Source organism: Lissotriton helveticus, chromosome 3_1, assembly GCF_964261635.1.
Source record: "Lissotriton helveticus chromosome 3_1, aLisHel1.1, whole genome shotgun sequence".
Classification (NCBI taxonomy): Eukaryota; Metazoa; Chordata; class Amphibia; order Caudata; family Salamandridae; genus Lissotriton; species Lissotriton helveticus.
The window spans coordinates 78,290,844-78,867,559 of NC_136061.1; positions in this window are offsets into that span (position 1 = coordinate 78,290,844).

A 576,716-nucleotide genomic window follows, 5' to 3' on the forward strand; every position below is an offset into this window, starting at 1 on the left:
TCAGAAGTTTGTTCACCCTTTTAGTGTAAAACCATAAGCCATTTAATGGACTCTCGTGAGTTCCACCCAGAGGTTAGAATGGCCGTTGTAACTTGAAGCTCTTAGTCTAGTCAAATGACAAAGGACAAGGTACTACATGGGAAGATACTTGATTAAACGAGACCACGTTGTAGAATTGTCATCACTTATTGCTCTCTCCGGTTACCACTTTTGTAGCAGATCACAAGAGAAGAAGCCATTTCAATTTCTGTTTCTCTATCTATTGGACACATTGCATTAAGTATGAACCAAATAAGTGAAAAAAACTCACATTTTGAAAGTCATTTATCTAAGTTCTTCATAACATTTTCTATTTTGTATTTATGTGCCTTGCTAAGTGGTCCCTTATGAGAAATCTGGTTATAATAATTGCTTAGAGTGCCAATCTGTTTAGGATTAACACTTACCAAATTAGTGAAAATAGACTAAAAGAGGAGGAAATGAATAAGACGTGCATTCCAGCTCTGCTTCTACCACCGTGAGAAGGCAGGGCTGACACAGATGGGTGACCAGAGACTCCTTCTCCATGTGTGCTTTTGTGTTGATTACATGAGCTCTGACTGACAGCTATAGCTGTCTCTGGCCAGGCGTAAGAAATAACAGACAATGCATTGTTGCAATACATGAGAGTATGGGTACACTTTCCGACCCTGATTGGTAATGGGAAGGGTCAGTAGGGCGGAACCTATCTCTTAGGATTCAACAAAGCTAGCCCTAGACATTGTGACAAGCCTTAAAGTGGTAGGCAGTAGTTTGATTTGTATTAGCTGACAGGGCTCAGCATACTTCCAGCTTCTAATGCCGATAAGGGCAGATTAGGTGTCATATCTCCACAATGCAAAGTGTCAGCAGGATGTGGCCAAGGACCCAGGAATCAGTGAGGCTAGCCCGACAATGCATTCAGCCTTACTACTGTAAGGGTTTATTATCTAAATTTTCGCTACAGTGTGTCATTGCTGAAGGGCAGAAATATTGGATAATTAAGCCAGGCGAAGGCTGTGCTTTTCCAGGGCAGATCTGAGCTGTGGTACCCAATAGACGGAATCAACATACACTGCTGGCTGGAAACGGCATACAGAGAGGTTGAGTTAGGCGTTGTCTAGCTCTTTTACTTTAAAAAAGGAACTGAGGGCAAGTCAATGTGGCCACTGCTGCAATGCTTTAGGGTGCCCAACCATCCATACATTTCACAGACAGCCCATGATTTGGATCCCACATCCGTTGTCTGTGATGAGCCCTTTTACGGACGCATTTCGTCTGTAATTTTCTCAAAGGCTGCACCCGAAGGGGACTCGAGAGCCGGCGCCATAACGATCGCCGTGGCCTCCCCCGCAACGAGCAAGACGCACCCGTTTTTTTGGGGACGCAGGGAGCAAAGGGCGCGAAAGCTGCACAGCCCTGCTCCCCCCCTCCGGCACGGCCAATGGGGGGGCTACGCAATTGATGAACCCCCCAATGAGGGGCAGCTTAGCAAGGGACGAATGGACAAGCTTAGGTAGGGGGGATATAAGGCCTGCCCCCCAGGTGAGCGCCAAATTCACGGCTGGAGCGGGGGAGCAGCACCTGGACCGAATCGCTTTCCCACCCACCCACACCACAGGAACAGCAATGTCGCAGGCTGAGGTAGCTGCAGACAGGACAGAGGACTACGCGGAGAAGGTTTGGTAACAAGGCACACCGGAGGGCGGTGTGATAGGATTGGACCACTAACCTTGGGATGCCTCACGGCCGGGAGAGCTGGCCAAAGGGCAGAGGGTAAGACCACTCACCTTCAGATGCCTCAGAGGTGGCTTACCAAGGAAGGAGGAGTAGCAAAACGGAGACGTCGCTCGCAGCCCAGCCCCCGCCGGATGGCAGGGCACAACCAGAACCGGACAAGGTAGTGAGTTGTGGCCTAACTCCCGGTACAGAAGCTACTCCTTTCCCCCGCACAATGGAAGCCCAAATCCAACCCACCAAGAGACAACACCAAAAGAGACTAGACAGCGAAAGTACAATAGTTTATGTATGTTGTCACTGTATTCCTAATAAACTGCGGCCAACAAATGACCACCACAAGCCAGAAGTGTACGTTGGTTTATTTTGCAGAATGGGGGAATGCAGTGGTTGAAATGTACAGAGGTGGAGGTGGGGGAGAGTGCGAGGGTTATAGGTATTGCAGTGGGCCGCCACACACACATCCTCTGAGCACAAGAGGTGTCCCATCCCGCCCATTGTCATTCTGTATGGGGCTGATTGCCACATACGGAATAACAATGGGCCAGCCTGGGCTGCTAAAGCATGTGGTGGCCTCCTCCTGCCTCAGTGTACACCACGGCATTCTGTTTTAACTGTACATAAAAGAAAAATTTTGCACCTCACCAGATGGAAGAAATGTACAGAATCCAGTTATTCAAAAGAAGCCAGAGAAAGTTATAGTTCTTTTCCAGTCTTATCATGTTAGAAGTGAATTATTTTCAATATTATATACAACAAAGCCATAGTTGCTGCTTTTTTATTTTATGCAACTATCAACCATTAACAAAGCCAACAGCCCTGGTTTGTTGTAGGCGTAATGAATTATATATCTGGATGCAATAACAGAAGTAGCAGAATACCAGTCGGGCACCACAATATGCTAAGCACAGATCTTTAGCTTATGTATTTTAAACCACACCATTAATTACATCGGACATGCTCTTTGAAGAGACCCCCACAAGTGTTTTCAACCCACTTAGAGCCCTGGAAACAACACCATGTTACAGTCATGTCACATCCTCGCACTGTGCATCATGCATGACTACCACATCTTCAGAATTGCCTATGTGCAGGGCATAGTGAATCCTCCCACACCCCACCCCTTGCTATACGAACTACAGCAGGGGTGAAGTTCTCTATGGGCCTCTTCTGTCTGCAACGCTGCAGACAAAGGCTGAGCTCATAATTAATGTGAAAAGGTTGGTGTAGGAGAGTAGGGTCTGCTATCCTATGGTCACCCCAAATTTTTGCTTTTTGCTTCACTGGTTTTCGACTACTGAGGCTGTGGGCCTGCTAATCAGACCCCCAGCCTGCTGTTCTCTCTCTAAATTAATGATACATGTGCTATAGGTACATACCACAATTGGAAATGGACTCCTTGTCAGCCCCTGTACCATGCACTATAGGTGCTCAGGGCATAGGTGCCACCAAGGCCTACCAGGGGCTGCAGCATATCTTTTGCCACCCCTGGCTGGTTCTTAAATTGACACAACTGGCTGATCACTCAGCTGGGGCAAGGTGGTGTAATCACCCCTTGCTTAGATATAGTATACCTATATCTAAACCTATATCTGGACACATATAAACCTGTGAGCCACTCCTATGGAAGGCCTCATCAATCCTGGAGGCAGAGTGCGTGGTTTAATGTGAGATGGAGCTCTAGCATGAGCTGAGCCTGTCTGCAGCCGTCGGGAACAACTCCCTAAGCTGTTTCAGGATAATGCCATACCATATACTCTTAAGTGCATTATAATCCTCGCGGTTATATGGCAACTTTGGTTTGGCTTTATCAAAACATGTCGTGTAAGGTGTCATACGATTTGGAATACTATCCCCTCGCCAGTCCTGGCGACGGGGATAGCATTCCACCCCTCTAGAGGGAGAAGACATGTTACTTTACTTAAATGCGGTTAATTTCTAATAGGACCTCAGATCCACAAAATGGATGCTTCTGCCACAGACACAAGTCTGACCCCCTGAAGCTCAGCCAAGGGGGCCTGGACAAAGGGTTTCCTGTCGCAGGGAGGTGTCACACCCCCCCAGACAGGAGATAGTGGATTGTAGCAGGGAGGTTTGAAAGAAACCAGACACTGCTTGGGGCGCACAAGGCTGCCTCTTGCATAATCCGGCCAAACCGGTTCTGGGGCACCCCAGCCCCCGACCCAGCGCGGCCTGGATCAAAGGAAAGGGGTGTAACCACCCCCTTCCTGGGTCCCACCCATAGGAGGGGACCTAGCAGGTAATCCAGCCCCCTAGATTGGTATAAGAATGGGAGCAGTGCCAAAGCACTTCAGATTATCCTGATGAAACATAAGAAACGAAACTCTGGAACCTTCGACATCCTACTCAACGTAGAAGACTGAAGAATCTCCCTTGTGGTCAAGGAGTGACCACCCTGTGCAAACAGGCACCATCCAGCCCTCGACGTCTGCTTTGTTGCAGTTCCCGCCGGAACTCGAGCAACAGAGATCAACGAGGTTAAGCTTGCCTGCCTTCTTACAGCCCGATCCACAGTCCCTGCAGAGCTGAGACCCGTGGAGGTGACCGGAAGCGTGGGGCACGCCATCTTGGAAAGACCACGAGACGCTGACCGTGCAGCCCATGAGTGAGCATCGAAGCTGTACACCGGGGTTTGAGAAGCCCCAACCCTGAGCCACTCTTGCACCGAAGTTCACCCCTCTACACTTGACGAGTGCTGCGTGGGGCCCTTCTGCTTCTTTTGGCTCAACGCGTTGGCCCGGTCACTTGCCAGCCGGCTTGTGGCCCCTGTGCCGACGAAACTTGAAATACAACTTGTGATTCTGGTTGCTTTAGATTTGCACCAGCTCCCCTGAAAAGGAGCCCCCACTCTGACCCTCTTGGTCTGAGTGAGAAGCAATCTTCTAGTTCTGCATGGATTGCTTTTGCCAAGTGTTGTTTGCTCCAATCTTGAAGCCGACAGCGCCGACAGCGAGAGCCTACGTCAGACAGATCCTGACCTGCTCCTGGACGTCGCAGATGCCCCAGAGCCCACGTGACAGCGGAGAGAAGCTCCTCAACAACCACCTGATTGCGCCCGACATTGCCTGGTTCCGTCCTGGTTCCACCCTGGTCACTGCTGAGTGACCCAGACTCTGCCTCCTCTGCTTTTAGGTACTTTTCAACTTCGATCCACCCTTGGATCCCACCGGACACTTCTCCTTCACAGCGCCTGCAGCCTCTTCAGCTTCAAGCACCAAGAACAAGCGTGACGAAACCCGACACTACTTCGACCCTGTGCACCCGCTTCCTGTGGGTGAGGTAACATTGCAACGCCGGTGTTCCCACACTGGTACTCACCTCTAGGGTCTGTGTCTTAAGTTATGTCTTTCTAGGTTCAGCGGAAGTGTCCTTAAACTCTAATTGTGTAACTTTTACGCACCATTGACTAACATTGGTGCATGCGTGCGCTTTCAGCGCTGCACCCGAATCACGCGGGCTTTTCCCGACTTCAGCATTGCTTGTCCCGACTGCTCCCAGCGATTCCCTAGGCCCTAGGTCTAACCACTGTTCGATTGGTATCTCTTATACCACTTGTTTAGTATATGGTTTGAGTGGCCCCGCGCCCTCATCCATAATTGTGCAACTTTGTATGTTATACTGTGCTTTTGATTTAACGCTTGAGCCCCTTTATTCATAAAGAGTACTGGGGATTATTTTGAGTAATAAATACATATATTTTTATAATATATACTTGTGTGGTGTCCTTTCATTTGATATTACAGGACTGTGATTGGTAAAACAGCTCGCTTAACACGACCTCTTGAGTTAAGCCTTTAAGGCTGCTTAGTCTATGCTACCATTAAGATAGCTTGTCTACAAGGTTGAATTACAACCAGACACAATAAGGGGTTATTTGGACTGATACAAGGTGGTTCCAGAATTGGAAACATCATATATCAGGCCAACTTCTCACATTGGTGCGCAGCGGTGCGGATTTGAGCTTGCTGTTGCTTTACCATTGCAATCTTTTTATCAAATTGAAAGATCACATCAAGTACCTTAGGTACATATAAATCAAAAGCTTAGCATATTAAGTTCTACTGGACTTAGTAGTTGTAGATTAAAGGGATTAGCACACCCTGACTACAACTCACTAGCAAGGTACAGTAGGGAAACACTTAGTGTAGGTAGGTGCATCACTTACACCTCACTAGCAGTCATGTCTGGCACAGGTGAAGCTTCAGGCTCTCTGCCTGTGACAGTTGACCTTACAGAGGCAACTTCCAGCTATGACAAACTTGGCCACAAAGACTTGTGTGCCTTGTGCATATCAAGAGGGCTAAAAAGGGGCAGAGGTCCCACCATTCCAACCCTGATAGCCATTCTAGAACAGGATGACTTAGCTAAGGCGAGTGCAGCTCCCCTAGACTTAGGAGATGGAGTGAACCCACCTGTAACTGATACCACTCCAGAGGAGGAAGAAGAAGAGGAGGAAGAAGAGGAGGATGGGTCAGATATAGAGGATCCTGAAAATGAGTATCAGAGGGGTAACCAGGTTGTAGTTGCCAGGCTTAACCAGGCCAACTTAGACCTACTTGGGAATGGAGAGGGCCAGCACCTCCCCAGATCCCATAATATCATTCTCCCAGGCAACAGAAGGGTGAGATCTCCATCAGGGGACTCTCATATTTCTAGTGCCTCAAGAGAATCTCAGAGAGGAATGACTTCCTCTCAGAAGATAGAGCATAGGGCCAGAATGAGGGCTGTCAAACTCCAGATAGAGAGGGAGGAGGGAGCCCTGGCTCAAGCTAGACTTGCCTTGGCAAGAGAACGAAAGTTGTGTGGCTTAGATGCCACTGGTGGCAGCATAATTCCTAGAGAGAAAGACAGGGGCTATGATAATAGAAACCTGACAAAAATTGTGCCCCCTTACAAGGAAGGGGATGACATCCACAAATGGATGACTGCTCTTGAGAGAGCCTGCATGGTACAGCAGGTTCCTCAGGATCAGTGGGCTGCAATTTTATGGTACTCCTTTTCTGAGAAAGGGAGGGATAGGCTCCTCACAGTTAGACCTGAGGATGCCAAAAACTACTCTGTCCTGAAGAGTGCTCTTATTGAAGGGTTTGTCCTAACCACTGAGCAATACAGGTTGTTGTTCAGAGACACCCAAAAAGCACAGACTCAGACTGGACTGATTTTGTTGATTGTGCCACTAAGGCTCTGGAGGGTTGGCTGCAGGGAAGTAAAGTCTCAGACTATACAGGATTATACAATCTTATCAGTCAGTCAGTCAAAGATGCTTTATTAGGTTTGTAAAAGAAATACAACCATATAGCAGCATACACACAAGAGAATTTTAACACCATACTAAATTAAACTATCTCAAAAATAATCATGCATAATAGCACTCATGGTAAAAACATTTTAACAATATTAAAAATGCATAGTCATAGGATCAACAAATTTGGCAAAAAAACTTAACAATCCTACGATCTTTGGTTATGTGCAAATATACAAATTAAAGTGCTAAGTATTATCCCGAGATTAGTATATGTGCAAATTAACAATTCTAAAGTGCATATCCAATTAGCAGCACCTAAACTGACTATTGACTTAAAATAATAATGAATAAACTGCAGGTAATAAAATAATCCTACACAAGAAAATATTGGTAGCAGCAATTAGTCCAACAACAATATATGTGCAAAATACAATTATATGATTCAGCAGCATCGAATTCAAAGTGCACCATGGTTTTGTGCAAAATGCAAATACGTAGTTCAGCAGCATCAAGTTTAAAGTGCATAGTACAATTAACAACTAACAAAATTCATACAATAATTGATTTCCTTGCAGAGATGCATTTTAAAATATAAGTAGCCACATAAAAGCATACATCTGAAGACTCTAGATTAAATACTAGTGACATTGCTGTTTGTAGATGATGCGTATTATATTTTAAAAAGATGGGTTTCAAGTAATATTTCCTTTAAAAAGTACAAGATAGTATAAAGTGACATGTGCTCTGCTTTGATTTACCATCACATGGGCATACACAAGTTCCAGGTTTTTTGGGCACGGGAAAAGCCACAAGATGATGCGCAATCCCTAGGCGGAGACGTGTTAAAACAAAACGGTGGGATGGAATACTAACTGTTGCAAAATAAGTTTGAAAGCCAACATTAATATTATATCGTTGGTAAAAAATGAATGTACTCTGTTTAGTATATTTTTCCAGCCTGGTCTCTTCAGCATATTTCATAAACGAGACCTTCAACTCCCGTTTTGATAAAATAGGGTCCATTGTTAAATCATTATAAATGTCCAGTCCATAAACAGTTTTATACCAATAATGTATATGCTTCAGCCAAGGAATGTTCGATCGGCAATCAAGTTTAATACAATCTGTTATTACGTCCTTTGTGAACCTGGTTTCCTCCTTTACCCATATTGAGCGCCACAGGGATAGAGGACGAAGGGCAATTAGATCATTAATGTAGTACATATTTAATTCCTTGTGTATTAACTCTGTTGAAGCCATAACTGGAGCACAAATTAATCTTTTTAAAAACGCATTCTCCCTCACCTGGATAGATTTAGTACACTGTGCATCATACCCCCATACTCCAGCCCCGTAAATAGCAGAGGAGATGCATCTAGCGTTAAAAAGGGTTAGCATTTCACGTATTCTGCGATCCCCTAGTTTCGCTGCGAATCTAAAAATACAGTTTGTATTCCGGGCCATTTTGAAAAGGACACTATTTTGTTCATTTGTCCATTTCCCATTACCCGAAAAATTGATTCCTAAATAGCAAAAACTATTAACAGACTCTAATTTCTCTCCATCTAAGAAAAAAGGTTTGTGTTTTCTAGGTTTCTTACCACAAACCATGGTGACGGTCTTCCCTTTGTTAATTTTCAAATTCCTGTTCTTAATAAAAATTTGAAATTGGTCAATTAGTTGTTGTAGACCATTCTGAGTCCTATAAAGGAGGACCGTGTCGTCCGCATATACAAGGACAGGGACGGGGTTACCATTTATAGTTGGAGCATCTGCATTAGTCAGTTTAAGAAATGTATCCACATGATTAATAAAAAGTGAAAATAATAAAGGAGCTAAAACGCATCCTTGACGGATGCCTCGCTTGACTTCAAAGAAAGGGGTACACTCTCCATCTACTCCAAACCTTACTTTGCATGATAGATTACTATACAGGCGAGCTAGCAGATGGATAATTTCAGTAGGGGCACCCATAGATATTAATATGGGCCAGAGCAGTGCGTGTTCCACCAGATCGAACGCGGAACTCAAGTCGGCAAAGCATAGATAAAGATTACCTGATTTTGCTTTGGTATACTTGCCAACTATGAGTTCCAGGTTCACGCACTGCTCCAGTGTTCCTAATCCCCTACGAAACCCATACTGCACTGGGGACAGAATGTTGTTCTCCTCGGCCCAGGCTTCCAATCTCACTAAAAGGACTCGACTAAGGATTTTAACTGTCGAGTCCAAAAGAGAGATTGGACGATAGTTCCTAGCCTCTGACCTGGGTCCTTTTTTATAAAGGGGTATAATAATTGATTGGCCCCAGGTTAGTGGTAGATCATCTTCCACCGCAGCATTAAAGTAGCGAGTTAGGATTGGTGCCCATAGTGTTATTTCATGCTTATAAAAGTCAATGGGTACCCCATCGGGCCCTGCGGCTTTACCTCCCTTACTTTTTTTAATTGCATCTATCACTTCATTCATGGTAAAAAACAACTGCATTTTCTTTCAGTTAAAACATAAAATCGACCCATCAATTTTAAGATCCGAACTAAAAATCTCTGAGAAATGTACAATCCATGCAAGACAACTGACATGGGAACTAACCTCAGGGGTATTTTCATTCTTTAAGAATTGGCCATTTATGGTTTCCCAGAAAAGTTTATGGTTTTTAGTTACAGCGGCCATATCAAGTTTATTCCAGGCCTCGTCCTGTAGCTCCCTTTTCCTAAGTGCCAGGGCCAATTTATAATTGTTACGTTCTTCTCTGACTCTTTCTTTATTTCTAGGTCTAGCATTCAATACACTTTTTAGTCTTTTCAGAGTCTCCGCACAACCTTTATCAAACCATACAGTTTTGTTTCTTTTAACCCTTCTGTTTCTTTTTAACAGGGAGTTTTCACCGGTACATGTAATTTTCATAAAGTTGGAGAGAACATCATGCGCTATCACATTAGGAGCAAGGCAATATTCGACCTCTCTGGTACATTTACAAATAATATCCTTTGTTAATTTATTGGGGTCAATTTTGATCCATTTAATTCTGGTTCCATTTGGTCTCTCAGCGGAAATCCCGTGAACAGCTTTACTACTCACAACACTTTTTTGACCCCAGCCCATTAGTTCCATAGAGATGCTGTTATGATCACTCACCGGCTGCTCTATTACCCAAACATTGGTAAAAATTAAACCACTAGACACCAGAATATGATCTATATTAGTATGGGCTTCTCTCCCCCTAAAAGTTGGACAAATTTCATTATTTTTGTTTTTTATACAATCAAGCAGTTCCAAATTAAACTTGGCTATTAGATTATTCAATGCGCTGCCATAGTTACTGTGCGGGAAATGGTTAACATAAACACTGTCACCCCCTACATAATCCTCGTGATGACCACATATCCCCTTCCGGGCGTATCTGCAGGCTTGAATGTTAAAATCACCTGCCCACAGAACTATATAGTTATTCTTAGAAAGAGAGATTGCAGTTTCAATAGCACGTTCAACTTCTGGGACAATCCTATCACGTTTGGAGTCCACAATGTTATTGTAAAAATTCACAATTATTAAATCCCTACCATGGCTATGTTTTAGGCGCAATATAGACGCATGCTGACAAACTATAGAGTGTTCCCCAGGAATAAATTCTGTCAAGTTAGTTGAAACCATAGTCAGTAAACCTCCCTTAGCTCTACCAGCTTTCGAAGCCACTGCTGCCACATTGTAGGAGCTGTAACCTTCAACTTCTATTAATCCTGTATGCCATGTCTCTTGTAGACAAATAATGTCATAGCCACATGTGATGAAGTTGTCCCAAAATGTAGTACCTAATTTGGAATTAATTCCAGCTATATTCCAACTGTTAAATACAAGCGAGTCAGCATTACTAATCTCTGTACTTTCAATGTGATTAGACAAAATTGAAACTTCTAAACTTGCAATCAGAGGGACATTAGCGTTGTCATTGGTTACAGTTGATTCATTATCTGCAACATTGCCTATACATAACTCAGTACATGATGAAGCTACTTGCGTCTCAGTTATATTATTTACCCAGTTTTCATCACCCTGCTCTTTACCCTGAGTAGATGCTGATGTATCACCTGTTACGGTGCTTCCAGAGCTCGGGGTCGGGGGTAGTTCGCACAGTCAGTCATTCTCATCAAGTGAACTGAGCAGCTGGAATCTATTAAAAGTTGGGACCGCGAAGTTATCATACAGGTTGGGCGCTAGGTTGGGCACTAGTGGGGGACCATTAGGTATGATATTAGGATATTTAGTAGGAACCACTCTTGGATGCTGGAAGTTATATGTAGTGATATGTCTTCCTGACTGGTTCCTATAGAAATAATCAAGTGGGAACAATGTAATATTATATTCGTGATTCGATGGCATAGGTGCATGCAAAATCGAATCTCTTGCCCACTCAGTGGTTCTGAAATTTATAATTATGCAGTCCCCGTCTATTTCCTTTTTGTTTGGCCCTACCCATCCTGACCTCTGTGTAGTTATAATCTCTTCCGCACCTCGTAACGGAAATCCGCAATTTTTCACCAACCAATGCAAGGTCTTATTTTTCAAAGTTTCTTGGTTTTCGAATTGGTTAGGCAACAACTTGGGGACATTCGCAAGTATTGCTACGAATGGTCTGCAATCAGGTGGCAAGTTAATAGTAGCTGGAATAACATTGTTAATATGGCGCCTTAGTGCGGGTAAGCTCTTGTTAGTTGCGGCAAATTCATTGATGTTACTTTGTCCCCCATCTACTTTTTGCCCTCGAGCTACCTTGGGGATGATGGTTGTTGGCCCTTGCCTTCCACTTGTAGAGGGTGCCGGATTTCCCTTCGCATTAGGCGCATTAGGAGCACAATTTACTGCTCTTGGTTTACTATTGCTCTGGTTCCCGGAATTTAAGTTAACTGAATGAGATATAACTTGTGTACCCAGTTGTTCAAGGACATCCAAGTTAGCTATTCCCAGTTTCTCAAGGTTTTCTATTTTTTTACTTAAAATTCCCAGGGATTCCATCACTGGTAGAATGCAAGCCTTTACTATTTTCTCGAGACGTTCTATAACTGCCTCGACGTTAAGAGTTTGCAATTCCAGGGACTTTATATCTTTTGCCTGTCTCACTCCACCATTTTGCTGTTTGTCACCTTCTCTTACATTGGGTTCTAAAATTTGTATAACCCTCTTCTTCTTCCGTCTATATATTTTAGTCTGATTATTTATTATTAACCTTTTACGACTTTGGGTTAATTTCCTTTTGGAGGGTACGGACTCACCGTCAGTTTCGCTACTTAACAGACTAGCGTCACTGATTTGTACAGTTGGAGTTACAGAATTAGTAGCACAGCAATTCAAATCCCCATTAGTTACAGACACGATACTAGATATTAGGGGCTGTGGTAAAATACTCGCTGATAAGTCAGGTGTTATAGACAATCTACTCTCCCTAGTGCAGGGGACAGTGGGTCCCGTAAACTGTGGTACATCAGAGTTAATTAAATCATACCTTGGCAAACCTACATATGATTCCAATAGAAGTGAATCATGTGACATTATAGTTTCATTTGGAATACTAACATGTACATTTTCTGTATGTGGGGTGTGATTAATTAAGCACATACTTGCTGGTAATGATAATCTTCTTTCTGTGCTTTCGATAGCATTGACAACAACGCCAATCGTTTGCTGCAACATCCTGTCAATGGCAGTTAAAGTAGGTAGAGGGGTCGGCGCCAAAGTTTGTTTTCTTGTGGTTGAGCGAGTAAGCATAGGTGTTTTTTTAGCCGCTACCTTATTTTTGCTTTTGGCCTCCATCAGACCTATTACCCACTGTTTGGTATATTAGTGAAAAGGATAACGCAAATGAATACCTTAGGTGGGCATGTGAGAGTGGATGTCAAGGGGATGGCCCAGTCCAGTCTCTTTCAGTCTCTGAGGGCCTCAGAGGGCCCGCCCTTTGCCCGGGCTTAGCCCGGCGCGCCCCGCGCGCGTCCTCGCGGGACGAGGGAGGAGTTCACCCCTTATGCGCCTCCAGGCGCTACGCGGTGACGCTGGGGGAGGCGCTCTCACCTCAGGGCTGCTGGGGATTGTAGTTGGGAGAGCTCCCGACCGGCGGAGCCAAGCCCGGCCAGCCGGAAGTGCTGGACACAGAAGCGCTGGTCACAGAAGCGCTGCAGCGGAGCTAAGCCCGGCCGCCCCTTCCAACCCTGCTGACACTCCTTACACCACAGATGGATGGAGCCTCGGTGACCTGGAGGTAGGCTCACGAACAGGAACTGCCACAGAGTCCTCGGCAGGAGTTCACCCCTTATGTGCCTCCTGGCGCTACGCGGTGACGCTGGGGGAGGCGCTCTCACCTCAGGGCTGCTGGGGATTGTAGTTGGGAGAGCTCCCGACCGGCGGAGCCAAGCCCGGCCAGCCGGAAGTGCTGGACACAGAAGCGCTGGTCACAGAAGCGCTGCAGCGGAGCTAAGCCCGGCCGCCCCTTCCAACCCTGCTGACACTCCTTACACCACAGATGGATGGAGCCTCGGTGACCTGGAGGTAGGCTCACGAACAGGAACTGCCACAATCTTATCATGAGAGAGCAGATCCTTAATAACTGTCAGAACCAGCTGTTGCATCAATACCTTATTGACTCTGATCTGACCTCTCCCCAAGAATTGGGAAAGAAGGCAGACAAATGGGTCAGAACAAGGATTAAGCAGAAACCCCAGAACCAAGGTGGGGGCCAGAAGAAAACAGACCAGAAGGGTGGGAATCAGAAAGATAAAGAAAAAGACCAGAAGTCTTCAGGCCCCCAAACTAATAATAAGGAGGGTGGTTCCCAAAATGGAAACAAGAAAAAGAAGAATGATGGCCCAAAGAAACCTTGGTGTAATACCTGCAAATCAGTTTCACACTGGGGCAGTGACTGCACCAAGAAAAATCCAGTCCCCACCACTGTAGCTCCTAAAGCACCTGCACCCCCTAGTACAGTTAACAGTGGTGGTACACAACCAAAGGGTATAGTAGGGTTAACCTTGGGTACTGAGATGGAATCTGGCCTAGTCAGAATCCCTACTCAGGCAGTTCTCCTATATGATGTGGACTTAGCTTTGTCCACTACAGTGAGCCCCAGTAACCTGGGCAAATATAGACAGACGCCTTTGATAAATGAGAAACTGGCTCAGGCCTACAGGGACACATGTGCCAGTGTCACAATGGTGACACCTGACTTTGTGGACCCTGGACAGATTGTACTAGGTGAAAGTTACCTAGTAACCAATGCAAGCAACTCCACTACTTCCCATAGTGTGGCTGTTGTGAACTTCTCCTGGGGAGGGGTAGATGGCCTAAAGAAAGTTGTTGTGAGTGCAGACCTCCCAGTAGACTGTCTGTTAGGCAATGATCTTGAAAGCTCAGTTTGGTCAGAAGTGGAGTACAGGACTCATGCAGAAATGCTAGGGATTTCAGCACATGTCCTTGCAGTGACAAGGACTCAGGCTAAGAAGTGCCTTCCTGAATCAGTGGTGGATCTTGGAACAATAGACCAACCACAACCCAAGAGAAGGAGCAAGAGGGTAAAGGCTATGTTTTCCCCCTTGCCCCAGGTTGAGGATCAGATTTCACAGGAATCTGATTCTGCAGTCCAAGAGGAGACTGTCTCTGAGGAACTGGAGCCTGATCAGGTTGAGTTTCTGGGGACAGGGGGACCCTCAAGGGCAGACCTGGGGCAGGCCCAATTAGATTGCCCTTCACTTGAACCCCTCAGACAGCAAGCTGCTGCTGAGGCTGCAGGGGATGCTCAAGGTACCCAAAAGGTATATTGGGATGATGGACTCCTTTACTCAGAGGCTAGAGACCCCAAGCCTGGCACAACCAGGAGGTTGGTTATACCTTTGAAGTTTAGGGGTTTCCTTCTCACCTTGGCCCATGATATCCCCCTTGCAGGACACTTAGGCCAGAACAAGACTTGGAGCAGACTTGTTCCACACTTTCACTGGCCTCATATGTCAGAAAATGTCAAGGAGTTTTGTCGCTCCTGTGTCACTTGCCAAGCCAGTGGTAAGTCAGGTGGCACAACAAAGGCCCCCCTAATACCACTACCTGTGGTGGGGGTTCCCTTTGAAAGAGTTGGAATAGATATTGTGGGTCCCATGGATCCTCAAACAGCATCTGGGCACAGATTTATACTGGTGGTAGTGGATCATGCCACCAGGTACCCAGAGGCAATTTCCCTAAGGACCACCACAGCACCTGTGGTGGCAAAAGCCCTCATTGCAGTTTTCTCAAGAGTGGGCTTTCCAAAGGAGGTACTATCTGACAGAGGTACAAACTTCATGTCTGGTTACTTAAAAGCAATGTGGAAGGAATGTGGAGTAAACTACAAGTTTACCACACCCTATCACCCACAGTGCAATGGCTTGTGGAGAGATTCAACAAGACCCTCAAGGGAATGATAAAAGGGTTACCAGAGAAGCTTAGGCGGAAATGGGACATCCTTTTACCCTGCTTGCTCTTTGCTTACAGAGAGGTCCCACAGAAGGGGGTTGGCTACAGCCCTTTTGAACTTTTGTTTGGCCACCCTGTGAGGGGTCCACTATGTTTGGTGAAGGAAGGATGGGAGTTACCTCTCAAAAAGCCTAAGCTAGATGTGGTGGACTATGTACTTGGTCTCCGCTCCCGGATGGCTGAATGCATGGAGAGAGCATCCAAAAACCTGGAGGCCAGTCAAGAATTACAGAAAGCTTGGCATGACCAAAAGGCTGTTCTGGTTGAGTTCCAGCCAGGGCAGAAGGTGTGGGTGTTGGAGCCAGTGGCCCCAGCAGCACTCCAGGACAATTGGACTGGACCCTACCCTATCATTGAGAAAAAGGGAGAAGTCACCTATCTGGTTGATTTTGGAACCCCTAGGAGCCCCCACAGGGTGCTCCATGTAAATCGTTTGAAAGCATTTGTGGACAGGGAGGACATGAGCTTGCTCATGGCCACAGATGGGGAACAGGAGGAAGAGAGTGACCCTCTCCCAGACCTACTTTCCCAGAACCCTGATGATGGTTCAGTTGATGGAGTAGCCTTGGCAGGCAGCCTCACTGACCAGCAACAGAAGGACTGCAGACAGGTTTTGCAAGCCCACAGACGTTTGTTTTCACTCACACCCAGTCAAACTAACTGGTGCACCCATGAGGTGGACACTGGTGACAGTCTGCCTGTCAAGAATAAAATCTACAGGCAACCTGACCATGTCAGGGATTGTATAAAGGCTGAGGTGCAAAAGATGTTGGAGCTTGGAGTGATTGAGCCGGTATGTAACCGTTACAACGCAACTTTTACAACTGACTACTTTTACAACGCAACTTTTACAGCGCAGGATCCATTACAACGAATACTATTACAACGCATTTTTTTACAACGCAAATACCTTTGCAACGCATACCATTACAACGTAAGTATAGGTAAGTATATAATTATAGTAAAAATGTTATAGGATTGGGTTTTTGGGTAAAGGGGAATTTTTAGGGTTCAGGGCTAGGTTTGGGTTTTTGGGTACAGGGGTATTTTTAGGGTTCAGGGCTAGGTTTGGGTTTTTGGGTACAGGGGTATTTTTAGGGTTTAGGGCTAGGTTTGGGTTTTTGGGTACAGGGGTATTTTTAGGGTCCAGGGCTAGGTTTGGGTTTTTGGGTACAGGGGTATTTTTAGGGTTCAGGGCTAGGTTTGGGTTTTGGGGTACAGGGGTATTTTTAGGGTTCAGGGCTAGGTTTGGGTTTTGGGGTACAGGGGTATTTTTAGGGTTCAGGGCTAGGTTTGGGTTTTTGGGTACAGGGGTATTTTTAGGGTTCAGGGCTAGGTTTGGGTTTTGGGGTACAGGGGTACAGGGTAAAAATAAAGTAAAATTAAATTTAAATTAAATTAAATTAAATTAAATTAAGTTTAATTAATTTACATTTAAAAAAATATTATATACTTACCAATACTTACGTTGTAATGGCATGCGTTGTAAAGGTATCTGCGTTGTAAAAACATGCGTTGTAATAGTATTCGTTGTAATGGATCCTGCGTTGTAAAAATTGCGTTGTAAAGGTAGGCGTTGTAAAAGTATGTGTTGTAACGTCATACATCCATTGAGCCATCAGAGAGCCCATGGGCCAGCCCAGTGGTCCTTGTGCCAAAACCTCATACCCAAGATGGAAAGAGAGAAATGAGGTTTTGTGTGGACTACAGAGGTCTCAATGCTGTCACTAGGACAGATGCACATCCCATTCCAAGAGAAGATGAGCTCATTGATAAATTGGCTTCTGCCAAGTTTCTGAGCACATTTGATTTGACAGCTGGCTACTGGCAGATCAGACTAGCTGAAGAGTCAAAAGCCAAGACAGCATTCTCTACCCCTAGTGGACATTATCAGTTTGTGGTAATGCCCTTTGGCTTGAAGAATGCACCTGCCACCTTCCAAAGGTTGGTGAATCAAGTCCTTGCTGGGCTGGATGACTTTTGTGCGGCATATCTAGATGATATTGCTATCTTTAGCTCCACATGGGAGGATCACCTGATCCACCTGAAGAAGGTTCTAGAGGCCCTGCAAAAGACAGGCCTGACTATCAAGGCTACCAAGTGCCAGATAGGGCAGAGTAAGGTTGTATACCTGGGCCACCTAGTAGGTGGGGGTCAGGTTCAGCCACTGGAGAGCAAGATCCAGACCATACAGGACTGGGCTCCTCCAGTTACCCAGACACAAGTCAGAGCCTTCTTGGGCTTGACTGGGTATTACAGAAAGTTTGTGAAAAACTATGGGTCCATTGTGACACCATTAAATGACTTGACATCCAAGAAGATGCCAAAAAAGGTTCAGTGGACAGTTAGCTGTCAAAAGGCATTTGATGACCTGAAGAAGGCCATGTGCTCTGCACCTATCCTGAAGAGTCCTGACTACTCCAAACAGTTCATTGTACAGACAGATGCTTCTGAGTTGGGGGTGGGAGCTGTGCTCTCACAAGACCAGCCCATTGCTTTCATTAGCAGAAGGCTGACCCCCAGGGAGAAACGCTGGTCAGCCATTGAGAGGGAGGCCTTTGCTGTGGTTTGGGCCCTGAAGAAGTTGAGGTCCTACTTGTTTGGAACTCACTTCCTAGTTCAGACAGACCATAAGCCCCTCTTGTGGCTAAATCAGATGAAGGGTGAAAATCCCAAACTGCTCAGGTGGTCCATTTCCCTACAGGGGATGGACTTTACAATGGAGCACCGCCCAGGGACTGACCATGGTAATGCAGATGGTCTCTCCAGGTACTTCCACTTAGAACATGAAGACTTATCTGGTCAAGGTTAAGTTTAATGTCCCTGCATTTGGGGGGGGGTTGTGTAGGAGAGTAGGATCTGCTATCCTATGGTCACCCCAAATTTTTGCTTTTTGCTTCACTGGTTTTCGACTACTGAGGCTGTGGGCCTGCTAATCAGACCCCCAGCCTGCTGTTCTCTCTCTAAATTAATGATACATGTGCTATAGGTACATACCCCAATTGGAAATGGACTCCTTGTCAGCCCCTGTACCATGCACTATAGGTGCTCAGGGCATAGGTGCCACCAAGGCCTACCAGGGGCTGCAGCATGTCTTTTGCCACCCCTGGCTGGTTCTTAAATTGACACAACTGGCTGATCACTCAGCTGGGGCAAGGTGGTGTAATCACCCCTTGCTTAGATATAGTATACCTATATCTAAACCTATATCTGGACACATATAAACCTGTGAGCCACTCCTATGGAAGGCCTCATCCATCCTGGAGGCAGAGTGCGTGGTTTAATGTGAGATGGAGCTCTAGCATGAGCTGAGCCTGTCTGCAGCCATCGGGAACAACTCCCTAAGCTGTTTCAGGATAATGCCATACCATATACTCTTAAGTGCATTATAATCCTCGCGGTTATATAGCAACTTTGGTTTGGCTTTATCAAAACATGTCGTGTAAGGTGTCATACGATTTGGAATACTATCCCCTCGCCAGTCCTGGCGACGGGGATAGCATTCCACCCCTCTAGAGGGAGAAGACATGTTACTTTACTTAAATGCGGTTAATTTCTAATAGGACCTCAGATCCACAAAATGGATGCTTCTGCCACAGACACAAGTCTGACCCCCTGAAGCTGACCGAAACTCAGCCAAGGGGGCCTGGACAAAGGGTTTCCTGTCGCAGGGAGGTGACACACCGCCCCAGACAGGAGATAGTGGATTGTAGCAGGGAGGTTTGAAAGAAACCAGACACTGCTTGGGGCGCACAAGGCTGCCCCTTGCATAATCCGGCCAAACCGGTTCTGGGGCACCCCAGCCCCTGACCCAGTGCGGCCTGGATCAAAGGAAAGGGGTGTAACCACCCCCTTCCTGGGTCCCACCCATAGGAGGGGACCTAGCAGGTAATCCAGCCCCCTAGATTGGTATAAGAATGGGAGCAGTGCCAAAGCACTTCAGATTATCCTGATGAAACATAAGAAACGAAACTCTGGACCCTTCGACATCCTACTCAATGTAGAAGACTGAAGAATCTCCCTTGTGGTCAAGGAGTGACCACCCTGTGCAAACAGGCACCATACAGCCCTCAACGTCTCCTTTGTTGCAGTTCCCGCCGGAACTCGAGCGACAAAGATCGACAAGATCAAGCTTGCCTGCCATCTTACAGCCGGATCCACAGTCCCTGCAGAGCTGAGACCCGTGGAGGTGACCGGAAGCGTGGGGCACGCCATCTTGGAAAGACCACGAGACGCTGACCGTGCAGCCCATGAGTGACCCTCGAAGCTGTACACTGGGATTTAAAAAGCCCCAACCCTGAGCCACTTTTGCACCGAAGTTCACCCCTCTACACTCGACGAGTGCTGCGTGGGGCCCTTCTGCTTCTTTTGGCTCAATGCGTTGGCCCCGTCACTTGCCAGCCGGCTTGTGGCCCCTGTGCCGACAAAACTTGAAATACGACTTGTGATTCTGGTTGCTCCAGATTTGAAACAGCTCCCCTGTAAAGGAGCCCCCACTCTGACCCTCCTGGTCCGAGTGAGAAGCAATCTTCCAGTTCCGCGTGGATTGCTTTTGCCAAGTGTTGTTTGCTCCAATCTTGAAGCCGACAGCGCTGACGGCGAGAACCTACGTGGAACAGATCGTGACCTGCTCCTGGACGTCGCAGATGCCCCAGAGCCCATGTGACAGCGGAGAGAAGCTCCTCAACAGCGACCTGATTGCGCCCGACATTGCCTGGTTCCGTCCTGGTTCCACCCTGGTCACTGCTGAGTGACCCAGACTTTGTCCCCTCTGCTTTCAGGTACTTTTCGACTTCGATCCACCCTTGGATCCCACCGGACACTTCTCCTTCACAGCGCCTGCAGCCTCTTCAGCTTCAAGCACCAAGAACCAGCGTGACGAAACCCGACACTACTTCCACCCTGTGCACCCGCTTCCTGTGGGTGAGGTAACATTGCAACGCCGGTGTTCCCACACTGGTACACACCTCTAGGGTCTGTGTCTTAAGTTTTGTCTTTCTAGGTTCAGCGGAAGTGTCCTTAAACTCTATTTGTGTAACTTTTACGCACCATTGACTAACATTGGTGCATGCGTGCGCTTTCAGCGCTGCACCCGAATCCCGTGGGCTTTTCCCGACTTCAGCATTGCTTGTCCCGACTGCTCCCAGCGATTCCCTAGGCCCTAGGCCTAACCACTGTTCGATTGGTATCTCTTATACCACTTGTTTAGTATATGGTTTGAGTGGCCCCCGCCCTCATCCATAATTGTGCAACTTTGTATGTTATACTGTGCTTTTGATTTAACACTTGTGCCCCTTTATTCATAAAGAGTACTGGGGATTATTTTGAGTAATAAATACATATATTTGTATAATATATACTTGTGTGGTGTCCTTTCATTTGATATTACAGGACTGTGATTGGTAAAACAGCTCGCTTAACACGACCTCTTGAGTTAAGCCCTTAAGGCTGCTTAGTCTATGCTACCATTAAGATAGCTTGTCTACAAGGTTGAATTACAACCAGACACCATAAGGGGTTATTTGGACTGATACAAGGTGGTTCCAGAATTGGAAACATCATATATCAGGCCAACTTCTCACAGTTGGTGAGTAAGTGAAGGAATTGGTGAATGGATGGATGGATTAGTGAAAGGATGAATGGATGAGTGAAAGGGTGAATGAATGGATAATGAGAAAAAGGATGGATGGATTAGTGAGTGGAAGGATGAATGAGTGAAAGGGTAAATAAATAGATGTATGGGTGGAATCGTGGATGTATGTGTGGAATCGTGGATGTATGGGTAAAAGGGTGGATGTATGGGTAAAAGGGTGGATGGATGAGTTAATGGGTGGATGGATGAGTGAAATGATGGATGGATTGATGAATTGATAAGTGAAAGGGTGAATGGGTGGACAGATGAGTGAAAGGGTGGATGTAAGGATGGATGAGTGAATGAAAGGGAAGGTAGATGGGCAAAAGGATGGATGGATAAGTGAAAGGGTGGATGGATGGATGAGAGAAAGGATGGATGTTTGAAAGGATGGATGAGTGATAGGGTCAATGAATGGATTCATGAGTGGATGGATGGGTGGGAGGATAGGTGATGGGATGGCTAAGGTCAAGGGGAATGACAGAGAAAGGGAGGATGGATGGATGAGTGAAAGTATGGATGGATAATTGACAGGATGGAGCGGTGAATGGGTGTATGAATGAGTGAAAAGAAGTATGTAAGGATGGATGAATGAAAGAATGCATAGATGAGTGAAAGGGAGGGTGAAGAGCTGGAAGAAAGGGTGGATGGATGAGTGAAATGGTGAATACGTTACGTTACGTTAAAATTATTTGTACCGCGCACATTCACCAACGGTTTCTTGGCGCTGAATAGATGGACAAATGGACGGATGACTGACTGGGTGAATGGATGGATGGATGAGTAAGTGAAAGGATGGCTGGATGTGTGAAAGGGTAAATGGTTGGATGGATGAGTGAATGGATGGATGGGTGGAAGTGTGGATGGATGAGTGTAAGGATGGATGGGGTAAAAAGTTGGATGGATGATGGATGGATGAGTAAAAGGGTGGATGAAGGGATGGATGAGTGAGATGATGGATGCTCAATAGGTTTGGGAATGGTTGAATAGGTTTGGAAATGGATGGGCACACAGATGGAAGGACAAAATGAATGGTGAAAGACTGAATGATGGATGGAAAAATGAATGGATGCCACACCCCCAGGAGACTCAACCCGCCATCAGAAACCAACACATGAAGGCAGACAGCAAGCGTGGAACTCAGGCTTGAAATGCTCCTTCTGCCTGCCATAAAGCAGAAAATAATTTGTGGTACAGTGCTGTGGTACCACTAGAGACATTCCGCTGTTGTGCCAGTGGGCGGCGCTGCTCCCATGCCACCAGGAAGCATCGTGAGCAGCCCTCCACCTGCCCCGAGGCCATGAGGATGCGTGACGGCACGGCTCTGTGCTGCCCTACTACAGCGAAAGGCACGCAAGACAACATAACCTTCACTTACAGACAGCAGTATCGACATGACTCGAGTCCCTTCCACCACAGTTTGTTTTCTTTTAAAAATTTGCACCACTAAGTATATTGCACCTGGGGCAAACGCCCCTATGGCCCCATCCACGTAACACCACTGCCTACCAGTATGGATGACATCTGACTCTTACACCTTGTAGACCTCATTGTCTTAAGTAACATTTCCTATACACTGACTTTCACATTTATGAGTCATTTTTTCTATATATTTTGAGTGTGATGTAACACACTCCAACATCCTGCCGTACATACTTCAGATGAGTAGCACTGTAAAAGAAATTAAATACACATGAGAGACGGTCTATGTAAAGATGAGGGCCACCATTGGAGGGTGGTAGCAAGGCCAAACTGGCGGTACCTGGCATCGGGTGTTTCCCTAGGAAGCTGGAATGGTGGGGGGGAGTTGTTCCTAGGCACAAGCACTGCGAAGTTCCTTGTACAGCCATCAGTTTTCAGCCAACAATAAAAGTGTCATGATAACTCTGGTGACTAACATACCTGCTGGAGAGAGTTGGGAGTTTTGTTTAGTGGCAGTTTTGAATCATCTAAGGTAGCACAGAGGGTTAATATGCCTGCTGCAAAGTATGTGTACCATGGATAATAAAGAACAGTATTTTATGTGCAGAGCTCAGTGGGTTACTGCTTTTTTCACTGAGATTGTTTTGCTTCTGTGCAGTTCATGAGTTATATAAGTAATCTAGCACAGGGAGCTATGAACTGCCATCAAAGAGCTGCATGCAAGCTGCACGGTACAAGTTACAAAGTTATGTTTTCTTCCCAGTTTTTCATTATTGTTATGTTGCTAAAAAAAGGTTTGTTTGGGTAGTAATACATTATTCTTATTAAAGTCAATCCTTACCATTGTGTGAGTTTGAGCTTCTCCAGAGTAAGCAAGTGGCTACCAGTATTGCTGACATGCATCCTATTATTTATTTATTTATTTATTTATTTATTTAAGACATTTATTAAGCGCACAGCTACCCCCAACGGGGGTGTCCCGGCGCTGAGGAATGCAGATCAAGGGGGGAGGGAATTTATTGACCCGAAAATAAAAAAGTTTTCAGTTTGCCCCTGAATTGAGACTCGATGTCAATGAGCCGAAGGCTGATGGGTAGGAAGTTCCAGAGTTTTGATACTACCACTGCAAACGCTCTGCCACCCTTTCTTGCTAAGCGGAATCTAGGGGTGAGCAGAAGGCGAAGATGGTTAGACCTGAGATTAAGGGAAGATTGGACTGGTTTTAGTCTATGTCTCAGGTATTTTGGGCCTTTTCCGTTGAGGGCCCTGAAGGCTAGGACCAGGGCCTTAAATTTGACACGGGCCGTAATCGGGAGCCAATGTAATTTCCTTAAGTGGGGGGAGATCGAGTGTCGATAGGGGACTTTGCAGATCAGCCTAGCGGCGGCGTTCTGCACAATCTGCAGCCTATGGAGGAGGTACGCTGGTAGTCCCACATAAAGGCAATTCGCATAGTCCAAATCCTACACCTTGTAGTCCCCTCTGTCTTATGTAACATGTTCTATACACTGATTACACATGTATGATTGATTGACTCTGTATGTGTGTGTGATGTAAAGTGCTCTGGTACCCTACACTGGTACGAGAGGTGCTGTAAAACAAATAAAATACATGTGAGCGAGAGGCACTGTTGGTGATAGTGAGGAAATCATTGAAGAGCCACATCAAAGATTGTTGTATCCTGGTGCACAGTAAAGTTGTCATTTACTATGATTTAGAAGCGAATACAATTGATATATAATGACAAATGTGTTGTAAAACGTACCATGTTTTCCCAAATTTTCTTCGAGGTGGGAAAACAAAGGCTAAAAGCTGTGAATTTGTTGAATCCACAAATGGACCACTTGTTTGTAATTCCAAAGTGAGCTGGAAACAGTTTTTTAATAGGATCAAAACAATCAAGACTTAGGGGGTCTATTAGGATGTAGGGCGGATCGCCACCACCCGCATGGCGGTGGCGATCTGCCCTACATCATACCCCACCCACCACCTATTTACCCCTGCCATATTAGCATGGCGGGGGGGAATCCAGCGGACGGAAAGACAGTCCGCTGGTTTTCCGCCGGTCGACCAGTCGACCGGGCGGAGAAAGGACTAGATTTGGTGGCGGTGTCTGCTAGACACGGCCATCCATATTAGCATGGGCAGCGGTGCATGGCTTTCCATGGCGGAGACCCCGCCATGGAAAGCCATGTGGAGTCTGCTATCGGGGGCCCGTTGCGGGCCCCCTGGGTATTGGGGGAGGGGTGGTGGGTGCACATGGGGGGGTACTATAGGTACCCCCCTACATTGTCATGGACAACTTGTGCATGACAATGCATACAGTGCATTCCACAGCACCGCCCGCCACAATGCCAGGAATAGAGGATGCCACGGTGGTGGTGGCATCCTAATCGCCGGTGTGGGACTGCTGCACCACTGGCGGCCGGTCCCAGCACCGCTAGGGTGGCAGCCGGACAAAAGTCTGCCTGCCATCCTAATAGGCCTCTTAGCGTGGTGATGTTTAATTGATGCATTTTTGCCAAAACCACATTTCCACACATTAGTATTTGTGCGCCACATACTTTTATCAGTAAAACTTCATATTGGCATTTTGCTTCCATTTCAATAGACAATGTTCTGTATGTAAAAGACAGTCCCTTCTTCTGCCCTACAATTTTGCCTTAACAGCGGATACAGTTTCTAGTCTGTACCACAATTCTGTGCATCAATGAGAATCTGCAGTTTACAGCTCACAGAAATGAAACAGCCCAAGCAGTACTATTTCCACTCTACAGGTAAAATAAGGAGGGCTGACATATGGCTAGCCTTCTTTATATAGTAATGTGAACTCTTATCTAACCACTGTGACCCGCAATATTACCATAACGCTCAGCAGTCTGCAGCCAATTATTGCTCATGCAGGCCGGTTAATAACTCCTTTTGCCTGCTTCATGCCATTACCCTCACACAAGACGTGTTCTCTATGGGTCTATGGGTCTTATCCATCACTCATCACTCAGTACTGTACCAGCTCCTATATCAGTCACCACCAGCTGAACAGACATGGAATGCTTGAAGCGATTCGACACATAAAACTGGACTCGGAGGACTGCACTTTAATCCAGCATTGCAGGTCCCAATTAGCTGCATCCTGTGCGTGCCGCTTTACATCTCACAATGGCACTGATGTGTCTGTAAAACGTGCCTTTTGTCCCGAAGTTTTGTCCTGAATTTAGACCTTCTGTCCTTAATTTTAGTTCTAAATTTTGACCCTTTGTCCTGAATTTTTACACTCCCCGTCCTGAATTTGCACCATGCCAGTTGGTCACCCTACACCCATCTTTCTTACAGGTAAGATCTCATGTGTGGCCGTGAGGAGTGGAAATTGACGTCATTCAATCTTAAGATCTAGCGGGAGCTCTTTCGTTTGCCTCCCTACACTGCTCCTGCCCAAATTCGACTGAATGTTGACCTCGTGAAACAACGGCATGCAAGGCAAGGTGCATTCATAAAATTTTGCTTTAAATTTAAAAACCTTTGCTTCCCCTCTATCTGGACCACCTGCTTTGGCAAGCAATAATGAACCCAGACCGAAAATTGATTTTTAGAGACTTTCTTACAAGTATTTTGATAATGCTTCAAACACAACAGCAAAGGGACCTGCCCCTCACTATCGTAGTGTTCCAAAACCAAGTCAATAACTGCTCGAGCCAGTTATTTTTCTTGGAAGATAAAAACATGTTTGCCAAGAGGCAGCATGCTTGGATTACAATAAACACCTAGTTCGTTAGGAAACCCTACCGGGACAGGATCGATCAAGACTCACTTTATGTTGAGCGTCTGGGGGCTTTTCCAGTCTTGGACAATCGGCCTAGGTGGCTGGCTGATACCACTGATGTACCATGTGGATCAGGCACATCAATCAATACTGCATGTCATTCGTATTTTCCCGCCTCTCCTCCTGGAGGGCAAACTTTTCTTGATTTCACATTTTCATTCATTGAGAGTGCACGGTTGTAAATGCCAGCATTTGTAAAGCGCACAGCTACCTCCAACGGAGTGGTCCCGGCACTGGGGGCCCCCAGGAAGATTAGGCAAGCTATTGCCCAGAGTCACATGGTGCTGGGCTAACCTGGCGCCGGAGCCGGGATCGAACCATAAACCCTGTAGTCCGGAGTCAGGCACCCTGGCTGCTACGCCACACCTCTTCTAGGGAACTACTATCAGGCCTAGCTATCGGGTGATACATGTGCAGACCTTGCAGTTAAGTCTCTCTCCTTCGCTGGAGGAGTTGCCAATGAACTGGTATGCCAGCCCAATGGGGGAGTTCATACTTGCTGGCACATTTCTCAATGCTACGACACTATGGGCCAGATGTACAACCCTTTTTTGCGTCCGCAAATGGGACATCCTCCCATTTGCGACCGCAAAAAGGGTAGTCACTGACTCACAAAATAGCGTTTGCAACTCCCGCTATTAGGAAGGGGCGTCCCTTCCTAATAGCGAGTCACCATGCCATGTACAATTGTTTTGCGACCGCATTTGTGGCCTCAAAACACTTGCAGTTTACCACCTACATTAAGTAGGCGGTAAACCACTCGCAAACAGGCAGGGGTCCCCAGGGGCTCCTACCCCTTTGTGAGGATGTGAGAAAATATTTTTAAGAGCAGCCAGTGGTCCCCGGGACCACTGCATGCCCTTAAAAAAATGAAACTGAAAAGTTTCATTTTTCTTTTTTATATGCATCCCGTTTTCTTTTAAGGAAAACGGGCTGCATTTAAAAAAAAAAGACTGCTTTATTTAAAAGCATTCACAGACGTGGTGGTCTGCTGACCCCAGCAGGCCACCATCCCTGGGAGTGCTAGCCATTCCTAATGGGGTCGCAATTTGCGACAGCCTCCTTAATATTCATGAGGCATGCAATTTGCGACCCTATTAGGAATCGCTAACAGTGTCTGAGACACTGTTCTACATCCCAATTTGCGAGTCGCAAATTGGTGGGTTGTACATCTGGCCCTTAGTTACTTGTTATGTTATGTTATGTTACTGGGGGTTTTGTAAAGCGCTCAGCTGCTCCGAAGAGCGTCCCTGCGCTGTAGATCATTACACAAATACCAGCAACTAACAAGACAGCCAAAGCGGCACTAAAAATCCACAAGAACAACTTACAGGGCAAAAAGATGAGTTTTAAGTCCCTTTCTAAAGGTAGACAAATTGGAGCACGTTCGCAACGTCAGGGACAGAGTGTTCCAAAGACGGGCACTTGGCACTTTAAGCAGATGTGCACCTGGTCTTAACAGCGTCGGCACTTTGAGCATCAATCTATGTTTACAATTATGTTTGTCTTAATTTGAGTAGTTGCCAAAGAACTGTCCAGTCAGCCGAATGGGGAGGTCTACATCTGTTTGCCGATTTCTGAGTGCTATGACACTACACCACTTAGGCACCTTAGTCAGATTTGCACATGGTCATAACAGCACCGGCATTTTGGCATCTTGTGTATAAATCGATATCTTAAATTATCTTTGTCTTTTAACGCAATCTTGTCTTTTTAAACTTTGCATTGCTAGCAGATTTTAAAACCTGTCTTCAGTTATGATTTAAAAGCTTCTGTGCTTTAGTTTTTAGCAAAGGATTTAATTAACAACACAATAAAAATACATTTGACCTCCAGGCCTGTCTTTTGAACTTAACTCAGTGTTCAAGTAACTAACAACTATTTCCATCTATCTGCTTCTCCAATGACAGTAGGGAATTCAACTTGTATCCCAGTATAGACAGACTAAACTATGGAAAGGTTCGGAGAATTTCATAAAGGTTATGGCCATTAGAAATGTGGGCGGGCTTTTGCAGTGTAAACTCTTATATGACCAACTCTTGCACACCCTTTCCAGATCTGAGAGACATCAGTCTGATGATCAGTTTAATGAGTCCACAAGTGGTCAGTTCATTCTTTTATTTTCTTTGATATTACTTATAAAGCCATTGTGAGCTTTGGAAAACATATTGCTACAGAGAACCACTAACCAGGCAAAAGAAAATCAAACAAGTAGGAGTAATTGAGAACAATGGAGTAGCAGGGTAAACTGGGCTTAATAGAGCTGTAATTTCATTACCACATTAAGGCGAGTTGGTTTTCAATAAAACAAAGGCGCATTGGAACCTCATTGCAGATATCAAGGAAGCAGCCACCTACGTAAGCCAAATAATCCCCTGGACAAGCATTATAAAGGGAAAACTAGACCATAGTTCTAGCAGAACCGCGCCTAGAGATTCTGTCCTAAATTCAGAATCTTCAAATCCATAGAAGAAGATCTTGTAGCCACCCTCTGCCTGACAGGGAGCCCAGGAAGCTGTCTACTAGCCAAAAAGACATGGTCAATTTTCATCTCCTACTCTTTCCTGGCAATGAATTTCATCTCTGTTTTCTAGATTGATAAACATTCAGCAACCGGACACTTTGTCAACCACCTCTACAAAACAGCACGCTTTAAATGGCCCTTGAATCACAGCTCAATGGACCTCAATCAGTGGCCCACCACCCATACCAAGCCCCACCTGCCTAGAAGAGATCTCAACAGTGCACCCGGTGTGGTGACAAAGATGAATGATAAGCTTGCCACAGGTATGCTGAGGCCTGCTGGGCCTTCTTTTTAGCATCCTGGAAGTGACTCACCATTGGAAGGGTTTGTTTCTAAAAAGCAACAAAGAAATGTCCTTAGTGCTAAGGGGCATTTCTCCCTCCACGTCAGGCTAATTTTTCTCTTTTGTTTGGAGATCCTCCAGGAGAAAACAATCCATGGTTCCTCAACTCAGGTACATCTACTACTGTGACTCCAGGGGCGGTTCCTCTGCTAAGGCTGAGCATCGTTGCCCCACTGCCTTTCAGCATGGAAAAAAAGGAAAAATTAAATGATGACGCAATGTTATTATCATTTATTTATTTTTATGCTGGGGAAGTTTTGTGAGGCGGGTTTGGACTGCGCAGGGGGGAGGAGTGGTGACAGCCTCCTAAGTGTGCATGAATGTTTGGCCGGCCCTCTGTGGCCAGCCAACCTTCATGCACACTTAGCATGTTCTGCACCGATGCTGCATTACAGCCTGGGTGTAGAACAGGCTTCCATTCCCACTCCGAGTGCCGAACCACAGTGCTCAGACCAATCATAACGCTGCATTGCAGCGTTGTGATTGGCTTAGGGTAGCCTGGGCACTTGCCAATCACAACGCTGCAACGCACAACAGTGCAAATCTCCCAGGCATTGCATCCAGGCATTGCAACATTGTGATTGGCTCAGGGGAGCCTATCCTGTTTCCTGTTCCAGCAGAAGTCAGGCAGAGAATGGAAGAGAGGCGGCGGCTGGACAATCAGCCAGCCGACCGACAGGTAAGTGATTATTGTTATATTTTTTGCTCCCGCCACACTACTGATTTGTCGGTCTAGTTGCTTAGGCTCAAGTGTCCGAATCCCAGGTGTTTGCCCACCTCTACAAAGGACATGGGAACTGCAAGTTCTTAGTCCTCCAGCATATAGTTGAAGAACAATTGGAAAGGAATAGCACGAAGCATGCTGAGTCCATGAGTAATCTATCTGTATACATATGGATTAGACTGGATTATGAGACGCTCAGTGCGCACACTTTTTGCAACAATTGTTCCTGCTAGCCCAGTAAATTTGTTCATTCGGTAGCATGTGATGTAGTCTTCCACCTTTCTGTGCTGATTCATTTAAATGGAAGTTTCAAAATTTTCTAAGGAATTTGGACATTTTAAAGATAGATTGGGTCATCCTGTCTGATAATTGAGTTTGTTAGGAGTGGTTTGAGCAGTAAAACAAGCATGTGTTGAAAAGCTGTTGTCAAAATAGGAGCTATGGTACAAAGGAACCGGAAAGAAATCCAGCCAAAAAGTCTCTTCTGCGACTTTGCAGCACAAATGTTTGGCGTAAAGTCTCTTTCCGCTTGTTGAAGTGGGGGCGTGGGATGGGTGAAGAGCACTATCCATGCTCCAAATCATCATTCTTGGAACCAAATAAGAGACCTCTGGGCTAAGTTTCAAAACCGGGTGTCGAAGCAGAACCCTTTGTAAAGCAGAGCCATGTGTGTGTGTGGTCACTGGGTTCCGCCAGATTTTATGAGTTGTTGTCCAACATCTTTGAAGTTATTTATTTAACTTTCTTTATTTGTGTTTCTCTGTTGTTGGGGTGAGGGCGTTGTCTTTGCTGTTGACTTGCAAATTAGGCTGTAAACTTTGGTGACTTTAATTCTGCAAATAAAACAGCAGTAAGCCTTCAATATATCTGTCATAAATGTTCCCTGGTAAGAGTGATGGGCTATAACTCTTATATTTCTTTCAGAGTATCACAAATGTAATTAAAACACAAACATCCAGAAAGCAGAACAGGGCACAGGAATGTTTGGTTGCACTTATAGTATTTCTCTTGTCAATGTGATGTGTTGGGAGAAGAGAGAATCAGAGAGAGTGAGAGAGGGAGAGAGAGAGATGGTGAGAGAGAGAGAGGGCAAGAGAGAGAGAGAGAGAGAGAGGGAGAGAGAGAGAGAGAGAGGGAGAGAGAGAGAGAGAGAGAGAGAGAGAGAGAACCATCTGGAAGGAATAGGCAGGACAAGCTGGAAAGAGAATGTGTTAACCCCCAATGCGTTTGTCAGCCATTGACCAACATGGGTAGGGTTTAATAGGAACCTCTGGTTCTTCAAATGCTGTGGATGATGTTGCAAGCCTGGATCAACACTTTGCTGACTGCCTTCCTGCAACAGCTAGAAACCCTTGACCATGTTGTCATTGCAGAATCTGCTCTGAGCAAGGAAAGAGGCAGGAGACTACTTGTTACAGTCCCCAGTGCCATCTTAGCCTGCCCTGTGTTTTCCTACTTGCTTTATGAAGTACCATAAAAAAGTAAAGTATTGGGATATTGACTGACATGTTACTGCTATACTATACACCTGGCAATGGATGTGTAAAGATACATTCTTTCCACGGGCCACTACTTCAATGGGCACATTGTTTTCCTCTACTTGAGGAAATCATGACTTTCAAATGGCCTGCTCAACCTTTATCCACCGCAAGAACTTGGTAGGTGTTCTATTCGCCGTATGACAGGTGAATTAGTTAACTACACTGCACGTAAGAGTGGATAGCTCATAAACCACATTGTGACGGAATACCTTGTGTGGCAAAAACGTAACTTAGGCAGTCTTCTCCATAATGTATACCTTAGTTAGATATGCTGAATCAGTTGGAAGAATGTGGGCCTTGAAAGGCAGTCTTGCACACTCCCAACTTGCATTCACAAACTGGAAGGAGTTGGATTTAGCACAGTGAATGTGCTTAAGGCACATGAAGGACAAGTTTGCTTGAGGTAACTAGCAATGGAAGCCATTAGAAAAGGTAACTTGGCAAGTATATGGGTTTATTTAGAACTTTGACAGGGACAGAGCCATGAACAGGTAGGAGAAGCGTAGGCTAGGTGTGCTTTTATAGGGATATTGCATATGTAGAAGGCAGATAGTCAAGGTAGCAGAGATGCACATGCCATCACTTCGACTTCGACCAAAGAACTCAAAATCATTAGTGCTGCACTCATCTCAGTTCTCAATTAGTCCCTCACTCAACTAAGCAGATGACTACAAACCATAGAGAACACAGTAGCCCACCTCCCCTTGACTTCGCACATATCCCGCAGCCCAAAAACTTCACTTGTTTTCCATGCACAGCTCTTTTCAAACTCTTGACACACATTCAAAGCATTACACAACAATGACCCAACATACCTCGAAACCGCGTCAGATTTAAGAAGCCTACCAGACACCTTTGCTCACCCGCACTTGTCCATGCACACATTCCATGCATGCGCAGCACCAGAGCAGGCAGTAGTGACTTGTCCTACCTTGCTCCAAAAGGCTGGAATAACCTGTCCCTCCACAACTGCGCCTGTCTAAAATATTACATTCCACACAAAGTTGAAGGCTTTGCTCTTTTACTAGGTGAGTCCATGGATCATCTCTGACTGCTCATGCGTTGGCAGCAGGATTTGCTCCCGGGTGATAGTGCACAAAAAATCATACCATTGCAGAAAACTCTGCACCCAATGCTACAGGTATGGGTAATATATCATGTATGGGTAATATATTTGCCCTGCTTACCATGTTCATCCTTCTTCCGGCCATAGTAGATGTTCAGTTTGCCAAATGACATGTGCATTGCAGTCACAGTACTGCATATAACGGTGGACGGGACATTTGGCACGTTCTCACTGTCTCACCTGTGTGTAAAAAATGAATGCTCTCTGAAGTTTACAACATGCTCTTTAGGGAAATTCGGACGGTCTTTCTCAGGATGATTACCTGAGTTTCCAAGGTAGGAATGCACACGCATTTTGAGGAATGGGGGCCTTGAAAAGCAGTCTGTCACACCCCCAACTTGCATCCACAAACTGGAAGGTACACAAGAAACCAAGGTCAACGGGTGTAATCTCCAGAGGGTTCGCATTGACCCTTGTTTGATCGTTCCTGTTTCGAGCACTAGGCCCAGCCACACAGGTGGGGCAGGATTGTTATTGGCACAAGTGGGGTAACAATGGACTTTTGTGGATTCTTGCGGATTCTGGAAGCTTCCATCACCGAAATTTAAGGAAAATGAGCCATTTTACTAAACGTTTCAGATTTGCAGGGCATTGTGGTTAGGAAACCCTTGTGGGATTGACATAAGGTACAGCACCCTGGAATCCCATGGGCATTTACTTTAAAAAAAGATGTATGATTGGTAGGTTTCCCTGAGGGGTGGCTGAGCACAGCCACAAATACCACACCTAGCCGTGTTGCTGATCTCTCCACGCAGGGCTTTCGTGCCTTTTGTGTGATGATCTCTTGGCCCACCTATACAAGTGGGGTACCGTTCTTATCTGGAAACATATAAGGACTGGTTGTGGTAGGACACTTGTGGCTCTCTTCAGAATATAGAACTTTCTGTCTCACAATAGGAGAAAAATGTGTGTTTTCACTCAAAGTTTGAGCTTTTGAAACGATTCTGCGTAAAATTACCTGCTGAGAGTCACACATGTTACAGAGCCCTAGACTCCCCTCGATGTCTAGGATTTAAAAATGTGCAGGTTTGCAAGGTTTTTTAGGTGTCAGCTGAGGTAGGGCCCGAAATATCTACAACTACATCACAAAATAGAATCAGATTTCAATGCAAAAATGTGATGTGGCAATGCTGCATTGGGGGCCCTTTCCTGTTCCGGGCTCCAGGCCTACCCATACAAGTGAGGTCCCATTTTTATCTGAATACATGTTGGAATGCTGAGTGGCATGAAATTTGTGGCTCCCCACAGATCCAGAAGTTTTCCTCACTGGAATATGAGGAAAAGTTGTGTTTTTAGTTATCGGTATAAGTACCTGGTGAGAGCCATGCAAGTCACACACTCATGGACTCCCCTGGTCATCTAGTCTTCAGAAATGTATAGGTTGCTATGTATCCTAAGTTACCAGCTGAGCTAAGGCCCTCTAAAATCCACAGCTACCCACATTGCAAAAAAGGGTACGTTGTCAGTGCAAACATGTGATTAGTCTTGTTAAATTTGGGACCAATAGCCCTACCCACACATGTGAGGTACCACTGTTATCAAGGAAATAGTGGGTGATAGGAAATTTGTGGCTGTACATAATATTTCATACGTTTTCTTCACATAAACCAGAGAAAATTGTGTGTTTTTAGTCAAAGTTTGAGATTTGCAAAGGCTTCAGTCAAAATAACCCGGTGAGAGCAATGCAACTCATGAACCTCTGGACTCAGCTGGCTGTCTAATTTTGAAAACTGTGCAATTTTGCTAGGTTTCCCTGGTTGCTGGTTGAGTCAGGGCCCTAAATCCACAGCAACCCACATCGCAAAAAAAAAGGGTCAGCTTTCATTGCAAAAATGTGATGTGTCTATGTTGCGTTTTGGGTCCTTTCCTGTCGCCGGCACAAGGCCTACCCACACAAGTGATGTGCCATTTGTATTAAGAGACTTGGGACATTGTTGGGTGGCAGGACATTTGTAGCTGCTCACAGACTCCAGATGATTTCCTCACAAATTGAGAAGAAAATGTGTGTTTTCAGTCAAATTTTGAGCTTTGCAAAGGATTCTCGGTACAATGTCTTCTTTCTTTTGAATAAACAATTGTTATTAAGGAAAGAAAAAAAAACATATTGCATTGCAAAACAATAAGGGGGTCTACAATACGTTTTTACACAGTACTGTGCAAGCAGATTCTGAAGAGTCCAATACACTCCCCCCATTTAAACACAGCAAGAATTGTCCTGTACAGCCACCATGCAGACATTACATAACTGATATGATGGGTAAATCTGGCACGCACACCAGTTGGTACTGAGTAATCGAGTAGGAACTTTAATCAGTCCCGGGTGTGGGCACATGGTCGATCTCAGGGAGGTCCAGTAATGCTTGTCGTGCATGCTGTAATTCAACTGTAGGAGATAAACAGATTGTGCCTCTATATCTATTCCACTTCCCCCATTTGTGGTCCCATTTCTTAGGGCACCCCCTGTGCTTAAATACATCTTTCTCAGCAATCATTGCTCTATCCATGTCAAACGCCCAATCCCATCTGATTGGTGCCGCCCCTAAACCCCCACTTTTGTGCAATATTACGTTTGGCGATGGCCCATCCTAGTGAGGCCAATGTTTTCCCCATTTGTGTTAGATCTGTGGCATCCCATACATTTAGAAGACACAACTGGGGGGAGGGCTTCAGAGTCTTACCACCAGCTCTCTCCATCTGCTCAGTAACTCTATCCCAATATTGTCGCACTATTGGGCAATCCCATAGGATAAAAAAGAAGGTTCCTGGTTGACGGCATTGCCGGAGACACAGGGAGTCCGCTCTCCTGCCCATTTTAGCCAAGATCTTCGCATCTAAGTATACCCGATGGAGGATCTTTAGTTGGGCTAGGCACAGTCTAATGGGAATGGCCACCTCTCGAGGAGAGGCCAAAGCGTCGCATTGCAACTGTAGAGAACACGTTCACTCATTGACCCATGTTCAAAGAAGGCAGGGACTCCTTTGCGTCCCGCACTAAGAGCGGTACATTGCAGCTGCAGGGAACGCGTGCACTCATTGACCCATGTTCAAAGAAGGCAGGGACTCCTCTGCGCCTCACCAACAGAGGTACATTGCAATTACAGAGAACGCGTTCACTCATTGAAATGGATTTTCCAAAGCCTTTGCCATTTTCCACGATTTCTCCCTGGAGCTTTGCTTTAAAATGTTTTTGATTGTGCAACGTTTACCTTATGTTTCTGTTTTAAGACATGTACATCTGGGATTAATACTGGGGCAGCTCCATTATTAGAAACGGAGCAGAATTTCAAATAGGCTTTTCTGTTTTTTTGGTGTTGTCTTCTGTGTCTATGAGAGGCTTATCATGGTCTATTGAATTTAGTGCTGGTAGTGGCAAGTTTAATTTTTATTAAGTATTCTTTTTTATTTCTTCTTTGTTAAATATTCTGTTTAAACTAAGTTGCTATTTAAAAATAATACTTCAGGAAATTACGAAATAGCAATTCACATGAATTTGAATATTATTGATGCATTCTTTTATAATAACTGAATGTGTGCAATTCAGTGGGCAGAAGTATCAAACTACTGCACTCAGATAGCTCTTTGCTGCAATGTGGGGGTTTTACAAATTCCTCAAAATAGAAGAGTTTTAGTGTTGTAAGTTATCTATCAAGCAAAGTAGTGGTAATGTCTGTATATATTCAGAACTGGCAATACTCCTGAATTGATTGCCTAGGAATATTATAACAGTTGTAGTGCAAAGGCTTTTAGAGATACTTGGGGGGGATATTTACAACCCCCGATTGCCACCATAACGGTACTTTTTATAATATTGTGGTGGTGATACAGGCTTCACCTTATTTACAAGGCAGCGTTAAGCCACTTAACATGGCTTGCCACTGCCTTGTAAATAAGGCTGCCTTTCATGCTAGACTTAGCATGAAAAGGGGTGGGCAATAGGTGTTGTGGTGGATGTTCCGCCACAACACCCATTGATTTTGACTCTGCCCCATATTTACAAGGGTGGAGTATATGGGCCAGGGCCAAAATTAAGACAGGGAAAACCTGGTTTTACCCTGGCGAAACGAGTAGAAATGCTTTATTTCTCCTTATTTTTGCTATTTCTATGTGTTCTGCGTTGTACAGCACACATAGAAACAGCAAAACGCCATGGAGTATTTATGTGCAGGAAGGTGTCCCTTCCTGCACATAAAAAATCATTAAAAAAAATTACGAGTTGCAACTCCTATGTGTTCTGCATTCTGCAACACACATAGCAGTTGCAAAACACCATTACTGATTGTTTATGTATTGGAAGGGACACCTTCCTGCACATAAACAATCTTACCATGCTGCGCAGGCACCCTTGCACAATGGTGAAAGAGTGCCTGCGTTGGCGCTAGGCAGCTAAATTTAGCACCAGCGCAGTGTGAAGCGCAGGACTGAGCCACATTGTTGTACATACGGGAGAACCCTGCGTTTCAAAAGTGGTGTAGCGCGCCGTTCAGCCAAGAAGGCTAACACTGTGCCCCGTCAATTTTATTGTAAATATTCCCTATAATTTGGTGCTTACCACACCTAAATATGCATGTTCTGGTAAGTACCAAGCCTTTTTCCACTCTTAAATTCCGTCAATTTAAGGAAAGGTGCAAACATTATAAAACATGCATTACACTATTTGGAAATGCGGGCCCTAAAAGTCTTTGCACTAAATGCTGGGCTGAACAATTGCACCACAATTTTTCCATCATTTTCCTGTCAATTCGTTGCATTTATGTGTTCAATCGGTGTTTTCAAATCTGATAATCTCATTTTAAATTGTTTACGTTCTCCTTTTTTCCATACCGGCTCAAGACCATGTCCCTATTAATTCAATACCAAATGGTTTCAGTAAGAGATGACATGAGTTGGTACGGGAGAGAGGGTACTCAGAGATTAGCTGGGAAGCTCCTACGAATGTATATCATATTTATATAGGGTCAACCTTGCCAAAAGGCAGTGGAGTGCTGTATATGGTCAAAGACAAGTATAAAATGGACAAGTAATAGCAGAGGAAGCTTCGTTGTGGATGCTTAATTCATTGTGATGTAGTTTTCTTTAAAGACGTCACCTGTCAGCTCTTTCCTAAACTTCATCAGAGTTGGGTCAGTCTTGATGGATATATAAGGAAATGTTGTTCCAGATCCTGGGTGCATAGATGGAAAAGGCCTGCTGTCTTACTTCTTTCCTTTTTTACACTTCTCAGTCTGCAGTCTGTGGGTGCCCTGGCAGTGGGTGTGCTGAGAACCACAAGAGAGAGTGAACTTGTCTGCATGATAAGTGGGAGTGCTAGTTGTGAAAGCTTTGCAAGTGATGCAGCTGATTTTGAAGATGGGGCCGTCTGGTCAGGGAAACCAAAGGACTAAAACAGAAAAGTGTATTTAAAATAACACAAACATTCTTTTACATATGCAGTTGGACACTGTTGGGCAGAATTACTAAGGACTTGTGTTGTCCTTGCGTGCCACAAGTCATCCTTTGGCAACACAAGTCCTTAACTGGGATTTACACGCAAAGCCACTTTGTGTGGCTTTGCGCGGTTTAGTAAATGCGAAGTAACGCAATGCAGTCAATACTGCTGCCTAACGCTACTCTACATCGGGTAGGTGTCACTTGGGTGAGTATGGGTGTTCCCATGCATCCACCCATGTATTTGATGCAAACCCGGATTTACAAAGACTTGTAAATCTGCGTCATCGTCAAAAAGGTGGGCCTACCCAACAGAGGTGCAAGAAGGAGAAATACCTTTATTTCTCCTCGTTAATGCCTCTTCCCGCCTGTGCTGCATTCTCCAGCACACATAGAAATAGAAAAGTGCCTCTAAGGATTGTCCCTTACTGCAGATGTCTGTTTGGCCGGCCCAAGACAGCTGACTAAACTGACATGCACACTTATGGCACATATATTTCCTCCTCTCTCTGCTCTAACAACACAGTTCTACCTTAAACTGGCTCAGAGTCTGCCCTGAAAAAATAAAATAATAATAACATCGTGTTATCATCATTTCATTTTTCCTTTTTTTGTACTGCTCAAAGAACAGTGGGGCGACGCTCCTCTGACTTAGCGGTGGAGCCGCCACTGGCATGTTTCCATCCACACCATTTGCCATCTTCACCTCAATTTGTAAGCAGTAAACCTCTCTGAAACAATATTAAGCGTTTCGGATCGGATTCTAACTCACCCTGTGACCCTATGCATTGACTGTGTCACTCTTAAATTGCTGAGAAGTAAATGAGACAAAACACAGTGCTCTATAAAATCTCTTAAGAAATAAATAAGTGCAGAGAAGTCATAAAAAAAGCTGAAGAGAATAGGCTCAGTCTAATCCCCAAAAGACCTCAAGCAAGTAGTGTTTCACTCTTAGATTTTAGAACACTAATTGTTGAGGTCATATGGGCAGTGATGAAATAATCGAGTTATTCTCAAGATTAAAAGATCCTGTATGTGATTCAAACAGAGATTACTGAAACTCCATTAGCCAACATGTGTTTCGCGACTATACATTTTTATAAAATATTTCTTATTCTAGGCTTTTTATTTATCACAACATGGCTAATATTGTAATGTAAATAAAGATACAGTGAACTAAAAAATACACTACAAGCATAATGACAGATGTACAAACAATGTGCATCAATTTTGCCTTACTTTTTTTACTGCAAACCTGAAGCAGAGTGTTGTGGTGGGATTTACAATCCAAAAAAAACTTCAGTCTGTATTAGATAGTAAGATAAATTAACCCAAAGCTGCGCCTTGCGTTACTTTGCATTAAGGGGGCATTCCATGGGTGGTGAGTGGTCGTTCCACTGCAAGCACCCATGGGTTTTAATGCAAAGGTCTATCTCCAAAGAATTGGAAACAGGGATTTGCCCCAAAATCCTGTGTCACCTTTCATTTCTCCTTATTTTTTCTCTCTTTGCATGAGTGCTGCATACTTCAGCACACATACAAAGTGGGAAATGTTTTAAGCGTAGTTTATGTGCTGGAAGTCAGTGCTTCCAGTACAGAAAGTATATTTCACACTATGTGCACACCTTGCAAAGTCAATGACACAAGGGTACCAGCATTGGTACACCACAGCCAAAAGTGCGCCAGCGCAGGTAGAGAGCATGGGCGTTACACATTTTAGTAGAAATTGCAATGTTCTTCTCTCTCCCGTTCACGCAGCGCACCAACTTTATTTGCTGTCTTGTGTTGCATGAATTGTACGTAAATCTGAATTAAAGAAAGAAACCTCAGTGGTAGGAGCTGTTTGGGAGATGAGACATTAGTGCTCAGCCAGATCCTCTTAGGAGCAAAAAAAAAAAGAAAATATACACAAAGTGCAAATTATGTGGGATCATAGGGGGTCATAAGTGAAGGAAAATATAAACTACAATCAGAAAAGATAATTAATTAAAATGTGCCTGTGAGAAGCATGATAGCTCTTATTAAATCAATGTGTGCAAGTCAGCAAATGTCAGCCAAAGAAATGCAAAGAAGTAACATGACATAATGCAGGTCTTGATTGTCAAAGATCCAATTCCTCTGTCCCCAACAATTTTAATCATCAAAGGTTAAAAGTCGGCAGTATTTAAAATAGACTCTGGTTTATGCCTGTTCCTTTTATTTCATGATTTCAACATTCCTTTAAAAAGCTGAGCACCACCCGGGGCGCGCCATGTGGTTCTTGTTGAATTTCATCATTGGATGTTTATATTTACATCAGTAAGTCTTAGCTCATGCTACATTGAGAAGGCAAAAGTGCTTAGTAATCATTTTACAATCAGCTATACAGTGTGCGCATGTGGGCTTGTATTGTAAGTGCATGGCTGAGAATGCTGCAGATTGAAAGGAGCCTAGAATTCACTGCTGAAGGAAACTTTCAAACTCCAGCAAACACAAACAAAACCCACGAGTATTCAACGTTACTGTGAACATAGATTGGAATGATTTCAAATGGAAATGTATTTTTGCCAACATTCCTCACACTTCTTCAGATAAACAGGCTTAGAAAAAAACAGTCAATGTTGATTCTATTACATTTAAGGTTTGGCTATTAGCTGTAGCTGTTTGTCTGAACACGTTTAGATTCGAGCAGGTGTACGTTTTGCATTGCGTTGTTGTACTGGTGAGGGGGTGAAATTTCTTTCTCTTTCGTTTATCTCACACTGTGGGGTACCTCACACAGACACTACTTCTGCTCTGGTGTCCCCTTTGTCATCTGCCCACAATTTTAATAATGGACTACATCAGCAATCACATCTACCAACCAAAGTAGGGCACAACACTGCTGCAGCAGCACTGGCACAGCAGTGATGTGTTATCACCATGGCACGAAAAACACCAAAAGCTGCTGACACAGCAAGGAGAACAGCAACAAGGCAGCATCAGCAACCGCGGCTGCTTCTACAACAAGGAGCAAAGCAGTGAGAACAACTGCCTGTAAGGACAACATCAACAACCACTGCTGTATACACAGCAGAGGCAGCATCAGCAACCATATCTGCTTCTACAACAAGGAGTAAAGCACTGAGAACAACTGCCTGCAAGTACAACGGGAGTTACTACAATGACAACCGCAACATTTATAACAATAAGAATAACATCTACCACCACAATAGTGACAACTGCTGCAACAACCGCTCTCACCACAGCAGACACAACAGCTGCCATAAGAGCCACCACCACAACAGCAGTAACTGATGCTACATTGCTAGCAATGCAAAGACCACAGCTTTAATGAGAGCTGGGACCACATTAGTGACCACAACTGCCCCCTGAGCTATGACTACAGTTGTAACCACTGCAGATACCATGAGAGAGCACAAGTTTGGAAAAAAATGTATAAGTACGCCATATTTACAAGCACGTAGTTAGTTTAAACATGTTTTGCACACGAGTGTTTTATATCCAGGAGTGAAATATACAGAGTGTTTTATATTCAGTAGTGAAATGTATAGAATGTTAAGTAGAGTAACTATAATTGTAACGGTGTGAGATTAATGTAGAAATGTTGGAATATATGTGAAAACCTCATGTTCTCATGTTAAAAGAATCATGTCCGAATTAAATGTAACTTTGAAATCCAGTATACTGTGTAGGCCTTAGGGCAATTCACAGCAAACCTGAACGTGCTGCTAAATTAATGTGAGATAAGGTTGACATGGTTCTTCCAAATGTACTATTGAATTTAGGGTTAAAAGTATATGCTTTATAGATGTGTTATTTTAGAAACGTATGCTAGTTAAGAATGTTTGCTGCATGTAAATCAAGTAGGCCAGAGGAGATAATGTCATGTCGTTTAAATCGTCATGTGCTCGTTAGAGAAGAGGTCGCGAGGTGTCCAGCACAGAGCTTTGAGAGTGTTTTACGACTAAAGATATGGTGGAGTCTGGAATTTGAGGCCCACTGCAGGACGAGCTGTATGCAGGTGCGAGGGTCCTAATCAGCTCGAATGAAAGGGACTTTGTTCAGTGGCGCCTTGCGCAGGCCTGTAGGAGTTTCCAGGAATTTCAGGGGGTATCAGCGCACTGGAGAAGAAGCCTGGGAACCAAGGTCAACTATAACGAGGGTCTTCAAGAGTACCATCATGGAGTTTGCCGCGCAAAGATGTACCACGTGAGGGGCGTCCCAAGGGGCGTTTCTATTGAAAATGTGATTTGGTATTAGGGAAAGAGACCCGGGAGGAGAGCAGAGCAGATGATTTTGGGAGCCTGAGGAAGCGGATGGGTAGGCAGATAGGCTGATCAGGAGAGACCCATTATCAGAGAAGAGACAAAGAGAAGTGCGTGATCTTCTTAGGAAGTCACCACGGCTGACACCTAGAGGGTTAAGATCTTGCTAAGTAGGGATGTCACTTAGTATAGTGTAGGGACAGACTAACTTTAATTTTCTTTTCTGTAATGACTTTGAGATTGCAACTTATATCTATTTTGACAACCCTTATGGTTTTTGAGCTTGTACTTATTATTTTGTTCTTCAGACTTAGATTATTCAAGAAGTTCATGTTTATAGTGATACCAATTTACCTTTTGAATCTCATTTTGAGAAGTTTGTATCTTCAGTTATCTTTGACTTTATATTAAATCTTTAAAACTTAAATTTGGTCAGTGGTCATTTAGAGTGGTGTAAGTTCTTAAATTGATTGACTTATTGCGAGATTACCTTTTACTCAACGACAGGTACCAACGATTCAGTCGACATAGTTTGGGATTTGGTAAGATAATTAGTAACCAGTAATCCCGCGTTAGCAGTTGGTAGCAGAGTGAGGATGGTTATCTTCTTGAGGAAGGTAATCTAGAGAGGTTAGTTTACCCCAAGGCCCGAGACGCCGAGAGACGAGCAGCGGAAGAATCGTGTGCCGAAAGGTGCAGACGGTGCGAGAAAAGCAGCAGTATCGGAGAGTGAGTATAAAAAGGGTCATGCGTTAACAGATTGCGGTGTTTTGTGTTGTATTTGTATTGTAATGTCTTGCGGAGTTGAATGCCTGTAGTGTGAATGAGAGAAGGTTGTGAGCGCGCGCAACCTGGTAAGCTGGTAACCTGGTAAACGGGTGAACTGGTGAAATCTTAAGTTCAGGCCAGAGCTTAAGTGGTTTTGGGTGTATCGAACATCCAGGGTAGTTGTCGACCATAGTACGGAGGTCACGAGGTACCATTGACCGCCGTGGATCCAAGATAGGGGGAGTGTAAGAGTGAGTGTATGAGTAACGGACGCTGGTCGAAAGTTACTGTGTGTGAGTAACCTATCGGAGAAGGCGATTGTCTGGAAGTAAACGGAAAGACATTTCGCCAAGTTAAGGTGACAACTACAGAAAGACTGTGGGCGTACAGTCAAAGAAAGGTGATCGCTTGGACGGAAGTAATCATTTTTCAGAGTATGAATGGGATGCGTGCATGACCGAGGAGACGAGCTGAGAAAGGAGGGGAACTGCTGCGAAGGGGGACGGGTGACGTCGGCTAGAGCCGCGCTGTGATTGAGCGGTTGGTATGACGTTAGCTAGAGCCGCGCTCTGGTTGGGCGACTAGAGTGACGTCGGAGGAAAGTCGCGTACGGATAGGCCAGTTAGTGAGAACGGCGCTGAGATTGGTGGATTGTCATCAGGAAGTAAATAAACGCGGAGAAAAGAGAAATCATGAAGTGTTTTAAGTGTTTGAAAGGGATTTTTAAACGTAAACGAAGTGAACATTATTACGGGGAGGAGGCTCCGCCGGAGGGTACGCCAGCTCATTATATGGCAACGAATGTGGGGCTGCATACCATATTGTGGATTGGGGCTTGGAATAAGCTTACGGAAGGGAATGAGGAAATGCAGTTCCCGAGGTACGGGACGTTTAAATTAGAGGTGTTACATCGGCTAAAAGCAACCATGTCCTCATTGAAACCCTCGCCCAGACCAACACAGTTTGAGGCTCTTAATGCATGGATTAAGGCTGCACACGACCGAAATATGAACAGGCGTCAACAAAGACTGACGCGATCGGTAAGGGCAGTGCGAGATTCCAAATGGGATGAGGAGGAAAAGCGTTGGAGGGTACAGACTATTGAGGTGGAGAAAATGTATCCGATGAGGGAGGTGTCAGGAGGAGGAAACCTCATGGAAGAAGACGAGGAAAGCGAGTCGGAGGACAATCTGATAAACAGATTGTTAATGGATAGACCACCTCCGAGAGTTGAGGAAATTGAAGATAGAGGGCTTGCAAGGGAAGATGGGAATGACATAGAGGGATATACACCACTCCCTATATCGGAATGGACACCTATCAAAAGTGGAGAAACACCTCCAAACAACACTGTACAGAGTGTAGTGGGAAGGTTTGTGGTGCAGAAAACGCCAACCACCGAAAGGGCTGAGTCTGTGGGATTACCAGACGCTCTTCAAGTGCCTGTGACCATAGGACCCATAGTTTCGATCTATAACCCTGAGAGAGATAGGGGGGAACAACAAAGGCAATTGGATAGAGAAAGGATCGAGATGGAAAGGAGGAATAATGTGACAAATGCATGGAAACAATTGCCAGGATCAGTAACATGGAATACCGCATTAGACATAACTGTTGGTCCCAATTCAGAACAGGGAGGTCCGAGAGGACCAATGGATCTAAGGGGACCACGGCCAAGATCCTATTCAGAGTTAAGAGCTGATTTGAGGGAATGGGACGGGTCCATAGTATCTCCAAGTAACAGGACAAGAACAGAACCAGAGTGGGAAAGCAGGGGTAACGGGACTGTATCTCATTGTGGGGCCAGCGAAAGCAGTCAGGGCCGGGAAGGCCAAAGTCAAGAGAATAGAGGGGATGCATGTCCTACAAATCAGAGAGAACAGCCGGAACAAAATACTAGGATTGTAGAATGTGAGGAAATGTCCCGTCTCTGGGGGAAAGGAGGAGATGAGGCGGTACGGGCTTTTCAGAATAGGTTTAGGTGCCTTCATCATACACTCGGGGAAGACGTTCAACATTGGAGAAAGGAGAACAGCGATAGGTCCCGCCACGCCTCGAATAATCAGGAATCACAGGGAAGTAGGGAGGAAAGAGGGAGTAATGGAACATCTTACCCTGCATCCTGTGAAACTAGCCAGGATGGGGAGAGAGAGGCTAGGAGGCATGAAGGAGTGTTTCACCACCCACCCCGAGAAGATGGAAAGGCATGGGACCTAGAGAGATGGGAACAGGGGAGGACTCCCTATAATTCACCAATACCTAAACGTAGATCTCGGAGCTGGGATGGGAGAGATGCGGATGGAGGAGCTAAATTGAGTGTCTTAAAAGCTGAAATTAAGGCAAAAAGGCTTGATGTTACTAGTTTAAAATCAGATGTTGATGAGATAATAGATGGAACATTGCCTTTGGAAAGGATAGAATTGTATGAACAGGATGAGTTATTGTTCATGGCAAAGGATATTACTAGGAAAGCTAGAGCGTTTCATGAGAAACTGACTGATTTGGCAGATAGATATGCCGTGGATTTGTCTAGGACAAGGGCATTACAGAGTAACCACAGATTACAGTACGCAGACCAGGATCTAGATGAGAAGAGAACTACTGGATTAAAAACACACATAAGAGAGCTGGTATCAGGGATAAGAGTGTGGAGAGAATTGGATAAATGGGAAGAAAGGTGGTCGAAAAAGGGCACGGTTAGACGAAGTACAAATGTGATGACCCCAGAGGGAAGGGTAATGCATATGGAGGCATTCCCTTTGCGAGAAATATCAAATGGAAATTATGTACATGTGCCCTGGAGTAGAGGAGACTTAGCTGCATTCACCAACTCATTTCCGAAGTTGCGGGACAATCCAGTAGAGTGGTATAAGCAGGTAGAAAGGTTTGTTAAAATTTCGAAGGTATTGTGGATTGATTTGAACACGTTGTTTGACATCGTGGTCCCATCTGATCTGTGGACCCCTTGTAAGACTAGTGTTGAATGGCCAAATACTGAACCAGTGAGGGATCTTCGGACTAATGGACCGTCCGAGATTGTCATGCAAAAGTATGAAAGGGTAATAGCATGGCTGAAAGATAAGGTACCACCACAGGACATAGATTGGGTAAAAATAGACCGAACAAGGCAGGAACCCAAGGAGACAGTTCACGAGTTTTATGAAAGGTTATTGAAAACATTCAAGCAATACAGTGGACTAGATGTAATGGATCCCAAAGATATAGGGCAGTTTGTGTCAAAGTTTGTCTTGGGGTTGAGACCTGATATTTGTTTGATGATACAGCAACATTTAATATGTTGGCAGAACAAACCACTAGATGAGATTTTACGTTATGCGAGGTACTGCAGTGACGAGATAGATTCTAAAGCCAAGAATCTAAAGGAGAAATTGATGGTGGTGCAAATGCAGTCCGCTGGGAAGGGTGGCCAGCAGAAACAGGGGATGGGACGAAAGCCAAACGGTCAGAATAAGGACAATGAGGAAGGGCAGAGACCTAGGATAGACTTTGCCACTCTAAAGAAAACGACAAAGTGTCATCAGTGTCACCAGGTGGGGCATTGGCGACGCGAGTGTCCCTTTAACCCTGAAAATGGAGAGTTGGAAGTAGAAGAGCAGGTCCAAGAAGTCCCAGTGCAAAAGGTGACAGTCCCAAGTAATAAGGTGGCCAAAGGGGGGACTTCGGCTCCACGGGCCCAATTCCCACAGCCACCGAAGATAGCAGCTGGGGGAAAGGTCTTTAAACAAATGCCTCTGTTTATCGAGGAAGAAAAGTGTTATTACATTGATCCATTGACAGGACAACGGGTGAGCAGTGAAGAGGACTGTACCCTTGGGGCAGTCCTAGAAGTGGATCAAAGAGGGCCATTTGTTGAGGCAGAAGTGGCAGGGTGTCCCACTACGTTCTTAGTGGACACTGGGGCTACTCGTTCGACTCTGAGATCAGCGGTGGTTCCAGACTTGCCAATGTCAGGGGAAACAATTCAGGTGGTAGGAGTCGCAAATAAAAGAATGACTAGTCCTTTGACAGAACCAGTGTCTGTGAAAATTGGAAACCACATGAACGAACATCAGTTTGTGGTTTGTGACTCGAGTCCGGTATGTCTGTTAGGAAGGGATTTGTTGTGCAAATTGAACTGCACCATATACTGCACCCCGCAAGGAGTGGAGGTACAGACTACCGACGAAGATGCTACTTTTAAGGTGGCCAATTCGAAATCTTGTGTAGAACTATATCCTACTCTGACAATAGAAGATCTTCCCCAAGACCTACGAGATGCAGTGGCGTCAGAGGTATGGGATTTCACAGGAGAAGAAATAGGATTGATTAAGGGGGTAGAGCCGGTAAAAATATTGGTAAAACCAAATGTTGAGTTTCCAAGAACGCCTCAATACAAATTGTCCCAGGAAACGATTGCGGGAATAAAACCTGTGATCGAGTCAATGATACAGCAGGGAATACTGAAAGAAATCGTGGGTAGTCCTTGTAACTCCCCGATTATGGGTTTGCAGAAACCTAGCGGGAAGTTTAGGATAGTTCAGGATTTACGAAAAATTAACAACATAGTCGTTTCATGTTGTCCCGTGGTACCGAATCCATCAGTGATATTGTTTCAAATACCATGTCAAGCAGAATGGTTCACAGTGATAGATCTTTGTCAGGCTTTCTTTTCAATCCCATTGGATGAAGAGAGCAGGTATCTTTTTGCTTTTAAAATGGAAGATCGCGTTTTAACATGGTGTCGAATCCCACAAGGATTCACAGACAGCCCATCCATCTTTAATCAGTTGTTGAAGAAGAATCTTGAGAATCTAGTACTGCCACAGAACTCGGTTCTGGTACAGTACATAGATGACCTACTTGTTGCGTCAGAGACAGAGGAAGCTTGTAAAGCAGATTCAATTGCCTTACTGAATCATTTAGCTGAAAATGGACATAAGGTATCTCCGAGCAAGTTGCAGTATTGTCTGACAGAGGTACAGTATCTAGGGCATAGGTTAGAAAAAGGGAAACGTAAGGTGTCCCCAGAGAGGATTGAGGCGATAATGAAAATTAATGCGCCTACAACACAGAGAGAAGTTAGAATGTTCCTAGGAATGGTGGGTTACTGCCGACAGTGGATAGTTAACTTCTCACTGAAAGCAAAGCCCTTACAGAAACTGACGCACTAGGAGGTGAGTGATCCGGTACCATGGGATGAAGAATGTCTAGTGGCGTTTTTACAGCTGAGAGACGATTTATGTCGTGCTCCGGCTCTGGGAATGCCCGATTACGAAAAGTCATTTTCACTCTATTGCTGTGAGAGAGAGGGATGTGCTTTGTCAGTCTTGGCACAGACCCACGGAAATGCCCGTAGACCAGTTGCATATTTTTCGGCTACATTAGATCCAGTAGCCGCAGCGTTGCCCGGATGTCTCAAATCCGTTGCTGCAACGGGTGTCAGCATTGAAAGGAGCGAAAGTATTGTGATGGGACATCCAGTAGTGGTGTATGTACCACATTCAGTTGAATTGCTAATGACCAGGACGAAGACGCAGCATCTGACCAATAGTAGGCTCACGCGCTACGAGCAAGTTATTCTTGCCGCGGAGAACGTGACCCTCAGGAGATGCTCTGTCTTGAATCCTGCTACTTTGATGCCATTACCTACTGTGATAGAAGGCGAAGGATGTGAAGACCACGATTGCCTTGATGTGACTGAACTATGCACGAAACCCAGACCAGATATTGTGGATGAGCCATTGTCAGACCCCGATGAAATTTATTTTGTTGATGGCTCATGTTTAAGAGACGATACTGGTCGGTTGAGAGCAGCTTATGCTGTTTGTACCATTACTGGAGTTGTGGAAGCCGCTTGCCTGGAAGGAGTACATTCCTCACAGGTAGCAGAAATTATTGCCCTAACTCGTGCCTGCATAGCAGGAAACGGAAAGAGAGTCACCATATACACTGACAGCCAATATGGTTTCGGTGTGGTTCATGATTTCGGGCAGTTGTGGTCTCAGAGGGGTTACATGACCTCCTCTGGTTCGCCCATTCGAAATGGAGAATTTGTGCGGCTGTTGTTAGAAGCATTGCAAGGTCCAGTTGATATCGCAATAGTAAAATGTGTAGCTCATACTAAGAATACAGATTTTGTGTCACAAGGCAACAGATACGCTGATGAAGTCGCACGCTATTGTGCGGAACAAAATTATTCTTTCTCAAAGGTGGAAATAGAAGGTGCAGAAGAAAAGACTGAATTAAGTATGATGTTAGAAACTGTAGACACTTGGGAGGATTTAAGAATAATGCAGGAGAACGCACCTGAAACAGAGAAAAAGGCATGGGAAATAGCAGGTTGCGTGCGAAGTGAAATGGATTTTTGGGTTTCAGCAGATGGGAGAGCTGTGTTACCTGAAGAATTAGCTAATCCCATGGCGAGAGAAATACATGGTCCAGTACATCTAGGAAGGGATGCTATGATGAGAGTGTTTAGGCAAACTTGGTATTGCCCTAAATTTAGAATAGCAGCAGAATCAGTATGTAAGCGATGTGTTACCTGCCAACAACTGAACGTAGGCAAACGAACACCAGTCACACTGAGTCACATTGGGAGGTCGGGGGGGCCTTTCAATAGAATGCAATTAGATTTCATCGAAATGCCAAGAGTCAATCGCCTTAGGTATGTGTTGGTGATTGTATGCGTATTTTCCAGATGGATTGAAGCGTACCCTACACGTAGGTGCGATACGCTCACAGTGGCTAAATTGTTGCTCAGGGAGTTGATACCGCGCTTCGGGGTGCCTGCCTCTTTGGAATCTGACAGAGGAAAACATTTTAACAGCGAAATAGTGAAGATGTTGTGCTCCACACTGAATATCGATCAAAAGCTGCATTGTAGTTATCGACCAGAAGCTTCAGGAATTGTGAAACAAGTGAACGGCAATTTGAAGAATAGATTGGCTAAAGTAGTGGCATCCACATCTTTGAGTTGGCCAGATGCTCTTCCTTTAGTGCTCATGAGCATGCGCAGCACACCTGACAGGAGGACAGGTCTCTCTCCCCACGAGATCCTGATGGGGAGGGCCATGAGACTTCCTACAGTTCCAACTACTGCCCTATTGAATATTACAGATGATCTGATCTTGGATTATTGTAAAGGACTGTCTGACGCCATCCATTCTGTGTCCCTTCAGGTGCATGCGGCTGAAGTTCCAGCATCGAGGAACCTGTGTCATGATCTGAACCCAGGGGACTGGGTCTTAGTTAAAAAACACGTCCGGAAGAACTGCCTAGATGTTCGCTGGCGTGGGCCCTTTCAGGTAATCCTGATAACGAACACCGCGGTGAAGTGCGGGGGGCTGCCAAATTGGATCCATGCTTCCCATACTCGAAGAGTTCCAGCACCTCTAGAGGGAACAGCTCCCATCCCAGACGAAAGCCCGGAAGTGGAAGAAGAGTTGCAAGAAGGGATTGAGGCAGCTGAGGGGGTGTCAGAAGAAGTTGGGAACGCAACGGATTCAGAAGAAGAGCGAAGGCAGGACGGCAGTGAGACAGAATACGCAACTGAAGGAGAGAGCAGAAGTGAATACGACTCAGACTCAGATCCGTATCAGAGCGACCAAGAACCAAGTGAGAGGACAAGGAATAGGAGAATAAGGCTTGGAGCTGCCACTTGGCCAACAAGGAGAAGAAGGCTAAGTTTGAGGTCGGCCCAGGAAGAAACGCTTACTCCTATATCCGAAGACTCAGATCCAGAAGAAGATATCCAGGATCAAGCCGAGGAGGGTCTTAGAAGATCAAGGAGGGTGCGAGTGCCTAGTAGAAGATACTCTACTCCCGACTGGACCTACCTTGTTGCAGATGTCTGGGAGACACAGAACAGGGAGGATCAGGGAAGTGGAACTGATCAGAACTGACCCGATCATCACAGTGCAAATAAGGTTTCTATTGCCAGGAGCGGAGACCGAAAGGTTGCTGACACTCAACATCGTTCATCCTGCTCTCCTGAGTGGAATAAGAAAATTGATTTTAGAGACAGTTGAGTTTCCAGTTTGCTGTTCACGATATCCAATATTGGAGGGAACTCTTCTTCGTTTGGAAATGCTTGAGCGAGTAGTAGAAATGCTAGGAGCGCTTATTGTTGTGGATTAATACCATATTGTGAATGTCTTCAAAGGGGCGCAGAACTGGAAAGGTGAAGAAAGTGATCTTGATTAGAACGGACCCCTTTGTAATTGTGGATGTAGAACTGATAGTACCAGGAGTAGAAATTGAAAAAACGCTAACTCTCAATTTTGTCCGTCCACTTGTCTTGAGCGAAATAAGGAGAATAATCCTAGAAAAAGTTGACTTTCCATGTTGTGGTACGAACTGCCCAGAACCTGAGGGAATGATACTTCGGATGGACATTTATGAAGACGTAGTGTCACTCCTTGAGTCGTACATAACTTCAGACGAAAATAAGACTTTTGAAAAGAAATTGTAAACTTGTTGCAAGATAACCTAGCGCCGAGTGGAAGAAGAAAAGTGATAGGGGATTCCTTTTAGTGGATGGAGAAGGGCTAGGGTTGTCTATTCTCTACTGGACTTTGAACTGTTTTGTGGGAATAAATTGTCAAGCTTCCAAGTGTTCAAAAGAAAGACATTGCGAGAAAGAAAGACTTTTGGCTCAGAAAGGAGAAGAAGTTAATGCTGGAAGAAAGTCAAGAACTACACTGTTTGAGAACATGGAGGCTGGCAACCCGAACCGCAGGGCAAAATGTATAGCTGTTACACTTTTAGGAGTAGTGGTTTCTCTTATAATTTTAGTGGTAACTGTTTCATTCCTAGTGGGACACGAAGGGGATGAAACCGCAGTCAAGGAGGATAAGGGAGTATCAACCCCGAAAACTACCATTATTAAAGGGAAGGGAAACATCAATGAGAAAGACAAAGCGTTGTTAGATGCAGAAATAAAAAGGCTTCACACAGATGAGTCACAGGGAAATTACAAGTCAAATGCTTATGCTAAATTGCTTTATGAATATGTTGATGCCATGGAAGTGAAGGATTGTTACGTTTGTATGCAATTACCAGCTTCAGTGGAGGAGGGTATCAGATACCATCATCTTCCGTTGACATATGGAATAACGTGCAGTTTATTGTTGAGCATGTTTTATGGACGAGAAGGATTCGAGTATTATTTCTCGAATTTCGACTCGACATTGCCAGAGGTTCCGAATTTCAAGCATTTGAACAAATGGGACTACTACAAAAGCAAAGACAGATTACACAAATGGTTTATTCCATGGAAAACGTTAGATACTTCACATGCTCGAAGGAACAATCTGACTTGTCAAATATCAGAAGTTGAGAAAAAGTTTATAGCACAGGTAGATACTAGATACAGGAGGCAGAAGATTTTGAAGGCATCAGGACAATGGCAAACAGATTGGACCAAGGAGGAAAGGGCACATCAAAGAAAAGGTAGTATTGGTCCAATTGCTTTGGATAAGGATAAACGGGGAAAACTGTGCATTCACAGGAGTTACTCCTATTATGAAAACTTTTATGTAGGTCAAGTCCATTGTGAACATGCCTTTCAATTGGAGTATTACTCTAAGAACTTTTTGAAAGGGATGCAAGCAATACCAAATGTATATTTTGTATGTGGAAGAAATGCCTATGTGAAGTTACCAGATAATTGGTACGGATCATGCTATCTGGCTGTTGTCTTCCCTAAAATATATCATGTTGAGAATTTAGACACGCCTAAGAAAGAAATATCAACTAGATGGAAGCGAGGGCTGGGTGCAGCAGAAGTAGTTGGAGATGTACTCGGTGCTGCATTCCCTTTCTTAGGATTGATAATGAATGACATCAAAATTAGGAGGTTAGCTACAGTCGTAGATAGGCTATCTGCCAGTACTGCAAGATCATTGATGCTGATAGAAGGTGAGATGCAATCGATTAGGGCAATGGTTCTTCAGAACCGACTTGCTTTAGACGTTCTGTTAGCAAAAGAGGGAGGAGTCTGTAAGGCTTTGAAGGTCCAGGAATGCTGTACTTACATTCCAGACAATTCAAAACCTTTAGAGAAGTATATACAAAACATCACTGCCATACACTACGAAATTGAGGACCTAGCAAAGGTAAATGTGTGGGAAAAAGTAGGTCATGGAATGGGTAAAGTTGGAAGTTGGTTTGCCAACTTAGGAAAGGGTATCGTTTGGTACATACTGAAACCCATCATCATAATAGTGATTTGTGTAATCACTTTGTGGGGATTGGTGCGTTTGTATCAATGTTATAGAGCAAATAGGTTGCAGAGAACTATGAGGAAACAGGAGGAAGAGTTGACAGCAATGCAGGATTCTCAATACAAGAGTCTGAAAGCATTGGAGAGTATGAAAAGAGGTGGCACAACCATGACTTCACTTTGAAGGGTTCTACATTTTTAGTGTCTTGGTGATGATGACCCCTGAAGGTCATCAAAGGGGGGACTGAGAGAGCACAAGTTTGGAAAAAAATGTATAAGTACGCCATATTTACAAGCACGTAGTTAGTTTAAACATGTTTTGCACACGAGTGTTTTATATCCAGGAGTGAAATATACAGAGTGTTTTATATTCAGTAGTGAAATGTATAGAATGTTAAGTAGAGTAACTATAATTGTAACGGTGTGAGATTAATGTAGAAATGTTGGAATATATGTGAAAACCTCATGTTCTCATGTTAAAAGAATCATGTCCGAATTAAATGTAACTTTGAAATCCAGTATACTGTGTAGGCCTTAGGGCAATTCACAGCAAACCTGAACGTGCTGCTAAATTAATGTGAGATAAGGTTGACATGGTTCTTCCAAATGTACTATTGAACTTAGGGTTAAAAGTATATGCTTTATAGATGTGTTATTTTAGAAACGTATGCTAGTTAAGAATGTTTGCTGCATGTAAATCAAGTAGGCCAGAGGAGATAATGTCATGTCGTTTAAATCGTCATGTGCTCGTTAGAGAAGAGGTCGCGAGGTGTCCAGCACAGAGCTTTGAGAGTGTTTTACGACTAAAGATATGGTGGAGTCTGGAATTTGAGGCCCACTGCAGGACGAGCTGTATGCAGGTGCGAGGGTCCTAATCAGCTCGAATGAAAGGGACTTTGTTCAGTGGCGCCTTGCGCAGGCCTGTAGGAGTTTCCAGGAATTTCAGGGGGTATCAGCGCACTGGAGAAGAAGCCTGGGAACCAAGGTCAACTATAACGAGGGTCTTCAAGAGTACCATCATGGAGTTTGCCGCGCAAAGATGTACCACGTGAGGGGCGTCCCAAGGGGCGTTTCTATTGAAAATGTGATTTGGTATTAGGGAAAGAGACCCGGGAGGAGAGCAGAGCAGATGATTTTGGGAGCCTGAGGAAGCGGATGGGTAGGCAGATAGGCTGATCAGGAGAGACCCATTATCAGAGAAGAGACAAAGAGAAGTGCGTGATCTTCTTAGGAAGTCACCACGGCTGACACCTAGAGGGTTAAGATCTTGCTAAGTAGGGATGTCACTTAGTATAGTGTAGGGACAGACTAACTTTAATTTTCTTTTCTGTAATGACTTTGAGATTGCAACTTATATCTATTTTGACAACCCTTATGGTTTTTGAGCTTGTACTTATTATTTTGTTCTTCAGACTTAGATTATTCAAGAAGTTCATGTTTATAGTGATACCAATTTACCTTTTGAATCTCATTTTGAGAAGTTTGTATCTTCAGTTATCTTTGACTTTATATTAAATCTTTAAAACTTAAATTTGGTCAGTGGTCATTTAGAGTGGTGTAAGTTCTTAAATTGATTGACTTATTGCGAGATTACCTTTTACTCAACGACAGGTACCAACGATTCAGTCGACATAGTTTGGGATTTGGTAAGATAATTAGTAACCAGTAATCCCGCGTTAGCATACCACACCATCATCCACCACCCCCACATCAACAACAGCAGCCGTGATAGCTTCAGCCTCAGCAGGGCCCTGAAGAGCAACAAGACCAGGTGCCACACCTGCAGCCACAGCCACTAACACAGCACCAACAACAGCTTCAACAATAGTCCCAAGCACACTAGGGTCATCCACAGAAGTGATAACAGTTTCCACCAGAGCAGTGACAACACCAGCGTCCACATTAGTAATCACAGCAGCCAGCAGTCAATAGCGGCAATCAAAGATGTAACCATAGTGAGGGTCACAGCTGCCACCAGTCCAGGGACAACAACAGCAATCACAGCTTTAAGCAGAAGAGGAATACTACAACAGCCACATCTATCATCATAGCCTCAACTACAGCAGAAACAACAATACTTCTCTTGGCAGCAGCAACCAAAGCCACAAAACCAGCAGAGAGAGACTACAACAAGGACCACAGCAGTGACCACCTGTGCCATTATAGCGGAGATAACAACAGCAACAACAGCTACCAGCAAGAGAGAGGCATCAGCAATGACCACAGTTGCACCACAGCTTGGATCACACCAACAGCAGGTAACAGAACAGCAGCAACCTCAGCAGCAGCAACAGCTGTCACCACAACATGTTTCACAGCAGCAACAGCTGCCACCACACCAGAATACAACAGCCGCCACCAAAGCAGTAATTATAGCAGGCACAGCAGAAACAACAGCTGAACGCACAGCAGGGACAACAGGCTGTGTTTACATGTATTAGCACATGAAAGGCACACATATTTCCTTTGCCAGTGCTTGTTTATATTATTGAAGATATGTTTATAGGGTCAATTTAGGCCAGAACAGCAGAGGAGCACTTTATATAGAGCACAGAATACATTCCAGCTGTTGATTTAAGCACAGACAGCCATTTACAGCTCAGAGAGGTAACATGTGTATGGTTGGCTGAAAGTTAGATTGTTTTGGTAAAGTCTGGCTGAGTCAGCAAATGTGTCCATTAATGAAGGTGGGTGAGGTATCCAGAATATCACCTGACTTCACCAAGGCAAGGTTTAGCTTCACCACCCCCACTTCCCTGCAGCCAGATGTCCCTCCAAAGATGCTGAGCAGAGGGAGCTTTCCCACTGCCACTCATGTCTGCGCTTAGTCCTAAGTGGCAGTAGAGAAGCACTTCAACAACCACCTGCGTAACAAAGGAGAATGGACAGCCTGTGGCTGCCTAGTGGTGTTGGCCTACTGCTGGCCAATGAGCAACGCCATAAACATTTTCCTTTGGTCATGTAGGGCCTAGTTTTTTAAAAACTTTGTCAACTTTGAAAAAATATATATTTTATTGAAGTTTTATCTTCGAATACAATATGTAAATCGATATAGCACCCAACCAAATCCGACTAGGTGCTGTGGCACATACTTAAGAACGATCTTCAATGTGGTCTTTTCTGACCTGAAGAACACGTGAGTAAGCATGGGCGTAAAATCCGCTCCGATCGCGGATTTTGCGGATTTTCGGCAAATTCGCAATCCGCAAACTCTCGCGAATTTGTCGAAAATCCGTGAATTCGCTCGCGGCGGATTTTTTGCTTGGTGATACAATATTGCGGCGCGCGGCGTGGTGCACGGCGTTCACTTTCCGTCATTAAGCGTTTGCCGAGTTGTTTTTCTCGATCATATTTTGCGAGTGCTGCGCCATTTTGGATCTTGCTGCGGGATCCCGCGGGAGTTTGGCGCCCGCGAATACGTAATCGCGGCTTGCCACCTTGCACAGCACGCCTCGCGAGAGTTCGCAATTGCGAACACGTAGTTGCGGCGGACAGGAACAATCTCGCACTCGCGAAATAGCGATTTTGAAATTCTGCACAAGAAATCCACCAGCAAACAGGATAAACCTTCAGAAAATGATGATTTTTATCAGAATCACTCCTCAGGTTGACATTTGCATGGCCTTTTTTTTTGCAAGGAGTCCATTTTTTCGGGGGGGGAGGAAGGAAGTGCCCCACAGTCTCCAACTTCCTGTTCCTGTCCAGCAAGCTCCTCCCAGTGCTTTCTTCATGTGCTGGTCACTTTCATTTGGACCTTGACCTGGAAGGATTACTTTTTGTGGGTGCTGCTGGATATTTGGATTTTTGAGGCCTTTTTGACTTTCTTTGGATCACTTTTGGATTAGAAATCAACTTTCACAAGTAAGTTTGTTTGGGGCATTACAGTTGCTGCAACTACAATTTTGGAACTTTTTCAGAACATTAAATAAAATATATTGTGGGTAGCCACAGTATCCAGTAGGACCAGGGTTGGTTATGGGTGCATGATACAACTGTTTTGTTGAATTTAAACACCATTGAGGCCATGGATGGGCTGGGATTGTGCTGATTTTTGTTGTTTTTGTCGTTTTTTTGGGGCTGCTGGTGGGGCCCTTTGCCCAGGGGTGGTGAGTGTTGCATGGGCCTAGTCTTTCTGTGGGGTGTCTTCCTGAATTTAAACATCATTGAGGCCATGGATGGGCTGGGATTGTGCTGAATTTGTGTTTTTTGTCGTTTTTTTGGAGCTGCTGGTGTGGCCTTTTGCCAAGGGGTAGTGATGCATGGACTGAGTGTACCTGTGGGGTCTCACTCTCTTTAATGTAAACATCCTGGATGGCATTGGATTGTGGTGATTTTTGGGTGTTTTTCGTTTTTTTTGGGGTGTACTGTTGATGTGGACTGGCCATGTGGGTGGTGGTGGTGGCCATCTTGAGTGCTGGCTGGTACAGGCAACATGTGCTTGGGGTGCAAGGGGCCATTTTGAAGAGAGGCAGTGTCTGAGGCCTGCACTTATTTTGCCTACTTTTCATCCATTATCCCCAGGGGTAGTGAGTGTTGCATGGGCCTAGTCTTTCTGTGGGGTGTCTTCTTGAATTTAAACACCATTGAGGCCATGGATGGGCTGGGATTGTGCAGAATTTTGTGGTTTTTGTCGTTGTTTGGGGCTGCTGGTGGGGCCCTTTGCCCAGGGGTGGTGAGTGTTGCATGGGCCTAGTCTTTCTGTGGGGTGTCCTCTTGAATTTAAACACCATTGAGGCCATAGATGGGCTGGGATTGTGCTGTTTTTTGTGTTTTTTTGTCGTTTTTTTGGGGCTGCTGGTGTGGCCTTTTGCCCAGGGGTAGTGGTGCATGGACTGAGTGTGCCTGTGGGGCCTCACTCTCTTTAATGTAAACATCCTGGATGGCATTGGATTGTGGTGATTTTTGGGTGTTTTTCGGTTTTTTTGGGGTGTACTGTTGATGTCGACTGGCCATGTGAGTGGTGGTGGTGGCCATCTTGAGTGCTGGCTGGTACAGGCAACATGTGCTTGGGGTGCAAGGGGCCATTTTGAAGAGAGGCAGTGTCTGAGGCCTGCACTTATTTTGCCTACTTTTCATCCATTATGCCCAGGGGTAGTGAGTGTTGCATGGGCCTAGTCTTTCTGTGGGGTGTCCTCTTGAATTTAAACACCATTGAGGCCATGGATGGGCTGGGATTGTGCTGAATTTTGTGGTTTTTGTCGTTTTTTGGGGCTGCTGGTGGGGCCCTTTGCCCAGGGGTGGTGAGTGTTGCATGGGCCTAGTCTTTCTGTGGGGTGTCCTCTTGAATTTAAACACCATTGAGGCCATGGATGGGCTGGGATTGTGCTGAATTTTGTGGTTTTTGTCGTTTTTTTGGGGCTGCTGGTGTGGCCTTTTGCCCAGGGGTAGTGGTGCATGGACTGAGTGTGCCTGTGGGGTCTCACTCTCTTTAATGTAAACATCCTGGATGGCATTGGATTGTGGTGATTTTTGGGTGTTTTTCGGTTTTTTTGGGGTGTACTGTTGATGTGGACTGGCCATGTGGGTGGTGGTGGTGGCCATCTTGAGTGCTGGCTGGTACAGGCAACATGCGCTTGGGGTGCAAGGGGCCATTTTGAAGAGAGGCAGTGTCTGAGGCCTGCACTTATTTTGCCTACTTTTCATCCATTATCCCCAGAGGTAGTGAGTGTTGCATGGGCCTAGTCTTTCTGTGTGGTGTCTTGAATGTAAACATCATGGATGGCATGGGATTGTGCTGATTTTTCTGTGTTTTTCGATTTTTTGGGGTGTATAACTGAACTGATGTTCCTCTGTCTTCCATTGCTTTTAGGTACACAAGACTCAAGAGAACCACCAGTGCCAGGAAGTAGTCCTGCAGCGGTGTGTGTGTGCAGCATAACGTCACGCGACGTCACGTCTGGACACAGACAACTCTGCAACTCGTGCAACTGCTGCCTGCTGTTCTGACCTGCTCTGAAGAAGATGGCCCCAAAAAAAGTTACCCGTAGCTCCTCTAGCAAGAAAGTTGCCAGTAAGGAGCAGAAGAAGCAAGTTACCAAGGAGACTGGTGTGCCGGCCGCCCCTTTTTTTGGGAGTAAAAAAAAAAGTATGCCTGCAGCAGCAGCGGGATCTGCTGGGGACCAAGCTGGGAGCAGCACCCCCGCTCCATTGGGCTCAGTGCCACCACCACCACCACGCCAACTTAAGTCCAAGCCCTTCACTGCTGCAGAGGCACTTAGTCTAGTTGTTCAATCACCATCGACCAGTGATGTTGGCTCATCGCAAGAAAGTAGCAGCAATGTCCCTCAATCAACACAGGTTGTTGTAACTCATCTGACGAGTGTTGAACAACCACAGCCGCAACAAAAACCACATGTGCAAGTACAAGCCCAAGTACATGTGGAAGGAGAGGCAGCGCAAGGAGATGCGCAAGCAGAGGTGCATGGAGGGTCACAAGTGCCCACAATAGTTGTTCCTCCCAAAGTAGGGGCACATCAAGAAATCGACAATCAAGGCGAGGTATCATTTGAGGAAGACACTCCTCCTGATGATCATTAATTGTCTTCCACACCCCTAGCAAGGAAGAGATCAAGGGTGGTGTCTACATCTTCTTCAAGCACACCTCCTTCTGATGATACGGATCAAAATTGGGAACCAGCACCACTGCCGTCTGAGAGTGAGGCACACCATGATCTGACAAAGGTAGTTAAGCGTAAAAGGAAGCTCGTCCAAAGTCTCAGAGATATGGAGTGTGATGATGAGGCTCAACAAGAAGTGGCGGATACTGCTGCTGATGAAGACTCTGACAACGACGACCCAGTCATCATAAAGGTCACTGCAGCCCCAGCGGGCATGCAGCAAACAGACATTTTGACCCTAGCCCGAAAAGCTGCTCAGCGTGATGATGATGATGTTGTCGACGAGGAGGCAGTGGAAACACCACAATCATTGGAGTTAAGTAGTACACCAACTCGTACCGCTTCCATATTTCTTTCTCGCAAGAAGGGACCTCCATCCACCTCGACCTTAATTAGTGGCGGTGAAAGTGCACAACGTACAAAAGTTGGGCAATCCAGATCCTCCACCTTATCTGGCATTAGCAGCATGACCACCACCACCAGTATCGCCGCCTCCTCCGGCCCCCACAGACACTTCAAGTCCCCAGTTTGGGACTTCTTTACTGTTTGCCCAAAAAGGGAAAAGTTCGCCATTTGTACCATTTGTAAGCTTGCAGTTAGTCGTGGTAAGTTTGGTACCAACTATGGTACCGGAGGCCAGAGAGGTCATCTTAGGAGACAGCACACTGTCCAATGGTTTGCGCACCTAAAGGCGATCAAGGAAGCCCGAATTGGAAGACAAGAAAACGTTGATGTTTCATCTGATGATGACGAGGAGGAAGAAGACGTGTCAAACACTTCACTTACACCCAGTACCCCTGTCAGCAGCACACCCCATGTGAGGCACACTAAGAGTGCTGGAGCGAGTGAGACACCAACGCGAAAAAGTTCACCAGCGAGCATAATTGGGTCAACGAAGTCATTATCATCCCGTAAATGCTTGGTCCAGGGCAACATTAGAACCATGTTTTCTTCAGACGCGCCATATGAACGCAACCACCCACTGACACGTCTGTATATCACTAAGCTGGCTAAAATGCTAGCTGTGGACCTTCTCCCTTTTTCTTTTGTAGAAGCGGTAGGTTTTCTAGAATTAGTGGCAGCGCTCTGCCCTAAATGGAAAGTTCCTAGCCGGTTCTATTTTGCCAGAGTTGCGGTTCCAGCACTACATGAAGATGTGCTGGAGGTGATTGGGGCAGCTTATCAGAAGAGTGCTGTTCACACTATACATCTGACAACAGACATGTGGACCAGTGGTGCAGGCGCGGATTACATGTGCATCACTGCACACTGGGTCTCTTTTTCAGGTGTTAAAGCAAAGCTAAACGCAGGTGTTGACCCGGACCAAGTTTTTAAAGCTGCTCGGAAACATGCAACACTAGCCATGTTTGGCTTGGAGAAAAGTCACACAGCACGAATCATTTTGGACGAGTTTAACAAAAAGGTCTTTCACTGGCTGTCCCCAAAAAAACGCCGGATTGGTTATGTTTCCACGGATAATGGCGCCTATGTAGTTAAGGCCATGGCGCTGGGTGACTATTTCAGAGTGCCGTGTTTGGCGCACTGTATCAACTTGGTAGTTCAAAAATTCTTGAGTGATAAAGACAGTCCAGCGTGCGAGGTAATGGCCACCTGCCGAAAAATGTGCAACCATTTCAGCCATTCTTTTAAGACCCGGAAGCATCTGAGGAGCCTGCTACATGAACGTCGAATGCCAGTGAAAGCACTCATCCAGGAGGTGGCAACACGTTGGAACTCAACCTTCTACATGCTTGAGCGTCTGTATGAGCAGTATACGGTACTCGATCACTATTTCTTAAAACAGGGTACAGCTCAGAAGGACCTGAGGATGGGTGCGGCGCAATGGGACATAATTAAAAACCTGACAGACATGCTTCGTCCTTTTGAGGTCTTCACGCGTGCAGTCAGCAAGGAGGACTGTAATTTGGGAAAAGCTATCCCATTGTTGTGCATGCTGGAGCACCAACTGAAGGCGGTGTCTTCTGAGTTAGAAAAAGATGAAAAAAACAAAGACCCTTTTGTTTTGTCGGAGAAATTATTAGAGCGCCTACGTGGTGATGAACGTCTTAAAATGATCAACTCAGAACAGCATTACATTTGTGCTACTATTCTGGATCCACGCTACAAAAAGGCGCTGGCAGGCCAAGCATTCTTTCCTTTTGCTGATGAAGATGTTAAAAAGTACAAACGTTGGCTAGCCTGGTCAGCCAAGAGGTTTGAAAAAGAACGGCAGGATATTGAAGGACAAGGCAGTACATCAGCATCAGCATCAGCAGGCCATCCCCAGTCAAAAGAATCCACTTCTGCACCTGTGGCTGTGGCACAAGTGACCTCTCAGCCGTTAAAGACACCGGCAACCGGATCATCTGCACCACACACAAGAGTAACATTGGCTGCTGAAGAGGATTGGCTAACTTGTCTTGGGTATGGTTCTCGAAAAAAGGTCACAAGCACAGCAAAAAGTAAGCAAAGTGGAGGAACCGTTGAGGACCTTGAGTCGATGGTGCAGGACTATCTGAATGACTCAAGAGAGGTCTTTCTTAATGATGATCCATTGCAGTATTGGCATGGGAAAAAACAATTGTGGCCACAGCTCTCCAACCTGGCTATAAACTACTTGTCTTGCCCACTCGCAAGTGTGTCTTCTGAACGTGTTTTCAGTGCTGCTGGTGGCATTGTAACTCCCAAACGGAGCCGCCTCTCGCCCAAAAATGTGGAGAGGCTAAGAATGATCAAGATGAATCAGCACCTCATACCACCAGATTACAAAGTACGAGAAAGCACGCCGCATGAAGATGAGGCAGCAACGTAGATGAGGGAATTTCTTCTCTGTTCGGTGACGCTGACCTCATCCTGCCTGAATTCGCAGAGTATGATGACGAACTCTTATTCTTATTCCCTGACACCGAGCCCTGAAAATGAGACAATGAATCAATAACTTTCTTTTTCGTCCTTAATTATTAACTTTTATTCCTGTGTGTCTGTCTTTCTTTGTTTTGCACAGTTAATTTAATTCAAACTTTAATCACCTAATCACAAAAACAAGCCCATCAGCAGAACTGTCTTCACTTGTTTGCTTATTGATTTGAAGGTGCCGCAGTCTACATTCCTCAGGTTCACAAGTTCAGAAGAACATACTCCTCTATCCTCCTCCTCCAGACTCCTATTTCCCTCAAAGCAGAGGGCTGGATTACGCCCAATGAAGAAAGACTCAGCACTTGTGGAGGTGTTCTACTTCTATGCGGGTGAGTTGACGGCTCTGGGCCCATTGCTGTGAAGCTCTAATAACGGATAAAAGTGGTTTGGACCAAATATGAGGCGGAAATTTCTTGCTGTTTTTGCTGACTTGCTTGCCTTTGAGGTGCTCTTTGGCGGGGTTCCGGGTGTTTGTGGGTGAGTTTTTGGGTCTGGGAGCACTGCTGCGACAGTCTAATCTTGATTGCATTTGCTTTTCAGGAAATCCGTGGTGGAAAACAGGAGTTATGATGATGACCTAGCTGCACAGCGCGTTTGGACCGAATGCTGAGAGATATTGTAAGTATGAGATTTTGATTTTTGGCTGTTTGGGGGTGTTGTCGCGTGCTTTTTTGCGGGTGGGTTGGCGGGTCTTGGGGCATTCCTGGGAAGGTCTAATACCGGATAGAAGTGGTTTGGACAAAATCCATGCAGAATTTTTTTTTGCTATTTCTTCTGACATCTTGCTCAATGTAGCGTTTTCGGGGGCCTGTTTGGGGGGCTTCCTGGTGTTTGTGGGTGGGTTTTGGTGTCTCTGTCGGAGCACTGCTGCGACAGTCTAATCTTGATTGCATTTGATTTTCAGGAAATCCGTGGTGGAAAACAAGAGTTATGATGATGACCTAGCTGCACAGCGCGTTTGGACCGAAGGCCGAGAGATATTGTAAGTAGGAGATTTTGATTTTTGGCTGTTTGGGGGTGTTGTCGCGTGCTTTTTTGCGGGTGGGTTGGCGGGTCTTGGGGCATTCCTGGGAAGGTCTAATACCGGATAGAAGTGGTTTGGACAAAAGCCATGCAGAAATTTTTTTTGCTATTTCTTCTGACATCTTGCTCAATGTAGCGTTTTCGGGGGCCTGTTTGGGGGGCTTCCTGGTGTTTGTGGGTGGGTTTTGGTGTCTCTGTCGGAGCACTGCTGCGACAGTCTAATCTTGATTGCATTTGCTTTTCAGGAAATCCGTGGTGGAAAACAGGAGTTATGATGATGACCTAGCTGCACAGCGCGTTTGGACCGAAGGCCGAGAGATATTGTAAGTATGAGATTTTGATTTTTGGCTGTTTGGGGGTGTTGTCGCGTGCTTTTTTGCGGGTGGGTTGGCGGGTCTCTTGGGGCATTCCTGGGAAGGTCTAATACCGGATAGAAGTGGTTTGGACAAAATCCATAAGGAAAAGCCTTTTGACACTTTTTGTAACTTAGGGTTCCTTAGGGTTAGCCCTAGCAGCAGGATTGCATGTGTTTCGGGGTGTTCTAGATTTTTGCAACTGAGTTCTGGGGTCTTAGAGCACTCTTGGAGCGATGCTGGCTATGGATACTTTTGCTTGCTTGCAAGTGGTTTGAATACAATCCACGGTGGGTAAGGGGGTATTTGGGCCTACTTTTACTTTCAAAGTACGTTTTGTCACCATTTTTCTGCTAGGCCTCGTTTTTTGAGATCTGATTGGGGGTCTTCTACATTTTTGCGACTGGCTTTAGTAAGGGTCTGGGTGGGAGCACTGCTGGGAAGGTCTAATTTTGTTCTAAAACACAGTTTACAGTACACCTAGCTTGAGGGGAAAGATCCGCTAAATTAATTTGGCCATACTTATTTATCCTTCAAAAGGTGACTCAGACAGAGTAGGCAATTTCAAAAATATTGTACTGTCTATTAGGAAAATCAAAGTGTGACTTTTTGCACCACACAGCGTACATACCTTATATTTATTTATCAGTGGTATTGTAATAGCACTTACTGTTTTCCGTTCAATAATTACAGGTCGGGTTTCAGTCTGTGCAATGGGGAAAAAAGATGGAGTCAGGCTTCACATTAACGAGCCGCAATTCAACATCCGCCAGGCAGGCAGTGGACAGGGTGTCTTCTGTCAGTGGTCACCAACATTGATGGACGAAGCGTCAGCTGGAATGGAGGAGTGCCGCTAGTAAGAGGAATTGTTTGTTGCATGCAACTTACTTACCAAATTCAACAGGACAACTCCAACAACATACAGATACAGTATCCATTGTTTTCTTCTATGAGTGTGACTGCATTTCTTGGATCTCTCTCTGCTTCTAAATTGATCCCTACAGCCATTCTATAGGTTTTACTTCGGCTAATTTTTAAACCTAATTTAATGTAAGAAGTGTTTCTCTGAGTGCAGAGATAGGCTAGTCAAAACGCTGCAGCCCTGTACTGTCGCATTCTAGTACTACTTACTTTTCAGTAACTAACAATGCATGCAGTAGGGCATGCACTTCCTTTATGTCACTTAAAAGATTTGTGGTTAGCTTTAGTTTGTACCCAAAGATTTCTTTATCTTCAATTATTGTTTGTCCATGCTGTGCTTTTTTTTTTCTTCTCTCAACAAAACCTACCCAAAAAGAAACCCCCATTCCCATCCATTTTCCAAACCCTAACCCTCTTCCCCCGGGCTGTGTGGTTTTGCTTGATGTGTGACTAAATGACATCAATAATTCCACACACTTGCTGGGGAGGATAAGGTCATAGCAACAGGCTGGTGAAGGAATCCGAGGATATATTCTAGACTTACTCAGCTTCAGTACTATTTCTTGTAGTAGTAGGAGCCAATGTCAAATAAATTCAACGCAAGTACTAGTTATACTTGCAATACTTTACCATTTGTTAGGCTACATTGTGGCACTGTTCTAGTGTACTGTCACCTGCTATATTCTCTATCGTACCGTAACCGTTGTAATGCTACAGTAAGGACAAACCAGGTTTCGTTTTCTTTTTTTCCATAGGCATGCAACTGCCACTGTGTCACACCACTAGTACCACCGCAATGAGGACATTTCATCCGCCCAGGATTGCCAACCTTAATCCCCATTTCCCGTGGAGCCAGCCCTGGGCCTAGCCCTACTTTCAAACACAAATTACAGGTAAGATAAGCGTTTGGTGGGAGGTAGTATAATGGAGTATTAGGACTAGACGAGAGATTGACGGTAGTACTACTAAAGTCCTAGGACTCTTCATGAAAACAAACTTACTGTTAAACCCCCACCCACCAGACTCAAAAGCAGTAAAAAACAGGTATGGTCAGATAAAGTTTAAAAAAGTATATTTATGTAGCCCTAACAAAATAATCTCCCTCAAGACCCTCCCTAACCCCAACGATTGTCTTTCAAAAGTCCCAAAAAGAACCCAACTCCCAAATCCCACCCCCCAAAAGTCTCTAAAAAAAGGGCAAGGGACACTACACTACTGGAGGGTGCTGTTGAATTTAGCGGCCAGGGCATCATACTCCTTGCGGAGGGTGGCATGGTCGAAGCGGAGGCCCTCCACCAAGTTCTTATAGCTAAGGACCTCCTGCTCCAGGTAGGACACTCGGAGTCCTAAGCGGCGCTGGCGTGCCTTGCAACTCCTGTGGGGGGCAGCTGATGTCTTTGCTGCTTGGCGGTGGCGGTTGGCTTTGGTAGCCCGGCTCCGTACCACTGGAGCACTGCGCTGGCTGGCAGCCAGGGGGCACGGAGGAGGATGCAGCTGTCCCAGTGGAGGATGTTGTGGTTCCACCGGTTGACTGCGTGTCCTCCTCCTCCAGGGCCACCAGCCGCCGATATTCGGCGACAGTGGCATCCAGCCTCCGTTGCCGGGCCATTCGAGCCTGCTCCCTCCGTGATGTCGATTTGGAAGGAGCAACTATATGAAGAAAGAAAGACATAGTCTGTAACCAATGCTCCTTAACATTAATAACACAAAGTGATTGAGCCGAAAGTTGTGTCACAGTACAAGTAGCAAATTGAAAGCACAGTACATATTTATTGAGGACAGTATCTATCTAACCTCCCACTTCTGCATCCTTGCTCTAACATTAGTGGGAGTTTAATGAACAAATTCTACGACCACTATGGACTTCCATTACAGTCGACTATGACAGTACGCCAGTCTTATTCTTCTTCTTCTCTCTTGTTTAGGAAAATTGGTACGTTATCTTATGCAAGCCGGCAGAATGCCAGCGCAGTGAACTTGCACCCGAGAAAAACAGACGCACACCATGATGAGTGAGACAGACTTGCGTTACTGTACCGGTCCAGTACATGCAGGTGGTGAAGCTATTACTTTTCTATTACGGGTGACACTGAGAATACTCTGTTACAAGGGCTACTGCTTAATTAATTTACCTTTCACCCTACAGTGCAAATGAGTACTAGAAAAGGAAAATGAAGAAGCTAAATAATTTGATTATCTATCACTTCACATGGGATGTATTTGATGACATATGGGATGACTTTAGGTGCTTTGCTTATTATTGAGTGAACAGTGATACACCCACACATGAATGACGTACTACTACTAAACTAAAGTTATTAAGAGAGGTACGGAGTGTCCACCGTAATAACCGGATATATGCTGTGCTTGCAGTTGCAATACAAACTACTGCTACTATTCATGGTAGTATTGGACAAATTTACAACTTCTTTTCCTTGCCTTCCCTACACTGGAACGGACGTGCGGGTGCGGTATTACATGCTCTTCAAGGTAACACTTAGTTCATCCAGTGACCATCTACTCTCTCTAGATACACATATGCTATCTAAGAGTCAGATAATACCATGCTCCAGGCATCCATCCATTCAAAGTATATGCACACATACAGTTTCTGTTTCACCCACCCAGGCTGTTCTCCTTCCACCCATCCTTGCTTCATCATTGACCCAGCCATGCACCATACCATATTCTTTCCTTCCCAGCCACCTCGGGGACCAAGCAAACACATATCATTCTTCTTTGCCAGCTATCATAAAATTTCTCGTCCTTCCACACTTACTTACACCCTTCTTTCGCTTTTCGTTCATCCCATCCATCAAGTTCATCTAAGATCTTATTGGGATTCTTCTCACCAAAAACTTCACAGCTAAGTCGAAGTACATTTAGAGGAGGATACTACCTGGTTGATTTATAATACACCTGGGCAGAAAGCACACTATGCAGTCTTCAATCTCAATAAGTAAGGAATATATAGCTTACCTCTTCCCGCCACCACCGTGTGAACCCTCACAGGAACGTCCGGCACTTGCACCGCATCCTCCCCAGAGTCCTCGTCCAACACCACCACCTCCGCGCTGGCCCCGCCACCAGATGTTACACCTACAAAGTACATTTAAGAATGTTAGAAATACACCACTCACTGCTATATAATATTTGGTCTAGGAGGAATAAAGAAATGTTAAAAAAACGAAATACAATGTAATAATTTGTAACTGTATACTCTAAAGTAAAAATGTCCCTTTTTCCAGGGAAGGCTGTTGTCTTGCAGCACTTTTTGGCACAACTGATGAATGCTTGCTTTTTATTTTTAACACACATCACTTTTTCTCCTAACAGAAGCTTGACTTCTAAGAACACGATCAGGGTCATGCTCAAGTTCAAACCAGGTGAGAGCTCAGCTCGACCACAAGAAATGTGTCCAATTAATCGTTAGCACTAAGCACTTTTCCATTTTCAGTTAAACGTTTACTTTTATGACAAAGTTGATTTTAATAAATGTGTTTAGTTTTAATAAAGCTTTTAAACTTAAATAGACTCTGTGGTTTTTGGTCCTCCAGACTAGAGTGGATGAGCTAAAGGTTTTGGAATTTTTGCAAGCATGAGTGCCTCTGACACTTCTTGAATTTGACTCCGTACTCTTGTAGTGCGTTGGATATTCTAATCATCATTGGGGATCAATCATCGGTGACTTTGGGAGCTAAATGACTCTGCCACACTATCTAGTCAGTAAGGAGATTGGGGGTTCTTCAAAGTCTGATATCACTGAGGTATGTGGAAAGAAAGTCTACCTGCGCCTATTATAATTGATAAACAATGCACTATTTAGTGTTCATAGTTCGGTTTGTGCAGATTTGTCCCTGCAACAGTAGTAGAATGGATTGTCCTCCTATCCAAACCAAAAGTAAAGTAGTATCTTATTCTTGCTTGGTGGTCACTCACCTTTTTATTGTTGGCAATTGTCAAAGCATAAACATTTAGAAGACTTGAAAAGACATTATGGACAATCCCAGAGGACTGCACTCAGTGCATAGAGCTATTGCTGACTAGAATGGGAGTCCAATGGAATTGCCAAATGTGCAATCTTAGTTAGCTACACAGACAGACTAATAAGAATAATCTAGTAATACCACAGGGAGTCATAGTCGAGGCAGGATAAGAATTTAGATCCAGTCTACAAGAAGATCATAGACGATTTAGAAAAAATCAAATGAGGAACGCTAGGAAAAAATAGGTACTCTATATTAAAATTAAAACTTACTGGGGCCAGCAAAGGAGCCCTCGCCTGCCCGATCCTGGCCTGCATCCTCCTGAACAGCACCCTCCTCCTCCTCCTGTGTCCTCTTGCCCTTGGGGGGAGCTGATGTACAACATGAAAGAAAGAAAGACCAGAAAACATGGATGGGATTTGTCAACCAAATCAAACATTTCAAAAGAACAATAACAAAATATTTTGGAGAAATAGCAAATAGATAGACAACTATCCCACGGGATATATTGACCAATCTCATGTGGTATAGTACGTTATTCGTATTGCCTGATTTGCGGACCGTTGACTTTGAAAGTTCCTATGTAACTCACTAAACAGACTACTAAAAAGGTTTGCCTAGGCCTGGCAGGCAGCAGTCCGCAGCACGCGAAGTGACAGACAAAGTCCATCGTGCTTGCAGATCAGTGAATACTCAAACTATCAATCCACCGACCACCACCACTATTTCTTCTTATAGCCATGTGTCTAAAGGAAGTACTGGACTTCAGTCTGTTGGGGCTGATTTAGAAGTCCCTTGCGGCTAATTTTCCTCCATTGTTGCGTGTCTTTTGTGACGCAGCGGCAGAACAAAAGAGGCGCCATGGTGCGGTGTACGGCCTTTACGGCACAGATGCGTAAGGCTTCTGTGACGTTTTGGGCCCATGGGTGGGTGTGGTGGCATGGCGCACAATTACTGCCGCATCCCTGCTACTTTGCAGGGATGCGCCGGTAATTGAAAATATGACCCTTAGTGTCTAGCATTACGCAGTTCTTTACACTACACTCATACATAATTTCTCAGGCCAATGAAATGAACACAAAATACAAAACAAATAAGCATAGTAGCAAGGCTACTGAGAAGGAGAGCAGTGCACCTGAAATGCATAGAAGATTTTGAAATATAATTTACCTACAATGTAATCGGCAGCATTATTGCTCTTGGTAAAGAACAAAGATTTGCAAATAACAGAGCCGGATAAAACACAGTAGTGATGAAATAGCTAGAAATAGCTACTACTACTCACCAAGCCCGGGGACCTCTATGCCGAGCGCGTCCAGCAAGTCGCGTTCCCGGTCCATGACGTCCGTCCAGCGGTGGATGGCCTGGTTATAGGTGCGCCGGACCCCAGAGAGTTTAAACATGGCCCGGCACACCTTCTCCCACCGCTTCCGGCGCTCCCGGATGCCATAGCCGGTTGCGATCTTGCCGCCTCCCAGGATGGTCTTGGGGAGGCGGCGCTGGACGTGGAATATTAGTGCGGCCACCTCCTCCGCACTAAAAATCTCCCGGGCTGTCACTGTCTCCCCCTCAAACGCCCGCACGGGAGCCGGGCACGGGGTGCGGGACCCTTCCCCTTCTCAGGGTGCTTCCCGGCTCCCTTTACCATGGTCTGGGCAGAAATGAAGCTAAATAATAAAGAAGAAATAGAATAGGGAAGAAGAAAAGAAAAGAGTTTAAAAAAGTAGTTTAAAATTAACAAAAAGTAGCAGAAAACACAAAAATATAGAGCTAGAAAAATAGAGGGATAGATAATAAGTAAAATAGATCAAATAAACTTCAAACAAGCAAAGGCTGGCAGAGATTCAGAGAGGATACAGAAAGCATGCCCAGAACCATAGCAATGAATGAGAAACAAGATGGCCGCGCCCATTCACGACCGCGTGGGTAAGTTCGCGCGAGATTTTCCTCGCGATCACGCGCGAAATTGTACTAGCGAGCAGCACACTTTGCGAGATTACACATAGCGGCCGGAAACGGAATTACGTCACGCAAACAAGATGGCCGCGCCCGTGTACGACCGCTAGGGTAACTTCGCAAACGTATCGCTACAAGCGCCTTGCGAACACGGAAAAAATCACGTGAACATACACGCCGCAAAAAAAAATAGTGTATTCGCACGCATTCGCGGCTTCCGAAATCGATCTCGCACGGATTCGCGCCCCGCAAATCGCGCGAAATTGCAGAAAAACGATTTTTGCTAAACTGAAAGCAATCAGCAGGTGCAAAAGTTCAAACTTAACATTAGTAACCATTCACTCTAGTGCTTCCTGAGGGGCCCCTCCAGAGTTCAGTTGCCTATTTGCAACTATTCTATGACCCTGCTATGACCCAAACAGCAGGCTCATAGAATAGCTACAAGTAGACCATAAAGGTCCTGTGAAAAAAAATTGCACTGCAACAGAAAGCAAATTACAGATAAGGAAGGAAGCAGGTGCCAGCCAGACTGGAAGTTTCAAAATTACTGACACATTAATCACCCCCAAATTAATTCATGGCAGTTGAAGAAGGGCAGGTGTGCTTGCTTTCACTGCAACAGAAAGAAATTACAGATAAGGAAGGAAGCAGGTGCCAGCCAGACTGGAAGTTTCTAAATCACTGACACATTAATCAACCCCAAATTAATTTATGGCAGTTGAAGCAGGGCAGGTGTGCTTGCTTTTTTTCACCCCCATAATCTACAGTGATAAACAAACCTAATGGGTGGCAGAAAGGATGTACCAGAGGGTGGCATGGGTGTACCAGAGGGTGGCAGTGGTGAAACAGAGGGTGCTGTGAACCTGTGATGATAAACCAGACGTAGAAACAACATAGTCGCGGCCGTTGCGAGACGAAAAGTACGTTCGCAATTGCGAAATGGTCCACAAATCCTCGCGAACGCTCGCCAACACAAAAAACATAAAAATCCGCAAATCCGCGAGAGTTCGCGGATTTTGCGGATTGCGAATCCGTAAATTCGCAAATTTGCGTACGGGAGATCCGCTAAAAACGCCCATGCTTACACGTGAGCAATAAAAAAGGAACACTCAGTCCCCAAAGTCTAAAGGGTCTTCAACATATCCTTCCAGTTCCCAGGCTGCCCCAGGACAACCATCCCCCGGTTAGGCATCGTCCTCAGTAGCCCACCTGTCCCATTTCTTGGCAAACTTCTGAGGGCAACCCCGTGCCCAGTAGATGTGTCCCACCGCCCGCCTGCACCACTCCATATTGGCCTGCCAGGCCTGGATCATCGGTGGCATCGGACAGCCCCGGTACCGCACCATGTTCCTCCTGGCGAGCACCACGTTACAAAACAGAAGCGTGTATCTGTCAAGGTTCACCTCACCCCATATGCCCAGGCTGGCCAACCGGGGAGTGAGCACCAGGGCCCTTCGAGCACCCTCGAAAGCCTGTCCTGAATCCCGTCCTAGAATGGCCTCAGCCATGGGCTCCCCCATTGTGTGTGTACCGGTAACTACACAAAATATCGAATTCAGAATATCGAATGGACAAAATATCGAAGTCAAAATATCGAATTTTTTATTATATCTAATTTTTGTAAGTGTTTTGTATGTTAGTATATGTGTGAAAAGTGTATATTATTTTTGTAATTTATTTTAAGTAATTAATTTTATGTTATTTAATTTTTTCATAATTTAATTCTGTAGCAGGTTGTGGCTTTATAGGGGAATAGGGTGGGTAGTAATTTAATTATATTAAATTAAATATTAATTTTTAGAAATTACTAATTATTTTTAATTTAATTTTGTGTTTTAGTTCTGTAGCGGGTTGTGGGTTTATAGGGGAATAGGGTGGGAAGTAATTTAATTGTAATATATTAAATATTTGTATTTATTTATTGGTATTTATTTTGAATTAATTGGTGATTAATTGTTCATTGGTAATTAATTTTTATTAATTGATTAACTGATAATTATGTTAATTGTATTAATTTATTTTCTGTAGCAGATTGTAGGTATATAGGGGAATAGGGTGGGAAGTAGTTTAATTGTAATTAATTAAATATTTTTATTTTTTTATTGGCATTCATATTGACTTAATTGTTAATTATTTTTTAATTGGTAATTAATGTTCATTAATTGATTAATTGATAATTACGATAATTGTATTAATTTATTTTCTGTAGCGGATTGTGTGTTTATAGGGGAATAGGGTGTGAAGTAATTTAATTGTAATTAGTTACATATTAAATATACTTTTTGTGTATTGATAATTAATTTACTGTTAGTTAATTATTATTTGGTATTAATTTTTATTAATTAATTAGTTGTTAATTAATTATGAATGGGTAATTAATGTTAATAACTAATATGTATTTGTATTTTTTATTGATTAATATTACATAATATTAAATTGGTAATTACATTTAATTATTTTTTTATTGGTATTTATATTTAATTTATTTTTATTAATATATTAAATTATTACTTTCCCTACTGTTGCACTCGCTGGAGTGGGAATAGTAATTTTTACCCCTATGCTATCCAACGCTTTCCCTACTGTTGCACTGCCTGGAGTGGGAATAGTAATTTTTACCCCTACGCTATCCAACGCTTTCCCTACTGTTGCACTCTCTGGAGTGGGAATAGTAATTTTTACCCCTACGCTATCCAACACTTTCCCTACTGTTGCACTCTCTGGAGTGGGAATAGTAACTTTTACCCCTACGCTATCCAAGGCTTTCCCTACTGTTGCTCTCTCTGGAGTGGGAATAGTAATTTTTACCCCTACGCTTTCCAACGCTTTCCCTACTGTTGCACTCTTTGGAGTGGGAATAGTAATTTTTACCCCTATGCTATCCAACGCTTTCCCTACTGTTGCACTCTCTGGAGTTGGAATTGTATTTTTTACCCCTACGCAATCCAACGCTTTCCCTACTGTTGCACTCTCTGGAGTGGGAATAGTAATTTTTACCCCTACGCTATCCAACGCTTTCCCTACTGTTGCAATCTCTGGAGTGGGAATAGTAATTTTTACCCCTACGCTATCCAACGCTTTCCCTACTGTTGCACTCTCTGGAGTGGGAAAAGTAATGTTTTACCCCACGCTATCCAACACTTTCCCTACTGTTGCATTCTTTGGAGTGGGAATAGTAATTTTTACCCCTACGCTATCCAACGCTTTCCCTACTAGTGCACTCTCTGGAGTGGGAATAGAAACTTTTACCCCTACGCTATCCAATCCTTTCCCTACCGTTGCACTCTCTGGAGTGGGAATAGTAATTTGTTACCCCACGCTATCCAACGCTTTCCCTACTGTTGCACTCTCTGGAGTGGGAATAGTAATTTTTACCCCTACGCTATCCAACGCTTTCCCTACTGTTGCACTCTCTGGAGTGGGAATAGTAACTTTTACCCCTACGCTATCCAACGCTTTCCCTACTGTTGCACTCTCTGGACTGGGAATAGTAATTTTTACCCCTACGCTATCCAACGCTTTCCCTACTGTTGCACTCTTTGGAGTGGGAATAGTAATTTTTACCGCTACGCTATCCAACGCTTTCCCTACTGTTGCACTCTCTGGAGTGGGAATAGTAATTTGTTACCCCGCGCTATCCAACGCTTTCCCTACTGTTGCACTCTCTGGAGTGGGAATAGTAATTTTTACCCCTACGCTATCCAATGCTTTCCCTACTGTTGCACTCTCTGGAGTGGGAATAGTAATTTGTTACCCCGCGCTATCCAACGCTTTCCCTACTGTTGCACTCTCTGGAGTGGGAATAGTAATTTTTACCCCTACGCTATCCAACGCTTTCCCTACTGTTGCACTCTCTGGAGTGGGAATAGCAATGTTTTACCCCACGCTATCCAACGCTTTTCCTACTGTTGCATTCTTTGGAGTGGGAATAGTAATTTTTACCCCTACGCTATCCAACACTTTCCCTACTGTTGCACTCTCTGGAGTGGGAATAGTAACTTTTACCCCTACGCTATCCAATCCTTTCCCTACTGTTGCACTCTCTGGAGTGGGAATAGTAATTTGTTACCCCACGCTATCCAACGCTTTCCCTACTGTTGCACTCTCTGGAGTGGGAATAGTAACTTTTACCCCTACGCTATCCAACGCTTTGCCTACTGTTGCACTCTCTGGACTGGGAATAGTAATTTTTACCCCTACGCTATCCAACGCTTTCCCTACTGTTGCACTCTTTGGAGTGGGAATAGTAATTTTTACCGCTACGCTATCCAACGCTTTCCCTACTGTTGCACTCACTGGAGTGGGAATAGTAATTTTTACCCCTCGCTATCCAACGCTTTCCCTACTGTTGCACTCTCTGGAGTGGGAATAGTAATTTGTTACCCCACGCTATACAAAGCTTTCCCTACTGTTGCACTCTCTGGAGTGGGAATAGTAATGTTTACCCCTACGCTATCCAATGCTTTCCCTACTGTTGCACTCTCTGGAGTGAGAATAGTAATTTGTTTCCCCGCGCTAGCCAACGCTTTCCCTACTGTTGCACTCTCTGAAGTGGGAATAGTCATTTTTACCCCTACGCTATCCAACGCTTTCCCTACTGTTGCACTCTTTTGAATTCGATATTTTGTCAGTGATCCGTGTGTACCAATGCACCCTGCTGCCCACAACCCTGCAGGGGGCGATCCGCGTCACACCTCCCTATCACACGGAGCCTCGTTGGCATGTAGTAGGCCCTGTGCAGCAGCTTCAGCCCGAAAATGCGGAATCCCGCTCGTACGGCCACCTCTTCTGGATACCTGCACGCTGCCCCTTGAAAAGAGGAACGACCGAACACCCCCAACCACATTGTGAATCTGAGATGTGCAGGTTTTATACCTATACCTGTAACAAGAGCTCAACTCACAGAGCTACATTTATAGCTTAGTGTAGGAACAGAACAGCATGAACAGGCATCTATCTGTCAAGAAACAATGCCTTGAAAGCTCCGGAGGCCATATGATGTAAAGTGTTCCAGGAGCACAATGGGTGTAAGTGCCGCGGGGTACTTTAATATTACAAAAAGAGCTGCAGGCGCTTGTGCATCCCCTTCTGTAATACAGATTGCATCAGCGTACATGTAGTCCGCAGGGGCTGTCCCTGATTTGAATAAGAGCACATATCCATGCAAATGAGGGAACACTTTGCCTCTGCACCTATGCTGTGTTATAGTCGCGGGTGTAAAGGTGAGGGAGCTGCCCGGGGCAAACTGCTTCACATTTGCATTTGAGGTGCTTACATGGTGAGTGAGGCACCGAGGGAGCCAGTGAGAGCAGATCAGGGGGTCCCAGGGAGTGGCAGCACCCGCCTGCAGGGTGATCTCTGCCGCCCTTAGAAAGAAAAGTCGCATTAGTGCCTGCAGGCTGAAAGACAGATTGGCTGCTATAAATACTGTGGGCCCAATTCACAGAACTAACTTAAGACAAAATCCTAAACTTACTACCATTTGGGTATTCACAGAATGCACTTACTCATTTTGGTATTCACAGAAGGCACTTACTCATTTCGGTATTCACAGAAGTTAGAAGTCCTAACTTTAGGACTCCTAAATGCCTTCTTTGAATACCAAGAGTTTTAAAGTTAGGATTTTTCTCAGTTTAGGACTAGTAAAGTTAGGACTCCTAACTTTAGGACTCCTAAATGCCTTCTCTGAATACCGAAAGCCTTAAAGTTAGGATTTTTCTCAGTTTAGGAGTCCTAAAGTTAGGACTCCTAACTTTACTACTCCTAAACTGAGAAAAATCCTAACTTTAAGACGTTCGGTATTCACAGAAGGCATTTAGGAGTCCTAAAGTTAGGACTCCTCACTTCTGTTAATACCAAACTGAGTAAGTGCCTTCTGTGAATACCAAAATGAGTAAGTGCCTTCTGTGAATACCAAAATGGTAGTAAGTTTAGGATTTTGTCTTAAGTTAGTTCTGTGAATCGGGCCCCCAGTACGGCTATCACTAATACGCCATCCCCAGGTCCGGAGTGATTTCACAGTGGGCTTGGAAGCAGTGCATTGCCTGGTAAAGGAGTCACCGACCAGGTCTGTGCCCGACACACACTGTTAAAGGTGCGTCACGGCACAGACCAGGACAGTTCGCTCAATGCGCAATTCAGTGGTCTAGTAATAGCACATATGTGCAGTTTATTATGGGCTTTGGTTTTTTGGGGGATAAAGTAAGTCCATATGGAGTTGGGGAGGAAAAGGTATAAAGCCGATGCGAGTTGTGAAGAGGAGCGGGGATATTTGCATGGGAGAGGAAGGTGAGAGGTTGCAGGGAACTGTAACTGGAGATAATCATTATTTAACACAATTTAGGGTTTCTTTCCTCGATATTCTATGCAAACTGGGTTATGGAGCCCATCTGAATTCTTTACCTGGAGACATCAAAGTCTGTGATATCCATGTGGTTCCTCAGCGGTCTCGTACCAGGGGGTTGCTTTCCAGCTGGATAGCTGTCTGTCTAGGAAATCCTTAGCCCACACTTTGCATGATGGCCAGTGGTCAGCAGAGGGATGGAAGGTCCCGGGTGTCCTGCAGGCGGCACCTGGAAATTGGTGCACAACAGCCACTGAACGGAAGCAGTGTGATTCCAAAATGGTGCTACACCAAAAGGGGGTGAAAGGATTGTAGCACAAATTAAAAGGCGAATTGCTGTGTAACAAAGGGGATGAAGTTGAAATGTTGTACATGAAATACCCAAACAAAGCTCCTAAGAAATATAAATGAAATTAAAAATAGGATGATTTGGGGCGTGGCTCGGCGGGCAGAGATGGCGGTCGCAGCTTTGTAGAGCTCCCGCCGGCCCGGACATCAATTGTTCATTTATCCTGGCCCCCGAGCCCGCAGTTGGTACCACGCGAGTGGCATCGGTCCCGGAACGTGCCCTAACCCCTCCGGTGTGCTGATCCGGCAGAATCGTCTATCCTGAAGGCCGGCGGAGCCGGCGGCGGAGTGCAGCCTGGTTGCTGGCAGTGGATCCGGGACCTGGATTTTCGAGACGCCGAGTAGTGGTCGGTGCCGGACTACCGGAGATCGCTTCATCCAGGGGGGTCCCGGCCCGATGTTGCAGCTCCAGTGACCCACGAGGTGTGGAGCCGCCCTATCACCGAGTGCTGTGCCCGGGGGCCCTTTCACGGACGATACGGCGGGGTGGAGGCCTGCACTGCCCTTGTGAGACCGGGGCCTCGAGTTTCGCGACATTGGGACCGGCCTTGCCTGGAGGCGGTAATCTTCATTCTGCGCCCCCGGGACGCCTGTGGTGGCACTCGGCTGGGGCCCGGAGCTCCCTATACCCGCTGCCGTGGACCTGCTCCTGGAGCCTGGCTGTGGGTTGTCACGGGAGGTATCCGCCCTGATCTAGAGTGGACGGTCCGACCGGGCGGGGGTCTCCAGCGCCGGAGCCACAGGCGGCAGCCCGGTGAGTGCCGGAGTTAAACCTATCCGTAGCCATGACCAGAGGCGGTGGTGGAGGGCCACCCAAGCAGGGCCCTATAGACAAATTCACGGGGCCCAGTGGTGGAGCAGGGGCAGCCGGCAGTGGCGGCGGGGCAGTGAAGGACAATGCGGCGATCTTGGCAGCCATCACCCAGTCCCGGGACATGCTTGATGCCAAGATTGGGGCCGTGGGTGCAGATGTCACGCTGCTGCGCCAGGATCTTCGCAATGCTGTGGAACGAATTACTGTGACCGAGTCTCGCGTCGCGGTGACGGAGACCGACATCGGCGCACTGAAGCAGCGGCTGGCGGAGGTGGAGCGCACCCAGAAGACTCTCGCAACCCGGGTGGAGGATGCCGAAGGGCGTGCAAGGCGGAACAACCTACGCTTTATAGGTTTCCCGGAGAGATGTGAGAAAGATGACATGGTGCAGTTTTTGACTCAATGGCTTGGGAACTGGCTCCCGGAGGGGACACTGTCCACTTGTTTCGTGCTTGAGAGGGCGCACAGGGCCCTAACACAGCGGCCGCCGGAGGGTGAGCGCCCCCGGCCTGTCATTGCACGACTCCTGAACTACCATGACCGCGATGCCATTTTGCGTGAGGCGAGGAAAAAGGGTTCGCTCTCCTATGAAAATCACACAATCATGATCTTTCCGGATTACACGAAGCTGGTGCAGCAGCAGAGACAGTCATTTGTGGCTGCTAAAGCTAAGTTGCGGGGTCTGAAACTCCAGTATTCCCTCCTGTACCCGGCCCGCCTACGGGTAGTTCACCAGTCCCGGACACATTTCTTCGATTCACCCGAGGAGGTCTTTCGGTGGACGGACGAGACGGTGAGGATCAGGCCGCATCCCCAGCCGGGGCTGAATCCGGGAGGATCGAGAGGATCATCGCAGGAGCGGACGAACCGCACGAACCGGAAGGGGCGACATCGGAGGTCCAGGTCACGTAAACGGTCGGCCTCCGTCAGCGCGACGCAGACCAGTGGTGCTATGGACTCTGAACACTCGGACGCTGGCAGCTGAACTCTGGGGGGGTCTGGACCTTGATCCTGTCTGGTAATGTGTTGCCCTGCTCTGTTTTTGGTCAGCTACTAGGGGCTTGGTGATGCCGGACTTTCTCCGCCTGTGGGAATATGTGGCTATCTGTGGGGATGCTGCGGGGCTCGGGAGGCGACTTTTAAGGGCCTTCGACCCTCACGAGCTGTGGGTGTGGGGTGGGGTGAGTGAGTGATGTTCGGGGTGTTGGGATCCATTGGTATGGTGGGCCCTGGGTCCTCGGTTCTGGATCCGGGTCTCTCCATGCCGCGACAGATACTTCTGTGTTCTATGAGGTATTGGGGTGGGGGGAGCGGGGATGGGGGAAGGGCTGGTTTGTTGTTGTTGGGGGTTGGGGGGGTGGGACTGCACGTGTGTATAGATGGTGACTCATATGTTCGGTGGGGGGTGCTGGGGTGGCGCAGAGGGCCAAATGGGGGTGGCTATCTAGATGATGGTTGATCCAACTACTGTGCTTCCTCATAAGGCCATTCGAGTTGTTACATGGAACGTGAGGGGGATGCTCGATAAAATCAAACGTGGAGCGGTGTTGCGCTGGGGGAAGAGGGAAGCGGTAGATGTGCTATTGCTCCAAGAAACCCATATGTTGGGCTCTAAGGTCCTCAGCCTCCAGAGATTTGGCTTCCAGCAGGTTTACCATGCCGGCTTTGCGAGGGGTTCGAGGGGGGTGGCTATCTTGGTCCATCATAGGGTGGCGTACGTTCATGAGAGGCAGTGGATTGATCCCCAGGGCCGCTTTGTTTTCATCCAGGGACGGATGGGTGCCGAACCAGTGATTCTTGGTAGTGTCTATGCCCCTCCCCCAATGCAGTGGGCCCTGTCGGAGAGACTTTTTGCTGTGTGGGATGACATGCCAGATGTGTTGACGGTGGTTGGGGGCGATTGGAATGATGTTATGGATGTGGGCTCGGACCGCCTGCGACGTGCGCCTGTGACGGTAGATCCCTCCTCCCCTCCCCCGAATACTAAACTGCGCGCGACTGCGGACAGCCTGGGCTGGGTGGATGTGTGGCGCCATTTTCACCCTGGCGCGAATGAGTTTACGTATGTGTCGGCGGTGCATGGTTCCTTCTCGAGACTGGACTACATCTTTATGCCGGGGGCCTGTTTGAGTCGTGTGAGAGACGCTGCTATCTTGCCTAGGGGACTGTCGGATCACTCCCCAGTGGTGGCCACTATAGACCTTCTTACGCACCGACAACCGTTTCGTTGGCGGATGTCTTCGTGGCATCTACAGCACCCTGAATACGTGCATCACTTGCGTGAAGCGATCGATAATTATTGGCGCGAAAATCCGGAAGGGGATGTTGGCACGGTTACGGTGTGGGAAGCATTGAAACCCACGATACGGGGTGTAGATATCGCCTGGTGTGCAGCTGCCCGACGGAAGCGCCGGGAGGCCATTACGGCCGCTGCGGCTCGTGTAGAGATCTTGGAGCGGCGTGGCCGGGAGAGTGGAGATGAGACTGCGGTACGGCAGCTCTTGCAGGCGCAGCAATCCTATGCCTCGGTCTTGCATGATGAAGCCAGACAGGCGTGGCTCGCCACGAGTAGCAGGGTTTATCAGTGGGGGACAAGTCCTGCACAATGCTCCACCGGCTGTGTCAGGCTACCTTCCAGCCCCTCACGCTGCCGGGCCTCACGGCGGAGGATGGCTCGGTGGTAACAGATCCGGCCCGTCTCGCGGCTAGCTTTGTCCATTACTTTGAGACACAATACGCCCCTCAGGACTCCCTGGCTTTAGGGGAGCTTTCCGCGTTTGTCGATGACCTACCGCCATTGGCCGTCTCTGACGCCACTAGAACGGCGCTCGAGGTCCCGCTCACAGCTGAGGAACTCGGGGACGCGCTGGGGCAACTCAATACTGGGAAGGCGCCGGGCCCGAGTGGATACCCGTGCGAGTTCTACAAAAAGTTCCACCTTCAGCTGGGACCCCAGTACAGACGTGCGCTTGAGGCAGCACGGGCGGTGGGGGAAATGCCACCGGATTGGCGCCATGCCGAGATCGTGGTATTTCTGAAACCCGGCAGGGCCCCAGACAGGCATGACTCGTATCGGCCCATCTCGCTACTGAATGTAGAGGCCAAGATCTTAGCTAAGGCCTTGGCGAACCGCCTGCTGCCCCATATTACCGCCCTGGTCCATCTTGATCAGGCCGGGTTCATGCCTCGTAGAGCAACTCGACATAATATCCGACGGGTGCAGGCGGCGATAGATGCCATGGGGGCTCGAGATGAACAGTCAGCGCTTCTACTAGCGGATGTCGACAGGGCCTTTGACTCAGTGAGTTGGGCCTACCTGTTTACGCTCTTGCCCCGCCTTAACCTCGGCCCGGTGTTCCTGTCATATTTGAAATTACTGTACACTAACGTCACGGCCTCAGTCCGAGTGGCTGGAGCCACGTCTGGGCGCTTTCGGATTGGACGGGGTACCCGACAGGGCTGCCCGCTGTCCCCATACCTGTTTGCCCTGGCAATGGAGCCTTTGGCATCCCGGGTGCGTGCAGATGCCCAGATACGCGGGTTTGAATGGGGTGGGGACCTAGTGGATAAGATCGCACTTCATGCCGACGATCTCCTCTTTTTCATTACTGACCTACAGCGTTCGGGTCCCCGGGTACTGGAGGTCATGCGCATCTTTGGTGAGATCTCCGGCCTTCGGCTCAACCTTCGCAAGTCCACTCTATGGGTGCTGGGTGGCGGGGTCGTGGCGGACCCCTGGGCTGCGGGACTGCGTGTTGCGACGGATGGGCTGAAATACCTTGGCGTCTATCTCTCGGGATCGCGCACCATAGCGTGGGATCGAGGCGTTCTGCCGGTCTGGGAACAGGTCCAGGCCGATGTCAAGACTTGGTCCAGAATGCCCCTTACTATTTTTGGGAGGTCGGCCATCTTTAAAATGGTGGCGCTTCCTCGACTGCTATATCAGCTGCAAAACTTCCCGCACCCTATCGGGCTGCACTGGTTTCGCCAAGTCAATTCGACGTTGGGTCGCTTCTTGTGGGCCGGTGGGGCGGCCAGGGTGGCGTTGAAAACGTGCTTCCTATCCACTTATTGCGGGGGCCTGGCCACCTCTGACCTCCTCTCGTACTACCAGGCTTCCCATCTACTTGTTCTCAACGAGTGGTGGTATGGTGACAGGGGGGACCCGGCGTATGCATTGGAGCGGTCGCTCATGGGCGACCACACGCTGCACACCCTTTTATACTCGGCTCGTTTGCGTCGTGCGCTGCCGTCGGTTACCAGAGTGATCTTTGCGGTGTGGAGGAAGACCCTCCGTCGCATGGGCTGGTGGGGCAGGCTGACGGCTGAGACGCCTCTCTGGCATAACGGCCGGCTCCCGGAGCTCGCGGCCCTGGCAGGCTTTGAGGGCTGGGAGGCGATAGGTATCTCGCTACTGGGCCAGGTCATGTCCGGCACTACCCTCAAGTCCTTCGACGTGGGCGTTGCGGGGAGTTGGGGAGGGCCGGGGGTTGTGGGATTGGGTGGGCTTGGGAGTTTATTAATGTCGAGCTTTCTTTCAATGCATATTTGAATACCTGCTTCTTATCTGATATCTTGTACCTGTGATGTTGGTGGTGACCTCCGATTGGTGGGGTGCCACCCCATTCTTGCCTGCTTGCTCAATAAAATTGGTTTTGAAAAAAAAAAAATAGGATGATTTGTACTTCACAATAAATGATTATGCATCAAGTCGAACTGCACAGAGGGGATGCGTGCACTCATTTGCTGTCTATTTGCAAGGCCCAGCATCAAGCAAAACCTAGGACATCTTGAGGGCGCAGCATGTGCAGTAAGCGCGCTAGGAGGCGGGGAGGAGATGATTTTGTTGTAGGCGCGCTATTACCTGTTGGAAAAATAAGCAACGTGTGATGGATGCATGTCAAGAGAAGCATGGCATTGACACCACAGCTGTGCCATCATTCAGTCCAATCCCAGTGAGCAACACACAGCACTACAAAGCAGGCCCACTGGCTATCCCCTATCTGCCCAAGTTCCCATCTTTCCTCCTACTAAATATCAATGGGGGAAACAGCTTTTATAACGTAGGCTAAGCCTCGTGTACCATTCCCCGCAAGCAGAACCATGCTTGCCTTAACCATACGTATGCCTTAAACACAACACCAACCTCCCTTGGTGCTCTGACTGCATCCCCCCTCCGACCCCACTTAATGGAACTTTGCTTTTCTGTATATAGAGATAACTCTAATCACTAGTATATGCAGTAGACCTTTGTACTCTCTACCATTCCTATGTGACTCTTAGAGTATATCCATTCATTTCTCTTCCTTGAGTGACTTTACTATTTGTACATTTGCAATTTTTCTTTCTGTTTGTATCTCTTCCTTGTGTGACTTTACATCTTGTACATTTGCAATTTTCTGTTTTTATCTTTTATGTAACGCATGTAATCCTTAGTCCTTATGTTTTGCAACTGGCTCTTATGTAAAGCGCTCTGACACCTTTGGGTAAAGTTTGCGCTATATAAAATCGCATTAAATAAAATAAATTAAAATAAAATAAATGCAGGCGTGGTTAAGGAGGTGCGCGGTCTAGATGCGTGGATGGGTGGGCCCAGAAACAGGAAGGATCGGGGGAGGGTGCGGTCTGGTAAGTGGGATTGGTGCCGGTTTTAGGAGAGCTAGGGGTAGGTTTTAAGGGCTGGGGGTCGTTTTTAGGGGTCAGAGTAGTTTTAAGGGCTCAGGAAGGAGCCCGGGTAGTTTTTAGGGCTTGGTAGGGGTCGGGTAGTTTTTAAGGGTCGGGTAGTGTTAGGGCTGAGGGGGGTTGGGGTTGTTTTTAGGGCTTGGGGGTGGTCGGGTAGTTTTTAAGGCTTAGTGCGTGTGGGGCTGGGCTGTGACCTTTACCACACATCTATTTACCAATCATGCCTTTACCACGAAATTGTGTGGTAAAGGCATGAGTGGTAAAGGCCTTCGTGGCAAAGGGATGCGTTGTTCTGACGTATTTGTTCTTCGTGCTGCGTTGTAGAGGCACGTGTGGTTTAGCCATGCATGACTCCAGAACTTTAAGTGGGTGAAAAAACTGGGGGGGGGGGGGAGGACTCTCAAAGGGGCGTGGCTAATGTTTAAGGGTGTGGCTTAAAAACACATAAGCTACAAATCTGCGCTAGCGTGGTGTGACACCCTACTTGTATTTTGCTCTTTCTGTCATTGCATCCAGATATATGATACAACAAGTAGCATCATAACGACAACAAGTCAGGACTATTGGCTTTTGTCAATGGTTGTTAGTTGCATAAAATAAATAAGCAGCAAGTTTGGCTTGTATATAATTTTGAAGAAGCTTCCACTTAAAGCCCTGGTGACACCACGACAATGTTGCTGCTCCTGAGTTTCAAAAAGAGAAGGGAAATCCAGGGAGAAAATGGCCCTCTCTAAAGGATTTCCCTTCCCATACAAGGCTCACCTGGCATGACGTCACGCCATCACTTCTCCACTAGTGAGAAGTGAGCAGTGTGAGCAGCGCACATCGATGTGCCGCTGTCACTGTAGGACGGTGTCAGGGCACAAAACACAGCCCGATAGAGCCCCGTTTCGAAGCCCTCTTTTAAAAACTGCTGGTGCTCAGACCCGGCGAGACACGGCCTACTTAAAGCCCTGCATGCCTCTGTCATACAACCTGTCAATGGCGTTTCACATGCAAGCAAAATGTCAAATCTACCCGGAGCAGCTCCATTTTGAAAGCCTCCTATGAAGAGCACAGCATTGACCTCCGAACAGACCCCCGCTATAGTACTTTCTGGGAAGATAAAGGCGGTTTTGCAGCTATGACCGTGGAGGCCCGGCCCTGAGGCCAGAGCCCGCCGAGCCCTGATAACTTTCGCAGAAGCGCCTCCTGGCAGGCTTCCTGGCGCACGGAGCGCCCTGGGAGCGATGCTGTAAAGGGCTTCCTTTCAGGGCCACGACATGGAGGGAAACCGTTCGCTCCTGGAAGCTGCTGGGCAAGAGATCAAAGCCTGCTGAGCGATGGAGGCAAGAGGGACCCCCGGGACGGGGGTCTGCACCTGCAGCTGCTGGTGGGGGGACATCAGAGCTGCAGAGTCCGTGGAAACACAGCCACACGCTCCAGCAGCCGGCCGCAAACTGCTGGTGCAAAGCCACGTTTGAGTTTATACACAGGGCTAATATTCCATGGGAAACCAGAGCTACAACAGGGCTTATTGTCTGAAAGCTGATGACTTTGCCATTTTAGAGGTCACGAAAGGGCAAACAAGTACGGATTTCATCAGTAAGCAATGATTAATAAAGTACCATAGGCCCAGCTTTACTAAGCTTTGCATAATTAAAAGCTATGCAAAGAGACACATTGGTGTAAACTCTCCAGCAGCTGTGCTTTAGCAGCACATAAAGCCCTTTGCACTGCTTTGCATCACTTACGTCACTTTGAGTGGGGGCGGGGGGAGGGGGGGCGGTAGTTCTAAGGCAGACTAGCTCAAACATTCATAGTTTTGATGCAAAGCCCAATCTATTAAAAGAGCCAGACACTAGTTTGCGCCAAAAACGAAGGCCTCATTGAACAAGGCGCTAACAAGGGAAAGTGTTATCATTTCTCCATAGAGCCTCACATTGCATGTGTCCTGTGGTGCTCGGCACACATTCAATGCATTCAAGGGAGAAACCGGCCTTGGGTTACTTGTGTTCGAGCTCAGAGAAGACCTGGCTTGGCACTTCGGGATGGAGTGCTCCTGTTGGAGCAGGATCAAGTGCCTTCTCAGTTTGTGTAGGCGCTAGGAGGGTATGCTTCCACAGCAAGCCCGATGCTACAATTCACACCCTCCTCTCTACAACATGGTGCAAGGCTGAGGTCCATGCAAGGCAGTGGAGGGGATGACAGCAGCAACAGGCATTTAGTAAATATGTCACGCTTATGTGGTTTAACCCTTGCACAATACAGCACAGACAATTTGGTTGTAGGGCTGCTTGCATGAAAACATTTGTAAATCTAACTTCTTAGATTTTTGGACCAATAAAGTACTGTGTTATTGATTTCCAATAACAACAAAGTGATGGATAGAATGCCTGAATCAATCTCAACCACTGGCAATAGCTCAGGCCTTATTTAAGTCCATTGTTTTCAACCAACAGTACCACTCTAGACAAAGGCCCGCCTTATACAAAGCAGTAACAACCCTGCGCCTCATGATAACAGTCCCTACTGAACTGACAGGCGAGGCCCCCTCCGCCCTAAAGACACCAAAAGCAGCTCCAGAATAGTTACGAGCTTCCCAGGTCTCATCAGTGAGGTATAGTTTCCATCTCATGGCACAGTAAGCAAGGGACCACATCTGGGCATACCTGTCGCACTTACGGCAGAAAATGCAACCATAGCAAGGTGATTGATTGAATGTTTGAATTAATCTCAGCCTCTTGCAATCACCTGGGCTGCATTCCGCTTTCAGTCTTGGGTTGCTTGTGTGCCGGTTGGGAGAGGACCTGGCTTTGCAGTTCAGGCTGAACTGTCCCTATTGGAGCACGATCAATGCTGATTTGCATATGGCTGAGTTTAACCTCAGGTGGCCTTGTGGGCAAAAACATGATGGACTGGGATGCGGCCCCAATTACCAGTGGCTGAGATTAGTTTAGGCTTCCTCTCCATCACTTTTTTGTATACTTCAGTGAGACGCCCCAAGTGTGACGGGTATGTCCAGATGTGCGCACAGTGCTCACTTTGCCACTAGAACCCAGCTGCACATGATTGACAAGCTCAACGACAGTGAAACCAGTCTTGGGTTCCTTGTATTCTGGTTCAGAGAGGACCTCACTTCGCAGTTCGAGATGGACTGCTCCTTTTGGAGCAGTATCAAAGCTGATTTGCATATGGCTGGTTCTAATCTGAGGTGGTATTACGGGCAAAAAAAGATGGAATTGGGATGTGGCCCAAGGAATTACTAGTGGCTGAGATTAATTCATGTACCCCACCCTCTCTTTTTTGTATGCTTCAGTGAGACGTCCCAAGTGTGACGGGTATGCCCAGATGTGCGCACAGTGCTCACTTTGCCACTAGAACCCAGCTGTACATGATTGACAAGCCCAACTACAGTGAAACCAGTCTTGGGTTGCTTGTATTCTGGTTCAGAGAGGACCTCACTTCGCAGTTCGGGATGGACTGCTGCTTGTGGAGCAGTATCACAGCTGATGTGCAGATGGCTGGGTCTAATCTGAGGTCGCATTGTGGGCAAAAAAAGATGGAATTGGGATGTGGCCCAAGTAATTTCTAGTGGCTGAAATTAATTTATGTACCCCACCATCTCTTTTTTGTATACTTTAGTTCTGTTGATTTGATCAGTCCATCTCCTGTCCACTCTAGCACACAAACCCTGCATGGGGTTTGGGTTTACACTTGCGATACATGCTGACTTGATGAAATGCTTAAACAATCTGGCTCTAAACTGAATTGCATCAAACCACTTCCTGATCCTAATAATTAGACTCATACAAAGGGTTAACATCATTGCATTTCTGCTTCAATTGAGATTGTTAGAGAGTAGATCCTATTGCCAGACTCCATACATTGAGACATATCTAATACTTTTGACCTGTATCCTGTTCTGTGCATCTGCAGACTGACATATGATAAACAGCACACATTTTTTCATTTGGGAGGTTGCTGGGACTTTTGGCACTATGTCACAGTAGTGCCAGCCTGAATCCATCAGGTTTCAGAATGTCCAAAGAGTGGTAATGGCTTCTTTCTTGGTGATGGCCGGTGCAATTGAGTGTCGTCAGCCTTGGAATAGTTGAACAGCTCCCTGTAAGCTTCAGGGGTAGATGGATGTAGATATTGAAGAGTAGTAACTGTAGGGGTGATCCAGGTAGGATTCCACACAGAAGATGATGGGAGGGGGAAGCTGAAAAAGAAGGTTTATTTTTTGGAATTCAGTTAATAAGAATGAGATAGACCAAGGGAGAAGACAGAGGGATGTAGCCCTTTCTTTCTTGAAGCCTGGCGCGGGCCAGCATGGCGGACCCTCTTTATCACTGAGCTAAGCTACAGGCAACCTTAGCTGTCCGTTGGAGTCATATTGTTTCTAACACATTACATATACTTAGCACAGGCTTTGGGTCAATACCTTGCTCATGATTGGATGCCTTTCTTGTCTATCTCAGTTATGTGCTTCTTCCCCAATGGCTTGCATCCCTATTCTTGTGCTTGTCCTGCCCCAAGAGAATTTCTGTTTGCCAAGATTCTGACTGGCTGACTTTTACATTTCCACTGCTGACAAGGCTTTCATTCAGAGAACACATTTTTGTTTTCCTCTCAGCAGGGTAGGGGAGATGCATGTATTTTCTAGCTTCCTTCCCTGCGTGCTACTTTTTGCCCAAATCCCTGCCTAGGCTGGTCCAATGCTTCCCCTGCTGCCACCCTTTCTCACTGCTCAATTTTAATCTCCTACACCTCGAGCTCCTCGGTTGCTCTATATATATTTTCTGCCTTGCTTTCCATGCCACCCTCAGCTGCTCCCAGTCCTGCTGACAGTGTTAATTTTTATAAATAATTATTCATTTTTTTTAAAGCGCTCAGCTCCTGCAAAGCTCTGCTTTGCTGCCATGTTAGAACAGTAAATTAAAAATGGCTGCGCATGTCACCACATACACATCACATATCCATGCTCCACCATGCATAAGTATTGTTTTGTGTTTTGTTCATCTTGTATACATTTGTATTTTTATGTGTGCTGCTAAGCCTCATGAACATCTAAATACCTTTGCATTTTAAAGGTTAAGGCACTGAATGACTTATTGAAGTTAATTTTGTGTGTCCATGAGTTCTGAATTTTCCATCCACATCACCTCCCTGAGGGAGCCTTGGACTGCTCTGCCATCACTACCTTGAGAGGATGATTTGGAAGGGGTGTGCTTGCTTTTCAGTTTGGTGTAAAAATAATAGGGCGGTCAGACGAGTGGTCAAACGCCTCAGATGACACAGTTGAGGCCTGGTAATGGCTAAACATCTTGAGCCGCTGGACTAGACCATTTCTGGTTACAAAAGGAACCAAACACTTGAGTTGGGGGTCAGAATGTTTTATTCTGAACTTCATCAGGCATTTTGAAGGCTGACCTCAGATCATCTTATTTGCACAGTTGTGTGCACATTTGGCTTGTGTGGATAGCAGAGTAAAACATACCCCAAAAGGGATCTGTCTAATACAGGGACCACTGTTTTATTAAATGCTCTCCTCCCTGTGGCCCAACAGGTTGCCACCAAGATCATGAGGTCTTTAAAAAGTTGAAAGGAGCGAAGTGAATATTAAATACATTTTAGCTTGCGTACTGCTAGCCAATGATGACAAAGAGTCAAAAACATATGGCGATGAGAAACAACCCATGGTAGTCTGTTCACATGCATTAAATTCAGGTTGGTCCAGACTAAATAGATGCTGTTCCTAGAGCTGCACCTCCTGAACTCAGGCTTTTGGAGCACAGATCTTTGTCTCAGATGAGACCAGGTACAATCCCTGGACCTCTTCTATGTTCAAGTGTCAATTCCTGCAGAGTACAGACTGACCTTCTAAATCTTAATCAGACCAAGACAGTCTGTGCTAAGGTCTCCTCTTCGATAAACTGTGGCATGAAAACTAGACTGCTCCTCGCTGAGAAGCTTAGAACACTATGAGTGAATACCATCCCATCACAACAGGGTACCAACATGGGCACGTGTTTGAGGATCTAACTCAAATCAATACCTGAATCATTATAGACAACTTAATATCTGTTAAACAGTTGTTACAAGAATGGTTAGATGTTGGCTTAGTCCAGTCTGAAAATCCATACTCTCCAGGATAGGTTACATCATAATATACAGACTGGAAATATAATATCCACATTTCACAATGCATTAGCCCCAGGACTTGTTCTTTGGAAGACAGTGTTAATGAAAAGTTGAAAAATGCTTCGAAAATCCTTTTGTTTCAGTGATAAAAAAAAAAGATGTCCTTGGGGTATTAGGTTTGCCAGTTCAAAAGCAAATCTGAGAAGCCGAATTAGGAAAGGCATATAGTCTGGGGGCTCATCTCATCTTCACAAACTTAAGAACAGGGTGTTGTTAGTTGTTTGGTATAAAAGGGAGAAATACAGCCTCTAAATGAAGAAAGGCACCATTAAAAAAACGGCTGTAGTGACATGTGTACACAGTAACAACTCTGGAAACAACAGTTCATGAACTAGGCTATCCAAAGAATTCAAATAAAACATTTCTGATCTCAAACAAGAGGGGAAAAAGTGATGGGTGGAATACTTTAGTTATTCTCAATCACTGGTAACTATTCAGGCCACATTGCAGTCCATCCGTTTTTTAACCCTTTTTGGCATTATAGACAGACACCAGCCATATGCAAATGACCCACAGGCCTCTTCCAATTAGAGCAGCCCAACATGAACTTCCAATCAGGGCCCTGCCAGATGGGAAATGTGGGACCAGATGCACAAAATCTGGTCACTAAATACTGATCACAAATTGTTTTTGTGACTAGTGAAGTGAGAGAGCGCCATTTGTAGTGGAATTTGTAGGGGTGCAGCATATGTACAAGTAGTTAGCACCCGCCTATATAGAGGCCTGTTAATCATGTTTAGATGCAATGTATGAGAGAGTACTATAGTAAATTGGTATCAGAAAATGTGCAGAGCCAACGTTACAAGGTGCAATCCATGCTTGCCGAAAACAGATGCTTTTAAAATGAAACCTTTTTCCTTTTGCAACGTATGTTTAACAATGCAATTGAACTTTTAGATCTGCTTTATTTGAAATGTAATAGTCTACACATATATGATAATTTGCTTAAAGTAGAAAAGGCTTTTGCAGTTTAAGGTTGGAAGCCTAGTGAACAGAAGAAGGAATGCTAAAATAAAGCGTTGGGCCTATAATTGAAGCAGAGGCCTAGTTCAGCGAAATTGGTGCAGGCCAGGTGGAAAATGTCTTGTTTAAACATTTAACTGTAGAAATGATTTATAGAATAACCTTTTATAAAATGTTGCAATATCCGTAGACTGTGAGCTGCTTACGTATTCCTTTGCAGGCGCCTCATCGAGCAGATAGTAGAGTAGAAGGGCCCATTGTGTGTGTATGTTAGGATTCTAGACCTAGACATGGAGGAGTAGACCAGGAATTCAAGGAGGCAACTTGAAAGGATGAAGAGTCTGAGACCCAAGGACGGCCGAACGGACGAGGATGGATCCAAGCCATATGGAATTTTACAGACCCCAACGCCTTCTAGAGGGGCGTTCCTATAGGCGTGTCGTTAACATTGTGGGGTTTCGTATTAGGGACAGTACCCCGAGGGTGGAGGCAGAGCAGATGGCTGAGGAGCTAGAGAGAGCGGTCGCATGGGCAAGGAGCTTAGCAGCAAAGATGGAAACTCTAGTCTAAGGGAGAAGGTGGCGAACTTCTTTGGAAGTCTCCACGGCTGACACCTTTTGGTTAGGTTGGGCTAATTGTTGAGTAGGGATGTCACCTAGCATAGTGTAGGGAGAGACTAATCTGAATATATGTCTTATATCCTGATGAGCACCAGAACTCAAGTTATAGCAATCTTGTTTAGCCTGATGGTATTAGAACTGATCCTTGTGCTATTCATTAGTCGCTTGAGACTTTTCCGTAGGATTATGTTTGTATTAGTACCTGTTTATCTCCTGAACCTCTTGCTGAGGTGCCTGTATCTGCAGTTATTTCTGGTTATGTAATAAACCTTTTAATTACAGTCTTTAGTCAGTTGTTCTTTGGGGAAAGCATTTCTGGTATTTTGATTTGAATTGTTTAGTGGTGACTAGATTACCTAAATTCACTCTATGACAGGTAAAAAAGGTCCAGTCGACCTGTAACGGGATTCTGGAGAATGGAGAGCAGACTCTAAAGATGAAATCCCGCCTTTTCAGTTGGTAGCAATTTAGGATGGTTTATCTTCTGGAGTAAGGGTAATCTAGAAGTAGGTTGAGATTTTCCCCGAGGCCCATAGAGAATAAAATGGAGAATGTCCAGAGAATCACGGACGGAGGATGGCGTTCCATGGAAACTGATGGAGAGTAACAGTGCGGCAGAAAGCAGGAGGTCGAAGGAGAGTGAGTATGAAAAGGGTCATGCGTTGTTAGATTGCGGTGTTATGTTGTGTCGTTGTGTTGTAATGTCTGGCGGAGTTGAATGCCTGTAGAGTGAATGAGGATCAGGTTGTGAGCGCGCGCAACCGGTGAAAATCTTAAGCTCAAGGAGAGTTTAAGTGGTGCGGGTGTATCGAACATCCAAAGTAATTGTCAACTGTTGTGAAAGGGGGTCATGAGGTACCATTGATCGCCCGAAGGAGTGTGTAGGTAACGGACGCTGGTCGGAAGTTACCGGGTGACAGTTGAGGTGATTGTCTGTTCGCTCGCGGACAGGCATTTTGCCGGGAAAGGTGACAATTACAGTTAGACTGTGGCCGTACAGTCAAGGAAGTGGTTGCTTGGTCGGAAGTAATCATTTCTAGAGTATGATTGGGACGCATGTGTGACCGGCGAGACATCGGAGAAAAGAGGGGAACTGCTGCGAAACGGAGGCGAGTGACGTCAGAAGGAGCCGCGCTTTGATAGGGCGGTTAGTGTGGAGCCGCGCTGTGATAGGGCGGTTAGTGTGAAGCCGCGCTGAGATTGGTGGATTGTCATCAGGAAGTAAACGAGGATTGTAAACAAGGAAACGTTGTAGGTTTCATCATGAAATGTTTTAAAGTATTGCGGAAATGTTTCAAAGGAGAGAACAAGATAGAACCTCGGGACGGGGAGGAGGCTCCACCCGAGGATACTCCAGCTTATTATATGGCAGCGAATGTTGGGTTGCATACCATATTGTGGCTTGATAATTGGTGTAAGATGACCGATGGAAATGAGGAATTGACTTTTCCTAAATATGGAACGTTTAGACTAGAAGTGTTATACCAGTTGAAAGCGATTATGGCTGCATTGCGACCTTTGCCCAGACCAACACAGTTTGAAGCGCTAAATGCATGGATCAGGGCAGCCCACGACAGGAACAGAGACAGGAGACAGGAGAGAGTAAAACGATCGGTAAGGGCGGTTCAAGAAGCAAGATGGGATGCCATGGGAAAGAGGTGGAGGGTACAGACCATTGCAGTCGATAAGTTGTATCCGTTGCTGGAAAGTGCTGGGGATGGGCAGAAAAAGATCACAGAGGATGAAGACAGTGAGACAGACGACAGCCTAATAGAGAGGCTGTTGTCAGAAAGGCCACCCCCATACAATCCAGAGCTAGAGGGAACACAACCATCGAGAAAGCACTGGGAAGCCCTAACAGGGGAAGGCGGAGTTACAATGGGGAACGGATGGGAAACCCCAGGGGACAAGGTTACCCCAGATAAGGGAGAAAAGGCAACTCCACCCTCACCGGTAGCGAGAGTAGTGGGAAGATTTACAGTACAGAAGGTACGGGTGAAAGATGGTGTCCATTCTCAGAAACTGCCAGATGCCCTTACAGTACCGGTTACCATAGGTCCCATAGTATCAGTGTACAATCCAGAACAGACACAAAACGAGAGTCCACCCGAGATGGGGAGTGAGAGAAGTGCAGGCCATGGCAGAACTCATGTGACAGATGGGTGGAAAACATTACCTAGACCTGTATCACGGAGCACCCCTTTGGTGGCATCGGCAGACCCTTCGGAAGACAGAGGGGGTTGGAGGGGATCGATGGATCTGAGAGGACCAAGGCCGAAATCAATGAGAGAATTAAGGCCAGATTTGAGAACTTGGGAAACAGTTGTGGACACCCAGAGCGACAAGTCAAAGAATGTGTTTGGGTCAGGGACTAAGAGAATAGGATGGTTTCTCACTGCGCCGCTAGCGAAAGCAGACAGGAATGGGAACACGGAGGTATGGGAAGCAGGGGGACGTCCCACCACACCTCTGGAAACAGCAGGCAGGAGTGGGACTGCGAGACCTGTGAGGGTAGAAGGGGTCCTCCTAACACACCTGAAGAGAACAGAAGAGAGAGTCAGAACGGCAGCGTGAGGGACTCTAAGGAAACTTCTAGCCAAGGTACATTGAGAGCGGCAATAAAGGCAAGAAGGTTAGATGTGCTGAGACTAAAGTCGGAAGTAGAGGAAATAGTGGAAGGTACACTGCCGCTAGAAAGAATTGAACTTTACGAACCAGATGAGCTATTGTTCGTGGCAAAGGATGTCACTCGGAAGGCTAGGACTGCTCATGAGAAACTCTCAGAATTAGCGAACAAATATGAGGTAGATTTAACAAAGACAAAAGCTTTGCAGGGGGGCCATAGGTTACAGTACTCAGATCAAGACCTGGAAGAAAAGAGGGTGATCGGGTTAAAAACCCATATCAGGGAGCTGATCATGGGAATCCGAACATGGTCCAACTTGGAGAGATGGGAGGAAAGGTGGTCAAAGAAAAAGACTGTTAGGCGGAGTGTTATTGGGACACCCCCGGGAGGAGGGTTGATGCATGCCGAAGCGTACCCCTTGCGGGAGGTGGCCCATGGGGGATATGTACATGTACCCTGGAGCAGGGGAGATCTGGCTGCCTTTACTAACACTTTCCCAAAGTTGCGAGAGAGCCCAGTGGAATGGTACAAGCAGGTAGAAAGGTTCGTTAAAATCTCAAAGGTGCTGTGGATTGATTTAAACACACTGTTTGACATCGTAGTCCCAAGTGATTTATGGATAGTGTGCAAAGTCAGTGTCGAATGGCCCACAGCGGAGCCAGAGCGAGATACAGCCACGAATGGGCCGTCACCTAGGGTAATGGCAAAATACGAACAGGCGATCACGTGCCTGAAGACTAAGGTACCACCACAGGACATAGACTGGGTAAAGATAGATCGGACTAGGCAGGAACCAAAAGAGACGGTGCATGAATACTACGAGAGGCTATTGCTGATTTTCAAGCAGTACAGCGGATTAGATGTGATGGATCCGAAGGATATGGGACAGTTCGTATCCAAGTTCGTGCTGGGATTGAGGCCTGATATCTGCCTCATGATACAGCAACATTTGATCTGTTGGCAAAACAAGCCCTTAGATGAGATTCTGAGGTTTGCGATGTACTGCAGTGATGAGATAGACTCGAAGACAAAGAAGCTTAAGGATAAACTGATGTTAGTCCAGATGCAAGCGGGAGGACAGGGCCAGTCAGGCAATGGCACCATGAGCAGGAAGACAGGGGGACAGAAAAAAGACAACGAAGAAGGTCCGAGACCTAGAATAGACATAGCGACTCTGAAAAAGACGAACAAGTGCCATCAGTGTCATGAGGTCGGGCATTGGAGACGCGAGTGCCCCTATAATCCGGACAATCAGGTGCAAGAGGAGGAGGAGGAGGAGGAAGTTGAAGCCCCTCCGATTCGGAAGGTGACAGTGACTAAGCCCCAAATGACAAAAGGGGGGACATCGGCCCCTATGGCTCTGGTTCCTCAACCACCTAAGATTTCAGGAGGGAACAAGGTATACAGGCAGATGCCCTTCATAGTCGAGGGAGATGAGCACTATTTCTTTGATCCAGTGTCAGGGCGGTGCCTGAATGGGGAGGAAGACTGCACCCTTGGAGCAGTGCTGGAGGTAGATCAGAGGGGACCCTTTGTAGAGGCTGACGTAGACGGGCACCCTACTACTTTCTTGGTCAACACTCGTGCTTCCAGATCTACTGTGCGGTCTGCGGTAGTCCCAAACTTGCCCCTTTCAGGACAGACTATACAAGTGGTAGGAGTAGCGAACAGAAGGATGACGAATCCCCTGACCGAGCCAGTCCCGGTAAAGATAGGAAGTTTCAGAGATAGACACCAATTTGTAGTGTGCGATTCCAGTCCTGTATGTTTACTAGGAAGAGATCTTTTGTGTAAACTCAATTGCACCATCTATTGTACCCCCAAGGGAGTAGAATTGCAGACTAATGATGACGATGCTGATTTTAAGGTTGCAAACACGCACATGTGCATTGAATTGTACCCTGCCATAACTGTGGAAGAACTTCCCTGGGATTTGAGAGATTCAGTCTCACCGGAGGTGTGGGACTTTACGGGGGAGGAGATAGGACTGATCAAAGGAGTAGAGCCTGTTAGAATCCAAGTGAAACAGAATGCTGACTTTCCTAGAACACCACAGTACAAGCTGACTCCAGAGACATTGGAAGGAATAAAACCTGTGATTGAGTCCATGATTAGACAAGGGATTCTGAAGGAGGTTATGGGCAGTCCCTGTAACTCTCCGATAATGGGCTTGCAGAAGCCAAGTGGAAAGTTCAGGATAGTGCAGGACTTACGAAAAATTAACAACATAGTCGTCCCATGTTGTCCAATGGTACCGAATCCATCAGTAATACTGTTTCAGATACCGTTCCAAGCTGAGTGGTTTTCTGTGATTGATTTGTGTCAAGCTTTCTTTTCCATCCCACTGCATGAAGAAAGCCAATTTCTTTTTGCGTTCAAAATAGAGAGTCGCGTATTAACATGGTGCCGTATCCCTCAAGGGTATACAGAGAGCCCATCGATCTTTAATCAGGTGCTGAAGAGGAATCTGGAGAGTCTGGTACTGCCCCAGAACTCAGTTCTTGTACAGTACATAGACGACCTCCTTGTTGCGTCAGATACCGAAGATGCTTGTAGGATTGACACCATCGCCTTGCTGAACCATTTGGGAGAGAATGGACACAAGGTATCACCTAACAAGTTACAGTACTGCCTGCAAGAAGTGCAGTATCTGGGTCACAGAATAGAGCAGGGAAAGAGGAAGGTGTCTCCTGACAGAATTGAAACGATCATGAGAATGACTGTGCCCTCGACCCAGAGAGAGGTTAGAATGTTCCTGGGCATGGTTGGCTACTGCCGACAATGGATTGCAAACTTTTCCCTGAAAGCGAAACCCTTGCAGAAACTGACGCACAAGGACGTGGTTGATCCGGTACCATGGGACACAGATTGTATGATGGCTTTTCTTGAGCTGAGAGAGGACTTGTGTCGTGCTCCGGCTCTAGGGATGCCAGATTACCATAAATCATTTGCATTATTCTGCTGCGAGAGGGAAGGATGTGCTTTAGCTGTTCTAGTGCAAGATCATGGAGGAGTCCGTAGACCAGTTGCCTACTTTTCGGCTACCTTAGACCCAGTAGCCGCAGCGTTGCCCGGATGTCTCAAATCCGTTGCTGCAACAGGTGTCAGCATTGAAAGATGTGAAAGCATAGTGATTGGATATCCACTGACAGTGCATGTACCTCATTCTGTGGAATTGTTGATGACCAGGACCAGGACGCAGCACTTGACCAACAATAGGCTCACACGCTACGAGCAGGTTATACTTGCTGCGGAGAATGTGACCCTCAGGAGGTGCTCTGTCTTGAATCCTGCCACTTTGTTGCCATTACCAAATGATATAGATGATGATTGGGAAGACCATGATTGTCTTGATATAACTGAACTATGCACCAAACCTAGGCCGGATATTGTTGATGTGCCGTTTACAGACCCCGATGAAATTTATTTTGTCAACGGCTCATGCATAAGAGACAATACTGGTCAGTTGAGAGCAGCATTTGCTGTCCGCACTATTTCTGTAATAATTGAAGCAGCCTGCCTGGAAGGAGTACACTCCGCACAGGTGGCTGAGATCATTGCGTTGACGCGTGCCTGTCTGGCAGCCAACGGAATTCGGATTACCATCTTCACCGACAGCCAATATGGATTTGGGGTGGTTCATGACTTCGGTCAGTTGTGGTCCCAGCGGGGTTACATGACGTCATCGGGCTCCCCAATCAGGAATGGCGAATTTGTCAGGTTATTGCTGGAGGCCTTGCAAGGTCCTGCCGCATTAGCAGTGGTAAAATGTACAGCTCACACAAGAGGCACGGACTGCGTGACAATGGGGAATCGTTATGCTGATGAAGTTGCACGCTATTGTGCAGAGCAGGGATACTCCTTTACTGAACAACACATTGAGGGACCTAGGGAAGAACTGAACTAAGCATGATGCTTGAGGTGGCAGATACCTGGGAAGAGTTGAGAGACATGCAAGTTCAGACGTCAGATTATGAGAAAAAGGTGTGGGAATCGGCTGGTTGTGTCAAGGGAGATTTGGACATGTGGGTTTCAGCTGATGGAAGAGCTGTGTTGCCGAATGAGCTGGTGAGTGCGATGGCACAACAGATACATGGTCCTGTGCATCTGGGAAGGGATGCAATGTTGCGTGTGTTCAGACAGACATGGTACAACCCTAAGTTTAGACAGGCTGCGGAAGCAGTATGTCAGAGATGCGTAACGTGTCAACAGATAAATGTTGGGAAAAGGACACCAGTTACACTGAGTCACATTGGAAGGTCCGGCGGACCTTTTTACAGGATGCAAATAGACTTCATTGAAATGCCTTAGTGTAACAGCCTTAGGTATGTCTTGGTGATTGTGTGTGTGTTCTCCAGATGGGTTGAGGCATATCCCAATCGTAGGTGCGATACACTCACGGTAGCTAAACTGTTGTTGAAGGAATTGGTGCCACGATTCGGGGTTCCGACCTCTCTGGAATCGGACAGAGGAAAACATTTTAATAGCGAAAAGTGCTCTGCTCTGAACATCGATCAAAGACTGCATTGTAGCTACCGTCCAGAGGCTTCTGGCATGGTAGAGCAGATCAATGGTACCCTAAAAGCCCGAATGGCAAAGGTGTGCTCCTCCACGTCCCTGAAGTGGTCCGAAGTGGTCCGATGCCCTGCCGTTGGTACTAATGAGTATGCGTAGTACCCCGGATAGGAGGACAGGGCTCTCTCCTCATGAGATCCTAATGGGGAGGGCTATGAGACTGCCATCCATTCCTACAACTGCTTTGCTGAATATCACAGATGACCTGATTCTTGATTATTGCAGGGGACTATCTGATGTCGTCCGTTCTGTGTCCCTTCAGGTGCAGGCTGCTGAGGTTCCGGCCGCTAGTGACCTCTGTCACGATCTGTGCCCGGGAGATTGGGTGTTCGTCAGGAAGCACGTGAGGAAGAGCTGCCTGGATGTACGTTGGAGAGGACCGTTCCAGGTGATACTTGTTACCACTACTGCTGTGAAGTGTGGCGGATTGCCGAATTGGGTTCACGCATCTCACACCCGACGAGCTCCAGCACCTGAAGAAGGAACAGCTCCTCTCGTGGATGAAAACAATAACGAAGAAGAGGATCCGAAAGAGGGAAAAAGTCAAGCTGTGGGGGTGCCAGTAGAAGTTGGGAACTCCCCTGATCAAGCTGTGTATGATCACGACGACAGTGATACTGAATCCGCCCCAGAAGACGGTAGCGGCGGAGAAGGTGATCAGAGTACAGGAGAATCGGATGGGGAGGACGAACAGGGAGTGCAAACAAGAGGCCGGCGAGCAGGAGGTGCAGAAGCTCATTGGCCCGAAAGACGGAGGCGAATGAATGTGAGATTGGCTTCCGAAAGAGAACTTGCCCCTGTGTCCGAAGAGTCCGATTTGGAGGGGGAAAACGAAGGAGCTGCGCAGAGTGGACCGAGAAGGTCAAGGAGAGTACGAGTACCTTGCCAAAGATATGCCACTCCAGAGTGGACCTATCCTTTCACAAATGTTAGGATTGCCAATGCCAGGGGTCCTGAGGTCCGGGAGGGTGAGATCGGTGGAAGTGACCAGCACAATACCCAATGTTAAGCTGCGAGTGGTGCTGTTGATACCTGGACTTGAGATTGAAGGTATCCTGACACTCACCATTCCTAATCCCCCTCTCCTAAGCAAGATACGTGATTTACTCCTGGAAAGACTGGTTTTCCCTACCTTTGTTCCGGACATGCCAGCCTTCGCATGGAACTTTTGGATTATGTGTTGCAGGCAATCGGATCAAGTATAATCATAGACTATTAAGAGCCGTGAACTGAACTTTGAACTTTTGAATTTGATTGACTTTGTGCTTTACTTTGAAAAGACTTTGAAAGGAACTTTGAAAAAATTGTTGTGAATAGCTGTTAAAACTAACCTAGAGCCGAGTGGAAGAAGAAGAAATTTAGGGACTTTGCATAGAGGACGGAGAAGGGTTAGGGCTGTCTGAAAAGAAGAACTGAAACAAGAACTTCTGTTGCCAGGTGTGGTTCAAGAAACTCAAGTAACAAAGAAAAGACTTTGGGTGCTTTCCGAGAACGAACTGCTTGAGCCGAGACCATGGCGCCTGGAAACCCGAATCGTAGAGACAAGTGTATAGTAGGCACCCTCTTAGCAGGAGTGATTCTCCTTATAGTTATAGTAGTTTCAGTTTCCTATTTTTCACCACATGAACCAGTAGAGAAGGCTGAGGGGACACAGGCACCTGACACCCCTAGTCAGAAGGAAGAAAGAGAAAGAAGAGAAAAGGCTTTACTGGCTGCAGAAAGTCGTAGGTTACATACAGATCTGTCTAAAGGAAATTTTGGGCAGAACGCATATGCAAAGCTGCTGTATGAATACATTGATGCAATGGATGCGAAAGACTGTTACGTGTGTATGCAATTGCCAGCTTCAGTAGATGAGGGTATTAGATACAATCACCTTCCACTAACATATGGAATTTCATGTAGTTTGTTGATTAGCATATTGTATGGTAGAAATCATTTTGAATATTATTTTTCAAATTATGATGCTGTGTTACCAGAAGTCCCAAATTATAAGCACTTGAATAAGTGGGACTATTATAAATCAGACGACAGACTGGGATATGTTTTCATTCCTACACAAGAGCTAGACACCCCGTACGCACACCGACACAATTTGACTTGTTCATTGTCAGAGGTGGAAAAGAAGTTCATTGAGCAGGTAGAAGACAGGTACACGAAGCAAAAACAGTTGCGAGATTCAGGACAAGGAAAGGTAGACTGGACCGAAGAAGAGAAGAAACACAAGTCAAGGGGCAGTTATGGTCCAATAGCTCTAGATGAGGTACAGAAAGGGAAGCTGTGCCTGCACAGACCACAGACTTATTATGAGAATGTGTATGTAGGTCATACCACGTGTGAACACACCTTCACATTAGAGTACTACACCAAGGACTTCTTGAAGAGTGTGGTGCAGGTGATCCCTACTGTGTATTTTGTCTGTGGAAAGAATGCGTACGTGAGATTGCCAGAGAAGTGGTATGGAACGTGTTACCTAGCAATTATCTTTCCCAAGATTTACCATACTGAGGATTTTGCTCTCTCGGAGGGAGGGTCCCAGAGGAGGGTAAAGCGGGGAGAGAATGCTGGAGCAATTATTGGAGATGTGTTTGGATAAGGCGGTTAGCAACTGTGGTGGATGAACTGTCAATGAATACAGCCAAGTCATTAGTGTTGGTCGAGGGTGAGATGTTGTCGATAAGGACAATGGTTTTACAGAACCGTCTTGCCCTAGATGTCATCCTAGCAAAAGAGGGCGGAGTCTGTAAACGTTTGAAGATTCAGGAATGTTGCACTTATATACCAGACAACTCTAAGGATCTGGAGACATATATAAGCAACATTACTGCAATCCACTATGAGATTCAGGATTTGACCCAAGAGAAACGCATGGGAGACCGTTGGCAAGGGATTTGGGAAGGTTGGAAACTGGTTTGCCAACCTAGGAAAGGGTTTTCTTGGATTTGTACTGAAACCCCTTATCATAGCAGTGGCATGTGTGATTGCCTTGTGTGGTTTAGTGAGGCTGTGCAAGTGGTACAAGGCTAACAGATTGGCGAGATCAATGAGAGTGAAAGAGATGCGAATGGAAAGACTGCAAGACAATCAGTACCGCAGTTTGAGAGCATTGGAGATGCTCAAAAGAGGGAAAATGGCCACAAGCACTGTTTAGATCAGTTCTTACCCTGAGGATGATGTGAGGGTGGTGATGACACGGGTCATCAAAGGGGGGAACTGAGAGAGCGCCATTTGTAGTGGAATTTGTAGGGGTGCAGCATATGTACAAGTAGTTAGCACCCGCCTATATAGAGGCCTGTTAATCATGTTTAGATGCAATGTATGAGAGAGTACTATAGCAAATTGGTATCAGAAAATGTGCAGAGCCAACGTTACAAGGTGCAATCCATGCTTGCCGAAAACAGATGCTTTTAAAATGAAACCTTTTTCCTTTTGCAACGTATGTTTAACAATGCAATTGAACTTTTAGATCTGCTTTATTTGAAATGTAATAGTCTACACATATATGATAATTTGCTTAAAGTAGAAAAGGCTTTTGCAGTTTAAGGTTGGAAGCCTAGTGAACAGAAGAAGGAATGCTAAAATAAAGCGTTGGGCCTATAATTGAAGCAGAGGCCTAGTTCAGCGAAATTGGTGCAGGCCAGGTGGAAAATGTCTTGTTTAAACATTTAACTGTAGAAATGATTTATAGAATAACCTTTTATAAAATGTTGCAATATCCGTAGACTGTGAGCTGCTTACGTATTCCTTTGCAGGCGCCTCATCGAGCAGATAGTAGAGTAGAAGGGCCCATTGTGTGTGTATGTTAGGATTCTAGACCTAGACATGGAGGAGTAGACCAGGAATTCAAGGAGGCAACTTGAAAGGATGAAGAGTCTGAGACCCAAGGACGGCCGAACGGACGAGGATGGATCCAAGCCATATGGAATTTTACAGACCCCAACGCCTTCTAGAGGGGCGTTCCTATAGGCGTGTCGTTAACATTGTGGGGTTTCGTATTAGGGACAGTACCCCGAGGGTGGAGGCAGAGCAGATGGCTGAGGAGCTAGAGAGAGCGGTCGCATGGGCAAGGAGCTTAGCAGCAAAGATGGAAACTCTAGTCTAAGGGAGAAGGTGGCGAACTTCTTTGGAAGTCTCCACGGCTGACACCTTTTGGTTAGGTTGGGCTAATTGTTGAGTAGGGATGTCACCTAGCATAGTGTAGGGACAGACTAATCTGAATATATGTCTTATATCCTGATGAGCACCAGAACTCAAGTTATAGCAATCTTGTTTAGCCTGATGGTATTAGAACTGATCCTTGTGCTATTCATTAGTCGCTTGAGACTTTTCCGTAGGATTATGTTTGTATTAGTACCTGTTTATCTCCTGAACCTCTTGCTGAGGTGCCTGTATCTGCAGTTATTTCTGGTTATGTAATAAACCTTTTATTTACAGTCTTTAGTCAGTTGTTCTTTGGGGAAAGCATTTCTGGTATTTTGATTTGAATTGTTTAGTGGTGACTAGATTACCTAAATTCACTCTATGGCAGGTAAAAAGGTCCAGTCGACCTGTAACGGGATTCTGGAGAATGGACAGCAGACTCTAAAGATGAAATCCCGCCTTTTCAGAAGGATTTTGCAAACCGACCTATGATAGGCCAGTTTGTTAATTCCAAATCGATCGTAGTGAATCATAATCGGACCTACCTCATGTATATTAATGAGGGAGGCCGCAAGGGTCAACAGACCACCATCTCTGTGATTGCTTTTTAATAAAGTAAACTTTTTGTTTGCTTAAAGGAAACTGGGCTGCACTTTCACTTTTTTTTGTACAGATTTTTTTAGAGTTAGCAGTTATCCCATGGACCACTGCCATCTCCCTAACAAACTCAGGAGTTGGTAATTTTTCAAAGTTGTGCGATCATATAACAGTCATAAAACATCGATACATATCATACCTATTCTGTATTTGGAAGGGACGACTACAACAAGCCCCTTCCATATGCCAATTCTGTATGGGGGCGCAATCCCATTTTATTTTAGGAGCCTGTAAATGTTTTCCAACTCGTAAAATGGATTAGTGCATTCAAAAAGCATTTTAATAGTCGGAGACACCACACTGGAGTGTTTTACAACTATTAAAATGCTTAGCACATCTGGTCCTGATCACGATAGTCGTCAGAGGGACACAATACATAGGGTTATCTTCTCAAAAATGCTTGTAACTATTGTGCTGCTATACCTCCTAAAAGGCAGCTTTAAAATAACCAGGAATATGTATAACACGTCCTTTCAATGGTCTGAATTCCTTTAGCAGTCTAAACATTATCTATGGTGATAAGAATAAAAATATGCTGATTTAATGCCCTGATGTATTGAAATAGGTTCAGGTGTAGCAGTCTATTGTGACACGTACGTGCAGACGTGGTGTAGGCCACCTGAGGATATAGAGCATTTCGCCTAAGTCTATTTACAACCCCCACTTCCATTATCAAAATTAAAGATTACATTGTGATATTTCTGAAATATAAACATTATACAAGAGCAAAGGTAGCTGCTAAGTAAATACCTGCTAGGCTCCAAACATGAGTAAATACACATAATTCGTGAGTTAGGTCAGTTCTGTTGTCACCTGAAATTAAATTAGCAATAGGTAAAAGGTGCATGCAATGACAGTATGTATTTGAGGTCACATAGGGACTCTTCGGGCTATTTTGTTATACTGCTGAGTCAGCAAGGTAGACTTGTCATCATAACCTTAACTTTCTGCTGAATTTCTGCCTTAATCGTCAGCACAGGCAGTTTGAATACCAGTGTTTAATGTGTATACCAGTAGTGACTGGGATAGAGGTGAGCTGTGGGTCATGTGGGAGTGCATGGATACATGGATACATGTACAACATGGCAGCACCTCTGCAAGCAGGACAGGCTAGGATGTCTGAAGTCTTTCCTCTGATGGACAACGGGTCATCAGACTTTGTGGGTCGGATGGAAGAGGTCAGCTCTACGGTAAATGTGATTGAGGTGCTATGATGAATGGCTCCATAGGACAGACAAACTCTCCAAAATATGCTTCAGGTCTCACAGGGGAGTCAGTAGAAGCACGGATTGCATGATATTAGAAGTGCCACTGTGTGTGGGACCACTCCAAAGAGGTGTGAGTGCTCTCTTTCGAGCGCCACCATGAGAGATCCCCTGATTTGTGTGTGTGTGTGTGTGCGTGTGTGCTTGTGTATGCGTGTGTGTGTGTATATCTATATAGCTACTGGTTAGTTATAGTATTTCCATAGGAAATGCATTTTTTGGTGTTGTTAGATGATCCTTCAAGTGGGAGCCAAGAAAATAGGGGATCCCAAACTGCGTTTTCAACACTCATTTTTCCATGGGAACGTTAGACACAGCTACAGCCTAAACCGCTGAACGGATTTACACCAAATTTGGTAGAAAGCTAGATCTTGTTCCAGAAAGAGTGCTGTTTGTATGTTGGTTCAAATCCGTTCAGTAGTTTTTGAGCAATTAATGCTCAAAAACTTAGTATATCTAGATACACACAGCCTCCTGCTGAGATCTGATTGGCTGCCACCATCTCAACCTCAAGTGGTGGCAGCCATCTTAGGACTCGGGACTCAGTCCTGAGTCCTAATAAAAGTTTTTAAAAATACATATGGAGGCAGGGTGGGGAAGGGATACCCTTATTCCCTTACCCTTGTGTTGGGGTTTCAGAGGAGACCTGCCTACGGCCATAACCGTTTAAAAAAAATATTTTGCCGAAAGTTCATGGAAGATCCACAAAACTGCTGCAAAATGTAAAAAAATAAAAAGGGCGGTCTCCCGCTGTTGTTTTTTAAAACTCCTTTGGGATGGCCCAGGGCCAGGGGGATAAGGCTTTTATTTTTCAGGGTAGGGGTGCACGAGGCCCCCCTCACCAGGCTCAATCAATCAATCAATCAGAGTACTTGTAAAGCGTGCTACGTACCCGTGAGGGTCTCAAGGCGCTGAGAGGAGGGGGAGCCGCTACTGCTCGAAGAGCCAGGTCTTGAGGAGTCTTCTGAAGGCGAGTAGGTCTTGGGTCTGCCGTAGGTGGGTAGGGAGGGTGTTCTAGGTCGTGGCGGCGAGGTAGGAGAAGTATCTGCCGCCGGAGGTTGTTCGTTGGATGCAGGGGACAGCGACGAGGGCGAGGCTGGCGGAGCGGAGCTGGCGGGTGGGGGCGTAGAAGCTGTTCAGGTAGGCTGCTCCGGCATTGTGGATCACTTTGTGTGCGTGGTTGAGGAGCTTGAAGGTGATCCTCTTGTCGACGGGGAGCCAGTGTAGGACTCTCAGGTGGGGGGTGATGTGGCTGCGGCGGGGGACGTTGACGATCAGTCGGGCAGAGGCGTTTTGGATGCATTGTAGTCGTTGTAGGTGTTTGGCTGGTATTCCTGTGTAGAGTGCGTTGCCATAGTCTAGTATGCTGCTGACGAGTGCCTGTGTCACCGTTCTTCTTGTTTCTGTCGGGATCCACTTGTAGATCCTGCGGAGCATGCGGAGGATGTTGTAGCAGGAGGAGGAGACAGCGTTGACCTGTCTAGACATGGAGAGGGAGGCGTCGAGGATGAATCCTAGGTTGCGTGCATGGTCGGTGGGTGTTGGTGCTGTTCCCAGTGAAGTCGGCCACCAGGAGTCGTCCCAGGCTGAGGGGGTGGGTCCGAGGATGGGTACCTCCGTCTTGTCCGAGTTTAGCTTCAGATGGATGTTGCTCATCCAGTCGGCGACGGCCTTCATTCCCTCGTGGAGGTTGGTTTTGGCGGTGTGTGGGTCCTTGGTGAGGGAGAGGATGAGCTGGGTGTCGTCGGCGTAGGAGATGATGTTGAGGTCGTGTTGGCGGGCCACTTGTGCGACGAGGGCCATGTAGACGTTGAACAGCGTCGGGCTGAGGGATGAGCCCTGGGGGACGCCGCAGAAGATGTCGGTGGCTTCGGATCGGAAGGGCGGGAGGCGACGCTCTGGGTTCTGCCGGAGAGGAAGGACGTGGTCCAGTCAAAGGCCTTCTCTTGGATTCCGGCTTCTAGGAGGCTTGTCTTTAGAGTGCGATGGCAGACCGTGTCGAAGGCGGCTGACAGGTCGAGGAGGATGAGGTCTGATGTTTCGCCATTGTCTAGTTGGCACCTAATGTTGTCTGTGGCGGCGATGAGGGCTGTCTCGGTGCTGTGGTTTTGTCTGAACCCGGTCTGGGACGGGTCCAAGATGTTGTTGTCTTCCAGGTGGCGGGCCAGTTGTATGTTGACGATTTTCTCGATGACCTTCGCCGGGAACGGGAGCAGGGAGATGGTCCGTCTTGGGTTTCTTGAGGAGGGCATTGATTTCGGCATGTTTCCAGCTTTCCGGGAATGTCGCTGTTTCGAAGGAGATGTTGATGACCTTCCGTAGTTGGGGTGCGATGGCTGCGTCTGCTTTGTTGAATACGTGGTGTGGGCACGGGTCTGACGGAGATCCTGAGTGAATGGAGTTCATGACCTTGCGTGTCTCGTCGTTGTTGACGTTGGACCAGAAGGTCAGGCCGTTGGCGCTGGTGGTGTTCACAAGGGAGGTGGGGTCTGGCATAGTCGGGCGGTCATGGTGTTGAAGCTGTCATGGATGTCAGCGATCTTGCAGTGGAAGAAGATAGCTAGTGAGTTGCACAGTTCTTGTGAGGGCGGTATGTCGTTGGTGTTGGCGGTGGGGTTGGAGAGTTCCTTTACGGTGCTGAAGAGCTCTTTGCTGTCGTGTGCGTTGTTATCCAGACGGTCTTTGAAGGAGGATCTCTTGGCTAATCTGATGAGGTGGTGATGTCTGCGGGTGTCGTCCTTGTGGGCTCCGTGGTTGTCCGGAGTGCGTTCGTGGAGCCATATCTTCTACAATTTCCGACATGCGCGTTTGGAGGTCTGCAGCTCATCGGTGAACCAGGTGGCTCTCTTGCTGGCGTGGTTGTTGGAGGATTTCTTGAGTGGGGCAAGGGTGTTGGCGCAGTCATCAATCCACTGTCTGAGGTTGCGGGCTGCGGTGTCTGCGTTGGTGGGGTCGGTGGGTGGGTTTTGGGTGAGGGTGGTGATCAGCTGGTCTTCGGTGACTTTGCTCCAGCAGCGGCGAGGTAGCTGTTGAGTGCAGTGGTGCGTACTTGGTTTCTTGAAGGTGAAATAGATGCAGTGGTGGTCGGTCCAGTGGAGTTCGGTGGTGTGGTTGAAGGCGACGTGGGTGCCTGTGGAGAAGATGGGGTCCAGCGTGTGGCCGGCGGCGTGGGTGGGTGCGGTGACGAGTTGTCTGAGGCCGAGGTTGGCGAGGTTATCGATCAGGGTGGCATCGTTGTTGTTCTCGAGGTGGAAATTCAGGTCCCCGAGGAGGATGTAGTCCGTGGAGGCGAGTGCGTGGGTGCTGGCGAGGTCGGTGATAGAGTTGCTGTACTGAGCCCGGGGTCCGGGTGGTCTGTAGATGAGTGTACCTCTGAGGGTGGTGTTGGGGTCGGTGTGGATCCGGAAGTGCAGGTGTTCCGCGGTGTTGAGGGTGTCGTCTGCGTGGGTGGCGACCTTGAGGTTGGACTTGTGGACGATGGCTATTCCTCCTCTGATTCCGTTGGTGCGATCCCTGCGGGTGATCTTGTAGCCATCCGGGATGGCTATGGCGATGTCGGGCGCCGAGGAATCGTTCCACCAGGTCTCGGTCAGGAAGGCCACGTCTGAGACGGAGGTGTCGAGCAGATCCCAGAGCTCCACGGCGTGTTTTCGTGCAGAGTGGGTGTTGAGGAGTATACAGCGGAGGTGGTTGGGTCCAGTCCTAGGAGGTTTGGTGGTTCTGTCGCAGGTGAAGCTGCAGGTGTGGCAGGAGAAAGGTCCGTGAGTCCGTTTCGGGGTCAGCTTAAAAGCAGGTGTGGTTTTGGCCGGTGTTGAGTGCGTAGAGGGTGCTGGCATCGTAGCGGAGTCTGGTGTTGTGGCGTTCGCGGGGTCCAGGGTTTCTGGCACTGGGCGCGGTCCAGGCACGGACGGGCGCAGACGGGCTTGCCTTTGGAGCGCGGCCTCCATAGGAGGGGGAGAGGGAGGGAGGAGCAGCTGGAGGCGGGAGCAGGGTGGCCAATGGTAAGCAGGGGGGCAGGGCCACAGGGACGCAGCGGCAGGAGGTGCGGGAACGGCGGGGAAAAAGGCGGGCGGCAGAGAACAGGCGAGAAGCAGCTGGCGGCCATGTGGTGGCATGAGGAGCAACCTGCCTGCGAGCAGGGTCAGGCTCATCATCCCCCAGGGCCCAATCTTTTTTAGGAGGAGGGGTGACATGCAACCCCCCCCCTCCCTGAGCCTCTAAAGGTCCTGGGGACCTAATGCCCCCAGGGCTGCTAAACTTTTGAAAGAGGAGGGTGCTGTACAGCCCCCCCCCCGAGCCATTAAGGGCCGTGGGGAGACCACCCCTGGGACATAGTAGTTTCCCTGTCCACACTGGTACAGCCAGGAAAACCTGTGTTTACTCGGCATAGTGGGAGCATTTTCAAAACTCCCACCATGAGGGAGGAAATCCAAAGCCTACCCCGGAGGGCGATGACTTTAAACATGCTCCCACCAGCTGGGAGAAGACTTTTGATCTATTTCCCTACCGGCACTGATGTGAGCAGGGGAACAGAACAAAATATTGCTCCTGCCTAAAGGAAGAAGCATTAGTAACTGCTCAATGTGGGTGGGAGCAGTGCCGGCTCCCACTGCATGCAAGGAGCCAGCGGGGGCCCCTCGGGCCGTGAGCACCCACATTTAAGTAATGAGGCCCGAGCAATGGAACTGGAGAGGGGATGTTGCATGCTCCATTTCCCCTAAAATAAATTCTCGCCTGGGAGTTTGGGTCCCCAGGGCCGGAATTGTCCCCCTCCCATTTATTTTTAGCAATGGCCCTGTGGGATAGGATCCCCACAGCCTAACAAAGCTTGGGGAGGTGGGACACGCATCCTTCCTCCCCCTTAATTAAAAAGGGGCCTGGGGATTGGGTCCCTAGGGCTTTATAAGGCTCGGAGAGGGTGGCCGCATCCCCCTCCCTTTTAAAATAAATAAGACCCTGGAAGATGGAGTCCCTAGGGCCTAATGAGGCTCAAGGAGTGGGTCCATTAGGCCCCCACCTCTATAAAATATATTTTTCCATGGGGGATGCGGTCCCCAGGTTCATAATAGGTTTGGGAAGGGGCTCCCCAGAGTCAGGCCCTGTGGGGCTGGCTGCAGGCCTGAGGTTGGGCACAGGCCTTGCTGTCAACCGCCCGCCTTGCAAGACTATAGGCCCTGCTCAGTGTGGGGTTGGCTGCCTTTATGGGAGTCGGCCACAGGGCCAACCCCACCACTGTGCATGCCCAAAGGCCGTGGCTAGGCCCTGGGGCCAACCCCTTGCCTCGCACAGCCTTTGGTGGGGGGTTGGACTTCAATATGGTAATCAAATACTACTTTACATTTAAAAAACCCTAGAAAAAAAACAAACGTTAAAGTAACATCCTAGTTAGGTAAAATGTTCAGCAACAACGTAAAGTTTTAAACTCTAAAAACTACTGAAATTCACCAATTACAATTATCCCAAGTAACTACAACTTGTGCCCTAAGGTGACTAAAACTCGTGACCTCACCATGAGTTGTCAATAGTCCGCAAACTCCACTGGGGGAGAAGAGTTCCCCGCCCACCCCTAGTTTTATGCCGTGTATTTGCTAAAAGCATGTTGGAGAGCCCATTAGTAGCAGTGCAGTAGTAGTGGGAGATGAATGGTTGAGGGGCTGTACCATGGTAATGTTTCAGTTATTCTACACCAGAGGCAGGCATGCCGGCTATTGCAGGTAGTGTGACATTGGTGGAAATAATTCAGGGTTTGAGGGTGAGCCTGTTGTCAGTAGTGGGTGATAAGGAAGTGCTTGTGGGTTTGTGTGGTCAGTTATCTTGCGGTATGGATAGAACTTGTTTAAGTACAACAGTGACTTCAACAAGGGATCCCTGCATTAATTGGTTGCATGTTGCTGCAGCAAAATACAGTGATAGAGGAGGTACGGCATTTCTAGGGATAGTGATGCAGTAATACCATGCTGGCATTATAGTGCCAAATACAGTAGTATAGTTATGCAGAGTTATTGCTGTGGGGGATGTTCTAAAGCAGCTCCAGAAGGTAGTGATTGCAGATGTGTATAGATATTAGCTCATAATGCAGCAGTAGGTTGGTGATAGAAGTATAACAATGAACGTAGTAAAATCAGTGCTGAAAAGCAATGGTGTGGTATTGCAAGGGGTAATTTGACAATAATAGTGCTTAGAAGTGTGGGATATTTAGGACTGTATGGTTTTACTGTGATGGTGGGATGGTAGTGCTGAAAGTGGTATTGCAAAGATGGTGCACCGTTGGAGGATGGTAATGTGGGATTTGGATTAGCAGTGCAGTGAATTCAGTGAAATTGTGGGTGGTACTAAAGTGGTGTAAACTAGACGGTAAAATTGTTTTGGGGAACTGACAAGTAGTTTTTATTAGTATGACAATGCTAGTAGTATGATGTAAGCCTTTCTGTGAGGTGGGAGTACAGTGTGAGGTGGCAGTCTGGTACTGGGGGTACTCTTGTGCTTAGGAATAGTAGCACCAGGGTAATGGAAGGCAATGTTGTGTAATGTGTGTGGATGATAGTGTAGTTGTTCCAGGGCACGAGTCCTAAAAAGAGAAGTGGGGGGGACGCTGTCGCCGGAAGTGACGCCACGATCGGAAGTGACGTCACGAAAGGTGCGCTCCGATCTCGTCCCAGAGAGGCCAAAGAGTGAAGTCCAGCTGTTTGGCAGGGGGGACGGCGTCCACCCGGTAAAATAAGTAGGGGGACGCCGTCCACCCGCGTGGTACCCCGACTCGAGCCCTGAGTTGTTCAATGTGTAAGATTGATATAGAGCATTAGTGGAGTGCATAAGAGGCAAGGTGGTACTGAGGTTTATAACTTGACACAAGGACTGAAAGTGCAGTGCTGAGCAATACTACTGCTGGGTTGGCCAACTGTACTGTGGTGAGATTATGATATTGCTTGTCTGTGGTAAAGGTGTGGCGCAGCGGCCAGGGTGGCTGACTCCGGAGCACGAGGCTCATGATTCAATCCCCGGCATCAGGTTAGCCCAGCACCATGTGACTCTGGGCAATAGCTCGCTTAATCTTCCCGACGGCCCCAAGCACCGGGACACCTCTCGGGGGGTAGCTGGGTGCTTTACAAATGCTGGTATTTTATTTTCGGGCAGAGATAGGTGCAATGAAGGTGCGGCAAGGTGATTGGTAATATGGGGATGGGAGATGGTAATGTAGTGCTGTGAGGTGAAAGGGAAGTGGTGTTTAATCATGGTTCTGTGTGAGGTTGGAAATAGTGCCACAGTGTAAAAGAGTGTTGGAGCTGTTTGGAAAGTACTGGAAGATAGCAGTGTGTTAGTGGTTGTATAATGCTGTAGTAGATCAGTAGAGTGGAGACAGAAGGCAGCAAGTTTAAGGGAATCCAGATGTGGAATGGAAATTCAGTCCATAGGAGATAGCGCTGTCCTTGGGGGAAGATGGTGCAGTAAATGGTTTGGTGTATATTGGTGTGCTGTTGGAGGCAGTAGTGTGGTGTGGAGGGTTACAGTACAGCCCCTGACCCTGGTCTTGGGTGCTGCTCCCCCTGGCTGCCTCTGAAGAGCCATGAACTGAGGACACCTCCATGGCCCTGCCCCTCGCGGCCCTCCGAGGTTCAATTCCCACTGCCACAGATTGTCCGCTTCATGTGCCATAGCTTATGTACTCCATATTTTCTTTATTTCCATTTTCCTTATTAGTTATCCTGTTCTGCCATTATTAATTGCTATTTTCCCTTTTGTTACCACTGATGTTATTGTATCGTTTTGTTCACACTTCTGTTGTTCACTTGTGCCGCTGCTGTCGTCTGTATTTTCCTGCTCCCACACCTCGCTACTTTCCGCCCGCCCTCCTGCCCCCAGCCCCTCCTACCTTCTAGGACTACTGATGGAGGCTGCTGCACGGCCGTGACGCAGGTGTGCCAAGGACAAGTCCATCCACGCCCGTCCGCACCTGGACCGCGGCCAGCGACAGGAACCTGGGCTCTCCCGGCATCCACTGCTTCACCACAGCCGAGCTCCTAGACCTGGATCCCACGGGCCGCGACAACTGCTGCATCACCTCCCCCCAAGATGCACGGCAGGACCCTTCGCTTGCCATCGCTGACGGTTCACCTGCAACGCCGAAACCCCCGCTGCACCTCCACATGCGGCCTCCAACCCTCTGGAACAGCTCCAAAGCATGCTGCTCACTGCCCATTCCCTCTGCAAGCACGCCACTAAATCTGGGACACCATCACCACCTACAGCCCTGACGTGATGTTTATCACCGAGACCTGGCTCACACCATCCTCTGCTCTAACATCGCGACCTCAACACCCCATGGATTCAAGATGCTATGCGGAGACTAGGCCAACAAATATTGGGGAGGCATCCCCATTATCTACAGGGAGCCCCTCCAATTCACTGCCACCGAAGATGACACCACATCTATCACAGAGCACCTCAACTTCCATATCCGAATCGATGCAAACTCTACCATCAGACAAACCCTCACCTACAGACCCCCGTGCCCCTGTCCTGGCTTCTGCCATCTCCGAACTCATCACCCCCCCTAGCAATTGACTCCAAGCACTATCCCTTGCTCTGTGAACTCAAGTTCCGCCTTGATGACTCCAATGACACCAAATCCACCAACCTCTTGGAAAGCATGAGCAACATTGGACTCACACAACTGGTCACCAGTCCACACAATCACGCAGGACACACCTTGGACTCGATCTTCACGGCCAGTGACAGAATTATATTCAGCCACACCACTGAACTTATTATTGGTAATCCTGGACTTGCCACAGCATTGTCCACTTCTCCAGGCTCACCACGACCCACCGCCATGCCCCCCAGACACTCCCACCGCAATTGGACCAAATCATTGAGATCCAATTTACTACCGCCCTCAGCTCCAGCAGACCCCTCACGGCCAGCAACCTGGAGCTAGTCATCCAAAACGTATCCGACTGGATCTTCAGCTGCTCTGACACTTTCACATCCGTGAAAAGATCCAGCACCAGGAATCCCTCCAAGCACGCCAGTTGGTTCACCTCATAATTTTTTAAATAGGTGTGGGAATGAGAGAGGTTCGCTGTAGTCAAATATTTGTCAAGGTGAGACCGCTACTGCTTTAAGTCTCTCCGCACGCCACTCCCACACCTATTCGAGCAATTACATCTGTGAAACTCGGTATTACCACTGTGCGTATAGAAGGCCTCAGATCAGACTGGGTCAGACCTCAAACTACCAGCAAAGGAAGGTAGAGAGTAGAGGAATTAGGGAATCTTAGGTCCTGACAAAAGCCGGAAAACTCTTTCAAGGCTAAAACAAATCGGCTAAAACACGTTGGCAGACATGCAGATATGAGGGGTGTTGGACCAATTAATTCACCCTGACACCACCAACCTATATGCATTTTAATCCTGACCAGAAAGTCCAGGAATAAAACTTACAGCAGATATTCCTGAGACAGTTTTAATTCTGTTTTCCACTCTATATCAATCAATCAATTAATACACTTGTAGAGCGCGCTACTCACCCGTGAGAGTCTCAATGCGCTGGGGGGGGGAGTGCCGCCACTGCTTGAAGAGCCAGGTCTTGAGGTGTTTCCTGAAAGTGAGGTGGCCCTGGGTCAGTCGTAGGTGGGCGGGGAGGGAGTTCCACGTCTTGGCCGACAGGTAGGAGAATGATCTTCCTCCGGCGGTGGTTCTGCGGATCCGTGTGACGGTGGCAAGGGCGAGGCTGGCGGAGCGGAGTTTGAAGTGTAGAACGTGAGGCGGTTGTTGAGGTATTCGGGACCTGTATCGTGGAGCACTTTGTGTGCGTGGGTGAGGAGCCTGAACGTGATCCTTTTGTTCACGGGGAGCCAGTGCAGGTCTCTCAGGTGGGCTGATATGTGGCTGTGGCGGGGGATGTCGAGGATGAGTCGTGCGGATGCGTTCTGTATGCGTTGGAGTCTTTTCTGAAGTTTAACTGTGGTTCCTGCGTATAGCGTTCCCGTAGTCTAGACGGCTGGTGACGAGGGTCTGGGTGACCGTCTTTCTAGTTCCGGTAGGGATCCACCGGAAGATCTTACGGAGCATGCGCAGGGTGTTGAAGCATGAAGATGAGATGGCGTTGATTCGCTTGGTCATCGTGAGAGAGGAGTCCAGGATGAATCCCAGGTTGCGTGCGTGGTCAGTGGGTGTCGGTGCAGTGCCCAGTTCTGTGGGCCACCAGAAGTCGTCCCAGGCGGATGGGGATGGTCCGAGGATGAGGACCTCTGTCTTGTCTGAGTTCAGTTTCAGACGGCTGAGTTTCATCCATTCAGTGACGTTTTTCATTCCTTCCTGGAGGTTGAGCTTGGCGGCGGCTGGGTCTTTGGTGAGGGAGAATATCAGCTGGGTGTCGTCGGCGTATGAGATGTTGTTGAGGTTGTGTTGGCGTGAGATGGTGGTGAGGGGGCTCATGTAGATATTGAAGAGGGTTGGGCTGAGCGATAAGCCTTGGGGTACGTCGCAGATGATCTCGGTGGCCGTGGAGCGGAAGGGAGGGAGGCGGACTCTCTGGGTTCTGTCGGAGAGGAACGAGGTGATCCAGTCCAGGGCTTTACCTTGGACCGTTCCTTCATTTATACACCTGCTTCTCGATGCACCCTATCTAATCATTCTCTGCATCCATCCATCCATCCATGCATCCTTACACCCACCCATCCATCCTGTATTCCATCCTATCCCAAGCATCCATGCATGGTGCACCCTATAGCCTTATTTTTATATCTTTACTTGTATCCGTCTGTTCATCCGTCCATCCACATATTCACACTATATTCCATCCCAACCTGAAGCATCCATGTACCTGATTGTCTTATTTTTTCCATCCAACCATCCACCCTGCCATCCATCCATCCTTCAGTCCAACATCCATCCAGCATTTCCATTCAATCATCCATACACTCATCCACCCACCCATCCATTCCTCCATCCTATCCTCCCACCCACCCATCCATCCATCCATCCATCCTTGCATCCAACCATCCATGCAGCTTTTTCATCCAATCATCCATCCATCCATCTACCCACCCACCTATCCATTGGTTCATCCACCCAGCCAACCATCCATACTATCTATCCAATCATTCATCTATCCATCCCTCCATCCCCTTGTCTTTCTGTCTTTCCATCCATCCATCAATCCATAGGGCAATCCTACCCACACGTCCATTCATCTAACCTCCCGCCCACCAACCCTCAGCTTTAGATGTAGCCCTCTGCCTGTGGTCTCCCGAAGCCTGCTGCACCGTGTAATGGAGATGGAAGTGCTAAGAGATGGAAAATGAGAAACGTAGACCTGAGGGGAGCCAGCTACATGGATTATATCGCTCTGAATGTTCCTCTTTGCTTCCCAATTCCCAACCTTTGTGAACGTCACTGTACTTATGCTGTGGTTAAGGGGGGTGGTGGGGGTGCCAAGCAGCTCCTAGACAGCAGGGTAAAGGCCCTCCCCCCCTCTGTGGCTGAGAGCTTACCCTGTGCTCTCCCTTCACGAGACGCCTCTCTTTACGAGGTGTCCATCAGACGGAGCCAAGAGGCTTTGGAATGTGAGGGAAGCACTACAAGGCTGAGAGAAAGATGTCCGGTCCTCCTCTCAGCCTCCAGGGGTAGGGGCGCAGAGCTGGAGATGAGCATAGATAAGAACGAAACGAGGCTTCTCCACAATCTCCCCCCCCCTTGACGCACACTTTCTGAACCCGGCAGACCCACAAGGACCCCTGCGGGCTCTGCATGCTTCGGACGGGAACGGGGAGGGCGACCCGGAGCGCGAGAGAGAGGAAGAGGTTGGAAAGACTGGAAGAGCAAGGAAGAGAGAGACAAGGGAGAGTAGACTTTTGTAAGAAATAAATGCTGCCTATGCAGGGCTTTAAGTGGGATGAAACACCTGGGGGGGTGGGGGAGGGGGGGTTCTCAACGGGGCGTGCCCAATGAAACTGAGGGCGTGGCTTAAAATCCCTAAACTGAATATCTGTACTTAGCGTAGTGTGCCGCCCGACTTGCATTTTGCTATTTGTCATTGCATTCAGATACATGATACAACAAGTAACATCATACCTACAACAAGTCAGGACTATTGGCTTTGTCAATGGTTGTCAGTTGCATAAGATAAATAAGCAGCAAGTTTGGCTTGTATATAATATTGAAAAAAGCTTCCACTTAAAGCCCTGGTGGCACCACGACAATGTAGCTGCGCCTGAGTTTCAAAAAGAGAAGGGAAATCCAGAGAGAAAATTACTCCCTGTAAAGGATTTCCCTTCCCATACAAGGCTCACCTGGCATGACGTCATGCCGTAACTTCTCCACTAGTGAGAAGTGAGCAGTGTGAGCAGCGAACATGGATGTGCGCTGCAGTCTCTGCAGTCAGGGGAAACATGGACCGCCTGTGCCCGGGCACAAAACAGAGCCCGATAGAGTCCCGTTTCGAGACCCCCTTTAAAAACTGCCGGTGCTCAGGACCAGCGAGACCCGGCCCACTTAAAGCCCTGTGCCTATGCAATGTGAATGTTCCTTAGGTGTGTGTACTGCTAGAGATCCCATGCGGGAGAGGAAAGCTCTCACTCGGAGAAAAACTAATACTTTAGAACAAAGAGAGTTATATGGAAAAATTGAGAGCAAGAAAGCAAATAACACAGTAACAAAATAGAGTAAAGAGGAGTGTATAAGTGTGAACAGATACGTGAGAGAACTTTAGAAAGGTGAAATAGTAGGAAAGCAATACGGGGTGGAGCAGGATAGAGAAAGAAAACAACCCTATTAAAAGAAAAAACACAATGGACACAGAGAAACGAAAAAGAATAGAAAATAAAAACATCTACCTAGAAAGGTCGAGGGATGCATATATAGTGGGGAAAAGTTAGGAAAAACTAGGCACAAGTAGAGAGAAATGAAAGAGAAACCCCGGTAAAGACATTCTATTTACCTATATTGAATTAAATGTAACTAAAATGAGAGAAAGCAGAAGGTGAGCTATAAAGAGAGCTAGAGAAAGAATTGTCAGAGCCAGGAACCAGCATGGGACGGGCCGCCAGAATCATAAGAGGGGAGATGGGGGGGACGGGTCACCAGTGACGCGGCCCCCCCTTTTTAGCGAGCGGCAGCCAATGGGCACCGCCTTTTAGAGTAGTGAACCGGAAGCGCTTCAGTGCTTCCGGTTCAGAAACATTCCGGAAGTCTTGGGGCCACCCCTGTACGCGCGTGCGCAGCAGTCTGCGGCCCCCTGTCATGGAGATCAAGACCTGGGCGTAGGGGGGGCCCGGGGGAAAAGATCCGTCCGTTAAGTTGGACCGCCTGCGCAATCTTGCTTCAGGAGTAATAGTGGCAGTACCCTGGGACTAGAAGAGTCAGGGGCGAGAAGCCTGCCAGACGTTGACTTTGCCGTCAGGCTCAAAAAGGGACACGCAGAAAGTCATATTGTGCATTGTTAGATTTACAGTAGGAGTGCCTTCTGTATTAGAACGTGTTAAGGTTAGTCCTCGCAACAACATGTGTCTATCAATGTAAACTGTACTTTCTGCGTTTAAAAGTTTTCTGTAATTTGAAATGTTGAATATTGTTTGTAATAGTAATAAATACGGCCAGGGGGGGGTCACTCCCCCCTAATCCAAATATCTTACCCAAACATCCAGTCTGGTTGTCCAAGTCCCTGGGGCAGGGGGAGACCGGGATGGGAGCTACTAGGCACCAGGGGGTTGTTGAGCTGTTGAGGGGTCCTAGGGAGTACCCGACCATAAGGTAATTCACAAACTAAAGGCGGGTGAGCCAAAACATTAACAGAGAGAGATGAGCAGGAAACTATATGCCTTGCAACAAAAGCCTTGCAAAACTATGATTAAATTGCTTCAAAATGAAAAGGGGGGGGGGGGGGTTCCAGTAACATGCTCCTAGTCTAGTAGTGCTCCCCTATCATTTCAAAGCCTCTTGGCGCCATCTGTAACATGCAGGAGGGTTTCACCTTCGTACATCCGTTTGCGTCACACTGTATTGAGGGGTAGTTATTAAAGGCATTCGTTTTTAAACATGAACTTTAAAAAATATTTTCCCTTTTTTGAATCGTAGATAAGTGCCTTTGCCTTCCATTCTTGGTGCAGGATGTCACACCGTGGGTGGCAGTTAGAAGCCACCAGAAAGCTCGGGTCGTTTTGGGCTAGGGTGTCAGAGAGGACCTCGAGCCGGGTCATAGCCGAGCATCGGGCTCGAGCCGGGCTCGAGCTTTCAGTGGCTCGCCAAGCGTTATCACAGACTGCATGAAAGGGAATGAGCGCCATCGACTGACGGACTTTTAAACTGGAGGCCTACAGACCAAGAAGGCGAGTGAGCCCGACCTACAGAAGGGAAGGGCAGGGTTGTGGTCGGGGTTGTAGAGTTCTCCCCCTAAAAAATACACAACCCTATATTGTTTGCCGCACAATCTTCGCATAAAGTTGTAAAAAAACGTGAAAGAAGCTATGATGGCTCAGTGCTGACTCGGTGATGACTCAGTGCTGACTCAGGGCTGGCTCGGGGCTGGCTTTCTTACTGCAACTCTGTTATCCATATTGTTACCCTTTTCCAAACATGTTGCCGTTTATTGGATATTTTTCAATGACCTTTATTCCAAAAGTGTCACTGTCATAAAACATGACTAATGCAATAAAAAGCTTGATCAACAATAGTCATTGAATTTCTAAATACATCTGGCAGTGGCGGCCTGAACATGCATTTAACGTAACATAACATAAAATATAACACAACGTGTATTAGTAAAGCGCACGTTCACCCGTAGGCATCTTGATGCTGAATTACAGATGATTATTGTACCCAACTCAATGGTACTCATTTTATCGACTCAAGAAGGATGGAAGGCTTAGTATGCAAATATCTTCTCCTCTTTCTATAGATACTTTCCTCTTTTCTGTCATGCCTCCACTCGACCTTATTTAACAACGCTTTTGCCCTCCTTCCTTTCTCCTCCTCCTTGTCAGTCTGAAGGTTTGTTTCAGTTTTGTTTACAGCACCGCCATGTCATATCCTGCTAGACACCTGCTATCACTTCTCTGCTTTCATTCCCACCTCCCTCTATACTTTTTGCTTGCTACTCGCTTCGTGGTGCCTTTTTAACAATAACTTAAAGTAACTTCTGACCTACAGTTACTTGCAAATTCAGCATCCTACCCCTGTGTATCTTTCTCCAACCTTCGTTAATAACTTTACCTTCATCCAGCCCTTCCCTACTTTCATCTCAGTTGGCCCTTTGGCAGTTCTGGGTTTGGTAACATTAGAAAAACGACTCATATTGCTCTATGTCTCCCATTCCCATTCCTGTTTGTTTTCAATAAACTGAATTCAGATTTTGTTTCAGTTATAGGTTTTTGGAAGGTGGTGTTCATGTTACCTTTTTCTTCTAGACACCATTGCATCTTTTTTATGACAAGCCATCTTTTTGTCAACTGCATCATTCGTCAGAATAGTCAAGTCTTTCTGGCTTTCTGGGGTTTCTCCAAGTTGACACAGCTTCCATTGTCATCCCTGTGTCATGGGACTATCAAAGTACAATATTCACAATAACATCGAATGAGCAGAGATGTCTTAAGGCTTTGGCAAAATCGGCAGTTGCTCGGGGAGCCCAAGGGTCCCATGGAAAAGTGAATTTTCTCTCTAGCTTACTTCTGTCTATTTCTTTAGCTCAACATTTAGTATATAATTCTATATTGTCAGGTGCTTGAATTAGCGAAAAATGGGGGACACAATTAATGGTTTTCCAAACAGCCCCCCAAAATATGTCTTGACTGTGGCCCTCAAAAGCCACAATATGACAGTGCACTGCACCTGAGGGCATTTCATTAATCAATATGAACTGGCTGGACAAATGTACTAATTGTACAATCAGCAGTTGCCCTAAAGATTGAAACAGTTGAGACATGACTTAAATATTTTCTAAACAAGCTCTACTCGTTTCATACCAACCGATTAAAAAACCAACCCACTTCCAATCAAATGTGCATCTCCATAGCTTATATGTTGTGCAGATAATCTAAACCTTTCTGTGTTTGACTGAGTGAGATATGCCTTGAAAATTGGTAGCACACACTGAACTCAACTAAAATATTTATACGTAGATCAGCCGTTCGTTAGATGTCAAACACAAGTGTGGTAGCACTCCCACATGAAGACACCCTTCACAATATTCATTATATGTGGTCCCAACTTATTCTGGTTGTAGCTGTTCAAAATGAATCTCACCAATTTCCTTGCCTGTATAGCAGTCACCAAAGAGGTTATTTGTGGTTTGCAGCTGCCATATATTGGCCAGTCCTGTGGCAACCCACCTCCTACAACAACCACAGAGAGTTTTCACAGAAAGTATTCCACTTACATAGTGTGAACATCTTAGCAAAGTGCCAGCGTTGGTGGATTGTCATGTCTTGGTAGACCCTGTTTGTTTTGAGTATTAAAGATCAATGTGGGCGTTCATTTCTGAAAAAACAGAAAACCAGAAATAGCCCTGGCATAACTTTCCTTTGTTTTTTTTCCATGACGTTCATGGCAGTCACAAATAGCAAAAAGCATCAGCAGAATGCCTTCCTTAAACAGGAGAGGGACTTCAAACACTGGTGAGACGGCAGATCTTTGGCTGATGGTCGGATGCAGGACCTTGGCCAGCGGTCGTGCCCACTAGTGATAGGCCATCAGAAACTAAGCAGTTCCCCACTTCTAAATGAGGCAGGAGAACAAAGGGTTGGCAAATGAGGCAAAACTGATGCTTTTTGGCAGGCGCCCCATGACTGCCAACCTCTAAACAGCGCCCTATGTGTCTTGAAAAGTCCCTTGATTCAACTGTTTCATAGTTTTTGCTGCTCACCCAAGAACTTTAAGATTCACCATAGTAAGGTGGTCCCTACAAGTAATTGAAAACGTAGGGTCTTATTTTGAGTGAAGTACTCCGTTCACCATGGGGCAGAGGACCTTACCTCCACCATCCTGATGGACTACCGTCAGTATAATTTAAAGATGACCGCCGACCGATGTATAATGGTCATCTCTGTACCTTGGACGGAGCCATCACCCAGGCAGGTGTGCCTGCTGGGACTTCTGCCACCACCTCTGCACCAACTAGTACCTCCACCACCCCAGCACCAGATAGGACTCTCCCACCCATTTTCAGCTTGGACCTCCACCACCAAACCTGTGAGGGCTAAATAAAGGGGTCAGCCCTTCACCTCTTTCTTAGAGGCTCTGTGGAGAAGGCGACCCCTTCTGGAACCCACATGGACTGTAAAGGATGAAATACAGGTTCCCAAGAGGATGCCCTCTGGAAAGTAATGCCTGACAGCACCAGCGGGAAATGTGCCAAAGGAAAAACCTCCAAGGTGACGGGCCCCAACTGTAGGACATGGCTGAAGCTTTTAGGTGTTGGTAATAACATACTCAGAGAATGGTGGAGATGGCAAGACTGGAACAGAGCTCAAGCTGGAGATGGCAAGACTGAAGGAAAGGTGGAGGTGGCAGGACTGGAGTTGAGGTGGAGCTGACTACTTACTAAAGCAGAGTTGAACTCTAGCTTCCTACATACAGCTGTGGCCATTGCTGGCACAGAACCACCTGCACTGGCCCGGATTTCCAACATAGCCCCTGCACTGACAGGTACCACCAACATAACTGCACATGAGGATATTCTCACCAATGTCCCTACTCATCTGCCACAACAACCTCTGAAGCCATAGTACCTTGGCTGTTGGACCTTGTCCCATGAATATTAGCCAGTAGGGATAAGAAGGAGCTCTTGAAATCCCTGATCTGGAAACCTCTGAATAACATGAGGCATTGGGCTCCGAAACTGATGTGAAGGAGAAAGTACCAGCTTGCATCATCCTGCACATGACCATGAAAGGCATCATCTTACAGCTGACCAGACAAGACATCCTCCTCCAACTGCTGTTTATGCAGTAGACATTGGGCATGACACCTACCCAAATGGGGAAGAGTCTGACTATAGAGGTGGCACGAGTCATAACTTTTTTTTGTTAATTGTTTTTAACAAAGGTCAGAGAAGAACAAGGCAGGTCATATGTTGCAAACACCTGTACATTATTGGTCAGTATTCTCTCAGAATGCAGAACTCCATAAATAACGAGTAGCATTGAAGACAAGCTGTTAGATCTGGGGGTCTCTAGTTGACAGAGGTAACTACCTTAGACCAAGTAGGGACCCTTGCTTCTAGTCAGGGTGAAGGAATAACCCTCTGAGATAACCCCTGCTCACCCTCTAGGTAGCTTGGCACGAGCAGTCTAGGCTAACCAGAGGCAATGTGTATAATATTTGCACTTAACACAACAATAATCCCCAATCCACCACAAACTGAGACCACACAGGTAAGTATATTTTTATAAAAATATATATCTTTATCTAGTTTCAGCAAGGTAAATAAGCAGTTGCACGATAATCACTTCTTTAGAAAAATGTTGCACTTAATCTTAATGGTTGCACTTGTAAATAGGAAGTTCTTAATAAAAAGATAGTCTCAAGTCTCTTGTAAATCAGTGTTCAAAATAAGCAGTACTGATTCATTTCAGGCAAAAGTGCTCTCAAAAATGAGCATTCAAAACACTGCCCATGGATAATCTTACTTGGGGGCTTCAAGCGCTGCAAATGCGCTTCTTCGCGAGGCCCAGGGACTCTTTCTTTCCCCAGGTACAACCTCGCTGTCTCTTGTGCCTCAGGCACACCGTGCCGTGCAGATCGCACGCGTCCCCGCCCCGGCCGGTCCCCTTTCCTCTCCCGCCCGCTCTCGACAATCCAACGAGCGGCTGGGGAGGTGGTGCTGCTCACCTTGTGGGGGACGGCAGGCCTGGGTTGCGGGACGCTCTGGAATCCCTCGGCGAGGTCAGGTCAGTCTTCCCCGGTCCCGGCGGTGATCACGGCAATTCCTCGGCTCTTCCTACAGCTTCAGTCCAGGCAGCCAATCCCGTCGCGGCTCCTGTGACGAGCCCCTCTGAACGCGAGGCCGCCAACCAATGGCAGCGCGGCCTCGCTGATGACGCTACGCTCCAACAGCCAATCCCGTCGCGGCTCTGGTGAGGGGGCTCGGCTCTCTCACCCAATCAAATCGCGGCGGGCTCGATCAGCGTAAACACCGGCAAGATACGGGGCACTTCTACGGGGGTGTCTAACCCCGGGCTGCGATGGTGACACGGCCCACACTGGTTTTTCAGCGCTTCTTGCGCTAGGGAGGCCCACAAGTCTCCGGTCTGCACCACACACGTGTCGATGAACACGTCGATCTTGGCCACACAGCAGGCTGGGTCAGCGTGGCGCCCTCACTCAAATTAGAGAGCAGCCAGTGCGCTAAGCAGCCAAACTACAGGGTTTCACGATCTCGTCGCCACACAGCAGCTTCAGAGGGCACAGCAGAGTCTTGTAGTCCTTGGGCAACCTTTATGTCCCTGGGTTGCAGACAGGGGGCCAGCTCTTCTCAGGCCCTTGGAGATTCAAGTTTGCAGACACAGCACACAGCAAAGTCTTGCAGTTTCAAGCAGGTAGGGTCACAGCACACAGCAAAAGTCCCTTTCTCCTCCTCAGCTTTCAGTTGCAACAGCAGAACAGGTCAACCCTTAGAGCACACAGCAAGGCAATCTTCCTCTTGTTCTCCAGCAGTCCTTCTTCCAGCAGAGGTTCCTTCTTGATTGTAGAATCTTAGAATCTAATCTTCTGTAGTCAGGGGTCCTTCTCTTATACCCCTAAAAGTCTTTGAAGTCCTTTGAAGTCTTTTGAAGTCTTGTGTGCAAGGGGGCCCTGAGCCCGGTCTAAACCAGTTCTGGAGGTTGCTGGAGCACTGGGTGTTTCTGGTTTCCTTCTCCTGTCAGCATCAGGGTCAGAGGTGACAGTTGGCCGGCAGGAGGGGGAGCCAGCATGGTGGCCAGGCAGGCACAGCCCTTCACTACCAGGCGCTATCTCCTCCCGCTTCCCTGGCAGCAGATGTTGCCTTTCATCCACGGGCTGACTCCGACCCCCCTCCCTTCGGGGGCTCTGCAGCCCCTGTCACACTCAGACCAGACAGGCAATCCACAAACAGGCCCACGCTAGTCAGTATTAAGCACCCCTTACACAGTACATATCACCCACCAAATTAGGGAATGAATTGCCTGGCATTTAGCGACGAGCAGATTGCACTTATTCTTGCAGGCCCGTCGTTGCTACCTGATGCACCTCTGAATACGGAAGGGTCAGCTAGGGAGGAGTGGGACAAATTAAGTGCCCTCAAAAAACGTCAGATTCGAGTCGCCCTCCATGGGGCCCTCATGACCGAGTACTTAAGAGCTGGGGCTTCCCCTCCTAGCCTCATAGTTAGGCTCGAACCCAAGATCTTCCTGGAAGACAAACAATTCCGATTTGATTGGAGCTGCATTTCTAACAAATGCACACGAGACTGGCTAATTCTAATTATTAACACCGCGAAACGCCTCAGTGAGGCACTTCTGATAGAAATTTTGGAATTAGAAGAGAGTCTCAATAATAACAGTGCTCTCCTGGATGCGAAGGACCAGCTGGCCCGCATACAAGGGGACCTAGCGGATTACAAGGCCTATATGGTCAATCAAAAAATCAGAGGTCTCAAAAAGAACCTAGAACGCCATACGCATAAGTGGGCTTTTCCCTATATTGAGGACGAGTACTACGAGAGACCCCAAGAACAACCAAGGGGCCAGTAAGGTTATAGACAAACACCAAATAATTGGCAGTTCGATAACACCAGTAGTGAGGACGAAGAGGCAACAGATTGCCCCACAACATCCACTAACAGTCGGGTCAATTTTGCGACAGGTGGGAAACCAGAAGAAGATCTTGGAGTACTGTTAAGGGCTTTTTTAGGTCAGGGCTCGGGAGGCCAAAGAGGGGGAGGTGGTCAGACTCAGCATGGCCGAGGCAGGGGCAGAGGAACACCCACATGGCAGACCTACTCACCCAGTGTCACACGGAGCAGGGGCCGCACATTTCAGAAGTGACAGGGCCGGTCAGGCCCACGATAGTCCCTGAGAACGACATTGTAGTTAATTTATCTAGCCACATACTTACCACCACTGAGAAGGGTGGTACTTCACTCCTGGTACTTCACTCCTCGCGGCCCCCGCTCCGCGGGTGCCGCTCGCAAAGGAGTGTTTGCTGCTTGGTCGTGCTGCTGTTTCCTAAAAGCCCTGGAATTGTGCTCGAAGGTGAAGAGGCGCTCCGCTGAGCGAAAGGGAGCAAGTGAAATCTTAAGGAGGACGGGACTGCGAGGCCCAACAGGCTGTGCGCACAAGACCTAGCACACCTGCTGCCTCTTCCCGGGTCTCCTCCCCTCCTCACCGCCTACTTCACTCCTCGCGGCCCCCGCTCAGCGGGTGCAGCTCGCAAAGGAGTGTTTGCTGCTTGGTCGTGCTGCTGTTTCCTAAAAGCCCTGGAATTGTGCTCGAAGGTGAAGAGGCGCTCCGCTGAGCGAAAGGGAGCAAGTGAAATCTTAAGGAGGATGGGACTGCGAGGCCCAACAGGCTGTGCGCACAAGACCTAGCACACCTGCTGCCTCTTCCCGGGTCTCCTCCCCTTACACTCCTTCCGGCATATGAACTGGTACCAGGCACGCGTGAGCGGAACGCGTGTGCGGGACGAATCCCGGGACAAAGCCCGGACTAAGGGCGGACCCTCTGAGACCCTCCGAGACACGAGGAGACCGGACCGGGCATACCTTCTTGTTTACAGGTACTGACTGTTCTTTTATCTAATCTCCTTTTCATCACCGTCAACTGCCTCACCAACCGACCCCTCTTATTTAGATATGGCAACTGTTAATGTTGAGCTGCATGTGCAGGACAAACAGGGTTTGCTGCTCAATGGGACCTTGGACAGATATTTCACCAAATCATCGCCTGATATTGCTAGGGAGATTGTGCTGGCGGAGCGGCGGGCAGACCGCCGCCGTTCAGTGGAAAGTATGAAGAATGGGTCGGCTTTACCATCTTTATCTCCCGTGATCGGACCCCCTGCTAATGCTGCTGGGGTATTAGTAAACGAGTCGATCCCTCTACTAGACATTTTACTCCCGGATGTAAATACGGCTGTTCTTTCACCCGAAACCGTATCCCGAGCGGATATGATTGACCTGTCCGCAACATCGATTGGAAGTGGCCTGTCGACTCTAAAGGGAGACGCCTTGTTACAACTGCATGCAGCCCGCGTTAAGGCTAAAAAATTACCATCTACGGGGAAAATGTATGGCCCCCCGCCGAACAAAAAGCGACGGAAAAGGAGGGATCCGTTGCAACCCAAACTGAGCTGCTCTGACTTTGGCAAAAAATTGTCCACAGTTGTTAAGAATCCCTGTGTTATTCAATCTGATTCTGAGGGGATCGACATCATTTCCGCATCCCCAGTTCTACTGAATACCTCTATAGACAAAGAGGCCAACATGGAGTCTAGTGCGAGAGACGATGTTCACTTTGAGAATAAGGGCCCCGTGTCCCTACAGGATATTGAGAACCTGATCAGATTATACTCTGTATCTATCTTGGAGAGGTTAACGGAGGTGGAGTGTAGGTTGTCAAAAATTGAGAATGCATTGCCCAAAATAGATCTTGTAGGCCATAAAGGTGTTAACTATGCAGACAGTCAAGCATTTAATGGTGCATTACAAGTTTTGTCATCTGCTGTGCAACCTCCTCCCCCTATTTCCCCTCATGTTGTTCCTACTCCTCCCTCAATTCTATCTGTACCAAAATCTTTGGGTAACACAGTATCAGCTATTGCTCACCACCATGTTGACTCTAGACCATCTCAAGGAAAAACAGGTGATCAAATGCTGGGGACTGCCGTTAGTAAAACCAGTGTTAATACATCTAAAAATTCTGGTAATATAACTAACTTAGCTTTAACAGACTTAACAAGGGAAGTGAGGGAAACTAGACGCACCTGGGGGAAACCTAAAAGGGTTCCGTTGCCTGAACTTCCACCAGAGGCAGTACCCTATGTGGTAGTCCTAACAGGTGTGCCGGCCCTTGAACAAAATAAGAGGGAGGGCTTTTTTCAACTAAAAAACAAGATAACGCACTGGTTGAGAACACACAGGCCTATTGCAAATTATATCAATGGGGATATAGTTCATGTTCGACGTCTCGAATGGTTGGGGGGCAGAACTAAAGATATTGAAGGTGATGTAGTGGTTGTTAATTTCAGGGACCCAAACGCTGTCCACTATATATTGAATTGGCAGATGGGCAGCTTTAATAGTACTATAATCCCAAGACCTCTAACGTATTTTTATCCAAGGTCAGTGGTGCTTCCATCTCAGTTTCCCCTTTTACAGGGATCAACTCAAACTCAGCCACTTAATTATTCAATTGTACAGAATGTTGGGAGTAGTCAATATGCTCAGTACCCCCCGATCTATCAGGGTATGAGAAACATGCCTTGTGCCCCTTGCCCTGTAACAGTCCCAGACCCCTTGGGATGGAACTCTGTCCCAGTTAGACATCATAACTTTCATAACTTTCAAGACAGAAGGATGGACCATCTGAAACCCTTCACGCCACTTGAAACGTCCAATCGATTTGATGTTTTCAGTGGCCTTGATAGTTGCGATTGAAGTTTTTTGAGTGGGGGGGATGAGGGAGGGGACACAAGGAACCATACTGAAATGGGGGTTGGAACTGAGTGTAATCTATTGCCAACTGTTGTATCTCGACCTTTGGAATAAAATGTAACATGTAACGATAATATTCCTGAAGAACAGGTAGAACTAACTCGTACTTTAAGACACTCACCTTCTGAGGGAATATCTTCGGGAATCCAACAAGTAACATATACTGGTGATGAGATGCCAAGGGTTAATACTGTTATGTCTTCTGCACTGGGGACTTCAGTTAAGCTTGTTAGCTGGAATGTAGCTGGGGTTGCTAGCAATTTGAGGGATCCTGACTGGGCTGCATTTATGGAATCCTTTGATTTTTGCTTACTTCAGGAGACCTGGGCAGTCGACACTCCCCACAGGGTGGGCTACAAGACTTTTGGTATTGGAGCAATCCCATCCAGAAGTGGTAGGCCGTCTGGGGGCCTCCTGATCTGGACAAAGATCAATCTAAGGGTTAATATTGAGGTGATAGACACAAATTCTGTAGATATCCTAGCATTGAAAATAACTACCTCCAATGGGAATAAATTATACCTAATAAATATCTATAATAGGCCATCACCGTCAACAAAGGAATCCTCGACTGTTTTTAAGTTGGATTGCTTTTTGAGGGGGTTGGATCCTGGGGAGGATTTTGTCATCTTGGCTGGGGATCTCAATTGTAACTATGAACCTGTGTTGGGCATAAGTGAGATTTTTGAGGAGGAAGATCAGGCAAATAAAATCCCCCTCCTCGGGAGCAGCAAATCTGTGAAATGTTCCATTCTGGCTCTCCAACTGATCAAATTATGTACAGAGCATCACCTTAGGGCCTGTAACGGCCGGTTACCGTCCGACACCATAAAAAAACCAACCTTTAGTAGGAATACATATAGGAGCATCTTGGATTTTGCAATAGTTTCCATCTCTCTTTGGTCGTATCTCATAGATCTTGAAATAATGGAGAGGGCAGAAAGTGATCACTTTCCATTAAATTTGTCACTAAACGCTGCATTATTTAGCGATCCTTCTCCTCCACTCTCCTTTGAGGGGGGTGTTGGGGATGGTAATGATATTCATATCAGTAACAACAGGAGATCGCTAAAATGGCCATTTATTTTGGATCATGGTGATATTTTGAGTGAAATATACTCACTTTTTGCAGGGACCTTTGCTACATATCTAAGTTTAACTCCTGAGGAGGAAGCAAGAACTCCTTTTCTGACCTTACATCAGGAGTTTTTCCAAAAAATAAAACTATTGGTAACTAAAATGCCCAAAAAACCCCAGCAGAAGACTCAGAACTTGTCTCACAGCAAGCCTTGGTACGACAGATCGTGTAGAGAGTCTAAGAGGGAAATGTTAATCGCTATTAAATCCAAGTCGCAACTGGAGGTTAAAAAAGCTAGAAGTAACTATAAAACTACCCAAAGGACATCGAAAATTGCGTGGGAGGAAGAAAAGTGGGCGGAATTGCTGTCAGCTGCAAGATCACAAGACACTGTAGTTTTTTGGAAGTTGATAGCTAATGGGAACAAGGTAGGAAGGGTGGTTAAAGACACATTCCTAGACGAGCAAACCTGGGTAACCCACTTTACCAATTTGTATACGAAATATGATGACCCTTATACAGCATCCACTGCAGCAAGTCATGAACTTCCAGTAGATCCGCTGGTCTTTACCTTGGGGGAAACAGAGCTGGCTATAAGCCAAGTCAAATCTGGGAAAGCCCCAGGTTTGGATAAAATCCCCGGGGATCTTTACAAGCATGACTTGAAAATATGGGCACCATATATCAATTATCTATGCAACAAACTATCTCAAAGCTTAGAATTTCCTGAAAGTTGGAAAGGAGCTGAAATTGTTTTAATATTTAAAAAAGGAGACAGGAAGGATCCCTGTAATTATCGCCCAATAAGCTTAATGGACATCCTTCAGAAAATCTACTCACGCCATATTTTATTACGAGTGAGTAATTGGTTGGACGAAAATTCATTTTTGACCAAATTTCAAGCCGGGTTCAGAACTAAAGTCAGCACTATAGATCAGTGCTTTAGATTCTGCTGCCTCTATTGGAAGTACGTAATGATAAAGAAGGCCCACTTGTATGTTGCCTTTGTTGATTTAAGGGCAGCATTCGACCTGGTGCCACGTGATCTTCTGTGGAAGACGCTGAGTGCAGCGGGTATGCCAAACAATATAGTAGCTCAAATTATAAAATTACACGATGGGAACTTTGCGAGAATTAGATGGGGACAAAATGGCGAATTATCACGGAAAATTCCAATCGAACGTGGAGTTCGCCAGGGATGCGTTCTGGCCCCCACTCTATTTTCTATTTTCGTGAATGATATTCCCTCTTACTTAGACAAATGTAAAAATGACGCACCTAAATTGAATGGCGAAAGGGTAGCATCTCTATTGTTTGCTGATGATACTATCCTGATATCCCAAACAAAAAACGGCTTGCAGATTTTATTGAATACTTTTAACGATTATTGTTGTCAAAAGGGGCTAGAGATTAACGTAAAAAAAACGAAATACATGGCCCTTAATCCAACCAAACCAGACAAGGGTTGCCTAACTTTAAAAGGGATAAAGTTGGAATCTGTGCCTCACTTTTCTTATTTAGGGGTGACGCTTGATTGCAACTTCACCTGGAAAGCACAATTGGAAAAAAGCAAATTGTTATTTGCTCAGAACGTTAAACCAATACTCAGAGAGCAAAGCTTAAGCACCAGTAAAGCGGTGCGTCCCGTTATGGAACTTTTTAAATTTAAGGTTCAATCATCAGTGCTATATGGTGCTGAATTGTGGGGGCCAGGCTCTAAGGAGACTTTTAGTATCCACGACAACAACTTTATGCGAAGCTTGGTTAGGGTTCCGAGAGGAACCCCATTAGTACCTCTGCAATTGGACCTTGATCTTAAAAGAACAGACCATCATGTTCTTATTAGACCGCTTATGCTCTGGGTAAGATTGTGGCACGTTTCTGAGCTTCAAGCATACAGAGAAGGGCTGATAGAGATCATGGGGTTGGATAGTAACAAAAAAATCCCCTGGTTCACACATGTTAGGACTTGGCTTAACCTTATAGGCCTGAAACACTTTTGGGAGTATCCCGAGCGGTTACCACCTAATCCCAAATTAGTCCTGAAAAAAGCTTTTTGGTCCTATGTAGCAAATATGACTGTAAACATCAGTACTAGTGGTTCATTAGTATCAAAATTTTTAAGTTTTAAGGACGAACCCTTTTATGAGTCCTTTATGGACGAAATAGAGCCCCCACTTGCCAAGACACTATTTCTAAAGTTTAGATATGGAAATCTTTTATTAAAATCAACTTTGGCACGTTGGGCAAGGAACCATGATCCATCGGCTGAGGTATTGGACAAAGTTTGCTCACTTTGTGAAAACAACCAAATTGAGAATGTGCAGCACATTCTCTTTTTTTGTCCTATCTATGCCCATGAAAGGAAAAGATGGATTAAACCGATATGCCTTCTATTAGGCTTGAGGTCCTGCGATCAGGCTCTGAGAATTTTGACTACTAACACTTCACAACAGATTATATTTAGTGTCAGCAGATTTCTATTTGCTACCGTAGGAAAAAAATGGGCCTTCAGCTGTGAATCTAATTTCTATTATTTTGGTCTTAATCTATGGAATTGATTTTGTTTATACTAGCACTAATTGCACTATACAATTGAATTTGCTTATAGAACTATTGAGGTGTCCTCCCGTCTCATATGATTTTTATTGTTATGCTCCATGTATTTTCCAACATGTGTTGCACAGTTATATAGAATGCATTTTTTTTTTTTTTAGTGATTGTCTCTATTTTTATTGAAATGTAATTTTTATTGAAATGTAATGTTTAAATTGTTCTTTTATGGCGTAATGCCGAAATAAAGATTTGAAACTTGAATAAAGGATTGGGGTTTGTCCCCACACCCTACAACGACTCTTTCATGTGCCGAACCGAGCTGTCTGAAATGATGCGCAAAATTAAGTTGCACAAATTCTTTCATGACAAAGAAAAGATCCCTCCATCATTGTTTGATACCAACTTACGTCGTCCTTCTACATTCTGCCCCTCGGTGTCAGTTTTGGGCCTGGAAGTTGCAGTTTTTGAGCAGCGAGTGCTACATGAAGTGGAGGCCCTCGAACAACAAACACAATTTCATTATGGACATAACATGACCAAAGAGGAGTGGCAAGCAGTAAAGGCATTACAACAAAACGCCGCCATTACTATCAAGCCGGCAGACAAGGGTGGGGCTGTGGTCGTGCTTAACACCACTGACTACGAGACGGAGGTGCTGAGGCTTCTATCTGCGCGCACTAATTACAGTCCATTAATGCGTGACCCCACCCAGGAACTTGCTGATACCATCAAGTATCTAGTGGCAGATGCTGTATCTAAGAAATGGATAACAACCAAGGAGGCAGATTTTATCATTAACGTGAATCCACGTATACAGGCATTCTACATCTTGCCTAAGATTCACAAGCCGCAGCGGCCACCGCCAGGACGCCCTATCGTGTCCGGGATACAATCGATCCTTGAACCCTTATCCCAATTTTCTGACTTCTTTCTTAGAGAGGCAGTCATTACACAGAAATCGTTTGTGCAGGATACCACAGACATCCTAAACATTTTGAAGGACATGGCCTTTGACCCCACCACCTAGTTACTGGTCACCATTGACATCGAGTCCTTATATACCAGCATTCCCCAGGGTGCTACGCTGGTGGCAGCAGCTAGAGCCCTGGGTGTGATGGAGTGGTTTTACGACACACCTGTGTCGTTTGTTCTCCAGTGCATAGAGCTGGCACTCACAAGAAACTTCTTTGAGTACAAAGGACAACTGTACCTACAGACGTCGGGGACATCCATGGGGGCTACATTTGCTCCCAGCCTGGCCTGCATTTATGTGGGCCAGTTTGAGGAGAATGTGGTCTACCACCCCTCCAATCCCTTCCTTTTTTTTTTTGTAAAACAATTTTTATTGCAGAGGAGAATGTTAGGTATACAATATTCATGTAGGTGTGTCAGCGGGATCTCAAGCATTTCTCCACATCTAGTCATTACGTACACAACCTTATTACCCACATCCCGGAGGTTGGGTGGCGTACATACCTTCAGCATTTTGCCTCATTTTCTTGTTACAGTCGACCTCCGTGATCTACCGCTCTCCGCTTTTAACTTTTTTTTGTAAAAACCTATAGTTCCACATCATCTAGTAGTAGTGTATGAACCCTCTTCAACTTTTAAATCAATTTAACTGTCCCCCCCTCCCTGTCCCCCTGGTGCCTGTGCCTATATACAAGGGTCGGAAACCTGGTGGATTTAATATTTCTAGGATTATGAAGTCGATTATTAGGTGTGTGTGTCTGGAGTTAGTGTTGGGTCCAATGCCTCCTCCCCCTTGGGTCTCCGAGTGTACTATTTCCTCCTCTTCTCCACTCTCCCCTGTGCTGTCCCTAAGTGCCTGGACTAGGATCTCCCATGCTAGCGCCGCTTCTTGAGCTTTCTCATCTGCTTTACGCCTGGCCATCTGGTATCTCAGCGTGCTCTCTGCCGCAGCCCATTTCAGAAATTCGTTCATCCATTTTTTGATGTGTCGGTGCCGTCTTAGACTTCCAACCCTTGGTGAGCTCCCTCTTGGCAATAATTAGACCCATGTCTATAAATTTACTCGACAGCTTGGTTTTGCGTGTGTGTGGAAACCAGTGTAGCAGGACAACCGCGCTGTCATAGTGCAGGATTCTGTCTGTAACCTCATTTAAGGTGTCCCCCACACCTGTCCAGTAGTCTTGCAATCGCGGACAGTCCCTGAGCATGTGAATTAAGTCAGCACCTGCTAGTGCACATCTGGGGCACGCTGCATCCTCAGCGCCAAAGTATTGGGCTATTTTATTCGGAGTGAGGTAAGCCCTATGAAGAATGTAAAGATGTATCAATTGGAAGCGGGCGTTCCTGGTGCTTTTCCTAGCTCTCTGAACCAATTGGGACCATGTTGCGTCAGGGATTTCTTTTTGCAGATCAGTCTCCCATTGTGTCTTGAGGCGTGTCAGCGGTGGCATGTTGTACGTGCTCAATCTGGAGTAGAGACACGTAACCGCCTTGAATGTTCCTGCCGTCATCATCGTGTATTGGCACGCCGGTGAAGTTTCAGGTTCAATCAGTCCCTCACCCCAATGTGCCTGAATAGATCTCACAACCGCCGCGTGCAGTAAATAATCTCCTCGTGGGAGATCGTATTGCTCCTGTAGAGTCTGGAATGGCGTGAGCACCCCGTCAGTATATAGGTCTCCCACCATCTGCAAACCCGCCTCCTCCCACAACTGGAGGTTCGACCAATCCCCTCCATGCGGAAGCGCCGTTATCATTCCTATTGGGATCTCTGGCGCATATGGGTGACCAGGACCGGCACGCTTTTGCATGCGGTTCCAGCATAGCCGCAGCGTCCTTTCTTCGTGGGTCAACCCTCTGAGTATTAATTTCTGCTGTAGGGCTATGTACGCCAACACATGGTGGGGGGTACCCACGTCTCTCTCTCGGTCAGGCCCTCGGTACACTCTTGCCACCTCTTGCGTGAAGAATTGAAGTTGTGCAGCCAGGTAATAGAGTTCAAAGTCTGGGACCGCTAGTCCGCCCTGATCTTTCAGGCGCATCAGAGTCGCCAGTGCTATGCGCCGCCTGCCTGTTCCCCACAGGAAGGACACAATGCTAGACTTCAGGCGCTTGAACATTTCTCCCGGTATCCATACAGGGAGGGTCCTGAATAAGTACAATAATCGTGGCAGGGCGATCATTTTGAGGAGGGATACTCGTCCCGTCATGGATAGGGGGAGGGTAGCCCAGAAGGACATGTTGCCTTTCAACGCTCGAACACATCGACCGATGTTCCCGTCCAATAGGGCGGAGGGTTCGTGGTAGATGTAAACCCCGAGGTAGTGCAGACAATCAGGTTCCCACCGCACGTTAAGGTTGGTCGATGGACATTGCTCCGCTTTCCGGAGCGGAAATAGGCAAGTTTTCGCCCAGTTCACTTTTAGGCCCGAGATTTCACCGAATCTCGTTAGCAGATCCTCCGCACCCTTAACCGCTTCTCCGGCATTATCTAGGAATAGCAGGAGATCGTCCGCGTACAGCGATATATAGTGGTGGGTCCCTCCAGCTTCTAGTCCATAGTAAGCGTCCCCCCTTCTGGCCAGTGTCGCAAATGGCTTCATCGCCAGAGCAAACAATAGAGGAGACAGCGCACACCCCTGTCTTGTTCCCCTGTTCACCTCGTAGCGATCCGATATTAAAGCTCCTACTCTCACCCTAGCGCCTTGGTCCATTGTATATAACCTTCTCCTAGACCAAAACACTGCATCACTTTATAGAGGTAGTCCCAGTCCAGGCTATCAAAAGCCTTTTCAATGTCCACCGACAGCACCATAGGGGCTCGTGCGGTCGGTGGAGGGTCCGCTATTAGCCTAAGCAGCCTGCGAATGTTGTGGGACGTATTTCTAGTGGGGATGAAGCCCGATTGATCCCCATGAATTAGGTCCTGCATATGGGCTATCAGTCTTGTGGCTAGGATCGTGCTTAAAATTTTATAGTCCGTCGTCAGCATTGACAACGGGCGGTATGACGCTGGATCCGAGCTATCCCTGCGCGGTTTTAGCAAGGGGATCATAATCGCCTCACGCATCGATTGGGGTAACTCGCCCTTCTCTTTGGCCTCGTTATATATTATGCGTAGTCTTGGGGTCAGTAAGTCCATATACTTCGTGTAGAACTCAATAGGCAACCCATCCATCCCCGGTGTTTTGTTACGCGCCATTCTCTTTATGGCCCCCCTAATTTCCACGAGGCCGATCGGCCCCCCGATGGTTTTAGCATGTTCCGGTTCAAGCCGAGGCAGCTGGATCTCCGTTAACAAAGCATCCGTCGCCTCGGGTCGAGCCTCTAAACCCCTTCTGTATAAGTTGTCATAATATGCCTTGAAGCACTTCACTATGTCTACTTGGGTGTTGTACACTTCCCCGCCCAATCCTTTCAGGGACAGTATCGGGGTTGTGCCCCTAATGGGGTTGGCCAGCCAGGCTAGCAGTGTCTCTGTTTTATCCCCTTCGGCGAGAGCCTTAGTCAAATAACATTTGTAATCAAAGCTGCGTAGGCGCTCTATTTCAACAGCCACCGCTTCCCGCGCTGCACAAACCCTATCTTGCAATTCGGGGTGGTTGGGTCGCGATTTCTCGGCTTCCCGCAATATCCGCTCAGCCTTGTCTAAGTCCTCTACTAATGTCCGTCGCGCCCCCGCAAATTTCCCTATACAGTGTCCTCTTACTACTACTTTGAATGCATTCCATTCAGTGGCTCGTGAGGAGGTAGTCTCCTCGTTTTCTGTGAAGTATTGTGCAATTCTGGTTTCTAAGTCTGCGCTGAACGGCGGGTCATCCAACGTGTCCGGCCGGAGCCGCCACGTCGGGATCGGCGCAGTCCCGTTCATCCAGGCTAGTGTGAGCAGTAGGGGGTTATGATCCGATATCGAGCGTGTGAGATATTCTGTACGGGCAACCATCGGTAATACCTGCTGGGAACATAGGAATGCATCTATACGGACATGGAGGTCGTGCATGCTAGAGTAGAAGGAATAGTCCCTTTCTACCGGGTGTTGTATACGCCACACATCAGTCAGGTCCCATTGCTCCTGCCAGTTCGATCTGTGTTTTGCCAATCTATGTACTGGGGAAGCGTGCAGTGGTGGGTGTGACCTATCTAATGTGGTGTCCTCGATAGAGTTGAAGTCTCCCCCCATCAAGACGGGGCCAGCGAAATAGGCAGCCAAGTGTCTGGAAAGTGTAGTGAAGTACACCGCTTGTTCAGCGTTAGGCGCATAAACGCCGCAGAGAGCGATATCGCGGCCCCTAAGTAATCCCTCAACAGCTACAAATCGCCCCTCTGGGTCCACGGTGTGCCTAGTGGCTTGGAAGGGGACCCCGGCTCGAATCCAAATTAACACCCCCCTGGCAAATGCTGAATACGTGGTATAGAACAGGTGACCCCTCCACCTCCTTTGTAGTGCGGCCCCTTCTTTTTTAGTTAGATGAGTCTCCTGCAGGAAGGCAATGTGAACCCCCCTGCGGACCAGGTAAGAATGAATTTTGTGCCTTTTAGTCATTGGGTTCAGACCCGCACATTCCAGGACACACATTTTAACGATCCCACACTATCCATTATCCCGATGGTGGCGGTTATGAGCCCCGACCAACTGTGGCCAGACACCAGGAATGACATCTCTCCCACCTGTCCCCAACAGTCTCGCCCCCCCCTTTCCCCGCACTCTGTCCCCCCCAGCTCTGCCCCTCCCCCCCTTCTCCCGCCCCTGTCTCGAGGAACCCCAACGTCTCCAGACATCCTCCCCCCTAGAACAGGACCTAACTGCAAAAAAGTTACCCCCGTCCAAACAATTGAGCAACGTGCTCTCAAAACTTCCTACTCCGCAGTCTGTACTGCGGCGGCCTTATGGGCCTCTGGGCGCGTGAACTAGCCTCCGCTATGGAATACATCTCCCTATTCCCCCGCCCCTCAATATTCATCCAGACTCACATTAGTCCAGTCTTACGTTGGCCTGCTCAAGTGATGGGCCACGCCATATCAGCCAAACTGTCGGCATCAGACCCCCCATGGTTCTTGGTTTAGCTGCCAAATATTTCCTCCGCTGTTTGTGGTGTTACTGTTGGACCCCGTATGCTGTCCACCTCCGACAGTTCTGTTTCTGATCCCGTTCTTTTTCCCTCCGAGTTCGATTCTCTCCCCAGCTGTGATGACACCACGCCTGAGACCTCCATCACCGCCTGCAGTGCCGCTTGCCGCTCCCCTTCCGTCTGTGATTCCGTAGGTTTTTTCCGGTGCTGACCACGTTTCCGAAGCCGCTTGGATGGGCGCACCGAACCCTGTTGGAATTCCTCTTCGGCTCTGGAGCGGGCCCCATCTGTACCAGCCTTGTAAGAGTCCCACCAAGACCATGCATCCGCCGAAGATGTAAAGAACAGGGCCTTTCCATCCACTGAAATTCGGAGCCTTGCCGGGAATAACAGTGAGTATTGCAGACCCTCCGTACGTAGTTCCTTTTTAATGGACAGGAACGAGGCTCGTAGATTCTGAGTTTCGAAGGTGTAGTCCGGGAACAACGTGACTTTACTGTTATCGACCTGAAACGGTCCCGCTTCCCTCGCTCGTTGCAGTAGCCAGTCTCTGTCCCTGTAGTGGAGCAATTTAATCACCACCGGTCGCGGGGGGAGCCCCGGTTTCGGGGGCCTGGCAGGTACACGATGTGCTCTCTCCAATGTGAAGAAGGGGGACAGTCCTTCCGGTGCCACCGCCGTTCGCAGCCAATTGTCTAAGTAACCCATTATGTCCGTCCCCTCTTTTTTCTCCGGAAGGCCCACTAGGCGTACATTGTTCCGACGGCTGCGGTTTTCCGCATCTTCTGCCCTTCTTTCCAGCGTCTGGATGCGGTCCAGGGCGTCCGTGAGTTTGCTTTCCAAAGCCTTTTGTCCTGGCACAACGTCTTTTAGAGTGCTTTCCGCCTCCTTGACCCTATCGGCTAGCTTCCCATGGTCGGCTCTCAGGAGTCCCAGGCTCGTTAATACCTGAGCAATGTCTTGCTGCAGAGCGTCCTTCGTGGCTGTAATAGCTTCTAGGATTTTGTCTTGCATCATTTGCAACTCTGATTGGGGTTGTTGCATGTCGTCTGGAGCCTCTGTGGCCGGTCCTCCATCACCTTTGGGTCCTCTCGGTTTCCCCATGCCGCCTCCGGGTTAGCAGCCGGCCTAGCCTGGGCAGATCGCGATAGATAGTCCACTCGGCCGGAGGTGAGGCCGCAGCCTTCAGTAGGAGCCGTCACTGTTCTGGCAGTCGCGACCTGTGGTCCGCGCGGTTGGGGTCTACTCGCCAGTGGAGGTAGTCGTACTCCAGGGGTCCTGTTGCCGCACTCGTGCGTATCTCCCTCAGTATCGTGGAATGGGTGTCTGTGGCCGCTCTTCTCACTGAAGAGGCCTTGTTATGAACGTGCTCGCCGCTGTCGTTCGGGTCTAGGTCCAGCTCCGCACCCCGGGGCGGTTCTCCTGTAGTCCGTCTCTCACCGTGGGTAGCTGCGCCAGGAGCCGCCGTGTCGGGCCTCCGGATCTACACCCTCGCTCGCTGGCGGGAGCGGACCCCCCTGCTGGGGAGCCGGGCCGTCACTCCGGGGAAGGATCAGCCAGTTTTCTTCGCCACTCAGTGCCTAGGCCGCACACCGGACCGGTCCAGTGGCGCCAGCCAGTCGTCACCTCTCCCCTGATCTGTGGTCACGCAGCCTGTGGTCGAGTGCAAGGCCGCTAAAGGTGGTGGGGCGTACGAGTACCAGCGCACCTCACTGCTGGATCACCGCTCCGTCGGTCAGAACAGGGCTGGGCGTCCCTCCGGATGGGCGCAGGGCTCCGTGTCCCACTACAGGAGCCCCCAGGAGTAGACCCCTGGAGTGTGTCCACGGGGCGGCCAGACCCAGCACCAGGACCGAGGGCTTCTCACATAGGTTAGTAGCGCCTGTTGTAGGCTGGTCGGGGCTCCCACCAGGTCCCACGGGGTGAGGCAGTCGGGCTCTGGGTAGATTCTGCGTAACGTCCTCCGTTTCTGCCCTCACGCCTTCAGGGTCCCCCTCCGCCGTTTGTCGCCGCCGTCCCCGTACCTCCGCAGGTCCTCAGTGAAGACCCGCCCAGGTCGTGAGCTCGTCGACTCCTCCGCTGCTCACTCGGGGCTCCGCTAATATTTTCCCCTGAAGCGCTGATGCGCCAACGTCGGAGGGGTTGCAGGCCCACAAGCCGGGGCATCAATTTTCAGGCTCCGCGGGGCCGGAGCCACCACCGGGCACTCCGGCTTCGCACACGCCCCTTCACAGTCCGCCGCCGCCGGGGCGCTTCTTGGGAGTAACACCCGCCTCACAAGTCCGCTGGTCACCTGTAGCCGCGCCCCGGGTCTCTGCCGGCGACAGCCCGCTGTCCTCCGCCTTCTTATGCCGCCATCTTGCGCTTCGTTTTCCCGGGCTCTGCACGGCTCGTAGCGCCGGTCGTGGCCGTTCTGCTTGCTAGCCACTCAACCGGAGCAGGCGTCGATGGAAGATGCGGAATCGACCCGAATTTCGCGGGGATTCCACTTATAATTCCGGATATTTTACGGATAAATGGGCCGAGGGCCGGGAGCCTCACTAGGCTGCGTCCGCTCGCATCGGCTGCTAGCCACGCCCCCCCTCCAATCCCTTCCTGAATAACATCCAGGAATGGAGGCGATATATCGATGACGTCCTCTGTATCTGGACAGGTACAGAGGACCGGCTCCATCTGTTTCTTAACTGGCTAAATCAAGCCGATGACAGTCTGCGCTTTACTTGGTCCATTAGTAACAGCAAGGCAGTCTATCTAGATGTTGACATATCAGTGGAGGAGAACATGTTAGTTACTACAGTACATCATAAAGACACTGATAGGAACTCCCTCCTTCATTACCACTCATTTCACCCTCGTGCCCTCAGAGACAACTTGCCGGTGGGCCAATTTCTCCGATATCGTAGGAATTGTTCCACAACTGAAGCATACCTGGATCAGTCTGCCGGACTAGTTACCAAACTTAAACACAGACCATATCCGACCAAAGTAATCAAACATGCACGCAAGAGGGCACTTAATACACCTCGGGAGGCTCTGCTTGAACGAAACACAAGGACTATTCAATCGTGTTTACCGGTGGTTACTACCTTTGATCCACTGTCAACCAAAATAAGGCAGATCATCCGTAAACATTGGACATTACTAGACACTCCGGGTGATAAGATGCCAGCTCCACGCTTTGCGTTTAAAAGGGCAGCCAATCTGTGTGACAAGCTGGTACATACCAGGAATTTGATTACCAATCCTGAATTAAAAAAGATCCCAAAAGGACACTACCCCTGTGGTGGGTGCTCCGTGTGCCCTTTAACTATGGCCACGAAAGAGATCACTCTACATAGTGGCAAAACCTGGTACTTGACAAAATTTAGTAATTGCAATATGACACATGTCATCTACAGGATTACTTGTAGTTGTGGGCTCCATTATATTGGCCTCACGACACGCAGAGTTAAGGTTCGCATCCAGGAGCATCTAAGCACGATTCGGGCTAAGAAACTTACCACACGCTTGGTGCAGCACTTCAATGAAAAAAACCACGGGCAGGGTGACCTAAAGTGGACAGTACTGGAGAAAGTGGTGGGTGACACACACAACCTTGACAGGATACTGGCCAGAAAAGAAGCTAGGTGGATTTATTTGGAGAAGGCAGATAAAGAGGGGCTTAACGATTCCATTGAGTGGAATAAAGTGAGCAGACGCTAGAGTCCTCTGGTATTTCTGCCTCATTATCCAACTATGAACAGTAAATATTGGCTATGCCCTGGGTCTGTAAACAGATTCACCAGCATACTACTGATCTGAACATGTCAAACAGAAAATATACACCAATAAGAGTTTCTACACCATGTCCTATTTTACACAGGATCGCTAGGCATATGGAATATACATCACACTAGCATCTACTCTTGCATCAGGCATTACTGTTTTAATGCCCTCATTTGTCTTTCTCCCCAAATGTGAGTTCGCCAGAATACAATCACATTTTATTGTGTACTGATAGCTGCCACACTTCATATACATGTAGAGATCGATCCCGATGTGTTTGACATCGGCCAATAAAGTTTAGCGATTGAAATCGCACCTTACTCTGTGCCTCGCTACTTACTCAAGATGGCCGCCTCGTTACGTGGTGGGAGGAGTCCCGCCGCGCTTACTTCCGCGTCTCCAATCCAGGCTTGAGTTGTGAGACGTCGGAAGCGCCGGAGGGACTCGGCAGCGGTATGTGGTAGCTGGCAAGGGGAGCGTTTTTAAGTCGATCCAAAACCCCGCTAGAACGGTAGGATGTTTCCGTGTTACTGGGGCTCTTGACTGATGCGCCGCACGGGCTGGGAGTTCATTTATTTATGTGATCCATGTTGGAGGCAAGCCTTTGTGTCCTCCCGAACCTTGATGGGAAGTTTGAGGCACTTATGCACGGGTAGTAACTGATCACTTTTTGACAACACAATGATTATTAAGCGGCTACCCGCCGCTTTAGAAACCTAAGACCATGGAGTACTGGCAATATAACATCACCAAGCTCCCACGCTTTCCCACCACTGAACCTGTGTCATTGCTGTACACTCCATTGACTTGCAGCTTGTAGCGGTGACACAAGCAGGGGGTTCACATTTGGAATTTTATTTCAGGAGCACACCCATATAACATACTTGACTCGGGGCGTATTGTAGTACGGTGAACCAACTGTGTTTTTATCTGCTCCCTACATAGGTTACTCACTTCAAGGAGTTTCCACGACGGACACGTGATCTTCCCTCGACACCTCGACCCTTCTGACCCATCAAACTTCAGACCTATCTCTCTGCTACCGGCAATTAGCAAAATCGCCGAAAGAGTGGCAAATCAACACCTTTCCGAGTTCTTAGAGTCCCATCATCTTCTCCGCCCAACCCAGACTGGCTTTAGACCTGGACAGGGGACTGATACCGCCCTGTTAGCCGTGGTCGAAGAAGCGAGGGGCATTCTGGATGGAGGAGGATCGGTGGCAGTGATCCTCCTCGACCTGAGTGCCGCCTTTGACACGGTGGACCACGCAACCCTTGTTCATCGTCTCGGGCTGCTGGGAGTGGCTGACTCCGCCTTGGCCTGGATCGCATCCTTCTTGGAGAACAGGTTTTTTCAAGTGACTGACGGACATTCCATCTCCAGGGCTCATGCACTCAAGTGTGGGGTGCCTCAGGGATCCTCCCTGAGCCCCACACTTTTTAATGTGTACATGGCTCCTCTCGAGGATGTTGTTGAACCCTTTGGGATCAAATCAATAATGTACGCCGATGACACCCAGCTCATCGTGTCCCTCAACCAACCCGACAACGCCCTCTCCAATTTGTCTAGCTGCCTGGAAAAAGTTCACCAATGGATGTGCGAATCCCGGTTAAAACTGAATGGGGAAAAATCTGAAATACTTCTGCTGGGAAACCCTAACAAAATACCCGCCCCCCTTCCCTGGCCACTATGCATGGGATCCCCTCCATCCCCAAAAGCCGAAGTGAAAAGCCTGGGGATATGGTTGGACCAGGACCTCAGCTTCAAAACACAAGCGAGGAAAACCACGGGAATTTGCTTCGGCCTTATGAAGATGGCACGAAAGATTCTCCATCTACTCCCCCCCCAATCCAGGAAGCTTTTGATGCAGGGGCTGGTGAACTCCAGACTGGACTACGGGAATGTCCTATATCTGGGGGCCCCAGCCTCTGTACTCCACAGACTCCAATGCTCTCAAAACGCGGCGGCAAGAATACTGACAGGAACGGCAGCAAGGACCTCTGCCAAGCCGGCCCTTAGAAATTTGCACTGGCTGCCAGTCAAAGAACGTGTCAACTTTAAGACCCTGTGCATGGCACATAAAATACTGCACAACGAAGGCCCCCCTATTCTCAGACTTCTTGTGTCCTTTCAACAATCAACTAGACAACTCAGATCTAACTCCCTTTCCCTTGCAAAAGTCCCCAGAATTAGAAAGGCCAGAACAGGTGGTCGCTTGTTCTCGTACAACGCTCCGAGACTGTGGAATGCTCTCCCTCTCTCCCTGAGGCAAGAACAAAACCACCTTAGATTTAGGAAAAAAATGAAGACCCTCCTCTTTCCATGAGCACTACCCCCCCCTGATCGCCCACTCTCCGGGATGATAGTTACCAGCGCCGGGATGCCCTAGGGTAGCTGTTGCGCTCTATAAAACCCATAATCAAATCAAATCAATCAAATCAATCTTTGACACGTTGTCTTTTGATGCTCGATGGTACGATTACCACAGTCGAGCAAAAGGTAAACAAAGCGCCTTGCAGCTACCTGCACTGACTGGGTGGTTGTGTTTGGCTCAGAATAGACCTCCCTCTATTGACGCACCTAGTGACCACTGCTGCGCTCTATTTTATGTTTGTCTGTGTACAGGTCCTCTCTAAAATACGGAGGATTGAGAATTGAGACCCAACTACATACCCTGACGAAGTTGCCAATGACAAGGCAATGAAACATGTCGGTCCAGTTACAATGAATCAATGGTATTAACCTAACCATTTTTTAATAGTGAAGTTTGGCAGCACCAGAATAAAATCGACCCAGCCAGCCAAACCTCACTTGTTTTATATTTGTTGGTTGTTGGGTGTAGGCACTTGGTATCTCTTTCTTAACACCTTTTTCTTTCCTACAAGGTTGTGGATGTGTACACTCCTTATCTGTCTCTATCGATTCTCTTATGTGCACAACTTTTTTGCACATACTTCATCCTCTCAGCAAGGAAAGTAACCGATGATGAGAAGTGGGTATACCGGTAATTATCAAACCGGGAACCCCCTCGGGTGTTACGTCCGTGAGGTACTTTCCTTGCTTTCTCACATATTTTCTTTGTGGGTGTAGCTGTACACAGTTTTAAGGTATGGTCTGACCTGTAACACAACATTGATTAATTTTACCTAGGTGAGCCAATAAAAGATATGGCCCCAGTAGTTACAGGGCTTTGTGACTTTAACCATGCAGGCTGATTAGGGCTCTTTGTTTCATAGTTGTTGAGTGGGGGGCTTCACTATATTGCCTTTCCTCCCCCTGTCATCCCTGTTTGATTGATACACAGAAAGGTTTAGACAAGAGAACAGCCACTTTCTAAAAGTACTATTCTCAAAGACAGGATTCAAAAACAACCCTCACTAAAAGATGTGTTATTAAATTCTGAGTTCAGGGATATCTTTCACTTATGTCCCATCTTGTTCCTATGAGAAGATAGGCTGGTATCCATTGGAACCAGCCTCCCTCATGTTATTCTATGGACCAAGATAGCCTCACAGCAGTGAGCGCACAAAATGGCTGCTGCCCACTACCAGAGCATGTGACCTGCACTAGTACATGCACTACCTTATCCATACACTGCACCCTGCCCAGGGGGGTACCCTGAGCCTTCCATATGGATGACTGATGTGCACAGACAGGGAAGGGTTAGGCCCAGCCAGGGGGGACACTGGCCAGGGGGACATGGCAGTTACTGACTGCACACAGGCCCTGCGCTGGCAGGCCTGATGCACCATTTTAGGACTACTCATGTGGGTGGCGCAATCTGCGATGCAGGCCCACTAGTAGCATCTGTCATCACCAGCCCTGGCACACACAGTGCACTTTACTAGGGACTTCATGGTGATACAAATATGCCAATCAGGTATACCCAATCAATATGACAATTTACAGAGGGAGCACTTACACTCTGGCACTGATCAGCAGTGGCAGAGTGTCCAAAACATCTAAACCAGCAAAAACGAAATCCAGCACAGCATCAAAAATACATGAGTCAGAAGCAAAAAGATGGGGGAAAAACCACGCCAAAGGTGTCAGGTCTAACACTAGCCAATACAAGTACAGCAAGGACTTCACAAACATTATTAGTAAGCAGTAATAGTCAGGGTGGGGAGTAGGAAAGAGAAGAAAGAATGGGTGGGAGTTGTATGTGGGAGTCCTCATTGAGCTGTTTCCTGACTGGCTGTGTCTAGGGAGGTGGTGTCGGTGGGTGCCAGTGGAGATGTATTGGGGAGTCTGGAACATTGGTTAACAACTACATATGAAGGTGTTGCCAGAAATATTTGGGTCTGGAGGATGGAGGTTGCAGCGAAGCGTAGACCTCACTAGAGGTCACAGTATGTCATGCTCTTGAGCCATGAGGCCACTGTAGGGCGATGCATGTTGTCCCAACAAAGAGCAATTTCTCCATTATCCAGTAATAAAGTAATGGCGGAGTAGCATTGGAGATGTTTCGGGATAGATTCAATGTTGCCCAAGAGTGCCAAAAGCGGGGTGGGCACAAGTGTGAGTTAGATTATGTGTGATAGTCTCGAATATATCTGTCCATGTATGTATTAAGAACAGGGCAGGTCCATGACATAAGTACGAAGGGAGCTGTTTGTGCTTTGCATTTAGGGCATTGCGAGGATCTGGAGGGATCTATCTTGTTCAGGTTAGCTTTGGTAGTGTAAGTTCTAAGTAGAAAACGGAAATGGAGCACTTTATGACAATGGTTGGGGGAAACGAGATTGATTTGTGTGCAACAATACGTCCACTCCCGGTTGGTGAGGAGGTGGCCGAAGTCCTGTTCCCATAACTGTCTAACTTTACTATTATGGGAATTTTTAGTGGCCATGCTGGTACGGTAAAGTCTCAAGACTAGGTGCTTACCATTACGGTCAGTAATTAAAAGAGTGAGAGGCACGTAGTCTTCAGGCACCAATGGGTCTCTAGGGAAGCATGAGCAGACTGTGCTGAGTAGTTATCTGAAAACAAATTGGTTTATAAGCGTGGGGTGGGAAAGGTTGGGGTTTGTTGTCGGGGGAGAAAACATGATCGTTCGGGAATAAGTCTCTGAACGAATAGAGAGCGTGTGAGTTCTAAGTTCACTGCAACAGTTTTTCTGAGGTGAGTGGCAGCCTGGGGGTAGGGGAAAGTGGTAGTGCTGGTGACTATAAGTGGCCCCAGCCCAATGTCCCACTGAGTGTCAGTAGGGCCCAACTAGTGGTTGAAAGAGTCTGTATGCCTGTGGGTCGAATTTAAGACCCTGTGGGAGTAAGTCTGCCAGTAGTGCAGGGTCCATCAGGTTGCCTTCGAGTTTAGCATATGGTAAGCGGGCTTCAGGGTGGTACAAATGGTGGGCAAACTGTGATTTTGCAACAAGGAAGTATGCGTAAAAGTCTGCAACAGCGACTCCTCCACGTTCATATGAGAGTACAAGAGTATCCCAAGCCACTCGGGGTCTCTGGCCGACCCAAATCAGGCAAATCAGCAACCTGCGTAGAGTCGTAAAGAAAGAGACGGTGAGGGGAATAGGGATGTTTTGAAACAAATAAAGGATACGGGGGAGGACAGATATTTTTAGGTCTCGGCTTGGAGCGCATGCGCTGCATCCGCTGTCTCAGCGAGACATAAAGTAATCTGTATGTGGGTTAAATTTAAGGTCCTTTGTCTTTCCGCTCGCTATTGGCATAGTTGTGGTAGTGTTGTTGTTATCTCCTTTTCTGTTGGCTGTTGGTGATTTCCTAACTTCCGTGTAGTCACGATACAGCGGCACCTAACTACAGTGTTATTTCACTCTGCTTGCACGTCTTTCAATTGAAGTGCAGTGTGCCATCTGTTTTGCACGCTGTAGCCTGCCTTTGTAATTGGAGACTTTCGAGCACGCTGGCTCTTTGTTTTCGTTTTTAGTAACGAGCGAGGTTGTAGCCTGCGTTTGTAATTGCCAACTTTTATGCACAATGGCTAGTTAGTTTCGCTTTAGTTACGGGCGAGGCATTATTGCAGAGTTTTTATTTTGTGTGTGTTATTTTTTTATTATTGAAGGTATTGTTTAGCAAATACTATGCAATGTAGAGAGTTACCCCCCTCTGTTGTATGCAGTAGCAGCCAGCAAAGGTAACAGTGGTGGGCTAGTAGGTCGACATACAACGGGAGAATTGAAATGTGTTAATTTAAAGTATTTGCTAATTGCGTTTGTTTATGTGTTTATTTTAAAGTATTTGCTAATCAATGGGTTAAGCAGACGACAAGGATCCAACACTGGTACCCAGCTCCCAAGTCGGCAGCTTTCACCCCTGAACCATAATCTCGCACTCCGAGAAAAGCGTACAGTTCTCTCTACATACTTGTTGTTGTGACTGGTGAGCTTTAATGTTTTTGTGTTGTGCCTTGTTTTCTCTTTATTTATTTTGGTTTCAATCGCTGCACTTGTGCTTTATCTGTATACATCTTAAGCTAAAGCGCAGTGCTACGATTGCTGCAAATGTAAAGAAATTGGAAAAACCTTTTTTTATCAATTTCTTTACTTTTGAACCATTCGCGGCACCTGCTTTAGCTTAAGATATTTAAGTTAAAGCGCGAGTACGGTGATTGAAACCAAAATAAATAAAGAGAAAAAAAACTTGGGTCACCATTTTTTTTCTTTATTTACTTTGGTATTAATCGCGGCACTCGTGCTTTAGCTGTAAACATCTCAAGCTAAACGCTGGTGCCTCGATTGTTACAAAAGTAAAGAAACAGACAAAAAGGTTTTTTCTATTTCATTACTTTTGAAGCAATTGAGGCACCCGCGCTTTAGCTTAAGATGTTATAGCTAAAGGACGAGTGCCGCGATTGTATTGCGGCACTCAGAAACATGTTGATACAGCAGACTGGGTAATAGTGTTGTTACTTTCCCATATACCCTTATTTGAATCCTTTTTAATCCTGTCAAGTAGGATCCATAATAAAGATAGCGGATACCCATTTGGACAGCTTTAGAATTTTTCTCTGCATGAGGATCCCTATTCTATGATTTCTTTCTTTTGTATATTCTCTTTTTCTCAGTGCTCCTCCCCAGGTGTTGGTTTGTTCCAGGGAGTTGCAGCAGCCCTATGAAGAAGCATGCCACTCATTAATTGGTGAGGGCAGTATTAACACCTCTTCAGGATTCTCAAATTGGTTCATTATGTCCATCTCTTTCCTCTTTCTCAGGGTTGGTGAGCACTGGCCTTTTCCTTTTTCTTGTTATTGGTAAAAATAATTCTTTGTACTCGGGTGGGGCCATTTGGCACACATACTAGATGGCAATGCACAAAAAGTTTTAGTCTTTACCCTTATTCACATGTCCTTCTCGTAAAGTGAGTCTTATAAATTGGTGGGAGAACCAGGGAAAGCTCAATCTCTCTTCCCTTCGTTTGTGGATTGACCATTTTGGATTCTCCATAACTCATCTAAGTTCACGCTATTTCAGGGTGAATTTCCTTTACACGTGTGGGTTGTACTGTGTCCACTTGCTGCATTTATGCTACGGCTGCATCGTGTAAGGATTCCTTTACTTTTTTTATGTATAAAGTTTTGCATAGCGCGAACATGAACCATGCCGGTATCAGAGTGCTTCACAATTAGAGTAGGTACGATACAATAGTGGAAAAGTAACAAACGTTACATATATATGCATAGTGCAAACATGAACCAAGCGGCTATCAGAGTGCTTCACATTTAGGGTAGGACAGATACAGTAATGGGAGGAGCACATTTGTTACATATATGTGCATAGTGGGCCAACGCTGGGATTCACAGGTGTACAACAATCTAGTAGTCAATCAGGGGGCAGTAAGTAAGCAGTGGAGCCAAGGCGATATAAGGCAGAAACTTGTTCATTAAGATTTTTTTCACTTCCTTTTTGAAAGAAGCGGCGGATGAGATTTGACGGACTACTAGTGGAAGAGAGTTCCAAATCTTTGGGGCAATACCTGAGAAAGCTCTGTGACTCATTCTCTTTTTGTGGAAAATCTGTGGTTTGAAGAGTAGTGAACTTGCACTTCGTGACAGTCTGCAACCCCCTGATAATTCTGGCTTTTGAGCCAGATAAATTAGGGTCTTGAAATGTAGGGCTAGGTGAGTCATGCAGGCAAACTTTAGCTGTATTCTTGCTTTGTAAAGCAGCCAGTTTAAGGATTTTAGGGATGGGGTTGTGAAGAACCGGGTTTTCTTAGAACCCAGCGGTGCCAGGGACAGACCCGAAGTCTTCGAGTTCTCCTGTATTGGAATACAGAGACACGGAATACTTCTAGGTGGCGTCAGAGATCAAATTTATTAGCTGCAGCTAGTAACAGTAATCCCAGCAATACAACACGGTGTACAACTCAGGAAACTGCTCAATTTTTGTAGAGCAAGACATCATCATTTATCCACAATTTGCTCATTACAAATGCACACCCACTGCGACAAATACCGACAAATGAAATACATTTTCCCACACATTATAACATCGTAAAAAGCTCACTTTACATTGTACCAACCCACAAGTTAATTACTAGGAAGATCCCAAATTCAATTTCCACAAGCCGGACAAACCCATAATTGAAAGCACTACCCATGTAATGAAAAGACATAAGAAAAGAAACCAATTCAGATGCTGAATAGGATAAGATATGTGCAAGCGAACTAAAAGTTAACGATATCCTGAACATTGATTGGCAATCTCAGACAACGATCAGCCAGGGGAATTGGTCTCGCAAAGGGTCAGTTTCAGGTGACCGGGTCAGCGTCCTTCAGTTCACTCACAAGTCAGAAAAGGCCTAGTTAATACGTACATGAACAACGAAGCCCATGCAACTTTGTTCGTTTGGTTACCTCCATGGGCCTACGTGAGGGTAACACAAAATGGCGTCACGAACAACTCGAACAAAGTCTGGTTCGGAAATCACAGAACCTCAGTCCCTCCTTTTGCCATTACGTAGGCAATAGCCTAAACTCACGTCAATCTGAATCCAGGTCTATATCTATTCTCATCAGGTCATCAAGGTGTTGCTGTAGCATCATATTATTATCCTTCACTTCTCTCGGGACAGGTCTTCTCACACAGATCGTAGCACAAAGACTACAAATGGCGGGACCACACTGGATGCACAAACAACACGAGAAAAGGATAGCTAAAGCCATACCAAGGAACATCAGAATCTTCCATCCCCTTTTAGACAACAGTCCCCAAATCCATCCAATCAATGACCAGTTCCCTTCGTCTACATGTATAGACTCCGCGGACTTATGTAACTTCAAGATGGCTTGGTACACTGTCGGGGCATTATCTGGTGTGAAAACACAGCAACTAGACCCGATCAATTTACATACTCCACCTCTCTGCTAATATAATATCTAAAACCATATGGTTTTGTAACGTCATAAGACGATCCGCCTGAAGCTCGGCTGTAATATTGCTTAGGGCACCAGCAGTTTCATTTATAGTGGCCTCAACCACTCTCGTAAGCTGACGAATATTCCTACTATTGGCCATAGGACCCCAAAAGGGCACAAAACCCTTAAAGAAGTCTCCAGCTTCTTGTGCGACAGTATCTTTCGCATCGATGACACCTCTACCATATCTTGTCTTATGGTAGTTGAAAACAGCAGTGTATGTAGGGGGAAGCAAAAATGCCACATAACATGTACCTGAAAAATCAGTAACAAACAAAATACGTGCCTTTGACTGGCACGAACGGTGGAGATTTCTGGGACGTATAGACATAGGTGTGTACACACCCACTCTTACCAAGCTGGGCTCTAGGATTCTGATACGTGCCTTTGACTGGCACGAACGGTGGAGATTTCTGGGACGTATAGACATAGGTGTGTACACACCCACTCTTACCAAGCTGGGCTCTAGGATTCTGACCATTACCTTGCAGACAAAAATGTCCTCGGTGGGGTACAATCCAATTAGGAGGAAACCTTTTCCGTCTCTCCTTTTCTGTCAAACTAATGCTATCTTCAGTCTTGTTCCAACCAATATATGCTCGTACTTCATCCTTAGGGATAGCATTATACGCATCGATATCTCTGATCATATCTACTATTCCCTGTATCAAGGCATTGTTACTCGCATTATCTTTGACGGAACGTACAGGAGATGCTTCATTTGCATAAATAAACATCGCTTGGAGTGCCCACATTGACCCATTAGGCGAAAAAGGCAAAACCAAATATGGCATTCCCTTATCTGTCGTATGCGGCATAAGACCACATACCCAGCAATTCATAGTATTTACTACTAACTGATGCTGATGCAACAACTGTATAAACGAATTGTTAACAAATTCTGATCTTCGTGTCTGTTCATGTTCAGGCAATGTATGAAACTCATGTTGGGAAACAGTAGAAAAAGAAAGAGTAGGTTGGGATGTAGATGCAAGCGTCTATTGTGCAATGTAGACAATCCAACCCACACAAGCCAATGTAATATTCAAAATCATCAAGAAACACAATATCAAAAAACATTTGCTACGGACCAATGTACACATTTTCCTTTTAGCATTAATTTTCTCAACACTCTTATCAGATCCAAAAGACTCCATCCTCTAACGTGCTGCTCATGGCTATTACCTTCTTCACTTAAGTGTGCGTCAAGATCGTACTAACGACCATGAACCACAGACCTTTCGTCAATTCGTGGCTCACCCCTTAAGGCTGTACCGCGACCCTGCAGCTGAGTCCGGATGGTGACTCGAAAAAGAAAAAGAAAAAAAAGTCTTTTGATCTGAAAAGGTGTAACTCACAACAAAAAAAATAAAGTTTTATTTGTCCATTTATTTGTACTTTCTTTGTCTTAAGTTGTAGCGTTCTTTGCCAGACACAGTTTGCTCTTGAAAAAGGGTTTCCGGATCCGTTGTATCCAATCTCAGATGACGTGGCACAGCAGCTTGAAGAATTTCATCATCCGCACGTTCTGACTGAGTCCATGCCAAATGTGCATCATTAAAGGTACAAATCTAGGAATTCTTTCACATTCAGAATCAGCTATGCCTGCCCTCATCCACTTGTCATACGGTAAGGGCAACAGAACTTTCTTACAATGGGTGGCATGCACCCAATTCTTTTTACCAGCTACCCTAACTGCAGTCCGAGTTACTAACAAAACCAAATGCGGACCAGTCTACCTCGGTTCCAAGTTCTTAGTTCGTTGAAAATTCTTCGTAAGGACGTACTCTCCAGGTTGAATTGCGTGACCTGGATCCGCAGTCGCTGTCGGTAAGCTGTCATAGACCTGTTGGTGGAGAACACGTAATTTAGCAGTCAAGTCAAGTAAGTAATCAACCAACATAGGGTACTCGATGTCGCTATATTTCTTCGGCCTTGGGACACCCCAAACATTGGCCGGACGACCAAACACAATTTCATATGGGCTAAGTCCCACACGAGAATGTACTGTCGTCCTCGTTGACAAAAGAGCCAATGGCAAGGCATCTGGCCATGTAAGACCAGAGCTCGCTTGTATCTTAGCTAACTTCAGCTTCAAAGTGCCATTATAGCACTCAACAAGTCCATCTGACTGGGGGTGATTCGCAGCATGGAATTTCTGATTGATACCCAAACCCGCACACACTTTCTTCATGATCTGGCCCACAAATTCACTCCCATTGTCGCTCCATACAATTCTTGGCAAACCATACCTAGGGAAGTACTCCTTGAGCAAAACCTTGGCTGTAGACAAGGCAGTATTATCCTTTATCGGGTAAGCCTCTATCCATCTGGAAAAGACGCAAACAACCACAAGGACATACTTCAAATTGTTGCATCTCTCCATGTGAATGTAATCTAGCTGTATCACTTCAAACGGATATGTTGGAGGAGCAAAATGATCAGCTGGAGTTGGAGTTCCCTTTCCAGGATTATACATCAGACAAATCATACAATGCTTCACCAAATTCTCAGCACATTTAGGAATTCCAGCATTCTGCCATACTGGAGCCAACAACTTGGGAGCACATACGCATCAGGCAGCAACCATCGCTGGTGCTCCGACAACTCAACCCAACAACCTGTGGAATCCAACATACCGTACTTTCTCTCCACACGCTCACTTCTTTCTCAGTAGCTTCAGCCTGAATCAACTTCACACTTTCTATTGTGTCTTCACACATTCCACCAGCCATAACCCAATTAGCAGGTCCCGCAACATACATTCGAGTCGTCATGTCTCTCGCCGTTTCCTTCGCAACTTCATCCGCAAACGCATTTCCTCGACCCACATCATCCACAACCTTTCTATGCGCACTACACTTCACAATTGCAATCTGCTTTGGCAGAGTCAGTGATTCAAGAAGTTCATTCACTAATTGTCCATGCTGAATTTTCGTATCATGGGAAGTAAGAAATCCTCTCTCTCTCCACAAACGTCCGAAACTATGGGCAACACCAAACGCATACTGGCTATCAGTGTAGACATTCACTTGCTTTCCTTCTGACAACACACACGCTTGAGTCAATGCTATCAGCTCTGCTGCTGAGGAGTGTGGCTCACTGATTAGAGCGGCAGACCCTGATGCACAGGTCTGGCCTGAGACCAGGGTTCAATTCCCGATGCGGCAGGGTCCTGAGCCCAAAATGTCCACGGACTCGATAATTCTCGCCTCGGTGCCTATTCTAATCATGGGGTTCCACGCTGCAACTCTGGGCAATAGTTGCTTAATCTCCACTACGGCGGCCCACCCGCTGCGGGATGCCTGGCTTTCACCCTGGGGTTATCTCACAGGGAAAAGCCAGGACGGGTTCCCAAGGCAAGCGCCTTGATGCCTTCGGGTGATACGTGCGCTATATAAGTCGCAATACATTTACTGCTTGAGCTGAATTCTGTGCTATACGCGCTGTTTCAACAACTGTATGTAAAGTTTTGACGGCATATGCTGCAGTCGTCTCTCCATTTGAAAGCTTAAAACATGAACCATCTACCCATAGGGTACCATCAACATTCAAAAGAGGAGTATCTTTTAAATCAACTCTAGCCTTTGTTTCCTCCTCTGTCCGGAGAACACAATCATGCTGTTCCTGAACATCTGTCTCTACAGAAATCGGTAACAACGTAGCCGGATTCAACACATTGCTTCTTTTGATGTGCACATGGCTAGCCAAAAGCGTCAACTCATAACCTGACAAACGTGCACTAGTAAGGTGCTGTGTCTTTGTCCTATTCAATAAGGTATCCACTGCATGTGGGACCAACACAATCAACGTATTATCCAATACCAAACCAGCAGACTGTCGGATAGAAACAGCCGCTGCAGCCCTCAGGCAACTCGGCAACGCTCTAGCTACCGGATCTAACGGCGCTGAAAAATACGCACATGGGCGCTGCTTGTCTCCAAATCGTTGTGTCAACACTGACAATGCACAACCCTCTCTCTCGTGTACGTACAATGTAAACGGTTTACTGTAGTCCAGGGTACCCAACACCGGAGCGGAACACAATGCATCACGTAATTCAGAAAAACTTTTCTGACATTCGTCAGACCAAGGGTGAGGATGCGGAGTATCTTTAAGAGTCAATGCCAACAGAGGTTTTGCTAGTAAGGAAAAATTGGGAATCCACTGCCTACAATACGAAGTAATACCTAAAAAGGCACGCACTTCTCTCTGTGTGGATGGTACAGTCATTTGGGCAATCGCTTCAATTCGTTCTGGGGTCAATCGTCTTCCCTCCTTCGACAAGAGATGACCTAAATAGGTTACTTCTTGGCGACAATACTGTAACTTTGAAGGTGACACTTTACGATGAAGATCAGACAAATGTCGTAACAAGGAAAGAGTAGCTGCTTTACAAATCTCTTCGTCATCAGCAGCAATCAGCAGATCATCAACGTACTGGATAAGAGTAGCACCAGAAGGCAACACAAAATTATCAAGCTGAGTTTTCAACGCCTGACTATAGATTGAAGGACTTTCACAATAACCTTGAGGAGCTCTCTTAAACCGGAAGCTTTGGCCTCCTAAAGAGAAGCCAAAAATATCTCTACTTTCCTCAGCGATCAGAATGCTAAAGAAAGAGTTCTTCAAATCGATAACTGAAAACCAAGCAGCTGAAGCAGGGATCAGAGTCAACAAAGCTGTAATGTCCGGGACAACAGGAAACTGTGGCACGACAATCTTGTTAACCTCTCGAAGGTCGATCACAAACCGGTACACAGGTGGCTGAGAAGCATCAGTACGCTTAAGGACAGGCAAAATAGGACTGTTACACACATTACCTCTCGTTTCTTTAACTACACCCTTCTCAACTAAATCATAGATAATCGCCAAAAGAGCTATCTCGCCATCACTAGAGATTTTATATTGTGGAATACGAGGTAGCCTAGCATTCGATTTAAGGGTAACAACGTAGGGTGGAATCATTGGGACCTGTAGCCCAAAGTGTATCTGGAAGAGAACGCAATTCCAGTGGAAGACAATCTTTAGACAAATACATCGGAGAAATCACTTTCTTACCCATCGTAAGATGTACTCCCGCAGGAGAGCAATGTAATGTCGCATGCAATCTTTTCAGCAAGTCCAAACCCAACAGATTCTCACCACAACCAGTCGTTAGAATAAGAGGAGCTTCCAATTCACAAGGACCAATAGAAAGGGGCAAAGGACTGGAAACTGGTTTACGAACTGGGACGCCAGAAATTCCTACTGAAACATTGGTCAAGCCAGACAAAAGTGCTCCAGTAAGTTTAGAGTGCATAATAGAACTCTTCGTCGCACCAGTCTCCAAAAGAAAAGGTTTTGTCACACCTAATGTAACCACTTCAACATAAGGTCCACTCTGGTCCACTCTGGTCTACTGGAACTGACACTACTCCCTCTCTTTGCCCATGGCTGTCCTAACTGTCATTATAACCAACATTCTCACTCTCGACACAGTAGTCATCAACATAGTACTGGGCAGACTGAACAGTCGGAACATTCTGTCTGTCAAAACAATTCGCAGAATTCTGAGGGGGAAAGGAACGCTCATTCCGGGGAAACACACCACATCCCCTACCCCTAGGAGCTTGCTGAAAACCTCCAAACCTCTCTGATCAGATACACCATTCGCACGCTGTAGCAAAACCGGACAACTATGCTTAAAGTGACCTTCTTCTCTGCAATAAGCACACTGATTAGGTCCTGGCAAAAATCACGGGGCAAAATACTCGGGCTTCTGTAGCAATCTCTGAAACTGTGGAGGTTGCTGAAACTGAGGCTGATTCGAACGAGGCGGATAAGCTTGCTGCAAAAAAACTTTTGTCTTTAATTCTTTAGTCTTCTTCTCTACTTTATCCTTCTTGTCTTTATCCCTATTCTCATAATATTGTGCAGTAGCCAATATCTGGGCTGACGAAGAAACAGCCCATGAACTTTCAGAGTCCTTTAACTTATTAGAAAGTTTGGTAAGTAAATTAAAGACAAATTTGTCCACCAACAACCTTTGACCACCTTCAGTGCTCATGTCCTGACCACTATGGTCGATAAACGTTTCCTCAAACCTAGTGAAGAAATCAGACACACTCTCGTCTTTCTTTTGTTTGCATGCTGCTAACTTATCCCAATTCACTCGTAAAGGAGGCATCATCGTTTTCATTAAATTAATAATCCTACCAGGTAATTCTGCAACTAAGGGTTCAGGTTTGGCACCTCCTACCTGCCGACCATCTGCAGCAGTAATATTAGCCCATGTATCTCCTAATAAAGGCGCATGATCCTCATGACGGATCTTCGCCCACAAAGGTTGAGGAACTACATTACCCATCAACATATCTATGTCAGCTAAATTCATAATACACGCATCAACTGTCTGAGACAACTCCTTGTAATAACCAGCAGGATTATTACGGGGGTCAGGTAAGGTCTGCTTAAGAGCCAAGACCTCTGCTCTTTTCCAAGGGACATGTACCCATACTCGCTGAAAATGAGCCGGTACACCCTGAATACCCTGGTTAACATTAGCAACAACTTCCTCTCTCCATACAGGAGGAACTTCTCTCATGGGATACTGCTTCACTTTCCTCCTAACAACGGAGTCTGGTTCGTACAATGTCTGAGGCGGTAGCCTAGACCTGAAAACAAGTATTGTCTCTACGGCATCTGTAACTTCGGACTCTACTATCGTCCCTTTAGCAAATTCTGACTGAACATCAAGCACTTCCTGCGGAATCAGACCCAACTCATTATTTTCCCATTCCTGACAAAGAAAAGTACACATTACATCAAAAACATACCTTTGCTTCGGCGGTTCCCACTGAAAGAAAACATCCATAATCGCTTGCAAATTATACCTCGAAGCATTTAAAACCCATCTGCGAGCCAAAAGATCCAGCACTGCTCGCTCTTCGGGACTTGGAAACTGACTACCACTCTGTCTACGTTCCGAAACAGGGGTCATATTGAGTGACCCAAAGAGTGGAGACAAAAGAATTGCAACAGTCTCAGTCATTCGTTTTCGAGCAGAAGGAGAAGAAGTAGCCATAATGTTGGACTTGGCCCTTCTGGCGGGTTCACCCCTGAACTTTTTGCTTTTTAATTGTGACATTGTATTAGTGATTCTTGGTTTCTGCGCACTTTCACTGTGTCCCAGTGGAAAGTGCGTGCGCACTTTGTGTGTGTGTGGAGAGATAGGCCTGCCCTCCCATAGGAATGCACGGGGAATGTATGTGTCCATGTTAGTTCCTGATGCGTGGGGAGTGCAGGCTCGAGTTTGGTATGTGTGAACTCGTGAGATTGAATGCTGCGCGATGATGTATGCGGCGTGTATGTGTCTAGTGTGGAAGTGCCACTTCTAGACATGGATGTGTGTGTGCAGTGAGCGTGCAGGCGCGTGATTGGCTGGAGCTGGCTGGTGAGCCTGGCTCCAGGATGTCTGGGTGGGTCCGCCCGGTGGTGAGTGTTGAGATTAGCATGCTGATGTGAGGGAGGAGCTGGGCTTATCCCACACAATGCTGGCTCCGCCCCCCTGTGGTGCGACTGATGACCCTAGCCTGCCTGATGAATGGAAAGGGTGGCTGGGGAAAACAAAGTACTCCAAATCCAGCTGCAACTGGTTTCTCCCCCACCCTGCACCTTTAGACACAGGAAATACGTGTATAAAAGGAGGCTGTGACCTCTTGTCAAATGTTCTTGTTCTTGTGTGCAACTTGAAACTACCAGGGGCGTGCTGCTGCTTGGGCCCGGGGGAAGGCTTGCCTCCCTGGGCCCTGCCCAGCCCCTGGACGCTTGGAGGACTTTCCTTTGTTGGGAGCTGCTTGCTCCATCTTTTTGAGATCCAGTTTTGACCACGACGAACCTCTGCCTGACTAGAAGGACCAAGAGAAGCTGAAGGACGGAATATTAGACTGGCCTGCAGTGGTGCCTTGCTGAGAACGGAGAGGGAAGGACCAGAAAGGACTTTGTAGACTTGTGCCTGAAACGATCTCCAAGGGCTTGATCGAGAGCTTGCCCCCTGAACGGAACCCCAGGACCATTGGGTTCTATCTGCTTGTGCCCGTCTGCTGTTGGGCCTTAGTTCTTATTCCCTCACCAGAGTTGTGACTCGGGTGCCTTCGCCCCCTCCCAGGTCGTGACAGCTCGGAGCCTGGTCGCCCCGCCGTAGAGAGCCCCGCTCATCCCTGAGTCGCTCTCCGCTTCAGTGCCGGGCCGCCTGCTCTCCTGTCACCTCACCGCTAACGGAGCGCGTGTGTGTACCTCTCATCTCTCCAGCCGGAATCTGCACGGAGAACATTTCCATAGCCTCGGACGGTCCGTACGTCGACGCGTACCCGACTGTCTCGCTTTGTCCTCCTGCATACCAAGGCTCGTGCCGCACCTCAAGAAAGGCCTCCCCGTACAGTGGTACTGGAAGCCTGGTGCTGCACCCGTCTGCCCGAGAACGTGACGCCCCTCACAGATCCACGAGTACGACCCGGCGTGCTAAGAAGTAGTACGTCCCGCAGGCCTGAACGGCGCCTCGCCCCGTGAGCTGCATCGATCCCGGATCGCCGCAACCCTCCACAGTCTAGCTCCCCCGCCTCGCTCCTCGAGGGGGACCGAGCCGGAGAGATCCTCTGGAGAACCGTCGGCCTCGTTCGGGGTCAGCCATCACCAGCCGCGCCTGAAACGCCTCGGACTACCACAGCAAGGTACACTTGAACTCCGTCTCGAGTTCATATCGGATCCAGGGTCCGCAACGTTCTTATTTCCCTGTCATCGTACCTTGCCGAACAACGAACATTGAAAGACTAAGTTTGCCTATTGTAATCTGGTGGCCCCCATTCGCTAAACGTTATTGTTGGTCTTGTGATAATTCTGCTTGAATATATCTTTTATATCAAGTATACGTATTTTTTGATACAACCATTTGACTGGTGTCCGTTTGTGGTGGGTCAGTGGGTTTACTGTGTGTGATCATAAATGCTTCACTTACTATCGCCCTGAAGATTAGCCTTGTCTGCTCGCGCCACGTTGCCTAGAGGGTGAGCAGGGGTCATTCGAAGGAGTAGTTCCCTTGCCCTGACGATTGGGTCTCAGGGTCCCTGCTTGTCACAAGTACCTACCTGTGCCAACCAGAGACCTTCGGGTTCCAACATTGGTACCAGCGGTGAGGATTTCGGATTTGCATTTATGATTTATATACAGTGAACTACTGATTACCACGTAGTGAGAGCAGACCAAATAACGAAGCCACATTTTACGTCTTGCCGAGAGTATTGTCTCTCAGTTATTGTAAATGTCATTTCTGTTGAAATGTGTGTTTTGTGCACTTTTGAGTTAGGTGTCCCTAGCTCGGGAGGGTAGATCATCCCCCTAAGTGCAGTGTGTGTTCTGGATTCCCCAGGAAGGGTGGGATCCAGTGGTGGCAGCATGAGTGCGTCCAGTGCATGTGTCCCCCATCCCTGTCCTGGAGTAATGGTACCTGTGTCAAGTGTGGTCAGGTTGAGAAGTCAGGGGTTGTAGAAACTGCCTTACCAGTCTGGGAGGGGTGTGTGTGGATGAATGGTGTGTGGCACTGGACGTGTTTGTGAGTTCTCTGGATGGGGAGCTTGCTGAATGCTTGTGTACTCTTGTTTTACTCAGATACCTAAGTCCTGTGTGTTGAACTTTTCCCAAGAACGTCGGCAGACAGTGGCACCTGCTTTTTGATTTCTGTGGTCTGTTGAGAGACAGAATTTTGGAGTTGGTAATGTTCTGGGAGGAGAGAGGCATAGGGGATGGAGTGATTCCAAAAGGAGTGTCTAAGGTGTCTTCCAGCCCAGTGTGGTGGAAGAGGTTCAGAGTAGCCCAGCTAGGTCTCGGTGTAGGGGCTCACGTCCTGTCTCAAGAGGAGAAGGAGTGGGTGGGACTGCATGTCTCCAGGAGCCCGAAACCCAGTGTCAGGGCCTGGAATGTTTCTGGAGGGAACGTCAGGTCGGGGGCCTAGGTTGTACCAATAGGTCATTTGAGGAAGATCTCCCGGAGTGTTTGAAGAATCGGGAATATCAGTGAACAGGGTTTCAGTAGTTCTGTTGTCTGGCAGTACGGCTCCAGTTGGGAGTGTGTGGAATTCTGGAAGGGGGTCAGAGGGAGTCTGACCCCTGTGTATCCGGTGAAGTTGGATCCCAGGTGGCGTAGAACCGGAGGGTGTCCCGGCAGTGCGGGCCCGTGTCCGTGTTCTATCGCTCAAAGCAGGGAAGTCCATCACAGTGGTGATTGGTCTGCCCTGCGTTTTGGCTGGAAGGGGGTTGTGTTGGACTTGGCCCTTCTGGCGGGTTCACCCCTGAACTTTTTGCTTTTTAATTGTGACATTGTATTAGTGATTCTTGGTTTCTGCGCACTTTCACTGTGTCCCAGTGGAAAGTGCGTGCGCACTTTGTGTGTGTGTGGAGAGATAGGCCTGCCCTCCCATAGGAATGCACGGGGAATGTATGTGTCCATGTTAGTTCCTGATGCGTGGGGAGTGCAGGCTCGAGTTTGGTATGTGTGAACTCGTGAGATTGAATGCTGCGCGATGATGTATGCGGCGTGTATGTGTCTAGTGTGGAAGTGCCACTTCTAGACATGGATGTGTGTGTGCAGTGAGCGTGCAGGCGCGTGATTGGCTGGAGCTGGCTGGTGAGCCTGGCTCCAGGATGTCTGGGTGGGTCCGCCCGGTGGTGAGTGTTGAGATTAGCATGCTAATGTGAGGGAGGAGCTGGGCTTTTCCCACACAATGCTGGCTCCGCCCCCCTGTGGTGCGACTGATGACCCTAGCCTGCCTGATGAATGGAAAGGGTGGCTGGGGAAAACAAAGTACTCCAAAACCAGCTGCAACTGGTTTCTCCCCCACCCTGCACCTTTAGACAAAGGAAATTTGTGTATAAAAGGAGGCTGTGACCTCTTGTCAAATGTTCTTGTTCTTGTGTGCAACTTGAAACTACCAGGGGCATGCTGCTGCTTGGGCCCGGGGGAAGGCTTGCCTCCCTGGGCCCTGCCCAGCTCCTGGACGCTTGGAGGACTTTCCTTTGTTGGGAGCTGCTTGCTCCATCTTTTTGAGATCCAGTTTTGACCACGACGAACCTCTGCCTGACTAGAAGGACCAAGAGAAGCTGAAGGACGGAAACCAGTCTGTATCCTATTAGACTGGCCTGCAGTGGCGCCTTGCTGAGAACGGAGAGGAAAGGACCAGAAAGGACTTTGTAGACTTGTGCCTGAAACGATCTCCATGGGCTTGATCGAGAGCTTGCTCCCTGAACGGAACCCCAGGACTATTGGGTTCTATCTGCTTGTGCCCGTCTGCTGTTGGGCCTTAGTTCTTATTCCCTCGCCAGAGTTGTGACTCGGGTGCCTTCGCCCCCTCCCAGGTCGTGACAGCTCGGAGCCTGGTCGCCCCGCCGTAGAGAGCCCCGCTCATCCCTGAGTCGCTCTCCGCTTCAGTGCCGGGCCGCCTGCTCTCCTGTCACCTCGCCGCTAACGGAGCGCGATTGTGTACCTCTCATCTCTCTAGACGGAATCTGCACGGAGAACATTTCCATAGCCTCGGACGGTGCGTACGTCGGCGCGTACCCAAATGTCTCGCTTTGTCCTCCTGCATACCAAGGCTCATGCCGCACCTCAAGAAAGGCCTCCCCGTACAGTGGTACTGGAAGCCTGGTGCTGCACCCGTCTGCCCGAGAACGTGACGCCCCTCACAGATCCACGAGTACGACCCGGCGTGCTAAGAAGTAGTACGTCCCGCAGGCCTGAACGGCGCCTCGCCCCGTGAGCTGCATCGATCCCGGATCGCCGCAACCCTCCACAGTCTAGCTCCCCCGCCTCGCTCCTCGAGGGGGACCGAGCCGGAGAGATCCTCTGGAGAACCGTCGGCCTCGTTCGGGGTCAGCCCTCACCAGCCGCGCCTGAAACGCCTCGGACTTCCACAGCAAGGTACACTTGAACTCCGTCTCGAGTTCATATCGGATCCAGGGTCCGCAACGTTCTTATTTCCCTGTCATCGTACCTTGCCGAACAACGAACGTTGAAAGACTAAGTTTGCCTATTGTAATCTGGTGGCCCCCATTCGCTAAACGTTATTGTTGGTCTTGTGATAATTCTGCTTGAATATATCTTTTATATAAAGTATACGTCTTTTTGATACAACCATTTGACTGGTGTCCGTTTGTGGTGGGTCAGTGGGTTTACTGTGTGTGATCATAAATGCTTCACTTACTATCGCCCTGAAGATTAGCCTTGTCTGCTCGTGCCACGTTGCCTAGAGGGTGAGCAGGGGTTATTCGAAGGAGTAGTTCCCTTGCCCTGACGATTGGGTCTCAGGGTCCCTGCTTGTCACAAGTACCTACCTGTGCCAACCAGAGACCTTCGGGTTCCAACACATAAGAACAGGAGAAAGAGTGTTTTGAGGAAAAAGAGGCGTAGGGACAAAAGTAGCCGAAGTCGGAGATACAGGAGTGGAAGGCAAAGGAGTTTGAGGCAAAGTTGGTAACAAAGCTGGCGGCCCTAGAGGGGGCTACGCCGTAGGAGGGAGAACCATCTGTGCAACGGGTGGCTGAACAACAGCAGGAGGCTGAACAACAAGGTGTGTAACAACCAGGGGTAATGGAGGTGCAGTAGCACCCTGCACATAAGGAGGTGGTTAGCTCAGTAAATGAGAGATCAAAGGGTCTTTTTCAGGTTCTTCATTCACTTTTGAAAGAGAAGGCGGCAAGGACGGATAACATTTATCGATAGCCATGCAACGTTGTCTATCTGAGACTTCACTCGCACGCTCCTCTCCATCTTCCTTAAACTGCCTAGCAGCTTGTAGTACTGACATATTCTTATCTTTCCTATCTCTCTTTGCTTGCTTAATTTCTCGCTGTTTGGCTTCCTTGCGCCAAAGGCGGAAAGAGTCAAACATCGCCGGCCGGGCTTTCTTCTTAAATAACGCAACTTCCAGATGATCTAAAATATTTAATTCGAAACTACCATATTGGGGCCATCGTAGAACACCATCTTTCTTTGTATAGCGAACCCACACTTCATTATAAGTGATAGGACCCACTCCGTGTTTTGAATAGAGCTCATAAGTCGGAGTTCCAACCGAAGTTATCGGACACAAATCCTCCAATCGGGAATCCCTGCTGCAACCACAACTAAACCATTTCCTAATTTTGCTAAGACCAGGCATCTTATAGCTCACTAATCTAGCTTCAAACTTCAAGGGGTTATCAACTATCGATATACTCTCGTAAATATACCAGCCCCTCGGCTTCGACTATTGCAATAACCGAATCAAAACTAAGGACCAAAACAAAGATCGTGGGAGCGACCCACTTATACTTAACCAAAGTATATGTCACGCCACCAGAAGACCGTCTATCGTCTCGCTTCACAAAGGATCAATCAAGGGTCCAAGACAGAGCGACAGTCAGGGCAGCAGTCCTTCGTAGCCATCGGAAAGCGGGAAGCCTCGCAGCAAAAACTTTCGGTCCACGTCGACATACAGGGGTCGATGAAGTGGCGGCCTTCCTCCAGAATTTTCTCACGTGGCTCCTCACGATCCTCGGGCTTGGACCGGTACCGCTTGATGTCGTCCCACAATGGGCGCCAACTGAAGAACCGGGCTTTCTTAGAACCCAGCGGTGCCTGGCACACACCGGAAGTCTTCGAGTTCTCCTGTCTTGGAATACAGAGACACGGAATACTTCTAGGTGGCGTCAGAGATCAAATTTATTAGCTGCAACTAGTAACAGTAATCCCAGCAATACAACACGGTGTACAACTCAGGAAACTGCTCAATTTTCGTAGCGCAAGACATCATGTTTTATCCACAATTTGCTCATTACAAATGCACACCCACTGCGACAAATACAGACGAATGAAATACATTTTCCCACACATTATAACATCGTAAAAAGCTCACGTTACATTGTACCAACCCACAAGTTAATTATTAGGAATGTCCCAAATTCATTTTCCACAAGCCGGGAAAACCCATAATTGAAAGCACTACCCATGTAATGAAAAGACATAAGAAAAGAAACCAATTCAGATGCTGAATAGGATACGATATGTGCAAGCGAACTAAAAGTTAACGATATCCTGAACATTGATTGGAAATCTCAGACAACAATCAGCCAGGGAAATTGGACTTGCAAAGGGTCAGTTTCAGGTGACGGGGTCAGCGTCCTTCAGTTCACTCACAAGTCAGAAAAGGCCTAGTTAATACGTACATGAACAACGAAGCCCATGCAACTTTGTTCGTTCGGTTACCTCCACGGGCCTACGTGAGGGCAACACAAAATGGCATCACGAACAACTCGAACAAAATAGAGTCTGGTTCGGAAATCACAGAACCTCAGTTGTGATCATTTCTTTTTGTACCAGTAATCAATCTGGCTGCGGCATTAATGGAAGCCCTTAGTGGGGCCCAGTTATGTTTGGGAAGACCACAGAGCGTGGAGCTACCATAGTCTAGACTTGGCAATATAAGAGCTTGTATAGCCAACTAGAAGTCATCCTGTGGGGGGCATGGCTTAGGCGCCACAGGAAATGGCCGCCGTTCCGAGGAGCTCTGTCAGAGCGTAGCCGAGACAGGAGCCTCCCGGTTGGTGAAAACGATCACCCGACTCTGAAAACCGCATCCATCGGCAGTGGAATGTTTGCCGGCATCTGAGGAGAGTTTTTGAAATATGCGAAGCTTCGGGAAACTGCCATATCTATGAACATCTGCATCCGCGGATCACACCTAAAGAGCAGTCGCCATTTTGAGCCTCAGATAAGCCTCAGCGCTTTCTACGCGCATTTCACCTCATGTTTCCCTTTCAAACGAAGGGCTTAATAGGAAAAACGCTGCATCACTGGAAAAAGCCTTGAGTTTCAAAATGCCCTCATTACCAATGAATGAGGTAAGAGGATTTTTAATTTTTTCAAAGACTCTATGCTATTTAATTCCATAAGCAAGAAATACGCATCATTCTGATGTAGATTTTTGCAGCCTATTTTTCTTACGTTTATCACCGGCAAACTGCGCCTGAAGAGTGGCTGCTATTTGAATACTGCACCATTTCTCTGTGTCTTCTGCATGTTTTCTATCTCATAATACCCTGTAAAACGGGCTTTTCTTCAGGAAAACTCCTCCAATTTGGAATGATGCCATTATCAATACATGGGGTAAGAAGTTCTTCAAACTCCACTCTGTTTTTGCTATTTTCAAGCTCGTAGTTGAGGAAAAATCATCATTTTAACTGTATCTAATGTAACATTTCACTGGCCTGTAGCAGTTTATGCCACAATAAGCTGAACTTTGACTTGTGCATTCTATCGAAAGTGGAGTAAGTGAATTTTAGCATAATTGAAGAGCAACTGCAATTTTTTTCTTTATTGGTCTATTGTGTCATCCTTACAACACAGTTCAGAATACTGTTCCCTTCTCAAAAAGATAATATTTTGTCTTTATGATATTAATATTGAACTCATCTCAGTAATATGCAAATTTTTGACTACCTTATGTAGGAACTTTAGCACAACGTTTACCTCTAGTTGTTTTATTAACCAACATCATCTACTCTTTCAATGGTAACGTCACGTTTTAACAGGAACTCGCCGCAAATAAACACTACTAACGTCTCTTTGGAAGATAATAATCCATTCAGTGTTTTGCAAGACAATATGGAAGATGCAACTAATGATGTTTCTAACACAAAAAATGCCCCTTCACATACCTCTCGCTCCAATTAAAAAAAATGTCTTCTTCTAAGTTAACATCTTCTTCAACTTCTACGACAGGGAAAAGAGTTAAAACGAATCCTCCCTCTCCTAAGAATTCCTCCTCTTCTATTTCCATGGAGCTCCTACTTGAGGAAATTCGTTCACTTAAACCCTATATGGCAGAATTGAATTCTCGCCTTCAAAACCTTGAAGATAACTGGACAAAAAATGAACAAAAAGTTGAGAATCTTGAGAAGAAATTCGCCTCTGTTCAAGTAATCACGTGAGGGTTCCATGTATGTACAGAGAAATTCAAGATCTTAAGCAACAAGTTGAAAATTTAGAAAATCGAAACAGGCGTAACAACCTACGCGTTTACGGACTCGTGGAAGGCCTTGAGGGATCGAATGCCATGTCCTTTTTTCAATCATTTTTGCCTACGCTTCTTGGTCTCCCTGCTTCTCCAGCATTAAACATCCAACAAGCTCATTGGTTAGGTCCACCTTCTCGCTCTTCTGCTGCCACATCGTCTGCAACAAAACCTAGAGGTGTTATCTTGTACTATTTAGAATATACTGAGCTACTTAAAGTTCTTCAAGCCGCCAAGTAGAAAGGAAAGATTACTTGGAATACTGCTAATCTTTTCTTTGCACAAGACTACGCCAAAAGCACTGCAGATCGTCGGAGGAAACTTCTAGAGATGAGGCCTGCTCTTCGATCTTTGAATGCTTGTTATGGCCTATTCAACCCTTGTCTCTTCAAAGTGACTTATAACAACAAGAAGACGAATTTTGAAGATCCAGCAATGCTTCAACAATTTCTAGATTCCTGTAGAAACGAATCTTTGGACATCCCTCGAGTATGATGATTATTTTTCTGCATTCCTGAAGTGATGTTATGTCTTGATGTTTGTTTTTTGCTCCTCCCCATTGTTCATTGTAATCTGAATATTGTTCCGTTGTGATTTTTGTTGTTAATATTATTATTTCTTTTGGATTCTTTTAGAGGCGGTTTTTGTGATCCCTTGACATATGTAACCTTCATGTTCACCTTGAGGTTTTTAATCCCTGTGCCACGTTCTTATGGAGTCTTCGGTCCAGTGTGATACCTTCCTCATGTGGTTCCACCATCCCCAGTATTATTGTTTTTTCGTGGTATGTGTTATTGACATCATTTTCTATTATCAATTGTTAGACTTGTATTGTATTTTTGTTTTGTGTTTCCTTCTTCCTCAATCTTTTCCTTTCCTTTTTTACCTTTTTTGTTTCTTTCTCTCTCAGCTGATTTTTCCCTTGTTTCTCCCTTTTTCCTTTTATCTTCTTAATTTCTCTACATTCTATAATTCTACTCTTATCAGTACTCCTCTTATACTTCTCTCTTTCATCTCCATCTTCCTGAGTCTATTTCACCATCTTTTCTTCTCTATTTTCTCTCCCCTAGGTAATAGGAATCTGAATTCTTATATTGTTTGCATAATGACTGTTCATGTTTTATTTCATGAATGCTATTCAACTGCTTTTTTAACAATGGTGCATGTTTATTTTAATGATTTAATTTTAGAGCTGTAACTTTGAGTTAATAATCCCATAAAAAGACAACGTGTCTTAACCCATTTAGCTAGATTGAATACTGATGTTGCTTTCCTTCAGGAAACTCACCTATCTGAAGCTGAAGCAGGTAAACTGAAAAGAAGTAGGGTGGGACAAGTTTTCTCTACGCCATCTTTAGGAAAGAAAAATGATTCATCTATTTTGTACCGTAAAAAACCTCAGTTTTCAGTTGTCCACCAGGAAAATGATCTTGATGGTCGCTGGGTAATTGTTAAATTGCTTATTGATCAAATAACCTTAGTGTTGTTTAATGTTTATGCACCAGTTAATATTGATAATAAGTTTTGCACTCAGATATCCGACAAACTTCCTATGTTTGATGAGGACTATGTTATTTTTGGAGGTGACTGTAACCAGGTTCTTGACCCTATATTAGATAGACATTACTCTGTGAAATTCTCCAATACCAAGATGCACTCACAATTCAACTCTGCCATGTGTCGTAAAGCTTTAAATGTCATCTGGAGGCTTTGTAATCCAGATTTACAGGAGTATACTTTCTATTCTCCCCCTCACAACTCACAATCCAGAATAGATTATCTCTTCTTTAGTAAAACATTGTCTCAGCTTGTCTCTCACGCCGAGATTGGTTCTATCCTTATATCAGACCATGCTCTAGTTTTTGTAGATTTTGATCTATTACCTTTTTCCCCTCATGCTGGTAGATGGCATTTTAATAACGCATTATTATCAGATCCTAATTTCACAAGACAATTCACCTCTTTTGCTTCTGAATTCTTCTCCCTAACTCCACACCAGACTCCTCTCCAGTAATGAGTTGGGATTCTTTTAAAGCTACAGCTAGAGAATTTATTATAAATTTTGTTTCACAGAAAAAAAGCTTTTTGAAACCAAATATACTCAGTTATTAGTCAAGATTAAGTAACATAAATATTCTCATTATCGCTCTAACTTTGAATCCGCGTTAAAAAATGTTATTGAGGCAAAAATCTCTTTTAATAAATAATCTATGGAGGCTGCATCCTCTTATCTCTTAAAAAGTAGTGCCCATTATTATGGTGGCCAGAATAAAATGGTCAAATTACTTGCAAATTATTTAAAGATTCGTCATGAACGGACTAAAGTAGAATTCATACGTAAAAATTTAGGCGAATCGCTATTTAAAGATAATGATATTCTAACTAAATTTGTATCATTTTACAAAAATGTATACACGTCAGAGCAACAATCAACTTCAGAAGCACTTTCCTCTTTCTTCCAATCAATAAATTCTCCTCCCCCATATGATACTGATTTTACCTCATTAGAATCAGACATCACTTTGTCTGAAATTAAACATGCTATATCAATCCTGAAAAGGGGAAAAGCTCCTGGTCTTGACGGATTTATTATTGAATTCTATGCTCGTTTCGCGTCCTTATTACTTCCCCATCTCTTATTACTTTATACGTTTTTCTTCAGGCTCGTTTCAAGATGCTGTGATTTCCTTAATTCCCAAACAGAACAAAGATCCCTCTTTTTGTAAAAATTATCGTCCGATCTCTCTAGTTAATTTAGACTATAAGATTTTCGCAAAGATCCTCGCTCTCCGTATTGATCCCATTTTGCCTAACCTTATTGGCCCGGAACAATCTGGTTTTGTCTAAGGTCATTTGTCTTCAGATAACTCCAGAGTTTTCTTTAACATTTTAAGTAAGGCCTCTTCTCTAGACTATCCCATAGCTGCGATAGCATTAGATGCTGAAAAAGCATTTGATAGAATCGGTTGGGATTTTATGTTTCAAGCACTTAAATGGATTGGGTTCCCTACTAAACATATTTCACTTATTTCTTTATTATACTCTGCCCCTAAAGCCTCTATTTTTGTTAATGGGAAAACCTCTGAGTATTTTCCTTCTTTCAGAGGAGTTCATCAAGGCTGCCCCTTATCTCCTCTTTTATTTACAATTGCATTAGAACCTTTTTTAACGAAAAGTAGGTTCGATGATAGAATTACTGGTTTTAATCTTGACACTACCCAGGTTAAACTGTCTGTTTACGCTGATGACATCCTTCTATACTGTTCAAATCCTTATACTTCCCTTCCAGCTTTTCTTTCCCAAGTTAATACTTTTTCTAAATTATCCGAATATATAACTCGGACAAATGTGAGGGTCTCTCATTGAATATTCTTTTTCTGAAACAAGATTTTATATCTACTGGCTTCTCCTGGAAAACATCTAAAATAAAGTACTTAGGTTTATGGTTTTCTCCTACTATCCCAGAAACCTTAAAAGAAAACTTTGTTAGTCTTACCAAAGCTTTGTCTGTATCTATTGACCGGTGGCACCCGCTTTTCCTCTCCTGGTGGGGACGCCTGGACTCTATTAAGATGATGCTTTCTCCGTTAATTCTCTACCTTTTGTCTATGATACCTGTACAGATCCCTAGGTTTTACTTAAAAAAAAATTGATTCTCTATTAAACAAATTCCTTTGGAAAAATAAATCTCCTCGAATGGCCCTCAATGCTCTTAAAGCTGACAAAAACTCTGGTGGTCTAAAATTTCCGGATTTTAAATCGTATCATCATGCTTTCTCTCTAAGACAATCTTCTCGCTGGCTTTCTCCTGATCAATGTGTTCATCCTCCTCTTTGGTTTTATAGCTCCTTTTCATTTGAATGAACCTCTTACCTTTTCTAATAATATTTCTTCTTTTCGTTCTCAAGTTATCTCCCATACACGTAAAATATTAGTACCACTTCTTCCGTCCTCATATCCTTCATCTTCCTCGTTAGATCAGCAACCTATGTAGCATAATCACTTATTACGTATCAAAGGTCCAAAATTACCTTGGAGACTTAAAGGACCTTTAAGTCTCCAAGGTAATCTTGGTGACTTAAAGGTTTAATTGGGATTTCACAATTAGTTTTTTAATAATACTTCACTATCCTTCTCAGATCTTTAATACAAATTTTCTTTACCCTCTTCTTGTAAACCTCAATATGATTCACTCCTCCCTCCTCTGAAGTGTCTCTTATAATACCTTTTTTCCTTACCGCCTAGCCCTAATATTCCTACCAGATGTTCTAATCTTTTTCCTTTACTATCTCTTAATACATCAGCTTCTTCTCTATATAGAAATTTATTTTTCTCCTCTGATAGGGCCAAGGGGAAGGCTGAATTGGCTTGGGAAAAGGATCTTGCAGAATGTTGCTCTATTCCGTTGTGGGATAAATTATGGTTAAAAATTCATAAGACATCAAGAGCAGCTAACACATCTCAGACTCTTTATTTTATATGCAAACGCCTTCTTTTCATCCCAACTCTACGGATTTCTCATCACCCTGTTGGCCCTGCACAGCTCCATCAGCTGATTTAAAACACATGCTTTTTGAATGCCCCTCCCTCTCCCATTTTTGGTTTCTAGTTTGGTCCCAAATTAATAAAATCTTCCACACCCAATTTTTTTTTTCTCTCTATAACATTTTTTCAGGTTCCTTGTCACCTTCCTGGCCACATCCATCTCCTATCCCCTCATTAATTGACTTACTATTAGCAATAGCCCTCCATTTAATAACTTCTAATTGGAAACAAGCGGACAAAGTTACTTTCAGAGCTTGGTGGAATGCTGTTTGTTTTCATCATAGACTGTATACAAGCAATGTTACCGCTATAGCTTTATTCATAAAAAGAGACATTTTATGGTTACCTCTATCCACTTACCTGACTGATATAGCTTCAACTTCCGCTGCTATAGTTAATACTCCGGATGAATGATAAATCGGTTGTTGTCTTTTTAACTTAGTTCCAGATATATAATTTGATATTACTCCTTTTTCCTTTCAGTTTTGTATTTTAAACGTTTATGATTATAGTATGCTTACTAATCTTCTGGTTTATGAAATAGAGACTAAGGTTCAGATAGTACATTTACTCTTACTGTTTTTTAAAAATAATATTGTATTAGACTTTTTTGATTTTTCCCTACCCCCTCCCCCTCCTCCCTCCCTCTCTTTCCCTTTTCTTTAATCATTGATACATTTTCATTTGTTGCATATTTATAATATTCTTGCATTGTGATTTCTTGTATATGATGTTTATTACTTTATATGCTACAATTTCTTCTTCAATAAACTTTAAACTTAAAAAAAAGAAGTCATCCTGTGAAAGGAATGGTTTGAGATTCCTTAATATATTCACTGTCTAGCTCGCTTGCTTGCATTCCTGATATGATTCTGCTTGTTCAAATGCATGTCTTGAGTAAATCCGAGGGATTTAGCTGACTCAATAATGTGAGGGAAACAGTTGAAGGTTGTAAGATATTTCATCCAGAGGTCAATCTTGGGTGTGTGATTAGGGGGAGCAATGAGAAGGAATTCTGTTTTGGAGGTGTTGAGCATGAGGTGGTTCTCAGTGAGCCAATTTTAAGTGTTCATCAGGGTGGAGTTGAGTGAAAGGAAGTCTTCAGGAGCGGAGAGGAAAAGAGTTTTCGCAGAGTTCAGAGCATTTGCTAATGGTTCAAAGAATAAATTGAAGAGTATGGGTGAAAGGGCAGACCCTTGTGGAGCCCCCGTAGTTACTGTAGAGGGCTGAGATAGGAATTGACTCACCTTGACTCTTTGGGATCTGTTGTGGAGGAAAGAAGTAAACAATTGCATTATTAACTTTCCTTGGAACGGAGCTACAGCAACTGAACTAGTGAAGTGTGTCTATAAAATATACACACCAGCCAGTGACTTGTTATTATTATTATTATTTATTATATTTTTCTATTTGTCCATTTCTTTTGGCATTGTGTTGTTGATTATTTTTTTCATTTAAGCCTGTTGCTTTGTGTGTGTTAGCATGTCTGGTGGAATTAATGTGCAACAACCTCCACATTTTTTAAGACAGTTCCGGCAAACCTAAGCTTGAATTGAAATATTGGATACATGTTTAAAAAAATTATCTGGTAGCCATTGATGGTGTGAATTATAGTCCATCTAGGAAAGCAGCTATTTAATATCATTGCATAGTTACAGTAGGCCAAAAAGGTATGATAATTTACCCGTAATTCCACCTCCCAATGAGGATTCTAGAGTTGCTGAAAACTGGGATATGTGTGTAGAAGCTGACAACATGTGAGCTCAGCATTTTACTCAGAAGCCATGTATGGTTCTGGAAAGGTTTAATTTTTTTCAAGGAAACAATCTTCAGAAGAAAATGTAGAACAATATGTTGTGGCACTTAGAATTCTTGCCAGCATGTGTGAATTTGAGAATGCCAGGGATCGATATCTGAAGGATCAGATTATTTTGAATTGTTATTCTAAAAAAGTTCAAGAACATTTGCTGTGTCGCACTAATCCTTCATTGGAGGAGACAGTAAAAATTGCTAAAAGTCATAGAACGTTCAGCACAATCAGTAAAAGTATTGGCTGGTGCAGCTGCATGTGCCACAGGCAATTTGGGGAATATGGATGTGAATGCAGTTAAAAAAGTACAAGATAATCAAACTGTCAAACAGTATTTTAAGTCAAACAGAGTGGTTAAAACTAATACACGTTATAGATGTGCGTCACACGGCCATGTTCTAAATAATGCAAGTTGTCCTGGACAGGGAAAAAGATGCAGTAAGTGCAAAGAAATGAAAGTTTGCAAGAGTGAACATTTTGTGAGAATTGTGTTCCTGAAGTGGAAAACACTCAGTAACAAGAAAAGAAAGTATAAATACTGTGACTATATTATAGCTGTTGGTATTGATCATCATAATGAAAATACACAAAATTGTGACTAGGACAAAGGGTCCATTGCTAAGTGTAATGGGCCTTTCTGTGAAGCCAAGATTGGACCTGTGAACATTAGAGGTATGGTGGATTCTGGTTCACCAGTAACCATGTTATGTGAAGCATCATTCAAAGCTGGTTGGAAGTATGATATACTCAGAAAACCAGATATTAGATCCATTGCAGATGGGGAAACAGAGATCGAGAACCTGTTTTTTTTTAGGGTGTCCTTAGTTTTTCTGGTAGAAAGATTTTCACCAAAATCTACATAGCAGTTATTGTAAGTGATATCATGAGGTGAATAGATCCGGGTAGACTAGGTATTGTATTGAGACCTGCGACCACTATTGCTGCCATGATGATTGAAAATAACCCTAATGATCTTGACCAAATTTTAGCTAAATACCCTAATGTGTGTTCTGAAATTATTGGAACCATGAAATGTTCTGCGCATGAAATTATTTTCAAAAGGTACAGTATCCATTAAACACAAAGTATGTGATGTTCCATTATCTGTAAGGGAAGATCTCAGGATACATTTGGACCAATTGTGTAGAGACAATATCATAGAACCTATGAATGCTGCTGAGTGGGTAGGTGCTATTGTTATAGCTAAAAATAAATGGTCATATCCGTTTATGTGCAGATGTACGTTCTCTTGACAGAAACATCTTAGTGAATTGTCACCCTCGACCAAAAATTAATGAGTTTTCAACCACCTTAGATGCAGCGCACGTTTTTAACAACATTGACCTGTAAGCAGCATACCCTCAAGTACCACTGAAGAAAGAATCACAAACTCTGACTGCTTTTATTAACACCTTTTTGTGCTTTAAAACTTGTGATTGCCATTTGGGCTAGCCTCATCAGCAAGTGTTTTCCAAAAACTAATGTTCAATTTGTTCAAAGATGCGACTGGAGTACTTGCTTTTCAGGATGATATCCTTATATTTGCAAGAACGAAGGAGCACAACATAATTTGTTTTTGATCAAGTGCTGAGAATATATTGCGTGAGTATGGCATGACTGTATCTAAAGACAAGTGAACATTTTTAAATAATAAAGTTGAATATTTAGGGCACTGCTTTACTTCCGAGGGGGTCAAACCCAAAAAGGATCTTGTCAAAGCTTTAAAATAATTACCTGCTCCTTGTAACAAGGACAAATTATAAACATTTATAGGTCTCAGCGACTATTATTCTTGGTTTGTGTTGGGGTATGCTACCCTCATGAAACTGTTAATAAAAATGTTAAGGCAAAAATTTGTGTGGGGTACGGAACAGAAAACAGTACTTTTTTAAATCAAAGATTTGTTAACCAAAGTCCCGGCATTTATTTTTATAGAGTTTTATATAGCGCGAACTTGACCCGAATCGGGTATCAGAGCGCTTAACATAGCACCAGTTGCGTTACATGAGGACACATTCATTTTTTGTTAGGCACAGGGAGATTAAGGCCTAGATGTAGGTAATTTTATTTTACCACTTCTTAAATACCGAATCTTACCGATTCGGTATTTAAGAAGTGGTAAAATAGAGGGGGGGGATGTAGGTATTACAGATTCGGTAAATACCGAATCGTTAAGATTTGGTATTTACCGATTCTGTAAATACCGATTCGGTAATGCCCATTGATTCCTATGGGCATTGAAGCCCATAGGAATCAATGGGCATTACCGAATCGGTATTTACAGAATCTGTAGATACCGATTCCAGCAAGGGTGCAGGGGGTGTCACTTTGACACCCTCTAGCACCCCAAATACAGGCATGTGTGCCATGTGGCACACAGACATGCCCTAAGGGCATGTCTATCTGTCACAATGCATAGGTGTGCATGCACACATGTGCAAGCACACCAGGATTCGGTATTTTACCACCCAATTGGATTGGGTGGTAAAATACCGAATCTGAAAGGCCTTTGGGACTCAGAAGAGTCCCACCTACATCTAGAAATTACCGAATCGGTAAAAATACCGAATCGGTATTTTACCGATTCGGTAAGTTTACCGAATCGGTAAAATTGCCCCCCTACATCCCAAAAACCCATTTACCAGTCGGTAACGGCCGAAATCGGCCGTTACCGGCTTGTAAATGGCCACCTACATCTGGCCCTAAGTGATTTGCCCAGAATCACAGGATGTTCAGCGTCGTCGCCGATACTCGAACCCAGTTCCTCAGATTTGAGAACAACCACCCTAGCCGTTTAGCCAACTCCTCTCCCGCACTAAAAATTTCAGTGGACATAAGTGTGTCATTGCTGCGGATCCTAGTGCGGTTAGCCTGGGTGCCATTCTGTGTCAACGCATTGATCAGTGCTTAATTTGTGCACTGAGGCTTTTGACTGTCGCCACATGGTAGTGGTGTCTGCCAATTTAGGTACGAGCATAATAACTCCTGTTTATTATTTCAATTTACATTTCCAATTATTAGTAATTGCCTCCAAATCCATTCTTATAGGTTTGGGGGCCTGTAATAGCAAGAATTGTCACACTTTTAAGAGAGCGATGATTAGTAGTGTGTTGCTACTGTAATTGGCTGTGCTGCCAGGGGCAATGGATGGTGCAAGCTCTAGTGCCCTCCTGTTGAGGCCCTGGCACTACTTTTTTTTACAAATTAAGCACTGGCATTAATAATGTGGAAAGTACTATAGCTCTTGCATCCAGCGTGCTGTCAGATACAGAGAAAAGGTACAACACCACTTAAAGAGAGGCCCTTGCTTTTGCATGGGCTATAGGGAAATTTAAAACGTACATGTGGGGCACTCATTTCATCTTGTGTACTGACCATAAACCACTCATGGACCTGTTGGTAGACAAAGGTATGCCGCCTGCCTCATCCAGGCTTAGGAACCTAGTCCGATGTCGGACGGACCTGAGTCCGTCCGACATTGACCAGGTGCTGTAAACGAATGACCTGCTGTCATCGGTTACAGCCCTGCTAGTACGATGTGACCGAACAAGGTTTGGTCGCATTCGAATACCTAACAAATCAAGCATGCAGTCCGAGCGGTATGCATGCCTGCATTGTAGAAAGCAGGGGTGCAGTTCATCCCTGAACCCTGGGGCCGGCACCCCAAGGTGTCTGGAACCGGGAGCAGGGATCAACTGAGGTACCCCCAGGCTGCCATCTGGCGGCCTCACACCAATGGGGGCCCTGCTGGGGGCCCCCAGAGACAGCTTCCAACTGCCTTTTCGTGCCGGACAGACCAGCACTAAAAGGCAGTGAAAAGCTGCCATTATACTCCCTCGGTCGTAAAGAAGCGACTGGGGGAGTACTGAGGGATTTCCAGACTACAGACAGGCTCTCCGAGTCTGTTGTACGCAATCCGGAAATCCGAGTCGGATACCTTTCCGACCGAGCCCATCGGAATGGTTTGGCCGGAAAGGAATCCGCCCGGCAGTGACCGATTCGGTCGGAAGGGAGGAGTGGTTAATAAGGATATTTATGAGAGTGAATGTGTAGTTGCAAGTGGAGATATTTTGGACAAATGTCAAGGAGTGGTTTCTGAAGAAGAATGGTTTTGTGCATACATGGAGTATTCCGTATTAGTGCAGGATTTACATTTTGTACTTCAAGTTTGGACTGGTGTAAGCATTGCAAAGGTGAATTATTTTGTTTCTGTCAAATGGCAGATCAGCTTATAGTTGAGAATGATATCTTGTTGAGGGCCGACAAAATTGTGGTTCCAAATAAGTTAAGCTCCAGAATTATTAATCTAGCTCATATGGGGCAGTTAGCATCCACAGCCACGAAATAAATCTTAAGAGCATGTTTTTGGTGGCTATATATGGATAAAGATGTCTATGACTTTGTAAATGTATGTCAAGAATCTAACAAACACTGGAAACTTAAGGATAACCCTTTGTTTGGAACATCGTTACCTCATGAGCCGTGGAGTAAATAAGCTATAGAACTTGCAATTCTGAATTGTCCAACAAATACAAGTATTTACTTATGTTAATAAACTATTTTTCCATATTGAAATATTACGAGTTTGAAAGTGATATGTCCACTCAAATTGTTATTCAATTTTTGGAGAACATTTTCACTTTAGAAGCTATGCTGACGAAGAAGTTACAGATAATGGTGTCCAAATAATTTCTGAGAGCATGAAAATATTCTTTAAGAATAAAGGCAGCAAATATCACAATCTTGCCTTGCGTTCTCCTCAAACCAATGGTGCTGTTGAGAGAGCTAATCGCTTACTCAAGGAGGGTAGCCAAACATCTTTGACATGCGGATTGACTGTGGAAACCTTTATTCAGGACAACATATGGGTGTATCATAACACACCTCACAGCACTACAGGGGTGTCCCCTTTCCCACTATTGAGAGGCAGAGATTCCCTCACGGGGCTATGCCCTAGTTGGCTACAGGACAAGCATACTGAAGAACTTGTGAATGTAAAGGAAATGCTACTTAGAATCAAGGAAGATTAAAGTAAAATGAAGGCCTCTCATGATTCTAAGAAACATGTATGTGAGATGAAATCTTTGAAGGTGTATGGGTCATGTTGAAGGAACTGGGAAACAGGAAGTCTAATATTTGTTTTCATTTTAATTGTCCGTATAAAGTTTCTAAAGTGTCAGGTTGGAGGTCTTCTATCAGGTTGGAGGATAGACATTGGTGGTCTATTAGGAATTTAGTTCTACTCACAGAATTTCAAAGTTCTATCATGCGAGACATACTGCCTTGTCTACAGAAGCTATTTTTACCACCTACAAGTGATTCTTTGTTGGCAAGTTCTTTTTCTTCCTATCCTATTATCACAGAGGATGTTGCCAATGTGAGGTTGTCTGATAATTTAGTTGGATCCTCAGAGAATACAAATAATACTGCTAGAGACTCTTGTATTCTAGAGGTCACCAAAAACAAATTGATCACAAGAAGTGGCAGATTATTAAAAAAAACCTAGTTATTTGAATGATTTTTCTGCTTAGTTATATTTTCTTTTGTTTTTGTCTACTTACAAAAATATATTTTTGTGTGCTTTTGTTATAAAGGGGGTAGATATGTGGTATTGTACATTCTGAATTCCTTGAGCGTTCTTCATGATGTTAATGGCAATCTACGTTCTGTATTCCTTTATGCGTTCTGTATGATGTAAAGTGTATTTCTTTGTAAGCGCCTCTTACAAGTGTAGTTCCATGTTCTATCCTCTTGCTGGTGAGGTTTGCCAGTTTCTTTGACAGTTGTTGCAAGGGCACAGAGCAGGAAGGACGCTTGTGGATGGGTTCAATATGTATACAGCAATAAACCTTTTATTCATCTAATTGCAAGGATGTATGACATTACAACGCATGCTTTTACCACGCATGCCTTTACAACGCGGTTTTTACAACGCATGCCTTTACAACGCATAGTGCTTTGGGGCGCTGGATAGTGAATTGTTTAATTTACTATTCCAACTCCAGTCCCCGTGGATAGTAGGGAAGGTGTTGGATAGTAAATTAAACCTATTCCCTATCCTAGAGCGCCCCCCAGCGCAATGCGTTGTAATGGTTTGCGTTGTAAAAGTTGCGTCGTAAAGGCACTGCGTGGTAAAAGATGCGTTGTAAAGGATGTTTCCCAATTGGAAGGACTTCATCTTAATTTCTCTTCTACCTATCAATTACAAAGATCTGAGCAAAATGAAACTTTTTACCTGCAGCACTAAGAGTCTGCGTGGGCTGGTAGGTGCTTCACAAATATAGTCAATCACTAAATCAATAATTTCATTATATGATCTATATTTAGAGGATAGGGCTATCTGTGCCTTGTTTGCAACTAGGATTCTCCAGCTGATTTCCCAATGAATTTCATATTTGTTGCAAATTGTTTCACTGTGGCAATTTCTATAAATTTGCATTTCCTCATTTTGAACGACCACATGTATCATCGTTAGGGCTAGGAGAGACTTAATTGACCATGGCGGTTCATTAACAATTTTCTGCCCTCAAGGTATTATAGTTTGATGACACCTTCCTGAAAACAATCAGGGGCTCTCAAGAGGATCTTGGCCCCAACACCTCAGAACAGTCTCTTATAAAAATTATCATACGTAGGTGATGGTAGGGGGATCTTCTGTGACATGTTTAGATTACCATCAACGTCTTTACAGGCAAACAACAGCCTGTCATGATCAAGCACTGGCACAACTCCTTCAGCTGCCTCCTTTGACCACAACTCTCACCATAAACAGTGCTAAAAAGGACAAAGGAAAATTACTTCTGTGCCAGTGAACACAATCCCCAAAAAATCCCAGACATTAACATCTCCTCTGACTGGTAATATTGTAGATAGTGTCCTAAAGAACCCCGTGATCCATCCTGCAACTATTCATGCCATTTAACCGGTTGAGACACTCATAGAGTCGGTGGTAAAACAGTCGCATGGCAAGTGAACCTCTGTAGAAGTTGGAGATGGATCGCAGGCAGCAACAAATGTAATATTATTTGGGGTGCCACCATAGCTGAGTTAGGGGAATGGATGGTCAGGTGGATGGAAGATGTACCCTGGAAACCTTAGGCTTTTGAGGATTTAAAAAAAAATGTAATGCACAATTAAGTTCCCCCTTAACCAAAGCAAAAGGGATCCAGAAGTCCACAAAGTTGAAAAATGGCCCTTTGGTTCAGCATGTCTCTGAACACCTTAGCACCTTAGCACTTCTCCAGGACTTTGATCAACCACCTTCCAGTTCCGAACCTCACAGCGGGACTTAGTATCACCCACTCATCGAGCAGAAAACATTTGACAGATAATAGCTCAGATTGACCCAGTCAGGTCTTAATAGGCTTTAATCTCTCCAAGGAAGCCCCCCTTTGCGACTACAGAAATACAAGCTTGTTGTTGAGACCCCTGAATATCATCCACCAGCTTATACCACATTAATGGCCAACGTGAAGATCCAAAGTGAGCAGATGAAGAGGCTTCAAGGTCAATCGAATAAAGTCCTTTCAGATAAAATCCACCAATAAATGATATTAACCCCTAGCATGCGCGGCAAATTTTTGTGCTGTACGGGTGGTTTACATAGTGGGCGCGATTCGAACAGCCCTCGGCCGTCATCAGCACACGCCCACTGTGACCCATGACAACCGGGGGCCATCATGAGCATGCAAAGGGTTAAAAAACACATTCCCTAGGAGCCCAAAAAGTCAAAAGATTGACTCAGACAATAACTAATGTTATTCTCTACTAGGGCGCTTGAGTCTCCTAAACTAATGATACTTTTTTTTTAACTTGTTTTTTTATACACCAATCACACAGCATACAATATAACAGAATGGCTTACATGTTGGCTTCACAAAAGATATAACAATACCATCCAGTCCATCCATCAGTGAAAATCGGAACATATAATACATTGATCCACAATTCGGGACTGAGGGCCCACTACATCAGACAGCTCTGTAGAAATATCCAACCGTTTGTGACAGATTTGTATCATGCAACTTCGCACGAGTGGTTTGGTATGAGAATACGCTGTTGGAGCTAAGTAAAAAGCAAGTCATGTATAATTCATGGAAAGCACCAACCATAAACCAACAGCTGTAGCAGCTTACCAGGGTGTGTGTACGTTCTCCCTGGTACCCCGGTCCATAAGAGGAGTTGCCCTGCCTCGTTCTGCACGTAGAAGCAGCAGTTGCGAATATATACCCACTCACATTCACCCATCTGTCCATGGGCTCATACCTCCACACCTGTCTGTGTGGTCTCCGAGGATACAGTCTGTGACCAGCGAGTGCCAAAATGGGGTAACCTGCCATGACTCCTTAGCTGCAGGGACCATCCAGCACATCACCCTACAACTTCAGGTCCCGCTCTGCATTCTCATCAGTGTGGAACATCTTTAGCCATTGCTCTTCCGCCACACTCCACTCGCATATGTCTGCCCTCATCTGTCCAGCGTGGGGTGTCCGGAGAGGGTCCAGTGGACTGTGATGCGTCATTTTGGTCAGATAGGACACCTAACAACGCGAGTAGCGCTTATGTAGATCGCGCTTTAGTGCTGGTGGGCAACTACGTTTTAAAAATACCTTTCTTGCTATTTGATTTAGTGTAAGTTTATATTTCCCCTGTTTTTAAACTTGTGCATAATCCAACTACTTGCATTCTAATTGTCAAAAACACCGCGTTTTAGTGGGTCCCTGCATTCCTTTTATTATCGGCGGCAGACACATTGGGGGGAAAACGGGACGCTTGACGGCGCCATCTTTGTTTGCGCGCTAGCTGCACTGAGGCAGCTATTTCGGGCGGGCAAACCTGGAAGCAACTTTGGTCAGATAGGACACCTAACAACGCGAGTAGCGCTTATGTAGATCGCGCTTTAGTGCTGGTGGGCAACTACGTTTTAAAAATACCTTTCTTGTTATTTGATTTAGTGTAAGTTTATATTTCCCCTGTTTTTAAACTTGTGCATAATCCAACTACTTGCATTCTAATTGTCAAAAACACCGCGTTTTAGTGGGTCCCTGCATTCCTTTTATTATCGGCGGCAGACACATTGGGGGGAAAACGGGACGCTTGACGGCGCCATCTTTGTTTGCGCGCTAGCTGCACTGAGGCAGCTATTTAGGGCGGGCAAACCTGGAAGCAACTTTGGTCAGATAGGACACCCAACAACGCGAGTAGCGCTTATGTAGATCGCGCTTTAGTGCTGGTGGGCAACTACGTTTTAAAAATACCTTTCTTGTTATTTGATTTAGTGTAAGTTTATATTTCCCCTGTTTTTAAACTTGTGCATAATCCAACTACTTGCATTCTAATTGTCAAAAACACCGCGTTTCAGCGGGTCCCTGCATTCCTTTTATTATCGGCGGCAGACACATTGGGGGGAAAACGGGACGCTTGACGGCGCCATCTTTGTTTGCGCGCTAGCTGCACTGAAGCAGCTATTTAAGACGGCTATGCTGACGCGCAGCGTTCGCGCGCTGCATAAGCACGCCGGAGTCACGCCAGAGTCGAGCCCATCTGTGCCCATCCGTGACCATACGGGACCCGGGGCCACGACCCCTGGTCCTCGTTGCACCTATAGTAGAGGTGAGTTGTGGGAAGCCAATCTTGGCAATATTGCTATTAGTCAGGGGTGCGCGGCCACACAAGGCCAGTTAGGATTACTGAAAGTACCTAGGACAGACCCTAGTCGGGATTATGTGCACAAGGTTCGGGGCCTGCATTACGGTCTCCTTAACACGCGTTCCCTTCAGAAACACAACTTGGAGGTCTATAATCTACTGGAGGACGGGGAACTGGATGTTTTAGGAGTAACGGAGACGTGGTTAGGGGACTCCTCTATGCCAGATCTCGTAGCGTCTCTGCCAGCTCACTTCTCGGCGCTGTATCATAATAGAGCGGATACTAAGAGAGGGGGTGGGGTGGCCCTTCTATATAGCTCTCGCTTACGGGGTGAAAGACTTCTGGCCGAAAGCATGGGAGGCGCTGAGGTGTTGGGTGTTAGGCTAAAGCTGGGAGCAGATTGTATAATTATCCTTCTAGTTTATCGCCCTCCGGGGGCATCGCCGGACTTCTCTGATCTGTTCCTGAGAATGGCCCAGGATATACGCTCAAGATATGACAAAGTGGTCATCATGGGTGATTTTAATTATCACTGGGAGAAAGTCCCGAAAGAAGGACAAGCCCTCCAGATTGATGAGGCATTGACATCACTGGAGTTCGTCCAACAAGTGAGGGGCCCGACACATGTCAAGGGTCATACCCTTGACCTGGTCTGGATGACATCTCCAGCACAGGGTGTGGTAATTGTCCAGCCGTGTGTCTGGTCTGATCACCATTTGGTGAGGGGCGAGATCTTGTTGGATGAACAAACAATGAAGTCGAGGGAAGGGTGGAAGGCGGTGAGAAAGTGGAAAAACATTAATGGAGACAAAATGTTAGATTATCTCCGAACCTACCCACCTCCTAACAACCAGAAAGAAAATTCAGATGTCCTCTGTAAAGAATTACTGGACAAACTTAGGAAGACTGTGGACTATGTGGCAACAATACGTAGGATGAATATAGTGAACAGAGGATCTGGGGCCCCTTGGTACAACGAATCACTTAGGGTAAAGAAACTGGGACATCGGAAATTGGAAAGAGCTTGGCAGAAGGACTATGACTCCAATTCTCGGAGACAATATACACAGGCACTCGCAAGCTACAAGCAGGCAATTATAGCTAGGAAAGCTGAGTTCTTTGAGGAGAGGATCATAACCACTAGAAACCCCCAGAAAGAAATCTTCAGAGTCCCTACGGAACTTAGGAAAAACAAGGAGCAGACCAAGGAGTTCTCGCAGGAGGACTGCCAAAAATTTCAAGACTTCTTTGTTAACAAGATTTCGGATCTTGTAGCTGAAATTGTTGCGGCCCCCAAGATTGGCTGCCCTCCGCAGGATATACCTGCTAGAACATCAGTGATTACCCCATTAATTGCCTTACCCTTGATTACGAAGGAGAGGCTGATAGCTCTTTTGGGCCGGGTCTAATCGGGTTCTCTGGCAGACCCGTGCCCACCAGAACTGTTCAAACTAGCACTGCCTGGTATAGAGGAAGACGTGCTGAGCCTTTTGAATACATCTTTACAAACAGGACAAGTACCGTCTTCCTTTAAGGAGGCCCTGCTGATTCCCCTGCTGAAAAAAACAGGGGCGGACGTGAAATGCCTGAAAAATTTCAGGCCTATATCTCAGTTGCCGTTTTTGGCGAAGGTGGTGGAGCAACACGTACTCACCATCCTGTCGGAACATCTGGAAAGTAACATCTTGCTTGAGCCGAACCAGGCTGGGTTCCGTGCGAATCACAGCACGGAACTCGTTATGCTGTCTATTCTGGATGAATTGAGGAACAGGGCAGATAAGAAAACTCCAGGTGCCCTGGTGCTGTTAGACCTCTCCGCGGCATTTGACACCGTTTGTCATAAACAACTATTGTCGCGGCTGTGGGACTTCGGCATTCAGGGCAGGGCTCATGTCTGGCTCTCCTCCTTCCTTCAAGGGAGGTCACAGAGAGTGCAGCTTGGTGACTTTCTTTCCACCACTACATCGATCACCTGTGGAGTGCCGCAAGGGTCTGCCCTGTCGCCCCTCCTTTTTAATATCTACTTACAGCCTCTGATTAGACTGCTCAACCAGATTGACTGCCAGGTGTACAATTATGTGGATGACACCCAGATCGTGATCCAATTAGATGATGGTCCGGGTGCTTTCGCAAGATTGCAAAACATCTTGAAGTACACAGCCAATTGGATGGCCAGGAACTCACTAAAGATCAACCCGGACAAGACTGAGGTATTGCCCATTACCATCGCGGGCAACCCATGGAACGATCAATTCTGGCCAAGAGAACTAGGGCCACCTCCAGAACCTGCGGCCGTGGTTAAAAGCTTGGGCATCCAGGTGGATGGTAAACTGTCCATGCAGAAACAAGTTATGGGAGTTGTAGGGACCTGTGTCGGCCTCCTTCGACAACTTAGGAAAGTTTCCTCGTTGTTGTCCTTTTCCACCCTGAGGCGTGCGGTTTCCGCCACGATCTTAGCCAGGCTGGACTATGGTAACTCGCTATACATAGGGTTGCCGCAAAAACTTTTGAATAAGATGCAGGTTGTCATGAATGATGCTGCTAGGCTTATTTTTAAAAAGTCAAGGAACACCCATGCATCCCCCCTTATGCGAGAACTGCACTGGTTGCCAGTTAAGCAAAGGGTGATGTTCAAAGGGCTGTGTATTGTACACAAAACCCTCTATGGTAAGGTGCCGATCTACATGAAATCCCGCCTAACCCCCTATAGCCCAGCTAGGGTGCTTCGATCTGCAGATGCCATCCTTCTCACTCAACCACGTTGTAGATTGGCCACGGTGGGTGGTCGTGCCTTTTCCTATACACTCCCAGCAGCTTGGAACAAGCTGCCAATGGAACTGCGGAAGGAAACTAATTTGTTGCCCTTCCGAAAGAAATTAAAAACAGTGCTTTTTCAGCAAGCGTGGGGTGGTCTGTAATTTTATGACTAGCTGTTCTCCACTGTACTTGATGCTCGAACCTGACAAAGTGCTTAGAGACCCCTGGGTTATAACGCGCTATATAAATCAAATAAATAAATAAATAAATAAATAAATTTAGCCAGCACCAGTCCCAACAAGCCAAACCTGTGTCTCACCCGTGTCCATCATTTTGGAGACAGAAGCATGCCTAACTAGTAGTGCCTGACCTAGGTCTCTATTTGAACCTGTGTGACCTCCTGCAATTCATACTGTATCCTGTCTCAGTAAGTCTGCAGTTTAGCACAGTCCCTGGTCATGTTTAGGAAAGTTGCTGGCTGCACTCCACATCGGGGCAAGCGGGAAAGCATGCTGCATTAAATCTATGTAGCTGCTGAGGTGTTGGGTATGTGTGTTGTGGTGTAAATAGTGAAACGATGTGAGCTTGAAGCAGGCATTGCTGGCAACCTCCCGGACCTGTGTGAATGCGCCACGCAACTCACCTACTATGAGTTGGTCTGGTGGGTCGACGGATCACTAATCATGAACCTCAGCCACGTTCACCTTGTGGTCTGCTTTCAGGGCTTTGTAAATGTAGGGAGATCATCCCTCTGGAGGAGCCTGGGCCTAGCAGTAGTTGTAACATTTATGATTCCTCCAGTTCTGCGGGAAACCAACCCAGACCTAGCGGGTTGTGCGTGACACCTTAGCATACTGTAGGAATTAGCCGGGTTGTAATTGAAAGCAGTTCCACTCTTCCTCCATTGTGATGAGGGTGTCATTCATATATGGGTCTCCAGTCATGAAGCATCCCTCAGGGTATCACTGCATTTAGTCAATCAATGATTGTATCTGCCGAATATATGGTAGCCACTGAAAGGGCAACAACAATCTGGCATATGGCGCCTTACAAAGCACAAGAGTGACCTTCTCTTCCCAAACATCCATTACCTTGCATACGATAAAAGGTCAATTAGCTGGCACCCTTGATCCTCTCATCAGACACCCAGGAATGTCTGCCCTCTCACCCCATTCTGCCAATAGGGCTAACTCACCATTCGTGCCTTTTGGGCACCACTGCACAGCGTGCTGCAGTAGCCTAGCTAAGTAATACAGTCATAAGTCCGGTAGTCCCAGTCCTCCAAGCTCCACATCCAGCTTTAGCACCTCCAACTTCACTCTGCTTTACTAGGGATATCAGAAGCTGCTCAGCCTGGACAATGGTAGCTCGCGGTACTCGGCAGAAGTTCTGCAGTACACAAAGGCAGCGTGGGAACAAAACCATCCTCCTCAGCGCCACTCTTCCCATAATGGAAATTGGAAGGCGGTTCCAGAAGCAGATTGAGACCTCGAGACGAGTGATGGCTTGCCCATGTTGAGATTGTAGTTGGCTTCATCGGTGTGACCCACTCAATATATACTGGGATACGGAGGATCTCCTAGAGGGCAATCTGGACAGGGCTATTACCTCCCTACGATCCCAAATAAAGTTCTGGGTCACTCTGCCTTTATCTGTGGCAGGCAAAGTAGTAGTTGCCAAAATGGTGGTACTCCCTAGATTGTTGTATTTTTTCACCAATCTACCCATAATGGTCCCATTCAAGACTTTTAAAATACTCTCCTCTATGCTTATTGAACTGATATGGGGTAGGGGCAGGAGACGTGTAGGGCTTACAAAAATGTACCTAGATACAAAACAGGGGGGAATGGGGATCCCTAACCTGAAGGCCTACTGCTATGTGAGTCAATTGCAATGACTGGCGTACTGGCTAGCAGGGCGAAACCTGCAAGAAATAGACATGACACATTCAGACTGGCAAAGGGGTGCAATACATACACTTCTGCTGCCTAATAGCAAAATCCCAACATCGGCGCCACACCTTTTGTAAATTGTGTTACTCTACTGGAGGCATTCCCTTCGATACACCAAGTCGGCGACCCCGTATGCCCCTACTTTACCCCTGCTGAGGATCCAACACAGATGGGTAGAATCACTATGAGGAGGATAGGAGCATGGGAAGAAGCGGGCGTAACCACAGTTGGCGATTTCTTTAGGGAGGGTACTATGATGGGTTTATGCAGGATCATGGAGCGCCGGACACACTGTTCCTTCTGCACGCAAGTCTATCTCACTACATCCGCACTAGATGGGCAGCTGGGGGGGGTGGCACCGGCTACGCATGCACTGATCACAATGGAGCATTTGATGGGCAATGTCCGGCACCTTACAAGGTGGCTATACAAAGGCATTTGCACTGTGGCAGCGGTGTCCCTCCGGACTCTGCGTGACAAGCGGGAGACGGACATAGGACAAGCATTTAGTGATAAAGAATGGTAGGGTGCTGGTGGAATACCCCAGGAAGGTGTCGAGAAATCCGAAGTGTAAGTTCATACAACTAATGCTCCTGCATAGAGTCTATTTGATGCCGTGCAGGTTGAAAAGCATGTTCCCAGACTCATCGGATATGTGTCCGCGCTGTCAACTACAGGCCGTTAAAATCGTTAAAATAAAGATGCCTACAAGGGAATTTATTCACAATTAAATTACAGGTGACTGATCATTCCAATTCGTGAATCATTGATCAATCTGTTTAACTTCTTGCCTGTAGATTTTGTTTTTGTCTCATTATTTAAGACACAGCAATCCAAATACTGAAAGAACAAAGAAAAAGCTACACGGGTATTGTGTTTGTTGAAAGATATTACTTTATATAAAAAGAATTTTTGTAAAAGAGAGGTACTGTTACAGTGAGAACATATCATCAAAAACAAATGGATTGGAAAAATGAATTATTCATGAAATCCACTTGTGTTATGGTCCACTTCAACTGTTTGTGTTACAATGAATCTCTCAAAACTCAAACCAATGATTCAATTGTCTGAATTATTTACAGCTTAAACAATGTGGACAAAAGATAGTCGACGTTTTGGCCTTGTAGTGGTTTAAATCCTTAAGGCCATCCTCAGGACAAAAGCAATCTTTAAGAGAGTAGTGACCCCCTTTGCCTTTTTAGCATATAGGCATCCAAAGATGTTTGAATCTCCGTATTTGTTATTTACGTGCACACGTTTCCCCAAAGTCCTTGTCTTTTAGAGATTTGTATGAGCGGAGAAAAATGGGACGAGTCTTTTGATTGGACGTCTCCACGGCGTGTCTAAAGAATTCTGCAGTCTCCTCAGTGTATTTGATATCGCTTGTGACTCCTCAAACCGATCTCACTCGTGGCGTAGTCTCGCGATAGAGTAATTCAGCTACAGGCAGCAGATTTGATACACATGCTGTGGTACTGCCCACGGCTACGACACTACTGGGGGACAGTTTGTGAGGTACTGTCAAATATAGCTCCAGTGAGGAATAATGACAGACTGGAGTATTGTCTGCTGGGGCTGGGCCCTACATGTAAGAAAGGTAGCCGGGTCACAAAATTTAACAACCTGGCGCTCATTCTAGCCAAACGTAACATTACAATGCACTGGAAAGCTACTATGGCACCAGCATTGAAAACTTGGTATGACGAGCTGTTGAAGTGGGGCAGGGCGGTGGGAGCGGAACTGAAAAGGGAAGAACAGCGCGGATTGCGTCAGATGCCTATATCAATGGAGTGGAATATGCTGGTGGAGGAGCTTGGCGCTTTGGACATACTAGAATACTGTACCTGATGTACGCTGTGTAGAGGCTTGAGTCGGGCAGTAATGTGGAGGAGCTAGAACTCAGGGGCATGTATAGGGAAGTTGCTGGAGACCAGCAAGTTACGGGCTGTATTTAGCAAGAAGGTTTCATGCTGAAATGGACTATGTATACAACTGTGCAATTTCTTATTCGCTGAGCCTTGAGGGGAGGGTGCGGGCGGGGAAGTTGGTGAGATTTTGTTGGTTTTTCTAAAATTTTTATGATGCATAACATACTGACACAGTGCTTTCCAGACAGGATATCAGACTCCGGGTCGTCTCCTGCTAGAGCGGCATGTAAACTGGATATGTACAGGGAGGGATATATTTTCTTTAAAATGAAACAAAATGAGTGCAAGAAAATAACTGGGTATGTGTTCAGGTAAATGACTGTTAAGTAATGATAAATGTTGTATAACAATGCTTTACCATGATATGACTTGCACTAATGAGACGTGAATATGTGGACTGCTTCACCCAAAGATGTACTGTGTCGGAATCTTATAATAAAAATGTGTTTTAAAAAAAAATCAGTGTGACCCACCTGTATGCCCAGGTAGCAAAAGTGATCACACTCCCAGTTAAGCCCCATCCCAGAGAAGGCAGAGAAGGCAGCTGCCTCCACCCCAACCAGGCCCACCAATGGGAAGAGAATTGACTTTTGATAGTTAACACATAAGCCAGAGACCTCTCCAGATGCACCATTATCTCCAGTAACACAGTCACCGATTGGTGTGGATGACTGATGAATATTAAAGTACCATCCGCATAGAGGAAAACAACATGGATGCGACCCTCCTTCCCCCCCCTCCTCACCGTAATGCCCCACTGGGCCATACTGCATCGTAACTTTAACAATAAGAGAATTTGCTGCTGCTCCCAATTTCTGCACTGCACACTTATAAATTGTAGTGCCTCATCTTCTATATTGTACAGCCTGTTTTATATACTGCTGTTGCCAATTTCTGCAGATAAAGTAGCTCCTTACAAGAAATCCACTGGCCCAAGGAAAGGAAAAAAAGCACATTTGTTCTCACCAGACCTTCTAGCACTGAAAAAACATGCAAAAAGGAGAGAATTTAGAAAAAAAATTATGATGTCAGGAAAAAATAAAATTGCCAAAGTTCAAGAAATAAATATGACCATGCAATCAGAAATGCGAGTGAGAAGATAAATAATGCGGCCACTTCCTCTGAGGAATTATTCAATGTGGTTAATAGCCTGCCCATCCATCTAAAGGCAGATGTAATATGCTGGCTAATTTGTTTGTAGAAAAGGTAAATAAAATCCTCCTTCCGCAAGGATCAAATACTAACTCCTATAAGTCCTTGGTTACACAACACGGTAATTTAAATGTGTTCCCAGAAATCATCCAAGCAGACACTGAAAACATCTAGAAATCACTAGAATCAGGATCCCCTTTGGATCCGACACCCCCTGACATACTGTTAAAAGTAGGGGAGACACTGATCTCCTTGCTGAGGAACATATTTAACTGTTCACTCAGCACATGAACTGTGCAAGAGAAATGGAAACACACCATTTTAATACCTCTATTAAAAAACACAATCGACTGATCCTGAAAACTAATAGAATTTATGGGCAATATCTCTCCTAGTAAAGTCTTTGAGAAATATGTTAACAAGCCTTTCTTTATACCTGGACGCTAACAATCTGCTACATAAGGCACAGATTGGTTTCTGGTCAGGCAGCATCACTGAAATGGCCTTACTTGCGGCCACAGAAGGGTTCAAAGCCAACCTAGACCAGGGTGGGACCTCTGGTTTGGTTCTATTGGACCTTAGTGCAGCTTTTGATACTGTCACTCATCAGGTATTAATCACAAAGCTAAAGATTATTGGTATTTATGAGACTGTACTTAAGTGCTTAATTTTGTTTCTGTCCAACAGAATCTTTTAAGTCTGTGAAGGGACTTCTAGGTTCAACATCTATTCACTCAACTATGGGGTCCGTCAAGGGTCCTCACTGAGGCCAACTTTATTCAATCTGTATGTCATTGAATTGGCATAAATCATAAACAATTATGGCTTCACCACTGTATTGTATGCCGATGACACCAAGATGGTTATTTGCCTTTCCCACCAAATTGTGAAACCCTCAACCCCTCTCAACGCTTGGCTCAAGCATGTCATGGATTGGATGGTATCTAGCGGCCTAAAACTTAACAGGGATAAAGACGAGGTGCTAGTAGTGGGAAACAGCCCCTCGAAATGGATGGAAATGAACTGGCCTGCTCCCCTTGGGAACCACCATTCTCCTAGTAAAAAGCCTTGGTTTCTGGTTCGATGATAAGTTGCAACCCAAGCTTAGAAATTTGCATCAATTTGCTTTGGCATATTAAGAACCCTCAGGAACCTGCCTAGATGGATTGAGACATCACTCAGATTTGTAATACAAGGTTTAGTCATTTCCAGACTTGACTACGGGAACTCTTTGTACCTGGGCAGCCCAAAGTCCATTATAGACTCAAAGTTGTTCAAAATTTTGCTGCATGGATACTTCTGAAAATCCCCAAACGCTGCTCTGCCACCCCTACTCTAGCTAATCTCTGTCCGTATCTAAAAGGATACAATTCAAGGTACTATACATGGCCCAGAAAGCAATACTTAAAAGAGGTCCTAAATTGATCAAAAATCTTCTTACTCCATATATCCCCACAAGAATTCTGTGTTCTAATACCGAAAATCTTCTTGTAGTTCCCCGGATAAGGAGGACCAGGAGCGGCAGAAGATCCTTTGCCTTCCTGGCACCCAAGCTTTGGAAGACAATCCCCCTGTACCTAAGACAAACTATTTCTAAAGCAAATTTTAGGAAACTGTTAAAAACGTTCCTGTTCTAATATGACCTTCAGCTGGAGAATATCAAGTTGTTACAGTGCTGGAAAGCCCTCCGGGTATGTTATGTTAATTATTTTATTAAGCGCGTCTGTTACCCTTGGGTGTCCTGGCGCTATCTGCTATCCTGGAAAGAGGAGAGATTAAGAAGGAGACTAGAACAACCAGGTTTTAAGCATTGTCCTAAACGGCAACAAATCAGTACAGTTCCTCAGCTGAAAGAGAAGCTGGTTCCACATCTTTGCAGCACTTACCACAAAGCTTTTCCCACCCCAATGAGATTTTTTCACGGGAGGGACTCTCACCAATTTTTGAGCTATGGAACGTAGGGGCCTAGATGGTCGATTCCATTGCAATTGATCCTGCAAATAGCGTGGTCCCTGGTTCTGAAGTGATTTAAAAACAAGACACAAGGATTTAAAATATACTCGTTGCCTTACTGGTAGCCAATGAAGTCTGCGGATTTCATTAGAGATCGGAGAGAACTTTGGTATGCCAGATATCAGCCTAGCAGCAGTTAACCTGATTTGTAAAGCGCGCGGCTACTCAACAGAGTGTCCCAGCACTCAGGCTAAGGGCAACAGACCAGGAACCTAGATTGACTGCCTGAAGAGTCATGTCTTCAGTTTCTTCTTGAAGGCAGGGAGATTACTATCCAAACGGAGGTCTGTTTGAAGTTTGTTCCAGTTGAGCGGTCCCTAGTAAGAACAGGATATCCCGCCTACTAGCGGTGGGGGGTAGGTTTAGAGAGGGTTGGCAATTGATGATCAGATGGCATCATAGAGCACCAATTGCAATCAACAGATGCAGTTTGCAACAATGTATTTTACATAAAGGCAAGGAGGTGAATGCCTGTCCACTGGATGCTGGGAGGCATAATGGTAACATGGATTCAGGGTAAGGATTTCACCGCAATCTGCTATGCCTGTAACCAGTAGCGGTCGGTAGTAGGTGTTTCTGCAGGGCGGTGACGTGGGCAGGGGGAGGGGCAGGGTGGGGGGTAGTAATGTATGGATTACGGAGTTTTACAGGTAAGTAAACATTTAAATAAATAAAACGAATTTCGTTGCGCGCACTGCATCACCAAATGTGATGCAGTGCGCGCAATGAAGCTAGGAGTTGATAGTGCAGACCCCTAAGCCACAAAGGTCCACATTTACTATGATTTTACATGAGAGTTGCGTCACTTTTGTGGCACAGCCCCAATGCAAAATATTTTTGATCATTTACCAAGCCACGCCACGCCATACGTGGCTTTGCGTGGTTTAGGAAATACAAAATAATGCAATGCACTGCATAGAGGTTTAGGAAATACAAAATAATGCAATCCAGTGCAAATCGGTGTCTGACGTTATTTTGCATATGGGAGGCATGACATGGGTGGAACATGGGTGTTCCCATGCATCCACCCATGTATTTTGACACAAACCCAGATTTACTTCCTTGTTTCATCCTCTTTCCATGTGTGAGCAATTTTTGTTGGGCAGGAAGGTGTCTCTTCCTGCACAAAAACATCCTGCCCGTAACGCAGGCACCTTTGCACTATGGTGCAAGGGTGCCTGCTATGGCGCTAAGCAGCCTCGAGTGTGGCAGTGGCAGGAATGCTCTATATCTTTGTTACTGCAAAGCATTTCTGCTCCCTTCTGCATGTAAGTCAATACTGTGAGTACTTTTGTTGCCCCGCGTCACGTGGAATAATTGTAAATGTGCCCCTATGTGCAATCTGACCCTCACTACCACACCCTGTGCTCCTTCCCACCTCCCACCTCTGGGCTCACTCTGGTGAATGGGTCTGAAACTGTTTGCCCACTGGTCAGTGTGTGACATGGGCAGTGTGGCTGACCACTGTGTGCCTAAACACCTACGGCCGCATGCATCATTGTTGCTGTTTGCGATTTCTTAATTGCGAAAATTAAGGAATCGCAATTAAGAAATCACAAACGGCTAAGCATCAAAAAATCGCTATTTTTTTTGCGATTTCTTAAATTTCCTTAATTGCAATTCACAATTTGCGAATCGCAATTAAGGAATCCCTTCCCATTGATTCCTATAGGCCTAGAGGCCCATAGGAATGAATGGGAAGCCATTCTCATTTTGCGATTCGCAATTAAGGAATCACAAAATGAGAATGCTATTTCAAGGGTGCAGGGGGGCGTCCAAAGGACCCCCCCTGACCCCTGAAATTTAACTTTAAGAACATTTTTCACACACACATGCCCTAAGGGGATGTGTGTGTGTAAAATGAAACTTTGAAAAATGCACTTTTGTGCATTTCTCAAAGTTTTCGCAAATTACCATGAAGGTGAACTTCATGGTAATTTACCTCTCCCTATTTGCGAATGTGCAATTTCTAAAGTGTGATGCATTGCATTTAAGAAATCGCAAAATGCGATTTCTTAAATGCAATCGCAATTTAAGAAATCGCAACATAATTGCGATTCCTTAAATTGCGAAAAAATAAGAAAAATATGATGCATCCCAAAAAAGGAAATTGCATTCGCAAACGGACGAATTTTGCGATTCGCATCGTTTGCGAATGCAATTTACCTAGATGCCTGTACCCCATCTGTAGATGAATACCTGGCTGGAGCCATGTGGGGTCAGTAGTGAACTTGAGGGCACACGGGAATAATAGAGGCCAGTTGTTTGCTCTCTTCGCCTCACAGCCCACCCTAGAACAGAATAAGCACAAACCTTTGTCTGTTAATCAGTGTATCTAATAAATACAAAAGCACCTCCCTCAGAGAACAGAGCTCCTTTGTCTGAGACAGAGAACGCACTGTGCAGGTTTACGGACTAAAGCTGTCCAAACCATCTCAGAGCCTCGTGCTCAGGCAAGAGTTGTTTTACTTCACTTTATAATCTTGATGCTTGTTTTTTAAATGTACTACTGTAAAAGTTTCCCAAACTTCAAAATGTTTAGTTTTCTACTCAATAGAACAATACGCAGAGTTTATATCAGTAAATATGATGTAAACAGCTGACAAACCCAACACTTTTAAACTCTATATTAAAACTTTTTTCTGTACTCAAATGTCAAAAGTTTTCTCGGGCTCACTTGTCGCAGGTCTGAAGATACAACCAAACCAAGGAGACTTCTCTGCAATTCTCTTTCGATGACGGCTGCAGAAGTGAAGAGAGGATTCCAGAGATTTGGGGAACAAAAATAAATAAATAAAAATAGTGACTTCCAGCGTTGGTAAGAGTTGTTTTTGTAGATTATGAGCATCAGAGTAGGGACGTGCTTTAATAAAGATTATTTAACAGTAAGTAAACTGGCCTGTAATCAGGGTCACAGTCCATGCGATGCCACTGGTTGTGATGTCATGAATACTTAAATACTCCCTAATATCTTGTTCACTACCCACAGAATCAAGATCACTAGTTGTGGCGTTTTGCTTTTAAATATGAATTTGCCACACTTGCTGCATTGGTCCATCCACTGCCCAATTTGCAGATTTTAACAAAACATAATTTGAGTTAAAAAATATAAAAGTGTTATTAACTTTTTCACAAACTGGCGGCAATGTCATGCCTAACACAGCTGTTGTCTGTTGTATTCAATCAATTCTGAGGTGACAATTTTGCCCAGCTGGTGTAAAAATCCCCAGTTGATGAATTCGGATCAGCAGGAGGCAAAAACATTTGGGGCCTCATTTATGAGGCCGTGCGACACCTTTACGCCACCGGTGCGTCACTTTTTGTGACGCACCAGCAGCGTAAAAAATGTGCCTTGTTGCACCATATTTACAAATACGCATCTAGGTAGATGCGTCACTTTGTAAACCCCTGCACTACATTATACCTGCGGCAGGTATAATGTATGCAGGGGGTGGCGTTCTGACGCAAGAAAGGGTCATAGAAGTGACACAGTGAAATCTATAAGATTTCACTGCGCCACTTCTTGGACGCAAATGCGTCAATTTCTTACGGCTGCCTCACAGCAGGCATAAGACTGACGCAGACCCTTTCACATGGGGCTTGCCCCATGTGAAAGGACACATTGCTGGAGTTGCGTCACTTTTGTGATACACTCCAGCAATGCGTCACTTTTGCGCCATACAGATACGTCAGAGATACTGACGTATCTGTCACTCCTTGCGCCATGATGCGTCATACTGTAAATATGACGCATCATTGGTGTCGCAAAGAGGGTGCAATGAAAAGTGACGCATCGCTGTTTTCATGCAGCGATGCGTCACTTTTCATAAATGAGGCCCTAAACACTTAGGGGCAGATTTATGATGATTGCCGCATCCCCAGGGATGCACCAGTCATCCTGCGCCGCTGCTCCGCCACCCATGGTTGCGGCGCACCATGGGGCAAAAACGGCACAGATGCGTGACGCATCTGTGCCGTAAAGGTGGCGCATTGCTGGAGCTGCATCGCAGCTCCAGCAAGGCTCGAGGGTGCCCCATCTCCACAATGCTGCGTCAAGACCTACGCCTGCTTCGAGCAGGCGCAGGGTTTTGACGCAGCATTGTCCTGAAAGTGACTGAGTGGAATCTCATAGATTTCACTCAGCCACTTTTAGGAGGCGTTCCTGCGCAGGAACGCCCCCCCTGCGCAGGAACGCCTCCTTATGGCGCAGGGCTTTACAACGTGACGCATCTCCTAGATGCATCACGTTGTAAATAGGGTGCATTGTTTGCGCCGCCGTTGTGTCAAATAAAGTGACACACCGGCGGCGCAAGGCCTTCATAAATCTGCCCCTTAGGCCATAATTACAAGGGCTAGACTGACTTTCTTCCCTGTGCAAGATGTTGCTGCCACGGGGATCATCTGAACGAATTGTGTGTTATACCTTATATATATAAATTATACCTCAATTGCTAATAGAGACCTCGGAATAGGAGCTATTTACCACACCTGAAAATCCCTCACCCCAGGGTGAAGGTATTTACTGGGTTTGGCAATTCCCCTCTCTGTTCATTACAACTTATTATCAGGGCTTGAGATGTAATTCAAACAGGGGTGGGTTAAAAAATAATTGCTTTTTTGTCATTAAAATGATTAGGGGCATATTTACAAGAAAGTGGTGGAGCGCTGTGTTACGCCAAAACTGGTAACACTGCATGCCAACCGTTTCAAAATGCAGGGAAACACCCTATTCAAAAGAAATGCAGCGCACCCCTGCGTTACCCCTAGCACTAAAAAAGATGCCTAGCGCCAGCACAGGCACCCTAGCGCCATTTTGCTAGGGTGCCTGCGCTGCAGGGGCAATTGTTTATGTGCTAGAAGAGACAGCTTCCTGCACATAAACAATCTTTACAGGCGATTTGCTCTATCTATTTGTGATGCAGAATGCAGCACATGGGGAAAGTGCAAAATACGAGAGAAATAAAACATTTCTCCTCGTATCGTCTGCTTAAGACCAGGTATACTCGGCAAAAAAGAACAATTGAAGGACAGATCGCTTGACTTGGGGGGTGAATGCATAATTTATTCAGCATTCCGTCCATCATTTGTTTGGGTAGCACTTTTCGCAAGAAGTTGGATGGGTATGCCCAGATGCGGGTCCCTTGCTCACTGTGCCACTGATTTCAAGCTAGCCTGGCTGATGTGGGGTGATATCCCAAAACTGGTTCGAGGTTGCTTGTTTCCAGTCCAGGGAGGACGTGGCCTGGCAGTTTGGGCTGGATTATTCCAATGAGGAACAGGGTCGACTGATTTGCATATGGCTGGGTCTAAACTGGGGTGGCATGGTGGGCAAAAGAACAATGGATGTAACCCAGATACATTGACTGGAGTTGAATGCATTCTGCCCATCATTTGTTTGCATAGCAGGTATTACCTTGCGGTATATTTGTCATTGTCCCATACCCTGTAAATATGGGGCAGCGTAAAAACACAATAGGTGTTACGGCAGAACACAGACTGCAACACCCATTCCACGCCCTTTCACGCTAAGTGCTGTGTGAATAGGGGCATTATTTACAGGGCTGCATTAAGCCACGTTAAGTGGTTTAACGCTGCTTTGTTAATAAGGCGAAGGAGCCAACACCACCACAACGTTGGAAAAAGTGACGTTCTGGTGGCGTTAACCCCTTGTAAATGTGCCCCTTAGTTTCGATATTCACACAAAAGCATGCTTAGAACACAACATTGTTCTCAAAGTTATATCAAGAAAGCACTTGCATGCTTATGGATCTTCTCATCAGGCCCTGTGTCTTGAATCCTAAATAGCTTCTTGGAAAGACAAATGCATAATTAATTATGAATAGATACTGTTCTTCATGGTTGTCTCTTAATGGTATACTTTCAGAAAAGAACACATGCCAAACCCTGAACCTAAAGACACATTTGACATGGTAACTGTGGTGCTTAAATGAGGCTCGTCTGTTACTACAGGAAGTGGACATGGAGCGTGAGGTTTTGCTGAGTGCAGCCATTTGCATGTTGCACAGTCTCCTTTACTATTAGAAATAGCAATGACCGTGTTAACAAAATGGTGTTTCCTGTGCTTCCACGCAATACACAATTATTACGCGCTGGTAAATAACAGTTTGTCTAGAAATAGCCTTATTTTAGAGATCTATGTATTCTTAAGGCATTAGAATCCCCTTTGCATTAATATGTGTTAATATATCTACGTAATAATTCCACAGAATATTTCTCATAATATGCCTTTAATGACCTAGGGCCTGATTTAGAGCGGACAGGGTACACCTTCGTAAACCCAACCCGGAAAACCCTCGGTCCGCCAAACCCTCGGTCCGCCAAACCCTCGGTCCGCCAAACCCTTGGTCCGCCTGCCTCATTTACAAAGGAGTGGACCTTAAGTATTCCATCAATGAAGCCCCCATTGGCTTTGTCGTTGGAAAACTGTCTCCGACAGCTCAACATTGGCGAGAGGACAATACACTGCCCGCCCTACTTGGGGTGGGCAATGTAAATTTTTTATTTCCTGTCCATCATCGCTAGGAAAAACCTGGTGGTAAATTTTCAGCTCAATCAGGAAAAAACAATAATGATTCCCATGCCCTGGGAAAAAAACTCCCAGGACATGTAGGTCATTATTTTTTTGTTTTTTTATTGACAAAATCCTTCTTTGGGAGCTAATTGTTGAAAAATAAAAACAAGTTAAATGTTTGGTGGGTGGGCATCAAAACCAATGGCAGTCGTCCGCCAAACGTTTAGTACCATGAAAGGAACTGCAGTGACAGCGGCACCCTTCTATGTCTAGAGATGGCCGTTGGGTGATAGTCCATCAGGGTGGCAGAGGTAAAGTCCTCTGCCACCATGACAGACTGTACTCGGCAAACTTTCAATGAGGCGAGTAATATGCAACATAGATTATCTTTCCCTGCTGTATAGTTTAGTCAACCAAGCCACATAGTTTGGCCATTGATTTTATGCATAATTACAGAAAAAAAGCTGTCCCTAGCACAAATTATCGACTGATGAATTCATTTTAAAAACTGTTTCATATTTTGGTGGATATCTCACACTAGCGCTTTGGAGGTGAGATTTAATAAAACTGCCATCATCTGGACTACTGGGTTACTGCTAACATGCTGGCAAGAGTAAGTAAACAATATATAATTCCACTGCCAGTAATTTTGCAGATTGCAGAGTCACTAGATTATATTAATACTTAACTCAAAATCAGGTCGAGAGTAGTATATATGACATTTCATATGGCGACAATGACCTGACAGGAGAAGCTGAGGGTCCGGCGTCCCCTTTAAGACTGCAAGACCGCCTCATGGCTTGAACTCAATTTAATTCTGTTTCAAAGGAAAGGTGACAGAGCCAATCATCACTCAGGACATGAAGAGAAGAGATAGATGCCAATTCAGAGGCTTTTCTTAGCTACTTTCAAAATTAGCTCTCCCTGAAGGAAATTGAATAGGGAAGCAGATAAAACAAGCCTTGCACAGTTAAAGAGACCCACAATCTGGTGTTCAATCATAAATCAAATTATAGAAGTTTGCCTTAAGCTAGCTTGGATAACTCGAAGAACACCCACGTGGGCTTGGGGCATGTGAGTCATGAAGAAAGTTGGCCAGCTCCGACCCAGGATGTAACTTGTAAGACTAAAAATAGGAGGTGTCAGGTGCTGTGACCTGACATGAAGTACCTGCCTTCCAAGGGTGAAGTGATCTATGTGCAGTAGGGTTGAAATGAGGTCTAGGAGACAAATTACAAAAATACCCTCCGCGGCTATGCTTGAAATAGATTTCTCTGGAACACTGTCGATGAAAATTATTGGCATAGCAGGTGTGCCATGGGCCTTGATGTAAGTTAGGAACATGTCACTCACTCATATGGTTGAGTGGAAGAAGGCAGCCATATTTGGGCGGAAGTGGCCGCCTTAAACTCCCGGACCCTGGTGTACCTGTATCCACTGTAGTAATGATAACCAGGCCACTAATTAGAGTGTTGCTCATTATACATGATGATCTATGGATTTCTGTAGCTACAAGCCCATCACAACCATCTCCCTCCTACTGAACATGAGTGAATGAATGAATGAATGATGGACCTACATAATAGGCTCCCTTGTTGTGGAAGAGCCTGCTGATGAGCACCACTCGCAATGGTGCTCACATTGGTCATGCTTCCGGTCAATCATAACTCTCTGCTCATCATGGACCAGGGCAAAGCATGCCTTCTACTTATCAACGTATTGTCAACACATTGATACAGCAAACAATAATATCCTAATCAACCCTATCTGAATCAGTGTGGGCGTCAAGGTTAAAGTTCTTCACTATTTAGTGTGGATCCAAAATCAATGCACTCAACTCATATCAGTGATGATATAATGTCCTTAGCCGTGCTACAGACGTTCAAGATCCACCTGGGCTCCTTATTGTCCCCCTTGATTTTCAACATGTACACGCAAAAATGGAGTACTTGTTTTGACATCAAGTACTTGGATTAAGGTATCAGAGTCCAACAAACCGTGAATGATATTCAACTCTACCTTGATGCCAACCACACCCTGGATCCTGACACATCTCCGACCGCAGATCATGGAAACGTTCAACCAATCCAAGGACATCATTTCTTAATAATTCACATAATGACACGGTGAGCTGACAGTATTCCAGGAGAGGAAGAGGAGGAGCGACGTGAGAAACTGCAGCTGAGCTGGGCTAGAGAGCGGAGCGGAGCGGCGCGTTCATCCGAACCCGAAGCCATAGCCGTAGCTGAAGCCATAGCCGTGGCCGCAGTGGCAGCAGTCCCGCAGCGCCGAGGGGCAGAGAAGGCAGCAGCAGGAAAAACGGGGGTGGGAGAGGCGGCTGTAAGCGGCGTGCATCGGGGGCCGAGCACAGGGGCCGCTCCTGCATTACCAGCACCTGCATACCCCGCGCTTGTGGCAGCCGTCTCAGCTGCATCGACTACAGCAGCCGTAAGCGGTGAACGCCTGTGTTGAGCGCAGGGGGGCCTTTCCTGCGCACCCCGTGATAGCGTCTATCATCTTCACTGCACCTTTACTGCACTGGACTGGCACCAGCGTGGTACAATAGCGGCTGCAACAACGGTCGCTTGGTGGGTTTGGTGCTGGTGCCCAGAGCCTGAAAACATGGAGGAGCATGACGAGGAGTGCAGCATTTGACTAATGTTTGCGAGGGAGAAGGTGACAAGGAGTCAAGTGGCGTCCCTACTGTGTGGGAGTTTTTTCAAGGCGAGTGCAGTTAAGCAAGGTGAGTCAGCCCGTCGCACTGCCTTCCCACTGCCTCCCCCATTTCGCCACACCATCCATGCCACAGCAGCCCTCGTTGACATCCCCGCCCTCAACACGGAAGCACAGCAGCAGTAGCATATTCTCCCTGATAGCGCTACCCACCTCCCCCCTTAACTGCAGAGAAACGCTAAAGAAGGAGGAGGGGGAGTAGTGATCAAGGGGGTGTAAAGGACTGTGGGCAGCAAGGAGAGCTGCAACAAGCTGCAACAAGGGTCACTAACAACAGCTTTTCCTTGACCCAACTAAGCCTCCAACGACCTAATTAATTTATCACACATCCTGCACCAGTCCTTCTACTACTTTCCAAGTCTGATTCCTGATTCTGGGTCTTCTATAGAGCCTGCTGTTCGCTCTGTGCAGTCGGAGCTGTTGCCGTGAGGGGAGGTGTGGAGCCGCCCTGCCACCCTACCATTCTGCCATATCGCCGCTTCTGCTGCCGCTTCTGTAGACCCGGTTGCCAGACGAGGGTCGGAGTGCTGCTGAATTGCCCGGACGGAGGGAGCATAGGCGGCAGTTTAGCGGAGAAGCCCCGTGTGGTGTGACACCGCACCACAATTGTGCAGCAGAGGACGCCAGACGCAACGAGCCACAAACGACGAGCAGTTACGAGGAGAAGGAGGAAAGAGGTGAGGGGCGAGAAAAGCTCTGTGAGAAAACCCCCGGGGCTCTGCAGCTTGCAGCCTGCGGTGGTTCTGAGACCCGGTTTTGCGAACCGTAGAAACTTGGGGCCTTGGAAAGGATGACAAAAAAAAGAGAAGAAAAAAGCAGCCAGCAATCTGAAAACGGCCATACAAAGTCACCAGACCTGTGTAAGGCTGCACCGAGAAACTTGAGGAGCGCAAAGCCCGCAGCTCAGGACAAGAAGTCCTTTTTAAAATCGCCAACAAGAGGACTCATCACACAATTCTTGGCAAAACCTACGCCCAACCCAGAGAGCACACCACAGAAGGCAGCGCAACAACGACTTAAGAGCAGTGAGGAGTTGGGCAACAGCCCAGGGAGCCAGCTCCTTCTAACCCTGCCAAATACTCAAATACAAAGCGCAATTACAGGGGGCTCAAGCCCGGAAAGAAGACGCTCTCGTTCCTGCTCAGGGTTGGGACATCCATCTGGAACAAAAATCAGACACACAAGCGATTCTGTAAGCGTCTGCATCGCACGTGACAGTAGAAAGACAGATCAAGTTACAACAGCCCTAATACACTGTCAGGATCAATCAACGGCGAATTCTCCGGAGTTGAGGGAATCACCAAGAATCAGAGACTCTGGTCTAACAAACATAGGAGTGTCAGAGCAGTCCCAAAATGTGGGATATCTATCCCCAATATTCCTTCAAAACTTGGAATCTAAGATACAAAGAACATTAGCTCTGACCCCAACCTGCTATAGAAGCTGCCATGAGAACCGAGGCACACCTTCTTCTTCGCCATGCTCCCAAAGTCAACAGTTACAGGAGAGTAGCGTCACTCTTGAACAAGGAGCATCCCCTGCTGGAGAAACAGTGCAAAATATGGCCAGATCTCTGCTCTGGCAATCAAAGAAAATGGAGCTACAAATTGATCTCTTAGCAACCATCGCGCAACGCCTAGCGGAGCTGTACAACAAGGCGAACATACTGGAGCAAAAGCTTATTGATATCCAGACCAATTGTAGAGGCACTTGCACGTGTGCAGCCCTCATGGACACATGGGCATCACTGCCAGAAATTCTTAAAGGTATGGTAGAAGCACTAAAAACGCAATCAGAATCTCCAAGCAATAAGTACAGCACTAGTCCTGCTCTAATTTTAGAAAATCAGTCAGGTATAGCAGGCAAAGGCAACCCTGTGGATTCAACAACAATCTCCGAGGCTCAAGACGTTCCGACACTAAACAAATCCTTTAGTGGACCTTCCAGCTGCCACTTCAACAGCAGTAATCTGTCCCCGGGAAAGCTTCCAGAAGACAATAATGTTAACCAGACAAGGATGGAGAACCAGTTGTCAAGGAGGGCCAAGAAAAAGCTAAGGAAACAGGAAAAAAAAGCTAAAACAGCAAAAAAACGAGCCATTTTTTTACCAACCCACTTTCAAACATCACAAGGTACCACAGAGACAAGACGTCTCTTCCCGATCTTTATAAAAAAATCAATCTGCAAAGAATCCAACAGGCACAGTTCCACCTTCCCCGGGGAAGGCAGAAGAGAGCGTAGATCCAAACAGTCAAACCCTCACTCAAAGGACACTGAAATCCCAACAAGCACGGTAGAGTCCTATCATCCCCAGACAGGAACAACAAAAAGAGAGAGCAAAGAAGTTCTGAGAACGCACGAAAGGTCCTAGCTTCTGGGCCTGAGACTTGTATCAATAAGGGACACCTTGCCCCAAGTGGGCAGAAAATGTGCAAACAATCAGAACAGCCGACTCAAAGTTTGGTACAGCAGCAGGCCTTAGGCCAATGGTCCCTAGGCACTAGACACAGTGCAAGCAACAGTGAAGGAGAACCATATGCCCAGAGCTATACAAATCAATGTAGTAAACTAACGCACGAGGTGATCCTAACCCCTAGATACCAAATCAAAGGCAAGCATGACATTCTAAACAGGGGCAATATACTCAGACTCTTCAAGCACATTCCGTCTCTCATGGAAATACAATCAAAAGACCTAGTTTGGGTTAAATTCATAAGTTCAACCAGCGATTCTCATGGTGAATCAACCTCAATCGGACTAAGCCGATACGCCCAAGTGGGGCTCACAATGGAGGAAACAGCAAAAATGGCTGACTGGGGGATTGATATAGCATTCCCCATTCCGGAGAAATACCCACATGTATTAGCAGAAAATTCGCCAACAAAGGAGATTTTTTCGGTATTAAAGGGGACGGCAGTCAAACAATCAGGGATAAGCGTGGCAAGGGAACAGAGTCTCCTCAATGCTTATAAGATAATAAGCTCAGCAGAGCAAAGGGCAGTGTTCCACATTGTTCCAAATTACTCTGCAAGTCAAAACATGCCGAGGGGTCCGGAAGACGTGAGCCCGCAACGGCATACCCAACAGTATTAAGGGTCAAGGCAATTTGAATAAGAACCGAAAAGGGGGGAATAACACGCGCCTGTCAATTGTATCATGGAACGTCGCAGGGCTAAAAAGAATGCTCAATTGCAAGGCAGCATGCTCATACCTACGAGAAAACGACATACTTTGTCTACAAGAGACTTGGGCCACTGAACCTCTAATTTTCTCAGGTTTCTATGAAGTTCACACTGCTGCAATAAAAAGTAATATTTTTGGGAGAGCAGCAGGAGGGCTCACAATTTACATCAATCACAACCGCAAATTAGAGGTAAACTTAATAGAAACTAACTCCGCTAATCTCCAAGCAGTTCTGATTTCCGGCCTTAAAAGCAATAACAGCGCAATTCGTCTGCTGATAATCAACTGTTATATAAACCCTGCCACAAAGCAAAAAAAGCAAGTCATAAAACTATTATCTGAAAAAATGGACAGTTTCATAAACAAACATTCTTCCCATCTCCCAATTATCGCAGGGGACATGAACATCAGGGGCCTAGGAGAAGATATAAGATACAGACCTAGTGCAACTGAAGTGGTGCCCCTACATCGGCTGTTGAATGAGCATAACATGGTCTCCACTCAGGTTCCCAAGAAGGCAGTGGACTCTCAATGGCTGCCTCTGCCCACATTCAGGAACAAGTCAACTATTGACTACATCTTTATCGCTGAGAAATTGGTAACTTACTTTAAAGACTTCGAGGTGGAAGATAGAGAGGAAAGTGACCATAAGCCACTGAGGGTCACACTTGACATAAAGGGGAATATTGCAAAACACCCCGGAACTTTGGGAACCTCAACCGAGGAAGAGTATCATACGTTATTGAACAGAATAAAATGGACCACAAAACTAAGTCCAGTTCTTAGGGAATGGGTCACCCATAAAGAGCGGTGCCAACCTTTGGCTCCCCCCTGGAGCACTGGAGGGATCTACTGGAGGAACTAAAATTGGTTTTAGGACAGAACAGGGGTAACCAGAATGCTCAAGGTTTACACCCGCAAAACCACCCACTGCAATTAAACCCCAGGGACTTAGATCAAACAAAACGAAGACTAACAAAGGCATTGAAGGCGAGAAGAAAAGGAGAGACAACTCACCTCAGTGTGGAAATAAAAGTGCTACGAAGTGAACATAAAAAAAAAATATGGGAACTCCGGAGAAAGAAAATTGAAGCGGAGTGGTTGAAAATATTTAACATGCTTAAAGAAAAAGGCCAGTCTCGACTTTGGAGATACATTAGCAAACTAAACCACAATGGCCAAAGCAAAGAAAATGGGGTGGCAGCAGCGGAGTGGGTCAAGTATGCACTACAATTGTACACAACGGACCTGGAAAGGAAGGTTAATCAAGAACAACAAAATCCACAAGACAAAGAAGAAGAAGACACGTGCTCGTTTACCAACACAAAAGAGATAACCATCCTGATCAAGAAAATGAGGTCAGATGGTGCACCAGGCCCCAATGGTGTGCCAGCGGCGGTATTCAAAGCGGCATACAGATTCTGGGCAGATCAGCTAACCCCTCTCTTCAAGCATGCCTTTGAAACGGCCTCTACTCCATCATCATGGAAAGGTTCAATTCTATTTCCTATATACAAAAAAGGAGACCGCACAAAACCAGAAAATTATCGGGTAGTGGCCCTGTTAGATATTGAGGCAAAGGCATATGCTAGAGTGTTGCTGAAGGAACTGGAATGCTGGGCAGAAGAGAACAACATCCTTCCCTTTTTCCAAACAGGATTTAGACCACAATGTTCCACAGTAGATAACATCATAGCACTGGGATACCTGTCCAGACGGGCGATCCAGCCCGCTCAGCCCCCTTTGTTTTGCTGTTTTGTAGATTATAGCACAGCATTCGACCGGGTAGACCGTGGCACACTATGGAGAAAACTTACCAACTGGGGTATACCTCAAAAGCTGCTAAAGGCAATAAGATCTCTATATGAATGGACCTGGGTAAGGATCACGACTAGTCAAACGTCACTGACCAATAAGGTCCACACCAACAGCGGCCTTAAACAAGGGTGCGTTCTTGCACCGCTCCTTTTCAACATCTATACATCCGACCTGGGTCAAGCACTGGAGGGGGCAAACTTAGTCATCCCGAAGATGGGGAACGTGAGGCTGCAAATTCTTCAATATGCCGACGATCTTGTAATTTTGGATCATACCAGGATTGGCTTGCAAAAAGCCTTAGATGCGCTATACAGCTTCAATCAAAAGAACAACCTACTGGTAAACCAGGAAAAGACCAAAATCCTCATCTTTGGAAAGTACCATCGAAAACAGATAGCTCAATGGCGCCTAGGGGATCAGCAAATTAGATCTTGCAAAAATTACAACTACCTGGGTCTCAGGCTCACGGAAGGGGCAAAATCAACTGCTCATCTGAAATATCTAAGAATTAAAGGTGCTGGGATTATTTGCAGCTTGAGAAATCTCAATCGAAAATTACATAGCCCACTCACGGAACCCATTCTGAAAGTTCTAAAAGCAAAAACAGTGCCCTCAATTAATTACGGCCACCTAACCTTTCCCGGCGCATTTGAGAATTTCTACATGAGCTTTCAATCTTCCATATACAAGAAAGTGCTGGCAAATCAATCCCACGACAGGCCAGGAGAGCCAGAGTAAGGCTGGAGCTGGGACTTTCTCGCCCAGACATCTCTTGCCAGGGGGATATAATAAAATACTACATCAGCACTTTGAGAGCTCCAGCAACAGCCTTGAAAGCTCATATTAAATCAATCTTTGAAGAAAAGGGTTCACCATGGCAAGTACAATTGACAGGAGCTATTCAATCACTGGAAATAGAGGAGCAAAACCTGGTCAATAATAATATTTCAATTGCCGCATGGAAAAAAGCAGTGAACAGACAGGCGAAGCACATTTCATTTACAAGAGATCTGGAAAGTCTGCATCACCATCCTAATCTTTCCACACTGGACGGCTCTTACAAAGTGGGAAAAGCACAGCCTTATTTTGAGCAAGTACTATCAAATCAAGTCCGAAAAAAGATCACTTATATGAGGCTCTTGGCATTACCCATTGTGGAGTTCAACCAAAGCTGGGCCCGTGCGGACAAATTAATAGCATGCAGACTTTGTGACTACCATCAGGAATCCTGGTATAATTTGCTGTGTTGCTGCCCAAAGCTAGCCAGTGAGAGGCATCGCTTGTTCATCCCAATCTGCAGAGCTCAGGGCCTCAAGCGATGCAGCGAAATCTCGGACCTGAGCTTTTCGTCCACAGAAAGTCAAATAACAGCACGGCTGGGAAAATTTACAGACCTAATCCGTGCAGGACTAACCGCAAATGCTGAGCCGCAGAAATAAATCTACAGGTCTGGAAACAGCGGAGAGATGGACAAACCTCTGTCTTATAAATGAACGCACTTTGCACTAAAATAGTATCACTAGAACATGACACTGTAACGAATGTTTTAGGTCAAATTAGACTGTGGCAATAATCAGGAGTTTTAACCTATTTGGTTTTTAGATAATTATTTTAGAATGTTAGCATATTGTAATGATTTTAATTAATCGAACAATAAAGTCTTTTTTCAATTTCAATTCACATAATGGTGCTATTTGATCCAAATGTGATCTATAGTAGACAAGAGGTAACATGCAAAGCACACTGAAAAATCTCCAAATAAATAAATAAAAGTAGCTTCACAATCATAGAAGAATGGATGTTTCAATCTAAAATACAACCACAAAACAGATTATCCTCATTGATCAGCCACTCTATCTGCATCCCCACTCAGGATGGGCTCAGAGCACTTTGAGGAACACTGGAAACCCTCTAGGTTCACGCTGACTCTGCTCTACCTTTATCTGTCATGAGCACAGGTGTGACTACTATTTTCTGCTGGTCACCAGAGCTTAGCATATCTCTCCTCAGCCAAGTACCACAGATACCAAAGCATGTGTGCTAACTTCCTTTAACATGGGAATACATTCTGTGGGTGCAATGTGGCATCCCACTGGGAAAAATACATTGATATGAGGTCCACTCAGACCTATCAAGTTAGGAACAGAATAAAATGTATATTTTGTCACGTATAACACATGTAACCCTTGGGAAAACTGGGAGCATTACCTGAGTTCAATAGGCAGTCTTTTCCATGAAGCTATACAATTGAGTACAAAAGTCATACAAGATACCTGCTCAGCATGTGTTCGATAGGATTTCTCAGGGACATCTTAAGATCTTAAGGATTTTGAGGGCTCGGGCGAAACCTAATTTGCGGACCCCTGCTCGCAACAACTCTGAATTTATTATACATTTTCAGCTCAATCATAACCTCGGCAACTATGGTGGGAGCACTAACAATGATCTTCCTTGGCCAGCCTACTTCTGGGCACAACGCTGCAGCAAAGTTTCTCTATGACTGACCTACAAGAGTGAAGCAGAAAGACTAGAGGCATGAACAAGCCAGCTGCATATGGTGCAGAGGACTGGTGTCTCATCTTTTGGGCCTGTACATATGCATAGTGCATTTTTCTAATGCACACCAGTCCCTGCTGTGCGAGAAACAGCGATTATGAGTCAGTGATCACTATGCTGTGATTGCACTGGCCCAGCATAGGCTCCACAAGGACGGTGAGTGACAAGTGGCCTACACTCGCGGCCTACTCCAGGGCCCTAACTTGGTGGAAGCAGCGTTTAGCTGGACTGCGTCAGAAAAGCAAAAGGACTAGTGGCCCATCCTACCCTTATACCCGCATTGTGTGGTATACTTTGTCAGCACCATTCAGGCAGACAATGCTGATGGGTGATTTTGTTTACTGCTCTGCCTCTGCTGCCTGGGACTGGTAATCAGAGTTTGGTGGTACTAGACTGTGATTGCTTCTGTCTGGCAGTAGCTCTAAAAAGAAGGATGCATTCACAGAGATAGCACACAATGCCATCCTCTACTGCACAGTAAGCGCAGCATATGCTGCATAAAGGCAAAAGCTGGTGCAATTGAGCTGGTATTGTACACTTTAAAATGGTAACCGCTGGTTGACTCTAACCAAAATAGAATAGGTATTTTTGTTTAATTCTTCACTATCTCTCAGGTAGGGGCTGGAATAGGTGGACTGCCTGGGCCGGCTAAAAAACAACAGAAAATAAGTAAACAAAAGGGTTATTTATAACCTCTATGCAGCCTAGGACTGTCACAAAACTATAAAAATGGGGGCCCTTAAAAGGTGGGGGCCCTGGGCCAGAGCCTACTTTGCCCGTGCCTTAGAACGCCTCTGGGGTTTCTGAAGACATGTGCTGAGTATTACTGGGCAGTGCATAGAGTCCTACTGGACATTTTCTGCTCAATGAGACACCCATAGTGAAACTAAAGCCTAAAGCATGAAAAGGGTGAAAAACGAAAATGGTGTGAAATACAAGCACCCCAATAATTGGGGATTATGTGAGATGACAGTAGTATAAAACATATTCTGTCAGGCCTAGCTAATAATAATGATGCTGGATTCAACCCAGATCTGTGACTGGGGTTGAGTGTCGGAAAAGTTTCAGCGCTCCTTCCATCATCTCCTTGTGTTTGTTTGTTTAGGCCTAGGGTCTCACCGATATTATATGGGAACACATGTTTCTTCACTCAGCCATGATGAATACAATATTGACTTGGCTTGAAGTAGTTTAGTTGTTAAGTGCTTGTTCCCCAAATAGACTTCTCGGCGCTGTGGAATGTAAAATAGGCAACAGTAAGGAATACAAACCATGGAACAAGAACCTGTAGTAGAGATGGGTTGTAAGACCTTTCAGAAGAACAATAGTATCTTGAAGACTGGTACAGAGTCGGGTCCAAACTACACTCAAGCGCTATGGGAGAGTAGGAGCATTCTACAACCTGATTCCCAGAGTTCCTCTCACACTAGGTTCCCTAAGCCACAATCGACCTAGTCTGCAATCCCCGGGGCTCAGCCCCAACCTGGGGGCAAAAGAAATAGACACTCAGTAGAGGCAACGCAGGTCTGCTGAGCACAACAAGTTTGAATTTGTTAAAGTAATTCAGATTGTAACTCAGCTTCCTGTGATGTGTGTTCCATGCTGGCGCCACCTATACTGCTGGAGGCCCTGGTGAAGACATGAATGTGTGATCAATGTACTGTTCTTCATTTGTCCCTTGGCACTGTCATATCTACTGTATCAGGTGGTCCAGTGTAGTACAATATATAGTGGTCCCAGTAATTTAAGACTAGCTGGACATTATATACAGAATGACGTAAACATCCGAATAGCAATACTCTACAAAAAATTAAGTAGCAAATGTTATTTAATCACACTGCCGCATAAAGAAATTACATTACATATATGTCAAAATTCAAATCTCATATGTACAACGGTGCCCAACAGGACTGGGAAATGAAAAGGACAAGTGAATTTGGTGAGGATACGCGATCGTGAGGAAAGCTTGGAAAATGGTGGAAGCATATGCCAAATTCAGAACAAATCAGGCTTAAAGTATCAAGCCAAGGGTACATGAATTATTCATTAAATTCGAGTAGCTAGACCCCATTGATGAAACACAATAATTATAGCCTCTGTTGTTTCCAAGGGCTGGTGCAAAAAAGAGGGGGTGTCAAAGTTTCAGTTGCATTGTGACACGTCTCCAGCAATGCTTGACCTTTACCCTAACAGATGAGTCAGAATTTCTGACGCATCCGTCAATCCTTGCGCCATGGCGAGCCGTATTGTAAATACCGCGCATCCATGGTGGCGCAAGGGTCTCTCAGAGTGGCACAGGGAAAGTGACGCATTTCTACAGATGCGTCACTTTCTTGTAAATCTGCCCCCTTGGTCCTCAGCACCAAGCTGCACCCAGTCCCCATGCCTTCGAGCCCTGTATGTGCAGCCATCTTGGTCTGTTGATACAGAAGACTAGGACATCCACTAAAGGAACCTGTTTTGACCCCATGTTTCAGGTTCTGCCCCCAACAGGTCCACTCTGACTTTCATACTCCAGAGGTTGATAAAAAGAGTTTCATTGAGTTGGATTAAAATAAACATCTGTTATTCAGCACCAAGACGCTCCATGAGTTTCACAAATACATGGTTTGTTACTCTGGATATCCACAGTGGGAACTGGTGCCAGGACTTGGCCTATAACCAGGATCTGTGTCCAGTGCCAGCGCCCCCAATGCCAGGTACCGGCCCCAATGACCGCGGACCACACCATGCGGTCAGTCCTCAAGACCTTGACATCACTGTCCAGAGTGCCTGGTGTGCACTGACTACTGGGTGCAGGTCATGCCCCTCTTCCACATCTATAACAATGTATTTTAATTTCTTCACAACACAATTCAGCTGTGTAATAATTCTCATCATAAATCAGTATTTGTCGCAATTTTTCCTTGATCACATGTTAGAGAACCCCACACTGCTTGTGCAAATGTACATTTTGTTCTCCACAGGAAAAATATTATAACACTGATTACGAGTTAGGTGAAATTTGATTTGGAAATTCCTAGGTGGATTTATGCCTTTGTTCTCCATTTTGGGAACAGTTTAAGTTTAATTAATCACCTATTACGTGTTAAAGAACTCGGAATGGAAAATGACTTCGGACATGCACAATTCCGCACGGAACACCCTATGCCGAGAGGTTCAATGCACTCATTTACCACCTCCTCTGAGCGGGGTCCATTTGACATTTTTCCGCTCTTTCCTCTTTATGATTTGCATATGTGATGTTTGGGTGTTTTCTACTAACTACCGCTTTTATGTGGCCAAACAAGGTTGTAGCTTTAAAAGTTTATTATTGTGCTTGTATAGTGGCAAATAGTTTGCGTATTTTCATTCTGGGATACTTTGCATAGTTCCTGGTGCAGCGCTGGGAAATAATATAAAATCCTCCAATTTTCTGGAGCCAAGGAGAGAGCGGTTATCCCACCAACTCGTTTTCTTCCACCATGCTATCCCTGCAGTGACAGAAATTCCACTGATGCATTTCCTAGCACTTTCCTCAAACATTGTAGGATTTTGACCCAATTGTGAGCTTTAAACCACCTCCTGTTTGTTGGGGGTAAAGTGCCTCTGCAGTACCTGAGACCCTTAACCCTACCTCCACCCTCTAGGGTGTAGATCTGGTGAGTCCAACTCAAGTTAGTTACCAAAACATGCAGTGATTCCCACTACCCAATCAAGGGTCTAAGAGGGTGGCTCCTAACAACCCTAAACAAATTAAAGGATAGATTGATAATAATGCTGTACTTGAATGGGCCATGATCTTACGTTTGGCAGTCAATCAATCAATCGATAAATTCTTTATTCAGTTCAGATCTTTGAGCCATAAAAGTACAGAATAAAATTGTGATAAATATATATTAAAAACAGCACAGTGCATGTCAGAGCAGATTTTAAAGTGCAAATGCAAACTCTTGAGCAGACTAACTTTCCAATGCAGACATTGATTTTTGTGCCTGCACTGCAACTTTCAAAAACAGCTTAACACAGTTAATAATATCCTTGGCAGTCAAATATTTACATCCCTTAAAAATGCTGAAAATTAAAGTTAGGTTGTGGAGTGCTGAGTTTAATTGTGACCCACTTGACATGCTTTGCATGCAATGAAGCTCAAGTGATCCTGTGCACTAAACAACTTCACTGTTGGGGTTTGTAGGAACTGGGGACACCCATCAGAATTCAAGAATGTCTTCAGCCCCATGCACTGGCCTGCAAGTGTGTGCACCCCAGATTTAAGAAACAAGCAGAGGGTACTGGGAAGGCTCCTCTCAAGTGAGAAAATTAATTTTTCAAGCTTCAGTGAATTTCTAAGAAGTTATGTCATGTTATGAATACAGTATCAGTTTAAACATGATTTTGTCAGCCAGACAGACATCTCTCAAAGATGCTCAACAGAGACTTGCTTGAAATCAATCCAATCTCCCGCTGGCAAGATTGAACTGAGGCCAAAAGCTATAGTGATATCCACTTGGTCTGGAAAAAAAGAAATGCAATCTTTACCATTTATCGACATAGGTTTTCAAGAGGAACATGTGTTGAAACTTCAAAACGCTGTTCTCATCTACCTGTCACCTTCTGACAGCCTGCTGTTGAAAATTAGTACGTTTCGGTGAACATTATCTGCGCCATCTTGCCTCTCCCCCTGATGCCACACTTTTGTCGTGCGTGCCCGCCATTTTGTTAGATGCCCCGATCAGAACGAACCCTTTTGCATGCCGCTGGCCCCTGACATAGCCTTTCGCCTTCACTAAGCCTGCACGCTGACCACCCCCTGCTTGCACCTGCCTTGAGTCATAAACCCCTCTTCGGCGCTGCTCTGCCCCAGGCCCTCATCCTGTTCCCAGCGCGACACCTCCCTGCTTCCCTTTCATGATCTCCAGCCCTTAGATGCAAACCCCCTTTTTTCCCCGTGTGCCCGTTTTGTCTTCCCCGTTCCCAGGCCGACACCCAGCTCTGCCGATACCATCCCTTGCCCCTCCCCGTACAATAGAAAGCTTCCCCCATCAAAGGATCCCCGGGTTGATCAAAGCCCCCACTCCATGAGATCCGATCAAACCCCCACATTCCGTGAATCGGCGGAATATCCAGCTGCGTGATACTCATCACCTGTTGTGACTAGGGTGGGGACTTCGACTGTAAATGTGTGTGGGAACGGGCTCAAAGGGAGTTCCGGGAATGTCTTTTTCATACATCAAAGCTTTAACATGAATGTGTAATGTACAATAAAGTCATAAACTTGTGTATAAGAGGCCAGGCCTCAGGGATGCAGCTAGAGCACCTCAGAACGATACCTTCTGTCCGTTTCGTTGTGTTCTCCTCCGGAGAGAATAAAAAACCTTGTTTCCTGCTTTCCAGTCTCCAGCGCCTGCCTCTTCATTGATTAAATAACTAGAGGGTCACAGAGGCAATACCGCCGGGCAAATATCGATTGCCCCCGACCCGCCTCAGGTTTTTACAATTGGCGTCCCAAGCGTGGGGCCCATCAGCGACTCGTGGATCCAGTGGGAGAGGTCCCAACGACAGAGTGAACGACTGCAACGATCGGGAGAGCTCTTGCCCAATAGACCCTCGTCTGGCAGCCGATCATCCGAACTTCACTAGTTCCGAACAGACCTCTCTCGAGTGATCTACGGTCCTGACTGGGGACCATCAGGAGTGCCGTGAGAAATACGAGAAAAAGAGGACGATCGGGCGCTGGATTCGGAAGACAAGAAACTGTCCACATGGTCCGGGTAAGGTCGTGTAATCACGACAAGTTGCGAAATGATTGCTTGATTGCTTGATTGTTTAAAAATACTAGTATTGCTCTTTTTTATTTATTTGGAGATTCACTGTCTACAAACGGAGAAACAACGGGCTCTCTCTTTGCAAACAGTGGAGGATAGGTAGGGCAGCAGCCGTGCTTATTTTTTCTCCCCCACTCAATAATTACTTGAAACTGAACTGTTGTTCGCAAAACTATTGTTTCCTGGAGATTCCCTGTCTGCAAACAGGGAAGAGACCACCCTTTTTGCAGATAGTGAAAAGGGTAGGTAACGCAGATCTTTGCGGACCTACTCATTCTCCCCATTGTTATTTATTGGTCTTTTTATTATTTTTGATCCATGAGGTATTCACTGCCTGCAAACAACGTTGAATAGAAATATTCTGTCCGGTCTTTGCACCTAGTGATAAGATAGGCAGTGCTGACTTTTTAGTCCCTCGTTACGAGCCGTCATGTCTGTCTTCTCCCCACTGATTAATAGCCTGTTTAGCCCGGACCGTGTATTAGAGGTGGACCATATAGCTCCACTAGAAGGCACCCCTAATAAGGACATGTTCATAAACTATGGATTAGTCACCATAGCCTATAATAAATTGTGGCACAGGTATACCGAAGATAGTCAAAACAAACAGTGGCCACTGGCAGGATCCTTTGACCTTGATAAAATAGAAACGTTAGAAATAGCCCTTCGAAATAATAAAACAACGCCGATTATGCTCGACAGTCTCGGTATGTGGCGCAGAGAGGCTATGCAACGACAGAGAAAAGACGAGGACAAACCAAGTAGAGAAATATACCGACAGGACAACCCCAGGACACCGCTACCCACAACTTATCCCCCGACACTATGCAAAAGACGACCAGACTTAGGGCAAAACCAATGCGCTTTTTGTAGGTATGTCGGACACTGGAAAGCCCAATGCCCGACTCTACTGAGCGTGAGTAAAGGCAAAGGGCCGACAAGAACGACAGACCGGCAGTACGAGAAAAAGCGCGAGACAAAGAAGAACCCGACTTACATAGACAGACCAGACAGAACCACCACGTTTGATTATGCCCGATGGCACAGATTTCGCCAGGACAATTTCAGCGGCATGCTCAAGTTCTCCTAGGTCGGGCAACGTCAAGACGGGAACCCAGCCTCGTTTCAAATTCACAGACGGAAAGAGATAATTATGACCAATAACTGTTTTATATTCGTCTTGGGTCTTTGTATGTCGTACTTGTACTGTCCCCCGTCTGAGTTTATGTGTATGTAATGTACAAATCTGCGTCATCCCTCTACACGTGTTTCCGTGTTACTCAACCTCTGTTAGCAGAAACTTAGCATAAAAGCAACCTGAAAAGAAAGAAATGGTAAAACAAAATCCGTAGACCATTAATGAACTTGAACTTTTAATTTAGCACAACAAACAAGGAATAATAACGGTAAACTGTAGAAAATGAAAGTCAAACAGAACATTCGCCCCCCCCATCCTGGAACCTTCCAAAGTAGGGCAGGGTTACGGCTACGCCCAACCAACGGCAACCCATATAAGGCGGGCCCGGCCGCCAACTCTTGGTCAGGAAATCTTAACGTATGGGGGAGCCGGAGGAGAGGCAGGAGCCAGCAGCCTGGGCAGTTGTAGGTAGTTCCGCCACATGTCTCCTCGGCCAGCCGCAACGGGCCTGGATAGACTTAAGCAGTCCCGCCACATGTCCAGAGAAGAACGAGGCACCTCTTCCTTTTCTCTTCCGTCACAGCCGCAGCAGCCCTGGACGGCGGGATGTCCTGCACGTACCTCCACAACAATTTGTCCAAGTTGGGCTGGGAGGGAGAGGCGACGCGGACGAGCCTCTCCCACCTCCACCGATAGGAGGTTTCCCAGCCCCCGGCCCGATGCCGAACACCCCCAGTCAGGCGATGGTGCCAATACTTCCACAGCACCGAACACACCATGGTGGCACCCCAGTACTTGCGCAGCACCGAACGTGCAATGGTGGCCATACTCCCACAGCACCGAGCACAGGTCTTGGGGAACACCGGATGTGGAGAAACCTTCATGCGGGGCGATGAAAAGGAGCGGCCTGGAGTGCACCGGGAGAAGGAGACGATGCGAACCAGTCTCCCTCGCCCCCCAGGTGGGGGCATCACAGCTGCACCCCAGCCGAACGTCCCGCTCTCAGAAAACAGAGACCTCTTCCTTCCACTCCGAAGGATCTCTCCCACTCTTGCAAACTCGACGAGAGTGGCCCCTGTAGGGCCTCAAAATGGCGTCTGGGTCCGCTGGAAGGCGGGCCCCGGCCACTAGAGTAACTTTGACCAGCAATATAACTCGAACATTTGCCCCTTGGAGCACGAGCCCCCATCTCCGACAGCATCTCCGCAGCCTTAAAGATCCTACAAGGGTCCCCGGCGGAACCTTCGGCCTTTGCAGGCTTCCGGTAAGGGACGGCTGCCTTGATCGCCAACGAAACAAACATGACATTGCCACTCCTTCTGTTAGCATGAATTCTAGAACTGCCGAAAAGGACTCTGGTCCAAACTGCCAGTAATGGGAAACATTTCCCCCCTGATGCTGCTTCCGGACTGAGCCGGCCCCGCCCAAAATGGCGCTGGTATCAATCGGAACTTACGAACACCTCGTGGTGTTCCTTCGCACTAATATAAACTTGATGTTCTAAGATTTTATATGATCCTTTGTACACTTGGCTAAGAAAAGACAAGGAGAACTCACTCGACGAACAGTACGAAAGGATCCCCGTTACAAATGTTGATTACAAATGTACAATGTATTATATTTTTATAACTGATGTAAACCTCATTTACGACGCTCACGTACGGTATGCATATAGGAAATCTGATTACCACTATTATGATTATGCTTCTAAATTATGAAAATAAATGCCCCCGAACCCCCAGCCAATTAATAGACGTTTTAGTCTCTTACAAATGAATGAGTAAAACTTTCCGATGTTTTTTTACTGCAAACGACACCCCCCACTGTACGCACTTTAGCCATTGCCACGACCGGCCAAATACGACCGCACCCTCATAATCCTCATGCTGAAATGATTTTGCAAAATAAAGTTTTTGAAACTATGGACGGGTATTGCATGCTTTATTTTAAAAATATGGGGTCGGTGGGAAAGTTCTTTTCTGTGCACCCTACTCTGCTCTCTCTTTAAGGTTAAAAGAAGATGGTTGCCCAGCCCTGGGGGACGGATCGGATCGACAACACGACACTCCGCCTTCAAAGTACGCGACTGACCCATGAACTCTCGCGTAGGGGAAGACCTTGACTTCCAAGGATGGGTAAAACGAACGGTGTAAATGAAGGAATGTAAAGGGAGGGTGAAATGAAATAATGTAAATGTTATAAAGTACAACGTTCCAAAGTACCAGGGAACGGAGCTGACCCAAGAACCGAAGAACCTTAGAACGCCACAGCGTTGAAAGAGGTTTAAGGATCCCGATAGTGAGATACATCCTTTGACTAGATACCTCGCACTAGGCACCTCTGGTTTCCTTTTTTACGTTTCCCCGCCCACGACCTATATGGACACACTACCCCCCCGACTCCAGAAACCATATCCCCGGGGACCCTGCCCCGAGGAGGAAAGACGAGTAAGAGGTAAGTAAAGGACTTATGAATCCATGTATTTGAATGTGCGCGAACGCTGTCTCCCCCACCCCCTTTTTTCCTCCCTCTGCAGGTTACATCAGAAATTACAGCCGAGGTGTGGCGAAGATCCGAAGCCTTGCCATGTCTAATACACGAAGCGGACTAGCGCCGCAAGGTGGTGTCTAAGCACGCCTGCAAACTACTCACGTATCGAACAAACCCGAAAAATTAGCACAACCTGATAAAAAGTGATCACCCTTAAACCAGACTGGACGAATGAACCCATGTCACGTATGATGCGAAACTATGAGGGAATGTGTGTGTGTGACTGAGGCGTCGACCCAACTGGTCGAAGGACCGAGAATGCGAGAAGTGCGACAACATGGTACCTCCTTTCTTCTTTCCTTTTTCTCAAAGCACGTCCCCTCTACCCTGTCTAATGCTCAAACTGCATGATTACAAGATCCTAACGCAGACCCGTGAATGCCCTTTACTGCGTAATGCACTAAATAGCCTTTCTTGAATACACTGCCACCCTCTCTGTTGCACGTGTACTATTTAGCCTGCCGTTACGCTCTCTCTCTCTCTCTCTCTCTCTCTCTCTCTCTCTCTCTCTCTCTCTCTCTCTCTCTCTCTCTCTCTCTCTCTCTCTCTCTCTCCCTCTATTTTTTTACTCCCACTCTTCCGAGTGATTAGCCCCGAAATTGGCAGACTGCCACCCCTAGCACACCACCTAATTGGCTTCAAATACCGTCAGTATTTGCACAAAAACTTGTCTTTAATACAATCACCCTGAGACCGCGTCATTACCTCTCCTTTTCCGCTAGAAGCCAATGAACCGAGGTTGGGCCGCAAGGGAAAGGACAGGTAAGGCGACAGAGGTTCCCTAATCTGGCCCGAAATAAGGGAACTACAGGTCAACGGCTCCTATGGTATAAAACAAGGACCTCAGAATACGCGACCCTCCCCTCCCCGAAATGTCGCAATACCCAAAACCGGAAAAATTATCACCCCTGTTACCTCCCCTGTATCAGCCGCCCAAAAACTGGAATTATGAAACTACCCCTCATTTCCGGTTGTGAGAGATGGGTCGATTTATGCCCTTACCACAAGTTTCCTATGTCCCTGGTTGTTTCCCATAAAACCCCTGTCCTTCCTAATTAAGTAATCGGGCTGTAAAAGGTTACGTAGGATCCAGAATGATGTTTTACAAGGTTAACAGACTAGTCCAAGGTAAAGAAATCATCAAAATGAACCCCGTAGTAGTTGAAAAGCAGGATGCATCAATAGAAAGGAAATGTTTAGCCATGTTCGTCTCCCGGCAAAATACCTGCGTAGTAAATAATTGTAAAGGAAAGTCATAGTAAATCCAACAAGCCCGTCTCCGGTCATTCATATGCCAGTTGTGAACACCAATATAACGGGCATTTTCATTCTTTGCCTGGAGCTGGGAGAGAAATAGACTTTTTGATTATCTTCATCTGCAAATTCTCTAAAGACTGTCTTTTCGAACTTGTTTAAGGGTACTGCTGTTGGAGGAGAGAAGGACCGGATGTGGGAGCACGAGGCCTGACTGCAGACTGAGGAACACCTGCGACATTAGCCAAGGCGAGACCACGACAGAAAAGAGCTGCAGGACGAGGCACTGTTTTCGACAACATGAGAAGAAAGGGTCGACCTGATGCCCCTGCTCGATGTCCAGTGTCTGTCGACAAGTCCCCGCTCTCTGAATTCGGTCACACGCTCGCCTATTGGAAGTCTCTCGTTCCCCTAGTTTGTTCCTAATTTGGCCTTGCTCCATCCCCCTTTTCCTCTGACCTACCCTATGGACTGTTTTGTACGCTCTTCTTCCATCTGAACTTTCTGACAAACACCTCAAAGGACACAGGGCGAAAAGGACCTTTTCGACCAGAAACGCGAGGAAAGGGTCGTGCCCTGCAACACAGAACTTAGAACAGAGCTGGACTTGTAGCTCCACCGCCGGTGCTCAACAGCGCCAACGAAAGGCAACAAAGAATGATGAGAACTCGTTAAACTTCGAACATTTGACGTCCCCAATCGCCGTTTCTGCTAGACCTCATTTCTCTCCCAGCCGCCCTTGTATTGATCATGCTCCAATCCGAACCTGATATATATGTAATCACCTGCCAGTATGAAAGATACTTGCTGCTCACGCTACAGAATCGTTTTTGTATTGCATTTCTATGACTTTCCTGCTAGACAAATTGATCAAAGTTTATCAAATAGGCTCACCTCCTAAAAACTAGAAATGTTAAAATGTATTGTTTACGACTCTTTTCATCTAGGGTTCCTACCGTTTTCTTTCTCATGCCCACCACAATAGAACCGAATAGAAAATGAACCAGCAAGATGTCTTGAATATGTTAAAGGGAGGACTGTTGAAAATTAGTACGTTTCGGTGAACATTATCTGCGCCATCTTGCCTCTCCCCCTGATGCCACACTTTTGTCGTGCGCGCCCGCCATTTTGTTAGATGCCCCGATCAGAACGAACCCTTTTGCATGCCGCTGGCCCCTGACATAGCCTTTCGCCTTCACTAAGCCTGCACGCTGACCACCCCCTGCTTGCACCTGCCTTGAGTCATAAACCCCTCTTCGGCGCTGCTCTGCCCCAGGCCCTCATCCTGTTCCCAGCGCGACACCTCCCTGCTTCCCTTTCATGATCTCCAGCCCTTAGATGCAAACCCCCTTTTTTCCCCGTGTGCCCGTTTTGTCTTCCCCGTTCCCAGGCCGACACCCAGCTCTGCCGATACCATCCCTTGCCCCTCCCCGTACAATAGAAAGCTTCCCCCATCAAAGGATCCCCGGGTTGATCAAAGCCCCCACTCCATGAGATCCGATCAAACCCCCACATTCCGTGAATCGGCGGAATATCCAGCTGCGTGATACTCATCACCTGTTGTGACTAGGGTGGGGACTTCGACTGTAAATGTGTGTGGGAACGGGCTCAAAGGGAGTTCCGGGAATGTCTTTTTCATACATCAAAGCTTTAACATGAATGTGTAATGTACAATAAAGTCATAAACTTGTGTATAAGAGGCCAGGCCTCAGGGATGCAGCTAGAGCACCTCAGAACGATACCTTCTGTCCGTTTCGTTGTGTTCTCCTCCGGAGAGAATAAAAAACCTTGTTTCCTGCTTTCCAGTCTCCAGCGCCTGCCTCTTCATTGATTAAATAACTAGAGGGTCACAGAGGCAATACCGCCGGGCAAATATCGATTGCCCCCGACCCGCCTCAGGTTTTTACACTGCTCTCACGCACAACCCTAGTCTTCTCTATTTTGTGAGTTGGTGGTGGAATTATATGAAACATGAGTGCCAGGGGCACGCTTCCACGGACGCATTTCGTGCTCTCAAAACCCCATCGCCTCCAAGCGAGAAAACACGTGTGTCTTTCAATCAGCCATCTTTTTTTAAACAATTCTGTTATGCTTCCAGGATCTTTGGTCTAGCACTAACATATGGAAACTATAGTTGATGACTGTTTCACTTGCCCATTAATATAGTCATTCGTTTATTTAGTCACTCACTCACTCACTCACTCACTCACTCACACATCTTATCCACACCATAATGCTCATGTTGGCCAACAATGGTAGTCCAACATCATCTTCAAGTTCTCCTGAATCACAGGAAAAGCTATAATCGGGAGTGCCTCCCTCCTGCAAGGAAAATTGGGTTTCTATGGGGTCAATCTCTAGCCTGAGGATAATTTGCTACGGATCGCGAGAACCCTACAGACATATTTTTTACTTGCCAATTGCTTGGTGACTCAGCCTTGCCCATGATGCCCACATCCACTCATTCTCAAATATAGTCATGGCACTGATCAACTCAGTCAAATATTTTCATAGGTGACAGCAAGCAGACATGAATCATGCTTGTCTGCCCGTACAAGGAAGGACTGAACGCGGTACGTTATGATCCTTTTTCAATGTTTCATAGCAGGCAGATTTGTAAGGTTGTAGTCTTTGCTAAAAGAATGTGGGATCTATATAATCCAATTTCTTTAGATGCGTAGAAGGCTTTCATCAGAGAAGGTTGGCCATTTCCTTTGAAGGCACATGCGTGGTATGTACTTGACCCTTCCTTGCACTTCAGAGTTCAATTGTATATAGTAACCTGAGGTCATGCATATTTTGAATTGAGATTTTTTACCCAATTTCTCATTGTCAGGAGGGACTGATCAAAGTTTACCATAACCCTTACTCCACCTCTATAGCTTGTGTCTGCAATGGAACCCTTCTTGAACTGTGATGAACTGTGATGAGAACATCAATTGAATTCCAGTCCAACAGCAGGAGATTAAAGTATTAGCTCAGTCTGATTTTAGTGCTGATCTTTGTGTCAGAAGCATCCGTCTTTATGATTACCCAGATTTCTGGATATACGGTTAATAAGGGCAAAAGTGAGCATGTCGCTTCTCCAACATATCTGAAAGAAGACTGTCAGATAGTAGTCATAATTTGAATGTCAGAGAGGTGTATATATATATGTACACATTGACCTAGGTTTTGTATGTATGTATCTATGTATATAGTATTTTTATAGCACAGACTTAGCCAAAATGTAGCAGAGCGCTACACAGGGCAAAAGGGAAAAATACAGTCAACAACTGATTGAAGAGATTGCTGAGCTCTGGCAGAGGCAGTGGAGTGCTGCCGCATCGTGATGTGATGTTCCTTAATGAGCTGCACTTTAACTCTTTCCTAAATTAGAGCAGGGATCGAGTGGTCCTGATGGGACTGGGAATAATCTTCCAGATCCCGTGTGCATAGATGGAGAAGGGCTCTTGCATGTTTTCTTTTTGACACTTTTTTCTTTTGGTCTCTTTGGTGTCCTGGCTGATGTAATCATAGTTCTTCAGGCTATGGATGATTTATGAATCAGCATCTAAGATGCCCTTAAGAGACACCAGTAGAGACTATAAAACTGATTTCTTTTTTTTTTAAAGTCTATAAAATTGAATTTGGATTGAGACACTGAGGGGCATATTATCAAGGACCAGTGTTAAAATTATCGCCGTTTTATCGGCAGGAAACTGCCGATAAAACGGCGATAATGGGCTTGATAATACACCCTTGTTAATTCCCATAGAAGCCCATGTGCTGATGTTAATATGGGCTTCTATGGGAATTAAGAAGGGCGTATTAACAAGCCCATTATCGCCGTTTTATCGGCAGTTTCCTGCAGATAAAACGGCGATAATTTTTACACCTGTCCTTGATAATATGCCCCTGAGTTTTGATACACATCGCCACCTTAGGCCTGCCATTTGATGAACCTGCTTTAATTGTCAGCTCCAAGATGACAGAGGACTGTCTCCCTGGTGAAAGGACAGGAACATTATAGCCTCATGGGCAACATATTAGACCAGCATAATGTGACATACCTTGAGCTTACTCTGGAAGACCTACAGTGTGAAATACTGTTTTCACAAAATTACCAATAACACTATTGTTCATTAAATGATCTGTTTAGAAAAACTTGAAAATCAAATGAAGAGCAACTTGGAAAACCATATTAGACCAGCATAATCCCACTCTTCTCTCCCATGGACTACAGCAATCTCACTTGGCCTTATTTTCTCCGCTGATAGTCGGTGGTGGCCTCATGGTGGGCCTGCCTCTCCTACGGTTTCACTGGTGCCTCCCTTATGCCAATTTTGACTCGCTCATCGCGGTCTGCTTGGATCTTGTATGGATCCGCTGTCACACAGACCTCATATTCAGGCCACAAGAACTCTATCTTCACTCCCAAGGTCTGAAAGGACCTCATGTGTGGTTCACATGGCCTCAGCAGTCACTCACATTGTCTGCAAGGACCTCACGGCATGCCTCGCTTGCATCTCTTCCTGATCCGCATAGTACTGAGGACAGCCCAGCAACAACTCACTCACTTTCCTTCAAATGCATAGACTCTTTAATGAAGCACTGGAGAAGGAAGATGTTATGTTCATCACATTTTATCTTCAGGTTCAAGAGATTAAAAACAACAAAACTGCTTTTCTATGCTTGCTTGTCCTGAAGCCAGTGTCTGTGTTAAGTCGCTCGGATGAGAACACATTGAATGAATGAATGATTTAGCGTGAAAATGTGCATGACTCACCCCAACTAGGGTATCTTGGTGCAGCGACAGTACATTAAAGCCAGAAAGAGACCATGTCTAAAACAATGCCCTGTTTAGTGGTTTCCTGAAAGTGTGATAGTCTGGGCAGGTTCTAACAGAGAGTGGCAATTTGTGCTGGAGGGTGGGGGCAAAATATAAAAAAAAGACCTGCCAAATAACATAAGTATTTGTAAAGCACACGTTCCCGCTTAGGTATCTTGGCACTGAAGAACAGATGTTTATTGTTCCTCAACTCAATGGTACTCATTTTATCAACCTCAAATGGATGAATGGCTGAGTGGACCTGCGGGGATTTGAACCTGTGACCAAGAGGTCGAACACAAGCCCCTGTAGTTGGTGCGTTAGTCTACTGAGCCTCCAAACACGGGTCGATGGATAAATGTGCGGGAATTATAGTAGCTCTCTTTCAATTGAGCCTAGCCACTACTCTGATAATGTTTTAGTTTACTCTTTAGCTATCCATTTTATCTTTACCCATCCGGTACAAATAAGTTTGTAGCCATGCTTTGACAGACATCACAGCATATTACTTTTAAACACTGTAAATACTGGAGCATTTTAAGATGTTTATTTATACTTGTAGGTACCTATGTTAACTGATTGAACCATTACAACATGGCAATAACAAGCATATAGTAGGCACCTACAATGCCTGCTATTTCACACAAGCAAAGTAAGTCTTGGAGGATGCTCCCTGGTTGTCTGTTGCATGTGTGATGGAAGTGTTGGATTCCAACCGAAGTACATGGTGTGAGTGCTGAGCAGAATTCCAATAGGAAAAAACTTACAGGTTCATGCTGCAAATGCAGCCGACAGGGACCTTATTAGGAATACTCGCTGTAGCCATTAGCAAAAGAAAAATCGAATCTAATTTAGGAGTTTATCACTACCAGGACATGTAAAACCTAAAAGTACACGTTAAACTTTATAAATACACCCAGCCCTATGGGCTGCTTAAGACCTACCTAAGGAGTGACTTCTGTGTATTAAAAATCGAGGTTTAAGCCTGGCAAAAGGTTATATTTCCAAGTCGAATTGGCAGTTTAGAATTGCATGGCAGGCTGCAATGGCGGACCTGAGACATGTTTTAAAGGGCAACTTAAGTTGGTGGCACAATACGTGCTGCCGGGCCACTAGTAGCATTTAATTTACAAGCCCTGGGTACATGTTGTACCTCTTCACCTGGGACTTATATGTAGGTTAAATGTGCCAATCAAGTGTAGGCCAATTGAGCCATGCTTTAAAGAGTGAGCCCAAGCACTTTAGCACTGGTTAGCAGTTGTAAAGTGTACAGAGTCATACATAAAGCCAACAAAAACGAAATTCAGCAGCACAGGAGGAGTGTAAGCAAAAAGTATGGGAAAAGAACACTCTAATGCTCACAGGTCTAAAGTGTCCATGCCCCTTACCCCCCCAGCTATAAGTGGTGATAACTACCCACCGTCCTGGCTGTTCTCATCACTTAGGCAGAAGAACCTGAACAGACCATCAGCATTAGAGTGGTCTGACCTAAGGCAGTGTTCCACCATAGAATGCATTAGCTTTTGAGAGAAAGCCCACCTCAACAGTTTGGGACGCTCACCCCTTTTCTGTGCAGGAGTCGTCTAAGGGGCCTGTGCTCTCGCTGAACTCAGAATTGAGTCTCAAACAGGTATGGTATCAGCTTCTCTAGTGCTAAGACCACAGGAAAGGTTTCTCTTTCAATAGCACTTCACCTTTCTTCCATGGGATGTAACCTCCTACTGATTGAGACTACAGGTTGGTCTAGGCACTCCCCATTTAACTGTGATAGTACAGCCCCTATGCCAAGTCACGGTCCTTGAGTACAGGTGTTGTGCACATGTCCTTCTTGAGATTGTCAAACGCTTTCTGGCAGGCCTCTGTCCATATCACCTTCTTGGGTTGCTTCTCAGCAGTAAGCTCAGCTCAGTTGACAAACCTCCTATAATATTCAGTGAGGCCCATGAAGGTTCTCACTTCTGTCTGAGTTCTGGGGTGTTCTGAGGCCAGGTTGGTCTCTATTCTGGGTTGGATGGGCTGCACCTTACTCCCTCCCCCATTAGGTGTACCAGATACACCAGAATACCTTGCTTTTTATGGCACTTTCTGGCACCTTGATAGTCAGGCCTACCTGTTGCAGAGCCTGGAGTACCTCCTGGAAGTGAAACAGGTGGTCCTCCCAGCTGGAGCTGAAGGCTGCTATGTCATCCAGGTAGACTGCACTGAAGACATCCATTACAGCCAGGATCCTGTTAACCAACAACAGGAAGGTGACAGGGCATTCCTCAACCCAAAGGTCATCACCCTAACTGGAAGCGACCCTGTCTGTGGCTTTTTTCAGGTCCCATACTTTTTAAGACCTTTCAATACTACATTTCCCAAGCTAACTATTCTTATCTTTACAACTTCTGATGTTATCTCTCCTAGTAATTGGTGTGTCATGGGGATCTGCAAAGTCATCAGCCACACTTAGGGATAGTTAATGCTGTAAACATATCTTTAACTTGGTAAAGATTCTTCCAAGAAGATAAATAGAAAACAGCAGTTCAGACAAAGTATGGCCATTTTGGGTACTTGGCCATAAACTTTGGCGTATACAGGGCATTTGCTTCATTCCAACTCTTTCTCAAATAGGTTTCCTGCGATTAGCATGAACATGTGTTCTTTTCTAACATTCTAGTGTTTGTCAAACTCTTCAGACCTTCACATTCATCATATCAAAGATATGATATAACGCCTATAACTTTCTATACTATTTGGAAAGATATACAAATGTCTAGGATATATATGATCTCTGCAAACCGTTGCCATGGTTATAAAAAAGGTTTCCATTACTGTCCAGTGGACAAGGTCTCAGAATTTGAAGCATCTCCAAAGATTCCTTGGTTATGTCAGTTATTATCACTGATTCAACGCATGTGTGTCCCTCATTTCAAGCAACTGAATACAGGCTGATGCTCTACCAGCACCTGGGTTTACTGATGGCACAGGGACTGGTAATTAGGAGATGCAGGAATGATGTGGCATTCCGAGCTGTACCCTGAGAACGGGAGAAATACTACGAAAATCTATGTTACCACACCTGATTCCCACATTGGTTTCTCATGTTTACTAGCACAATTTGCCTCATTATTACTAGCAAATGCTAGGGTGGAAAAAATTGTGAGTTGCTAATTTCCAGCAAAACATGTTTAATAATTCGGACAATAGAGCAATAGGTTTATTTCTTTGTTTGCTTTGATCACTGGGGGCATATTATCAACGGCCAGCGATAATTATCGCTGGCCGCGCTTAGCGATAGATTTTTTATCGCAGGCTATCGCAGGAAGTTATCGCCATGCTAGCGCTGTATCAACAACGTATAGCGCAATGGCGATAATTATTCCTGCGTTAGCTGTGTTTTCCATGAAACATGGCTGGTTTTCCAGCGATGTTCCATGTAAAACAGCGATAACCTTGCTGATACGACCCTGTGGTCGTATCAGCATAATCCACCCCTATGTTGTGGATAGGTAAGTCAGGATTTTAGCAGACGTTAGTTTTTGGCGAAAGCCGCGGTTTTCACCAACAACTAACATCTGCTAAAATCCTGAGGGCCACCTTGTAAATATTGTGATGTGCATTTCCCGATAATTTACAAGGTAGTCCGTCAGGGGTACGCCCAGTGACGCCCACTTTGCCCACTTTGCATCTCATCAAAGCGAAGCATCGGCAAAACGGCTACTAACATGCGCTAATGCATGTTAGCACCGACTTGCAAATAGGGCGATAAGATTATCTCCGCTTTTTTGGCTTTTAAAGCCAAAAAAGCGGGGACAAGGCCCTTGTTATTATTCCCCTAGCTGACTTACAGACCAGCGTGACTGAACAGTAGATACCTTTTCATGTAGCACTGCAGACGATCAGGAAGAAAACAGAATTTATCCCAGATCCTGCACAATGTTTATGACGAGAATACATACAACTTACATGCACAAAAACCAAGAGAATTTGTCGGGCTGCCATCTTCTACATTATGTGAAGGGCGATTTTGCATTAGGAATCCAGGGGCCATATTGCACATAGTGAATGTGCACCCTTTTTTGTGCAACCCCGGAGTACTGCACATGTGAGGATGCTTGTGCTGCTCCTTTTGTAATACTGAGAGCACTAGCGCACATGTAGTGCCAGCGCTATCCAGAGAAGGCCTTCTTGGCGTGGCCCCTCAAATATGATCAGTAGCCTACAACCATCATTCTCAGTAAAGCCCGTTCAGGGGGACAGTAAGCACCCCTTCCAATGGTGGTGTTACAATTGATGTGTATCTCTTTCCCCGGCAGAATCTTGTACTCTGCAATGAGCAGAATTCCAAATTAGTTGATACGCTCCATTCTTTGGCTGAACCGTGCAATCCAGAGCAGTTGTACACAACAGCATTCCACCGCGGTCTCCCACCCTATACCCACACACTCGCGTAATCGTCCAATCATTCACAGCCCACCAAAGACATCTTTGACTAATAACTCTGGTAACCTCTCCAGATCAGTAACACCTGCTCATCCCAGGCTGGGGCATAAACAGCCTCTGAAATCCACTGCAGTGCAAGGGGCCCCCCAAACCTTAAGGGACCTCCAACTGTTCCAGGGTCCTCAGTCAGCCTACAGCCATGGGAGAGTCAGTGGCCCCTCATCACCAGGGCACAAGTCCTATAAAAATAAGTGGGGGACTGACAATATTCAAATGACGTCATGATCTCTCCATCTGACCATTGCTTGCTGGATGGTACACTGAGGTGTGTTTAGATTTGATCCCATTCCTCTCGGTGTATCGGTGCCACTTTTCTGATGTAAATTGTGGACCATTGTCTGTCACGGGATGCCTTCCCTTAGGAACACTGAGGTGAGAAATTTGATTACCACTTCTGAGTCCATCTCCTCCTGCACATGCACTTCTGGCCATTTGGAGTATTTGTCAACTACAACGCACAAGTATTTAGCTGTCCCTTGGGCGTCCAATATCGGTCCAAGGATGTCAACCGCAAGGTCCTCCCAGGGATTACGGGGTTGTTCAAATCTCCCCAACGCTCGCCTCAATGGCTTGAGTACTTTGTCTGACCCCTGGCATTGGTCGCAGTCCCTAACATGTCTCTCAATCTGGATGTCCATTCCTGGCCACCAGTACATCTGTTTCACCCTTGACTTGGTCTTCACGATGCCCAGGTGACCTTCATGCAGTAGATTCAGCAGGGTCGAAACCAACTTTTCTGGCGGCACCACCTTGTCACCGCGATGCAGGAAGGTTCCTGAATCACTCATGGATAATTCTTCCCGCACCTCATACAGTTTCCTAGGCACTTCTTTTAATCTTTTCTTTTCCGGCCATCCTTTCACGAGGTTCTTCTTAACCTCTTCCAGGTTTTCATCTTCCTTGTATGCTTGCTCCCACTCTTGTAAGCTGATGGCTCTTTCCATGTCCTCCATCACCGCTACCATTTCCTTGTTCTCCGCTACAGGTGTGGGCGCTTCCTCCATGGCTGAGACCCTGCTAAGATAGTCCGCCACTTTGTTGCGTGTCCCCGGGATGTACTCCACATCGTACGTGTATTCTAGGAGTTTGAGAGTCATCTTCGCTATCCGCGGGGTGGCTGTGGCATGTCCACTTGAGGTAAGCACTTTGACTAAAGTCTTATGGTTAGTCTGTAAGCGAAACCTCTTACCCCACAGGAACTGCCGGAACTTCCCCATGGCCCACGTGACAGCCAGCATCTCTTTCTCTATCACGCTGAACTTCTGTTCAGTGTGCGACAACGCTCTGGACGCAAAGCTGAGTGTTTCCACGGTGTTGTCATCTCTCTCTTGTGCAAGGACTGCACCCAAATCCTTTTCGCTAGCATCAGTGGTGAGAATAGTATTTCCTGCAGGATCATGTCCGTGTAAGGGCACGGCCTGGCTGATGTTCTCTTTCAGTTCCACAAACTCTTTCTGAGCCTCGTCGTCCCACTGGAACGTTGTTTTATCTCTTATGAATTGCCTCAACTTGTGCGTTTTCGTGGCAAAGTGCTGGACGAATTTGCTGTAGTACTCGGCCATTCCAAGGAATGACTGCACCTCATCCTTGCTGGATGGAGCCCCGGCCTCGTAGATTGCTTTCACGTTCTCCCTCTTGGGAGTGATCCCATGTCCGCTTATCTCGTGTCCCAGATAGGTGACGGATGTCATCCTAAATCTGAACTTCTCCCACTCGGCTGTCAGTCCTTTCTCCTGCAGTACGCCTAGCACCTTTCTCAATTTGTTGTCATGGTCATTACGGTCCTTCCCCATTATAAGGATGTCATCCTGAAAGTACTGGATGCCTTTAACGTCTATGAACAGGCGGTGCATGAGTTTTTGGAACACCGCTGCGGCGGACGCTAGCTCGAAGGGCATCCTGCGGAACTGGTAGTACCCATATGGCATGATGAAGGACGTCAGTTTCCTGCTTGACGGGTGTAGGTCGATTGGATGGTATGCAGACGTGAGGTCGACTGTGGAGAACCATTTCACACCTCTTGTCTTTGCCAGCATTTCTTCGATTCTGGGTTGCGGAAATTTCTCTACTACCAAGCATTTGTTCAACTCGCGCAGGTCCACACATAGGCGCACTTTGCCATTGGGTTTCCTGGCGACCACCAAGGGGGCCAACCATTCCGAGCTATCTATGGGCTCTATGATCCCTTGTTCTTCCAGCCGGCGCAATTCTCGTTCCACCGCTTCCCTCACTGCTATGGGCACATTCCGGACTTTGTGGGACACTGGCTGGGAGTCTTCTCTGAGGATAATCTTGTGCATGAACTTCTCCAGCTTCCCCACCTTGCCTCCGAAGACCTTGGGAAATTCACTTCTCACTCTCTCCAGGTCCGGCCAGCTGTCTACGTCCGTCAACAGTACTTGTTCCTTGCTGCCTGGGTCCAGTTTGATTCCGAAGTCTCCTTGGTACCAAGTGCGCTATCACCATGGGGGTGAACGGAACATACCAAGGTGGGCACATTGTGAATAGGTGAATATAATAATACATCACGTTGTAAATAGGTGTATATATGACATAAGATTGTAATAGTCTCTCCATCCCAGAACTGAGGGGCCTTTCTCTGCCACGTACAACTTGCAAGTTGCAGTCCTCCCTCTGAATTCGAACTTCAGGTTTCGGTACCCTACCATGGGGATCGGGTTGCTCGTGTATGACACTGGTCGTATGTCAGGTGGTTCTAGTTTGGGACCCAGGCTGGGTTTGAATTCCACTTCCCATACTGACCTCTGCACTATGGTGTACGGGGACCCTTAGTCAATCGCGATTCTGATCTTGACTCCACCTATTAACATGTCTGCTCGCGGTTTGTCGGAGCGCTTGCTGTCAATGCCTAGCACTTGCTCCTCAATACACAGCACTCTGTCGTCTTCATCTGATTCTTCGTCTGCCCCTTCTTCAGGTTGCAGATGCGCTATGTATTTTACTACTGATCTCTTCTCTTTCCTTCGACACACTTTCTCGTAGTGGCCTATCAGGCCGCAGATCATGCACTTTGCGCGAAAAGCCGGGCAGCGTTTGTCTTGGGCTGCGTGGTTTGCGCTCCCACATCTGTAGCACGTGGAATTGGTGTACGAGGGCTGCTTCTCTGCTTGTCCGGGTCTTCCCGCCCATTTGCTGGTACCTCTCCTGTCTCCGGGCGCCATTTTGTGTCTTATGGTTCCGCGTCATCCACTTTGTTGACCATGATTCTTTGCGCACTTTCTTTTTTCGCGGCTTCAGCACAACGCTTAGAAAGTTCGGCCTTCTTCACCATCGCAATCACTTCCTTTAGCGTTGCTTCACCGTGAGCCCACAGCTTGTCCTGTACGTTCTTGTTGGTGGTGTGCATTACTATCTGGTCTTTGATAAAGTCTTCTTCCAACGCCCCGTACTTGCACGTGACTGCCAATCTCCTCAGGGCTGCTACATAGTTGTCTACTGACTCTCCTTCCCCTTGTTTCCTCTGTTGAAAGTTGAACCAATCAATGGACACACATACCGCTGGGCGGTAGTGGGCGTCTAGATCTTCTAGAGCTTGTTTGAAGACGTCTGCATCGGCCGCTTGTCGAGGCGTCGTCGCTATGTTCGTGAACACCCTTATGCCTTCTGGGCCCAGGTTGTGCAGTAGTATCCGCTTCCTTCTTGCGGGGGTGAATTTGTCACTGGATTCGTCTTCTAGGGCTTCTAGGTAGTTCCTGAAGTATTCCCTCCAGTCCTCCCATTTCATTTGGGGTCTGCCTGGCTTGGGTAGAAACGGGATAGGTGCCGTGAGTGAGGATGCTTGGTTACTCATTCTGACCTGGACTTCTGGCTCATCCCCCTGATTCCTGGGGCTACCGGGCGCGCTGTCGTTCCTTCCCTGATTCCTGGGGCTGCCTGGTGCGCCGGCGCTCTCTGCTTGCGACTTGTTGGGGCTTGGTTCTCCTCTTCCCCCTTCCACGTGGTCACTCTTTTCCGCCAGGGCCTTGGTGGGGAGACTTGCGTACTCCTACCGTGCTTCTGTGCTGGTCGCTGCTTCACTTGACTCCTGGACACGTGGTGTGCTTGTCTGGGTCTCTGCGCCTCTGCCACGCTCCTCCCGTGCTTCCTGCGGAGTTTTGCGCCTCACTCCTTCTTCTGTAGGTGGTCGGTATTGGCTGGTGTTACCCGGATCTTTCTTTCTCTCCACTGTTGTTCTTTTTTTTTCTTTTGTGGGGACAGATCCCACTACTCGTCGCCACTGTGGAGTACCAGGCTTTCCCCCCAATAACTACTCGTGAGGCAGGATGTGGGAGACAGGATGCGTTTATAAATGTATATATCGCTATGGGAAGAGCACCGGGCGTCTTACTGCAGTCGCACTCCGACTCGCTCTGAGAAGCGCAAACCGCCGTTCGCGCATGCGTACTGACCCGCGCTGTCGCCCAGAGCGTGTTGCGTCACATGCACACTGGCGCAGCTAGAGCGCTGACACCACATCCCGGTGTCTGAAAATTACACCGGGAGACGTTCAGCTTATTTCTGTGGGGCCCGGCTTCTTGGCGGGGGGGGGGGGGCGGTTTCTACCCTGTGAAAAGAGTGGGGGGACGCCGTCCACCCACGTGTACCCCCAACTCGAACCCTGCTCAAGCACTGATAAAGGCTAGCTTTACTAATCCACTGCAGCAGGTGCATTTAAACCATGGTAAGTTATTGCTAACCACAGCGCCCCCTCCAGGTCAGCGCCCAGTGCGACCGCACCTGTCTCTCTGCCTTAAAGCAGGCCCTTCACTTCACTGCCAGTAGACTCCCTGTCAAGTCATGTTCTTAATTTTAAACGAGAAATAGAGCTCGGTTGCTGAAAGCTTCATTCTTAGGTTAAAGGGTGAGGAGAGAAGTTGGCAGGCGCTCACAAGACATTCGGCATACACTTTCTTTCTATGCCCAGGGATTCGAGCAAAGGCGCAGGCATCCCAAAAGCCCATAGGGTGGGATTTTCCATCTTACTGCAGAAGTAAACATGCCGTCTGGAAACCGACATGAGCTACAGATCAAGGAAACTTTAGGGAGCAGAACGTAAATTGATTGCATATTTCTAGATTCAGCGTGTATGTGATTCATTTCAGCCTCCATCTGAAACTGCCAAAAAGCTGATATTGTATGGGAAAAAAGACTCTTAAACCTCCCCTTGAAATGTCAGAGATGCAAGGGAAACAGGAGAAAGGGCAGCACTGGCCGTGTTTGATGTGAAAAGAGGGAACCTCCCTCGTGGACTTGGATTCTGGCCACTCTGCCTGAGTGCCCGTCAGACTGGCAGCCTAAGAAACTCTGCCAACAGAGCTGCAGCAGGGAAAATGCTCAGGGAAATGAAAATATATTTTTTATCAGATACATTTCCCAGATTTATCTAATGTGTTTCCTTTGGCTCCCGGCTCCTTGTCTGGGTCTCTGCGTGTTATTGCAGGGTGGTGCTCGGCCTGCAGGGCTGTCCCTGGGGCTTCTTCCCTGGAGGTCATGCTGAGCTCCACCAGGGTGAGTCACTGTTGAGCAGGCAGCAGGGTGAGCCCAGAGTCCCCCTCCCAGGTCACCAGGCCTCAGGTGACAGCTTCCGACCAACACCTGTCTCTGGGAACCGCCTTCCTGTCTGTCTCAAAGCCAACTCTGCACTCATGGGGCCTCATTTATGAGGCTGTGCGTCACTTTTACGCCGCCGGTGCGTCACTTTTTGTGGCGCACCAGTGGCGTAAAAAATGCGCCTTGTTGCGCCATATTTACAAAGTGACGCATCTCGGTAGATGCGTCACTTCGTAAACCCCTGCGCAACCTTATACCTGCGCCAGGTATAATGTATGCAAAGGGGGCGTTTTGACGCAACAAAAGGTCATGGAAGTGACGCAGTGAAATATATAAGATTTCACTGCGCCATTTCTTGGCCGCTAATGCATCAAAATCTTACGCCTGCTTCATGGCAGGCGTAAGACTGACGCAGGCACTAACAACATGGGACTTGCCCATGTGAAAGTACACATTGCTGGAGTTGCGTCACTTTTGTGACACTCCAGCAATGCGTCACTTTTGCGCCTACAGATACGTCAGAAATACTGACGTATCTGTAACTCCTTGTGACATGATCCATCATATTATAAATATGACGCATCAATCATGTCGCAAGGATTGTGCACTAAGAAGTCATGCATCGCAGCTTTCACGCAGCGATGCGTCATTTCTCATAAATGAGGCCCATGGACTTCAGACATAGCTGAGAACCCACCTCCCATTGTGATGCAGCAGCAGTGCCAAGCTGTGTACTAGAAGAGGTATCATACTGAGTGGCCTGGAAGCCCCAGTGCATCTTCCCATACCCCAGATTATTGATCCTACAGGAATAGGTCATTTCAAGGTACAGAAATGCACTGGTATTCCGATTTGTACCCTAAGAAATGGGCATTGGCCATAGGAATAGGTTTTATGCACCCCATTCATTTGCCATATCCTTGGGATAATTTTCTGCTTGTGCAAAGTCCAGTCGAAAATCATCAGGTGAGTGTTGTTGTTACTAAATTACTTGTAATCCCAAATTGGCCTTAAATTCCCGCTATATTGGCTGACTCAGAATTTGCATTCAGAATGAGGATTTAAGGCCCCACTGTGATAGATCAGGCTGTTTGGCAGTGTCTGGTGGCTCAGTGGACAAATACTCCCCCCTAGGGATCTGTTTTTCACCCTCTTGAGCACAGGTTTGAATCCTAGCAAGTCAACTCCACCTTTCATTCTGCATAATTCTATAAATGATGCTTTTCTTGCTGTTGGATGTGTTTGTTATGCATGGCTCACATAGAGGGCCATTATGTGAATGACTGGATTCTGACTCCTGCAATTCACTGCATCAAATAGCAATTTTGGGTAGCATTGCCGGTTACCACAGGGGTTCTAGGCTAATCTGGCTAGGCTCCCAAGAGCCCGTGGCCATCGCTGGAAAATAGGAAGCACAGGCAAGGCAGGGCACAAAGTGGTGGGTATACGTGGCAGGAGGCAATGATTTGTTTTAAATATGGGACAGGAAGAAAAGGCCATGTTACCTATGGCTCCCCCATTATTCCTCCACCCCTCTTCAGCAGGGGCAGAAAATAAGGTGTCCCCGCTTCCCACACGTAAACAAAAAAAATCACAAGGGTCGCCAAAATGACAATTATGTTTTTTGAAAATTATTCTATATCATTGACAGCTCTGAACATACTTAGCAATTTGAACGTTGCAATGACATTAAGTTATTCCTCTTAAAAGTGCAATCAAATACATGATTGCCAAAATGCTTGTGGCCGCCTGGCTTCCTGTGATCCTTTATCATGAATATAGGGAGGGAATTCAAGGGCTCTTTAGAGCCCTCCATCTCCTCCCCGCTTTGACAACTACTTCCAACCAGGAAGTGAATGCAAATATGAAGTTACTGATGGATAATTACAGAGTGGCTCCCTGACACTCAGTTTTCTTTCACTAGAAACACTGCCTTGTTTTAAGCACAATGTATACCTTTGTTCTCCAGAGGCACAATAATGGCTTCTCTTTACCAGAATCCCCCTTCCTCCCCACCAAGTCAATTCAGCATCAGGGGTGCATCCCCATTTTGAAGATCTCTGCACTAATCAGCCACCTTGTAAAATCTACATTCTCAATGGGTCACAATACCTCAAGTCTCATTAACATTAATGAGGAAGCAGAAAATGCCTGTGAATGCCTGTGAATGCAGGGTTGCAAGGGGCAGCAGACCACTTCCTTGTATTCTCCTTCCTTAGATGTGAACATTGTTTCAAAACCTGGGGTGTCCCTTAAAGGGACAGGCTCTTCTTAGGAAAAAAATCAATATATAAGGAAAGAATTTGGGGACAGCATGCAGTAGTCTCTGCACCACTACTTGCTTCCCATGAGGTTGCCCACCAGCATTCACAAAGTCGTTTGTCATTGTTACATAGAGTTACAAATGCCAACAGGAGGGGAAAGACCTGAGCCTTAGAGACAATTCTGACTTGTGAAATGGACTTTGCACATTAAACCCAGTGATTTTGAAGTCTAAAGCCTGTGATTTTGTGAATAGCAGGTTTCCCAACCAAGAAATTGCTTTATACACTGGGGCATTACTTTGTAATGCGCACAGCACAAGTCATTGTGTGTAATGGATAAATTACTAGCTCAGTCACGCACTCACATCGCTACCTTGCTCTCTAACCAAAGAAACAGAGAGAAATTAAGTAAAAAGATAAGCAGGCAGCGACAAAAGACAGAATAATGTAGTAGTGTGCATTCTTTAATCGGAACACAAATTATTCTGAATTTGTGGCCCCCTTAAGTTTTCTAGTACAAGTTAGGATGCATGTACAGTAGTCAGTTAGATAGCCTAACTTTATGATCTATGCATTCAATGTTATTGGTCTCATGGTGTTCAGCTTCAATGTACATTTTATGATCTGTGGAGGGTTCCAGCGTCAATTGCACTGCTAAGCTCTTGGTGCATGAATGCTCCAATAAAATGCCAGCTAAATAATTCACATAGTGGAGTTTTCACTACCATAAAGAATAGCTTAGACCATCAGTCACTCAAATAGACAGAGAAGTGGGCAGAAGTGTTGTGAGTGTTCATGTGAATGTCTGAGGAAGAAGGCGAGAGAGATGGAGAGACTCACAGATGGAGAGTAGTTGAAGCAATGAGTAGGAGTGAGGATTGGGGACTGGTTTAGAGGTGGCAGTAAGAGGAATTCTACTAAAAGAAAACAGATGTCATGTCCCTCAGATTTCCATTTCCTCACCACATTGACAGAGGCGGGCCCATGCCTCAGGCTGACAGTCCCCCAGGACTGGTGCCGGCCGGATTTGATCAGTCTGACTAGTGCCCAATGGTGTCCTCATCTTTTCAAAAATTCACTGGCCTATGTCCAATCGCCATTGGCTGTCCCTGACCAGCGGTGTCGCCTGTGCGGCTGGCAGGGGCGGTCAGGAGAGCTAATTAGGGGGCAATATTATTTGTTATCCACCTTGCTGCCTGAACACCCCTGACAGATGCCGATGCCCCCACGCCACCAGCCCATCGCCTCGGAATAGGAGTTGTGTTTTGCTACTAAACAGGTAGACAACCTTGGCATCTGGTATAAGTGCAGGTAAATTCAGGAGGGAATTGGCCTCAAGTTGATGTCCCAAGCGGGGAGCAGGGCTGCACAATCTCTAGAGCAAGGCTGGTGTCGTCTGCTACAACAATTGTCCACAGCCCTCAATAAAACTGCCCCAATGGATGTTTCAATGATGGGTGGAACCAGCTATAGGCCCGTCGCATATCCCAGTGGTTGCCAGGGGGATACCCCTTTGGATGACCTTGGCATGGTGAGGCTTGGAAGACCACTCTTATGCTCGCCCAAGCTTCCTCTATCATGACGGAGCAAAGGGGATTTGCCTTGTGAGGACAATGTTTGGGACGACCCACGTGGGGGTCTCTCCTTGCTTTTTTCAAGACAACAGAGACAGATGATGTCACAGGTAATGTGACCTGAGGGGTGACCAAACATGATTCTGGGAATGGAATGTATGAAGTAAATAAGTTGTATTAGTTTCTGGCAATGCTGCCATTTTGAAATGTATGTCAATATTTCCCTGTAAGGCTATGATATATTCAATGTTGTTATGTCATGATTATGATGGATAATAATACGGTCTGAGAATGGCATAATTTCTCTAACTCAAAAAATGGTGTGGGTCATTTTGATGATTAAAATGAGCAATTTTAATATTCAAATTCCATGGGGATATGACTGTCTCAATGCGGTCTCTCTCCTGTTAAAGTATAGGGATAAGTGGTGTTCGCAGTGACAGAGCTGCCAAAAGCTTTGGTATGTGGAAGACCAAGCTGAGTGTCACTGTTAATGGCCTTGAAGGTACCACCCACGTTAGCATAGCAAGTGGAAGCCCAGTGGCAATCGAGACGCTGCAACAAATGACTTTGGAATGCCTACCCAAATTAGGGTGGTCAGTGAAAGACTTTCAGCAGCCACAATGCCAGAGCAGATGGCTTTGGACTGACCACCTATATTGACACAGCCAGTGGAAAAGCATCAGCAGCCGAGAATCGACTACAATTGGCATTGGAATGACCATCCACTTCGTATCCGATCTACCATGATTGATGACAGTGTGTTCTTCATGTAAGACCTCCATGTTAACCACAGCGAATTGTAAAATAAATCCTTTAAAGTGAGCCCACTAACAGCATGTCAAGGGCATTTGTACACTACTAGTTCCATTCAGCCATGTGGTATCAACATATAGTGTTTTTTTTTTGTTTTTTTTAAAGAACCTTTTTTGTCACAGCAGAGAAATACAAACAAGGGCCTACAACCAATCCGGCCGGCCGCTATTCAAATCGGAAAAATAGCAACACAGTACAAAGATAGACAGCAGCTGAAGACTGAGGGCCGATAAGCATCCAGGATATGACATACATTAAGGTATCATGCAAGATTACGGATCTAAGAAGGTTCAGTTTGCTATAACGAAAAATAAATGAAGAATCAGTGCCATACAGTCATACACGCCCCCACTGAGTAGCGAGAAGTATCGTCAGAGATGTATATATATTTGAAGTAACGGGGGATGGGGCATAAGAGTCAGGATAGGTATAAAAAAACCACATAACAATCGCAGCGAACTAGCCCCACCCCTCAAGGGGAAACGCACTATTGGGAACATGGAAGACGACGACACCGAAGAAGGAAAGGTCAAAGGGCCATAGAAACAAGGAAAGTACGAAATAACAGACCCATCCCCCAACCCCCAACCCTGCACCCCTGCAGAAGGCTACGGCCTACCCCCCCCAGCAGCGTGCCTGTCGCCCAAATGAGAGACCCGAAATACAGGAAAGAGAAAGAGAAAAAGAAAATGAAAGAATAAAGGAGAAGGGCCCTTGGTCTGGTCATCCGGCCCCTCCCTCCACCGCATACAAAAATCGTCTAAACAGCAATGATGTAAGAAATACAAATAACAACAATGACTTACAACGCAATCAGTTACATCTCCGCCAATCGCCCCTTAAATCACCATCAACCATCTACGAGCCCCTCTATGTCCCAAGCGAATTCATCCCTGGCCTCTTCTGTCAATAGCACCAATGTGTAGCCATCCCTCAGACAGGATACAAAGTAGCACAAAGGGTCCGAATGTACTGGGAGGATCAGACAGTGTCGTTGCTCCATAGGATCCCAACCACCAAAGTCCCGCTGATGAAATATGGCGGAAGTCCGACCGCGACAACAGCAACACCGCAAACAGTCTTAAATCCGAACACAATTCCGCCAACCATGGATATGGAGTCACACGATGCGGGAAGCGCCGAAACCCCATCGGTGCCGCCCAAACCACGGATCGATACTGGTCCCTCACTCGCCGGTCAGATAAAGGCCCCGGTGAGACAATCATATGTGCAACGTGGTCGTCCACAGCAATCTCCTGAATCAAGTCCGTCCGTGGCTTAACGGATACATACTCATCCGGGGAACTCGTCAACAAATCAGAGGCAGACACATCGGCGCCTCCGCGAGAGTGCTTCCCACCGTCACAGAACGGTGGGACAACAATGGCGGCCATTCTGTTCCCCAATTCTCGAGCCTCTCGGATCAGGGTAATCCGCAGGGTTGTTAGCGCAGCCAAAATGTCTCCGGACGTGGGCGGTTTCTCGTGTTGCCATGTCCCAGGACTCTCTTGTACAGTGGTTTCTCTGCCCGGATGAGGGGTATGCAGGAGGGCGTCATCCGCCATTTAAGCTATCCCTGCCTCCTTCTTCTTCACCTCACCTCGGGATCGGACCCAACATTCGGATGCCGCAGGATTCACGGAGGGATCTCAACATTCGGGGCAGGCATCGCAAAGGAGAGCCACCAATAGGCTAAACAAGCTCCCTGCTGTTCTCCGGGAGCCAGCCGCCGGCGCCCGGGGGGTTGTCGATAAGACCGGTAATCGCACCAAGGGGGAACCGGGTAACATTGATTCTCTCCGGCCCAGCTACACGCACCTCTCGCAGGGCAATCCACTACTGGGAGTGGGTTGGTGGCATCGCTCTCGGCTCGCAAGTTTCAGGCTCTCACTAACCGGATTCCCATCGCAGCGAGAAGCTACTGTTGCCGCAGTCGCGGCCGGAGACTCTCAGCACTCGAGATCCCGGTCTCAGCACCCTGAAGGCCACAAACCAGTCGGGGACATCTCTTCGAATCTACTGCACGGCGAAGCCTCGGAAGCAGACGGTAAGCGAACAATTTCTTTCAGCTACTTCTATATTGGTTGGTTTTGTGGCCAATAGGAGGCAGAGTCAAATGATTAATTGTGCATTTTTGTCCGCAGATAGTCATTAGTTTTGACAACCTCAAACCTATAGTACTGGCTCTGTTATGCATTTGGACCTGGGTGTTATATTTTGTGTCTCGCTCTTATTTCCAGCACGTGGAAGTCCATTTTATTGTGGAATGTCATGATGCTAGAATTGAGTCCGTTATCATGCAAAGCCTCTCCCAGGTAGTTGGCTTGTGCTTTGCCTCTTCAATAAACCTACCTCAAAACTTAGTTGTTGTGGAAAGTGACCTCAATTCACTGGCGACGAGCAATTCACTACGAAGCTGCAGTTTTCACCCCCCAAGTGAAGAAAATTGGTTATTCTGGATTCAGTGGGGCCTGCCAACCTCGTTATTAGACCTGCCTTGTTCAGTTACACAATCAATGCGCGTACTGAGGCGCGGGCTGATTGGTGTACCGTAGATGTGCATCTATTTTGAACCTTATTTCTAAATAAATTAGTGTTGGGGTACGGGCGCATGCCTTTGTGCGAGGAAGAGCCATTTGTGTGACGAGATAGCTTGCTATGGGGTGTAGTGTCAGGATGTCAACGTGCTGGAATATGCAACAAGAGGACTGAGGGTGCACAGCAGGAGTCAATTGGTGGTGCGGCTTGGCCATTATCAAGTGTCTATGTTGCTTGGCAACAAATGAATATTAACATTTCATGGTTAAAGGAATCAGTATCAACTATGTTTTCCCTTTTTAAATAAAGTTCGCTCTGGTGTGGAACTGTGGTGAATTTCACTTAAATTGTTGATGTAAGTGATGTATATATATATATGGGGTAAGCTGCAAACTCCGCTCCGCCGACGGAGTTTGCAGAGTTTTGCAATTTTGCACTCCACTTAGAAATAAGTAGTTCGGCAAAAAAGTTTCACCAACCGCCGGCGGAGTAGAGTTTACCAGTGGGCGGGCGCTCACCCCTTGTTTCGGGGACACATGCAGGGATGTTCTGTCTGCTTTTCGCTAAACATTACTCTTCCTTTGTTCAGCCCAGTAAACATTTTCCTCACCACAGAGGAAGGCATGACACGGAAGTCAGGGTGGCACAGTGACAGCCCTGTCTTTCGAATCTGCCACTATAGTGTTTGTATCTGTTTGCTCTGAGTCCTCTCCTTTGCAGGCTCCAATCTGATCGGTGTCTCGTGGTCTCTCTCACCTCGGCTGAGCACTGTCTGTAGTGCTGTGACTGTCCATTGTATGGCATACATGGCGAATGAGAGCCATCTGGCCTGCACATTGCGTAATAATGAGTCATCATGACTCAGGAGTGCGTCACTTCCTGTTTCTGACTGCAGTGCTCAGCTCAGCTGAGAGACAAGACGACGATCAGAACAGAACCTGCACAAGAGAGGACTATGAGTCAGCCTCGGAACGGAATATGGAGGAGGGCTGCTCTGGCTGGCAGAGGCTGCAGTACAGTGGTGGGGTATGGGAATAAGCCCATACATTTAGTGGGTTTTGTAGGTGTTCATCTGGAATATCAAGCAATGGAGACACCCTCAAAGTTTACTTTGCAAAAGACGGTTGTTTTTGTTAGGGTGGCCGCAACAAAGAGATTTGGGAATAAGATTGGATCGCAATCATTCTAAGTAGGTTCTAGGAGCCCAGTTGGATATAAATTTTACTGGAAGTGTCATGTGTCTCTTTATGAAAAGAGATCAGTAGTATGTTCGGCAGCAAGCTAGGGTTGTTGAAGGGATTTATGCACAGTATTATTCTTAGAGAGGGAGTGATGCCCAAGGTCCACATCCCCAGGTGGTCTTGCTAACTCTGAGAGATCCATTACATCTGGAATTGGAGGATTTGCGCAACAAGTGCATTAGAATAGAAGAAATTGAGACATCAGAATGGTTGGCCCTAGTAGTGATAACAAAGAAGATCAATGGTGATCTGCGTTTGTGCGTAGATTTGAGGGATTTATATGCGGCTATTTGGGTAGACCGGCAACCCTTGCCAAACGTTAACAAGATGCTGTCAACCATCAAGGGGGTTGGGTATTTACGACTCTAGATTTGTCGCTGACTACCATTAGATTGTGTTGCACCCGGGGACATGGCATTTGACTTCATTTATTATACCGGAAGGGGCACACAGGTACAAGCAGATGCCATTTGGACTGGCATGCCCGGCAGCCATTTTCGAGCATGCCATGCATCATTTGTTGAAAGGATTGTCTCAGGTCACATATTTCCAAGACAATATACTGGTATTTGGGAAAGATGTGGTTGAACACGTCAAAGCACTATTGACAGTATTACAAGTGTTGGCTGACAATGGATTCAGAAAGCACAACTTAAGGTCAGAGTGAGCAAGGTGAAATATCTGGGACACTGCTTAGATAAAACGGGCATTTCTCCAAATATTTAATTAAATATGGCTATTGAAAAGGCTCCTTCCCCAAGTAACTAGGACAAGTTGTGGTTGTTTCTCAGACTGAGCAAATCTGATTCTAATTTCATCTCAAATTTCTCAGACAAAACAGTGTATGCGAGAACTCATGCTGAAAGGAAGAGTGTTCATGTAGAGTGATGAGTGTAAGAGAGATTTTTGTGCATTGAAAGGTTGTTTTGCGATGGCACTCAAACCACTTCATGCTAATGACCCCGTCATCATTAATACTGATGCCAGTAATGTTGGTTTGGGGGCGGTGACACTACAAAAACAGGATGATGGGGATGTGCTCACTGCCTTTGCCTCCAGGCCTGTAAGAGCTTCCGAAAACTCTACAACTGAGAAGGAGGCATTGGCCTGTTTCAGGGGAGTGAGTTATTTCAGGAAGTATGTGTGGGGAACTGAGATTATGATCAGAACAGATCACAGGACATTGTTGGAAGTGGTGTCTACAGGAAAGTCTGGAAAGATTTCACCTTTGATTGCCCAATGGGTGATGAAATTAATTACATTTTACTAATGCCCCAAGAAAGAAGAAAGTGCTTGCGGACTGTTTGTCGAGGTTGTCTGCTGATGGAATGGGAAAGGAGGTGGATGAAGGTGAGATCTGCATAGTTGGCACAGTGAACTGTTGATTGCAGAGGGAAGAATATTCCATTTCAACTGGACAATTCTGCTTAATGAAGATGAGTTGTTATTATGTGAAGTAATTAAATATCCTGTGGAGGGTTGACCTGTGAAAGGTAAAGCTTCGTGCGGAGCAGAGGTTTTCTGTCAGGTTATGGCGGAACTTACGGTAATGAATGTTGTATTGCTTAGAGTGGTGTTATTGGTGGTACCAGACAAGCTCTGAAACAGTGTTCTTAAACTGGCACATGAGGGACATATCAGGATGAGTGCTACCAGACACATTTGAGCAGAGTGCTGGTGGCCTGAACTTGACCGGGATGTTGAACTCTAAATTAGAGACTGAGTGCCATGCGCAAAAGATGGTGAAGTACCCTGCTGTAATATCTGGTAAGTGTGATGCAGAGGGAAAAAATTGCAATTGAGTTTACTGGACCATTAAATGTGTTATGTAGCCGGTCTGAGTTCGCCATACTGGTGGTGGATTATTACACGTGGTGGCCAGAGGTAAAGTTCACTGACTGTATCACCACAAAGGTGTTGGTTGACTTTCTGAGTGAGTTGTGGGAAAGAGAAGGTGGGCCAGACCAAGAAGAAAACAAGGCAGCAAGCATTCCCCCATTATGCACTGAGGATGTTAAACAAAATGCTCACTTCCATCGAGCCACACCAATACTGCTTCAATTTAGAAAAGAGTTACAAATGCATCTCTTTAATGAAAATCATATCAATATGCAGTAATAGCCCTCAAACCAGCTACCTTTTCCTATCACTCATTAACTTTACGCTTGTCTTTGACCCTGTACAGTGCGCCACTACCTTTTTGGCTAGGCTTGTGCTATAGAACATACACATATACAGCTCCCCTCAACTTGGACAATGTAATGTGCCTCTTTTTGTGATCATCTCCTCAGAACATAGACACAAATATTGCTTCTCCTTTAAGATCTTTTCATTCCACAAAGGATTGACACAAGGATCTAGGAAACGATACCACACCTATCTAAAGCAAGGGTATACACCTGTTACAACGCATTTTTTACTCCGCACTACCATTACAACGCGACTTTTACTCCGCATACCATTACAACGCATTGCGCTGGGGGGCGCTCTAGGATAGGGAATAAGTATAATTTACTATCCAACACCTTCCCTAGGGTCCACGGGGACTGGAGTTAGAATAGTAAATTATACTTACCACTATCCAGCACCTCTAAGCGCTATGCGTTGTAACGGTATGCGGTGTAAAAGTCGCGTTGTAACGGTCTGCGGAGTAAAAGTATGCGTTGTAACGTCATACATCCAAAGCAAGGAATTATATCAACATAAGGTGCGGCAACCAACAGTGAGCCAGACCCTTTTGGTTCTCCTAATCGTGGAAGGAACTTCCACAACAGACAATTATACAATTATATGCGGCCCGCACACAAAAAAAGAGAGTCCACTCAATGATGAATCACACCAATCTGTGTTTCTTCAATCTTTATTTCCTTGTTCGCATCCTGCAGTAGCCGAACACGTTTCATCCTTTTGACTGACTTTTCAGGGCTACAAAAACAAATATACAAATGTACTTTTTAAAACAAAGATATAATTACAAAAATACACTCTCATATCTACATATTTACACTTTTTAAACACCAAATCAATTCATCCGAAATGAGACCATGATCTTGTGCAAAATTCAGAGACAGATTTACATATCCAAGAACAATTGTTGTTCACACCTTTAACACATTTGACAAAAATAACATTATGCTCTGGACTGTATGGGAAACTCTATAATAAGAGAACTGTCCTTTGCCAATAACTTCATCGTATAAATCAATTAATCCTTATTCATTATACGAATCAAAGTGAGGAAGATTCAATAATTCTAATTCATAGTTACCTCATCACAAAAAGTTGTGATTATTTCCATTAAAACAAGTGCAACCTTTTGGATATACCATAGTCAGTGCACATTTTTTTAAAAATACATTGTTCTCATCATGGGGGGCAAAAACGATTAATGGGTCACTCCGAAAGCACTTTATTGTCATAGCCTTCTATAATCTTTACTATTGTGTCATTCTATCTCTCATTAACATATTACCGGATTTTGAACAGTAGCCATGGACAAATTATTGAAATAAATGGTTACCTCCTCAGTCTCTATATGTATTCCATTGAGAATTCCTTCTTCTTTATAGCCACTGTGGAATTTGATCCCTCTTCTAAAGGTAATAAAATCTATCACTGGATGTTCAATTCCACAATTAACATCGCCATAAACCTTACAAATGATGTATTATACTTCTTCATTGTACCTGTAACATTGTGTGTGGGGTCTGTCACTTTCTTTTCCAGCCGTATTCTTTTCTATCCTCTATTCGGCTCACCCCAAGGTGTCGCACGATTTTCAATACGCACAGGGGGACCTGTTGATAAATGTAACAGGATGCACTATGTTTAACACCTGCCATATAATAATAATATATGGCAGGTGTTAAACATAGTATATGAAGAAGTATAATGTATAAGGATTAATTGATGTATACGATGAAGTTATTGGCAAAGGACGGTTCCCTTATTATAGAGTTTCCCATACAGTCCAGAGCATGATGTTATTTTTGTCAAATGTGTTAAAGGTGTGAACAACATTGTTCTTAGATATGTAGATCTGTCTCTGAATTTTGCACAAGATTATGGTCTCATTTCGGATGAATTGATTTGGTGTTTAAAAAGTGTAAATATGTAAATATGAGAGTGTATTTTTGTAATTATATGTTTTTAAAAAAAAGTACATTTGTATATTTGTTTTTGTAGCCCTGAAGAAGTCCTTCAAAAGGACTAAACGCGTTGGCTACTGCAGAATGCAAACAAGGAAATAAAGATTGAAGAAACACAGATTGGTGTTCAAGTTCAAGTTCAAGCATTTGTAAAGCGCACTACTCACCCAGAGGGTCTCAAGGCGCTAGGGGAAGGGGTACATTATTTGTCGAAAAGCCATGTTTTGAGTTCTTTTCTGAAGGAGATGTGGTTCTGAGTAAGGCGGAAGCGGGTGGGGAGTGAGTTATAGGTCTTGGCAGCCAGGAATGAGAAGGATCTGCCACCCATGGTAGATTTCCGGATGCGCGGGACTGCGGCGAGGGCGTGATTGGACGATCTAAGTGGGCGGGTGGGTTTGTAGAAGGACAGTCGAGTGTTGAGGCATTCGGGTCCTAGATTGCAGAGGGCTTTGTGTGCGTGGGTGAGAAGGCGGAAAGTAATTCTTTTGTTAACGGGAAGCCAGTGGAGGTCTGTTAGATGTCCGGTGATGTGATCTTGGCGCGGGATGTCTAGAATGAGTCTCGCTGATGCGTTTTGGATGCGCTGAAGTTTTTTCTGTAATTTTGCTGAGATTCCGGCGTAAAGTGTGTTACCATAGTCAAGTCGACTCGTGACCAGTGCGTGGGTGACAGTCTTTCTTGTCTCGAGGGGGATCCAGCGGAAGATCTTTTTGAGAATGCGAAGTACGTTGAAGCAGGAGGACGAGACGGCGTTGACTTGTCTGGACATCGAGAGAGAGGAGTCTAGGATGAAGCCAAGGTTACGTGCATGGACTGTGGGTGTGGGTGCTGCGCCCAGCGCGGAAGGCCACCAGGAGTCATCCCAAGCTGAGGGGGAAGATCCTAGGATGAGTACCTCTGTTTTGTCTGAGTTGAGTTTTAGGCGGCTATGTTTCATCCATTCGGCTACTTCTTTCATGCCTTCGTGAAGATTGGTTTTGGCTGTGTTGGGGTCTTTGGTGAGGGTGAGGATTAGCTGGGTGTCGTCGGCGTAGGAGATGATGTTGAGGTTGTGTAGGTGCGCGATGGAGACGAGAGGACTCATGTAGCAGTTGAAGAGGGTGGGACTGAGTGAGGATCCTTGAGGTACACCGCAGATGACTTCGGTGGCCTTTGAGTAGAATGGGGGAAGTCGGACTCTTTGGGTTCTCCCAGCGAGGAAAGAGATGATCCAGTCCAAGGCTTTTCCTTGTATGCCGATGTTGCTGAGGCGATGTATAAGGGTGCTGTGGCAGACTGTGTCGAAAGCGGCGGAAAGGTCAAGTAGGATGAGGGCCACTGTTTCTCCGTTGTCCAGAAGTGCTCGGATGTCGTCGGTCGCTGCAATGAGGGCGGTTTCGGTGCTGTGTTTGGCTCGGAATCCGGATTGAGATGGATCAAGGGAGTTGTTGGATTCAAGGAAGGCGGCGAGCTGGCTGTTGACGGCTTTCTCGATGACTTTGGCCGGGAATGGGAGGAGGGATATGGGTCGGTAGTTTTTAAGTTCAGAGGGGTCTGCTGTGGGTTTCTTCAAAAGGGCGCTGAGTTCGGCGTGTTTCCAGCTTTCTGGAAAGGTGGCAGAGTTCAACGAGCAGTTGATGATATCACGGAGATGGGGTGCGATGATGGAGTCAGCTTTGTTGAAGATGTGGTGGGGGCAAGGGTCAGTGGGTGAGCCAGAGTGGATTGAGTTCATGAGGCGAATGGTGTCTTCCTTGGTAATTGGGTTCCAAGCGCTGAGGTTGTTAGTTGGCGGAGTAAGATCTGAGGGGGGTTGGGAGGGTTGATCGCTCGGAGAATTCCCGAAGCTGTTGTGGATGTCGGCAATTTTGTTGTAGAAGAAGGAGGATAACGTGTCGCAGAGGTCTTGGGAGGGAGTGATGTCGTTAGAAGCTGCGGTGGGGTTGGTGAATTCTTTGACGATGTTGAAGAGTTCCTTGCTGTTATGAGTGTTGTTGTCGAGACGAACCTTGAATGCTGATTTCTTAGCGGATCGAATCAGTTGGTGGTGTTTGCGGGTGGCTGACTTGAGGGAGGCCATGTTGTCTGAGGTTGGGATTTTTCTCCAAATCTTCTCCAGAGTGCGGCATAGCTTCTTGGATTTTTTAAGGTCATCATTGAACCAGGGAGCCTTTTTGCTAGTTGAATTGATCTGGTGCTTTTTCAGGGGTGCTAATTCGTCAGCACTGAGGGTGATCCATTGCTTGAGTTTGGTGGCCGCTTGGTTTGGGTCCGATGAGAGGGTGGGAGGGTTTTGGTTGAGTGATGTGAGGAGTTGGTCGGAGGTGATTTTGTTCCAGTTTCTCTGAAGAATTGGTTGAGGGCGATTATGGGTTAGGGAGGTTTTGTAGCTGAAGTGAACGCAGCTGTGGTCCGTCCAGTGGAGAACTGTGGTGCGATCGACGGAGATGTGCTTGCTGGATGTGAAGATAGGGTCGAGTGTGTGTCCAGCTACATGGGTGGGGTGTTAACGAGTTGTTTGAGTCCGAGATTGGCCAGGTTATCCAGAAGGGTGGTGGTGTTGCTGTCGTGTTTGTTTTCAAGGTGGTAGTTGAGGTCTCCTAGAAGAATGTAGTTCTCGGAGGCTAGGGCGTGTGGCTGACGAAGTCCGTGATGTCATCGCTGAATTGGGTGCGGGTACCTGGAGGCCTGTAGATGAGGGTGCCTCTCAGTGTGGTTCTGGGGTCGGTGTGGATCTGAAAGTGGAGATGTTCGGCGGTTGCAAGATTGTCTTCGGAGCTGGTTGTGATTTTGATGGTGTTCCTGTGGATGATGGCGATGCCTCCTCCTGTTTGATTGGTGCGGTCTTTGCGGATTATCTTGTAAGTGTCCGGTATGGCTATGGCGATGTCGGGAGCGGATGATGTGTTCATCCATGTTTCAGTAAGGAAGGCGATGTCAGGTGACGCAGAGTCGATTAGGTCCCAGAGTTCTGTTGCGTGTCTGTGGACCGAGCGGGTGTTGAGCAGGATGCATTTTAGGCAGATAGAGTCGGAATTGTGTTTGGAGGACGTGGGATTGGTGAGGGTCCTGAAGCAGTTGAACTTGCAGGAGAGGAAGGCGAATGGGCCGTGAGTGCGTCCTGGAGTAGCTTCGCAGCAAAGTGGTGTACGTCCGGGATTGAGGGCGAGGAGAGTAGCGGCATCATAGGAGATTCTAGAGGGTTTTGAGCGGCGGGGACCAGGGGGACAGGCGCTGGGCGCAGTCCAGGCGCGGACGGGCGTAGACGGGCTTACCTTTGGCGCACCTTCGGTGCGCAAGGGGCGCGACCTCTGCGCGTGAACGCTGCGCGAGAATGCATCTGTCATATGCGGATAGTGGAGGGGGAGGGGCGAGGGAGGAGCAGCTGGGAGGGGCGGGCGCGTGGTGGAGAGGGCGGGCTCCGGGCACAACAACAACCACAATGGCGGCCGAAACGAAACCGCAAACCGGTTGGGGGAGATAAGTTATTTAATTATGCTGTGGGCAAAGCGGCGCTTAAGGAATGGGGCGCAATATGGCTTAGAACGGTCAGGCCCTTTACATAAAGATGCACAGTCAGGCGCTATAAAAATCAGCAGAGCAAAGCAGCGCTACGATTCCCAGTCAAGCGCTATAGAAATCAGCAGAGCAAAGCAGCACTACGATACCCAGTCAAGCGCTATCAAAGTCAGCAGAGCAGAGCAGCGCTACGGTGTCCAGGCAGAGTAGGCACAGGAGACCAGGGGCTGAAGGGAGTGACCGCTTCTGACAAAGGATGGTGTGATTCATCACTGAGTGAACGGACTCTCTTTTTTTGTGTGCGGGCCACATATAATTGTATATTCATTCCACAAGTTTGCCACAAGAACAACCACCCAGTGCCATATTTCCACAGTCTTCAACCCCTGTAGCTCTGAACATGAACTGGCACATTGTATGAAAGGGCAGTCAATCAATCAATCAATTCTTTATTTCGCATTGTTTTCAGAGCAAAAAAGTGCAAACATCACAAAATATCAAACATATAAATTACAATAAAATCATACAATACTAGTTTTAAAACAGTTAATAAAATGTTTCATTAACCACTTGGCTGCTAAGGCACCTGATGAGCTTCCATTGACTTTCCATTGAAATCAATGGAAAGTCCATGACGAGTTACCCTTGTCATTAGCGCTGAAGGGGTTAATGAGATAACATCATAATTCATCAAATCACATGTATACTGAAGATTTTGTGCAAAGGTGACTATATTCCCTTTTAAACCCACTACACATCTCATATCATTATAGAACACATCCTTCCCTAATCTTCATCTTGGTGCCCACCCATACATCAAAAATGTGTTGTTATAACTAGCCTTGTGAGGATGTCCGCTCCAATATGTTCAAATCAGTACCTTAATCACATATCTTTCCGCAATCGTCTATGTTTCGATACCGCACATCACATCAAACCAATGCAGTAACAGGGCTACTCTGCTTTTACATGGGCGAGTTAACAGTTTTTAAAACTCTTTTAGGACTTTGTCAAAGGCTTCCACCATTTGCTCCATGCTAGCATTGTCATTAAGGCAAGTAATAACATCTCGATACTTACCTAAAATTACTGCTGGCAAAATATCCTATTTATTCACTCTATCCTAGTCACTCAGTCAAAATCACTTGATTCGGTTAAATGTAAAACCATACAAGTATACTACATAAGAACATAGGAGCACCATAAAAAACATACATATTTCATTAGGAACATAATCTTAAGACCCCCAAAACATATGAATAAAAATCATTTGCTGTCATTACAAAGGGTTGTGTGTCTACATATTTCTTTTGAGACATGATCTTATATACCAAAAACCTCAAAATAGAATCATTACTGTATAAGAACCATCTCAAAACCACTTCAGAAACACCTCTTTTTTTTTCCTTTCCCTAGCCGTAGCAACTAAAAAGCTGGCAAAATTAATACATTCCCATGGTTGATTTAACATCTATAAATATATAAATGCAGGCCTTGCCTTCATACAACCTTTATGTACCAATATTGGTATTAAAAAACGTTTGATGGAATCACTCTGGCAAGGATAGGTACCAGAACTGATGATCACTGCTGTAAGGGCTGTGGGCAACCTGCCACCTTCTACCACATGGTATGAGACTGCCCAGAGATACAAAGCCGGTGGGGTCGAATCACAACACATATGCACTCTGCCCTTGGGAAGGGGATTACCTTGACTCCGAGGCTGGCCCTGCTCAACATCTGGGAGGCGACAGATCTAACTGAAGTAGAACAGTAATTAGTGACGTTGGGCTTTACACGATTCAAACGGGAGATCCCCAGGGGATGGGGAGGAGTCAAACCACCGGAAGTGGCAGTGTAGAATAAGGAAATGGATAAATGTATGATAGCCGAGAAGGAAGTATTTATCGCTAGGGGGTGCCCGAAGAAATGGGATAGGAAGTGGTCAAAATAGACTCTGTACAAAGGAGATATTTGTGTGTCACCAATGGTAGAGTTAGAACTGAGGAGGATGGGGAATGGAGCACAAATTATGTAAATTATACCTTTGATAAACTTGATTCATATATGTCAACAATATGATGTGATGTAAAGGGATTATCAGCACATGAGTGAAATGTCTGTCATTTTTGCTAAATGAATAAAAATATTTTATTTTAAAAAAACCAAATAAAAATAAGTTTGCGAATATGATGATAACAGCCGCAAAACATTATAAAGTGCAAAGTCTTCTGGGTGGAGAAATTATCACAAGAGCAAGGGCCCAAATCTTCCATCTTAAACTACCCCTGTGGTTCTGCCAAAACAAAGTGCAAAAAGTTAAGTCTAAATCTTGTTAAAAGGAAGCGGTGGTAGGGCTTTCTTATTTCATGTAGGTATGGTTCTACTGCTGGAGATGTTTTTAATAAAATATATGCTCATACTGTGGGTTTCAGGAGCTCTCTCTAGCTCTCTAGCTCTCTACTTGCATCCTATGTATAAAATGGTTTTTCACCCACAACAAGTCCTCTCTTACTAGCCTGTCGGGGTAGTCACACAATGCAGGCCGCCCTAATTTCACTGTCAAGCTCTCAATATATCCTATCCAGGGAATGCTACTTGCTTTATCTATAGATAAGCAATCCCAAATGATCTTGTGATTCAGCTCCAGTTCTGGGTTGGTCCAGATCATAATCCACCACAAGTGTTGGGCCATACCAATCAGATCTGACACAAAACCAACCCACATTTCCTGATGAATGATACAAGAAGGCGTTGATTGCGAGACCGATAGTAACTTTCTAAAAACGTATTCTCTACTATTTGGAGTTCTTCAACCTCCTTATAGCCCCAAATATCGGACCTATATTTAGCAATAGTGGTACACTTGGCTCTATATATAATAATCATCGCTTGAATGGGTTTGGCCCCTAGCCTACGTGCAAAATCATGGCTAGCTCCTGTCACTCTCACCATGGCGCTTCTATTTGCTTTTTTTTGTGGTGGCCAAGTACCCCTTTCATCGAACAGTACCCCTAGATAGGATAAAGAGGTGATTTCATTTCCTTCACAGAAATGAGTTTTAGATCTTTTTGATCTTGGGCCCATAACCATTATGTGTGATTTAGAGAAATTGGCACTTTGATCTAATGATCTCATAAAATCAGAAAAAGAGTCTAGGAGACACTGAAGCCCAACCGCTGTCCGTGCTAAGAATACAGCATCATCCGCGTATAGGAGCGTGGGAATTGACCAACCCCTGCATGGGGAATATCTTTGCTGGCTGTAGAGAGGAATGAGTCTAGATTGTTTATGTATAACATAAACAATAGGGGCCAGATGTAGGTAACTAATTTTTACCGATTCTAAAATACCGAATTTTACCGATTCGGTATTTTAGAAATGGGAAATGAGATGTAGGGAAAAAAATCGGTAAAAAATACTGATTCGGTAAAAATCAGAATCCCCGATTCGGTATTTACCGATTCTGTATTTACAGATTCGGTAAATACCGATTCGGTAAATCCCATTCATTCCTATGGGCCTGGATGCCAATAGGAATTAATGGGATTTACGGAAGCGGTATTTACCGAATCGGTAAATACCGAATCGGGGATACAAAAAAGCAAGCAGTTGTGCTACCAACCAATCAGGTGCCTCCACCCCGCCCCTCAGCCAACCAACCGAGGAATCAACCAATCCTATGCATCCACCCCACCCCACAACCAGGAAGTGGCCCCACCCATGCAGGTGCAGAGTAACTGATCACCCAGGAGAGCAGTTACACACTGACAGGCTGTTGTGAAGCTGAGCTGTGCAGGATTGAAAGATGGATTCCCAAGACTCCCAGAGGGAAGGTGCAGAGAGGAAGAGGAAGATGAAATTCAGCACAGGTGAACTTAAGGTGCTGGTGGAGGAGGTGGTAAAGCACAACTCCCAGCTTTTCGGAAAGCAGTCTCAGCAGGCAGCAGACGCTGTGAAGAGGAATACCTGGCTGGGGATCCAGTCCAAGGTGAACGCCATTGGAGTGACAACCAGGGAAGTGAACGATCTAAAGAAAAGATGGTATGATCATTCTGAGGATCATTACCAAAAAGAAATTGGCGGCAATAATGAAAGAGGCATATGCAACAGGTGGAGGAAAGAACAGGGCACCTGCTCTCATGGATCTGGAAGCGCTCGTGGATTCCACACTGGAGCCAGAGAGCGTTTTAGGAATCGGTGATGCTGACAGCTCAGCCCGAGCTGCATCAAAGAAAGGTAAGGGACATGTCCATCATTCCTCACCCCTTGCCTGTCTCCCGCCCCCAATGTGGCTGTGTGTTAAGGAAGTCCAGTACAGGCTTCTGTATCCACCTGCAATGCATTATGGAAGTGGTAGTCATAAGAATTCACATCAGAGCAGACAACATGAAAGAATGTCAGGCATGCCACACAATACAATAAGAGACAGGGGAGGACCATGAAATAGTGCAAATGATTTGTGATTTAATATAGAAGTACACGGTGAAAGCACCACTAAGCCACTGTTCATATCTGTCCACAGGAGAGACTTCGCGCAAGACAATGCAGGAGAGGGAGAAGAGGGCACCCCAAAGGGAGAGGAGTGAGGAAGAAGCCAGGGATGCAGGTCCCAGCACTGCAACACCTCCAGCACCCTGCACACATGCAGCTGCCACACCAGAGGCAGCCACCATGCAACTGCCATCATCACCTCTGACCCTTGACTCCACACAACATGAGCCACAACATCTTTCCACACCAGCAGGCTCAGAGGTGTCAGAAATATGCAGGCCCAGGAGGCATGATGTTCCCCCACTAAGAATCCTACAAACATCCTCTGATGAGGAAAGGGAGGGTGAGATCCCAATTGGGTCAATGGAGGCAAATACAGCTGGTCTTCCGTCCACTCCAGTCACTGTATCCAGGCAAGTTTGAGTGGGCATGGTGACGGTGTCTTCCGTGGCCTTGAAACAACAATGGTGAAGGTGCAGCACATGCAGGCGAAATCAATTAGTGCAGTGCACAGACAAATGCGCCAACTGAATAAAAACATTGAGAACATGAACCGGGGGATCACATCAATGGGGGACAGCATGAGGGACATGGCCGATGGGGTGAGGGACATGTCACAGTGCGTGATGTCACTTTGTGACGAACTCCATGAGGACCGCGCACAAAGGCGCAGGGAGATGCAGTGCATGCAACAGCAGACAAGGGCCATGCACCGTCTGGCAACAGCGACTTCACTGGTGTGTCGCCGTTCTGTTGCAATGCAGGAGGGGCTGGTGCACTGCTGCACAGATCTCACAAGTGGGATGGGGAGAGTCACTACAACAATGGAAGTGCTGCTGACTAACCAGTCAGCCACCACAGGAGGTGAAGGTTTAGGGGACACAGACAACACCAGTAGCAGGAGCAGCACCCCTATCCCGGAAATTCGGAGGAGCAGCAGACGCCAGAGTACAGGCGCTGGCTCAGCAGACAATGATCTGACCCAAACACAGGCATCACACAGTGTAGTGCATGGGCGCAGGCAGTAAGGCTGCCAAATTCCGAGTGGACATGTGAGGGTGAGGTGACCCCTGTCCGCCCAGTTGGGCTAGGCACGCTTTGGATTTAACAAATGTGTCTTCAGACATTTAGCGTAGTGCCAATTAAACTATGTTTATTGCATTGAAACCCTTGTTGTGTCTCTTTACTTACTCAAAAGTAGTTGTGTGTGATCTCTGCCCGTCTAATGGTGTTGAAACTCCTACTGCGTTGGGTGCAGGTAGTGCATGGTCATCATCATGGTCTTCATAGTTGCTCAATTCCACCTCAGTGCCCTTCTTAGTAGTGAGGTTGTGCAACATTGCACAAGTTGCAATGATCTTACAGAGATGACTGGTGAGTACTGCCGTGCCCCTCCACTTTTGTGCAGGCAGCGGAACCTGCTCTTCAGAAGGCCAAATGTGCACTCCACGATGTTCCTGGTTGATTTATGTGCCACATTGTATCGTCTCTGGCTGGGGGTTGTGGGGTTGAGGTAGGGTGTCAGGACGAAGGAACGGAGGGCATATGCACTATCCCCTAATGTGAAATGAGAAAACCATTACTCACAGGCACACATAAGCATTATCTATCAAGGGAGTGTCACAAAGTAATTTAATTTACCTAGCAGGTATCCTTCGCCAAATTCCCCCGCTGTCAGAAGATGTAGGAGTCGTGGGTGCTTCCTGGGTACCTGGCCACTATGTCCGTGATAATGTACTTGGCATCACAGATTACTTGTACATTTATTGTGTGGGATGACTTCCTGTTCATGTAAATGTACTCTGTGGCAGCAGGTGGGCATATTGGCATGTGGGTGCCATCAATACAGCCAATGACATGTGGGAAATGTGCCATTAGGTAAAAGCCAGTCTTGGTCCTGAGCAGTTCCGCATCAGTTTCCGGGAAGCTGATGTAATGCTCCATTCTCTGCATCATGGCATCCAGGAACTTCCTGAAGAAACGGGACAGGCAGCTCTGGGACACCCCACCTACCGCAGCAACCACACTCAGGTAACTCCTAGATGAAAGCAGGTGTAAGCTACAGAGCACCTGCACATGGGGTGGGATGGCGGGCGGCCTTGTTGTTGGGTGCTCCAGGAGTGGGTGCAGGTCCCTGATCAGGTCCAGGATGGTTTGGGGTTGTAGCCTGTACCTTTGCAGTATCTCTGGCTCAGTCAGTTGGAAGAGTGTGATCCTCTGCCTGTACACTTGCTCCTCCCTTCTCCATTCCCTCTCTCCTGCTGCCTGTAGCAGTAGCCGCCTTGTTATGACATAGAATGCCGCCATTCTGGTAAAACTGTTGCATTTTGGGGCCTTTTTTATATCCTGCACCTGGTTACTACCTGCTTTCAATCCATGCTAAATACCGACTCTTAAATACCGAATTTCATGCAAATTCGGTATTTTAGGGGTCACCTACATCTCAAGAGTCTTATTTTTCCATTTCTTATTTACCGATTCGGTAAATTTACCTATTTGGAAAAGTTACCGATCCGGAATATTTACAGATTCGGAAAAATGACCGAATCGGAAAAGTTAGCGATTCGGAAAAGTTACAGATTTGGAAAAATTACCGATACGGAAAAGTTACCGATTCGGAGAAGTTACCAATTCGGTAAGTATACCGAATTTGTAACTTTAACGATTCGGTAGTTTTTGGGCCCCCTATATCTCAATGTCCAAATACCGGTCGGTTACCGGCCGAAATTCGGGATTTTCGGCTGTTACCGACCAGTATTTGGCTACCTACATCCGGCCCTAGGGGAGCTAAGATACATTGCTGTCTACCTCCTCTTGTTAAACAAATATACTGTGTATAATTGCCCCTTTGGTCATATCTCACCATGGCAGAAAGGTCCCTATGCAGCTCTATCCCATTTTAGGATGTATCCAATTTTTCCTTGCTAGAACCGGTTTTGGAGCTCTCATTTCACTCTTGTTAGAGTTAAACACCCATTTCAAGTGACAAGCAATATAGGCATGGTCACTGAATTCTGTAAAGGTGACCTGCGGGTTACCAACTCTATCTGTCAAAAATCAGAGATGATTATATAATCATTTGTAGACCCCCCCTCCCGCCCTCCCAAATGTGTTATCCGTAGCTCCTGTCACCAGATTTATGTTATTACATATCCTCAGGTTCCAAACGGTTAGAATCCTGTTTAATGCATTTCCATATATACGATTAGTAAAGTGAACAATTGGGTCATCCACACAATCCATGACCCCAAGGCTGATGTTCCCACTATGGGGCAATTTCTGACATTGAGATCTCCCAGAAAAAAAAATCACCAGTTCTTAGTGTCGGGAACTAGCCTCATTAATCGTCTGCTCCATTTTATCTACCACAGAATCCATTTTCCCTTCAAAAGTATTATTATAATGATCAAACCTCAACCCCCTCCCTCTTCACATATCAAACAAGCATTGAAAATGCAATTGGCCTCGCCTTTGGTTAAGTTAAAGCCATTTGCTTTGCTAATGGTAGTGTATAACAAAGCAAATGGCTTTAGCTTAAAAAAAAGGAAATTGGAAATGCAATCAGTCTCGCGTTTGTTTGAGTTAGAGCTATTGGCATTGTAAATGGCAATGTTACTTACTTATGTGATGTGTAGTTGAAATGTGTGGGTTATATTAGTTAGTTGTGTGACGTGGAATTGTGTGCCGTGGATTGGATTTGTATAGTGGAATTAAGTGGCATGGTGTGCTGTGGAATTATGTGGATAGTAATTATGTGGTATTGAGTGTAATGGAATTATGTGGAGTGGGATTGGTTGTTATGTGCCGTTAAGGTCACTTCCGGTAACACCACCAGATATGTCAGGAAAAGATGTGCCGGTAATGCCACCCTCCTATGGGTCACACACTTCTAACTTTGCCAGCATTTGTGGTGACTTTTATGAGATAAGGATATAAAATGTGGGAAGTAGTTTTATATATGTAGGAGGAACCTGACCCGAGGACATTAGAGTACTTTATATGAGCACTAAAATACATCACATTTTTAGGTCTTGCACTGGCGATGCAGCGCAAATCGCTGTCTCGCTGCGAGACCTATAGTCACCGGGTATGCTTTCAAGGAGACAGGAGATGGGCACACGCAGCATGCCGGAATCGGATCAGGTCGCGCGCGTGAACACGCGCTCCATTGCGACTGAGAACAGCATGCCGGAAACACACGAGCGCACACACACAGACACACGCGTGCACACACACAGACACACGCGCACACACAGACACACGCGCACACACACGCACACAGATACACGTGCACACACACACACACGCGCACACACACCCTCCCCCCCACTCACCAGGCTCTTTCCGCTGCTACAGGCTCCGTCACTCCGCCGTATCACCTGGCACACCCTGCTCTTCCTGGTAAAGGTACAGCGCACCACGCTGGTTGTCCCTCTCTCCCTCGTCAGCGGGTCAGTGTCGGCAGCAGGCGGGGCTCTCCACGAGCACCGGAGCCCCGCTAGCTCACACGCTCACTTCTGGCTGGCTTCACGGGCACAAGTGCGCGGGGTAGGCTCCCGTCTGCTTCCTGTCTTTTTGCGGCCCCACCCCGTCCCAACACAGGTTGCCTGGCTTCCTGTCAAAGCCGGGCTGAGGCGGTGGGTTTCTCAATACTTGACTTGTTTTATTTACTGTGAACAACTGAGTCTCTAGCCCAAAACATGAATCGCAGTGTTTACCTCAGAGGAATACATAATTGAAACAGAGCTGTGTCTGGTCACATAATCGTCATACTTGCTCCTGTGATTGGTTCTTTTAAACCAGACAGTTGTTTTGGGAATCTTTGAAATGCAGTCCTGAAAAGACGCTCGCTATCTTATGCATCAAAGCCTCATAGCAGAAATGTGTGTTAGAGCAACAGGGTTTTCTTTAGCCACGAACACACTGCCTAGTACCTAAAGTGACAAGAAACAAACAAACCCACGCAATTCCCTGCACTCGCACAAGAGCTTCCGACGAGGGAGTACTGTGCCGGGAGTGGGGTTCTACACAAAGTGAGGACAGAAACCATGGGCTTTATGTGATCTACGCAAAAGTGTAAAACTACAGCCTGTGTCTTATAAGCTGTACTGCAGCTGCAGAGACGTCCAATCAGTTGTTCAATACGACAAAGGGTCTGCAAAGCTCAATCATTCTGGCAGAGCGTCAGCAGGGTAATTATGGGAAGAAAATGGTCAGAAGATTAATGGCATTCCTGAAGCCCGCAGGAATGGCCTCCGAGATTGAAAAGCAGCGCTGTCGTCAGAGGGCACGCGGGGCCGTGGAGATACAGAGGCAGCTGCGCAGCGTCACGGCCGCCATTTTCATTCAGACGATGCGTGACCGCTCACCAGATGTAAGAAGTGCTGGTCCAGCTGCAGTTTGGACCACGATGAAAATAAGGGAGGCAGCTGCATTGGGTTTGCTAAGAAATTGCCCTTGTTGTTTCCTGTAAAACTTTGCTGACATAGTTATTGCGAGGATTCCTTTAAGAGACTGTCATTCCCCACAGGACAGCTAAGACATGTTCTGGATGGGTGTCAGGGGTACCCTTCATGTTTCCCTGGTGGCAGTGCAGTTACGCTGACCACATACCTGTCCCACCATGGAAAGGAGTTTGGCAAATGTTCCAAGAGTCTCTACCACTCTACTGCCATCACTCTACCACTCTACTGCCCTCACTCTACCACTCTACTGCCCTCACTCTACCACTCTACCGCCCTCACTCTACCACTCTACCGCCCTCACTCTACCACTCTACTGCCCTCACTCTACCACTCTACCGCCCTCACTCTACCACTCTACCGCCCTCACTCTACCACCCTCACTCTACCACTCTACCGCCCTCACTCTACCACTCTACCGCCCTCACTCTACCACTCTACCGCCCTCACTCTACCACTCCATACACAACCACTAAAGACAAGTCGTCCACCTTGCAGCAGTTAAGTTTATCAGGTCCTTTTGTAGCTCAATCCCTGAACCCGACATTACCATCTAGGGTCTCGGGGTCTCAGATATGCACCCTAACCCACCTACCACACACGGGGTGAAAGTAGTATAATCTTAAGAGAGGTGGGGAGTAGTGAAGAAAATCCTATGTGGGAGGGGGTAAAGGGTCAGACATTCGCCTACGGCCTGCAGCATGCCAATAATATTACTTTTGGTTAAAGTAACAGTGTTGAAGACGTCACAGTTTGAATCCACTGAGCAACTCATGGACAAATCATGGCATTGGTTATCCAAATTTGATGGATTGGGCGGGTCATTATGTAGATATATATTCTGATGGCAAGGAGCAGCTTTAAAAACCGTTGATGGGGATTGTATCATCCTAAATGTTGACAGCCCAGGGTTAGTGAGAAACCTGTTAGGTAAAATACCCAACGTATAATCAGAGGGTGCGCAGATACATGCTTTACCCTTATGGTTTTTCCTACCTAGAATGACAGAAGGGGCGTACAACATTGCAGCAACCTCACGCTTATTTCTCAACTCTAATTACAATCTCAATCCTTTCGAAGGAATCAGAGATGTGCCTACTCGGAATAGGTTTGCTGCATTAGAGAGCCTGGCTTCTTGTGACTGACTTCCAGGGAGGAATATTGGAATGAGGAATGGAGGGGCTCAGAGCCTGGTTTTGGAAGAGGTGTACCATAAGGACATAAGGAGATTGTGGGAGAAGGAAACATTAAGATGAAGAGTTGGAGCAGAGCTAGCCACAGCCGTAAAAGAGATGATACAAGTTAGACAGACGTAATAGCCAAATATGATGATATATGCCTCCAGGAAACATGAGAGGTAGTTCCAACATCCCTGGATGGGTAAATATCTTATCACACCCCAGCAGCGCCATCCAGAGCTGAAAGGGCCAGAGGAAGCAATCTAACATTAATGGCGAACACTCTTACCATCAAATTTTTTAAATTTTGCAAGGGGTCTCCCTACTTCCATTTTTTGGTCTTGGCCTGGCAAAAGCAGCGCATGGGCTGCTCTCGCCATGTGAGGGCTTCTTGGCATTAAATACGGATTTTGAAGCTGTGTCTTAGCTCCGCCTCCAAAGTAGATTGGTATGGGTTGTGTCTCGTCACTAATTATTCCGATTGGAGTTTGCTGCTTGTAACGGACGGTACAAGCAGATCCTTATACTTCTCTTCAGATGGCAATCGCTATCGCGGCACCGGACCGCGCTGCTTTCACAGCTTATTTGTCTCATCATGGAGTCCCTAATGGAGGGGCTGATTTTATTTTTGTTGTTCAGACGGATTCTGCATACTGCTTCGAGGTTTTCTATTCTCGGACTACCTTTCAGTTAGTGGATGGGAATGACAATTTGTTTTACGAGTATACTGCCTCTGCAGTCCTGTGGGAATATCACCCTTATCGAGTGCTTGAAGTTCCTTTAACAGCTTGGTAGCGCACCATATGGTTTAATGGCGCCCTTCCTCACCCTATTTCTGTGGTCTGTTTAGGCCCCTTATCAGATGATGGGGCAACGTGGCCCCTTTTGGCTGGGTTTAGACCTCATCCAAATTACCTTAATGTACCTATCGTAGAGCTATGACAATTGCATACATCGCTGATACATATACACAGGGCTTGTTAGTTCTAGGGGTCTCTAGTTGGCAATGGTATTCACCTTTGTCCAAATAGGGACCCTTACTTCTAAGTCAAAGTCAGGATAAGGGGATTACACTCCTTAATAACCCCTGCTCACCCCCTTGGTAGCTTGGCACGAGCAGACAGGCTTATCTCAGAGGCAGTGTGTTAAGCATTTGTCAATATACACAGTAATACAGTGAAGACACTACAGATGGACACAACACAGGTTTTATAAAAAAAGGTTTACTTTATATAGACTTAAACACAAGACCACAAATGGCGAAAATCAACAATACTACACTTAAGATTACTTAAAAGATGGTTAAAGTCTCGTAGTTCAAGTAGATGATAAATGCGACAAAGTTCTCAACAAAGTACCTGGATGCGTAACGCAAAGTAAACAAAAGGCTCGCAAAAGGGGAGATGCGTCGGTTCGGTGACCCGGGTGAACGGTTGCGTCCTCCCTCAATGCTTGCGCAGAGTAGGGGACTCATCGTGAGCCTTACTGGTGCGGAGGTGATGCGTAGATTCTCGGCTTGCGGGCCCGTTGCGGTGTGCAAGATGGCGCCTTGATGCGATGATCCAGTTGCGATGCGAGAAGATGGCGCCCTTGATGCGGCGATGCGATGACGATGTAGTGACGCCCTGGCAGCCTTGCGACGACTCTGTACTTTGGAGCCGCGACAGGCCCTGCGACACGCTTCTCCGGTGATGCGACAGCAGACAGCTTCGATGAACACACGCTTCCAGGGAGATGTGACGAAGGCTCGCTTCTCGGGCGTTGCGATGATTTCAGCTGCGGCGGCGACACGCTTCTTCTCGTGGAAGAGGTGTGGCGCCGCGGCCAGGGCGACTGACGCTGGAATCTGGGGACCACGGTTCGATCCCCGGCTCCGGCGGCAGGTTAGCCCAGCACCATGTGACTCTGGGCAATAGCTCGCTTAATCTTCCCGACGGCCCCCCAGCGCCTAGAGACCCTTACGGGTGATTGTGCGCTTTACAAATGTGGACTTTACTTTACTTCTCGTTGCATCGCGCTTCCAGCTCCCAGCGACACACAAGTGTCTGGAGTCAGAATTCCCAGCAAGGAAATTCAGGAGGGAGCTGGAGGTGAAGTCTTTTGTCCCTGAGACTTCAGCAGGAGGCAAGCACAGTTCAAGCCCTTGGAGAATATTCTGTAGATGAAAGTCCTTACAAAGTTCCTTCTTCTTCCCCTTGGCAATGAAGCAACCACTGTAGGCCAACCCAGCAAACAGCACACTGGCAGAGGGGCAGTCCAAACTCCTGCAGCTTCCTTGGCAGAAAGGTTTCTTGTTCCAGAAGTGATCTAATTTCTTGGGATCAGGGTCCCAATATTTATACCCCAAAATCCTTTGTTCTCTGAAGGCAGAGAGGCCTCTGCCTAGTTCAAACCAGTTCCTGAGCACTTTGTTTACATGACTCTTCATCCTTTCACTGTGCAGGGCAGAGACATCAGCCGCCCCACAGGAGGTGGAGCCAGCACAGGGTAGGGAAGATACAGCTCTGGAGCACTCTGTTGACATGATTCCTCCTCTCCTTTCACAGTGCAGGGCAGAGTCATCAGACAAGCCACAGGGGGTGAAGCCAGCATTGTAGAGGAAAGGCCCAGCCCTATTCAGGTCCCAGGTGCAACTCCTCCCTCCCATCTAGATGCAGATCTCTCTATTCACCACTGGGCTGCCCCGGCCTGTCTCCTGGAATCCCCCAGCCCTGTCACACACGAAGCCAGACAAGGAATACACAACCCAGCAGAGGCAGGCCTGGATAGTTAGGCAAGAAAATACCTACTTTCTAAAAGTGGTATTTTCAAACACAGAATATTAAAACCAACTTTACTAACAGATGTATTTTATTATTCTGAGTTCAGGCATACTAAATTCAAATTTCTACCATGTTCCCTGAGTCAGTTAGGATTATAAGAATGTAAAAATCTAACTGCCCATTCTGGCCTATGAGAACAGGTATCCTTCAATAGTGAAAAACGAAAATGGCTGTAATTCACTATAAAGAACATGCTACACACATCAGAGCATGTCCTACCTTATACTTACAATGGCCACTGACATTGGGCCTACCATAGGGGTGTCTAACCTGAAGCAAAGGGAATATTTATGGACTGGCAAATGGGTGCACTGGGCCAAGCGACATGGCAGTGCTAGACTGCACATAGGCCTTGCAATGGCAGGCCTGAGACACAATTTACAAGCTGCCTCTGTGGGTGGCACAACCAGTGCTGCAAGCCCACCAGCAGCATTTGATTTACAAGCCCTGGGCACACGTGGTGTGCCCAGGGCTAGGGGCTGACAGATAAATCAAATAACCCAATCATGGAATCCAATTAGTATATCAATTTTAACATAGGGAGCACTTGCACTGTGGCACTGGTTAGCAGTGGCACAGTGCCCAAAACATATCAAAACAGAGGAGGCAATCCGTCAAAATGGAAGGGAGACTCACGCCAATGATGCCAGGTCTAACACGTGTCCCCTCCAGCTAAAATGTGGGGAGAATTACCCTTCCCCTAGGGAGTTCTCTTCACTAAGGCGGAAAAATCTGGACAGACCATCAGCGTTGGCGTGTTCTGTACCAGGGCTGTGTTCCACTGTAAAGTCCATGCCCTGTAGGGAAATGGACCACCTCAACACCTTTGGGTTGTCACCCCTCATCTGCATCAGCCATCTGAGGGGTCTGTGGTCGGTCTGAACCCGGAAGTGAGTCCAAAACAAGTATGGTCTCAACTTCTTCAGCGCCCAGACCACAGCAAATGCCTCACGCTCAATTGCACTCCACCTCTGTTCCCGTGGATGTAATCTCCTACTGATGAAGGCTACAGTTTGGTCTAGGTCCTCTTCTTTAATCTGTGATAGAACAGCCCCCACACCATGCTCTGAAGCGTCTGTCCGTACAATTAATTATTTTGAGAAGTTGGGAGCCTGAAGCACGGGTGCTGTGCACATGGCAGTCTTCAGGGCATCAAAAGCCTTCTTACAGGTGTCAGTCCAGTTCACTTTCTTTGGCTGCTTCCTGGAAGTCAGCTCAGTCAAGGGTGCAACAATTTTGCCATACCCCTTAACAAACCTCCTGTAGTACCCGTGAGTCCTAAAAAAGCTCTCACCTGTGTCTGAGTCTTTGGGGGTTCCCATGCCAGGATGGTATCAATCTTGGGTTGTAGGGGCGCCACCTGGCCACTTACTACCTGGTGACCCAAATAGACCACGGAACCCTGCCCGATCGGGCACTTATTCGCCTTGATCGTGAGGCCTGCCTTGCGCAGTACCCTCAACACTTCCCAGAGGTGCTGCAAGTGTTCTTCCCAACTGGCGCTGAACACGGCAATGTCATCCAGGTAGGCGGCAATGAAATCCTCCAGCCCACCCAAAACCTGGTTGACCAACCTCTGAAAGGTTGCAGGGGCATTCTTCATCCTAAAGGGCATAACCCAGAATTGGTAGTGCCATCTGGTGTGGAGAAGGCTGACCTCTCCTTAGCCCTATCAGTCAAGGGGATCTGCCAGTACCCAGAAGTCAAATCAAACGTGCTAAGGTACCGCGCAGCCCCATACCAATCAATGAGCTCATCAGCTCTGGGGATGGGGTGTACATCAGTCCTGGTGACTGAATTGAGCCCTCTGCAGTCCACACAGAACCGGAGTTCGGGTGTGGCACCCAGCGAGGCAGCCTTTGAGACCAAGACCACTGGGCTGGCCCAAGGACTGTTTGAGGACTCAATGACCCCTAAAGCAAACATCTTGGAGAATTCCTCCTTAATGTAAGCCTTAACTTTGTCAGTCACTCTGTAAGCCTTGTGCTTCACAGGAGGACTGTCTCCAGTGTCCACATCATGGACGCACCACTCTGTGACAGAGCATGTCCTACCTTATACTTACAATGCACCCTGCCCTTGGGTCTACCATAGGGGTGTCTAACATGAAGCAAAGGGAAGGTTTAGGGACTGGCAAGTGGGTGCACTTGGCCAAGTCGACATGGCAGTGCTAGACTGCACACAGGCCTTGCAATGGCAGGCCTGAGACACAATTTACAAGCTGCTTCTGTGGGTGGCACAACCAGTGCTGCAAACCCACCAGCAGCATTTGATTTACAAGCCCTGGGCACAAATGGTGCACTGTACTAGGGGCTGACAGATAAATCAAATAACCCAATCATGGAATCCAATAAGTATATAAATGTTAACGTAGGGAGCACTTGCACTGGGGCACTGATTAGCAGTGGCACAGTGCCCAAAACATAGAACCAGCAAAAACATATCAAAACAGAGGAGGCAATCCGTCAAAATGTAAGGGAGACTCACGCCAATGATGCTAGGTCTAACAGGGCTGTTATACACTTTATGTCACATAATTTACAGGTGGATATGCCAGGAGCTACTGCACAACCACCAGGACATGGTGATGGTCTTATTATTCATCCCATTATGATTAATTCAGTGATGGGTAAACATCCTCAGAATAGGGATTATTTCTCTTACTGGCTTGCAGAAAAATTTGAGTAACTCAAAACTGTCTTTCCACATACTATGCCTGTGGAGCAACACAGGATCCTTACCATGAGCTTACCTAAAGCACTCATACGCAATTTGGCTGATTTCCCCACCTGGGTGAAGGTGTTTGCCGCGGTAAATTCGCTGTGCTTTGGCAACCCTCTATGACCGTTCGTTCATCCGTACTTAAAAAGGTTCAAAATGAACATGGGGCTGAGTCTGCCCTGGAGTTGGGAATGAGATTGGTGGGATGTTCCCTATTGGTTCCGAAATGGTCCTTGCTAATATCAAGGGGGAAGCAGTTAGCTTACAGGTGAGTCAGCTAGTAGAGGCTGTTGCTGATGTGGATAAGCAACGTGAATTACCAAAGTTTATTGCTAAAGTATATAAATCATTTGGATGCAATAACCTGGGTATTAAACCTTTTACACGAACACAACAAAAGACCCAACCTGAGAAGGATAGGCGTCGACCTTTCCTAAAAAAATTGGAATACAAATCAGTGCCAGCAACAGCAGAAGCAAGGTTCGCGTGCTGGTACACCAACACCTGAAATATCTGAGCGTAGATGTGATTTGCGTGACCGCGCCAAAATTAAGACACTGGAGAAGTTTCAAGTTCCCAATCATCGCTCTCCTCATTTCTTACAGGACTCCTTGGATTCACAGTTCGGTGGTGGAAAGCGACAGGATTGCAGACAAAGCGAGACCACTCAGCAAATACATTATCTGCGATGCCAGTTTGACGTGGAAGCCAAACCAGAGGGTCTGCCTCCTTTTTTGACCCCATTTCAAAAGACGAAAGGTGCCTATTTGACAGCAAAGTTTGCCTCAGATGATGAGAACCCTGCTCCTCGATTGTGGATGGGTGGTGACACTCCTCGACAGCATGGCGGAAGTTACCATAGTGCAGAAGGAACTCCATCCTTGTCTGGATGCGGGAGCAACTGATACTTTCATCACAGTGGAAACAGCAGACACATGAGTTGCACCCTCTAATAGACTTAATGAGATAGAACTCCAAATTGAGGGTGATATTAAACATACAATTAAGGGGATCTTTTGAGATAACCTTACCTCCTCCTATGACAATTTGTTGGCGGAGCCAGATTGGCTGCCATTTGTGTTGTCTTCTTCCAGAGGGGAAGATGTTATACTCCCTAGTGTTTCTCGTAACGTATCCGAAGAGGCTAAACAAGCTTACGCTGCGGAGTGGGCTTTGGCACTAGCACCTGCTGTATATCGTAATCAGGTGGGTTGGGATAAAGATTCGCCGGCACATGAAATACCTTTATGTTTTATGCCCCAGCCGCAAGCGCAACATCTGGTCAGACGTGAAGCAAAGGCATTTGTTAGTGACATTTTGACACAGTTGGAATATCAGGGAGTCATTGAACCCTGTGTTTCATCCATGAATAATCCTCTTTTTCCAATATCGAAACCGGATGGTTCATATCATATAGTTTTGGATTACAGACATTTGAACAGTCACGTTCGTAAATTTGCAGTACAAAACTCGCTGAGCTCAGCGTTAGTGAATAATATTGTTGGTAAGAAATACAAAACAACGTTGGATATTTCTAATGGTTTTTATAGTCACAATTTAGCTCCTGGTAGCCGTGATTTGACCACATTTACCGCAGTCGGCAATTAGAAGCGCTTTACGTGTTTGCCTATGGGATATCAGAACAGTCTCGGGGCTTTTGCTACGCATGTTGTATCTCTATTACACAACATTAACCCTGATGCGTTCTCATATGTCAATATTTATTTGACAGATTACGAATTGATCCTGCATCATATGCGTGAGGATCACATCATTCTCTCTTTTGCAGACTTGGGTTACAAACTTAATTTTGACAAGTCACACATTGCTTGTTTGGCAGATCTCTTTTTGGGCTATGAGCTCAGTAGTGAAGGTCAGGGTTGGACCCTCCACTTTCTAGAGAAGTGTGTAAAATTGCAACCACCGTCTACATTGAACAAATTACAATCTTCACTGGGATTTAATAATTTCGGGAGAACTTACATTCCTGATTATGCCCAGCATATCAAACCACTTTATGCGTTGATACAACCCTCTTTTTCGTCTGCCAGCTGGCTTCTGGAATATACCTCGATTCTTCAGTCTTTGCAGTCTGATCTGCTTGCGACCAACTTCTCGTTAACAAGTGATAATTCTACGAACTTGGTCATAAGAATTGTGCCAGGGACAGTAGGTTTCACTTATTTTATAGTTAATGAAGGAGACACAGTACCAATTGCTTACAAATCGCATCTGTACACAGCAAGGGAAAAGCGGTTTTCCACGGTTGAAAAGATTTTGAAAGTCGTTTGCCAATACTGACTACTCGTTTTTAGAAAATGATTTAATCGATACATTTAAAATTTACAAATAAAATCAGCTTACTGCTTGCTGTTAATTTGACAGCTTTAATATTTTCGTAGCATAAGTTGTCTTAAGAAAATCAGATAACTAGAAGAAATGTGTAATCACAAATGTGGGAATGTTTTGCTCATATTTGGTTACTGAAAGTATACCTGCAAAAAAAGACAACTTGGTCAGTATACGAGGGACTACTTGACCAACTCTTCAGCCTTCTGCAGAATATTGAAAATATTTGACCCCTTTTCTCTAGATTGCCAATTAGAGTGCCCCATAAGGGAAACTCACAGCCTATTAATTGCTTAATATTTGATGTCTTTGGCTTGTGAAAATCTTTGCACCTCACTCCTTGCTTTTAGAGAGATCAGTCATGTTTTCTGTTCCTGACAAGTAGGGTTCTGATAGTTAAGGGTGCTCGGTTCCTAACAAGTAGGGTTCTGATAGTTAAGGGTGCTTGGTTCCTAACAAGTAGGGTTCTGATAGTTAAGGGCCAGTTTTGCTCATAGGAAGGTTCAAGCAGTAGGCATACAATGGTTTAGAGTTGCTGTATATTGTGTGCCAGCCATAATGGTATATAATACATATATAAATGTCAATAAGGGCAAATCGGGGGGGATCAGCTAATGGCCTTGAAGAATGTAGTGAAAGTGGCACAACACATGGCTCTCTAAGATCTCTGTTATTTTTTTCTGTACTTTACACTCCTTCTTTTGTTTTCTGGCTCCTCAATAAGAAATAGGAAGCTGTTAAGGAGCTACGGTTGAGACAGAGGAACAAGCCTGTGATCTCGCAAGAGGGTCAGCAGGTGAAAGTGAAGTGCAGTGGCTTTGGTGAATCCATGCCCAATGATTGAAGGGCCACATCACGTAAAGTTTTGCACCTAAGCAAAGATGGAGCAAATACATTTCCACACTGTTCGAACTCTGGGCCTCCTTTACAAAAAATTGGCGTAGGGCAGAGCCGCAAGTCGCACTGCCGCACTACGCCAATTTGAAAGGCCAGGAATGCACTGTATTTTCAAGATACAGTGCATTCCTGTCCTTTCCCCCAGCGCCGGCGCACAATTCGGTGCCAAGTGCCAAGTGAGGCTGCCTTGCACCATGGTGAAAAGGTGTCTGCATTGTTGCCAAGATTGTTTTTGACCAGGAAGGGGTACTTTCCTACACAAAAGCAATCCATGGAGGCATCTTCATCTTTCTGTGTGTGCTGCAGAATCCAGCACACATGGAAAGAGGAAAAACCGAGGAGAAATGAACAACTTCTCTTGGCATACGCCTGATCTGGGGAAGCGTAAGGTTTTGGTGCTGTCCCACGTCTACATGATTTTGTATATCTGGGGCAGCGTCAAAATCTATGGGTGCTACGCGGAAACACCCACAGCAGCGCCCATGGAACACCTCCTTGACGCAGAGTAAGGAAACGCAGAGCTTTGCACTGCCTTTCCGTACTCCATATCTATGAGGCCATGAAGAGTGGCTTTGCGTCACCTCATAAATATGATTGAGAGGCTTACGTCACCGGAGCATCAAATAGAGTAACGCTTTGGCAGCGCACGCCTCTTGTAAATAAGCCCCTATGCTAGAGGGGAAAATCAGATTGTTTTGTTTTCCCAAAAAATCTGATTGTTTTGTTTTCCAAATTTAGCAGGCAAAAAAATAGAAATATATATTTCCTTACTTATTTTTTTTGTTTAGCAAATGTTATTCATGGGCAGAATATTATTTATTAAACATTCTAATTATTTACACACGTACAATGATTAACTGCATCCTACATTGACTGCATTTGTTTGATAATCTCTTTCTTCCACGTGTGCCTTGGCATGGCTGCGAGAGCTGAGGGTGACCTTGAGGCCTATAGGTGAACCGCCCCACGGGTGGGAAGGGCACGCAGGGGGCAGCGGGGGTCACTTCATGGACTCGCACTTTCCCTGGTCCAGTCACAGCCAGCGGAAGCGCCTTGACTCGCGCAGGTGAGGAAGGTCCCGTGGGAAGAAAGAGCTTGAAATGACCCCAGGTTTGCTATCGGGTTGCCAGGGGGCCATGAATAGAAGTGAACAGTGTGTTCGTGTTCTCCTTTCATCTCTCCGCTTCTGGGCTCCCCTCTCTGCTTCCGCCCCCCACCTGCCCCCACCCTGCTGTCCACCCGAGAGCGCAGCCTCCTCTCCAGTGTCCCTTGCTCGGATCACGTTGCTGCTTCACTTCCTGCCTGGAACAGTCGGGGTCACTGGCAGGCCAAGTACTTGTGTCCTTTTAAAGTTCACAAGGCTGCAGTGGAGCGAGGCAGCAGCACGCGCAGTGTGTGCCTTCACACTCCGAGCTGCCTTTCCATGGCAGCCTGTGTGGCGCACAGGAAGGGGCTTCACCTGTTAACAAGTTAGCATAGCTGATTCCTCAGTACTAGGTGTTTCTAAACTCTGAAGGTTGCAGAGCGTTTCTCCAGACTGCATTGTCTGTCTCGAAGCTACATTGTCTGCCTCTCTCCAGACCCCATTGTCTGTCTGAAAGCTACATTGTCTGTCTGTCTTGAAGACCCCATTCTCTGTCTTGTCTCCAATACCCCATTGTCTGTCTGTCTCCAAGCCCCATTGTCTGTCTGTCTCCAAGCCCCATTGTCTGTCTGTCTCCAAACCCGAGTGTCTGTCTGTCTGTAATCCACATTGTCTGTCTGTCTCCAAGCCCCATTATCTGTCTGTCTCCAAACCCCATTGGCTGTCTGTCTCCAAGCCCCATTGTCTGTCACCAAAGCCCATTGTCTGTCTGTCTCCAAGCCCCATTGTCTGTCTGTCTCCAAGCCCCATCGTCTGTCTGTCTCCAAGCCTCATTGTCTTTCTGTCTCCAAGCTCTATTGTCTGCATCTCTGTGTTCCAGACACCCTATTGTCTGTATCTCTTGCCCCGGTCCCTGTGGTTATACCTCTATGTGTGGAATCCTTGCTGTGTCCACACCCCATTTTGTCTATTCCCACCAACAATTGCTGTCTGTCTCTAGGCCTCATTGTATGCAATACCTCTGTGTCTGCCAAGTATCTGTGCTCACCGGATCCACTCTGTCTGTCTCCACCAGGCCCACTGTATATTTCTTTGCGTCTCAGCCCTATCTCTGAATATATATTTTTATATTTAGGAACCTTCTAACGCTTGGTCTGCCCCTCATCACAAATTTTGGACATGTTTGCAGATGCTTGAAATCTTCCCATTTTTTGGCAGCTCCCTTATTTCCATGATCCATCATCCCTGTGGGTGTCTCCCTGTCCAGAATATGTCTCCTTGCCTCAGTGTTCTTTCATGTGTTTCCACCAGTTTCTTACTTTATACGCCGACTGTCTGCGTTTCTCTGTAGTACCTACCGAACTTTCTGTTCCCCAGAGGTGTACACCCCCAGCACCTTCCCCCGTCGGTGTCTGTGCACCAGTGTCCTGGGCTCCATATGTCATTGTGTTCCCAGTGTATGTGTTTGTGCCACCTAGTCAGCGCAATGTGAAGTAGGGTCAAGGCGCTCCCAGTGGCAGCCCTGTGGTCCATCTGACATCAGCAAAGATAGGCACCTAGCAGGGGCATTGTGAGGGTGTCACGTGCCCTCAGGCAAAGAAAGGGAACTAGGCCCTTCATGATACACTGTGGTAATAAACACATCCATAATTGGGGTTGTTGTATCCTGGCAACTGTATCCCTGACTACCCTGTGGTCAGATGTGTTGTTCACTGGATTCTGGATTGTAGAATCCAGGGGACAGTCAGATATGAGCAGTTGCTGAAGGATGAAGTAGCCCTGTGCCCAGGGGTTGTTATAGGAATTAAGCTACTTATCATCTTTACAAGTGTCCTGTGAACTTTTTTCAAAAGGGGTCACAATGGGCCCTCAATTCCCTGTGCCCTGGTGCAACTGCATGTGCTGCACTATTAATAGCTAGGCTTCTGTGACATCTGGGAAGGCACAGAACATCTCTATGAAAAGGGTCCTTTTTCAGTAATTTTCTGAATTATGGTAAATGTGGTTGGTTTCTCGAAGGGGGGTATCTTAGTCAATGAGTCTCCCGGCTGTGGGACTCTCAAACTTCCCAACTTAAAAAGCGATGGGCGACAGGGTGGAGGGGTGAGATGACCGAGGTTCAGGATGGACTGCTCACATGAGGAACAGGGTCAGCACTGACCTGCATTAGATGGACCGCTGTCTAACATGGCATAGTGGGTGTAAAACAATGGGTTGGAATCAGGAATGTGTGAAATTTGCATAATTTGCTTACACGTAATTACGTGAAATTACAGCAAAATTACGTCTAATTATGCAAAATACAAATACGTTGTTTTGCGCTACATTTTGTAATTAGATGCTTCCTCACATCAATTTTTGGCATGATGATGCATTTAAACAACTGCAGCGGCAACAATAGCCACTCATGTTCTCTTGTTCCCATCCGTTCGCTGTAAATGTTTACCTCGAATTGCACCATTTTCTGCAAATTTTTAGTATGAATGGTCTATATTTATATAAAATGGCATAATAGTGTAATTTGGGGAATTTAATGTAACAAGAGTGATGCAAAATTCCCTAAATTATGCCAGCATAGTATACATTTTGCCCAGGCCTAGTAAGAATACTGCAATACAAATAAAGACCCAATCCACTGGCGTACGCCTATATCAGTGACTAAAGGGGGGTTAAAAAATCCTACTCCCCACTGCTCTCTTATCCACTTTATAAGAATACTACCCGAAGTGATTGGCAGTGGTTAGACGATTTCCAAACATTCATGCCACCATATTTGGGTGTTTGATTGCAATACAATGGAAAGCCCGAGAATGATGTAGCTTTCATTCCTACTCATGCAATGGTTTGTGAATTCCAAAAAGTAGCAAATTTGCGCCAATTCAATAAATATTTCTGGGTGTACAGGTTTACGTTTTTTGGTGAACCAGTCACTACATATATTTAAGTTCCCTATCCAAAAAGTAATAAGTTAAAACCTCTCAGTGAAATAAGAACAAGAAAAAACAATAGAGAAATGCCAGGCACACCTTAGGGCAAAATAGGGACAATAGACAAATATATTCACTTTCAGAAACCTGTTATTAGGTGTCTTAAAATAGTGAAAATAAAGGTGTATCAGAAACAATTATATAACAAACATGAATATTGAAACAGTAACAATATAGCCTTATAGTCTGCCATTGCTGTCTATACAGGCCATTAAAGGCCCACTCCAGGTTTAAAGCCCTAAGCCTCAGGTGAGGGCCTTTAACAAGAGAGCGGGGCTTTAATGGCAGGTATAGCCCAGACACGGCAGGATAGAAGGCTATTCAAACATTTTACCACTAGAGGGCAGAATGTTCTAACAAATAAAACACAGGCCTCAGTGAGCTTGAGGAGATCCAAATCCCCTTGGGCTCCATGAGGCCTTTGTTCACAGCAACAGCTGTGAATGACCAACATTGGAATGTTGTAGCTCCGGACTTTTACCAGCCGTTAGAAGCCTGGAGCAATCTATTGTCTTCAATGGAGCTCCCACTATTCCAATGTTCTAATATAGCCTTAGAGCCTGACATATCGTGCTCTACCGACCGTTAAAGGCCCACTCTAAATAAGGGAGTGAGCCTTTAATAGCCGATAGAGCCTGCTATGGAGGGCTCTAAGGTTATTAGAACATTCCGCCACTAGAGGGCAGAATGTTCCAATTTGTAAAACAAAGGCCTCATGGAGCGCAAGGGGCTTGAAATCCCCTCGACTCCGTGAGGCCTTTGTTCACAGCATCAGCTGTGAACAAATATTGGAATGTTGGAGCCTTGGATTTTTACTGGCCATTAGAAACTGGTGCCCTCCATTGTCTTCAATGGTGCGCTCAACATTCCAATGTACTAATAAGTAATAATAATAAATATTAATCCACATTTGTATAGCGCACAATCACCCGTTAGGGTCTCTAGGCGCTGGGGGCCATCGGAAAGGTTAAGCAAGCTATTGCCCAGAGTCACATGGTGCTGGGCTAACCTGCCGCCGGAGCCGGGGATCGAGCCCTGATCCCCAGATTCCAGCGTCAGTCGCCCTGGCCGCGGCGCCACACCTCTCCCCATATATTGCATTTACTTATAATCAAGAAACATTAAACATGTGAAGGGGCTTGAATGAAAGTCTAATGGGAAATATATGATCTAGATGTTGAGAACACCAGTAACAAACGACCAGAGAGATTCAAGCTTGATAGCAAAAGAAATAGGTCATACATTAGCCCGGCACCCCCAGTATTCGTAGTTCATCCTCCGTGAGTTTTCGGAGTAAACCTGGATTGAACATTTGCATTTCTAGATGTAAGGCTATGACTGGGTGCGCATGGCAGCATTGAATTTTAGAGGTGCTGTAGACACCGCCCCACCACCTTTTGCCCCCCACTTCCCAAAAATAAGAGACAGAAGTTTTAAAGTAATTCTGTGAGCCATTTGAACCCATCAAGTTATATCAAGTCAAGTCAAGTCAAAACCACTTTATTCGATTAATTAAAATCATAAAAGTATGCTATACAAATACAAAAACATTTAAAATATCTGATAAAAATGTAATACACAGGATAAAAATGCAATTCAAAATCGAAAAATACATAATCATTCAATCCCGTGGTTAAGCAATTGATAGAAATACATGGTCTGTATATTAAGAGGATTCAAGTTCTTGGATAGCTTTCTGTCTAACCCTCTTATTTCTGACAGACGCGGCAAGAAAGCTGGCAACACAGAACATAGTTACCGGGGATTCTAACAGTTGTAAAAACAATAAAGCAGGTTTACACTGAATAAAATTCATCTTTTTCAGTAATGGAAGAATAAACCTTTTCCTGGCATCTTGGTACAATGGGCAAAAGATCATAAAGTGCATAGTGTCTTGCGGGGAAAAGTCATCACATTTGCATGGGGCAGCATCTTCAGGTCTACTCCAACCCTCCAAATCCCCGAGCACTGTGTAAATTTGGTTAAACCAAAGTTTAGTCAATAACCATATATGAAAAGAATGTGTTACAATGGTCAGGTAAGGTGACATAGCTATTGACTGGGTAACCAAAACATGGCCCCTAACCAAAGATTTACGTAGTTCTACTCCTTCCCGCTCTGCCTCCCTTAGCTTGATGAAATTAGTTTTTACCCACTCTAGGTCTGCCTTACAAAGAGACTCCGGATTAAAAAAGATCTCTGGTCGCCCCATATACATTGCTAACGTTTTTATGTAAGACACCACTGGATTTTGTTCATATTATCGAGCAAAATACAGTCCTTTAAGATCTTATGATTTAGGGAGAGGTTCGGGTTTAACCAAGTTTTGATCCATAGCAGCATTGGGGCTATTTTAATTATATCTGCTAGGTAACCAATCCCCAATTCTAGATGGACAGAGTGGGTAGCAGTAGATTGAGGGAGGCCTAGGAGGGACCGTAGGAATTTGTTTTCCTCAGTTTGAATAACGTCAGGTTTAGTGAATCCCCATATTGAGGCCCCGTACCTTGCGATGGAAATGGTCTTGGCCTTGTATATTGTTAAGATTGCCTCATAGGGTTTCCCCCCCAGCCTTTTAGCAAAGCCTAGCACTGCAGCTGAAGAATTTCTCACCGAATTTACCTTAATTGAGAGTTGAGGGGACCATGAACCCTTATCATCAAACACTACTCCCAAGTAGGTAAATACCTTCACTCTGGAGATTTCTTCACTACCACAAAAAAAGGTCTTTACTTTGTTTTTTGAGGCCCCCTGAGACATAACATGCGATTTGCCATTGTTTACTACCAAATCCAGGCTTTTCATAAAAACACCAAACGAGTCCAGCAGTCTTTGGGACCCAACGGGGTCCTCGCCAACAGGACAGCGTCATCCGCGTATAGGAGCACCGGAACCGGTGTTCCTCCCATACGCGGAATGTCTGGAGTCGCTGTTAACAGGTTTACCTCCAATGAGTTTACATATAAAGTGAATAACATAGGGGCCAAGATACATCCCTGACGCACCCCTCTGCCGGACTTAAAACTGGACGTGCATTTCCCCTCATTTGTCATCCTGATTGAAGCGTTCAGATCCTTATGCAGCTCGGCCAAAAAATACACAAGGGACCGGTCAAGTCCCAGTTCCAGGAGCATGGTCCACAGCTTTGACCTATTAACTAGATCAAAAGCTGTGGACAAGTCCATAAAACCCAAATAAATGGAGCCCCTGGCAGCCTTGGTGTACTTAGCTGTTATTAAGTGTAGGTTCAAACATTGATCCTCCGTGCTCCTCCCCGCTCTGAAGCCATATTGGGCATCTGACAGGATGTTATTGTCAGAGGCCCACCCTGTTATCCTTGCTAGAATTACCTTTCCCAGAATTTTTATAGAGGAATCTAGCAAGGATATGGGCCTATAGCATCTAGGGTCAGCCCTTTGGCCCTTCTTAAAGACCGGGATTATTGTTGACCGGGACCAAGATTTAGGGAATCCAACACAGGCCGAGGAGTTAAAAACGTTAGTCAGGATGTTGGCCCAGTACAATGGGTTAGCTTTATACATATCTGAGGGAACCCCGTCTGGCCCTGGTGCCTTTCGTCCTGCCGAGTCCTCAATTGCTTTTACAACTTCCGCCAAGTGAAACCTTGCAGGCAAGACGGGAGAATCTGAGGCTGGGGCCACAAAGATTTCTGACTCCAAATGACTACCGTAGATTTGTTCAAAGTGGCTCAACCAGTCCTCCTCTGCGATATTAACTTCTAAAACATTATTTTTACTATTTGAAAACAGGGGCGTGTTAATGATAGACCAGAATTTTGCGCTATCTTTTAGGGTTGCTTTATCCATTAGCTCAACCCACGCGTCGTGTTTAATTTTATCTTTCCTATCCTGTACTACCCTTGAGTACTCGCTTCTGAGCTGGGCAACCCGAGCATTATTCCTTGGTCGCTACTGGAGTGCTTTTTTCAGGAGGTTAAGGGATTTAGTGCATTTGTGGTCAAACCAGCCCGTAACCAAGTTATTTTTGGCTGGACCACTTTTAGTCGTGAGTTCTTTAGCCACTTGGGAGCAGATGGCTTCATAAGAGAATATTACTTGCTCCCCGTTAGAATGGGGATCTCCACAGATATTTAAATCCTGAGCTGCCTTCGTGGTATTGATATTAAAGAACTCCTCTGGCACAACCTTACTCCAGTTTAATCTCTGCCCCTGATCTTTTACTTTTACTTCAGCTACCACCGTTGATGGGGTGGTTTTATTAAAAAGGGAAAAACCATTTACCAGTTCAATTACCACTGGATTATGGTCACTAAAAGGGGAGAGTATAGCATTATAAAAAACAACATATTTTAAAAGTCCAGAACAAAGAAATATGTAATCAATTATAGTTTCGCAATCCCTGCCTGTGTATGTGGGGACACGAGAACTTTTATCTGAAAACCCTGCTTCAAACAAATCATTGTTAGATAAGAGTTTCTCCAGTGCTTCCCCCTTACTAGTATGCTCAAAATGTTGCGGGGATGTGAAGTCTGGCCCGTCATTATCCACTAGTAAACAATTAAGACTACATAAATGGACATTAAAATCACCCAACAAAATGAATTGGCAAAAAGTGGTTTGCTTTACAGTATAAGTGTTTAAAAACTCTGTCAACCACAAGTGTACATTTGGGGAATCCCCTTTCTGAGAATTATAACAGTTTACTAAAATTAATTTGGTGTTATTAGTAAGTTTTAGTTCCAGGATTAAGAAATTATTAGAGGCACATTCTACTCTGCTAACTGTCCCTCTTACGTTCACAGAAACCAATAACACAAGTCCCCCTTTGTCTCTCCCGGCCGACGATTTTGATGCAGGGACAAATAAGAGGTGAAGCCATCTAACCAGAAATCACAGTCTCTGTCCCAAGTTTTTTGAAGAGCCACAATATCATGTTGTTTCACAAATTTTAACCAGTTGGTATCATCTCTCTTTGAACGCAGGCCAGCGACGTTCCAACTTATCATCTTAACCGTTACCCCCTTAGCGTTACACAGTGATACAGGGTTACAGAGGGTAGCGGGAGGGGTCAAACCAAGTTGGTCCTGTACCGGGGGGGCCGAGACAGAATGTGACTCTTCCCCAAGACCCTTTTTGACCTCTCGTCAATCGCACAGTTCCAGGGTAGAAAGCGCATCAAATCTGTTGTGTGTAGTGATGTTGGGCCCAAAGTTAAAGTAATTCTCTCCACCGGGTCCCTGAAATGAAACCGGCGTCTGCACCATAGCGGCAGTATAGGGTCTCCGTCTCACACCAAAGTTAAAATGATTCTCTCTGCCGGGACCCTGAAATGAAACCGGCGTCTGAGCCATAACAGGAGTATAGGGTCTCCTTCTCGCACTATGTGGGGGCGTTCCAGATAGATGGTTATAAAAAAAACCAAGAGGACGCACCCCTATGCTGTTATCATCGTGCGTCCGTGAGGCTGCCCTTAACAGGACTGTGACCACATATTGTGGATGTCTAAAATTAATAATTATACAGTCCCCTTTACAGGTCTTCTTAGAAGGCCCGATCCAATTTACCCTTCTAGTAGTTATAATATCCGGGGCAAATTTTGTAGGGAAACCACAATTCCTGTTTAGCCATGACACAGTCTTGTTTTTAAGGGCATCATGTGTTTCCTCATGAGTCTGGGCTAATTGCGTGTCTTGGGGCGGAACATTTATTAAAACTACAATGTAGGGGGGAACACGTTGGGGGTAGGTTCATAGATCTACTTCTCCTTACCAAACTATTACTGGGTGAACAAGGAGGCCCTGTTGTAAATCGTGTGGCTTCACTCGCTGCGGTGGTGGGAGCTGTTATGACTGGGTCAATATTCTTTACATGCTGGGTAGCTTGCTGCTGCTTTCCCCCTCTAGCTACCTGCTCTGGCCCTCCTATATCCATCACTACCTCCTTAGTACTGTCAGCCGTTGTTAAATGTTTTGAAAGCAACCCTCCTAACCTCTTAACTTTGGCAGTAACACTGTCGAGTTTCCGCACTAGGGGTTGAACAAACTGCTCTAATTTGGCTTCAAACATTGCTTCCAGGGAGTGAAGTAGTTGCGAAAATTGGTCAGGGCTAAGAGTACTATTAGTCCCAGTGCTTTTGACCTGTACTTTATTAGGCTCCTCTGTATTGGTCTGCGTTTGTAAGGGAGTATCTACCCTTTTTTTGGAATGCTTCCCCCCCTTTTGTTTGATTGTTTCCTGCAATTTCTAACCGGTCTGGCAACAGGCAGTGCTTCCTCATTATCCTCATTGTCCTCGCTTACTATGTGTAAATCTACATCTGGTGGCTCAGTGTGAACTTGGGCTAAGACCGTGGTAAACACTGTAGGGTCCGAATCGGGGATTACAGCCTCAGGGAGGCTCTCCACAGGAGTCGGGGGGACTTGTGTAATGTTAGGGTGACTGTCCCTACCCAGGGAGGCCCTCCTATCATTGTTGATTTTATTTACAATCTTCACTAGGTAATTATCAATAGGGCCTGACCCCGATATGAATTTTTCCTTGGAGCAACTTGGCATGGTTTATCTTAAGCCTTGGTTAATAAGCTGAGGTGCAAATAAAGCCACAGATATATCCAATAGAATGCAACCTGAAATATAGACAATATAACAGGGGAACACTTTACCGGAACTGAGAGTCTTTAACGTCCAAAAGATCCGTTACAAGATAAGCCAGGAGATATGGCCCAGCCCTGCCTCTTCCTGTCTATGACTGTCATAGACTGTCCCGTCCTTGTCCCGGGCTTCTCCCGGTCGCTCCCGCACGCGACTCACGGGGCGAGAGGCGTTCCGTTCTTTTCTGGCTCCTCCGGGCGCAGTGCTGGCGTCACAGCCGCGACCTAGCCGCCGGGGCACCTGGGAGTTGGATTTTCCGGCCCCCGTGGCGGTTGCAACTGTTAATGGCGATGTTCCCGTGCTGCCGTTTCCCTCACGGCGCCTGCAGGGACCCGCTGCCGAAGGAACACACAAGGGACACACAAGCCGTTCCCCTCACAGCCGGATAAGGTAAGTCTGGAGCCCCCAGTGAGCGCTCGGCGCTCCGTTCTTTTCTGGCGCCTCCGGGCGCAGTGCTGGCGTCACAGCCGCGACCTAGCCGCCGGGGCACCTGGGAGTTGGAGTTTCCGGCCCCCGCGGCGGTTGCAACTGTTAATGGCGATGTTCCCGTGCTGCCGTTTCCCTCACGGCGCCTGCAGGGACCCGCTGCCGAAGGTACACACAAGGGACACACAAGCCGTTCCCCTCACGGCCGGATAAGGTAAGTCTGGAGCCATCAAGTTATATGACAGTTGTGATGATGGGGGTCATGTGATCAGACCTCTTCAGATTCACTGGAAGTCTGACAGAACGGCTTCGCAACCTGTGTTGTTTGAGAATGTACGTTTTGTGTGTTTCTACATAAATTATGTGCTAACAATCAAGCAGGGCTACTGGAATTATGCGCGTTTGTAGCCACAGCATTTTCCACATAATAATGGATTTCTACATTTACCATATCATCTATTATCTGCTGCATAATCTGTTGATTTCAATAAACAAGTGTTTCTAGCTCAACCATATCAAAATATATAAAAATGTGGTGTCACCCGTTGCTTATTTCTGTATTTGGGTGTCTAGTAATAATGAGGTGAAGCCTTTTCCCAGATAAACCATTAGAAGTCAATGGGGCTCATTTATGGTTAGGCCTGTGCCCACCAGGTCAGCCGTAGCCCTGTCCCCTGTTCTCCTGATTAAGGACCAATATATTACATTCGCAGGTCACCACCGGCCCATCGGTGATCTCTCTGCCTTAGGTGCATCCTCTGGTGCTGCAGTGAATGCTTTGAGGGCGGAGCAGAATGTCAAGTAGGAGCCATGTTTGTTTCACCTGCTCATCCTTTCACAAACAAGCTCCCAAGAGGTAATTTGTTTGTGAAATGCAAAAAATAAAAAAGTTCTCTCCCTGCACAGCAGGACTATTGATTGTTTTCCTTGCCCTGGGTCGCCATGCACTGCACCTTCATGTCACTCCTCCCTGCAGAGTCATCCTTGAAGAGGTCTCTGCATCTGAGTACCAAAATTAAATAGCCAGGAAAGACTAGACTCTCTTCTTCATGAGCCAGGGGCAGCCATCGACAGAGGAGTCACCCTTGGTTGATGCTGTGCTGTGCATGCAAACTCAGCACAGCAGAAATAGATCTGCTTTGCATCTTTGTGAACCTAAGGACCAACTCATCACTCATGTCTCCACACTGCCTGGCGCTTTGCCAATGCAAATGAATACACTGTAGATGTGCTTACAGCTGACGCCACATGCAAACAATAGCAAAAGTACACCCAGAGGCATCTTGGCGATAAACTGATGCAACGCAGCTCCGCAAGCCAGCTTGAGCGCCGCCCTGCACGATAAGGAAAGAGCAGGATGCATCGTATTTACAACAATAAGACGCACCCCTGTCCTTTTCATTGAGCTGGCGCACAATCGGCTGCCTAGCGCCAATGAAGGCATGGTGCAAGGGTGTCTGCATTGTCAGAATGATTGTTTTTGTTATGTTATGTTATGTTAAGTTTTTTCTAAAGTTCAACAGCTGCCCCAGCAGAGAGGCGTCCCGGCACTGCTAAATCTGAATGGTACAGAAACTACTGAAAACTAGCCTACCATGGACGCAAACACTATTTTAACGGAAAGAGGAAGGTTTTAATGGATTTCCAGAAGGCAAGCAGATCCTCCAATCCGCGAATATGGACCGGCAAGGAATTCCACAGCTTGGCTGCCATGACCCAAAAAGAACGACCACCGATTCGGCAGAGTTTGGTCCGTGGTACGATTACCAAGTGTTGTCCCAGTGAGCGCAAACTTCACTGGGGAATATACGGGATCAGAATTGGGCGCAAAAGTTCCGGACTCCCGGATTTTAGAATCTTAAACGCCAGACAAAGAGCTTTGAACTGGATCCGGGCATTGATCGGTAGCCAGTGCAGCCTTCTGATCGTGGCTGTAGCCGAGCACCGACGAGGAAGTCCAACCAGAGTTCTTGCTGCCGAGTTTTGGACTCGTTGGAGTCGCTGTATCTCAGCTTTGTTTGCCCCTAAAAGCAGCACACTGGTATAGTCCAGGTGTGATAGTATAGTGGATTGGACAATGGGCTGCCGGACTGCTGGATCGAAGAACTTCAGGAGAGGATTAAGACCTCTTACCAAGCCGACACAAGTGGCTGCCACTCTGTTAGTGTGGGTCTGAAAGCCAAGCGCGGAGTCCATCCAGACTCCTAAGTTCTTAACTAGAGTCTTTGGCGTTGGCAAAATCCCCAGCGAGGCCGGCCACCAGTGCTCGTTCCAAAGGGAGATGTTCTTCCCTACCAGTAGGACCTCAGTTTTGCTCGCATTAAGCTGTAGACATTTGTCTGCCTTCCATTGGGCTACTGCTGCCATCCCGTCTCTGAACCTAGTGGCCGATGTAGATGGCCCTTCAGCTAAGGTGATGACAAGCTGGGTATCATCAGCATATGATACCATCGTTAGGTCCCACTTCTTTGCCACAGCCAGATGTGGCTGAACATATAGATTGAACAGAGACGGGCTTAATGCCGAGCCCTGAGGAACCCATTGACCGATGGAATGGGATTGAGAGAGGAACGGCAGCGCCGACACACTGAAGGATCTTTCCTTCAGAAATGATCTGCACCACTCTAGGGCGGTTCCCCTGATCCCTACTGCCTCCAGACGATACAGGAGAATGTCATGAGACACCATGTCGAAGGCAGCACTGAGGTCCAACAGAATCAGTGATGCACTCTGACCGGCATCAAGGATCGTCCGCAGATGTTCAGTCGTGGCAAGTAGAGCGGACTCGGTACTGTGGCCCGGCCTAAAGCTATTTTGGGACGGATCCAGAATGTCATTGTGGCTCATGTATTGAGATAGAACATTATTTACATGGGCCTCTGCAATCTTAGCTACCCACGGGAGAAGGGAGATTGGTCTAAAGTTCTCCAATTTAGAAGGATCCAGCGTGGGTTTCTTAATGATGGGAGAAACCCAAGCCTGTTTCCAGGCCATAGGAACTCTGCCCGTAGAAAAAGACAGGTTGAGTATAAGCCCTAGCGGCTGCTGAAAGAGCGCCAGAGACTCGATGAATTGTGCCGGCCTCATAGGATCCGAGGGCGACCCAGATTTAAATTTGCCTCATAATCTGGCAAGCTCTTCACTGGAAATATCCGGTACAGCTGCTAAGATGGGACTGCTCACCTTAGCACTTGCAGGGACAGCTAAACCTGGGGAACGCTGTGAAAATGATTTGTAGATTTTTTGCACTTTTTCTACAAAAAAGATCGCGAGTTCCTCACACTGCTGCGTAGATGTAATACTGGATGCAGTGGCTCTGTTGCTCTTGAGCTCCTGAACAATTTTGAAAATGTATTTAGTGGGGTTAGCACTAGCTTTAATTTCTTCAGCATAGAACGTGGCACGTGCAGAGCAGATAGCTTTATGATAACACTTTATTTTAGCCAAGTAGATTACTTTATCACCAACCTTTGTACTCCCTTCTCCATGCCCGCTCTGCTCTTTTGCATTCCTTTCTCAGGGCTCTCAGAGACTCGCTGTACCATGGACTTGAGTTGGACATGCGCCCCTTGGTCCATTTAGCCGGGATGAAGGTGTCAAGACCCCCTACAATCCAGTCACAGAAGGCAGTGTACGCCACCTCAGGATCCACTGTGTCTGCCAAGGAAAAACCCCCTAGAAAGGAATGGAAGTCCTCTAGTTTAAGTTTGTGCCAGGGCCTCTTAAGGACCGGGTTCAGCCTATCAGCCCTAAATGGCTCAGTTATCACTAGCCTGGCTTCTATCAGGTAATGGTCAGTCCATCCCATAGGCTTGGGTGTAGCTGTCCTCATGCCCATAATATTGGAAAAAAACGGATCCAGTATATGCCCGGCCATATGGGTAGCATCTACTATTAATTGATCTAACTGTAGGGCCACTAGATCCGCCAACAGGTTACAGATGGTGGTATCCTGGGCCTGATCAAAATGAAGATTCAGATCCCCCAGAATCGTAAAGTTGGCAGACCACACCACCAAAGAACTAACAGTCTCTAATAGTGCCTCAATAAACTTAGCAGCAGGCCCCGGGTGACGATATATATATAATCCTGAGAATGTGAACTGCGAGCTTATTTCTATTCTAAAATGAGCACCCTCACAGCCCCATATGTTTTCCTTAATAAAGGAGCAAGGGTATTGCGCTTTATAAATTATCGCTATACCACCGCCAATTGAGTACCTATTTAGGGTATTGATTAAGTAGCCAGCAGGGAGAGTGAGGCTAAGTATCCCTGTCATGTCATCTCGCAGCCATGTCTCACAGATGAAGAGTACGTCAGGGGATTCCTCCACAATGAGCGTTTGCATCTCCATATGGTGTTTAGTGAGTGACCTTACGTTTAGTTGGAGAACCTTAAGCTGCGATTGTTTATCTAATTTCATTTCTCATCCCACCCGACAAGGTGCAGGAGTGGTGAAATCACAAGTATCACAGTTCAGACCTGACTCACCTATTTGGGAAGGCAATTCCCCACAAATCCTGCCACCTGCCTTTAGAGCTAAGAGTACCTCTCTGTCATAGAGCAGGGGCTCCCGCAGACCTCGGCCAGGGGTGCTGGCGAGAGGCGATGTCCTGGCGATGACGGGCGCAGATGGGCTTGCCTTTGGCGCGCCTTCGCCCGCAGCGCCCGCCCGCTGCGTGGACGTTTAGTGATGGCCATATGTAGAGGTGAGAGGAGGGTGGGAGTCTCAGAACAACTATACCGCCGCCCCCAAATCCTCCCAAGATGGCGTCTAGGCCCGCGTGAATCCCAGAACAGCACCTATTCAGCTGCAAGGGTTTGCGGTAGCACTGCGGGTGAAAACAAGCACCGCGCGAAGTACGTGTAAGGGCGCCAAAAATACAAAGTGATTTTAAAAACAGACAATTATAAAATTAGTTACAGTCCTAACTTTCCCGGCTGAGCCTCAGGAAAGTCCCAAACAGATCTAACTTTTATGCAGGAAGGGACACACTCCTCCACAAAAACAATCAATGGAGGTGTTTTCCTCCTACTATGAGAGCTGCAAAATGCAGCACATGTAAAAAGAAGTGAAAACGATGAGAAATAAAGATATTTCTCCTGGTTTACGCATTTTGATGCACTCCTAGGTCCTTGTTAATCTGGGAATGCATCAAAATCCATGAGTGGTGCGTGGGAACACCCACTGCAACGCCCATGGAACGCCTCCTTGACGCAGAGTAAGACAACGCAGTGACTTCCGCTGCTTTGTCTTACTTCTTATCTAAGAGGTCCTCAAAAGCCATGTAAAGTGGCTTTGCGTGGTACTCGTAAATATGGGTCTGCACACTGCGCCACTGTTGCGTCAAAAAAAAGTGATGCAGCGGCGGCACAGGGTCCTTGTAAATATGCACCTTGGCTTCTTGACGTGGTAACCATATTAATACATCATCTTGGTCTACGTGGAGGCTGCCTAGACACTGATGGAAATTAAACGGCTTCCTTCATTCAGACAATGAGTTTTATTACAACTTTTGTTTTCTTTTATTATTGCTTTTTGTCATGTGCATGGGAACTCTTTGTAGCTGGTGAAGGGGCTAGACGGTGAGGTACTGCTTGTAACATGTAAGGTTAGGCTCTGTGACAGAAATATGTATCCGGCTTGCAAAAGAAGCAGTGAATAAAATAGAGAGGGGCACATGTACAAGCCTCTATCGCCACCACAACGTCACCTATATTGACGTTGTGGTGGCGACAGGGGCTACGCCTTATGTACAAGGCAGCTTTAACCCACTTAATGTGGCTCATCGCTGCTTTGTACATAAGGCCCCCTTTCACGCTATGGTTTGCGTGAAAGGGTGGGCAGTGGGTTTTGCGGTGGGCGTTCCACCGCAACACCCATTCATTTTGACACTGCCCCCTATGTATGGAGGCAGTGCCAAAATTGAGACCAGGGCAAAACTGGTCTTCAGTTGGCGAAACGAGGAGAAATGCATTATTTCTTCTTGTTTTTGCATTTTCCATGTTTTCTGCCTTGTGCAGCACTAATGGAAAAATCTAAATGTCATTGTTTGTTTATCTGCAGGAAGTTGACCTTCCTGTACATAAACAAACTTTTTTAATAATTCCATTTTGTCACTTTCATGTGCGCTGCATGAAGTAGCACGCAAGAAAGTGACAGGATGGCATTTCTAGGATTGTCTATGTGCAGGAGGGGGCACCTTCCTACACATAACCAATCCTCCCCTGCACACAGACACCCTTTGTTGGAAAGTGGGTTATTGGTAGGGGCAAATGTAGGTCTGCCACTGGCAATAAGGCCACTAACACATTATAGGACTCAGCATAGGTCTTAGAAAATTATTCCTTTGCTCAACCCTTGGTAACGTGGCTGCGAGCAGACAGGCTTAACTTCAAAGACAGGTATGTAAAGCATTTAAAAACACCATTTCAGTAAATAATTAAGCCACAACACAAAATAAAAATCCAACACCAATTTATAAAAATAGGTCATATTTGTATCTTTTAAATGACACCAAAACGAAAATAATCCACTGTAGGGTACCTGATATATGAATTTTTAAAGATTAGTCACTTTCTAGTGCTTAGAAAATAACAGTGCCCCTTTAAGTCTTTTTGTTTGCTCTGTCAGGGACACACCTTTATAAATTGTTCTGAAGAATTCTCACCACTGTAGCCTTCTTCAGCAAGCAGGGTCCAGTTAGAACACCTTCCTGGCGTTCTGCTTGTAGGTCCCAAAGTATCCAACACACAATCCAAGGTTCTGGAATCTCCAAGAGGGTCCTTGAAAGTGTGAAACTTCAATTTCGCAATCCACTGGAACAAAACCCTTACAAATCCACTGTACTCCAGGCTTGGAATTCTTTGTGGGGCTGTCCAGGTGAGCTTTGTTAACCTGTAGCTTGCAGGGAGTTTCCACTCTTGAGTCTTTTGGCAGCAAGGTAATCCACAGGGCTGCAGTTTTACTTGGTGCAGTCTTCAGAGGTCAGGCCTTAGAAATCTTTGCACAGCAAACTTCGCAGCAGGGCACTTCTTGCTTCATTCAGTTTCAAGCAGCAGATCTGGAGGGCTCTGCCCCTCTCAGATACTTATTCAAAAGTCTCTGGGTCAAGCACCAGGTCACTGCTGACCAATGAGAGCAGGGCAACTCCTCCTAGTTATGACCACATCCTGTGGAGTGTGGCATTAGTTTGTCCCAGAATGCATCATCCTTCCAAATCCATAATGGCTGATTTTCCAGCAAGGAGGTAAGAGCTGGCTAAACACACCCCCTGGGATATCTCATTTCCATGAACCATCCCAGTAACATCTGCAAATTCCTTTCTTAAGCCTAGTCCTGACTCTGGGTCACAACTGTCATTGTGGACTAAAACCCAGGCCTCCCCTCTTGCCTTTGAAGAGCGTAGTTTACGACGCCACCTCCTGGCCTGGAATTCCTATAGAACAGATCACTGCCCTCCCAGCACCCTGGCTAATCCACTTAAATCTGACAAATCAGGGCAGACCACTGAAAGGCTGAATTTGGACTTACAAACAAGAAAGTCTCATAACTTATTGTATGTACACTTTAGGAGAAATTCAACATTTTAATATTGTTGGATTTACTACGACCATTCTGGGAAGTCTTTGAATGGTCCGGCTAGTCCTCTCCTATCAATATTTATTAATCAATCACTTCCTACCATGTTAACCTATGGACCAAGTGGTTTGCAATGGGAAAAATGACTTGCACCACTTTTGTAGCACCAGGGCTTATAAAACCATATTTTATAAGTATTTCCCAAATTTCTACCGGACCCCCACCCCCTGTGCAACTAGGGGAGACTTCAGGGTTTTTGAATCTGCAGAAATATTGCAGATCACCCTTACCCAATTCTTCCAGCATCAAAGTCGAATTTGAGCACCTCTTTAAGACAATGTGGGGAGTGAAATGTAAAATTTCACTTTACCCAGGCTTCTAAAAACTTATTTTATAATGGCGCTCCTCATAGATAACTGACCCCCCACCCCTGGGATACCTAGGGGTGACCCTGGGGGTCCCTAATATGCAAAAACATGGTAGGTTTAAAAAAAATTTTTTTTTTGTGATTAAAAACTTTTATTGAGCAGCAGAAATCATATTTACAAACACGGGCCTACAACCACACGGGCTGGCCGCTAACAGCAAGGCATGATGCAGTACAAGAAAATCAGTGGTCGAAACCCCAGCGATAGGCAAGAACAGGATAAAAATGCCGCACAGTGTGCAAAGCAGGATAGAAACTTTTCTAATTTTGGAAAAATAAAAAACAAACAAACACAGAAACAAGGCGAAGAACGTAAAGGATAGAGTCAGCCCCTGAGGGGGGGAGCTCACTAATGAGAGACACAAATTTGCAATCAATAGAACGAGTCAGGGTGGGGGGACAGAGGGGAGGTCAAGCAAACCACATGAATAATGAACGAACTTATGGGAATGTCAATTCAGGGGGATAAGGGGACATCAGGGGTCTCTACCAGGGGAGGAGTACAGATGTTCCCACGATAGGCGTTCCACTGACCCCAGATCTTCGTCCATGCCCTTGGTCTGCCCCTAGCTGTGTATACCGTCTTTTCCCTGAACATAGACCAGTCCATATTTTCTTCCCATACAGACACGGTAGGGGGTCTGTGCGAGCCCCAAAGCTGCGCTATATCTCGTTTTGCAACCATGTACCCCAGGGTCGCCCGTCTCGTCTGGGCGACTGTGTAATCGTTGGGTTCCCACACATTCAGCAAACACCTCCGGGCCTCAGGCAACAGGGCAATCCCAGTAACATCAGCCATCACCGCAAGCACTCTAGTCCAATAATCAGCCACCTCCGAACACTCCCAAAGGATATGGAGAAACGTAGCACTCATTCCGCACCCACGCTTGCACAGCCCATCCGGGGAGAAACCCATTGCAACCAAACGAGGACCAGTGACGTACACTCGGTGTAATATCTTAAGCTGGACGAGACGGAGACGGGCGGGGATGGCGACCTCTTTCGGGGAAGACAGAGCCGATTGCTAGTCTTCGTCGTCCAATTCCAGCCCATCTCCAGTCCACACTTCTCTAAGCCGGACGAGCAGATCCGCTTGATTATTAATCAACTTCTTGTAGGTCAAAGAGATAGTGCTATCAGGGAGATAACCGTCGAGTATACGATCTTCAAGGGGGGAGGACTCAGGGATGGCGGCACCGGAAACCAGAACCGAAGTCAGAGCATGACGGACCTGCAAGTATCTAAAAAACTCTCTGTCACTCAATTCGTATTCATTCCGAAGGGCCTCGAAGGACTTCACTGCTCCATTCACCCAAAGGTCACCCACTCTACAGATACCAATCATATCCCAGCGTTCAAACCCCTTCGTAGTCCAGAGGCATCCCAAACGTTCAGACGCATAAAGTGGAGTCGCCAGCGTGACTCGATCAACCCAGCCCATGCTCACATTCGCAGCCCGCCACACACTAACAGCAATCCTAGTCGGTCCCGTAAGGTGAAGCCCAGCCGCCTTGGAATAAAGCACTCTATTGAAGTCTCCACCCGGCAATTGGAATCTGTCCATTTCAAAAGCCGGATTCGGGCCGGGTGAGTATACCGAGTGGTTGATGGCGGACAACTGGGAGGCCCAATAATATCTCCTAATGTCAGGAAGTGCCATGCCCCCATCATACCAAGGGATGGTGAGCTTCGCAAGGGCAATGCGCGGACGCCCGTCCCAAATCAGCTGTCTCTGTAAACCCTCTACCTCCCGGAAGTAACTGTTAGGGATGTCATCAAAAGAATTCTGGAGTGCATAAAGAAATCGCGGTAGGGACATCATCTTGAAGAGGGCGGCCCTGCCCAGCGGTGACAAAGGTAATTTACGCCACCGGGCCACGTCCAGTCGCAATCTACGAAGTGGGGGAAGGAGGTTACGTTCGAAGCGGAGCGACGAGTCCAGTGTAATAAAAATCCCCAAATATTTAAAGCCCGATTGAGTAACCTGGATGGGAAATCTACGTGGTAGCGGAGGCAAGCCGCCAGAAATAACATACACGGATGATTTAGCCCAGTTTATAATCAAGCCAGAATTCTTGCCGAACGAGGTAAGGACGTCAAAGAGGACATTTAGAGATTTACGCGGGGAGGTAAGATGAAGAAGAATGTCATCGGCATAAAGCGAAACACGATCCTCAAAGTCGGGGGACCACCGTATACCTTTGATGGACGGCTCCCATCGGAGCCACGCAGCTAGCGGCTCCAATGCGAGAGCAAAAAGCAGCGGAGACAAGGGACAACCCTGCCTGGTCCCCCTACCAAGGGAGAAGGGTACCGACACTCGACCGTTGACAATGACCTGCGCCAGGGGGTTGGTATACAACAGTTTCACCCATCCGATAAACTCCGGGCCGAAACCAAACTTCACAAGGGCAGCCCAAAGGTAGGGCCACTCTATTGTGTCGAAGGCCATCGAGGCGTCCAAGGAAGCCAAAATGGCCGGTTCCGTCAGAGACCCCGCCCTCGCGAGGACTCCATGAAGACGCCGCAGGTTAAGGGCTGTGTTCCGGTGCGGGATAAATCCGGATTGGTCCGGATGAATCAAGTCACCGATGACAACTAGCAGACGAGTAGCAAGAACCTTGGCTAGAACCTTAGGCTCAGCGTTTAACAGGGAGATGGGCCTATATGACGCACAAAGGTCTCGGGGTTTACCTTCTTTAGGAATAACCACTATCGTGGCCAGGCGCTGGTCATAGGGGAGTGTGCCAAGATCACGGGATTCCCGAAACATCGCTCGAAGATAGGGCGCGATCTTATCAGGCCGCAGTTTGTATAGCTCAATCGGTAGGCCATTCGGGCCCATAGCCTTGCCCGAACGGAGAGATCGAATTGCCGCCGCTATTTCGTCCGTAGAGAACGGGGCCTCCATAGATACCCGCTCCACTTCGGAAAGGCGAGGCAGATCTATGTCACGCAACAAGAAGTGGGAGTCATCTTCGTCCCTAGCCGACACCGGGGAGTAAACCGTACGGAAATAATTCGCAAAACATTCCACTATCTCAAGCGGGTCAGTCACTCTCACACCATCCAAAGTCTGAATCACAGGAACAACACGATTCGCTCTTTCCTTCTTGCCTAACCAGGCAATCAATTTACCCGCCTTATCCCCAACATCGTAAAGTCGGCCCTGTTGTTCCCTGTGCATCTTCTTGGCAGCGTCCGTGACCAGGGACTTGTAGTCAAATTGCTTCAGACCAAGGGCATGGAGTTTGTCACGAGTAACACCTGATTCCAGGTCAGCCTCCAACCCAAGAATTTCGGTCTCCAGAACCACCACCTCCCGATTCCTCGCCTTCTTAGGTTCAGCAATAAGAGATAGGGCCTGCCCACGAATCACCGTCTTAAAGGCCTCCCATAGGGACACTGCAGAGGAGACGGACCCTTCGTTGTCCAGGAAGTAGTGGTCTAAGGACTTGATTAGTTGATCACGTGTCCCAGGAGAGCTCAAGTACCAAGGATTAATAGGTGCAACCCGCCCCACAGCCTCGATACCCATTTCAAAACAGAGCCAGAGTGGGGAGTGGTCAGAGATGCCCCGGGCCAGGTGTCTAATCTCCCGGACCGAGGTAGCCTGCGCAGCTGGCATGAGGAAGTAATCAAGGCGGGACAAACTCCCATGAGCCCCGGAATGGAAAGTATATTGGAGCTGGGTGGGATGCATAAGTCTCCAGCAGTCCACCAAACCAAAGGTATCCAGGAAACCACCCAGCCACGCTTGGGCCGAAGGAGTATCCCTGGGGGGGTGACGATCAGTCAAACCCGAGAGAACAGAGTTGAAATCACCAGCCATGAAAAGAGCACCATCAGGAAGTCCCAACAGCACTCGGCCAACATCTGAAAAGGTGGAGGTCTGCAGGCCAGGGGGTACATAAACAGTAAACAGGGAAAGGGTCCTGCCCTCGTACCTTCCCACAAGGGCGGCATAGCGCCCCCTATCATCCAGGAGTAACTCATCTATCTCAAGGGGAAGGGAAGACCGGATAAGAATGCCTACCCCTCTGGAACCCGTAGTAAACCCCGAGTGTGCAACAAGACGATAGCCCCACCTATTCATCGCATGACAAGTATTACCCACTAAGTGCGTCTCTTGCAAAAACACAATATCAGGAGACAGTCGTCGCAGATATCGCAACACCACCCCCCGTTTTATACGATCCCCCAAACCATTGACATTCCACGAAACGAACCTCAACCCATTACCCCCCATCTCAACATGTGACGCAGGAGCCACCCCACAAAGAGCCAGACGCTGAAAACAAGATTTGCAAACATTACATCGCCTTGAAAGAAACAAAAGACAACTACAAACACCCCACCAACCCACCCCCCAACGTCCAACACAACACCCCCCACCCTGCACCCCTGCAGTAGACTAAAAAGCCACCCCAACATGCAGTGTGCCTGTCGCCCAAACAATCCCATTCTACAAAAAGACCCCGGAGGAGGAAAGGGCCCTTGTCCCACCCGCCACCCCGAAGGAGGAAAAGGAGGGGGATACACAGAAAACATAAACCACACAACTACGGAACCCCAGCAGAAAGTGTCTTGTTACGGAGGCAGGGGCCGAGGTATTACTTTCAGCTCTCCACGCCACCCTCGGCTCCACCCGGGTACTCGGTGGCATCAGTCAGGTTAGTCCGGTCCGGTAAGGAATCCAGCCAATCACTTACAGTCTCAGGACGATCAAAGAAAAACGTTCGCTCATTGTACTCAACTCGCAACCTGGTGGGAAAAAGCATGGCATATTTCAGTCCCAAGTCTCGGAGACGCTTCTTGACTCCACGGAAGCCCATTCCCTGTTTCTGGACAAGCTGAGAAAAGTCTGGGTAGAAATTCACAGTGGCATTCTCAAAGGCCACCGGGCCCTTCACTCTCGAGGCCTGCAGGATAGCGTCCCGGTCCCTGTAGTGAAAAAGCTTGGCAACGATGGGCCTCGGAGGAGCGCCCGGCTTGCCCTTTCCTCCCGGAACACGATGGGCACGTTCCACCGCAAAGAATTTGCTCAACCCAGACGGAGCAAGGTAGTTCTGAACCAAGTCCTCAACGAGGAGATCAACGGAGTGAGCCTCAGGATTTTCGGGAACGCCAATTATACGCACGTTACAGCGTCGTGCCCTGTTCTCAAAATCCTCCAGACGGTGGGACATAAAATCGTTCGCCGTTCTAAGATTGCCAAGCTCCGTCTGAAGCTCCGAGACGTCGGTCGTGAGACTAGTCGTCTTGAGGTCCAATGACTTCACTTTCTCATTGGTCTTAGACAGATCGGCCCGAATCAAGTTCACATCAATGGCCACAGTGTCGATTTTGTGAGCCAAGGCTTCGTACTGTTGGCCGATAGTCTCCTTCATGTTAGAGATGGCGCCCATGACGTCCTGTAGGGATAGCTCCGCCGAAGCAGCCATCGGGTCCCCCATTGCACTCGGGGTAGGAATGACGGCACCCGGGGACGATTTAGACTGGGTATACCGGTCCATGACATTAGACTGGACCGGGCCCCCACGAAGGGGAGTCTTGGTCTTACGTCTCTCTTGGTCCCCTCTGCCAGACATGGTGGAGAATGAGCCCCAGAGGGACCCTCGCGACCTGGTGAAAATGGCAGCTGAAAAAACAGGGCGCCACCGTCTAAAAGTCACCAGCGGGGGCTAGTCAAGGTGGGAGACGGCCCGGACAAATCCAAATTGAGCGAAAGGCTCCTTTACACTTCTTCGTTGTTGGGTCAGCCACCGGCCAGACACATCGGTAAAGAGACGTAGTCAGAGTGAGAATCGAAACCGAAAGTTAAGGGGGGGACTCATGAGTCGAATCCCACTGCCGCTGTTGTTCAACTTGGACACGGCCTCAGAGCCTCGCCAAGTCCCGGGTGTGCCCCAAGGCGGGCCTCGGAAAGTTCGATTCGACGTATCTTCGGTGCCCCTGGTCCAATTCAAAATCCGAAACCAGTATTAAGTTCAGCCCAGGTTCCTCTTCAATAATCCATTTTAAGAATCCAGGATATTTTCAGGATATTTTGCCGGGAGTGGCGGGGGTCCGGAGAGCTCTGTGCTCACGCGGCCATCATGGATGCTCGCTAAGCTCCTCCCGGTTTTTAATTTTTAAGGGCCCCTACCCTCAAAGTCGAGTTTGGGCACAATTTAAGGTTTAAAAGCTGTCCTGGCCACCAGTGCAGCTTTTAAACTGACCTCAGGCTTCAGCACTGCACACATGCTAATGCAGAGTATCTGCTGGCCTCTAAACTGCCATGCCCCAGGATACTGGAGACTTCTAGGTAGTTTCAATCCCCTGCCCTATTACATACTAGGGGCTTAGGTGGTAGGTCATGCCAACTACAGGGGTACCCCACCATACTATAGTGTACCCTAGTGTATGTTGGGTGTCTTAACTGTGTTCTAATGTGTTCCTTTTGGCTTGGCACTGGCCCTAGGCCTGGTTAAACAGAGCCCAGGGTCAGTCAGAGTCAGTTACCACCAGTTCCAGTCAGCAAAAATTTGGGGGGTGCCCAGGGCACAGGATGACTTTGCAACACCCTTGCACTCTTGTGCAAGGGTGCCTGTGTTGGCGCTAAGTTGCTAAACTTAGCACCATCGCAGGGAGAAACACAAGCCTGCACCACATTCTTGTAAATATGGCGCAGCCTTTTCGTTTCATAAGTGGAGGAGAGAGGCGTTAAGCCAGGAAGGCTAACGCCTCTCTCCTTCACTTCCTTGTACATATCCCCCAGAGTTCTTACGGTATTCTCTATTTCACTGGCAGGTGGTGTGTTTAATTTGCATAATTTGCTTTTGCTTAATTATGAAAAACTTTGACAAAATTACATGAAATCACGTGTAAATAATCAAATCTATTATAACGTAAAATTGGTCCTTATGTCAATAATAGGGGAGGGACGCATGCTACACCAGGTGCGGTGTGGAACTATGCTAAGTAGCTTAATGGCGTAATTTCAGGAATTTTGTATAACAAGTGCAACACAAAATGCACATAATTCCGAAAAGTATGCCAGCGTAATTTACATTTCGGCCTGGCCTAGGCGGCAACCACTACAGAATTCAGCGAGTCTGGGAGACTGGGAAACATCATCATGTTCCAGCATCATATAGGTTCCTGACTGCCAGGTTTTTGGAAATGCAAAGTTTGGGAACTTTTGAGGAAAGGCATTTTTTCGATTTGGTGTGTGGTTTCTGCTCTTTTAGGATGTAGCATCTCTCTTTAATTGTAGGACTTTCTTTTTTAGCAAAGTCCTTATACGTTTTTCAAAAGTCATGAAAGTAAAAAAACTATTGAAAAAGAGTTTTATTTTTATCAATAGAAAATTTATCACTGACTCCTCAAATGTTGAAAGACATGTCACACTCTGTCACCAGGTTTTTGATCCATTTTCTTTTTACAACTAAGCACTAAATAGAATTGCACTGAATTTGAAACGCAATGGCCTGTGTGTTCAGAAAACCCATGGGGCCTGTTTATTCTTCCGTTCTTGGGCCACGATGTCCCAAAAATCACACAGGGAGATTTCATAAGCCCCCTTTATACTTCTGAAACTCCCGGTAAAGTATCCGGGTGCATGACGGAAAGGCAGGATTGCAATGACAACACGTGGTGTCAGTGGTGAAGCCCTCCAGCCACTGCTCCTACTGTATGATAGGGCAACAATTCAGCAACGCCTACTACCTGGAAGACCTGCTGAGCCCACTAACAGCTCTGCCTTTGTTTTCACCTGCGCCCATGCTCTTCAAAGGCCTGAAAGTGGCCAAACCTCCCTTGTGACCTTTCCTCTTGGGGTTTATTTATTATTTATTTGTGTATTTTGTAAAGAGCGCAGCTGCCCCAACGGGGCGTCCCGGCGCTAATGGATATGGCAACAGTAATTGTGAGGTATCTTATTAAAGGCCAAAAAGGTGGGTCTTGAGAGATTTACGGAATGTTGGTTCTGTCAGACATGCCCGTAGGGATAATGGAAGTTTATTCCAGCGCTGAGAAGCGCAGACTTCAAACGATTTCCCCCTGATCGGGTTTTTTTAAATGTTCCAACACAGAAGGCCCTATTCATGGGACATGATGCTGCCTGCCCTGCCAAGATCTCCTCGGTCCTCTCCATTGGGATGTGTATGGCACAGCGATGACACAGAACACTTCGCTTCAGCTCTGCGGGCCCGTGCAAGGACCTCATCCTGGGATCTGGTACTTACGACAGCGACTTACTCCTAGCTGAGCTCTGCACACGCCCCGCTCTTCCTGCTAAACCTCACTAGGTGGAATCTCTGCCTGGTGTTTAGATCTCCCCGGTGGGGCGGCCGGTCCTTCAAAGAAAGCTCTACCATTCCTAAAGGAGGTCCAGGTCTTCTTGCAATTCATGCCCCATCCTGTGGTGCTCATAACACAAGGGAACTGCAGAAGAACAGTTTACTTCTAGGGAGGCACCTGGCCAACTCAAACCAGGTTTTTACTGTTTATTTATTTTTCATGTTTAATAGTATGCCACTTAAGCAAAACAATCATTAACCCAACGTATCCAAATACTCCATTACATACCCTTTTAAAAATAATTATAAATATAACTATTGTATTAAATCACCCACAGTAATATTGAAAACATGAATTGTTTATTTTCTTCCTTCTTGGCGAAGTCTTAGCAACCATACTAATATACTTTATACAGTATAGTCTAAGTAAACTAATTTCCTAGATGAAACCTTAGTAAATGATTTAAGATACTGAAGGTTGCATAGCAGAAACAAAACTACTTACCCCTAGATGTTCCTGAGATGGCAACATCACAAGAATATGTGAACTAATATATTGAGTGCAATAAGCTTAACAGTACAATCCAGAATTAAAGATTAAAAGGTAAGAACAAATAAAAGTGAAAGTTCCAAGACTATAAATGAACTATTAAATGTCACTAAAAGCTGAGGCTACAAGCGGTATGGCTAATGGGTACGGAAATGTATATAAGAACCTTCTACGTTATTTAAAACCCCAAAATAGCCATGGACACCCATTAAGTTGTGCAAAAAAGTTACTCATAAAGTTCATAGCGTGCTGACAAATTTCAAACAACATTATAAATTTGACAATTTTTACTTACTTTCTATGACCAATTCTAAAAGTTCACCCTATTTAAAACGAATTTTTACGCTTCCACATTTCATCACAATTGACATAATTTCATCAACTTTAGTATCTGAAGGTCTCTGAAAACAAGCACTAGCAGTCTTCTTCTCTCTGTTGTAAACTGAGAGCAAAAAACATTCAGGGTCTGCATATTACTAATAGTGCGCACTGTCCTTGTTTGCAGTGAGACAGGCTCAGACAGTGCACCCCGTTATGATGAATATGTTGCCATGTAAGCAGACGCAAATTCGCACTGCCCTAGGGGCAGCTTATTCAGTGAAACATGGAGCCGCTGCTTCAAAGCGCCCGCTCTTTGAATAGGTAAGAGCGCTGCCCCTGCAGGCGGGTGCAGTGAGTGACTGCACCCACCTGCAGTGGGATAACTGCGGGGTCCATGGGATCTCATTTCCTCCCGCCTGTCACCTTTTTATGGTACACCGTCAGCGAGCCTCCTATGGGCTCCTCTCCGCCCACGTCCATATTAGGCGTGGGTGCACAGTCAAAGTGATTCACTCATTTGCATGAAGCCACACCCCCTTGCAAATAAAGGGACTCCCTCTCAGGATAGCACTGGAGCTGCAACAGTGCTTTCTGTATTCCAGGGAGGGCTGCACAAGCCAGCCTCTTCTGGCCCTTCTGTAATACCACAATGCCCCAGCGGCACAAAAAGTGGGATCATACACCCTTTGTGTCCCCGGGTCACTATCTGTAATATGGCCCCAGGTTTGACAATGAAACTGTGCACGTTTTACAGCAAGCATTGGCAATGCCAATAGTTCTGGCTTTTAAGGAATGTTGAATGTTATTGTGAAGCACTGCAAGTAAATAGCATGGGAATAGAGATGTATTTGTGTGGAAGTAAAGAACTATACAGTAATATTGGTGTAGGTTGAAAGACCAGGTGACATTTGCAATGTCACGCCAGACCTAAAACTTCTTGTAGACTAATGACTGCCCTCCTCCCATCTATGCTGCTGTCAGAGGAAAACAACATAAATTATCTAAGTATACAAGACTCTTTAATAGCATTCCAATGCCATGTATGTGCCCCTGAAAGTTCAAGCTTAGGCAGTTTGGTAAATAAACAATATGATCACAGCAGCGGGGAGGACAAGCACATTTTTTGTGGGAGCACACACCTTCTGCCCAATCAGATCATGTACTTCTAGCTACCAACATGTGGACAGAGCCAAAGCCTGACTCTAGTGATGCTCACATAATTGGCTGGCGACAGCTGCACGGGCAAGCCAGACCACATAAAAGGCATGATTGTATTACACTGTCACCCTTCAAAGCCTTAGTGATATTAATCTTCATTTAATAAATACATGCACTTGTCCTAATCTAAGCTTTAGCTTCCACCTCCTGATTATGCAGCATTTTATCCCAGGTTTTTGGTGTGTATCAAGAAAGTATGAGTTTGGCTGCAACAATTAAATTACAGTCAGCCGCAGTAGGTAGTGGGAGTACCTGCCGGGCGGTGACGTGGGGAGGGGGGAGTGGGGGAAGGGCAGGGTGGTGGGTAGTAAACTATAGATTATGGAGGTTTACCGTTAAGTAAACATATAAATAAATAAAAGAATTTTGTTGCGTGCACTGCATTGTATTTGGGGATGCAGTGCACGCAACGACACTCGTTTTATTTATTTATATGTTTACTTACCTGTAAACCTCCTTAATCCATAGTTTACTACCCCCCACCCTGCCCCTCCCCCTCCCCACGTCACCGCCTGGCAGGTACTCCCACATACCGACTGCGGCTGATTACACCATGTGAAGTACTCTACTGCTAATTGCAATCTAATAAGAAGTAGATATGCTGCCTGCCATGTACAGAACATGCTCATCTACAGCCGAGAGCCTTAGACGGGTTTACCAGTTTGCTGCACTGGGGAGAATCACACCTGCAGTATCGGGACAGGAGAGGAGGAGGGACAGTAAGGTTGTTATGCGCGACCACAAGCAGAAATAAAGATGGTCTTCTTCCTCCACCCTCCAGATGTGTACCATCTGCCATCAACCGAGGCTGGGGCATTCTGGCTGCCCTTATAGGCATGCATGCTTCCTGCATTGACGCGGATGATGACTCATGGACTGCATCAGTAAGGAATAACATGCATCAGAATAGCACTCCCCAGCACCACCCCATCCCTAAGGATCTAGTGCCCAACTACACCCTGGGGGCAAGGGTGATTGCAGGGACAGATGACATGCGTTAGCATCCTAAGTGAGACTAAGAAATCCCCTGCTCTAGTAAGTAGAATTCCTTAGTTGGAAATGAAGCTGTAATGCAATTGGATGATGTTGACAGTATGAATGTATGAAAGCTATGTTGCAATTTGCCCTTTATTACCTATTTGTGATGGTCATGTGATTCTGTGAACAGCGGCACAGTCATTCATGGGTGCAGTACATGTACTCCTTTCCAAAACATTTACTTGTACATTGTTTACACCTAGTAAGGTCAAAGTAAGAAGGTGGAAGAAATGCAGGAGTGGTGTGGAAGTTTTATGGCACATGTGGGCTGCAGTGTGTATGTGCACATGTCTGACTAAGGCGCATAGCACCAGAGAACACTATTATTCACTGGTAGGACTGTAGTGTTCAAACCCCTGCAGTGACAATTTACATTGCACATTCATTTGCCATGTGCGAGCTCTTCTTCTGTACATTAGCTGTGTCACCCTAAGTGTGCTTTGTACTCCCAAATGTATGGGTGATTAAAATAGAAGAACAAACTATGTCCCCAAAGAGAAGAGATGACAAAAGCAATATGTCATGTCACTGTTAAACTTTATAAATAAATAAATAAATATGCCAAACTACATTTCCTTTATGAAGTCTACTTGTGAATACGAATCTGTGTTCACAAAAGCCTTGGAATATAGTCAAATAAGTATGAGAAGTTCTTTTCCACTTGACATTTAGAGGAATTTATATACATATAGCGGAAAAGCAACATTTACAAATAAAAATAAATAATGTCAGCAACATCATTGAGGAAAAAGGAGCTGCCTCTGGGCAAAACTGGTTTCATCAGCTAGCACTTAGCAGGGATGTGTCATCTTTCAGGGTGCAGGACCAAATGGTGGCACAAAGGGCCGTCACAACAGCTGGAGTGGGGAACGCAATTGGGTTCCAAGGAGCTATTACCATTCATTCCCAAAATCTCCTGAAACATTCATCTGCACTCCCACCAAGAGAGAAATCTGGTTTCAGCACAAAGAGCGGTGAGGTTCCCTCATTTCAATAGTGGTGAGCCTGACAGGGAATACCAGGTTTTTGCAGAGGGAAGAAGGCTAGGGACATCTGCAATGAGGGACTCTAGGAAGACCTTCAAAATAAGTAAGTTGGGAAAGGAAGTGCTGCGTAAGGAGGTTGGGTTTTGGTGAGAAGGGTTCTAAGACTGGATGTAGGGAATTGCCCAATGACGGGCTAGCACCCTGATACGATGGGGCGCTAGGTGGCGCCGGACCAAGATGGCCGAGCTACAGTGAGGCTCTCGCCCTGTCGAGCCTGAAAAGATCCTACACGCCATCCTGACCGGTACAAATCAACCCCTACACAGCGGGATCGCACAGGCGAGACTGCGAGGATCATTCCGCAGTTTTCCTCGTCCGAATCCGTCTGCCACAGCTGCCGCTTTACAGCGTGGAACCTCCGAGCGGACGCTCGCGCTCCTCCGACCTGCACCTCCTGCGGGGAGCCGGACTGCGTGACATTGCGGTCTTGGGGCCTGCTGGCGAGGACCGGCCGGCGGGACGCGGGAGCGGCTACTGGACTTCTACGGCGGGGGCTTCGGAGGTAAGGGGCCCCGGTTGTCCAGCATCCCCGGCGGATCACCCCCCCCGCCCCCGCTCACACCAGTCAGCGATTGTGCGGCATTGTGGCGAAGATTGACCAACACAGCGCCCGTCTCACTGAAGCAGAGGAACGAATATCTGGCCTAGAAGATGGAGCCGCCACTGTGAACCGCCGGACCTCCCAAATAGACCGACTCCTCAAAGTTATTAAGAACGAGGACTTAGAAGCCAGATCTCGGCAAAATAACGTCCGCATTCTTGGCCTGGCGGAAACTACAAACACAGGGAAAATTGAGCCCTTTGTAGAATCCCTGGTCGTGGAACTGTTCGGGAAAGAGTCCTTCTCCCCACACCTCATTGTTGAACGTGCTCATAGATCTCTGGCTGCTCGCCCTTCCACAGGAGCTCCTCCAAGGCCCATAATTGCATGCTTTTTAAATTACAGAGACCGTGACGCTGTGCTCCGACGCGCCCGTGAACTTGGCACGGTCACCTATGGAAATGCCACCTTATCCTTCTTCCCAGATTTCACCCCTGCTGTACAGGAGGCACGCCGCAAATTCACTGCTGTGAAAAAGAAACTGCAAACTTTGGAACTCTCCTATACTATGCTTTACCCTGCGAAACTAAAACTCTCCTACCAAGGCAAACCACATATCTTCACCAACCCACAACAGGTGGAAGACTTCCTGAAGCAGCACAGACAAGATCGTACTAAAAACACCGCAGCGGAACGGCGCTCCAGGTCCAGCTCGCCAATGGCACAACAAGACTGAATTCGAATGTGTCCTGGATACGTGACGACAACCCACGTGAGCACACTGCGATGCTCCAAGAACTACATCCCTAGAGAGATATTTTCCTGATATTTCACTCTACCGGTAAGAATTCTGACCTAGGCTCGACGCCCACCTCCATCCCAAGGAGGACGAACTGGTGATATACTGGCGTCCACTGGGTGTGACTTGTGAGGTGGGGGGCAGGTCTGGTGCCCCTAGTAATGCTACCCTCATTGGGCGATCCCCTTTATACCCTCTTCCCCCTTGAGGAAGAAATGACTTGGAACTGTTGGTTTATCGTACTTTGTTATTACGAACTGTTGGGTGGGAGGTGGGAGATTCTATACCCGGCGGGTTGGGGTGGCCGGTGTGGGTGGGAGGGGGTTCTAACAACTCGAAATCCTAACCATTGTGATTGTGAACTGCATCTCTGCCCAGTGATTGAGCTGACTTTAACGTTCTATTCAGGCATGGCTACGGTGGCCTGTGTGGGGGGCTGTTGTTTTAAACCTGTTCAATACCTTTCTATGCACTTGTTGGAATGGGAGACGTGACAGACGAGCGGCCTCTCCAGCAACTGCATTTGCTGTCGTGGAATGTTCGCGGACTTAATGACCCGCGGAAGAAGAGACAAATCTTAAGTTACCTATCTAGGCATGGAGTCTCAATTGCAATGCTACAAGAAACGCATTTGAGGCCAGGCAACTCTCCCCTATTTGCAGCTAGATGGGCGTCTAATAGGGTATTTTCCTCATACTCCAACTACGCTAGGGGGGTAACAATCTTAGTTAAGCGGGGGTTCGCTTTATCCTTGAGGGGTCGGAGGTGGATGCGCATGGACGATTCTGTATGATCTGGGGCAGGTTGTACTCACATAAAGTTCTTTTTGCATGTTACTATGGACCCAACACGGACGACCCGTCCACACTTCTTACGTTCTGGGGCAAAATTCAATCGATGGGGATTGCACATGTGGTACTTGGCGGGGACTTCAATACAGCGTTACGCCCACTTCTAGACAGATCCCAGCCTCAGGCGCAGCACTACACACATACCCAACGCATCCTTTTGAGTATTATCGAAGACCATTGCTTGACCGACACCTGGAGACTCATGCACCCAACTCAATCTCAGGGCACCCACTATTCTGCGGTACACTCCACCTGGGCACGTCTAGACTACATATTTTGCTCCAAGGGACTTTCCTCCTGGGTGGTCGCGGCGTCCCACCTAGCTCGCACCTTCTCAGACCACTCCCCGGTGCTGGTAACTCTTAGGGTCCCGCATGACGTTTCACCCTACTTAAGCTGGAGACTAAATCCGGCTCACCTGACCGATTCTGCCTTCAAGGCCGAGCTTGAACAAGACATAACAGACTTCTTCGACCACAACATGACCTCAGTTTCCAGCTTGACGACTGTATGGGAGGCCTTTAAAGTCACCGTTAGAGGGTGGTGCATCGCTAAGGGTGGTGGTGTTCTCAGATCCCTTAGGGACAAGTTGCGCAAACTGGAACGGGAACTGGGAAAGCTAGAAAAAGACATAGCCAGCGCCGATCCCAAGCATGCGGCTCAGGCTAAGTTGCGTGAAAAACTGAATGAGTACTCAGACCTTTCCGAGAAAGAATGTAAGTTCCTAGGGAAACCACATTCAGCCCGCAGCTATGGGGAGGGAGATAGGCCTGGCAGGGCGCTTGCTTTCGCGGTGAACCCCCCTATACATCATAACTACATCACCACATTGCTAGACGACCATAACACGCCTCAGCACAACGCGCCGGAACAGCTGCGGATCCTTGTCGATCACTACTCCACACTGTACACTTCCCAACGGACTGCACCCATAAACCTCAATGCATACCTAGAAGACACGGCACTTGCGTGGCTGGGTCCCTCCCAACAGAAATTCCTACACCACACGCTGGAACTGGACGAAATCACAAACGCCATAATGTCCATGAAGTCGGGTAAATCGCCAGGTTCAGACGGTCTTCCCATTGACTTTTACAAGGCCTACATGCACATCCTAGCCCCGATCCTCCTACGCGTATATTACGCAGCTCTTGAGGAGGGCTCCTTGCCCACCACTATGCGAGAAGCTCTCATAGCCTCGCTGCTAAAGCCGGGCAAACCGCCGGAGTCATGCGACTCGTACAGACCCCTATCCCTACTAAATTCTGACATAAAAATCCTTGCGAAGGTGCTTGCAACCCGGCTTAATTTGCTGATGGAACGGCTGGTCTTACCTGACCAAGCGGGCTTTGTCCGTTAACCGCGCTACATCCCACAACTTGCGCACCCTCCAAGCAGTAATTCAGGACATCACTCCCAAGTGTGAGGCGGCTGCCGTTTTTCTGGACGCCACCAAGGAGTTCGATTCGCTAGAGTGGGATTACCTTCTGGCACTACTTGAACAGATGGGATTTCCTTTTAGCTTTTTGGACTGGATTCGGTTGCTATATCATAAACCAATAGCCTCAGTGCTCCTAAACGGCTCCCGCTCACCCCACTTTGAGATCCAACGAGGTACGAGGCAAGGTTGCCCGCTATCCCAGGTACTTTTTGCCATTGCAATTGAACCCTTGGCGGCTAAACTACGTCAGCACCATAACCACCGATCCCTCATATATCCGGAGAGACAACTGCTGGTTGCATTATATGCCGATGACATGACCCTTTATGTACATAACCCCAAAGAAAATCTTCACCCCCTACTGCGCGAGGTCACCAAATTTGGTGGCTTCGTAGGTATCCACATAAACTGGTCAAAAGCAGCTCTGTTTCCGCTGACAGACATTACCACGCCTTTCCCCCTAGACTACCCTCTCGTGTGGGAAGCAGAGGAAATCAAATATTTAGGCATCAATGTAACCAGATGCCGGGATACTCTTATCAGAGCGAATTATGGCACAGTCCTAGATAAAACAACGGACAGAGTCACCAAATGGATCCACCTCCCACTATCAATGGCGGGACGTATCTCCCTGATTAAAATGGTAGTATTACCTAAACTACTGTACCTATTCACCAACATCCCATACAATCCAGGCCCCCACTTTTTCCGTGCACTCACTTCGCAAATGTCACGGCTGATATGGGGTGGTAAACAGCCCAGAATCTGCATGAGCACATTGATGCTTCCATACCACAAAGGAGGACTGGAAGTCCCTAATTTTAGGAGATACTATGACTGTGCGCAGGCTCACTTCGCTGTGTACTGGCTACACCCCCCCCCCCTTTATGGCTCATCTGGCGGTAGAAGATGGCTATATGAGACCTATGCAACCTGCGGGGTACATGTACACTGACTCCAAGATTGTAGACCGTGATCCCAGCACGGTGGACTGTACAGTTCTGGCCTGGAGACGGCTCGCGGATGCCATGAATATACCGTTCCTGTACTCGCCGCTGATGACCCTTGCTCATGACCCTAGACTCCGTGTTACCTGCGAGGAAATAGGCCGTAAACTGCTTACTAAGCTGGCACTACACACGTGGGGTGATCTGTACTTACAGGGCACCTTCCGAACATCGGCACAATTGTTTGGCGAGTACTCCCCTACTGTCATGGATACCTTCCTCTATGTGCGTTTGAGGCAGAATGTAAAAGCTGTCACCCCCACCTTTCCAGATGAACCAGAGACGGTGCAACCCCTTCACTCCCTGCTCCAACCTGCGGCACCGAAACATGTAGTCTCGCTGCTCTATAAACACATACAGGCAGCTTCGGCCACACCGGCCCTCAGGGCGCGGCATGATTGGGACCGAGACTTAGACACCCAACTGACAGGCGAACAATGGGAGGAAAGTTGTGCACATACATCTGCAGTGACAGGGAACGCACGACTTCGACTCCTACACTACAAATTCCTTCACAGACTCTACTATACACCTGCCAAACTCTACCGCTTCCGACTCCGAGAGGATGATAGATGCGCAAGATGCAAAGGGGAGGGCGCGGATTTTTTCCACCTAGCGTGGACATGCCCCAAGGTAGCAGCTTACTGGGAAGAGGTGTTTGCGGCTCTGTCTGACATGGTTGGGGTAGATACGTCGCCTTGCCCGAAAATTGCACTGCTGGGACAGACATCCCCAGCGCCACACGCGCACCGCAAATTTTTTGCTTTGGGGATCCTACTTGCGAAGCGACAGGTGGCGTGCCGCTGGGGTCGTGGTAGAGCACCCAAGTTTAAGGACTGGATCATGACAATGTCCACTTGGCAAGACCAACTGCAGAATTATGCAGAGCTCCTTCCACAGCGCTCACAGCCAAAAGACATATGGGGTCCACTAACGACATACCTTCTGCGTCTCCAAACCGCAGCACAGCCGGACACTCCCTGATACCCGCAGTCTGTAATATGCTCATTTAGCCTTGAGCCGTGCTTGCGACATGACCCACAAGCTGTGTCCCTGGCCTGGTGACCCACTTGCACTACAATCGAGAAAGATCAACATGCCCGTTGGACATAAGTGAGGCGCATCCCCTCTCACAGCCTAGCGAGGTCTGCATGCAATGTTACAAAGTCATCCCGATTGGATAGCTGTCACATTTAGCCCCTTCCGATCTCTGACAGGTACGAGCCTCTACATGGACCACGGCCCACACCCCGGCCTCATACTGCTTGACTCACTATACCTCCCCGCAGCTGACTCCCCCCACCCACGTTCCACGCACAGCTCCACGGGATGTAGCGAGTTCACGTGACATTTCATGAACAGGGCCATTGGGCGCAGAATACTCGCTATTGAAACTGTGCGCCTCACTTCCTCTGCAAGACACGGGAGGGCGAGATAGAAGTTGGCAGACAGGACACACTGGGTACACTAGGTAACAGGATACTAAGATCGAGTTGTAATTGGTTGTTGTTTGTATTGGGGGAGGGAGGGGGGTAGTTAACGGAAAACCCGAAACCTAATGCATTCTTACTATGTACACTTTGAAACCATTGTCGCTATTAAATGCTGATCTGCGCAGTCCCTTACAGTCCTCTACGCGGCTGGCCCGGAAGGGTTGTAGGCGGCTTGCTGTGTTTGATATGATCCTAATATTATATACTCTGCATTGCCGTCTTTATGAATGCTGCCGGCCTGCATGTGACAGGATGTAGGGGATATCAGCTGTGTACTTCCTTTTTGTCTTAATAAAAGTTTTTAACAAAAAAAAGATAGCACCCTGATACGATTGGCTCCTCAATGCATCATCCTCAGAACATTCCTAACCATGGAAAAACATCTGGAAAAAGAGTGACGATTTCAAACGGCTGTTGGGGAAGAAGAACGAACGGCTCCTTCTGGTAATCGAGGAGTGTACTGCTCTCCAAGAGTTATTTGAGTGGCTTCCTGGTGCTGCAACAAGGTAGTGTGGCTTTATGATCTGAAGACGCTCCAGCGGACCAGTTGGTCCTCAAAGTTCGTGGGTCTTCAAAGTTCCCTGGCTGGAGAATGACCTGGTGTCTACAAGCTCTGAGGTCTCCAGTACTGTGAAAGAGACCAGTGTTACTTTCCCACCATCAGTAAATATTTGTTGTAGCTGGAACGGGGGCCAAGAGGCCTGTCTAACCCTTGCAGCTTTGACAGGAGTCCTCCAGAAGATCATGATGAAGATTGAAAGCATTGGAGTGTACCAGCATGGGGTACTGACAGCTAACTGTGCCCTGGCTCCCTTGGGTTAGGCACAGATTCACTTAGAACTTTGCTATTACCTAACCAGATTGTATTTATTAAAAGGGTAGTGGTAACCCCTTCCCAAATTAATAATATGTTTTCTGGCAGGTTGTTGTTATTATAAGGTTTGTGCTGACCCCAGCTCAACAATACAAAGACTGTGAGACTGTTATATATGTCATTCATAAGAGTTTGAGTGGGTATGTGAAGGGGAAGAAGTTATCAACTACTGCGCCTAATGATTTGCAGTACAAGCGGGTAGCAAATTGGATAGCCCAGAAGGAGCAGGGTAAACACATGGCGAAATGTAAGATAAGAAAAATGCTTCATATCAGGTTCAGAAATGAGTAATAATAATTTGCAAGTGACTCCCCCTGGGGAAAAGCAAAAGGGGAGTGGACCTTTTCAGAGGGTTACTGAGTTGAGAAGTAGGAGGTAGCCAAGAGGAGCAGCAGCCCAAAATTCTAGATGGGTGTTACAATTGTAGAGCAAAAGACCACCTGAACTTTAACTGCACAAACATATCCCAATCCTAACCACCCACTATTCAGTTTGAATGCGGGTTGCATCTCAGTGGTAGGGTTAGTATCTTTGGATAACTAGGAGGGCAGGACAGGCATTGTGATGTGTTTGTCATGTAAGTTCCTTCATGGAAAATTAGATGTAGAATGTGAGGCATAGAATGTTGTGAGTGGGAGTTCTCTAACACTTGCTCCTGAGCAGTTGATGGATGAGGTTTATATTGATAGACCTGACCTTTTCCTGAGTCACAATTTTGCTAATGCCATACTTGCGACGAGATAAGGACCCCACTGGTAAATGCGTGCTACACCTCAACGTGGAGATCAAAGCAGCAAGAGTGAAATCATAATATTGCTCAAATGTTAGGGAAGTAAGTGGAGTATAGAGGTGCACTTACGGTGGTGAGGAGTTATTGGATGACATTGCCTGCTTGTTGAAAGGAATTTTGTGTACTTGCACAGCGTGAAAAGGTGAGGTCATGTATCGCCCAAGTATCTGGCCCGAATCGCATCTGCGTTCCACCGCGTGTAGAAAACCGGCTCAGCGGGCTGCAGAAACTCGGAGGAAAAAGGAAGAAACAAGAAAGTGTGGTAAGAAAGCAAACATTACCGCTCAAAGAAAAGGAGAACGAATGTGGAGAAACAAGGTTTAACGGCCGTAGAAAGTGACGTCAAGGGCGTCTTGGCAGTCATTTTGATGAATTTGTTGAAAACAAAGGCAATCGAAAATAAAAATTGACAACAGCGATGCTGTCGCTGCCATTTTGTGTGGGGGAATGTTGCAATGTAACATATTGAAAACATGAGACTAATAACTTTGAAAGAAGACATCTCTGACAAACAGCTTCACAAGTGATTGGCACACCTGTGGAGTTTTGATTTTTTTTCTTCTGAGTATTGCAGTGATATGGGATGTAGAGAGCTACCTGGACATCCTTGGAAAGAAATTTGTATTGATGTAGTAGGACCAATGCATGGTGAAACTCAAACAGCATATTTAGTGGTGTTGATGGACCTGTATTCTAGGTGGGTGGAAGCCACAAATGTTAGGGATTTTTCATCTGTTAGTATAATAAAGTTTCTAGATGAAATATTCAAAAGAGAAAGTTTCCCCAAAGTTATATTGTCTGACAATGGTCCTCAATTTTGCTGTAAGGAAATACACTTGGATTTTGAGTCTTGTGGCATTTTTCACAAATGGAGTTCTGTATATCATCCAGAAAGTAACAGAACCACTGACAGATTTAGCAAAATCATGAAAGAAAGAATTCAGTTAGCTAGAGTGACTTCTTTCGATTGGAAATTAGCACTAGGGAAGAGGATCACAACTTTATGCATGACTCATCATACTTCGACGGGTAAAAAACCTCAATTTGAATTACTCAAAGCTATAGCTCACAATACAATGTTATGTCCTGGATCGATGGATTGGGATAAATAAATAAAATATATTGGAATTGGAGACTTGAAAATTGTGAGAAGAGAATTCAAAGTCAACGAAAGACAAATTTTGATGTGACCAAAAATGTTAAAGATGTTGAAGTTAAAGTTGGTGACTGGATTAAAATTAGAGAACCAGTTGGTTGTGCAAATTAGTCAAAGTTTTCAAAGGTACAACAAAGTAATCAAGGTATTTGATAATGTGGTGAAAAAAGCGGATTGAAGGATCTGGAACAAAACAAGAGTCGAGTTGTCCTTCTTAACTTCCAGAGAAATGAAATGTGAGATGAAAATATGATGTGCATCCCGATAGTGAGAGAGAACTTAAAAAAAATAAAAGCAACTTAATGAGATTAAGTCAGAGGAGAAGAAATTGGCCTGAATGTATCAAACATTATGTTAACAAAATGAACAAATGTATTTTATCTTTTGTTATGCCTTAGGTATTACCCATGGAGTCTGTTTAGTGTTAGGTTTCTTTGAACCATTGTATTTAAGTTTAATTTTTTGATGAGACTCTTTGCACTATAAGGAAGGGAGGGATGTGATGTCTTCATCATGTAAGTACCACCATGGAACATTAGATGTAGAATGTGAGGAATAGATTGTTGTGAGTGGGAGTTCTCTAACAGTTGCCCCAAAACAGTTGATGGAAGAGGTGTAAACTAATAAACCAACCTCTTACCTTTACTTGGCCTTCTCTGGAGTCATATTTTTGTAAATGCCACTTGCATCAAACTTGAAATCCTCCCAACTGCTATGGCTGGCTGAATGAATAACCCTAGCACCTTTCAAGAGTTGCTGAATGGGATCTTCACTAGGCTGCAGGATTTCAGTGTCATTTACTTAGATGGAATAGTGGACTTCATCACTATCTGGAAAATTTTAGGAGGTGCTACTGAGAGTTTTGCTTATGATCAAGCCAAGGAAGACCCGTATTAGGCAGAGGTTGTTGGTCCGCATTGCCACCAGATAATTCAAGCAAAGATCCTGCCTCTAGAGGCCAATATCCAGATGTGCTAAATTAGGGAGCTCCCTGAACCCTCACCTAATGGAGACAACTTTTTGGGATGTGGTCCTTGTTTGAGATTAGATTCATCATCCAGAGACAGACTATAAGCTTTTATGGAGACTGATAGCCATAAAATATGACAATTCAAAGTTGCCTTAGTGTTCTGTTGCTTTGCAAGGTTTAGACTTTACCACAAAGCATAAGCTGGGCTGATGTACTTTTTGGATTTTCAGATAACAACAATTCTCCTGGGCAGGAGTAGTCCTAGTCCCCGGCACATCTGATTTGGGCACGGCAAGTTGTGGGGTTGAAACCTGATAGTATTGTTCTGACATGCAATTCAATTTGATTATCTTTATTCACATCAGGCTTACTAAAATACTGACAATAAATTCAAAGAGTAATGCAATTCATAAAATATGCCGGAAAGTGGATTAATCAAAACACGAAGTACATTATAATGACAGTGCAATGCCTGGAATAGTAGTGTGTTACTTCACCAAATTCCTTATAAGCGGTATTATGATTCTATACATTAAAACAAGTCCCATTGGGCACAATGTTAATATGTGCAGTTATCGTACAGGAGAGGCCCAATAAAATAGAATGGAAAAGAATTAAGTGAAATACAGATTTCATACAGACCGAAGACAGACAAATGCAGGAGAAACAAATGTACCTCTATATTATATATACCAAAATCCTCTAACTAGGCTATGTTATGATAATATAAGCAAAGTGATAATATCTGAATATGAGTAGTTATATGTTGTTCAACCAGTTTTATTTCCTTATTAATTACACCTACTCTACGTTTAATAAAACCATCCAATGAGGAGTTCGATTAGGGTTTTTTGTACATTGGTTGTGGCCTTACGTGTCTTCACAGAAGACTCTACGCCGTACATCATCATCAAGAAACTTTATTTCAATTATTTATAACCATATAACTACATATAAAAAGTCATTTAAAAGAAAAATCATCTTAATAATAAATACAATATAATCCAAAACAGAATAAAAATATTAATCTAAGACATTGCTTGGTTATACCAAGTGCTTAATAACAAGATACTTAAAAATGATTTGCAAGAAGTCTCTTAAGACAATAAAAGTACAATGGATTACTATGAGAGCATTGGTCTTGCTATTTGCAAAATTCAAGATTAAACATAACTTGCAATGTGTGGGGAAAGAAATGAGAAATGGGCACTCAGGCAACAAGGAAAAAAAAAACAAGTTGACTGTACAGATAGGTTAAATCAGTCACAAACCTGCCAACAAAAACTTCAGGCCCTTATTTATGAAGGGCTTGCGCCGTGGTTGCATCACTTTTTTGTGACGTTGCGGCGTCGTAATCAGTGCGCCACACTGCACCCTATTTACAAAGTGACACATCTGGAGTGTGTCAGAAAATTGATGAACTCCAGCAATGTGTCATTACTCATGTGTAAAGACCTACGTCAATCCTTACTCCTGCTTGAAGCAGGCGTAAGGGTTTTGACGAAGTCCAATCGTAGTAGTGGCACAGTGAAATCTCATAAATTTCACTGTGCCACTTCTACAAGGCTATTTTACGGGGTGACGCCCACCCTGCATACATTATACCGGATGCATTTATAATGTAGCGCAGGCCTTTACAAAGTGACGTATCTAGGCGTCACTTTATAAATAGTGCAAAGTGTGGTGCATTGATTGCGCTGCCGCAACGTCACAAAAAGTCACGCAAACGTGGCTCAAGCCCTTCATAATTAAGGGCCTCAATCTTTTGGATCTGCTAAGAATTTTGCGTGTGGATGAAATGCTCTCCATAGAGCCAGTACATATAAATGAGTCAATAGGTGATGACGACTCTGTTCCTTCCCATGGTAGTATGTTCATTAGTTAATCCATGTGTTAGACCCGGCTTCCTGGGCACCAGGGCACTCAGGGGTAACAGCGCTCCAATCGCATCAACTGGAGTGTTCCTTCACTGATGTCCTGGGGCCTCAGTACTAAAGGACCCAAACCAAGTACTCCTCTCCAGCACTTGACTCTCTCAGGGTAGCGAGACAGAGCAGTCCAAGGCTTACTCAAGGAGGTGAGGTGGGGTTAGACATTCAGATTACAGTGTAAACCGTACCACCAGCTGATAAACTCAATGTCCAGTCAGTGCTTTACTTTTTATAAAAGAAAAGTACTTTAATACACATAAGATAATTATTCTACACATAAAATTAGGATAAACAGTGAAAACCAGAAGTCTCTACAACCCTCTGGGGCAGAGTTCTGACCCCGAACAGTATTATAGCGCCTAGACGCCAAGCACTATAAAAACACAGTTAACATGAAAACACACAGTAAGCATTGCATATTACAGATCATGTTACACAGGGCTGTTCTCATTCACTAGAGCCGTGATACCAAACTTTGTATTGAAAGGATATAGTTTCAGCATATGATGCAAAGTCAAATGGTCGTGATCAGGCCCATAACCCCCCACCCAAAGCAACAGAAGTGCCCTCCCATTGTGAGTGAGGACACTGCTCTAGAGGTGTCAGGGATCTGATCAGAGGTGCCGGATGTCTTGGCACAGTTTACTGGAGTCCCACTAGTCCAGTAGCCACTGGCTAGCTGAAGAAGGGTAGTGGCTGGGCAGAGTGCCAGTTCACCCTGATACCCTCAGAGTTCACAAAAAGAAAGGTGGGGTCTGCTTCACTGGCCTCTATTCCCAGTTACTGCTTGTACAGGCTCCCACAGCGCAAGGGAGGAGCCTAGAGGGGATTTGATCTCACCTTCAAGGACTAGAATCAAGCATCCTCCTCTCTGGCTCTCGTCATGTGCTGCAAGCTTCTTTCCACCAGCCTCTGTGATGTGCTGTAAGCTTCCTCTCCACACTGGGTGATGTGCCGCAAGCTTCCTTCCCACACCTTGGGCAGCTGTCTGTAATTTCCTTGGTCCAAAGCGAACGCTCATCCAAGCCTCACAAACAGCTGGTCCTTAATGATCTTCCTTCCAGACCGCAGTGAACAGAGTCTTATCATCTGTCTTCACACCAGCGGGGTCCGTGCCTGGCTATCTTCTCTGTCATAGCCCAGTCTTTGAACAACAGCTGACCACTCAGGCCAGACTTTTATCACCTCTGATTGATAGGCTCATCCAATCAGAGGGTCTGCTACTTTTTACACCTCCAATCACAGACCATTCACCGCGTGTTCAATGCATGGGTAAAGCATGTAGCAGGTCGTGTTCTGGTATCAGGCTGCGCAACCCTCTAGAGAGGAATTTTAATTAACTCCAGCCCAGGAGGCCCTGACAAGTGAGGGAGGGTCCTATCCACACAGTTAGTGCAGCTAAACCCAGATAAGAGCTGAGGGTCTCCCCCAGCCCACCAGGCCTTTCCAAGGAAATAGGGAGTGGGACGGGGGAGCTGTGATGTCCAGCAGGACAGCTCGCATTCCTCACACTGGCTCAAATCACCATTCTTCCCCTGTACACCCACGGGCTCTCAAACACACATCAGCCAGACAACGGCAACAGGCCCACAGGCATGGCAAACTACACAGACTTGGTCAGGAAGGTGCCTAGGGACTCACCCCTCCTGACTATAGATTTATTGCTGCCACCACTGTCAGTCTACCACAGCCTTAATAGAGAGGGCAGTAGCCACTCTCTGAAAAATAGGGGTGCACTAGGCATGCCCCCTCGACCTCAGAGCCAAGCTCTAGGGTCTCAATCCAGGTAAACAGGGAGACCCTCAGTGGACATGTATGATTGTCATGCTCACTGAGGTAGGGATCTAGAAACTATACAGTAGCTTTTGAGTGACTTGCCTGGAGATTAGCATAAGGCAGGGGAAGCACTCTCTCCAGAGACATGCAGGAGACTTCCCGTCCCAACATAATGCCATGCTATTATTTATTTTGGGGGTAGGACCTTCTAAAACATGTTGATTAATAAATGATCATAAAAATACAAATATCAAAAGCATATGAAATGCTAAAAACTATGTGACTGTTGTAATTAGTACTGTTTATTTTAAGTTAACATTTTAGTTCTTGAATATCAAGTTGTTGGAAGAAAGCGAGCCACACCAATCACTATAGCACTTCCCGTATCTGATTTTAAAATCCCCATGCGCTCTTTATGCTGCGTGACGTGTAACAGCGGGGTTATCGGTATAAACCACTTCTTTCGCTGAGCCACATATACTGGACAGAAAAAGAAGCAATGAGCACGGGTCACCCTGGCTAACAATCAGAGGTCAGAGAACAGCTAGAATCGCTCCAATTACTGGTAAACCCTCCTAAGGGTAAAATTCAACACTTAAATTTAGCTTTTAGGCTTTAGGTTCTAGGTTTGCCGCAATATATTCTAAAAATGGCATGAAACTGTGGGGAATATTTGACATTCAGGAAATTATAACTAATGCTCCCCAATCTCAAAGATCCATACCAAGACTGTCATATTTGACCAAAAGCATGACCTTAAGAGGTTAATTGTATCCTTTGTGATGGAACTTGCTATAGTCCATTCCTCTTGGAGGTCCAAGGTTTTCAGGCAGCATTTCACATAGTTGAACCACAGAGGCATACCGTGATGGTCTAGTGCTAAGTGCTCTGCAGTTCTGTATGGTGATAATCCCTCGGTGTGCCAGATTCTGCACCAATAAAGTTTTACGCTCATGTCAAGGTATCGCTGTAATGTAGGAGCACTTTGTGGCAAATAAATAAGAGCTTTTAAGAATGTATTCTCAGCTCGAGAAAGATCATTGACGTTGGAAATATCCCATAGGTCCGCCCCATAAGTTGCTGCCCCGCTAGCCTTTGCTCTGTAAATCTCCAGTGCCGCTGAAACTAGTCTATTCGTGGTTGTCTTGAAATGCCTTAGGACAGTAGATGCCAAGTGCTAATTGGCTCCTGGAAACCTGGAGAAACCAGGACATAGGAGTTGGGATTTTTACCCCTAGGTAATCAAAGGGGTGGTCTTTTTCTATTGCTGTCTCGCCCACAGTCAGGATAAGCCAATGTGATTTGTGTGGATTAAAGCCCATATACTTAGTTTTCTGGAGATTGAATTCAAGCCCTCGAGCATATCAAAAACTCACAAATTGATCTAAAAGAAGTTGTAAACCCATAATGGTTTTTGACAAAAGCAGAGTATTGTCATCAAAAAAGAGAGTAGGATACTATATAAAGACTTTGAAAAGCATTGAAAACCTGGCTGTTTTCAAACTAAATCCTACCTACTACTTATTTCTGGTAGATTCCTCTGCTGCAGCGCTATATACATTTTAAATGTATTCATTCAAGCTATTTTTGGGGAGTCATTATTACAGGTTTTTAGATGGTCCATAGCTTCATTGATATAAAGGAAAACATGTTTAGGAGCCGGTACACAATCTGCCTGACTCCTTATTCTACTACAATAAGTCCTGAGAGTTCCAATTTGTACTCTATCAGACCTGGGTGTGTGTGTTGTTATGGAGGTGAATAATTATGTTCAAGATATTTCTGGAACTACCATTCCCTGCAACACTGCCCATAATGTCCCTCTTGGAATCGTATCAAACGATGGCCATCAATCAATGAAGGCAACATATAGCTTTTTCTCACAGTTGCCAAGAGGGGCCAAGAAGGGAGTCACAGTGTGCACTATGTGTTGATAGGGTGCCACCGTAACTGCTGCTACTACCAATCCCCGCGTCTACCTAATAGAAGAAAACTGGGGCCTGGAGTCCCGACGCACAAGATGAACTCATGCTCTCCTGCATGGATGATTGCTTCATGTTGATGTATGACGGTATAACGCGTACCGTCACAACGCATCCCTTTATCACGCATCCCTTACAACGCAAGTCGTTACCACGACTTGCGTTGGGGGGCGCGGATTTCGAATAGTATAATTTACTATTCTAACACCAGTCCCCGTGGACCCTAGGGAAGGTGTTTGGATAGTAAATTTACTATTTTTAATCCTTTAGCGCCCTCCAGCGCAAGTCGTGGTAACGACTTGCGTTGTAAGGGATGCGTGCTATAGGTACCGCGTTGTAAAAACTTTGTGGTAAACGATGTTTACCCTTCATGTGGCTTTCGGATACTCCCAGCTGGTGGCTGAAGCTCTTGCCATAGCTATGAAACTAGGCCTTGGCCTAGGCTGTCTGGGCTTGCACAGGATACAGGAGTTTAGGGAGCAGAGCGAAGCTGCGCAGCCAACACTTTTGCTTTGTTCTCCTTTTCCCCTTTCCACCCAATGGACCCCAATGGATCCTCGTCGCTAGTTGCTGGTCGCTTGTAGCTGGGGATTCCCAGCTAAATGACAGAACTCCAGAGGTGTGCTACATATGCATCTTTTGCGGAAGCGTACATGCGGGCCTGTTCCACAGCCGTCCCGGGAGTGGCAGGTTTTGCTTGCTCCAAATGCCTTCTTCCTCAGTAACATCCCTCATCAGCACCCTGTTAGTACCCCGTGGTTGGTAGACTCCTCAGCTCCTCCATGGCTATCCCGGCTATCAAGTTGGAGATTACTTAGCTCACCTTCTGAGATCTCAGTCTCCCTCTCTCTTTCCGCTGAACTCTACTCGTTGCTCACTCACTCACCTTGCAAGTGCTGCGACTTGGGCCACAGGTCTGGCTCTGGATCCTTAAGGAGTGTGGTCTTCGAGGGTGAGGATTGTGCCCAGCTTCAATAAAGGTCGAATACAGGTCTTACGCTCTGCACCTTGCTACTGGAGCCGCTCTGCTTCTAGACCCCTCTTCCAGCTTGAGCGTAGGTCATTGTGGCGACAGATGAACGCAGAAACAGCAGGAGTGACCAAGGACAACTGGCATCCTCTGACTGGGGAGATAGGAGGATGCAAGCCGCACCCGCTACTAAGTGGTTGCTTCCGCTTCACTTCATTCTCAACCCTCTTCTGATGGCCGCCTAAACCTACAGCTTGCTGTGCCTTTGCCAGGTCGGCGATGAGAATCTGGCGGGTCGTCATACTTGATAGCCACGTGAGCACTGCACGGCTGATCTCTCTGGTCTCTGTGCCATGTGGTGTGTAGCATGTAGCATGTATGTTGGGGCCATTTAAACCGTTGGCCTCCCCCACCTGCCACCCGCTACCTGCTACCTGCTAACTACTGTCAAGTCCTACTGCTTGGATACTCTTCCCCTTCCTGCAGATCAAGACAACAACATGATAGTTGATTTTGACCACTCCGCACTCATTTTCTCATGCCTCTTGACCCATTATGTTTTCCTGTGCAAGACTCATGGCAAAGGTCTGCAGACAAGTCAAGTCAAGTCAAGTCAAAATTTCTATAGCGCACTACATACCCATAGGGTCTCAAGGCGCTTGAGGAAGGGGGGGGGGAGGATTACTTATCGAATATCCATGTTTTAAGTTGTTTTCTGAAGGTGCTCTACGTGATTTTGTATGCTTTTCACCAACATAGTGTTAGATTTCTTGAGTGATATGAGTACACCCGAAGAGGTTTTATCAAGCGTGGCTACCATGTGCATGACAAGGCCCTATGCATGACTACCAGTTGGCGGAGGCTCACTAATAGTTGTGGTCCGCAGGTCATTTTACCCTTAAACCGGTGGGGAGTTTGCCAACTGGCTCTCCATATCTAAATCCATGTAGTTTGTCATGACTGAAACCCTGATTCCTGCTAATTGCATACGTGTGTATAGTAGTGCTTGGGCGAATGAAAGTTAGGGTATGCATACTTAGGGTTTCTGTCAGGTTGCACTACATTTGTGCACAGGATCTAAAAAAGCGATTGATGCTTTTTCCTTTTCACACCACTCCCTACAGGGACCACGAATACAGAAATATAGGGGCCAATGGTAGATATGGTGACAGGGAATGGGATAACAGTGATACAGAAAACCACCATTTCAAACTCACCACGCAACTGGTGAGGTACATAGTGAATCCGTACCAGGCAAAATAAATCTCTTAGGTGTCCTTTTTTGAGAGAACAGAACATAGCCACAATTCTGAATTGATACACCTGAATGCTATCTCTGTGTAAACAACTCTCTGTACTTGGATAAAGAGTGAGTAAATATTGAAAACTAAACATATAAATAAGTGAATCAAATATACATAGGCATTGGCATTTCTCGCTATGCTTTCTATAACTACCTCTAGCATCATCACTATGCATTCTCTTGTGGAAGATGAGTTATAGTTTCTACTTGAATTCTATGAAGCTGGAAAGATAACCACTACTGTTAATATCTTGTTTTTCCTATTCTTAGCAATGGTATACGCTCAGTAAATCTTTAATACCTTATACATGATATTATAAACACCTATGCAATCATCTACTTTCAGAGTCCTCACCATTTCTCTTAGGGTTAAAATATAATGCCAATTTTTCCAGTTCAGATAAAGGTACAAGAAAATAGTTTACAGTTTGTTTTAATCAACAACACAACTTCAGGATACATCTCTGTAAACCAATGATCCATACAAACAGCAACAGCTTTAACCATAAGTTTGCGGCTCATTATGGTGAACGTAAAAACGTGGCGGCATATTATCAAGGACCGGTGTTAAAATGATCGCCGTTTTATCGGCAGGAAACTGCCGATAAAACGGCGATAATGGGCTTGATAATACGGCCTTGTTAATTCCCATAGAAGCCCAGGTTAACACCAGAACATGGGTTTCTTTGGGAATTAGCAAGGGCGTATATTCAAGCCCATTATCGGCGTTTTATCGGCAGTTTCTTGCCGATAAAACGGCGATAATTTTAACACCAGTCCTTGATAATATGCCCCGTGGTTTGGGTGGTAGGTGTTTCAATCGGATCACAGGACTGGTGGCCAGGCTATGCAAGATATCGGCTCATAACTTGAGGAACTGAATGACATCAGATTCTCACAGTACTAGCTATGATACGAGCATCTTTCAATGTATCTGGATTGGTGACTTGTATGTTTATGGCTTATAAACAACTGCAAGATCAACACTGTTCATGGTGAGTTACTAATCCTATGTCACACCTCAGCCCCATATTCTTGTGATATCTATCCTGTCCAAAATGCGTTTCCTTGTATTCTCTTTTATGTCAGACCAGCATTTTCAATCATATTTTCACAGCAACTATTTTGTAGGGATGGACAAAGGGAATCCCAATGCTTGTGAAGTCAAGTCTGGAAACTTTGTAATTTCCAAACAATTGCAAAGCTCCCCAGCTGCGCCCAAGGTATAGTTTATTTTCCAGACTCCATTCCCCGTGACAAATGCCCCGCATAATAGGAAGGGACATCACCCTCCATTCCTGCTCGTGGAGGCTCTAGGCCTGAGCGGTAGCAGCTAAACCCAAAACCTTTGCTCGGCAGCCATGTCATTTCCTATTCCTCCTTCCAGGCGTTCCCACAGTGGAAACAACCACAAAATGAAGATAAACACCTGCCAAGTGTGGAGAAGTGTGGCTCACTGGTTAGAGGAGGCAGACCTGGAAGCAGAGGTCAGCCCGGGACCAGGGTTCAATTCCCGGCTCGGCAGGGTCTTGAGTCCTAAAATGTCCATGGACTTGACAATTCTCGCTCCGGTGCCTACTCGATTCACGGGTTCACACTCTGCGACTCTGGGCAATAGCTTGCTTAATCTCCACAACGGCCCCTCGCGGCGGGAGGCCTGGCTTTCACCTTGCGGATACCCTGCCGGGGTTATCTCACAGGGGAATACCAGGACGTGTTCCCTAAGCAAGCGCTTAGAAACCGCTCGGTGATTTGCGCTATATAAATTCCTGTACATTTACATTTACTTTTTACAAGTGGCACTTTTGAAGTGTCTGCATGGGAATGCGACTGTTCTTGAGACACTGTTTCTTTTACCACCCTCTAACTTTCCCTGATCTATGGTTTGCAAAGCTGGGATATCCATATCAATACTATGATAAGCTCATTTGCTTTCAGTTTCCTAAAATAGAATAATACAGATTCCATTGTAGCTTTCCACATTTTTTTTTATCTTAAATGTTTTAATTGCAGAGCCACATTTGTACAGAATAATAAGCACCAGAAGTCCCACAATGCTTTGGGAGGCCGCGTGCGGATGTGCCAAATAAAGGACAAGTGCAAATATGCTGAGGAGCGTGCTGCAAGACCCTGCACTGCTATCGGCCAAGGTCTCCCCCCATTCACAAATGTAGATTGAATGGAATCACATGAACTGCAGTTATGATGCTGGAGATTTGTAATTACAAAAGATGTTTAGGTCTCACCTACAGATGACGTTTAGCTGTCTGTTGGAGAAGACCTGATGTGAACAATACCAATACTTACAGTGGGTTTTGGTCAAGTCCAATGCTTACTATTAGTTGCCTTTCCTGTCACTTGCATTTGCTTGCTTCTAAGTCGATGTATTTTCTTCCTCTTCTTTTTCTGATCCTTTCATGGAGCATAATGTAAATGTAAATTGATACTTGTATAGCGCACTACTCACCCACAAGGGTCTCAAGGCGCTTGTACAAATACCGCTGTGGAACCCATCCTGGCTTTCCCTGTGAGGTGTCCACTCCTGGGCACCCCCAAGGTGGAGGCCAGGCATCCTTAGCGTTCTGGGGGCCGTTGTGGAGATTAAGCAAGCTATTGCCCAGAGTTGCAGAGTGGGACTCCATGATTGGAAAAGGCACTGAGGCGAGAATTATCAGGTCCGTGGAATTTGGAGCCAAAAACCCGCCGAGGCGGGGAATTGAACCCTGGTCCCGGGCTAGACCTCTGCATCAGGGTCTGCCACTCTAACCATTGACAAAAAACACAGTTGATGGACAGAATGTAGATCAATGTCATACATTCACCCCAGTACAAGGATCTGGGCCTAAATCCATCGTTTTTTTCACTCCACACCACCCTGGGTTAGACACTGGCTATATGCAAATCAGCTCTGACCCTTTGCCTCATGGGAAAAGTCCAGTCCGAACTGCCAAGCCCTGTTTTTCCCAGACCGGAATCAAGCATCCAAGGACCGGTTTCTGGCTATCAGCCTTCATTCAGCCTGGATAGCTTGACTCCGGTGGTGTGGAGAGCCTGGGACTCACGTCTGAGCATACCCAGCCCACTCGGGGTGAAATTTACAAAAAACACAGTTGATGGACAGAATGTAGATCAATGTCATACATTCACCCCAGTACAAGGATCTGGGCCTAAATCCATCGTTTTTTTCACTCCACACCACCCTGGGTTAGACACTGGCTATATGCAAATCAGCTCTGACCCTTTGCCTCATGGGAAAAGTCCAGTCCGAACTGCCAAGCCCTGTCTTTCCCAGACCGGAATCAAGCATCCAAGGACCGGTTTCTGGCTATCAGCCTTCATTCAGCCTGGATAGCTTGACTCCAGTGGTGTGGAGAGCCTGGGACTCACGTCTGAGCATACCCAGCCCACTCGGGGTGAAATTTACAAAAAACACAGTTGATGGACAGAATGTAGATCAATGTCATACATTCACCCCAGTACAAGGATCTGGGCCTAAATCCATCGTTTTTTTCACTCCACACCACCCTGGGTTAGACACTGGCTATATGCAAATCAGCTCTGACCCTTTGCCTCATGGGAAAAGTCCAGTCCGAACTGCCAAGCCCTGTCTTTCCCAGACCGGAATCAAGCATCCAAGGACCGGTTTCTGGCTATCAGCCTTCATTCAGCCTGGATAGCTTGACTCCAGTGGTGTGGAGAGCCTGGGACTCACGTCTGAGCATACCCAGCCCACTCGTGGTGTGGAGTGGAAAAACGATGGATTTGGGCCCAGATCTTTGGACTGGGGTGAATGTGTGACATTGATCCACATTCTGTCCATCATTGTTGTGTTTGCAGGTACCGCTCTAAGTGTACTGGGGATGCTCAGACGTGAGTCCCAGGCACTCCACACCACTGGAATCAAGCTAGCCGGGCTGATGAGAGGTGTTACCTCGAAACCGGGCCGGTCCTCGGATGCTTGTTTCCGTTCTGGGAAGGACATGGCTTTTGTAGTTCGGACTGGACTGTTCCCATGGGGCACAGGGTCAGCACTGATTTGCATATCGCCATTGTCTAACCCAGGGTGGTGTGGAGTGGAAAAACGATGGATTTGGGCCCAGATCTTTGGACTGGGGTGAATGTGTGACATTGATCCACATTCTGTCCATCATTGTTGTGTTTGCAGGTACCGCTCTAAGTGTACTGGGGATGCTCAGACGTGAGTCCCAGGCACTCCACACCACTGGAATCAAGCTAGCCGGGCTGATGAGAGGTGTTACCTCGAAACCGGTCCGGTCCTCGGATGCTTGTTTCCGTTCTGGGAAGGACATGGCTTTTGTAGTTCGGACTGGACTGTTCCCATGGGGCACAGGGTCAGCGCTGATTTGCATATCGCCATTGTCTAACCCAGGGTGGTGTGGAGTGGAAAAACGATGGATTTGGGCCCAGATCTTTGGACTGGGGTGAATGTGTGACATTGATCCACATTCTGTCCATCATTGTTGTGTTTGCAGGTACCGCTCTAAGTGTACTGGGGATGCTCAGACGTGAGTCCCAGGCACTCCACACCACTGGAATCAAGCTAGCCGGGCTGATGAGAGGTGTTACCTCGAAACCGGACCGGTCCTCGGATGCTTGTTTCCGTTCTGGGAAGGACATGGCTTTTGTAGTTCGGACTGGACTGTTCCCATGGGGCACAGGGTCAGCGCTGATTTGCATATCGCCATTGTCTAACCCAGGGTGGTGTGGAGTGGAAAAACGATGGATTTGGGCCCAGATCTTTGGACTGGGGTGAATGTGTGACATTGATCCACATTCTGTCCATCATTGTTGTGTTTGCAGGTACCGCTCTAAGTGTACTGGGGATGCTCAGACGTGAGTCCCAGGCACTCCACACCACTGGAATCAAGCTAGCCGGGCTGATGAGAGGTGTTACCTCGAAACCGGGCCGGTCTTAGGATGCTTGTTTCCGTTCTGGGAAGGACATGGCTTTTGTAGTTCGGACTGAACTGTTCCCATGGGGCACAGGGTCAGCGCTGATTTGCATATTGCCATTGTCTAACCCAGGGTGGTGTGGAGTGGAAAAACGATGGATTTGGGCCCAGATCTTTGGACTGGGGTGAATGTGTGACATTGATCCACATTCTGTCCATCATTGTTGTGTTTGCAGGTACCGCTCTAAGTGTAATGGGGATGCTCAGACGTGAGTCCCAGGCACTCCACACCACTGGAATCAAGCTAGCCGGGCTGGTGAGAGGTGTTACCTCGAAACCGGGCCGGTCCTCGGATGCTTGTTTCCGTTCTGGGAAGGACATGGCTTTTGTAGTTCGGACTGGACTGTTCCCATGGGGCACTGGGTCAGCGCTGATTTGCATATCGCCATTGTCTAACCCAGGGTGGTGTGGAGTGGAAAAACGATGGATTTGGGCCCAGATCTTTGGACTGGGGTGAATGTGTGACATTGATCCACATTCTGTCCATCATTGTTGTGTTTGCAGGTACCGCTCTAAGTGTACTGGGGATGCTCAGACGTGAGTCCCTGGCACTCCACACCACTGGAATCAAGCTAGCCGGGCTGATGAGAGGTGTTACCTCGAAACCGGGCCGGTCCTCGGATGCTTGTTTCCGTTCTGGGAAGGACATGGCTTTTGTAGTTCGGACTGGACTGTTCCCATGGGGCACAGGGTCAGCGCTGATTTGCATATCGCCATTGTCTAACCCAGGGTGGTGTGGAGTGGAAAAACGATGGATTTGGGCCCAGATCTTTGGACTGGGGTGAATGTGTGACATTGATCCACATTCTGTCCATCATTGTTGTGTTTGCAGGTACCGCTCTAAGTGTACTGGGGATGCTCAGACGTAAGTCCCAGGGACTCCACACCACTGGAATCAAGCTAGCCGGGCTGATGAGAGGTGTTACCTCGAAACCGGGCCGGTCCTCGGATGCTTGTTTCCGTTCTGGGAAGGACATGGCTTTTGTAGTTCGGACTGGACTGTTCCCATGGGGCACAGGGTCAGCGCTGATTTGCATATCGCCATTGTCTAACCCAGGGTGGTGTGGGAGTGGAAAAACGATGGATTTGGGCCCAGATCTTTGGACTGGGGTGAATGTGTGACATTGATCCACATTCTGTCCATCATTGTTGTGTTTGCAGGTACCGCTCTAAGTGTAATGGGGATGCTCAGACGTGAGTCCCAGGCACTCCACACCACTGGAATCAAGCTAGCCGGGCTGGTGAGAGGTGTTACCTCGAAACCGGGCCGGTCCTCGGATGCTTGTTTCCGTTCTGGGAAGGACATGGCTTTTGTAGTTCGGACTGGACTGTTCCCATGGGGCACTGGGTCAGCGCTGATTTGCATATCGCCATTGTCTAACCCAGGGTGGTGTGGAGTGGAAAAACGATGGATTTGGGCCCAGATCTTTGGACTGGGGTGAATGTGTGACATTGATCCACATTCTGTCCATCATTGTTGTGTTTGCAGGTACCGCTCTAAGTGTAATGGGGATGCTCAGACGTGAGTCCCAGGCACTCCACACCACTGGAATCAAGCTAGCCGGGCTGGTGAGAGGTGTTACCTCGAAACCGGGCCGGTCCTCGGATGCTTGTTTCCGTTCTGGGAAGGACATGGCTTTTGTAGTTCGGACTGGACTGTTCCCATGGGGCACTGGGTCAGCGCTGATTTGCATATCGCCATTGTCTAACCCAGGGTGGTGTGGAGTGGAAAAACGATGGATTTGGGCCCAGATCTTTGGACTGGGGTGAATGTGTGACATTGATCCACATTCTGTCCATCATTGTTGTGTTTGCAGGTACCGCTCTAAGTGTAATGGGGATGCTCAGACGTGAGTCCCAGGCACTCCACACCACTGGAATCAAGCTAGCCGGGCTGGTGAGAGGTGTTACCTCGAAACCGGGCCGGTCCTCGGATGCTTGTTTCCGTTCTGGGAAGGACATGGCTTTTGTAGTTCGGACTGGACTGTTCCCATGGGGCACAGGGTCAGCGCTGATTTGCATATCGCCATTGTCTAACCCAGGGTGGTGTGGAGTGGAAAAACGATGGATTTGGGCCCAGATCTTTGGACTGGGGTGAATGTGTGACATTGATCCACATTCTGTCCATCATTGTTGTGTTTGCAGGTACCGCTCTAAGTGTACTGGGGATGCTCAGACGTGAGTCCCAGGCACTCCACACCACTGGAATCAAGCTAGACGGGCTGATGAGAGGTGTTACCTCGAAACCGGGCCGGTCCTCGGATGCTTGTTTCCGTTCTGGGAAGGACATGGCTTTTGTAGTTCGGACTGGACTGTTCCCATGGGGCACAGGGTCAGCGCTGATTTGCATATCGCCATTGTCTAACCCAGGGTGGTGTGGAGTGGAAAAACGATGGATTTGGGCCCAGATCTTTGGACTGGGGTGAATGTGTGACATTGATCCACATTCTGTCCATCATTGTTGTGTTTGCAGGTACCGCTCTAAGTGTACTGGGGATGCTCAGACGTTAGTCCCAGGCACTCCACACCACTGGAATCAAGCTAGCCGGGCTGATGAGAGGTGTTACCTCGAAACCGGGCCGGTCCTCGGATGCTTGTTTCCGTTCTGGGAAGGACATGGCTTTTGTAGTTCGGACTGGACTGTTCCCATGGGGCACAGGGTCAGCGCTGATTTGCATATCGCCATTGTCTAACCCAGGGTGGTGTGGAGTGGAAAAACGATGGATTTGGGCCCAGATCTTTGGACTGGGGTGAATGTGTGACATTGATCCACATTCTGTCCATCATTGTTGTGTTTGCAGGTACCGCTCTAAGTGTACTGGGGATGCTCAGACGTGAGTCCCAGGCACTCCACACCACTGGAATCAAGCTAGCCGGGCTGATGAGAGGTGTTACCTCGAAACCGGGCCGGTCCTCGGATGCTTGTTTCCGTTCTGGGAAGGACATGGCTTTTGTAGTTCGGACTGGACTGTTCCCATGGGGCACAGGGTCAGCGCTGATTTGCATATCGCCATTGTCTAACCCAGGGTGGTGTGGAGTGGAAAAACGATGGATTTGGGCCCAGATCTTTGGACTGGGGTGAATGTGTGACATTGATCCACATTCTGTCCATCATTGTTGTGTTTGCAGGTACCGCTCTAAGTGTACTGGGGATGCTCAGACGTGAGTCCCAGGCACTCCACACCACTGGAATCAAGCTAGCCGGGCTGATGAGAGGTGTTACCTCGAAACCGGGCCGGTCCTCGGATGCTTGTTTCCGTTCTGGGAAGGACATGGCTTTTGTAGTTCGGACTGGACTGTTCCCATGGGGCACAGGGTCAGCGCTGATTTGCATATCGCCATTGTCTAACCCAGGGTGGTGTGGAGTGGAAAAACGATGGATTTGGTCCCAGATCTTTGGACTGGGGTGAATGTGTGACATTGATCCACATTCTGTCCATCATTGTTTTGTTTGCAGGTACCGCTCTAAGTGTACTGGGGATGCTCAGACGTGAGTCCCAGGCACTCCACACCACTGGAATCAAGCTAGCCGGGCTGATGAGAGGTGTTACCTCGAAACCGGGCCGGTCCTCGGATGCTTGTTTCCGTTCTGGGAAGGACATGGCTTTTGTAGTTCGGACTGGACTGTTCCCATGGGGCACAGGGTCAGCGCTGATTTGCATATCGCCATTGTCTAACCCAGGGTGGTGTGGAGTGGAAAAACGATGGATTTGGGCCCAGATCTTTGGACTGGGGTGAATGTGTGACATTGATCCACATTCTGTCCATCATTGTTGTGTTTGCAGGTACCGCTCTAAGTGTACTGGGGATGCTCAGACGTGAGTCCCAGGCACTCCACACCACTGGAATCAAGCTAGCCGGGCTGATGAGAGGTGTTACCTCGAAACCGGGCCGGTCCTCGGATGCTTGTTTCCGTTCTGGGAAGGACATGGCTTTTGTAGTTCGGACTGGACTGTTCCCATGGGGCACAGGGTCAGCGCTGATTTGCATATCGCCATTGTCTAACCCAGGGTGGTGTGGAGTGGAAAAACGATGGATTTGGGCCCAGATCTTTGGACTGGGGTGAATGTGTGACATTGATCCACATTCTGTCCATCATTGTTGTGTTTGCAGGTACCACTCTAACCATTGAGCCACACTTCTCCACTAATGTCTCTAACATCCTTTTTAATGGATTAATTGTATTGCTCCACAGTTCGCAATAGGATACTACTTTTTTTTTTAGCACTCCATGGGAGTGCATGTGTTGTTGCTCTCTCCTTCACATGCTGCTTCCCCCAACATCTTTCACATATGCTCTCTAAAGGCGAGACCTATTGGTTCCATTTTATTATCTCTGTGAATCACATATTTGAAAGCATGCCATAAGAGGAATGACATTGTCCATATCCTCTCCACAAGCCCATAAATGCCTCGCAAGGGACAGTGTCCAAATAGGATAGTGTCCAATGAGCAGCTCAGATGCCTGGCATGGGTGCCTCACAAGCAGTGTTTGCATGGGGCAAACTGCATAGAACACCTGATGACATTTCCCTGCTGGCTCCACACAGAAGCGAGGAGAGAGAGAAATTCTGTTCCCGCACAGGTCCTTCCTAACAATGCGTATCCATAAATGGGAGTGCATTTCCGTAGTGATAGTCCAGTTAACCAAATTCTGTTAATAGTACCAGCTGAGAAAAACACAGGCATCCTTTATAGGAAGCACCAGCCCTCAACCAGCATGCTTTATCATTGGGCTGTGTTCCTCATCTAGCTGGTGCTGCAATGCCCGACAGGCCCCTGAAGGATACTCTTTGCTGGAGATCTTTCTCTTCTATCTTATGGTGAGAGGGACTGGGTGTTGCTTTGGTTAATAAGGGTGATCCTAAAAAGATGTTGGTATTTCTGAGGAACAAATGGGAGGGGGAAATAATTTTATTGCAATTTTTTAATCCACTAGTTATGGATATAAACTATAGAAATGTACAGAGGAACACAATGTGTAATGTTATAAAAAAAATATGTCTGGCTTTAAAGAGCATAGAAAAATGGATCTTAAAACAGCAATCTAAATGGGATCCAGGAAATATATAGCATTCCATGAAAGAGCATTCAAGGTATTGAACACAATGCTCAAGAGGGCAAATCCCCCACATTAGAATTTTTTTTCCTATTGGTGTTGAAAGTTGATGCAGGATCCATGCCAGATCTTCAGGAAAGCTACTAATTATGCAAGTCAGTTCAATTTAGATGCACTGTATGCATGTGTACTGAATGTGACTATTTTCTCAAAGGTCCGGTCTTCCTTGAAACTGCAGTTGAACACCTGGGGCCCAATTCTAGTGGCGGGACTTCTGCAATGAGAAACTGCAATGCAGAGGTCCCACCACAAACGCACCAAGATTTTGGGCCTCCGCCACAAGTGCGGTGGCTCTTTGCGAATCAGACCCCCGTGGTTTAGCTAAAAAGGAGCAAGTAAGGCCACCCCCGAGGATCTAGGGGGTATTTAATTTTATTTATTTATTTATTTTTGCGATTTTATATAGCGCGAACTTTACCCGAAGGTGTCAGAGCGCTTTACATAGGACCCAGTTTCAAACATAAGGACTGAAGGTTACAAGCGGACAAAAAGTTTGCAAATTTTTGACTTACATAAGAACCAGTTGAAAACATACGGACTTAGGATTATATACGTTATAAAAAGGTACAAACGGAAAAAATTGCAAATGTACAAGAGATAAAGTCACACAAGGAGGAGATACAAATGGATAAATTCTAGGCATATACTAGTGATATCTCTATCTACTTAGGGAGGGGATACACATGGATATACTCTAAGAGTCACATAGGAATGGTAGAGAGCATAGCGGACTCCTGCATAAACTAGTGATTAGAGTTATCTCTATATACATAAGGAAAGGGTAAGACTGGATATACTCTAAAAGTCACATAGGAATGGTAGAGAGCAATGCGGAATACGGGATGTTCTAGTGATTAGAGCTATCTCTATATACAAAGGGAAGGGATACACATGGATAAACTCTAACAGTCACATAGGCGACTAGTCGTTAGAGTTATCTCTATATACATAGGGAAGGGATACACATGGATATACTCTAAAAGTCACATAGGAGACTAGTCATTAGAGTTATCACTATATACATAGGAAGGAATATGACTGGATATACTCTAAGGGTCACATAGGAATGGTAGAGCGTACAAAGGTGTACTGCATACACTAGTGATTAGAGTTATCTCTATATAGTATATCTAGTGTGGAGAAGCGTGGCTCAGTGGTTAGAGGCGGCAGACCCGGAAGCTGAGATCGGCATGGACCAGGGTTCGATTCACCGCCTCAACGGGTCTCGGGCTCAAAAATTCCACAGACTCGACAATTCTCGCTCTGGTGCCTACTCGACTCACGGGGTCACACTCTGCGACTCTGGGCAATAGCTTGCTTAATCTCCACTACGGCCCCTCGCGGCGGGATGCCTGGCTTTCACCTTGTGGATACCCTGCCGGGGTATCTCACAGGGGAATACCAGGACGGGTTCCCTAAGCAAGCGCCTTGATGCCTTCGGGTGATACGTGCGCTATATAAGTCGCAATACATTTACATATACATAGGGAGGAGATATGACTGGATATACTCTAAGAGTCTAGGTATGGTGCAAGGTCTAAAGCAAATACTATTGATTAGAGTTATTACAAAAAGTCAAAGAGCATAGTTCCATAAGTGTGGATGCAGTCACAGCACAAAGGGAGGGTGGGAGGGATGCAAGGGTATGGAAAGAAGGGGAAGCAGAAAAGGGAGGAAACATTTGAGGATCATCCATGGGGAAAAGGGTTAAAGGACGAGGGAATGGGAGAAGGGCTAGAGTCCAGAGAAAACTGTCCGAGAACAGCAGCAACGTTTCGGTCAGGACAAGTAGTCCAGGAGAGAAGGTGGGTGTTCAGGTGGGAGATGAAGTTGGAGGCCATCTTGGAGAGCTTGCGGTCATCCGGCTCGGTGGGCGCGAGAGTGCGCAAGGTGGTGAAGGTGTTGATGCGGTCACGCGTTGGCCGTGGGGCGCTGCGACGGCAGCCGGTGGGACAGAAGCAAGTTCCAGTAAAAACCAAAACAATCCAGAGGCACTGTCTTCGCAGTGTATCGGTGGCCGGACTCAACCATGGGCAGCAGCCGGCCGACAGGGGTAGTGGATCTGATCAGGAGACCTGTGCCAAAAAGTAGTAGTCACTGGCGTTGTGGGGCGCGAGGGCCAGGGTCCCCCAAAGCACGGCCCACCCCTCGGAAGTTGCTCTACCGAAGGCTGTTTGGGGCTGAAGGCAGGTCAGGCAGGTATTGCTGGGCCCTGTCTGCAATGTTGAAAGAACACATTCCCAACCTGGGGGACAACCTGGAAACAGGCGGGGAAATCACAGGGGGAGACCACATGAAGCCCAGGCAAGTTAAGAGCAACCCCCACGTGGCGCCGATCTTCGCTCTGCTCTGCGGTCACTGGCGGCCGCCATCTTAGGTCCAGGCAAGTTGCAAGGAGGGTGGTGCGAGGGGGAGCCGCCGGAGCACTTGGGGCTAGTTGTGCGCCCCCCGCCCAGATATGTTAGCGGGAGGCTCCGCTAGGAATCAGCGAGCAGCCGGCAACCCTACCTACCGGGAAGCAGCCTCCGATCGTGTGGGCATCGCGCTGGCCGCCATTTTGGTGGAGCCGTGCAGGACGAACAGGCACTGCAGACTGCTTCAGCGCTTAGCGTTGTTGGGAGCGCACCCAGGTATGATTTTGCGGCATCTCCTAGTGCTGCATGCGTTCCGTCACCTGGCTGATGTCAGTGCAGAACGGGGCGACGCCAGGAAGTGGGCAGTATGAAAGCCCGATCGCGGAGCCTCAGCAGGACACGTACATTCCTGTCAGGGAGGAGCAAACAAATTTGTAAGTACCTCGGTCCTAAGAAAACTCTGTAAGACCTTCATGATCGCAGAAAACACAAAGGGGTGCTATCGGTCTGTAAAGGCTAGAAAGTGTCTGTTTCATGATCAACTTTAAGTGCAAACCCCGCGGGAAGCAACTGCAGGTGGCAGAGGAAGGAAGTCACAAGCAGTTTTAGGTCTCCAGTTGAGGGCCGCCATGTTCTTTCTAAAAGGGGGCTGCTGTGCTAAATTTAAGTTAAAGTCATGTTCAAAATGCATCAGTAGAAATCCATGAATTGGTCACTTCACCTCCAACACTTGTAAAAATAGTTGCAGCTTCCTTATCAAAAACAGGAAAAAATGGCCAGTGTGCATTCTACTGCAAAAAGTAGAGGTGGTCATCACTCAAATCTATTCTGTGGAGTGGTGGCGCAGTGGAATGACAGTGACAAGAAGGGGAAGAAAGGCGTAGTGCCAATCAATCAGGAGAATTGTAAGCGCACTACTCCCCCGTGAGGGTCTCAAGGCACTGGGGGCGGGGGGTCCGCAGATCTGTTAGCCGAAGAGCCAGGTCTTGAGTGTCTTCCTGAAGGTTTTCAGATAGGGGGCGTGTCTGATGTCCGCCAATAGCTCGTTCCAAGTCTTTGCAGCAATGTGAGAGAAGGATCTTCTGCCTGCTCTGGTTCTGTGGATGCGCGCGCGGGGTGTCGGCCAGTGCGAGGTTAAAGGATCGAAGGTTTCTTTTGGGTACGTGGAAGTTGCTTCTGTCGTTGACATATTTGGTGCCAGCCTTTGGGGATTCCTCACTGGAGTGCACCCCTCTTCTGAAATGTTCACAAAAAACTGCAAATAGCCCCTGCATGTCTCTGTATTTAGGACGCATTAGAAAATGTGAGTGGCCAAAAGACTACAGAATGTGTTTCATAGTCCCATGCTTATCCGACCTGGAGAGCCCAGGAAGCCATCGGCCTAGATGCCAGATCCCCAGGTGCAAGTCAGTTTATAACAACATCTGAGTTGAAGAGCCCCCAGGAGATAAATGGCAGACTTGGACAAACCGCGGATATAAAGGGCCCTATACTCCTCTACTGAGTATCTTATGAGGAACTTTCACATCTCATTTCCTGCCACCCTTACTGAACAAAATCCTATGGACCTTACTGGATATAAAGCATCACTGTGCCAATTTGTCCAGCAATGCACCACCTTCTGGCTGGGCACCATGCCAAGCACTGAAGAGGAAAGGGTTTGATCCCTTTAAAGGGCATAATTTGTATCTAAAACCCATTTCACAGACATAATAAGCATGGTGTGTACTTAGACGTGCACTTGGAGGAGACGAGGTGGGACGGGGGTGCAGGGGGAGAAGGCGAGAGAGAGGGCTGGCTTTGTTTGAGGCCTGGGATAGACAAAGCTAGCAGTGTTCCCAGGTCAGTGGATACTGCGTGTGGGTCGGCAGAATTTATGGTTTCATTAATTCTGGGAGAGATAGCGAGCAGTCCCCGGTGCCAAAAGAGGTGATATATGGGGCTCGTATTTCAGCCTTCCGAGCAGCTGCGGTTTCTGCAGCACGGCCCCTTAAATCAACTGGAGGCGGCCAATGGGCGGCCGCCGCCGAGCACGCGCGAGGAAGGCGCGAGGCCCACGCACGGGCTGGGAGGAAGGAGGACGCACGAGGCGTCTCGTCATGGCTAAAGGTCAGGGGGCGGCGCAGCGTCTCTGCGCATCTCCCAGACGAGCATCCGGGGCATTTTGCGACAGTATGGTCGCCCTCGCCTGCTGGGACTGACTCTCAAAGAGAAGGGAAAACAAGGCCATGGTGAGCGCCACTGGTTCGATACATTTCGAAAATATTGTTACAATTGAGATTTATTTTATTTTGCTTGTGGCTGCATTTTGAATGTTGAAGGCCAATTCAAAAATATGTACAACTCTCAAGTCATTATTGAAGCCGACCCAGACCCCTCTGAGTTTCATTTTCACCGGCTTTCATATTGCACTGTTCTTCCTATGTTTTCTAACACACTGGTGTCATTAAGTCCTGTGTGACATTGTACACAGGTGGGGAATATACAATCACATTGAATGGTACCAGACATAAGGCTGATGGGCAACATCGACGCATGATTTGACAAATCCAACCATCACATTTGGGTTTCTGACTAAGAAAAAAGGAAAAAGTGATGGGTGGAATGCTTGTATTATAACCGGATTTTATGTTTTTGAAAAATGTAATCAAACGACTTAAAACAAACCATTGATCAACATCAAGGGGGTCATTAGGATGACGGGCAGACTTAGTCCGCCCGCCATCCTATCGGAATTTTGGACCGCCCGCCATAAGGGCAGGGGTCCCGTGGGGCGTATTAGGATGCGCCCCCCACAGTGGCGGGCGCATCCTGCACTTTTAACATTGTGGCGGGTGGTGCTCTCAGCACCGCCCGCCACAATGCTAAAAATGAATGTATGCATTTGCATACACAGAGCGGCAGGCACCGCGCGGTGCCTGCCGCATTCTGTATGCAAATGCTGGGGGGTACCACAGGTACCCCCCATGTGCACCCCCCACCTCGCCTTCACTTCGGGGGCCCGCAGGGGGCCCCTGAAGGGAAGACCGCATGCCTAGGCATTGTTCTAAGTCTATCCTAATATGGCTGGCGGTGTGCACCGCCACCATATAAACCCTTTACCGCCCCGGCCGCAAGGCGACCGGGGCGGAAAAGCGGCGGACGGTGTTTCCGTCCGCCGCGGTGGAGGGGGGGAAATGGGTGGCGGGCGGGCATGGATGTCGGGCGGATCGTCACCGCCACCATGGCGGTGGTGATCCGCCCGACATCGTAATGAGCCCCCAAGTGTCTTTGTTAACTATGCAGTATCAGCGTAAGGACGTCGTTACTACTGGGATATTAAATAACACTTGCTTGAAATTAGACAATTTCCCTTACGTGTGTATAAGAGAATAATTAAACAAACATGGGAAGGAATGGACCGCAAGTGCTCACTTAAAACCAGCTCAACAACTTTGGGCAATTTTACACCAATTACTACGGAATTTCTCACTGGTGATGGGTACGTTTGCCCCAGTCTTGGATGGGCTTTTTCTCCAAAGGAGTGGTGCCAAATATCCCCTCCTCAGTACACTAGTAGTTAAAAAAATACACATTTTTGGAATGTTACCGAAAAATTGTCTGGTACTAGTGCAAAATAGCCCACAATCAGTGAAAATTAACCAGAATATGTGCAGTTTGTGTGTTCTAACTCCAACTTTGAGTAGATAATAAAGGAAATGGCAATACATGATTGACATATTGAGAGGAAACACAAACTCATATGGCCCCAGTGAGAATCCCTGCAGGATGATAACTCTGGTGTCTATTGAGATATCAAACGTATTCACTCTCGGGTCCTCTCTAAATGCCCAAACACTACCAATTTCAGAAACTGTTGTATACCTTACCTACTCAATATATAAATTAATGCACATTTATGCTGTAGTACTGTTTGCGTTTGACCTTTTCCACCCAAAGACCAGAATATCCTTTTGTAAACTCCCTCTTCCCCTTAATTGTAATTCTATGGGTTTCAAAGATGTACTTATACTAATGGTCAGGTACTTTTGCTGACTAAACAAACCTTGCACATTCATTCACATTGATATCATATGCTTCATTTTATCCTTAAGGCTTCTATTGTAAATCAACAAATAATTTACAAAGGTAAAGCTCTCCACGGATGAATGCGGAACAAAAGCAGACTTCCATGCGGAAGTCTATGTCACCCTGGTGTTCCAGTTCCAGAAAGGGAAATTAGGGAAACCTAAGCAGAACCCTGGAAATTGTTGCTCCCAGCCCCCAAATCAGGTGGAGCAGAGAGGTAAAAGAATCAGCATTTGCTATGTGTAGCAGTCGGTGCAGTTTAAGCATCTCGTACATGGGTACACCCCCAGAATGATCATTGGAAACAAAAGGGAAGACTCCCTAAGATAAATTTGCAAAGTACCCTATTGGAGACTGATAGATGCCTCTGTACCTGTGTGTTGTGTAACACTGGCACTGTGTCCAACTGTTGCTCGTCACTTTTGGAGGGGTTTTGAGCACGAACCCTTTCTTAGAATGTTAGCTTCCTTTGGCCTAGAAGGAGTAGCTTGAATCTGGGCCTTTTGAGATCTTATAGTTTCTGAACAGGTGGCCAGCCTTCAATGCTCTTCCGTTTCTCCTTGTTCGAGGGATGTTTGCTTGGCAGTACACAGTCTCTGCATCTTTAAGATAAAAAAAAGTGTGCGCTACTGCACATGTCACCAATTTTCATTCTTGCCCCTACGGCATCCTTTAACTCATTCGTCACCATCTCTGCCTTGAGCATATTTCCATATGGATTACAGTCCTTCTCTAATTGTCCCCTTTTTAGTGCACACGCTCATGGCAACCTGCTACCCCTCTTGGCTAGGATGGTGCTGTGAAGCTTCCTACATGTTTTATCCCTTATTAAAATTCCAATTCCAATTTGTGCATCTATCTCTCACGTACCATCACATATCCCACTGCAAGACTATGGGTCCCATAAGAAGAAAACCGCACCACAGTGGTCATCGGGCATGATGTGAAAACTCAGCCCCCTTCCAACCACACACCATAAATTGGGTTGCTTTCCATCCTTATCAGCAAGCGCTCCAGTGTCTCAGAAAGGGGTGCTAAGCGCTATACAAGTCCTACAATACAAGAATCGAAGCGCACGCAGTCTAACGGAAGAGCAAGATGGCTGACTCACTCTTTTATTGGGGGACAGAGGCCTTCCCTTCCACTTGAGTAGGAATGCAAAAACAGGAGCTGAGACATTTCTTAAATGAAATATGTTTTATAGAAACTCTTGCCTAATAAAGAGAATTTTGAAAAACAGGTAAGTGCTGGTTGGGGCGAGAGTTGTAGGAAGAACGTGCTGATCTTTCGGAAAAATAAAAAAACTGAAATAAATACCGTTTTAATAATCGTCACTCATATAATGTAAACCTCATAGTACTCACGTATGAAAAAAATGTAATGAAACGCAAAATTTTCTTTATGAGCGCCACTGTTTTCTACTAGAGGAGTCCAAATTCCGACCCTGTGAAATATCGCTGACGCATGGATTCTGAGTGAGTTTCGGTGTTTCAGGGGGACACCCACTGCGACCAAGGCACCTGTGGGTTTTCGTTCTAGGGCGAGTCGGCGAAAGCTCGCGGTCCAACAATGGCACAGCGCGCCTGCTGCACGTGGCGATGCCTCGAAGCGCTGTAACACGTCGAGCCTTGCAGCCTTTTGTGGATCGGTCGACACCTGCTGTTGCAAAGTTTGCACGCACTTCAGCGGCCCCTAAGCCTGTTGGTTTTGGAGTGACACTTTATCAAAAGCAAGTGATGGGATGGCTCAACCGCAGCAGATTCTGTTTAGAAGGGAAGGTTTGCAAACATCATCTGGGCACGAGAGGAGACACTCCTAGGAAGGGAGAGGGAGAGGCAGGGGAGGGTGACTGAGAGCCAAGATAGGGCCAAGTGCTTCGTGATTGCTACACCCAAGGCATGGGGTAGCGGTGCCAATACAGCTGGCACTTCACCAACACCGCCTTTTAATAACAACATTCAAGGGGATGGGCAGTTAGACTGCCAAGTAAATGTATTAAAGAGCGAAACATAGAGATATGTACAGGGGTTGGAAAAAGAGCTCTCTTCCCCAGGGCGCAAATCCTAGGAAAAATAATGGGGGGGATGAGGGGAATAATCAGCTTATTTCACATTGATATCACAGACAGTGTCATGTACACCCCTGTAACAGTTTCTTTTTTTTATTTCAACAGATTTTATTAGAAAGAGATTTTTTTACAATCACAGTACAGAGACAGACAAAAACGAAGGCAATAGCAGTCCCCATTTAAAACTGAGCCGGCCTATTTTAAACAAGCATTTACAATGCAACGGTCTCGCCTTTGCAAAAGTTAGAGCTATTTTCATTGTAAATGACAATGTTTTTATTTATGTGTTGGTTTTGAAAACAGATAAATAAATGGTATTGTCATTTACAATGCCAATAGCTTAATCTCTCGCAAATGTGAGACCTATTGCATGTGTACACACACACACACACACACACACAGAGCGAGACACACACACAGAGCGAGACACACACACACACAGAGCGAGACACACAAAGAGCCACACACACAGCCACACAGAATGCAACTTGAACTCACCTTCACGAGACAGCAGGCTCCGGCGCTGGGCCGCATCCGGGGCACACAGAGCTCATGCCTGCGGTGGCACCGCTCTTGAGGGCAGCACGGACAGTGATTCCGTGAAGGCCCAGAGCAACTCCTATCAGTCACCGTCATGTATAATGCACAGCACCCTGCATTCAGTGCGCAAACCTTAGAAAGGGTCACATCTCCAGCTACAATACTCTTCTGTTTTTTACACCTTACCTCACAAACTTAAGATGCCATTAAATGATGATTATCGTGAAGGATGAACGTCTGCAGCGACAGGATACTTCCAATTTTACTACCATGAGGTGGCAATCCCGGAGTGCTCTAAATTATGCAAATCTTGAATGGAATATCATCTTCAGCTACAGGAGCCTTCAGTTTTTAAAACACGTCAGTTTAGAGGACCCCAAAAATGAGGTTTTGTAAATTGTGTAAAGAGCCCAAATTAGGATTCACAAATTATTCAAAACGTCAAAGGCGTAACATGTCCAGCTACGGGATTCTACTAGCTTAAAAACACAGGGCACATGGTCAAATGCCGCATACCTTATGCACATCGTCGAAAGTGTGATGCCTACAGATACGAAAGTCTTCTATTTTTAAAAACAAACAGTACTTTGAAAGAGTAACGTCTGCAGCTGCAAGATTAATACACCCCATTATGCCAAATCAGGAGTGCCGCATAAATTATGCAGGGTTTTGAAAGCGTGATATCTATAGCTGCTGATTTTTCTATGTTTAAAAAAAACAAACACTTTGCAACCTTATTCATTATAGGGTACCATTATTATGTGCCTTTGCTTCTATCATTTACAATTTATTTCACTCACGTGGTGTTTAATCTTTACATACAGTAATCACTGTCCCGTTGCTCGAGACGGCAGCCACTGATAAATGGATGCATGCTGGCTGGCGGGGTGTGCATTCTTTTCTCTGAAACTTGTCTCCTCCCATGCATCAGCACTTGTCTGTGTTGCGGGTTAAGCAGGGGCAGGGGGTGTACAAACATAAGGCAAGGCAGAGAGTCACTCCAGTTCGGGGCATCAACATGACCGTGAGGGAGGTGCTTTACTATTTGCTTATGGCTTGCGCTGGTGGCATCCAAGTCTTTGCAGGGGGTCAGCGTTTATGATACTTTCAGTCATTGCATCATATGAAATAAAAGGTTGGCACTTTTTATTTCAGTCACACCTGCTCTTTTGTGAACCGGGTCCTTTGAGGCACGTCTTCACTAATGGTTATGAGTTGGTAGTAAACAGCAACATCCCTAACAAGACTATGTACCGGCACAGAAGTGCAACTGCATTCCCAGATTATAACTCAGTGGGTTGTAACACATACTTCAAGCCTGTGTGTCAAGGCTGGAATGAAGGCCTTATTAGCTGTGCAAACTTTCATACTTGATAAAATGAGAACCGTTGTTAACTAAGATAAAATGAGTAACACTATCAGGTACTGGTAAGGCCTCTTATCAGCGTGAATAGCTTTATGATAAGAATACACACAACTCAATGTGTAAGAAATGTAAGTAATGCAAGCAAACCAATTTGAGTGGATTGAGGGGCACGGGGCAGGAAAGATCTTTAAAACAAGTTAACTTAACATGTTTTATTAAACGTATATTTACAGCAAAAAATGTATGGTCGCCATTATTCTTTTATTGTTAAATCTATCCCAATACAGACAGTGACCCGTGGATCTATAGGCAGCAACACTGTCCGAATTTCTAAGTTAGAATTCAAGATCACTCCAAGGTTATTTGTAAAAGGTGTGTTGTAGCCAATAAAAAAACGAAAACTTCTTAATAAAAGGAAAGTGACACGTGATGGAGATCTGCATGAGGACCCTACTGTTTGAGGACAAATGTTAGCTACCCAATTCTACTTTATGAAATGCGGCTTCCTATTAAATATTTCAGCTATACAGGCAGATATTAATAAGCACATGCAAGCTGGTTTACACAGCACCAATGAGCTTTTGAATGGAGGCCCACAAAAATGTTAATTAGGATTTTGTAGATATGTTCGCTTAATTGTGAAGTTTTGTGTGCGGTCCTGTGGTTAAAAAATTAAAGCCAGAGAAAGAGTGTTAATTCAGTGGGACTAAAACCATTTGATTGGGGGCCCGAGAGTGTTGCTTCTAAATCTCTCAGCTATCACTTGGGTTCAAATTGAACTCTGTGGCTACTTAAACGACCGCCGGGCAAAGAGTGCAAAACTGCTACTTAAACAGATGCGTTTCCCATTATGTTTTTTCATTGTCTAAAATTATTTTTCTCACCCCACCAAATAAAATTGAAGATTAAAATACTGTCTGTGCCAACAGCAACGAGAACCTTGAAATAAAAAAAACTTGTGAAAAACGGAAAAGTTGCCTGCTTACCTCGCATTGCTGTGGGAGGTCGAGCCCACATGGAGCACGCACGGAGGGAGGTGCAGCCGGGATTGCTGCTGTGAGCGCGAGCCCTGCCCCCTCACTCCTTTTAAGCAAGTGAATGAATCAGCGGCTGGAGTTCTCTGTGCACATATCAGCCGGGAGTGCGCACATTTTTAACAAGCAGGCTGAGCAGTCGGCTTCTGGAAATTTATGAAAGCGGTGCCGTGCTGAAAGAAATCACGGCGCCTATGCACATAAGTTAGACGTAAAAAGAAATCAATAAGGAAAGCGTGCGCTGTGCATATTAAACGTATAAGCTGGCGGCCTGAGAAGTGTGCGCCACGGCAATTAAAACTAGACATAACCAGAGAGACAGGAGATTGGGAACGCGCGCAGCCGGCTCTGATCGCTTTCCTGAGCGTGCGTGCGCGCGCCAGTCTCTGTCTCCTGGGGAGCAGACTCCGCAACTATAGTATCGCGCCTGCGCGATGCATATGGCTTCGCCATATGCATCGCAGGCGCGAGACCTAAAAACAAATATTTAGCATAATCATGTGTTTTACTTTTTATAAATCATATGGAGGTTGGCCGCATAACAATGCGTAATTGAGCTCAGAAAAGACTGAAAGGTGCACTATTTCTATACAGAGCATGTGGTACTTGGTATTACACCTTTAAACTACCTTTAGAGTGTAAACAAGATGTGCTGGATATAATACTCAATCTTGCTGTTAGGGCATGATCGTTTTCTATTGGTTTATCAGGCTTCAAATCATAAAAGTGGTGCATATTTGCAAATCATTAGGAAACAGAAGAGTTAATGGTGTGACGTTCTCCGTCACGTCTCAGAGATTCAAGCATAACCCTCCAATGGGCGTCGTTCAAGCCTAAATTGGCTGCATCCATTGTGCATTGGGTCTAAAGCACCTTGAGATCTTGTTACACACTGACAGTATTTTTAAATGCAAGCTGCCGCGGCTCTGGGGCTCAAGGTGGCATCTTTGAGCCTCCGGTAAGGGGAACGGAGTCCTCTCTCTAAAAACAGTGTGGGGACTCCATCCACTTCCGACTGTGCCCGGCTCTGCCTCATACTTGTGTTGTGATCATTACCTCTGAAGACAGAGATGGTGCAGCAAGGGGCCCTAATGAATGCTAGGAGAATGGACCCCAACCCTGATGGGTTGTAAAAGACTGTTACAATTGGGGTTCAGTGTCTCCCCCACACTCCTAAGCCCCAGTGCCACTGAACCTAATGTACTACTGATAGCTTGCCTCATGAAAGACAGGGGAAGACACTCAAATAAATAATGTTTTGTGTGCCTCCAATGGCCATCACGCTTACTTGCCCTCACTCGCCAATGCAGCTGACCTACACAAGCATTGCTTTCAGATGCTCAGATCACGCTCTGCTGGGGGTGGAGGACCAGAAAATGTACTACTGATAGCTTGCCTCATGAAAGACAGGGGAAGACACTCAAATAAATAATGTTTTGTGTGCCTCCAATGGCCATCACGCTTACTCGCCCTCACTCGCCAATGCAGCTGACCTACACAAGCATTGCTTTCAGATGCTCAGATCACGCTCTGCTGGGGGTGGAGGACCAGAAAAGAACTCCGAAATTTCAACCTGCCTCGCCCAGAAAGTAGTCCCTGATTCAGGAGTTTAAAGTCCTTCTCTTTAGTAAGGGGAGACACAGTAAGATGCCATTCCCTTTGCGGCTATTGCTAGACAACCCCCTATCTTTGTAATTGTAAATGTAAATGTGTTTGTATTTATATAGCGCACTTCTACCCAGAGGTCTCGTAGCGTTGTATTCATACCACTGTGGAACCCTTCCTGGCTTTTCCATGTGAAATGTCCACTCCTGGGCACCCCCAAGGTGAAGCCAGGCATCCAAGCGCTGCTGGGGCTGTTGTGGAGATTAAGCAAGCTATTGCCCAGAGTGGGACCCATGATTAGACTAGGCACCGAGGCGAGAATTTTCAGGTCCGAGGAAATTAAGCCCAAGAGTCGCCGAGGTGGGAATTGACCCCTGGTCCCTGGCCAGACCTCTGCATCAGGATCTGCCGCTCTAACCATTGAGCCACGCTTCTCCACACATAATTACTGTTATCACGCTGGGGTTTATGTTTCACGTGGAGCCACGCCTTTTAGTGCATCACACATTTACTCATCAATATTCATAGTGTGATTATAATATTAACCTCTGTGTTCTGTATTAATCAAAATGCTATTGAGTGGCTGTAGTACTTAGAGTGACAGTCACATTCATAGAATCAAACTATAACCCATGTATTTTCTCATATTAACTGTATTTGTTTAGCTTCCTTTTCTGCTTCTTAACGTTGGCCAGGCTGTGACTAGGCATGAACTATTTTATTAACTGCACTGTGAGTTCTTCTTTCTCTCTGTAGGTGCTTTACTGAAGAGCTTTCATTAATTAGAATAGGTTGTGTTAAGTGTTGAGAACTGCTAGGTTAGATATTTTAATTTGAACTTGGCCATGGATGTGTAGTGTGTGGGGATGGGAGAGAACCTCCTGTACCAGGCAGCCTGGACTGATGCTGACTTGAAGGCCATGTAGCACCATGCTTCTTTGTTCGGTGATGGGAACCTGGGGAGTCTACCTGCTCCCAGAGAACAATGTCTCCTGATTGGACGATCCAGAGTGAGTTGGTTGGATGAAGCTTCCACAACCTTATACTGTGTATTAATTGTGTGTTCCTTAGAATAGTTTAGCAGATCCTGTCCTTGCTTCTCTGAGAGAAAGCCTTTCTCCAACTCCGCGTATTCTATTTACCCAGGGAGTTAAGATTTATGCTTGATCACTCATACCTGCCCCCTGAACCTTAATTTGATTATTCTTATGCTAACACCTTCCTCATAGAATTTCTCTTTGTCATTTACGAAGATTTATTTAGATTAGGGAAATGTTTATGTAACAAAATCTATTTTGAGTTCTGTGCTTTGTACATTGTTGTATTGTGCATCTTTTTCTTTATTATATAGTAATTCAGATTGTACAGTTATACAGATATACATACTTTTTAGATAATGTACATTAATCATTGATTAATTTGTAACTCGAATAAATGTGAAATGAAATGAAATAAAGTATTTATAGAGCGCACGGTGGCCAAACGGCTTCCTGGCGCTGAGAGCTCTACTGGACAGAACAGACAGGGCCGAGGAAGTTAGCAGGGGTAGGCCGGGCAAACAAGAATGTTTTCAGCGCTTTGCGGAAGTGTGAAAAAATGGGAATAGAACGCATGGAAAGAGGGAGGGAATTCCAAAACCGGGGGGCAAGGACAGAGAATCTGGTTCCACCAGTGCGGGATTTACGAAAGCGGGGAACAGTGAGGAGGGCAGAGGTAGATGAGCGGAGGGTACGGGCAGGGGTGTGAGTGGAGATCAAAGAATTAATGAACGCCGGAGCAGAGCGATCAACAGCCCGGAAGACTAGGCACCCTAGTTTAAACAGGGATCTCTGTAAAACGGGGAGCCAATGGATAGATTTGAGGACAGGAGTAATATGATGAGTTTTGGGAAAATGAAAAATAAGTCGGGCAGCCTGATTTTGGATTGCTTGAAGACAACGGGTTTCGTAGGCAGGGATACCCACGAACAAGCTGTTTCCATAATCAAGGCGGGAAGTAATGAGGGCCGAAATGATAATTTTGAGGGAATCAAGAGAAAAGAAACGGGAGATTTTACGAATCAGACGGAGGGAAAGAAAGCAAGAAGACACTACAGAACTGACCTGGCCGTGCATTGACAGGTCATGACTGACCTTAATGCCCAGCGTTTTGACGGAAGGAACAGGGGTAGGAGGGGGACCAAAAATAGGGGGCCAGAAAGCAGGGGACCAGGGGCTGGATGAGCCACCAGTCAAGACAAGCTCAGTCTTGTCTGGATTGAGCTTGAGGTGATTGGCGCTCATCCACCCGGAAATAAAAGCCAGAGTGGAGCGAAAAAAAGATAAAGAGTGAGAGGAAGAAAGATCAAAGACGAGCTGGAGGTCATCTGCGTAGTTGTACACAGAGACCCCCAGTTCGAGAAGAGAAACAATAAGGGGGCGAATATAAAGATTGAAAAGAAGAGGGGAGAGAGAGGAACCTTGGGGAACCCCACATGACACCGGGAGGAGGGAGGCAGAGAAACCGGAGAGGTGAACAGCTTGTGAGCGTCCTGAAAGAAAGGACGTGATCCAGGAGAGAGCAGGGCCCCGAATGCCCGCTGCGCTGACACGGTCAAGAAGGATGGTATGATCGACCGTGTCAAACGCAGCGGATAAGTCCAGGAGAACCAAAGCTTGAGGAGAGTTGGTGTCGGCCTTGGCTTTCAACTCATCAAGAACCGCAAGCACCACTGACTCGGTCGAGTGGCCCGAGCGGAAGCCTGCTTGGTGGGAAGCGAGGAGATGGTTCTGCTCAATGTAAGAGGAAAGACAGGAGGTGGCATAACTTTCGAGAATTTTGGCAAGATAGGGAAGAAGAGAGATAGGTCTGAAATTAGAAGGGAGGGAAGAATCAAGACCAGGTTTTTTGAGGATGGGAAAAACAATCGCAGATTTAAATGAAGAGGGGACCAAGCCAGTTGAAAGGGAAGCATTAAGAAAGGAAAGAGGAATAGTAGGGCAAGAGGTAAAGAGAGTTCTCAGCACGCGGGCAGGGGCACAATCGGCAGGGGAGCCTGACTTGATTTTGATAAGTAAAGCTAGAAAGGAGTCCAAGGAAATAGGTGGGAAGAAAGCAAAGGAAGAATTAGACACAAGAAGAGCAGAATGAAGGGGAGGGAAGGGAGTGGTAGGAATGCTGGATTTAATTTTAGCGATCTTCTCGATAAAGAAGTAGTTTAAGGAAGAACAGAGGGCCTGGGAAGGGATAAGCTTGGGGCAGACACGATCAGAGGTGGCCAGATTAGTGACCAAGGAAAAGATCTCTTTAGATTTATTAGCGGATAATGCTACCTGCTCAGAGAAATACTTGGTCTTGGACACAAGGATAGCTTTCTTATAATCATTAAGGAGACGTTTATATTTGGCCTTGAGATCGGGGCAATAGCTGCGACGCCAAAGACGCTCAGAGCGTCTAAGTTCCAGTTTAAGAACCTTGAGTTCAGAGTTGAACCATCTATGGGCCTCATGTGGGCGAATAGACTTGACTATTTTAAGAGGGGCAACTAGATCACAACCAGAAGATAACCAATTGCTGACTGCGACGGCCTGAAGATCGAGAGGAAGGCCGTTGAGGTCAGGAGGGGAAGATTTAATTTAATTTAATTGTGGGTTTATATAGCGCTAGGAATCGACTCCCGGAGGAGTATCTCCACGCTTCGACCGCTGGGGAACCCGTCCTGGCTCACCCTGAGAGATGGTCCCTGATGGGTATCTCTAAGGTGCGACCAAGCATCCCCGGCGGTCTGGGGGGGCCGTTGTGAAGATGAGGCAAGCTGATGCCCAGAGTTGCCGAGTGTGGTTTCTGACTAGAGTAGGCACCGAGGCGAGAATTATCGAGTCCGCTGACCCTGGTCCACGACCCTGCCGCGTCGGGAATCGAACCCTGGTCCCGGGCCGTTCTCTGCTTACGGATCTGCCGCCTCTAACCAGTGAGCCACACTTCTCCAAGATGCCAGAGAGAGGGAAAGGGAAGGGAGGTCCACACGGTTCCAGCTGCGTGCAAAGATGTTCTTGGGGCGAGAGGATTTGTGGGGGGAACCAAGGTTAATAGTGAAGAAAATAAGAGAGTGGTCAGAGCAGGTGCAAAGAAGGATGCTAGGGGAAGAGACAATGTCCTGAGATGACCAGACTTGGTCCAAAGTATGACCAAGATTGTGGGTGGGAGCAGAAACATGAGACAGGAGGTTAAGACACGAGAGGGTGGCCGTGAAGTCCTTGGACGCCAGATCCTCCCTGGGATCACCAGGCCAGTAATTAAAGTCTCCCAGCAGGAGAACCGAGGAGTTGTTAACTACTAGGGTAGCAAGGAGTTCCTGCAGGGAGGCCACAAACAAAGGCATGCTCAGGGGGGGGTGGTACACCAGGACAACTGTCAGAGGGGCGGGAAGGTTAGTGGAGCGGGCAACCAAAAAATCCACTCCAGCTATGGAAGGTTGAGGGAGAAGCTGGAATTGGAGACTGGCCCGAACAATCATGGCTACACCCCCTCCGATCCTGCCGTCAGGGCGATCAGCCCGGAGGGCGTAGTAGGAATCGGGGAGGATGGCCAGGATATCAGGGAGTGAAGCCTCTGAGAACCAAGTTTCTGTTAAAAACAGAATGTCAGGGGAATCGGAGGTAAGAAGGTTAAATAATTGCAGTTGATGCTTGCCTGCCGAACGAGTGTTAAGGAGGCAGGCAGAGGCAATGTGAGAAGGAGAAGCTGTGGTGGTAGAAAGCATAGGGTCCTGGGAGGGCAAGGAAGGAATAGCCCACGGGGAAGTGGCACAGTCAGGATAGGGGACATAGATACCTAGGGAAGTGAGATGCTGCGTGAGGGAATGGGGAAGGGGCACAACAGCAGAGCAGGTGAGAAGTTGCGCAGAGGAGTATACGAATAAAGAGGCAGGGGCTGTGGCCCCTGGTCCCGGCCCGTCGCGGACGGGCGCAGACGGGCTTAACTTAGGCTCGACTTCGGCGCGCCTTCGTCGCGCCCGCTGCGTTCGTCCGCTGCGCGGCCGGGATAGGAGAGCCATAAAATAAGCCGCCGGAAGTAATAGGGGCGTGGCAGGGGGTGGAGGGACAGAGGAACTGCCCCACCAACCACAGAGCAGCCCAAGATGGTGGCCACGCCCGTCCCCGCCCCAGTGACCTGCCCGTCAGAGGGGGGAGAACGATCAGCGTGGGGCGCTCTGGCAGCGGGAGCCAAGGGGATGAAGTGGCGGCAAGGGGTGCGCGATGTCCAGAGCGCAGCCCCAGAGCAGGAGGAGGTAAGGTTGTTAAAAAAGTCTTTCCTATTTAAAACACAAAGTTGCGCCACACCAGGTAGCGTTGTTGCTCCCGGCGAAGCCTCGGGAGATCTGATCGTCAGTGAAAGCTGGGGCGGGACTCAGCCAGTCCGGAAGAAATTGCCAGGGGGGGAGGGACAGAGGAACTGCCCCACCAACCACAGAGCAGCCCAAGATGGTGGGCACGCCCGTCCCCGCCCCAGTGACCTGCCCGTAACCCTTCATGGTTTGTCACCATCCTCTCTACCATTTTGTGGAGCCACAGAGGTTTCACTGTAATTGAAATCTGTTGCTGATGCTGGTGCCTTTTATAGGCTTCAAGTTGATAAGTCTAGTTCCACTTCATCAGTCCCAGACCACCCCCATCTCTTGTACAAAATAAGGGGGAAGAAAGGTTTGATTACACCACATCCAGATTTCCTGTTACCCAATCACGACCATCCAAAATGCTCTCTAGTCCGTTGGCAATATTCCTTTTCTACTTCACCCTTGCCACACAAGCCACCTCCCAGGCTAAGAGTACTGTAAAAGGCTCTAACTCAAAAGCCTGTAACATTTCACTCTGATTCAGATCCTCTCTGCAAATTTCCTTGCCATCACATTTTTGTTTACTTCATCCTTTTCGTCTCGATCCTCATTTCTCTGTCTGCATTATGATGTTTATTTTTTATCATCCATCATTTCTAAGTACATAGCCTCCAACCCCCTATCATCTGGGGTTGTGCAATATTCGCATAATTTGCTTTTGCATTTTTAAGCAAAGTTGTGCAAAATTACGTGAAATGCAAATTTTTCATTTTGTGCCATATTTTAGCACAACATTGATCTTGATTTAAATTTATGGTGCAATGATACATTTAAATGAAGCACCACTAATAACAGCTGCTCGCATTTTGTTGTTCACATGTATTCCTAATAAATATTAATAGCAAATGGCGTGTTTTGTAGTAAATTATTACAGCGAATGCCGCGTAATGACGCAAAGTTGTATAGTACCTAAATTTTGGGAAATTGGCATAACAACTGTAACACAAAATTTCGAGATTATGCAAGTTATGCCAGTGTCATTTATATTTTGCCCAGCCTACTATTAACTCATAAAGGCCCCTCTTAGATTCTTCATGCGGTGTCATGCAGCACTCTCAGAGCAATCTACGAGTAGCCACCCTCTAATCAGTTTGTTCCAATAATGCCATCTGCACACTATCCGAAACCATTGCTCTACTAAACCATTGTTATGTTTGTATGTATCAATGGGGCAGATGTATCAACATACCCTTTTGCGATTTCTTAATAGCGATTTTTAAGGAATCGCTATTTAGAAATCGCAAAATGGTATGTATGTAGAAAATCGCTATTTTTTTGCGATTTCTTAAAATTCCTTAATTAGGAATATTTTCCCATTCATTTCTATGGGCCAGGAGGCCCATAGGGATGAATGTGAAATTATTCTCAATTTGCGATTCGCAATTTGCTAATCGCAAATTGAGAATAATTTCAAGGGTGCAGGGGTGTCTCAAGAACACCCTGCTGCACCCCTGAAAATGACATGTGTGCGCATATGGCGCACATACATGCCCAAAGGGCATGTATGAGCGTCATATGCCACCTTTACAAATTGCATAAAGTGCATTTTTAAAAGAAATCGCAAATTACCACCAACAACAAATTGGTGGTAATTTGCGATTTCTTCACCTAAATTCGCAATTCTTAAATGGTTGACACATTGCATTTAAGAAATCGCAATTTGCGATTTCTTAAATGCTTACACAAAATTAAGGAATCGCAAAATTTGCGATTCCTTAATATTGCGAGGCATTTTTCTTCATACATACCATTTTAGTATTTTTTAATCGCAAACGCTGTTTTTTAGCGAATCGCAGCGTTTGCGACTAAAAAATAGCTTGATACATCTGCCCCTTAGTATCTATGTATGTGGTATTTGTATAGGGAGAACCTAGCAGAAAGGCAGTGGAGCGCTGGAGTCAGGGGTTTTATGTCGGAATATTATCAAAAATATCTTCAAACAGAAGTATTGTGTCCTAAATATTGATTACAAAATATTGCTCCAATGGTTTAAGATATTATATTAGGGTCTGGGTCCGGGTCTGGCTGAGTGGACTAATGTGTTCACTTTAGGGGCTATGTTTGACCTCATGGTCACAGGTTCAAATCCCAATGGGCCCACTCACCCTTTCAGAGGTTGATAAAATGAGTACTGTTGGGTAACAATAAACATCTGTTATTACGCCGGGATGCCTCAGGGTAGCCATGCGCTCAGTAAAGGCTAGTGAATAATAATAATTAGTGCCAAGATACCTTTCTGTAGTAATGTGCGATTTACAAATGCACACGCTGTTATTAAGTTTAATGGGGTGACATATTTGAAAACAATTTTTAGAACACAATATTTCTGTCAGACGATATTTTAGTTAAGGCATCCGGTACCAACCAAGCAATCTTTATTGAATTATTAATTAAAACTATAACAAAATTTAAACTCAAATCAGGCATTGCAATACACTTACAATTAGACTTTTTTTTTTAAAGACACTTTAACTAACATGTTTTATCGTGCCTCTAGTTAATCTTCTGCCCCAGTGATTAAAAAATTCTTAGGTTTAAGCATTTGAAATGGGGAGAACTCCTTTACAACGCAACTTTTACAACGCACTACCATTACGACGCAACTTTTACAACGCACTACCATTCCGACGCAACTTTTACAACGCAAGTCATTACAACGCATTGCGCTGGGGGGCGCTCTAGGATAGGGAATAGATTTAATTTACTATCCAACACCTTCCCTACTATGCACGGGGACTGGAGTTGGAATAGTAAATTAAACTATTCACTATCCAGCACCCCTTAGCGCTATGCGTTGTAACAGCATGCGTTGTAAAAACTGCGATGTAAAGGTAGGCGTTGTAAAAGTATGCGTTGTAACGTCATACATCCGTAATAGGGCATTGAAATCTCATGCGTTGTACCAACAATTCACTTCCAGCAGCAGAGTACATGGGTCTAGACTTCAGCCATATATGAGCAGAAACGACAACCACTGGATGAGCGGGTGAAAATAGCTTTATTGCCGCAACGTGGAACTGGCCGAATTGCAGCCTTGCCAGCCCCTGCTTTGTTTTAAGCAAAATTTCCACCACCAGGTAGGAGAGAATAGAATTTTCAGCATAGGGGTGTAATAAAGTGCTGACTTGCTAAAGGGTAAGACAGACAAAACGGTCTTGCGCAAAAGAGCAGGCACACTGGGCCTCATTTACAATATTTTTCCAAAGGGCAGTGCTGCAAGCCTTCCTGCAGTGCTGCTGTGCGTCAAAAGAAAAGGGCAGGAATGCGCCATATCTACAAGAAATGGTGCATTTCTGTCATTTTCCCCTGTGCTGGCACACAATGAGTTACCATGCGCCAACGCAGGCACCCCTGGGCAAAAGTGCAAGGGTGTCTGTGTTGTAGGGGTGATTGTTTTTGTGCAAGAAGGGTCACCTTCCCACACAAAAACAATCACAAGAGGATTTATTTCTCTTTCTATGTGTGCTATTCTGCAGCACACCGGTAAAAGAAAAACAAGGAGAAATAAATGTATTTCTCCTCATTGCGCCGAGGCGTAGGAATCTGATGCATTCCCAGGCTTACGAAACCTTGTAAATCTTGGAATGTGTTGTTGCGTGTGAACACCCACAGCAATACCCATGGAACGTCCCTTTCACACATAGAAAGGCATGAAAGGGGACCATAGTTACAAGGCCATGAAAAGCCACGCAGGGTGGCTTTACGTGGACTTGTGAATTTGGGCAGGCACACTGCGCTGCCGGTGCGTGAAAAAAAGTGACCCACCAGCGGCGCAATGGGCTTCTAAATAAGCCCCCCTGTTATTTCCTTAGCAAGTTTTTCACTAGGTGCCACGGACCAGCAGGTTCCAATAATACCTCTATTTTAAGCACTTAGATTGCATTTCTTAGGGGCTCTGGATTAGAATATTTTAGGTGCTGGCAAGCCCTTAATTCTCTCCATAGGCGCACATTTTAGCAACCCCTATTGGCTCTCTTTCAAATTTTCCAGAATGAAAATAAGAGGCCTGCCTGATATGATGAGTGCTTTTGTAGGCCAAATTCTGGGCGTTAGATGTTGACGAAGGTAGGGTAAATAGGTTTCTGAAGAGAGAGCGCTGTGCTGTGCCCAGTTTAATAATCTGGGAAGAGAACATTTTGCAACCGTAACATTCTTTTATCACCTGTGATAGTGGTTTTAGGCCGGGCACTCAGAGGTTGTAAGATAGGTAAAGGAAGGCATGAATCAGGCTACTCTTTTAGGTTTTATTTTCTTAAATAGTCTCAAGAAGCATCCTTTGATGTTGAGCCAAACCCCCTGGTACTTGCAACTGTCTGGGGGTTTAATGATGTCAGTGTTCTTCCTCCATTCACCCCTCTGTTGACCCTTTGGCGATGTATAGAACGTTGGACTTTGTATGGTTGTATGGTTTATGCACACTAGGGGGCATATTACCAACAAGTAGCGATAATTATCGCTAAATAGGCTTACCGACGATTTTTTTATCGCTGCCTATCGCTGGATATGTTAGCGGAGAAAACATGCTATTAGCAACGTTTTTCTCCATTGTGCTAAAATATCCAGCGATAGCGGCAAAATGCGTGAATATCGCTGAGAATACAGCGATATTCACGCATTAGCGACGAAATGCTCTTAGCCATGTTATCCACCTCCCATTGGATAACATGGCCAAGAACTGGTCTGAGCAGGCGTTAGTTTTTGGCGATAGCTGGAATATTTCCATCGCTACGCCTGCCTTGCTAATAGGCGATAGCGACGTTAGCGACTGCTTTCAGTCGCTAACAGGTTGGGTACGCCCACTTTGCATGTCATTAGCGATAAATATAGCTGACATGCAAAGCGGGCCCCAAACCGCTCGCTATCGCCTAAAAGCTGTCGCTAACATCAGTTAGAGACAGCTTGCTAAAAGAGCAATAGAATTATCGCGGCTAAACCGGCGATAATTGCCTATGGCCACCCTTGGTAATATGCCCCTAGGTTCCCAGCATGTATAATATGTGTGGCAGACCAGTCAGTTCTACTTTGGTAAAATCTGACATTATGATTTGAGTGGTCGTTACCACAAGTTTAGAGGGCACACCCTGGAGTTGCAAAGGTAGGAAGCTGTGCCAGCAACATAAAGATTGAAAAGCAGCGGGTTGAGGGCACAGCCCTGATTTAAGTCTCTATTTGCATATATTTTCTGGTCTAATTATACATGGACCCATGTGTCTCTAAGCAGTATCTCAATGGCAGTCAGTAAAGTAAAATGTATGCCCCATCCTACCCATTTCTGCCAAAGCTTGTTGCATTATATCGGGTCTAACGAGGTTTGAAAGTCTATAAAACACCCAAATTGGTCTAAAGATGTGGGAGAAAGTTTTTTTCTTACTAGCTTAGAGAGTGGCATGCTTTTATCGAGCATCCATTTGCTATCTTTAGAGTCGGGATGAAGTTTAACTCCTTCGACGCTCATGACGAGCCCAGCTCGTCATGGAAAAGCCATTGATTTCAATGGAAATTACATGGCAACGATGGAATAGGCCTTAGCATCCAAGTGGTTAAGCTATCTCCACGATTGTTGTAGATCCTTCAGAAGAAGGCTTACACACTGTTTAGCTTCTGTATCGAACAGGGCTCTCGTCCTGTAATTAGCCAGACATAGGCCATAGCCACTTTTGTGTATGGGACAACGAATAGAGACCTTCCAGGATGATAGTATTGGGCCCATAAAATGGCTACTATTTTGTGTAGTTTGTGCTCCACCTGTTATAGCTTTCATGATGGTAACAGCTATAGCTTGGGTTATGCACCAAGGGATGGAATCTAGAAGACCCTGCAAGTCTGTTTTAACACTGCCATGCGTTTCACTGTCACACAGGGTAGCTGTTGTTTCCTTGTCTTGGCAGTATGGTGCTGAGACATGCCTGTTGCCAGGGGCTCCCTGAGATGCTGTTGCCTTGTCTTGCTTGCTTCCCGTCTTGGATTGAATCTTTGTAGGCCCAGAACCGCCTTGGATCCTTCTGACATGTTTCATACAATACAAGCCACTCTTTCCCTTTTCGTTGCCTCTTTGCCTCCCAAACTTACCTTTCATACATTTTCCAGCCATTTTAAAGTCTTTTTTGGTTTGGTTGTTTGCATTGGTTTTAGCTGCAGTACCTAGTAGGTGATTTATTTCTCTTTTTTTAAGTGTCTCAACTCTGTAGTTAGCCACTTGATGTTCTGATTGGGTAAAGAGCGTCCTTTGTAGTTTACCAAATGCGAGGTTGCCATGCTCCAGATGGTAGTAGGGGCGCTCTACTAGGGCAGAGGATGCTCTTTGTGTTCGTCTATTACAGAAATCAAGCCAGGAGTGTCGTTGTGTCATTATTCGCTTATGACACCAGCTCCCAAATGTTTCTGCTCCTTCCATGTGCCATTTTAATTTTAAGCGTCTACGGGGCCCATTAGGATGTAGGGCGTATCGCCACCGCCCGCATGTCGGTGGCGATCTGCCCTACATCCTTCCCCGCCCGCCACCCATTTCCCCCCGCCATATTAGTATGCCGGGGTACCGTGGCGGACGGGAAGAGCGTCCGCCGCTTTTCCGGCCAGTTGACAAGTCAACCGGGCAGAAAAGAGTTTAATATGGTGGCGGTATCTACTAGACACCTCCATCCATATCAGGATGCAGGCGGGAGCCAGCCTTTCTGTGGTGGCGTTGCCGCCACGGAAAGTCATGCGGATTCTGAAGTTGGGGGTCCGTTGCAGGCCCTCAGGATGTTGGGGGGGGGGTGGACACATGAGGGTACCTATGGTACCCCCCTGCATGTGCATGCACAACATGGCAGGCACCGCGCGTACCTGCCACGTTGTGCATGCATATGCACAACATGCATTTTGGCATTGCGGCGGGTGTTGCTGAAAGCACCACCCGCCGCAATGTTAAAAATGCAGGATGTGCCCGCCAGTGTGGCGGGCGCATCCTAATCACCCCCACGGGACCCCCGCACTCATGGCAGGCGGTCCCTCTTCACGTCAGCATGGCGGGCGGACAATGATGCCCTATGCGTGGCAGAACATTTGCCCAGGTTGATGATGATCTTGTTGTGGGCAATATCAATTTCGAAATTTATGTATTGTGTGAAATGGTCGCTCTCATCATCTCAATGATTTCAAAATCTTTCATGTTCCTAAATATTGCGCAGTCAGCAAAAGTGTAGTCAAGAATTCTAGTGCCGTGCTTGGTAATTCTGGTCAAGCTGGCAGGCTTGTCTGAATGGAATCTTCCATTTAGTTAGCAGACTCCCAGTGTAGCTAGATGGGTTAGGAAATTTGTGATTGATTGATTCTTTGGTCCTGCACTAAGTTGAATTCTAAGTCACAGCCAATGTGTGAATAGAGTGGTAGTGGTTTTCTAAGAGCGAAAGTGGAATGTTAGTACATCATGATGTAACCTTCTTTAAAGAGGTGTGTCTTCAGCTCTTACCTAACCTGGAAAAAGAACAATTGTTGGACGGAATGCTGAAACAATGTCAAACATTCACCCCCAGTACTTTATCCATCGATATTTTGCACACCATGCATTCCTGTTTAGACCCAGCCATATGCAAATCAGTCTTGACACTGCTCCCAAAGGGAACAGTCCAGCCTGAACTGGCAATCCAGGTCCTCCCTGGACCAAAACAAGCATCCTGGGACCAGTGTGAGGGTACCTCATCAGACAGGCTAGTTTGACTCCAGTGGCATAGTGAGCACGGTACCTACGTCTGGGCATATCCGTCCCCCTCGGGGTGACAAATGCAAAATGAAATTGATGGACAGAATGCAGAACAATGTTATACATTCATCCCAATACAGAGATCTGGGCCTAAATCTATCGTTTTTTTCACACCATGCCATTCTAGTTTAGACCCAGCCATATGTAAATCAGTCTTGACCATGCCCCGATGGGGACAGTCCAGCCCGAACTGCCAGGCCAGGTCCTCCCTGGACTGGAAACAAGCACCCTTGGACCAGTTTTAGGGTATCACCCCCCATCAGCCGGCTAGCTTTACTCCAGTGGCATGCCGAGCACGGGTACTTTTAATTTGGAGCAGGGTTGGGACAGTCATGTTGTGGTTTTTCTTTTTTCCCCTTCTTTGTCTCTAGTCGGTGTTTTGCCATGAGCCACCACCATGTGTACTGAGAGCTACTGCAGAAGGTGAGGTTGTCTAAACATGCTGGGGTTGAGATAGAGGGGGGTCATGATGGAGGTACCCACGGATATGCTTTACTCCCCTGTATGCCAGATAGTGTTTAATTTCTTCTGTTGTCAAATAAAATATGTCTGTCAGCACCCAATGAGGAAACCTTACCTAACGAACGACTCTGCCACAAAATCTATCACGACTTTAACATTAATTTAAACACAAACTTTAATTTAAGCCAACATGTATTTAATCTTTGGTCACATTAGTCTCTGCTGGAACACTAACCAATGTACCATAAGGCCACAAAAGATCTAAGGCAATTTTATTTCATGGGTGTTCCGGTCATCGTGTTTTTTCATATTCTTTTGGGAGTTGTCGCTCTAATCATATCTTCACACTACGCCCTAACCCTGCCCACCAAAATTCAGACCGAATATGACTTAGTGGCACTAATACTCGAATTTCCCTTACTTGTCACAACCAAGAATTTGTTCCATAGAAGATCATTAGACATGTCCAAATGTAGCACAAAATCTTCTGCGCCTTGTTTCCTCCCTGGTCATTTATGCCCGGATTAACAAACATTTTGCACTGGGTTTGCGTCACAAAAGACATATAAACCTGGGCAATGTTTTTTTAATGTACTTTCCAGTGCAATTGCAGTGGAAATTTTCCCCAAAGTTATGCAGATCCGTGCCTTGTGCTGCTTTGCATTACTTTGCGTCAAGGGGGATTTCCATGAGTGGTACATGGGCAAGCATTTGCAACCACCCTTTGTTTTCGACGCGAAACCCTCTCTACTACCAACAGTAGACGGGGGATTACACCCAAAAAATAACACCAGTTTGAAGCAGGCATTAAATAGGAAAAATGCTTTTATTTTTCACAACTTTTCCCATTTCACATGTGTGCTGCTGTGCACAGCACACTCTGGAGTGGAAAATGTTTTAACATGTGGCGTCCCGCAGGTTTGGTCCCTCAGTCCGACTTTGTTTAATGTTTATGTCCGTCAGTTGGCTGAGGTGGTACAGGAATCTGGAATATCTGTGGTGTCATATGCCGATGACACTCAGTTAGTGGTGTCCTTTTCTAATGGCTCTGAATCCAGCAATAACCAACTACCTATCTGTCTGGAGGGAGTGGTGAGTTGGATGTCCAACAGCTGTTTGAAGCTGAACAGGGGGAAAACGGAGCTCATGTTGCTCGGAGAACAGGGCATCCACTCACCTCTGATACATTGGCCCAGATGCATGGGAGATACTCCCATCGCCAAATCCACTATAAAAAACCTTGGTATTTGGCTGGAGGACTCGCTAACACTGGATTGTCAATCCAGGAAACTATCAGGAATATGTTGTCCCCTGCTCAAAATGTTAAGGAAAATCATTGATATAATCCCTGAGCACCTGAGGAAAATGGTGATACAATCCCTCCTCATCTCACGTTTGGACTATGGAAATTCCCTCTATCTGGGTCACCAAAGTACGTCACTAAGAGGCTGCAAGTGGTACAGAATGCAGCTGCTAGAGTTTTGTTAAAGATCCCCACCCGCATCTCTGCTTGGGAAGCACTAAAACAGCTCCACTGGCTGCCTATTGAGGCTAGGGTTGAGTTTAAAACACTTTGCATTGCTTGTAAAGCTATTAACAGCTCTGGGCCCAAAAAATTGAGGTACCTGATATCCAAGTACATCCCTTCCAGCCATCTCAGCTCTGCCCATCAACAGCTACTTAAGACTACCTGAGTTAAAAGAGCCAGATGGGGAGGCAGATCTTTCACCCATCTGATACCTAGGCTATGGAATGTCCTCCCACTGAAAATTCAAGCTGGCCCAAACAAATTAGCTTTCAGTAAAAATGTGAAAACATGGCTTTTCTCACAATAATTAGGCGTTGGCTCAGCTCATCACTGTCGGAATTATTTTAGTGCTGGGAAGCCCTTGGGCAGCCATGCGCTCTATAAATCCAATAAATAGAAATAGTTAGTCTAAGCATGTTATTTTGTACTGGAAGTTGTCCTTCCAGTACACACCTATGGCAAACTCGCGCAGACAGCCGTGCACTATGGTGCACAGTTGGGTGCGTGCCGCTAGGCATCCTGATTGTGTGCCAGCACTAGGGAGTGAGGAGGAGAGTGCCACAGAGAACCTTCTAACCTCCTGAGGCGGAAAGCCGGGAGATAGCTGCCAATTGTTTTTTAAAAATGTATGTGTCACCTGAATAACTTTGCTGATTTTAAAAGCACTTTACTCACCCAGGCTTTACAGGACTCGGTCCTAGAAGCACACCGCACAGCTGCCCCGGCGCTGTCAGCGGACTCACAAACAACCACGGCGCCATTGCCGGCGTGCGAATAGGCCACGCCCCCTTGGAGGCCACGCCCCTCCCGAACAGGTTTTTAACGCTGATCGAGAGCATCGCCTGCCAGAACCTTCTAACCTCCTGAGGCGGAAAGCCGGGAGATAGCTGCCAATTGTTTTTTAAAAATGTATGTGTCACCTGAATAACTTTGCTGATTTTAAAAGCACTTTACTCACCCAGGCTTTACAGGACTCGGTCCTAGAAGCACACCGCACAGCTGCCCCGGCGCTGTCAGCGGACTCACAAACAACCACGGTGCCATTGCCGGCGTGTGAATAGGCCACGCCCCCTTGGAGGCCACGCCCCTCCCGAGCAGGTATTTAACATTGATCGAGAGCATCGCCTGCCAGAACCTTCTAACCTCCTGAGGCGGAAAGCCGGGAGATAGCTGCCAATTGTTTTTTTAAAATTTATGTGTCATCTGAATAACTTTGCTGATTTTAAAAGCACTTTACTCACCCAGGCTTTACAGGACTCGGTCCTAGAAGCACACCGCACAGCTGCCCCGGCGCTGTCAGCGGACTCACAAACAACCACGGCGCCATTGCCGGCGTGCGAATAGGCCACGCCCCCTTGGAGGCCACGCCCCCTCCCGAGCAGGTATTTAACGCTGATCGAGAGCATCGCCTGCCAGAACCTTCTAACCTCCTGAGGCGGAAAGCCGGGAGATAGCTGCCAATTGTTTTTTTTAAATTTGTGTGTCACCTGAATAACTTTGCTGATTTTAAAAGCACTTTACTCACCCAGGCTTTACAGGACTCGGTCCTAGAAGCACACCGCACAGCTGCCCCGGCGCTGTCAGCGGACTCACAAACAACCACGGCGCCATTGCCGGCGTGCGAATAGGCCACGCCCCCTTGGAGGTCACGCCCCCTCCCGAACAGGTTTTTAATGCTGATCGAGAGCATCGCCTGCCAGAACCTTCTAACCTCCTGAGGCGGAAAGCCGGGAGATAGCTGCCAATTGTTTTTTTAAAATTTATGTGTCACCTGAATAACTTTGCTGATTTTAAAAGCACTTTACTCACCCAGGCTTTACAGGACTCGGTCCTAGAAGCACACCGCACAGCTGCCCCGGCGCTGTCAGCGGACTCACAAACAACCACGGCGCCATTGCCGGCGTGCGAATAGGCCACGCCCCCTTGGAGGCCACGCCCCCTCCCTCCCTCCCTATAAAGTATGTGTCTCTACAGTACGCGCAGCGGACGGGTGCAGCGGGCGCGCCGTTTGCGCGCCGAAGGCGCGCCTAAGGCAAGCCCGTCTTCGCCCGTCATCGCCAAGTCATCGCCTCTCGCCAGTCCCCCTGCTCAAAATACACAGGCGGCATACTATTATGATAAAAATCACCTCCTGGCACTTAACCTAGGCCTATGCTGTGACAAGCTAGAGGGTTGCGTGGGACAGACTGCTCTACAGTGTAAGTCTTGTAATTTTATTATACCGGAACCAAACCTACCTAGACACAGAGCCACTAGAAGAAATCTTTCCTCGCTCACAATCTCTCAGCTGAATGTCAGGTCCCTGGTTAAACACCATTCTGAGGTCTATACGCTCGTGACAGACGAGAACCCAGACATACTGTTTCTGAGTGAAACCTGGCTCAAGGATGAACTAACTAGCATTCCCAATCTTACGCTACCGGATGGTTTCTCTATGACCTCTATCAATAGAGACTCTAGGGGAGGCGGAATTGCAGTCATTTATAGAACATCATACAATTGTACCTTTATAAAAGAAAACATTACGGGAGGTGAGTGTGCTCGTTTTAAAATCACCACCAGCCCGCAATTTTCCTTCTCTGGCATCTTTATTTATAGACCTCCGGGGCCCACCGCCAAATTCACAGAGGAATTGCTAGAGACTGCCCATGCCTTGGTTGCTAGCTCCGCCAACTTCACAATCCTGGGGGATTTAAACCTCCATTTTGACTCCCTCTTGGATCCGTCCATTAACAATCTCCTAGCGGACTTTACAGCCTTGCAACTGACCCCTCTTATAAAATCCCCTCCACACACGGCTGGTCACCTACTCGACCCAGTTTTCACTAATATTCCGGAAGCCAGAGCAGACCCTCCTAAACCTATGGGATGGACTGACCACTTCCTTGTCACATTTTTGATTACGGCCGCCATCCAACCCAATAGGGCGCTGCCCGTCTCTCGTTTTAAGCGACCCTGGCACAAACTCCACAATATGGACCTTTCTGCCAGTTTAGGTGAACCCAATTTCGAAATCACTAATGACATTAGCATGTCATATACCGCTTTTCAGGAGTGGATCATCAAAGGACTCGACACTATCATACCAGCCCAATGGACTAGAGGACGGAGCACCCCCTCTAACCCATGGTATGATGAGAACTTGAAAATGCGCAGAAAGGAATGCAAAAAAGCGGAACGGCATTGGAGGAAAAACTATAGGGACAAGGACAAAGTATATTACCTGGCCACACTCAAGCTATACCATAAAGCCATACGCTCGGCTCGTGCATCCTTCTATGCCAAGGAAATTGACTCCAGCACCATTCCCACGAAAACAATTTTCAAACTTGTACAAAAATTACGAAACGGTGGCAATCCTGCCTCGTGTATATCCTCCCCTCAGCAGTGTGATGACCTCGCCACTTTCTTCACAGAGAAGGTGAGAAAAATATATGATTCCTTCTCACATACCCAATCTGATCACACCAGCTCTCCCAATCTCGCCTTTGAGGGCTCCAAGCTCACCCATCTGCCAGCTATCCCTCTTGAAGACCTAGCTAAAATTTGCAGAAGGGTGAAATCTGGTGCCCCCTCAGATCCCATGAGACCAGCTTATTTTCTAGAATTGCTGGATTTCTTTCTTCCTTCTCTGGCCACACTCCTTAATCTCTCCTTCTCATCAGCTACGGTACCCATATGTTGGAAACAGGTCTGGGTTACTCCCATTATTAAAAAACCTACTCTAGACCCCACAAAGCCGGAGTACTACAGGCCCGTTTCACTGCTCCCTTGGGTGTCCAAACTAGCTGAAGCCCATGCGAACACCGTACTCTCTGACCATATGGCCAAAAATAACATCTCGGACCCATCCCAACATGGGTTCAGGCCTGGACATAGTACGGAGTCCGCCCTTCTCTCCACTACGGAACACCTGCGGAGGATTATGGACACCGGTCAGAGTGCTGCGCTGATACTGCTCGACCGGCTGGAAAGCATCGGGATCAGTGATCGGGCATTGGAATGGTTTCGATCGTTCCTCACGAGCAGATCTTTTCGCGTGTCAGCCACCCCTTTTATCTCCCAATCACATGCCATTGGCCAGGGAGTCCCGCAGGGCTCTGCCCTCAGCCCATCCCTTTTTAATTTGTATATGCAACCCCTTGCGGCAGTGGCTAAAGAATGGGACCTCATGCTGGTGTTGTATGCTGATGACACACAGCTGGTAATCACCCTTACGGAGGTGCCCTCGGCCACTGCCACAAGATTTAGGGATGGGTTGGCGGCCGTTGCTAATTGGATGACTGCAAACTGCTTACAACTGAATGCAGGAAAAACCGAGGTGCTACTCTTGGGCAAGAACACCGGTTGCTGGAACGACCATTGGTGGCCCCCCTTGTTGGGTCCCACCCCCCCTCCCAAATCTCTGGTCAAAAACTTGGGAGTATGGCTAGATTCCGCACTGAATTACCAATCACATACCAAAAAAGTAGCAGCTACATGCATTGGGTTGCTAAGGAGCCTTAACCCCATCTTAGGCTTCTTTGACCCCAAAACACGGCAGCTCATTGTCCAATCCACCATCCTTGCCCGGCTGGATTATGCGAGCGTCCTTTTATTAGGCGCTAACAAAGCCGAGACAACCAGGTTTCAGCGAATCCAGAACTCAGCGGCCTGGGCAATTGTAGGCCTTCCCAGAAGATGCTCTGCTAGAGCCACTATACAGAGACTCCACTGGCTACCTGTGGAATCTCGCATTCAGTTTAAGGCCCTTACCACGGCTTTCAAAATCCTTAAAACTGATGGCCCCAAACTCCTTCAATCGCTGTTAACACCCTACACCCCCCAACCCAATCTTCGGTCCATGGGTGAACACTTAGTAGTGGTCCCTCGCATGAGGCTTTGCCAGATCGGGGGGCGCTCCTTTAGACTTATGGGAGCAAAACTGTGGAACTCCCTGCCCCCCCACATCCGCTGCCTCAACAACCTGTCCGCTTTTCGCAAAGCTATAAAAACTCACCTCTTTCCATTGCTGTAACCTTCACTCTCCCTATCCCCTCCCCAGTAGGTGTGCTATGGTTCTTAGCGCCGGGACGCCCCGTTGCTGGGGCAGCTGTTGCGCTCAACAAAACCTATAGAATAGAATAGAATAGAATCTCTGTATATATGGTGCTTTCCTGCTATCTTCTTCTTACGCAATGCAACAACTTTGAGTGCTGCTGTGCTGCATTCTGTGACATCTTTCTCAGTCTGGGTCTTAGCCATCATACAGTCTGTAACATTTTGCAGCACATCTTTTTTGGGTGTTGTCTTAATCCATTCCTCTCTGATTATACCGCCTCTAGTTATCTCATTCACATCCGCTACCACATTGCTTTCATCCTCCACTTCCTTACTAGATGATTCCACAAGCAGCTGTGACAGGCAGCTAGCTACAGAGTCTTTAGTTACAACCACATTATCAGCAGAAAAGGGAAATTTTTGAAACCTCCTATCTCGCATTCTTGTATTTCCTTTACCTACACCTTTGGTTGTGAACAGATCAACAAAGGGTTTTAGTTCTGTTTGTAAATTATTTTGTTACTATTAGCATTGAATGATGTTAATACAGAACCACAATTCTTTAAATTCATAAACTCACAATCAGACTTTTCAACCCATTAAAACTGCTCACACTTTTTCATTGGCTTCCATGTTGATTTGGTGTTGTCCATATTCATGGAACTAAATTTAGCAGAATATTCATTTAATCGAAAAATGAGTGCCGCTGATCATTATTCTGTGGACATTGAGTATGTTTTTCATAGCTTTACATAGGCCCTTCTCTTTCCTAGTATATATGATGACACATATTTTTTTCTCACTATTTTCTCTTGATCTTAAATCCATATCTTTTGACTGTTTCAAAGCACCTTCATGCCTTATTGGCAGTAGCAGCCAGTTTGCTGGGTGAGTGGCAGGGTGGGCTGGGGGATCATTGGGGAAGAGGGAGAATAGGGGTTGCGGGAGCGGGGGATTAAAAAAGTAATATAACTTTACCTAAAGCCAGCCGCATCGCGCTCTTCTGCTCCTCTTCTCCGGGTAGCACAAGCTCCCAAAATTCCCTGCGGCCAATACTGAAGCTGCTCTCATGCATGAGAGCAGCTACGTGATACGCCTTAGCGCCATCGATTTGCACTCCAGGACAGACTGGGAGTCTGTGCCTGCTCTCTCCAACCCACCTGCATCTGTTTGGAGTGAGCTTTCACTGTGCATGGCGGTTTGGTCGGCCTGAGTCGGCTGGCCAAACCATCATGCACAGTGAAGGGAGTGCACCTACCACTCCCACTGGGGTCATCCCCCAGGCCCTGCCACCAAGACTCGACACGAAAAGAACAGGTGTTTATTATCCTTTTATTTTTCCCTTCCTGCAGTTTCTTTTTGGGGGGGATACTCCTCCGCCATAGTGGAGGAGCCACCGCTGCTTATTGGCCCCAAACAGCTAGACATCATCCTGGAAGTATGTTACATTCACAACTTGAATAACTAATGCATTGCCATAGCTACATGGCAGAAGCTGACACCAGTACAAAGGACATGCACTTGTAGTGGAAAATATAATACCCTCAAGCACAAGCTAACAAACAATATTGATAGTAAAATTCTAAGATGTAACAGTTGTCTTCTTCTTTATTTGATCTTTTATTCTGGAATTCTCTTGTTTGCTGCAAGTCACACACAGATTGACACACCGTACCGGATTGGGTACATTCTCAAATGATAAACCACACATGTGGAGCAATTTACCTAAGTAACGACAAAATGAATAATCTTTATTGACCTACACCAAGTCAGTAATTGCATATATCAACAATAGAGCAGGCCCGAATTATAACCGATCTTAAGGAACTTTAAAAGAGAATATAGCCTGAGGAAGTTACCGGATATTTCCCTGTGAGCGACGAAACACATGTTGGCTTATGAGGCTAAAGGATTTCAACAATCAAACAAGAGAATTGCAAAATAAAAGATCAAATGAAGAAGACAACTGTTATATCTTTGAATCCTTCTCAGGATTATGTCATTGTAGTTGTATGCTCCTTTGGGCGTCACAAATGAAGTAAGGCCAGATGTACATTTTTCTGGTTGAAAATGGTCTGAACCGCAGAATCGTTCCGTTTGCGACCAGAAAAATGCTTTTTCAAATGTACAAAATTCGATATTTGGATGGGGTGAGTTTACGGCATCCCTTCCAAATCCTGAATGTATGTATTTTAATGCTTATTAAGCGCAGCTGTCACCCAGCGGGTATCCTGGCGCTGAGATCAGTTCCACCATCTGCTCTACCATTTATTCTGCTCTAGGGAAGAGAAAGGTTTTAAGGTCCTTTTTAAAAGAAATAAGATTTTGACTGCTCCTCAGTGTTAAAGGTAGAGTGTTCCACATTGTGGCGGCCGTAAAACTGAAAGCGCGGCCGCCCATTCTCACTCTGTTTATTCTTGGGATTTTCACTAAGAACGCTGAGGCGGATCTCAGAGGTCTGGCAGCCTGATACCACGAAAAGAGGTTTTGCAGTGGTATTGGTCCTTGACCATGCAGTGCTCCAAAAATCAGGCACAAAGCCTTATAGGAGATCCTCTGCTGGACCGGTAGCCAATGTAAGATTGCCAGAGCTCCGGCAGAAGAAGCCGAGCGAGGCAAGGTTAGGGCTAGTTTGGCCGCCATGTTTTGAACCCTTTGTAATTTATGGATCAAAACCTTTGGGGATCCTAGAAGTAGTGCGTTGCAGTAGTCTAAGCTACTGAGGATGGTACTACGCACTACTTCTACTCTGGCTTCCCGCGGGAGAAGCGGCAGTATCTTCCGTAGAGCACGGAGCAGACCCATACATGTCCCAACAGTCCTGTTCACCGAGGCATCCAATTGCAGGTTCGGCTCGAACATGACTCCCAGATTGCGGGCCGAGTCTGCTGCCTCCACCGAGCCTGGGATGGAATTAGGCCAGAAGTCTTCCGGCAATGGGCGAGGGAGTCGGTCTGACGAGCAGTGCAATATCTCCGTCTTTGCGCCATTGAATTGGAGTGAATTGGCTTGCAACCACTCGGCTGTGGCCGACATACACTGATGGAAAGTGTCCCTCGACACTGCCTCTGAACCCTCAAAAGAAAAAATCAATTGGGTATCATCGGCATAGTTGATGACTTGAATACCGAAAGACCTTATAAGTTGTATCAGGGGGCGGAGGTACAGATTAAAAAGAATCGGACTTATCGCCGAACCCTGGGGGACACCCTGGTTCACCTGGCGTATGGCAGAACGGAAAGGTGGTAGTGTTACTGCCTGTTGTCTGTTATCCAGGTATGATGATAACCAGGCTAGTGCCGAGCCCGTTATTCCCGCATTACCGAGACGGCCCAAGAGGACCTCATGGTTCACCGTGTCGAACGCGGCCGACATGTCAAGCAGTACTAAAAATGCTGACTTGCCCCTGTCGACACGCGTTCGCAGATCGTTCAACACGGTGACCAGAGCAGTCTCAGTACCGTGGCCCGGTCTGAAGCCGAATTGAGCTACATCCAGACTGGAGTTGGATTCCAGGAAATTGGCCAAGGCTCTCGTAACCCACTTCTCTAAGATCTTTATCGCGAATGGTAGCAGCGAAATAGGCCTATAATTGGCTGGGCAGATGGGGTCCAAAGTAGCCTTTTTTAGCAAAGGTGTTACAATTGCCAATTTCCAGCAGTCTGGTACAGATGCAGTAGCTAACGATTGGCAACAGATTGAGTGGAGCGGGGGAAAGATCTCGCCCTGGAAGGCCTTCCAGATCTTGTGCGGCATGGGATCAAGAGGAGAGCCAGATGAAACACAGTTAGCCAGAGCACAAAACTCCTCTAACGAGGGTAATGGAAAGCTCGGCAACTGACAGGCAGACTCCTTGTTCATACTTGACTCAGACGCCGGTTGGCCGGGGGACACAGAGGGACAAGAACCAGCTGGCATAGGTTGCGTCGAAACTTCAAAACCCTTCAGAATGTTCCTAATTTTATCATCAAAAGCTGTGGCTAAAGAGTCACAAAGCTCCTGTGACACCGGTGGAGATGGTATGGCACATGTAGGGTTGGCTAAGCTCTTTACCAATTTGAACAGGGTCTGTGATTTATTCGATGCCTTTGCCAGTGTCTCTTCCAAGAATTTGGCTTTGGCTTTCCTTAACTGGAGCTTATATTCCAGTAAGATGCCTTTATATGTGGCCCTGTCCTGCTCTGAATACCCTTTCCTCCATGTGCGCTCCGCTTGTTTACAGCGTAGCTTCACCTGGCCGAGTTCCTCGGTGAACCAACCATTGGTCCCTCTGGATCTGTCCTTCAGTTTCCGTAAAGGTGCTACCTCGTCCAGGGTTGTTAAGATTCGCTGGCAGAGGGCATCGTAGCTCTCACCTACGCTGTCCTTTAACTCAAATGTTCGAGACAGGAACATAGGTTGCTTAATCTCCTTTAACAGGCGAGTCCATGAGCGATTGAATGTAGTACTCCCCGAACTAACTAGTTTTGATAGGGCCGGCTGAGCTACAGTAAAGAGGATCAATGAGTGGTCGGTCCAGCATTGGGTTAAAATGCCCTTCACTAAGATTAGTTCCTTGTCCGCAAACACCAAGTCCAGTGTATGCCCCTTCGTGTGGGTAGAGGAGAGGACAAGTTGTTCAAGTTGAATGTTCTTACACGCTTGGCAAAGTTCTCGAAAGGCAAGATCATGGGGCCCAGAGGGCCACAGATTAAAGTCGCCCAAGACAAGGAACTTAGAGTGGGAGTTTGAAAGATCATATATCAGATCGACCAGGGATTGAAGGGCCGCTGTAGTTGACGAGGGTGGTCTATAACACAACAGGCCGGCCATCAGCGTACCACCTTGGGTCCCGATAGAAAAGCCCATGAGCTCAAATCCCTGAATTTCCTTTATCACAAGCGGTAGGAGGGAGATTGAGTCTCTGAAAATACATCCGACTCCCCCTCCTCTCCCAGAGCCACGAGGAACGTGCCTCACGAGATATCCAGGTGGGCACGCCCAACCGAGTTCTACCTCACAATCTGCTGTGATCCAAGTCTCGGTCACAAACAGAATATCCAGGTGGGAGGATTCTATTACCAGGGCAATTTCCGCACAATGCTTAACTAGGGAGCGTACATTCAGAAGCCCACAGGAAAATACCTGAGGGTGTACTCCTCTCTTGTTCTCAAAAGGAAATGCCTGTGGGTCCGTCGGGAAGCTCGATGTGCCAGAGGTAGCCCTAAGCACTGCACCGGACGCGTCCGAGACGCGAACGGGCGCAAACGGGCTTACCTCTGGCGCACCTCCGGCGCGTCTACGGCGCGCCCGCTGCGCGTCTGTTTACACATACCTATTTATGGTATTGCGCCGCCCGGGCTTCCGGCTACTAGAGCCTCTAGCCCCACCCAAAATGGCGCCTGAAGTGTCCCAAAACGTTAGCCCCCACCAAGATGGCGGACGGAAGCCACCACCGGAACCCTGGAGCCCTGTCTAAAACCCCGCTAAATGCGGGTGAAGGGGCCGATTATGGTGCAAGAAAGCCTTACTCTTTCCCCGCGTTGCTGGCCAGGTAATTAATACACAGCAGTAGCGCGCTAATACATACAGAAAAAGCGGCGCAGTTTAAAAACAAGATTAGCTAAAGTGGCAAGTGAAATTTTTTAAAATAGCAGCAGTAAATTAGTAATGCGCGCGATGATGAGGAATCTAAGGCGCTTACCTGGGGAGCCGCTTAAATAAGCTCTCCAGTGCCCGGGCTTCCGGCTACTAGAGCCTCTAGCCCCACCCAAAATGGCGCCTGAAGTGTCCCAAAACGTTAGCCCCCACCAAGATGGCGGACGGAAGCCACCACCGGAACCCTGGAGCCCTGTCTAAAACCCCGCTAAATGCGGGTGAAGGGGCCGATTATGGTGCAAGAAAGCCTTACTCTTTCCCCGTGTTGCTGGCCAGGTAATTAATACACAGCAGTAGCGCGCTAATACATACAGAAAAAGCGGCGCAGTTTAAAAACAAGATTAGCTAAAGTGGCAAGTGAAATTTTTAAAAATAGCAGCAGTAAATTAGTAATGCGCGCGATGATGAGGAATCAGTATGGTATTACTGCTTTGCGAACGAATTCTGGTTGCAAAACAGTAATACTTTACCAACAGTTTTAAACTGGTGGTAACCCATTTGCAAAAGGAAAATATTTTTATTTTAAGAGCAGGCAGGGGTCCCAAAAAGATTGCTTTATTAAAAAGCAATCACAGACATCCCTATAATGACTGTGATTCCTAATGGGTCGCAAACTGCGACCTACCTCATTAATATTCATGAGGTAGTTCGGTTTGCGACCCACAAGGAATCCCAAAATGAAACTGTAAGAAACTGGCTCTAATATACTGCAACAAAGTGAGGTACAGTGTGTATAGAGTCCAAGGGTCTCCAGGGGTTTGGCAGAGGTTAAAGGTAGATAGTACCTTACTCTCTAAAGTGTTAGCTTGGTCAAGCAGTAAGGCAGTATTAGAGGACAGTGTTAAGCATTTGATGTACACCCTCTGTCAGCAAATAAATTCACACACTCAAGAACTGAACTCTAGGCCAATTGTTTTTGTATAAAAAATATACTGATGTTTATTTCTAGAACCAAGCAAGCCTGGCACAGGTAAGCATAAAAATACTTTGCAGTAGTAAATAACTTGTAAGAACACAGTTCAATATTGCAGTTTAACTTGTACTTGTTTTGGATACAGTTCTAAGTAAGCAGTTTGCAACACATTGCAGGTATAGTACATTCGAATGAATGGGCCTTTTAAGTAAAATGCAGTTAATTACTTTGCAGATTACTTTTGCTAACACAGGACTGGATCCTAGATTCAGCCCCGGGACATTTCCTGAAAACAGGTGAGTAAATGCGTTTTAGTTAGAGGTATGATTTTTAAAGAATATTATTGCATTTCAAAAGTTGAAACTTCAAAACTTTTTCACATAGAATCACCGATGTTATCCTATGGGAGGAAATTCACTTAGCAGGTAAGTTAGGTTAACAATACTTCTTCTTACTCAGTGCTGGATACCTAGATTTAGCACTGGGACATTTCCTGAAAACAGTTGAGAAAATGCGTTCTGGTTATTCAGCTGAGTTTTAAGAAATATTTGTAGTTTTCAAAAGTCGACACATGGAGACTTTTTGGGAGAAATAGTGTCAATGTTATCCTATGAGGAAAAAGAGGTTATCGGTTTCCAGGTAGGTAATCGGTCTTTGGAGTTAGAGACCTGGGGTTAGACTCAAGGGTCTCCCAGGTAATGTGATGCACTTTTGTTGCACCCTCAGCGGCACTTGAGCGGCCGGGTACTGAGTGTTGAGGCCCAATGTTATCATATGGAGGATAAGGGGGACTTTGGTTGGTGGCTGCTGGCAAGAAGGTCACAGGGTTGTGGGAGCAGAGCTCCTAGGGTTAAGCTCAGGGCAATTTTGGGACCAAGTTAGCACAAAAGGGGCACCCTCAGCAGCACTAGGGCGGCTGGGTGCAGAGTGCTGTTTTGAGGTCGAGTGCCCTGTTGATTTCAATGGAGATTCTCTGGGACAAAGAACCACTGCAGGCTGTGGGACGAGGATCTTCCAGGAGTGACCACCACTTCGAGGGGTAAGTTGAGATGTAGAAGGATGGTTAGGCACTGCTGTGTTGGGTACACAAGGCTGTGGGGCGTCGGTTGTAGGGGTGCTTTTGGACATCAGATTTTCTTACCTGCTCTGGTCGCAGTGTGGGGTGCATTTTACATTAATTCCCACCCTGTCATCAGTGTGGGTTTAATGTGCTGAGAAGTTTGATATCAAACTTCCCAGTCTTCAGTGTGGCCATTATGGTGCTGTGGAGTTCGTGCTGACAAACTCACAGCACCACATACTCTTAATGGCAGCACTGCACTTACAGTGCCCAGGATTGGACCTAGGTACTGTAAGGGTACAGGGCTCATGCATCTGTACCCTCACCACTGGAATAGGGCACCCAGCTAGAGGTGTGACTGATGTATGCCAGGGCAGTGGTTTGTGGGGATGGCACACAGGGATTTGTGCCATGTCGACTCTTCACTTTGTTCTGCACCAAGACATGCAGCCTGCAAAGGCAGTGTGTGTGTATCAGGGTACAGGGACTCTAAGGGTGGCACAATAAGTGCTGCAACCCTTAGGGGGCTTTCTGGCCACAGGGCCCTGGGTACCTATGGTACCATTTATCAGGGGCTGGCATGTGGCCAGAGATGCCAATTGGGTTTAGGCTTCAATGCAGTTTTAGGGAAGGAACACAGACCCTGGGTACCTGATTGACAGGAACCCAGGGCACACTCAGTCAAAGCACATCAGCAATTCAGCAAAAAGTGGGGGCATACCATGCAAGAAAGTGGACAGTTTCTCACAGAAACTCAATGAGTTTCATACATTAGGAATACTGATTCCCTAATTGCAGTTCGGAGAGAATCGCAATTAGAATATCAATATTACTAATGTTTGTACATCTGACCCTAGGTGCTTAAGAGGCTGAATGTAATGCAATCTAATGAAATGCTGATGACAAGCCAAGAGTGATAAATATGGCACCACTCATGAGTGATGTCATTATATCACCACAGTTAGGTAGCAGGTGCTCTTGAACTTAAATATTTTAAAGTGACACAAACTGTCTATCAGAGAAACTTTCATGACCCATAAAAGGAATGTCTGGTTGGATTGCGAGAGAAGGAAATCGACTGTCGATTTTTTTTTAACACTTACTTTAACTGAGTATTGACTTGCACCATTTTTATAATTTATATTAATCATGAGTTACGTAATCAACATTTTATCTACATGTACTTATATGGTTGTTTTATACACACCCAATAAACTTTTTGAAACAAAAAAACACACACTCTTATACTTACATTATTTTTCAGCTAAGCTACTGGCACAAGTCATATTGATACCATTTTATCTTTACATATTTGTCAAGCTCTTTCCTCAATTCTTCATATATCAATATAAGGGCATCAGTTGCCTTCTGTGCCATAGATAATGTGCTTTCTTTCACCATTATTTTGTTGGAAAATCCCTTGGGCTCCCCTACTTACCACTAAATACTTAAGGATATTTTGCCGCTCAGTACCTTACTTCATTGCTTGGCTCCCCCTCTTCTACCCCTGAACCTGGTCTGGGTGATTTGGACCCAGGTTTGTGGTTCAGATCTCTAAGGTGCAATACCCTTTCTGGCCCACATTTCATTAACTTTGAATTATACGGGTGTTTCAAAATAACGAATGGCATCAGTGGGTTTTGTCTCATATGATTCTAGTTTTGCATTAGGAAGCTTGAATTCCATCTCCACAGATGTGGGTAAGCCCCCCTCTCCAAAGTTCCTAGGGGCCCGATGTAGGTAATTCTTATTTACCACTTCTTAAATACCGAAATTTACCGATTCGGTATTTAAGAAGTGATAAATATGAAGGGGGGAGATGTAGGTATTTCCAGATGTGTAAATACCGAATCTTTAAGATTCGGTATTTACCGAATCTGGAAATACCGATTCGGTATTTCCTATTGATTCCTATGGGGTGTGAAGCCCATAGGAATCAATGGGCAATACCGATTCTGTAATTACAGAATCGGTAATTACCGATTTCAGCAAGGGTGCAGGGGGTGTCACTTTGACACCCTCTGGCACCCCAAAAATAGGCTCGGGTGCCATGTGGCAGGCATACATGCCCCAAGAGCAGGTCTGCCTGTCATATGGCAGAGGTGTGCATGCACCCATGTGCAGGCACACCGGAATCGGTATTTTACCATCAAATTGGATTTGATGGTAAAATACCGATTCGGTAAGGCTTGTGGGACTCAGAAGAGTCCCACCTACATATCAATTTTACCGAATCGGTAAAAATACCGATTCGGTATTTTACAGAATCGGTAAATTTACCGATCGGTAAATTTACCGATTCTGTAAAATAAGGGCCCTACATACCATTTCTCAAATACCGGTCGGTAACGGCCGAAAATACCGATTTTCGGCCGTTACCGACCGACCTACATCTGGCCCCTAAAGTCTTCCTTGCACCAGAGTCAGGTATAGCTGCAGTTCTTTCCCACCTGCTCTCAAGGTGCAAAAGAATGAACTCTTCCTGGACCTTCTCTTTATCACCTATTTGATATATCCCCCTAGACATTCCTCCACTTGACATTTCTAATAACTTTGCCTTGCACATCCTGGCATGTTGCCTCCCGTTCTTACATCTTCTGCAGTTTTGTGTTACAGCAGGACTTGTTTTGTCTGTGGCCATACGACCTTTTAGTTTGTACGGGTAATATATTATCTTCCGCTGTTCTCTGTTTCCTCTCTTCCTCCTACTTTATGACCTTCCACTATTCGGAAATAATTTGTCTGCTTGGACTTAACATCATTCATGTACCCAAGGGATGATTCACCATAAACAACTCTATAATTCACTGCAACCTGCTTTCAGACTTGTTGTGCAATCTGAATAGCGTTCTCCAAAGTTGAGTATTGGGCCTGGTAAGGTAAATGTTTTGGAATATATCACAATATTTTACCATTGCCAACTTTCTTTTTTCTGTAAACTGTCTCCTCCCCCTGCTTTCACATTTGTCTCAAATCATTCCTTATATTGCTTGCAGTGTTAAATTGGTTCTCCATCCCTGTAAAAATGTTACTGGAGGAAAAATACTTTACATTTTCAATACCACCTCTGATTGGCTCCTGTATCTATACAATACTAGCCTCAGCTTCCAATACACAGTTCAAGTCAGTGGATGGGAAAATGAAAGTCATAAACACAAACATAAAAAGCAATACAATACAATTACTTTGTCCCCAAATGATACAAAGCTCACCTGGTCACAGCTTTCTCACTTGAGTGTTTTAATTTGTTCTCTTATTTCTTAGTGCACGTTGGGGTTAGCTGAATTTTCTAAACAAACAAAAAAATAATACTTAGTGTTGGAAATGACCATCTTTTGTGTGGTATTCACCACCATTTTTGCCTTAAACCAGATGAGATTAGTATACTCCTGATTGTCACATTTAATTTACTCAGAAGTCACTAGTATGTGGTAACAAGTTTACCCAGGGCCTGTAAATTACATACGGTGAGTGGACTGCAGCACTTATTGTACCATCCACTTCAGAAGCACTTTAAAACCTGTCTGCAGGCCAACTACTGTAGCCTGGCTGTTCAAATCTGCCCTGTCAAAATAACCCCTTTTTATAGGCCGAAACTTTGCTTTTTAATATTATTAGAGCACTCCTACGTCACCCTTGTTGCCTATAAGGCAATGTACAAGGTATTCAAGAGTAAGACATGTAAATGTTTAATGTTAAACATGTACGTATTTTCACTGTAACAGAGTTGGCTAATCAATAGGATAGCATTGGGATGCAATTCTGAGTTTAATAAATGTCATAACCAGTTAGAAAACAGCCACAAATCAAATTTAATTTCTGGACTTATTGAAATATTTATTCACTGGTGAAGTCGTTTTTCTAATAATATTTTGGAGAGGGGGGTTTAGACCTTTCTCGGTCCCCTAGCTGAAGTTCACGAAAGCTAAATTTGCATGTTGCTCTCCCTTTACTGCCAGCCAGTAATCAGCTTTTGAATAGGCATGGATGAGGTGTGAACTTGCTACCCAGAAAAAACAATCTGCTGACCTGAATGGGCATAGATGACCCATCTAAACCTGACAGAATATGCAGGATGGGGAGTAAGCATCTATTTTTGACATTAAAGTGTCACATCCTGCTTGAGAGGTCTGCTGTGGGTTTTGACATGTCACAAAGGCACACTTCAAAGAGACCTTCCATGTCACAGATAAAATGTTTTTGACATTAACCCCTTCGCTGCTGCCGTCAGCCGTTGGACGTCGCGCTAGCTACCTCCCTGGTGCTGCGCACGTCCAACGGCCGACGTGGCCGCACCCGTTTCTTCGAACGTTCAGCACTGGCGCTGAACGTTCGAAGCAGCAAACGGGTTAAAGTGTCAAAGCCTGTTTGACATGTCTGCTAAGTTTCCATATAACTTTTGGGGCACTCTTCCAAGGAAGGAAACAGGATGTCCAAACAATTTGTGTGTATTCACTGTTTCATTGCTGAAAACTCAGTTTTATTTCTACCAGGCTTCTGTCTGCGAGGTTGTTGTGGGTATACGACCGGCTGCAACTGGGTTTTAGTGTTGGATGTGGAAGGACACTAGGATTACTATAATACACTCCCTACACAAACACCCAACCCTCAGAGCCCAAGGTAGTGTGGCCGAAGACTTCAACCATCTTCAAAATGCCAGAAGTGGGTAGGCTTAGACGCTGTAGCATTTACTCCTTGGGTTAGGTGTCCCATGAGGCTCATTCCCACCCACCAGCTCATGCCAGACATAAATAGCATCTCCAAGTACCCGCTTCAGGCCTAAATGTTCCTTTCAAATATTAATAGGGCACTCCTAAGTTGCTCTTATTGCCTATAAGGCAGAATACAAGGTATTTAAAAGTAAGACATGTAAATGTTTAGTGTTAACCATGTACTTAGAGTGAAATTCCCTAAAAGCTGTTTTCACTGTAGCAGAGTTGGCTGTCCTATAGGAAAGCATTCGGATGGGGGGACACTGATGGTCCTCTTCTCCTCTGACTGGGAGCACTTGTGGTTGAGGGAACCTGCACACAGATGCTTCAAGCAGCTTTGGAGAGTTCACGACGGGTGAGACCAAAATGAACTCTGTCTCTTGACGGCTTGAGGACCACGCTTACACTGTTGGCCCACTACAACTCTGGCTAGTGGGCTTGGGCACCTCTGTGTGCATGTATTAATAAATCCAACACTGGCATCAGTGCATGTTTATTAATATGAGATGTTTGATAACAAACATCACTATTTTCAGTGAATCAGGAAACTGGGGGAACTCGTTTTCACCATTGTCCAGCACATTCTTTTAAAATGGCTACCCTGATCACTTGCACTAGCAGTAAGGGAACTGGCCAGCACAGAGGCATACCTGCTCATGCAGTTCTGCTCTCACATGTAGAATGAATAGTGCACCCTAACTTAGGGCTGTAAGGCCTGCTGTAGTTGTGACTTACCTATACTTCATGCAGTGTCTGCAGGCATGGCACATAGGCTGTGTGCTATGTCGTGTTTTCACTTTTACCTGCACCAAGACATGCAGCCTGCAGTGGCAGTTTGCATGAGCTTTGTGAGGGGTCCATTAGGGTGCCACAATTTGTGCTGCAGCCCTTAGGGACCCTCTCTAGTATCTCAGGCCCTACATACCAGGGATACAATTTACCAGGGACTTACAGGGGATACAAAAGGTTTTTCCAATTCGGGGACCAATTGCACAGTTTTGGGAAAGAGATCTTCCACTGTGGACCTGGTCAGCTGGAACCCAGTGCACTAACAGTAAAAATCACATAAATTATCAGTTAAAGAGTGGGAGTGACCATGTCAACAAAGATTTGCAATGCAGTAGGACTCGCAGTACTAAAAGTTTGAGCTATTGGCATTGCTTAAAATAATACAACGCCAATAGCTCAAACTTTCAGTAATGCAAGACCTATTGCATTGCAAATGCTTGTTGCTCCCAGTTCAAATGGAGGTTTCTGATTGACAGTTAGAGAAAGAGAGGAAGCTAGAGGGACAAGGGGAGGGCAGATCTGAAAGAGGGAGAAAGCATATACAGAAACACAGAAGAGAGAGGCTGGTTAGTGAAGCAGGGAAGGAGTGGGTGCCGAGAGGGAGCAAGGGGAGGGGGAAAAGTTTAATGAGATTTAGGATGGAAAGGGAGGGGTTTGCACACTTGCATACATAAAACCAGTATGGTTAGTCCTTTTCTTTGTTTTTTATCAGTATATAGAAGTGCAAGTCTGAAAAGGTAACGCAGTGAGTTATGTGCAAGTGCTTGTTATTTGTATGAAGTCTGCAAGTTACAAGTTGGAATCTCAGTTACATCGCACTGTCGTTTATCCTTATGAAGTAGATAGAATCTGGGCTAACACTCTAATCGTAATTATCAGTTTATTTTACTATATCTTTAGCACGGCGATGCTGCTGGCCTTTGCAAGAAGGCACTGTATTCAAACTAAATTACTTTTATAAACATTTCTCAAGGAATAAAGGCTGTTTTCTAGTGCCTGATGACAATGCAGGGGAGTAGGGGTGGGAAGGGGTGTGCTGCTCCTGCAGGTGGGCAGGGGAGTTCTTAAGCCACAGGCAGTTCTGTAGACCCAGAAGCAGAGCCTGTCCCCACAGCAGCCACGCTGCATAATGTACATATCAAGCTTCCCATACCAGACACAGTGAAGCATGAGGACACTGTGACACCTGATCGCATAGCTCCTTTGTGAAGTTTGTTGTATGCACCCAGCAATAAAAACTGCACTCTCGTGAAAGGGATGGCTACACCAAAAAATACAGGCGGGGAAGTGAACGTGTAAAGATTTTGTAAACATAAAAGCGGGCGCCCTGCAGCGCCCGTTTTGCAAACATTAGAGTGGTTACTCCTGCGTGAAAGAGGTTGTATGTGCCCAGCAATTCAAACACCACTGTGGTTAAAAGGATAGCTTCGATTAAAAAATGCGGGAAGGGAAGTGAACGTTAGAAGCCGTGGTAAATATAATAGCAGGTGACGTGCTAAAAGCTAAATCGGGGAGCCCGTGTTGCAAACAGGAAAGCAGTAACTTCCCCTGTGATGGAGGTTCTATGCACCCAGCAATGCAAACGCTACTGTGGTATAAAGGATAACTATGCCCAAGAATATGGACATGGAAGTGAATGTGAGAAGCATTGGTATATATGCTGCACTGAAAGATGGCGTCCGTGAACACATGTTGAATGACTAGCATGAATTGAAACAAGTAGTCCCTTAAGGAACATATAACCTCCCTAGCATAAGAAAACTGTAGTTGGGCTGTGCTCCTCTGCATAAAATGGAAATGATGTATCTGGAGCACCAATCAGTAAGGAGGCGGGAAAAATAAGCAACATAGGAGTGAACCAATATCAAACAGCAGGCGGGATTAAACTCTGTAGAGTGATTACAGCAGGTCTTCCAGACAGCGCATTCGCGCTGCCTAGGCTCAGCCTAGAAAGGGGCACTTACCTACAGTTTTGGATTTCGACTTTAGTACTGTTTTAGTGCTGCATAAATACTTTACAAGTTGCCCCTAAATTATGAATGTATGTTCTGTGCCACAGCTTTGAGTGGGTTGAGCTCAGATTTATTTAGCGACTTTAGTGGTTCAGCCTGACAAGCGCTGTTATTAATACTAGAAGTGGAAACTCACCTTCCCCCCACTATAAATAACTCAATTTATTACACTTAGATCAGTTTTAAATACCCCGGTCTCTTGAGCATCAGTTGTCGCTATTCTGCGTAGCTGGCCGCATATTAATTCCTACAGCGCTTTGAGACCCTAACGGGTAAGTAGTGCGCTCTACAACTTCGTGATTGATTAATGAATTGAGTGGTAGGTTCCCACCTTTGGGCATTCTTTTTTCAGTTGCACCCTGGAACTCAAGGTACACACGCAATCTACTGGTTCCTGGATCGACATGTCTTTCCTTAATTTTACTATTCCCACTCTAGTGAAAAATAATAATATATAATTCATATAATTATCAATTAATCAATTTAAAAAAAATTAATTATCAATTAAAAATTAATTATTTACCAATTAAAAATTAATTAACAATTTATTCAAAATAAATACCAATAAATAAATGTACATATTTAATTAATTATAATTAAATTACTTCCCACCCTATTCCCCTATAAACCCACAACCCACTACAGAAAATAAATTAATATTATTCACATAATTATCAATTAATAAAAATTAATTATCAATTAAGAATTAATTAATTACCAATTAAAAATTAATTAACAATTTATTCAAAAAAATACCAATAAATTCATTAACAAATTTAATTAATTATAATTAAATTACTTCCCACCCAATTCCCCTATAAACCCACAACCCGCTACAGAATTAAATTACGCAAACATTAAATACCATAAAATTAATTACTTAAACTAAATTACAAAAAATATATACTTTTCACACATATACTAACATACAGAACACTTAAAAAAATTGATATTATAAAAAATTCAATATTTTTAATAACCTATATTATGTACTTCGATATTTTGACTTTCTATATTTTTAAAATCGATATTACATTACTTACCTTAAAAAACGATATTTTTGATGTCTATATTCTGTCCATTCGATATTTTGTCCATTCTATATTTTGGACTCGATATTTCAGTTACTCAACATTTTGGACTCGATATTTTGACCATATACCCCTTTGCAGCACCATGGGATCATGTGTCCTCCTGGCTGCCGAACGAAGACCTTTGTAGGAGAAACCTGCATCAATTTATGTTCATCCCTTTTCAGTCTGGTTATAATCATAGGAGCCATCCATGCAGGGGGAGTTTGGGGTCCAGATGTTCTATGGATAAGGTCTCAAATCCGATGCTGTTTTTAGAAAGTGCTGCAGAGCCACCTAAGCCTTTGTTCATGCTTTGGCGGGAGTACTGATCTTTCACGGCTCAAAAAGTCTGTCTTCTGGATCCTGAAGAGACAAGGTCCGCTCTGTTCGTCCCTGGGAAGGGCTGTGAATGCCAGGCAGGGGTCTGTGAGGGGCAACCCTGTGCTGAGAGGGCTCCAGCATACCTGGGAGCTTTACAGTGGTGTAACAAAGGCCCCCGCAACCCCTACAGTGCAGGGGGGGCAGGAGCCTCCTCAGCATGTATGTATGTATGTATAAACCATTTTATAGCGCGCTCTGTTACTTGGGAGTATCCTGGCGCGATGGAGAAAGGCAGAAAAAGACGGAGCAGAGACCAACTTATGCCACACTGGTGAATAGATGAGTTTTCAGACTCTTCTTAAACTGGCCTACGCACTGAATGGATCGCAGGTGGAGGGGAAGGGCATTCCAAGCCCGGGCAGCAACCACAGCTATAGACTGACCCCCAAGTCTAGTTCGCTTGAAGCGAGGAAAAGTCATTTTAAACAGGGAGGATGATCTGAGAGCACGTAAGGGGGCATAGAAGGTGAATCGTTTCTTCAAATAGGCAGGCCCTTGATCATGAGTTGCTCTGAACGAGAGCACTAGGGATTTAAACATAATGCGCTGTGGCACTGGCAGCCAATGAAGGCTGCGCATGTGAGATCGAACGCTCTTCCATCTCGGAACATTGAACACGAGGCGCACAGCGGCATTCTGAATAACCTGTAGGCGTTTGACCAGATAAGCAGGATACCGCTGAACAGAGCGTTCGCATAGTCCAGTCTAGCTAAGATGAGAGCTCGGGCAACAGTCTCTTTTGCTTCTCTAGGGAGCAGTGGGAAAAATCTACGCAACGTTCTCAGGGTAGCAAAGCATGTCCCTGATAATTTCCTTATGTGGTCCTCAAATCTTAAATCCTCCCCAAACCATATACCAAGATTTTTTGGGGGGGCCACCCATCGCCTTGGGACTGGGAATGTTCGGGGGCCACAGCGAATTTTTAAAGCTGGAAGGGAAAGAGCCATAGAAGAGGACCTCAGATTTGTCCTCATTACATTTCAGCTGGGCCATAGTCAGCCAGCGAAAGACTGAGGACAAACAGAACTGGACTGCTGTAGTATCCAGATGGACAACAATTGTGTATCATCGGCGTATCCGATAATCTTAGCCCCGTACTGTTCCGCCAGGTAAACCAGGGGAGTGATGTAGGGGATCAAGAGTGGAGCCCTGGGGGACCCCAGTGAGAAGTGGTTTAGGCTCTGAGGCATGGGGCGGCATCCAGACCTGTTGTGTCCTGTCTGATAAAAACGATGTCAGCCAGGCCAGGGCGCAACCTCCAATGCTGATCGCAGACAGCCTGGCGAGGAGGAGCTCGTGAGGAACGTGTCAAACGCGGCAGAGAGGTCCAGAAGAATCAGGACTGCTCTGCCGCCACCGTCCAGACACTCCCGGATTGCCTCCACCATTTCAACCAGAGCTGTCTCAGTGCTGTAGGCCGCCCTGAATCCTGATTGAGCTGGATGCAGGGCATAAGAGGTCTCTACAAAGTTCTCAAGTTGGTGAAAAACCACTTTCTCACAGATTTTTGCCAATGCTGGCAAAAGGGATATAGGACGATAGTTCCCTGGAACAGCAGCATCCAGCCTGTTTTTTTTTTAAAGCGGCAGAAGCTTTGCCTGCTTCCAGCCTATGGGGACCGTTGCTGAGGATAAAGAGAGATTCACTATCTGGGTGACCTCACTGCAGACAGTACTAGCTACTTCTGAAAGTACCCGGGCAGGGCAAGGGTCTGAGGGTGAGCCCGATTTAAGGGACTGAAGAAGTGTCAATATGTCACATTCAGCAGCTACAGAAAAGTCCGTGAACAGCTGAGTATCACAGTGACATGGCATCAGGGAGGAACCAACCACTGAGCTGGCCACTGGCAGCGCAGAAAGCAGGTCCTTCTGAATCTTTGCTATTTTATTAATGAAAAAGTCAGACAGTTCCTCACACCATTGAATGGAGGAAGGGAGAGTAGTTGTGTCGGCAGCAGGGGATAGAAAGCTATTAACAATAGAGAAAATCTCTCTACTGTTATTTTCCGCTCTAGCGATTCTCCCTGCATAGTAGCTGCCTTTAGCTGTCTTAATAGCGGTATAGTAGTCCTTTTGGGCTGTACGCAGGGCGACCTTTGTCTCCAAAATAAACTCGAGTCTCCATGCGCGCTCCAACTTTTTACACCCCAGTTTCAACACCCTCAACTCAGGAGAGAACCAGGGTTGAGAAGGGGTGCGGCGGAGCCTTGACATGGTAGCATGTTTCGTAGAAACATCAGCCGCCTGCAGCAGCCACCGATTAAAGCCACTAACCGCCTCACCAATCTCAGGGATAAGCGTCGGGCGGGCTCTGAATAGAGCCTGGCGGAGCGCAACCAAATTAACCTTCTGGGGGTGGCTAATGGGCAGTTCATAGGCCGATCTACCTACATCCTCCACCTCCCATGAACGGATGTATGACGGTACAATGCGTGCTTTTACCACGCGTACCGTTACCACGCAGGTTTTACAACGCAAGTCGTTACAACGACTTGCGTTGGGGGCGCTGGATAGTGGAATAGTTTAATTTACTATTCCAACTCCAGTCCCCGTGGATAGTAGGGGAAGGTGTTGGATAGTAAATTAAACTATTCCCTATCCTACAGAGCCCTCCAGCGCAAGTCGTTGTAACAACTTTTGTTGTAAAACCTGCGTGGTAACGGTACCGCGTTGTAAAAGTTTCATTGTAAAGGATGTTCCCCCCTCAGCACAGTACTGTGGGCTGATGGTAAACAACGTGAATGACGAATTTTTCTTCCCGCGTGGAATCACAATGCGGTCGTTACCACGACCGCGTTGTGATTCCGCATACCATTACTCCGCAAGTCGGAACAACGACTTGCGGAGGAGGGGGTGGGGGGTGTTGGATTTAAAATCCAACACCTTCCTTATTGTCCTCACAGACTGGAGTTGGAATAGTAAATTACTATTCCAACATCCAGTGCCCCCCCCTCCGCAAGTTGTTGTTCCGACTTTCGGAGTTATGGTATGCGGAATCACAACGCGGTTGAGATAAAGACCGCCTTGTGATTCCATGCGAGAAGAAAGACTGCGGGACAAAGAGGTATATTCTGGCCCGGTAGCTCCTGACTGAGTCCGGGGGGAGGGGTGGGCTCCTGAGTGAGTCTAGGGGAAGTGGGGGGGGGCTCCTTGTTTCGTTACGCCAATGGACCCTTACAGGGCTTCTATGAATGGCTGCCATGTTTTATGTGAGGGTCTTCCATAGGTTGGTGGTTAAAGGGCATGACCAAACTGGGCGGCTGATCATCACCACATCTGGTGCCACCACGACAGGGGCATGTCTGGCAGCGGGGCTTCCACTGTGGGCTGAGGTCCATGACCCTTGTCATGCCTTGTGGGAGAAGTCGAGTTCCCACCCTATTCTAAATCAGAACCTGGGTCTTACTAGCATCCCAATCCATAATCTCAACAGGATGAATGTGGCCCTTGGCTTCAAGCTTTCGAGCCACTCATTCCACATACATCTCACCAGCAAGGGCCCCTCGCGGCGGGATGCCTGGCTTTCACCTTGCGGATACCCTGCCGGGGTTATCTCACAGGGGAATACCAGGACGGGTTCCCTAAGCAAGCGCTTAGAAACCGCTTGGTGATTTGCGCTATATAAATTCCTGTACATTTACATTTACATTTACAAGGGCTCACCACCCATCTTTACACTCCGGAGGTATGTGAGTAGTTTGACCCCTCTGACTTACTCACTGCACATACATTTCAGAAGCAGCCACTGAACATGCTGAGCTGCTTTGATAAACAAGGAAGCAGGCAGGCGACAACTCGTGTTATCGACCCTGAAGGATGAAGAGACGCTCTTCGATTCACCGTTTTAACATGGGTTGCATAAAATATCGACGATAGGCACTCAACCTGCTAAGCTATCCTAACGCAGTAGCAGATGAGAGAGGGAGAGGTGGAAAGGCAGACAGGCGAGCAGTTGGGTGGATGACTGGGAGGACCGGCGGACAGACAGGCAGACAGGAGAAAAGCACCCCTTTGCAGTTCCCTTTCTTGCACTAGGTGGCCCTCCACAGCTGGCCGAGCAGATGTTGTTCCTCTCATGTGTACACAGCAGCGCTCCCCTGGACCTGGCTCAAGCCCTTGGCAGCCTCTCCTGGGAAACGCTGGGAAACCAATTAACCCAGATTATCAGCAAAGTTTCCAGGCCCGGAGAGGAGCCCGGGAGAGGAAGCAAGCTGTTCTGACCACCGACGCCTTTCCAAGATCACCTGGCTCGGAACTATGCGTTTAGTCACAGTGAGCCCGTCAATGCTGCGAGGCGCTATACTACGCAAGGCGCGTCAGCAGCCAAGTGCGCGGTACCTCTGAACCCCCAGGCCCAGGGCGGGGGCGAGGATGTAGGATGCTATTATTATTTATTATTTTATCAATTTATAGGGCGCAACAGCTACCCAAGAAGGGTTTCCCGGCGCCTAGACACAGCTGGAAAAAGGACAGAAAGGAGGGAACTGTGTGAGGTGGTTATTGTTCGTACAGCCAGGTCTTTACAAGCTTTCTAAATCTACAGTAGTTTTCTTGCTTCCGGATGCCTGGAGGAAGCGTGTTCCACAGGGAGGGTCCAAGATAGGCAAAAGATCTGCCCCCTGATCTTGCCCGTTTAAACCTAGGTATACAGAAGCATGCTGCTGTCTGGGACCGGAGGTTTCTACAGATTTGCTACAGATGTTTAACACTCTGCACTTCAGGAATTCCAGGAGCACCTTTCAGCAGACGGAGGGCATCTCAAGGGCACTGCAAAGGCAAACTAGGGCATGATATCAAGAGACGCTTCCGACCCACCAATGGAACAAGGGCGTCCTTAAACACTCCTTTAACATTACTTTTTCTGCGTTTTAACTTAGATGAAGTTCTCTTGAAGGGAAGATGTATACCACATCAGGCAGAGAATAGAGGGGCATATTACCAACGTTAAGCGATATTTATCGCTAACGATGCTTAGCAACGAATTTTTTAACGCTAAGCATCGTCAGAAATTATCGCAGATAAACCTTGCTATTATCAAGGTTTATCGCAAATGCGATAAAAAACGGCCGCAATGCATGAATATCGCTGAAAAGTCAGCGATATTCATGCATTACCGAGCTAATGCTCTTAGCCATGTTATCCACCTCCCATTGGATAACATGGCTAAGAACTGCTTAGGGCAGGTGTTAGTTTTTGGAGATATTCGCGCTTAGCGCGAATATCTCCAAAAGTTGGTAATAGGAGATAGCGATGTTAGCGACTGTTTCCAGTCGCTAACATCTTGGCACGCCCACTTTGCATGTCATTAGTGATAAATATCAGTGACATGCAAAGTGGGGCCCAAGATGGTCTCTATCTCCTATTAGCTGTCGCTAACTGGTGTTAGCGACAGCTAGGTAATAGGGAGATAATTTTATCTCCGCTTTCTTGGCTTTTAAAGCCAAAAAAAGCGGAGATAAACCCCCTTGATAATATGCCCCAGAGTCTGTTACTGTTAGGGTGCAGAAGAGAGCCTGCGCTATGCATAGAAAGCGGATAATTTCTATATTATTAAATCTCAGTAGTGGGCGTCATGTACTGAAGCTTTTTATAATCGTGAAGAGCACAGCGACTAACTACATTTCAAGCTTTGTAAGTACCAGAACATCAATGGAAACTTTGTGACTTGGTTTTGCTACTTGAAATGTCCACATCAGAGGTCTTGGTGACTTGTGAAGAAAGTGTGTCTACAGATGGTTCATGATGGCATCTGTTGTCACTAACCATTGACCGGGCGAATATCACCTGTTAAATCAGGCAGCATGTATCTACAAAGAGATTGCCAGCTTCTCTTTTTATGGTGTAGTTGGCTGAACGGGGGTATGTTTTCTCCTATGTCTGGTGCTTTAAAGGGGTAGGTAATATCCGGTACTGAGTCCCTGCACTTCTCTTAAGTTTGAAAGCTAGAGTAACTGTACTTCTCAGCACTTGTGCCCTACACTGAATGGGAGAGTATCTAAACTTCTCAACACTTAGGCAATACATGTAATGGGAGAGTACTAGCACCTCTCAGCACTTGTACAATACGTTTAATTGGAGAGTGCTGGTACTTTTCATAACTTCTGCAATACACTTAATGGGAAAGCACCTGTACTTCTTCACATTTGTGCAATACATTTGATGGTAGACTATCTGCACTTCTCAGCACTTGTGCATAACTATTAATGGAAGAGTACCGGCACTTTTCAGAACATGTGCAATACACTTAATGGGAGAGTACCTGAAATTCTTAGCACTTGTGTAATACATTTAATGGGAGAGTCTCGGCACTTCTCAGCACAGTTTAAGAGGCTGACACGCCTACAAAGCCATTAACGATCAACGGATGTCGTGCCCTTGACAAGGGGCACTAGGACCCTGAGGCATGAGCGTGGTAGGGGGCCGAAACCAGACACCACTTCCGGTCAAGGGGGCAAGCTTGGGCAGATATAGAGGAACAGAGCAAGGGGCAGGACGCTGGACGAGTGATGACCTGAAGAATAAATAAAGAATTACCTTAGAACGATCGTTGGTCTCCTGTCGTGATTGGGGGCTCGACGACACAACAACTGGCGACGAAGGTGGGATGAAAGAGCACACGTGTGTCTGGTGCCCGAAAAGCTGAAAAGGGAAGCCAGGAGCCCACCCTGGTTCACACCACGAGGAAAAGTCACGGCGCGGGAGCCCACCCCGGCCGCAACAGGAGCAGCGAAGCGTGACGCCTGGTAGCAACGCCAGTAAGAAAATACCCGAACTATTGAAAGTGAGCGCAAAGAACTGAAGATATCGCACAAGCTCTCGCGAGAGCGGGAGTGGCTATTTTAAAGTCAGGCGGATTGGACAATCAGCGCTGTAGGAGATTGGGCGGCCATCTTAAGATCAGGCAACACCCGGATTGGCCCCGAAATCGAGCGAGATTTCAGCGGCCATCTTAAAGTCAGGAAAATAAGCCAATAAGAGAGCTGGAAATACCGGCGGCCATCTTAAAGCCAGGAAAGATCGAAAATTGAAGAAAAGTGCTGATAAGAGCATAGAAAAAGGGAAATAAGCACAAGCAACTGCAAAGGAACGCAGGAGATAGCAAAAGAACAGAAAAGAAAGAAGAATTGAGAACAAAAACAACAAACAACAAAATAGAAGCAAACAAAAGAAGGAAAAGAAAATAGAAAAGCGCAAGTGTCAATAAGAGCACAGGAACAAAGAAAACAAGCACAAGCAACTGCAAGGGAAGCAGGAGGAAGCAAATGGCTGAACCAAAGTGCGAGAAGCAAAGCGCCCAATACCGCAGACCTCTCCCATTCAACCTATCAGAACCTCAAGTAGGGATCAGATGGGAGCGATGGATTAGAAAATTTGAGCGGTACATGCGCGCCACCGATGTGACAGAGGCCAAACAAATGGATCTGTTTCTAAATCTGGTCGGTGATGAAGTAGACGACCTACTAGTAACACTACCAGAAGGAGAGACGTCGACATACAAAGCGCTAATAAAATGCCTCTAAAACAAATTCGATCCACAGAGAAATGTTGCCTTTGAGAGCCATACTTTCACAATAGCATTTCAACACACCGATGAATCGCTGGATGATTTCGCGACCTGATTGCGCAAGCTAGTGACACACTGTGACTTCGACAAGTTCGACAACGAACAAGCGATTCGCCTGCACATCATTGAAGGATGTCGTGACACGGACTTCCGGGCGAGAATTCTGAAGGAACCAACATCGCTGGAGAACATCCTGTCATTGGCAAGGGCCGAGGCAAGGGCAGCGGTACAAGCAAAGCAAATGGAGCGGTGCAAGGAACGGCGAATAGAGCAGGCATGGCGGAGAGCAACCGCACAAACAATTGGAAGAAAGGGCACAATGAACAGGCGACAAGAAAGAAAGCAACCTGAATCGACCTGCTACAGATACAGACTTGAATTCCCGCACAAAGGTGCATGCCCGGCAATGGTCCAGACCTGCAGGAAATGCAATAGGAGCAACCACTTTGCCAGCGCATGCCTGGGACTGTAGTTCAGAAGTGAATGAGGAAGACCGGGAAGACCGAGAATGACGACGAACAGGCATGTCAGACATGTGGAAACAACAAATAGAAGCTCATCGGCTGATTCAGGAGAAGACGAGGAAGAAGAAAAGGTAGAATGCCTGTACCTCATGTACGACGCTGTTGCCATGCCCACCGAAGAAGACACGAGTCGAGAAAGCATCCACCTAGTGAACAAAAATTAAGTAAAGAATACAGAGACCGTGACCATAGACGTGGGACCACTCAAAACACTGTTCCGGCTAGACAGCGGAGCAACATGTAACATCATGTGTGTGTCGTACTATGAGAAGATGGAAGTAAAACCAGTGTTGAGGCCATCAAAAGTTGACGTATTCACATGGGGGTCGAGGAAACCAGTGATGAACATGGGAAAATTCACAGAAAACTTAACATACAAAGGTCAAACACTAACAGAAGAGATACATGTACTGAAGGGTGACATTCCGGCTCCGTGCCTATTGAACAATGTCACATCGCAGGCAATGGGCCTCCTTGAAATGACAAACCACATGTCGGAGAAGAAAAGCATCCTGCGAGAATATCTCAGACTGCTCCAGGGAATAGGGAAGCTAAAAGGACGACAAATAACACTGCACATCAATGAAGCAGTAAAACCAGTAGCTCAACATCACCGGCGAGTACCAATACACCTACAACCCCAAGTACAGGAAGAAATTGAAGCGTTGCTAAGGCAGGACATCATAGAGCCAGCCGAGGGACCGACGCCATGGGTGTCGCCAATAGTGTCCGTGCCCAAGAAGAACACATCCAAAATTCGCATCTGCGTCGACATTGTAAATTGATACTTGTATAGCGCACTACTCACCCGCAAGGGTCTCAAGGCGCTTGTACGAATACCGCTGTGGAACCCATCCTGGCTTTCCCTGTGAGGTGTCCACTCTTGGGCACCCCCAAGGTGAAGCCAGGCATCCTTAGCATTGTGGGGGCCGTTGTGGAGATTAAGCAAGCTATTGCCCAGAGTTGCAGAGTGGGACTCCATGATTGGAATAGGCACCGAGGCGAGAATTATCAGGTCTGTGGAATTTTGAGCCCAAGACCCGCCGAGGCGGGGAATTGAACCTTAGTCCCGGGCCAGACCTCTGCATCAGGGTCTGCCACTCTAACCATTGAGCCACACTTCTCCACCATGAGAATACCGAATACAGCAATTGAACATGAAAGACACCCAGGACCTCACCTCCATGACATGATCAGCTGCCTAACAGGCACACAAAGTTTCTCCAAACTAGACCTGTGCAAAGGATATCATCAGCTAGAACTTGACCCTCAGTCCAGATACATCACAACATTTTCCACGCATCTGGGTCTTTTCCGATACAAGCGTCTGAGTTTTGGAATATAATCGGCTGCTGAAATATTCCAAGAGACAATACGGCAAATAATAAGGGCAGTAAAAAACAGTCTGAACTACAGTGACGACATTCTGGTGTTCGGCAAGTCAGATAATGATCGCGAAAAAGCACTGCGGGACGTATGCTCCCAGCTAGACCAAGCAGGGCTGACGTTAAATGAGGACAAGTGCGAACTGGGGTGAGACAAATTGGTGTTTTTTGGACACATTTTCTCTAAAAAAGGGATGCGACCAGATCGCAGTAAAGTGGACACGCTAGAAAAAGCAAAACATCCAAGCAACGTTGCAGAAGTAAGGTCATTCCTCGGCCTTGCTAGCTACTGCGCAAGATACATAAAAGACTTGGCCACAGTGAGCACACCACTGAGGGAACTAACTAAACAAGGCCAAACTTTCATGTGGACAGAAGAATGCAGCAAAGCATTTGAAGCGATCAGACAAGCAGTGACAGCAGTAGACCACCTTGCATACTTTGATCCTTTGCTTTGCACAAAACTGACGGTGGATTCCAGCCCAGTGGGATTGGGAGCGATACTAGCACAACACAGACCAGGCAGAGAGTCACCAAGGTGCATAGTAGCCTACGTAAGCAAGAGCCTGTCCGACATCGAGAGGGCATACTCTCAGCCGGAGAAAGAGAGTCTGGCAGTAGTATGGGCATGTGAGCACTACCACATGTTCATATATGGGAAACCATTCACAATAATAACAGATCACCAGGCACTGGTGACGATCTATGGAAACCCCAATGCAAAAATACCGCCCCGAATAGAGAGGTGGGGAATAAGACTCATGGACTACAACTTCAAGATCATACACTAACCAGGAAAAGAGCACAACCCGGCGGACCACATGTCAAGACACCCTCTGCCGCACGCACTCGAGGCAACATCAATGGCGGAAGAGTACCTGAACTTTGTACTAAAACATAACACTCCGGCATCGATAAAGATGGAAGAACTGGAAAAAGAAACGAAACGGGATCCAACAATGCAAGCGATCAAGACGGTGACAAGACAACAGAGGTGGAGGCATGTCAACAACAACAGCATCATGGAAAAGGGAGTGATCAAAGAAGAAATGTTGACATTCAAAAAGATCCATGAAGAGCTCTCCGAGACCAAAAATGGAATCATGATGAAAGGAACAAGAATAGTAATGCCCAGAGCACTGAGGAGACAGACGGTGGACCTTGTGCATGAATCACACAGAGGCATAATAGCAACTAAGAAAATGTTACGGGAAAAGGTGTGGTTCCCGGGATTAGACAACATGGTGGAAACCGCAGTCGCACACTGCCATATCTGTCAAGTGACAGGACAGCCGACCAAGCCAGAACCGCTACAAATGTCAGAGCTCCCGAAGGCAGTGTGGACAGAATTGGCAGCCGACTTCTATGGGCCCTGGAGACAGAGAACTACCTGCTAGTGATAATAGATGAATTTTCCAGATTTCCCATTGTACGGCAAGTGGCATCAACATCAGCAAACGCGACGCTGCCAGTGATGGATGATGTTTTCGCAGCATGGGGCTCCCCACAAACTCTAAAGACGGACAATGTTTGGCCCTCCATGGGAGAGGAGTACAGAAAATTCATGGACTACTTAGGGATACGCCACCGGAAAATAACACCGCTGTGGCCACAGGCAAATGGCATGGCAGAAAGGTTCATGGGAAATTAAAGAAAGCTGTACATAGGGCCAAGATGACACAGATATCGATAGGGCAGGCCCTGTGCCAGACACTAAGGGACTACAGAAACACTCCTCACAGCTCCACAGGACGGTGCCCCGCTGAGCTAGTGCTAGGCCGTGTGAGCAGGACGAGGATACCGCAGATGGAAGAGACAGAAAAGAAAGAGCAAGACAGCATTGCCACCAAGAACAAAGAAGCCAAGGCAAAAATGAAAACGTACGCCGATGCAAGGAGGCATGCCAGTCCGGCGCAGCTGAAAGAAGGGGACACCATGGTAGTGTGGCAAAGACAGCTCAGGAAGTCAGACAGCCCGTTCTCAAAGGATCCTGAAGTGAAAGGGCCATGATAACAGCATCAGCAGGGCGTTACCACATCACAAGAAACAACTCGCACTTCAAGGAATTGAAGATCAAAGAAGAAGACAAGCAGACACCAGTGCCGGAAGAAACTAGACAGGACGAAGGTGCACAAATGGACAAAGGAGAGACACGGCAGAGAAGGGAATGCAAAAGGCCAAAGAGACTGATCGAAGAGATGTGATGTGAAGAGGTTTACCTAGAGAATCTCTCTCTCTCTCTCTCGCTCTCCCTCTCTCTCTCTTTCTCTCTCTCTCTCTCTCTCTCTCTCTCTCTCTCTCTCTCTCCCTCTCTCTTTTATTTCTCTGTCAGTGACAATAGGTGGTGTCACAAAAGTGTTTGTTTTGCAACAAGGGGGGAGATGTCGTGCCCTGGACAAGGGGCGCTAGGACCCTGAGGCATGAGTGTGAGAAGGGGCCAAAACCGGACACCACTTGCGGTCAAGGGGGCAAGCTTGGGCAGACATAGGGGAACAGAGCAAGGGGCAGGATGCTGGACAAGTGATGTCCTGAAGAATAAATAAAGAATTACCTTAGAACGATCGTTGGTCTCCTGTCGTGATTGGGGGCTCGACGACACGACAACGACCTACAGGTGACCTGACCTGACCTGGTCAGAGCCACTCGCTCCACCCGCCGCGTGGCCCATCCTTAGTGTGCCCGGTCTCCGTTTGCTGCCGCCGCTGCCCGTTCGTATCTGCCTCACTGTTGTGCCCCTGATCTCGTTGTGCCAGTAATTGTATTTTTCCAGTAATTGTATTGTGCCAGTAAATGTACTTTTCCAGTAATTGTATTGTGCCAGTAATTGTATTTATCTCGTCCTCTGTTGTGCCCCTGATTGCTTTTGTGTGCCTCCACCGCCGTTTCTCTCCCGCTGCTCCACCCCGCTCCCCGCTCCCTGCCGCTGCTCCCCCCATTCCCTCCAGCATCACCGCACCGCTCCCCTCCCCACTCGCCACCCCGCTCCCGCCTCCCAGCTGCTCCTCCCTCGCTCGGCCCCCCCACTCTCCATTTATGGCAGAGTCCGCGCGTACGCGCAGTGTTCACGCGCAGCGGGTGCACCGATTGTGCGCCGAAGGCGTGCCAAAGGCAAGCCCATCTGTGCCCGTCCGCGCCTGGACCGCGCCCAGTGCCAGACCCCCTGGCCCCCGCAGATGCCATCCTACCCAACGGACCTACGACGCCGCCACCCTCAACGCACTCAACACCGGCCAGATCCCCGGCTGCCACCGAGCCACCCCAGGACGCACCCACGAACCCTTCACCTGCCAATCCTGCAAGTTCTCCTGCATCCGGACCTGCACCGCACCCGCCAAGCCGAGCACCAGCAGCAACCACCTGAAGTGCATCCTGCTCAACACGCCCTCCGTCCACAGACACGCCGTGGAACTATGGAACCTGCTCGACACCACATCTCCAGACGTCGCCTTCCTCACGGAAACTTGGATGAACGCCTCCTCAGCGCCCGACATCGCCATCGCCATCCCGGAAGGAAACAAGATCATCCGGAGGGACCGTGTCAACCAGACAGGAGGAGGCATCGCCATCGTCCACAAGAACACCATCCGCATCACGACCAACTCCGACGACACCCTCACAGCCGCCGAACATCTTCACTTCCAGATACACACCGACCCCAAGACCACACTCAGAGGCACCCTCATCTACAGACCCCCAGGACCCCGCACACAATTCAGCGAAGACATCGCAGACTTCATCAGCCCACACGCCCTCCCCTCCACTGACTACATCCTCCTAGGGGACCTCAACTTCCACCTGGAGAACAACAACGATAACAACACCACCACCCTGCTAGACAACCTCGGACTCAAGCAACTGGTGAACACCCCCACCCACTACGCCGGACACACGCTTGACCCAGTCTTCTCCTCTAGCAAGTACATCTCCTTCAGCCACTCCACCGGACTCTACTGGACAGACCACAGCTGCGTCCACTTCAGCTTCAGAAGGACCACGACTCACCACCACCCGCAACAGGTTCCCCGCAGGAGCTGGAACAAGATCACCACCGACCAGCTCACCACATCACTGAATCAGAACCCTCCCGCAAGATCAACGGACCCCAACCAAGCAGCCAACAACCTCACACAGTGGATCACCAACTGCGCTGACGACCTCGCACCCCTGAAAAACCACCCCAGTGTGGTATATAAATAAATAATACCGGATCTAGGTTTTACTGGACATAGCAATAACAGATAGCTCAATAAATAAGAGTCAAGATTCGAGGTAGTAGGAGTTTGCAGGTTTAATACAGCATAAAGGACAGGAACAGGACAACCTGCACGGGAACAGGATGGCAGCGCTGCCGGGGGCAGGATCCGAATCGGCACAACATTTAATAACAGTGCACAAATATATATACTAAAACAGTTACATTACAATGAATTACAGTAGGCGGAGCAGTGGGTGTGGTCAATAGCAGTCGCGAAAGATAAGGGTGAAAATGGGTGTAACAGGGGCGTATACATAGACATGTGATGTAAACGTAACAGAATATGTCATAAATGGGGCGGAAACATGGAGGGGGCTACCTAAGGAGCCGGGACCTCTAACCTAATGGTGCGCGCAAACTGACAATGACGTGTTACTAGGAGAAGCTGGGGGCTATGAACTCTGTGCTAGGAGCAGAGACTGAAGTCTGGAGAGTCAGGGCAACATGTACCTAAACAGTATCTAGTATCTGATGTTTAGAGAACATGTCGATATAAACTAAGAGTCAGGAGGGGAGAGGCTAACGGACTCTAAGACTGGAGCATGCATTATTCTACATGTAGTGCGTGATGAAGAATATTAAATGACCATTAAATGCAGTATTTCTCTTACATGGAGACGTAAAGGCTAGACAATGACGGAAACTATTGATGCGATTCAGTAGCTTAGGAATGCAGAGAAGGAGGGGCTGGACTGATAACTAGAATCATAACATACTCTTGGCAGACTCGTAGGCAGAGCCAGGCTGAGCCGGGCACTGTGAGGCAGGAAGTAAGTGAAAGGTCGAGGATACAGGTGGGGGCTGTATCGCTCCTCAGCGAGGCTCAGGAGACAGGAGCTGAATCTGGTGTCCGGGCCCTTTTGAGGCCTAGAAACGGGGACTTTACAATGAAATAACGTGCACACTGAGAAACGTGGCAACGTAACTTTACATAGGCCTGATACTCGTAGCTTTCACGAGAACTGGAAACTGGCATACTAGTGATGGACACAACTGTAATTGCGTCTTTAATCAAACATGGGGGATACATATGCATATTTAATCATGCACACATAACATAAGATGGAGGACACGTAGGGACACAGAACATGGCAAAATTTACTTTTCCACATTCCCTCCTTGTCACTACGTTTTCATCAGGAAACATCAATATTCATGATACCATCTATCATTTCATACAGTATCATTTGCTCGTCTCGAGTTTTCTTGGAACTGGATTTAGGACGGGACTTGGGACTAGGAACACATGATGTAGCACAAATGCCGCAAATCGCAGGGCCACATTGTAAACAGAGGCAGCAACTGAATATGATCGCTACTGCAATACCCAGAAATGACAATACTTTCCATCCCCAGGCGGAAATTATATTCCAGAACCAACCGGACCATGTCCAGGTGCCTGGATCTTGGTGTAACATATGGGCAATTTTATGGAGTCTGGTAATAGCTGAATAAACAGACGGTGCGTTATTAGGAATGAAAATGCAACAACTAGATCCGATGACTCTACAGGCCCCGCCCCTATCGGCCAGTATGACGTCAAGGACGAGACGATTCTGGAGCACGACAATTCTCATAAAGGATTGTTCTTCGGTTAAGTTACCTAGAGCAGAAGTAGTCTCAATCACTACTGCTTCAAGTGTTCTGGTTAATCTACGTATCAGTTTACTATTCACAACAGTACCTAAGTAGGGGAAGACACCTTTATTGATATCTATGTATTGTTCTAGAGCAGTTTCAGTATAATCGACAATCGGGAAATTTCTCTTGTGTCTAGTATGTACTAGGTGGGAATTCCTATGATAGTCAGGTGGGGCTAGGAAAACTGGTGGCAGTAGGAAGGCAATGTAACATGTACCCTCCCAATCGAGGGGCAGACGAACATATGCGGTCTGACCACAAACAAAATAAGAATGACGTGAAGCTTTGAAAATAGATTTCCTACTGTCACTATACTTGACAATAGTAGTACAATCACTATGTCCTACATGTGCGGAACCATTATTTCGGACACATAATTCACCTTTGACTGGTAGTACTGAAATAGCAGGTAAGTCTGGAGTAGAATCAGACTGAACATTCAGGACCATGAAATTCGAAGAATAATTACCTAGATTATAAACTTCATTCTCTAGATCTAACCCTGTTCTGTGGGGAAGACCTTGCTTGTCTGGGAAACATGTACTGTTAAGTAAAGACATATCTGTTGAGGATGACGTTAACGTGGACCATGCTCCACACGAACCATTATGTGAAAATGGATAAGGAAAGAGTGGCAGAACTCCCTTCGGTGTCTGGAAAGGGGGGAGTCGACCACACACCCAACAATTAGTGGCATTGCTGGTCTGGTGTGAATAATGTAACATGCGGATAAAAGAGTTATTACGCATAGCAAGACGATAAGAAAGTTCATGAGGAGGCAGATCACTAAACGTGTGCTCTACTGTAACATTAACAGACTTATTTACATGAGAAACTGAAAAACACAAATAAAATGCATAACTGGTGCAGGAAATCATAATGCTGAAATATAGCAGAAAACATAAAATAATAGTGCAACTTCTAGAGTTCTCACTAACTCTCTCTCTGTGGGGGTCTATTATATACATGTCAGAAACCGGTCTAACCGTTTCACCTAGGGGAGGACTTAGACAATCAAACTGGCTGACTTATTTTACTAGACCTTAGTTTAAGCTTATACTCCTGTTGCGGAGTTTTCTCTAACAGGGAAGGGTTCGTAGCAATGTCTTTTGCGGGACAGTCCTTAAGAATAGTACTTTGGCAGTCTTTAAGATCCTCGGAAATGTTCTTTGAAACAGGTTTCAATCCAAAAAACCTTTTCACATGTGACAAATGGACCCAGCCCTTCCTGCCTTCCAGCTTGACGGCAGTACGGGTGGCCAGGAGGACCTGTCGGGGTTCCTTCCAGCGAGGCTCCAGCGGACTTGAACGATCAAAGTTCCTGACCAAAACCATGCATCCGGGAACGATTTCATGCGGTGCCACCTCGGTATTGTCTGGAAATGCGGCAGCAACCTGTGAACGACAAGAGTTGAGGGCAGACATCAAGGAAGCTAGGTAATCTGTCAGCATATTACTTGAAACATCGGTAATACTTCGAGGTCTAGGTGTACCCCACATATTAGGGGGGCGGCCGAATACGACCTCATAAGGGGACAGACCTGATCTAGAATGCGCGACCATGCGCATATAAAATAAGGCAACTGGCAGAGCTACTAGCCAGTCCACACCTTTCTCTTTACATACTTTCGCAATTCGGATTTTCAGGGTCTGATTATGTCTCTCTACGAGACCGGCTGCTTCTGGATGGCGTACACAATGGAACTTCCACTGGTACCCTAACAAAAGGGAAACATGTTTCATCAACTCGGATGAGAATGGCTGGCCGTTGTCAGAATATACGACTCTAGGGAGTCCGTAGCGGGGGAAGAATTCACGAACCAACTGCTTGGCAGTGGTCGCGGCTGTGTAATCTGGGACTGGATATGCCTCTGTCCACCTGGACAAAGCGCATACCACTACAAGGACATACTTGAAACCTCGACATCGCTCCATCTGAATATAATCCATCTGGAGGACTTCAAAAGGGTGGTCAGGGGGCTGGAATCCACCTTGTTCCACCGGGACACTTTTACCTGGATTAAACTGGCAACATATCATACAGGTACGGACCTTCTGCTTGGCTGCAGCTCGTAAATGCTTGTTGAACCAAATGTTCTGGATACTGTCTAACATAGCTTTTTCTCCTAAATGTGCTGGACTATGTGCGGTATTGATAATGATTTGAACCATGGAGTCGGGGAGAAACCATGTGGCTTTACCCTTCGTTACCCATCCCTGATCTGTCTGGACCCCTCCTTGTTCGGACCATTTCTTGATTTCATCGGGAGTAGCATGTAACTGGATATCTATGACATCTTGAGTGGGGTCCTTAACTGTCATACAGGTAGTCAGATCTGGAGTGTATGTCGGTGTCTTATTAACTGGAATGTCTGGTGTCTGTGCTGTAAGCTTGGCTGTGCGATCTGCTAGATCATTACCTTGAGAAATAGTGTCAGTAACTTTCGTATGTGCTTTGCATTTCATGATAGCAATGGATGTCGGTAAGTGTATGGCATCTAACAGAGCTTGAATAAGGAGACCATGCTGAATCTTGGTTCCATGAGAAGTCATGAAACCTCTCTCCTGCCAGAGCACTCCGAAGTCGTGTACGACTCCAAATGCGTAACGTGAATCTGTGTAAACATTAACTTTCAGGTTCTTGGCGTGTATGCAGGCTTGTGTCAGAGCAACTAGCTCTGCTGCTTGAGCAGACAGGGTGTCAATACGATGTGTTTCAATAACTTCAGTGTCAGTAGTCACTGCATACGCGGCTACTAGTTCTCCTGTACTTGTTCTCATACATGAACCATCCACATAAAGTGTCAGGTCTGGATCTGGTAATGGAATATCTGTCAGATCTTGTCTTGGCTTAGTCATAATATTAACTACTTCCACACAGTCGTGTGTGGCAGGATTTGAATTTACTGACGGTAACAGTGTGGCAGGATTTAAAACGTTGCAGCGTCTGATTTCTATGTGTGGCTGGAACAGTGTCAATTCATAACCTGTTAAACGTGCAATTGTCAAGTGCTGAGTCTGTGTTCGGTTTAAAAGAACTTCCACGGAGTGTGGGACTTGTACAGTCAAGGAATGTCCTAATACTATGGAATCACTTTGTCTGATAGCTAGTGCTGTGGCTGCAACTGACTTGAGGCACGCAGGCAGAGCCTGGGCTACAGGATCTAATGTGCTCGAAAAATAAGCACAGGGCTTGTATTGTCCTGCTTGATCTTGTGTGAGAACAGATAATGCTGTACCTTCGCGCTCAGTGACAAAAAGTGTAAAAGGCTTACTGTAGTTCGGTGTAGCTAGAACTGGAGCTTGGCATAGAGCCTTCTTTAACTCATTAAAACTAAATGTATGTTCAGATGTCCAAGGGAGGACAGTCGATACGGCTGCCTCCTGTGTCGTTAACTGTATCAGTGGTTTAGCTAGAAATGCATACTGAGGAATCCATTGTCTGCAGTAAGAAGTGAGGCCAATAAAAGCACGTACCTCCTTCTGGGTCTTGGGCTGAGGAAGACTCGCTATTAACTGGATACGGTCGGGTGTCAACTGCCTACCCCTCTTGGACAGTAAGTGGCCTAAATAGATCACTTGCTGGACACAGAATTGAAGCTTCGAAGGGGACACCTTGTGCCCCATCTCGGCAAGGAAATACAAGACTGTAAGGGATGCTCGCTCGCAAGCACGTTCAGAACGGGCTGTGATCAGTAGATCATCGACATACTGGAGCAGGGCAGTGTCAGTTGGCATGTGAATATTGTCTAGTTGTCTCTTAAGTGCTTGACTGTAAATACTAGGACTTTCTGTGAAACCTTGAGGAGCTCGTGTGAACATATAGCTCCTTCCATTTAAACAAAATCCGAAAAGGAACTGGCTGTCTGGATGAATGGGGACACTGAAAAACGCGTTCTTGAGGTCTATGACTGTAAAAAATGAGGCTTCAGAATCAATGGCTGTCAATAGGGAAGAGATATCTGGGACAACTGGGTACTGGGGAATAATACATTTATTAAGCTCTCGGAGATCAATCACTAATCGATATACTGGGGGTGCATTTGGATCAGTACGTTTCATGACTGGAATGATCGGAGAATTACATACATTGGAGTCAGTTTCTACAACTACTCCTTGAGCGATGAGCTCGTCAATAATTTTGGATAAGGCTGTTACAGCCTCAGGTGGCAGTCTGTACTGTCTGATTCGTGGTAACACTACACCTGGCTTGAGAGTCACACGATGGGGTGTGATTTGCATATAACCAACATCAGTTGGACCTTGTGCCCATAGATGCTGCGGAACATTAGACAATCTTGGATCAAAATCTCGTAATACATAGTGACCCTTGAAGTCACGTAGGAACAATCGTATTCCCTCGGGGGAGCAGCATATGACTGCACCTAATTCTTTCAGTGTCTTAATGCCTAACAGATTTTCTGGACATGACTTCGTAAGTAACAGATCAGTAGTGCGGGACAATGGACCTACTTCTAGAGTAACTGGCTGAGATATCTCATTTACAATAGGCTTTCCTGAAAATCCAAGGGAAACATTTCTAGAGCCTGAGAGCGGAGCCCCTGGAACTTCGGCGTGACTGATGGTGGTCCTACTTGCCCCTGTATCAATCAAAAACTTTCTGTCTTTCCCTAATACTTGACTATGAACATAGGGACCCTCTTGATCTACAGGTATCTCGATGAGAGGCAAGCCTACCTCCCTCTCTAGGCTGTTTCATGAATATGGCTGATACTCTGGATACTCAGACTGCGCATACTGGTACATCTGCTGTGTAACATGCTGTGTTGCAGCAATAGGCTGCGGTCCTGGAACTGTCTGTTGTGCATTCTGTGGCTGAGAAGTCTGTGAAACTTGTTCTTGTCTAGGCGGACGTGGTCTTTCTTTAGTTTTACCGGTAGCTATATTGTGTTTCAGAACTGCACACTCGTTAATAAAATGACCTGGCTGTTTACAATAATTGCATGTCCCTTTAACGGGAACTGCAGGATGACTGGCTTGATTCGGACCCCTCTTCTGACTGTCTTGTGGAATAGATTGTGCAACTAGTACTTTCATTTTCGTGTCTTTCATACGTTTTCTTTCATGATCTTGCTCTTCTCTGATTCTATTCTGGTGGTATTGGAGCATCTGTAACATCTGGGACGGGGTATTAGCTTGCCAGGTACTTTCGACTTTCAAAACTCGATTCTTAACTTGTGGACTTGAATTCTCGACTAATTTAGTAACAAAAAGATGAGGGTATGACTCGCTACTTGTCTTGAGGCCACTGTTTATACTAAAACATTTCTCGAATCTAGAATAAAAATCACTAGTGTCTTCGTCTTGTTTCTGTTTACAGGCTGAGATTGCATCCCAGTCTTCCTTTTTAGTGGCTAATAATCTTGGCAAAACTTGTATCAACAGTTCTGGTAATTCTTTACATTTCTCTCCTAGACCGGTACCTGGTACTCGTACCTTATCTTCAGCTTCGAGAACTGCCCAATCGATCTTTTTCTCTCCCACCTCCCAATCTTTTTCCTTGAGTTTTTCATATACCCCTGCGGGCAACAGGACTTTTAACATTTTAATTATATCTGGATACGTGTATTCTCCCATACGGAGCATGTCTTTTAATTCTCGGTGGAACCCTGCTGGATCTTTATCATGACAGGGAATTAACTTTTTCATCTCTAAGAGTTCCATCTTTGTAATCGGAGTGTAAACAAACACTCGTTGCATTTCACCATCTGTTGTCCTAACTGGGTGTACTTCTCGTAACGGATTCTGTCTGTCTATGTAAAACGGTTTACTTTCTGGAGGTGAGACATGAACAAAATGCGGGTTCAAAAACATACTATATTTGTGGCGCTGTTCTAGAATGACACTAATTAAATCGGTACCTAAACCTTTCCATCTATACTGGAGTAACTCGTTCAGGACATCGTGTAACGGACCTGGATCAGAATGTTGACCCTCATACAATGTAATGAGGTGCTGGATCATATACATACCCACCAGTCGCTGCTCGGCTGGGGGCAATTTCAGGAACATTTGTGCCACTATTTCGTCTGGAAAAGTGGTAGAATCAGTAATCCATCGGACTGCTGATCGGGCTAGTTCTTGTTCATGCATAGTACTTAATTCACTGTAACCGATTCGTGATTTCAGAATGTGATCGGTAGCTTGAAATACTTGTTCCAGAGAACCTTGTTCTGGTGCTGGATGATGTAAAACTGACTTGTGTTCTAGGCGTAAATGGCGATCTGGAAATCTAGATTTTCCTACATACGCTACTCTAGTGGGATTCTCGTCCTCTACCTCTTCAGTAGAGTCATTTTCTTTCTCGCTTACTTGTGCTGCTTTACGTTGTTCGTGTAACTTTAGTATTTCCTTACGAATTTTCTTGTACATACTCTCTATACTACTGATAGTCTTGTGTTTACCCTCGGCTATATTATCACTCCACCTTGTCAGGATTTTCATTTCGGCCTGATCTTTAGTCGGGTAATCTTGTTCTCTTATTAGACAATTGATCAGAAACTTTAATATCATGAGCTGGATCTCAGCTTTCCTTTGAGACATGGCTTCGCCAATACTTTCTGGATCATCCCCTGTACGGATGAAACGATATATTCTGTCTAGATCTCCTTTCATATCTGGTAGGGTGTCTAAATACCCGGTCACCCGTCTTACACGGATGGAATATATTACTGTACTATCATCACCTGCAACTGGATCATAGCGGCATTCAGTGAGAGCTCGTCGGATTTCTGCAACGGACTTAAATTTGGGCGTACGCTGTAACGCACATTCATGTAACTCGGCCAACGTTCTACGTTGGTGCGGTGGCGGGGTACCAGGAGGACCTCCTCCTGCGGCCCCTAAACTGGAATCGTCGACTGATACTCTTCGTACCAGCGCGGCGGGAAATTGTAATGTAGGCTGGACCGGGGGTACCGTAGCAGGTACTGCAAGAGGTGCCCCGGTGTCTGGGGGAGCAGGAATTGCCTGATTTACAGGGACTGGCGGAACAGGATTTGCATATTCCGGGACTGTGTCGTCCAAATAGGACGAGATGAAAATATCAGCTGCGGTCGGTTTGTGACGTAGCTTAGTCGGAACTAGTGGTGGCGGAAAATTACTGGATGCCTCCGGGGTTGCTTTTGGCAAGCCCTCGGCAAGAAGAGGATACATACCCTTGATGAGGGCATGCCTCTGTCTGTCTGACTGTTCTGTTTTAACTCGTTCACCTATCTCGATTAGTTCCCTTTCCTGGGCTCGTTCCAAGGATTCTCTACTTAGTTCTGACTTTCTGATTTCTTTTTCGGTTCTTTTATGAGATTCTTTGCGCCATAACTCGATGGCATCTTTCTGTGACTGTCTGGCTTTCTTTTTCCATAATGCTTCTTCTACTCTCATGATGCACTCGGCATCCCACGTACCTGATACGGGCCATCTATACTTTTCCTCTAACTCTTTGGTATACTCTACCCATAAATCTAGATATAATATGGCACTTATGCCATGCTTATGATACATAAAATGACCTGGACTGTCCCTAGGCGGGACAGGAACTGCTGCTTCTAGCAGACCTTTTCTAGTTTTTAACTGACGTAATTTCGAGAATAAGGGCATGACTGAACTGTAATCTAGACACAATACAATACACAATGAACACGATAATTACTTCACATTCATACCACGACATTAAAATACATGAAGAATATTTAAAATAACAGTTCGAACAGAATACTACCTGGAATACTGAAAACAGAATACATGAATTTTCTCGAGAACAGAACTGACTAGAACAGAAACTAGATGCACTGCTGAAACAGTACGAAACTTACCGGTCTCATAAAGAGACACGTCAGGACCCGCATCCACCGAAGTGGACACTTCGTTTTGTGGGTCTGTGTACCACCAACCCACGGACCAGAGTCAATTAGATTGACCCTGTCTAGATACTACCCCAGCAATGGTACTCACCGGGCAGCAAGAACGGAAGGCCTCGGACTGGACTGGACTGCTTCGACGCCGGACGGACGAACTTCGGACTTCTGTTACGGGTGGGCCTCCGGATACCTCGGACCTTGGACTCTCGGCTTGGGCTCTGGTCGGGACTCGCCGCGTTCCTCCACCGCCTCGTCTGGATGCTGGACCGCCACCTCCGTCTCCTCCGTGGGCCTGAGGGATACTTGAAGCAGAAATATCTGCACGTGCACGGTATGGTTCCGTCACGGCTGCAGAGGGTCAGGGGGCCGGCGTGGCTTCACCGGCGCGTGGGGAAAGGGCAAGTCCCTATTCGGGCGCCATTATGTGGTATATAAATAAATAATACCGGATCTAGGTTTTACTGGACATAGCAATAACAGATAGCTCAATAAATAAGAGTCAAGATTCGAGGTAGTAGGAGTTTGCAGGTTTAATACAGCATAAAGGACAGGAACAGGACAACCTGCACGGGAACAGGATGGCAGCGCTGCCGGGGGCAGGATCAGAATCGGCACAACATTTAATAACAGTGCACAAATATATATACTAAAACAGTTACATTACAATGAATTACAGTAGGCGGAGCAGTGGGTGTGGTCAATAGCAGTCGCGAAAGATAAGGGTGAAAATGGGTGTAACAGGGGCGTATACATAGACATGTGATGTAAACGTAACAGAATATGTCATAAATGGGGCGGAAACATGGAGGGGGCTACCTAAGGAGCCGGGACCTCTAACCTAATGGTGCGCGCAAACTGACAATGACGTGTTACTAGGAGAAGCTGGGGGCTATGAACTCTGTGCTAGGAGCAGAGACTGAAGTCTGGAGAGTCAGGGCGACATGTACCTAAACAGTATCTAGTATCTGATGTTTAGAGAACATGTCGATATAAACTAAGAGTCAGGAGGGGAGAGGCTAACGGACTCTAAGACTGGAGCATGCATTATTCTACATGTAGTGCGTGATGAAGAATATTAAATGACCATTAAATGCAGTATTTCTCTTACATGGAGACGTAAAGGCTAGACAATGACGGAAACTATTGATGCGATTCAGTAGCTTAGGAATGCAGAGAAGGAGGGGCTGGACTGATAACTAGAATCATAACATACTCTTGGCAGACTCGTAGGCAGAGCCAGGCTGAGCCGGGCACTGTGAGGCAGGAAGTAAGTGAAAGGTCGAGGATACAGGTGGGGGCTGTATCGCTCCTCAGCGAGGCTCAGGAGACAGGAGCTGAATCTGGTGTCCGGGCCCTTTTGAGGCCTAGAAACGGGGACTTTACAATGAAATAACGTGCACACTGAGAAACGTGGCAACGTAACTTTACATAGGCCTGATACTCGTAGCTTTCACGAGAACTGGAAACTGGCATACTAGTGATGGACACAACTGTAATTGCGTCTTTAATCAAACATGGGGGATACATATGCATATTTAATCATGCACACATAACATAAGATGGAGGACACGTAGGGACACAGAACATGGCAAAATTTACTTTTCCACACCAGCAGGCCCGGCAGCAAGAAAACCTCCTGGTTCAACGACGACCTCAAGAACTGCCAGAAGAACTGCCGAACTCTCGAAAAAGCCTGGCGAAAAAACCCGACTACAGACAACATGACCGCCCTCAAGCACGCCACCTGCAAACACCACCAGCTGATCCACACCACCAAGAAGACAGCATTCAAGGATTGACTAGACAACAACGCACACAACAGCAAGGAACTCTTCAGCATCGTCAAAGAGCTCTCCAACCCCAGCGCCGTAAACAACGACATCACTCCCTCACAAGACCTCTGCGACTCACTCGCCTTGTTCTTCCACAGCAAGATCGCAGACATACACAACAGCTTCGGTGCACAGGCCACGCACCCAACCACAGAAGTAACGCCCCCCCACCACCACCCTCCGCGCCTGGACCCCGGTCAGCACCGAAGACACCATCCACAGGATGAACACCATCCACTCCGGATCGCCAACCGACCCATGCCCCCACCACGTCCTCAACAAGGCCGACTCCGTCATCGCACCCCAACTCCGGGACATCATCAACTGCTCCTTCAACACCGCCACCTTCCCGGAGAGCTGGAAGCATGCCGAACTCAGCGCCCTCCTGAAGAAACCATCAGCAGACCCCACCGGCCTCAAGAACTACCGCCCCATCTCGCTCCTCCCGTTTCCTGCCAAAGTCATCGAGAAGACCGTCAACAGACAGCTTGCCGCCTTCCTCGAGACGAACGGATCCCTCGACCACTCTCAGTCCGGCTTCCGAGCCAACCATAGCACCGAGACCGCCCTCATCGCAGCCACTGTCGACATCCGAGCCCTGCTCGACAACGGGGAAACAGCGGCCCTCATCCTCCTGGACCTCTCCGCAGCATTCGATACTGTCTGCCACCGCACCCTAGTACAACGCCTCAACAACATTGGAATCCAAGGGAAGGCACTGGAGTGGATCATCTCGTTCCTCGCCGGAAGAACCTAGAGAGTCCGCCTCCCCCCGTTCAGATCCGAGGCCACCGAAGTCATCTGCGGCGTACCACAAGGATCTTCACTCAGCCCCACCCTCTTCAACGTCTACATGAGCCCCCTTGCAGTCATCGCACGCCAACACAACCTCAACATCATCTCCTACACCGACGACACCCAGCTGATCCTCTCCCTCACCAACGACCCAGCCACCGCCAGAACCAACCTACACGAAGGGATGAAAGACGTAGCCGAGTGGATGATGAACAGCCGCCTGAAACTGAACTCAGACAAGACAGAAGTCCTCATCCTTGGATCATCACCCTCTGCCTGGGACGACTCCTGGTGGCCCCCTGCCCTGGGCAGCGCACCCAAACCAACGGACCATGCATGCAACCTGGGCTTCATCCTGGACTCCTCCCTCTCGATGACCAGACAAGTCAACGCCGTCTCATCATCGTGTTTCAACATCTTACCCATGCTCCGAAAGATCTTCCGATGGATCCCCACTGAAACCAGGAAGACGGTCACCCAGGCACTCGTCACCAGCCGACTGGACTACGGAAACACCCTCTACACCGGAACCACAGCCAAACTGCAGAAAAGACTCCAACGCATCCAGAACGCCTCCGCACGACTCATCCTGGACATCCCCCGACACAGCCACATCTCCAGACACCTGAGAGACCTGCACTGGCTCCCCGTCAGCAAGAGAATCACGTTCCGACTCCTCACCCACGCGCACAAGGCCCTCCACAACCTGGGCCCCAGGTACCTCAACAACCACCTGACCTTCTACACTCCCACCCGCCAGCTACGATCGACCAGCCACGCCCTCGCCGCGGTTCCACGCATTCGAAGAGCCACCATGGGAGGAAGATCCTTCTCCTACCTGGCAGCCAAGACTTGGAACTCCCTCCCCATCCACCTCCGTCTTACCCAAGACCACCTCTCCTTCAGGAAGCAACTTAAGACCTGGCTGTTCGAGCAGTAGTGGACCCCTCTCCCCCAAACACCTTGAGACCCTCCGGGTGAGTAGCGCGCTATACAAATTTCTTGATTGATTGATTACATACATCAACCACAGCCTGAACTTTCACCAACGCCCCAGACACATGCGCTCTGCCACCTGCTCCCTCACATATACTCCTCGCATCCGTCGAAGCCACAGCAGAGGTCGCTCCTTTTTTAAAAATATGTTTATTTAGCGTTTTATATAGCACTAGCTAGACCTGAAGGTATTAGAGCGCTTTACAAGTTGTGAACATAGGTTAATTCAAGATACCACGTCCTCAACAAGACCTACACATAACCTCAAATTCAGTCAATTTGAAGTATATTCAAAACATCATTAAAATAGACAGAACTCACAAGCAAAGTAAATAACAATACAGCAAAAAGGTAATGACGTTGCACAATACAGCAAAAAGGTAATGACATGGAATTTAGAAAAGTATTCAAGACATGGCTGCTCTTTTCCCTGCCCAGGCCTGCGAGACCCAGTTTTCAACTCTATATCGGGGGGGGGGGGGAGGGGGGGGTGCGATTCATCTTTTCCACCTATCCCCTCCCCCACCCCCCGCCTCGGTGCGGGGTGCCAAACTGATGTTACTCTGGGAGGAGGTTAGAAATGCTAGTGTATTCCTCCCAGTTGGAAAGGCCCCCATGGCAAACGGTGTCCCATGGGACCTGTTTAAGTCCCTTTTAGACCTCTGGGCCCCTCTTCTTACTCTTTATATCAACGCCGCCATCGGCTGCATCCTCCCCGCAGCATGGGTTCGCTCCATTATTGTATCTGTGCTCAAGAAGGGGAACAGAAATTACCCTTCCTGGTACAGGCCCATCCCTCTAATCGAGGTCGAGGTTAAGATCATAGGCAGGGTAATACTAAACTGATTAACTCACTGTGTAGCAAAATGCAATATTTTGGCTGATATTCAATACGGGTTCCGCTCAGAGTGGGGCATGGTGGAGCAGAATCGTAATCTATATCTTGTCCTCAACAAATATATTCAGGCAAAAAGAAGGGATCCTTGGATCTCGCCGTCAGGGACCTCAGCTCTCTCTTTGATACGGTCTACAGAGAGAAGCGCTGGGCAGAGTTGAGCTACATGGGGGTGTATCAGCCTTTGGTTAACTTCCTAAGGGATCTCCATTGTGGTTTGAAGGCCTTAGTTTCCTATGGTAGCAATGGAGAATACACTAAGCACTTCATCCTTCGAAGGGGGGTCAGTCGAGGTGTATCTTGGCCGCCTTTCTTTTTATAATGTATGTCAAATGCCTGGAGAACGCACTCCATGGACTGAGCTTGATGTACCTAAAGCCGGGGGCAGATCACTGCCAGCTCTTTTATGTGAAGATGAAGTTGTTTTAATTGCCCACACTACTAGAAGCTTGCAGCAGCACTTAGATCTTTTTTTGGGTTTTATGGCCGGTTTGGATTTACTCAATAATTTTGAAAAAATCACATGTGATGGTTTTGGAGCTGAAAAGTGTTACAGCATACATTTCTAGAAATGTATGCTGTGAAATGCACACCACACCTCTTCTTTCAGTTCCTGCTCGTTCGCATGTTCTACTTGGGTTGTTACTTTCCGCCTCACCATTTTTCCCATCCTCCAGCCGCCACTGCACAGAAGGCATTTAGAAGTCCTAAAGTTAGGAGACCTAACTTTACTACTCCTAAACTGAGAAAAATCCTAACTTTAAGACTTTCGGTATTCACAGAAGGCATTTAGGAGTCTTAAAGTTAGGACTCCTAACTTTTGTGAATACCGAAATGAGTAAGTGCCTTCTGTGAATACCGAAATGAGTAAGTGCCTTCTGTGAATACCACAATGGTAGTAAGTTTAGGATTTTGTCTTAAGTTAGTTCTGTGATTCGGGCCCTCTATGTGTCTCTCTCTCTTTCGCTTTCTCTATGTCTCCCCCTTTCTCTCCATCTTAATCTCTGTCTATTGGAAGCAGACTTTAAGTCACATTATCTTGTTTTACGTGTAAAGCTTCACAAATGCAAAGTTTGCTATGGGATATGTAACCTCAATGGGAGGTTCGCCCTCAACAACCCGTGTCTAATTCTCCTATAAGGGCGTCCCTTTAATCGGCCCCCATCAGCTCCCGGGACCCAGCCCAGATGGCTTTCGTGCTCCCAGGGATCGCCCAACCTCTGCACTTACTTCCTGCAGCCGAGGCTTGCTAGGATTACATTAGTGCAGCGCTAACAACCTGTTTAATTTAATTTCCTGAGTTTTCATAATTTATTCTGTGTTCCTGACCGTGCTCGCTGGCGCAGCAGCGATGTTTGCTACACTTCCTTTTGGGCTCAGTGTGCATGCGTGTAGCTCTCCTCTGCTCCTGCCCCAACACCGAACCCTCAAACAGAAGAACCTCAACGTCCCTGTGTGGAGAAGGAAATGAAAATCTCTCACTTCCGGCATAGATAGTGTTCTAAACGATCCTGTTGTTTCAGTCACCCAACGTAAACAGCATTTTTGCTCCTGCAACTTAAAATGAAAAACTTTGAGCGAAAATTGAAAATTTTAGATGTGCAGCAATGTTTTTAAGATGTTGTCATATGTGCGCAATAATTCGTTTTTTGCATGAATCTAAAGGACAGTCTAACATCTCTTGTTTGTATACCATGGCTGGAGCATCACTGTCCACATAAGACACAGTAACCTCTCAGACGATCTGGACCCCACAGTGGAATTCAAAAAACATATTAGTCAATGTTGCATGGAAGTAGAATTTAAAGGCAGTATAGAGTTTTTGCCGCTCCTTTGTTATCTTTTTGTTGCTGCCAGATTTTGTCTCAACAAATACTAAACAGATTTACATTTGATAACTGAAAGCGTGATCTGCAAACCAAAATCTACCTTCCTGCCAAATTCGGTGGTATTCCATCTAGCGGTTCGGGATGTAGATGTGTTCAAATTAACATGGGAAATCGTATTTTTTTTAATCCCCCTTTTTCTCAGCCTCAGCTTCACAGATCACCTAAAAAATGTCCATGCACAAGACTCACTATGACAATTTGTGGGTCATTAGGATGGCGGGCGGACTTAGTCCGCCCGCCATCCTATCGGTGTTTGGGACCGCCCGCCATAAGGGCGGAGGTCCCGTGGGGGAGATTAGGATGCGCCCGCCACTGTGGCACCTGCCGCTTTGTTCATGCAAATGCAGGGGGGTACCACAGGTACCCCCCGTGTGCACCCCTCATCTGTCCTTCATTCCGGGGGCCCGCGGGGGGCCCCCGAAGTGAAGACCGCATGCCTCGATGCCGCCACGGAAAGGCATCTGTTTTGGGCCATGCTAATATGGCTGGCGGTGTCTAATAGACACCGCCACCATATTCAACCTTTTCCGCCCCGGCCGCAAGGCAACCGGGGCGGAAAAGCGGCGGACGGTCTTTCCGTCCGCCGCGGGCCCCCCCGCCATCCTAATATGGCGGGGGGAATTTAGGTGCGGATGGCGGGTGGATTGCCCCTGCCAGGCTGGCGGTGGCTACCGCCAGCCTGGCGGGGGCAATCTGCCCGCCATCCTAATGGGCCCCTTTGTTTTAGAAAAATTTGTGAAGATTCATCAAACGGCGCCAAAGAAGTAGGCCAGTCAAAATAATTTTTTGCACTAACCATCAGTGCACCAGGAGACGCGTTTCTAGCGTGGTGGAGAAAGGGGGAGTGGCCTCTGAAGACCTCTCAGCAATCCTGCTGTTTGGGCCTTACTGGAGGTAACAGGAAGGCATGTTGGCCCCCAAAGACCATCTGGCGCCAAGGTGACTTCCTCCCCCAACCATCAGTGCGCCAGGAGGCGTGTTTGAAGAGTGGTGGAGAAAGCGGGCATGGCCTCCGAAGTCTTCCAAGCAATCGTGCTGTGTGGGACTTACTGAAAGTAACAGGAGGAGTGATTGGTCTCCAAGGACGTCCTTGTGGTCCAACTGCCACCTTTCTCTACCACTCTGCAAACACTCCTCCTGGTGCACTACTGGTTGGGGAATGTAGTCCTTTTGGATGCTGAGGGACCATGAGGGCCAAGAAGCCCTCCTCGTACCATCTATAAATCCTACACTTTGCGGTTCCAGAGAACTGGTCAGAGGCCCCCTCCCTTTCTCCACCACTCTGCCAACACCATTACTATTTAAAAAGCCATAGAAATGTAACTGAAAACAAGAAAGGTTACAGGGACGTTATAGTTAGGGAATGGAATTAAAAAAATCTTGGAAGAGAAAAACAAAGGTTACAGGGACGTTATAGTTAGGCTCAGGTTTCACTCATGCAACAACAGTGCAATTCAGCAGTTAGAGTTAGCTAAGCAAACAATAACTCACGCCTCTTCAATACACTGCTTATGACCTCACATATTACATCACTCATGATGACATGGTTAGTGACATCCCTTATGACATCATTGATGACATCCCAAAAAACGTCACTGATAACATCATCCACAAAATCACTAACACACCCTCTCACACCCCCATAGAACCTTTCATACACCAACTCCCACTTCCATGCAATCATTCACAGACCCATACCAGCACTTACTCACCCATTCACCGATTCATAGATCTGCACACACATCCACTCAGACACTCATACAGCCACTCATTCTCTAATACAGCCACTGACATATCCACTCATGCATATTTACAGCCACTCAATCCCTTAGTCAGTCACCCATAGAGCTACTTACACACCTACATACTCAACAGACAGTAACAAGTACTCACTCACCTATACTGTCACTGAGACAAGCACACACTTACCTATACAGCCACTCTCACATTCACTCACTCACCTATACATTTACTCATTTACCCTATCACTCACCTATACTGCCTATCACATACCCAGTAACTCACCCATATACCACTGATGCATCCACTCACCCGCATAGCCATACACACACTCACTCACCCATACAGCCTCTCACACACACTCATTAACACATACAGCCACTGACTCACCCACTAACTCATCCATACAGTCAGTCAGACACCCCCACACCCACCCACACAGACACCCATACAGGTACTCAGACAACCAATCAATCACCCATACAGTCACTCATGTACCCACTTACATACTCATACAACTACTTAGACACCAATTGACAGACCGATACAAACATTCACACAACTAATCACTCACCTGTGCATTCACTGGGACACCTAATCACTCACTTATATAGTCTGTCATGCACCCACCGAATCATTAATACAGGCACTCATACACCCATTGATTCAGCAGAATACACCTTAGTATATATATTTAACACTCATCAACTTTTTTAAATGCTGAGAAACATTTATGAAACACTTACTCTCACTGGATGATGTCATCAGTGATGTCATTTGAGATCTCATTAGTGATGTCTTCAGTGATGTCCCTGATCATGTCATGAGTGATGTAATATGTGAGGTCATAAGCAGTGCATTTCGGGGTCATGGATTAAACTAAACTGCTGAATTTCACTCGTTTTGTACGAGTGAAATGTGAGCCTAACTATAACGTCCCTGTAACCCTTGTTTTTTTCAGTCAATATCTAAGGTTTTTTTATTCCATTTCCTAACTCTGATGTCCCTGTAACCTTTGGGTTTTTCAGTGAATACATATACATATATATATATTGTTGTTTTTTCAGTGAATATATATATATGTATTCACTGAAAAAACCAAAGGTTACAGGGGCGTTATATATCATACCTTGAATCTTCACGACATCAGTGCGCGACCATTGGAGGTTTTCTGCACCCCAACAAAGTCTCAACTTCTTGGATATGCCGAGTCAAAGAAAAATGATGTGTACTAGTGACGGGTTGCAAATAAGTTGCGGTTTAATTCAAATTCATGTACACTTTCCAGACAGCATGAACCATGGAGAAGTTTACCTTACACGTTTGGGCGTGACACACGCCTTACTCATGGACAATGTACTGATTAAATAGTGCATACTGAATGGTGACGCCAACATGAAGATTAGAAAAATAGAAAAAGGACTTACAGGTTCACAAAATAACATCAGATACTGGCGGCCATCTTAACATGTCTCAAATAAGTCTATGATTCACTAGTAGAGAATATGCAAAATATACACAACCTTGGTAGTTTACATGCAAATATCTACAGTACACATTCAGCCACGGCCGGCAGTGGGAGTACCTGCAGGGCGGTGACGTGGGGAGGGGGAAGGATATGGTGGGGGGTAGTAATGTATGGATTATGGAGTTTTACAGGGAAGTAAACATTTAAATAAATAATTTCGTTGTGCGCACTGCATCGCATTTGGGGATGCAGTGCACTCAACGAAATTCATTTTATTTATTTAAATGTTTACTTACCTGGGAAGCTCCGTAATCCATACATTACTACCCCCCTCCCAACGTCACCGCCCTGCCGGTACTCCCACTGCCGGCCGCGGCTGTACATATTGTTTTTAAAATAAACAAGATAACATATATGTGGTCAAAATATTCTGAGTATTCCTCCAGTTGCATTTCCAAAGGTTATATTTATCAACAATGGAATGTCACAATGTTAACTAATAGCTCATTGGTTTATTCCCCACTTGCGGCGCCAACAGTTTTTTTTTAGGATCTAGCTCTGATGTACCTGAGCCAAAGAACTGAGCTACTCAGTGACATATCCGGTGTCATCCGCCCACCTAAATACAACAGTAACAGAAGCGAGTTGCATCGTATTTCAATAATGGATGTTCAAAAACAAATATAATCACAATTAAGCCCCAGTGGGCACAATGTACAAGCGTGAGCATCCAAATAGCTGAGCCGCTCACAGACGTTTCTGGTGTCATACGCCATCCAAACTCCAATAATAACAGAAGGGAGTTGCATCATATTTCAATACTGGATGTTCAAAAGCAAGTTATAGTCACAATTAGGCCCCAGTGGGCGTACTGTACAAAAGTGAACAGTCATCATAAGACAAAGGAAAATCCTTCCTTCAGCAGGATACACTGGAATGTCCTTTACATAACATAACATTTGTAGTTGTAAAGCGCACGTTCACCCAGAGGTCTCTTGGCGCTAAATAACAGATGTTCATTGTTACCCAACTCAATGGTACTCATTTTATCGACCTCAGATGGATGAAAGGCTGAGTGGACCTACCGGGAATTAAACCTGTGTCCATGAGGTCGAACACTGGCCCTTGCAATGGACGCACTAGTCCACTGAGCCACCAGACTTCGCACATCCCCTATTTCCCTGGGGCTCCCAAAATGCTAGAACTGTCTCTGCTCTGGTGCATAACATAGTTGTACTGGGGTGGTAATCAGCGGTGCAACTAGACGTGAACTTCGGGGGGGGGCTAATACACCAATGAATAAGGCGAGGCTTACACACCAATGGAAGGGGTGGAGTTAACATACCAAGCAATGGAAGCGGGCCATCTACATTGATAATCTGATAAGGACTGAGAATGTAAACATTAAGGTAACACTGAGTCATTCTTGCATTTACCAATACACCCATCTGCGGTCTTGTAGGATTGCCCCGCGAACTGCCAAACGCTGGCAAGGGTCTGGCAGAAAACAACACCTGCTATGTCCTCCTAAAATGGTTTTGCATGGATTATCCCAGTGCAAATCTTCAAGGCTTTGTTTAAAGAAGCATCCAACACCAAAATATTGTCTATTACAATAATCCGGAGATTCCATCGAACCAAAAACCTGTGTACAGGCTTTAACACAGTTTAATAATAATCCACCCTTAAAGGCCTATTGGCTTTAACATATGATTCTTGCAATAAGTCAGGCCTACTGCACCAGTAGTTAATCCCGATTGCAATGTTTCACACAGTTACACTTTCATATAGTGAGCTTTGTGTCGCAAAACTGTTCTGATGAGGTTTTGCAACAAGAATCCATTTGTTGTTACACTGACCCATTCCTAAACTCAATTAGCCTTTTATTTATGCAAAACAAGTATGCGATTTACAAAAATCCAACAAACCCTTTCCACATTCTATTTGTAAATCTGTATTTTATTTGTCCGTTTTAACCTTGTAATTCTCCATCCCTTAGCACAGATCTCCTCTTTCTATCCATTGGCTCTGTCTGGTTCTCCATTTCTGCATGTCTGGACCTTCCACTGGTCCACTCGCTATCCGTCCCTTGGCATGGTCTGTGTGCCTATCCCTTGTCCCTCCACCCAACTCTCACCTATCCACCCATTCCTTGCTGTTGTCTGCCCATTCATCCTTTCACCTCGTCTACTCTTCATCCCTAAGTTTTGCTTCTCTGTCTCTGCTTTGTTCCTCAGTTGGCTATCTCACCACCCATTCTTACCTCCAAAGTATGCTTTTGTCTCGGTATCAACACTTGTGTGTCTCCTATCCTGTTTCTTCACTAATATCAGTCTCTCCTCACATCCTAAGAGTGACCCCTGCCATTTTCCTTCCACCCAAGCTTTGGCTCTGTTTTTCCTATATTTAGCATGTCTCTCCACCCTTTCTTTCACCCTTCTTTCTTCACTGATTGCTAGTATTGCCATGCACCTTCAGTCTTCCTCAGCTGTCCAGTCCCTTCACACTTCCATCATATCACTTTGCCCTTGTATCTAATTATGTCATGCCTGCCTGAGACACCCTGGTGACACCTTTCCTAGGTCTGCTGTCTGTCCCTTTTTCCTCCACACATCCCTTGGCTTTGAAGCGTCAGACAATTCACATTTTACATTTAGAACAGAGCTGATTTTGTTGCCAAATTTAAGAGACCTGATACTAAATTCTGATATCTAATAAGAAGCTGACACCTATTTGAATCGCTTTCATGAAAGCACATGCATCTCCTGAGGTAGCACAGCTGGTTAATGTGCTAGCTGCGGTAACCTCCGTGTAGCCTGTGGGCTATGCTTACATCTTGACAACGCAGGCCTGCCTAAGTATTTCATACTTCTGAGGTCGGCAAAAACGGCCTCAATTATAGAGGATAACAAATCCAACTGATAAACAAAGTAATAGGGTCCCGCACATGCTCAGGGCCTCCAGTTCCCTCTCTTTGCACCGCCATCAGCATCTGACCCTTTAAAGGCCTCCGGCGCTACTGGTCTCCCAAATGCACTCCCTTCTCCTCCTTCACTCGTCCAGTTTCTCTGTCCCAACGGAGCAACTTTTAGGACCGTGCTGCCCCTTAGAAAATCATGTTCCCTGGGGTGGCCCGAGCCAGCTCCCCAACAGAAGTAGTGCCGCAGGTCAGGCTTCCAGCCGCTCCTGTCAGGTCACCAACTTCGGTTACTGATTAGGCGCCTGCTGGCTATTGAGCTAAACAAGCATTTGCAATGCAACAGGTCTCGCATTTACAAGAGTTTCAGCTATTGGCATTGTATATGACGATGGCTTTTATTTATCTTTTGGTTCTTGTAGGTACTGGGCTGCTGAAGTTACCTGAAATGCAACCGTGCCTATTCATGACTCTTGTACACCATTTAGATATGATGTTTAAAAATCAATAAATACTTTTTTTTTTTTTTTAAATAGTCTGAAAGGAAAGATGCTTTAAACATGTTTGGCAATTGCCAGGTAGTAATGTTCCAGCTTTCTTCAAAAACATGTCAAAAACTTATTGTGTTTTGAAAGGTTAGGGGTACAATAGTGAATGAAGCAATGTTCGTGCAGGTGACAGTGGTTTTACGTGCACAGAGGAGAAATGGGGCTAAAGTGAGAGATGGGCCTAGATGACCCCAGAAATCTCAAGTAGCTGAGGTTGCCAGTGTGCAAACAGGCAGCTGGGGTTAAATGCACATATGTGAGAGCAAGCAATGTGCAGAGGTGAAGGGAAGGTGCAAATGAGCGCAGGAACTTCAGGTGCATATTAGTAAGAGGAATTAGTGGATGCAGGTGATATGAATGGCTGTACACAGGTATAAGGCCCAAGGTGTATGCAGGTGAGAAGAGGTTAGGTGCACACAGGCAAGTTGTAGCAAGGTGCACACAGATGGGAGAATGATCTATGGGCACACATATGAGACATGGGCAGTGCATGTACAGCCATTGAAATATGCCTTAATGATTGCAGATGCTAGAGAGCTAGATTCACATACACAGGAGATGCAAAAATGAGAGACATGCTTTGTCGTGCACAAGGTGCAAACAAGCAAGTAGCATCTAAGTTCGCACGTATTTTAAAACTAATTAAATGTGTTCTATGAATAACAACTATTAATAAAGTTCCAAGAAGCAACTTTGTTTGTGGTATGCGCTGCATACTTGGCTAACATATTTGGTACAGATGGATGTGTCCAACATAGCTTTTTTTAGAAAAAATTGGGGGCCCCTACCTAAAAGGATAAACCCTGGCAGGGAAAGAACCGTTTTTTGAAAAAAGCAAGATTAGCACCGGGTTTTGTGCATACTTTTACACATCCTCTAGACGCTTATTTATATCTAATGTGATTCAACTGACGCTTTTATTTCTGATTAAGTTTTATTTTATTGAATACTTTTTTCTTTTTTCTTATATATTATTTTTTCTATGCAGATTATCAAATCTCATTTACATTATAACATACATAATTCATTGGATACAATACTTTTGTTCATAATTATATACAGAAAAATTTCCTTCAACGCGTTTCGGCAAAGCCTTGCTCAGGAATTCTGTATATATTCTGTATCAATGATGACTGTTTTAAGATAACGTAGAAGCCGACTCCAGTGTAGGCTGGAGCGCCTCCGTGATGAGCGCCTACGTGATACGACGCAATAGATGACTATTCCGCTTTCACCAGGATATGCAATGATATTGACACCATATAGAGATCTATGATATGTAAATATGAATATGTCCACACTAAGTACGTAATGCCATGCAGCAACTGGACTCTTGGTTTTCCTGTCTGCCCTGGTCCCTTTGTTCGAGCTCTGATAGTCACTGGGATGAACTTAGAACGAGACGCCGACACGTTGCCATGCCTCGGGATGTTTTGCCACCATCTACCAAGTGAAGTCCACTACAATTAAGCCACATGCTTTGAATTCGAAACAAACCTGGACTACAGGCCATCATCCCAGTGACTATCAGAGCTCGAACAAAGGGACCTGGGCAGACAAGAAAACCAAGAGTCCAGTTGCTGCATGGCATTACGTACTTAGTGTGGACATATTCATATTTACATATCATAGATCTCTATATGGTGTCAATATCATTGCATATCCTGGTGAAAGCGGAATAGTCATCTATTGCGTCGTATCACGTAGGCGCTCATCACGGAGGCGCTCCAGCCTACTCTGGAGTCGGCTTCTACGTTATCTTAAAACAGTCATCATTGATACAGAATATATACAGAATTCCTGAGGAAGGCTTTGCCGAAACGCGTTGAAGGACATTTTTCTGTATATAATTATGAACAAAAGCATTGTATCTAATGAATTATGTATGTTATAATGTAAATAAGATTTGATAATCTGCATAGAAAAAATAATATATAAGAAAAAAGAAAAAAAATATTCAATAAAATAAAACTTAATCAGAAATAAAAGCATCAGTTGAATCACATTAGATATCAATAAGCGTCTATAGGACGTGTAAAAGTATGCACAAAACCCGGTGCTAATCTTGCTTTTTTCAAAAAATGTGTCCAACATAGCTCGCGGCAGGCCACATCAAGTCCATGCTTTTGTGATAACCACAAAAACTACAATGAATTAATTTAAATGTAATTCCGTTATCAGGTCAGAGGTTGTCCTATAAAATCTGAAATAGATCAAACACTCCTGGGACTATATAACATTATTTTACTGTATATCATACACAGCCATTATGGTTATCGTTCATTTGCTAGGTATATGTCACATGAATCAACTAAAAACTAAACTTCTTCCCAGAAGAGATGTCCGGGCGATTGTGACAGAAAAGGCCAAAATATTGGAATCTGTGTATATAAGGAATGTCTGCATTTTTGATGCAGGGTTTGTTCAGTGTTTACAGATTGCTTCTGATCAGGAGAGACTGCACTTGTGTGCCGCCCGTTGAGAGCTTCTGTTGAATTGTGATGATGCTTTTACGAGACAAGCATGTGGGGTTTGCCACAGGTGTATATTGGCTTTGTTTGCCTTACCATATAGTAGTTCTGCCTTGGCCCTTGGGGCTGTATATCGTCAAATGAGGACATGCTTTGCAAATTATGATTGTGGCTAGGCATACCATTGTTGTGGTCAGGAAATGATGGCTATAGGTGGATATGAGAGATATGTCAGAGCTTTTGAAGCAATACTTAGGAATATGATGTCCTATGCTGGCTGTTCCTATGGTCTATGAATGTTCTTTTCCAGGCTTTATGTGGCTGTGCTCTGGCATATTATGAAAACAGCCTCTGATAACTAAAATAAAATTCACATGTATCTAAGTCAGTATCCCTTTTCTTATGCTCACTTATTGCAGATCTTTTAACTTCATTTACTTTGCTTCCAGTAATGCCAAGTGTCAAAGATCACAGAAATTAACCTTCAGTGAAGTCAACAGGGGCAAAGTTCATTTGATGTCAGTTCCTGTCATGTCATTTGCCGGGGTGAAAAGGGCACGTGATGTTATTGTCCCTACCCCGAGCACATATGTGAATCAACATCCATAGAGGAAGGGAAGGGATTTTTCCCAGGGCTTTGTTTTGGTTCCCCTGTCCAGACTCCCCTGTTTCTTTGGTTTTTCACAGGAAGAGTGCAGGTGCTCTGCAGGAACATATTCCTCATTCTGCACAGTGAGGAACTCAAAGATGAATGAATATTTGTGCTGTATCCAACACTACCAGGGTCCTAACAACATATGACCCTAGTGGTAATTGCAATAAGTTGATTATAGTGGTTGGCTCCTGACAATGCGTGAAAGCAAGTTCTTCAGCAGGAGAACCAATGTGGGGCGACTGCCAGCTAAACTGAAGTGCCAGGAGGACACTGCAGCGAAGCACTACACACAGGCTACCTAGCTGGGAAAGTAGATTCAAGTGCACTGCCAGCGCCCAGGCAATGTCGTTACTTTAACGGAATTAGCATTAAGGTTGGTATAGCGCCCAATGCCTCATCACAGTGGATTTAAAAGTAACAATCTTGGGTTTAGTTTTTTTTCCCTTTGAGCAACTCTACTTCCGCTTGGCAGATATAAAAAATACAAAACGAATTTCACCTTTTTGGAAATTCGGCTGACATTTTCGAACATCCCTCGAAACACCTGCAGAGAAGCATATTGCTTCGCGCAATAACCAGTCCACGCTGATGTTAAGCGTAAAAGGCCATTTTTTAGGACCCGACTGCACAACCTATTACATAACCAATAACATCAAATAACCAATAACAAACCCCCCACCATCAACCTTTTCAACCACTCACTTCCTTCACACCACTCCGAACTCACCGCTCATTCCAATCCATGACCTGTTCAGTTCTTCATCCACTTCTTCACTTCTCTTCTAGCAACTTCCCCTGTATCACCTGGCATTACACTCATGCCTCCGGCCCCCCATCATTCGCTCTTCCCTCCCGAGGGATGGGTAAGTTCATCAACGACTCCCCCACCCCTCCTATGTACTGCTAAACCCTGCAACCTGTCCTAAACTGGCACTCTCAGCCTACCCAGCTCCTGAACCCTAGTAAACTGTAGGGTGGGCGGGTGGCCTTTTCTTATCCTAACCCTCCCAATGGTGCCAGAAAGCAGGAAGAGGAAGTCGCCTTCCTCCCCTGCATTCTTATACCCCACCCCAAACCCCACCCCTTGACCCCAGCCTGGCCCTCCTGCGCGAAAGACCCCGGGGGAAGACTAGTCAGCGACTTTGCTTCCCTCGGTCCTACCATCGCCACTGACATATTTCTATGCTGTGTCAGCATAGAGCGCCATTTATCTATAAATACGTACTTGACAATGCGAAGATTATTATTTTGAACAAATAAAGTAGCAACCCTTATTTGGTACTTTGTGAATTGCCGCACCCTGAGATTCGTTGTAGAGTGGCTTGAGGAATTAATCAGCACTCTGGGCTGATGGAAGACAGGCATTAAATCACATTGCAAAAAACACACAGAAAAGCCTATAAACACAAACAAAAAGAATCAATGCATGTGCAGCACGTTTAGGGCATGGACAAGTTAACAAAGCTGCAAAGATGAACTAAATGAAGAAAGTCAATATTTTTCTGATGCATTTGAGGAGAATTCAGCGGGGTAAGGGGAGCATATTTAAGTGACAGCGCAGCATGGGGCGCTTTATATATGAAAAAAATACTTTAATACAGTGAGCCACATACATAGAAAGCCGTCGCTCGCCATGAAACTGAAAGCGACCATACACAAATGGTAAAAAAAAAGTGATTACCCAGTAATTAAAATACACTGTGTAACGCCGCAAGTCAAAGATCCAGTCCAGCTTGGCGGGCCCAAAAGGAGACAGGGCGGTAACAAGGAGGGACTAACAAGCCTCACTCACAATCCAAAGCCAGCATTTAGCATTGTTAGACCCGGCTTCCTGGGCGCCAGGGCACTCAGGGGTAACTGCGCTCCAATCACATCAACTGGAGTGTTCCCTCACTGATGTCCTGGGGCCTCAGTACTAAGGGACCCAAAACTGGATAACCAAGTACTCCTCTCCAGCACTTGACTCTCTCAGGGTAGCGAGACAGAGCAGTCCAAGGCTTACTCAAGGAGGTGAGGTGGGGTTAGACATTCAGAATACAGTGTAAACCGTACCACCAGCTGATAAACTCAATGTCCAGTCAGTGCTTTACTTTTTTATAAAAGAAAAGTACTTTAATACACATAAGATAATTATTCTACACATAAAACTAGGATAAACAGTGAAAACCCGAAGTCTCTACAACCCTCTGGGGCAGAGTTCTGACCCCAAACAGTATTATAGCGCCTAGAGCCAAGCACTATAAAAACACAGTTAACATGAAAACACATAGTAAGCATTGCATATTACAGATCATGTTACACAGGGCTGTTCTCATTCACTAGAGCCTTGATACCAAACTTTGTATTGAAAGGATATAGTTTCAGCATATGATGTGAAGTCAAATGTTCATGATCAGCCCCATAACCCCCCACCCAAAGCAACAGAAGTGCCCTCCCATTGTGAGTGAGGACACCGCTCTAGTGGTGTCAGGGATCTGATCAAAGGTGCCGGATGTCTTGGCACAGTTTACTGGAGTCCCACTAGTCCAGTAGCCACTGGCTAGCTGTTGGAGAGTAGTGGCTGGGCAGAGTGCCAGTTCACCCTGATACCCTCAGAGTTCACAAAAAGAAAGGTGGGGGCCTGCTTCACTGGCCTCTATTCCCAGTTACTGCTTGTACAGGCTCCCACAGCACACGGGAGGAGCCTAGAGGGGATTTGATCTCACCTTCAAATACTAGAATCCTCTCTGGCTCTCGTCATGTGCTGCAAGCTTCTTTCCACCAGCCTCTGTCATGTGCTGTAAGCTTCTTTCCACCAGCCTCTGTGATGTGCTGTAAGCTTCCTTCCCACACCTTTGGTGATGTGCCGCAAGCTTCCTTCCCACACCTTGTGAGGACCAATGAGAACCATTACGATGCTAGCGAGTGGGGTATCTATGAACCGTAAATGACGAGATTAATAGGTGTACGCCTTTTCGCTACGCTACTTAGAAGGGTTCGTCTTATTTACAGGTTTTCTCATTTGAACCCTCGGGTTCCATTTTAGATACGGCATCCATTTTGTTTCTTGCCCTCACGTAGTCAGCGAACAGGCAAATGTCCGCCTCATGACCCTGTGATTCCCAAGACTGGGGGATGACACGGCAGAGACAGATGGCTCCGCAGCTGGGTAATCTTCCCACGTTGGCCTATTGTTTCAGCCTTGCATGCGCTCGGCTCGAATCCTTTGATCCTGGGATTGCGCTTCCGATATGACCTCCACACTCCTTTTTCTTCTGTTGTCTGACTTCCTTGCACCTGTTCCTGTCTCTTACTCTCGTCCTTTTACAACTAGAGTGGAATGTGCATAGCAGCAAGATAATGTGCTTTTACAGTTGGGAACCGACAAATGTTACTGTGATTATGTTCCGGGTTTCCGACACCATGAATGAAGCCCTTTTAAGTTTATTGTGGGAACTGAGTTGTAACCTTTTGTTCGTTACGTTATTGAATGCTGAAAATGTGTATAAAAGGAGCGATCCACATTCGCAATTCGAAGCAGACTCTTGGAACCTACACTCTGTTGTACTTCCCATGACTTTTGCATCCCTGCAGTAATAAACGCTGATCTTTGACGCCGAAGGAAGTGTCCCGTGTCTCTGTCACTTGTGCGCCGAACAGGTATCCTACGAAGGTTTCAGGTGTTGTTCCCTGGCACCGCTGGTTCTTAAAAGTCCAGTCCTTCAGATGGCGCCCAACGTGGGGCGACATCAGCGGTACCGGTCCAAAACCTGACGATTGCGAGGAACTTCGTGTGAAATCTCAGAGGAAAAGGTGCACCCCGCTTCATCGATCCTGTTGTCGAAATAAGTGGTCCAAAGATTTTTCCCGCGAAGATTCCCGCCTCCTGAAGGCTGCAACGGATCGATGCCCTGACTGTCGACCTGTTTTGGTGCCTGGCGTAGTCCTTTGTATGGCGAGACGATAGACGGGCCTTCCTGGTGACGCCATCGAGCTCTCAGTTAAGTATTTGTGGGTCGCTCCCAGTCCTTAGTTCTTGGTGCTTAGTTGTTTGCATGGTTCCATTGCATTTGTGGTGCTTAGTTGTTGGTCCTTAGTTGTTATTTGACAGTTGCAATTGCCAAAAACCGAGGGTTTTGTCTTTCACGAAGATTTAGTACTTTGGTAACCCTTGAAGTTTGATACTTGGTTAGTGTGCATGATGCCTAGCCGTAGTGGTTTCATTGGTTTCTTCAAATGTTGCAACAAGGATTCCCGGTTGGAGGACTCGTGCCCGATACCTCCAGTTGGAACTCCGATATATGAGCTCTATAGTCGACATGGTGTGGGCCCTATTATATATAATGACTGTTGGGTCCGTTATACGAGAAAGGATGGTGTCCTTAGTTGGCCACCACACGGAAGTTTTGAAATGGAGATTTTAGATAATCTAGAAGCTAAATTATTTAAGAAGAAAGCCAGGCCAGCTATGTTTGATTCCCTTCGGTTATGGCGTAAAGAGGCCAAGCAGAAAGAAATCAAACAGCTTAAGAAGAATCGAAGAGAGGGTATCATTCCGATAATGCAAGTCGTGCAGCAATGTCAGCGGGATAGATAAAGTAGAAAAAGAGATAGAAATTTCCACCAGACTGCATCATATGAAGGTGGATAAATGTTATCCGGTTTTATCGTCTAGTTCTGATAAAAAGAACGAAGACGCGAAAGAAGCGAAAGAGGACCCTTTGCTAGCATATTTATTGAAATCACCACCTCCTTATGCACAGGATACTACGGCTCCTATAGTTCCTCCTGTTGTCCCTCCCGTTATTCAAGCGGCTGCTGCTCAACCCGTTGTTGGTCCTGTGTTTGTCCCTCCAACTACTCCTATTCCAACTGCTCCTTTGCCTGTCCCTCCTCAGCCTCTAGGTTCTGCTACTCCAACTACCTTGACTACCCCCGCTGTTCCTACTTTCACTTCTAATGTTGTTGCTCCTGTTCTTCTTTCTTCTTCTCCTTCTGTTCGTAACCGTATCCCTAATACTGTTGCTACCCTCTATTCACCACTCCTTGGGCAGTTATTTCCATCCGATGTTTCTGAAACTCCCCAGAGACGAAGTCAAATCCCTGGTGGAAGGGAGAGTGCAACGTTAGCGAATATGGCGCGTAGGTGGATAAGACACCCTGCTAACTACCCTCCACGCATGGTTTTCGACACGTTTTCTCAGTTTAATGAGCCTACGCAGAGATTCGTGTTCGAAGAAATGTGTAACTTTTTGAGAGAACAATGGTATAGTGATGATGTAGATGATGTACCGCCCGATATGATTGAACTTCAGAGTCACTTTTCGAACGGTATGATAGTAGGTGGAGAGGTACGACGTGCCTTAGAGCGATTGTTAGCCTATAGATCCACAGTGCCTCCTCGAGTGTCGTTTGATGACGACTCCGACAATTGGAAAGCGACTCCTGGTCAGTATCCTATGAGAGAGGTTCCGCCAGTATGGATGCCAGGTAACCCTGGTGGAAATCCTGCGGTTCTGCCACATTTCCAAAGAGTTTGGATACACCTCCCATGGAAGCGATCAGAAGTCTTACAGGTGAAGCAGTCCTTGCCTGATCCACGCAAGAATCCGGCGGGTTATTATAAGGAGTTGTCTCAACTGGTAGACGCTACTATTATGAATCTTGCGGACATCGACATGCTGTTTGGCAATGTCGTACCACAACCGATTTGGGCGAAAATTCGCCAAGAAAACCATGCGAATGAGTTAGGCGGTGATTGGGCTGCAATAATAGCGGCCGATGGCCGACAAGTGGGTGGGGCTAAGCCTGAGCAGTTAATTACGGATCTGCCCCAAAGAATCATTACGTTCATGAAAACGATTATGCCAGCGATGAGGGTGAACTGGGATAAATTAGCAGCTTGTAAGCAAAAGAAGGACGAGAGTGTCTCCGATTTCTTTACCAGATTCGAAGAGGCATTTGTCGATCATAGTGGTCAGGATATGGGCACCGAGGGAGGCCAACGGTTATTTGTTGATAAATTTGTATTGAATTTGTTGCCTGAGCTATGCAACAAATTGAAAAATTCAGAAAGTGCTTGGGCGGTTTCAACTACTGCTCAAATATTAGCGACAGCTCAATACTATGAGAATAGGGAAAAGGAAGAAAGTGATCGTTCAGACAAGAAAACGAAGGAGCTTAAAACGAAGGTTTTGTTACAGCAAGCGTATCCTCCACGTTCAAATCAAAATGATTCGCAACAGCAATATCGACCACAATTACAATCTTCCAGGATGCAGTCACGATCTGACTTCTCCGACTTTAGATCTACGCTTGGGTATAATCAGTGTGCATATTGTAGAAGAGAGGGCCATATAAAATATGATTGTCCAGCTTTGCGTGACCGGCTTAACGGTGTGTCGGCACGAGGGGCTCGTGGTGGTCTTCAACAAGCACCCCGAGGTAGAGGCCGCGGTGCCCCACAAAATCAAAATCATGAGCGCCCTCATACCCCATCAGACGCGAATAATTATTTTGACCAACGAAATGTGAGGTCCGATAAATCAGCACAGTATCATGTGGACGATTATTACGTCGAACATGAGATTGATGCAGGTAACCACTACTAGGACAGCCACCGACAGAGAGAGGGAGTAGTATCAGTTCTGGTTGATCAGAGTGGGCCTTACGTCGCAGTTGCTACATCTGGCGTAGTTGAGCCTTTTCTGTTAGACACTGGTGCGACGAAAAGTTCCATCATGCATTCGAAACTCCCTGGCGCACCTTTGTCCGGCTTAACAAATGTTTCCATTGGCTTCTCTGGCGCCCCTGTTAGCAATCCTGTCTCTAGCCCTTTGTCCCTTACGATTGGTCCTCATGAGCTAGAGGCCCCATTGATTTTATCTACTGGTTGTGGTGAGAATCTTTTGGGCTTGGATTTGTTAAAACGGTTATATGCGACTTTGTAATGCTCTCCTGCGGGAGTGGAGCTTACATTAGGTCAGAGAGCGATCTCTCCTATGTACTTATCAATTGATAAGTTCCCACCGGAATTGAGTTCCCTTCCTGCGTCGTTATGGGCTACGGGTCCCAATGATGTAGGCTTATTGAACATCCCACCTTATGTGGTTCAGTTGAAATCGAATGTGCGTTTCCCACGTATACCACAGTATCGTATCTCTTTTGATGGTGAGCGAGCACTATTAGCGATCATTTATGACCTGATCGAAAAGGATGTCATTGAAGAAACTCGAGGCAATGTGTGTAATAGTCCTGTGTTACCGAGTTTGAAACGCACAGATCCAACTAAACCTCCTGTGTACCGCTTTGTAATTGATTTACGAGAAGTAAATAAAATCGTGATTCCCCAGTTTCCTGTGGTGCCTGACATCACGGCTTTGTTGACCCTGATTCCGGCTTCTGCCTCCTGGTTCACGGTAATCGATCTAAAGAATGCTTTCTTTAGTATTCCGATCGCTGAGGAAAGCAGAGACCTATTCGGATTTTCACTGGGTGGTCGCAGTTTTAGATTTAAACGCGCACCACAGGGCTACTGTGAGAGTCCATCGATCTATAGCCAAGCACTTAAAAGTCAGCTTGATGCATTTGTGTTGCCGACAGGCGCATCCTTAGTTCAATACGTTGACGACCTATTAGTGGCAGCTGATACAGAGGCTATTTGCAAAACCGCTACAGTATCATTGTTGCAGCACCTATGTGACTTACATCACAAGGTGTCACCTTCTAAGCTACAATATTGTTGTCAAGAAGTAACCTACTTAGGTCACTTACTGTCAAAGGATGGGAGAAGGTTGACCCCAGAGAGAATTGCAGCGATTGCTCGAATGACTGTGCCAAAGACTCAGAGAGATGTACGTGCCTTTCTAGGTATTACGTCATACTGCAGACAATGGATTCCAAATTTTTCATTGTCGGCGAAACCATTGATAGCCCTTACGTGCAAGGATGTTTCATCTCCTTTGCCATGGACTGAAGAGTGTCAGAAAAGTTTTTCTGAATTGCGTGATGCGTTGTGTTCGGCTCCTGTGTTGGGTACTCCTGATTACAATAAGCCGTTCACACTTTATGTTCACGAGAGGGACGGTTGTGCGTTGAGTGTTCTGACACAAAAATTTGGCGACAAACAGCGTCCATGCGCATATTTTTCTTCGACCTTAGACCCAGTAGCTAGAGCCTTGCCGAGTTGTTTGAGAGCAACAGCGGCAGCTGCGGCGTCCATTCGACAGTCCGCAGGTCTGGTCATGGATAATATGCTCACGGTGATGGTCCCGCATGCAGTCGACACTCTCTTGAACCGAACGAAAACTCAACATTTGACGAGCGCAAGGTTGTCTGGATATGAGTTGACGTTATTGGCAAGTCACATACGGATAAAACGGTGTAATGTGTTGAATCCAGCAACGTTGTTGCCGATCGACATGGAATTAAGGGCCAGATGTAGGTAAATTTTATTTTACCACCTCTTAAATACCGCATCATACCGACTCGGTATTTAAGAAGTGGTAAAATAAAAGTACCGAGATGTAGGTAAATACAGATGTGCATTTACCGATTCGAAAACAATCGGTATTTACCGATGCGGTAAATACCGACCGGTAAATGCCCATGCATTCCTATGGGCTTTGAAGCCCATAGGAATGATTGGGCATTTACCGGTCGGTATTTACCGCATCGGTAAATACCGATTGACACAAGGGTGCAGGGGGTGTCACTTTGACACCCTCTGGCACCCCCAAAAGAGGCTCAGGTGCCATGTGGCAGGCATACCTGCCCTAAGGGCAGGTCTGCCTGTCATATGGCATAGGTGTGCATGCACACATGTGCATGCACACCAGAATCGGTATTTTACCATCAAATAGTATTTGATGGTAAAATACCGATTTTTTAATGCTTGTGGGACTCAGTAGAGTCCCACCTACATATCAATTTTCCCTAATCCGTAAAAATACCGACTCAGTATTTTACATAATCGGTAAATTTACCTATCGGTAAATTTACCGAGTCTGTAAAATACAGGGCCCTACATCTCAAATTGCATTTACCGGTCGGTAACGGCCGAATTCGGCCGTTACCGACCGGTAAATGCCTACCTACATCTGGCCCTAAGTGATGTAACACCACATGATTGCTATTTGAGAACTGAAGAGGAGACGAAGGGTCGTATTGACCTGAAAAACACTCCATTGGTAGATCCCGATGGTACTTTGTATGTGGATGGTTCATGTTTTAAGTTACCAAATGGTGATGTGACGACTGCGTATGCTGTAGTAACATTGAGTACGGTTGTGGAATCTGCGAGATTGAGTCAGAATTCGGCCCAAGCGGCTGAGTTGATCGCCTTGACGAGAGCGTGTGTGTTGTCCAGAGGGAAGCGGGTGAATGTGTTTACAGACAGCCAGTATGCTTTTGGTGTGGCGCATAGTTTTGGTCGATTGTGGAGAGAAAGAGGATTTTTGACGTCGCATGGTACGAAGATTCAGCACGGACAGCTTGTGAATGACCTTTTGGACGCACTTACATTGCCTAAAGAGGTGGCAATAATCAAATGTAGTGCGCATCGGAAGGTGACGGATGATGTTGGTCGCGGTAATGCGTTTGCGGATGAGATTGCGAAGGAGACGGCTAGAGATCTGACAAATCGAATGTACGTTGCGAGTTCAGTAAGATGGCCAGCGGAGACTAGTATGTGTGAGGACACAGTTGAGAGTGTGAAGAAGATACAGAATGAAGCTACTGAGATGGAAAAGACTCAGTGGAAAGAAAGTACGGGAAAGTTAGACGAGAATGGATGTTGGGTTGATTTGTCGGAAAAGCAGAGATGGATGTTACCAGATGCATACGTGCTTGCTGTTGTTACTATGGCTCATGGTACATCACACATTAATACGAAAGCCATATGTAAGTTGCTGTCGCCCGTATGGAAGAATGATGGAATTAATAAATGTGCGGAGAGAGTGGTTAAAAATTGCATGGTATGTTTGATGTATAATCCTGGCAAGGGCACCCCCACTCCACGTGGTCATTTTGCTCCTCCCACATGTCCCTTTGAAATTATTCAGTTAGACTTTATCCACATGGAGAGATGCAATAATTTGAAGTTCGTCTTGGTTGTAGTTTGTGCGTTCTCCAGATGGATTGAGGCTTACCCCCTAAAGGATAATACTGCCCTGTCCACAGCAAAGGTTCTACTCAAAGAATATTTCCCCAGGCATGGAATGCCGCGGATTGTATGGTCAGATAACGGAAGTGAGTTTGTGGGAAGTGTAATGAAGAGTGTATGTCGTGGTATTGGCATAAATCAGAAGTTTCATAGTGCTAATCATCCTCAGTCTGCGGGTTTAGTGGAAAGATATAATGGCACTCTGAAACTGAAACTTGCCAAAATCCAGGCAACGACTGGTCTATCATGGCCCAATGCTTTGCCTTTAGCTCTCTTATCGACCAGGGCGACTGTGCACTCTCGAGTAGGGCTCAGCCCATATGAGATTGTGTTCGGCCGTCCTGCAAACATTTGGGGAGTTCCGAGGCCTAAAGAATTTGACAGACTTGAATATCCAATGTTAATTGACTATCTCTATGATCTGACTGCTAAATTGAGTTTGATTCATCAACAGGTCTTTGAGGCTCTACCGGCACAAACAGAGGGTCCTGGTCATCGGCTCCAACCAGGTGATTGGGTTCTTACCCGCAACTTTGGACGAAAACGAAATCTTGAGCCAAGGTTCGTGGGACCTTACCAGGTGTTGCTGGCAACGAGGACTGCGGTTCGGCTGGAAGGGAGAAAACATTGGGTGCATGCCACCCACACCAAGAAAGTTCCGCTCCCATTGCCAGCAGATAGTTGGATCAGAAAAGGATTCGGCTCGTCTGAAACTTACGTCCCTCTAAGTTACGTGCCGTTTAGTGACGCACAGCTTGTAGGAGATAACACAGTAAGACCCGACACCCCTGTTGAACCATCCGAAGTTAACCCTCTTTCAGCAGCATTGGAGAATTCAAGTTCTGAACAATTGCGTGGACAATCGAACACTCTTTTGCCGTCTGATCCACTGTTTGAAGAGCAGACTCGCCCCGGAAGAAGTCGATACTTTCTTCGACCGCGCTAACAGACTAATAAATTCAGTTTTTTATTTTTTGAATCTACATCACCTCTATTGTTGCCATAAAAATTGTGGACATTACATATATACATATATATATATTGCGTACCTTTTTTTCCTTACAGCTAGGAGGCGTATATTGAATTCAATGAACTCTTGATTAAAAACCTTTTCATCTGGGTTAACCGTAGGGCCGTGCGGGTACTTCCTCCTGTTTAGCAGGTATCTGACACTAGGTCGATTACTTTTGTCGATTTCTGGGAACTCCTGGGGATTGATAATCGCTACTCAGAACGAAGTGCGTCAAGAACGTCACGGACGGTTTTTAGAAGATGAAGTCTTCTAAGCTGTTGGAAATTGAGAAAATGGTGGCGCAAAGATCCAAATTGCACAAGACATTTCGGAAAAAATGTTTTTTGTTACAGGTTTTTATGTTGTTCCTAACTGTTTCTATGCTGCTGGTGGGTGGAGTATATTTTGGTTTTCAATCATTGCTGCCTTCTACTTTACCTACTCCTCCTTCTCATGATTTAAATTCTGTTTCCACTATGTCTCCACATTCCTTTCATCTTCTGCCCCAACATGAACAGGTCAGACGTGCGGAATTTATGAACAATTCTTTTGTTCAACTTCTACATCAGCATCAGTTGGTGATGAACACTACCAATTGTTGGGTATGTGGGTTAATGCCACATACCATGGATAAGGGTATTCCGTATTTTGTTCTTCCTTATAGCCCCCAGGGGTCAGCTCGAGCATTCCAGACCATGTTCCGTAGTGCACTAGATTCCTACCCCCATCGAGAGCCTCGCTCTGCAGACCTTGGTCCTGGCCCGTACCACAAGTCTTTGGCAATAGCAATTGCAGATTTAAATAGAGATATTTTTGACGCAACACTTATCCCAGAGGAAGAGGTGCGAGCTTATAAGGATCTGAGTGAGGTCGAGTATAGTACATCAGTGAATGATAGGCAGTTTAAAAGCTCATCTCCAATCTGGATCGTACCTCATCTCGGTCATTTCTGTCTGCAAGTTCTTGGTCGCAATCCGAGAGCTCAGCTTGGGAAGAGTGCTTGTGTTGATACTTACGTTTTACCAATGCTCTCTTCCCCTGTCTTTCTGACTGCCAAGGGTACCTATTTTGTATGTTATGATCGCGCATATACGTGGTTACCTCATGACTTCTCGGGTACCTGCTATATCCCGAATCTTTTGCCTCCGACTTTCACTGTTGCCTCAGATTATCACAAAACTAGAGTTGTGAGAGGTGTCATTAGTAAAGAAGATACTGCCGGTCAAGAAGCAGGAGATTTCTTTAAGGGTTTCCTACCGTTTTGGGGCCCTATGGTCAATAGCAGGAATCTGAGGCAGTTAACTCGTGTAGTGGAAGCAACTGCTAACATAACTGCAAGCGCCCTTGGTAATCTGACAGCAGAGCTTCAAGCGGATAGGCTTATGACGCTACAGAACCGTATGGTTCTAGACGTAGTACTGGCAGACAGAGGTGGTGTGTGTAAGGTCATCCATTCGAGCTGCTGCATTTTCATACCTGATAACGCTCCAACGGTTTATCAAGCCATCTCGAAGTTGCATAAAATCTCAGAGTCCATACACGTGGACGAGGGAGATTGGACGCTTCTAGGATGGTTTTGGGGTCTGATGTCAACTTGGGGTTGGAAAATTCTGATGATTATAGGGGTTGTTGTGACGTCTCTGTTCACGTGTTGTCTTTGTGTGCAGTGTGGTCCTGCCTTATGTGGCCTTTGTGCTACAACGTGTATAAGAAGGCCATCTGTTACCGGCGAGACATTGATGAATAAGATGATGTTCCAGCAACACTTGAATGATCTGATGAATATCGAAATTGATTATGATTCCGACTAGTGCTTGCCTACATGAGGGCAAAAGGAGCGTCTGAGGACCAATGAGAACCGTTACGATGCTAGCGAGTGGGGTATCTATGAACCGTAAATGACGAGATTAATAGGTGTACGCCTTTTCGCTACGCTACTTAGAAGGGTTCGTCTTATTTACAGGTTTTCTCATTTGAACCCTCGGGTTCCATTTTAGATACGGCATCCATTTTGTTTCTTGCCCTCACGTAGTCAGCGAACAGGCAAATGTCCGCCTCATGACCCTGTGATTCCCAAGACTGGGGGATGACACGGCAGAGACAGATGGCTCCGCAGCTGGGTAATCTTCCCACGTTGGCCTATTGTTTCAGCCTTGCATGCGCTCGGCTCGAATCCTTTGATCCTGGGATTGCGCTTCCGATATTACCTCCACACTCCTTTTTCTTCTGTTGTCTGACTTCCTTGCACCTGTTCCTGTCTCTTACTCTCGTCCTTTTACAACTAGAGTGGAATGTGCATAGCAGCAGGATAATGTGCTTTTACAGTTGGGAACCGACAAATGTTACTGTGATTATGTTCCGGGTTTCCGACACCATGAATGAAGCCCTTTTAAGTTTATTGTGGGAACTGAGTTGTAACCTTTTGTTCGTTACGTTATTGAATGCTGAAAATGTGTATAAAAGGAGCAATCCACATTCGCAATTCGAAGCAGACTCTTGGAACCTACACTCTGTTGTACTTCCCATGACTTTTGCATCCCTGCAGTAATAAACGCTGATCTTTGACGCCGAAGGAAGTGTCCCGTGTCTCTGTCACTTGTGCGCCGAACAGGTATCCTACGAAGGTTTCAGGTGTTGTTCCCTGGCACCGCTGGTTCTTAAAAGTCCAGTCCTTCACTTGGGCAGCTGTCTGTAATTTCCTTGGTCCAAAGCGAACGCTCATCCAAGCCTCACAAACAGCTGGTCCTTAATGATGCCTTCCTTCCAGACCGCAGTGAACAGTCTTATTTTCTGTCTTCACACCGCGGGGTCGCGGCTGGTTACTGTCAGAGAGCTCTGGTGTGGCCACTCGTCAGTCATAGACCAGTCTTGAACAACAGCTGACCACTCAGGCCAGACTCATATCACCTCTGATTGATAGGCTCTTCCAATCAGAGGGTCTGCCGCTTCCTGCATTCTGAATACACCTCCAATCAAAGACCATTCACCGCGTGTTCAATGCATGGGTAAAGCATGTAGCAGGTCCTGTTCTGGTATAAGGCTGTGCAACCCTCTAGAAAGGAATTTTAATTAACTCCAGCCCAGGAGGCCCTGACCAGTGGGGGAGGATTCTCTCCACAAAGTTAGTGCAGCTAAACCCAGATAAGAGCAGAGTGTCTACCCCAGCCCACCAGGCCTTTCTAAGGAAATAGGGAGGTGCACGGGGGGAGCTGGGATGTCCAGCAGAACAGCTCGCATTCCTCACACTGGCTCAAATCACCATTCTTCCCCTGTACACCCACGGGCTCTCAAACACACATCAGCCAGACAAAGGCAACAGGCCCACAGGCATGGCAAACTGCACAGACTTGGTCAGGAGGGTGCCTAGGGACTCACCCCTCCTGACTATAGATTTATTGCTGCCACCACTGTCAGTCTACCACAACCTTAATAGAGAGGGCAGTAGCCATTCTCTGAAAAATAGGGGTGCACTAGGTATGCCCCCTCGACCTCAGAGCCAAGCTCTAGGGTCTCAATCCATGTAAACAAGGAGACCCTCAGTGGACATGTATGATTGTCATGCTCACTGAGGTAGGGATCTAGAAACTATACAGTAGCTTTTGCGTGACTTGCCTGGAGATTAGCATAAGGCAGGGGAAGCACTCTCTCCAGAGACATGCAGGAGACTTCCCGTCCCAACAAGCATCAACAATGACGCAAGCCAATGGAAAGAAGGGGCGGAGCCTAGACGGCACTTCTGAAATCGGCTTGATTACAAGAAGCCTCGCAGAGTGAGCAGCGCATGCGCGTTGCAACGCAGGTCAGCGAGACCTAAAAAGGCATGCCACTCATAAATGGTGTCCGGCGCTATGGATGTCTATTTAAATACTCAAAATATCAGGTCGTGCCAGATCTTCTCGCAATGCAGAAAATTTTCTGCTTGAACCTCAAACTTTCAAAAGGGAAAAACTTATGTTGCAAACCTACTCAGGTAATGCAAATAGAATTTGAAACTCGTTATCTCCAAACCTTCGGACCACCACCTCTTTCTGGTCTTTCAAAACAGATCTTAAAACTCTTCCCTTCCAAAGACACTTCTATCAATAATTCTCCTTGCCCAGCCTCCCACCAGGCACACGTCCCCTCATCCCAGGTCATGACCCTGATTGCCACATATAACTATGTATTCTGGACTTCTATCACCATAATCGCTCCACCTTTTCTTATTGTGTAATCATGAGTGGTTTGTAACTTGTTAATCTGAAATTCTCACCACGAATAACTGTTGTTTTATAAGTAGTTTACCTACTTCCATCCTAATCTCATTTCTGATGTAATTTACTTTGCACTATTTTAAAGCGCTCTGACACCTGTGGTTAAAGTTCACACTATATAAAAATGCATAAATAAATCGAAACCCCTGGAGGCCCATGCCCAGCGCGGCCTTGTGCTGCCCGTGGCGGCCCCTGCTTTTCCCTCCCTTGGCGTCCCCCTGCTTTTACTGCCCGTGGCAGCCAAATTGAAGAGGGGGGGGGGGGGCGAGGTGCGACTGCTGTTTCCTGCGTTTGCCCCCCGACTGCCGCAGGGAAATGGGTGCGGGGAGCCCGCCTCCCCCAAAACTCGTACCGCCACCCTTTGCTACGCCACTGCTGTATACTGAGCTAAGGCACCAGCATGAATTCTGGGAAAAGAAGTTGGTACCCAGCATCCTTCACTCTAACCATCTCTTGTTTACCTGCAGTAAAGGCCATTTTCCCACGTGATGCATGGTCCGCCAAACTTAGGTCAAATCCGTGCCCTGAAGGAGAAGTTGCAGCTGGTCTGCAGGGGGGGGAGGGGGGCAGCTCTTTTAGTCCATTTCACGCCTGGTGGTAATACAGTGCCACTAGCAGTATGGGGTGGTAGCACAGAAGCCGTGACAAGGTGATGGAAGTTGTGGTACTTGCTGATGGCAAGCAGTACAGTGTCCAGAGGTGGTAGCATGGTGCAAGTGAATGGTAGTGCAGTGACATTAACATAGTGCAGTGACATTAACATAGTGGTAGATTGGTGCTGATACTGTTGTTCAGGGGCGATAGAAAGTGTTGGGCTAATGTCGGTACAAGGGGAGGCAGAGTGATAGCAAGGAGTCGCAGTCTGGTAGGGTGGTGCTTATGAGTGGCAGTGAGTGTTTTGTGGTTCCAGTGATGTGTGTGAGGTGGTAGTCTGGTGTTTATGGTAACAGTGCAGATGAAAAAGGAGCAATGGTCTGAGGTTTTACTGCAGTCTCATGGCACTGCATACATGGAGTGGTAGAACAGTGAAGTCCATGGTAATGCAGAGGTTAGAAGTAGTAGTGTGGTGCTGTCAACTGATAGTTGGTGGTTTCTTACTATGATTGTTTGGCCGATAGAAGAGTTGTCTGATGGTTGTAAAATTGTCTGGAGAAGTAGAGTGGTGTTGTGGGAGTAGGCTGCTCATGGGAGTGGCAGTGTGGTGGTGAGAGATGGAAGTGAAGTGGTAGGGGTAGGAGTGCGGTGCTGGATTGTGCAAGTTCCATGCTTAGGGTGATTGTATCATTCTGTGGGGTAGAAAAGTAGGGGTTTGTGTGTAAGTGTCCGGTGGAAAAGCTGTGCTGTGTAGGGGGAGAGGTAGTGTGATGACCAGAGGTTGATAGTATGGTAGTGTAGAGGTGTTGGTAGTTTTTTAGGGATTGAGTGAGGTAAAAGTAGGGCGCTAGTGTGGTGCATTGGTTGGGGTAGTGAACGGTGATGGTACTGCAGAGTAGTTAGTAGTTGTCTGGTACTGGGCACAGCTAGTTCAATGCTGGAAATAGAAGCATAGTGGGGCTGGTTGGGAGAGAGGTGGTCAAAGGTGTTATTACAGCAGCATTATTGTTTGGTGGTTATATGGTGGATTGGGGTACTCGGTTCAATGTTATGGAGATGAAGCAGCGCATAGGATAATAGTATAGAGGTTAAGTTCTATTTTTTCGTCTGCTTCTGACGATTCAAACTGTTTTTGCCTGAGGCTTGCAGACTGGGCATTTTTCAGCACTACTGGAAGGGTGGAGCATCCTGCTACCTGGAACTCGTATAGGTATGCCTCGTGAAGACGCACAGGATGGGGCGGAGTCCGGGGCTAAAATGGGAGCTACGAGGCCTTGTTATGTTGTTTGGTTAGAGGGATTGGCTCACACTGACCTTGGAAGGGAAGCAATTGGCCCACATTGACCTTGGAAGGGAAGCGATTGGCCCACATTGACCTTGGGAGGGAAGGGATTGGTCCACACTTTGGGAGGGAAGGAGGGAGGCAAGTCAATGCAGCAAGGGGCAGTTGATAAGTTTGATTGTGTGCTGAGGCCCCAGTGTGGGTGGGCATGAGGCACTGGCCCCAGGGCGCTGCTCCCCTATGTGGTCCTCATGACAGTAGAAAGTGTGTCAATCTATCTCATGGGTTGCTGAAACCGTTCATTTGTATTTTGTTCTTCACATGCTTGGCATGCCGATAAACTTGCAAAAGTGCACTGCTAGAGACTTTGAAACTTCGCATACCCCTAATTCCATGAGTGATGATGAAGTAAAGTGGCGGTGGTCATCTAGTGGTGTGAGGTCTTAGCACATCTGTGAAGAGTTTATGTGGCGGTAGTGTGGTTGTGTGAGACTGCACTGCTGTGAGGTAGTAATGCTATGACGAGGTGGTATGAAGTGATAATGGGATTGTATTTGATGGCTTTGCACCTTTGAAGAGTGAGAGGGTGATTGGTGCTAGGAGTGGTAGTGTGATGCTGAGCAGTGATATCTCAGTACCTGCAAAATATTGTAGAGTGCTAAAAGCTGGTAGTACAGTGATGGAGAGTGGTAGTTCGATGCTGTTGGATGCTTTTGTTTTATTGTGTTGTGCTAATATGTTTTGTCTGTGGAATGTTTGGTTCTAGGACTTGTAGTTTGTTGACTGTGAAAGTAGAATGGCGCTGGCCTTGTAGTTCACTGCTTCAAGGGTTTAGTATGGTGCTGATGGTGGTAATCTGGTTCTATGGGGTTGAACAGCAGAAGTGTAGTGGTGCTGCCAAGAGTGTAGTGCAAATTTGTGAAGTTAGTGCGGTATTGCTTATGGGATGTGGTTATGTGGTCCTGAGTGCAATATTGCAGTGCAGGGTAAAGAGAGAGTGGTGTTGTGTTAGGGTTTATTGTGTGGTGCTCTGGTAGTGAATGAAAACCCTGTGGTGTGGCAGTATAGTGATCTTGATGGTCAGCCGAGCTGTGGTTGATATTCCACAGCTGCAGTTGGTAATGCAGTGATCAGTGGTGGTTTTGCAGTGTTCTCCAACAAAGGCGTAGTGGGAATGGAATTGAAGAGTTGTGACCATAGTGAACTGATGTGTGAGTTGCAGCACACAACAGTATTGATGGGGTGTAGTACTGTGGGGGACTGGAGTGAAATTATAGTGCTAGCACTGGTACTGCCATGTTCGAAACTAGCAATAATAATAATAATCCACATTTGTAAAGCGCAAACCATCACCCGTTAGGGTCTCTAAGTGCTGGGGGCCGTCGGGAAGATTAAGCAAGCTATTGTCCAGAGTCACATGGTGCTGGGCTAATCTGCCGCCAGCTCCGGGGATCGAACCGTGATCCCCAGATTCCGGAGTCAGTGTGCTGCTTAGAGATGGTTGCAGGATGCTGTTGGTTGCTTTTGTGGTGTTACCAGTGTATCTACGTGGCTGGGGAGTTACAGTGAAACAGTGAGGGGTCTTGATGTTGCTGGATGGCAATATTGGGCTGGGATGGGTAATAGTGAGGGGAACATGGGTGACAGTAATGTGATATGGAATGCTAATTCAGCTAAAGGCTTGATGTTGTGTTGTTGGGTGGTACTAATGTGCACTGAGGGGACAAATTAATGGCTGGGTTGACAATGTAAAGGTGTGGGGTAGAATTGTACTGCTGGGGAACTTTTAGGGGCCGACACTCGAAGAGTCGTTTGGGCCTGAAGGTTGTTGGCTTGAAGACGGGATGATTACCTCCGGAAGCCACCTTGCCAGCCAGTAGAGACAACACAAAGTGGGAACATGCCCTGTAAGGACACTGCCAGGAGGAAAAAAGTAAGTGGCAGAAAAAACCTCTAGAAACTTGCCAAGAGCAATAGCACAAGGACTTAAAAAGATCAAACTGCAGGGAAATAAGGGACAATAACCACACCAGAGTTTGGGAGTGTTGTGACACACATAACTTATAATCGTCTATGGGATGGCACCCATGCTGGATTGGGTTGATAACCAGGAAGTCCCGCCCCTTCATGGCACCATTATTCCCTACTGCTGAGTCCTTCCTGATGCCCAAACAGACCATGCAGACTCTCCGTTGCCTCACCACCCTGGACGGATGCTGCAGGCAAGTGGAGGTGGTGGTGGTTGGGCCTGGGGTCATACTGAGGTAGATCTGTTCTGACTAAAGTAGTGCAGTCCAAGGAGGGGGTAGTGCTTTAGTAAGTATGACATAATTTTTTTGTGGTGTAGTGAGGTGAGAGTGAATTAGTGCGAGGGATAGTGTGGGACAGGAGGTAGTTTATCATTGTGTAGTGCTGTGAAATAATACAGCAGTGATAGGTATCAGTGGTAGTTCAGTTGTCACTGTTACTAGTGTGATACTTCCATGTGTTAAAGTAGTAGCGGAGGGGGAAATGTAATGTTTTAAGGCGCTAGTGCAATACTGGAGAGGTCGCACGGTTGTGTTACTTGTATTTCTGTGGGGAAATGTGGTGCTTACTGTGGATATTTGTGCTTGCAACTAGTTTACAGAGCTTATGCAGCAGAATGTGGTGCTCAATTCTAGTGCGAAAGAGGGAGATAATTCTGTGTTGTGAAATTCTTTTCAAGTGTTTCTAAATGGTACTGCAGTGCTGGAGGGAGTAATGACAAAACGGTTGGCACTATGCTGCAGGAGGTAGTATTTTGGTAATGGTTAATGATAATGTTAAAGGGTAATGCTAATGGCACTGGTGCAGTATTAATAAGCGGTAGTGCTGTGATGTTGGGTGACAATTGTGCAGCTTTGTAGTTAGTAATGTGGGATTAATGGGCGGAAATGTGGTGGCAGTCAGTTTGGTGGTTTATTTTTAGTACACTATTTGGGTGCTGAGTGGTAGTATTTTTGTGCTGAGGTAATAGTGCAAAGCTACAGAGTTTTAGCGCTGTTCTGCTGTTAGAACGGAAAAGTACTCTGTATGGAATGAGATGTGTGACCCTGCCCTGAGTGCCCAACTGATTGTTGTCAGTATCCATAATACTGATTCTTTGTCATAGGCGAACACAGATCATGCATGTGCGCCATGAAATAGGCCTGTCTCACAGTTTGGGCACTTGTTGGATTGGGAGGGGTGCCCAAAGCACTGCCCTCACAGTGCTGGAAGGATATTGCCTTCACCAGGAGTTAAGCAGCACAAGCGTGGTGGTGGTAGTATACCGTGTAGTGTTCGGTAGTAGTGAACAGAACCTTTCAACTGTGTCACTGGAGTGAGGCCTGCAGGATCACTCTTTCTCTTTAAAGTTCTGCTGCTGTGTGCTTAACCCACCCCATGTCAACATCAGGTAGGTGTGGATGGTCATGCACGTTGGAAATGTGCTGAGAGCATGGGAGCTCGCAAGAAGTACACTGCAAAAGGGGTGAAGTGTGGTACAGTGCACGCTTGGTAAATTTGTTTATTCTGGCAGTGTGTGTTTTTAAAGTAACACACACTGGTACAATACAGAAAGGCTGCAGTACTGAAGCGTGTGTGCAGGATGAATGCATTGGCTGCATATAGTTATGCTTTTGGTGGCATAATACAAGAGCATAATATGGCTGAGCAGTAAGTGTGCTGTGGATGGGCACTGAGTGCAAGTGTGCCTGCACTGGTGCATTACATGGAGAACCTTGGCTTCCATTTTGAGAAGCCAAGGCCTGGCGGGTGGAAAGCATTAGGACTAGAGCGATCCCCACTGACAGATTTGTGCATTGCTGCATTCCTGTAAGTTGGAAGGAACATGCACCGGAGGATTGGAGAGCCAACTCTCTCTGTGCATTTCAAAAGGCTCTTTGATTCAATGATAGATCATTGGCCACATCTCAGGAAGAGAGATATGGGGCTGATAAGGGAATCAAAGAATAGGGCTGGGAGGAGGAGCTACGCAAGCAACCAAGATGGCCGCATAAGCTCCCGGCTCCATCGACCTCCGTCGCTGGCAGACTTATCCTGAACTTCATCCTGACCTCCCGCCAGACTCCTGTGTGTCTGAATCGTTGCTGAGCCCAGGGGGGCAATCCCGGAGTTTTTATCACCTTTCTTGACGAAGTTACACCGTCTTTCATTTTTTGGCCTACTCCAGTGTGTAAGCCGGAGCCTCGATTACTGACCCAGCCGGGTTTCAGTTGAACAACATCGGCCGCGGGTGCCCGACAGAGTCCGGTCTCATCGGAGTGGAACATATTCTCTTCCTGGTGGTGGTCTTTGGTCCCTGCGAATACTGGACGAACGGCGACGAGACGTGGTTGCCGCGGTGGGTGGGGGGCCAGGTCCCGGGACCCTGTTGCAGCCCTCGGGGTCCGCGGGTGGGGCCCCCGCTCTCGGCAGTGGTGTAAAGGTTGCCAAGCCTGTGAGTCGCCAGTCGCTTCAGTCCACTCCGTGCCTGTTGGTTTCCCCGGAGTAGCCGGCATCCGGGGTTGAAGATTTGCTTTGTTATCGTTCATGCGGAGATGGATCGGACGATGTGTGGACCGACCCTGTGGACCGTAATGGCCGCCATCGGGGCTCTTCGCCTGCAAACGGAGGCTGCTCTCCACAATTTGACTGCACGCCTCGAGACTGTTTGTTTGAGACCGGACTCCAGCCTTGTGTCAGACCTGCAACATACGGTTATCCCCGCGACGCTTGATCTACCTCGAGAGGAGAACCCCGAATATGATCAGGAACTGGTGCCAATTGTACCCGCACGATTACAGTGGTACGTTACTGGAGCCCCTGAACACCTAGCAAGATCGGCAAAGTCATCGCCCGCACTGGACTCACTGCTTCCGTCTCTTCTGGAGACCTCCACTAATGTTTTCTGGATTGACTTTCGTGTATCTGATAGACTTCGAGACTTAACCTTTTTGACTCTTTCAGGCTATATTGATCTCCTTTTTCAACAACGCTTTGACTCTTTTGCTACTATATCGGTTCTACTGGATGGGGCCTGTGCAATGGATCGTAAGGGCCAGGGCTGAATTTGACTTGAATCCGGTACAATGACTTTCTTTTGGCTCTGCTGGGTTGTACCTGTGGGAGTGAGGGCCAGATGGAATTCCTATTGTCTGGGTTTGGTGTGACTTCTATGATCGAAAAGGGATCTGCTGCCTCTGTGGTGCCGGGGGCTGGGCGGGATGGTCTTTTCTCTGTCGGTGGCTCCCCTATTGGTTTGCTTATTAGTCTGTTATAACTTGCTTAATACCACGGTAGGGGATGTCTGCTTTTGGCGGGGGGGAGGGGAGTCCGGGAGCCCGTATCGTCTTGTAATACATCTCCTCCTCTATCTTTTCCCTTCCTTGGGGTGTAGTTTAGGGGGCGACAGGCACGCTGCTAGTGGGGTTAGGTCGTAGCCATCTGCAGGGGTGCAGGGTGGGGGGTTGAGGGGGGGGTTTCTTATTTTTCCTTTATTTTGTTCTATGACCTTTCTAATTCCCTTTTCCCTTCTTCACAAGAGATGTGGCTTATTCTCCTGATCTTTTTGTCGCTCATATCCGGGTGTCGAATGTCCAATTTGCATATCCTGTATTCCTGGTGGGCGGGTTCTGATAAGGTTTACTTATGGTTATCTGTATCGTATTGTTTTGCCTCAGCTCTAAGCTGGTATTGATATTTTTCAGATGCCTATAATTGTAATGTATTTCCTAAATTCATTTGCCCGTTCACCGCTGTACGATGTACCACCAAATGACACCCGATATGTACATTTTTACTCTTATGTTATAATCAATAAAAAATATATATAAAAAAAAAAAGAATAGGGCTGGGAGCCCAAAGTTAACCTTCTGATGCACATATCACTGTGGCTGACATCCAAGTGTGAACTCTGGTCCTTCCCATTAATCTTGCTGTGGGTTAATCAGCTTCTGGTCCTGCCTGTTGTGAAAAGACATCCTTCAGGAGGAAAAAGGAAGGGGAAATATGTACATTTCAAAGACACAGAACCCCCAACATACACTTTCAAAGACTCAGGCACTAAATTACATGTTGTGTCTGGAAAAGGACTATAAGCAGGGAAGTTTGAGACCCAATTTTGTAATCTACCTTGCAGCCAGATAAGCTGTGTGAGGAAGAAAAGCTCAGCAAGACTTCTGCCTGTGACCAGGACTGGGGACCCAGTCCCACTAGCCTTCTTGCTGGGTGAGTGAACATCACCCAGGGAAACCAAGACCACCTGCCCTAGAGCTAGGGACACTCATGCCTGCCTGCTCGCCAAGACCAATGTGCCCTGTGAGGAGAGCATTGGAAGGAGCAAGCTCCAGGGAAGAGCGCTAGCATGAGGACTGCCTGTGTGAGGTGTGAGGTATACACCTTGAACTGATTGGGCTGTAGCCCTGTGCTGGATTGATTCAGCGACCCCCCCCTCGGACTGCAAGAATGGGCTGCTGTGGACTGAACGAGGGATTAATGGAGGGTGCCAGACCTGCACAACCTGGTGCTGGGTGGCCCGTATGACAGATAATTGGCCACCGTGAACCTTAATGCCAGGTCAGCATGATCGGACTTGTGAGTGCCGTGTCAGTGACCCTGTTTGCCAGGAGGGACCACCGGAGAGGCTGAAGCCAAGGGTTCTGGCCATTGCCCGGGACTAAGATACTGCTGCTGTGACCAAGGCGGGTCCAGCCCGCAAAATGCAAACTTCACAGAAAGAACTCAGAGGATTTAAGGACATTACCTAGTGCATCTAGCTTTCAGGCAGGAATACGCATATCAAGATAACTCTTGTGATTAATGTTCCTGCTAGAGTGATCAGAGTTTTGTCTAGTGGCAGTTTTGACTCATCATAAAGTAGCACAGAGGGTTACCATGCCTGCTGCAAAGAACAGATCTGTATTTTATGTGGCAGCTGAGTGGATTAGTAAAGTCAGATTTTACCACGGCTTTAAAATAAATGAAATATATGTGAGAGAGGGGTTATGGAGCGATGAGGGGCCCTTTTGCCAGGTGGTACTAAGAGAATCCGAGGAGAAGATCATCGGGGGGCAACAAAAAAGACTGTGGCACCGGGCACCACCAGCGCTAAAGCCAGCCCTTCTGTGAATACCAAAAGTAGTACGTTTAACCAAAAGTAGTAAGTGCATTCTGTGAATACCAAAAGTAGTACGTTTAGGATTTTGTCTCAGATTAGTACTGTGAATCGGGTCCATCTTTCATAAGTGACACTAGCACCAGTTTACACAGGCTGCAATGGCAAGCATGTAGTTATAATTTGAATGGTCTCCAATGGGTGGCATAATACATGCTTCAGCCCATGGGGGACCTCTGGGGTACCTATGCCCTGAGTACCTTAGTACCATATACTGGGGACTGATAAGGGTACCTCAGTATCCAATCTGGGATATACCTAAGTACTGAACGCAACAATTTAGCAGAGAAAACAGATAGACCGGGGACCTGATTAGCAGGATCCCAGTCAGACTAGTCAAAAACAGCTTAGCACCAGACAAAAAGTGGGGGTAACTATGATGAAGGACCCTACCTTACTACAAATACTATCACAGAATGTGCTGCATTTTACTTCATAATTTGCCTTTTCTTGCCACATAATTTACTACACCCTCCCACATAAATTTGCCCTCCCACACTGCATAATTCCAGTGGCCCTGCCTTTATCTTCTGTATTGAAGTACTTGGGTGTTTAACAGGTACTAATGAGATTAAATCTTTCCCAAAACAGTGTTGGCGTGTAAAACATACCAAAATAATGAAGTAATATGTGCCGCTTTACGTCGCATAATTTCTTACTGCCTAAATCAGTCGACCATGCAGCAAAATTTGCTCCTCCTCTGCCGCATAATTCCAGGGGCCCGGGGTATTATCAATAGTGCAATATGCTGCCATGCGAGGGTATCGGCTCCTCCCCAGTGTACAGGGAGATTCCTTCTAAAGATGTGGTAGTTCAGCGAGTTTTGTGTGAGAGGTCATCCTTTGGAAAGAAACATGCCTCTAAAGTGCACTGGCCTTCCCTTGTGACCTTCTGTCGCTCTACTTCTCCAAGTGCCGAAACAAAGTTGTGTTTATGCACATTTGTTATTGAGAGATTACCGCTGTTAGCTTTGCTCCTTGTGCATGGCCGCACTTACTACTACTTGCGCTTATGGCTGGATTTTGTCGTAAAACCCTTGAAAAATGCACTGCGGAGGGAGGATTATGCGGACGAACATGGGAAATGTTTATATAATTTAAGGCATCGAGGCCTGGTGGATTAAATACTTTCTCCTTCGCTGTGCGGGGGCAAAAAACCAACTAGCAATGTATTAAATTCTGTTACATTAGAAACATCTTTGTGACAGACGATTCTTGCAAACTACAAAAGAAAGGTGTGGCGGCGAGGTCTTCACCCCTCCTTTCGAGGGAGAGCTGAACTAGAAGTCAACGCGCCAGCCCTAACCAACAGAAGGCCATGACTAGCAGGGAGCCATGGGGGAGTTCATGGTGGGGTCATGGCTGACCACCCTGCTCTGAGAGCAGCCCCCTAGCCTGCAGTCTGTGGAAAGCTGCCTGCAGAGAGGCCTATGTGCATAGCTGCCAAGGAGTCAGATTGCTTATGTGCGACATTTTCATAATTTCAGTGTAATTATGAGTGACATTCAACGACTAATGGTGCAGTTTTTAATGTGTAAAAACAATAAGTACTACAAAAAAGGGGAGGGAGGGTCATAGGGGAATTTAAAGACCTAGCCTAGGTTAAGCCCCCAGCTCAATACTTTAAACACAAGAAACCTAGGGGTCTATGTTAGAGGGGTATCCAAAAACCCTCAGTCCATAGCACAAGCTTAATGGAAGACGATAATAGGAGTAGGATAAAAAATAAACTGAAATAGAAAGAAGTGTAAGTGGTTGTAACAAAGAACCCGCTTCGTTCTTAGGATATCCATCAAACAATTGTATGATCAATTCTATCATCCGGTCATCCTACAGAGGTAAGGAGTCTCTAGATCATTGAGACCCATTTATACCCTGTTGTAGAGCGGGGTCAGTGCCCACAAGCACTAGGTGACCAGTGACAGACACAGGATGGGTATAAGTGCAGTGTAAAAAGGAAAAGTGATGAGAATAAAATAGGATAGAGGGCAAGACAGTACTTTTATTAGAAATATGTCCTCTTCCTAGTTAAAAACAAAACGAACAGTGCACGAATGCAGTATGGAAACAAATCACTGCATTAATGGCCAACATGTTTCAACCTAGCTGGGAAGGACCCAAGGCTTTCATCAGGACCCCTGTTCATAACAATGCTACTGCTTAGTGAAAAACAATATATGTAAACCAGTGAAGTAACATAAAAGGATACAACGTGTGGATTCACAACTCCGCCGTGCAGATGGATCCAATATGTGATCTATAAGAACACAAACACCCCCATATTTCAGAAAATAAACAATACAAATAATCCTACAACCTCTATCAATAATGTAAGGTCAAATAAACCACTCACCCTGCTCTACCGGGGAGAAGACCTCACCTCACCTGGACTCAAACTCAGGAAGAAAGGGAGGCCACGCTCTAAAAGAAATAAGAAGCATAAGGAAAGGAAGCCAGCACATGATTAAATTACCCCGCTTGCTATCCCTTAACAACGGATATATGACGTTACCACGCGGTCTTTTACCTCGCAGACCATTACCACGCATTTTTTACAACGCAGAATCCTTTACCACGCAGACCATTACAACGCTGGTATTTACAACGCAGGTACTATTACAACGCATACCATTACAACGTAATTATAGGTAAGTAAATAATATGGTAAAATAATTTAATTATTAATAATATTTTTTTAATTAATAAATTATTATTTTAATATTTAATATTTTAATTATTTATATTAATATGTATTTATTAATTTTTAAATATATATGTTAAAAATACCCCTGTACCCCAAAACCCAAACCCAGCCCTAAAACCTAAAAATACCCCTGAACCCCAAAACCCAAACTCAGCCCTGAACCCTAAAAATACCCCTGTACCCCAAAAACTGAAAACTGACCCTGAACCCTAAAAATACCCCTGCACCCCAAAAACTGAAAACTGACCCTGAACCCTAAAAATACCCCTGTACCCCAAAAACTGAAAACTGACCCTGAACCCTAAAAATACCCCTGTACCCCAAAAACTGAAAACTGACCCTGAACCCTAAAAATACCCCTGCACCCCAAAAACTGAAAACTGACCCTGAACCCTAAAAATACCCCTGTACCCCAAAAACTGAAAACTGACCCTGAACCCTAAAAATACCCCTGCACCCAAAAACTGAAAACTGACCCTGAACCCTAAAAATACCCCTTTACCCAAAAACTGAAAACTGACCCTAAACCCTAAAAATACCCATTTACCCAAAAACTGAAAACTGACCCTGAACCCTAAAAATACCCATTTACCCAAAACCCAAACCTAAAATATTTTAAATAAAATTATATACTTACCAATACTTACGTTGTAATGGTATGCGTTGTAAAGGTACCTGCGTTGTAAATACCAGCGTTGTAATGGTATGCGTGGTAAAGGGTCCTGCGTTGTAAAAGTTGCGTGGTAAAGGTAGGTCGTGGTAAAAGTTGCGTGGTAAAGGTTGTATACCCTTAACAACATTAAGTCTGTAATGCCTCTATTTCCATTGTACTCCTTTGAACGTACTACTCAGATAAACTCGCTCTACCTTAAAGAGCAGTGCTTCCTCACATCTATATAAGAGTTACTAGCTATGTAACTTCATCATGTGCCTGTTAAATCACACAAAAATACTGACATAGTAAGACCTCAGGTAACCTAGTCAAAGCAGGAATGTCAGCACTTCGCAATCCTAACACTATTGACGTTCCGTTAGTCTCAACCACTCACCTCTCCGTCGTTGCCCCAAACCGTTTCTGAGTAAGGGGGAGGCAACGAAACGGAAAGGTGGCGGTGGTTAAAAGCCAAAGTGGCGGACACGCCCAACTGGACGCGCATGGTTAATATGGCAAACAAACGTGACGTCTATTAGTAGCTTAGTGTGCAACATCATTCGATAGACCCACCCTATGTACATACCACATGGGAAATCCAACATTGCATCAAGACGCCAATGTGCTCCGCTGCAGAACCCTCCGCGGTCGTGCTTTCGAATCGCGCATGCGCAGCAACACTCTGCTCCCATGCGCGAGACTGGGGAACTACAGGATGACGAAAATCTCGTCTGAATTGTAGTTCGTTATCGCTAGAAAGTGGTCTGAAGCCAATACACAAGATGTTCGCATATACAGGAGTGTACAGCGAATTCATGCCCTAAAATTACCAAATAAATGCTCATTATGAATGCAATCCCTCAAACAGTCTCAATGGGGGTTGCAACACAAAAAAGTCTGCATTAATACATGTAAACAATCCAAGTTAGTGCACCAAAACTCACAATTGAGTCAGTACAACAAAAAGGAAAAAGGTGAACCTCACAACCCCTAGAGTGGATAAAGGGGGCTAAATCAAACATGAGTTAATGTAGGAATCTAACTCTAATGTTGGAATAGTACGGTCGTGGTATGATATGTACAAAAGCAGTCAAAACTAGTGCAAAATCCATAGTGTCAATTGTATGTTAATCTACAGAAACAAACCCACGCCATTCTCAGAGGGTAGTCAAGGGGATTTCATCGTTGAGTCCCTGACTGTCTAAACGTAATCGGTAGATCCATTTCTAATAAAAGTACTGTCTTGCCCTCTATCCTATTTTATTCTCACCACTTTTCCTTTTTGCACTGTACTTATACCCATCCTGTGTCTGTCACTGGTCACCTAGTGCTTGTGGGCACTGACCCCGCTCTACAACAGGGTATAAATGGGTCTCAATGATCTAGAGACTCCTTACCTCTGTAGGATGACCAGATGATAGAATTGATCATACAATTGTTTGATGGGTATCCTAAGAACGAAGCGGGTTCTTTGTTACAACCACTTACACTTCTTTCTATTTCAGTTTATTTTTTATCCTACTCCTATTATCGTCTTCCATTAAGCTTGTGCTATGGACTGAGGGTTTTTGGATACCCCTCTAACATAGACCCCTAGGTTTCTTGTGTTTAAAAACAATAAGTGCCAGGGCCCTGGTCAGGAGGCCACTGCGGTGTGTGCCACACATTGCCCCTGTCAGTGCTGCCAATGACAATAACAAAGCAACCATCAACTACTACGCTCCTTCAATTGTGGCAATTCAGACTATGCCAGCCCTCCAAAGTTATAAGAATGGCTTGGGGGCAGGTGGTAGTCTTTTTTAAGGTATATTGAACTGACAAACAACTGTTGAGGTGCTTGTCTCTAAATTAAATAAACAGTGCCACCATGTGGCATACCATCATAAGCACCTATGCTGATAATTGAGTGCTAGGACAGAGCACCAGAACTCCCCACCCCGGCTCAAATTAAGCACTGTAATGGTAATTGTGAGCAAAATCTAGCAATGAAGATGAGGGAAACATATACATTTTAGGAATTACACCCGTTTGAGTAAGAAGAAATTCTAAGAAGATCTTAAAACTGCAGCAAAGCAACAGAAATGGAAGGCATTGTGTGACCCGACTGTACCAAACAGGATGTGAGAGGCCGCAGAGCGGATGATCTTAGCTGCCTGCTAATAAATGATCATAATTAGTCAGAGTCACTACCACAGCTGTCAAGTTTTAAGTGTGGTAATGTCTGACATTCCTGTGACTGCAGTGTGCCCATGTGTGACATTCTAATGCATTTTGCGTGTCACTAGCTCAGCTGAAAAAAGCAGTTATGTCCCTGAAATAAGGATTATCTCACACAATGTAATGTTTCGAAAGGGGCTTTAAAATACTAACAATTTTCTACCAAGGTGATTAACCTTATTAACATGTTTAAAGGCATTTCCAAACTAGTTCCTGCAAACCTCACTCTAACGTCGGCCTTCTGGCTAGGCCTTTCTACCTCAGTTAACTCTTTCCATTTTTACTACATATATGTTCATCTCCTGCTAAGTATAGATTCTTCCTTTCACTAATTATTTTATCCTGGTCTGGCCCTTTCTTCCGAGCACCATCGCCTGCTCTAGCTAATGCACCTGCTTCTCCTCTCCTTACTCATCTGTGGTTCTGCCTTCTCATGATGAGTTGTGCATGTATCATTTCTTCTTTCCTTGTTGCCCATTATTGATTTTTTTCTCTACTGTTGTTTTTAGATTTATAATCTCCAGTGATATTTTGGTATAAGTAAGAGTGTTTTTTAAAAATGTTGTCCTGTAATGCAGTATTTCTTCTGTAAGGTACTCCAATGTACCCAGAATTAAAAAATCCAGGCAGGGAGGCCGCGCCCTGGCCCACACTGGACCTGTCCTCTGGAACTCACTGCCTCATATACTGAGACAAATCCCTAACCACCTAACCTTCCGAAAGTCCCTCAAAACTCATTTATTCATAAACATCTAAACCACATAATCAAAGTCTAACTATCCCTCTGACCATGGATCAGCACGAGTTATATTCTTCCACTGGCAAAAGCGCGGAGATACCCCTTCGGGGATCGAATCAGGCGCTATATAAGAATATAAAATAAAATAAAATAAACAAATAAATGTCCTTCAATAATGTATTTCTAATCACTTTTGTGCAGTAGACAGGGCTCCAGCAGTATATTTTAGATGTTGCCACAAGAGGGCAGGAAATGACGCATTTTCTTTCCACACATTTTTTTCATTTACAGCTAGATTCATGAACGAATAATCGTCTCGCAAAGGGCCAGATTCTGAGAATCTGGCCCTTTGCAAGCGCAATTTTTGCATTTCGGATTCATCATCCCAAATGCAAAAATCGCTATTTGCGAAATCGCATATTTGCGAGGAATTGCATTTAAGGAATCTCTATTTGAGATTCCTTAAATGCAATTCATTAACCAATTTTAAATTGCGAATTCGCAATTTTTGGCCGCTATTTACCACGAAGTCTGACTTCGTGGTAAATAGTGAAAAAAAAAGAAAAAAGCACTTTAGTGCATTTTTCTCAGTTGCATGTTACACACACACATGTCCTTTGGACATATGTGTGCGCAACACCTGTGTAAATTTGCATTTCAGGGGTGCTACAGGGTGTCTTTTGGACACCCCTGGCACCCTTGAAATCGCATCCTTATTTGCGATAAGCAAATTGCTAATCGCAAATAAGGAATAACTCCCCATTCATTCCTATGGGCATGTAGGCCCATAGGAATGAATGGGAAGTTATTCTTTATTCGCAAATAAGGATGATGTAGGAATCGCAATATTTTGTGCCATTCCTACATGAATCCCGTTTTGCAAGTCCTTAATAGCGATTCCTTAATAATCGCTATTAAGGACTCGCAAAACGGGACTATGATGAATCTAGCTGTTAGTCTTTCGTATTAAACTTCATTGTAACCTTGCTTGACATTCTAAAATGTAAGTAACACTAGTCTCGAAGCAGTCGTATCTGTTGTGCTTTCACGGTGTATAAACTCCGTCTCAGCTGCCATGCTGCATTTAACCCCTTGGGCGTGGCAGCGATCTGTGCCTGTGCGGCAATTCTGAAGAGTGGGCGGGTTCATGACAGCCCCCAGCCGTCATCAGCACACGCCCACCGTGTTGCATGATGGACAGGGGCCGTCATCAGCATGGAAGGGGTTAATGCAGTGCTACTGCCGCCGCAACTTTAAACTGCCTTCTTAATTTACTTAGGTTCAGCACGCATAGGTGGTCACGGGAGTAAAAATTTATGATAATGCATTTTAATGCGATGATGCGGACCACCATATTTAAATGCGTTAGCCTAAAGCTTGATGCGTGGTACTTGGCAGGGCTGTAAGTGAAGGTGCAACAACAGATAACACAGCACACACTTGTTGATGGTTATGATAAAAATGTCTTTCACTCCTTTATTTATATCCTCAAGCTGCGCCCATCCGGAGGGTGAGGTGCACTACATCCGGATTGGGAGTCAGGGTATAGTGGCCGAGTGGCTCAATACACAGTCCACCCGGAAAACGACAGAGTGGGCAGACCGGCCCTGTGTTCAAATGCCAACGAGGGACAGGCTCCACTGTGCACATGATAGCCACAATTATCAGGGTCAGCAGTAGGGTATGCAAAAGTCAACAGAATATTCCTGAAACTGTAACAGCTTTGATAAAAGGATTTAAATAAAAAATATAAGGGGGCCTTTGAATGAATAATATCACAATAGATCTCTGACATCAAAAAACACATATTCTAGAACGTCTATTGTTGGTGATTGTTGGGAAGCAGGACTGAGGAAGAGAAGTGATTTTTCTCTACCTCTGGGTGACAGAAGGGAAATGTACCTTGTGCCAGCTGCAAGCAGGCACACCATCGCTGCCACGACTCCAGAAGGCCTTCTCTAGTGTGGTGCCAGAGGAGTACTTTCAGCAACGTGAACCAGACTTTGATCTAACAAACGATGATGAATTCAACCCAGATCTGTGACTGGAGGTGAGTGTTTGAAAAGGTTCAGCGTTACGTCTATCATCTCTTTGTGTTTGCTTTCTTTGCCCTATGTTGGCAGGGTATGCCCAGACGTGGGTCCCTTGCTCACTTTGCCACTGTATTCAAGCTAGCCTGGCTGATGAGGGGTGTTACCCTGAAACCGGTCCCAGGATGCTTGTTTCCCGTCCAGGGAATACCTGGCTTGGCAGTTCATGCTGGACTATTCCCATGAGGAATAGGGTCAAGACTAATTTGCATATGGTTGGGTCTGAATTGTGGTGGGAAAGTGAGCTAGAGAACGATGGTGGATTCAACCCAGATCTGTGATGGAAGATGAGTGTCTGAAAATTTTCAGTGCTCCGTCCATCATCTCCTTGTGTTTGCGTATATCTATAACTTCCAGGAAGGCAGAGCATGGTTTAGTTAGTGATGGTTTGTTCAGCATTTCACCACACTGTATTTGGTGTTCTGAGCATAGAAAATAATGTTACCTAAGAAAGATACAGTTATAACTCGATATGCTGCACATTGGAGCCTGTGAGAAATTGAGTTGTTGGTTGAGAGGTGTGTGAGCCCTATTCAAGCAACAGCCATAATCCTTGACAGGGGGAACTGCAAAATTCACTAAATCAACCTGTACATAACCATATAGTAGCTTTGCACAAAACCAGTCAGGCTTAACTTAGAGGCAATGTGAAAAGTATTTATGCAGTACGCAAATAGTAATACAGTGAAAACATACACCAGGAACATCTCAGACCAATTTGGAAAAATAGAATGAAATATAATAAATAAAATGACACCAAAACAACAAAAATCCAATCAGTGGTAACTGAGATATGCAATTTTAAAACTTTTAGGTAAGTATAGCGCCTTAAAGCACAAAGCACCACTTGCAGTTATCTATTCCTACAAGACCAGGTAAAAGTCACAAGTACAGGCTGAACCACGAAGGAACGGGGGACAAAATTAGCCCCACTGAAAAGGTTACCTACTAAAGTCCAGCACAAAAGTGTTCCGTTCGTGGTGGAGGAGGCTGTGAGGAGCAGAGAGAGCATCATGGATGGTCGTTGCTGTAGCGTGAAGAGCAAGCTGTTTATCACAGACTGTCGCCACTGTAACGCAAAGACGTCACAGATGGTTATTGCTGGATCATGCTGACGATCCCTTTGTACTATCGATGCTGTAGCATGAAGTTCAGATCTCACGTTGGCAGTGGTCGCAGTAGCTCGTAGAGTTGTGTTCACTGGAGCTTCATGTTGGCAGTCGGCAGGGGCGGCAAGATCTTTGTGCGAATGGGCCCAGTCCAGAATAGCCCAAAACTTCAGTTCTCCTTTTTGAGAGTAGTGTACTCTGATGTCAGTCAAGTGTCCAGGACCTGGAGAGGCACCTCTTGAGGATCAGGGACTCACTCTTGCAGAGGCCAGCAGGGCTCAACCAGTTCCAGTTGTAGGTCGAGGCAGCTGGGGCAACATTTTGTTCAAAGATAAGACAATGTATTTAATTTGCAGTGGCATGGGGTGAATTATGGCTGGTTTAGTAGTACTTGCCAAGGTCTGGAATGAAGGCCTCTACACAGCTGACTCCTCTCCAACAGAAATCTCCATCTGGCTTCCTTCTTCCTATTTCTCTCCATGTGCAGTGAGTGCTCCAGCTCCAATGGACGGGAAGTCTTGGAGTGGCTAGGCTAGTGTAGGGGTGCAGGAATAAAAAGACCTACATTCTGGCTTCTCACCTTTTTAAATGGTATGCAACTAGAGGTTTGCAAGCCACTGAAAGTGCGAGCCAGGCTAGAGCTAGGTGGCTGGCCTTTCTTGAGTTCTTCTTGTGCCCTCAAACCCAACAGAAGCCAAGCTTTCATGTGGCTTCTGCCTGACACCATTCTCTAACCCCCTGCAAGAAGAGTTGAAGACAAAGCATAAACAGTTAACACAAAAAGAGACATTTCTAAGCCCTGAACTACACAATGTGCAACACGAAAACCAATGATCGATCATGGCTGCCATGGTCACAAATTATGTGATCCTAGGCAAGTACACTATTTCACTGAGCTTTCATTTTCTTTATCACCACATACGAGAGCACCTTTTGATAGGTGAGTTCAGGATAAGCGCTGTTAAAAAAACACTTGTGTTTGATTTAATAAACTTCAATGTTGCTCCAATTCAAATAAGAAACGGGGCCATTTTTAAGGTATACATGACAACTGACTTGCTTCTTAGTTTACTAATGCCATTGTAGTCGGGGCAGGTGAGGGCAGGAATGCATGAAAGTTCAAGTTTTAAAAACATAACTTTTAACCAATGCAGTGATATGATCTGATGTACTAAGGTAAAACTCTTCTGTGTGCTAAATACGCATCATTGAATGTTGAACACACCATACCACAATCTAGCATAATGTTTGTTGCAAAGTTCACTTGCCAAAGCATTCCAGGGCTCAACTTATGCAGAGACTCATACAGCCAAGCCAGACTCTTTGCTCGACTCGGACTAAGGTCTCCCGGTTAATTTGTTGGGGTACCATGTCTATGTGCAACAAATGTTGATGGGATCAGAGGGGTGGAGTCATGGAAAACCTCTGCCACAAAAAAATTGGCAACAAGGAGAAACGTGATAATAAACTTGTTCTGGCTTAACTGGTTGCAAAGGCTACATTTTAAAATAACCTTGGTGTTAAGACACGTGCTGCACATATCTTTGTGTACCCGGCAAATCTGAGAAAATAATAATAATGGTATGATAACTATGATCATTAATGCATGTGCTGGTGATATCAGTGTTTTGTCTGGTCACAGTTTTGACTCAAAGCAGCATAGAGGGTTAGTGTGTCTCCTGCAAAGCACATCATGTAACATGCAGATGACAGATTTTTATTTTATGTAGATAGGTAAGTAGGTTGCTACTTTTAACACACAGATTGTTTTGCCACTTGCAGTTCATAAACTGCAGTCCTTCTAATCTAGCAGACTAGCACACTGAGCTATGAAGGACAATGTGTGACTCCTATACATTTTAACCCTCATGCGGGTCCTCTGGAATTATCTGATGTTACCAGTTGCAGCGTTTTCCGCTTAATAATGGATTTGCCACTTTAGCCATCATTTGCTTCATAACCTGCAGATTTCAACAAAAATATTTGTTTCAATCTCAAACTAAGTAGAAGTGACTAAAAGCACAGTGACGCATGTTGTTGTGCAGGTGATGGCCCTTTGTAAAGGTTACCTGGTCAGCTTTCTGTTGCTTATTTCTGTATTTGGGTGTCAAAGCAGTACTAATGAGATGAAACATTTGCCCAGATAATGTCAACATGTATATAAATTCTAAAATAATAAGGTAATACAAGCATTAGATGTACTGCATTATGCTGCATAATTTGTCTTTTCTTGCCACATAATTTAGTCAACCCTGCCGCAGAACTCAAGTGGTCCTGTCATCATTGTACTATGAAATACGTCCTATACATTGATTTACACAGGTATGATTTATTGTCAATGTAAAAAGTGTGCATGCGTTGTAAAGCGTTTTGACACCCTACATTGGGAATAGCACTATAAAAGAATGACATTTTAAAAAGTGTGCCAATTAAATTGTTATTCGTGTAAATGTTTGTACAGATCAATACATCCGAAATGCCAATGCATTCATATCTGTTTTATATGTGATTGAACATAATCAATAGCTTGCTTCCAAATCCTAGTTACTCTTAAGTTCTTAAGTGAGGCATAACAAGTTGTGTGCCTTTAGTTCCTGTCCATTCCTCTGGTATCAAGGTGATACGCCCGAGGCAGCTCCCAGTCAGGATGCTACTCGAACAAAAGGAGGGCTGATAGCCCTTTAACCCCTTCCATGCTGGTGACGAACCCCAGCCGTCACACTCCACGGTGCTCGGGTGCTGATGACGGCTGGGGTTCGTCACGGTCCCGCCCTGTTCGGGCGGCGGCCGCACACGGGGGGAATCGCGGCCGCACGGAATGAGTTAAATCAGGCTTTTGTCTGTAATTCAGATGAGGGAGAAAGTAAGAAATGCCCTCCACCGCCTGCACGTTGCTGCTCAGAACAGAAAATAGACAAAGTGTCTGTGCTGCTGAATGTGTCCCGGTGTCTGAAAATTACACCAGAACATGGTCAGTCTTTTACATGGGGCCCAACTTCTTTGCCGGGGCGACGGTGTCCACCCTGTGAAAATTGTGTTTGGACGTCATCCACCTGCGTACACCCCAGACTTGTGCCCCAGCTGACACTAAATTTAGCCTGAAGGTGAGTTCAGATGAGGTAAGGAAACTTCACTCCCCTTCAGGAAGGACACATTTTCCAATATTTGACAGACTTCAGGGTAGAAGCTTAAACTCTGGAAACCACTATGAAGAAGACTGCGGTCTCATGGACGACTGCGTGCTTCCTGATGTTCCCTTTGGAAGGTGCCATTTTGTTTTGGAATTACAACGCTGTCTAGGAGACAGGGATCACAATATTGAAACATTGCGACTACCACCATGGAGTCCTTCTGTCTCTTGCAAGGCCCAGCTTACCACTCACAGCAGGCTCTAAGGATCTACTGTAGGGATCCTGCTTCATAAAGACGTCTGCAAATCTTTTTAGACAGCCTATGTGTGCTGTGCCCGATTGGTAAGCCAGTACAAAGAATGGCGAAGGCCTTGAGGCAAAGGTTGTGCACATACAGGGTGAAGCTTGACCTGGGAATACATCTGGCTTTTGTTTTGTTTCTGAACAACTATTTAATACTGATAGCACTGTACAGAGAACTTGTAGGGCCCTCCAGGCCAGCAAAATAGCTCAGTGAGTTAAACCCTCTTTGCTCTTATCTTCATGTGCTGATTTTTTAATCCTGTCAAGAACAGTAGATTGTGTAGAAGTGAAATTAGCAAGTTATTACATCTGTTGTGTGCAATGCTTAGAAATAGAAGGAAGGCTTTTTAAGGTATGACTTGAAAGCACAGTTGTCACCAGACAATTATGTAAGCATAACTGGAGAGAGGCTTTGGCCCCGCCCACATGTTGGGAGTCAGATGTATTTGTTTTCATTTGACAGTAGTTGTGTGCTTCCACAAAAAAAGTGCTTTCTCTCCACACAGCTGTGATCATTTTTGAGCTTGAACTACATGGAGCACACACATGACGTAACGCAAAGGATTTACTGGAAGGCCTAAGCCCATTTACAGGTGTGGAATCCAATTCAAGGATGAGAATATAGGCTTTCTAACCCATTTCAAAGTGTCATTAGCCTTTGAAGTTTTTAAACACCCACAAATAGTTACGTTTGTGGGCATTCACCACCTTCTCATATTTCTCCTTGTAGCCTATGAAGGGTCGTATTTTACCCTAGTACAGTGCGGATGTAAATCACTTTCCAGAGTCAGAAGGGGAATGAAACACTCCCCGATTTGGAGGGACTGTAGGGGAAGAAAAATATATTTTTTGTGGCGGACAGAGAAAAAATTGTGTATTTGCAAAAAGAATTCACTCAGATTTCTGCAGATGTCTCCTTCATGAAGACTTCTGCTTGGTGAGAGTGAGATCATGATCAGAAAATCACAGGACTTCCCAGGAACCCTCATGGGAACATGCACCTGACATGGCTTTGTGTACAGATTCCTGGCAATTCCTGGGAATTCAATTTTCATGATTTCCATCAATCAGTAAATCTACATTCAGATGTAGGACAATGCATATGTATTTACTACTTTCTTTGTGAATTAAATCCATATCAATTTTTCCTGTGTGATTTTTAAATGGTTGTATCTCAGAATATGGACTACAAAAATATTGTGATATAAAAACAATATGGATGCTCTCTTTGAACGAACTATTAAAGCTTACTCAATCTGAAGCACTGTAGTGAGGTCATGGAATTAACTGCAGACATTGCTAAGTAAGCATTAGTTAGTATATGCTTGGCAGCCATCTAGCCGCTTTTGCACAAGGTACTACATGGCTTTATTCTCATGGATAGACTGCTGGTGCATTCTCACATGAGCACTGTCTGCTTTTCACACATTTAGCTGTACACTGTGCTCCTCGTCTGCACAGCATGTTCGAGGTCGAAAAACAATGTACGCTGTTGATTCACTTTGGTCAGTCCCACGCCCACAGACCCAACATCGAACATAGCTGCACTACTGAAAGTCGAGTGCTTTTACTATGGCATTGCATGCATGAAAAGGCACTTGGAGAGCTTCATCCCAATGAAGAAGAGCTGTGTTTGTGCTGAGATGTAATCCCTTGCATCTAAACTTGGAGGTATGGAGTTTCCCTGACAAAGCCTAGAGGTTTTCTATACTTATAATAAACTAGCTGATAACAGAGGGAGGGTGGTAAGGCACTGTAGTCCTGTTTTCACTGTCATTATAATATGATTTCCCCTTTTGTGCTTTATGGAATTGTGACCATGCTGATTATATTGTTCTTATGCATTTTGCTGCTAGTATTGGCTTGTGTACTGCATTATAGAGCATGGTAGTTAAAATAAACATTTTAAACTATATTGAGTCTCTGTTTACTCACATAGTGGATAAGTGTGAGTGTTTGAACGAAAGGGTATTCTTCTTCCCGCGATTCCTGAGAGGGACGGAGTGACGTGTTGTAGGATGTCGAATCATTGGTAGCTTTGCTGTTGTACGGAGAACGAATGAGACACTATAGCTAGTCGGATTGGGGTTCTGGGCACCGAGGTGGGTTTTCTGGTACACCACTACACACCGAGGTCCTGGTTTCCTGCGCATAGTTCTGTACATGTGCAGAATCCCTGCAACAGTACTTATCGAGGGAGTAGATTGATTTCAGAACTCAGACTGTCCTCAGTCTTGATCGACCCATGTTTCCTTTTAAGGACCCTCAGTCGGTCCTTAAACACCCCCAGCAGGCTCTCAAACGACCCACATTGCACACTCAAATGTCCCTCTAGATGTCGCATGGAAACCCAACCAGTTAGTAATCATAGCACATTATTGCAGCCTTCAGCCCTTAGAGAAGACTTCAGTTGGCAATTCCTATCAAGGAAAACCATGGTGTGCTCACAGGCATGGAAGCTGGAAAACCCACATATTTCATGGCATGTCGAGAAAGCCTTTACACGCCTGACTGATGGTGTGACTTGGTTGATTTTGTTACCAAAATCATATGTATTGATTTACCGTTTGAAAACCCCAAGAACCAACCACATATTTTTTCTGAAAAATCATATATATTATGTGTATCTGTGTTTTTCTTCTACACTCTTACTCTCAAAGGGGCATATTATTAAGGGGGTTTATCTCCGCTTTTTTGGCTTTAAAAGCCAAGAAAGCAGAGATAAAATGATCTCCCTATTACCTAGCTGTCGCTAACACCAGTTAGCTACAACTAGTAGGAGATAGCGGCCATCTTGGGCCCCGCTTTGCATGTCAGTGAAATTTATCACTAATGACATGCAAAGTGGGCGTGCCAAGATGTTAGCGACTGAAAACAGTCGCTAACATCGCTATCTCCTATTACCAACTTTTGGAGATATTCGCGCTAAGCGCGAATATCTCCAAAAGCTAACACCTGCCCCTGAGCAGTTCTTAGCCATGTTATCCAATGGTAGGTGGATAACATGGCTAAGAGCATTAGCTCGGTAATGCATGAATATCACGGACTTTTCAGCGATATTCATGCATTTTGGCCGATTTTTATCGCTTAGGAGATAAACCTTGATAATAGCAAGGTTCCTAAGCGATAAAAATCGCCGCAGCACGGCGATAAAAATATTGCCGCTAACCAAGCTTAGCGATAATTATCGCTAGTTGTTGGTAATATGCCCCAAAGTTCTCACCCTTTGTATTTACTTTTCAAAAAACTTTTTGCAAAAAATGTCTGTTGAATGTCTCTGCCGAATGTTTAAATCAATCGAATAACATTAGAAGGACCTGGGGTGAATAATATTGTGGTTATCGGGCAAGTGTGACGGCTCCCATTAACACCTAACAATGCATTTATTCATTTATTTTGTTATTTATTTATTTGGCAAATGAAGCAAACAAAAGTTACACATGCTAATGCATATGTATGCAATGCCTACTCTGGCAGATTATCTACTCAGATAATGTCCACAGGATTAAGTAAGGGCAGTAGGAGTATGCATGTAAATCTTTATTGAGTATAGATTGGGATAATGGCACCAGGAAAAGGAGATGGCATTCTACAGGGTAGCGTCAATAATGTTTCCCCGCTGCCACCAACAGACATTAGGGAAAAATAATTTCCTCCCGCTGATATCACAGTGTAGTGGTGTTGAAGCAAAACCCCATTAGGAGTTGGGAAATTGTGTATTTCTTCAAAAAGTGTTAAATTCTCTGACCAAGTCTAACTTCGCGAGCGTGGAAATTGCCTGCTCATTATTGTTGCACCCATAAAATTTACAAAATATTGAGTTTTCAATACTGTAGTACATAATTGTTGTCAGAAAAATATCAATACAAAAAATAGGGTACAGAATTTTGTTGGCTAGAATATAGTTTTTTGGGTAAATATTACTGTGGCAAGAATTTAGGGCCTCATTACCATCTCGGGTGGAAAGCCTCTGACCAGCTGTCGGAGGCTTTCTGCCCAACATAGTAGGTTTCAGTCAGACCGCCATATTAGAATGACAGCAGTCGGAGTGAAACCTGCGGGGGGCTCAAGAAGTCCATCGTAGCATCAGAAGCCACCACAATCCCCTAATGATGGCTCTGCTGTCGGAACTATGATGCCCCTTTCCGCCAGCATTCTCCTGTTGACTTTTTCGACATGAGAAAGTTGTCAGAAAGTATCTTTCCCCCGTGGCTCTCCACTATGAGGCCTGGGGGGCACCAATGGTGCACCCTAAACATTCCTGCACCGTGTGGCAGGCACCAAGAGGTGCCTACCACATGGTGCAAGGATATTTAAATACATCCATTTCCCTATGGCATCTTGCGCTGCAGCCTTTTTCTCCCGCCGCACAAGCTGCCATTGGGAAATGGATGTTTCCAACCGCCCATAGGGTGGCCGTATCCACATCCGGCGGTCGGAACGCCAACCTATGCTCAGTTGGTTCCATACCGCTACAGTGTCGGATGGACTCGTAATGAGGCCCATAGTTATTTTTATTATTGTTTTCTTTAATGTAGTTGTAAAAGTCATTTTTTGATTCATTTAATGTTCTTTCATTTAAATATGAATTATAGGTATTAGCATTGTTAGTATAATTTTTGTAATTTTAAGTGGTATAATAATTTATTTTTAATGTAATTAGTTATTGATAGTGAAGTGGTAGGTTGTTGAGTTTGTAGGAGAATATGGTGGGTAGTTAATTAAAATGAAAACAAACTATATTTATTGGTTATTAGTTATTAATGTATTTTTTTATTTAATAGATTTTTAGTTAAGTTAATTGTTTATTTGTTTTAGTTTGATCATTTACAATTATATTTAAATATTATTTTTAATAATATCAAGTTATATTTTAGTAGCAGGTTGCAGGGGAACAGGGTGTGAAGATAATTAAAATGTAAATAAATACAATGTAATGGTCATTAGTTTTATTGTAAATGTTGTGTTAAATTACTTGTTATGTTATGTTATGTTAAATTACTTTTAGAGCGCACTTACACCAGGCGGTTTCATGGCGATGTGAACGGGAGGTAGCGGAACCAGCGGTGAAAAATGAGATGAAAGCGAGGAGTTACTCAAAGGCCTGGAAGAACAAGAGAGTTTTCAGGCGGGATCTGAAATGGGGGTAGGACGTGGTTGATCTTAGTTCCAAGGGAAGGGAGTTCCAAAAGGAGGGGGCAAGGAAAGAGAATCTGAGACCACCGTGCTTCTTGCGGGCGAAGGTGGAAGTGGTGAGGAGAGCCAGTTGGGAGGAGCGAAGGTTACGGGAGGGAAGATAATGGTGGAGCAAGGAGGAAGTAAAGGCTGGAACGAGGCCGGCCAGTGCTTTGAAGATGATGCAGCCTAGTTTGAAGCCACAGCGCTTGGCTACCGGGAGCCAATGGAGGCTTTTAAGCAGAGGGTATACGTGGTGGTGTCTGGGTAGGTGGGAGATGAGCCTGGCAACCTGGTTCTGTACTAGCTGCAGACGATGGAGCTGGTAAGCGGGGATGCCAACGTATAGTGAGTTGGCATAGTCGATCCGCGAGATGACTAGGGCCAGGAGAGCCAGTGTTAAGGCTTCCGTGGTGAAGAACCGTAGATCTTTCGGATTCTGCGTAGGTGGAAAAAACAGGATGAAACCACTGCACTGATCTGGGACTTCATAGATAGATATTTGCAGATTATGACCCCTAGGCTCTTTGCCGACTCGTCAGGACAGGGAGGAGTACCCAGCCGGGGGGGCCAGAAATTGGAGTTCCATGGGTTGGAGGAACCTCCGATCAAAACTAACTCGGTCTTGTCGGGGTTAAGTTTTAAGTGATTCGCCACCATCCAGTCACTGATGAGGCACATGGTGGATTAAAAGTTGTTGATAGAGTGATCGGATAGGTCGATGTCGAATACTAGCTGGATGTCATCTGCGTAGTTGAAGGCGGTGGCCTTGTTCCCGCGCAGGGACCGAATAAGAGGGGTCAGGTACAGGTTAAAAAGAAGAGGGGAAAGGGAAGATACCTGGGGGACGCCACATGTCAGCTTAACTTTCTCTGCAGAGAAGTTGGAAAGGTGGACGGCCTGATAGCGATTGCTAAGAAAAGAGGGGATCCAACTAAGGGCCGCCCCCTGGATGCCAGCGTCCCCGACACGGTCGATCAAGATGTTGTGGTCGACCGTGTCGAAAGCAGCCGATAGATCCAGGAGCACTAAGGCCTGGCTGACATTACGGTCTGCTCCTCTTCTAAGTACATCCATGACAGAGAGGATAACCAACTCAGTGGAGTGAGCTGGTCTAAATCCTGCCTGTTGGGGTCCAGGAACTTAGAGTGTTCGATAAAAGAACTGAGGAAGTTGGTGACATGAGACTCAAGTACCTTACGATAGGGGAGCAGCGAGATAGGGCGGAAGTTGCTCATGAGGGAAGGGTCGGCATTGGGTTTTTTGAGAATGGGAACAACTGCGGCTATCTTAAAGGAATCGGGAACTGAGCCTAGGCTAAGGGAGTTATTAAGAAGTGACAAGGGGGGTTTGGGGCAGGCGGCAAAGGCTTCCTGGAGGACCCTCGGTGGATAGCAATCTGTGGGGGAGCCTGAGACAACCTTTTTTAGTAGCACCAGGAACTCCTCCTCGCATATCAGGGGTATTTGGGCCACTGTTTGGGGATTTTTAGTAGTGGGCACAGGGGGAGAAGGTGAAATGGGGGAGGGATATTGCATTTAATTTTTGCGATCTTATCTGAAAAATAGAAGCTAAGGGAGTCACAGAGGGTTTGGGAGGGAAGGGGCTTAATTGTCACTCTGTCTGGGGTTGAGAGCTCATTGACTATGGAGAAGATATCTTTGGTCTTGTTGGCAGAGTCGGTGATTTTCTGGGAGAAGTATGTGATTTTGGCCTGGAGGATAGATTGTTTGTAATCTTTCAGCAGCGCTACAAAAAGAGCTTTTTTCCCCGGGGCGTAGTTATGTCTCCAGCCATGCTCAGCTTGTCTGAGTGAAAGTTTCTTATTTTTTAGTTCCTCAGAGAACCATCTCTGGGCATCATGGGTGCGCTTTAATTTAATTCGCCTGAAGGGTGCGACGATGTTGCTGGCAGATTCAAGCCAGTGTTTGATGCTGGCAGTGTGGAAATTTAGTTTGTGTACTAAACATTATCTACGCCATCTTGCAGACTCACGTATGAGAATACACGACACCCATTTTTAGGTACCATGGTCTCCCTGTTCACGATCACCCCGTCAGCACACTTCCCTGACCTTGCAAGCCTTCCCCGCGCACCCTGGCTGCCCCTCTCCCACATGCGCGAGTCATGAGCCCACCCCTCCCGCATGACTCTGTCCCTAAGAATCGCACCCCGCGCCTGACCAACACCTCCTTTCCGTCCATGAATACCCCTCCTTTGATGACCCCTTCCTCTGAGCCTGAACGTCAGCACTGACTGCTGGTCATCCTTTAGCCCGAGGATACAGTTTATTGCCCATTACTGCACGCACTCGCCTCTCCTGAAAGAGGCCACTATTGATCATGACATCCCCACCCCCGGAGATTCGATCAGGCGCACACATTCCAAAGAGATCGGCAGAACACTCAGCTGCGTGATAGCCCCTCCCAATCATATGAGGGGAAAGGGTCTCTACTGTTGTCATGTGTTGGACTGGGCTGGAACTGGGGGGTGTCGGGGATATCGTTCTGATGTCATTCTCATGCTTCATAAATGCCCTTATTGTAATAATGAGCGTCCACATGTCTTGAACCAGTGTATAAAAGACCAGGTCTCAGAGAGGTAGAGAGAGCACCTCGAGACGATACCTTGTTGTCCGATCTGACGTGTTCTACTCCGTCGGAATAAAACTTGTTTCCTGTCTTCCAGTCTCCAGCGCCTGCCTCTTTATTGAATAACTTCGTATGGTATTAGAGGCGTTTTACGCCGGGCAAATTTAACTTAGGAAACAACTACTGATATCGCCTGACCATTGTAAATTGATCTTTATCAATTGGCGTCCCAAACGCGGGGCCCATCAGCGACACGTGGATCCAGTGGGAGAGGTCCCGACGACAGAGTGAACGACTGCAACTGTGGAAAAGTAAATTTTGCCATGTTATATGTGCCTACGTGTTCCCCATCCTATGTTATATGTGCATGATCGATATGCATATATATCCCCCTATGATCGATTAAAGACGCAATTATAGTTGTGTCCAGCTCTAGTATGCCAGATTCCAGTTCTCGTGAAAGCAACGAGTATTAGGCCTATGTTGCCACGTTTTACAGTGTGCACGTTATTCCATTGAATTGTCCCCGTTCCTAGGCCTCAAAAGGGCCCGGACACCGGATTCAAGCTCCAGTCTCCTAAACCCACTCCGAGGAGCGATGCAGCCCCCACCTGCATCCCTGACCCTTCACTTACTTCCTGCAGTGCGGTGCCCGGCCTGGCTCTGCCTGCCTGTCTGCCAAGAGTATGTTATGCTCCTAGTTATCAGTCCAGTTTTCCTCCTTTGCATTCCTAAGCTACTGAACCGTATCAACAGTTTCAGCTATGGTCTAGTCTTTCTGTCTCCATGTAAGAGAAATACTGTATTAATATTCATAGAATATTCCTAGCACACGCAATACATGTAGAATATATGCATGCACCAGCCTTAGTGTCAAGTAGCCTTTGCCCTGATAACTTTTGGATTCTATCAACATGTACTCCAAACACCAGATACCAGATATGCTATAGGTACATGTCGTCCTGACACTGCAGACTTTAGTCTCCTCTTCTAGTGCAGAAGTCATAGCCCCCAGTTCTCCCTAGTAACACGTCATTGCCCGTTTGCGCGCACCACTAGGTTAAAGGTCCCAGCTGCTCAGGTAGCCCCCTCCATGTTTCCGCCCCATTCATGACACTTCTGTGACGTTCTCATCACATGTCTCAGTGCACGCCCTGTACACGCCTTCTTCTTCCACCCATGTGTTCTTATCTTACGCTTGTCACCAGTTACGCCTACTGTATGTAATGTAATGTAATGTTGTACTATATATATGCTGCACTGTCGATGAAATGGTGCAGCTGCCTTCCTTCCTTCCTTCCTATTTTATTTCAGGCTGTCCCGTTCCAGTCCCTTCCCTTTTGCCTGAATAAATCCTTTTGACTCGGATACATCGGATCCTGCCTCTTATTTATTGAGCTATCTGTTATTGTTAATATAGTCAAAAATAGTCCCGGTATTATTTATTTATATACCACATAATGGCGCCCGAATAGGGACGAGCCCCTTCCTCACGCGCTGGCGATGCTACGCAGGCCCCCTGACCCTCTGCAGCCGTGACAGAACTCTACTGCGCACCGGCAGATATTTCTGCTTCAAGTCTCCCTCAGGCCCACGGAGGAAACGGAGACTGCGGTCCGACATCCAGACGAAGCGGTGTGGAATGCGGTTCGTGCTGACCAGAGCCCAAGCCGAGAGAGCAAGGTCCGAGGTATCCGGAGGCCCACCTGTAACCGAAGTTTCCGAAGTTCGTAGTCCGACGTCGTAGCAGTCCAGTCCAGTCCGAGGCCTTCCAGTTTCTGCTTCCCGGTGAGTACCCTCGCGGGGGAAGTATCTAGACAGGATCATTAGTTTGTTCCTGGTCCGTTGGGTTTGGGTACGCAGATCCATTACGAAGTATCCACCTAGGTGGATACGGGTCCTGACGTGTCTCTTTAAGGGACCGGTATGTTCTGTACTGTTTTAGCAGTGCATCCAGTAATTCTAGTAAGTCCGTTCTCGAGAAATTCATGTTTTGTGTTTTCAGTGTATCAGGTAGTATTCTGTTCGAACTGTTATCCATGTATTTTTATGTCGTGGTATGAGAGATTTGTTTGCTATATTATTACTGTGATTATTGTGTATTGTGTTTCAAGTGTATTACCGAAATGCCTCTGTTCTCGAAATTATGTCAGTTAAAGACCAGAAAAGGGTTACTCGAAGAAGCAGTTCCTGTCCCTCCTAGGGACAGTCCAGGAAATTTTATGTATCACAAGCATGGCTTAGATGCCATAATATATCTAGACTTATGGGCGGACTATACTAAAGAACTAGAAGAGAAATATAGATGGCCCGTATCAGGTACATGGGATGCCGAGTGCATCATGCGAGTAGAAGAAGCATTATGGAAAAAGAAAGCCAGACAGTCCCAGAAAGATGCCATCGAGTTATGGCGCAAAGAATCTCATAAAAGAACCGAAAAAGAATTCAGAAAAACAGAATTAAGTAGGGAATCCTCAGAGAAAGCCCAAGAAAGGGAACTAATCGAAGAAGGTGAACGAGTTAGAGCCGAACAGTCAGACAGACAGAGAAATGCCCTTATTAGAGGTATGTATCCTCTTCTTGCCGAGGGCTTGCCAAAAGCAACCCCGGAAGCACCCTGTAATTTACCGCCGCCATTGGTCCCGACTAAGCTACGTCATAAACCGACCGCAGCTGATATTTTTCTTTCGTCCTATTTGGACGACACAGTACCAGCCTATGCAAATCCTGTCCCGCCTGCTCCCGTTAATAATGTAATTCCTGTTCCTCCAGCCGCTGGTCCCGTGGGTCCAGTTAATGTTACAGTACCTGTTACAGCACCCCCGGCCCAGCCCACAGTACATGTACACGCTTTGCCAGTCACTCTACCAGCACGTACAGTATTCCCCGACGATTCTAGTTTAGGAGCCGCGGGGGGAGGTTCTCCTCGTACCCCGCCTCAACCAAGACGTCTGACGCTACATGAACTAGCGTTACAGCGTACGCCAAAAGTGTCTACATACGTAGATATCATGCGAGGTCTTACTGAATGTCGTTATGATCCAGTTCCAGGCGAGGATCACATGGTCATATATTCATTACGTTTAAGACGGGTTGCCAGTTATTTGGACACCCTGCCCGATATGGGAGAACATCTAGACAGAATATACCGTTTTATCCGTACAGGAGTGAATCCAGGAAGTATTCACGAAGCCATGGTTCAAAGAAAAGTCGAGACTCAGCTCATGATTTTAAAGTTCCTGATTAACTGTTTAATAAGAGAGCAAGATTGTCCAGAAAAAGATCAAGAAGAACTGAAAGTCCTGACTAGGTGGAGTGACAATATAGCCGATGGAAAACACAAGACACAAGGTAGTATAGAGAGTATGTACAAGAAAATTCGTAGGGAAATCATAAATATACACGAGAAACGAGAAGCAAAACAAGCAACCGAGAAAGAGTATGACTCTTCTACTGAAGAGGTAGACAACGAGAATCCCGACAGAATAGCGTATGTAGGTAGAACTAGACTTTCCAACCGACATTCACGCCTAGATTACAAGAAAACTTTTCCTCCTCCAGCACCGGAACAGTGTTCTCTTGAGCAAGTATTCCAAGCTACTGATCACATTCTGAAATCACGAATAGGTTATAGCGAGCTTAGTACCATGCATGAACAAGAACTAGCCCGATCAGCAATCCGGTGGACTAGTGATTCTACCACTTTTCCAGACGAAATAGTGGCTCAGACGTTTCTGAAACTGCCTCCAGCCGAGCAACGACTGGTGGGTATGTATATGATCCAGCACCTCATTACACTGTATGAGGAACAGCATTCTGATCCAGGTCCTTTACATGATGTATTAAACGAGTTACTCCAGTACAGATGGAAAGGTCTAGGTACCGATTTAATTAGTGTCATATTAGAACAGCGCCACAAATACCGAACGTTTCTGAATCCACATTTTGTTCACGTCTCACCCCCAGAAAGTAAATCATTCTACATAGACAGACAGAATCCGTTACGAGAAGTGCATCCAGTCAAGAAGGAGGGGGGTGGTCTAGAACGAGTATTTGTTTACACCCCTATCACGAAAATGGAACTCTTAGAAATGAAAAAGTTAATTCCCTGTCATGACAAAGATCCAGCAGGGTTCCACCGTGAACTAAAGGACATGCTCCGTATGGGAGAATACACGTATCCTGATATCATTAAAATGTTAAAGGTCCTGTTGCCTGCGGGCATATATGAAAAACTCAAAGAAAAAGAATGGGAGGTGGGAGAGAAAAAGATAGATTGGACAGCTCTAGAAGCTGAAGATAATTCACGAGTACCAGGTACCGGTCTTGGGGACAAAGCTAAAGAATTGCCCGAGTTATTGATACAAGTTTTGCCAAGATTACTAGCCACGAAAAAGGAAGATTGGGATGCCATCTCAGCCTGTAAACAGAAACAAGACGAAGATACTAGTGATTTTTATTCTAGATTTGAGAAATGTTTTATTATTAATAGTGGTCTAAAAACAAGTAGTGAATCATACCCTCAAATTTTTGTTACCAAACTAGTCGAGAATTCGAGTCCACAAGTTAAAAATCGAGTCCTGAAAGTCGAAAGTACCTGGCAAGCTAATACTCCGTCACAGATGCTCCAGATGCTCCAGTACCACCAGAACCGAATCAGGGAAGAGCAGGAACACGAAAGGAGACGTATGAAAGACACGAAAATGAAAGTATTAGTTGCACAGTCTGTTCCACAAGACAGTCAGAAGAGGGGTCCGAATCAAGCCAGTCATCCTGCAGTTCCCGTTAAAGGGACATGCAATTACTGTAAACAGCCAGGTCATTTTGTAAACGAATGTGCAGTTCTGAAACACAACATAGCTACTGGTAAAACTAAAGAAAGACCACGTCCGCCTAGACAAGAACAAGTTTCACAGAATTCCCAGCCACCACAGAATGCACAACAGTCAGTTACAGCACCGCAGCCTATAGCTGCAACACAACACGTTACACAGCAAATGTACCAGTATGCACAGTCAGAGTACCCAGATTATCAGTCGTATTCATGAAACAGCCTAGAGAGGGAGGTAGGCTTGCCTCTCATCGAGATACCTGTAGATCAAGAGGGTCCCTATGTACACAGTCAAGTATTAGGGAAAGACAGAAAGTTTCTGATTGATACAGGGGCAAGTAGGACTACCATCAGTCATGACGAGGTTCCAGGGGCTCCGCTCTCAGGCTCTAGAAATGTTTCCCTTGGTTTTTCAGGAAAGCCTATTGTTAATGAAATATGGAAACCAGTTACTCTAGAAGTTGGCCCATTGTCCCGAACTACAGACTTGTTACTCACGAAATCTTGCCCAGAGAATCTGTTAGGCATTAAAACACTAAAAGAATTAGGAGCAGTCATATGCTGCTCCCCAGAAGGGGTCCGTTTGTTCCTGCGTGATTTCAAAGGTCATTATGTATTACGTGATTTTGATCCAAGATTATTGAATGTACCACAGCATTTATGGGCGCAAGGTCCAACTGATGTAGGTTGTATGCATATCACACCCCATCGTGTGACTCTGAAGCAAGGTGTTGTATTACCACGAATCAGACAGTACAAATTGCCACCTGAGGCTGTAGCAGCCTTATCCAAAATTATTGACGAACTTATTGTTCAAGGAGTGGTTGTAGAAACTGACTCCAATGTATGTAATTCTCCTATCATTCCAGTCCTGAAACGTACTGATCCAAATGCACCTCCAGTTTATCGATTAGTGATTGACCTTCGAGAACTTAATAAATGTATCATACCACAGTACCCAGTGGTCCCCGATATTTCTTCCCTATTGACAGCCATTGATTCTGAAGCTACATTCTTTACAGTTATCGATCTCAAGAACGCATTTTTCAGTGTCCCCATTCATCCAGATAGCCAGTTCCTTTTCGGATTCTGTTTAAATGGAAGAAGCTATAAATTCACACGAGCACCTCAAGGTTTCACAGAAAGTCCTAGCATTTACAGTCAAGCACTTAAGAGACAACTAGACAATATTCACATGCCAACTGACACTGCCCTGCTCCAGTATGTCGATGATCTACTGATCACAGCCCGTTCTGAACGTGACTGCGAACGTGCGTCACTTACGGTTCTGTATTTCCTGGCCGAGATGGGGCACAAGGTGTCCCCTTCCAAATTGCAATTCTGTGTCCAGCAAGTGGTCTACTTAGGACACTTACTGTCCAAGAGGGGTAGGCAGTTGACACCTGACCGTATCCAGTTAATAGCACATCTTCCACAGCCCAAGACACAGAAGGAGGTACGAGCTTTTATCGGCCTCACTTCTTACTGCAGGCAATGGATTCCTCAGTATGCATTTCTAGCCAAGCCACTGATACAGTTAACGACACAGGAGGCAGCCGTATCGGCTGTCCTCCCTTGGACCCAGGAACATACACTTGTCTTTAATGAGTTAAAGAAAGCTTTATGTAATGCACCTGTTCTAGCAACACCGAACTACAGTAAGCCTTTTACACTTTTTGTTACTGAACGTGATGGTACTGCATTATCTGTTCTCACACAAGATCAAGCAGGACAATACAAGCCCTGTGCTTATTTTTCTAGCACATTAGATCCGGTGGCCCAGGCTCTGCCTGCGTGCCTCAAGTCAGTTGCAGCCACAGCTCTAGCCATCAGACAAAGTGATTCCATAGTGTTAGGACACTCCCTGACAGTACAAGTTCCACACTCCGTGGAAGTTCTTTTAAACCGAACACAAACTCAGCACTTGACAATTGCACGTAGAAATCAGACGCTGCAACATTTTAAATCCAGCTACACTGTTACCGTCAGTTACTTCAAATCCTGCCACACATGACTGTGTGGAAGTTGTTAACACCATGACAAAGCCAAGACAAGACTTGACAGACATTGCATTACCTGACCCCGACCTGACACTTTATGTGGACGGTTCATGTATGAGAACAAGTGCAGGAGAACTAGTAGCCGCGTATGCAGTGACTACTGAAACCGAAGTTATAGAAACACATCGTATTGATACCCTGTCCGCTCAAGCAGCAGAGCTTGTCGCTCTGACCCAAGCCTGCATACGTGCCAAGAACCTGAAAGTAAATATATACACCGATTCACGTTATGCATTCGGAGTCGTACACGACTTTGGAGTGCTCTGGCAAGAAAGAGGTTTCATGACTTCTCATGGAACCAAGATTCAGCATGGTCTCCTCATTCAAGCTCTGTTAGATGCAATACATTTACCGACAGCTATCGCTATCATGAAGTGCAAGGCACATACGAAAGTCACTGATATCATTTCCCAGGGTAACGATCTAGCAGATCGAACGGCCAAGCTCACAGCTCAGACTCCAGACATTCCAGTTAACACGACACTGACACACATTCCAGAACAGACTACTTGTATGACAGTTAAGGACCCTACACAATATGTCATAGATATACAGTTACATGCTACTCCCGATGAAATAAAGAAATGGTCCGAACAAGGAGGGGTCCAGACAGATCAAGGATGGTTGACGAAGGGAAAAGCCATATGGTTTCTCCCCGACTCTATGGTTCAAGTCATTATTAACACCGCACATAGTCCAGCACATTTAGGAGAAAAAGCCATGTTAGACAGCATCCAGAACCTCTGGTTCAACAAGCATTTACGAGCAGCAGCCAAGCATAAAGTACGTACCTGTATGATATGTTGTCAGTTCAATCCAGGTAAAGGTGTCCCGGTGGAACAAGGTGGATTCCAGCCCCCTGACCACCCTTTTGAAGTCCTCCAGATGGATTATATTCAGATGGAGCGATGTCGAGGTTTCAAGTATGTCCTCGTAGTTGTATGCGCTTTGTCCAGGTGGACAGAAGCATATCCAGTTCCAGATTACACAGCTGCGACCACTGCCAGGCAGTTGGTTCGTGAGTTCTTTCCCCGCTATGGATTACCTAGGGTCGTGTATTCAGATAACGGCCAGCCATTCTCATCCGAGCTCATGAAACAAGTGTCCCTTCTGTTAGGGTACCAGTGGAAGTTCCATTGTGTACGCCATCCTGAAGCAGCTGGTCTCGTAGAGAGACATAACCAGACCCTGAAAATCCGCATTGCAAAAGTGTGTGCAGAGAAAGGCGTAGATTGGATAGTAGCACTGCCAGTTGCCCTTTTTTATATGAGAATGGTCGCTCACTCCCGTTCAGGTCTATCTCCCTATGAGATAGTGTTTGGTCGTCCCCCTAACATGTGGGGTACACCTAGACCCCGTACCATTACCGATATTGACAGTAATATGCTGACAGATTACCTTGCCTCCTTGATGTCTGCACTACAATCTTGTCGTTCACAGGTTGCCGCTGCATTTCCAGACAACACCGAAGTAAAACCGCATGAGGTCGTTCCGGGTGATTATGTACTTATAAGGAACTTTGATCGTTCAAGTCCGCTGGAGCCCCGTTGGAAGGAGCCCCGCCTCGTTCTTCTCACCACCCGGACTGCGGTGAAAGTGGAAAACAGAAAAGGGTGGCTACACGCGAGCCACGTAAAGAAATTTCATGGACTTAAAACTAAAACTTTTTTCAAGGACTGCCCAGACTATGAATCAAAAATTCCCCTGTTAGAGAAAACTCCGCAGCAGGAGTATAAATCCAAGTTGAGGTCTAGTAAGTCAGCCAGTTTAATTGTCTAAGTCCCTCTCGGGTGAAACGGTTAGACAGGTTCCTGACATGTATGAGATAGACCCACACAGTGAGAGAGTTAGTCAAAACTCTAAGAGATGTATCATCATTCTGTTCTTTTTATTGTTCCTGAGTCTTATGGTTACATGCATAAGTTATGCGTTACATTTATGTTTTCCTATTTCACATGTACATATGTTTTCTAATGTTACAGTAGTGCACACATTTAGTGATCTGCCTCCTCACGAGTTATCCTATCGTCTTGCTATGCGTAATAACACTTTTATCCGAATGTTGCACTATTCACACCAGACCAGCAATGCCACTAATTGTTGGGTGTGTGGTCGACTCCCCCCTTTCCAGACACCGAAGGGAGTACTGCCACTCTTTCCTTATCCGTTTTCACATAATGGTTCGTGTGGAGCATGGTCCACGTTAACGTCATCCTCAACTGATATGTCCCTTTTGAATCGAACATGTTTTCCAGACAAGCAAGGTCTTTCCCATAGAACAGGGTTAGATCTAGAAAATGAAGTATATGATTTAGGTAATTATTCCTCGAATTTTATGGTTCTGAATGTTCAGTCCGATACTACTCCAGATTTGCCTGCTATTTCAGTTCTACCAGTTAAAGGCGAATTATGTGTCAGAAAGAATGGTTCCGCATATGTAGGACATAGTGATTGTACTACTGTGGTCGAGTATAGTGACAGTGGGAAATCTATTTTCAAAGCCTCACGTCATTCTTATTTTGTTTGTGGTCAGACCGCATATGTTCGTCTGCCCCTCGATTGGGATGGAACATGTTACATTGCCTTCCTACTGCCACCAGTTTTTCTAGCCCCATCTGATTATCACAGAAACACACATCTAGTACACATTAGACATAGAAGGGAGACTGAGTTCCCAATTGTCGATCAAACTGAAACTGCTCTAGAACAGTATCAAGACTTCAATAAAGGTTTCTTTTTCTTTATAGGTCCTGTCCAGAATAGTAAGCTAATACGTAGGTTAACCAGAACCCTTGAAGCAGTAGTGAATGAAACTACTTCCGCTCTAGGTAACTTAACCGAAGAGCAATCTGCTATGCGTTTTGTTGTGCTCCAAAATCGTCTCGTTCTTGACGTCATACTGGCCGATAGAGGAGGAGCTTGTAGAGTCATCGGATCTAGTTGCTGCATTTTCATTCCTAATAACGCGCCGTCTGTTTATTCAGCTATAACCAGACTTCATAAAATTGCCCATCAGTTACACCAGAATCCAGGCACCTGGACATGGTCCGGTTGGCTCTGGAGTATCATATCTGCCTGGGGATGGAAAGTATTGTAATTCCTAGGTATAGCAGTAATGATCATATTCAGTTGCTGCCTCTGTTTACAATGTGGCCCTGCGATTTGCGGCATGTGTGCTACCTCTTGTATTCCTAGTCCTAAGTCCCGTTCCAAGACAATTCGAGACGAGCAAATGATGCTATATGACCAGACAGATGGTATCATGAATATTGATGTTTCCTGATGGAAACGTAGGGCACAAGGAGGGAATGTGGAAAAGTAAATTTTGCCATGTTATATGTGCCTACGTGTTCCCCATCCTATGTTATATGTGCATGATCGATATGCATATATATCCCCCTATGATCGATTAAAGACGCAATTATAGTTGTGTCCAGCTCTAATATGCCAGATTCCAGTTCTCGTGAAAGCAACGAGTATTAGGCCTATGTTGCCACGTTTTACAGTGTGCACGTTATTCCATTGAATTGTCCCCGTTCCTAGGCCTCAAAAGGGCCCGGACACCGGATTCAAGCTCCAGTCTCCTAAACCCACTCCGAGGAGCGATGCAGCCCCCACCTGCATCCCTGACCCTTCACTTACTTCCTGCAGTGCGGTGCCCGGCCTGGCTCTGCCTGCCTGTCTGCCAAGAGTATGTTATGCTCCTAGTTATCAGTCCAGTTTTCCTCCTTTGCATTCCTAAGCTACTGAACCGTATCAACAGTTTCAGCTATGGTCTAGTCTTTCTGTCTCCATGTAAGAGAAATACTGTATTAATATTCATAGAATATTCCTAGCACACGCAATACATGTAGAATATATGCATGCACCAGCCTTAGTGTCAAGTAGCCTTTGCCCTGATAACTTTTGGATTCTATCAACATGTATTCCAAACACCAGATACCAGATATGCTATAGTTACATGTCGTCCTGACACTGCAGACTTTAGTCTCCTCTTCTAGTGCAGAAGTCATAGCCCCCAGTTCTCCCTAGTAACACGTCATTGCCCGTTTGCGCGCACCACTAGGTTAAAGGTCCCAGCTGCTCAGGTAGCCCCCTCCATGTTTCCGCCCCATTCATGACACTTCTGTGACGTTCTCATCACATGTCTCAGTGCACGCCCTGTACACGCCTTCTTCTTCCACCCATGTGTTCTTATCTTACGCTTGTCACCAGTTACGCCTACTGTATGTAATGTAATGTAATGTTGTACTATATATATGCTGCACTGTCGATGAAATGGTGCAGCTGCCTTCCTTCCTTCCTTCCTATTTTATTTCAGGCTGTCCCGTTCCAGTCCCTTCCCTTTTGCCTGAATAAATCCTTTTGACTCGGATACATCGGATCCTGCCTCTTATTTATTGAGCTATCTGTTATTGTTAATATAGTCAAAAATAGTCCCGGTATTATTTATTTATATACCACACAACGATCGGAAGAGCTCCTGTCCGATAGACCCTCGTCTGACAGCCGATCATCTGAACTTCACTGATTCCGAGCAGACCTCTCCCGAGTGATCTACGGTCCTGACTGGGAACCACCAGGAGTGCCGCGATAGCAACAGAGAATAGAGGACGATCGGGCGCTGGGAGCGGAAGACGAGAAACTGTCCATGCGGTCCGGGTAAGGTCGTGACACACGACAAATTGCGAAATTGATAGATTGATTGTTTGAAAATACTAGTATTACTTATTAACCGTTTCTGAGAAATTCTCTATTTGCAAACAAACACAGAATCACCATACTCTGTTTAGTCTTTGTAGATAGTGAAGGGTAGGCAACGCAAAACTTTAACACGTCGTGCCTATTCTTTTTTTCTCCCCATTGATTGATTGATTGAATCGAGCATTGAATTGTTCGAAGTTGGTTCTCTTAGGGATCTTCTCTGCCTGCAAACGGGGAAGAATAGGAATATTCTCTCTCCCTTTGCAGAGAGTGAAGGGTAGGTAACGCAAACCTTTAACACGTCGTACCTATTTCGTTCCTCATTGATTGATTGTTTGCCCAAACATTGACTGTTTGGAATTGGTTCTTTCTGGAGGTATTCTCTGTTTGCAAATAGCGTAGAATAGACTATTCTGTCCAGTCTTTGCAAATAGTGAAAAGATAGGTAGTGCAGGCTTTTGCCCCCCATTGTAATCCGTCATGCCTATCTTCTCCCCATTGGCTCATAGTTGGGTCAACCCGGACCGCTTATTAGAGATGAACCATCCAGCTCCACTGGAGGGCACCCCTAATAAGGACATGTTTACTAAGCAAGGACTAGTTGCTATAGCTTATAGTAAGTTATGGCATAAATATACAAAAAGGGATCCTAAAAACCAGTGGCCACTGATAGGTTCTTTTGATGAAAATAAAATAAAAACACTAGAAGCAGCTGTAAAAATAAATAAGGTAACGCCCACTATGCTCGTTAGTATTGGCATGTGGCGCAAAGAAGCAGACCATCGCAGGAAAAGAGAGGAAGTAAAAACAGTGAAAGAATTACGAAAAGCAGCCCATCTAGCCGCAAAAGAACTAGACGAAGAAATAAGAAGAAGAGAGAAAGTTGAACAAACGCAAGAATCAGGACTGACAGGTCAATGCCCTGTCAGGACCACCGCTGCGCTCTACCCGGAGATTCCCTCCAAACAGCGAGCAAATGACGAGTTACTGCTCGGTCCTCCAATTATCTACATGCCTCCTCCTTATGCTCCCATCCAACCTCTAGCACAACACTCACCAGTTCAAAATGCAGGTGTGAGTAACCCTAGCGCTAGTGCCCCGGCTCTTACGGCCTTCGCACCTACCACGTTGGTAACAACAGCAGATGAGCATGAGATCAGCAGGCATCTAACAGCCAGACCAAACAGGTTGAGCAAAGATGAGCGGGATGGAATCGACCAAATAGCAAAAACCCTGGTAGAACGAAAGGAGAGCGAAGAATATACGATGAATATGCACAACTCGCATGCCGGTAGTCACAGGCATTTTATTTTACGGTTCAGCTACCACACCCTGAACGCGTATGAGGATAGGTACCAGACTAAGGGTCCTGCTAAAGTGACGGCTCTATATAGAAGGGTTGATGTCGGAGATGGGGCTGAAAGCGATGTGACGGACCTCTTCATGCAAACGCTTGAGGTCTTCCGCCACCTCGCGGAACAGAAACCCGAGGTCAAGATCACAGTCCCTGAGACGATTGAGCCCTCATTAGAAGCAGCCAACACCATGATGCCTATCAGAGAAGCCGCCCCCTATTGGGTTCCCCCAAGAGGTCAGGGAACAAACGATGATATCAACCATGCAGATGCCAAAGGGAGGGTTGTGTACAACTGGGTTTACCAACCATGGGATCGGCAAGATATTTTAACTTTTAGACAAACCCTGCCCGATTTAAGAAAGAACCCTACAGCATTCTATACCGAATTAGGCACAGCCTTAGGCTCAACCATAATGACTCTAGCGGACATGGCCACCATTCTGACCCTCATTCCGGCCACTGCCACCACCTTCACCGTTATAGATCTTAAAAATGCATTTTTCTCTATCCCCATCCATCCAGACAGCCGTTATCTCTTCGGCTTCACTTTAAAAAACCGTTCATACCGATTTTGTAGAGCTCCCCAGGGCTACACTGAAAGTCCCAGCATTTACAGCCAGGCCTTAAAAAGGCAGCTGGACGCCGTCCAGCTATCAGATGGAGTGGTGTTGATCCAATATGTCGATGATATCCTTTTGGCGGCCGACACCACTCCACTTGCAATCACAGCCACTATCCAACTCTTGCACTTTCTCGCGGAGAATGGCCACAAAGTCTCCAAAAAGAAACTGCAGTTCTGTCAGTCCCAAGTAACATACCTAGGTCATCTCCTGTCCAAAGAAGGGAGAAAACGTACACCCGACCGAATCCAAACCATCCTAGACACCCCTATTCCAAAAACACAGAAGCAAGTCCGTTCATTAGTAGGCCTTACTTCTTTCTGCCGACAATGGCTACCGAATTTCAGTCTCATTATAAAACCCCTACTTTCCCTGTTGACCAAAGATGTTCCGTTCCCACTCCCGTGGACCCCCGAATGCCAAGCATCCTTTAAGGAGTTGCGAGCTGCCCTTTGCTCGGCACCCGTTCTAGGAACACCAGATTACTCCAAGCCCTTCTCCCTCTACACTCACGAAAGGGAGGGATGCGCATTGTCCGTTCTAACCCAGCCCATTGGCACCAAACAGCGCCCTTGTGCCTACTTCTCTGCCACTCTTGATCCAGTCGCCAGAGCTCTACCAGCCTGCCTTCGAGCGGTAGCCGCTGCTGCTGTCTCTATCCGACAGAGTGAGGGAATTGTACTTTCGAACTCTCTCACAGTATTAGTACCCCATGCAGTTGACACGCTTTTGAACCAGACAAAGACTCAACATCTGACTAGTGCACGACTGACAGGATACGAATTGACTTTGCTTGCGCCCCACATCACTCTGAAGAGATGCACGACATTAAATCCTGCTACACTGTTACCCTTGCCCGAAAATGACCCCGATGTGCCCCCTATACACGACTGCGTGACTCTTACAGACGAGCAGACTAGGAGTAGAATTGACCTCCGAGACGTTGCTTTCACAGATCCTGACGGAGAACTATGGGTAGATGGCTCTTGCATCAAAATCCCAGACGGCACCACTTCTGCTGCCTATGCGGTAACGACTGCTCGAACAGTAGTTGAAACTGCTTGCATCACACAACGATCCGCACAGGCAGCAGAGCTAATTGCCCTCACACGAGCATGTATCATAGCAGCAGGAACCACGGCGAACATTTACACGGACAGCCAGTACGCCTTCGGGGTAGTTCATCATTTTGGGATCCTGTGGAGGGAAAGGGGATTCCTGACGTCCCATGGTACACCCATCCTTCACGGAGATTTAGTCTCCGCCCTGATTGAAGCAGTCCTTCTCCCCACACGATTAGCAGTGATCAAATGTCAGGCACACAAGAAGGTGACAGATTTAGTTGGACAGGGAAACGCACTAGCCGAAATCACTGCCCGAACCACAGCTGAGAATAGGGCCACGACACGCATGTATGTGACCAGGTCACAAGCAGAAAAATGGACCAACGCTAGGGAAACGATCAGGGATATCCAATCGACCAGCACACCACACGAACTGACTGAGTGGGCACGGGTGGGTCTAAGGGACGATGAAGGCTGCTGGCGGACAAAGGACACAAACAAATGGTTGCTGCCTGATGCATACTTGATCCCCATACTGACAATGGCACATTCCCCTGCACACATAGGTTCTGCCCCCATGATCGAACTCATTTCCAAAGTCTGGCACAACGGCAAGATCCCCGACTCAGCCAAACACCTAGTCCAACAGTGCCTTATCTGCTTACAACACAACCCCGGGAAAGGAACTGTGGTACCCCGGGGAGGGTTTGGGATCCCCGACCACCCCTTTGAGGTCCTCCAGATGGATTACATCCAATTAGAGAGGTGCCAAGGCTTGAAGTACGTATTAGTCATTGTATGTGCCTTCAGCAAATGGGTGGAAGCCTATCCGACCCGTGATAACACTGCCATGACTACTGCCAAAGTACTACTGAAGGAGTTTTTTCCTCGCTACGGCCTTTGTCGAATTTTATGGAGCGACAATGGCCCCCACTTCATAGCTGAAGTTATCCAACTTATCCTGAAGGGGTTGGGGGTCAAACAAAGGTTCCATGCGGTCTTCCACCCCCAATCCGCTGGCCTGGTTGAACGACACAACGCTACACTGAAACTGAAACTGTCAAAAATAGTGGCCACCACAGGGCTTAAGTGGCCAGATGCCCTTCCACTGGCATTACTATCGATGCGCTCCACCCCCACTAAGCATCACTTGACCCCCTACGAAGTTGTGTTTGGACGGCCTATGAACCTCTGGACTGCCCCCAAACCAACCTCCATTCATGACGTCCCCGACGTCCTGCTGTCAGATTATTTGTACAAGTTAACTAAGACATTGTCTGTCATTCATCAACAGGTGCAGCAGGCCATCCCCGATACTTCCAGGGGTCCCGGTCACAATATCCAACCGGGGGACTATATCCTGATCCGGAACTTTCAACGAGCGAAGAGTCTGGAACCCCGGTGGACGGGCCCCTGGCAAGTACTGATCACCACTCGGACGGCTCTTCGAGGGGAGGGGAAAAAGAATTGGCTGCATGCGCACCACTGCAAGAAGATTTCCTCGACCCTGGCCACGACAGACAACGTCAGCACCCAGGAAGAGCTCCTGAACAAAGACCGACCATCATTGAACTGCTATCCTGATACCGAGGCACTTGAACTTGCAAAACACTCTGATCCCACTGTGCCATCTCGAGAAGGGTATTTCCTGCATCGAAAGGAGGGAGCTTCGGCTAAGTAGGCCACTGACTAAGTTAAAAATCTCAGAACGGTGACCCAAAGCAACCAAGGGTTACCTGGAGAGAAGCTAAACTAAGTCTGTGGTTCTGCCCACTACCGAGCACCTTGAAGATGAAGATGATGGAAGCGCCAGATAAGAAGATGATGGAAGCGCCAGATAAGAAGACGTCGAAAGCAACAGGAAATACCCACTATAGGAATCCAAAAACTGACAATTTGCACAAATCAAAGACAATCGCCTTCTTCATTATCTCCCTGTTCTGCCTCCTCCTCATGACTTCCTTCTGGATCCTGGAGGAAAGCACACCCGCTCACCAAATGTTGCCAACCACTGTCCAGCCAACCACCGTGAAAGAGCACCACCTGATCACCCTTTCACCTCAGCTTCGAGAAAGGCATAGGGAATTCTGGAACAATTCCTTTGTACAACTGTTGCACCAGCACAACCTTGCTGCAAATGCCACAAACTGCTGGATCTGTGGGTTGCTCCCACATGCTACCGGACACTCCATCCCCTTTATTCCTTCACCTTTCTCTGTTCACGGCTCTTGCCTCGCCTGGTTGATCCTCATGCAAGAAAGCCACAAGGACAACGCCGCTTCTGGTCAGACAGTGTCGCACTTCTACTATGGGTTCTGGCTGAACAACACAGGAAAGCCCTTTTGTCCCGCAATTTCAGGTTCAACCTTCCTTACGAACATCCGTGCCAAAGAAAGGGTCGAAATGCAGGTGCTCCACAATCCAGCCAGATCCACCTTCTCCCACCTGCGGAAACAAACGGCTGCCACCCTGACTGCGGCCCTGTCTGTCATCAATGTCACAGGACTCGTATGCCTCGAAGGACAAGGAACGCAGCTGGTGGGTCACAGTTCTTGCCGCATCACCAAAACATTGGCCTCAGCTGACCCCCCCTCCTTTGTTGCTTCCCCGAATATGTACTTTGTTTGTGGCACCAAAGCTTACACGTGGCTCCCAAAAGGCTGGAAGGGTACGTGCTACATCGCCTTCATTCTTCCTCCCACGTATGTGGCTCCAGCCAACCACCACCGGCAAAAGCGCGCTGGAGATGTTGAACAAGCCGACTCCACCGGAGCACAGTTCCTGGATGCAGCAAAGGGACTTGTTCCTCTGTGGGGACCAATAGCCGCGCAATCCGACACCTAACTCAGGCATTAGAAACAAACATTAATATCACCGCTGGCATCCTCGCCAACAACACGGCTGAACTTCAGGCGGTCCGCCTGGTGGCTCTTCAAAACCGTCTTGTTCTAGATGTGGTTCTGGCCGACCGTGGAGGTGCATGCCGTATCATCAGCTCCAGCTGTTGCACCTACGTGCCAGATAACTCACCTTCAGTCTACAAGGCAATCGAACACCTCCACAGACTGTCCTCGGAGGTTCACCAGGAACAGGAAGGATGGTCGCTTGGAGGCTGGTTCTGGGACACTTTAAAGAACTGGGGATGGAGACTGTTCACATTTTTACTAATACCAATCATGATACTATGTGGGTGTTGTTTAGGTATTCAATGTTTACCATCTTTATGTGCACTCATTTCCAACTGTATGTGCCCGAAGACTTTGAACTTTAAACCTGAGCACATGAGTCCCCTATACGAGGTAGCGGTGCGTGGTCTCATGGGGATCGATCCAAACTGACAAGCTGGCGAGACATGTTAAAGGGAGGACTGTGGAAATTTAGTTTGTGTACTAAACATTATCTACGCCATCTTGCAGACTCACGTATGAGAATACACGACAGCCATTTTTAGGTACCATGGTCTCCCTGTTCACGATCGCCCCGTCAGCACACTTCCCTGACCTTGCAAGCCTTTCCCGCGCACCCTGGCTGCCCCTCTCCCACATGCGCGAGTCATGAGTCCACCCCTCCCGCATGACTCTGTCCCTAAGAATCGCACCCCGCGCCTGACCAACACCTCCTTTCCGTCCATGAATACCCCTCCTTTGATGACCCCTTCCTCTGAGCCTGAACGTCAGCACTGACTGCTGGTCATCCTTTAGCCCGAGGATACAGTTTATTGCCCATTACTGCACGCACTCGCCTCTCCTGAAAGAGGCCACTATTGATCATGACATCCCCACCCCCGGAGATTCGATCAGGCGCACACATTCCAAAGAGATCGGCAGAACACTCAGCTGCGTGATAGCCCCTCCCAATCATATGAGGGGAAAGGGTCTCTACTGTTGTCATGTGTTGGACTGGGCTGGAACTGGGGGGTGTCGGGGATATCGTTCTGATGTCATTCTCATGCTTCATAAATGCCCTTATTGTAATAATGAGCGTCCACATGTCTTGAACCAGTGTATAAAAGACCAGGTCTCAGAGAGGTAGAGAGAGCACCTCGAGACGATACCTTGTTGTCCGATCTGACGTGTTCTACTCCGTCGGAATAAAACTTGTTTCCTGTCTTCCAGTCTCCAGCGCCTGCCTCTTTATTGAATAACTTCGTATGGTATTAGAGGCGTTTTACGCCGGGCAAATTTAACTTAGGAAACAACTACTGATATCGCCTGACCATTGTAAATTGATCTTTATCAATAGCCTGGCTATCTAAATAGCTCAGTAGGGAGTGAGGCACTTAGTAAGGTGCGAAACTCACAGAGTCAGCTCTATTCCAGTTTCTTGCCAAGAGATTTCCTAAGGGGGCCTGTTTTGGCTGGGAGGCACAGGTCAAGGAGAACGAGATGATGTAAAGGTCGGACCATGAACAGGGACAGATTGAGGGTAGGGTGATTTCCAGATTGGATGTCCAGACCTGGTCCAGGATGTATCCTTTGACATGCGTGGCGGATCGTATGTGTTGAGTGCAGTTCATACCAGATAGGAGGTCGGTGAAATCAGTGGAGTGGGAGCTCTCTTTAAGGTCTGTGGGCCAATAATTAAAGTCGCCTATGATCAGCGTTCTAGAGTTGTTGAATATTAATTGAGATAGCACATCGCCGAACAGAGAGGGAAAATCGGGCATGTGGTGAGGGGGGCGATAAACAAGAACAAGAACACAGATGAGAGGAGGCAGGGGAGATTCAAGTTTTATGATGAGACTGTCAACTGAGGGAATGCCTGCGACATTTAGGGTAGTAAACCTGAGTGAGTGGTGGATAATGGCCGTGACCCCACCACCCGGCTTCCCGGGGGGTCGATTGGCTTGAAGGATGTAATAGCCTGGGGGCACTGCTGCGAGGATGTCTGGAGTGGACTCTGCCGTGAGCCACGTTTCCGTGACAAAGAGTATATCGGGTTTCTCTGAGTGTAGTAGCTGGAAGATTTCTAACTGGTGTTTGACCAGGGAGCAGGTATTTACATAGCTGAGTGTTAGGGAGGTGTTAGTTTTTTCCCTGGGCATAGAGGGTGAGGCGTCCGGTGAGTCAGCAGGGTTGGGAGGGAAGGGAGCTGCCATAGACTGGGCTATAAGTTCAGGGAATGCTGACCTAGGTTTGAACACCCCTAGTGAGACAAGAAGGGCTTGAGTGCTGGGACTAAGGGGCCAATTGTCATGGAGGTGAAAAAGCGTGTTGGCGGAGTGGGAGATGAAACGGGCAGGGTTCCCTGCCCCTAGCCCCTGGCGGATGGGCGCAGATGGGCTCGCCTTTAGCGCGCCTTCGGCGCGCCTGTGGCGTGCCCGCTGCGCGTGAGGAATGCCATGGGTGTTATGTAGGGGTAGGCTCTAGGTCATGTGACCGTCAGAGCACACCTCCGCCGAGCCCCACCAGCTGCAATCAATCTCCTACTGAAGTGCAGCGCCCGTCACCCTCCACAACAATCAGGGTAGGGGCCCTGCGATGGAACGAGATGCGGGCACTCCTTCAGGAGAAAGTGCGGCGGTAAAGGATCCTAAATGAGAGGTAGGATTTTTAAAATGAGCAGCGTGAGAACAAAGTGATTTTAAAAGAGTTAACAGGCAGCGCTAGATCCACTGACCTGCTCTGTCCGCTGCGCGTGAGGAATGGCAGGCTACATGTAGGGGTAGGCTCTAGGTCATGTGACCGTCAGGGCACACCTCCGCCGAGCCGCGCCAACTGCAATCAATCTCCTACTGAAGTGCAGCGCCCGTCACCCTCCACAACAATCAGGGTAGGCCCCCTGCGGTGGGACGAGGTGCGAGCGCTCCTCCAGGAGAAAGTGCGGCGGTAAAGGATCCTAAATGAGAGGTAGGATTTTTAAAAGGAGCAGCGTGGGAACAAAGTGATTTTAAAAGAGTTAACAGGCAGCGCTAGATCCACTGGCCTGCTCCGTCCGCTGCGCGTGAGGAATGGCAGGCTAAATGTAGGGGTAGGCTCTAGGTCATGTGACCATCAGAGAACACCTCCGCCGAGCCCCGCCAGCTGCAATCAATCTCCTACTGAAGTGCAGCGCCCGTCACCCTCCACAACAATCAGGGTAGGGGCCCTGCGGTGGAACGAGGTGCGGGCACTCCTTCAGTAGAAAGTGCGGCAGTAAAGGATCCTAAATGAGAGGTAGGATTTTTAAAATGAGCAGCGTGAGAACAAAGTGATTTTAAAAGAGTTAACAGGCAGCGCTAGAATCACTGACCTGACTTTAATTTTATTTATGTTAATGTATTTTAGTTTTTTAATATCAACATATTTTTTAATTTTATTAGTACTTGTAAGTGACATTTTACTAGCAGGTTGTTAATTTTCTGTTAAATATGTAATTGAATATTAAATATGTAAATTACTAATGCTAATAATATTGTTTATTTTTTATCTTTAATGAGCATTTTAATCTTTAAATGTGTATGATCCATGTATTCTTTCTACTTTGTTGCCTTTTGTACTGGTGTAGGATGGGAAGATTTGCAAGTTATAATATTTTATTCATTGATTTTATGTAATGGAGTTATTGATAATTGATCATGTATAATTTTGATGTTGTACTTTTTATGTACATTAATAATGAATGTTTTTGTTTTTTGTAACAATTGGATTTGAAGTGTTGTTTACAATTTTGTGTGTGGAAGGATTTCTTTTCATTTTAGTATTAATTTAAATTAGGTTATTTGGCATTTAATTATATATTTTTCTATATGTATTAGTGGAAGTGAATGGTTTTATAATTTTTTTTATTTTGGATCCTATGTATTACACATATTTCCTATTTATATTGCATAATATAGTATGTATTTGTATATGTCCTTAAATTACCTTTTTAATTTCTTATTGACATATTTTTAGGTAATTCAAACCTTTTGTGACTTTGTCTCTACGTGCTCATCTATACGTGATTTTGCAATACAGCAAGGTAAATGGAACAGAATATATTATAAATTGTGCTGCATGTGCATCAATTGATCATACGTGTATTTGAGTAATAGTATTGCAAAACCAGTTCTGAAATTTTTTTCCCATGTAGGGAAAATGGTTGTCCCTTTATATAAAGCTTACTGTGTGCAAATTACATGAATGCGTTATGTTCTGACTCAAGCGCATTCTTAAGGGCTTATTTATGAAGGGCGGATAATTGGATAGGTAAAATAAAAAAATTAAAGAAACACTTACCTTGCGCTTGCCTCACCACTGACTCAGCAATGCGGCGAGCGCAAGGTAAGTGGTTTTATTAATATTTTATTTAATTATACCTATCCGGCCGTACGTTGACTCCCTCCCCCACCCCATCGCTCTTATCTGTGCCAGCTGTGCCTGAGCTTGCTCTTCCAGAGCTCTACTTTTTTTGATGCTCCCGTGGTGCAAGCCTCTCAACCATATCTATGAAGTGACGCAAAGCCACCCTGTGCGACTTTGCATTGCCTCATACATATGCAGAAAGACAAAGCAGCGCAAGTAGCTGCCTTGCCTTACTCTTCGTCAAGGAGACATTCCATGGGCATTGCAGCACCCATGGATTTTGACCCTGCCCCAGATTTACTTAATCACGCAAACCTGAGACAGCACCACAACCTTACGCCTCCCCAGGGCAGGCGTAGAAAGGAGAAATATTTTTATTCTTTTTTCCTCTTGCCAAGAGGAAAGAGGAAAACGCCTCTCAGGATTGTTTTTGTGCAGGAAGCTGCCCTTTCCTGCACAAAAGCAATCCTGTCTGCAATGGAGGCACCATTGCACCATGTGCCTACATTGGCACTAGGCAGCAAATTGTGCACCAGCGCAGAGGGAAAGGACAGGAATGCACCGTATTTCATAAATACAGTGCATTCCTGCCCTTTCACATTGGAGTAGGGCAGCACAGAAAGAAGACTGTGGTGCTGCCCTACACCATTTCCTCATAAACGAGGCACTAAGGGCCATATGTATGAAGCAAATTCGCATTCGCAAAGGCCGAAATTCCCAGAATTTTGGCCTTTGCGAATGCGAATTAGCAAAATGATATGTATGAAGTAAAATCTGGTGCAAAATAAGGAATAGCAGAATTGGCTATTCCTTATTTTGCAATTGCATTTAAGGAATCGCAAATTTTACGATTCCTTAAATGCAATGTATGAAGCAAAAAAATTTGCAAAATGCCCATAAGGAATCGCAAATTACCACCAACTTCTAGTTGGTGGTAAGTTGCGATTTCCTTGAAAAATGCATATTTCAGCATTTTTCAAAGTGCCATGTTATGCACATACATGCCCTTAGGGCATGTATGTGTGCCACATGTGCACCCATGTATATTTCAGGGGTGCAACAGGGTGTCCTTTGGACACCCCTGCACCCTTGAAATTATTCTCAATTTGCGATTTTCAAATTGCGAATCGCAAAATTGAAAATACTTTCCCATTCATTCCTATGGGCCTCCTGGCCCATAGAAATGAATGGGAAAGTATTCCTTAATTGCGATTCGCAATTTGCTAATCGCAATTAAGGAATACTAAGAATTCGCTAAAAAAAGGAATTTGTACATGCATACCAATTTGCGATTCTGAAATAGCGATTTCTTAAAAATCGCTATTTCAGAATCGCAAATCGGTACCTTCATACATATGGCCCTAAGTCTTTCCTTACTCTGAGGGCAAACTATGACATGGGGTTGTAATTACCAATGATCTGCAGAAGAGAGCGCCACCAATCACATCTCAGATGATTTATTATCTGTTGTGTTATTTGGAAATTAAAAAGCAAAAGATTTGTCTTCCCTGCAAAAAAATGTTTTATTGAGATAGAAAGCTGGGAGGCAGCCAGACATGTTCTATGTAATGAGGGTTTGGCACAGATTTCGAACTCCAGGGGAATGGAAGCGGGACAGGAGAGACCTGTCAGGCAGCCGGCTTGATTGACACAGTGTAAGTAGAAATAGCTTGTAAGCCCTAGGATAGGCCAGAGGCAGCGAGGCACAGCAAGGGAATTTGTCTGGCAGCCTGGTACTCAAGGTCGGAACAATGTCTATGTGTAGCTGCCATGCCTGGGACCACACGCATGATCTGTATGCGCAGTAGCAAGCAGGATTGAAGAATACAAAAAAGTGATGGATGGAATGCTTGAATTAATCTCAGCCAATTATTCGGGCCGCCCATCCCAGTCATCATCATTTTGCACTCTGTGCCACCTCATGTTGGACCCTGCAATGTGCAGAATACAGAATAGACCAGGTCAGACCCTCCCTGAACCGGAACACAAGCAATCCGAGACCGGTTTCGCCATGATTAGGGCTCATCAGCCAGGTATAGCTTGGTTTCAGTGGCACATTGTAGCAAGCAGGCGGCACACATAAGACATTTGGGGCCTTATTTACAAGCCCCTTGCACCGCCGGTGCATCACTTTTAAAATAGAAAAAAGTGATGTACCAGCGGCACCGAGGGCTTGTAAATAAGCCCCTCGGTGGGAAGACTTTGGGCCCGATTCACAGAACTAACTTAAGACAAAATCCTAAACTTACTACCATTTTGGTATTCACAGAAGGCACTTACTCATTTCGGTTTTCACAGAAGGCACTTACTCATTTTGGTATTCACAGAAGTTAGGAGTCCTAACCTTAGGACTCCTAAATGCCCTCTGTAAATATCGAAAGTCTTAAAGTTATGATTTTTCTCAGTTTCGGAGTAGTAAAGTTAGGACTCCCAACTTTACTACTACTAAATTGAGAAAAATCCTAATTCTAAGACTTTCTGTATTCACAGAAGGCATTTAGGAGTCCTAAAGTTATGACTCCTAACTTCTGTGAAAACCGAAATGAGTAAGTGCCTTCTGTGAATACCAAAATTGTAGTAAGTTTAGGATTTTGTCTTAAGTTAGTTCTGTGAATCGGGCCCTTTGTCATGGTACCTACCAAACTGTACACAGTGAACAGGTTCTCAAAGGCAGATTCATGAGCTTATGAGATACAGTTCTTGGCCGACCCACATAATACAAAGTGATCATCAGAACTGGAAGGCAGTCTGGAGGGAGATCCACAGTTGTGCACTTTTGACAAAGAGCATTGAGCCTTCAAGTCCAGATTAGACGATATTTAAGATTTTTGTCCAAAGCTTAGTCTTCAAGCTGAGGCTACATCTGCCGTGCTACATTTACAAGACATTCATACGTGACCAATCCAACGAAAGCAGCCGTACATTATCCTGGCATGGGGATACACAGAACATATAAGCGATTGTGTTTTTGGGCCACAGCCAGACTGCAACCGTTAGTAAGTATAGCTCTACAAACTGAAAGCTGTAGCTTTAGAGGAGAGATGACTCTAACACATACTTACTATCAATTATAAAAATATTTTCTACACAACATTTCATTCCACCATTTTTCAGCTTTTAGTCACAATTATAGTAGATAATGAACCTTACACAATCATTTTTGGCCCTGGCAAGAAGGAGGTAGTCCAGCCAGAAACGCCGGGCACTGTCTCCTTCCAGACATGATTTGTCCTTTTTAGGCCACATCAGTGAGATGCAGCCTGAGTTTGAGCAGCCCAGTGGGTAGGAAACAGCATACTGTAGTCAGAATATCACCTGACATAAATATCCATTCGTAAATATCATTTAAAGGATATCACCCATTAGAGTTAATAAAATAATATCCTCACCTTGTGGGACAATATTTATTTAAACAATATTTAGGACACACTATTTAGGTCAGATATTGTGATATAAAGATATAGGGCCCGATTCCCAAAGGTAAAGGTAGACCAAACATCTAACAACTACTTTTCGGTATTCGCAAAGGTAAAGTTAGACGAAAAGTCTACTTAAACCAAAAGTCTAACTTTACTGCTTTTTGGTATTCACAAAGGTAAGTTACTACTAGTAAAGTTAGACTTTTGGTCTAACTTTACATTTTCGAATACCAAAAAGTAGTAAAGTTAAACTTTTGGTCTAAGTTTACGTCTGTGAATACCGCATAGTAGTAAAGTTAGACTTTTTGTCTAAGTTTATCTCTGTGAATACCGAAAAGTAGTAAAGTTAGCCTTTTTGTCTAAGTTTACCTCTGTGAATACCGAAAAGTAGTAAAGTTAGACTTTTTGTTTAAATTTAGCTATGTGAATACTGAAACGTAGTAAAGTTAGACGTTTGGTCTAACTTTACCGAAAAGTAGTAAAGTTAGACTTTTTGTCTAAGTTTACCTTTGTGAATACTGAAAAGTAGTAAAGTTAGACGTTTGGTCTAAATTTACCGAAAAGTAGTAAAGTTAGACTTTTGGTTTAAGTTTACCTTTGTGAATACCAAAAAGTGGTGAACTTACACAAAAGTGTAAGTTTACCTTTATGAATCAGGCTCATAGACTCGAGGGCTCTGTTTTCTACTCTGAGGGAGCCTCAAAGTGTCAGAGGGCACAAGGTCTTTGAACCACTAGTAGGGACAAAGGCTGGAATTCCTTATGCTCCTACTCCCAAGGGACCAATGGGAGTAAGAAAATGGGCAAATCAGCTCATATGGAAAGCAGCACTGGCAGGTGTAGCAGAAGGCTAATATCAGTGCTAGCCGCAGAATGACACTACAATTCAGACAGCATGTAATGGAAGTATCAGGAATTTTGTGTGGGGTCTACATTATGAAAAGGGTGATAGGAAAACCCAAATTGTAACTGGTAATTACTGCAAGCGGTAATTACTGCCCCTTAGAAGAAGAAATACGGCTTGTGGTAAAAACCTAATCCACTGCACAGGTTTACTGCAGGGCTAAAACTACCAAGAAAAATAAGTACATTACTATCTGTGGTAAATGCTTTACTGGTAGCAATTCCAACTATAGAAAAACAGCTGAAATATGATGTAATTGTCCTCTCTAAACCGATATTGACATTAAATACACATGAATAGCTTCTGTAAAAGGGCGATTTGCCTATGTAAGGTCACTAAACGATCTGGCAGTGATGCAATACAGGGTTCGAGCCCTGCCCTGAAATAAAATTGTGTATTTGACGTGGTTGTTTTGTAATCTGGCCTTCCTTTTTACCACAATGGAATTTCATTAGCTACAAATGTACGTAAATCCGTTTTGCTTCTGCCTGTAGTATTCGCTCCTCGGTAGTAATGACCCGGGCAATAATATATTTCCATACCACTGTTAGTAGTGCATAATTACAGTATCACCAGATGGTAATCTTGGAAGATGGCTAATCCCAGAAGCTGTAAATTACTGATGGCGGAAATATTCATGTGAGAAAAATGCATATCTTGAAAACTAGAAACTTAGGGCTAGATGTATAAAGATACACTTTTGCGATTCTCAAATAGCGATTTTTAAGGAATCGCTATTTGAGAATTGCAAAATGGTATGTATGTAGAAATTCGCTATTTTTTAGCGATTTCTTAAAATTCCTTAATTGCGATTAGCAAATTGCTAATCACAATTAAGGAATAATTTCCCATTCATTTCCATGGGCCAGGAGGCTCATAGGCATGAATGTGAAATTATTCTCACTTTGAGATTAGCAAATCGCGAATAATTTCAAGGGTGCCGGGGTGTCCAAAGGACACCCTGTTGCACCCCTGAAATAAGCATGGGTGCACATGTGGTGCACATACATGCCCTAAGGGCATGTATGTGCATCACATGGCACTTTGAAAAATGCAAAAATGGGCATTTTTCAAGAAATTCGCAAATTACCACCAACTTGAAGTTGGTGGTAATTTGCGATTTCTTAGGGACAATTAGCAATTTTTTTTTGCTTGATACATTGCATTTAAGGAATCGCAAATTTTGTGATTCCTTAAATGCGATTGCAAAATAAGGAATCGCATATTTGCGGTTCCTTATTTTGCACTGAAATTTGCTGCATACATACCATTTTGCTCAAATGAGTTCGCAATTGCCGAAATTCTGCGAATTTTGACGTTTGCGAACCCATTTGAGCTTCATACATCTGGCCCTATGACTCAGTATAAATTTGATTCTATGTTGAAATTACATGTTGATACTATACATTCCTACCTGGAACTTTAATACTAACCCCTTCATAAGCATTACATATGACAGCATGAACTACAATTCTAATGTACTCAGATTTAAATCCAACTAAGCAAGAAATGCTGTGATAAAAAGTATAACACCCACATCACTTTATTTTTAACATTAGATGCTGTGGTAAACTAGGCACTGGGGGCAATATTTATGGGGCCAGTTGTCTTGCACTTGCACCGCGCAACGTGGTGCATGCGTGGCGCATCTCAAAATATTGATTTATGAAGCTACATAAGGCCACTTTGCGTGGCCCTGAGTAGCTTAATAAATTTGGAGTAACACAGTGCAATGCAAATCCCTGCAGTGCCTTAATCTGCGCTAGGGAGGTGTTCCATGGGAGTTGTGTGGGTGTTCCCACGCAACTCCCTAGGGTTTTAACGCACTCCCAGATTGACCAGAACTGTTAAACCTGGGAATGCACTAAAAAGACACGCCTTCCCAGGAGAGTTGTAACAAGGAGAAATATCTTTATTTCTTCTCATTACTTCCTCTTTCTATGTGTGCTGCATTATGTAGCCGACAAAGCTAGAGGAATATGCTTATCAGGATTGAAGGGGCACCTTTCTGCGCAAAAACAATCCTGCATGCAAAACAGGCACCCTTGCCCCATTGTGCAAGGGTGCCTGCATTGGCACTAGGCAGCTAAAATGGCGCCAGCTCAGGGGAAAAGGCAGGAATGTGCTGTATTCTTGTAAATATATAGCATTCCTGTCCTGTTACGCAGTGCATCGCAGCAAGGTGACTTGCTGCCATGTACTGCATGACAATTCTTATTAATATGCCCCTAAACAACAAACGAACTGGGGAAGAAACTTGATGCCACTGAAAACTGATCAATTGAGACAGCATCACAACTATTAACACAGGCTTTTTGCAGGTCCCCCCTACTTTTGTTCCCATTTGGATTGCTTGCTGCTGGTCTTTTGACTTTGAGAGTGCACTGAAGCCTGCTAACCAGGCCTCACTATCCTTACACTGTGTATGTCGAATTGGCTACCCAATTGGCAAGCACTGACTTACTTATAAGTCCCTAGTATATGGTACCGAGGGTACCCAGGGCATGTAAGGCAGAGTGTCCACCCAGGGCTGCAGCACTGTTTGTGTCTCCCTCTGTGCGACAAAGTACAAAGGGGCTTATTTATGAGCCCTTGGGTCACTTTTGCGCTGCTGGGGCGTCACTTTTTGTGACGCACCAGCAGCGTGAAAATGCACCATGTTGCGTCATATTTATAAAGGGACGCATCTAGGTAGATCTGTCACTTTGTAAACCACGGTGCCACATTATACCTGTGCCAGGTATAATGTATGCAGGGTGGGCGTTCTGATGCAAGTAAGCCTCGTAGAAGTGACTTCTAGGACTCAAATGCGTCAATATCTTACGCCTGCCTCACAGCAGGCGTAAGACTGATGCAGGTTCATTTGAAATGGGACTTGCCCATGTGAAATGACTCATTGAAGGAGTTGCATCACTTTTGTGACACACTCCAGCAATGCGTCATTTTAGCACCTACAGATCCGTCAGAAATACTGACGTATCTGTAACTCCTTGTGACACGATGCATCATACTGTGAATATGACGCATCCAGCAAATCGCAAGGAGGGCGCGATGAAAATTGACGCATCGCTGTTTTCACGCAGCGATGCGTCACTTTTCATTAATGAGGCCCAAAATGTCTTCCAGCCTCTCACTGCATACTGGGAAGGCAGTGTTTACACTACTAGTTCAACTTTACCATTAACATTAGTGACAAAGCTACCAAAGGCACTTAATATTGTATGTAAATCTCCCCTAAGTAAAGACTATGGAGCCCTCAGTCTGGGATCTATATATTTTTGAGTAAGACATATAGGTTTCTAAATGTATTAGCAGCAAAACCCTAAAAGTTGTTATTTTGCTGAGGAAAAGTTAGTAGCCCTATTGGCTAACACAGGATTACCAGCTGGCATCCTAGCCTGGCTAACTTCTGAATGGTACTACCTAACTGGGTACTGTAAGGTATTAAATTAATCATGGCATTAAAATCCGACTCAATGCCCAAGTCCAGATTAATGTCACTATTAAGTTTAAGCAACTTTTAGAAAGTTGCCACTCAGTGTCCCAGCTAGTCCAGAGGCCTCACAAAGGCCCGGACACACCGAGAGCTTTCTGGCTGCCTGGGGAGACATGTGAATGACACCCAGGCTTAGGAAGAAAGGCAGTTGCTGCAGTGCGAGTGTGAATTAAGCAGACCACTCTTACCCAGTCCAAAGATCAGGGCTTGATCCATCACCGTTATTTATCTCACTACCCCATCCCAGCTCAGAACCTGGCTATATGCAAATTAGTCTGTCCCTGGCCCAGTGCATCATGGGAACAGGGCAGACCAAACTACCAAGCCAATTCTTCACCAGAAAGGAGACAAGCTACCGGGGACCGGTTTCTGGCATTTCAGCCTCTTCGGCCCGGCTTGCTTGAATCCTGATGGAGCAGTGAGAAAGGGACTCATGTCTGAGTATACCCTGCCACACCTATAGTGGCCAAAAACGATTCAGAAAAGGGGGTGGTGATGAACAGAGTGTCTGAATTAAGCAGACCACTCTTACCCAGTCCAAAGATCAGGGCTTGATCCATCACCGTTATTTATCTCACTGCCCCATCCCAGCTCAGAACCCCCCTAATAAAGTACTTTGCCTTGGCATCACACTAGGTAATTTTAACTCACTTTTTCTTTTTTCACTTCTGTTTCACTGCAACCTCTCCCATTCAGCCATGTTATACATACATTCTTTTCGTCACTGGAGGATCTGTTTATAGGTCTCCTCACAATATCATCAGGTGAGAGACCTAACAGATACCAGTCCTTGTACAAAAAATCCCAGATGACGATATTCCGCCAAATGGTGGGCTGATGGGAGTATTCTCTGTCTTTTTCTCACACCTTACCTCTCTTTTGTGATCAGACACGGGTTCATGCATGCGTTACTTTTTGAATTTGACACACAATATTGAGCTTTTGGTAGACCTCTAGTATCCCTTGTGTGTTTGTTATAGTTTGATTGGGGGATAGGATACTTTGGAGGTCTTTAAATTATTTCCCCTCAGACCCTTCCATACTCTTGTTTTTTGTCGATAATCACACATGCATTAAATGTAACTGCAGGAAAGTGTGAGAAGGAGGTATGCCGATAAAGAAATGAAAACACACTGTCTACAGGTGAATGGGTGGGTTGCCTGTGTGAAGGGTGTTGAAGTGGAGGGGATGACAGTAGATACATGCAGAAGGAGAAAATCAAAATATGGTGATGAACATGAAGGATATGACGTGAAAGATGCGGATGGGAAGATTTCAGTAAATTGTAAGGAGAGAGGCACAAACCAACTGCAGAGGAAAGTGATGTGAAGTAGAGTATGAGAGCAATTAAGCCACTCCGATCAGCGGTACCCTCGCCACAGACTAAAGTAATGTTTAATTCACAATTTAATAGTTTCAGAAACCTTTTCAATTCTAATTGTTCACAACAAAATCAATGTTTTTGCTCCTTTAATTGATGTTAATAGAAAGCGTTGCCAAAGCCAATAGGCCTGGCTTGTTTTTGTCATAGGCCATTATGTTATATGTCTGGATGAAATAACATAATCTTCACAGAGAGGCACCCAAATACAAGGACAACACTGTGTGAATTACAGGATTTTAGTAGAGTATACCTGTTTTAGGGCACACTCCAAATTACATAGGCCACGCCTCGTGGGAAGAATTCATTGTCATGTTTCTTTGGTCACGCCCCTTTAGTGACACTCCACCCTTTTCATCCCACTCACAGTATGTTATATGTTATATTGTTATGTTATAACCGGATTTGTAGTGCGCACTGTTAGTCAAGACTGTCCTGGCACGTGGAAGAAACAATGACAGATTAAGCCCGGGGTCTAAAGCACCTGTTGGAACAGATGAGTTTTCAGGAGTTTATTGAAAGTGGCCAGATCGGTCGTATGTCTCAGTGAGTCTGGCAAGGCGTTCCACATGTTGGCAGCTCTAACCGCCAAAGACTGACCGCCTAGACGAGATTTCCTAAACCTAGGGACAACCAGACGTCTAAGAGCAGCCGAGCGAACTTGGCGCGTCGGCTGGTAGAACGTAAATCTGGCCCTCATGTAAGATGGACAAGGGCCGTGTAGAGCTTTGTGAGTCAGGATCAGAGCCTTGAATCACACTCTTTGAGCCACCGGGAGCCAGTGAAGATCACAAAGCTGTTTGCGGACACTTAGTCTCCGGGGGATGTCAAAGAGGAGCCTAACAGCCGCATTTTGTACCACTTGAAGTTTGCCTAAGAGAAAGCCAGGGGAGCCGATGTAGAGGGCATTAGCTTAGCGTAGTCCAGTCGTGAGAGTATGAGGGCCCTGGCTACTGCTTCCTTGGCTGCTTGGGGCAGGAGGGGAAAAACGTCCTTAGGGTTGTTAGGGTACCGAAACATGTTACCGCTAGTCTCGTGATTTGTTCGCGGAAGCACAGGTCAGCCCCAAACCAGATCCCTAGGTTCTTAGCTACCCCACAGTCACCCTTTGGACAGGGTGATCCTTTGGGCCACAGTGATTCTTTAAAGGCCACCGGATATTGGCCGTAGAGGAGTATTTAGGATTTATCCTCATTACATTTCAGGCTGGCCTGGGCAAGCCAGGTGAATACTGATGACAAACAATGTTGGGCTTCATCAGTCTTTAGATCACTGCCTTTCCAGGTGAAGAGAAGTTGGGTGTCATTGGCGTATGCCATGATTTTGGCGCCCAGCCTCTCCGCCAGGTAGATAAGGGGGGTCAGGTAAACATTGAAATGCAAGGGGCTCAGAGTCGACCCCTGCGGGACCCCTGTTTCTACTTTGTTATCTAATGAGTGGAAGGGAGGCATCCACACTTGCAGGAAGCGATCTTTGAGGAATGATTCGACCCAACTTAGAGCAGTGCACGTGATGCCAATGTCCGACAACCTAGAGAGGAGCTGGAGATGGGTTACTGTGTCAAACGCGGGAGAGAGGTCCAATAAAATCAGTGCCGCCCTGCCGCCCCATCCAGGCACTCTCTGATGGCCTCGGTGACCTCCAGGAGTGCCGTCACGGCGCTGAAGGATGTTCTGAAGCCAGACTGTGCGGGGTGTAAAGCACCGAGGCCTCCAAAAATGTTTCCAGCTGTCTAAAAGCCACCTTCTCACAGACCTTGGCAAATGCTGGGAGAAGGGAAATGGGACAGTAATTGGATGGAAGCAGAGGATCTGCCGTAGGTTTCTTGATCAGAGGGAGGAGTTTTGCGTGTTTCCATTGGGGGGGCATCACGCCTGACTGCAGAGATTCGTTGACCAAGGTCCCCACAATGGGAGCGATTATATCAGCCACCCCGCTTAAAACCCTCGCCGGACAGGGATCAGCCGGTGACCCTGATTTTAGTGATTTTAAGATGACCATCACGTCCTTCCCCTCTACTCGCTCAAAGCATGTAAGGAGCTGGGACAGCTCAGTACTGCCCTGTAACATCAGAGTGGGCGGCGGGTAGGCCAGGGCTGGTAGCTTACGGCTAGCCTGGATTTTTTGGATTTTATCAATGAAGAAGGTAGACAGCTTCTCGCACCAGCTGGGGGAAGAGGGTGCGGAAGAGAGTTCAGCCACTGGAGACGTGAAGCTCCGTACGATAGCAAAGATTTCTCTGCTATTGTTCTTTCAGTGAAGAAGTCGCCTTTGGCTGACTTAATAGCGGCATAGTATTCTCTTTGAGCTGCGCGGAGTTCCACTTTGGCTAAGGGGCAATACTCCCGTCGCCAGGCCCGTTCCCATTCTTTACATCCTAGCTTCAAGGTTTTTAGATGGTTCGTGTACCAGGGAAATGACGGGGAAACGCGTGGGCGCCTGTTTCCTGATGTTTGGGGGAGTGTTTTGATGGTAGTGCTAATCCATTTTGAGAAATTCTCGACTGCCCCCTCTAAATTACTGGCATCGGAGGGGAGAGACTGAGCCAGTGCAGAGGCCAGGGCTGGGATATTAATTTTTACCGAGGGAGGGCCATGGTTCCCATTGACCGATGTACGGGGGTTGCCAATATCCCATGAGAAGCAGATCAAGTAGTGGTCGGACCATGTCACCGGGCGGGGGGCTTCTAGTACCAAACTAAAATTGGAGTAGATTAGATCAAGACAGTGGCCCCCTGAGTGGGTAGTAACATGCACCTGCTGGGCAAGAAGAGTTAGGTCGCAGAGATCCATTAAATCTCTCGCCCCAGGAGCTGATGGAACATCCACATGTATGTTAAAATCTCCAAGCAGCAAGAATCTAGAGAATGTCAATGCTCTTTGAGTGACAACCTCCTCTAGTGATTTGATAAAGGTGCTTGGGGGACCGGGGGGTAGACCAACAACCCTCCCAAGGTGAAATGTGGGGAAAGGGCTATAGAGAATTCCATTGCTTCACCTTCTAAAATGTCCCCTGTACATTCCTTTATTAGAGTCCATTTGTCCCTAAAAATCACGGCTATGCCACCTCCTCTACCTGAGCTACGGTCAAGTCTGGCTATCTTGTACCCACGAGGAGTAGCTAGCTCAATCACCGGAGCACAGAAGTTATGTAGCCATGTCTCTGTGATGAATAAGAGGTCGAGCATCTCATCCATAATCAGTTCATGAACCTCCTCCGTGTGTTTGACCAGCGAGCGAGCATTGATGAGCGCTGCGCGAATGTTGGTATAATGATCAATGTCAGTAGGAGGGGGTGAGGTCGATGTATGACTCTTGAACTGGAAGTGGCAGGCGGGACAAATTCGTGTCATAGATTCTAATAGCTCCCAATGCTTGGTGTTGTAGCATGGATTATTGTTAAGTAGGTGAAGTGCTTCACGACTATAGCCTAAAGCTGCGCCCCCTGACTCGACCTCAGCAGAACCAGCGCCTCTAGCCCTATGCGCTGTCGATGCGCGGACGGGCGCAGACAGGCTTACCTTAGGCGCACCCTTGGCGCGCCATCGTCGCGCCCGCTGCGCTCGTCCGCTGCGCTGCCGGGGACACATGTGCAATTTATGTCCTGCCTCTCCAGATGAGCTAGACTGCTAACTCCGGCCCAACCTAGTTCCGGGAAAGCCCAACCCAAGATGGCGCCTCGCCCTCCACACAAACGGCACAATCAGCCGCGGTGGAACGGGGCGAGGAAGGTCACAAGGAGAACGAGAATGCTTCAGTTATGTTCTTGGTAGTAAAAACAGTGCTCAAAAGTGGTGAGTGACAGTTTTTAAAAATAATTCGGTGCCAGCATCTAAATCATGCCCGCGCTATCAGCGAAGTCTGAACAAGCTTTTAACAGTAGTTTACGAGCCCCAAAGGTGGGATGTACCATGTTACTCCGCATACTTTTACTCCGCATACCGTTACAACGCGACTTTTACAACGCATACCATTACAACGCATAGCGCTTTGGGGTGCTGGATAGTGGTAAGTATAATTTACTATTCTAACTCCAGTCCCCGTGGACCCTAGGGAAGGTGTTGGATAGTAAATTATACTTATTCCCTATCCTAGAGCGCCCCCCAGCGCAATGCGTTGTAATGGTATGCGGAGTAAAAGTCGCGTTGTAATGGTAGTGCGGAGTAAAAGATGCGTTGTAACGGGTGTATACCCCAAAGGTGTAGCTGCCCACGCTGTCACAGAATCCCCCAGCGAACCTCAGGAGCTGCCACCACCTGAAAGTCCACGGAGAGCCCTGGGTTGCCTGTCGATTTATGTCCAGCCTCCCCAGATGAGCTAGACCGCTAACTCTGGCCCAACCTAGCTCCGGGAAAGCCCAACCCAAGATGGCGCCTCGCCCTCCACACAAACGGCACAATCAGCCGCGGTGGAACGGGGCGAGGAAGGTCACAAGGAGAACGAGAATGCTTCAGTTATGTTCTTGGTAGTAAAAACAGTGCTCAAAACTGGTGAGTGACAGTTTTTAAAAATAATTCGGCGCCAGCATCTAAATCATGCCCGCGCTATCAGCGAAGTCTGAACAAGCTTTTAATAGTAGTTTACGAGCCCCAAAGGTGTAGCTGCCCACGCTGTCACAGAATCCCCCAGCGAACCTCAGGAGCTGCCACCACCTGAAAGTCCACGGAGAGCCCTGGGCTGCCTGTCGATTTATGTCCTGCCTCCCCAGATGAGCTAGACCGCTAACTCCGGCCCAACCTAGCTCCGGGAAAGCCCAACCCAAGATGGCGCCTCGCCCTCCACACAAACGGCACAATCAGCCGCGGTGGAACGGGTCGAGGAAGGTCACAGGGAGAATGAGAATGCTTCAGTTATGTTCTTGGTAGTAAAAACAGTGCTCAAAAGTGGTGATTGACAGTTTTTAAAAATAATTCGGCGCCAGCATCTAAATCATGCCCGCGCTATCAGCGAAGTCTGAACAAGCTTTTAACAGTAGTTTACGAGCCCCAAAGGTGTAGCTGACCACGCTGTCACAGAATCCCCCAGCGAACCTCAGGAGCTGCCACCACCTGCAGTACTGCACAGAATCCATCTACATATGTGCTCCTCAATGGACTGCATCATGATACAGCCCCAGGCATTACTTCTCCAAAATGATAATCTATTTGTCAAACATGAAAAGGATGGAGCACTGAGTTGGACATGCTGAGGTTTTGAACTTGTGAACTTTCGTTTCTTCACAGACATCAGGTGGGAGCATTGAATCCACTGAGGACTCTTGCTCGGAGCTTCAGTTAGGAACAAGGAACACCACTGATTTGGGCTTTGGGAGGCAGCACCAAAGCAAACTTGGCAGCACTTCCATAAGGCTGTAGACCATCCAGAGCCTTTTATCTTTGGCAGGATACAGTAACTCTGGAGCAGCCAGGCCTCTTTCCACAGTTGAAAAAAGCTAACTACCAGGCTGTGCAAACTCATTTCCAATAGGAGAATCTCAGGGCTAAAAACAAAGAAAGGCCCCTGGGTGCATTTTAAGGAAGCAGAGAATTTAAGCAGTAATTCAGTGAGACATATCACAGTTTCCCAGTTCTCCTACTAAGAGTCAGAGCTCTTAACACTTGATGTACAACTTTCTTATCCCTTTGTTTGATGATGTTAAATGCTTTACTCTAAGTTCCTGTGTCTAAGCCTTACAATTTCTCAGATTTTGCCACCAAAGTAGGTTGTCTTTGCAAAATACTTGTCTAGCATCAATGCAGGTGCTTTTAGTTCAAGCTACTGCTGTATCCTAGACACAGAACTTCAAAGCCACAGATCTAAGGTTTAAGGAGCTTTTCTGCTGATATCCCTAAGAGACCATTCAGGTTATGGTGTTTCATTCTGTCTCCTCTTGTTTGGAGAAAATATTCATGCATTTAGCTAGGTGCAACACACTGGGCACCTGGACACATACAGGAAATTTGAACGTCCCACAGTGTTGGACACAAAAGTAGAAGGTTATCTCTCCCAGCTCTGGCAGCAATCTTTAGTACAGCAAGGACTCCAGAAGTAAAGCAGGTCTTCTCCAGGACGCAACTTTTCCCTTTAGTACATCCAGTGAAATACATCATCTGACTGTGACCTTCCATCAGAGGCTTGGACTAGGGCATGCAACGCTTACCTGTTCAAGCAGCCATTTTACATTATACATGCAAAGGGATCCTCCTCTTCCCTCTAGGGAGAAGGCTACTGTGTTCACTTTATATTTTGAAGATTTATAAAGAGCTGCACATTCCCCGTCGGATACTTCGAAGCGATGAAGGTCTTGGTACTTCAAGCAAATAGGGCTAAAGTCAGAAGTTGGGATTTGATCATGCGAGGTGGGGATCTTGCCTCCTGTTCAGCAAACCAGATTCATATTTTGGGCAAAGTTTCAGTGTAATGGAGTTTGAAAAGTTCACTTTTAGGTTGTTTTCTGAACCACTAGTCTGGTTCAGCTACCTTTTGTAAAAGAAGTAAGGTCCTTGTCGGTAATCAGCCAGTAGCCAGTAGTGTAGATTAAGTTGATTTATTCACTTACAGGTAAGATGGTACACCCACCCCGGGAACAGCAGAAAGGAACTTGGAACTAGGAGATCACAGAATACAAAATATCTCCTTCCTTCAGAAAACAAAATCAGCTACAGGACGCAGGGTGGAAGAAAATGCATATCCTGTAAAAATGTAAACACTCCAAAATTACATGAAAAATCACACAAACAAAATTATACCACTCCTTAAATATGTCGATCACTCTACATAAATATTTACAGTCCTTGAATTGTAAAATAAGATCACATTACATGAATCATTGCATTCCTAGAATTGTAAAGGAAGATGACTAAGATTATGTCACATTACATGAATCATTGCATTCCTAGAATTTTAAAGGAAAATGATGACATGAGATTACATTACATAAAGATCACTCACTATATATCTTCTGCTCCCGCAAGAGAACACCAGATCTATATAGCAGGATACAACTAGTACATACATCACTTCGCCGTTCGCAGGACAGAGAAACTCACGCACCCCTACTACTGTCCATACTGCAGGACAAAAGAGCAAAGCTCTCCTACTACTGCACAGCTCTCTGGACAAAGGAACGCACATGTTCCCACTACAGCACACTACGCTGGCCAAAGGAACACACGTTCCCGCTACAGCACACGCAGGATATGGAACTCTTATGTTCCCACCACAGCACGCCTTGCAGGATAAATGCACCCTCATGTTCCCACTAGCGTAGCTCCGGTTCACACCACAGTTTCACCAACCTCTCTTGTTTACCCACCACAGGCGGTTTTGGGCGGCCTCTTCTCCTACAACCTCAACGATTTGCCAAGAAAAAAAGGTCCTTTCCTTGTATGGCTCCGAGGATATGGAATGCTTTGCCCAGTGAAACAAGAATGAACCCTTCCACTACCTCCTTCAAAAGAGAAGTGAAAGCTATCCTTATGGCTAAATTCACGTGAACTCTACAGCTGTATTTTTGACTGTATATATGACTGTATCTTTTTTATTGGTTATGTCTTTGTATACTATATCTTGCCTTCTATTGATGACCTGTAAAGCGCTCTGATACTCGCAAGAGTATGGTTCGCGCTATATAAAACCTTCACAAAAAAAATTGCAACACTCGCTACCGCAGCCCATTAAGCATGGCACACGATAAATGCCCCATAACCTTCATGACTGTATGCACAGACAGCAGCATAAAGCACAGCATTCCAAATATACATAATGTGACATATGACAGTAGCTACTAATAACAACTAGGTATTTGGTGAGTGGCCTCCTCTCACTTAACATAGGTGAGGCAATAGCTTCGAAGAATTGTCCCAGAGCACCTCCTTGCAGACACATGCAGCAGACTGACTTTTTCTTGAGGTGACTCACCACCATTGCAGTCACCGTGTCGTGATAGTCTTGTGCCACCTCAAACCAATGTGCTGTGATGAATAAATACGCTGACGTAGCAATCTGCAAGTCAGTACAGAGCTCACATCACATTTCTCTTATTGACCAAACTTCAAAACATCTGTGCCATAACTTGCAGTAGAGAAAAAAAGCTTGGCCGACACAATCATGGTTGGTAAGCTACCACATCATGAACATCTCACACGGCCACAATAACCTCTACGTGCTCTGCCAAAGGAACACACTGACGTCACAGCCTGGTTCCGCCCACAATGCACCTTCTAGCAAGGCTGCTCTGATACATAAGCAGAATAGGAGCCGCGAAGATGTTCTCACAGTGCTGCTTCCAGAATGGTCACTTCTCACGTCACAGCAGGATCATGTAGCTGCAACGTTGCTGTTGAAGGACCTGCGAGTGCATTCTTCAAATTTTTAAAGGTACACAACTGCCTCTCGCACCTGGGGCGTACTTCAGAAAAATTGTAATTTATACAGAGTTCATTCAGCACAGCCCAGGTTACTGGCTTACTCGCTCCCCATCTCAATTACACTGCCAAATAGCCACACAAACAAGTCAACGCCGTCTCATCCTCCTGCTTCAACGTACTTCGTATGCTCAAAAAAATCTTCCATTGGATCCCCACCGAAACAGGAAAGACTGTCACCCACGCACTGGTTACGAGTCGACTAGACTACGGAAACACCCTCTACGCCGGAATTACAGCCAAATTACAGAAAAAACTCCAACGCATCCAAAACCCTTCAGCGAGACTCATTCTGGACATCCCTCGCCAAGATCACATCACCGGCCACCTGAAAGACCTCCATTGGCTTCCCGTCATCCCTCATCCGACCCTATTGTCCTTCACGTAATCTTAGATCACTTCACTTACATCTTTTGGTGGTCCCCTCCTTTAAACTCTGTAGATCTGGTGGTCGAAGATTCGCCGTCCTCGGCCCCAAACTCTGGAACTCTCTCCCTCTTCCAGTTAGGATCTCCGGTACTCTCATCCAATTCCGCAAATCACTAAAAACCTGGCTCTTCCCACAACCCAGCTAAATTCCCTCTGTTTCTTCTCAGCACCAGACAAAAGCCTGGGACGCAAAGATACCTCCAGAGGAGAGATCCCACAATTCAAGTCTTCAGAGTGGGAACGGTAAAAAGAACTTAAACTCTTTTTCAGGCTACCTTTATTAAAACCATTGTAAAATGATATGTTTCATCACTAGGTCGACTTGTGCTTCAACATAAAATTGTGTGCTACAGCAGGAAAAGTGATAAAAGCTTAAGTCTTGCCTCAGTTGTGGAAAGCTGTCAAGACATTACTTGTGTTTAATTGAATGTAAAAATATCAGAAACTCAGCCTGGGGTCTTCATGTAATAGCAGATACACTGTCAGGTTTATTACAAATATATTAGAGCTGGGAATTAACTTTTAGATCTGGTCACTGTCGCGGTAGTTGTAAAACCGAGAGAATGGCACAATACGCAAATAGCTGTCAGCTTTCCAGATCCATGTGGGGCATATTAACAAGGGATTTATCTCTGCTTTTATGGCTTTAAAAGCCAAAAAAGCGGAGATAAAATTATCTGCCTATCAACAACAGGGTGCAAACATGCAAAAACGCATGTTAGCACCCTTTTTCTCTACGCTTCCCTTTGCAGCTCTAATGAGATGCAAAGGGGACATTCCAGTGCAAAATAATAGGAGAAATGTCGCTAAGTGACATTTCTCTTATTATCAAGCTTCACGCTAACCCTCTGAGAGATAAAAAACAGCGCTAACCACGGTTAACGTTGCTTTTTAAAGTCTGCTAATTTTCAGACTTAGGCATACCTGTAATGGGAGGTGGATTATGTGACTGCAACCACAGTCACTATCACCAAGGTTATCGCAGTTTTTCATTGAATATCGCTGAAAATCCAGCGTTATTCAATGTGAAACGGCGATATTCCTGCTATCCCTGTTTTTTTTTTATCACCATGGCGCTCAGTGTAGATAATACTGTGCTACAATGGCAATTATCGTCAGCGATAGCCGGCGATATATTTTTTAACGCTAATAGCGATCATTTTCGCTGTTGCTTGTTAATATGCCCCATGTGTGAGTAGCTCATCTGTCTCAATTTTTGTCTTTGAATTCTGGTGCTTGTAGTCCTGTTTATCTCATTGCAACTACAATTCTCCACCTGATGCCCGTCTCAGAAGATTGTAATTTTAGATTGGAAAGAGGCATTGGCTGGGTTCAGCCGCGACATTTCTTAAAATAAAACAGGCTGCGTTTTCTTGAACGCATAATAAAATACAGCCAACTTCCCACACTGCTGTGACCTTTGTGGAGACATCATGATTATGCTTCTATACAAGCTCCTCAACAAATGAGCACATTTCACATGATGCAGACACAGTAAAAAATTGGGGTACCGACAGTTAGTAGAAAAATATAGTTAGACACCTCTATGACTTTACATAAGTGCAGGTCCACTACTTTCAAGAAATCACATATGTGTCCAGAAGTGAAGCCGTTTATCACAAAAGTGTCCAGAAGTGATGACTTTTGATGGAGTGCTCCTAAAATCATCGGTGCCTTCCATTCCACATGAGCGGATATGTTTGTTGATAATCGCTCAAGCGAAAATCTGCGGACCAATTGGAGGTGTACTTGGTAACTACTTCCTCTTGGAAATCCCTTCCATGTAGCCCCAGCATTTATGGGAGACTTCTGAGTCCCTTCCCACTCTGAGCAGAGTTTTGCTACTGCCATTGTCAGGAGTGAATATTCAATCTTTTCCAAGGGGTTTTGAGGAATACTGTTATGTTATGTATATGTTATGTATATTTGCTCTGGAATTGGAATGGAACTCTACTGGGGATACCAATGCTTTGGGCATTATGTGGACGAACAGTTGCTGAGAGCAGTGGAACTGTTCAGACCTGTTTCCTTGTGTACAGCATTACTACATTAGAGCTGCCTGCCGATGCATATATGTGTTGTGTGTATCAGGTGGTTCACACATGACAATTTGGCGATGAGTTTGGTTCACTGGAGATTTTTTTCTGGAAGCATGAAGCATACTGGGTGACATATTAGTGGAAGTGCCTTTATTACAGCATTTGCATTGTATGCAAGATTTTGCAAGCAGTGAGAACAGCATGGAGCGAGCGAATTCTGAAGGTTCTCCACCAGCAACCATGTCCCCTTCAGCCACTCCACCGGACTACACTGAACCGACCACAGCTGCATCCATTTCACCTTCAAAAAGACCACTTCCCAACACCACACGCAACAGATCCCCCGCAGATGCTGGAGCAAAGTCACCACAGACCAGCTAACCACATCGCTGAGCCAGAACCCACCAGTCGACACCCCAGACACCAACAACGCAGCCCAGAACCTCGCACAGTGGATCACCAACTGCGCCGATGACCTCGCTCCTCTTAAGAACCCCCCAGGCAAGACCAGCAACAGGAATACCACATGGTTCACCAATGCCCTCAAAAACTCAAAGAAATCCTGCCACCCCTCGAAAAAGCCTGGCGCCACGAACGGACGACAGAAAATATGACAGCCCTCAAGAACGCCACCCGCGAACACCACCAGCTGATCTGCACCACCAAAGGGACATCGTTCAAAGAGCGGCTGGACAACAACACCAACAACAGCAAAGAACTCTTCAACATCGTTAAGGAGCTCTCCAACCCCAGCGCCAGCAACAACGACATCGCACCATCGCAAGACCTCTGCAACTCCCTCGCCACATTCTTCTACCGCAAGATCGCAGACATACACAACAGCTTCAGCACCCAGACCCCGCCTCCAGCCATCGAACCAACAATCACTCCCACCACCCTATGCGCCTGGACCCCCGTCAGCACTGAAGACACCACCCACGTCATGAACTCCATCCACTCTGGCTCTCCCTCGGACCCATGCCCTCACCACATCTTCAACAAAGCCGATGCCATCATCGCAACCCACCTCCGGAACATCATTAACAACTCCTTCGCGTCAGCCACCTTCCCAGAAAGCTGGAAGCACGCAGAGATCAACGCCCTTCTAAAGAAACCCACAGCCGACCCAAAAGACCTCATAACCTTCCGCCCCATCTCTCTCCTTCCCTTCCCGGCTAAAGTCATCGAGAAGACCGTCAACAAACAACTGACTGCATCCCTCGAAGCAAACAACGCACTCGACCCATCCCAATCCGGATTTCGAGCCAACCACAGCACCGAGACCGCCCTCATCGCAGCCACCGACGACATCAGAACCCGGATGGACAACAGGGAAACAACCGCTCTCATCCTCCTAGACCTCTAGGCCGCCTTCGACACTGTCTGCCACCGCACCCTAATAACCCGCCTACACAACACTGGATTCCATGGAAAAGCCCTGGACTGGATCACCTCGTTCCTCTCCAACAGAACCCAGAGAGTCCGCCTCCCCCATTTCCATTCCATAGCCACCAAGATCATCTGCGGTGTACCCCAAGGCTCCTCGCTCAGCCCAACCCTCTTCAATATCTACATGAGCCCCCTTGCCGCCATCGCACGCGAACACAACCTCAACATCATCTCCTACACCGATGACATCCAGCTGATACTCTCCCTCACCAAAGACCCAGCCACCACGAAAAAAAACAACCTCCAGGAAGGAATGAAGGACGTCGCGGAATGGATGAAGCTCAGCCGTCTGAAACTGAACTCAGACAAAACGGAGGTCCTCATCCTCGGACAATCCCGATCCGCCTGGGACAACTCCTGGTGGCCCACAGCGCTGGGCACAGCATCTACACCCACAGACCACGCACGCAATCTGGGATTCATCCTGAACTCCTCCCTCACGATGACCAAACAAGTCAACGCCATCTCCTCTTCATGTTTCAACACCCTGCGCATGCTTCTAAAGATCTTCCGGTGGATCCCCACCAAAACCAGAAAGACCGTCACCCAGGCCCTCGTCACCAGCCGACTGGACTACGGGAACGCCCTGTATGCAGGAACCACAGCCAACCTACAGAAACGACTGCAGCGAATACAGAACGCCTCTGCACGACTCATCCTCAACATCCCTCGCCACAGCCACATAACTCCCCACCTGATAAACCTGCACTGGCTCCCCGTCAGCAAGAGGATCACGTTCAGGCTCCTCACCCATGCACACAAAGCGCTCCATGACATGGGCCCCGAATACCTCAACAACCGCCTCTCGTTCTACACTCCCACCCACCAGCTCCGCTCCGCCGGCCTCGCAATCGCCATCGTCCCATGGATCCGCAAAACCACAACCGGAGGAAGATCGTTCTCCTACCTGGCCGCCAAGACATGGAACTCCCTCCCCGCACACCTTCGACTGACCCAGGACCATCTCACCTTCAGGAAGCACCTCAAGACCTGGCTATTCGAGCAGTAAACGACCCCCCCCCCTTTCAGCGCCTTGAGACCCTCAAGGGTGAGCAGCGCGCTCTATAAATGTATTGATTGATTGACGGCTATAACCAAAGATTTTTTCAGGTTAGACTTATAACTACAGTGTGGATGTGTGTGACATTGTAGCAGGGTTGTGTGTTTGAGAATGGCCTTTGTGAATAACTATACAACAAAATAGTGTATGCGTAGGTTTGAGATGTATTCATGTGTGCCTGATTCAAAGATAAATCAGTTTGCGTACGGAGTGTATTAAAAATATGTGTGAGAAGAGAGCAGTGTGGGTCTGATTGACCCTGCAACTTACCTTCTATGACACTCCTGTACCTGTGTCTATGTGTTTGGAAGGACAATCTGTACATTCAATGGTATAAAATGGCAATATGCTAGGCTCAGAATTTATGCAGTGTTTCAAGTTTTGTACCACTATGTCACTAAAAGAATGTTTAGCACGTATGATTGTGACTAGTTCAGAGTCGGTGAGCAGGGCAACTGTGTAGTTTGATGTTAAGGTGAGCGTGTGGTTGTGTGAATTGTATATATATGCCTAGCTATTGGCATGGTGCAATGAATTAAATATGTTTCTTAGCACAACTGATGCGGTCACAAATACAGTATCTCTTTGTGGTTTAGTGTTAATGATGGCAAGTGAACTGTACCTGCCACAGCATTGGTGTGTTTATTTAAGCTGAACCGTTCTGGCTATGTTGTTAAAATAAGAGAGGCATAAACCTAGGTGATAGTTGCTGTGACCATGTGAATTGTGCATTCCTATGGCTCATCTTAGGTGTGGTCATGTGCCCTACACATGATTGTGTCGAAGTATTGAAACAGTTGAGTAGTACTTACGTGACCACCAAGAAAGATCTTTGGGCCTTACAAGAGTTAGGAGTTATAGAGATATCAGTAAAATACAATGTACCTAGCCTGGACCACAATTTTATATTAACCCCTTGCCTGCTCAAGAAGGAACCACGCTGTCATGAGCCACAGGCGGCGTGTGCTCATGACGGCGTGGTTCTGTCATGCGGCTGCCGCTCCTCCCACGCTACATTAATTCCCCACCTGCATGGGCGAATTAATGAGCGGGCGGGGCCTTGACGGCACCACGTCGTCATGAGCACAGGACACCCGTGACTCATGACGGCGTGGTTCCATCACGAGCATGGTGGCGCCGCACTCACCCCCCACTTCCCTGCGCCGCGGCGAAATTAGCGCCACGGCCAAGGGGTTAAACCAATGCACATATTGTTTTCTAACTTGCGAGCCGTCTACAGCAACACTGTCTGCTTGCAGAACTTACCTTAGCACTCCTGGATATGCCACTACAACACCATGATGAGCGCCTGCAAAGGCTGCCAGCGAATGTATGACGTTACACCGCATACATTTGCAATGCATGCCTTTACAACATAGTTTTTACATCGCAACTTCCTTTACAACGCATTCTTTAACAAATTCATGCCATTAGATCACATTTTCAGAAACTACGTTTACCACGCATTCCATTACATCGCATTATATCGTTACAACGCATACCATTACAACGCATACCGTTACAATGCATACCATTACATTGCGTTTAAGGTTAGTGTTGGATAGTATAGGGGTAATAATTACTATTCTAACTCCAGTGAGTGCAACAGTAGGGTACGTGTCGGATAGTGTAAGGGTACTATGCGTTGTAATGGTATGCATTGTAACGACGTGCGATGTAATGACTGCGTTGTAGTGACATGCATTGTAATGACTTGCTTTGTAGTGACATGCAATGCAATGGCTGCGTTGTAATGACATGTGATGTAAAGGATGTTGCGATGTAAAGACTGCTATGTAAATGTAGTGCTATGCAATGACTGCGTTGTAAAGGTTGTTTTCCGCTGCCAGCACGTGCTGATCTACAAAAAATTGTGCATACGTAAGAACTGTTCCACTCTATTTCTGCTCCTGGCACTGACCAACAGGGCAGGTCAACCTGCTGTGGTCTGCAACAGAATGGACTGGCTCTGCTTCCAACCCAATGGAGAGGATGACTGACGGCTCAATGGTGTGGGTCTGGTGTTGTGGATGCTCAGGGGTATGTACAGCAAGAGATTTCACTGCGACACTTCTAGGATGCCACTGTGTCAAATCCTTACGTCTGCCTCACAGCAGGCATAAGACTGACGCAGGCCGTTTCACATGAAGCTTGGACACATTGCTGGAGTTGTGTCTCTTTTCAGACACAGCCCAGGAATATGTCACTTTTGCACCTATATATACGTCAGCAATACTGACATGTCTGCAAATCCTTGCAACATGGAGCACCATACAGTTAATACGGCGCATTCATGGTGTCGCATGGAGCGCGCACTGAAAAGTGTCCCATTGCTGTTTTACCGCAGTGATGCAACAGTTTTCATAAATGAGGCCCTAAGTCTTTTCAGCAAATGGGAGCAAAATTATTGCTATAAAATGCATTAATGAACAACATTTTGCAAATGTTTGTCTGATGCAGTAACCCCACTCCTGAACCTTTCTGGGGAACACAAGCTCCCTAACTGTCTGTAAATCAGATTAGGTGTTACGTCTGAATTCACCAGCAGTCCATGCAGCCAGCAGGCAGTGTAGTTGGGTGAAGTGGACCATGCCAGTAGTAGCAAAAGTGGGGGCGGCCTGAGAACAATTTTGGTCAACAACACTTTAAAAAATAAAATGTAAGCAAATTAAGTAAGGGGACTGGGCGTGAGGGGGGCCCAATAGAGATTCCCACACAGGGCCCACCAACTCTAAAGCTGGCCCTGAGTGAATCAGAAGGTACACACACGACAAATTCCTACAAAAGTGTTAGTTTGTGGGTGTGTACAAACTTAGAGGGCATTTGAGGCCTGGAATGGCTTTTGTGAATATCAATAGTGGTCTTGCACTCGTAAAAAGACTCTTTGTTTATGTAAGCCAACGTTCCACAAGCAAATAGCTCTCCGAATTGGTTTGCCACGTAATAAACCCCCTCTATGACATTTATGGACGAACCCTCACAGCAGCATACAGGAACATTGGACACGTGACATCCATGACTCATGCTACCCAATGGGCAAGGCTGGTGTTTCTTTTAAAGACAAGAACGCATGAGCCTATTTGCTTTACTCTTCCCATAAAGCTCCCATTACCAGTGACTCAGTCTGTAAATTTCACTGGCTTCTCCTTCTCTCCTCTATAAACACCCTGCAATCAGCATCATTGTCTCTATTTACCCTGGAGATCGCATTGTTCGCGTGTACAAATGCATGACGCGCGAGCTGCCGGGCCTACTCGGTGTATTGTGTGCCAGCCCCTACTTCCATGAACCTCTACATCTGACTCAGAAGTTCCATGCAATGATGAGTAACCTTCTGGGACAGTAGAGGCATTCTATCGGGGTAAACAACCCTTGAAAGGTCTCAAAAAGGGAAGGGGTAAAGCGTATCATGCTCAGTTAGGGTCCAAAACAGTAACACATACAATATGTCTTGTCTCCCATATTGGTCGCGATCCAGGAAAACTATCAGAAACAAACAGGAGGATCTGTTTTCAATTACCACTGCCTGGAGCTCACAGAGAAGCAGGTCTTCAGAAAGGGAAGTCCTGATTGTGAGAAAAGCTCTGCCTTCAGTAAACTGTCTAGAAAGCTTGACAACATGCGTGGAGTTTCTAGTGGTCGCAATGGTGTCAAATAGCCATTTGGTGGCAACAAATATGCAAATAAAGCCCTCAACATTGTAGATGACCATCCACTCCCAAGAGCCATTGAGGTTGGAGATACTGGTACTTTTGGACAAGCCCCTCCCACAGGACCAGCAACGCGCAAATGGGTACGTTTTCTGTAGTGGAGTGACGTTGAGCGGCGTGGCATAAAATGTCTAAAAGTGCTTCATGCATAAGCCACCATTCTACCTTTTGGCTCCTTTGCCAGTCTTTTCTTCTGTGACATTTTTAAGATGCTTATTATCTTTACTTCCAACATAGGATCTTGTTTCAGTCACCTTCCTGTTCACCAGGGTCCAAAGCTGTGCTACAACGATATAATGATATCACCTGATTCAAAGGTGTGAGATGTCACCAGGGGCGATGGTGTATGAGATGTCACCCCCACTTTCCCTGTGTGCCTGGAAGCATGGCGTTCATCAAATTCCATGGTCATACTATGGCTCCACCCTCTCCGAAGACCAAACACCTCATCCCCCTCCCGCGTCCTGTGACCTCTAACTCTTTCTCCAAGGTCCTGCCGTGAACTCAACCACTTCCAACTGCACACAAGAAGATATATGTCCTTGGCTTGGCCTCCATAAATTGGGCAACACAGTGGTAAGTCAGGGGCAAGGAGGTCAAATGGTTTTCCAGTTGGCAGAACCAATGGTGACTCCGGTGTCAGGGGTGCCGCCATCTGCCGCATCAGTGGGGGGCACCAGTACACAGAGGAGGGCAGATAAGGCGTCCAAATTATTTGGGGAGACTTCTCACTACCTTATTTATCGTAGAAACACCACATTTTCAAATACTTACTTTTTGCACAAAGTCAGAATGTGGGCAGATCCTAGATTGCCTGGTATTTTCTAAGACCACTTTGAGAAACCAGGTGTAAAGTAGGACAGCTTATGAGTCATGCAAATAGATATATTTAGATGAAGAAATTTAAAGGTAGTTAAAATCAAGACTGATGTTATAGCAGAGATTTGCAGTCAGGTTTCAATGCATAAATCTAAAGAAAAGAGGTTCGCTGCAACACCCGTACACAAATCTCTCGTCAGTTCAAACAAGATTTTATGACTCCGTATGAGCAGAAAATCACCACTGTCCAAAATAACTAAAATAAGTACAAATTAAGAGAGATCATATCTTCGACTCTCAGGAGGCTTCATTAAAGCACAGTAATGACAAACAAAAGTATTTTACACTGATTTCTCTTGGGTTTCTTATTTACAGAAAATGTACTTAGTCTTTATTATCTTTCACACTCCCGTAATAATTTGATATCAATTAAGTAAATGAAAAAGACATTAAATATTACAGTGTAAATATCAGATAATCAGCATATCGACTTTGTAATATTCCCATAAAGAAATGTAATTTAAAAACCATTTGTTGAATTATTTTTTTATACATTTGGGACATATATGTTGATAGTGCGGTTATTAGAAAGCTCTTAGAAACTGCACGCCTTTGTATTGGATTATTCATTATTAATACACCTGCTTTCAAACAAAGGTAAACCACAAGTTCGGTTCACTAATAGCCTTCAAATAACGCAAACATGTAACAGGTTTATGTATATTTTCCTGATATTTTCATTTACTCTCCGGTTGTAAAATAGCTAATTAATTAAATCAATAAATTGTATGTGGGGGAATAATATTTCAAGAAAGTGATTTGGTGTGAATCAGCCTGATAAAAAGTGATGCAAAGGCATGACAAATATTTTTATGTTAGAGGACAACTCCTTAGGGTTGCTAATGAAACAGTAACCAGACACACGTTAACTTTACTGAAATATATGTGCCACTGTTGAGGATGCTGCCTCTCAGGTACAAATGTGGGCACGTGGATGGAATGCATCATGGTTAAGCATGAGCATTGGCCAATGTGCACTTTCAAACCCAAGCTGAAATCTGCCTGTGGCCTCTCTGCAAATCAGATCAGGTGTTACACCTGAAATCACCACCAGCCATCCACCTCCAGGAAATCTCCTGAGAGAGGGCTATTAGGGAGGAACTGGGAGAAGAGAGTGGGATGTTTTAATGTACAGAGCAAACAGCCTGTTATTTGTGGATGTGTTACAATCACTTACACTAGAGGTAGTCTTCTGCCTGCATTCCATACTTGCGGTGGCACTTTGCATGAATCTTCTACTCCAAATTCAGGTACATATTTACAAGCCCCTATCACCACCACAATGTCGCTTTTAGGATGTTGTCGTGGCGATAGGGGCTTCTCTTTATTTACAAGGCAGCGTTATGCCACTTAGCATGTCTTAACTCTGCCTTGTAAACAAGGCACCCTTTCATGCTATACTTAGTGTGAAAGGGGAGGGCATGGGTGTTGCTGTGGGCGCTCAACAGACATTGATTCTGACGCGGCCTCCTATTTACAAGAGTTTTGTAAATAGGGGCAGTGCCAAAATTAAGACCAGGGAAAAACTGGTCTTATCCTGGCAAAATGAGGAGAAATGTTCTATAGTGCCAGTTCAAGGGGCAAACCAGGGCTGTCCCATATTCTTGTAAAGGTTACAGGGAAATTTTAGCTAGGGAACAAAATTAAATATATATTTTTTTCAACTTAGAAATTCACTGAAAAAACCAAAGGTTACAGGGACATTAAAGTTAGGCTCAGATTTCACTAGTACAAAACCATAGACATTCAGCAGTTATAGTTAGCTGAGCTAATTATAACTCGTGTCCCCGCAGTGCATTGCTTATGACCGCACATATTACATCACTCATGACATGGTCAGTGACATCACTCATAACATCTCAAATGACATCACTGATGACATCATATGGTGACAGTGGGGAAGATGTATCAAAGACATTTTTAGTCGCAAACGCTGCGATTCGCAAAAAAGCAGCGTTTGCGACTAAAAATTTGCAATTTGGAATGTATGAAGCAAAATGCATAGCAATTTAAGGAATCGCAAAATTTGCGATTCTTTAATTTTGCGTAAGCATTTAAGGAATCGCAAATTGCGATTCCTTAAATGCTATGCATCAAGCATTTCAAATTAGCGATTTGCCCTTAAGAAATCGCAAATTACTACCAACTTGTAGTTGGTGTTAATTTGTGAATTCTTTTACAAATGCACTTTTTGGCATTTGTAAAGGTGCCATGTGGCGCTCATGCATGCCCTTAGGGCATGTATGTGCGCCATATGCGCACACATGTACATTTCAGGGGTGCAGCAGGGTGTCCTTAAGACACCCTTGCACCCTTGAAATTATTCTCAATTTGCGATTAGCAAATTGCGAATCGCAAATTGAGAATGACTTCCTATTCCTTCCTATGGGCCTCCTGGCCCATAGAAATGAATGGGAAAATTTTCCTTAATTGCGATTAGCAATTTGTAATCGCAATTAAGGAATTTTAAGAGATCGCTAAAAAATAGCGATTTTCTACATACATCCCAAATTGCAATTCTTAAATAGCGATTTCTAAAAAATTACTATTTAAGAATCGCAAATGATGGTGGTGATATATCTGCCCCAGTGAGTGTATATACATACTCGTTCGATAACTTTATTTTGGCCTCAAAGGACCATAAAAGCATATACACATTACCTACTGGAGGTCTTCAGTATGTAGTTACAGTTAGGATCTGTTTTGGCTTGCTAATACCTTTGGTGCCGTTTAACCAATCTTCACAAAATTTCCCCATAAAAGGGTCATAGTGAGTCTTGTTGTACTTGGAAAGTTTTGTGGTGATCCATCAAGCCAGGGCTGAGAAAAAGGGCAGTAAAAAAAATAAGATTTCATGTGTGGATTCCCATAGGAGCATTGAACACGACTACAGTACAAACCGCTGGAGAGAATTACACCGAATTGACAGGAAGATAGATTTTGGTTTGCAGATCACGCTTATATATATATTTAACTTCATGCTACACAAGTGAAATCAAGAATAGTAAGCCTATATTGACTTCTGTATACTTAATGATTCAGTAGAAGTCAAGATTCTCTACTCAATATCACTACAGGTCAATATTGAAAACCCCTGTAAAACCATCATGAATGTAATTACTACCACCACATACCACACCTATAGCACAGTTCTGTAATGTTGACCCTGCAGAGTTTATGTTGATCATACTTATGAAACTATTCAAGGTTCCTGTTGCAAATCCTTGGGGTAGTCTGGTGCAGAATAATCAGTGTTGAACGAAATTGTAAACCACCCAAAAATGCATTGTGGTTGTGTTCTTAACTGAGGACTGGCAACTTCCAGCTGCCTTAAGGTGATGGGGAAAACTTGTTTCTCGCCTAGACACCATCTAATGGGGAAGTGCAAGGAGGTAGACAAGCTACTCCAATCTGAGAGGAAAAAATCATTGAAGAGAAGCAGAAATACAAACGACACCACTTAAATTCTTTGGAAGAAGACTTTCACACTCAAGGTGTCTATTGATTAAAAAAATGTAGTTTTCAGCACCATTTGTCACACATTCTTTACATGGTCTTCACCTTTATCTTCTATGGTGGGAAAATGACATCTATCGCTGGCTGGCACTTTCCCATCCAACGGCGTACCCAGCTTGTACTTTTTATGCCAGTAGGAGAGACAATTGTTCTATGGGATGGTACCCTCAAAGGGAGATCAACTGCAGTTGATCTTGTTATTTCATAGAGGAATGGGGAGAGGTTTTACAGTGTTCCAGGCATAATAGATTTTAGGCAAAATGTTTTTTGCCTCCTGGAGCGCTCCCTTGAATTTAAAACATTGTTTCTTGACCCTTTGCAGTCTATTAGAACCACTAATAGGCATCAGTCAATGGCCTCTGGCTTATTTTGCCTTATTATTTACCAATCTGTGGCCCCCCCTTGTTCCGTACCAGCTACTAGATATTGGACTGCGCTCCCCATCTACAACCACACACAGAAACCACTCCTCCAGTCAAGGAGTGCCGTAGAGTGACTTGTTTCATTTGAGGCAAATTAACAAAAGCATTTTTACAGAAGGAATACTTCACATAGTCAAATCCATAGGGTCCTAACCACGTTATTTGCACTTTAGATGTTTTAGTGGGGATTGTCAAATGCATGCAGGAGAATGTAAAAGAGTGCCAGAGGAGCACCATGTCACATACTCAAAAATGCCTTTGTGAGTTGACTCCAGTAAAAGCCGAACTCTGGTCCTCATCAAAACACATCACAACATCAGAACACATCAAAACACTACCATTCTAGGCCACTTGACCATTAGAATTCCATACAAGGCACTCCCAAGAAGTAGTCTGCTATCCATACGCAAATAAGCCTCAGCACCTCATCGGGGGTACGAAGCGCTATATAAACGCACCTACACCAAAATTAACTATAGCTCTCCTGTAGCAGCCTTTACTTCCACCCTTTATACACGCATTGACTGACATTCTTCCCAACTAAAGGATGTGGATGAAAAGAGTGCGGGATTTAGCAAAATTCGCTCGATTTTGGAAGGGCCTGCACGGCCAATTACCAAGGCCTTCCTTGCCTTTCGATAACCTGGAGTCCCGGCTTGCCTGCTGTTTACGCCTCAAGAGAGCATTGGGCGCTTCCTGCCTCTCCATTTCCGGGGGTGCTGCGGGGTTTTGAGACCGCAGGAAGTGAGGTTTGAAGGCATCATGGGAGCAGGGACCATTAGGTTATCGGCCAGAGCATGTGCTGACAAACATGCCGATAGACCCGAAACGTGTGGGAGACTAACGATTTTATAAGCAGAAAATGGCTTTGTTTTGTCTATCTCCCACCTAGAATTGCCTCTGCCTCAACAGAAGTCGAAAAGGAAACTACAGTCCCTTAATTCGTGTTTCAAAATCTCCCACTTTACAAGCTTAAAATGTTGGCATGTAAGCAGGTGGGGGGAATGTGTGTCACATCTTTATTCTGTGCATCTATTTACACATGTGTATTAATTTCATCTACCGCAAAGAAACTGGAGTGTATGTGTAAAATGGTCTCCTTGAGCACGGCGTGATGTACAGCTCTCCTCCACCGCAGTGTGGGTGGTCCTCCCCACTGTTCACTGGGGTCCTCAACAGTCGCAGCTAGTTTCGGGGCAAAGTGGCATGGCAGGGGGGAGGGTATTACAAAAAATATACATATATATAAAAAAACTCACCTGAATCCCACTGCATCACCGCACTTCTGACTCCACTGCAGGCACAGGCTCCCAGACTGCCCTGCGGCCAATCCTGATGCTGCTCTCACAGCATGAGTGCAGCATCAGGATTGGCCTGAGCGCCCTCGATTTGCTCTCGCAGACAGACTGGGAGCCTGTGCCTGCTGTCTCCAGCAAGAAAACAATGATGGGCCTCCAGCCCAGCACCAAAGTTCAGGTTGGAGAGAGCTTCAGTGCGCATGACAGTTTGGCTGTCCTGAGAAGGCCGGCCAAACTGTCATGCGCACCAACAACAGTGCACCTATCACTCCCCCTGTGCCTATCATTACAATGGCCCGCCCCTTAGACTCTATGGTATGGAAAAAATAAACGATAATAAACATACTTTATTATCGTTTTATTTCTCAAGTTTTGCAGCTGCTACTGCTGGCAGTAGCGACGCTCCTCTGCCATACCGGAAACGTGTCAGGCAGGGGTGCAACGGCTGCGAAAGGAGTCGGCAAACTCATGTTTCCACCTCTGAGCAGGGCTGCAGCTTGAGGCCTGTGATCGAGCTTGAGGGCATCTCGCATGTTTGGGACAAGCAGGAGCTATATATACAGGCGGCTTCTTGGCCGCCGAGATGCACCACAACACCATCCTTAACAGACAGTTATTATTTCAAACTGCCTCACACTCATTTTAATCTTGACACCATGATTTTCCCTAATAAACCTTTCCTTAAATCATGGTAGCCAATTTTACATCTCACTTTTTGATTCTTTTCTCACTGCAATTTAATATCCCACACCATCTCAAACTGATTTGATTTTTGGTACGATCCATCACTGGTGGTTCCTTGGGTTTGGAGAAGCACATAATTCCAACAGGTGTGTGGCTCCTTAACCGGACCATCTTTGGTTCTATCCCAGATGATGAAGCTCTGCCATATGGGTGGGCTGATGGGATTCATTTCCTTTTTGTTGTACACACCTTACAGGTAGACACAGAGTCCGTCACATTTTTTCTTTTCTTTGCCCCCATTAGTTGTACAGACCATTGACAGTCCTTTTTGTATTGTTATACTGTGAATAAGGGGTTTGTCTGTCCTTTGGTCTTTAAATAATGTTCCCCTTAGACCCTCCACCAACCTTGTTTTTGACGCCGAGATGCACCACCCGCTGAAATGGGGGCCCCGAGAGTGGAGCACGACCGCTGAAATTAGGCAACGCTCGCTACTGGACGGGGTGGTGAGGCAGGGGTGTGGGAAAAAAGCACTTAACTGTGACGGCCGGCCGCCGCCTCTCCTCCGTCCTCTTCCATCTTCTAGTCTCGCCCGGCAGCAGGAAGCAGCAGGAACCTGAGTTTGAACCTGTTGCCTGGGCAGGGGCTCTGCTCGGACAACAGGTTCATTGCGGGCCCAGCGGCTTTGCGCAAGTGCACATGGTCCTGGCCCTAGGCTGAGCTCCATGCTGATTTGTTCGCTAAAATCAGGTGTACAACTCGAGAGGAAACACCTCTTGCACATATAAGCACCGCAGCGTGTGCTTTACACACAGGGCACTGACAAACTCGTGCAAACCCCTGTAACACCCTACACATATAAGGTCCTGACGAAAGCCAGTAGAAGAAAAGGCCTGGCTGAAACTAGTTGACCGCACAGGACGTCGGAGGCCATAAGCCTACCGTGCACGTCCGAAAGCCTTTGTTTTTATTGACTGCCTGGGGCCCACCATTAAAACAGTCTTTGGGACACCCAGGACAGTATTTTAAACCTCACTCAGAGCACACTTACAGCACCCTCACGAACCAAAAAAACCTGCTCCGCAGTAATCTGGCATCAAAGCACACCTGAGGTACACTCGGTACCTCGGGTGGGGCCCGATGATGAAGCATGCCACCAACTAGGTTGGTGGGTGAGGGCCTTCATAAAACCTAATGGTTTTCCTCCACCCGCATACATACAAACAATTTAAACCAGAGCTAGTTCTTATTGATTGCTAACATATGATTATTTCTTGCCGTTCAAAGTACTAGAGATCTATTTACCTATCCAAAGAGTACAGCCTTCTTTGTTTGTACTATAGGTGCACGATTTGCTTGGGAAGAAGCAAACATACTGAATAATGCATTCTCCGACCATTCTTTGATTAGCTTAATAATCCCCTTTGCAGCATCATCTCTACAGGGAACAAGATGGAATTTTAATAAAGCACTTCTAGCAGAGGACTGTTGGGTGGAGCAGATGAAGACTAATTTGGAGGAATTTTTAAATGTAAACATAGACTCTGCTTTGGATTTTTTTGTATGGAAAGCACTAAAAGCACATTTCAGAGGTCACTTCATTTCCGATTTGGCCGCTCGCAGAAAAGATGAGAAAGTGCAACATGCTAGTTTATGTGATAAAGTGGACGAAGCCACAAAAGCACATATATCGGTCCCTAATCCTAATACAAACTCGCAGACAGCATTAGCAGAAGGTACATATAACTTTCACAAATGTTTTATTGGTGGAGAAATAGTAAACCATTCATCTTACCTCCAGCATTGATATGAGGAAAGTGAATATATAGGGAAATATCTTGATTGGTCTGTGAAGGGAAGAGCTAATATGAATATTATTAAAGCAATATATGAGCCTTAGAATAGAACCATGTGAACCCATCCTGCTGAGATGTCTCGGACGTTTTATCAACACAATGCTAGAATAGGCACTGATTCTCATGGTAACTTCCCTGAGGCAATTAAGAAATGGCTAGGGTGTATTCAAGTTCCGACCTTGACTTCAGAGCAGACTGATTCATTGATAACACCAATAACAGTGGCAGAAGTACAACTAATGATCAAGTCATTACCCAACAGGACGGATTACCTGCAGAAATAGATTAGGACGGATTACCTGCAGAAATAGTTTAGGTCTTTTCTCAACAATTGTCACCTTTTCACGTTTGTTTATTTAAGCAGATTCTTAAGGGGGGGGGTGTATTGTTCCTTGCACTTTCACTGAATCAGTAGAGGTTAGTTATCTAAAAAAAGATAAATCAGAGAATGATCTCAACATATACGCCATTAGTCACCTCAACAGTGATTACAAGTTATTTACTAAAATCATGGCAAACAGGGTTGCAGCAGTAGCATCGGCTATTGTTCACAGGGATCAAATCGGCTTCCTTCCCGAGAGACTTTTCACCTCTAATACATCTTTTCGTAGAAGCAATAGACTTTTTTCCAACCAAAATATTAAAGCTACTGCTATAATTCATGATGCAGAAAAAGCATTTGATCTAGTTGAATGGGGAGGGTTTTCTATTCAACTTTCTGCGCCTGCTGAAAACATTATATTCTGGGGCTAACGCCTCTATAATTATCTATAACTGGTCAGCTGGGGTCATAGTTATTAGGCATAGCACACGTCGCGGGTGCTAAATGTCCCCTATTTTATTTGTGCTATTTATAGAGCCATTAGTTTGTGTTATTCAACAGGATCAAACCATTAATCCATTGCTCATTGGTGCTCCAAAACGCAAACTTTATGCTGATGATATTGTTCTATATTTAGCTGTGAATAAGGAGACTTTTCAGCGAGCTTTTAATAATATTGTAGAATTTACAGCTATTGGCAGCTACAAAATTAATTAAATAAAATCCAAGACGGTATTATTTAATTGCTCCTCTGAGATACTTCCAGTAACTATGCATACGACAATCCATACTAGACATCCAATCAGATATTTGGGGATTAAGTTGACCTCACATTTTAGCGATTGATACGATTTAAATTATGAATCCCTATTAGCTAAAACCCATTGTTAATTAAACAATGGGATAAACTTTCTTTGACAATCATTAGGCTATTTCATTAATTAAAATGAATCCGTTACCCCTGTTTTGTTTGTTTCTCAAATGTGCTGGTCAAAATTTCCTAGTCATTTTTTGAGATCTGAGGTTCCGTGAATTCTGAACCCATGTTTCAAATGTCATGGTTCCGTTACGATTTGGGTGACGAGGAACCGTAACCGATGAGTTCGGCAAGTACAAGTGTTTTCGCCATGTTACACACAAGGATTCACTATGTATTTGAAGATTTCGTTCTGAACCTTGGTTTCCATTTTGTGCATGGCAGCCATTTTGTGGTTGCCCTCACATAGACCGATGTCTACGGCCGAACGAGTCTTTAGTACACGTACACTTCAGCTGACTCCTGAATGACCTGAGTGAACTGACCCTGTTGCCTGAGGCCGACCTTGCTGAGCCTGTTCTTGCCCAGTAGCTGATCAAGATTGAGGATCAAAGCACAGGAGATCGTATAGTTTTACTACACACAAATATGCCTTATTTTTCTCCCACCTGTTTCTGTTTCTTCCTTTATGGCTTATTTATGATATGGGTTGTGGTCCTTTTATTATGGGTTCGTTCGGCCTGTTTAAAGAAGAATGTTGGGTTTGTCCGATGATTGATCATGGGCCGGGCAATTGAAAAGTGGGTTTTACCGTCATGCGATACCTCTGGTGTGGATACATGTGATTGGACAGTTTGTAAATGTTAGGTATTTGTCTGGAATGTGATTTTTGGCATAAAAAGGGATGACTTGCTTTGTAAAATTGAGCAGTCTCCTGAGAACTCATACCGTGATGACTTCTAGGACTCCTGTTACTGGCTGCAGTCAATAAATTCGATCTTTGACGTCACCACGAAGAGTCCCGTGTCTCTGTACTCTAGGACAGGTGAACCCGAAGACTTTGGGCGTGCCCCTGGCGCCGCTGGGTCTTAAATAACCCGGTTCTTCAGTTGGCGCCCAACGTGGGGCGACATCAAGCGGTACCGCCACCAGCATCTGTGGATCCAGGTCACACCATCAATCCCGGTGACTGGGTCCTGGTGAAGAATTTTCAGCGGTCCAAAAACAAGCAGCCCGGCTGGACCGGCCCCCACCAAGTGCTTCTGTCAACGAGAACTTCGGTGAAGGTCTTCGGGAAGCGAAACTGGATCCGCGGCGTACATTGTAAGAAGGCGCCTTTACCTCTGCCGTACGACCAGTGGGTCCGCGATGGTATTGGTGATTCAGAGACGGAACGAGTGCCGAAGTTCATGCCGTTTAGCGACGCACATCTAGTATGGACAAATTCTGAACGAGAGGACGACGACATTCTGCAAGCAGCCGTACCTCCACATTTGAGATTGGACACCACTGAGCCTGAACTCTTGTTAACAGATCACACAGTTCCTGGTAAAGGCCGTTATAATTTTCGACCGAGAAACAATTGACAAATAAAAATAATTTTTCCTTTTGTTTTTGGAGAACTGCACTCTCTCAGCCAAGAAACTTTTTTGGTATATTTTTGTGAACCACCATCCGGGTTCAGCTGTAGGGTCACGGTGTAAAGACTAGGGAGTGCAGCCGAAGACGCAAGGTCGACGGTTCTGGTTGGTCTAAGGGAGTTCCCTGGGCTGGCAGAAGCATTCTTTAGCAGAAGAAAACCAACCGCCGTGAACAGCATCGGTTAGAGGATGGAGTTTTTTGAGATTGAGAGAACTGTTGAGAAAACGAACTTTAAGAAGAAACTGTGTAAATTAATGTATAGCAAATGTTTCCTTATTACATGTGTTCTGATGTTTTTAAGCATGACGTTAGCATTGGTGGGTGGGATTGTTTTCACTACCCAATTGACTTCTGCACCCACCTCCCAACCTATGTCTTTTTCTACTACTACTTCTTTGCACTCTTTTCATGTCTTACCTGAACACGAACAGATTAGAAGGTCAGAATTTGTGGAGGCCCACAGGAATGAATGGCAATTACCGAATCAGTAAATACTGATTCGGTAAAATGGGAGAAACATTCAAGGGTGCTAGGGTGTCACTTTGACACCCTGTTGCACCCCTGAATCGTGCTTCTGTGCAGATGTGGCACACATACATGCCCTACGGGCATGTATGTCTGTCACATGGCACAGTTGAAAATGCACAGATTTGCATTTTCAAAGGTAGTCATTATTTACCACCAACTTATAGTTGGTGGTAAAGAACGAATCCTTACAGGTGAAAAGCACTCACTTGAGTGCTTCCTACATTTCAGATTCAGTAGGAACCCTAATACCGGTCGGTAACGGCCGAAATTACTGAATTTCGGCCGTTACCGACCAGTATTGGGCATTTGGGATGTTTGGGCTACATTTCAGATTCGGTAATTTACCGAATCGGTATTTAAGAATTCGATTAATTCTTAAATTCCGATTCGGTAAATTACCGAATCTGAAATGTAGGCCAAACATCCCAAATGCCCAATACTGGTCGGTAACGGCCGAAATTCGGTAATTTCGGCCGTTACCGACGGGTATTAGGGTTCCTACCTCTGGCCCATAGAGATCTCTGTAAGGCAGAAGAGATGAGAGATAGAGCTATAAAGCTACAAGAGATGAGCTGTTAATCGTACAGCTCAGGAAAGATGACAGAGGGCTGCAATACAAAATGAGGTTTTGAAAAACAGAGACTGATGAGGAATTGAATGCATGCAGAGAGCAAGGGGAAAAAATTGGGGCCGTCATTGTTAAAAAGGGTGAGATAAATCCTACCTGAAGAATGGTAGCAAGAGACTCCACATAAATGGTTAAGATGACAGAGGGAGAAGAGAAAACTAGAGAGGCATATTGTATGTAAAACGGGTGCGATTGCTACCTTTGCCTCTGGACCTTGCTGACTCTGCAGAAAGAAGGTACCAACTAATTTGTTGTAGGCCATGACTAAAGGGGCCTGTGAGACAGTAGCTCTATCAAGAGGGCCATATTTAGAAATCATTGGTCAGAACATAATAAAATCATACCCTCCAACACAGAGCCTCAGTCTCTAAGGCTCAATATGCGACGAATTGTGACTGTGTTTCGCAGTACTGTATCTGTGTGGCTGATTGGAGTTCCCTTGCTCGTTGGTTGTTGTTTACATCTGCTGTTGTTAGTGTGCTTGACTCACATCTAAAACATTGACCTTCTGGTTGGGGACACACCCGGGAGCATCATATTGTTATCCTGGGCCATGTGCCACAGTGTAGGCACTACACCATGCTAAACACAACACCATCAGCTCCTCCTACACAAAACGTTATCATATCTGACCATAATGGTTAAATGAACTTAAATTGAAAAGTACTCTGGTTGTTCTCGTAGAGGAGATATGCTATTTAAAATGGTTTAATTAATAATTCACCTCCTTGACTGGGACCCATTTTCCAAGGGATCCTCAAACATATCTTGATTTTTCCTTTAGCCCGCCTAAATGCTCCTTATTTGACTTCCTTGAGTGGTGTCACCATGGTGACTTAACATGGTTACCACAAATGACAGAGCCCCAAATGACATTTTGACCTTTCTTGGGAGGTGACAATTCCTTATGTGGCGTAATCTGCCTCTGACATCTCATGGTCAGTCAGCTTTCTCCATAAACTTCCTTTTCGTTGCGTCACATCCTCCTTGTCCTAGAGTTTGTCTTGTTGAGTCGTGCCTTTGGCAACAGAGAATGATCCTGGGTGGTGATTACAGTCCTATTGAAAGGTACTGAGCGTGTACAATACCCTAGTGGAGCATGCAATGTGGAATAGTACCCAGCAGCAACCAGTAGGACCAAGACCTAAACATCTCTTGGTGCTGGCCTCCTTTCTTATGCAATGTTCGTTATGCTGTTGAGTGTTGCAATGACGCGTTCTGCTTTGCAGCTACCAAAGGAAAAGCGAAGGGTGGTGGAGACAAAGGAGAAAAAGCAGCCCAAATCCAACTTTAATCCCAACGTACATAACCACATCTCCAGCATGCATTAAAAATTGGCAACAAAGGAGATGGTTAATAGACTTGTTCTCATTATTGGGCGGTGGGCAGGTTGGTGGGTTACACGTCTGGGATGTGGATTGTACCTTCAAAGCAAGGACAGGATTGCGCCGAGACACCTTTGGGTATTTGTTTGCGCAATAAAAATCTCAAAAACAAAAAAAACAAAAAAAATCTGGATGGAATGAATTTGTTGCAGAAAAATGTAAAAAAGAAGGCACATAAGGTTGAGGTGGTTGACTCCCCAGTACCGCTTCCTTCTGCTGCTAATTTTAAAATATTCTTGCCGTTAATCCACTGTTTCCTCAAGTGCGAAGAAACCAAGGAAAAGTTTAGAAAAACTATCCACAGCTTCTACGCTGTTAACAAACTCAGATCCTGTGTGGCTGTAGATCTTTCACACAGTCCACGTTGTTGTGCTCGGCAGCTCATCACCAGTGCCGCGAAGAAGCCATGACTGCTTGGCATTGGATCAGGCTCCAGAGTGTCCCGGAAGTAGATGATGAGGCTACAGAGCCCACCTCGAAGCCAATGATGTCTACCTGGAAAGTGTATGGGTTGATAGTGTTCGCATGCAGTGGTCTGTGAGTGAGGACAGCAGCCACTACTCCACTCCTGTATGCCTAGCTGGTCAAGATCTGTCCTCCATTGATGCCCCCCTAGCCTCTGGGACAAACAGATCAACACAGACAGAAGGCATTGACTGTGTGCCCTCCCCACATGCTACAGTCCAGCAATGCGATATATGTGCATGCAAATGTGAGAAAGCACCCATCTTTAACACCAAACACGTATACACAGAAGCAGCCAGGTAGCAGCAGAGGAGCAGCCAGAGAGATGTCAGCGAGATATATATTGGTAAGTCATGTAGGTGGTTTTCATGCTGATTTTGGTGAGACATATGTAGGTGCACAGTGATCTCACTACCTTTAACAATATCGTGCACACTAGAGGCTTGAGTGCCTTAATTTAGCTACAAGTTGAGCAGCAGGTTTTGGCTTGAATACGTGTGCATTGAGAGGGACCGCTAGTATCTCCACACTATACCGTGACACGCTGATCACACTGAAATGGCTCCTCATCAAGGCAAGTAGTATTTATAAACTACCTGCTATTACCCACAATTCACTTCACTCTAAAAAGCCAAACTATCCTGACCACAAACTGGCCATCTCTGGTGGTCAACTGTACCTGCAGACTGTGGTAAGCCCTAAAGGCCCTAAAGTTATCATTTTCCGAGAGTAACCCCTGGATCTGATACTTTAAAAACAAGACAAACTCCACCTTTGGTAACTTTAAAAAGAATCAAAATGTCTGTTCTCACACCACTTCATGTTTTGAGGGGAACATCTGAACCAAGTAATATCGTTGCCAGAATTTCTGTTATCATGTAAATCAGGCTGATAAATGTCTTCTTGAACATACACTGTTTGTTTACCTGCATTTATATATTGTAAGCTGCCACATCTTCATCCATAGTCATCAATACACATAAAATAACATATCACACACATCCCACCCACACCCAGAACCAGATCAGGAGGATGGGCGTTCTCTTACATCACTCCTAGGGCGTGGAAGAAGCTCCCACTCCTCATCAGAGCCTCCTCCTTTCTCCTGGAACTCCACAAGAAGCTGAAGACCTGGCTTTTCAAATAACCAACCTACCACGGTCAAGGCTCGGCACTCACACCTGCTCAGCGCCAGGATACCTTCGCGGGTGACAGTGCTTTTAACAAATACACATAAGATAGTCTAGATTGTTGAAATTCAGGAGGCGTTTCTTTAGCTTATAGAGCTGTATGATATGTAGCACCTACTCCTGAAACCTGTGACTTGCTTATATTGCTCTATTTTTTACCCTGTAGTTCTGTGCCTGCACGGATTCCTCCGGTGACCTGTAACAGAGTCCTATGTAAAGAGCTGTAGTGTCCAGTGCATCTGGACTGTGCTGCATAAAAATGCTTTGCTTGGCACTCTGAGCCCAGTTACTCTAACATGGTACTGAAGAAGACTTCATCTTTAATACGACCAAGTCCTTGATACTCGATGAGCCAAATTGGCAGCCATGCTGGTTACACGGAAGTCAAGATAGTTACAAAGGTCATCCAGATAGGAAGTAGTTATATTTGTTTATATTATTGGTCCAGGCTCCCTTACCCTGTTATAACCCACTCAGCTTGGCAGCCTTGGACTGGCAACCCACCGAGCACCAGATGTTTCCTGCCCCTTTAGCACTCCAATGAATATTTATTTATTTATTTATTTTATTTTATTTTGAAAGTTTTATATAGCGCGAACAAGATCTTTGCAGATATCAGAGCGCTTTACACAGCCGGGAATACCAACAAGAGAGTGAAATTAAACGTAATAAGTGGTAGGTACGTGAGAGAACCAAGTAGTACAGGTACATCAATAATGTAAATATTACAGATAAATGTGTGCATAGATAGTCATTGACGTCAATAATACAGGTGAAATACATAGTCATAGAGTTCGAGCAGAATAATACAGATCGATGTAGAGTCTATGGATTCTATATGGATTCCGGTGGATGCTTGCCACATCCAGGCCTGTCTCTGGCTCAAAAGACAGCAGGGAGCAGGACCAGCAAAGGCATTCTCTGCACGGCCCTCAACAAAAAACAAAAGCATGCCTTTCATATGTGCAAAACATGTCTCAAAGTCATAAACATATATGTCGTAAAGGGAAAGAAAACACGTGGCAGGTCCAGCACCTGGTGCCAGGTAGTAGAAGTAGCCATTTTAGCTACCTCGTTGCCATTCATAATTAGAAGAGATTTGTTTTCAAAATCTGTAAATAAATGTCCTGCAGGAGGAGTATGGGGGCCTGAAAAAAAAGTGGGGACCTCAGCAACAATAACCTCTCGCGTCCCCTCTTCTGTCGGGCTTGGCCTTTTCAGTTCGCAAGACCCTCTGTTTCCAGGGACCTCGTGCAATGAAATATCTAGCTCTGTAGCTGCTCTAACCCACTGAGCCATAGTGTCAGAGCCAAGGAAGTAGCCAGAAAATTAAAATACACGCACTTTGAACCAACGCTCTTATGGCCAGAAGCAAAGGAAATAATTAATCAATAACCTAACCAGAAGAGCTTTCTTGTGTCTTGCGTCCAACTATTTAGCCAGTAATCCATTCATTCTTCCATCCACCTACTGATGTCCACCATTTCACCTTTACATTCTGTCAATCATTCATTCTTTCATCCATTTTTTAGTCTTTCACCATTCTGCCCAACTGCCTATCCATATCTGACTCTATCCATCCATCTCCAAACCTATCCATCCATCCATGTATCTATTTATCCACCCACCCATTCACCCATCCATCACTCCATACACTCTTTCACCCATCCATTTATCCTTTCAGTCATCCATCCAGCCATCATTTCTCTCATCCATTCTTTTACTCCAGCCATCTATTCCTTCACTCCATCCACCCTCCCTTCCACTCATCCATCATCTACCCTTTCACTAAGCCATCCCTCCTTTCACTCATGCATCCACCCTTCCACTCATCCATTGACTAATCCATCCATATACCCTTTCACTCGTCCATCCATCTTTTTACTCACTTATCCATCCATGCTTTCACTCATCCATCCAGCCTTCCATCCATCCACCCTCCCTTTTACTCATTCATCCATTCTTTCACTCATACATCCTTTCTCTCATCCATTCATCCTTTCTCTCATCCATCCACCCTTTCACTCCATCCATCTGTCCATCCTCCCTTTTACTAATCCATTCATCCTTTCACTCAACCATCCATACTTTCAATCACTCATCCATTTATCTTTTCTCTCATCATCCATCCACCCTTTCATCCACCCATTCATCCTCTCTTTCATTCATCCATCCATTCTTTCACTTACCCATGCATCCATCTATCTATCCACCCCCCTTTCACTCATCCATCCATTCTTTTACTCGTCCATTCTTACATCCATCCTTTCACTTGTTCAACCACCCTCTCACTCACTTACCCTCTCACTCACCTATCCATCCACCCTTTCGCTCACACACCCATCCATATATTTATTCACTCACCCATCCTTTCACGTTATTTAAGAGCCTTTGTCTGCTGAGTTGCAGACAAAAGAGGCCCATCAAGAACTCCACCCAGCTGTAGCTGCTAAAGCAGGGGTTTGCAAGGTCCCTGGTCAAAGTCCTGCAACTTGGAAAACTTCCTGCTCGCTGCCTTCTCACAGATACCTCCATGCCTTGCTCCCACCCTACAACTACCTGAAATATCTTCCACATTACCACATCAAACACACACAACAGCAACAAATCATGCCAACTTTGGCCCAAGAATATCACGCCCCATGCCTGTTGCTCATCATGACAGCATCCCTTCCTCCTTGAACATCACATCTCTGGCACCCCCTGAAGGCCTCACAGGCACACTGCACTCCTGCAAGCAGCAGGAAAATGTCTGTTTAGACACCGACACTCAGGGCCAACTATAGCGCTGGCAGAGCCCAATGTGATAATTTGTGTAGGTCCCCTCAATGACCTTCTTCTCCATGGATATCCTTGCTACCACCCTCTAACAGTGCCCCTCATACCTCCATAGTCCGTCTCTTACATGTATTTCATGTGTTTTATAGGGCTACTCATACCAGTGTAGAGTATTATCAAAGCACTTTACATCACACACACACACACATGATACAGAGACAATGAATAATATGTGTGTAAATCAGTGTATCAGAAATGTTAGTTAAGACAATGAGGACCACAAGGTGTAAGAGTCATCCACACTGGTAGGCAGTATACTTTAAGAGTGCTTGGTCTAGAGAAGAACAAAGTCAGGATTGTAGCTTAAGAACTCCAAGTAACAAAATTATCTATGTGACAAGCAGAACGCACTCAGCTATCGGAATAAAATACAATTCAGGGATCTGCCTGGTGCACCTTCTTTACAGCAGGTATATTAACCCTCTGCACTACTTTATGATAAGTCAAAACTGCTACAAGACAAAACTCCATCACATTCCAGCATGTACTTTAATCACCAGTTCTCTTACATTTTTTTTAATTGTTGCCTGAAAATTGCTGGACACATGAGTATCTCTACCTCAGGTGTTTTTCAAACCACAGCGCCTCCAATCCCCCTTCGACTTCCCAGAGCTCGGTGCCCGGTGTGGAGGCACACATCACACCACCCTAAAGCAGGGACATTTTAAGGATTCTTAGGGATTTTTGGGCCCTGGGCAAAACGTATTTTGGGGGCCCCTGTTCAGAACAGCTTTGAATTTATGTTTCCAATTTCAGCTCTTCCAAGCCCTCTTTGGCCAGGTCACTGACAGTGGAACGGCGGGATTTTACCTCTAGAGTCTGCTTACCATTCTCCAGAATCCCGTCACAGGTCGACTGAACCTTTTTACCTGTCACAGAGTGAATTAGGCAATCTTCTCATATGGAATCAACACATTTTTAGAATCCCAATATCTTTCCCCAAGAACCACTGACCAAAACTAAGTTTGAAGGTTTATTACATAACCAAAAATAACTGAAGGTACAAGCACCTCAGCAAGAGGTTCAAAAGATAAACTGGCACTAATACAAACATAATCCTACAGAAAAGTCTCAAGCGACTGATGAATAATACGAGGATCAATTCCAGAATCATCAGACTAAACAGGATTGCTATGACCTGTATTCTGGTACTCATAGGACTAATAGACATAAATTCAGATTAGTCTGTCCCTACACTATACTAAGTGACATCCCTACTCAGCAATAGCCCAACCTAACCAAAGGTGTCAGCCGTGGTGACTTCCAAAGAAGTTCACTCACTTTCTCCCTTAGACTAGAGAATCATCGATCATAGCTAAGCTCTTTGCCAAACCAACTGCTCTCCTTAGTTCCTCAGCCCATCTGCTCTGCCTCCACCCTCGGGGTGCTGTCCCTAATATGAAACCCCACAATGTGTATGACACGCCCTCCAGTACGCCCCTCTCGAAGGTGCTGGATTTCGGAACTTTCCACTATGGCATCCTTCCATCCTTGTCCGTTAGACGTCCTTGGGTCTCAGACTCTCCTTCGCTTCAAGTTGTATCTTCAAATTCCTGGTCTACTCCTCCATGTCTGTCTCTAGCATTTCTAACTCTCATACACAATGGGCCCTTCTACTCTACCGTCTACTTGATAGGGCACCTGCAAAGGAATACATACAATTCGGCTCACATTCCATAAGTGTTGCAAAGTTTTCTAAAAGCATCTTTTATAATACATTTCTACGGTTAAATGTTAAGCAAGACATTTTCGAACAGGCCTGCACCATTGCTATGAAATGTGAACTAGGCCTCTGCTTGGTTATAGGCCTGACAATTTACATGAGCAATCCCTTGTTTCACTAGGCCTCCAACCTTAACAGCAAATACATTTTCCTTCTTTAAGCTAATTGTCGAATATAAAGGCACAGTTATTTTCCATAAACAGATCTAAATGCATAATAGTGCCTGTTTAAACACGCTTCTCATTAGTAAAAGATTTTCTTTCAACGACATCTCTACGTTAAACAGCAAGTGTGGATTTGCAATTCGTCTATCCCACATTGCATCTAAACATGATAAAGTCCTCTATATATATGGGTGCTGACTACTTGTACATATGACGCACCCCTACAAATTTCACTGTAAAAAGCGCTCTCTCAGTTCCCCCCTTTGATGACCCGTGTCATCACCACCCTTACATCATCCTCAGGGTAAGAACCAATCTAAACAGTGCTTGTAGACATTTTCCCTCGCTTGAGCATCGCCGACGCTCTCAAGCTGCGGTACTGACTGTCCTGCAGTCTCTCCATTCGCATCTCTTGCGATCTCATTGATCTCGCCAATCTAGTGGATCTGTACCATTTGTACAATCGCACCAAACCCCACAATCCAATCACACACGCCACTGCTATGATGAGGGGTTTCAGTACAAACCCAAGGAAACCTTTCCCTAAGTTAGCAAACCAGTTTCCAACTTTCCCAAATCCCTTGCCAACCGTCTCCCACACATTCTCTTGTGTCAAATCCTCAATTTCATAATGGATTGCAGTAATGTTGCTTATATATTTCTCCAGATCCTTAGAGTTGTCTGGTATATAAGTGCAACATTCCTAGACCTTCAAACTTTTGCAGACCCCGCCCTCTTTTGCTAGAATGACGTCCAGGGCAAGACGGTTCTGTAGAACCATTGTCCTGATCGACAACATCTCACCCTCAACCAACACTAATGACTTAGCTGTATTCATTGACAATTCATCCACTACAGTTGCCAATCGTCTTATCTTTACATCATACAGAATGACACCCAACATAGGTATCGCTGCTCCAAACACATCTCCAACAATTGCTCCAGCACTTTCCCCTCGCTTCACCCGCCTTTGAGGCCCTCCCTCTAAGAGTGCAAAATCCTCAGTATGGTAAATCTTGGGGAAAATAATTGCTAGATAGCATGTTCCATACCACTTCTCTGGCAATCTCACATACGCATTCCTTCCGCAAACAAAATACACAGTAGGAATCACTTGCACCACGCTCTTCAAGAAATCTTTGGTGTAATATTCCAATGTGAAGGTGTGTTCACACGTAGTATGACCCACATACACATTTTCATAATACGTCTGTGGTCGGTGAAGGCACAACTTCCCTTTCTGTACTTCATCTAGAGCTATTGGATCATAACTCCCTCTTGGCTTATGCTGCTTCTCTTCTTCCGTCCAATCTACTTTGCCTTGCCCTGAATCTCGCAACTGTTTCTGCTTCGTGCACCTATCTTCCACTTGTTCAATGAACTTCTTCTCCGTCTCAGATAATGAGCAAGTCAAGTTGTGTCGGTGTGCATACGGGGTGTCTAGCTCTTGTGTGGGAATGAAAAAATATCCAAGTCTGTCTTCTGACTTATAATAATCCCATTTGTTCAAGAGCTTGTAATTCGGGACTTCCGGCAACACAGCATCATAATTTGAAAAGAAATATTCAAAATGATTTCGCCCATAAAGTATACTAATCAGCAAACTACATGAAATTCCATATGTCAATGGAAGGTGATGGTATCTAATACCCTCAGATACTGAAGCTGGCAATTGCATACACACATAACAGTCCTTCGCATCCATTGCATCAATGTCCTCATACAACAATTTTGCATATGCATTCTGCCCAAAATTTCCCTTAGACAAATCTGTATGTAACCTACGGCTTTCTGCAGCCAGCAAAGCTTTCTCTCTTCTTGCTCTGTCTTCTTTCTGGCTAGGGGTGGTAGGTGTCGGTGTCCCCTCAGCCTTCACTAGCTGTTCGTGTGGTGCAAAATAGGAAACTAAAACTACTATAGCTATAAGGAGTATCACTCCTCCTAAAAGAGTGCCTACTATGCACTTGGCTCTACGATTCGGGTTTCCAGACGCCATGGTCTCAGGACAAAGTAGTTCGTTCTCGGAAAGTACCCAAAAAGTCTCTTTCTTTGTTATTTGAGTCTCTCGAACAACTTCGGAAAGCAGAAATCCCCGTTTCAGTTCTTCTTTTGTTTCAACAGCAGACAAACCTAACCCTTCTCCGTCCTCTGTGGAAAGTCCCTAAATTTGTTCTTCTTCCACTCGGCTCTAGGTTAATTTCAACGGCTCTATACAAAATCTTTTCAAAGTCTTTACAAGTTTCTAATAATCAATGATGATACTTGATCCGATTGCCTGCAACACATAGTCTAAAAGTTCCATGCGGAGCACAACTGAGTCATAAGATGGTATATCCGGACCAAATGTAGGAAAAATCAGTCTATCCAGGAGTAAATCACGTATCTTCTTTAGGTAAGGGGGATTAGGAATTGTGAGTGTCAGTACGCCTTCAATTTCAAGTCCAGGTACCAACAGTATCACTTCCAACTTAACGTTTGGGATCGTACTGGTCACAGCCACTGACCTCACCCTCCCGGACCTCAGTACACCTGGCATTTGTGAAAGGGTAGGTCCACTCTGGAGTGGCGTATCATCGGCAAGGTATTCTCACCCTCCTTGACCTTCTCGGACCCCTTTGTTCTGCTCCTTGTTCTCCCTCTTCCAGATCTGATTCTTCGGACACAGGGGCAAGATCTCTTTCGGAAGCCAATCTCACATTCATTCGCCTCCGTCTCTCGGGCCAATGAGCCTCTGCACTTCTTGCTCCTTGGCTTCTCGTTTGCACACCCTGTTCGTCCCCACTGTCAGCCTCTTCTGCGCTCAGATCACCTTCTCCACCGCTTCCTCCTTCTGAGGCAGATTCCGTGTCACTGTTATCGTGGTCGTTTCCTGGCTGATCAGGGGAGTCCCCAACTTCTACCGGCACCCCCACAGCTTGACTTGTCCCCTCTGATGAATCCTCTTCTTCATTATTACTTTCATCTATGAGAGGAGCTGTTCCCTCGAAAGGTGCTGGGACTCGTCGGGTGTGAGAAGCATGGATCCAGTTTGGCAATCCGCCACACTTCACACCAGTAGTAGTCACCAGGATAACTTGGAAAGGCCCTCTCCAGCACACATCCAGGCAGCTCTTCCTGACGTGCTTCCGCACCAAGACCCAGTCACCCGGGCACACGTCGTGACAAAGGTCGCTAGCAGCCGGGATTTCAGCAGCCTGCACCTGAAGGGACACAGAACGGATGACATCAGAAAGTCCCCTGCAGTAATCAAGAATCAGATCATCTGTGATATTTAGCAAGGCAGTTGTAGGGATAGATGGCAGCCTCATAGCCCTCCCCATCAGCTCTTCATGAGGTGAGAGCCCTGTCCTCCTGTCGGGGGTACTACGCATACTCATTAGTACCAACGGCAATGCGTCGGGCCACTTCAGGGATGTGGATGAGCACACCTTCGCCATTCGGGCCTTGAGCGTCCCGTTTATTTGCTCCACTATGCCGGAAGCCTCTGGACGGTAGCTACAATGCAGTCTCTGGTCAATGTTCAGGGCAGAGCAGAGCATCTTCACAACTTCGCTATTAAAGTGCTTTCCTCTGTCCGATTCCAAAGAGGTCGGAACCCCGAATCGTGGCACTAGCTCCCTCAACAATAGTTTTGCTACTGTGAGTGTATCGCATCTACGAGTGGTATATGCCTCAACCCATCTAGAGAACACACACACAATCACCAAGACATACCTGAGGCGATTGCACCTCGGCAGCTCAATGAAATCCAGTTGCATCCTGTAAAAAGGTCCACCGGACCTTCCAATGTGACTCAATGTAACTGGTGTTCTTTTCCCAGCATTTATCTGCTGACACGTTACACATCTCTGACATACTGCTTCCGCAGCCTGTCTAAATTTCGGATTGTACCACGTTTGCCTGAACACACGCAACATCGCATCCCTTCCCAGATGCACAGGACCATGTATCTGTCGTGCCACCTTACTCACCAGCTCATTCGGCAACACAGCTCGTCCATCAGCCGAAACCCACATGTCCAAATCTCCTTTGACACAGCCAGCCGATTCCCACACCCTCCTTTCATAATCTGACGCCTGTCCCTGCATGTCTCTCAACTCTTCCCATGTGTCTGCCACCTCAAGCATCATGCTTAGTTCGGTTCTTTCCCTTGATCCCTCAATAGTTTGTTCAGTAAAGGAGTATCCCTGCTCCGCACAATATCGTGCAACTTCATCAGCATAACGATTCCCCATTGTCACAAAATCATTGCCTCTAGTATGGGCGGTGCATTTTACCACGGCTATCTCTGCAGGACCTTGCAAGGCCTCCAGCAATAACCTGATAAATTCGCCATTTCTGATTGGGGAGCCCGATGATGTCATGTAGCCTCTTTGAGACCATAATTGACCGAAGTCATGAACCACCCCAAAACCATATTGGCTGTCGGTGAATATAGTAATCCGAATCCCGTTGGCTGCCAGACAGGCACGCGTCAACGCAATTATCTCAGCCACCTGCGCGGAGTGTACTCCTTCCAGGCAGGCTGCTTCAATTATTTCAGAAATAGTACAGACAGCAAACGCTGCTCTCAACTGACCAGTATTGTCTCTTACACATGAGCCATCCACAAAGTAAATTTCATCAGGGTCCGTCAATGGCTCATCAACAATATCCGGTCTAGGTTTGGTGCATAGTTCAGTCACGTCAAGACAATCATGGTCTTCCCAATCATCTTCTATATCATTCGGTAATGGCAACAAGGTAGCAGGATTCAAGATAGAGCACCTTCTGAGACTCACATTTTCCGCAGCAAGTATAACCTGCTCGTAGCGTGTGAGCCTGTTGTTGGTCAAGTGCTGCGTCTTGGTCCTGGTCATCAACAATTCCACAGAATGAGGTACATGCACTGTCAGTGGATATCCCATTACGATACTTTCACATCTTTCAATGCTGACACCTGTTGCAGCAACGGATTTGAGACATCTGGGCAACGCTGCGGCTACTGGATCTAAGGTAGCCGAGAAGTATGCAACTGGTCTAGGGACTCCTCCATGGTCTTGCACTAAGACTGCCAATGCACACCCCTCTCTCCCACAGCAGAACAATGCAAATGATTTAGTGTAATCGGGCATTCCCAGAGCCGGAGCACGACACAAGTCCTCTCTCAGCTCGAGAAAGGCCATCATACAATCTGCGTCCCATGGTACCGGATCACTCACGTCCTTGTGCGTCAGTTTCTGCAGTGGTTTCGCCTTCAGGGAAAAGTTAGCAATCCACTGTCGGCAGTAGCCAACCATGCCCAGGAACATCCTAACCTCCCTTTGTGTCGAAGGCACCGTCATTCTCATGATTGTCTCAATCCTGTCAGGCGACACCTTTCTCTTTCCCTGCTCTATTCTGTGACCCAGATACTGCACTTCTTGCAGGCAGTACTGTAACTTGTTGGGGGACACCTTGTGTCCGTTCTCTCCCAAATGGTTCAACAAGGCAATGGTGTCAATCCTACAAGCATCTTCGGTGTCTGACGCAACAAGGAGGTTGTCTATGTACTGCACGAGAACAGAGTTCTGCGGCAGGATCAGACTCTCAAGATTCCTTTTCAGCAGCTGATTAAAAATCGATGGGCTCTCCGTATACCCTTGAGGGATACGACACCATGTTAAGACGCGGTTCTCTATTTTGAACGCAAAAAGAAATTGGCTCTCCTCATGCAATGGGATGGAAAAGAAAGCCTGACACAAGTCAATCACAGAAAACCATTCGGCTTGGAACGGTATCTGAAACCGTATCACTGATGGATTCGGTACCACTGGACAGCAGGGAACAACTATGTTGTTAACCTTTCGTAAATCCTGCACAATCCTGAACTTCCCACTTGGCTTCTGCAAACCCATTATCGGAGAGTTACAGGGACTGCCCATAACCTCCTTTAGAATTCCCTGTCTAATCATGGGTTTTATCCCTGCAACTGTTTCTGGGGTCAACTTATACTGGGGTGTTCTTGGGAATTCAGCATTCGGTCTCACTTGAATCCTGACCGGCTCTACTCCTTTGATCAATCCAATTTCCTCCCCTGTAAACTCCCAAACCTCCGGTGAGACCGAATCTCTCAAATCCCAGGGGAGTTCCTCCACCGTCAAAGCAGGGTACAATTTAATGCACACATGCGTATTTGCAACTTTAAAGTCAGCATCGTCATCGTTTGTCTGTAGTTCTACTCCCTTTGGGGTACAATAGATGGTGCAATTGAGTTTACACAAAAGATCTCTTCCTAACAGGCACACAGGACTGGAATCACACACTACAAACTGGTGTCTATCTCTGAAAATTCCAATCTTCACAGGAACTGGCTCAGTCAGGGGATTTGTCATTCTTCTATTTGCTACTCCTACAACTTGTATGGTCTGTCCTGAAAGGGGTAAATTGGGGACCACCGCAGACCGCACAGTGGAACGAGAAGCACCAGTGTCAACCAAAAAGGTGGTGGGATGACCATCTACATCTGCCTCTACAAACGGTCCTCTCTGATCTACCTCCAATACTGCTCCAAGAGTACAGCCCTCCTCCCCATCCAAGTACCGACCGGTCACTGGGTCAAAGTGGTAACACTCGTCCCCTTCAACTATGAAAGGCATCTGCTTGTAAACCTTTTTCCCTGCTGAAATCTTCGGCGGCTGGGGAACCGGAGCCCTAGGGGCCGAAGTCCCCCTTTTAGTGGTCTGGAATTTTGTCACTGTTACCTTCCGTGCCGGAGGGGCTTGAACCTCCTCCTCCTCTTCTTCCTGTACCTGATCGTCGGGGTTATGGGGACACTCGCGTCTCCAATGCCCCACCTCCTGACATTGATGACACTTGGTCGTCTTTTTCAGAGTTGCTATATCTATCCTTGGTCTCGACCCCTCCTCGTTGTCCCTTTTCTGTCCCCCCAATTTCCTTCCTAAGGTGCCATTGCCTGACTGACCCTGTCCTCCCGATTGCATCTGTACTAACATCAGTTTGTCTTTTAGCTTCCTTGTCTTCGAGTCTATCTCATCGCTGCAATACCTCGCATACCTCAAGATCTCATCCAGAGGCTTGTTTTGCCAACAGATTAAATGTTGCTGTATCATAAGGCAAATATCAGGCCTCAGTCCCAGAACAAATTTGGATACGAACTGTCCCATGTCCTTTGGGTCCATCACATCTAACCCACTGTACTGTTTAAAGATCTGCAACAGTCGCTCATAATATTCATGTACCGTCTCCTTCGGTTCTTGCCTAGTCCGATCTATTTTCACCCAATCTATGTCCTGTGGTGGTACCTTTGTTTGTTTTTAACCATGTGATCGCTTGCTCATACTTCGCCATCACCCTGGGTGACGGTCCATTTGTGGCAGCATCTCGCTCTGGCTCCGCTGTGGGCCATTCAACACTGACCTTGCATGCTATCCACAAATCACCTGGAACCACAATGTCAAACAGCGTGTTCAGATCAATCCACAGCACCTTTGAGATTTTAACGAACCTCTCTACCTGTTTGTACCATTCCACTGGACTCACACGCAATTTTGGAAAGGTGTTCGTAAAGACAGCCAGATCTCCCCTACTCCAGGGCACATGTACATAACCCCCATGGGCCACCTCCCTCAAGGGGTACGCTTCTGTATGCATCAACCCTCCTCCCGGGGATGTCTCAATGGTACTTCGTCTAACAGTCTTTTTCTTTGACCACCTTTCTTCCCACTTTTCCAAGTTGGACCACGTTTGGATTCCCACAACCAGTTCCCTGATGTGGGTTTTTAATCCGATCACTCTCTTCTCTTCTAGGTCTTGGTCCGAGTACTGCAACCTATGGCCACCCTGTAGTGCTTTTGTCTTTGCCAGATCCACTGCATACTTGTTTGCTAATTCAGAGAGTTTCTCATGAACTGTCCTAGCCCTCCGGGTAACATCTTTAGCCACAAACAACAGCTCGTCTGGTTCATAGAGTTCTATTATTTCTAGTGGCAATGTACCTTCCACTATTTCCTCCACCTCTGATTTTAGTCTCAGCACATCTATCCTTCTTGCCTTAATTGCAGCCCTCAATGTACCTTGGCTAGAAGTCCCAGTAGAGTCCCTCCCGCCACAGTCCTGACTCTCTCGTCGGTTTTCTTCCGGTGTGTTAGGGGGAACCCTTCTGTTTTCCCAACCTTCTCGGTCCCACTCCTGTCTACTGTCTCCAGAGGTGTGGTGGGACGCCCCCCTATTCTCCACACTTCCGCGTTCCCATTCCTGCCTGCTTTAACTAGGCGCGCAGTGAGACACCCTCCTACTTTCCTGGCTTCCAGACCCAAATTAATTCGCTGATCTGTTGCTCTGAGTGTCCACAATTGTTTCCCAAGTTCTTAAATCTGGCCTTAATTCTCTCATCGACCTCGGCCGCGGTCCCCTCAGATCCATTGGTCCCCTCCAGCCCATCTGTTCCTCTGAGGAGTCTGCCGATGCTGCCAAAGGAGTGCTCCTTTCTACGGGCCTTGGCAACTGCCTCCACCCTTCCACCACAGTACTCCTGTCCTCACTGGCACATCTCTCTCTCCCCATTCGTGTCGGACTCTCGCCCTGTTTCTGTTCTGGATTGTACACTGATACTATGGGACCTATGGTAACAGGTACCATAAGAGCATCTGGCAATTCCTGTGAGTGGACACCCTCTTCTACCCGAACCTTTTGTACTGTGAACCTTCCCACTACTCTTGTCACTGGAGAAGGTGGAGGTGCCTTTTCTCCCTCCGCCTGGCAAAACTTGTCCTCTGAGGTACTCAAACCACTCACCGTTTGAACCCCACCAACCCCTTCAGAGGCTTCCCAGTTCTTGGCTGACGTTGGCGTGCCCCCCAACTCGGGATTGTATGGAGGTGGTCTTTCTGACAACAGCCTCTCTATCAAGCTATCGTCTGTCTCACTGTCCTCATCCTCCGAACTTTTCCTCTGTGCATCGCCTGTATTTTCCAGCAGCGGGTACAACCTATCCACCTTCAATGGTCTGTACCCTCCATCTCTTGGCCATGGCATCCCATCTCGCATCTTGGACCGCCCTAACTGATCGCTTCACCCTTTCTTGTCTTCTATCTCTGTTCTTTTCATGGGCTGCCCTGATCCATGTATTTAACGCTTCGAACTGTGTTGGTCTGGGCAAAGGGCGTAACGCAGCCATAATCGCTTTCAACTGATACAACACCTCTAGTCTAAACGTTCCATATTTAGGAAATGTCAATTCTTCGTTTCCGTCTGTAATCTTACACCAGGTATCAAGCCACAATATGGTGTGTAACCCAACATTCGTTGCCATATAATAAGCTGGAGTATCCTCGGGTGGAGCCTCCTCCCCACCCCGAGGTTCTATCTTGCTTTCACCCTTGAAACATTTCCGCAATACTTTAAAACATTTCACGATGAAAATCCACAATGTTTCCTTGTTTACAGCACTCGTTTACTTCCTGATGACAATCCACCAATCCCAGCGCGGCTTCTCACTAACTGCCCTATCCCAGCGTGGCTCCACGCTAGCCAACCAATCCCAGCACGGCTCTTTCTGACGTCACTCGCCTCAGTTTCGCAGCAGTTCCCCTCCTCTCTCCGTTCTTCTCGCGGTCACGCATGCGTCTCAATCATACACTGAAAATGATTACTTCCCACCAAGCAACCACTTCCCTGACTGTACGTCCACAGTCTAACTGTAATTGTCACTAACTGGCGAACGTCTGTCCGCGAACGACCGGACAATCGCCTCAACTGATAGGTTACAAACACACGGTAACTTCTGACCAGCGTCCGTTACCCACGCACTCACACATTCGTTCCCCCTATCTCGGTCCTGCGGGCGATCAATGGTACCTCATGACCCCCTTAACAATGGTCGACAATTACTTTGGGTGTTCGATACACCCGAACCACTTAAACTCTCTGAGCTTTAAGATTTTCTCCGGTTGCGCGCGCTCACAACCTGACTTCCTTTCACACTACAGACAGTCAACTCCGCAAGACAACACAACACAACAACACAACATTACCGCAATCTAACAACGCATGACCCTTTTCATACTCACTCTCCTCCGACCTGCTGCTTTCTGCCGCACTGTCACTCTCCGTCAGTTTCCATGGAACGTCATCCGTCCGCAGCTTTCTGGACACTCTTCATCGGTTCTCTATGGGCCTCGGGGGAAATCTCGACTTACTTCTAGGTTACCCTCGCTCCAAAAGGTAAACCATCCTACTCTGATACCAACTGGAACGGCGGGATTTTACCTCTAGAGTCTGCTTACCATTCTCCAGAATCCCGTCACAGGTCGACTGAACCTTTTTACCTGTCACAGAGTGAATTAGGCAATCTTCTCATATGGAATCAACACATTTTTAGAATCCCAATATCTTTCCCCAAGAACCACTGACCAAAACTAAGTTTGAAGGTTTATTACATAACCAAAAAATAACTGAAGGTACAAGCACCTCAGCAAGAGGTTCAAAAGATAAACTGGCACTAATACAAACATAATCCTACGGAAAAGTCTCAAGCGACTGATGAATAATACGAGGATCAATTCCAGAATCATCAGACTAAACAGGATTGCTATGACCTGTGTTCTGGTACTCATAGGACTAATAGACATAAATTCAGATTAGTCTGTCCCTACACTATACTAAGTGACATTCCTACTCAGCAATAGCCCAACCTAACCAAAGGTGTCAGCCGTGGTGACTTCCAAAGAAGTTCACTCACTTTCTCCCTTAGACTAGAGAATCATCGATCATAGCTAAGCTCTTTGCCAAACCAACTGCTCTCCTTAGTTCCTCAGCCCATCTGCTCTGCCTCCACCCTCGGGGTGCTGTCCCTAATACGAAACCCCACAATGTGTATGACACGCCCTCCAGTACGCCCCTCTCGAAGGTGCTGGATTTCGGAACTTTCCACTATGGCATCCTTCCATCCTTGTCCGTTAGACGTCCTTGGGTCTCAGACTCTCCTTCGCTTCAAGTTGTATCTTCAAATTCCTGGTCTACTCCTCCATGTCTGTCTCTAGCATTTCTAACTCTCATACACAATGGGCCCTTCTACTCTACCGTCTACTTGATAGGGCACCTGCAAAGGAATACATACAATTCGGCTCACATTCCATAAGTGTTGCAAAGTTTTCTAAAAGCATCTTTTATAATACATTTCTACGGTTAAATGTTAAGCAAGACATTTTCGAACAGGCCTGCACCATTGCTATGAAATGTGAACTAGGCCTCTGCTTGGTTGTAGGCCTGACAATTTACATGAGCAATCCCTTGTTTCACTAGGCCTCCAACCTTAACAGCAAATACATTTTCCTTCTTTAAGCTAATTGTCGAATATAAAGGCACAGTTATTTTCCATAAACAGATCTAAATGCATAATAGTGCCTGTTTAAACACGCTTCTCATTAGTAAAAGATTTCATTTCAACGACATCTCTACGTTAAACAGCAAGTGTGGATTTGCAATTCGTCTATCCCACATTGCATCTAAACATGATAAAGTCCTCTATATATACGGGTGCTGACTACTTGTACATATGACGCACCCCTACAAATTTCACTGTAAATGGCGCTCTCTCAACAGTGCACAGGTGCACTCATCCAAATTCTAGATGTGTTTACATCTAATATTCAGGGATAATGACATGTATTTTCAATATTGTATCACTGGTGCAGCCGCTAATATCACTGAAAATAATTTCTGTGACACCCTCCCAATTCTCATATGTAAAAGCTTGTTTTGATCTAAAATAAACTTAAATAAATTTTGAATATTGCATGAAACACGAACACAACCTTCCTCAGCAAAACGTCATGAAATTAAAGGAAAATATTTTTTAAAACAACTTGTTTAAGAATGTTTCAAGGTAATTACGGCAAGACTCTGTAGAACAGAGCTGGCTCTATCGGGGGCCCTTCTGAAAGGCTGGGTGGGGTCCTTGGCCATTGCCCACTTTGCTGCTCATGCCTAAAAACGTGTCTGCCCTAAGCCCGGCCCTGCCACCACTGGAAGGAGAGGATGTGGTCTGACGGCTAGAGCTGCCAACTTTGGTGCTGGAAACCAAGGTTCGAACCTTGGGGTCGCGTCCACAGCCAGTGATTCTGGGCAAATCGCTTAGGGGCAGATTTACAAGCTCCGAACGCCACATTTGCACTGCCGTTGCGTCACTTTTGTGAAGCAGTGGTGGCGCAAAGCCAGCGCCATGCTGCAGGGTATTTACAACGTGATGCATCTAGGGAGATGCGTCACGTTGTAAAGCCCTGCGCCACATGTGGGCGTTCCGGCACAGGCGTGGGCATTCCAGCGCAGGAACACCTCCTAAAAGTGGCTGAGTGAAATCTACAAGATTTTACTCAGTCACTTTTACGGCCATGCTGCGTCAAAACCCTGTGCTTGCTTGAAGCAAACCTAAGGATTGACGCAGCATGTTAGGCATAGGGGCACCCCGAACTTTGCTGAAGCTGCGTCGCACTTGCGACGCAACTCCAGCAATGCGTCACCTTTACGGCAGCAGATGCGTCAGGTCACACATCTGTCTATTCTTGCCCCATGGTGCGCTGCATTGTAAATGCGGCGCATCCATGGTGGCGCAAGAGGCGTCTGCCGTGACGCACAATTACTGCCGCATCCCTGCTGATATGCAGGGATGCTCCAGTTTTTGTAAATCTGCCCCTTAATCTCCACCTGCCTACCAAAAAAAATTAATGTATCCTTATGTAACATAACCGGTGCTGATGGAAAGCGTTCCAATGAGTTTGCGCTATACAAATCTGCAACAAAAAAATAGGACGGAGGCCATGAAGTAAAATGGCAAGTTACTTAGAGGGAAGGGGGCGGAGCCAAGAGGAGCTCTCTTCTAGACCCATGTTTACACAAGTGATAAGGGGGGAAGAACAGGCACTATTTTTAGATGCATCACCGAGCCCTCTTCCGAGGATGCTATCTCAGAATGCCCCTCCCACGCGGGCAGGAATGCCCACCCCCGCAATCATGACTCCTAATAACGGATGTGTCTGTGAGAAAGACAGCTCATAGGGGTGGGGCCGGTGTGGCGAGGAGCCTGACTGGCTGTCAGCCTAGATAGAGGCGACTCATTCGAAACAGCCAAAACATCCCCGAGACATGAAAGAGTTTACAGCCAAGAATCAACTTCACACTGTCCCTTCCCAGCCTTGACAGTGAGTCACGTGCGTGCCTGGCATACCTCTGATAACGGGACACAAAACTCTTTTGTTTCAAGAGTCTCTTTGGTCAAACAGTCATATATGACTTTGCAGACTCCAAAATGTATTTCACAAACCTTTGGCTGTAGTGCCGCAATCTTTTTGGTATAGAGCTTTTCCGCAGCCGCACATAGAGGTATACATTTTAGTACTAAATGTATGAGAGGCAAGGGGAATTAATTGGGCAGTTGTGGAATAATTACTAATAAATAGTTCGTATGCAATTCTTAAAACCCCAATGATTTTTTTAATTGTAACCCTGGGCATGGATTTCTTTTTAAGTCCTTTTACATTTTTAAACTGTTTTTATCTTGCAATCCTTTTATTTGATATGAAATGTTGTCTTTTATGGAATTTTATCCGAAATAAAGATTTCTTCAAATACTAATAAATAGGTGATATTTATGGAAGTAAAAGGAGGGGTGCAGGCTGGGACATGCCAATACACAAATATACCCACATATCTGTAAATCAATGGAAATTCAGAAAATAAACATCTACTTCTACCACACTGGTACTACTGACAAAACAGGCTTAAATCTACTCCAGCCAAGCCTTGGTCTGGTACCACTGGTAATATGTCCTTGTGAATTCCCATAGCAGCCCAGGTTCTGGTGTTAACCTGGGCTGCTATGGGAATTTACAAGGGCAAATTATCAAGGCCATTATCGCCGCTTTAGCGGCAGTTTCCTGCCACCAAAGCGGAAATAATTTTATCGCCTTTCTTGATAATATGCCCCCACATTCCCTTAGAAATCTATGAAGGCATGGAATGACACTAACATATAAGAACAAATATAACGTAAATTAAAATTAATGTCATTTATGCTATTTATTTTTAAAAACATGTAATGTCAGTTTTTAAAAATAAAATGTTATTATAATTTAATTTTTTTATTATTTAACTACCAAATTACATTTTTGGCTTGAAAATTAGTAATAATGACTTCATGGTTGTAAATTCAGTGGTAGGAGTTCTCTACCACTACATTTGAGGGGCTGGAGACTCATAACTCCAAATCTAGACAGAGAGCCATGCACAGAAATGATGCATCCCATCCATAAAGAGATCTCCACCTGGTCATAGGTCGGGGTGAGTGGAACTAACGTAATTTCATGGAGCATAATCACATGGAATTACCCCAAAATTATGGAGAGTAATTCTGCATTGAGCCCTATTTCCTTAGTGCAAAATTTGTCTCAAGTCTAAAATGGACACCAGGATACATTTTGCACTACGAAATAGCGCTAAATGCAACTGAACAAAAATAGCGGGTGCAAGCAGCCACTTGTGCTCACATAGGGCATCAAAAGGGACCGCCCGCCATAAGTGCAGCTGTCCCGTGGGGGTGATTAGGATGCGCCCGAGCCACTGGCAGGCACATCCTGCATTTTTAACTTTGTGGCGGACGGTGCTTTCAGCATCACCTGCCACAATGCCAATAATGCATGTTGTGCATGCACATGCAGGGGGTACTCCCCCACCCCTCCAACATCCTGGGGGCCCGCAACGGGCCCCCAACTTCAAAACCCGCATGCCTTTCCGTGGCGACAATGCCGCCACGGAAAGGCTGCCTCCCGCCTGCATCCTAATATGGATGGCGGTGACTAGCAGACACTGCCACCATATTAAACCCTTTTCCGCTCGGTCGACCGGGCGGAAAAGCGGGGGACGATCTTCCCGTTCGCCACGGTCCCCCCGCCATACCAGTATGGCGGGGGGAAATGGGTGGCGGGCGGGCAAGGATGTAGGGCGGATCGCCACTGCCATGCGGGGTGTGGCGATCTGCCCTACATCCTAATGGACCCCTTAATGTGCACTTGGGGTAGGATTTCCCCCCGATTTACTCCCAGCGACGGACGCAAGGATACATTTTGTACTAAGAAAATAGCGCTAAATGCAAGAGAACATAAACAGCATCCAAAGTAGCTAATTGTGCTCTCAAAGTAGGATTGTTTCCCCAAATCACTCTTAATTACACAAGCGGGTGTAATCATGTTATTATCAGTAATTCAACATCAAAGAGTAATACGGAATTACTGATATTACTCCGATTGCTCCAGCATAATTGAAATTTCGCTCAGGCTTAGTCATAGGTACAGGTCTCCGTGTGCAGAGATCGCCACACGGATACATAATAATGGCCAGTGTTATAGCGATGATAGCACAATGCCCACCAGAAGTATAGTCGATAAGACCGATCCTCCATCTGCTCCAAACCAGGTTCTCAATAATAAAATGTAGTTTAGGAACCTGGGGAGAAAGGGAAGTGAAGAAGACACTGGTTCAGATGGGCACCCAAAGCAACCAAGTATTGTCTCAGAACCTCTACTCAGATACCTTGAGGGAGACAGAGACACACAATATGCTGTGAGACTTTTGCAGTACCAACAGATAAACAAGAACATTTTGTGCTACCACTGGTCATGTGCCTTATCTCTCACTTGGTGGGAACAGCTGGTAACTATCCTCCTTCCTACCATGAATGAGATCTGAAGATGAATGACAAAGAGAGTCTGTGGTGTGTGGGCTGCTTCCCAACGAAGGCCACTGAATGGAGATTGGATGGCCAATGAACCGTAAAATGCCAATGGTGGGCTACCAGAATGGCCACGTAACAGCAAATGCAGCAGTTTGGAGATAGCCACGAATTAGAAAAGCTTGCCACAGAGAGGATCTAAGTGGGAAAAAAAGGCAAGGATAAGCTTTGGGGAAGTAAAGGCGGCAACCGAGAGCGGGAACAAAACAAACATGAGGGTACACAACAGAAAAGCGACAAACTATTGCACATGAAGTTCGCCAAACTAACTGGGAGATGCTGTCAGCCACTGACATAATATAAGTCCTGAGCTCAAAGTTCTACCCACATCTCAAAGGTGAGGTTTGACTAATCTCCATCATCCCAATCTCCATGTCCTCCAACCATGACTGTTTTTTCTTAAATGGGTCTAAATCTGTTGCGCGGAGGTAATGATGAAGATTTCTCGTTTTTTACGGTTCTTAGACAATAGTGGCCATTGTGTCAGCTTGGACAAGTACTGTGTGTTTTTTACGCTAACGAAATGTGCAAAATGTATACATGTGGTGTCATGCAAATATTTGTGGATTTTCATAGGTGTACATTTTTGCATCATTTTTGCCTGTGAGAGACTGGTTCGAACAGAAAATGTCTCACAGAACGCATTTCCTCTTTGAGTGACCCATGCATGTAAGGAAAGCCCTTCTGTTAAATTTTCATGCTGGACACCGCAAATACATTTCGCTAACTTTTGGCCGACTTTCGGACACGTCTGCAAAAATGTGATTCGTGCACCCTATATCACCCTATGAATGAGACTGTAAATGTGGGAAAAAAAATAGTGTGTGATCCAGAAACATTGGAAGGGCTGTCAGTGGTCCAGACAAGGCTGCTTTGCTTCTGGAGCACTCCTGAGATGCAGAAACAAGGCGACTTCTCAGGACTTTTCCTGCTTCTTGGGCCTATCACTGATCTTGCCTCAAGAAAGAACCATCTCTAGTAAGTTCTAGTACTGTTTTAATTACAAGCTTCTATCCACCATCCTAATCTCATTGTGGTTTATGTGATATGGTGACAACCTGTTCCACACAATATGCTGTTGTATGTACTGAACCTTTTGTTGAAAATGCTCCTGCTACAATCAATACAATTCCAGTAAAGTTTTTCAATCTTTTCTGGAGCTGAAGCTCAGCCAAATGAAGGGGCAGATTTATAAAAATAATCCACATTTGTAAAGCGCACAATCACCTGTAAGGGTCTCTAGGCGCTGGGGGCCGTCGGGAAGATTAAGCGAGCTATTGCCCAGAGTCACATGGTGCTGGGCTAACCTGCCGCCGGAGCCGGGGATCGAACCCTGATCCCCAGATTCCAGCGTCAGTCGCCCTGGCCGCGGCGCCACACCTCTCCCACGAACTCTCCCAAAGCTTTCATGCAGCGCAAACCCGCAAGCCTCCTTGCTGCACTGAGCTGCGTGAAAGAGAAAGTGCAAGAATAGCCCTTGTAACATTATACAGCGCATGCCTGTCCTTTCCTAGCGCTTGCAAGCTTTAGGTTGAGTAGCACCAATCTAGGCACCCTTGCTTTATGTTGCAGAGGTGCCTCCGTTGTAGGCAAGATTGTCGTTTTGCAGTTAGGCCTGCCTACAATGCAGGCACCTTTGCAACATGTCACAATGGTGCCGGCACTGGTGCTAGGCCGGCAAAAGTGCTCCAGTGCTATTTCTCCTTGTTACAACTCACCTGGGGAGGCGTGGCATGTTTACGCATTCCAAGGTCTACCAGTAATGGTAAATCTGGGAATTCGCCGAAATCCATGGGTGGATGCGTGGGAACACCCATGGAACTCCTCCCAGGGGCAGAGAAACACAATGAAGGGATTTGTGCCCATGCATTACTCTAGATTTATCAAGCCATGCAGGGCCTCACAAGGTGGCCTTGTGTGCCTGGATAACTCTCACTTAGGTTTTGCATCGCCCTTGAAAAATATGGGCCAAAATGTCTATTATAAAAGTGAATGACGGGGTGTGGTAGTGCTATGTGAACCGGTGTGTGGAGGCGCACAGGTGGTTTCTCTGCCCCTTGAATAATCAGAAGGTGGAATGGGAGGCTGTACACATGGGCAACCCAAAAAACTTTCCAACAACTTTTTACGTTATTTATACCAATGACTTTTATGGCGGGAGGTCTGCCCGGTTTCTGCTGCAAAGCTGAAACTTACCTGCAGAAGTACGTCAGAACCGAAAGAGGATTAGGGCTAGATTAATAGGGTCAGGAGAATTCAGGGGGAAATTGGCTCTGTAAGATTGCTATAAAGCACACTAAAAAATGAAGGTAGAGCAGAGAAAAAAAAAGTGAGGATGGAATTCTCGAATTAATCTCAGGTACAGGTAACTGCTGTGAGCTTCATTCCAGTCCATTGTTTTATGCTCACACCTCTACTACACACAGGGACCAACTTTACATAAATCTGTCTTGTTCCAGATCCAATTAGAATGGTTCAATGCAAACCGCTAAGACCCAAACGTACTCTAAATATAAGGGTCAGCCCTATGCCCTCTGTCCAATGGACTTCACGTCACTGAGGAGCCCCAAGAAGACCAACACATTCTCCGCGACAGGGTCTTTATATAGATAAGCTACTATTTGACCTTTTTAGGTGTCACCTACTCAGCGCTTGCACTGTGCTTTTGAAATCTCTTGTATTTAATATATCTTAAAAGGGGGATCCTAACAGTTCCCATGGCTGAACCACTATGTTCATTCGCTTTTGTGTGGAACTTTTTTTAGCTTCCCCTGGCTGCACGCATTTACGATACATCTACTAAAGCTGTTCACGCTATTTAAGCCCCATTCACTGTCGAGATAAGATATCTTCCTGTGGAAAAGGCAGACAGCTTCTAACAGTATGCTGGACTGTTTGGTTGTTATTATTTTGTTGTGTAAAACAGATACTTTAGCCTTAGAAAGTTTGTGACATTTCCTGTTCATGCCTTGGAAACTTTCTTTATACTTTGTAGGCATTATCAGATTGATTTGTTCAACTTAAACTTTTTGGTCATTATGATCAAATTCTAAAAGTTGTAATAAACATTGCACGTTAAAAAAAAGTTAATATACAGGAGCTATGCTATATTCTACTACTAAACAGGCAGCAACAAGTGCAGTTACCTTGCAGACAACCGGGTCATGGTGTGAATGGTGCATCAGGTGCAGTAGCACCAGGCCCAAATGTTGTCAGAAATCCTCTAAGTACACAATATTGCTAAATTTGACTACTAAACAGGCTGTCACAATTGCAGTCACCTTGCGGTTAAAAGGGACTTGATTTGAATGGCATAGCAGGTGCAGCGGCACTGAGGCCAAAAGCTCTAGGGACCCAACTAAACCCAGATTAATGCTTACATATAAAACTAAACAGGCAGTCACAAGTGCAGTTATCTTGCAAACCACAGGGTCATGATTTCAATGGTGCAGCGGGTGCAGTGATACCTGGACCAACATCTCTAGGCACCCCACCTAAAATTGCTTTATTGTACTACTAATCAGGCAGTCACAAGTGCAGTTACCTTGCAGACAACAGGGTCATAATATGAATGGTGCAGTAGGTGCAGTGGCACCAGGCTCACAAGTGATCAGAACTCTTTTAACCACAAATATTGCTATATTTTACAACTAAACCGGCAGTCTCAAGTACAGTTATCTAGCAAGCGCTAGCGTCAAAAGCTCCAGGCACCCCACCACACACCAATTACTGCTATATTTTACAATTAAACAGGCAGTCAGAAGTAAAGTTATCTTTCATGCACTAGGGTAATTATTTGAATGGTGCAGCAGGTGCAGTGGCACTGGGCCAAAAAGTTGTCAGAACTCCTCTAAACACATAACATTGCTATATTTTACTGCTAAACAGGCAGTCACAATTGCAGGTACTTTGCAATTGAAAGGGGCTTACATTTACACGGGGCAGCAGGTGCAGTGGCACCGGGCCAAAAGTTGTCATAACTTCACCAAACACCAAATATTACTATATTTTACTACTAAACAGGTAGTCACAAGTCCAGTTATCTTGCTGGCAACACGGTCATTATTTGAATGGTGCAGCAGTTTTAGAACTTCTTTAATCACATAATATTGTTATATTTGACTACTAAACAGGCAGTCACAATTGCAGTTACTTTGTAGTTAAAAGGGACTTGATTTGAATGGTGCAGCTGGTGATGTGACTCTGGGGCCAAAATCTCTAGAGACCCCACTAAACCCAGATTATTGCTAAATTTTGCTACTAAACAAGACATTCACAAGTGCATTTATATAGCAGGGCAATAAGGTCATGATTTGAATGGTGCAGCAGGTGCAGTAGCACCATGGCATAACACTCTATGCTCTACTAAACACCTAATATTGCTATATTTTACTATTAAACAGGCAGTCACAAGTGCAGGTAACTTGCAGTGAACTTGCAATTGATTTGAATGGCAGAGCAGGTACAGTGGCACCGGAGCCAAAAGCTAAAGGAACAACACTAAACCAAGATTATTGATACATTTTGCTACTAAGCAAGATAGTCACAAGTACATTTATCTAGCAAGGTAGAAATGTCATGATTAGAATGGTGCAGGAGGTGCAGTAGCACCAGAACATACATCTCCATGCTCCGCTGAACACCTAATATTGCTATATTTTACTACTAAGCAGGCAGTCACAAGTGCAGTTAACTTGCAGACAACAGGGTCATGATTTGAATGGTGTAGCAGGTGCAGTGGCACAGGGGCCAAAAGAACCAGGGACCCCACTAAACGCAGAATATTGTTCTATTTAACTACTAAATAAGCCGTCACAAGTTCAGCTACCTTGCAGGCCATGAATTCAATCGTGCAGCAGGTGCAATGACACCGACACCAAAAGCTCTAGGGACTCCTCTCAACACCAAATATTGGAATATTTTACTACAAACAGGCAGTCAGAATTGCAGTTAACTTTTAGGCAATAGGGTCATGATTTGAATGGTGCAGAAGGTGCCGTGGCACTGGGCCCAAAAGTTGTCATAACTCCTCTGAATACATAATATTGCTATTACATCAATCAATTCTATTATTTCCCTCTTTCAATTCATTTTTCAAAATGTTGGTATTCCTTACCCACACTATAACACTAGTAACAGTACAATAGAGCTATATGTTGCCTTTTTTTGTATATACAAGTCATACCACTTTAACAGACTTTCTATAACTTATATTGTAGAACTACTCAGCAAGCTAAAACTTACAACAAAAATCAGCTTATTCTTAATCACATAGGCGAAACCTAATGCATTTACCAATGCTTGTTCTTTTAGTCTTGTGGTCTTAAAAAATCCTTAAAGTAAAGTACTAGTTAGCTAAATATATAATTTGTCATTGTCAGATGATTTTTAACCCCTTGCATGCTCATGACGGCCCCCGGCTGTCATGCTTCACAATCGGCTTGTCCGAATCCCGCCCAGAGCACAAAACTTTGCAGCTCATGCAAGGGCTTAATGGTACAGATATGCACTCATTATCTAAACAGTTATACAAATATGTTATCAAATGTATATTTGAGGAAAATCACTTGTGATTATTATTTGAGTATATTTCTTACTTATAATTATATTTATTGAATCCTAGAACATGTAGCTACATTCCTCTCTGATCATTGTGGGTCAAGTTCTTTTTAGTCTCGAAAGAAATATTTCTCTGTATCAACCATGAGGTTGATATATACTCCCTGACGGACGCGTGGTGTGAGGTGAAGAGCATCAAGGTGGACCTTGGGGTAGGCCTGTTGTCTGTCCAAAACTCTCTCTTGAGCTACAAACTTTGGAAGGGGAGCTAAAGCATCTTTATTAACCTAGTCTACTCTTAGCTAGGGGCATTTCTTTTTTTAATTTATGTTATCCTTTATAGCAAACCACATACAATGCATCTTTCTAACCAACTTATATTCCAGACAAGTATATATATTGCATCATTCACGTGACTGTTTACTAACTTAATTGTTTGCCCATCCTTTCCCAAATGTCCTTTCCAACTAATAGGGTTAGACACCTGACATCTGTTCTCAATGTCTATGCGTGTCCCAAAACTACCAGCATAAGTGTTACACAATAGTAACAATTTACAGGGTCCACCTCCCACTCTACTAATGTATGCCTGTATAGCCAAGAGTAGGGCCAGAGACAGGAGAAACCCAATAGGTGTCCCACCACTTCACGACAGTGACAAGCAGCAAGCGGCACAGTAACAATAAACTCTTGAGAGAGGCAGGTGGTCTCACCTTATTGTCTTTAGAATGGTTTCTATTCCTATTGCCATTCTCAGTACTCATTGTTATCTCTGTTGTAAGCTCATTGGCTTCTTCTTCTCATGGTGGGCTCGTACTCTGTCATATTTGATCCTAACAACCCGAGCCAAGATAATTTCATTGGTGGCTCCTGCTTCCATGACTATAGCTCCGCTTCCCAAATTTAAGCAATGTTTTCTCCCAATTGTTCTGACAAAGTGGAGAATTCACTTTCCACGTTATAGCTGTAGCTCGTTTGGCTAGAACTGATGCTAACTCTACAAATCTGGATTCCACTCTATATTTCTTGCTACTTAGGATCAATCCCAGTATGACAGCCTCTAGGTAATTACCACTCACACATCTTCTTACCACTTATCCTTAGGTAGGTGTCAGTAGCATTGGACCTGCCGTGGATAACATTGCAGCATATAACCTTGTTATTGATGAGTATGATGCTACTGCGAAATTGGTAAATAGAAATCCTTGAAAGAAATGCATAATTCAAAGAAGCAGGCGAGGAGGGACCATGTAGCCAAGTGTAATAATAATGCTGTCAATCCAAGCAAGGACATTTTCAAGGTGGTCAATTCCTTTATTAAAACAAGCAAAATGATGATGGATGCCCAGCCTTCTGTCATTGTGCGAGAGAGTTTTTGATGTTTTTGACAGTAAAATTCATAGGGTTGACAACTCCTTTTCAGCACTAGCTGAAATGGCCTGATTGACAGTAACTGAAAGGAGAGACCCAGTGATCCTCTTTTCAAAGTTTGCTCCTATTTCCCAGAAGGAGGTTCTGGAAGAGATTAAAAGATGCAAGTCAGGATCGCCGAATGATCCATGCCCCCCTAAATTGTGGAATGAGCTGGCGCACTCTTCCATCCATGTGCTATCTCATTTATGGAACACCTCCTTTACTTCTGGTATTTTCCCTGACCTATGGAAGCATGCCACACTTCTGCCCCTTAAGAAAAAATCTATTGCAGATTCAGAGGAACTGAATAACTATAGACCTATTTCCCTGCTACCTGTGCTAGCAAAAATGCTAGAAAAAGCAGTGCAGCGACGATTGGCCAATTTTATCGAAAGCCACAATATCCTACACGATACTCAATCTGGTTTTCATGCTGGCTTTAGTACAGAGACGGCTCTGCTTGAGGTGTCAGAGTCAGCGAGGATGGCGGGGGAGTCAGGGGCATCAGCAATGCTGGTACTCCTGGATCTATCAGCAGCATTTGACACAGTAGACCATTCAATACTGGCTCAACGTCTCCTGGATGTCGGCTTTGGGGGAACAGCCTTTGCTTGGTTGAAGTCATTCCTCTATAAGCGCACACAAAGGGTGGCCTTACAACCTTATCAGTGCGAGCTCAAACATTTATGGTGTGGGTGCCACAGAGGTCGGCCTTAAGCCCGTTGTATTTCAACATTTACCTGGGCCCTCTATTTTCATTGATAGCCAACCGGGGTGTGAAGGGGATTTCCTACGCCGATGATACCCAGTTGGTGTTTCCCTTTAAGGATCAATCGGAAGACTCTTTTAAGAGCTTTAAGGGCTGTCTAAAAGATATTGCCCTTTGGATGAACAACAACAAACTCAAACTTAATGCCGATAAAACGGAAGTGATGTTCTTCAGTACAAACCAGTCCCCAGTTGCAGACTTGTGGTGGCTGGTGGAAATGGGCTCACCTCCCATTCCAGCAGACACGGCCAAAAATCTGGGAGTAAAGTGGGAAACAGACCTATCCTTTCCAGCCCAAATTCAGCAGGTGACAGCTGCCTGCTTAGGCAGATTGAGAAATCTGCGAAAATTTCTACATGTTCTGCCAGAGAACTCCAGTTGGGTTATAGTTCATGCCACAGTAACTGCTAGGCTGGATTATGCAATCCCTGTGTGGGCTTGCCAGCCTACCTTGTTAAGAAACTTCAGATGGTTCAAAATGCGAGACTGATTAGATGTGTTCCATTTCGTCATCATATCTCTCCACATATCAAGGAATTGCACTGGTTGACAGTGGCTAAAAGAATCAAATTCAAGGCCTTGACCCTAGCCTTCCGGTCTATTCATGGTATTTGCCCTGGCTACCTGAAACAACGGCTTTGCCCGTACAAGCAGACCCGTGCATTGAGGTTGAATGCTCTGAACCTGCTCTGCACCCCACGAGTTAGGACAGCTCGGATGGGTGGCAGATCTTTCACGGTCGGGGCGTCCATATTATGGAACTCCCTGCCTAATGCTTTGCATCAGATTATCTCTGAACCTCAATGCGGGAAAGCAGCAAAAACGTGGCTTTTTAGCCTAGATTAGCCCTTTATGGGCTATTGGCTATTTTGCTTGACCCTTGTGTGCCACCTGTTGCGGTTGCGCCGGGACACCTTTGCTGGAGGAAGCTGTTCGCCCTCTAGAAGTGGCTGTATTATTATATTATTATTGCCTTATTTGCCTACCACCACCCAACCCCAATGCTGAGCATCATATCTAATTAAGTTTGCACCTTTGGGGTCCCCTCATGTCCAGTCTCCTCACTATACATAATATGATTAAAAGTGCAATATTGCCCACCACCCAATGGATATGTATCTTTTAATGTTTCATTTGTGCAGCTTGTCCCCATCAAATAGACCTCCCAGCATTCCCATGTCTGCTTCCGTGCATGTAACCATCTCTGCTGTTGATACGATGCAAATCATCCTGTCATAGGTGTTTTTTTCTGTAGCATTCTGTTGCGGCAGAATATGGAGACGATCAACCGACACTCAGCCAAATTCCTCCAGAATGTAGAGTGTTGGTTTTTGGTCCGTTTCTACATTTCCAAATAAAGCATAACGTCACCTGCATGTAGCGACATCTTATGAACATGACCTCCTATTCTCCTTGTCTCGAATGCCTGCGCGAAAAGCAATGGTGACAGTGGGCATCCCTGCTGCATGCCTCTTCCAGAATCTTTCACTGGGTAACATCTATAACAACTACATCTACGCTCCCTCTTCATCAGTGGGTTCTCTACTTTCTGCATATAGGCATCCAGCCCGTGCCCCCATTATAGCGGGCCCTCCACGGGCACCACGTTGCTCAGGGTCATAATGGCCAATAAGAGCACAGGGCAACACTGCAGCCACCACAGTAGGAGAAACAGATTTTGGAACCCCGCTGGAGTCACTGGCCAGCCTTGTCCTCGGATAATGTCGGATTGGCAGCAGCCGGCTAGAGCTCAACCAGATCATGTCCAGACAGCTATCTTGCAAGGCCATGTCCTCTAACCAGGGACATCTTAAGGCATGGCAAAGTGGCCTGGGGGCCAGGAGCTTTGCTAATTACCTATCAACAACATATTCACAGGAACTATTCTGCTGAATAAAATTTTAAGAATGAAATAAAAAAATACAGAATTTTAAATAAGATGTTTCACATTTTTATTATTGTGAACACACAGAAAAGTATGTTTTTAAATAAATACAATACCTATGTGAAATAGTGAAGGATAATGCCTTAGAAGTGATGATAGTCAAAATGCATTAACAATGCTAAGAAACCATTTACGTTGATAACATTGTTGTCATTATTCACATAAAGAAATACAAGTGGACAAAACCTTATTTGTTTTTTAAATCTTTCTTGTGAATCTTTCCGTAACTTTCCAATGCATTTTTTAAGTTTAGGGTATATACTAGGGAAACTAATAAATCACGAGTTTGAGTTATAAATAGTTTGGCTTCCCAGCGATATTTTATATTTTAGTGGAACTTTACTTTCCGTTTCCAACAAACACATAATGTTTCATCTATAAAAATAAAAAAGTTCAATGTTCCTATCATGTCAGTACCCTATTTAACATGAATATGCTTGGATATCTATTTAGTAACTTGTGTTATTATATAATTTTGTACTTAATAGTCTCTTAACTTCAGTATGCTTAGTTGTGATGTAATCATCATTAAGGTCATACTGATAGAGATCGGGGGTCACCTGACCAATAATTTTCACCATATAGTTTTCGGGCCCATAAATTTCAATTCCCCATATACATTAATCAGGCGACCTCACAATCTACCATCAGCACCCTAATTCCTTCCTGTTGTATTCTAGTGTACCCGACTTACCAATCCACCGTTACGGGTACCTATGACCACAATGGATCAGGGAGCTAGCTGTGAAGAAAGGCAGGCAAAATGCAAACCCAACTTTAAAAATACCTTTGATATTCATCAAATGACCACGGACAACTGGGAAGTTTTAAGAATTTTATCTAGAAATCAGTTTCGGAAATCATAAGGTTTACAGTCAAAAGACAGTCGATAATCAGGATAACGAAAATCACATAACCATAAAGAAACAATGTAAGGGTAATCATTAAAGTTTGTAAATGGAGTAACAGGGAACACGCTAAGTAGACTTAAACTGAAACTCAGGAATGGACATCTATAAATGAGCAAGCTATTTGCAATGTACTGGAATTATACTATTGGGACGTACTTCATGAAAATGAGTAGAAATTAGGAATCCTATACGTCTATCAAAAGGGTGGAAAGTGAAACACACTATAATTCTAATAACGTTACTTCAAATCAGAGTTCAGGAGGAAATTATAAACCACATTTATAATTCATAGACAGTATAGAAATAATGTGCTCTAAAAGGTAGGGTAACATAGGAACATACTATGAGAATAAAATGCAATAGGTTATCATATGAAAGACTGCGGAAAACATGGAAAATATAACATGTGCAAGGTATGTCTTTATTGAAGCAAAGACAGAAAAATAGAAAGGTGCAGTATAGAGTTTCAGCCCTATCTATATATTTACCTAGAATGGTGTGAAAACCAACCCTGGCCACGGATCAGTCAAGGACCGGAAATACCCAAAGAATAGCAGTCATCAATGGGACAGCAGGTGCAGAATGGACACCCCAGGACAGGACAGGAAACCCAGATTAGGATCAGGACAGGACCACCAAGGCACGACCAGCACCCGCAGTTCGGAAGCAACGCCTGCGCTCCACCCTCTCTGCAGCTATCAGTCAGAACCCCGATTGGGTTAGCGAACTCCCCAGCAAAGTGCTCCTCCAGCACTTAAGGTTTAGTAAAACCTTCAAAAGTCTATGGTCAAATTCGGACAGAGTGCTCCGCAGCACCTCTGTATTTAGTCACCTATTGAGTGCGTTGGGTCAGTGACAGGTCAGCTATTCAGACAAGTTGGACAAATTCTATATCTAAACCTAGGCTAGATATACTGTTTTTGGGTCAGTGTACCACCCCCCAATGTTGCAAAGTGTCAGAATCCCCAATTTCGATTGGTCCCAAAGTAGGCTAGGTTAACACACCAATCAGAACAGACTTTTCTAAGGCCTGATTTACATTCTAGGGTACCGCCTAGCCAGTTTAGGTTTCCCACAGGCAAGTAACACAGAATACAATAGAGAATTTACAATGTAGCAAGTTAGGAACACAATTTCTCCATCCTCCTGGGTCAGAGGTGGTTTTCTCAGGAGCATCTTGTCTGTGGCTGCCAGCTGGCTGAGTTCCACCGCTCAAGGCTATTGCTCCCTGGGCTGCGCGGTCATGCGCAGAAGAGACCTTCAAGATGGCTCACGACCCATTCGGACCCCCCGTTTATCACGGTACATGAAAAGTAAGCGGAAACAAATTAAAACATAGAAATAAATGAATGAACTACATAACATGATTGTGTACTTATGATTTATCACTATAAAAATATACTATGCAGTTATGGTTTAGTGCAATACACAATAACATGAGAGCATCTACACAAGCTTCACCATGTTGTTACACCAGCAGCCATCTTGTGGCTATTACGCATGCGCACCCTTTCCCTCCAAATCATAAGTACGTCACGTCACGTGAGTATGCCTAACGCATGCGCAGAAGCAATATTCTAAACGGCGGCCATTTTTAGAAACATAAATTAATCGTATTAGTAAAACACATAGGCAAGCATCCCTAGGATACATGTATATAGTAAAAATAAAGGAAAATTTAGTACAACAAACGATTTTGTTACCGGGTTATGACAGATTCGAGGTTCATGACTCAAGCAAGTTGCGTAACATGCAAATTCTTGCTCTATCAATCCCCTCTTTGATGATATTTACTATCATCACAAACAAAAATGGAATCAGATGCCAACTTTTCTCACACCTTATGCATCTCAATCTCTTCCAACAAGCGATTCAATTTCTCTTTCACATCTTTATCAGGGTGAGAATTTTTCACCTTTTTGTAAATCTGATTATTCATCTCTTCCAATTCAAGCTCATCCACACTCCGCTTCACACCCCTTCTATCCACCGTGTACTTCTTTGTGTGTTTGCGACATTTGCAACAGACAAATATGAGGAAAATGATGAGTCCTATCACTCCAATTGGCATCAGTACCTTAAACAATAAACTTCTACCTAAATTGGCAAACCAATGACCTACATTGGAGAGACCATCTACAAGTCTCTTCCAGGCACTGTCAACCTCCAGTGGTTTAAGTTCCTTTTCCAAATTAGTAATGTTTTTCACATATTTTTTAATCTGTACACTTTTGTCCGGTATGTAAGTGCAACAATGTTGCGCCTTCAGCATCCGGCAGACTCCGCCCTCTTTTGCTAATAAGGTGTCTAGCGCAAGTCTGTTCTGCAAAACCATTGATCTGATCGCAACCATCTCGGTATTGACCAGCAGGAATCCATGAGCTGTGTCAGTAGACAACACATCCACTATTGTGGATAATTTGCAAATTCTGTGAGTGTTCAGAACCACTCCCACTCCAGGTATCAGTGCACTAAAAATACTACCCATTATTTCACCTATGCTTTCTCTTCTACTACGCACTAAGCCATTAGTGTTTTTATTGCTTCCAGCAATTTCTTTCACATGGTATATTTTCGGGAAAACAATGCCAAAGTAGCAGCTTCCATACCAGTGATCCGGCAATTTGAAATAAGCCTTGTTTCCACATATATAATAAATTCCGGGAAACACAGGTTCTGACCCATTTTTGAAACCCCAACCTCCAATTACCTTGTAATTGTGTTCACATTGACTGGAACCAATGAAAATGTTATTATAATAACTAGTCTTCTCGCGATGAAGACAAAGTTTCCCTTTCCTTTCGAAATCCAGCAACAGAGCAGGACCACTCCCACCATTTGAGTTGCCTTCCATATTTTCAGGCCATTTAGGAGTTTTCTGTCTCTTGTCATTTGCCTTTCTTTGGAAACTCTCCCTTCTTTTCTCTGCCATGTTTAAAAATATTTTTCTTGTTCATGTAATGAACAGGTCAAGTTATCTCTGTGTGCTTCATTCAAGTCTATGGTACCTATAGTCAGAAAGTATTCTCCCATATAACGTGTAACGTCACTTTTGGTATGTACAGGATTCAGATTTCCACGTATAGGAAGTTCAGAAAATATCACGTCTGAATTAGAATAGTAATACTGTAACGGTCCTCTTTTATAAAATAAACTAGCTAAAATGCTACAGGAAATTCCATAGGTCAAAGGTAGGTGATGATAAGTCACGCCTTCAGCTACAGAAGTAGGTAGCTTCATGCAGACATAGCAGTCTTCTATTTCCATAGTTTCTACATAGTGCACTAAAAGATTTGCGAAAACATTTAGCTGTGTCTGGTTTCTAACTCCATGATAATGTAGTCCTTCCTCATCTGATGCTTCTAAGTCTCGTTTTGTTTGTCTGAGTGCTTTTTCACGTCTTTCTACACTTCGTGTTGTCAGTTCTTCAGTGTCAGTGGTCACAGTCTGAGTAGGGTCAATATTAGTATTTTTGCTTACCATAAAAGGAATGAAAACTGTTAGTCCTATCCAAATTATAATCACTATAGCTATACTACATATACATACTTTGCAGCATGTTTTGCAACAACTGCGACTAGGCCTTCCATTCACGTTTGAATCAGACATTTTTCACTCAGAAGAAGATTTCTCAACCCCTCTCTGTAACTTTGCACAGTTATCTTACTTTGCACAACTTCAGGTTAAGTCGTCTTCCTCTTCGGTAGACTGATCAGCAATCGGTTCTCCGTCACTTTCGTCAGTTAAATCAAGATCCTCAAAATCTTCCAAAATTAAAAATGTCCATTCAGGATCTTGGTATTTCTCGTTCAGTCTTTTTATTCGGTCACTCCTTCTTTTGGAGCTTTCTCCAGTTCGTTCTGAAATTCGAGGACTTTTTCTTCTTTCTGCAAGTTTTTCTTCTACTGTTTTTATTCTCAGTCTCAGTTTCTTAATAAATCCTGGTTCAATATTTTTCTTTTTCTTGAGTCTTTTAGCTGGCACTGTGATTTGGCTTTCTTCTAATACTCTTTTATTTTCGTTTGTTTGTGGCACTTCTGTTTCTGTCTCTTCCCTTCCTATCTGACTAATCCCAGGTCTTGTATCTATTTCTTCTGCCTGGTTACTAAGCTGGCCTGGTTCAGGTGAATTTTGATTTTGGCTTTCGAATGTCTCTGTTTCTGTGTCCTGAACACGTTCTAATTCTATCTGATCCTGTTCAAGCACTTCGATCTCTTGATTTTCTTCTGCTCGAACTTTTGTACTAGTTCTAGTCTGTCCCTTTTCATTTTCAGGAGTCAGTGGAGGAGTATCAATCACTCGTTCTGTCCCTGTCTGACCTCCCTCTTCGTCCTCAGATTTGATGTGAATCTCAATGATCTGAGGGTCTTCGCCTGTGCCTACCTCTTCCTCTCTATTCCACTCTCTATCTTCTTGGGTTCGCTCTCTTGTTCTTATTGGGTCTTCAGTTAAGTCGATTATGGGTATCCAATCATCTTGGCTGGTGCTCGGTTGTTCGTCATCAGCTACTTCAGGACCAACATCTGCAGACCCCTCAGCTGGACAACCTTCAGCTCCAGGTTCCTCGTCTGGAACTACTTTCTGTGTATGGCTGGCATGGATCTACTTGGGAACGCCTGCACACTTCACTGCTGTCGTGGTCACCAGTATTACCTAGCGTTTTTCTCCCCACCTTAGTTCAAGGCAACTCGAACGAGTATGCTTCTTGATTCTAACCCAGTCACCAGGAACCAATTTGTGAACTGGAGTTGACGGGTTGGCGACGGCGTCTTCCCCAATCTGGCGAGAGATAGAACGCACTTGGTCACCCAGTTGCTTGCAGTATTCAAGTACCAAATCATCAGAAATGCTTAACAGTTTGTATCCTGGTACCCATGCTTGTCTCATCACTCTTCCCATTAGGATTTCATGGGGGCTCAGGCCTGTTTTCCGATCTGGAATACTTCTGAGTCCCGTCAGAACAAGAGGCAAAGCAGTAATCCAATTCATGCCAGTAGAGTCACACATTTTTGCTAATCTCGATTTTATAGTGCCATTTATGTGTTCTACTACTCCAGAAGCCTCTGGACGATGTGCACAGTGCAGCTTTTGTGTGATTCCAAATGCTTTACAGAGCTGAGCCAGTATCTCATTCTGAAAATGTCCGCCTCTATCTGATTCAATCATGACTGGAACCCCGAATCTAGGTATCAACTCTTTCAGTAACAGTTTGGCTACAGTTATGGCATCATTCTGTGGGGCAGGGTAAGCTTCCACCCATTTTGAAAACAGGCAGACAATGACAAGGACATATCTTTTTCCCTCACAACGAGGCATGGTGATGAAGTCAATCTGAATTCTTACAAAGGGACCCCCTGACCTTCCAATTTTCCCTAGTTCAACTACTGTTCTTTTACCAGCGTTGAACTGTTGGCATGTCAGGCACCTCTGGCAGAGTGATTCTGCTACCTTCCTGAACTTCGGATTAAACCAGGTCTGTTGAAACACCAGAACCATGGCATCCCTACCAGTGTGTGAACTTCCATGTATTAATCTTGCCATAGAGGAGAGCAGGTGTCTAGGTAACACAGGCATACCCTTTGGGCCCACAATGACACCAACCTCACTCCTTTGTTCGACAACCAAGTTCCTTCCACTTCTCTTTCTCTTCCCAAGGCACAGCATGCTGCCATTCTCTCACTTCATCCCAGGTAGGTACTTCTTCAAACATCATAAATTGGCAGCTGTTTCCAGTCCCTCCCAGTCTGATATTTATTGACATGCGATCCATAGCACATTGTTTTGCCACTCGATCAGCAAAATCATTTCCCAAAGATACAGCGTCAAGGCCTCTTTTTTGGGCAACACATTTGAATACTGCCAATTCTTTTGGTAATTGGATTGCTTCCAGTAAATTTTGTACAACCCCTCCATTCCGAATGGGGGTACCTGATGAAGTCAGGAATTCTCTTTGCAGCCATAATTGGCCAAAGTCATGCACAACCCCGTAACAGTACTGACTGTCAGTATACACTGTTATCTTTTTGTCTTTTCCCAATTTGCAAGCTCTTATCAATGCTATCAATTCGGCTACCTGTGCAGACTTTACTCCAAATAAACATGACGCTTCTTTAATGCTAGTTAAAGAGACTACAGCATAAGCAGCGCTTAGGCCTACAAGTTCGTGTCTCATACATGAGCCATCCACAAACCATTGCTCATCATGTACAGGCAAAGGGTTTCCTTAATGACTGGGCGAGGTTTGGTACTGAATTCTGTCAGGTCAAGGCAGTCATGCTCGTTTGCTCCTTGGTCTTCTACAACCATTGAGTCAGGGAGTAGGGTGGCTGGGTTCAGTATATTACATCGAGTAATAACTACATTTGCAGCACCCACGAGAATCCTCTCGTATTTAGTCAGCCGACTAGGGGTGAGATACTGAGTCTTGGTTCGGGTCAGTAAAATTACAACTGCATGTGGAACATACACAGTTACAGGATGTCGCATTATAATGGATTCACTCTGCTCTAAGCTTGTGCAAGTGGCAGCTACTGCTTTCAGACATCCAGGTAATCCAGCAGCCACTGGATCCAAAGTGGCAGAAAAATATGCCACTGGGCGTCTAATCAACCCATGCTCCTGGGTTAAGACTGACAATGCACAATTGTCTCGTGTGTCACAGAACAGGGCAAACTCCTTAGAATAGTCAGGCATTCCTAAAGCAGGAGCTGTACATAGGCAGTCTCGCAATTTAGTGAATGCTGTCAAACTTTCATCATCCCATTCAACTGGGTCCTTTGCTCCTTTCTTGGTCATATTTATCAAAGGCTTTGCTAGGACTGCGAATCCCACAATCCATTGCCTGCAGTAACCTACAACCCCAAGAAACATTCTGATCTCTTTCTGAGTACGGGGTAACTGCATCTTTTGAATTATACTGACTCTCTCTGAAGTGACTTTTCTGATGCCTTTTTCTATCTGGTGCCCCAGATATTTCACTGATTTTGAACAGAACTGCAATTTTTCAGGGGCCACTTTATGTCCCTTTTCACCTAGGTGATTCAGCAAGGCAATGGTGTCAATCACACAATCCCTATGACTTTTAGATGCCACCAAAAGGTCATCTATATATTGTACCAAAACAGACTTTCCAGGTAAGACTAAGGATTCGAGGCATTTTTTCAAGATCTGATTAAAGATAGAGGGGCTTTCTGTGTACCCTTGGGGGACCCTGTTCCAAACGTACACGTGACTGTTGAAAGCAAATGAGAAAAGAAATTTGCTATCTGGATGTAATGGGATCGAAAAGAATGCATGACATAGGTCAATCACAGTGAACCACTCAGCATCCCAAGGAATCTGATACAGGATCCCCGCGGGGTTCGGGACAATAGGACAGCAAGGAACAACAATTTTGTTTACCTTTCTCAGGTCCTGCACTACTCTGTACTTGCCACTAAGGGCCAGATGTAGGTCGCCAATTACCGGTCGGTAACGGCCGATTTCGGCCGTTACCGACCGGTAATTGGTTTTTGAGATGTAGAGGACCCGAATTTTACCAAATCTGTAAATTTACTGAATCGGTAAATTTACAGATTCGGTAAAATACAGACTCTGTATATTTATCAAATCGGTAATTCCAGATGTAGGTGGCACTTAAAATAGTGCCACAGGCCCTTAAGAATTCGTTATTTATCATGAAATACTATCTCAGGATAAATAACGAATTCCTGTGTACATGCACTTCTGTGCATGTACACCTGTGCCATGTGGCACACATACATGCCCTAAGGGCATGTATGTGTGTCACATTGCACACAAGCCAGAATCAGGGGTGCAACAGGGTGTCAAAGTGACACCCTGTCCCCCTTGTAAATTCGGTAATTCTACCGAATCGGTACTTACCGATTCGGTAATTGACATTGATTCCTATGGGCCTCAAGGCCCATCGGAATCAATGGCAATTACCGAATCGGTAAATACCGATTCGGTAATTACCGAATCTTACCGATTCGGTAATTGATTCAGTAAATATACCTAAATCCCGATTGCCAGTTCTTAAATACCGAATCGGTATGATTCGGTATTTAAGAATCGGTAATCGGGGATACCCTACATCTGGCCCTATGTTTCTTGATTCCAATTATTGGAGAATTACAAGGGCTGCTCATCACTTCTTGTATGATGTTTGCTTCTAACAATTTCTGTATTTCAATGGCAACTCCTGCTCTCACTTCAGCACTCATTCTGTAAGGCTTGGTATTGGGGTAAACTGCATTTTCTTTCATGGCTATTTTTATGGGATCTACATTTGCCATTAATCCTACGTCCTTTCCAGTGAAGTCCCATACTTCTGATTTCACTGTCTTTTGAAGTTCTTCGGGTAAGTCTGTTACAGTCAGTCGTTTAATCTCTGAGTCAGGTCTGATTAACATTAATTTATAGATGCCATCTTCGTCTGGGGTCTGAATTTCGACGCCTTTTGGTGTGCAAAAGATAGTACAGTTCATTTTGCACAACAAATCACGTCCCAGTAAGTTTACTGGACTGGTGTCACAAACGACAAACCTATGCATTTCTTTGAAGTTCCCTATTGAAATCTCCATGGGCTCAGTAACTGGGGTACTAATCAATTGATTAGATACACCTACTACCTGGATTGCTTCTCCCGAGAGGGGTAGGTTTGGAACGTCCGCTGTTCTCACAGTAGAACGGGTAGCACCAGTGTCCAACAGAAAGGTGACATCATTTCCATCAACCTTTCCTTCAATGTATGGTCCTGACTGGTCTACCGGCAAGGAGGCGCCAAGTACACACTCCTTGTCCTCCCCTCTCACGCCCCGTCAGTACTCGTCGTCACAGAGAAAAGTATCATTTAACAAATACTGCGAAGTTGCTGCATTTCTGTTCTCATTACCTGCCCAGATTTCTATGTCGTCACCCTGCGGTGATTTTCCCTTAAAACTAGGTTTTGGCGCTCGGGGCACTTGGATTGTTTTGACCTGCTGCTGGGTCTTTCTTGGTCTTTCATTCTGCGTCTGTGGCATTAAATCAGGTGTTTGGGTATTATCATTCTGTAAATACGGACACTCGTCTCGCCAATGTCCAATTTCCCCGCACTGGTGGCAGGGGAATTTCTTTTTAGCTTCTTCTCTACTCACTTTTTACTTTTGGCTTCCCCCCACCCCCAGGGCCTTGATTTTGGGTACTTTTATTCAATTTACTGAATTGCTTTTCCTGTTGTTCTGCGAGCTTTACCTGTGCCCACATCACCTTTTCCTTGAGGGCCTTTTTCTTGTCTGCCATCTCGTCCTCACAGTATTTTGCATACCGTAGGACCTCGTCTATTTTCTTGGACTGCCAACAGATTTTGTTATCTTTGATCCACTGACAAATTTCGGGTCTTAAACCGTTTACAAACCTGTAAATGAAGTGGGTCATGTCCTTCATCTCGATGTTATCTATACCGCTGTACGTTTTAAACACCTGTAACAGTCTTTCATAAAAGGAGTGCACAGTCTCGTCCCTTTCCTGCGTGGTTCTATCTATTTTTGTCCAATCAGTTTCCTTTGCGGGCACCTTTAGCTTCAAATGTTGAATCACTTGATCATATTTTCTCATCACTTCTTTAGAGGGTTCTCCTGTTCCAGAGTCCCTCTGGTATTCTTCACTAGGCCAAGCTATGGCTATTTTACACTCTGTCCATAAGTCTACCGGAACTACGATGTCAAAGAACCCATCCAAATCTTTCCACAGGCATTTCTATACCTTTACAAACCTTTCCACCTGCTTGTACCAGTCTACAGGCTTCTCTCGTAATTTTGGGAAGTCATTTGTAAAGGACACAATATCCTGTCTGGCCCATGGAACATGTACGTATTTTCCACCTGGCACTTCACGCATAGGACATAACTGTTCTGGTTTATCAGCTTCTTTTAGAACGAACTGAGGAGTCACCTGTTTAGATCTAGCCTCCTCTTTCTTTTTGGCCCACCTGGCTTTCCACCTGTCCACATCTCCCCATTTCTGTAATACTGTCAATAACTCCTTGACCTGTGCCTTCTTCCCTGACATGTTCAGGTTTTCCAGATCCTTGTCTGAGAAATCTGCTCTGTACGGCTTTTGCAAAGGCTTTGATTTCGAGATATCTATTCCCATGCTAGCTGCAGTGTCAGTTAGCTTTTCATGGTGTACCCTGGCATTTCGAGTAAGGCTCTTGCAGATAAACAACAGCTCTTCTTCTGTGTAGGTAGTTAATCAATCTAATCCTACATTTCCTGTCATAAGTTCTTCTATTTCTACTCTCAGTTTGTAAAGATCTAGAGGTTTTGACTGAAGAGTTTGTTTCTCTAATTCTCGACTCCATCTCTCAATTTCTTCAGGAGTTACTACCGTGACACTCTTAGTACCCGAAGTTGATCCATTTGAATCTCCCTCACATTAAAAGGATTATGTCTTTTCTGCATCCTTTTTCCTGGTTCCCTATTGGGCAGATCCATTAGCGACACTTCAGACTCACATTCACTTGTTAAGTCGTCTATAATTAAGGGCTCTGATCTCGGTTGGGCTACAACTGGGGTAATGACTGGAGTTCTTGGACTTCACTGTCGGTCCCCATACAAGGGAACCACTGGTCCAATAGTAACCGGAAATGTTAAAGAATCAGGGCTTGCATTTAACTGTGAAATCCTCTGAACTATTTCAGCTCTCTGCTTAGCTAAGGCTTCTCGTTCTCTGTCCTCCAATATCCTTTCGACGGAATTGTCGTGTAATACTTGTGGGGTTAAAGTCGGAGCACAACTCGGGGCAGTGGGAGGTGTTTCTCTGGGTCTTTCACGATAACTAGGTCTTGGGTGCAAAATACCTGTACCTAGGGATCTGGGTTTTTCCTCAAATGGAGGGTTTAGGAATGGTATTCCTGAACCGGATGGTCTTGCCTCACCTTCATAGGGAGATCTAGGGCAAAAGTCTCTTTCCCGGGAGTATCTTGCGTCCCCACTAGCTGGCATTCTTGGATAAATATCCCTTGCATCTACTGGATCTAAACTCTCAGTATAGGGAGGCATGAAGCAACCACCTCCAACACTGGCAGATCGGGCTTCTTCCTGGGGCGGAGGTCTTCGAGAATTATCCCCCTCACTAGAAGGTCGGTGTCCTTCATTATAAGGAGGTGGACTTCTTAAAAACAGGTCATCTAACAATTCATCATCCGACTCTCCAATAGGCACCCAATGCTTACACTTTTCGGTCTTCTTTTCCCCTGCAGGAGGACCCCCTGCTGGCATCATTGGAAACAGTCCTTCTACAATCAGATTCTGTCTCCACTGTTTCATCTTTTTGTCACGGGTCTCTTGTTTCAGTTTCGGATAAAATTTAGTTAACCCTTTATCCATTCAGGGCTTATCCCTTTCAAAAGCTTCGATTTCCCATTCCTCTAGTGCTTCGTACTGCGTTAATCTAGGTCTGGGATGTAAATCATTCATTCGGGTTCTCAAATTAAATAGAATTCTGCCATTAAATGTACCTTCTAACGGATAAGCCAATACTCCGTCATCTTTCGTGTACTCCACCCAATTTTCCAACCATACACACGAGTGGTACCCTTTATCAAACATCATGAAAGATGCGGGAGTATTCGGTTGCGGAATGACAACACCTTCTCTGGTACTAATCGGTTTGTCCTTTTTGAAGTAATTCTTTACTTTCTTTACAAGGGACACTTTTCTTTTATTTCCGTACATAATGTCGTTTTTAACACCTTTCCACTGATCGTTCTCAAATCCCATATGCCGTGGATCAGGTCTAGTATGCGGTCTGTACGAATGCCACATACGACTTCTGCGAGCGGCTTTGTTTACAAGTCGCTCCCAATCCTAGTGCGTTTCTTATTTTCGTGCGACCAATGAAATGCACGAATTCAAATATTTCGACCAATGGGTGCGCGGCCTTTCGCGAGACAGGTTCTCGCGCTTCGGCACTCACCCCTCCTTTACAATTCCAGCTCCGCTACGCACCCGCTGTGTCTACCAATCCCAGCGCGGCACAGAGTGACGTCAGAGCAGCTTCGCGACTGACTTCCTCCTTTACAAGGTAACGGAAACTTTATTTCTTTCTAAAGTGCTAGTGCTTGGTTATTTTACAACGAATACACATTCGCCACTGTACTCAAGTGTCTAGACAGGAAAGAATTGTTTCACTGCAAGTTAACTACTTCCATTTACTTTTCACACGCTACGGGTAGATCTCTTCTGCCTACCCTTCACACAAGCATTGAAGAACCTGCTACTTCCCTAGACTCATCCACTTTTCAGGGATATATCCAAGTCCAGAGTTTCACCAGCGAGCCCCTTTGCTTTCACCCAAGCTCCGATGAACCTGCTACTTTTCCGGTGTGACCCTCACTAGGTTATGCCACAATAGGAATTTTGCCAATGAACCTCGTTGCTAACATTTATTCAAACATACATTCAGAAAAAACCCTAGTTAGTGCTTCCAGTTCTACCTAACCTGCACCAACTTTCCTTAAAGCCAGTGACCTCAAAGCAAGTGGATTCTCTTCACCACTCGCTATTCGATTCCCGGGGGATTCCCAACAACACTTAAGACCTTTTACTAATGAATGGATAAATACATATAACAGTATAATAATAAGAACAACAATTTTAAAACATTTAATAATTTTTCAAAGCAAACATTTCAAGTGAGCGATCAATTCACCCGAACTGCCTACCCGCTTAGCAGCAACAAGGTTTGTTACTTAGCAGCATCTAACTTATCTAGCTTAACTAGTCCTACCTAACTTTAACTAGTCCCTAACCATCTCCTCTGCTACCAGAAATACTGATAGAGATCGGGGGTCACCTGACCAATAATTTTCACCATATAGTTTCCGGGCCCATAAATTTCAATTCCCCATATACATTAATCAGGCGACCTCACAATCTACCATCAGCACCCAAATCCTTCCTGTTGTATTCTAGTGTACCCGACTTACCAATCCACCGTTACGGGTACCTATGACCACAATGGATCAGGGAGAGCTAGCTGTGAAGAAAGGCAGGCAAAATGCAAACCCAACTTTAAAAATACCTTTGATATTCATCAAATGACCACGGACAACTGGGAAGTTTTAAGAATTTTATCTAGAAATCAGTTTCGGAAATCATAAGGTTTACAGTCAAAAGACAGTCGATAATCAGGATAACGAAAATCACATAACCATAAAGAAACAATGTACGGGTAATCATTAAAGTTTGTAAATGGAGTAACAGGGAACACGCTAAGTAGACTTAAACTGAAACTCAGGAATGGATATCTATAAATGAGCAAGCTATTTGCAATGTACTGGAATTATACTATTGGGACGTACTTCAAGAAAATGAGTAGAAATTAGGAATCCTATACGTCTATCAAAAGGGTGGAAAGTGAAACACGCTATAATTCTAATAACGTTACTTCAAATCAGAGTTCAGGAGGAAATTATAAACCACATTTATAATTCATAGACAGTATAGAAATATTGTGCTCTAAAAGGTAGGGTAACATAGGAACATACTATGAGAATAAAATGCAATAGGTTATCATATGAAAGACTGCGGAAAACATGGAAAATATAACATTTGCAAGGTATGTCTTTATTGAAGCAAAGGCAGATAAATAGAAAGGTGAAGTATAAAGTTTCAGCCCTATCAATATATTTACCTATAATGGTGTGAAAACCAACCCTGGCCACGGATCAGTCAAGGACAGGAAATACCCAAGGAATAGCAGTCATCAATGGGACAGCAGGTGCAGAATGGACACCCCAGGACAGGACAGGAAACCCAGATTAGGATCAGGACAGGACCACCAAGGCACGACCAGCACCCGCAGTTCGGAAGCAACGCCTGCGCTCCACCCTCTCTGCAGCTATCAGTCAGAACCCCGATTGGGTTAGCGAACTCCCCAGCAAAGGGCTCCTCCAGCACTTAAGGTTTAGTAAAACCTTCAAAAGTCTATGGTCAAATTCAGACAGAGTGCTCCGCAGCACCTCTGTATTTAGTCACCTATTGAGTGCGTTGGGTCAGTGACAGGTCAGCTATTCAGACAAGTCGGACAAATTCTATATCTAAACCTAGGCTAGATATACTGTTTTTGGGTCAGTGTACCACCCCCCCAATGTTGCAAAGTGTCAGAATCCCCAATTTCGATTGGTCCCAAAGTAGGCTAGGTTAACACACCAATCAGAACAGACTTTTCTAAGGCCTGATTTACATTCTAGGGTACCGCCTAGCCAGTTTAGGTTTCCCACAGGCAAGTAACACAGAATACAATAGAGAATTTACAATGTAGCAAGTTAGGAACACAATTTCTCCATCCTCCTGGGTCAGAGGTGGTTTTCTCAGGAGCATCTTGTCTGTGGCTGCCAGCTGGCTGAGTTCCACCGCTCAAGGCTATTGCTCCCTGGGCTGCGCGGTCATGCGCAGAAGAGACCTTCAAGATGGCTCACGACCCATTCGGACACCCCGTTTATCACGGTACATGAAAAGTAAGCGGAAACAAATTAAAACATAGAAATAAATGAATGAACTACATAACATGATTGTGTACTTATGATTTATCACTATAAAAATATACTATGCAGTTATGGTTTAGTGCAATACACAATAACACGAGAGCATCTACACAAGCTTCACCATGTTGTTACACCAGCAGCCATATTGTGGCTATTACGCATGCGCACCCTTTCCCTCCAAATCATAACTACGTCACGTCACGTGAGTATGCCTAACGCATCCGCAGAAGCAATATTCTAAACGGCGGCCATTTTTAGAAACATAAATTAATCGTATTAGTAAAACACATAGGCAAGCATCCCTAGGATACATGTATATAGTAAAAATAAAGGAAAATTTAGTACAACAAACGATTTTGTTACCGGGTTATGACAGATTCGAGGTTCATGACTCAAGCAAGTTGCGTAACATGCAAATTCTTGCTCTATCAATGTGACATCACTTCCTGGGAGAATTCACCATCAGATCATATGATATCACTTCCTGTGATGTCATTGCATAAAAGTAAAGTTATGTGATGTCACTTACGCTATCCCTGGCATTTTGGTGAACTGACATCCATACTCTTTTGAGAAACTCCAAAAACGACTAAATCCAAAGCTTTTTATAAGACCTTCTCCCGCCACGCACCACGAACCCGGAACTGCATATATGGGGCTGTATTATGGTAAAAGCGCACTTCTTTGTTTGCACCGGGCGTACCTTTAAAAAGGTGCACCAGACGAAAACAGTGAAAATCCACTCTTATTACCATCAATGTGCTGCCTCCAGGGCAGCCGCGAACCCAGTCTGCCCGACTGCACCCACCTGCAAGCGGATGTCTGGGGGGTCCATGGTACCCCCTAAACCCCGTCAGAGGGCTGCCATCAGTAGGTGCACTGACAGAGCACCACCTTTTAAGTGGCACACTGTCACTGCTCCTCATGAGGGCTTCTTTGCCTCTGCTCCTGCGTCTGTCTTTCTGGCGGGCGCAGAGGCAAAGGGATTCCCTCATTTACTTGGAGCACGCCCCCATGCAAATGAGGGAATGCCCCGTGCAGATAGCGCTGAAGCTTTATGTGCAGCAGCACTATTGGTGTTACAGAAGGGACCGCACAAGCGTCTGTAGCCCCTTCTGTAATACCAAAGTGCCACAGGGGTGTGCAAAGCAGGAGCAAACGCCTGTTGCACCCCCAGGGCACCTTCTGTAAGCACATTCTGTAATACGCCCCTGGAGCACGTACACTGTATGTAAAAGTATTAGGGTCTGATTATGACTATGGTTTTCTGATTGACCACCACATTCACGGTGGTAGTG